General features: G+C 37.1%; 1 protein-coding gene across 1 annotated transcript; it reads right to left on the bottom strand.

Moving 5' to 3' along the window:
- Nucleotides 1-155,570: 155,570 nt before the first annotated feature.
- Nucleotides 155,571-429,909, bottom strand: SEMA3E (semaphorin 3E). The gene is made up of 17 exons (XM_061413774.1): nucleotides 429,155-429,909; nucleotides 280,591-280,751; nucleotides 269,647-269,706; nucleotides 266,340-266,459; nucleotides 218,379-218,472; nucleotides 207,278-207,397; nucleotides 206,069-206,211; nucleotides 204,625-204,739; nucleotides 203,967-204,036; nucleotides 200,587-200,731; nucleotides 198,024-198,246; nucleotides 194,649-194,740; nucleotides 190,495-190,536; nucleotides 188,656-188,822; nucleotides 183,831-183,898; nucleotides 182,196-182,335; nucleotides 155,571-159,786 (listed from the first exon to the last, which is right to left on the bottom strand). The coding sequence occupies exons 1-17, from the start codon at nucleotides 429,267-429,269 to the stop codon at nucleotides 159,334-159,336; spliced, it is 2,328 nt and encodes a 775-aa protein (XP_061269758.1). The 5' UTR covers nucleotides 429,270-429,909; the 3' UTR covers nucleotides 155,571-159,333.
- Nucleotides 429,910-525,581: the final 95,672 nt, after the last annotated feature.

The following is a 525,581-nucleotide window of genomic DNA, read 5'->3' as shown; positions in this document are numbered from 1 at the left end:
TCTGAAAGCATGTTCCCTTTCAACCTTCCAAAGGCAAGTTCTAATCAGATAGTGTATTTAAAAATAAACAGATAGGGACCACCTAGAACAAAAAGGTCATTGGTAAACTTTGAGTTCTGAGGATGAATTTCTCTACAGCTTTAGTTTGGTAGTGGCTAGCAATGCCAAAAAATACTTAAAGACCAGTCTCTAAATTACTTTAATATTAAAAATGTTATATTCAAGCCTAGATAATTCAGATTATGGGTTTTATTCCATAGTGCTGCAAGATGGCTATGACTTATGTGATGGCTGATCCAGGAGGTCTAGCTTCTAGGACACTAGCAGGATATCACACACACACACACACACACACACACACACACACACACAAAACACCTCCTTCCCTCTTGAGAGGTTCATGAAGAAGAAGAGTCAAGTAGGAAAAATAAGGAATTATAGATTGGGATTTCCAAGTTGAGATCAAATTAACTACAAGAAAACCTAGACACATCTATAATAATTAATGGTGTGTTTCTTTGAGAGAAGAGTCAGAGGTCTGCAGACAACCCCCAGCACAGCCCCTGACTTCCTGCATATTTTCAGCTTTAGTAATCAGTTTAGTTCAGTCACTCAGTCATGTCTGACTCCTTGAGACCCCATGAATTGCAGCACGCCAGGCCTCCCTGTCCATCACCAGCTCCTGGAGTTCACTCAGACTCATGTCCATCGAGTCAGTGATGCCATCCAGCCATCTCATCCTCTGTCGTCCCCTTCTCCTCTTGCCCCCAATCCCTCCCAGCATCAGAGTCTTTTCCCATGAGTCAACTCTTCGCATGAGGTGGCCAAAGGACTGGAGTTTCAGCTTTAGCATCATTCCTTCCAAAGAACACCCAGGGCTGAACTCCTTTAGAATGGACTGGTTGGATCTCCTTGCAGTCCAAGGGACTCTCAAGAGTCTTCTCCAACACTACAGTTCAGAAGCATCAATTCTTTGGCGCTCAGCTTTCTTCACAGTCCAACTCTCACATCTATACATGACCACTGGAAAAACCATAGCCTTGACTAGATGGACCTTTGTTGGCAAAGCGATGTCTCTGCTTTTGAATATGCTATCTAGGTTGGTCATAACTTTTCTTCCAAGGAGTAAGCATCTTTTAATTTCAAGGCTGCAGTCACCATCTGCAGTGATTTTGGAGCCCCCCAAAATAAAGTCTGATACTGTTTCTACTGTTTCCCCATCTATTTCCCATGAAGTCATGGGACCAGATGCCATGATCTTCGTTTTCTGAATGTTGAGCTTTAAGCCAAATTTTTCTCTCTCCTCTTTCACTTTCATCAAGGGGCTCTTTAGTTCCTCTTCATTTTTTGCCATAAGGGTGGTGTCATTTGCATATCTGAGGTTTTTGATTCCAGCTTGGGCTTCTTCCAGCCCAGCATTTCTCATGATGTACTCTGCATAGAAGTTAAATAAGCAGGGTGACAATATACAGCCTTGAAGTACTCCTTTTCCTATTTGGAACCAGTCTGTTGTTCCACGTCCCGTTCTAACTGTTGCTTCCTGACCTGCATATAGGTATCTATCATGCCATGTGCAAAAAGGCATGGGAGAAACAGCCAAAAGAAAGTCTTTAAAAGCCAAATAAAATTACACTAAGGCAATGCTCTTGGACTTTTGTGATGTGTACAAGGAAACTAGAAGTTCCAACATGGAACTTTGTGAAGCAATTTGTGAGGACCAATGGGTAAGCATGGGCCTGAATGGACTGTGAACAAAGAAGCCAATTTATTTAAGGACATTATGGAAGGAGGCAAACAGTTAGGACTATAGCTCTCAACATCTGATGCTAGGACACTGAAACTTGAGATCGCTCCTACTTTAACTGCAGCAGACACCTCAGTAGATTCCAAAGACCCCAACATTAATTCAGTAACCTCCTTTACTCCCCTTCATTAGATGGTTACATAAACTCCTACCATATATTCATTGGCATCATCTAGAAAGGAGCACAGGGGAGTTTAAAGACTGAGCACACACCTGGGACATTCAAGTAGAGGGTGAATTACCTGAAAAGTTCATTTAAATTATTAAATATATACGATCATGCATTTATTTAATACATGTATTGGGAACCTACTGTGTATTCAGTAAGTATATTAGACCCAGCGATGGAACCTGGGTCTCCTGCACTGCAGGCACATTCTTTACTGTCTGAGCTACCACGGAAGCCCATATAAGAAATAGATTGAGCTGGGGGTGGGTGGGAATTCTCCATTCTTACAAAGCTTTCATTCTACTGAAATTATTGGTTCACACTAACTTTGCCAGGGTTAAGCCAAATATATTTTCCCCGAGAACTGTAGTATTTTTTCCATTGTAAGGTCTTTAGTAGTTTCCTGACCCCCTTGGCGCTTTTGTGCACTTTGTAGGTCTCAAGGACAAATTTGTGTGTGTGCATGCTCACTCACTGAATTGTATCCGACTCTTTGTAACTCTGTGGACTGTAGCCTGCCAGGCTCCTCTGTCCTTGGGATTTTGCAGGTAAGAATACTAGAGTGGGTAGCTGTTTCATTCTCTAGGGGATCTTCTTGACTCAGGGATCGAACCCATGTCTCCTGCATTGCAGGGAGATTCTTTACTACTGAGCCACCTGGGAAGCCTTCCAAAGGCAATGTAGGGCCCTGTATATGTGAGCTAACACAAAGATCAGGTTGTCAAATCCAGCTGATACCAGAGTCAGATATTTTATCCACTGTCAAGTTTTACTAATAATGTCAATAATACAAGTAATCAGGACCAGATGAAGAAGGGAGAAGTCTAGACACACTAGGTCACAGGTCCCTTCTTCACACATCAGTCACACAACTGGGCTTTGTGGCCCAGAATAACACATGAAGTCTTTAATAAGATACACATGTCAACCTCTCATATGATGTCCCTTATATGCATCATAGGTTATCAAACAGTTCCATTTTAAACCCAGATATTTTCACAGCCTACAGGACACTGTTTGAAGTCATATTTCAAAAATCCATAGATTCTATATTTGTTTACCATAAGCAATCCTAAACCAAGGAACATCTGCTAATAGAATTCAATAGATAAAATTCTACTCTTGGTAAATACTGGTTTATTTTCTAGCAGGTGTACTATTAGCATGTTTACAAGAAAATTAGACCAGGTACCTGCTTGTTTTCTTTGCCAGGAGCATCCCGAGCCTCCATTACTAAAGGCTAGAAAGGGATCCCAGGACAGGGATTTAACTCCATTCTTTTCAATATGCCAAATAAGCTTTGAGGAACCATCGCCATAGACTCAGACTCATCTAGTTACCCACTTTCTTCTGCCACTTTCGTGTCCGTACTGATGGGGCATTTTGACATAGCTGATGTGAAGAGTAGGTATTTCCTAAGGACCAATGACTCCCTCACACTGTGCTCCCTCAGTTAAATTTGGGCACCTCTACACCACCCAACTGGAGGTGTACAGGAGGCAGAGGATGAGGAAGGATGGGAGCTTTGACTTCTGATATCCTTGCTCTTCCTCACTCTCTCTTTTAATTCCCAATATCCCACCAAAACTTAAGACTGACTTTCCTCTCTTTATCCTTTATGTAAAAATTGATGCTTTCAGTTCAGTTCAGTCACTCAATCATGTTCAACTCTTTGTAACCCATGAACTGTAGCACGCCAGGCCTCCCTTTCCATCACCAACTCCCAGAGTCCACCCAAACCCATGTCCATTGACTCAGTGATGCCATCCAACCATCTAATCCTCTGTTGTCCCCTTCTCCTCCTGCCCTCAAATGTTCCCAGCATCAGGGTCTTTTCAAATGAGTCATCTCTTTGCATCAGGTGGCCAAAGTACTGGAGTTTCAGCTTTAGCATCATTCCTTCCAAAGAAATCCCAGGGCTGATCTCCTTCACAATGGACTGGTTGGATCTCCTTGCAGTCCAAGGGACTCTCAAGAGTCTTCTCTAACACCACAGTTTAAAAGCATCAATTCTTTGGCACTCAGCTTTCTTCACAGTCCAACTCTCACATCCATACATGACCATTGGGAAAACCAGAGCCTTGACTAGATGGACCTCTGTTGACAAAGTAATGTCTCTTTTTAATATGCTGTGTAGGTTGGCCATAACTTTTCTTCCAAGGAGTAAGCATCTTTTAATTTCATGGCTGCAGTCACCATCTGCAGTGATTTTGGAGACCCCAAAAATAAAGTCAGCCACTGTTTCCACTGTTTTCCCTTCTATGTGATGGAGAAGTGATGGAACCAGATGCCATGATCTAATGTATTCTTAATACATTAAAACAGAACTAAAGGGATTTATTGATTTTTAAAATTTCATGACAAAACATGGTTTTCTTATAATCCTTAAGAGTCAAGAAATTCATCCTATGATTAAAATTTAATTCAAGGCCTGGTTTAGAAACTCAATGATGTAAGGATCACTATACTGGGACTCTCTAACTTTGCCCTCTTTTCCTTCTCCTCATAGCCAATGGATGAATGCTTGAGCTCCAGATAGCACAATGGGGCTCTAGGCGTAAACAGTGATAAAAAGAGATGCACCAATCCTATTTTCCCATTTCATAAGAAAGGGAGAAGGATGCTGCTTCTATCTCATAAACCTGAAATATGTTATACAGTAAAGACAAGCAAGAAAAATAAGTATTTTGCCTGGAATAAGAAATAGTGTTTCTCTGAACAAAATGATACTTCAGTAAGTAAACAAGACAGAGGAAACAATATTTCTTAAAATTTACTTTGCCACAGACCTAAAATATTCATCTCTACTACATCACACATGCACACATATGCATATATACTAACACAATTTCTCACAAGTGAGCTACAGTCTTTGCATTTATATAATTTAGATTATTTAAATGTCATTATACTGCTCTATATAAGTCATGTAGGTTATTCCTCTGAATTTTTCTCTCATAAATTATATAATCATACATCGCACAACTTTTTTTTTTTTTTTCCGCAAGTTGAGTTCACCAGAAAACAAATTCTGAGAAAGAACTGAGCATGTTGGATGTTTACTACGGGTAGCTCAGACAGTAAAGAATTTGTTGTAATGCAGGAGACCCAGGTTTGATCTCTGGGTTGGGAAGATACTCTGGAGAAGAGAATGGCTACCCACTCCAGTTTCTTGCCTGAGAAATCCCATGAACAGAGGAGCCTGGTGGTTACAGTCCATGGGGTTGCAAAGAGTTGTACACAACTGAGCAACTCAGCACACTGGGATCAATATCTGTTGAAGAAAGGGGAGAGAAGCAGGACTCAGTGGCCACAGCCATGGTGGATCCCTCAGGGAAGGAGATTTGGTGCTCGAAATGTCCTCCAAAGTTGTATTGAGTTCAGGGAAGACGACTGAACTCTTCATACCTTTGAACCATCATATTCACAATTCACTGAATGTGAGTGATGCGGTATTCAGCTGATAGAATCCCAGAAGGGCTGACAGTTGAAGGGTGCCTACTGGCACTCACAGCAGGAAAGACAACAAGTCTTTCTCAGCTGTGCTAAAGGGAAATCTGAGTGGTGCATTTTCTCTCTGGGATTTTGGTCAGACATGCTTTTCTAGAATACAGATACGAAAGAGATATATGTATGTATGCTTAGTTGTTCAGCTGTGTCTGGCTCTTTGCAACCCCATGGACTGTAGCCCACCAGGCTCCTTTGTCCATGGGGATTCTCCAGGCAAGAATATTGGAGTGGTTTGCCATGCCCTCCTTCAGGGGATTTCCCAACCCAGGAATCCAACTCAGGTCTCCCACATTGCAGGCAGATTTTTTTTTTTTTACCATCTGAGCCACCAGGGAAGCCCACCAAAGAGGTAGAAGTGTGTATTTAGTAATATTTTAACTACTTGAATAGTTAAATTCGATTAGTTAAATAGATTTGAGTAGTTAAATTATTACTAAATACACACATTTAAAATGATCCCTGAAATAATCATTGTACTATTGAAATCTGTGAAGGACTTAATTCACTACAGTAGTCTACTTTTGTGCTTTAAATCCTGAAGCTCTAACTATGCCTGTACAGCCAAAAGCTGAACATGATGCCTTTAAATAAGTGGTCTATTTATCTATCTTAATACACATGGTCATAAAATGTGTTAGCCATTCAAAGAAAAATTCTGTGTTTTACACTTAATAATGAACAAGAAATGTGTTTGAAATAAATTATATTTACATTCATGGCATCCTCTATATACAGTGGCTTGCTAAGTTATGACTCATTGCACTGTCAAAAAATGATAAATGGAAAGAGAAGCTTTTCTTTATGTAACAGATATGCGTCTGGTTTGACACTATTATCATATCACTTATTTCTGTATGGAATTTCAGGTAATGTACTAATATTCTTTTACTGTGCTTTTGAAGGATTCAGTACTAATCTGTATAGTTTTCATACCAACTTCATTTAGACAGCTCTACATGCATGTAAAAGCAGTCATGTTTCATTACCTATGATGAGCACTAGAAAAACTTTGTTGTTCTTAATGAAAATTTTATCTATTCAATTTGATATTTTGATTAAGAACAAAGCTCAAGATGGTCATTATTCTCCCTAGGAAAGAAGAGTCATTGAAACACTTGGAAAAAAATACAAAATGTTTCACTTATTATTAAAAAATTACAGGTAAGAACAGAAAAAGACAGTCAAATATTTGAATGTTCAAGTTGGATACTGGTGTTACCAAAAAAAAAAAATCTAAAATATAAGCTGTTTCTTTTGGGGATGGCAGCATGGATCAAGGAAGAACCAGAGTAGGATGATTTCTTAACCCTTATGAGTTGTGGTCCCTCTACAATCTGCTATCAAGAAGCCCCCTTCTGCACTACAGGCTGACATCCTGATAAGCAGCAGTGGAAATTGCTAAAGAAATTCTCACATATTACATTGAATGACTGATAATAAAAAAAAAAATCCTTCTTATTTCTTATCAAAAGGCATAATATTAACTTCTAAACTAAGGTAAGTCACTAAATTATCTTTTTTTTTAATTTAAGGAAGCTTAAAATATTGAAATATATTTGATGCTATATTACCAACATCTTAAGAAGAAATGAATTGTGGTACAAATAATAAATGTAGATTACATGACTGGGAAACTTCATTTCCAAAATAATCTCTGAGAAAGAAATTGCTTTATATTTAAGTCCTTATACAGCCTCTCACTGTAGAAGAATTTTTCATATATATATATAATATATATATATAATACATATATATATATATATATATATATATTACTTTAAAGTACTGTTTGAGAATGATACATTAGCTTGCAATGACTTTTTGTTGTTTTTAGTTACTAAGTCATGTCCAATTCTTTTATGCCCCCATGGACTCTAGCCCGCTAGGCTCCTCTGTCTATGGGATTTCCCAGGCAAGAATATCAGAGTGGGTTGCTGTCTCCTTCCTCAGTGGACCTTCTGAAACCAGGGATTGAACCTACATCTCCCGCAATGAAGTCAAATTCTTTACTGCCGAGCCACCAGGGAAGCTGCAATGACCTTAGTTGATGTATTTTGAATGCTTATTGAGGACATCTGGTGGATTAAGAGAGAGTGGAAAAGAGGTTTTATCACAGATCAAGTAATTTTAAGAATTATGATCTCACATTGTAAGTGATGGATATTAAAAAGTCCTTTTAAAGATCCTTTCTAAAGCCATGTATTAAGTACTATGTTGTAGAAGTATCAATATATACTCGCAGGAAACAATGTTAAAACCAAAACCCAAGCTACCCTAAAGTTATACGAATAAGTAATTCAGTTCAGTTCAGTCGCTCAGTCGTGTCCGACTCTTTGCGACCCCATGAATTACAGCATGCCAGGCCTCCCTGTCCATCACCAACTCCCAGAGTTCACTCAAACTCATGTCCATCGAGTCGGTGATGCCATCCAGCCATCTCATCCTCTGTCGTCCCCTTCTCCTCCTGCCCCCAATCCCTCCCAGCATCAGAGTCTTTTCCAATGAGTCAACTCTTTGCATGAGGTGGTCAAGGTACTGGAGTTTCAGCTTTAGCATCAGTCCTTCCAAAGAACACCCGGAGCTGATCTCCTTTAGAATGGACTGGTTGGATCTCCTTGCAGTCCCAGGGACTCTCAAGAGTCTTCTCCAACACCACAGTTCAAAAGCATCAATTCTTTGGTGCTCAGCTTTCTTCAGAGTACAACTCTCACGTCCATACATGACTACTAGAAAAATCATAGCTTTGGGTTGGTATAAAATTTCCAATAATTATCATTCTATGCTGATTCAAAAAATGCTCATTTTAAACAATTTAGGCAGCCAGAAGTACAGGCAGTAGGTTCTTAGAAATTGTTAGATGAGTTCAAAAGTGATTCTAGTTATTATCAAAGGTATCAGTGTCAAAACTGTGTGTGAAGACTTTAGTTTCATAAAGAACAGAAATGGAAATAATGTTATTTGAAAAGCATTGCATATATAAGTAGGATTTTAAATATATTTGTAAAAGTGAAAAATAATTTTATCTAGATCCACAAGAATTTATAACATAACATTTTGGGGGATTGTCCAATTAGAAAAATATGGCATTAACTTATATCTGGTATCATCTTATAAATGAACACAACTAATATTCAAAATTAGTTGAGGACATCCCTGATGGTGCAGTCATTAAGAATCCACCTGCCAATGCAGGGGACATGGGTTTGATCTCTGCTCCAGGAAAATAGCACATGCCTCAGGGCTACTAAGCCTGTGTGCCACAACTACTGAAGCTCAAGCCCTGGAGCCCATGCTCCGCAACAAGAGAGGCCACCACAGCATAAAGCCTGCTCACCACACTAAAGAGTAGCCCCTGCTTGCCACAGCTAGAAAAAGGCCGTGCAGCAACAAAGATCTAGTGCAACCTAAAATAAATAGACTGAACAATTTAATTTAAAATAAAATAAAGTTATTTGAACAAAATTCATAGGCAAGTCCTTTTTAAAGATTTTTAACTTTGAATTTAAACTACACTTTCCTTTGAGGTAAAACAGCACATATACATAGCCATATTTCTCTATGAAAAAACTTACTCTGTATCAATGACAAATTGCCTTTAAAGCTTGTATTTAATTTAAGCAAATTAATACATTCTTGAGTACAAAAATAAATTTGTATCATAAAACTGATTAACAGGATTTTTGTTAAAAAATAGCTTATTTAAAAAAATAGCTTTTTTTAAAGTAAAGAAAGAGATACATTTTATGATCATAACATGACCCACATCTTTAAGCTAAGACATTCAAATACCCAGATACAAGCCCTTTTTTGATTCTTTTGAGTCATAATTCTTGGCGTACTTCTAAAAATGATATGAGCAATTTTTTTTCAGGTAGGAGAAGGCAATGGCAACCCACTCCAGTACTGTTGCCTGGAAAGTCCCATGGACGGAGGGGCCTGGTGGGCTGCAGTCCATGGGGTCGCTAGGAGTCGGACAGGACTGAGCGACTTCACTTTCACTTTTCACTTTCATGCATTGGAGAAGGAAATGGCAACCCACTCCAGTGTTCTTGCCTGGAGAGTCCCAGGGACGGGGGAGCCTGGTGGGCTGCCTCTATGGGGTCGCACAGAGTCGGACACGACTGAAGCGACTTAGCAGCAGCAGCAGTAATTACAAATGAGCTATCATATAACTCCATGCTATTGTTAACTTTGAAAAATCAGATAATTCAGAACATGTAGCACAACCTGCTGAATCATATTTTATCTCTTTTAAATCAGTCCTTAGAAAATAGACTCTCAGCATGGAGTATTTCTGGGAATGAGATCAGAGAGCACTTAGCTGGCAGAAATTCTGAATTTTTTCTGCAGATAATTTTGAGCCTAAAGAATTATTTTTATATGTCCTTCTCTTAAATCAGGGGCTGATTTTGATGCCTAAAGATATTTCAGAGACTATAAGGTGTTATGATTATTGCCGACGAGACACTGGCTTAGAAAATCTCATCATATAGTATGTAAGAACTGTCAAGAAACACTGCTTTTTATTCAAACTGTTTCAGAATACTTGCTTCTTAAAAAAGTGGATTACTGGGTACCATTTCAGACCAAAAACTAGAGGCAGATATGGTATTTTAAAAGCTGCCGGAGTAATCCTTATGTATTCTGATGTATGAACACCATCAGTCCAAAGAATGACATAGTGACCTAATTTATATAGGAGTCCTGAATAATAGATAAACCTATGCTGATCCCTGTGGAGAGGAGTACGAAATGGGTCATTGTGAAATAAGACATCTAGATAGATATGCTATGTGTCACGTTATTTTGGAGTGAACTGTTTAAAAATGAAAGGTATACTTTAGCATTCTGATTAGGCAAAAGAAAGGAAAGTACAGCAGATGACTGCAGCAGTGGAACACATTATATCAGTCAGGCTTTATTATCAGAAGGAAAAGACTGACTATGAGAAAAAATACTGGAATCATTTACAAGAGCTGGTAGATGATACCCTGGATAACAAGGACCTAAGGGAAGTGTCTTGGAAAGTGCACAAGATCTGACGTGACAGTCCCAGGAAGACAGTCCCAGACACTGCTGGGAGAGAAAGCATCTTGGAAGACACCATATTTCTTGGAAATGTATTGGTGAAAGGGTAAAAAGAGGTTGAATGTACAGAAAGTTCTCAAATAAATAACAGTAAAAATCAGAAGAGAAAAAGACACAAAATGCACCATTTTAAAGAAAATGTCCTATTCTATAAAAATAGAAGAAAATGAATCCAGAAACTATGTAAGTTGCAAAGTCTGTCACAACCCCTTGCCCATAGGATGACCAAATGTTACTATACAGAAAAATGGAACACAATTCAAACAAACAGGAAACTACTTCAATAGCATTCATTCCAAGTAGCTATTAAAAATATAAATATATATGAAATATTTACTATTATATAATTTTATACTTTATGATGCTATTTATAAATTATAATTATGTATAACATTATATAATTATATATATATGATCCAAATTTTTCAGCCGATGAAAACACACAAATGCACATACACAAACTATATGACAATTGTTTATATGTATTATATGATAATACATAGGATCTAGATTAAATATTGAAGGCCATCAGTAAGAACAAGGTCAAGGAATTTTACTACCTGAGATCAAGGTATACATATAATGTAGTTTCTCTAAGGAGAAATAGATCAATGAAACAGAATAGAGTTCAGAAAGAAATGTATACAAATGTTATCTTCTGATCTGTAAGATTACCAATGCAAACACGTGGTGAAAAGATGGTCTTTTCAATAAAAGGAACTGATATCTGAATGGGGAAATAAATCAATCTTGACTCTTATCTTACCCAGTAACAAAAATAAATAAATAAGTAAATAAATCACATAGCTTACATGTGGAGAGAAAAGGCATGAATCATTTCAAGAAAAAACAGAGAATATGTGCATGACTTTAGGGAAAAGAAAGATGTCCCAAACAGGAGACAGAAAGCACAAACCATAAAAAGACTGATAAACTGAATCTCATAAACATTAAGAAATTTTGTTACCAGAAACATTATCAAGAGAGTGAAAACCTTCCAAATACCTCTATCTGACAAGGGTTCATATTCAGATTCAAAGAATTCCTACAAATGAATGATAAAATAAGCAACCCACCACCACCAACAGTAATAAACAGTTAAAAGACATGAATAGCCACTTCACAAAAGATAATTGTCTGAATGGTCAATAAGCATGTGGAGTGCTACTCATTCTTGTGGTTTAGTTGCTGCTAAGTTGTGCCTGACTCTTTAGGACCCCATGGACTGTATCCCGCCAGGCTCCTCTGTCCATGGAATTCTTCAGGCAAGAATACTGGAATGGGTAGCTATTTCATTCTCCAGGGAATCTTCCTGACCCAGGGATTGAACCCACATATCCTGCTTGGCAGGTGGATTTTTCACCACTGAGCCACCTGGGGAGCCCTCTAAGCCACAGTGTGATGCCACCAAGCATTGAATAGGGTGGCTGAATTAGAACAGAAACATTTATATGAATGTTCATAGAAGTACTGTTTTTGTTTTTCGTGTTTTTTTTTTTTTTAATTATTTATTTGTCTGTGACAGGTCTAAGTTGTAGCACACGGGATCTTTGATCTTTGCTGTGTCATGTAGGTAGAATGTTTTAAAACTGTGGCAGGCAAACTCTTAGTTGTGGCATGTGGAGTCTATTTCCTTGACCAGGGATCAAACCTGGGACTCCTGCAGTGGGAACAAAAAGTTCCAACCACTGAACCACCATGGAAGTCCAGAAGCATTGTTTCTATTTGTAAAAAGTATTGTTATTATTTATTTATTTAAATTTATTATTGTAATTTTCTAATTAAAAAAATGAACTGTTCCCCAGGAGAACAGGAAAAACTGTACTTTATTCATTCAATAGATTATTATAAGGCAATTAAAATAATTGAACTAGTTCTACATGTATCAATATGTACACATTATATCTGGTGGTAATGGTGGAAACCCAGTTGCAAAACTTTGTATACTACTTGAAATCCTATATCTGTTGCATGAGTACACTCATGTGGTAGTATACAAAAATATATATTAGAATGATAGAAAAAACTTTGGGGAAAGCAAAAAGGGAAAATGATGGGAGAAGAGACTTTAGCTACATCTATAGTATCTTACTTCTGAGAGGGTAACAGGCAGGAAGGCCAGGGGTCTCCAAACAGAGGAAATAGGTTGCAAGTGTCAGACTTTTTTTTTTTTTTTTAATCTCTCTCTTAAGCAGCAGGAGGAAACAAACTAGTGATATATTTTTTCCCCTTCTCTATACAAATTTAAAAAGAAATTTCTCTTAAAATACTGTGTTGCCATAATGATACCTGGTTTCACCTGAACTTAAGTTTTACTCAAATCTTGAGTTAACCAATGTATTTTTCTTATGGAAATGTTTGTCCTAAGCTATGTTAATGTACTACTATGCACTTACCCCAGACTCTGTCTTCAAGTCCTTCCATCTAATGGCTCAGAACTGACTTGATAAACCAGTATGTAATACTCAGACCCTAATCTATGTAAATGAAACTATTTGTATGGTAACTTGCCTTTCTACAAGATTCAAGTCAGGTTTTTTATGGACTGGGATGACTCATCTGGTGCCAAGATTATCATAAAATACATCTTATGGATGAGGGGCCTGGTGCCATTCTCTGAGTTTTAAGACATTCCTTTCTTTCATTAACAGACTGCTAGTAACTACATAACATCCAGCTAAAAACTAGCAGATGAGTATTATTTCTGCCCTCTTCTGATGTCTATGTCAGAAGCTTTCTCTATCTCCTTTATACTTTAATAAAACTTTATTACACAAAAGCCCTGAGCAATCAAGCCTTGTCTCTGGCCCCAGATTGAATTCTCCTTTGGAGGCCAAGAATCCCGGCATCTTTTCATGGTTCAGCAACAACTTTTCACTTCCATAAAAGAAATTGAACAAGAAAACAATAAACAAAACATTGAAATAAAGTAATAGCTTAATTTTAGAGGTTGGTGCATCAATGCATTATTTACATTGTTCTATGTACTCATTTGCATTATTCTATGCATTTGATTTTTTCACAATGGTTAACTGTCAAACCAAGAAATAATCATTGACAGAAAAACAGTTTAAAAAAAGGGACTGTTAATTTTATGTTAAGAAATATCTGAAATTTAGCTGACAAATTTCAGCTGACAAATAAGATTTAACAAAAATGAAGTAAATTACAGTGAAAAATATGGTTAATTATGGTGAAGAGCCACACACTCAGTAAGCACCCAAGATAAGAACACATTTTAAAAGCCAGTGTTCTGGAGAGAATGAAATACCAGTTGGACGGGAACTGTATGTTCTGGATAAGACAGTGAGACATCACAAAGAGACAAAGCCCCAAATATTACATCAACATTCATCGTATGAACAGGATGATTGAAAATGGCAAGATTCCTGAAGCTAGTCCAGAGATGTTCATATTAAGCCAGAATCTGGTGTGATCATTTTGAAATTTCACTATTTTAAGTTTTAAAAACCAAACAGCATTTTAAGAGAAAATTGACTTTCTAGTCCTAAGTACTCCTGCCTGACAACTGCAAGGGACATTATTTCCACTATATCATATGAAAGTATTGCATGTATTAGATGCACATGTGGTGATCTTGGAGTTCTGCTATAATCCATTTTATGAGGTAGTCATTTTTCTTTAAGAAAACCTCCCACTATGAAATGGTCTTTTAACACAGCTGACATCTTTGGTTCTTAATCCTGGCTGCACAATTGAATTTCCTGGGGAAACATGAATATATATATATACATATATTTTGTTTTCATAATATTTACAATTTTTACAATTTAGATAATTTTCATAATGCTCCACACCCACCACACACCTGCATGCACTACATATACTCAGTACACACATACCCACTGCAAATATGCAACCAGCACACACATCCTCCCAACAGAATTGTAGCATAATTTTGGCTAAACGTGTATCTAGCATTTATATTATTAAGAAAATAAATGTTTTTATTTGACAAGTTATTGCTTCTAAATTATTTCTTTTATTTGGGTATATATTCATGTAGGTAAGTTTCTAAAATATTTAATGACTTTTGGCTGTCTAGAGTTGCACTTTAGAATATGGAGTGGAAGCTTTGTATGCATGGACAGATTTGTCAAACATGGCTTCACTGTAGATAATAACTGGATTATATTGGAGAATACCACAATAACAGAATCTTTAAATATTTTCTGTTACACTTCTTTGAGAATAATGCTCACATCTCCTGTTGAGAGGGTATAAACCTAGTTTCTGAGGCTCTGGGATCCAATACATGGACAGAGTTGGTAAACTGATCAGCAGGAGAAAGCTGTTTAGTCTCATTACTCATGAATTTTCTTTGGAGGGAAAAGAAAATTAAAATTACGATGTGATATGACCACATGTATCAGATAATAGCATATGTTGGTGAAGATGAGAAACAACTTGTTAGGTAGTTAGAATAGGAAACAGGTGTCCAGAATGGTGGTGACTAAAAGGTAAGGAAGGGAAAAGCCTGCAAAAATAGAAAAAAGGAAGGTCTGAGGACTGGAGTGAGGACCTCAAGTAGGACAAACAACACTCCTGGGTAGCCCAATTTACATAGGGCAGGCCCAGGGGGTGAAAAAAAATATACACAAAGAGGAGCCAAAGGGCTGGGTGTCTCTTTCTCTCTCCTGTGCACTGGGGCGTTCTCTTCAGGTTTTTGGGTTGACATGCCCTCAAACCTCTAGGATGGATTTTCCTGCTATTTTCTAAATAAAATAGAACTGTAGCACAGAGCTGTAACACTGATTTGTCTAAGGGCCGTAACACGGTCTGTTCGAGACCTGAGAGCTATGACATGGTCTGTCCAAGACCCGAGAGCTGTGATACGCCGAGGGCTTTAATGTCCATCACTCCAAATCTTTGTTGTGACGAGACAGAACTGAGGAACATACACTCGCCTGACAAACTGAAATTCTCATGAATGCAGATGGGAGTATGAATGTACACAGCCACGTTAGAAAAAGGTTTAGCAACATCTACTAAAGTGGAATATATACATACCCTATGAGTCGACAATCCCACTCAAAAATCTCATCCTCTGTTGTCCCCTTCTCCTCTTGCCCCCAATCCCTCCCAGCATCAGAGTCTTTTCCAATGAGTCAACTCTTTGCATGAGGTGGCCAAAGTACTGGAGTTTCAGCTTTAGCATCATTCCTTCCAAAGAAATCCCAGCCAGGGCTGATCTCCTTCAGAATGGATTGGTTGGATCTCCTTGCAGGCCAAGGCTCTCAAGAGTCTTCTCCAACACCACAGTTCAAAGGCATCAATTCTTCGGCGCTCAGCCTTCTTCACAGTCCAACTCTCACATACATACATGACCACTGGAAAAACCATAGCCTTGACTAGACGGACCTTTGTTGGCAAAGTAATGTCTCTGCTTTTGAATATGCTATCTAGGTTGGTCATAACTTTCCTTCCAAGGAGTAAGTGTCTTTTAACCTCATGGCTGCAGTCACCATCTGCAGTGATTTTGGAGCCCAGAAAAATAAAGTCTGACACTGTTTCCACTGTTTCCCCATCTATTTCCCATGAAGTGATGGGACCGGATGCCATGATCTTCGTTTTCTGAATGTTGAGCTTTAAGCCAACTTTTTCACTCTCCACTTTCACTTTCATCAAGAGGCTTTTGAGTTCCTCTTCACTGTCTGCCATAAGGGTGGTGTCATCTGCATATCTGAGGTTATTGCTATTTCTCCTGGCAATCTTGATTCCAGCTTGTGTTTCTTCCAGTCCAGTGTTTCTCATGATGTACTCTGCATAGAAGTTAAATAAGCAGGGTAACAATATACAGCCTTGACGTACTCCTTTTCCTATTTGGAACCAGTCTGTTGTTCCATGTCCAGTTCTAACTGTTGCTTCCTGACCTGCATACAAATTTCTCAAGAGGCAGATCAGGTGGTCTGGTATTCCCATCTCTTTCAGAATTTTCCACAGTTTATTGTGATCCACACAGTCAAAGGCTTTGGCATAGTCAGTAAAGCAGAAATAGATGTTTTTCTGGAACTCTCTTGCTTTTTCTATGATCCAGCGGATGTTGGCAATTTGATCTCTGGGTCCTCTGCCTTTTCTAAAACCAGCTTGAACATCAGGAAGTTCACGGTTCACATACTGCTGAAGCCTGGCTTGGAGAATTTTGAGCATTACTTTACTAGCGTGTGAGATGAGTGCAATTGTGCGGTAGTTTGTGCATTCTTTGGCATTGCCTTTACTTTCATATATATTTCAGTCCTACAAACCTAATGTTCTGGGTGGGGCGGGGGTGGGGGAACAGGACCAGACAAACCTAATGTTCTGCAAAAAAAAAAAAAAGAAGAAAAAATGTATACTAATTCCATTTATGTAAAGGGCAAAAATGGGCAAAGCTAATCTGTGTTGTTAGAGGTCAGAATAATAGCTTTTCTCAAGAGAGGAAGAGGAACTGGGTGAGAGCACAAGTTGGAGTTTCTGATGAGCTAGTAATGCTCTCAATTTTTTGTTTTGTTTTGTATTTCAGTGCTATCTACTTCAGTGTATCCAATGACAAATAGAAGTTCTCATTCTACCAGGTAACAATGGATTATCCAATACCAGTGGGATCACGTAGCCAACAAAAATGGTTTGAAACTTGATTATAAATTCCACACTTTCCCCCAAACTTTGCATATAAGATCACCATCTGTTCTGATCAGAGACACTGCATCTGACTAGTATATTTGTCCTTCATAAAAACAATCAATAAATTCAACAATCTTTTTATTTTAGATATTGAGTGGTGGTCTTGTGTGTTTAGGTACTGAGTGGAGATCTTTGATTCCGTAACAACAGAGATTACAATACAATATTTTTTAAAATTCAAGAGGTCATCTACTTCTGATCAAGATGAAGGATAAGGACCAGGTTTACACTATTGTCTTAAATAACCAAAAAGCAGAAAAAAAAAAAAAAACCCCACAAATCACTAGGTGTCAAGATGTTAGACATTAGTCAGTGGAAGATAGAGCTTTTAGAAGAGGAAAACAAACAGATCCCTAGGATGGACTGCCCTAGCTTACTGCCTTGAGAGAGTTTCCAGATTATGGGAAAGAAGAGAAAAACCCAGGGAGATAGTGATTTGAGGAGACAGAGCAAATAATCTCCATGTTTTAGAAGCACCCCACTGTCCTATAAAAATTGTTAAGGACAGGTCAGGATGTTTTAGAATAAATGAATTAATATGTATAAAACATACAAAATGCAGCCTGATTAATAAAATTATTCAGCACAAACTCTTACTATGAGTACTTTTACAGTTCAGTTCAGTCGCTCAATCTTGTTTGACTCTGTGACCCCATGGACTGCAGCATGCCAGACCTCCCTGTGCATCCCAATTCTTACTTAAACTCATGTCCATTGAGTCAGTAACATCATCCATCCATCTCATTCTCTGTGGTCCCCTTCTCCTCCTGCCTTCAATACCAGTTAACTTCTTACAAGTTAGCAATCAGGGAATGACAGTGCTCCCAAGCCTGAAGAGAAACCAGAGTTAGCCATGGGCATTAGACTGCTGTCACAAACTACTATGAAAGATTTTGACAGTATCTGATGGACATCAGGCAGTATAGATGTATAATTGGGAGATTTCAACTCTAGTGGTAACATGGCATCAGTCAGTTCACTTCAGTTGCTCTGTTGTGTCCGACTCTTTGAGATCCCATGGACTGCAGCACAGCTTCCCTGTCCATCACCAACTCCCAGAGCTTGTGCAAACTCATCTTCATTGAGTCAGTGATGCCATCCAACCATCTCATCCTCTGTCATCCCCTTCTTCTCCTGCCTTCAATCTTTCCCAGCATCAGGATCTTTCCCACTGAGTCAATTCTTTGCATCAGGTGGCCAAAGTACTGGAGCTTCAGCTTCAGCATCAGTCCTTCCAATGAATATTCAGGACTGATTTCCTTTAGGATTGACTGGTTGGATCTCCTTGCAGTCCTAGGGACTCTCAAGAGTCTTCTCCAACACCACAGTTCAAAAGCATCAATTCTTCAACGCTCAGCTTTCTTTACAGTCCAATTCTCACATCCATACATGACCACTGGAAAAACCACAACTTTGACTAGATGGACCTTTGTTGGCAAAGTAATCTCTGCTTTTTAATATGGCTGTTTAGGCTTCTTGCAGCTTTTCTTCCAAGGAGTAAGTGTCTTTTAATTTCATGGCTGCAATCACCATCTGCAGTGATTCTGGACCCCAAGAAAATAAAATCTGTCACTGTTTCCATTGTTTCTCCATCTGTTTGCCATGATCTTCATTTTTTGAATGTTGAGTCTTAAGCCAGCCTTTTCACTCTCTTCTTTAACTTTTATCAAGAAGCTCTTTAGTTCCTCTTCACTTTCTGACATATGGGTGGTGTCATCTTCGTTTCTAAGGTTATTGATATTTCTCCCGGCAATCTTGACTCCAGCTTGTCCTTCATCCAGTTTGGCATTTTGCATGATGTAATCTGCATATAAGTTAAATAAGCAGGATGACAATATACAGCCTTGACATACTTCTTTCCCAATTTGGAACCAGTCTGTCATTCCATGTCCATTTCTAACTGTTGCTTCTTGATCTGCATACAAATTTCTCAGGAGGCAGGTAAGGTGGTCTGGTATTTCCATCTCTTTAAGAATTGTCCACAGTCTGTTGTGATCTACACAGTCAAAGGATCTACATAGTCAATGAAGCAGAAGTAGATGTTTTCAGGGAATATTCTTGCTTATTCTATGATCCAACAGATGTTGGCAATTTGATCTCTGGTCCCTCTACCTTTTCTAAATCCAGCTTGAACATCTGGAAGTTCTCGGTTCACATAGTGTTGAAGTCTTACTTTGAGAATTTTGAGCATTCCTTTGCTAGCATGTGAGATGAGTGCAATTGTGCAGTAGTTTGAACATTCTTTGGCATTGCCTTTCTTTGGGATTGGTATGAAAACTATCCTTTTCCAGTCCTGTGGCCACTACTGAGTTTTCTAAATTTGCTGGCATATTGAGTGCAGCATTTTAACAGCACCATCTTTTAGGATTTGAAATAGCTTAGCTGGAATTCCATCACCTCCACTAGCTTTGTTGGTCATGATGTTTCCTAAGGCCACTTGACTTTGCAATCCAGGATATCTGGCTCTAGTTCAGTGATCACAACATCGTGGCTATCTGGGTCATTAAGATCATTTTTGTGTATCTCTTCTGTGTATTCTTGCCACCTCTTCTTAATATCTTCTGCTCTTGTTAGGTCCATACCATTTCTGTCCTTTATTGTGCCCATCTTTGCATGAAATGTTCCCTTGGTATCTCTAATTTTCTTGAAGAGATCTCTAGTCTTTCCCATTTTATTGTTTTACTCTATTTCTTTGCATTGATCACTGAGGAAATTGTCTTATGTCTCCTTTCTATTCTTTGGAACTCTGCTTTCAGATGGATATGTCTTTCTTTTTCTCTTTTGCCTTTCACTAAATCATGACATAGTGACTTGCTAAATGTCTTCTGTACAAACTCAGATTATGTATGATTTACTCTCAAAATTCTTCATGGAAATAATATTAGTGGCATACTATGTGTAAATCTTTTCTAGTGTGATGTATAAAATAACATCTGTTTGGAGTTTTTTTCTTAAAGTGTAACATATCTTTAATAGTCTGACACTATTTAGAAGACAAAATACATGCCATCGTTCAGAAGAAAACATTTATTTTTTAAATGATAATGGATGCCAGTTCCTTTTCTGCTTTCTTTTGTTTTGACAAAAGAACTGGGCAAAATTGCATGGAAATCTCTTAGCTGCATTACATAGCCAAATAGAAATGTGCTTCATTATGCTTCTTCCAATCTAGAAACATTGGAACCTTTTGAACTTCCTCCTGAAAACTTGCTGGACAGAATGGGGTAGTTGGCAGAGAAAACCCCAATTTTTTTTTAAAAACTTACAATATTGTATTAGTTTTGCCAAATATCGAAATGAATCCACCACAGGTATACCCGCGTTCCCCATCCTGAACCCTCCTCCCTCCTCCCTCCCCTACCCTCCCTCTGGGTCGTCCCAGTGCACCAGCCCCAAGCATCCAGTAACGTGCATCGAACCTGGACTGGTGACTCATTTCATACATGATATTACACATGAGAAAACCCAAATATTATACTTATTTTTGGCATCTGAATGAATTACAAAGGTTTTGCTGGTTATTTTAATAAAAATTTAAACTGCAAGCAGAGTTGAATGCTTTTGACAAGACTTCTTTATCATTAGATTTCTCAGGAATCAAGATAGAGTACTTATTAATGTAAAGAACAGAACCAAGCATGGAGCCAAGACAGACTTTAATGTTCATCTCTCCCCAGGGGATGACCAGATGGCTGTTTAATACTTTAGCCTGGCACTGCTACCACTTATCAACTGTTTAGATTTTTAATTTCAGGCTGAATGTTAATTCCCTGCTTCAACATAAGGGGTTATTTTTTTATAATTACACTCATATATAATCTTCATTTTTCCTATGTCTAAAAGTTACCAGAAGATTCTCATGAAATAATTTTTGTGAAAGTTAAGAAAATTTAAATATAATAATGCAACAGTCACAGGAAAAGTATAAAAAGTGTGTATCTTCATATTTATATTTTTGCAGGTAAAATTATATTTAAAACTAATTCATGTGAAATGTATATTTTTTGTTTGCTGGAGCTATTACCATGTCCTGGAGTGTGGCTCATTGTAACTGTATTAATAATACAACTAATAAAAAATAATCATGAAGACCAGATACAATCTCAGAAGTGCTCATCCTAAAACACAGTAAGTCTATTTAAAGAAAATGCCAGTCTTTTGACTCAATACAGACATTTGCTAAATGCACTCATATTTTGGGGTCACAGAGGGAAACAGAGTAAAGTCATTGAGAGTAAGGGAGAAGCAGAGTCACTGAAAGAAAAGTGAAAGTCGCTCAGTTGTGTCTGACTCTTTGCAACACCATGGACTATAGAGTCCATGGAATTCTCCAGGCCAGAATACTGCAGTGAGTAGCCTTTCCCTTGAGAGAAAGGGAGAAGCAAAGCCAAAAATGTCAGAACCATGAGGAATTATTTCATTTATACTAATTGGAGAGAGGTCCCTGCTTAATGGAATTATAAGCATTTATCTTTTCATTTCTTTTCTACTCACCTCTTCCTCTAATCATGTAACTGGCTTCAGACTCAGTCACTCTAATTAAATTTTGTCACATAGTCGCTGACGGCCTCCCTATTGCTAAGTTAAACAGCTTTTATTTATAATCTGTCTCAGCATTCTTTGTGCCATGTGCAATCTGCTTCTCAGGATGGCCTCTTCTTTGGAACACATGACCCTATATTGTTTCAGAAAATTTCATTTTATTATTCTTTCTATTTCATTGACAAGTCTTTGCCTTCTAGATCCTCTTCTCCACCTATGTACACCATACACTTCCACCTCAGAAGTTCCTTAACTCTAACGGTGCTTGAAAGAGTGAAGTCTGATTTGCTGCTCCAATGCTATTCCCAACATTTCAAACATCTTATATTCAAATCCATTCCTAATTCTATTGAAAAAGTTTTCTATTAATTTTCCTACCATCCAACCGAAAGTACATACTAATTTTAATTCATCATTCGCATTTTCCTTAATATTTATTCAACCAAGTCTTGCAAGTTTTCTGTAAAATATGCTTCTAATATCTACTTCACCCTCTTCATCCCCACTGGAGTGATCTGTATCTAGATAATATTGTAGAAACGTAAATGCTAAGCACATTCCTAACTAGATACCTATTGGTCGACTCACTTGCAACCAGTCTTAGTTAGGAAAACAGTTCTCCATGAGTAATTTCCATATTCTGTGCAATCTGGACTTTCTGAGCAGACTACTGACAGCATGGGTGAAAGGATAATTGAATAGTAAACAAGTCTTGGAAGTTAAAGATAAAGAATTGCTCTGGAAAGATGTTAAGGCATATCTCGCAAAGCTGTCTGCTTACATTGAGATGCCTTTTTCCTCTTCCTCAAAGGTTTTTGCTCACTTCCAGGACAGTTGTGGCCTCCTATTCCCTGCATAGGATTTGTCACGTTATACCTTTAGAGCTGCTGCTGCTGCTGCTAAGTTGCTTCAGTCGTGTCCGACTGTGCCACCCCACAGACGGCAGCGCATCAGGCTCCCCCGTCCCTGGGATTCTCCAGGCAAGAACACTGGAGTGGGTTGCCATTTCCTTCTCCAATGCATGAAAGTGAAAAGTGAAAGTGAAGTCACTCAGTTGTGTCCGACTCTAGCGACCCCATGGACTGCAGCCTACCAGGCTCCTCCATCCATTGGATTTTCTAGGCAAGAGTACTGGAGTGGGGTGCCATTGCCTTCTCTGACCTTTAGAGCAGGGGTCCCCAATTCCCTCCACAGACCAGTACTGGACTTGGCATTATAGTAGGAGGTAAATGGCAGGTCAGGAGCAGAGCTTCATCTGCCATCACTCGCCTTACTGCCTGAGCTATCCCCACCATGCCCCCAGTTTATGGAAAAATTGTCTTCAGTGAAACTGGTGCCTAAAAGGTTGGGGGATGCTGCTTTATAGAGAGAAAAAGGCTCTCTTACCATCTCTACTCCCTCTCTCTTCCCCTCCTCCTTTCCTGTTTCCTTTCTCTTTCTCTCTGTCTCCTTTACTCCCTCACTCTGTCTCTCTCTCAGTCTTCTTACAAAAGGGCCAAGTCTCAGAAATTTGAGGTGATGCAAACCACATTGCAGGCACAAATGCCATCAGACTTGCATTGCACTGTGTATGGGGAACTGGGGGTGTGACACTGGTAAGATGCTCTGTGAGTACACGTTATGCTTTCTGATCAATAGATTTCATGTTTCCTGTTAGGACTGGTTCATTAATTAAACAACAAACTTACTGAACATCTTGAACAATCTTACAAAATGGATATTGCTTAAGCCAATTATTTCTGTGCACAAAATATTTGGGGGATAAACTCTGTTTCATGTTTTTGGGGTTTTTTGCTAGTGGGCTTTCAAAATCCTCATTCCTCAGTGTGATCATACACTCTGTACTCTAGTCTTTTACAAACAAATCAAATTTATTGCTGCTTCTTGAGAGTACAGAACTTTTCCTTTAATAAAAGTGGTATTCTAGTAATAAAATGGCTTTACAGGAAAAAAGAGACTTGGATCCAAAACTCATGTGATACACCAAGACAAAGAGATGAGAGAATTTGAAGTTTGCCTGCCAAGTCAAACATCTGTGCCATCTTGGATTCTGTTTTTATTGATTGGTTTTGTTTCCCTTGTATGTCTACTGATAACTGATTGAAAAATTTGCATACTGTGGATAACACACTGTAAAGACTCTGATGCAATATTAGTAGGAATTTCACTTACAGTGGATCACCTTGAACTTGAAAAGGCTTGGTTTTATGACTTTTTGAAACTGAATCTGTGAAAAGTCCAAGTCCCTCTGATTGATGGGTCTCAACTTTCAAACTCTCTGTGTGAATTTCACGAAGGACTTTTTCTAAGGCTTTATTGCAGTGGGTCTAACATAGGCATAGGCCTTGTTTTCAGGCCTGTGTTTCATGAAACAACTCCATTAAAATCCATTATCTCGGCCTCCAAGAATACTTACATTCTCTCAAAGAAGACAATGTGTATTCTTCACTTTCTTAATTTTCTGGCTTAGCACTTTGCCATTGCTCACTTTTCATTATATTCTTTACTTTTCTTCTCTCTCAGTCATACTTTTAAAATTATCCTTTTGATATTTAGATGTTTTATACCAGGAGTTTATCTCCACGTATGTAGTCTATTTTCAGAGACAGAAGTCTTGCAGTATTTTTGCTTTCTGAAAATGGTGGTTCCTACCAGTGAGTAGTTAAGGACTTCATGCAGATACAGAGCTTTCAAAACATAATGTGTGCTCAAAAATGATGGAATTGGAAGACGTTAAATGAACTTGGAGTGGAACATCCTTGAGATAAGTAAAGCAGCAGACAGAAATGATGCAAGAGAATAGAAAGGCTAGACTTAAGCTGACACATTATCTCTAGGTGAGGAATTGCATACAGAACTGAAAATAGTAAAAGACTAAAGGGAGAGCCAAGAACCTAGGAATTATTGTGGCTACTCTGTCTGGTTCCAAATAGGAAAAGGAGTACATCAAGGCTGTATATTGTCACCCTACTTATTTAACTTATATGCAGAGTACATCATGAAAAGCGCTGGGCTGGAAGAAGCACAAGCTGGAATCAAGATTGCCAGGAGAAATATCAATAACCTCAGATATGCAGATGACACCACCCTTATGGCAGAAAGTAAAGAGGAACTAAAAAGCCTCTTGATGAAAGTGAAAGTGGAGAGTGAAAAAGTTGGCTTAAAGCTCAACATTCAGAAAATGAAGATCATGGCATCTGGTCCCATCACTTCATGGGAAATAGATGGGGAAACAGTGGAAACAGTGTCAGACTTTATTTTTTGGGCTCCAAAATCACTGCAGATGGTGACTGCAGCCATGAAATTAAAAGATGCTTACTCTTTGAAAGAAAAGTTATGACCAACCTAGATAGCATATTCAAAAGCAGAGACATTACTTTGCCAACAAAGGTCTGTCTAGTCAAGGCTATGGTTTTTCCAGTGGTCATGTATTGATGTGAAAGTTGGACTGTGAAGAAAGCTGAGTGCCAAAGAATTGATTCTTTTGAACTGTGGTGTTGGAGAAGACCCTTGAGAGTCCCTTGGACTGCAAGGAGATCCAACCAGTCCATTCTGAAGGAGATCAGCCCTGGGATTTCTTTGGAAGGAATGATGCTAAAGCTGAAACTCCAGTACCTTGGCCACCTCATGCAAAGAGTTGACTCATTGGAAAAGACTCTGATGCTGGGAGGGATTGGGGGCAGGAGAAAGAGGGGATGACAGAGGATGAGATGGCTGGATGGCATTACCAACTCGATGGACGTGAGTTTGAGTGAATTCTGGGAGATGGTGATGGACAGGGAGGCCTGGCATGCTGCGATACATAGGGTCACAAAGAGTTGGACATGACTGAGCGACTGAACTGAACTGAACTGAACTGAATCTGTCTGGAAGCATTTGCAATATATTGTAAAAAAGTTAACAAACAGAAACCCCAATTAAATGGAATTGAGAGACCAAAGAGGGGAACTCTCATACCTATTTTTTCTGGCAAGGACTTGGCCAATGAAAAACCATAGACTCTTTATTCACTATAGCCCTTCTAATTTCCTTCTCCCTTTTTTAGAAGTATCCTTCCCATGCTGTGCAGTTACTTGCATGTGGCTTGCCCAAGTTGCAGACCATGATTGATATTCTCTGCTGATCCTGAGTATGTCCATCTTTGCTGGAGAAATATCTGCCCGTCTATTTACTTCAGGTCAACACTTTGGTGGCCCATAGTGGAACCAGAACAGACTCCTTACAGCTCCAAGGCTGGTGAGTGAACATGTGCAGAACTCACAAATTCAGTCTATTGTCACTCACTGCTTTCCTTGCTGACCCTAGAGACTGAAAGTAAGTCTTTCCCCTGGATCTGAGTTTATGCCCTGTTTGTGTTGGAAGCTCTCCAGGTTTTATCTTCCCTTGTGGCTCAGTTGGTAAAGAATCCACTTGCAATGTGGGAGACCTGGGTTCGATCCCTGGGTTGGGAAGATCCCCTGGAGAAGGGAAAGGCTACCTACTCCAGTATTCTGGACTAGAGAATTCCATGGACTCTGTAGTCCATGGGGTCACAAAGAGTCAGACACGACTGAGCAACTTTCACTTCACTTCACTTCAGATTTTATTTGAGATCTATTTAAAGGTTTCATTTTCTAGTTAAGTACCGTAGATGAACACTTATTTGGTACTTCGGTCTGATCTTGAGATCAGATTATTTCAACTGGAAGCTGGCTGAAAATGCCCACAACCCAATTTCTTTGGGAAAGGGCTGCTTCAAATGAAAGTGTGCTGATCTAGCCATTGGCCTACTCGTTTGGAAAGGGCTGATCTCTAGAAACTGGCTACAAAACCCTTTGACCCAGATTTTCTGGGATGAAGCTGTTTCCTTTCAACTGGCTGGTATACAGGCTTGCAAGCTGTTTGAATCACGCCATTTGTACTGTAGGTTGTTTAAGCTGTTTCAAAATTGTTCTTTAGAGGAAAAATTGTTTTTTACTCTAAGAAATGGGATCCTAGCTATCTTAATGGTGATCCTAGTTGACCACCAGACGGACTCAAGGCTGATTTTGTGTTTAAATACTTCAGCCCTTTCTTATGTGCACTTTTTTCAAATATATTAATTTTTTTTTTTTTTTTAATTTTTGGCTGTGCTGGGTCTTCATTGCTATGTGGGCTTTCCTCTAGTTGCAGTGAGTGGGGCCTACTCTCTAGATGTGGTGTGTGGGCTTCTCACTGAGATGGCTTCTCTTGTTGCAGAGCACAGGTTCTAGGGCAAGAGGTCCTCAGCAGTTGTGGCTTCTGGGCTCTAGAGCACAGGCTCAGTAGTTGCACAGGCTTGGTTCCTTCACGTCATGTGGGATCTTCCTGGATCAGGGATGGAACCCATGTCTCCTGCATTGGCAGACTGATTCTTTACCAGTGAGCCAACAGAGAACCCCCACTATATGCATTTCTAACTAAATGGAAGCACAACCACGTGACCAAAGGCAGCTTTGATTATCAATAGCCATTATGAGGAAACTTTTAAAATCCTTCTCTTAAAGTCAAATTAGACTACAATAGCTCAAAAATTTATACAACTGAATGGAAGCTTGTTTTGATTGGTATTTTGAGGCTTTCCAACATCAGACGTGTAAAATTGCCTCTTTGCAAAATAAGATTTTAAGGCTAAGACAAACAAATGATTAAAGAAATGTAAAATGCCCCCAAAGCCTCAGGTTCTTCCTTGGCTTCTTTATCTCAAGCTCTGTCTCAAGTGCCATCCTGTCTCTCCCTCGGCTCTTTGTGACCCAATGCCACCTCCTGCGCCATCTTCCTCCTTCCCTTCTATGCTACCCATGCCTCCTCCTCTATATCCACAAGTCACCCATACTAATTCTTTTGCCAAACTTTTCCTTTTCTCTGAAATTCTCCCCACTCCCTTTTCTTTTGAGCTTGTCAGAACCTACGTCTTTTTAATTAAGTCTTCTGAGAACCTATAAGCTTAATTTCTTACACTCCCTGGACTAAAACTCAACTGTTAGTTCAGTTCAGTTCAGTCACTCAGTCGTGTCCGGTTCTTTGCGACCCCGTGAATTGCAGCACGCCAGGCCTCCCTGTCCATCACCAACTCCCGGAGTTCACTCAAACTCACGTCCATCGAGTCAGTGATGCCATCCAGCCATCTCATCCTCTGTCGCCCCCTTTCCCTCCTGCAACTGTTAGCAATGGTCAAAGATGTTTCCAAAGTAACTGAAGATGCCCACAGATTGACTGAGGAATTCGATATAGACATTCAAACTTAATAACCTAGTTCCTATACTTGTTGGTCAAGGTCAGAACCAGCAATGGATAAAAACCATTAATTGGAAAAGTCCTGAAAGATCTCCAGAATTATAACCAGGAAATCAGTCTAACTTTTTTTTAAGGTCAGGTACAGACAATCACTATGAGACTTTATCCAGAAATTCTTAGAGATTTTCTAAAGCGTGTTATTGGAACAAAATTCAGGCTTGCACACAAAAATCTGACAAACCTGCTCAGGAATATCAACCTCAGATTGTTTTTAAAGAAAATTCTGGTCTTGCTTCAGATGTTGAGTCAACCTAGGCAGTTTTTAACCCTATGTTTAAAAAGAAACTGAACCAGGACCTTTCCCATCTAGGAAAAAAAAAAAAGAAAAGAAAAAATCAGAATGGAATGGGGAACTGTTCACTCCAAATTTAGTTAACCTGGCAAATCAGTTTTCCATACTCTAGATGTGACCTTTAAGAAAGGCAGACACAATTTTTAGCTTTCAGCTTCAGCAAATGAAAACCCCTGAGTAAAACCAAAACCACCTACTTACTGCTGTTATTAAAAATATCCAGGATGTTGGAAATGAGATTGTTACAAATTTAAATGCTTTCAACACCTTCATCCATCTCTTTCCAACATTTTCCCAATTTTTAAAGATGAGCTCTGAGTAACTACAGGGCTCTTCCCAATTTTCCCTTTTAATCATCTTGGAGAAACATTTTCCAGCTTGGGGGTGACTCTCTTCCAGTCCTAACTGACATTGGTGCCACATTCTTGGTTCTCAACCCCACTATGAAAACACCTCACCCCTACCCTGTATTAGAGTACTAAAACAGTTCAAATAATGGGAATCTCTAATGAGTTTCAAGAGATTCCTGTCTCTGAACATATTCCCTTTTGTTTAGACCCTTTGAGAGCTCCCTACCTCTTTTCTCCTTATTTTGTCTGCCCCTACCCATTTATTAGGCTGAGAATTCTTAGAGAAGAATTATGACAGAATTTCTTTCTCCAAAAAGGGGGAAATAATTCTAGAAATTGATAGTAATCATCAAAGTAATTCACCCAGTGAATTAAATGACCCTTTGACATATTATATAATGTTTATTTGGTCTCTGATAGTATTAACAGATTCTGAAAACAGTAATCATTTTGTCTCTATTGAATCAGTCACCACACTGCTTATGGACAAAATTCACAGCACACCTCCCATTAAATTTCACATAGATCCCTCAAAACATATTCCTGGAATTAATCAACATCCTATGAGTAAAGAAACCCATCAAGGCATAAAGCCCATATAGAAGATTACAGGGCTCAATGCACCATATTCTTCATACTAGCCTCAAAAGCACTCCCATTTTATTGGTGAGAAAACAGAGTATAGAGGTCTCCCCAGGAACTCTGAACAATAAATAGCATTATTATCCCTAGATATTCTGTTTTCTCTAAATCTCATAGGTTACTAACATTTATTCCCACAGGAAACAAATTTTTTATTGTAATTGCTTTATGCAGTGCATTCTTTAGTATTCCAGTTGATGAAGCTAGCCAATATCTTTTTGCCTTCACTTGGGGGGAAGAAAAACAAAACAAACCAATTCATCTGAATAGTAATGCCTGAGGGTTTCACTGAGTCCTTATTTTTCAAAATCCTGAAGGATAATCTGGATGATATAAATTTTGCTTGAGGTTCTACTTTGTTGCAATATGTGGATACTTTACTTCTTTGTTCTCCTTCTCAAGCCTTCTCACAGAAAGACAGAATCCATGTTCATCTACATGACAAGGGAGAGATAAGACAATTGCTCTTCTTTGGATATAAATGATGTCCCCTTGTCTTAATCCATCCCAATAAACTGGGAGCATCTCTGTGACCATTCAAATTGTAATGAAATGTAATGTAACCAGGACCATTGCAATTTCAACCACCAGTTTTCAGTAGATAAGGACTTTTCCCCATACCATCAAGCAATTCTCTGATACCAGCTGGTTATCCTATAATTCAATTCTGACATTATCTATGAAAAGATAACATCAGATTCCATAAGTTTAGTCCTACAAGTCTTTCCTCACTAACCCCACTTTCAGATATCAATTTTAAGTTCAGACCTATGCTTCTAACCTACCAGCTATAGGTCAGAGGTTCCATGACCCTCAGTTTGGGTTTGAGTTTGATTAATTTGCTAGAGGAGATCAGAGAACTCAGAGAAACATTTTACTTACTAGACCAATTTATTATATAAGGACATGGCTCAGGAAGAGTGATATGGAAGAGATACATAGAGCAAGGGAGGGAGAAAATACACAGAGTATGCTTTCTTAAAGCATGCCACTCTTTCCAAATCTCCATGTGTTCACCTATCCAGATGCTTTCCAAACCCTGTCCTTTTGGGTTTGTTAGGTAGTTAGAATAGGAAAAAGGAGTCCAAAGGGGCAGTGGCTCAAAGACAAAGAAAGGAAAAAGCCTGCGAAAATGGAACAAAAGAAAATCCAAGAACCAGACTGAGACTCTCAGGTGAAACAAACAGCCCTCCTGGCTAGCCCAATTTACATAGGGTAGGCTCAGGAGAAGGAGACAAAACATAAAAAGAGGAGCCAAGATTGGGCCTCTCCTTTTGGGTCAGCCCGGCTTCACTGCTCGAGGGGTAATATCTTTTACACGCCAAATAAAACCAAGCTGGAATAGAGCTGTAACACTGGTCCACCACTTTGAATCTTTGCTGTGGCGAGACAGAACTGAGGAAATTACACACTTCCCTGATGCTTAATCCCAGGGACGGGAGAGCCTGGTGGGCTGCCATCTATGGGGTCGCACAGAGTCGGACACGACTGAAGCGACTTAGCAGCAGCAGCAGCAGCTGACATATCTGGCGCCTTGTCTCAGATTTAACCTGGCTGAAACAACCTCAGCTCAGCCCCAGTGAGGTGGAGACCAAGCACAGCAGAAGCCCAACTTAGCGAAAGCTCATGTGGTGGAAGCTGAACGTGAAGGAAACCCAGCACAGCTGAGGTGACAAGAAGCCTAGCTGAAAACCAGGAAAGCAGAAACAAACTCAGCAGAAAACTCACAAGGCTCAGCCTCAGATTCCGGAAGACCTCTGGTTAAGGTAGGAGGTCCTCACTCCTACGGCTGGAAGGACATATGGCTAAAAAATCTCAATTCCTTTATAACCTCTCATTTGTTTCCTCGAACCCCCTGCAAACAGGTGAGTGGCAGTGGGTGCAACTGAGGAATTCTGGCAGGGGCTACTCCCCAGTGTGTCCCAAAGGCTCCACCATCTGCTGCACCTTAGTAGCTTTTGCCCAAGTGGGTGAGGATTCTTCTGTCCTTAATTTTCTTTGTGCCAAGGTTCAGGCCAATGAAAACTATGAGCACAGGTCAGGTATTTAGCAGATTTCCTGGCAGGTTATGAAGGGGATTCCTTGGCACATTTTTCCCACTGCTTTTCCCTCCTGTCCTTCAGCTCCTCTCTTCATCTATGCCACTGTTTGGTTGGGCAGGTCATCAGCTTTCCACTTCTGAAAGTTGTGTTTGAAACTGTTTACCTAAGACTGGGACTCAAACCCATGTGGCAGGGACTCTGTGCTATGCTTAGTAACTCAGTCGTGTTCAACTGGGACTTGAGTCCTGCAAAAACCCATGGTGCCTGGTTTCAGGACCTAATGAAGCTCAGGTTCTTGATGTCTAATTGCAAAAAGAATTCAGTGAGAGACACAGAGATAGGTAAGAGGTAGATTTATTCAGATTCAAAGAGAAGCACACTCCACAGAGTGTGTGCCATCACAGAGGGTGAATGTGGCGGCCATGAAATGTGTGGTTAGTTTTTGTGGGCTGGGTGATTTCATATGTTAATGAGCAGGAGGATCATTCCAACAGTTGGGGAACCACCCACTCCTTGGTCTTTTGATAGTGCCTCAGAACTGTGTCATTTGGCTTGCAGATTGAGGATCAAGGTTTGGTTAGATTTGGCTTGTCTGCCATCTTGGAACCATTTGGTTTTGATCAGTTTGTGCTGTGCCCTTGGGCTATGTCATTCTTTCAAAAGTTGTGCCCCGCCCTCTTCCCTCCTGTTTAATACTCTTCCTGAGCCCGGTCTGGGCCCACAGTGTTGCCTCTACAATCTTCTGGAGGGACAACCAGAAAACAGCTGGCCCTTGGGAGGGAAATACTGTATAATATCCAATCCCTCTAGATATTCAGGCCTTCACCTTCCATGTTTCCTACAACATGCACAACAACAAAATTTCTCAGAGAACCCACTAAGGTGGGTGACAGGCATACAATGCCTGCTAGAAGTCCATATGTTGGTGGCATCCCTTCAAGGGCAATTGGGCTTCCAGAAATAATTTTTGCCATGTTTGGAGTTACCCCTGTGGGCCGTTTGGGTCCAAACCCTTACCACCCCTCTCCTAAAGTTACAAACATACCCATAGATCAAACCTCCACTCCACTTTTATGGAACATCTGGTCTGTTGCCTCTTATCAATTTGTTCTTAAGCCACTTACTAACTCCTACAACCAGGACCCTGCCCCCATGTAGGCAACATCATTCCACCCGCTTATTATTAAAATAGTCTTAATGCCCCTAACAGGACCAGATAAGCCACTACTTCGTCATTACTTCTATTATTACCTAAAGTGGGTCTATGACAATGTAATGTTCACCATTGGAAATACCCTAAACTGCTCTTATGGAGGACTAGGGGAGGAAATCAGGGACTTATATTCCCTCAGAGCAATAGAGGATAAGGCTTATGGCTATTTCACCAGGTTCCCAGTCTCAGGGCACAGGCTTAGAGTGCTTTACATCATGGTATCTATTCCCATCCACAGTGGACAAATCAGCAATGAGTTAGGATTACAGCCCCTTAATCCTACCCAGCACTGGTCAGACCTTAGGGATGTCCAACTCCATCCTGGGGGTCCCAGGAGGCTCACATGCCTCAACCTGCCTGGGGATTCGATCTCCAGGAGGTTGTCACACCTCAACCTGCCTGGGAATCTGCACCCTGACCTGGAAATGCCTGGCTCTCAGGTTGCAACAGTACTGGGTAGGATAAGCTTCAGAAAGACTCACCCCTAAGGAAGTCCACCCATGGAAATAGAAGGAAGCCTGTTAGTTGTGGGACTGTGTCTGGTCTCAGCAATAACTCAGGAGTTCAATGAGAACCCCATTGTCTTTCTGGAAAGTCTAAAAGTGGCCCTGCAAAAGTTTACCAATTTGGACTTAGACTCTTACAAGGGACAGGTGACTTTAAAGGACAAATTCCTGTCCCAATTTGCATCAGATATCAGGATAAAGTTACAACAGCTACAGAAGTAGCTGCCTCTGCTGCCCCAACAGCTACCCTGCTGTCTCTTTAAATGAGACGGTCCAGACAGCTACCAATACCTTTTATAACAGAGAACAGGAGAGAGAGGCCAAGGCTCAGGAAAGGGAGACAAGGAAAGAGACAAGGCATGCCTAAATGCTGGCCACCCTCCAGGGAAGCCCTATTGTAAACCCTGAGTCCTTGAAGGACAAGGCATGAGGTAAACAATCTGTAGACAGGTGGGACATTGGGCTAAAGAGTGACCAAACCATGACAAGTCTCCTAAAATGGCTTGCTACAAATGCCATCAACTGGGACAATGGGCATCACTCTGCCCTGGGGACCCAACAGCCTCAAGGTCAGGCGCCAAGCCTTCCCTCACAATGGTTCAACAGGATTGAAGCGGCCTGCTCCACCTAGCCTGCCTGTCACAGATGATCATCACGGGGCTGGAGCCAAGGATGCAACTGGATGTGACAAGTAGGTCCGATAATTTCTTGGTTGACACAGGGGCTACCTACTCTGTCCTGACCTCCTAATCCAGAGCCTTCTCCTCCCAAACATGCACCATTTTGGGTGCTACAGGAAAAACAATTACAGAAAGATTCACCTGAGCACTTTTTTGTTGCTGGGATGGATGAATATTTTCCCACCAGTTTCTGGTGGGCCCTGAGTGTCCTACTCCCTTATTGGGAAGAGATCTCTCCCTGCCTTTGAAATCTTGCAGCGATTTCAGTCCTGACAGAAGATGCTTTAAAATTCTCTCTTGGGGCAAACTATTTTTACCAGCCACCAGGTGAAACAACTCCTGAATGAGAGAGGCCGTTTATGAATGTCTGATCAAAGGATCCTCAGATATCAAGTAGTGCTGATGGAAAATCCAGGCCTGACTATATCCCCTTGTGAGGTTCTTAACCCAGCCACCCTCCTGCATACCCCCAAGGTCTCTCTCCCCTTTCACTCTTGCCTAGAAACTTTGGACCATTGGACAAAACCCTGAAAGGTATTGTCGGAAGATCCTCTGACCAATCCTGAGAAAATCTGGTACATTTATGGAAGCAACTTTGTCTTAGATGGAAAAGAAAGAGCCAGATATGCAGTAGTCTCTAATTTCGAGACTATAGAGGCTCAGCCTTTGCCTCCAGGTACTTCAGCCCAATTGGCTGAGCTCATAGCTCTGACTCGAGCTTTAGAGCTGGGAAAAGGAAAAAGAGTAGCCATTTACACTGACTCTAAGTATGCCTTTCTGGTGCTACATGCATATGCTGCTACTTGGAAAGAAAGAGGCCACTTGATCACCCGAGGGTCCCCAATCAAGTATGGTGATTAAATCCTTAGGCTCTTGGAGACAGTCCATCTGCCCACTGAGATTTCAGTCTCCCATTGTAAAGGACATCAAAAAGGGAGCAAGGAAGTGGCATGAGGGAACCTAGCAGATGATCAGACAGCTAAGAGAGCAGCATTACAGAACAATGACCTAATAGGGGTTGCCACTTTAGTTCACAGACTAATTTGCCATAAACTCCATCATATACTGAAGGTGAGAATCTTAAAGCTAAGAGTGAGGACTTTCAAGAAGATCATAGGGGGTGGTTTCAAAAGGAGGGACTCCTTTTTCTGCCTGGGAACCTCCAATGGAAGTTGGTTAACTCCTTACGTTTAGGGGAGAAGGCCCTCCAAAGATGACTTGAAAGATCCTTCAGAGGAAGAGGCCTCCAAATGACTATAAGGTAAGTGTCCTCCTCTTGTCCCACTTGCCAGTTAAACAACTCCCAAGGAGCTTGAAGACCCCAGGGGGCCCAGCCCATCCAACAGCATGGGACCTACCCAGGAGAGGACTGGTAGATGGACTTCACCCAGATTTCTCAAGGGTATAAATACCTATTAGTCATGATAGATACATTCACAGGATGGATTGAAGGCTTTCCCACCCAGATTGAGAAGGCTGAGGAGGTAGTAAACTGCTCCATGAAATCATTCCAAGATTTGGTTTGCCCAGGTCATTACAAAATAACAATGGGACATCATTTACTTCTAAGGTCACCCAAGGGATCTCTAAAGCATTGGGCATTACCTATTACCTTCATTGTGCCAGGGGCCTCAGTCTTCAGGGAAAGTAGAAAGAGCCAACCAATTCTTAAAATCAGTGATAATAAAAGATAACCCAGGAGATCTCTCTCAGAAGAAAGGGGGCTTTACCAATAGCTCTCCTCTGCACCCATATTGCCCCTAAGGAACAGGTTGGTCTTAGTCCTTATGAGATGCTATATGAGAGACCTTTCATTTATGTCAATGACCTCTTCCTAGATCCAGAGGCTCAGACCCTCTGGTCTTATACCATGATCATTGAGCAATTCCAACAAGATATGCATTTATGGGGTGTCAACCAAGACCCAAAAAATTCTAAAGAGCCACCACTATATGCTCCAGGGACTCAAGTCCTAATTAAAGTCTGGAAAGATGGGTCCCCAAAGGCTCAGCTCTAGCCCACATGGAAGGGCCCCTACCCTGTAATACTTTCTACCCCCAAAGCAGTCAAAGTACCAGGACACAACTCCTAGAGTCATTACTCATGAGTCAAGCCATGAAAGAAAACAGAAGAGGACATTCAATCCACCTGTGAGGGCCTGGGAGATCTCAGATACCTATTCAGGACTACAAATGACTGTCATTCTAATGAACACCCCCAAAATTGAGTTTCTGGGGATAAGCTTTCTCAGGAGAGCTCTAAAAAGCCAACACAGCTTGGCAGAGGTTGTACTCCAAAATAGACAGGAGATAGATCTCCTGATCCCTGAACAAGGAGGGACGTGAGAGATCTTGAATGAGGTGTGTCATTTCTGGGTAAATACCTCCAGCCAAGTTAAAGAAAATCTCACAGCCCTCAAGAAAATCATTCAGATCCTACAGGATCTCACAGAATGAGCTGGAGAGTCCTCAGGGTGACTACTATCTCTCTTTGGGGGATCCTTCTCCTGGCGAAGGGGAATTTGGAGTTGGCTAACCACCCTGCCGAATCCCTGTTATTACCATACTGATGCTGTTTATGATTGCTCCATGTATTACCAACTGTCTAACCCATTTTTTCTCTGCCCAGGTCAACAAGCTACAACATGCAGTGCCAGTTCAACAAGGATATATAAAACTACACCTGACCATGGAAAATATGGCTCATCATTAGAGAGACACCGCTATAAGGACTCTGAAGCTTTAGACGAGCAAGAGGGGTAGGCCCAATGCCCCTCACTGTCTCAGCTCAACAGAAAGTAGCCAGAGGGACCTCGATGCCCCTATTCCCAAATAACTGGGCCTCCCATCTCTTGAGGGGGGGAATGTTGGGTAGTTAGAATAGGAAAATGGCAGTGGCTAAAAGACAAAGAAAGGGAAAAGCCTGTGAAAATGGAACAAAAGAATATCCGAGAACCGGCGTTAGAACCTCAAGTGAAACAAACAGCTCTCCTGGCTAGCCCAATTTACACAGGGCAGGCTCAGGGGGAGGAGATAAAATATATAAAAAGAGGAGCCAAGATTGGGCCTCTCCCTTTGGGTCAGCCTGCCCTCATGTCTCGAGAGTGTACCATCCTTTGTTTGCCAAATAAAACTGAGGTATAAGGGAGCTGTAACAGTGATCCCATTTCAAATCTTTGCTGTGAGACAGAACTGAGAAAATTACACACGCCCAGGACAGATTTTTATGGAGGTTTCATCACATCAGTAGGAGAAGGCAATGGCACTCCACTCCAGTACTCTTGCCTGGAGAATCCCATGGATGGAGGAACCTGGTAGGCTGTGGTCCATGGGGTCATGAAGAGTCAGACACGACTGAATGACTTTGCTTTCACTTTTCACTTTCATGCATTGGAGAAGGAAATGGCAACCCACTCCAGTGTTCTTGCCTGGAGAATCCCAGGGACAGTGGAGACTGGTGGGCTGCCATCTATGGGGTCTCACAGAGTCAGACACTATTGAAGCGACTTAGCAGCAGCAGCAGCAATCACATCAGTGTGACTGATTAAACCTTTGGTGACTAAACTCAATCTCCTGCTCCTTTCCTCTCCCTAGAGGTTGGAGTGAGGGTGAGTAGGACAGAAAGTCCTAACCATTCAGTTATATGATGTTCCTGGCACCCATCCTTAGACATTCCCAAAGTCACCTTATTAACATAGCAAAAGACACAATGCTTGTTCTCATCCCTTAGGGAATTCAAAGGGTTTTAGATGCTCTACAAATCACATTTTGTCGGAACTCTCCACCCTGATCCAAATGTCTTAGGTGACCCTGCAAGGCATGGCTTATAGCTTCACTGAGTTACACAAGACTGTGATCCATGTGATCATGTTGGTTAGCTTTCTGTGACTTTGGTTTTCATCTGGAGACCTTAGGACTGTAGTTCTCACTTCTTCTCTCTGTCCTCTGATGGATGAGGAGAAGAGGCTTGTGCAAGCTTCCTGATAGGAGAGACTGGCTGTGGGGAAAATTGGGTCTTGCTCTAGTGGGCAGGGCCATGATCAGTAAAATTTTAATCTAACTCTGTGCTGATAGGTGGGGCTGTGCTCCCTCCCTGTGAGTTGTATGGTTTGAGGCCACCCAGTCCTGGAGTCTGAAAGCTGTATGGTAAGGCTTTTGGCAACTTCCGAGAGGACTCATACCAACATGTGCCTCCATCTCCCACGACTGCTGCTGCCAGTGGCCCTGTCCCCATGGCAAGCCATTGTTGATCCACACCTCCACAGGAGACCCTCAAACACTCACAGGCAGTTCTGGGTTCATCAGAGAGGTGCTTGTAATGATCTACGAGGTGATTTATTGCTTCACTCTATTGCTCCTCTTGTTCATGCCTTTTTCCCCCTTTTGTTATCAACTTTCCTCACTTTAACTGTCATTTTAGTTATAATTAGTCTCATAGGCATAGTTAATTTATAAAATGCAGCTTATCAAGATTTTTTGGTTGGAGTTCCACCTGCCTGAAAGGACAAATCTCAACTAAAAGATTTAAGCTTACATCTGCTTTGAATTGTGCTTAAAGAAACAACCATAGACTGGAATCAGATTTTTTAGCCAATTTGCTATCAGTTTGAAGTTTTTCTTAATCCATTTTGATAGTTCCTGTTGCTCATGTTTACCATGTCCAGGTTCTAATGGACCGTTTTATTATAAGTAATTGATTCTAAAACCTTTAGTATCAATAGTTCATTTCAGTCCCTTTACATAATCATCATTTTTATTTCTAAACAATTATGGTTTAATTATGTTTTTAGTTAACAGTCCCCACAGCCAGTCTCTCCTTTCTGTGCAGGAAGCTTGCACAAGCCTCTTCTCCTCATCCATCAGAGGACAGAGAGAAGAAGCAAGAACTACAGTCCCAAGGCCTCCAGATGAAAACCACAATCACAGAAAGTTAACCAACATGATCACAACTTTTGAAATTATCCATGCTAACAAGACTGTACTCAACCACTAAAGAAGATCTGATGCGATGTTTACAAGTCTACAGTTTATCACAAGAAAATGGTATAATTCAGTAACATCATTAAAATAAGGATATGCATTGTAATTAATGGCTGTCTTACAGCAATGAATCTAGAGAGGCCAAGCTCCAATTTAGAAGTGTAAGCTCCAACTATCTTCCTTCATAAAAATCACTCTGGATACACTTTCACTCATACATCAGGAATCACTGGTATGTGTACCAAACACCTGAAAACCAGGAAGCTCAAATGGAGTCTCAGTTAGGTTTTCTTATATCCCATAGGCATATTCCTATTATACACCAGTCTTGATGACAGAGCCCTCCAGGTTTCTGAGAAAAGTTGTAAATCACCATTGTCACTGGTATCAGTAATAATACTCACAAGCTGATACTGATGGAGCAGGACCCAGTGGTCCTTGCCCTGCTGCCATGTCCTCTGCCTGCCTTTTGCCCTTGGAAATGTTTAGCCGAAGGGTAAGTTTAATCAGAGAAGTGAGAAATGCTGAAAGAAAGGAAAATATTCAAATGAGACTAAATAATGTAGTCATTAAGCATAGTCAGGACCTTTAATTCTTTCTCAAAGGCTATAGATAATATTCTGAGCCATATCCTGTGAGCTGTCTTCAGATACCAAAACATCAGGTGGAAAAGTTAACTACATGATGACCAGACTGTACCCAGGACATGAGCTGCCACAATTTTGAGAATTGCCCGCAAAGAAATGTGAACAAATGGTGTCTGGAACTGAAGATTAACTGTACCTAAAACAATCAAGATGATGCTGATCAGACCACTGATGATAATTTGAAGATGACTGTTAGAGATGACTATGCTGTTTCTGGATGGACACCACCCCTCTGCCCAACTCTGTCTATAAAAGCTCTCACCCCTTGCTTGTTGAGGTTGAGGATGGGGAATCAGCCTTTGGACAGATGTCTGCCACCCATGCACCCACAGATCCCGGCATCTGAACTGAAGCAAATTTTCCTTTCCACAAACCTGGCCGGTTTACTGGCTTTTGAGTGGTGAGCAGCTGGACCCACCAACTCCTTTCAGTAACAATGTAAACTGTCACCAAGTTTCCAAGACTCATGATATAGAGCAAAACTATTAACCAGTATGATTTATGTTTTGACCATACATCAGTGCCTGATGCATTCTTATTCAGTAGAAGATCTCAGGCTAATTTCAATCCTACTAGAATTAACCATCAGTCCAACTGTCATTAATATCTTCTTCTAATAGCTCAATCTAATGGTCCTTAACTCTATTATATCATCTTGCAAACATTCTTGACATGAGAGATAAAGTGAGAAGCTCAATTAACAAAAAGCTATATTTAACAGTAATAATTTAAGTGCTGCTATATCAATAACCTCAGATATGCAGATGATACTACCCTTATGGCAGAAAGTGAAGAGGAACTAAAAAGCCTGTTGATGAAAGTGAAAGAGGAGAGGGAAAAAGTTGGCTTAAAGCTCAACATTCAGAAAACTAAGATCATGGCATCTGGTCCCATCACTTCATGGGAAATAGATAGGGAAACAGTGGAAACAGTGTCAGACTTTATTTTTGGGGCTCCAAAATCACTGCAGATGGTGATTGCAGCCATGAAATTAAAAGACGCTTACTCCTTGGAAGGAAAGTTATGACCAACCTAGATAGCATACTGAAAAGCAGTTATATTACTTTCCAACAAAGGTCCATCTAGTCAAGGCTATAGTTTTTCCAGTGGTCATATATGGATGTGAGAGTTGGACTGTGAAGAAAGCTGAGCACTGAAGAATTGATGCTTTTGAACTGTGGTGTTGGAGAAGACTCTTGAGAGTCTCTTGGACTGCAAGGAGATCCAACCAGTCCATTCTGAAGGAGATCAGCCCTGGGATTTCTTTGGAAGGAATGATGCTGAAGCTGAAACTCCGGTACTTTGGCCACCTCATGTGAAGAGTTGACTCATTGGAAAAGACTTTGATGCTGGGAGGGATTGGGGGCAGGAGGAGAAGGGGACGACAGAGGATGAGATGGCTGGATGGCATCACTGACTCGATGGACGTGAGTTTGGGTGAACTCTGGGAGATGGTGATGGACAGGGAGTCCTGGCATGCTGCGATTCATGGGGTTGCAAAGAGTCGGGCATGATTGAGCAACTGAACTGAACTGAACCCTTCAACCAATATGCAGTCCATAAGAACCATTTCACCTGTGAAGTATGCCTGTTTGTTACTGGTTCAGTTCAGTTGCTCAGTCATGTCTTGACTCTGCAACCCCATGGATTGCAGCATGCCAGGCCTCCCTGTTCATCACCAACTCCCGGAGTTCACCCAAACCCACGTCCATCGAGTCAGTGATACCATCCAGCCATCTCATCCTCTGTTATCCCCTTTTCCTCCTGCCCCCAATCCTTCCCAGCATCAGGGTCTTTTCCAATGAGTCAACTCTTTGCATGAGGTGGCCAAATTACCGGTTACAAAGGTAAATTTAAAAAACACCTTAAAAACTCAAAAAAAAAAAAAAAAAAAAACAGTCTTCATAGTCTCATTTTTCATTCCCATAGTCTCATTTTTAATGTTTAAATAGTCCATTTTAGTACTCTTTTTCAGTTTACTCTTCTAGGTAATTTTTCTGATATGTATTATTTACCAATCTCTGCACTACTAACTGTGACAACCAAAATCAGGCATTCTAATTGGCCAGGCAACTGCCCCTCTACTGTGATGCTCAAATTACAGGTAATGATTATCCACTATTTCCAAAATATATTTTGTTATCAAAAAATAGGAAAAGAAGACCATGCTGGGCAGCAATCGCTGCATAGTTGCCATGGCTCCATATACATACTGAAACTGTAGTAGAAAAGATATAGGAGTAGGAAATAAGACATGGTCACAGCAGGAAGCTGCTTAAATAAGTTTTTTTTTTTTTAATTTTTAATCCTCTAAGTACTAGCCTGAAATAGTAATTTTGATTTAAGTAAGGTTTGATTTAATCTTCCTCTGAATTTCTTTCCAAAGAAATAATGTTTCTGAAGCTTATTACTCAAGAAGTCAAAAATCCTAAAATAAAAATTTAATTTTCTTTTAAACTGGAAGAATGAGGCAAGTCTAAGTCATGCCCTGAATCATAGATATCACCTCCTGCTCAGCCATTATGAACTCCTTACCAAGTAAAGGCAATAGCATACAAGCTTAATGGAAAGAGATTCTAGGGCAAGGTGAGGGTATGGGGGTGATGCCAGGAAGAAAATGGCATCTTATTTCATTATCCAAATTTCATTATCCTTATTTCATTATCCAAATGCATTTTCTTTTACCAATTTTTCTTGTGAATAACTGAAAGATCTGACATGAATTGAAACATGTTAAATCTATTATAATATGGTCTCTAATGAATCTTATTGTTTAAAAGATGAGAACTTGAATAATACAGCCACTAGGGTTTACAATAAGGAGAGGATGCAAGAAAAAAAAAGTATACATTTTAGAGTATATATAATGAATTTATAATTCATTGATAGCATGTATACAAAACCCATGAACAACACAGGTTTGAACAGAGTGGGTCCACTTATAAACATTTTTTTTAAGTCAATAGACATATGCTACAGTACTACATGATCTGTGGTTGATTGACTCTGTGGATTGAAAGGACTGATTGTAAATTATACATGGATTTTCAATTATGCAGAGGGTCAAAACTCCTAAATCCTGTATTGTTCAAGGTCAACTGTGTATATTTTATGGTAGTTCTGGTAATATGAGAGCTATACTAATATTTTTACAATACTGACTTTACAAATACAGGATGATAAATCTAATTTGCTTCCAAATTAATATTTCAAAAGAGTCCCTGGCTAGTCATGAGACTAACAGGTGCTTGAACCTAATAGCTGTTTAGTAGACTTTAGAGTGGCTTGCCTAGGTGCTTAAGTATATTTGTACCATAATTAGCAAAACTTATCAATAAAATATTATTAATTACATAAGTTGCTTTTTCATTTCTTATAAAAGATTTCTTACATCAAGTTAAAGGAGTATAGGAAAGATATTGTGGTTGTACTACTTCAAATCCTTTATCTTAAGAACAACACATATTTTATAGTAAATTTTAGAACAACTATAATACAGATCTATTCATTATTATTTAATAAATCTAAATATTAAAGTTAATATTCATTTAAAATAGTCAACCAAGTATGTAAGTTCATGTATGATTTTAAGGTGTATTATACTTACATATATGTACATATAAACATATGACATGAATATATGAGAATTTGTATCTATAATCTTATAAAATTCCTAACTAAAAGAATATTTATCACATCTTTTTCTTAAAATATAAAATATTATTTTATATTAATAAGTTTTAAAAATGTTAATATTAAATTTTAATGAAAGATGACATGGTTAGTATTATGATTAACATATAGTCTGTACTCTTGACAGGAAACTGAATTACAATAAAATATTATATTTCATTGCATCTTTGCATCTTAATTGCTTATGATACATTCATCATAAACATCTTCTGAAGGAGACTGAAGAGATGGAAACTCAAAATAGGGTAAGAAAAACTAATATAAAAAACCCAATAAAAATATTTAAGTATTTTTAACTATCATGTTAATTTTGCCAACATGAATAAGATCATTTTAAAATATGTTTATCATAATAATTTTAAAACAATTTAACATTTTATTGACACTGACAACCCTTCCAGCTCATTCATATTCATACTTATCATTATCAATATTAGAAAATACTTACTATAATGCACAGGTCACAAAGCAATACAAAAAAAAATTTTTTTAATATATAAACGAGGAACATATTCAATCCTTGTTGGTTTTTTTCATTTTCTTTCCTAGTCCCGGGTGTCCATTGGAAGGACTGATGTTGAAGCTGAATCTCCAATACTTCGGCCACCTCATGCAAAGAGTTGACTCATTGGAAAAGACACTAATGCTGGGAGGGATTGGGGGCAGGAGGAGAAGGGGACTACAGAGGATGAGACGGCTGGATGGCATCACTGACTCGATGGACATGGTAGACTCTGGGAGTTGGTGATGGACAGGGAGGCCTGGTGTGCTGCGATTCATGGGGTCGCAAAGAGTCAGACATGACTGAGCAACTGAACTGAACTGAACTTTTTACTTTGCCCCTTCTACCTGGAATGCCCTAACCTTCCTATTATAGGCTACATTTTGTCCCCCAAAATCCATGTTGAAGTCTTTACTGCAGTAACTCAGAATGTAACTATAGGGAACTAAAAAGCCTCTTGATGAAAGTGAAAGAGGAGAGTGAAAAAGTTGGCTTAAAACTCAACATTCAGAAAAGTAAGATCATGGCATCTGGTCCCATCACTTCATGGGAAATAGATGGGGAAACAGTAGAAACAGTGTCAGACTTTATTTTTTGGGGATCCAAAATCACTGCAGATGGTGACTGTAGCCATGAAATTAAAAGACTCTTACTCCTTGGAAGGCAAGTTATGACGAACCTAGATAGCATATTCAAAAGCAGAGACATTACTTTGCCACCAAAGGTTTGTCTAGTCAAGGCTATGGTTTTTCCAGTGGTCATGTATGGATGTGAGAGTTGGACTGTGAAGTAAGCTGAGCGCTGAAGAATTGATGCTTTTGAACTGTGGTGTTGGAGAAAACTCTTGAGAGTCCCTTGGACTGCAAGGAGATCCAACCAGTCCATCCTAAAGGAGACTGGTCCTGGGTGTTCATTGGAAGGACTGACGCTGAAGCTGAAACTCCAGTACTTTGGCCACCTCATGCAAAGAGTTGACTCATTGGAAAAGATCCTGATGCTGGGAGGGATTGCGGGCAGGAGGAAAAGGGGACGACAGAGGATGAGATGGCTGGATGGCATCACCGACTCGATGCACATGAATTTGGGTGAACTCTGGGAGTTGGTGATGGACAGGGAGGCCTGGTGTGCTGCGATTCATGGGGTCACAAAGAGTTGTACACGACTGAGCGGCTGAACTAAACCGAACTGAAGATTTGTAAAGAGGTAATTTAGTCAAAATAAAGCCAATAAGGTGGTGACCTAATCAAGTATGAATGTTACCCTTACAAAAAAAAAAAAAAAAGGAAGAAACACCAGGAATGTGCTCACACAGAGGAAAGACCATATAACAACACAATAAGAAGGCAGTCATCTGGAAGCCAAGGACAGAGGCCTCAGAATAAACCAAACTAGTCTTTGACACCTTGATCTTGTACTTTTAGTCTCCAGAACAGTGAGAAAATAAATTCATTGTTTCAGCTACCCAGTCTATACTATTTTATTATGAATGCCCTAGCAAAATAATATACTTGCTTTCCCCCATCTCAGTATTTCTAAGTTCTATCAATCCAGCACAAGCCTGTAAAAGGCTACCTATTCCACAATATCTTCTTTCTTTCTTTCCTCCCCTATTCAATGGCTGTAATCACTACATATTTTTAATTCACAGGATACCCTGTCACTTTAATTTCTACAAATAAACATATGCCTTTGAAAAATGTCCCTCTAGGAATCCTTCAAAGTGCTGAAAATATTTTCTTGATCCATCAAATCATGTTGAATGAACAAAAAATGGATTGACATATGATGATAGCATAAACAGATGGCAGTATCAAAGGAAGACTTTCTTGAGATACAAGACATGATAGAGATAAAGGTACAGAATGATTTCAAGATGGATAAAAACATAGTTGTTGTTCCATTTAATGGCTGTGATTTTAGTGGATTTACTTTCACCTTGTAGGGTGAAGGTAAGGCTAGGAATCTGAAGGGTGTTTTGATGAAACACTCAAGAGAATGTTTAATAAACCTGCATACACACTGAGGAAACCAGAATTAAAAGAGACATGTGTACCCCAATGTTCATCGCAGCACTGTTTATAATAGCCAGGACATGGAAGCAACCTAGATGCCCATCAGCAGAAAAATGGATAAGAAAGCTGTGGTACATATACACAATGGAGTATTACTCAGCCATTAAAAAGAATACATTGGAATCAGTTCTAATGAGGTGGATGAAACTGGAGCCGATTATACAGAGTGAAGTAAGCCAGAAAGAAAAACACCAATACAGTATACTAACGCATATATATGGAATTTAGAAAGATGGTAATGATAGCCCTGTATGTGAGACAGCAAAAGAGACACAGATGTATAGAACAGTCTTTTGGACTCTGCGAGAGAGGGAGAGGGTGGGATGATTTGGGAGAATGGCATTGAAATATGTATAATATCATATATGAAATGAATTGCCAGTCCAGGTTTGATGCATGATACAGGATGCTTGGGGCTGGTGCACTGGGATGACCCAGAGGGATGGTATGGGGAGGGAGGAGGGAGGGGCATTCAGGATGGGGAACACGTGTATACCTGTGGCAGATTCATGTTGATGTATGGCAAAACCAATACAATATTATAAAGTAATTAGCCTCCAATAAAAATAAATAAATTTATTTTAAAAAAAGAAAATGAACAGCAGACAGTTGAAAGGATTATTGAGCAGTAATGAAGATAATTTTTTTTGGTAGTAATGTTAAAAAGTACATGATGCTGAGAGAAATGGTCAAGTAAGATTATTCAATGAACTTCTGTAAACTAATCTATAAAAGTAGCAATTGTTTTATGGAAAGTATTATCATGTCACTTCTAGGTGGTAAAAATAGAACTCTATATAGTTGATTTAAGGGGTTATGGGAAACTAGACACTCAGAACGTGGAATCCTGGCTTTAAACAAAGCCAGACCCATGTATGATACTTTGCTGCAGTGATGGGCTTGCGTAGCTTAAAGGGCCCTGGGTACTTACTGACTGGAGGAAGGAAAAAGGTACACAGTTCATGGGAGGGATGGAGGGTGAAAAAACTTATTTCTGAATAAGAAATTCTGAATGAAGAATCCTTTCCATTGTAGATTATATACAAGGATTAATCTTAACCTAGAATTTCACTTTATCCCAGTAGCATATAGTTATGAGGAATAAATCATTTAAGTAATGAGAGAACCTGAAAGTGAGAAAGAATGATATTTAAATATTAGCACTGAGCCTTAATTCTATAATTATCTCTTGCCTATTCTGGCAGGGTAGGAGTGATTGGCTTTAGAGAAATAAATAAGCAAAAGACAAATGAGGCCTGCAGAACTCCACCTACAACAAAGATTTAAACAGAGTCCCACTTTAACAGCCAAGGTCAGAATAAGTATTTTGACAAGCTAGTGACACGTGATGTGAAGGGTGTCAGAGGTTATATGTCTTGGAATACTGTAAAGTTTGCACTTTAAGAAATTAAAATTCCTATTTTAAAACTACTGCCTTCATTTTCTTACATTTCCACATGCTTGTTTCAATGGGAGAAAGAGGTAGAGTTGAAATAGTGGTTCTCAAAATATGATTAAAAAAATCCTTGTGGCCCCCCACCACTCTTAGGGCCTCAGGGTTCTCCTTTTCTAAATTTGTATCTGAGGCTGAATTTTATTTACTACTCTACAAATATACAACACTTTACAAAATACTGAGTGCAGAAGCAGGTATTAGCACTCAACTATCTTCTATGAACTTGGCTTCAAAGAGGTTTCAGTTCAGTTACTCAGTCATGTCTGACTCTTTAGGACCCCATGAATCACAGCACGCCAGGCCTCCCTGTTCATCACCAACTCCCGGAGTCTACCCAAACCCATGTCCATCAAGTCAGTGATGCCATCCAGCCATCTCAACCTCTGTTGTCCTCTTCTCCTCCTGCCCCCAATCCCTCCCAGCATCCGGTCTTTTCCAATGAGTCAACTCTTCACATGAGGTGGCCAAAGTATTGGAGTTTCAGTTTCAACATCAGTCCTTCCAATGAACACCCAGGACTGATCTCCTTTAGGATGGACTGGTTGGATCTCCCTGCAGTCCAGGTAAATGATCATTCTTAAACATTTTTTTCACCTAAATATGTAATTTTACTTAACATATAATGAGTTTATTATTGTGATTTTAAAATAATTCACAAACATGCTTTTAAACTACAGGTTGTAATTTCTAATATGGTAAATATCAAAGGTACAACATACACAAGCAAAATGTCCTTCAAATCATTAAATAATTTTTAAAGTGTAAAGGTGTCCAAAACCAAAAAGTTTGAGAACTGCCAATCTACTCCTCCATGAATCACATGTAGTCTAGTTTATCTGAGAAAATACTAATCTTGGTTTATCTAGGGGAGCATGTCATCTACCATGAGTATTCAGGGGGAAACGACACTTCTTTTCTATGCTGGTGGGCTCTAATGAGGAAACTATCAAAAGCCTGCTCTTACCAACCCCATGAAGAAAACAATTTCATTTTAGTTTCTATCTTTGTTGTTATCTGTGCATGCTTGTCTTCCAAGAAGGAAATCAATTCTTCCAGGGAAAGATAAAATGACTTACTTTCGTCATCATATTTCTTCTCTCATCTTTTCCCACTGAGAACAGCGTTTGGTATAGAACAAACCACTAAGAATTATTTGTTGATTAAAGCCAAGTCAACACCACACAGGGAAAGTATCTATAGAAGCTATCTAGAGAATATAAACCTGGTAGCTGGAGAGAAAGAACTGAACCTAAAAAAGTTCTGTAAATAAAAATAGGGTTAGAGGGGATATCTATACCTGTATCTTTATCTATTCATCCATCCTGACAGTGAAAAAGACATATGTAATGGGCAAATTGACCACTGAAAATATTTAAAGTGTTGAGACACAGAAATTTTGTTAACCCACAGCTTTCTGCTTTTATCAATGAAAAGCATTACACAATCCATTTGAACATATAGAAACCACCAAAACAACATTCATTCAATGCAGCATCAGGTAAATTTTTTTTTTTAAGTAGTGAGATAAACATTAGCAAATCTGTTACCTTTTATTTATTTTTTTCCTCTCTTTTTTTTTTCTGTTACCTTTTAATATTTTATTAGTAGACTTTTTTAAACTAAATACTATGTCCATGGACATGAACTTGGGTAAACTCCAGAGATAGTGGGGGAACAGGGAGTCCTGGCATGCTACAGTCCACGGAATCACCAAGAGTAGGACACAGCCTAGTGACTTAACAACAACATGTCCATTTATGTCACAGGAGAAAAACAGAGACTAAAAAACACTGTCAAAAAGTGTAACTCTGTTTTGCTAATATGTTATATATACACACATTACCCCCAGGAAAATATAGCAGTTATCTTGACCCCTACTTCATGATTAATGAATCATTCATTGTTAATCCTCAGACATAAAAGTCCGGTCCCACTGCCTTTTTTAAAACTTCCAAATGTTTTCTCAAAAGGACTTAGAAAGCCTTTAATAAGTCAAAACAATGAAACTATAGACATGAAAGCACACTATTAGCAGCTTTTCAAAAAATGTCTTAGAGGAAAGCAGACTATGAATACCTCAAGTTGCAATTCCCTGTTGTGTTTAGGGAGTATATGCTATTGCAAAATTAATCTGCAGCCTTCTTATGAGAAAGAAAATGATCAGGAAAGAATCCCCAAAGGAGTAATTATCTTCTATTATCCCTGAGTCAAATTGAGCCTTTGACAAAAGTTTCAGAAGGATATTTTCTCTATTATCTACCTCTTTTTATTCTAATACCAGAATCAAAATTGGGTCACAATTTATTAGGAAATTGTGCTTAATTAAAAGTCTACAAGTTGTTTTTATCTATATTTAAGTATTTTTTCCCAGATATGCGTGAGCCATCTTGTAGCCTTTGACACCAGTTTCCTCTTTGCCTATAATAATCACCATCTGTGTGACCATATACTTCTCAAATATCAAAGTAAACAACAGTATCATACAGAAAAGCTGCCTGTGTATATCAATTCTTAAAATAAGAATCAAAGCAACATCCTTATTTTTCTAAAGATTTAGTGGCAACAATAGTTCATATATTTAACACACTGTTAAACTAAAAATATGCTCTTTATCACATTTGGTTCACAATTCATAAGTAATTAAATGATTTCAAATTTTACAATAAAGCAATATCTAAAGAGGCAAAATGCTTCTCATCTAGTATCAGTCTATGAATTGAAAACAGAAACTTGTTTTTTCTTTCACTGCCAGAGATTTTATCAGGAGAGGAAGTTTAATGCACGATATTGTGACACTAAATTGTATTCTATGTTCACTGCCTTAAACATTTAAGAAATGTTAATTATTTATGTTTCATTTTATTTTTGTCTTTCTCTATTCCATGAAGGTAGTCAGAAAACAGAATCTTACGAAGACAACTTTTTATAAGAGCTTTAACTCACTATCTGCATAAAAAGCTTCCATCTCTCCAAAAACCTTCAAAGACTAACTCACTGGTACTCTCTGGGGTCCCTGAAGATCTTGTATGATTCTGCAGATTTTAGCAATTTTTCTTATTACTACTTACGTGGCAGGTGATATCATGTTAACACCTACTAGAATGTGTGCTTGCCTACTGTTATGCTCTAAAATTTCCTCAGTTCACTGGTAGCCCAGATGGTAAAGAATCTGCTGGAGATTCTTTAATGCAGATTCTCTTCAATGCAGGAGAGCTGGGTTTGATTCCTGGGTTAGGAAGATTACCTGGAGAAGGAAATGGTCACCATTTCCTTCTGGAAAATTCCTGCCTGGAAAATTCCACGAACAGAGGAGCCTGGCAGGACATAGTCCACGGGGTCACAGAGAGTTGGACACAACTGACCTACTAACATACACATAGGGTATCAATAGGATAGAACCCACACAAGGTTTTTTTTGACATCCTCAATGACTTTTAGGGAAGTCAAGAGAAAAAAGTTTGAGAATTGCAGCATTAGTTAATCTAAAAGGGAAGGGATGAAACCGAAGTGCCTTTTTTTTGGGTTAAGGTGGGTGTCATGGTGAGAGAGAGGAAATGCATTTCCCACACTTGGAAAGTAGCAGAGATTCAGTCAGTTCAGTTCAGTCGCTCAGTCGTGTCCAACTCTTTGCGACCCCGTGAATCGCAGCACGCCAGGCCTCCCTGTCCATGACCAACTCCAGGAGTTCACTCAGACTCACGTCCATCGAGTCAGTGATGCCATCCAGCCATCTCATCCTCTGTCGTCCCCTTCTCCTCCTGCCCCCAATCCCTCCCAGCATCAGGGTCTTTTCCAATGAGTCAACTCTTCGCATGAGGTGGCCAAAGTATTGGAGTTTCAGTTTGACCCAATTCCCTTGCAAGGTCTCTGGGTGGTGACAGGATCTCAGAAGGCTCAACACTAAGCCCTAAACACGCTACTTCTGCCAAGTTTTAGGCACTGGGAAGAATGTAGTGCTATTGCCTGCCTTCATGGAAGTAGATGACCACCAGAAACTAGAGTATTAGGGACAATTGTGATGTACTAAAGTATAACAGATTTTCTCTTTTTTCCAGGCAGCTTGTGCAGTTATTTGTTTGTCCAGTGACCCTGTATGTCGTTGGGAAAACTTCTCTGGTTTGTCTATTCTTGACATGAGGAAGATTCCATGTACTTGGTCCTCATTATAGAAGTCAGATCTGGTGGGCTGCAGTCCATGGGGTCGCGAAGGGTCGGACACGACTGAGCGACTTCGCTTTCACTTTTCACTTTCATGTATTGGAGAAGGAAATGGCAACCCACTCCAGTGTTCTTGCCTGGAGAATCCCAGGGATGGGGAGACTGGTGGGCTGTCGTCTATGGGGTCGCACAGAGTCGGACACGACTGACGTGACTTAGCAGCAGCAGCAGGCCCAAGACTAAGGTCTGACAACCACATGTTCTCTCCCGAGACTCTAAATGTTGAACTGGTAATATAGAGATGGAATGAATGCTTGAGACGATTCATTATAGTGAGCCTGGTGGCAGCAGCAATAAGAATGTCCTGCCTCTTTCCTTCTAGGATTCCTTGAATTCCTGGCCATCTTGAGTCTGTTCCCTTAGACCTCTTCCAATAAATTTCTCTGTGCTTAAGTTAGCCAGAGATCTCCCCTAACATGACATTCCTAAGGAGATAAAAGACCATCCCCATTAGAATAAACACAATTCCCAAACCACTGTGACTAAGAATCCCTCATGGGAGTAGAGATGAGGACATAGAGCTAAACAATTTTTAAAATATTTTTAAAAATATCAGGAAACATCCACCAGTTTTTAGTAATTTGGTATTTACTGTCAACAATCAGCTGCCTATATAAAGCTATTGCTTCTGGCTTAAGTTTGATCTATTCAACAATCTCTTTCTGTTGTGAATGCACAGATGATGAAATCCAGAATCAAGGACATATAACAAGCTGCCTGGAAAAGTAATTTTTTAACAAAAAAGTATGTCATTTAAAATTTGGCAGCCTTTTTATTTGCTGCTGACTAGAATAAGCAGAAAATCACTGCCGATGGTGATTACAGCCATGAAATTAAAAGACGCTTACTCCTTGGAAGAAAAGTTATGACCAACCTAGATAGCATATTCAAAAGCACAGACATTACTTTGCCAACAAAGATCCGTCTAGTCAAGGCTATGATTTTTACAGTAGTCATGTATGGATGTGAGAGTTGGACTGTGAAGAAAAGTGAACGCCGAAGAATTGATGCTTTTGAACTGTGGTGTTGGAAAAGACTCTTGAGAGTCCCTTGGACTGCGAGGAGATCCAACCAGTCCATCCTAAAGGAGACCAGTCTTGGGTGTTCATTGGTAGGACTGATGCTGGAGCTGAAACTCCAATACTTTGGCCACCACATGCGAAGAGTTGACTGACTGGAAAAGACTCTGATGTTGGGAGGGATTGGGGGCAGGAGGAGAAGGGGATGACAGAGGATGAGATGGCTGGATGGCATCACCGATTCGATGGACATGAGTTTGGGTAAACTCCAGGAGATGGTGATGAACAGGGAGGCCTGGCCTGCTGTGATTCATGGGCTCGCAGGAAGTCGGACATGACGGAGCAACTGAACTGAACTGAACTGAACTATTATATAAATGCAATAACAAGGGAAAGAACTTTTTTATTTACCTATTGACAGCGCATCTGTTGCCAGTATTCTTTGATATACTTAGTGGATTTTAGATAGCACATGGGTAAGTGTGAAGTAGGAGCATTATACAGTGAGCAAGAGAACAAGCTTTGGAGTCAGACTGCTCCTGAATTTTGGTGCCACCAAATATCAGCTACATGTACTATTAAGGGCAGTTTTCTTAATTCTTCTTATTTCTTCGACCCTCAGTTTACATATTTATAATATAGGGATATAATAGTACCTACATCATAGGGTTATTGTGAAGATTAAAAGGAAATACACACAGCTGAATAAACTATAGCTATTTCTATCAGGGGTTAAGGAAGATGTTTAAAGAACATCTTTTAAAGTTCCTTAAACATTCCGTTTGCAGTTCATCAGTTATTAGGGCCTTTTGATATTTTGTGATGGGTGTGACTGAGGTTCACTGATAGAGGAAGGGGACCAATATCTTCAAATATGAACTTACAGAAAGTAAAGAAAGAGTCTATCAGGTGGCACAGATGGAGGAATCATCAATTTAGTCAAAGAGAAAATTCAACAGTCATTAAATTGTAAAAGAGATTTTTTTCCTCCTATCCCAGGTTTGAATTATATTAGCTGAAAAGGATCTGACTGAATGCTTAACAGAACTAAGAAAATTGTTCAACAAGGAAGCTGACTGAGCAGGAAATGGTTTGAATTGAGGTTGGTAAAATTTTCTTGAAATTTAGTAAGGACTAAATACACATTTTGTTGGTAAGGTTGAGCCATTCTGTTCAAAACAAATTTTCTGCTGTTTTCATGTAGAGAATGAATTTGAATGATTCATGAAGAAGCAATTTAAAAAGAACAAAAGGGAGGAAAAAAAAGAAATGTCTTTGCTAAGCTAGATAAGTAGTAAATTTTGAAAGTAAAAGCAGGAAAAGAAAATGGCCTCTAAAATAAATGTGTAGATTTCAGAATGCTGGAGTTACATAATTCTCAAATTCAGTGACTTCTTAAACTAAAACAAAGGTAGTATAAGCTTTATATTATGTAAGTTTTATATTAAATAATAAAAATAACTTTAGTGATCTAAAGGTTAGCACATGGTAATATCATGTTCACAGTGTTTTATCTTTGATAGTGTCCTAGTAATTTTCTCTTTCAAAAACAGAAATGAAGAGTTAAAATGCCACTAGAAAGTCTTATATATTTTTAATGTCTGTGTACTTCAACAGAATTTGATAAAATTGTTAGGTAGTTAGAATAGGAAACAGGAGTCCAAAATGGCGGTGGCTAAAAGACAAGGAAGGGAAAAGCCCGCGAAAATAGAACAAAGGAAGGTCAAAGGAAGGTCCGAGGACTGGAGTGAGGGCTTCAGGTAGAACAAACAGCACTCGGGGCTAGCCCAATTTACATAGGGCAGGTCCAGGAGGAGGAGAAAACATATAAAAAGAGGAGCCAAAGGGCTCTCTCTCTCCCTCCCACACACTGGCGCGCTCCTCCACTCTCATCTCTTTGCATCTTTGGGTTGGCATGCCCTCATGCTTCGAGGATGGATTCTCCTGCATCTTATAAATAAAATAGAGCTGTAACACTGATTTGTCTAAGAGCTATAACATGGTTTGTCCAAGACCCGAGAGTTGTGACACGCCAAGGGCTTTAATGTCTGTTGCTCCAAATCTTTGTTGTGACGAGACAGAACCGAGGAACATACACTCACCTGACAAAATGAAGATGATATCCTTAGATTTTTTGGGGCATTTTTCAATTTATTTCCAACAATACATTAATGCAGTAATAAATTAAGCATTCTATAGGCAATCTTTGAAAAGTTCTGCTTCCAAATGAGATGACATAGTCTAAACAATGGAGAAGGAAATGACAACCCACTCCAGTGTTCTTGCCTGGAGAATCCCAGGGATGGGGGAGCCTGGTGGGCTGCCGTCTATGGGGTTGCACAGAGTTGGACACGACTGAAGCGACTTAGCAGCAGCAGCAGTCTAAACAAAATATCTTTCAGCCAGAACAACCAAAAATACACATGTAAACAAACAAGAAATCATGTGTTTATTAAAAGCACCAAAGAGTAATAAGCACAAAAAGTGGAAGTGTCAGTCACTCAGTCATATCTGACTCTTTGCAACCCCGTGGATTGTAGCCTGCCAGGCTCTTCTGTTCATGGGCACAAAGAAACCCAAAGAAACTAAATCTTAGTGATAGGTAAGTCCTATTGGGGCTAGTAAAGATCTGTGATTACTGTGTCACTGTGTCCAAGTGAGTAGAGGATTGCACCTGCTGAGGCAGAGGAAATCTGCTTGATTAAAGAGAATCCAGAGGAACAGCCACATGGCCACTGTAAAGGATTTGCCTGAGTAAGAGCCCTAGCTGAAGAGCTAGATCTCTTCACACTTATTTTAATTCTCTTGGATGGGACTATTGCAGAATTTGAAGTAATTTGGGTACAACAGAGTGTAAGGTCTTGGTTAAGAATAGACAGACCTCAGGTTTGTCCAATTCTTCAGTTTCCTACTGGAGAAAGTGTTCTCCAACAGACACAGGATACATAGCTTTTAATGGCTTTTGAAACAGGAGGTAAAATTAAATTAACTATAGCAGTAATACGGCTCCAGCTCAGTTTAACTACTGACTGATTGCATCAAACTGCACATGGAATAGGATAGACCAAATGCCAGGTCACAAAAAATCTCAATACAGTTTTTAAAAAATTCAAATCATTCAAACATCTTCTCCAATCACATGAAATGAAAAATCAATAATAGAAGGAAATCTGGAAAATTCGAACATAAAAAAATCAAGTAGATCAGTCAACTAATGTATCAAAGAAGTAATCATAAGGAATTAGAAAACACGGCATGGCAAAACTTATGAGATGCAGCAAAAGCAGTGGTCGGAGGGAAACTTACAGCAGTAATGTCTATTTTAGAAAAGAAAGATTTCAAATCAATAACTGCATTATGGAAGTAGAAAAAAAAAAAAGGAGAAAATCAAAGTCAAAGAAAACAGGAAGAAGGAAGTAGTAAAAATTAAAGTGGAGATAAAAACAGTATTGTCTCTCTAAAAGTGGCCCAGCAGCAATGCATCAGAGGCACTTTTCCCATTACTAAGTCTGAAGTATATGCCTAGCCTTCAGATTTTGCTCTACAATACTAAATACAATATAATGTAATATCTATTTTGCATAATATCTATATGTAATTATATGTCATGAAACATGATACTAAGAATAACATAATACTGAAAAGGAAACAAGATTCCTCAAATACCGTTGATTCTCAAAATTAGAAAAACAACAGTTTAGGTTAGCAGTTTTTATTGCCAAAAGCAAAAACGTCTTTGAGGTTATCTGAGCCAATGATGGAGGACAAAGGGGTCGACTTCAAATTGATCACCAAACTGTGAATACATCATGTTAAAAAAAAGTTGGAATTTTTCTGAATGGGCAACAAAAAGGAATACTTTTCCCTTTTAAGTTAAAAAAGAAAGAAAGAAAAGAAAAAAAAGTAAGTATAACGGCCATTCCACTGGAACTCAAATGAACATTTTCATTTTTAACAATGAATCCGGTCAGAAAATGTGGGATTGGATATGCAGCTCAATACACTGGTTACTTGTCTTCCTAAATTAGACTGTGCACCCTGCCCCAGATGGTTCGGCAGGGAGCCTGCCTGTACATTCACACAAGGCATCTTGCCTTCTGACTTCCTTTGAAACAAAGAGAAGCTGTAACACTAACAACCCACCCCATCACTTAAAGAACACCCTGTAAACAAGCTAACAACTAAGACTTTTTTGATATCAACTCATATTCCATGAATCAGAGAGATGAATCAAAAAGGATGCTAGGCTTATGTGTGCTATGAAATAGGTAATAAACTTCACAAAACACTGATTTTATACTTTTAAACAATATGAATTGCTTATGAAGAAAATAAGATATTATGCACACCTGGGTTAAACTTTTAACAGCATGAAAAAATAATATGAAAAAATTCTCCTTTGTATCACAGTGCTTCAATGCATTCCCTTGGGAAAACCACTGTGTTATATATTCTTTCAGAAATATTTGATAGTTATTTAAGAGTATGTGTGTATGTGTGTTCATGCCAAGTTGCTTCAGTAGTGTTTGACTCGTTGCGACCCTATGGACTATAGCCCACCAGGCTCCTCTGTCCAGAGGTTACTGTACTTATAATTCTTCATTTTGAATTTTTCATTTTATGAGAAACATTGGGGATGTTTTCATATCATCACATGTAAATCTCTTACTCTTCTTAATAGCTGCAAAGTATTCCAGTGGATGAATGTATTATACATTTAGTGTCCTACTGATGATTGTTTTAATTATTAATAGTCTCTTATTATTACAATAAAATCTGCAATAAAAGCTTTTGCCCTACAGAATCTTTGTGTACAGTGGATAAATATTACTCTTCCCAGCATCTTTAGCATTATTTTGTATCACTAAATATTTCATCTTTTGCCAGTTCACTGCTCAAAAATAGCTCATAGATAATTTTATTTGCTCTTCTTTATGAGTGATGGTGAATAGCTTTTCATATGGTTAGAGTATTTTTTGTTAACTCTACATTCATCCCCTCTATTTTCCTGTTAGCTTTTTTAAAGTCCATGGTTTGAAATATTTAAATAGGCCTCATATTGCAGCTTTGAAGCTTACCATAACATACAAGATACAATACAACTTGTGATATACTCAGGCTCTCAAAAAAAGGAATTAAAGAAGTGTTTAGTAGCTCAGATTTTTTTTCCAAGTCATTAATAAAATTAATATGGTTAACAATTTAGGTGAGATCAAATGAATTTCTTCCTGCAACATTTATAGATGTCAGAGGGGTCTTGAGATACACCAGTGAAAAAATATTGCCAAATTTAAATGGGTTGTCAAAGACATTTGCCATAAATAAATGTCACGTTTTCTATTCAATGTAGCATGGTATCATGATTCGTGTCTGTTTTGTCAGCATCAATCCATGTGGCTTGAGTTTGAGCAGATGCTACAAATTGCCAATTGCAGAAATGCATGGTTTGTAAGTTTTCCATCCAAAACCCAAGAAAATTTTCTTCTGCATAGTAATTACTAAAGATGTTCATAACTGATTATGACCCTTTAGGGAGTCTATAAAACAAGACTTGGAATATCACTGTAAGATCCTGAAGAGATAAACAGATAGCCAGTAATAGAAGAATATTATTATAAGACAGTCTTTGTTTACAAGAGACAATTAGATTCATTAGTTAGCTCAGTGCATTTTCAAACAATCTAAAGCATGTGGACAGAGCAGATATTTTATGTATTTTCCTTATTTAGAGTTCTCAAAATATTGGGTAAGCTTATGTTTCCAAGCAGTTATATTTTTATAGTCCCTTTTTCATCAGTGATGTTCTTAAACCATGTTCTATAATCCATAACAACTCGGTTACTGTCATGATAATAAGGGCTTATTTTGGGAAGAATAATCTATAGATTACTCAGTAAATCACACTATCAATATGAACACTGCCCAAATTCTAGTTTGTGTCTTTCTGGATTTGATTTCTTAACTGTTTCTTCAATAAAGGCTACAACAGTTATTCATAAATGCAATAAATAAATAAACTTTTGCTTACAAAAAGTTATTAAATATAAAAAGAACTAATAAGGAACCTTTTTAAAATGGCACAAAAGAAAATTTTCTGAAATTATGAGTGACTGATTACCTTCATAGAATCAGAGATACATTAAAAATATTCTTACTTACTTAAGGAATATTTATGATTTGATTACTATATATTAATAACAACCACTGTTTTATATGCTGTGATATGGCAGTAAATGAAATGGACAAATACCCCTAACTCATGCAATTTCCATTCAGTAAAGCAAAGAGAAGAATAAAGGAAATCTGAATAGAAAGAAATATTCAGTAGGGTGACTGTGAAAAAGAATAATAGTTTCCTTCAACATCTTCTTCTAGAGATTTGTAAGATAAGATTGATCTTCAGAAATAGAAAGCAATTCAAGATTTTGAAACATCTAAAAAATCAGGCCACATTATATTAATTATGCTATAGTTGGCAAAATCAGGCTACTATTTCGAGTCTGACATCTTTCCCAAGTTTATTACATCTTTGCATTGTCATGGCATAAAGACTTATATGATACTTTGTAAACTGACATTAAAATTTAAAATTGAATTTCATAAAATGTCCGTTAATTGAATAGTTTCTCTGTCACTCAACATAGGGAACTCCTGTTCCTGGTTTCTTATGTATCCTTCCCTAGGCTGCTGTGTATATATGTATACACACACATACTCAAGTAAATAAATTATCTTTCTCATTTTTATACAAAAAGGAAAACACACATAAGATACTTGCTATTCTGTGAATTTTTAAGTTTCTTTAAAACTTTGTGGACATCTTTCTGTATCAGTATAGAGTTCCTTTCTATTTATAACTGCACAAGATTTATTTTTATGGATGCACCATATTTTTGTCTGTTTATCTGTCACTGATGATATCTGACTTCCGACATCACTCTAAGTAAAGACGCTGGGGTATTTTAGTGGTATTTTTTTGTAATTACCTAAGATATTCTATTTTTACCTCCATCATCTTTTAATCTGGTTGGAATAAAACATGACTATAAGTTTTAAACCTACTAATATTACTTTAGAAAATATGTTTGGATTTGTTGCTTGCATTTTATTTTATTTTTTTAAGTAACTATATTTCACTTTTAAGTAGAGTATGGAAAAGAATGGGATTCAATCCACTTGCAGAATAAATGGGAAAAAAATCAATTGGCAGGAGAGAAAACAGTACAATGCTAAAATAGGCCAGATCGAATGTTGGGGGCTGAACAGAAAAAGATCTCTAATGTCTATGATATAAAGAAAGCAAATATTAATAGGGGGCTGGTCTACCATATAAATCCCCTCTTGAAAGATATATATTCACACACCACTGAAGTAAGATCTTTAAGATAAGAAACTGTCTTGAGGTGAAAAGAACACAAGAACACAGAAGTCCACGGGTAGAAGACAGATGACAAGGTGCGAAAGAGGCACATCTGGTGGAAATAAATATGTATCTATCGCATGCCTGCCTGTTCCTCCATTCGCCACCCCTCATTAGGAGCCAGGCTCCCTTTGGGGAAGTGACATTGACACTCTCTTGTCACATACACCACATTTGCCTAATGGTGTGGCGCCGCGCAGTTGGAGGTAAGACTGAATTCACCCTTGACTCTAGGAAAATTTCACTTACTGAAAAAAAATGGTCTTGGTTACCGAAGCACAAGTAATCAGTAAAGAACTTGAGGCTGTGGCCAGGAAAACCATATAATGAATGTTTACCTTCATCTAAACATTGGCCATGTTACTGCCATGAAAAATACCGCTGCGGTTGAAGATGGCACACGGAGGTGCACATCTCAAGAGAACCACAGCAAGCTGATCCTATGGCCCTATTTGAACCATGCCTGCTCATCACACTTGCTTTGGAACTTTTAGGTATATAACAACAACAACAGAAAATCCCCCTTAATGTATCAGTAAGTTTGGTTCGTGTTTTTTATTTCTATCAGTTGGAAGTATCCTCACTGATATAAATGAGGGGTGGGGGAGAAGAAGGGGGTGGTAGACAGAAAGCTGAAAATTAAACTTGGTCTATGGCTTGTATTCATTTATTCAGAATTCTCTTGAATTTCTCTGTATAATTTTCCTGGAAAAGGACATTTACACCACAAATAATTAATAACATGGATGAAAGAATATATATATACATAAACATATACAAACTGTGACATATGTTTGCCCTACTCCTTGTCACGTAAGGTCATCACCATCCAAAGCCCAGCACCTATATACCTGCTGACAAACAAAGCTGTTTGTAAACAAAGCTGATTATATATCAGGTTTCTGAGTCCATATCTATATTTACATCTATATATCTATATCTATATATGTAGTCTTCTTCCCTAGTTTTCTCTCAAAGCTGGTGTTCCAATGCCTTCAGTTTTTTATCTTATTTCAAGTATATGTCTATATTATAATGAAGATACCTCTATAATATTTCTTAATTTATGCCCTGTCAGATTATGTTACCTTCCTATTAAGCCTGATGACTCTCTAGTCTCAAAGGGCTATTTGAAACTCATTTGAAACGCAGTTATGAAACTCATTCTATAATTACCAACTAGTTCAGGGATACTGTAGATGGAATCAGAAAAAAAAAAAAATCACCAAATAGTAACATTTATGCTCTGCTAGTCAGTGAGAATATAAAGCATGAGTCACAAAGACAGCCATGTAATAACATAGCTCAAGTACTGCTGAGCAGAGAGAAAGTTGACTATTTGAAATAAACATCTAGGACCATGCTTAAAGTTTTCTAGACTTGGGATGTAAAACCAAAAAGTGATATCGGTTTGGGATTGGCCACAGCCATTGAGGAAGAGAGCCCCACAATCTCAAACTAGAAACCACTGCCAAAGGTTATTGAGATTTATTAAAGGAAATTTGCTTTCTAACTAGTTCATCCCTCAGATTTTATAAATAAATAACATCATGCATTTTACCAAGAGGTAACCAAGAAAGACTCTTTGCAAATGCAGGCAAAAAAGTATCATTTGTACTCTATGGTATTTATTATCAAGCAATTATAGTCTACATTTGTCAGCAAGCATATAGGTGCTGGGCTTTGGATGACGATGACCTTACATGGCAAGGAGGAGGGCAAACATATATCACAGTTTGCCTGATACTATTCCTGTATATACTTTCATCCACGTTATGAATTATTAATACTGTCCTTTCACTTTTAAACATTTTCTGGCTTGGAAGACAAGTTATATATATATGGTCACCTTACTGACAGGCACGAGTAATCATGTATAAATATAAGGATGGCTAATAAGAGGAAAGATGAGTACTCTGTTAATACATATAGCAAAAGTAATCTTCCTCCTGTCTGCAAACAGATTATAGAACTAGGGAGTATACTGGCAACTGAAAAATTTATTTTCCAATTTTTTCTCCAGAAAAGTATTCTCTTCTGATATATGTTAAAGTACAAATTTTCTGAGTTAAAATAGTCAACTAGTTCTTGACCATGTCAATAGTACAGTTCAATTCAGTTGCTCAGTAGTGTCTGACTCTTTGTGACCCCATGGACTGTAGCATGCTAGGCCTCCCTGTCCATCACCAACTCCGGGAGATAACTCAAACTCATGTCCATCGAGTTGGTGATGCCATCCAACCATTTCATCCTCTTTTATCCCGTTCTCCTCCTGCCTTCAATCTTTCTCAGCATCAGGATCTTTTGGAATGAGTCAGTTCTTCCCATCAGGTGGCCAAAGTATTGGAGTTTCAACTTCAGCATCAGTCCTTCCAATGAATATTCAGGACTGATTTCCTTTAGGATGGACTGGCTGGATCTCCTTGCAGTCCAAGGGACTCTCAGGAGTCTTCTCCAACATCACAGTTCAAAAACATCAATTCTTCAACACTCAGCTTTCTTTATAGTCCAAATCTCACACCCATACATGACTACTGGAAAAACCATAGCTTTGACTAGATGGACCTTTGTTGGCAAAGTAATGTCTCTGCTTTTTAATATGCTCTCTAGGTTGGTCATAGATTATCTTCCAAGGAGCAAGCTTCTTTTAATTTCATGGCTGCAGTCACCATCTGCAATAACTCTGGAGCCCCAAAAAATATAGTCTGTCACTGTTTCCACTGTTTCTCCATCTATTCGCCATGAAGTGATGGGACCTGATGCCATGATCTTAGTTTTCTGAATGCTGAGTTTTAAGCCAGCTTTTTCATTCTCCTCTTTCACTTTCATCAAGAGGCTCTTTAGTTCTTTGCTTTCTGCCGTTAGGGTGATGTCATCTTCATGTCTGAGGTTATTGAAATTTCTCCAAGCAATCTTGAGTCCAGCTTGTGCTCCTTCCAGCCCAGTATTTCTCATGATGTACTCTGCATATAAGTTAAATAAGCAGGGTGACGATATACAGCCTTGATGTACTTCTTTCCCTATTTGGAACCAGTACAATAGTACAAATAGTCAATAGTACAAATAATGCAATTGCCGTGATCAGGACTTTAGAAAGGAGGACAAGAGAAGAGAGGGAAGGAAGAGGGGTGAGAGAAGGAGGGAGAGAAAGATGAGTAACAGTTTATAATCAAATGGATTGTATTATTATGTTAAGCCTTTTTTTCTGTTGTGATTAATAATAAATAAATACTACTCAGTCATAAAAAGGAACACATTTAAATCTCCTAATGAGGTGGACGAAACTAGAGCCCATTATACAGATTGAAATAATTCAAAAAGAGAAATGTAAATATTGTATACTGACACATATATATGGAGTCTGAAGAGATGGTGCTGGGCAGCAATGGAGAAACAGACATAGGGAAAAAGACCTATGGACAAGGTGGGAGGAGAGTAGGGGGAAGAGGAGATGTATGGAGAGAGTAATGCAGAAATTTACAATACCATGTATAAAACAGATAGCCAATGGGAATTTGCTGTGTGACTCTCTGACAGGCTAAAAAGGGGTGAGGAGGGAGATGGGAGGCGGTCTGGGAGGGAGGGACATGGGTGTACCTATGGCTGATACTTGCTGATGTATGACAGAAAACCACAAAATTCTGTAAAGCAATTATCCTTCAATTAAAATAAATTTAAATAATGAATATGCAAGAGTTAAGTCAAAAGTGAGAACACATCCTCCAGAAAAGTTTATTCATTCAACAAACATTTATATTCACTTATAAAGCACGTAGCAATCTTATCCAATTTTATTAAAATTTATTCTGCTTTACCAAACTTAATAAGCAGCAAGTGATTTTCCTTTTAGTATCATGACTCAGATCTGTCCTTAGCATCCCCAAATGCACATCCTGAAGACCTCAACCAAAACTTTTACAGGCCACATGTAAAGTGAAGATGGATGTTGCGCAAGAAGTCTCCTACGGAAATGGTTCTGTAGCTTTGTGCTTTTCTGTGTGACCAAGAACAACACACACTAACAAACTGAAATTTTATGAGTAGCACATGGTACTCCGTGCTTGGATTTTATGTGATTTACAGCTTTGGATTTTAAGCCAAAGGTTTTACAATCTGTTTTATCTGTTAAACAAATTTCTCCTGTTAATCTTCACTACGAAGAACATTCTCATAACTAGAGCTGCTACTATATCCTTCTCATTTTATTTCCCCTCATTTGCTTTATATAAACAAAAGTAGGATAAAGAACAATGAACCGGCAGTGCTGCTTGGATGCCTGAGGGACTGGGAGATGCTAGGTGCTAAGGACGTTGCTAGGAAGCTGCTCTCACTATAAAATAGCCACTCCTCACGGCCAATCAGATCAACAGCCCTACATGGGATGACTCAGGGGATTTGGAGCTCTTCACTCCACATTATTGCTGACAATCACTCTCCTAGCTGCATTTCCTCCAGTTGATTAAAATGAATATATTTCCCCTACCATCTTTTCCTGTCATGTGGCTTTACAGTGTGTGGCTGAGACATTCTCACATAGAATCACATAAGGGATGATTTCAGTAAGGATGAAAGTTTATCTCACATTTTCCTTATTTCATTTGGCTTTCTCTTAGAATGGAGTTTTCTCAGAATCTATGACCAAGAGGTTTTGTGGTTTGTTTGTTTGTTTCTTTTTAAATCTCTCACCCAGGAAACAAGTCCATAGTTGAGTCAAAATTCAATTTAAGCCTTGGTGCTGCTACCAGTGTGAAGCTGGTGAGTCTTATAAGTTGCTCTCTCCCTATTCCTTCATCCCAGCAATTATGATTCATGTACACCCTACCTCAACAGCTCACTTTCAGAGTCAAGCAGGACTTCCTAGAACAAAGGATTCTGAAAAACTTATGGTACTGGAAAATGGAAGCTAGCATGATCAAGTTGTGTATTTGTGTTTTAACTACTGCCCTGTAGGCTTGAACACTGTTCAAAACTTGAACACTGTTTGGCAGTGATCAAAGAAGCACCTGAAATGTGTTATAAGTGAGGAATTGTTCTATTTAGTTTTAATTAATTTTCATTTAAATGGGCACATCTTGCTAGGGGTTATCACATCAGACCACATAGCTCTAGGACATTAAATAGTTTTTATTATTTATTACCTTCTAAGGCTGTTTTTGGAGAAGGCAATGGGAACCCACTCCAGTACTCTTGCCTGGAAAATCCCATGGATGGAGGGGCCTGGTGGGCTGCAGTCCATGGGGTCGCTAGGAGTCAGACACAGCTAAGCAACTTCACTTTCACTTTTCACTTTCATGCATTGGAGAAGGAAATGGCAACCCATTCCAGTGTTCTTGCCTGGAGAATCCCAGGGACGGGGGAGCCTGGTGGGTTGCTGTCTCTGGGGTCACACAGAGTCGGACTCGACTGAAGCAACTTAGCAGCAGCAGTAGCAAGGCTGTTTTTAAACACTTGCAAATAATCAACCACTAACCTAATAATGCAGGTTAGTCTAGACTATGTGAGAATTAATGAGACCTAGATTTCTAGCGTTCTCTAGGGTAAGCAATCTTAAAAATAAAGATCATCTTTAAAATGTCTCAGATTTAAAAAGAGACTTGTTAATGACTATCTTAATAACTATATTTTACAACTATATTGTTAACAGAATATATCTTTAAGCTTGACTGTCACTATGAGAATGTGTATACTGATACATACACGTACAGTCTATTTATCTCTCTATATAGCATATTCTGTCAAATTCATGGATTTTACTGTGGAATGGTTCATTAGGGAGTCAGAAAATTAATACAAAGTCTCAATTGTAACACTTGGTCAATTTACTCTTTTCCTCAAACACCTTCAATGACTTGTTATAAGCAATAGAATAAAATTTCAATGCTTCAGCATAAATTTAAAATCTACTTTCTTCCCCATTTTTAAATCTCTTATCACTTCCTAAAACTCGTAGTAAGCAATTCACCTACTTGTGTTTTTCACATGTTCTACCAAGTGTCTCTTGCATCTCCTGCATTGACAAGTGGATTCTTCACCACTGCACCACCTGGGAAGCTGAGAGGTACACCAGTGAAAATATAGTGTGGACATCTCTGGTGATGATTACGTTTTAGGAAGAAATATCCATCAGTTCAGTTCAGTTCAGTAGCTCAGTTGTGTCCGACTCTTTGCAACCCCATGAAATGCAGCACGCCAGGCCTCCCTGTCCATCACCAACTCCCAGAGCCCACGCAAACCCATGTTCATCGAGTCGGTGATGCCATCCAACCATCTCACCCTCTGTTGTCCCCTTCTCCTCCTCCCCTCAATCTTTCCCAGCATCAGGGTCTTTTCAAATGAGTCAGTTCTTCGCATCAGGTGGCCAAAGTATTGGAGTTTCAGCTACAACATCAATCCTTCCAATGAACACCCAGGACTGATCTCTTTAGGATGGACTGATTGGATCTTCTTGCAGTCCAAGGGACTCCAAAGAGTCTTCTCCAACACCACAGTTCAAAAGCATCAATTCTTCTGCACTCAGCTTTCTTTCTAGTCCAACTCTCACCTCCATACATGACCACTGGAAAAACCATAGCCTTGACTAGACAGACAAAAGTTGACAAAGTAATGTCTCTGCTTTTTAATATGCTGTCTAGTACTCTTGCCTGGAAAATCCCATGGATGGAGGAGCCTGGTTGGCTGCAGTCCATGGGGTCGCTAGAGTCGGACACGACTGAATGACTTCACTTTCACTTTTCACTCTCATGCATTGGAGAAGGAAATGGCAACCCACTCCAGTGCTCTTGCCTGGAGAATCCCAGCGATGGGGGAGCCTGGTGGGCTGCCATCTATGGGGTTGCATAGAGTTGGACACGACTAAAGCGATGCAGCAGCAGCAGCAGGTTGGTCATAACTTTCCTTCCAAGGAGTAAATGTCTTTTAATTTCATGGCTGCAATCACAATTTGCAGTGATTTTGGAGCCCCCCAAAATAAAGTCAGCCACTATTTCCACTGTTTCCCCATGTATTTGCCATGAAGTGATGGGACCGGATGCCATGATCTTCGTTTTCTGAATGTTGAGCTTTAAGCCACCTTTTTCACTCTCCTCTTTCACTTTCATCAAGAGGCTTTTGAGTTCCTCTTCACTTTCTGCCATAAACGTGGTGTCATCTGCATATCTGAGGTTATTGATATTTCTCCCAGCAATCTTGATTCCAGCTTGTGCTTCTTACAGCTCAGCGTTTCTCATGATGTACTCTGCATATAAGTTAAATAAGCAGGGTGACAATATACAACCATGACATACTCCTTTTCCTATTTGGAACCAATTTGTTGTTCCATGTCCAGTTCTAACGGTTGCTTCCTGACCTGCCTACAGGTTTCTCAAGAGGCAGTAGCACAATCTCATACAAAGTCACACTAGCAATTATTCTACTATCAGTCCTTCTAATAAGTGGGTCCTTGACCCTTTCCACCCTAATCACCACACAAGAACAAGTAGGACTAATCTTTCCAGCATGACCCCTAGCGATAATATGATTTATCTCGACACGAGCAGAAACAAATCAAGCTCCATTTGACCTCACTGAGGGAGAGTCAGAACTAGTCTCAGGCTTCAACGTAGAATATGCAGCAGGACCATTCACCCTATTTTTCATAGCAGAATATGCAAACATCATTATAATGAATATTTTTACAACAATCCTATTCCTAGGAGCATTCCATAACCCATGCATACCAGAACTATACACAATCAACTTTACCATCAAATCACTGCTACTAGCAATCTCTTTCCTATGAATTCAAGCATCCTATCCCTGATTCCGTTATGATCAAATAATGCAACTACTATGAAAAAATTTCCTACCCCTAACACTAGCCCTATGATGTGACACGTATCACTACCCATCCTCCTATCAAGCATCCCCCCACAAACATAAGAAATATGTCTGACAAAAGAGTTACTTTGATAGAGTAAATAAGAGAGGTTTAAGCCCTCTTATTTCTAGAACTATAGGAATTGAACCTACTCCTAAGAACCCAAAACCCTTCATGCTCCCAATTACACCAAATTCTAGTAGTAAGGTCAGTTAATTAAGCTATCAGGCCCATACCCCAAAAGTGTTGGTTTATATCCTTCTTGTACTAATAAACCCAATTATCTTTATCATTATTCTATCAACTATTATACTAGGAACTACCATTGTCATAATCAGCTCCTGCTGACTACTCATCTGAATTGGATTTGAAATAAATACACTTGCTATCATCCCCATTATAATAAAAAAAGTATAACCCACGAGCCACAGAAGCATCAACCAAATACTTTTTAACCCAATCAACAGCTTCAATATTACTAATAATAGCCATTATCATTAACTTAATATTCTCAGGCCAATGGACCATAATAAAATTATTTAACCCAACAGCATCTATACTCATAACAATAGCTCTTACCATAAAATTAGGAATAACCCCATTCCACTTCTGAGTCCCAGAAGTAACACAAGGTATCTCCTTATCATCAGGCCTAATCTTATATTATTTCATGACTAATATTGTTAGGATTTATGAAACAAAAGTAAACTATGGGATTGGAGATCTCATTTTAGCACTGGTTTGGTTTGTAAGGGTGGAACTGAGAGCTAATCCAAAAGGTAGGCATTATTTATCCAGGGTAAAGCATTCTAAATGGGAAAAACAGCCAACTGTGCTATAGTGTTATCTGTGTCTTTGTTCTCTTCCTCCACATGCTGAAATGCCGTTACATCCAAATTACATATGATCACTTTTGGAAAGTGATTCCAGAACCCCCCATCACAATAAAATTTGCTCTGACACAGAAGACATCACAGCCAGACACACTATAATTGCTTGTATTTATTTCAATCTCCCCTTTAGACCTCAAACATCCATAGAAATTGTTTTCATATTTATATTCTCTAGTATTTATTGCTTGGGGGGCCCTGAATAAATTTGTAATATAAGAATGACTAACATCGGTGGTCTTCCCTGAAAGAGTTCAAATTAGGAAGGGGGGAGAGAGATGTAAATAAAATTTTGTTATTCTGTTTGACCCCTGCTATAATGGAGACCTGCCAAATATGCAATACAATAATGAATAACAGGTTCTTTGTAGGTAGGTATGGAGAGAAAAGTACGACGTGTGTATCCAAATAAGTATTTTGTATATTCTGCTAAAATTTAGTCTGGGAGAGTTACTGGAAAAAAAGATTGGTAAAAATAGCCCAGATATAGTAAGATAGAGGTAGTAATGATAAGAGTGGATCAATCACTCTGTGGAAATAAACCCACTGTCAATATGATTGTGTCTATCAAAAAGAGCCCTGAACGTTTACTAATTAAATTTATAGCATGGGCAATCACTAACATGAACATGTTTCCTCTTCCATAAAATGCAGATCTTGGATGATTTGAATAGTGTTTTCTAACAGGTTTTTCATATAGCTTCCTGGACTATTAATGCTAAAAAGTGTTTTGAGGAATTTCTGAATTAAATAAAACTCTGTAAGTTTCTTAGAATAGTACTTCCCATCGTCTATGGCAGCCTAACATGCAATGTGGCTCACTAGAGAGGTCCATTGGATGCCTTTCTCAAATCTACTTAAAACATAAAGCCTATGCATCATGTATTATATAGTTACAATGTATGATAAGAGACAGAAGAAGAACAGAACAAGAGGCTGTGAAATAGGTTAACTTACTAAAGACTAAGTGGCCTGGGAATACCACTGTGAGATGAGAACTGTGACAGGAAGGATGAAAAAAGTCATGTAGAGGAAGCATTTCAGCAATACAGGCAGTATGTACGAGGCCCTAATGGTGAAATATTACTTAACTCCTTCATTTTAGGTGCTGAAATGGACTGAGCACACGAAGCAAGAGAGAGGGTCAGAAAAGCAAAGAGGAAGAAGTGGCTGAGCAGGGCTGGAAAATGGTCCTTTTGGGTTAATGGTTAATCAATACACTCCTTCCTTCATTGAGAAAGTCTTGATAAGATAAGGTCAGCTTATCTTATCAATAAACAGTGTGCATAAACAGTGTGTTTAATAACATGATTGATTTTTTTCCATCTGCCTAAGTACATTAGAAGTGAAGTGAAGTCGCTCAGTCCTGTCGGACTCTTTGCGACCCCATGGACTGTAGCCTACAAGGCTCCTCTGTCCTTGGAATTTTCCAGGCAAGAGTACTGGAGTAGGTTGCCATTTCCTCCAGAGGATCTTCCCCACCCAGGGATCGAACCCCGGTCTCCTACATTGCAGGCAGACGCTTTACCGTCTGAGCCACCAGGGAAGCCCCTAAGTACATTATGCCTTGGCAAAACAACAACAAAAAAGTTCAGTCTGGTACTATGAGTAACTCCAGGAGCCTGAACTTAATTTTGAGCAAAATGGAAAGCCACTGAAGATCCTTAAGCAAAAAAGTGATAGTCATTCTGCAAAAATTCAGACTGTGGTGAAAACCAGAGATGGGTGTTTCTGTCCATTGCTTACCTTTGCATATCTATAATGTAATGATACTTGCTTCTCTTGCCAGGTCTGAGCCTATACTTAGTTTCAGTGAGGAAGGAAATGCGAGGAAGAGATTCTCCTTTTGGCCATTTTAATACCCCCATATACTGTTTAAAAGTAGGTACACAGTACTCAAAATCGCCACTTTAATACTCGTATTTTTTTTTTTTCATCTTTTCCTTTCAGTTTTGTCCTGATTGTTGCTGTCCTATCCAAAAGTGGAGTGAATAAAAGATCTATTTGGGCAGAATCTATTTTAATTATTACATATTTTCTCTGGTTTATTCTACATTAAAATTATTCTCAATAATGAATTTTAATTCTATTTCTTTTGACACAAATTTTGAGTTTGGAAAAATGTTTTTGCCTTCTGTCTGGCCATCGTATCTTACTTTTCAGAACCACAGAAGCAAAGTACCAGTGTTCAAGGGCTATGCTGCTTTCTCTTGAATGCTGTAAAACTTCTTTCCGGGGGAAGAATAGCCCATTTAGAACTGCATGCAGCGCCATCTTGTGACAAAGAAAGTAATTTCTTTTAGTGAATAGAGCATCTGCACATTGCAATCTAATGCTATACATAATTCACACAAAAAGACAGATGTTTTATAAAGTCAGCAGCCAGTGAGAACAGATATGAGTATCTTAGTGTTATCCTTCTATGCTAATTTTTCTAGGAAAATGTCATGCTAAAAACAAAACAATAAATTCTTGGATTAGTCAATTTTAAGAAACTTCTTTGAAATGGTTATCCTGTTTGTACTCAAAATTACATTAGGTCAATGCAAAGGAAAGCCAGAGATTCCATGATGGCCCTACATATTCAGCATTTTCCAAGGGCAAAAGTTTCTAGATACTCGATGAAAATTACCTTATGCTGGAAAGAGTGGAGTTGATGATACTTTTCCAAAAGCCCTCCTCTATCAGCAAGGTATTAATTACTTTCCAGATTTTCAATACATAATTAATAGCACGCAATTATTCTCAACTAAATATATATATTACTTTATGGAGTAAAGGCAATTCCTACATATATGCTTTTGAACACTAAGTTTCAATTTAATTATTATCATGCACCTTGCTCCACTTAACACTTTTATCTGGAAAACATTCTACAGGTACAGAAAATATTTGAATTCTGTAGAACAGAAACAGCTTCTTTTAAAATGATGAAAACCTTTTTTTGGCTAAATATTATTGAATATATGCATTATGTAAAACAATGTTTTAGATTTTGCTCTCTCAGTTACAAACTTCTAAAATTCTGATATAAGAATTCAGCTTGCTGTGGCCTCCTGCAAAGAACTAGAAGGAATAAAATCCACTCTCAGCTTAGTAAATAGACTCACGGAGGAAGAGAGACTTCAGATTATTCAAAATGTAGACCAAAAAGGCTGGAATAACCAGAGAATTTTTCCATTTCTCCCCCATTTTCTAATGAAGTAGAATAACTCTATGACTGAGTAAATTAAACTGCTGGCATTCTAATAAACAATCAAATATTATGATTTTAGAAATGTATTTTTGTGAAAGATGCTTAAGTAGGCTAAAACTCTGAAAGAGACACCAGAGAAAACTTCAGGAATAATATAGATTTTTAAAAGAGAATTTAGGTTTTTAAAAGAGAATTTAATATTGAGTAATCTTAACATCATGGAGGCCAAATTTGCCTGTTACTCCAGGTGTTTCTTGACTTCCTACTTTTGCATTCCAGTCCCCTATAATGAAAAGGACATCTTTTTTGGGTGTTAGTTCTAAAAGGTCTTGTAGGTCTTCCTAGAACCGTTCAACTTCAGCTTCTTCAGCGCTACTGGCTGGGGCATAGACTTGGATTACTGTGATATTGAATGGTTTGCCTTGGAAATGAACAGAGATCATTCTGTCATTTTTAAGATTGCATCCAAGTACTGCATTTCGGACTCTTTTGTTGACCATGATGGCCACTCCATTTCTTCTGAGGGATTCCTGCCCGCAGTAGTAGATATAATGGTCATCTGAGTTAAATTCACCCATTCCAGTCCATTTCAGTTCGCTGATTCCTAGAATGTCGACATTCACTCTTGCCATCTCTTGTTTGACCACTTCCAATTTGCCTTGATTCATGGACCTGACATTCCAGGTTCCTATGCAATATTGCTCTTTACAGCATCAGACCTTGCTTCTATCACCAGTCACATCCACAGCTGGGTATTCTTTTTGCTTTGGCTCCATTCCTTCATTCTTTCTGGAGTTATTTCTCCACTGATCTCCAGTAGCATATTGGGCACCTACTGACCTGGGGAGTTTCTCTTTCAGTATCCTATCATTTTGCCTTTTCATACTGTTCATGGAGTTCTCAAGGCAAGAATACTGAAGTGGTTTGCCATTCCCTTCTCCAGTGGACCACATTCTGTCAGACCTCTCCACCATGACCTGCCCATCTTGGGTTGCCCCAGGGGCATGGCTTAGTTTCATTGAGTTAGACAAGGTTGTGGTCCTAGTGTGATTAGATTGACTAGTTTTCTGTGAGTATGATTTCAGTGTGTTTGCCCTGTGATGCCCTCTTGCAACATCTACCGTCTTACTTGGGTTTCTCTTACCTTGGGCGTGGGGTATCTCTTCACGGCTGCTCCAGCAAAGCGCAGCCATTGCTCCTTACCTTGGACGAGGGGTATCTCCTCACCGCCGCCCTTCCTGACCTTCATCGTGGGATAGCTCCTCTAGGCCCTCCTGGAAAAGGTCAGTTTTCATTCCAATCCCAAAGAAAGGCAATGCCAAAGAATGCTCAAACTACCACACAATTGCACTCATCTCACACGCTAGTAAAGTAATGCTCAAAATTCTCCAAGCTAGGCTTCAGCAATATGTGAACCATGAACTTCCTGATGTTCAAGCTGGTTTTAGAAAAAGCAGAGGAACCAGAGATCAAATTGCCAACACCCGCTGGATCATCAAAAAAGCAAGAGAGTTCCAGAAAAACATCTATTTCTGCTTTACTGACTATGCCAAAGCCTTTGACTGTGTGGATCACAATAAACTGTGGGAAATTCTGAAAGAGATGGGAATACCAGACCACCTGATCTGCCTCTTGAGAAATTTGTATGCAGGTCAGGAAGCAACAGTTAGAACTGGACATGGAACAACAGACTGGTTCCAAATAGGAAAAGGAGTACGTCAAGGCTGTATATTGTTACCCTGTTTATGTAACTTACATGCAGAGTACATCATGAGAAACGCTGGACTGGAAGAAACACAAGCTGGAATCAAGATTGCTGGGAGAAATATCAGTTACCTCAGATACACAGATGACACCACCCTTATGGCAGAAAGTGAAGAGGAACTCAAAAGCCTCTTGATGAAAGTGAAAGTGGAGAGTGAAAAAGTTGGCTTCAAGCTCAACATTCAGAAAATGAAGATCATGGCATCCGGTCCCATCACTTCATGGGAAATAGATGGGGAAACAGTGGAAACAGTGTCAGACTTTATTTTTTGGGGCTCCAAAATCACTGCAGATGGTGACTGCAGCCATGAAATTAAAAGATGCTTACTCTTTGGAAGAAAAGTTATGACCAACCTAGATAGCATATTCAAAAGCAGAGACATTACTTTGCCAACAAAGGTCCATCTAGTCAAGGCTATGGTTTTTCCTGTGGTCATGTATGGATGTGAGAGTTGGACTGTGAAGAAGGCTGAGCGCCAAAGAATTGATGCTTTTGGACTGTGGTGTTGGAGAAGACTCTTTGGAGTCCCTTGGACTGCAAGGAGATCCAAGCAGTCCATTCTGAATGAGATCAGCCCTGGGTGTTCTTTGGAAGGAATGATGCTAAAGCTGAAACTCCAGTACTTTGGCCACCTCATGCAAAGAGTTGACTCATTGGAAAAGGCTCTAATGCTGGGAGGGATTGGGGGCAGGAGGAGAAGGGGACGACAGAGGATGAGATGGCTGGATGGCATCACTGACTCGATGGACATGAGTCTGAGTGAACTCCGGGAGTTGGTGTTGGACAGGGGGGCCTGGCGTGCTGCGATTCATGGGGTCGCAAAGAGTCGGACATGACTGAGCAACTGATCTGATCTGATCTGATCTAACATCATGGAGAAGGAAATGGCAATCCACTCCAGTATTCTTGCCTTGAAAATCCCATGGACAAAGGAGCCAGGTGGGCTGTTGTCCATGGGGACTCAAAGAGCTGGGCACAACTTAATGGCTAAACCAACCTTAACATCAAGAAAGAAATGTAAATTAATGTAGATCCACCCGTCATTTCCATAAGTCAGTTGGACTCTGCTTACTTTTTCCAGACTCAGAAAAAAGTGATCCGTGTATTAAAATGTTCCTTAATTTCTACCCCTACTCTATTTGTGGAATGGAATTTTCCTATACAAATAAATGTGGACTCTGCTACAGGAATTGAACAAAAGAGCTCATTTTTATAAAGAACTGCTTACTTATGAAGTCTTTTGATAACTCAGACATCTGGACAGCTGTGTTTAATCTGTACTGAGTTTCACTACTTGCATTCAAATTTTCTATAAAAATTCAAAATGTTAAGCACGGATACTCAATTTCTTCTTTAAACAACTTATATTTTAATGCATCAGCTAATGTAGACACAAGAATGAAATCTAGGTATAATTCCCAGGATTACTGAAGGCACTGCCCTAGCTCCTGGGGAGAAGAAACATGAAGACTGTATCTGGAATTGCAACTAGGCCACTAAACGCTACTGCCAAAGCCACTGCTTCTAAGAACAAGTATCAGACCAACGCAAAAATCTACACAGGCTTGCAACAGACAAATCCTTTTTGTACTAATATTTCTATTTCATGTAATTTTTTAAAGAACAGCTAAGCATGGACCCCAAAATACCCACTGACTTGCTTCTCTGGTATGCTCTCTACCATAAAAGAGCCCAAGAATTGGCAGAAGCAACTTCCTTCCAGGAGGGTACTCACCAGAACCTGGCAGTGTTGGCACCCTGATCCCAGACTTCTGGACTCCAGCTCTGTCAGAAATAAATTTATATTGTTTATAAGCCACTCATTCTATGGTAATTTGTTATAGCAGTCTGAACAATCTAAGACAATACCAAACTGTTTTCACTAAAAACAATACAACAACAGCAAAATCACTAACTTAAATTACACTGAATGTCATAAGCACGCTAAATGAATGTATCTATTCAGAACACATAATGTGAGACTTAAAAACCAAAACAAAGTCTTGGTTTCCCTTAGACTTAGCACCCTGTCTCTTACCTCCAAGGCTTTCTTCAAGATTTTCCCTCCAGAACACCTCTCAGTGTCTCTTTATTCCCTTCAGCTGTGAAATCTAAAATCAAGTTCTGCACTGAGATATCGGCATAAAAAAAGAAATAACTTTCTTGCCACCATCAATCAATCAATCAATGGTTTGACCACACGTTTAATGTACATCCTTAAGGAGAGTATACTCACTCTAGGAAAACACACATCACCTGTGTTTCTCATTACACTTAAAAAAGGCAAGGGCTCTACTTTTACTCTTCAATACCAGCACCTATCACAGTTATGAATGAGTAAATACTAAAGTAGCCAAACTTGCCTAATCTAATGCCATCTCTGAAAGATGCCAAAAGTAATAATAGGTTGAAGTTGCTACATCACTGATGAGAAACTAAAAATTTATCTATGTGATGATGATTAAATATCAATTCAATTCAACTGTTATGCCAGACTAAGGCAGATGTGATTGGCAAGTTTATGCAATAGTATGCTGTGCTGTGCTTAGCCACTCAGTCATGTCTGACTCTTTGTGACCCCATGAACTGTAGCCTGCCCAGGCGCCTCTGTTCATGGGGTTTCTCCAGGCAAGAATACTGGAGTGGGTTGCCATGCAAGAATCAAACCGGGGTCTCCTGCATTGCAGATGGATTCTTTACCAGCTGAGCTACCTGGGAAGCCCATGTAATAGTGTACTTTCATTTATTCTTATCTTCACAGATATTTATTGAGTATGTATGTGACAGGTGCTAACTGCAGTATATACAACATTGAACAAAACAGAAAAAGACCCCTGTTCTTAGAATACGTACATGAGTTATTTTGCTATTGTGAATTCACCTGACCTGAGTTTGAAAAAGTCCGGATAAAAAATAGGGAAGGGTAACAGAATCAGGTAAGTCGAGAAAGCAAGCTGTCATATTTTCAACACTATGTGAACAGTTGAAAAGAAGGAGTACTGTGAAGTTAGAAAGGCTAACTTGAATAAAATCTCCTTTTAAAAGTTTAGGAAAACTAATAAGAACAAAGTATAAATACCTAATCCTAAACATAGCTATAACAGGAAAAATAGAATTAAAAAACAGGATAACATTTCTACAGTTAATGAAAACACATCAGAAGACATGCCCACAAACAGAACAAACAAACTAGAAGATATTAGGAAAATTATTTAAGAATATGAGGAAAAATATTTAATATAATTTCAAAAAGTCAGAAATGATAAAATGCAGGGAAGACAGAAATTTTAAAAATTCAAATATTAAAATTAAAATTATAAGGAAAATAATAATAATCAAACACAAGAAATAATGCTTCTGGAGAGATGGAAAAGTTTATTTTATGAAAGAAAGAAAACATTAAAAGAGATAGAAGTAATATATATGCATGTATCTTCTATAGGTCTATATATATATAATATATGTGTAGGTATATATACACACACATATAAATGTATATATATTACACACATATGCATGTGTATTTTGTGTAAGTATATATTCCAACTTAGGAAACATAGAAGTCCTTGAAGGTAAAAAATAAAAGTAAAGGAAATCAAGCTAATATTAAAAACTGTAATTCAAGGAAGCATTTCTGAATTAAAAAGTTTTTTTTGAAACTATTTAATGAAAGAACACACTGCATACTTAAGAATATTAATTTAACTGATCAACACCAAGACATAGTCAATAAAATTACTGGATATAAAAAAATTACTTTAGGTGTCAAAAGAACATTTTGCTCTTGCAAAAAAGAGCAAGTGACTCATATAGGAAATAAAATTAGCTTGTCATCAGACTTTTCAATTGCAACTCTTTATGCCAGAAGATACTAAAGGAAAGAGAAGGACTAAAGGAAAGAGAAAGAGTGGACAAAGGACTTAATACTTAGCAAAACTGACTTTTGATTATAAAGGGCACAAGTAAACTTTTATCATTATGCAAGAACTCAAGACATATTTTTTTCAAGAATCCTCCTGAGAAATCTACTAGAGAAAAGTCTTCAGTAAAAAGAACTAGAGAGTCATCTACATAAAAGCTGGTGGTGAGTGTTGAACATACAGTTTCTGGTAACATCAAGATGCAACAAGTACTAGAAGGAAAGAGTGTAGCAATTGATATATGATTTGAAAATATATACATAATATGACTTTTTGATGGCCTGAAAATATATAAGATATTCGATTAAATTTTTAAAAATTAGCATTTCAATAAGCTTGTTGGTGGCTGTGTACTGCTACTGCCTTGGCTGTACCATGTTGTGTGCATAGTTATATGTACACTGCCACATACATGCTGACATATATTAAAGCAGTGAGTGATTATAGGAAACTCTTAATTCTTCTCATCATGTGTCTTTTAGAACCAGAATTCTGATTAAAAGAATGGGGATAGAGACATAAGTAAGATGAAATTAAGTAAAAATCCTAGAGTCTCTCATTTGAATTAGATATATCAGTATAAACTCATGAGACTTGTTATCCTTAATACTATATATCACATATGTGTACATGCTCAGTCACTTCAGTAGTGTCTGACTCTTTGCTATCTTGTTGAGTGTAGCCTGCCAGGCTCCTCTGTCCATGGGATTCTCCAGGCGAGAATACTGGAGTGGCTTGCCATTTCCTTCTCCAGGGGATCTTTCTGATCCAGGGATCGAACCCACATACGTGTGTGTGTATATATATATATATCCCCAGATTCCTTATCTTGGCTATTCAACCAAATACTAATCTAGACATTCCTGTGAAAGGATCTGCAGGTGTAATTAAAGTCCAAAAGTTATCGAAAGCATCTTGGTTAGTTGACCTAATCACATGAGTACTTCAAAAGCAGAGTTTTCTGTTGCTTGCATAAGAGATCAGAGAATCAAAACACAAGGGATATGTATACCAAGTCATCACTCTGTACAATTTAAATATTTTTCACTTGTCAATAATACCTCAATAAAGCTGGAAAAAAGCAAGCAAGCAAACAAACCAAAACCCCACAAAACCCAAGGCAGATTTGTTATGCCATTCCTAGCTTGAATCTGGAGAGAGGATCAAGTGAAAAGGATTTGAAGGTTTCTAGAAGCAAAGAGTGACCACCAGTCAAAGGCCAGCAAAAAAATGGGAGTCAGTCCTACAGCCTGAAGAAATCAGATCTTTGGAAAAGCTGAATAAGCCTGAAGTCAGATTCTTTCCTGGAATCTCCCGATAATGCAGCTCCTCCAACATTTTAATTTCAGCCTTGTGAGACTCTGAGCAGAGAACTAACACAGTGATGGACTTTGGAACTATACAAGTGTTTGATAACAAACACAGACATTTTAAGACTTGAAATATGTGGTAATTTGTTAATCAGCAGTAGAAAACATTCAATCTCAGGACATGCTGGTACACTCAAGAGCAAGGGAGCCATCGGACCTCAAGGGTCACATCAAAAAACTTAGGAGTCAATTTCAAGAAACCTCACTGGACAAAGACAACACAACCTGAGCTTTAAAAATATAATAATAATTGAAGTAGATGCAGCATAAAAGTTTAAACCCATGTGGTCACCATAACATAAAATAACTGGTTGCATATGGAAGAAGATTTTTATTTTACAAACTGGCAAAGAAAAGAGAAACCTGACATTTATGTCATCTCTATATTTGAACTCTAAGAAGAGAAGAAGCAAGGAGTCCTTTAAAGAGGTTTCCCAGCTAATAGATTATACAGAAATGATAATATTAGAATGTTATCAAGTTGTTAACTCTTAACAGATCTTTTCTTTGAGTATAAACATCTGCTTTCATGAAAAGAGAGAGAGAGTCAGACATTGTGTTCTTGATTAAAGAATATAACAACACTTGTAGCATTGTCAAAGCAGCAAAATCTCAGTCTAATCATGTCTTTGGGTCCAGCTGCCAATCATGAGGAAATACAAAGGACTCACCAATATGTTAAACTGGATGATGAGTTTCAATCTGTAAAATCTAGTCTATGGGAAATTCTAACATTAATTGGCTCAGTTTCATCAGCAGATAATTTATAAGGAAATGAAAGGAATGGAAAGTAAAACTGAAATTGAAAAAAAAGAGGCATATCAAATTTTCAATACAGAAAACACTAAACTTTAATGTCCAGGGAAGCACACTAGACTGATAAAACTGTAAAAGAAGGCAAAGAAGTGGTTGTTATAAAATGAGACTAATAGTTTCTTTTGTGGGGATGAATTTCTTGTGATTGTGTTGAACCACAAGGGCAGGCTTGCTGGAAAAATTTTATTTCTTGACCTGGTTGGTAGTTACAAGGACGTTTGCTTTATAATAATTTATTAATCTTTGTATTTATTTGGTAGTGCTTTATATATATATATATATATATATATATATATATATATATATATGTTTTTATAACAAATGATTTTAAAAGATCCTGCCTGGTATCTGTTTAATTTTCACCTAAATAAATGTGTTGTTATTATCACCATGGATATTGCTCGATTTGGGTTGTATGTGTCACATCCCTTTGGATTATAATTAAGAAAATACATGGTATCCTGTATGCACCCAAGTTGTGCAATATTATTAATTACTTCAGTTTTAGATCTCTTGCTGATGCTGATAAAATTTTACTTATATATCTTTTCCATGTTAAGTCATATATATGAAACATGGGTACTTTGATGACTATTGAGTTTTCTTCAACAAGATGACATCTCATCACCTGCCCCTCACCTCCAGATTTCTCTGAGAAAAATAATCAAAATAACCTAGAACTCCTCCAACCTCACTGCTTTCCTCTGTGATGGAATCAGTTGAGTCCAATCTATGAACCAACTCCCCAGGCCTGGCTGAAAACTTTAGCTTAGAAGTAGGGCATTCCCAAGTTCCTCTGAGATACATCCACCCATTCTGACCAATCTACTCATAGCTTCCTTGAAGAAGGGTCAGTACAAGGATCCTCATCCTTTACTGTTCATTAAAGTCAAGTGGAGAAACTTAGAGAATATATCTACCAGTCCTACCTTAGGCTAATTAAATCTGAATCTCTGTGGGTGGTAATTTTTTTTTTCAAAGCTCCTCAGGTTTTAATATGCAGTTAGGTATGTGAACTATGAGACTCGTATTTGTAATAAAGTTTAATACAAAACTCTTCTATAATTTATCTCTGCATATTAATGTTTGCCTATCAGTTTCTTTTAAAGACATTTTTAATATGCCAGTTTATGTTAAGATGGCAGGGGAAATGATAAATGGAGACAGAAGCGTTAATTGTATTGGGTCAGAATTAAGTTTGAATTACTGTTGAGTCAGAAGAGTCTCTGGAATACTTATATCTTTTATTACAAAACAGTTCAATTTATACATTTTCTGCTACTATGCAGGTTTTAAAAACAGTTCTATTTTCAACTGCATTACACATCTACGGTCATGGTAACTGATCAGCACTGTGAAATAGGAATAATGTATTCAAGTAATACATTTTTTTTCTTTTGTAGTGTGTTACTTGTTATTTGAAACAGTGGCACGAGATAAGAGAAAAAATTTAACTCAGAATGTGACCAGGAAAATTACATCTCTCCATGGTGATCTGAAATAAACTGAGTACAGGTTGGATTATCGAAGATGATTTCAGTTGCAAATACCACATTTCTGATTAAAAATGTCCATTAGAAGTTTAGTATATGACATAACAAGAAATCTAGAGTAGATATTTCTAGATATGAGTCACTCATCTCAGGTCCCTGGCTTCTCTTAACATTCATCTGCTGTCTATAAGATGTGGACCAAAGCACCAAGCCCCGTAACTTACACAAAACATTCAAAGGAGGAAGAAAAAGGAGTTTTACTTTGTATTATAGAAGAAACTCCCTAGAACTCTCAGTTCCCTTTATCCAGATCAGGCTGAAAGTAGAGAATGAATCTTTGGCATTTTCAGCTTTTAATAAGGGTGTGGGGTGACCTTTGCCAATAACCAATTAACATGGTTAGTAATAGTGTTCAGTAGGCAACTGGTAGAATCTGAAGAAATAAGCCTTTGTCCAAAATACAAATCTTCAGTAGTCAAACTGCATGAACTGAGTAAACAATTTTCTGCACAATGTAAAAATAAGGAGCAAAATTTAAACAAAGGAAAACCTGCAGTGATGTGAGTTTCTGTCTATATACTTCTTGAACTTCACGTACGTAACAAATACATGGGGCCTTTGTTAAACGTTCTAGCCTGAAAGATACTGCAGTCGGGCTTAGTATAGAGTTGAGCTCAGTTAAGGATGAGAAACAGATGGCTATTTGTCCTGAGCCTATACTTTGGGAAATATTCTACACTGAAAACTATTAATAATCTCAAAATATTTAATCCTGACTTTTTTTTTTTTTTTGCCAATGTCACAAGTGGCTGAAAATCTCCAGAACCATGTTTATTCCAACCCAGAAGCATTTATGAAATAGCCTCTAAAGTAGATTTCACTTGCTGCTCGACCTCACACATAACTAGTTAACTTGCCTTATCACAGACACTCAGTCATCCTTATTCAGCTAAATCTCTGAAGTTGGCCACAGGCCCCTGGGAGCTTCTGATCTAATGCCCTCCTGTTGTCAACAGAAAATGTCCACTGCTTCACTCTCTCACTAGTTTTAATTAATTAAAAACCCCCAGTCATCAGGAAGTCATATGCTCAGCATGCCCCCATGACAGCACAGCTTATCAAATTACCCTGTTCCCTGGGCAAGTTAATTCACCATATTGCTAAATTATTTCCTGTTTTTGTTTCCAATGCCAAGTTTTTTTTTTTTTTTTCCCTCTCCACTCTGCCTGATGTAGGATGACTTAATATCTCAAATCTTTTTTATTTAATAGCATAATCCATGAAACATAGCCAACAGTTTTTTGTATTAAAAGAAATACAATTTTCTCACAACAACCAAATAAAATTGTATCACTGACTTACCAAGCAATTTGGTAAAGATGCCATAAATAAGTTCAATCTCTTTCCAGTATCACGTCTTACCCACAACACTATCTCCATTATTTTTATTTCAATGTCAGCTGCTTTACCCTTTACATCTGTCACCCCAAATTCTGATCATAGGTTGCGTATGCTATTCACCTATTCTTCAGCTGGTTGTAAATGGAAATAAAAAACAAATAACACCCCACACTCCTACGAAAGAGAAAATACTTACAAAGAAAATCTGATTTCGTTTCATAATATAATCCCATAAAGACGAGCTTATGTGCATTCTAATAAAGGCATAACTGGCATAGTTCCCTAGGCCAGTAGCTACAGGAGGACTTTGAACGCTAGGCTCCTTCTAGATCTCATCTCCTATGACAGCTGCTAGTGAACAATTACCATCCTTCCCCTTGGCACCTCCATGTATAACACACTGCCTGTCACCCAAATAGGCACTCAACAAGCCACTCCCTCCCACCTTTTCTTCCAAAGTGCAAAAAATTCATATATGAGAGGACATCATATTATGAATGTCTAATATGATCTCTTTCTAACTCTACTCTACTCTGACTCATACCAAGAAGTAGATATTGTTTTACAGAAATAATCCAATATTAAGAAGACAAAAGTTGAATTTCATCTGATTGATTTTATTGCTGAATTATGCAATTTGATCAACTGTCTACAAACCAAGTCCCTAAGGCTAACTTAGTAATAACTCTCTAACTGCCACATTCAAGTGAACTTTTAGTTTTGGACAGTCTTGCATTTATCATCAGAGGATTTTGTAAATATCATATTCATATTTAAATTTAATATCCCCTCTTGGCTGATGACCAAGACATTGAAGTATTGCTCAGCTATGAGCATGCTATTATTCTCTGTCAGAATTTTTCAAATATCTGCCAGTGTGTTTTACAGGCCACTAATAGAATGTTCAACACTGGTGGAAAAAAAAAAAGTTAATCTGTCAAACATGTGAAATACATTTTCGTTAGGCAAAAACTAAAGATTTTTAAAAAACCTCAGGACTTCACTGAAAACATGTGAATGTGCATTTCAAAATTCTAATGTGGGTGTGAGTATGTGGGTGTGTAATCATAATATTCTAATAGGGTATATACCAGAGTATTTGACCAAGAACCATATTTTCTTCTCTTTTACTTAAAAAAAATCATTTTCAGCTGTTATATTAAAATAATTGAAAAATTTTCTTTGCTACTAAAACGTGGTCTGAGAAGAGACAATGGTTCCCAAGCCAGGGTGTAGACAGTTTCTCCTCAGCTGTGAGTGTGTGAGTACATGGCACGAAGAGCTGATGCTTGATGTTAAAAATCTGGGGGTGTTGAGATGGTGAAGAAGGTGGGAGCTGTTCATACTAGGAAAAGTAGGCTTTTTCGATAGAGACAACCTTAGGAAGCTTAAAAGAAGGAGAAATTTGGAGGCTGCTAGGATGCACACGGCATTGTTCAGGAGAGAAGAGGCTGAAAAAGAGAAAGTCTATGCACTGAATACTGGAAATTCCAAAATGGCATGGGACTTTTGTGACTGTGAGGAAAATGGTTGTGACTTGGAGCCATGTGGTCCATAAGAGATTGGGATATATTTTTCCCGCCAGAGGAGTGATTGCAAGGAAATATATCTCGTTTGGCTTTGTAGATAACCACTGAGGACAAAAGAAGCAGAAGAGCTATTGCCAACTCAAACATTTGAAACTGTGAATTGGTAACTTCTTGCCTCTGTATGCCTAGACTTTGTAACTGAGCTTCCTTTATACCAGAGTTTCTCCAAGTGTGATTCTGAGACTACCTGTACCAGAATCACTTTTCAGGAGAACTTTTAGAAAATGCCATTTCCTCACCTAGAACTATGAGATTATCTCTGACAGTAGTCATAAAAGTCTGCATTAAATAACAAGTGACTCTGTGCTTATTAAGGTTTGTAAAGAGACACTTGATATTAGAACAACAGGTTTTAAATCTCTCAAGTTATTTAATGCACAGTACATACCTATTTGTAATGATCAGTGTGTGTGTGGGGGTGTGTGGTGGAGGTGGGAAGCAATGAACAGAGGCAGGATGAGAGCTGAAGTTTGAAAAGCTTGGTAGTCCGGGGCTTGGTTATAGAAATGACCATTTTCTCGAGGGTGGAGGGTATGGCAACCAGGGCAACTGCAGAAGGTATATGAACAAGCAGTGGTGACTCTGAGATGTGTCATGTTTATCACTGACTGATGGCTGTGGTACACTACATAAGTCCCTTCCTCTGTGAAATAAGTCTTATTATGATGATAGTTTTCAAAAACAATTATGAGAAATAAACTAGATAGGCTGAAACATAATATAAAATATATATTTAAATTTGACCAATAAAATGATAATAAAAATGGTATTTTTAGGAATGTGGTATCTTTTTACATCCAAAACATCTCAGGACTCATTATTTTGGAAAATTGTCTATCACCACCCATCAATCTCCAGCCAATATATAAAAGTTTAACTTAGCAAGTTGTAGCCATTGGGTTAAACAATTTGAACAACTATCAACTTATCTAATCCTTATATTTGGTGCTCATTAATCTTGGAAAGCTCTTTTCAGGAAGACAAATACACTGTAAGTACAGATAACCAATAGTGAAAGTTTTCATTCTATTACAATTTGCCACCAATGTTGAGTTTATATATGAGAGAGGTTTGTGAGCTAAAGGTGTGATTGCAGGGAGGAGATCACTTTTGACCCACCACTGATTTCACAGAGCATGGTGGTATCTTTCGGTTTTAAAGTTAACATTTTAATGAAGAGATAATCAGTCTTTAAAATAAAAGGTGAATAAGGTGGGAGCTGTTCATACTAGGAAAGGTAGGCTTTTTCGATAGAGACAACCTCAGGAAGCTTAAAGGAAAGAGAAATTTGGAGGCTGCCAGGATGCACACGGCATTGTTCAGGAGAGGAGAGGCTAAAAGAGACAAAGTCTATGCACTGAATACTGGGAATTCCAATGACATAGGACCTTTGTGACTTTGAGAGAAACAGTTGCAATTGGAGCCATGTGGTCCATAAGAGACAGGGATTTTTTTTTTCCTTCCCCCAGAGGAGTGATCGCAAGGAAATATATCTCTTTTGGCTTTGTAGATAACCACTGAGGACCAAAGAAACAGGAGAGCTATTGCCAACTCAAACATTTGAAACTGTTACTGTTCATATAAATTACTATCTAACTTATATTGCTCATTATACTTCTTCATCAATCACCCATAAACGTGACACAGCTCAGAGTCGCCAGTGCTTGTTCATAAACCTTGTTCATCAAACTTAGAAGATTTTTAAAATGGGCTAAAAACCCATAGGTTTTAAATACAACGACACAAGCAGCAAGTGCTCATTTATCAGTATGTGTTATTTCCATATCCTCCCTCCTTTCGTCTGCCCCCTGTCCTCCCTTCCTTTCTCTTCTTCAGGTCCTTTTTCCCTTTTCAAAATATTATATTCTATTATTATTTCTGAATGGGTCAATAATAAAAAGGTATAAAATGGAAGAGGGAAAATGTTCCTCTCACTCTCTGTTATTCAATTTCCCGTCCTAGAAGAAACAACTTATGCATTTCTAAAATATTTCCAGAGATACCTTTATATGTTTCTATCACTTATATACATAAACATAAATACAACATACATATTATATGTATTTTTCCTCTTTATTGCACAAAAGGTTATACATGCTGTTCTGAATCTTAAATGTCATTTTTAAATCAACTCATTCTTCTGCCAAATATAAGCAATACTTAAATGAATTTTAAAAACGTAATTCAATTCTAGAACAAGCACACATTATAAGGTTGATAAGTAAAAGACAACATGTAGAAAAATATTATGTCATAAAATTAATTTCATTGATATTCCTTATTTCTTAGATTGTGATAATCCCTCTTCCTGACTTACTTTGATTCACTGACAATTTTTAATAGGTGCACTCAAGTTTATGAAAGTTCTTCTGTGAATTTAAAAATGAAATTCTGGATAATGTATTTATTCTATTTCCATATCAAAATTATCACAAAGGGAGGGACTTATATAGCACATCACAGCTGTGAAATAAGTCCTATTATGGTGACAGTTTTCAAAAACTATTATTAGAAATATATTAGATAGGCTGAAGCATATAAAATATATTCAAATTTGACCAATAAAATGATAACAAAATAATAATAATAATGGTATTTTTAGAAGTGAGGTATATTTTTACATCCCAAACATATCAGTACTCATTACTTTGGAAAATTGTTTTCACCACCCATCATAATGGAGGCAGGGACAAATAATTTTGATATGGAAATAGAATAAGTACATTATTTAGAATTTCATCTTTAAACTCATAAAAAGAAAAATGTTCATAAATTTGAGCATTATCTTTTCTGTGCCTCCTACTGGTCAGCATTCTCTTAAAGTTAACAATTTAAGAACAGGTCTATAGATGACAGTTACTCAATTTTTCTTCTTTCTGTTAGACCTTAACTTGGTGCTTGACCTTCTTTTCTGAATCTGGTTTCACTCCTTGCCCAGGAAAAACTTCTCTAGCACACTTGCCTTTTTTCTGTTCTTGAGACCACCGAGACTTTCTTCTAGAGCACTCTGCCTTCTCCTTAAAATGTTCATTCTTCAGCTGTTTCCAAAGTCTTATCTTTAGGGTCTTTTCTCTGAAATCTGAGTATCTTATGTGAATAAGGTGTATCTTCTACATCAGTTATCTGCCGAGATATATTCTTCCCCTGTCATAATCTCCAACTCTTAAATGTATGTGTTTTCTCACTCACTTATGCTCTGATAAATACTTGATAAATCAGCAGATTGCTAATCTAGGTCCCAGATGCTGTGAGTGTAGATAAAGCCATAGTCTTCCTTCCCAAATAACTCCTTGTATAAACTAACATATAGACCAAATGCACATATGATATATGGGGCTATGTGGAGGAGAGTCACTTACAATCAAATGGAGTAAGTGATAGCTCTGGTTTCTATTCTGTTGGGTCCCATGAACTGAACTTGAGGATCTGTGGCTAGTACTGAAAGGTTGTTGTTGAATCACACGAATACACCGGGATTCTTGGCCCCCGGAGGAGAAGAATTCAATCCGGGGCCAGAGACAAGGCTTGATCGCTCGGAGCTTTTGTGTAATAAAGTTTTATTAAAGTATAAAGGAGATAGAGAAAGCTTCTGACATAGCATCAGAAGGGGGCAGAAAGAGTACCCGCTTGCTAGTGTTAATAATGAGGTTATATAATCCAAAGAATGTCTGGAGGTTGTAAAGACCTCCTCCGACCTACTCCCATAATTTACATTTTAAGATAACACTGTCCTCAGGCAAGATACATCCTTGTAAAGACCAGGTATACTCCCATAATTAACTTTTTAAAATAACAGAAGGTTGAATCCAAAGACTGTCCTTAGGCAGGATACATTATTGGTATATAATCCTAAGGAATGTGGAGAAAGAAAAAAAGTTTGTCCTTTTTTCCTCCTTGAGAATTCCAGACCCCTCTCTCTTTGGGGACCCCTAGACTCCCTATCAACCTGCCTAGGAAATGACTCTCTCAGTACAGAAAAGTCCAGAAATAAGCAGAACCTGGAAAAGGGTTTTTTGTTGTTGTTGTTGTTCTCTTGTTTTCTTGATTTTTTTGTCTTAGAAAGCATACAGGTAAGAAGCAGTCATGATTTAGCAGGAAAAATGTGAACTAATCTAGAACTAAAAATAATTGGTTCAGTTCCTAGAGACAAAAGTGTAGTTTTGGGTGGAGGAAAAACAACAACAAAAACAACAACCCTTACCTTGAGGTCTGGATAGCATCTGAAATCTGTCATGCAAAGCCAGTAGTAACTGGGCATCATCCAGTGACTTTGCAGGAAATTAAAGGACCAGTGAGATTCACAATGGGGGAAACAAAACTGGTGTGGATATTGCAGAGTGATCAAGTTGACAGACTGATTCTGAATATATACAAGAAGCCCTTTAAACAGCTCTTGGCAACAATGGGCTGGTGCTTTGAGAATAACTAATTTCTAGCAATCACACTGCTGCTGCTGCTAAGTCGCTTCAGTCGTGTCCAACTCTGTGCGACCCCATAGACGGCAGCCCACCAGGCTCCCCCGTCCCTGGGATTCTCCAGGCAAGAACGCTGGAGTGGGTTGCCATTTCCTTCTCCAATGCATGAAAGTGAAAAGTGAAAGTGAAGTCACTCAGCCATGTCCAACTCTTAGTGAGCCCATGGACTGCAGCCTACCAGGCTCCTCCATCTATGGGGTTTGGGTTAAAAGTGAAGTGACACTCATTCAGTCATGTCTGGCTCTTTGCAACCCCATGGACTAAAGCCTGCCAAATTCCTCTGTCCATAGAATTTTCCAGGCAAGAATACTTGAGTGGGTTGCCATTTCCTTCTCCAGGGAATCTTCCCAACTCAGGGATTGAACCCAGGTCCCGTGCATTGGAGGCAGATTCTTTATCATCTGAGCCACCAAAAGTTGACATAATTTATTCATTAATATTAAATATGTATGTATATGTTTATATACATATTTATAATGTGACCTAAAAGTCTCAGAATGAAAAGTCTAGGCCATCTGGAGTACCCTGGTAGGGCTTACATCTGAGGATTGATTTTCACCTTGGAGCATCTTGACCATTTTCTTTGCCATTTTTTTCTTGTGTGTTGTGCCATCAGTTTCTTTGATCAATATGTCACTGTTTTAGTGTCATTTTTCTAGGAAGGATTGTATTTTAAGTTTGTCAGCAGGCCAAAGATCAGTTGAAACCGTTATTGCTTAAACTGCAGAATTTGTTACATATGCCTGTGCCTCACTGCAAACTGTCAGGAAGCCTGCCCTTCTACCTATACATCACTGCCTTTCTGCTGTGTCTGACACACATCTCTATATAAGCATTTTCCCATATTAAATTTTCTGAATATCCAGCAGACAGCAACAGGTTAAAGTTCATAAGAATCTCTATATATAGCCTCCTAAAACTAATTTTGTGGTATTTCTGATTATTTCCAGAGTGATTTGAATCCTTATTAATATTTTAATATTGAACTAAATTTTATGCTCTAAATAAATAGCGTGATGGCAGGTTTTTTTGAGGAATAACTGAGAACCTGAGAGTGATACCAATGTTAGAAGAAAAGAGGTGGCTGTTTAGTTGCTAAGCTGTGTCTAACTCTTTTGAGAGCCCATGGACTGTAGCCTACCAAGCTCCTCTGTCCATGGAATTCTCCAGGCAAGAATACCAAAATTGGTTGCCATTTCCTTCTCCACGGGGAAATTACTAATCCAGGGATCAAACCAGCATCTCCTGCATTGGCAGGAGGGTTCTTAACCACTGAGCCACCAGGGCTTCCCCAGAAGAAAAGATATATATGCATAAATCTCAATTTCAAAGTTCCCTAGAATGAGAATAACTGTAGTTTGAAATACATAGCTTTTGTGATCTTGACTAAAACATAAAGTACATGGAACTAACCAAACATCACGTACTCGCAATACATAATTATGATCAAAAGATTAGCTTTCTGGTGCAGTACATGGAATAAAACTAATTCATATTGAGAAAAGTCCATATTCACAATTCTAGAGCATTATCTCAATAATAATGTAGAAAAAATACTGAACAGCTACTCTAACTATACAACAAATTATGAAAAATACTCACAGATAAAGTTTTAATTTTCCTTGGTTTTATAAAGATCTACTTAGAAGAAATTTAAATTATAGAAACCTCTTTGGAACAAAGTTTTGATGCTTCCAGTGAGATTTTTTTGGAAAATATATTGGGAGGAAGTAAAGTAGACGTATTACTCGACACCGTAAGTTAAGAAGAAAATCAAAGGGCCTCTTACCTCTCCTCATTTAAAGTGTTGCTTAAAAAATATGGCATTTGTTTTCAATAGTATGGTTGACAAGAGGTCCTAAAACACACCTTAAAAAAAAAGAGAACAGAAAGAGATCCTCAGAGAGTGTCAGTGGTAATGTGCACACTATATCTTACACTGGGTAGTGGGTTTGAGAGAAGCCTTATTTCTTTCCCTATTATGTTGTATTTCACATAAACATATGTTATATATATATATATATATATATGCATGTTTTCCTATATTTTATTTGTAACAATTATTTTATAAGAGTAAAGAAAAAATCAGGATAAAAAATTTCATTTATGTATTATAATCATAACAATGTAAACAGCAGTCAAAATCTTGTGTCTAGAAGAAAAATAGAAAGAAAAATACCAAAATCATAATAGTGACTGACTCATTTGCAGGAACATTGGTGATTCTTTTCGTCCCTTTAAAAATGTTTTGTCATTTTAAATTTTCTGTAGTGAGCATCCTTGCATACCATGTTTGCTTATTTCATAAATAGAAATAAAAATAAAATGAGATAAAAAGCAAAACTTACGTTCATATAAAAATGGAAATGAAAATTATGTTTATTATAATAGCCTATACATACTTGTTCATATCAGCTTTATTTGTAAAAGTTAAAAGCCAGAAACAATCTAGATGTCCTTCCAAGGTAAAGGATACAACAAACCATGTTATACCCATACAGTGGATACTATACAGCAATAAAAAGAAACAATCTAATGATGTATCAGCTATCTGGATGCATCTCAAGGCCATTATAATGAGTAAAAGAGCCAATCTTGAAATTTCTCTATATTAGATTATTCCGTTTGTACAATATCAAAATTACATAGGGACAGAAAACACAGCAGTGGTTAGGAATGGCCGTAGGGAGGAGGGTGAACGTGACTACTATTAACGGGTGACATGAAGGAGATCTCTGTGGTGACGGAATGGTTCTGTATTTTGGTCATAGTGTTAATTCACATGAATCTACACATGTGATAACATGCTATTGGACAATCTGCACTTATTGTGCCAGTGTTCACTTCCTCAGCTTGATACTACACTATAGGTATATAATATAAAATATGAAACTGGGGAGAATGGGTGAAGGGTAGCTGAGCATGTACTATGTTCATAATTTCTTGAGAATCTATAATTATTTCAAAATAAAAAGTGTGAAAACTTTCTTCTGATCTTTGAGTTTTCTATAGTGAATATTTCTCTGATTATGAATAAAGTTTATTAATTTTGTTATTTAAGAGGAGAAGTAGTATGTAGAAACATTTTACAGATATTACCTTTCTTACTTCCTGTTCTGGTTGTGACACAACACAAGTGAAATAAAAGTAAATTTAAAATTCCATCATGGTATTAAGAAGTTGAAAATAACGTTAAGATCAAGACTAAAATTTTGTTAAAACCTTAGGTGAGATGAACTAAACTTGCTTTAGGGCAGAGTCCAATGCAAGAGTTACAGTGTTAAGTAACACAGATTTGGTCCCTGACCTCAGGAAGCTTACACTACAGTGAGCAGAGAGAAAGTAAAAGGAAAAATTGAAACTAAATAAATGCTTGAAGATATTGGTACCATCAGTGAAGGAAGTGGGCTTCTCAGGTGGCACCTCCCTGGTGGCTCAAATGATAAAGAATCTGCTTGCAGTGAGGGAGACCCACATTTGATCCCTGGGTTGGGAAGATCCCCTGGAGAAGGGAATGGCAACTTACTCCAGTATTCTTGCTTGGACAATTCCATGGACAGAGGAGCCTGGTGGGCTACAATCCATGGGGTCGATAAGAGTCAGACACAACTGAGCAACTAACACACACACCCATGAAGGAAGCGGAGAACTGACATATTAAGTAACAGTGAACTTCTAATTCATAAAGGTTGCCAAGGCAGAGAAGGCCTCTTGGGGGAGCTATTTAAGCTGAGACTTGAAGCAGTTGGCAACACATTAATTAATAAGAAGCTCTCTAGAACACTGAAAAGAAATCTGACTTTGCAGAATGTGGTTTTGCCACAATCAAGGGCACATATATATTTGGAACATATTTCTACTGGATACTATTCTAACCTCTTCCTGGCACACAGAAGATACTTAATGTGTGTTGCATAAATTCCTGAGTATTAATTCCATGGCACATCACAACTAAGTCTTTTGCAAATAAGGAAAGATAATGAATAAACAAAGAGAATTTAAAATATGACCTCTATTTCAGCTGAAAAATTGAAATATAAAATTTAAAACTATTTAATGTTCTCATAGAATTGTTTTAATTTATGTTTTCATGTTGACTCTTAGCCCCATCTCCACTTTATTATTATTATTTCAAAAGAATTCTATTCCTCTATGTTTTAACCCTGGACTCGAAATAGTCCCTGGTAAAGAAAAGGCATAATAGTTTCTAATGTGCCTTTTTTAATGAATTACAGTCTGCCTGATTAAAAAATAATGTGTAATGGTTACAGGAGACATTATTTAAAACTTAATATATGATCCAATAACAGTAAAATGAGTATTCCAATTTATGTAACTGTGTACACTGTGAGGATGTTATATGCCAGGTTGGCTGGGTTCCTCTCTCAGTCCCCTGCTCCCAGGCATCCTTTGTGATTGCTTCTGAGTCATCTGGTCCTAGTTCTAGAATCTAGACTGATGATAAATCACTGAGGTTCAAAAATGTTGCTCACTCAGCTTCTGACTTATTAAAGTGATGAGGCTTTTTCACGTTCAGCTTTAATGCCAACACTTAAAAATAATGGGTCCTTCTTCCTCCTGTTGCCAGTGGATATTTTTCTCAGTTTTACAGCAGTTCTCAGAGAGAAATACAGGCCTACTGTGCAGCTTGGTTTAACAGCTGGAAGGGCAAAAGCAGATTAAAATTCAATAAAGCTCGAGTAAGTTGTGCATCTACCTAAGTAATAACCTGATCAGTATTCATAATAGAATTACAAGCCTTGTTACCTCAGAGGGCTTATCTAATGGAGGGATTAGCATGTTCTGGAATTTCATTTCACAGTGTGGTGAGCCCGCCACCCTGACACCACTGCTCAATCATCAAATATAGCAAAAATGCAAATAAAAGTGTTACATGGGGGAAATGGGCAGAGTTTAGAACAAGTGGTGATGGGTTAGAGGTATTCATCTCAATTTTGAATTCTTCAATGTGTTGTGGCCAAAATTACCTCTTTATTCTTTTTTTTTACCTCTTTATTCTTGAATGTTTATAGATCTGTGTGATTTTCACTAGGTAGCAAGAGTGTGGATGAGCTCAGCCTATGGATTACTTTAAAAGTGTAAGCACTTTAGAGAAATTCCTAATAAAACATAAAAGCAAAAACAAACCAGAAACTCAAGAGAGAAATATAAAATGGAGTAAAAGAATCATTAAATGGTACTCTTAATCAGATATATTATTTAAACTATCCTGCAATGGCTGTTTGTATACATTTTTTTTTTTTCATGAACCAAAGTTTTCCTTGACCATTGTGCAGGCTTGTGTCAAGAAGAACCACAAAGGAAAAACAAGGAAGTCAGGAGTACTGGCAGCATCCTTCCTAGTGTGACAGACTATCAATTCTAAAATTAACTATTTTCATAAAACATGAATCTGTGCATTCCTAAATAATACCATGCATGCTCATAGTCTGCCTAAACAATAATTGAGTATATACAAATTTTACAATCTTGGTTTATCATTTTTCCATGGTTGCTGTTCCAGCAGTAATTTTTAAAGCAAAAATAAATCTAGAAACAAAGAAAAGTTATTTCTTATTTAATCTCCTAGATGATTTATAGGCTGCTGGGCAGTACAATCAGAGTAAAAGCTCTCTCTTTCTCTAAGGCATTTAACAGAGCACACTTTTAAAGACAAACTATGCTCTATTGAAGTCACATTAGTACAGACAAAATACTGTCTTTTCTAACTTCCCTGCTTCATAGCCAGTTAATGACTGGTTATGGTCAATTACAGAACATAGTATAGTTAGTAGAAAGACACTGAGAGATTAAAAGTGTGTGTGTGTGTGTGTATATACGTGTACACAGTTCTCTGCTATAGCTTTTTATATTCTTTGAGACAAAGTGCAATTTAAGGCCCATAGACTACAGATCACAGGGAACACATCTATAGCTCTAAAAAAAAGAAAAAACAAGGTTTATTGACTTACTGCCAGGATGAGATACATATCATAAGAATGAGGCATTAGAGTGACGCTGATAAGGTTTAGACTTGGCTGCATGATTCCAAGAAGGGATAAGGGCTGATTTGGATGGGATGCTATCAAGAACTGGGGGCAGTTCAGCAATTCAGTGTCTTATTTATGCTTATAATGTGGGACTGTGAAGAGAGAATGAAGATATCATGGGTAAAAAGACAGAAATTACTCAGAAGAAAAGATGATTAGTCATTCTGTGCCTGGGAGGTAGCCTTGGGTATATTATTTTAAAAACATTATGTTCTGTTGTCCTTGCCCCAATCTTTTTGGAATCAGTGTTGATATTTCCTTAGGAATATCATCATCTCAACAAGTGCCATGTTACAAAACAATTCATTCTATTTTATTGCAGTACTTGTCCATATCCATGAGTCACAGACTGTAACCAGAAAAATCCTAACAATTACAGGTTATACAAATGGTTTTGCAAAAGAGGAACTAAGTCAGATACTTCTTAATATTAAAGCAAACTCTCCAAATGACTGGAAAGAGTGAAAATATTTTTTCTAACTCTGTTGCACCAACCTGAAGAAAATCATTTAGTTTTCTAAGATTCAGTGTTCTATTTCAGGAAATTAGGATGATGAATCCATTTAGGCATATTTCACAGGGTTAAAATAAATTGACAATATAAACAATCAATATAGTAATGATTTTACTTGTTGAAATAATAACATAGTAATCATTTATATGTTGTTCCAAGTACTTTACATATATTAATCCACTTAATATGGATAATATTTTTTTCCCCCAATGAGAGGCTAAGTAACTTGCAAGATCACACTGTTAAGTGGCAGAAATGCTATTCGGAACAAAGTTGCTGTCTCCTGAGTCCTTGCTTGTAGAGGATACAGATAAATGGAGTTCACCTTAAAAGCAGTGTTAAAGGTACTTGTATCTGGGGCTTCTGTACATGTGATTCATTTCCAGTGATGGATATGGTGCTGCAATCATAAAGCTGGCCTTAGTTTTTAGAGTACAGAGAAATCTCCAACTATTTGTTCGACTCAGCAACAACAAAACTTAAACTTAAGTGTGTGAATCCATAACAGCGTCTTTAATATATGAATAGTCACAGATTTGGGAAATTTGTTATAGCTCCTCAGTTTACAGAGTAAAACAGTAAGTTTTTTTTTTTTCCTAACGCTTTTTCTTTACAATCTTTTCTACTCAGCCAACTCTATTCTTTGAACAAAATTTTATAGATTTTTCTTTTTAGGACATGTGCTGCCAAAGCAAACACAGATTTTTCTTATAATTACATTTTAAGTTAATTTGAATCCCAAATAATATTATAACCCATAACAAGCATTATAGGAATTTAATTGTTCTTTCATCCTCATAAAATAATCCAATATATTTTTAATCAAGAAAATTAGAATAATATGGTGCTGCTGCTGCTGCTGCTGCTAAGTCGCTTCAGTCGTGTCCGACTCTGTGCGACCCCAGAGACGGCAGCCCACCAGGCTCCCCGTCCCTGGGATTCTCCAGGCAAGAACACTGGAGTGGGTTGCCATTTCCTTCTCCAATGCATGAAAGTGAAAAGTGAAAGGGAAGTCGCTCAGTCGTGTCCAACTCTTAGCGACCCCATGGACTGCAGCCTATCAGGCTCCTCTGTCCATGGGATTTTCCAGGCAAGAGTGCTGGAGTGGGGTGCCATTGCTACTCTATAATAAATGATCACTGAGCACCCAAGATATGCTGCAGAATTATTCTAGATCCAGGACAGTCACCAAAGTAGACACAAAGCCTTACAAACTGGGTTTGAGGGAAGAAGGAGAAAGAGATGGATAAACAAAATGGTATTCCTAGTGTATTTAATACTGGGTTGGGGGTGGGAGGACTGGGGGTGGGCAGATCAGTTTTTATAATCCTCATTTTATAATAAAATTATTTTCAGTAACAATCATGACACGAAATTAATAAAATAATGGCTTGAGAAAAAGATAGGCAGTAAAAATCTTCTGTTGAAATACATATGTGTATATAAAGCAATGCCATGATAAGACAAACAATAATATCACAGTACAAAAAGGAAAAGCAAAGTATTAGATTAATACTTCTTAATTACACTAATGAGTTTTTTTAATAAAATGAGAAAAAATTACATTTATATTTTGGTTTGTTATAGTGATGAATAATAACAGTACGGTTTAATAATTAAAAAGAGCAGTGATTTTTAAAAAGTAGTCTTAATTTTAAAAGACATTATTCAAATTTAATAAAATATTTTATTACTGAAATATTAAATAAATTGAAACTGATATTTACCAAATAAAAATATTACATCTTGCATCTGTGCTCTCTTTTGTTGTTTTAATTATATATAAAAGAAATAACCAAGTGGTCACATAGAATGGCTTAACTGAAGTGACTCAAAATTTTTTTTCATTTTTACAGTAACTCCCATTGTTTGTTTTGAATTTCGTCTTTACATTTAGGAATACACACTATCAACTGGGGTTGGAGATAGGAATTACAACCAAAGTCAACTTGAATGGTTCTAAGCCATTTTAAGCTTAGACTCTAGATGAGTATGTTTGTTGAGTCCACATATAACTGGCAATTCTCCAAATAAGCTGATACATAAAATGTTTTGAAAAAATGAGTAATAAAATATGCTAATATCAGGTTTTTATATTTATCTTATTAAAATGGAAAACCAATACCATTGTTTAGAGCTTTTATCAGAGAAGAATAACTTATCACTTTTTAAGAATCAATTTTTTAAAGAATTTCTGGTGCACTGTGACATTAAAAGTAAGACTGACATTTAGTTTATTACTGATTTTGGATTACAACACATACCCTCCTTATTGGACCTAGGCAAACTACTCTTCTATTTTGGCACCCGGTAAGCCACGGGAGTGTGAGAAAAAAAGATATAATAAAAAATAGTAATTTTAATTAGTCTACTCTTTGAGTTGAAATCACAGATCAAAATAAATGCTTTTTATTCAGACTGACTATAAAAGAAATCTGAATTTTAAAATTAATTTAATTTTATTTGTGATAAATCAAAATTCTGAATTGAAATTGAAAACCATCTAAGTAAGGAATTTAAAATTAAATTAAATTTAAAACCTAACAGCAGATTTGATTTAAATTATTTTAATTTACATTAAATTAAAATTCAGAAGCATCTGAAATGAATCAGAATTAGTTATAATATTCACCTCATATATGAAATGCTGAAATTTCGATTTCCAAGAAGCTGTAATCAGGCTCTGCTGACTTGATAGCAGTTTGCAGAACTCTGTGATATAAAAGATCAAAAAAGCCTAAAATAAGATAACAAAAGTAAATGTGGTAGGAAGAAATTATAACGGGTCCAATGATTAATGCCTCCAATGAGATTTACATTATCTTCAAATATGAAACTGTGGGTTATAGAGAGAATAAGAAAATAATAAACTGAATATATTTCTATTGAAATGATAAAAATCTGATCATTTATGATGGAACATATTTTTCTAAATACATCTCCATCAGAGTAGCTGTCCCTCTGCTAGCTGAACCTTGTTCACCACTAGAGTGGTGTGAGGGTCCATGAACCTCTAAATGCTCCTGGCACAACTCCCTTGGTCCATATTATCTACTTCATCACTAGAAATTTCTTGAGCGAAAAGTTGCAATTTGACAAGGAAGTTGTAATTAGAACCTATCTTTTATACTCTTTAAAGAGACCATCAGGAAAATTCCACTGAGTCCACCTCTGTTTATGTCATTCACCACCCACAAGTCAAGGCCCCAGCTTTTACCCCTTGTGCTCTGTGTACCCTCTAATCGGATTCAAGACCCATGTATCTCGTTTTTCAAACCTTTTGCTATTCGCTCTGAATTTATGGTATGTTACAAACAAAACTCCCAAATGGTTAACCTCCTTTCAAATCCAGAGCACTTTCTTGCTCCACAAGACTCCCAGCCCCTGGGCTAGACATGTGTGGAGGAATATCTGCTCAGTCACTTGAGACTTCTCTTGACATTAGTGAATATAGATAGTAAATTCATTTAAAAAAAAGTAATCATAATATACTTTTTCAACTTTATACTGCCCCCTCAACATATATATGTATATATACACACACACACACATATATTATATACTTACATATACACATACACATGCAAAGATGGGGAAAATAAAGGAGAGAAACAGAATGGACCTAACAAAAGCAGAAGATATTAAGAAGAGGTGGCAAGAATACACAGAAGAACTATACAAAAAATGACACAGATATCCACAAAGGTGTGATCACACACCTAGAGCCAGACATCTTGGAGTGTGAAGTCAAGAGGGCCTTAGGAAACATCACGCCCAACAAAGCAAGTGGAGGTGATGGAATTCCAACTGAACTATTTCAAATCCTAAAAGCTGATGCTACAAAAGTGCTGCACTCAAACACAAGCACATTTGGAAAACTCAGCAGTGGCCACAGAACTGGCAAAGATCAGCTTTTATTCCAATCCTCAAAAAAGGCAATGCCAAAGAATGTTCAAACTACTGCACAACTGAACTCATTTCACACGCTAGCAAAGTAATGCTCAAAATTCTTCAAGCCGGGCTTCAACAGTATGTGAACTGTGAGCTTCCAGATGTTCAAGCTGGATTTAGAAAAGGCAGAGGAACCAGAGATCAAATTGCCAACATCTGTTGGATCATAGAAAAAGCAAGAGAATTCCAGAAAAATATCTACTTCTGCATCGACTACGCTAAATCCTTTGACTGTGTGGATCACAACAAACTGTGTACAATTCTTCAAGAGATGGGAATAACAGACCATCTTATCTGCCTCCTGAGAAATCTGTATGCACTCCAGAAGCAACAGTTAGAAATGGACGTGGAACAATGGATTGGTTCCAAATTGGAAAAGGAGTGCACCATGCCTGTATATTGTCACCCTGCTTATTTAACTTATATGCAGAGTACATCAGGCAAAATGCTGGACTGGAAGAAGCATAAGCTGGAATCAAGATTTCTGGGAGAAATATCAACAACCTCAGATATGCAGATGACATCATCCTTATGGCAGAAAGTGAAGAGGAACTAAAGAGCCTCTTGATGAAAGTGAAAGAAGAGAGTGAAAATGCTGACTTAAAACTCAACATTCAAGAAACTAAGATCATGACATCTGATCCCATCACTTCATGGCAAATAGATGACGAAACAATGGAAACAGTGACAGGCTTTATTTTCTTGGGTTCCAAAATCACTGCAGATGGTGACTGCAGCCATGAAATTAAAAGACACTTGCTCCTTGGAAGAAAAGCTATGACAAACCTAGATAGCATATTAAAAAGCAGATAACATTACTTTGCTGAAAAAGGTCCATATAGTCAGTTATGGTTTTTTGAGTAGTCACGTATGGATGTGAGAGTTGGACCTTAAACAAAACTGAGCGCTGAAAAATTGATGATTTGAACTGTGTGCTGGAGAAGACTCTGAGAGTCCCTTGCACTTCAAGGAGATCAAACTAGTCAATCCTGAAAGAAATTATCCTGAATATTCATTAGAAGGACTGATGCTGCAACGGAAGCTCTAATTCTTTGGCCACCTGATGCAAAGAGTCGACTCATTAGAAAAGACCCTGATGCTGGGAAAGACTGAAGACAGGAGGAGAAGGGGACGACAGAAGACGAGATGTTTGGACGGCATAACTGACTTAATGGACATGAGTTTGAGCAAGCTCCAGGAGATGGTGAAGGACAGAAAAGCCTGGGATGCTGCAGTCCATGGGGACACAGAGAGTCAGACTGAGCAACTGAACTCAATGACACATACACAATATAAACAGTTGGCCAAAAAGTTTGCAATATATTAGGGAAAAACCCAAAAAACTTTTCAGTCAATCCAATATTCTATATTGTTTTAAAATCTTTATCCTGTTAACTAAACCTTCTTTGTGTATTTTTATGAAAAGAAAAACTATGAGATCACTTAAATTAAAAACATTAAGTCACAGAGATTAAGATTTAAGAGGAAATTTTCCCACAAATAGTGCCTCAAATATATCTAAAACACATACACACACAGATAGATCCAAACATTATATCAATAAAGAAGGTTTCAGTTTACAGTTGGTGTACCAAAGACCTAGAACAGCTCATTAACACAGATTATTTTATTATCTACTTAATAACTATTTAAAGGCATCTCCAAGTTTTATAGCACTTACTTACTAGTTTTCCTATAAGTTTATGTTAAAAACAGTCCGCTATTTATCAGAACTTTTGCAAAAAATTTTCAGTTCCTGATCTATAAGTTTTGATTCATTTAATACAGAATTAATGTTGCTAAATCAATTTTAATAAGATTTAAATACAGACTCTCTAGGGCATTAATTCTCAAATATGATTTGGGGGAATGAGAGGGTCTCACAAGCCCTTTCCCTGGAGGAGGGCATGGCAACCCACTACAGTATTCTTGCCTGGAGAATCCCAAGGACAGAGGAGCCTGGTGGGCTACAGTCTGAGTCACAAAGAGTTGGACACGACTGAAGTGACACTCACAAGCCTTTTCATGGGTCTTAAAAAGTCCTTTCTTCTCTAACTATATACCTATGTGAGGCCACATTTTTTTCATATATTTTGTTTAAAGTAACATATTGCAAAAAATAAATGCTGAAGCAGATACAAGAATTTAATTGTATTCCATAAGCCAGGCTTTAAAAAGATTTGCAAAAATACAAAGGCATTCCATTCTTCTATTATTTGTTTTGGAACATCAGTTCAGTTCAGTCGCTCAGTTGTGTCCGACTCTTTGCGACCCCATGAATCGCAGCACACCAGGCCTCCTTGTCCATCACCAACTCCTGGAGTTCACTCAGACTCATGTCCACCGAGTCAGTGATACCATCCAGCCATCTCATCCTCTGTCGTCCCCTTTTCCTCCTGCCCCCAATCCCTCCCAGCATCAGAGACTTTTCCAATGAGTCAACTCTTCACACGAGGTGCCCAAAGTACTGGAGTTTCAGCTTTAGCATCAGTCCTTCCAAAGAAATCCCAGGGCTGATCTCCTTCAGAATGGACTGGTTGGATCTCCTTGCAGTCCAAGGGACTCTCAGGAGTCTTCTCCAACACCACAGTTCAAAAGCATCAATTCTTCGGTGCTCAGCTTTCTTCACAGTCCAACTCTCATATCTATACATGACCACCAGGAAAAAACCATAGCCTTGACTAGACGGACCTTTGTTGGCAAAGTAATGTCTCTGCTTTTCAATATGCTATCTAGGTTGGTCATAAATTTTCTTCCAAGGAGTAATTGTCTTGTAATTTCATGGCTGCAGTCACCATCTGCAGTGATTTTGGAGCCCCCCAAAATAAAGTCTGACACTGTTTCCTCTGTTTCCCCATTTATTTCCCATGAACATAGCTATTTCTATAAACATAATCTGTTAATCTTTAATGAATTTATTATTTTTATTTTTAAATAAATATTTTTAAAAAGAAATGAGTGGTAAGTTTGGTTAATTCAGTCATCTTTAAGGTGATATATTTTCTCTTTTAAGCTATTAATGTGATTAATTTCTATTAATGTAATTTCTTACTGTTTAATATGTATTCAATGAGACATTATCTTTATTTGGGGGTAAAATCTAATTAACTATTTAAAATTATTTTTTATAGCTTGTTGGATTTGATTTACTAGTATCTTAGAATGTGGGCAGCTTAATTTCTGTTGGCAATTTCTCCTCACTTAGGTGGCAAGTGGATGAAGGGTAGAAGAAATGTGCTGACAAATATGCGGAATCCACTCACCTTCTTAAGCCTCATCTAACCTGTGCTGAGAAAAGGAGAGATATAAGCATCTGAATGCAGAGTTCCAAAGAAGAGCAAGGAGAGATAAGAAAGCCTTCCTCAGCTATCAATGCAAAGAAATAAAGGAAAACAACAGAATGGAAAGACTAGAGATCTCTTCAAAAAAAAAAGGGAACATTTCATGCAAAGATGGGCTCAATAAAGGACAGAAATGGTATGGACCTAACAGAAGCAGAAGATAATAAGAAGAGGTGGCAAGAATACACAGAAGAACTGTACAAAAAGATCTTCATGACCAAGATAATCACGATAGTATGATCATTCACCTAGAGCCAGACATCCTGGAATGTGAAGTTAAGTGGGCCTTAAAAAAGGCCCATTTAACTTCACATTCCAAAGCTAGTGGAGGTGATGGAATTCTAGTTGAGCTATTTCAAATCCTGAAAGATGATGCTGTGAAAGTGCTGCACTCAATATGCCAGCAAATTTGGAAAACTCAGCAGTGGCCACAGGACTGGAAAAGGTCAGTTTTCATTCCAATCCCAAAGAAAGGCAATGTCAAAGAATGCTCAAACTACCGCAGAATTGCACTCATCTCACACGCTAGTAATGTAATGCTCAAAATTCTCCAAACCAGGCTTCACCAATATATGAACCGTGAACTTCCAGATGTTCAAGCTGGTTTTAGAAAAGGCAGAGGAACCAGATCAAATTGCCAACATTTGCTGGTTCATTGAAAAAGCAAGAGAGTTCCAGAGAAACATCTATTTCTGCTTTAATGACTATGCCAAAGCCTTTGACTGTGTGGATCACAATAAACTGTGGAAAATTCTGAAAGAGATGGGAACACTAGACCACCTGACCTGCCTCTTGAGAAACCTATATGCAGGTCAGGAAGCAACAGTTAGAACTGGACATGGAACAACAGACTTGTTTCAAATAGGAAAAGGAGTACATCAAAGCTGTATACTGTCACCCTGCTTATTTAACTTATATGCAGAGTACATCATGAGAAATGCTGGGCTGGAAGAATCACAAGCTGGAATCAAGACTGCCGGGAGAAATATGAATAACCTCAGATATGCAGATGACACCACCCTTATGGCAGAAAGTGAAGAGGAACAAAAAAAGCCTCTTGATGAAAGTGAAAGAGGAGAGTGAAAAGGTTGGCTTAAAGCCCAACATTCAGGAAATGAAGATTATGGCATCTGGTCCCATCACTTCATGGCAAATAGATGGGGAAACAGTGGAAACAGTGTCAGACTTTATTTTTCTGGGCTCCAAAATCACTGCAGATGGTGACTGCAGCCATGAAATTAAAAGACGCTTACTCCTTGGAAGGAAAGTTATGACAAACCTAGATAGCATATTCAAAAGCAGAGACATTACTTTACCAACAAAGGTCCATCTAGTCAAGGCTAGGGTTTTTCCAGTGGTCATGTATGGATGTGAGAGTTGGACTATGAAGAAAGCTGAGCACTGAAGAATTGATGCTTTTGAACTGTGGTGTTGGAGAAGACTCTTGAGAGTCCCTTGGACTGCAAGGAGATCCAACCAGTCCATCCTGAAGGAGATCAGCCCTGGGTGTTCTTTGGAAGGAATGATGCTAAAGCTGAAACTCCAGTACTTTGGGCACCTCATGTGAAGAGTTGACTCATTGGAAAAGATCCTAATGCTGGGAGGGATTGGGGGCAGGAAGAAAAGGGGACGACAGAGCATGAGATGGCTGGATGGCATCACCGACTCAATGGATGTGAGTTTGAGTGAACTCCGGGAGTTGGTGATGGACAGGGAGTCCTGGTGTGCTGCGATTCATGGGGTCGCAAAGAGTTGGATACGACTGAGCGACTGAACTGAACTGAACTGAACCTGTGCTACATCTAAACCTTTGCCTTTGAAGACAAAAGAAGAGGGCAGCAGAGATAAGATGGATAGATAGCCTCACCGACACAAAGGACATCAATTTGAGCAAACTCTGGGAGATAGGGGCTTCCAGGTGGCGCTAGTGGCGGAGAATCTGCCCCTCAATGCAGGAGACCCAAGAGAGACGGAGGTTCAATCCCTGGGTTGGGAACGTCCCCTGCAGGAGGAAATGGCAACCCACTGTAGGATCCTTGCCTGGGAAATCCCATGGACAGAGGAGCTTGGCGGGCTATAGTCCATGGGATCATGAAGAGTCAGACATGACTTAGTGACTGAATGACAACAATAAACCTATGCTATTAACCTTTGAGCAGACAAGAGCTTCCCAGTTCCTGTTACACGAGCTCAGCCAGATATTTTCTTTGGATTAGAATTCCTTTTCTTAAATTATTGTCCTGAAGTATTTGAACGGGAGAGCTGAAGTGTGACCTCAGAGATAGAGAAGAAATTTGTTCTAATGTCAGGCTCCCCTCTGTTCTCACTGCACTGAGCACAGGCCACACCCACAGACGTGCACATTCATTGCCTAAGGAATCCTTGATCCCACCCCTTAGTTAAAAGCCTAGTGTCCTTAGGCTCCTATTAAATATGTTGTCCTCCCCTCCCTTGTGTCATTGGGGAAAGAATTTGTGTTCTTGAGGCTATCCAGTGACTTGACAATTTTTACCAAGGAAGGAAAACAACCGAGTTGCTAGGAGGTGGGGAATGGAGAGTTATTTAAAAGATGGCTGCTGTTTGAGAGGTTACCTAAGAGGCAATAAACAATCCTCTTAGGGAGAGAATTGTGTTGTTCTTGTTTATGCAAGGTCAGTCCTCCTTGGGAGGAGCCAACAGGAAGAAATATTAGACAAGAGTAAACTGCTCTGTATAACAACATATTTGGAAATTTAAACTGGCAGACTGAGAGACAAAGGATTTGAGACAAAGGCAAAGGGAGGCTCTCTTGAAAAGAGGGGATTCTGAATGAGTTAGAAAAGTCAGAACCCCAAGCGAAGGTACAGATATCAAGGAGAAAGACAGAAATGCCCATTGACATATTTCTTCTTTAGGAATGGCAAAATGACTTGAATAGTTAGGTCAAACGCGAGCTCTAGGTTGTTTTCAAGGTTGAGCTCTGACCAGTGTCCTCTTATCCAAAAGGCAGGCTAAGGATGTGCTTAAAGCAATCTTTAAAGAAATACTTATTCAAAGAACATAATCTTAAAGAATTAAGTATGCCATTTTTCAAAATCTTCAAGTAAAATTACTTCTGGAAAAACATACAAGAAAAAGATAATGGGGATTGCATCTGGGCAACAGGATTGTAATCTGGGAAATGGAGTGGGAAGAATTATTCTTCATATCATATCTTCGTCCATCTTTAAATTATGTCCCTACACTTGGTTTATCTATTCAAAACCAAAATGAATTCAATTTGAAATCATTTATACATTTTATTTTCCCCTTATGTTAAAATGCCCCGAGGGAGAGCACAGCATACATTTTTGAATGCTGAAATAATCCCCAATCCCTCAGAATGAGAAGTTTTTCTACACAACAGCCTTGTGTTAATGGTACTTTAGGAAATTAAAGGGAAGGCATGGTGGCTAGTTATAGGCAAAGTATTATAGAAATAGCGTAAGAGTCTCATAAAACAGAATCAAAAATGGGAACTTATAATTCAGGAAAAACACAAGTTGGAGTAAGAGATAATCAGGGAAACAAAAAATCCCTCAGAAAGATTCAAAATCTCTGAAAGTTTGGTGGGTTTACTTCACTCTCTAGAATCAAAACTTGAACCAGTTTATTATTGATATGTTGCCAAAGGATTATCCTCAAGGCTGAGTGACTGTAACACATTTAAGTCTTTTTTGTTTTTCAGTCACTTTAAAATTTGCTTTACTCTCTCTGCCTGTACACCATTTTGTTCGTGATTCTAATTTCTGGCTGTCAGACTTAACAATAAATTATAATAAATATGCTCTAACTAGAACAGAGCACAGTGGAAATGTCATGCCTTTGATCTAAGCATTACATTTTTCCTGTTCCTATTCTATGCTATATCTAACATCCCATAGCACACGTAATACAGCTCTTTTACTTTGGTTTCACAAGGGACTCATACTATAAGCTCAGGTTAAATATTTGATTTATTACCAGGACCATGTCTGTTTTTATCTGAATTTCTGGTAGTAAGATTGCTTCGACCTGATACTAATGCAGAACTCCATTTCCACATACATGGGAATGTATTTATTTAAGCTACTTTCCTATTCTCTTGTTTATTATTCATCTGTAGAAGTCAAATTTTGGATCTTGTTAAAGGTTGTTACAAAGATTAAATGAAATAAATGTAAAGCATTCAAATCAATGCATGACATATACCAAAAGCTAAATAAAAAGTTAACTGTTATTACTATTCTTGTCTTCATTTTCTGAGGGTAAAAAATTTAAGATTTAAGGCAGACTACAAATTTACGAGATGACATTTTCAGTAGTAGAACACTTCTAGCTCATGCCAGTGTGCTTGAAATCTAGTATGACTATAGCCTGGCTCCTGTTACAGTCACAGGTAATCGGCATTGAATCTGTTATTCCATAGACTATCACACTGGCAGCATTTAGGAAATTGTTACATATGCAGAATCTCAGATCCCATCCCAGACCTGCTGAGTCAGAAGCTCATCTTAAAAATTCCCCAGGTGATTAACAGGAACACTGAAGTTTGAGAAGTGCTGCTCTAGAGATTTGATTCACTACATGTTGCAAAACGGAGGTTTTTTGTTTTTTGTTTTTTTAATCTTGTACCATTTAACCTTGAAAGTGAAGTTGTTTGGCTCATTTTCCTTTAAGTACAGGAGGTATCTTTTGTTTGTGGCTTCATCTACTGACTCACACATATTCCTCTAGATTTGTTTACTTCTTTCAGAAGCTGTAATATGCATGCAGTTTGTAAAGTTCATTGCCTTTTTGCTTCTTGCCTTCGTGCATGGAATTAGATTTGTTATTCTAGTTTTACTTTTCAACTGTTACAAGGCTGTTCCATTATTTGTAAAACTTGAGTTTTTAAAAACTACTTGATGCATTACTTATCACCTGAGAATAACTTTAAATCAGCATAATTCTGATAAATACTTAGGATGGAGCTCTTAAATAATTAAGAAAAATATTATAAATGTATAATGTCTGATGTGGACATGAGAATATTTTCTTCTTTTGCTTTCCCATTATTCTTTGTGTTTCATGTTGAAAACTTGTCTGGATTGCCAGATACAAATGCTGTGGTTAAGGGGGCACATAACCCATCAGCTGAACATTTGAAATTTGTATGAGACAGACACATAAGATGGTTCAGACACCCTTACTCTTCTGTCAGCCTTGAGACCTGTGATCTAGGCTCAGGAGGTCTTTGTTTTTACTGCCCTGCCCTTGCCTCTGTGGTCCTCTCATTTTCTGAGCACTAAATGAGACTAAAGTAGAGGTGTCAACACTTCCCACCTCTCCCCTAGGTCCTACAAACATGTACAGTTCATCCATGAGTGCTAAGTCATTTCAGTCATGTCCAGTTCTTTGAGACCCTATGGACTGTAGCCTGCCCATGCACCTCTGTCCATGAGATTCTCCAGGCAAGAATACTGGAGTGGGTTGGTCATGCCTTCCTCCAATAATTCTTAGGTTACTGTAATTTGCTCCCTGAGCCTCTTAACACAATTATAGCACATGCTGACTATCTGAAAGATGAAGATGTTAATGGCCCACCAGACAAACACAAGCCCTGGAAGCGTCAAAATCCGTTTCCTGAATAAGGAATATGTGACCCTTAGGAGCAAAAAGACCTGGTTATCTTTTGAGGGTAAACAGTTGGGAGAAATACTTTGTATCACCACCTAAGGAGTTCAAAAAAACAGTTAAAAGCACAGTTCAATGCAATTTCTTCATTATCTCTCTTATTAAATTTTCAAAAAATCACCCAGCAATAATAATTTACCATTTGGTTGTTATGGGCAACATGATTCTCTATTTTATGCTTTTCTTCCTTATTTAGGAAAAAAATCATCTTCATGTATTACATGATAATTCTCTATTTATTATCATGATGCCTTGAGCTACAAAGGAAGAGAACCTAAATATCTTTCTCAATGTATCATAAAAAAAGGATTATGAAAAAATCCATGAAAATATTTTCTCATTTTTTATATGAATGGATAAACCAACATTATTTCCATTGTCCTCAGCACTTTTGTCAGTAAAAACACATGACTTGAAATGATGCTGTTTGAGAAGATAGGTTCTAACATAATTTGCAAATGGATGAAAGAAGTTGTACATATTTTTCCTAACAGTGCTTCACAAAATGAACTCCAAAGGATAATTATCATTCTCCTTTTCTGAAATTAAAATAAAAGTGAAAGAAAATCATATATTATTCTTTCCATTATCTTGGAAAAGTCTTTTTTCAAGTCTTTTTTAACATGTTGCTGCTGCTGCTAAGTTGCTTCAGTCATGTCCGACTCTGTGTGACCCCATAGACGGCAGCCCACCAGGCTCCCCCATCCCTGGGATTCTCCAGGCAAGAACACTGGAGTGGACTGCCATTTCCTTCTCCAAAACATGAAAGGGAAAAGTGAAAGTGAAGTTGTGTCTGACTCTTAGCTACCCCATGGACTGCAGCCTACCAGGCTCCTCTATCCATGGGATTCTCCAGGCAAAAGTACTAGAGTGGGGTGCCATTGCCTTCTCTGTTCCTTAACATAATATATGTTAAATTTATGCTATTTAAATTCCAATATATTCCACACTAATCTTTTATCTCCCAGTTGTGGTCTAGCCAACTCAACTAAGCTTTGAATCACACTAGCTCTTCTCCAAGCATTTGCTCACACAGGTGCTCCATCTGGATGATTCCTCACCCCTACACCTACTCAGCACAAGTGTAAATTAGAACAGTATTTCTATGTCCTATTCAAATGTCTGAAGTCTCCTGTTTTCTAAAATGTGTAAATACTTTCTGCCACATCTAAATATTCATATCTGTTAGAATTACTTTTAAGAATTTTATTATAGCTTTATGGGTAAGCCATGCTTTATTTCTTCTGCTACATTTAATTTCATTCAAGATGGGTTATGTATGTGATTCCAAATTATAAACATAGTGTACGTAACATCGTTCCTTATCCTATTAATTAGAGCCAGGGGAGGAAACAGATGGAGCACTCGAAGGTTCTAAGTAAAGATTCATTTCAGGAATTATCTACAGAGGTGTAGGCAGAGTTCTGAGATAAGCTAACAAAGGTTAAGTATCAAGGACTACTTGCAGGCAGGACTTGGGGGACCTGTTGCCATTACTGGAAAATGGAAAGAAACAGCATGGAGTTGCCAGAGCCCGGTGAGAACTGGAACTATACGCAGGAGCCACCTGATTTAATTTCATGGTGGCTCAGACAGTTACGAATCTGTCTGCAATGCGGGAGATCCAGGTTCAATTCCTGGGTCTGGAAGATCAGCACTTGGCAACCCACTCCAGTCTTCTTGCTGGGAACTCCCATGGACAGAGGAGCCTGGCAGACTACAGTCCATGGCGTCGCAAAAGAGTTGGACATGACTTAGCAACTAAACAACACGTATGGGAACAACAGCCAGTGCCAAAAACCTCATGAGGCAGTGAGAGAAAGAAGAGAAATAATGGACCAAAATCATTCTCTCTAACCTCTGTTATTTTGCTGTTGTCTTCATTGTCTCCTTAAGAGAAGAAAATTCAACCAATAAGGTATCAAGGGTACTATTAATTAGTTTCCAGACCCAAGAATTCATTCTAATGGGGAACCATGATCATTTGCTGTCAGTTTACACCCTACAATCAATAATTCACAGGATGATATTCCATGGCTAGGGCCATTACTGAGACTCCAGTAGGAAATTTCATGGTTCTATGGGCTCAGATGGGCTTCCCAGGTGGTGACAAAGTGATAAAGAACCCACCTGCCAATGCAGGAGATGTAAGAGATGTGGGTTTGATCACTGGGTTGGGAAAGATGCCCTGGAGGGCATAACAAACCCACTCAAACATACTTGCCTGGAGAATCCCATGGATAGAGGAGCCTGGCAGGCTACAGTCCACAGGGTCACAAAGAGCTGGACACAACTGAAGCAACTAAGCCCAAGCACATGGCTCAGATGTCTTAAGGTAATGCAGCACATTGAAAAAGTAAAGATTTCATAGTATGATATCCCTACTAAATTTAAAGTAACTTAAAGAAATATAAGTTGAGGTCCATGGGGTCACAAAGAGTTGGGTACAACTGAGTGACCAAACAACAAAAAAAATTTCTGTAACACTAAATTTGATGAAAATGATCTGTGTAATCAATCTGACACTGAGTAGCTGTGGGCCACCTGAGCAATGTGCTTTATCAGGGACCAAGAATTAGTTTTACTCAAATGAAACTGGATAATCAGTAGTGGTGGCCAGAAGAGCCTTGAGGAGGGAGCATCTCCTTGGCCACCCAGCTCAAGCATGGTCTTTAGTCCTACTTCCATGGCCATTATTCTCTTTGATGCCAGGGAGATCAACCGTGTGGTGACAACTCATCCTTTATCTCCAGATACAAAGGTCAGATGATACTGAGAGCTTTTCTGGATGCTGATGTTCCTTTCATTATATGAATTCTCCAATGGCTTGGTAAAGGGAGGGTTCTGAGTCCTCTCATTGGAAATAGTTAGGGTGTGGCTGAACAAGCTATAGAAACGGATCCACTCCATCAGTCCTATCACCGTGAGGGTTATACTACTTCTTCTACTGTATCTAGGATGTTCCATCCTAATTTTACTGTAGCCAAGACTATGTTCAAGCTTAAAGTACAAAGACATTTAAGGTCACTATTAGGTGGCCTTTAGTTCAATATTGAATTCTGGATTGACATATTCATATTAATAAATTTAGCCTGATTCACCTAATACTTCATTCTCCTTACTGTTACATCCTCAGGATACCTTCCTGTCCATGCTCCCCATTCCTCTAAGCTGATGCATGTTGGTGAGATGCTGCATCTTTAGTGTATCCAGTCTCTTCCTGAAAGAAACCTCATTCTTACCTTTCTGAACTATGCTGAAATACAACCGTTGGAATAAGTCTCAACAGAATAAGAAGTATCTGAATATGTGTGTGTCAGGCAGAGGGGAGGCTGTTGCTGAGAACAGTCATTCTCTGCAGACAATTTCTTTTTTTGTTTCTCTTAAAAATTTCTAATTATATTTTATGGAAGTATATTTGGCTTAACAGTATTGTTTCAGATATACAACATGGTAATTTGTTATTTTTATGGAATACACTCCAAAGTTGTTATAAAACATTGACTATATTTTCTGTTATACATTATATCCTTGTAAATTATTTATTGTACCTCTTAACCCCCTTCTCCTATTTTGCCCATCCCCTTACCCTTCTCCCCTCGGTGAAACCTTAGTTTGTGCTCTCTCTCTGTGAGTCTATTTCCGTTCTATTTTTCAGATTCCACATATAAGTGAAAACACACAGTATTTGTCTTTGACTTATGCAGGCAACTTCTTTGAACAGTAATGAAAAGGTATTTTTGCAATGGAAGTTTAGTTTCCTCAGATACTGGGTGAAGGGCAGCTTTCACTGGCAAAGAAGCTTCAAGCAAATTTGAACCTTTTAATTATCAGCAGCATCTAAATCTATCTAAATGTTCCCATCACATGCCTCAGGAACTCAGTCCTTAACTAGTGCTTAACACAAGAGAAACAAGTGCCATATGTTAGTGCCAATGGCTCTCAAACTTTTTGTCTCGAGGTCCCTTTACCTTTGGACAAGTTATTGGTATATCCAATGACAGTTTAGTGCATAGAATACTTTTTTTTTTATATTTAACATTTCAAATTCAAACCAAATTGTTCTTTAAGGTAGCTCAGTGGTTAAGAACATGCCTGCCAATGCAGGAGACATAAGAGACATGAGTTCAATCCCTGGGTTGGTCAGATTCCCTGAAGAAGGAAATAGCAACCCACTCTAATATTCTTGCCTAAAGAATCCCATGGATAGAGGAGCCTGGTGAGCTACAGTCCACGGAATTGCGGATAGTCAAACATGACTGAAGCAACTAAGTACAATATATCAAACTGCCTCACAATTGCACTCATCTCACATGCTAGTAAAGTAATGCTCAAAATTCTCCAAGCCAGGCTTCAGCAATACGTGAACCGTGAACTTCCTGATGTTCAAGCTGGTTTTAGAAAAGGCAGAGGAACCAGAGATCAAATTGCCAACATCCACTGGATCATGGAAAAAGCAAGAGAGTTCCAGAAAAACATCAATTTCTGCCTTATTGACTATGCCAAAGCCTTTGACTGTGTGGATCACAATAAACGGTGGAAAATTCTGAAAGAGATGGGAATACCAGACCACCTGATCTGCCTCTTGAGAAATTTGTATGCAGGTCAGGAAGCAACAGTTAGAACTGGACGTGGAACAACAGACTGGTTCCAAATAGGAAAAGGAGTACATCAAGGCTGTATATTGTCACCCTGCTTATTTAACTTCTATGCAGAGTACATCATGAGAAACGCTGGACTGGAAGAAACACAAGCTGGAATCAAGATTGCCAGGAGAAATATGAATAACCTCAGATATGCAGATGACACCACCCTTATGGCAGAAAGTGAAGAGGAACTCAAAAGCCTCTTGATGAAAGTGAAAGTGGAGAGTGAAAAAGTTGGCCTAAAGCCCAATATTCAGAAAATGAAGATCATGGCATCCGATCCCACCACTTCATGGAAATAGATGGGGAAACAGTGGAAACAGTGTCAGACTTTATTTTTCTGGGCTCCAAAATCACTGCAGATGGTGACTGCAGCCATGAAATTAAAAGACACTTACTCCTTGGAAGGAAAGTTATGACAAACCTAGATAGCATATTCAAAAGCAGAGACATTACTTTGCCAACAAAGGTTCATCTAGTCAAGGCTATGGTTTTTCCTGTGGTCATGTATGGATGTGAGAGTTGGACTGTGAAGAAGGCTGAGAGCTGAAGAATTGATGCTTTTGAACTGTGGTGTTGGAGAAGACTCCTGAGAGTCCCTTGGACTGCAAGGAGATCCAACCAGTCCATTGTGAAGGAGATCAGCCCTGGGATTTCTTTGGAAGGAATGATGCTAAAGCTGAAACTCCAATACTTTGGCCACCTCATGTGAAGAGTTGACTCATTGGAAAAGACTCCGATGCTGGGAGGGATTGCAGGCAGGAGGAGAAGGGGACAACAGAGGATGAGATGGCTGGATGGCATCAGTGACTCGATGGACGTGAGTCTGAGTGAACTCCGGGAGTTGGTGATGGACAGGGAGGCCTAGTGTGCTGCGATTCATGGGGTCACAAAGAGTCGGACACGACTGAGCGACTGATCTGATCTGATCAAACATCTTCCATTAACTTTAAGAGTGGTGATTTTATCTCACTTAATGTAACTTTTACCAGGTTCCACTGAAAGCTTAGAGACTTGGAATTACAGCAAATACCATCTTTGTTTTATTACGAAAATAGTTTAGACCTCAGAGTCCCCCTGTATATCTTAAGGATCTCCAGTGGTTCCAAGACCAAATTTTGAGAAGTGCTGTTTTTGCACAAGAGATATGGTAAAATTGCATATTTAATAGGTATTACAACTCTGCAATCCATACAATCAGGTTTGGGGACAGGATCTTCCAACTTGTTTGTCCTGGAGTCATACAGATTACACAATTCTTATTCACCATAGAGTTCTTCTGATTTTCTACCTGTGCTTTGAATTGAAAGGCCAAGTTTGTAATCATATATTTTTCTTTTTGTAACATTCCCAGTGTAATAAAAGTTATCCAGCTTCCTTAATTTTGCAGTCACCTTTGACATGGCAACTCACTGCTGAAGCCTCTTGATCTTACAGCACCTTGCTGATCAGCACTCTGTTCCTTAATTAACTGTGATGCTCATGGCATACTGTAGATAATGGGTATTTCTTCTCTGAGTTCACTAAATATATGATCCAACCAATACCATATTCTCAAGTATGAGGCTTGTTTCCTGGGGCCACTCTTGATACTATATTAAGCAGTACCATGGTTAGAAAGAGAAAGACCAAAAACTGTTTAACTGGACTGAATTCAATTAAGGGACCATTTTCACAAGTGTATGGAGGATTAAAGACCTATTGGGAGGCAAGAACCCATCATCATTTCTAGGCCTGATGTGTCATGAAAGCAAGAGGAGCTGAGCTCTGGAAGAAGGACCAAAGGACAGGACAGCAAATTACAGCAAGATGGGCACAAGGAAGCAAAGTAAGTGCTCTCAATCTCTTAACTCTCATCCTCTGACTGTTTTTGTTGCTTACCATTGTCTGAACCCAACTGGAAGCCAGATAGGAGAAAGGAGCTGCCGTGTCAGTGTGCAGAGAGTAAGAAAGGTAGGCACAACTTAACTCTTCTCTTGATCAAAGGGAAATTTAAAGTACCACAACTTTGAAGTCTTACATGGTCCAGTTGTATTTTTTTAAATTAAAGATCCATGGTGAACATAAAAAAGTCATCATCATGGCAAACAAGATAAGAGAATAAGCAAGGTCCTTCAAGTATGATTTTCATTTTTTAGCAATATTTTTATATATGGCAAGCTATACAAATAGCCTGGTAGTGACAACAGAAAAAAACCTTGAGAACTCAAGTCTCTTTTAAATTAAAAATTAGTATCATATAGCAAACATAGCAGAGATGATGTATCAAGTGACTGTGCTATAAATGGTGACCCCCTTGCTTATGGTAGAAGACCACAAATGGTTCAGCATGATCTGTTTGTTGGTGGGATTGATAAAGCTTTCACGATTAAAATACTAAATACATTTTTACATCTTTAATTGCTTCTATATGTTTAAGTCTACCAAGTAATGGATTTCTAAGTCACATATTTTTAAATTTTCTTGTTCAAAAAGTTGGAATAATTTCCCACATTTCATTCACTATCACTTATCTACTGACAAAACACAATGACTGTAATTCCTTTCTCTCCTTTCAATCTGTAAATACAAGCTTTTTGAGTGCAACAAGGCAGGAGAGGTACAAATCCACAAAAGGGATCTAAGTGTTATAGAACACTTGGAGAGGGCTGGTTACCCAGGGAGCAAAAAGCTGTCCTAGCTATTATGATACTAGATTTTCAATACCAAAGTTGCTGTCTCTGCTAGAAATAGCTCTCCCAAGAGGTACCCACCTCACCCTTCTGTTTTCCCTATGTCCTGAGTGCAGATTAAATCAATATGTCAAGAGAGAGAGAGAGAAACATTTCACTTTCTCAGGATGAACAATTTTGTCAGCATGACTGTGAGCTTTGACTGAAGTATAAATTTATTTTTAAATACTTGTCAGAAATAGGTATCTGCTTTAAATATAATATGCTATCATAATCTGTCAGGCCAAATGCCTTGGGTCTTTGGGGAAGAGTGTGCCTATTGACTTTCCATTGCACAATGGCATGAATAACAATCAACAAACAAACAGCTTATAAGACTAGTAAGTCAAATCAAGTTCCTGAGCAGGTGGGCAGGGGAGGGCAGATGTTGAGAAAATTCTGCAAAGCCACTGCTGAGAGATAAGGAGACCCTAAAAAAGATTCCAACAGGTACGATCTAATGTATACTTCATACATACTTCATAATGTATACTTCATAGTCTAAATTCACTACCGGTGAGAAACCACTGAGCCATTTAAACGTTCTTTAAATGAAATGCAAAACAGACTTTAAAAATTAGAACATTATTATAAATATCCCCATCTGTTCGTCTCTAATGCAGTGGAGCTTTATATAGGATACCTCCTTCCCTGCAGTCGTATTTGACTACCCACCTCTGGAAAGCCAAAATACATTTCACTCAAAGTGGAATGTCTTCCCTATCATCTCACTTCCAATGGGCGGCTCTCAGCCGATGACTAAGAAACACCCAGTCCTCTAATATGTAAAATGATTTTGATGTAATTTTGGCTCAAAGATTCTCCAGTCAACTCGGATGAAACTTTTCTGACAACTATTTGCAATCTGAGACACTGCTGACCCAATCCTCCTTCCTTACCTTTTTTCTTCACAGGTCAGCACTTCCTCATCTATTCTGACTCTCTTGTCATTTCCTTCATAGGTGTTTTCCTAATAAAACTCTTGCACTTAATTATCTCTCAACTTCCTTTTCTCAGAGGACCTGAACTAATGCTTTAAGTGACTTTATCCTTGACTCACTGAGATCTTTTGTATTAACTACATTTCTTCCAGTAAAGAATATACACATTCTCTAGTCTTTGGGCTTAAAACTGAATACACATAAACAGTGTTCCTTTTTAAACACATGTATGATGGGCTCCATGGTGGTCCCCCCAAAAAAGGTATGTTTTTTTCTCTTCCAGATAAAATTACATTAAGGATCTTGAAATAAGATCACAACTGTCAGGGTGGGCCTTAAATTTAATCCCTTTTAAGAGATAGAAGACAGGACATAGACATAGATGCAAAGGCATGTGTAGACAGAGGCAGAAACTGGAGTTACATAGCCAGAAGTTTGAGAACATTTGGATCTACCAGAAGCCAGAAGAGGGAAGGAAGGATTCTCCTCTAGAGACTTTGGAGGGAGTGTAGCCCCACTGATGCCTTATTTAGATGTGTGACCTAGAGACAGAATAAATACTTGTTATTTTAAGCCAGCAAATTCAAGTTTGTAGTTTTTTTTGTTTGTTTTTTTTACATTAGCCTAGGAATTAATATATCCTGGCAAGACAAAAACAGGAGATAATCAGCTTTTTATCTCCTTTGAGTACTGATGAGGTAGCTGGAGAGTAAAGTAAAATAGAGAATAGGATGTCATAGTAAAACCTGTAAATAACATCAAAAAGAAAGGAAAATTACAAATATCACTCATGAATATACTGAAAAATCTGCAATAAAATATTTTTAAAAGTCCATCCACAATAAACCAAATGATAATATATCATGAGAAAGTAGGATTTATCTCAAGAATGCAGGTTTTTTATGGTGATCATTTTGTATATATACAAATATTGAATCATTATGTCATACACCTGAAACTAATATGTTAATTATACTTCAATAAAAATGAAAAAAATACAAGTTAGGCTCAATGTTTTAAAAAGAATTATTAAAGATGGCAGAGGAATAGGATGGGGAGACCACTTTCTCCCCCACAAATTCATCAAAAGAACATTTAAACGCTGAGTAAAATCCACAAAACAACTTCTGAATGCCGGCAGAGGACATCAGGCACCCAGAAAAGCAGCCCATTGTCTTCGAAAGGAGGTAGGGAAAAATATAAAAGACAAAAAAAGAGACAGAGGTAGGGACGGAGCTCCATCCCAGGAAGGGAGTCTTAAAAAGAGAGAAGTTTCCAAACACCAGGAAACACTTTCACTGCCAAGTCTGTGCTGAGCCTTGGAAGCACAGAGGGCAACATAATAGGGAGGAAAAATAATTAAATAATTAAAACCCACAGATTACGAGCCCAGTGATAACTCCCCCAGCGGAGAAGCAGTGCAGACGCCTGTGCCCGCCACTAGCAAGCGGGGGCTGGGCAGGGAGGCGCGGGCTGCATTGCTTAGAGTCAGGATCCGGCCTGAATGCCCCTGAGGGTAATCAGAGCGAACTAATTTGGGCTAGTGAACCAGACTGTGGGATAGCTACCAGAGAAAAGCCCTAAGATCGCCGGGCCCATTCACAGAACAAAGGGTCCCATTCACAGAACAAAGGGCGGAACAGAACTAGCTGGCTGCAGACCTTCCCCCTCAGGTGACAGGCAGCCAGAACTGGAAGGGGGCAATCGCAGCCCCAGACAGACATTATCTACCAAACTGCAAGCAGGCTTCTTTGCTTACTAAGACTTCTTGGGGTTCTGGACAGTCATCCGCCTGAGAAGGTGCACCAGTTGTACACCCAGAAAACCGAGCAGCAGGGACAGGAGAGGCGATAAGTCACAGTGGCCGCGCTTGCCAAACACCTCATCACCCGAGCTGCTCGGAGCTGGGAAGGGCACAAAACACAGGCCCAACGGATTCTGTGCCTCTGAGAACTACCTGAGTGGCTTAGACCTGGGAGGTGCATGCAGCCCAGGGCCGGCCTCAGGCGGTTCCTGGCAGAGCAACCTAGAGCCTGAGCTGTGTGGGCAGGGAGGGTGCACACGCCGTGAGCGGGGGCAGGCCCAGTGTGGCCGAGACACTATGAGCACACGCCAGTGTTGTTTGTAGTGTCCCTCCCTCCCCACAGCGCGACTGAACAAGTGAGCCTAAAAAAGTGTCCACCAGCGCCCCCTTGTGTCAGGGTGGAAATCAGACACTGAAGAGACCAGCAAACAGAAGCTAAAACCGAGGGAACCACCTTGGAAGTGACAGGTGCAATAGATTAAAACCCTGTGGTTAGTACCGACTACATAGGAAGGGGCCTATAGATCTTGAGAAATATAAGCTGGACCAGGAAACTACCCGAAAATGAACTGACCCCACACTGCCCACAACAACACCAGAGAAAGTCTTAGATATATTTTTACTATTTTTACAATCATTTTTTTTTTCTTTTCTTTTCCTTTTTTTCTTAACTTAAAAAAATTTTTTAAGTCCTCTATTACTCCTTTAATTTACATTTTTATAACCTACTATTACTTTTCAAAAAACGACTATTTTTTAAAGCAAACTTCATATATATATATATTTAATAACTTTTGTGATTTTTTTTCTTCTTCTTCTTTTCTTTAATATTGTATTTTTGAAAATCCAACCTCTACTCTAGAATTTTAATCTTTGCTTTTCAGTATTTGTTATCAATTTTGTACTTTTAAGAACCCAATCTTCAGTACCTATTTTTACTTGGGAGCGAGATTACTGGCTTGACTGCTCTCTCCCCTTTGGACTCTCCTTTCTCTCCACTAGGTTGCCTCTGTCTCCTTCCTCTCCCTTCTCTTCTCTACCTGAATCTCTGTGTATTTCAGACGGTGGAGGACACTTAGGGAACTGATTACTGGCTGGATCTATCTCTCTCCTTTTCATTCCCCCTTTTATCCTCCTGGCCACCTCTGTCTCCTCCCTCCCTCTTCTCTTCTCTGCATAACTCCATGAACATCTCTGAATGGTCCAGACTGTGGAGCACACATAAGGAAATGATTACTGGCTACCTTGCTCTCTCCTCTTTTGATTCCACCTCATCTCATTCGGGTCACCTCTAACTCCCTCCTCCCTCTTCTCTTCTCCATGTAACTCTGTGAACCTCTCTGGGTATCCCTCACTGTGGAGAAACTTTTTATTTTTAATCTAGATATTTTATCAATGGTGCTGTATAGGAGAAGTCTTGAGACTACTGTAAAAATAAGACTTAAAACCAGAAGCAGGAGGCTTAAGTCCAAATCCTGAGAACATCATAGAACACCTGACTCCAGGGAACATTAAGCGATAGGAGCTCATTAAACGACTCCATACCTACACTGAAACCAAGCACCACCCAAGGGCCAACAAGTTCCAGAGCAAAACATACCATGCAAATTCTCCAGCAACACAGGAACACAGCCCTGAGTTTCAATATACAGGCTGCCCAAAGTTACTCCAAATCCATTGACATCTCATAACTCGTTACTAGACACTTCATTGCACTCCAGAGAGAAGAAATCCAGCTCCACCCACCAGAACACCGACACAAGCTTCCCTAACCAAGAAACTTTGACAAGCCACCAATACAACCCCACCCATAGCGAGGAAACTCTATAATAAAGAGAACTCCACAAATTGCCAGAATACAGAAAGGCCACCCCAAACTCAGCAATATAAAAAAGATAAAGAGATAGAGGAATACCCAGCAGGTAAAGGAACAGGATAAATGCCCACCAAACCAAACAAAAGAGGAAGAGATAGGGAATCTACCTGATAAAGAATTCTGAATAATGCTGGTGAAAATGATCCAAAATCTTGAAATCAAAATGGAATCACAGATAAATAGCCTGGAGGCAAGGATTGAGAAAATGCAAGAAAGGTTTAACAAAGACCTGGAAGAAATTTTAAAAAGTCAATATATAATGAATAATGCAATAAATGAGATAAAAAACACACTGGAGGCAACAAACAGTAGAATAACAGAGGCAGAAGATAGGATTAGTGAAATAGAAGATAGAATGGTGGAAATAAATGAATCAAAGAGGAAAAAATAAAAACGAATTAAAAGAAATGAGGACAATCTCAGAGACCTCCAGGACAATATTAAATGCCACAACATTTGAATCATAGGAGTCCCAGAAGAAGAAGACAACAAGAAAGACCATGAGAAAATACTTGAGGAGATAATAGTTGAAAACGCCCCTAAAAAGGGGAAGGAAATAATCACTCAAGTCCAAGAAACCCAGAGAGTCCCAAACAGGATAAACCCAAGGCAAGACACCCCAAGACACATTAATCAAATTAACAAAAATCAAACACAAAGAACAAATATTAAAAGCAGCAAGGGAAAAACAACACATAACACACAAGGGGATTCCCATAACAGCTGATCTTTCAATAGAAACTCTTCAGGCCAGGAGGGAATGGCAAGACATACTTAAAGTGATGAAAGAAAATAATTTACATCCCAGATTACTGTACCCAGCAAGGATCTCACTCAAATATGAAGGAAAAATCAAAAGCTTTACAGACAAGCAAAAGCTGAGGGAATTCAGCACCACCAAACCAGCTCTCCAACAAATGCTAAAGCATATTCTCTAGACAGGAGACACAAAAATGGTGGATAAACTCGAACCCAAAACAATAAAGTAAATGGCAATGGGATCATACTTATCAATAATTACCTTAAATGTAAATGGGTTGAATGCCCCAACCAAAAGACAAAGACTGGCTGAATGGATACAAAAACAAGACCCCTATGTATGTTGTCTACAAGAGACCCACCTCAAAACAGGGGACACATACAGACTGAAAGTGAAGGGCTGGAAAAAGATATTCCATGCAAAAAGAGATCAAAAGAAAGCAGGAGTAGCAATACTCATATCAGATAAAATAGACTTTAAAACAAAGGCTGTAAAAAGAGACATAGAAGGACACTACATAATGATCATAGGATCTATCCAAGAAGAAGAGATAACAATTAAAAATATATATGCACCCAACATAGGAGCACCGCAATATATAAGACAAATGCTAACAAGTATGAAAAGGGAAATTAACAATAACACAATAATAGTGGGAGATTTTAATACCCCACTCACACCTATGGATAGCTCAACTAAACAGAAAATTAACAAAGAAACACAAACTTTAAATGATACAATAGACCAGTTAGACCTAATTGATATTGATAGGACATTTCACCTCAAAACAATGAATTTCACCTTTTTCTCAAGTGCACATGGAACATTCTCAAGGATAGATCACATCCTGGGCCATAAATCTAGGCTTGGTAAATTCAAAAAAATTGAAATCATTCCAAGCAACTTTTCTGACCACAATGTAGTAAGATTAGATCTCAACTACAGGAGAAAAACTATTAAAAATGCCAACATATGGAGGCTGAACAACACGCTGCTGAATAACCAACAAATCACAGAAGAAATCAAAAAAGAAATCAAAATATGCATAGAAATGAATTAAAATGAAAACACAACAACCCAAAACCTATGGGACACTGTAAAAGCAGTGCTAAGGGGAAAGTTCATAGCAATACAGGCATACCTTAAGAAACAAGTCAAATAAATAACCTAATTCTACCCCTAAAGCGACTAGAAATGGAAGAAATGAAGAACCCTAGGGTTAGTAGAAGGAAAGAAATCTTAAAAATTAGGGCAGAAATAAATGCAAAAGAAACAAATGAGACCATAGCAAAAATCAACAAAGCCAAAAGCTGGTTCTTTGAAAGGATAAATAAAATTGACAAACCATTAGCCAGACTCATCAAGAAACAAAGGGAGAAAAATCAATTCAATAAAATTAGAAATGAAAATGGAGAGATCACAACAGACAACACACAAATACAAAGGATCATAAAAGACTACTATCAGCAATTATATGCCAATAAAATGGACAATGTGGAAGAAATGGACCAATTCTTAGAAAAGTTTAACTTTCTAAAACTGAACCAGGAAGAAATAGAAAATCTTAACAGACCTATCACAAGCAAGGAAATTGAAACTGTAATCAGAAATCTTCCAGCAAATAAAAGCCCAGGTCCAGATGGCTTCACAGCTGAATTCTACCAAAAATTTAAAGAAAAGCTAACACCTATCCTACTCAAACTCTTCCAGAAAATTGCAGAGGAAAGTAAACTTCCAAACTCATTCTATAAGGCCACCATCACCCTAATACCAAAACCTGACAAAGATGCCACAAAAAAAGGAAACTACAGGCCAATATCACATAGATGCAAAAATCCTTAATAAAATTCTAGCAATCAGAATCCAACAACACATTAAAAAGATCATACACTATGACCAAGTGGGCTTTATCCCAGGGATGCAAGGATTCTTCAATATCCGCAAATCAATCAATGTAATACACCACATTAACAAATTGAAAAATAAAAGCCATATGATTATCTCAATAGACGCAGAGAAAGCCTTTGATAAAACTCAACATCCATTTATGATAAAAACTCTCCAGAAAGCAGGAATAGAAGGAACATACCTCAACATAATAAAAACTATATATGACAAACCCACAGCAAACATTATCCTCAATGGTGAAAAATTGAAAGCATTTCCTCTAAAGTCAGGAACAAGACAAGGGTGCCCACTCTCACCATTACTATTCAACATAGTTTTGGAAGTTTTGGCCACAGCAATCAGAGCATAAAAAGAAATATAAGGAATCCAAATTGGAAAAGAAGAAGGAAAACTCTCACTGTTTGCAGATGACATGATCCTCTACATAGAAAACCCTAAAGACACCACCAGAAAATTTCTTGAGCTAATCAAGGAATATAGTAAAGTTGAAGGATATAAAATTAACACACAGAAACCCCTTGCATTCCTATACACTAATAATGAGAAAATAGAAAGAGAAATTAAGGAAACAATTCCATTCACCATTGCAACAAAAAGAATAAAATACTTATGAATATATCTACCTAAAGAAACTAAAGACCTATATATAGAAAACTATAAAACACTGATGAAAGAAATCAAAGAGGACACTAATAGATGGAGAAATATACCATGTTCATGGATTGGAAGAATCAATATAGTGAAAATGAGTATACTACCCAAAGCAATCTATAGATTCAATGCAATCCCTATCAAACTACCAATGGTATTTTTCACAGAGCTAGAACAAATAATTTCACAATTTGTATGGAAATACAAAAAACCTCGAATAGCCAAAGCATTCTTGAGAAAGAAGAATGGAACTGGAGGAATCAACCTGCCTGACTTCAGGCTCTACTACAAAGCCACAGTCATCAAGACAGTATGGTACTGGCACAAAGACAGAAACATAGATCAATGAAACAAAATAGAAAGCCCAGAGATAAACCCATGCACATATGGACACCTTATCTTTGACAAAGGAGGCAAGAATATACAATGGAGAAAAGACAATCTCTTTAACAAGTGGTGCCGGGAAAACTGGTCAACCACTTGTAAAAGAATGAAACTCGAACACTTTCTAACACCATACACAAAAATAAACTCAAAATGGATTAAAGATCTAAACATAAGACCAGAAACTATAAAACTCTTAGAGGAGAACATAGGCAAAACACTCTCTGACATACATCACAGCATGATCCTCTATGACCCACCTCCCAGAATATTGAAAATAAAAGCAAAAATAAACAAATGGGATCTAATTAAAATTAAAAGCTTCTGCACAACAAAGGAAACTATAAGCAAGGTGAAAAGACAGCCTTCAGAATGGGAGAAAATAATAGCAAATGAAGCAACTGACAAAGAACTAATCTCAAAAATATACAAGCAACTCCTGCAGCTCAATTCCAGAAAAATAAATGACCCAATCAAAAAATGGGCCAAAGAACTAAATAGACATTTCACCAAAGAAGATATACAGATGGCTAACAAACACATGAAAAGATGCTCAACATCACTCATTATCAGATAAATACAAATCAAAACCACAATGAGGTACCATTTCATGCCAGTCAGAATGGCTGCGATCCAAAAGTCTACAAGCAATAAATGCTGGAGAGGGTGTGGAGAAAAGGGAACTCTCTTACACTGTTGGTGGGAATGCAAACTAGTACAGCCACTATGGAGAACAGTGTGGAGATTCCTTAAAAAATTGGAAATAGAACTGCCATATGACCCAGCAATCCTACTGCTGGGCATACACACCGAGGAAACCAGAATTGAAAGAGACACGTGTACCCCAATGTTCATTGCACACTGTTTATAATAGCAACCTAGATGTCCATCATCAGATGAATGGATAAGAAAGCAGTGGTACATATACACAATGGAGTATTACTCAGCCATTAAAAAGAATACATTTGAATCAGTTCTAATGAGGTGGATGAAACTGGAGCCAATTATACAGAGTGAAGTAAGCCAGAAAGAAAAACACCAATACAGTATACTAACGCATATATATGGAATTTAGAAAGATGGTAATGACAATCCTGTATGCGAGACAGCAAAAGAGACACAGATGTATAGAACAGCCTTTTGGACTCTGTGGGAGAGGAAGAGGGTGGGATGATTTTGGAGAATGGCAATAAAACATGCCAACTTATAATATCATATAAGAAATGAATTGCCAGTCCAGGTTCTATGCAGGATACAGGAAACTTGGGGCTGGTGCACTGGGATGACCCAGAGGGATGGTATGGGGAGGGAGCTGGGAGTGGGGGGTTCAGGATGGGGAACACGTGTACACCTGTGGTGGATGCATGTTGATATATGGCAAAACCAATACAATATTATAAAGTAAAATAAATAAATAATAAAATAAATAAAATATTAAAAATGATAATAAAAATAAATAAAAAGAATTATTATAATTTACCACCATAGCAAATTAAATAGGAAATTCTGTAAGACAAATGCAATAATTGAAGAAGAATATTTGACCCAAATAATTGGAGAAATAGGCCTTGTTCATGGATTTAAAGAGTCAGTATTATTGAGATGTCAGTTCTCCCCAATTTGGCTTACAGTTTCAACAAAATGACACTTTATTAGGAGAATTTGTGTAATTCTAAAATCTATGTGGAAATATCAAGGATTTAGCTAAAATAATCTTGAAAAGATTACTATATTTATTTACATTGGCTAATATTACTTGGTCTCTTTGACTTTAATCCTCCTTATACAGCTACAGTTATTGAGTTGCTGTGTAATTGTCATAAAATAAAGAAATAAATCAATGGGACAGGAAATAGGTCATGATTAGACCTAAAGTGAAAGTGAAGTTGCTCAGTCATGTCCGACTCTTTGTGACCCCATGGACAGTAGCCTTCCAGGCTCCACCATCCATGGGATTTTCCAGGCAAGAATACTGGAGTGGGCTGCCATTTCCTTCTCCAGATTAGACCTAAACATATATTTAACAGCATTCAATGAAAATGTCAAGGTAACTTAATAAGAAAGAGATCATCTTTTCAGCAATGGTGTTTAAACAAGTGGATATCTGTAGAGCGCAAAATAAAACATCACATCTATGAAAAAATTGTCTTGAGATAGATTATAAACTTAAATGTAAAAATCACAACCATAAAGCTTCTGTGAAAAATATAGGAGAATATATTTTTAGACATGAAATTCACCAAAAATTTCTTTGGACACAAAAACACTAAGAAATAAATTAGAAAAAAAAAGATAAAATTGGGCTTCATTAAAATTAGTTACTTCTGCTCTTCAAATAACATTGCAAAATCAAAAGTCAAGTCATAGGCTGGAAGAAATACTTTATAAGGCATATTTGAAGAAAGACTTGTATCCAGAATATATTAAAGGAAAAAACTCATTTAATGTAATAAAATAAAAACAAGCTAATAAAGATTGACCAAAATTTGAAAAGACACTTTACTGAGGAGGACATACAAATGACCAAGTGCATGAAAATGTTCTCAGCATCCTTAAAACATGAAGGAAATGAAAATTCAAGCCACAATGAAATATTATTATATCTCCTAATTTGTAAAAGACTAACAAGTTTCAATCATTGGCAAGGCCATTGAGCACATGGAATTGTCATATTGTGCAGGTGAGAGTGTAAAATGATACTACCACTTTGGAAAAGCAGTTTTAAAAATGTTAAATAGAGAGCTACTCTGTAACCCAACAATTGTTCTCCTAGGATATTACCTAAGAAAAATTAAAATACTGATCAGAGAAGACGTCTACAAGACCATTCCTTCAAAATACACAAACTGGAAAGAACTCAAATGTCCATCAACAGATAAATGAATAAGAAACTTTTGATATATTTTTGAAAATAGATTACTATTTGGCTGTAAAAAATGAGTGAACTACAATCATCCCTTTGTATCCACAGGAAACTGGTTCCAGGACCTGCTGTCAATACCAAAATCTCAGGGTGCTCAAGTTTCAGAGTGGGCCTTCGGTATGTGCAGTTCCTCATCCATGAATTCAATCAACTACCAATTATATAGTACTGTTTTTACTTAAAAAAGAAAATCTGTGTTAAAATGGACCACAAAATTCAAACCCATGTTCACCAGGATCAACTATATTTATCAACATCCCAGGTTGGTTGAGAGCGTCCCAGGTGGCACAGAAGTAAAGAATTCACCTGTCAATGCAAGAGAGGCAAGAGACATGGGTTTGATTCCTGGGTCAGGAAGATACCTGGAGAAGGAAATGGCAACCTACTCCAGTACACTTGCTTGGAAAATCCCATGAACAGAGGAGCCTGGTGGGCTATAGTTCATGGGGTCACAAAGACTCAGAGATGACTGAGCACTTATGTGTCACACATGCACACAGGCTGGTTGAATCCCAGGATGCAGAACTGGGGATGGGGGGGCTTGTAGTAAAGTTATACTCTGATTTTCCACTATATCTGGATTGGCAGACAGAAAATGAAATAGAATATGAAGTAGAAAATAATACTAAAATTAAGGCAAAGAGAAATCAAAGTAGGATACATTTTAAATAAGCAGATTTAAAAAATATCTGCTTAACATGAAATCACATGGGCTCATTAAGTGTAGATTACAACTTGACCTCAAGTTTTCTAACTGGCAATGAGAAATGGAAAACTTGATTATTTACTTCAATGATTTTCAACATCTGATCACAGGCAGTCGCCTGGAGAGCTTCACAAAAACCACAAATTTTTAGGACCTGTAGCCTCCATATTCTAATTCAGCATATCTGGGGAAAGGCCTAAGACTGTGCCCTTTGAAAATTTTCCTTGGTCATTGTCATCTTAATTTGGAATTTGCTCAGTTACATAATTAATGGAAACCTCAAGATAAATCAACTATTCAGGAAATGCTCAGCAACCTCAGGAACTAAAAATAAAACCTAACTTCTTCTGTCAGTTCTCACAAAGAGGATCCTGTTGAATAACATATGTCCTAAATAATATCCTTAGAGTAAAATGATAAATTTTATAAAGGTGCTTCCTAACACAAATCCTCATATTGGACCTCAGCATAAGTCAAAGCCGTGATGCCACAGATAATCCAGTTACTACAGTTCAACATGATGGTCAATGGATAAACCTCAAAAGTTAAGTTATGCTGCTTTAGATTAACATGCTGCTGCTGCTGCTGCTAAGTTGCTTCAGTCGTGTCCGACTCTGTGCGACCCCATAGATAGCAGCCTACCAGGCTCTCCTATCCCTGGGATTCTCCAGGCAAGAACACTGGAGTGGGTTGCCATTTCATTCTCCAATGCATGAAAGTGAAAATTGAAAGTGAAGTCGCTCAGTCATATCTGACTCTTAGTGACCCCATGGACTGCAGCCCACCAGGCTCCTCCATCCATGGGATTTTCCAGGCAAGAGTACTGGAGTGGGGTGCCATTGCCTTCTCTGTTAGATTAACATAGGAGCATATGATAGACCATCTAGACAGACACTGAAGGTTCTTCATGAAGATTTTTTTTTCTCATCACCTTTTATATTCTTTAACAAGTACCTGAATCCTACCTAATCTGTATTGCCATTTAAGTACCAGTCCATAAAATTTAAGCAGTCTATTAATATTCGTTGATATAATCTAGTGACACTTAAAGAACTTAATCTAAACAGTATTTTCAATGAAGTTCTACCATACAAAAATCAAACAACTTAATGGATATAACTTTCACCAGATATTTTTCTTAATTATACCCTCCAAGAATATGAATGTATCTATTAGGTTTGTTCAATGGCCGTGAAAAGGCAGAAGAAATGAAAATCTTGAGTATCTACAACAAAAACAGTAAGGATTTTGTGATACATATATCAAGGCTTAAACTATATATATCTCAAGCAAAATATAAATTCAAACATGAAAATATTTACCCATTCTTCAGATAGACACAAAAATGCAATTATCTTATGTTTTTCAAAATGAAATGCTATCAAATACCTTATTTTCCCCAAATTTAAAGTATCTTTGTGTTTACAGACACTTAATCTTTAAAGAATATAAAATAGGCAAAAGTATAGAACTGACAGTAGAATGATGGTCACCAGAGGATGGGGGGAAGGAGGTGAGGGGAGACATTGTCCAGTGGTATGAAGTTACAGTTTGGAGAAGACAACCCTTTCCAGTATTCTTGCCTGGAAAATTCCGTGGACAAAGGAGACTGGCAGGCCATAGTCCATGGGGTCGCACAGAGTCAGCCATAACTGAGTGACTAAGCACATGAAGTTACAGTTACACAAAGGTTGTTGCTTAGTGCCGTTTCCTTCTCCAGGAGATCTTGCCCACCCAGGAACTGAACCTGCGTCTCTTGCATCTCCCGCATTGGCAGGTGGGTTCTTTTCTGCTGAGCCATCAGGGAAGCCCTTACACAAGAGAAGTTCCAAAGACCTGCTGTACAACACATGCCTATAGTTAACAATAAGGAATTGTGTACTTAAAAGTTTGTTAAGAGAGCAGGTCTCATGAAGTGTCCTTGTATCAATCACAAAGAAAAAACAGAAACAAAAACCAAAAGACACAAGGAAACTTTTGGAGGTGATAGATGTTAATTACCTGGATTGTGGTGATAGTGATACAAGTTTACACTTATGTCCAAATTCACTCAATTGCATATTAATCATATGCAATATTTTTGTATATTAATTATATTTTAAAACACTGAGACTCATCTTGGATCTCATGAATCTAGATTGTTAATCCTACTTTGTTTATTTTAATAGTAACACTAATTGAAAGTTACCAACTGTTGAGTACAGAATAACATAAGTAATCATTATGTCATACTTTTCAGGTAGGCACTGTTACTATTCCTTTTTGAAGATAAGGAAATTAAGGTACAGAAAGGTTAGACAATTTGCTAAAGTCTGATGCTTACCAGGCTAACGAGCTGGTCTTTTAGTCCATTCAGTTTGGCTATAGAATCTATGTTCCAAACCACCAAGAAATAATGCCTTTCATCTGACCTGAAGATGACCCCGTAGAGTTTTATAGACTGGATCTTAATGCAGTTCAGGTGGGTTGCTTTCTGTCAACTGAGTGTTTAGGAAACACCTGTGATAAATTTTTGCCTTTTAAGCCATCCAGCATCCATTTCTACTTTCCACCAGCACCCCGAGATTTTCCTGGGAAATTATGTCTTTCACAACATGTGCAGCCTCAGAAGGAAAGTGAGTTAGGGTTAGGATGTCCTCTCCTTCAGAAGCTTAAGGGGACCGGGAATCTATTTCATTATCATTTATTTTGCTTTATTTGTATAAATAGGCATGCCTAGCTGACCTATGCTCCCCCAACCAGATTCTCTCTCAGGACTTTGAAATTTAAGTAAAATGTCACAAAATGGAAAAGAAAACCAACCCCTTTACTGATTTAAGGAGTGGTGTCTGAATCAGACTATCCAGCGGTTCTTGCTTTGAAGACTTTCTCTAGGTGAAAAGTGCCTTTCCTTTCAAGCTTGTTTTCCCGCCCTCCCTTCAGTCCTAAGTGCTTTCATATCCTTATAATCAGTCCTTTTCCAATTTAAATTAAAGAGTTGGGTTTTGTTGCTTTCCAACTATTTTATTTATATGTGGTAGGGAGAGAATAATTAGTAATTCTTTGACTGCCATTTTTCAGGAAGAAGTGTTATTCATTTGCTAATAACTTTGTCCTCTCTTTGGAGAAGGAAATGGCAACCCACTCCAGTGTTCTTGCCTGGAGAATCCCAGGGACGGAGGAGCCCGGTGGGCTGCCGTCTATGGGGTCGCACAGAGTCATGTCCTCTCTTACTTGGACTCTTGGCATCAGCTGCCACAAAACACATAGCTGTTTTGAAAGATGAATAATCTATGTCAAAATATGATGCCAGAAGAGAAGGAAAAAAAGTAATGTGGAAAAAATGTAAAATATTTATTAACTGATATTTCAGACACTAATCCTAGAAGAAAGAGGGAGAGAGGGAGAGACAGAGGGAAAGTGTGCCTCCATGATTATTTGGAAAAAAAAAAATTCTGTTTCAGGGTTTCCCAGGAGCTGAGGTAGTAAAAAATCAGCCTGCCAATGCAGGAGATGCAGGAGACACAGGTTCAATCCCTGAATTGGGAAGATCCTCTAGAGTAGGATATAGCAACCCATTCCAGTATTCTTGCCTGTAAAATTCCATGGACAGAGAAGCCTGGCAGGCTACAATACATGGGGTCACAAAGAGTCAGACATGACTGAGCACGTGCGTGCATGCACACATGCACACACACACACACATACACACACACACCATCTTGTTTCAGGCAGCCTCAAACAGAAAATTCAGCAGAATTCAACTAAGACAGCATGTCAGACTTAGATCTACATATGTGTTGAAAAGTGAGTGTTAAAATGGATTTCATTTCTGGAATGTGAACTCCAAATCCCATACTTAAAAGGCAAATTAGAAATCTAATTTGATTAGAAAATCTCTCTGTACAGAATGCATGAGGGTAAAAGCCTCAGTGCTCAAGACAGACCTGCAGCTCTCATAACCTTTGTCAAAACTTCTGTGAGCACTTATTCAAGTTAAACACTGAGTAGTCACAACCACCAAATGGGACTCTTCACTCCAAGTATATAAGAGGAAAATTAGACCATACAGGGAGGAGCCAACTCCCTCGTGCCAGTTACTGCATTGGATGATCTGTGTACATGTTCTCATTTCTATGATCCTAGGGTGTGAGTAGTATAGTCTACCTAATTATACATACAGTATAATTATAATTGCCATTGTAATTGATTACATTCATACATACTGTGTTGATGCCACAGTAAAATGGATTTCCCACTGATTAACCTCATCTCTGGAGTTTTTCTGAATCAATTGCTATAAAGCCTTTATTTACTTTTATCTTCCTCACTTTTCTCCCTTCACTCTCAAAACTTGGTTGAGGGGAAAAAAAAAAAGATGCCTATGGTCATGAGTCTAATCTGCCCTCCTTTGACTCAGCCATCCTAATTTTCTTTTTCCTATTTCTCTCCACCATCTCATTTCATAGCTAAAACCTTACTTTTACAACCCTAGGAAACAGGAATTTGTATCAGTTGTCTCTGACTTTGTAATAAATCACCCTGAAATATAGTCATTTTAAATAAGCCATATTTGTGAACTCACGGTTTGGGTGAGGGATCCAGGGCAGCTCGGCTGGTTCCTCTGACTCAGGGTCTACCACAGGTCACAGTCACCTCAAGGCTGAACTGGAACAGGATCTACTCCCAAGCTCATACACACGGTTCCCTCTGGAATGGTGCACTGACTACAGTCTTCAGGCTGTCCTCAAGTCCTTAACTCCTTGCTCATCTCCAGGGCAGCTCACTGCAGCCGCTGGATTCAGCAGAGATCGCCGGCGAGAGATTGAGAGGGAACACCACAGTGTTTCCTAGACTGCTCTTGGAAGCGACATCACTTCTGCTGTATTCTCTTCTTTAGAAGCAAGTCACTAAAGGAGGGGATTGCACAAGGGTGTCAATTCCAGGAGGCAGGGATCATGGGGTGCCATGTAGAAGCAGCCTACCACACCACCAGCAGTTGTAATAAACTCCCTTCTGTCTAACAGGCTCACCTGCCAGCCATGTAGATACTGCAGGTCTGTTGTAGTCAGCCCTCCACCTCTGTTACTTTCAAATGGGGATGTTCACAGCTTTATTTCATAGCTCTTTAATAGCTTTGAAGAGAAAGCAGTAAGAGTGAGTTAGCATTAATTAGTTTTTCTCTGTGAACTAGTCCCTTATAGTTAAAGGCAGCTTTTGGTTCCTGAAGAATTTCCCTCATTTAGCCACTCCAGTACTCTTTCCTGGAAAATCCCATGGATGGAAGAGCCTGGTAGGCTGCAGTCCATGGGGTCGCTAAGAGTCGGACACGACTGAGAGACTTCACTTTCACTTTTCATTTTCATGCATTGGAGAAGGAAATGGCAACCCACTCCAGTGTTCTTGCCTGGAGAATCCCAGGGACGGGGGAGCCTGGTGGGCTGCCGTCTATGGGGTCACACAGAGTCGGACACGACTGAAGCAACTTAGCAGCAGCAGCAGCCTAATCTTAGAAGTAAAAAATTTGGACCTCATGATGCAACCTCAGTCTTAGAGTAACGTACACACAGTTTATGTTACGATTACTTACAGGGTAATTTGAGATGAAAGGATGCTTTTACCCAACAAATTGGAGTTTAAATCATTAAAGAATGATTCATTACATAACTTAAGAAATAAGGGGGACTTTCCTGGTGGTCCAGTGGTTAAGGATCCACCTTCCAACGCAGGTGACGCCAGTTCTCTGGCCAAGGAACTAAGACCCCACATGCCTCAGGGCGACTAAGCCCTCAATGCAACTTCTGAGCCTGCGCACTCTAGAGCCTGTGCTTCACAGCTAGAGAGAAGCCCGAGTGTCGCAAAGAGCCTGCACTGCAAGGAAAACTCCGGCATGCTGCAACTAAGAACCCACGCAGCCAAATAAATAAATATTATAAAAACAGAAAATAAGGGACAAAGGTATATGAACAGTGAATGTTGTTCATCTTTTTATAAATTCCTTGACAGGATACAGAGCATCTCATTCTGTCTGTAGCCTCACAGTGTTCTCTTCTCTCTGCCCCCACACCTCCACCATGTTGGACATTTGGGCCATGCTTGTTAAGTGCATAGGTAAATATTTTATATTTTATAATGCAACAGAGTTATGATTTCAATATTTATGTAATCTACTAACCAAAAGTAAAATAAGTCTTACTCACCATCATAACTTGAAATCAAGCTAGATATGTTTTATAAATTTCACAGAATAACACATAAATAAGTCTAGGTGGCAACCAGTGGAACTGGCTGGAACATAAACTGTGGAACATAAATAAGAAAAAAGAAAGATTTCTTACAGAAAAAGAGAGTTTATGTGTTTAGACTCCAAAATACTGAGAAATTACATCTAGGGCCCTATGTTCTGAAGCTCAAATCACAGAAATTCAAATATGGGATTTTAAATGTAATACATAGTTCACATGACACTAAGTTTATTAATATAACTTTCATTTAATCATTTAAGACTATTCTGAATTGTGGAAAATTTAAGTTGAACAATATACCTATTGTTGCTTTTATAGGTCATAAACTACTAAATACAATTTCATCAATTTCAGTAAGCAGTCTGTGACTAGGAAGCAAAAAAAATAACACTGGACAACTAAAGGGAAAATTCTTTAGAATAACTAAAAGAAAGAGAGGAATCACTCCCCCTCATTATTCAATAAGTATATTTACATCAGTACTGCTAAGGCACTTCAGTCGTGTCCGACTCTGTGTGACCCCATAGACGGCAGCCCACCAGGCTCCCCCATCCCTGGGATTCTCCAGGCAAGAACACTGGAGTGGGTTGCCATTTCCTTCTCCAACGCATGAAAGTGAAAATTGAAAGTGAAGTCGCTCAGTCATGTCCGACTCTTATATTACTAATCTCAGGGAAATACAAGTATGACACAGAAAACTCTGAGAAAGTGAATTCAGTATAGAACATGAAAATTATTTTGAGGTATCTATGTGTACTCAGTCGTGTCTGACTCTGTGTGACCTCTTGGACTTGTAGTCCACCAGACTCTTCTGTCCATACAATTTTCTAGGCAAGAATATTAAAGTGGGTTGCCATTGCTTCTCCAGGGGATCTTCCTGACCCCTCAGGATGGAACCCTTGTCTCTTGTGTCTCCTGCATTCTTAACCATTGTGCCACCAGAGGAGCCCTATTTTGAGGCATATTATTGTATAATATAGTTAGTCTCATCAAGAAAGCACAACCAGTTCCTATAGCTCAGAGGAGAAAGATCACATATGCTAGAAGCCACATGTGAAGCCAGAGAAGCTTTTTATCCCATAGGTCTACAGGACCATAAATTGTATTAATCTCAGTTTCATAATAAAACACCACTTCAGCCCATTCTTATCTAGATCAGCAGTCAGCATCCCTTCAGTAAAGGAGAAAGTTCAGCTCTCAGAATCCTTCTCTACTAAGAGGCTTCAACAGATTTCTCATGTTGTCACTTAAGTCTTTATCTGGGAGAAGGATGTTGGTGAATTTCACAGAGCTGAGTCAGAGGCAAGTTCTGCAAAGCAACTCCTCCTCTAATCTGACAGTCACGAGGCACTCCTCTGGAACCAGTTTCTGGTTCATGCCCTTTCTATTATGATAACTGGGAAAATAAGCAGCTCATTACAGAGCCTACTCACTAGAAAAATTCACAGCCAGACCCACTGATTAAATCACATTGAAATGCAGGCTGCTCTTGTTCCTGTGCTCAGGTCATTCCAGGTTTTCTTCCTATTTCAAATTTATGATCTCTAAATGGGAAAAAAAAAAGTGGTATAATATATTTAGAAGTGATATATGAAACTTCCTATTTGAAAACTTCAGAAGAGTAAATTTTCAAAGGAAAGGAAAATGATCCTAAAACTAGATTTGGCATGATTTTTATTAAGAAACACCACCCTGGTTTAAAACTAATGAAATGATAGGTTAGGCTCAGGGATTTTTAGAAGCTGCCCATAGATTTAACTTCAGACACATCTATCAAACTTTGATTATCCTGTGCATGTATTTTCTCACCATTGCCTTTCCAGGGTCAGGAATAGTAGCACTCTGACTAAAATTGCACTATTGCTAGGCCATACCAAGTCAACTGTTCACAGATGGTGGATTAACACCCAATGGCTTTAAGACTGATTACATGCAACACTGAGAGGTAAAGGGTAGCAGTACACAGCTCCTCATATGAGCCATAAGGGAGCACAGTGGGCAGATTAAACCAGTGCTATGAAGTCAGATTTACTGGATTTGAATACCAGCTTTACCACTTGCCATGACCCTAGGCAAATCCCTGAAGCTTGCTACACCAGAGTCTACATCTGTAAAATGGCAGTAGAGTCTTTCCTCTTAGGAATGCTGGCAACATAAGAGGAGATAATGCTTGTATAGGGCTTTGTCCATTTTTAGTGTAATCATTCTGACAGCACTGTTCACGCAACCGCCTTTGCTGGGAACAAGATCTCAATTACCAAAGCTCCTAGGAAAATTGAATTCCTTTGTATAATTTTCTGACACTTGCTCACAACTCTGGAAGAAACAGTTCACCTGGACAAAAGATTAAAATGTTAGAAGACTCTTCTCCCTCTTCTGAGATCATACAAACATTAGCAATGTTTGAATTAAAATGCTTAGAAGAAGAGCTAAATTGCTCTGGTGGGAATATAAAAGAGTTGCTCTGTTTCAGGCTAAATATAATTTCAAAAACATGGCTGTCTACTTGCCCTAACACTGAACACTGACACTGAAAGGCAACGTTACCATTCCTAAGCCAATTAAGATACTATCAATCAATTTCAGTGAAAAAGAGGAAGAGATATCTCTGATTTATGTTCCTATGACATTGGCCAGTAAGAGCACTGCAACTAAAACTGGGAGAGTCATCCTGGCATCAGTGTAAGTTAGGGCTTGACTGTGTTTCATGATAACCTTCATTTGACTGGTGTTATTATTTTTGGCATAGCAATATGAAGGTTTTTTTTTTATTCACAATTCACTCCAAAGTCTTCAAAAGCTTTTTGTTAATAAGGACATGGATAGGTATAAAAATAAAACCTCAAAGCAGAGACCTACATAAAAGTTTATTCTTACTTACATAAAAACTCAAAGATCCAGGACTGATGGGGTGCCCCTGTTCTTCTAGACATGAATTCTAAGGTAGCAGATCCAAAGTTCACTATTTTTTGCCAGCACAAAAAGAAAAGAGAAAGGACAAACACTTCATTTGTAAGGGATTTTCGCCACTAATTGCAGATACAATTCATTTGGTTTGAGTGTAGTCACATGTTTCTACCTAGCTGCAAGAGAGTTTAGGTTGGTGGCTATGTGTCCAGTTATAACAGAAAGGTTTGTATTATAAAGAGGAAGAAAGAGAATGGTAAGTGTGGATCATCAGCAGTCTCTAGCACTGGCAACTTTCCCTAGTCACAGGTAACACTTTAGTTTCTATTGCCTCCATACCTGCTTTGCTAAATAAACTCTCCATAAACCATGCTAGTTACAATGGTTACAATGAGTTATTTTCAGTTTCTTGAATTAATTTTGTCCTTTGCATTTTGCTATCTTTTTCCTGTATCATTTCTCTCTCAAAATTCCATCTATTTTTAAGTCTTGGGAAGGTTTACATAGATGTGAGATAACCCATGAGGTTGGCATAATGGAACCAGTAGGAAAGAGTAGCAAGCCAAAAGAAGACCTGTTTACTAGAGCAAAGACTTTCCACCATGAGGGTAGGCAGATAATGCAACTGGTAAAAAAGCTCCAGATCATCTGTACTAGTAGGATACAACTAGAAGAGAGTTCAACACTGTGGCTGTTGTCCAATTAAAAAGTAAGGCAGTGTTGCTATTTTTTGTTTGTTTTTAATATAACTTTATTTATTTTAATTAGAGGCTAATTACTTTACAATATTGTATTGGTTTTGCCATACATTGACATGAATCCGCCATGGGTGTACATGTGTTCCCCATCCTGAACCCCCCTCTCACCTCCCTCCCCATCCCATCCCTCTGGGTCATCCCAGTGCACCAGTCTCGAGCACCCTGAATCGTGCTTCGAATCTGGACTGGTGATTCATTTCACGTACGATAATATACATGTTTCAATGTTGCTATTTTTAAAATGCATAAACAACAAAGACCTACTGTATAGCGCAGGGAACCCTGCTCAACGTTATGAGCAGAGTTTTGGGGAGAATGGATCATGTATATGTATGGCTGAGTCCCTTCACTGTTCACCTGAAATTATCACGACATTGCTAATTGGCTATACCCCAGTACAAAACAAAAAGTTTTTAGAAAGAGAAAAAAGCCTCCCCAAAAGTAAAGCAGTGTGTTTAGTAGCATAATAAGATTTTTTTCTTAAAGGATGAATCCTGATAGATTATAAGGGCCATAGGGTAAAGGGTCTAACACTGGGGTAAAATGGACCTTTGATGTCTACACCAGGTAAGAAAGTTCCAGTAACTAGCGGAAGCATGAGGCATAATAAATGAGCAGAAATTAGGTTATAGGAAGTAGAGCAGCAGTCCAGGGATATGGACACACAGGGAACTGGAGAAAGACATAAACTTCAAGGTGTAAGGGACCAGAAGAACTCAGAATTTTCTGAGTCCCTTTTATGTCCTTGGACTCTAGAGCTGGTCCTCTAACCTTCTCTTGCCTATGACCTTATTCCCTAGATTTTCTCTCCATTTCAATGACTACTAACTCACAAAAGGAATCACTTTTCCCTTTTCAGAGGACAACCATTTTTGAGAAACATTTTTGTCTGATTATTCTTAAGAGTAGTTGATTCAGGCTGACTCCATTTGCTAAAGGCTACAAATCATCACCCTTTTGTCCCTGAGATAGAACATTCCTTTTTAACTTTCTTACATTTAGTATTTTCAAATATAAATTTATGCCATAGTGTTCTGAATGATTATTCTACACTGGCTATACAGAAAACTAGCACTTTACCATAAGCAAAAGAATTTTTGGTATGACTGAAAGTAAAAAAAAGATTCAGAGGGGGAAACAGAGAGAGAGAGTTGGGGGTGGGGGAGAGAGAGAAAGGGAGGGCATGAGAGAGAGAAACAACGTGTTATGTACAACAGAAACCCCATAAGATTATTAGATTTTTCATCAGACTTTGTAGGCCAGAAAAGAATGATACAAAATATTCAGAATGCTAAAAAAATTCTATCCAATAATACTCCACCTGGCAAACTTATCATTCAGAATTGAAGAGATAGTTTTCCCAGAAAAGTAAATCTAAAGGAGCTGATCACCACTAAATCTGCCTTACAAGAAATGTAAAAGGACTTCTTTAACGAAAAGAGAGGGCACTAATTGCTAACTAGGAAACATATGAAAGAATAAATCTCACTGGAAAGGTGAATCTATAGTAAAAGTAGTAGATTAAGTATGCATAAAGCCAATATAAAGATTAAAGGCAAAAGTGGTAGAAGTAACTATGATTACAATAAATAGTTAAGGCAGGCACATGTAAAATGAACATCAAAGATGTTAAGATATAAAATGGGATCAAATTCAATTTGCTATTAACTCAAAATAGACTATTATAGATATAAGGTATTATATGTAAGCCTCATGATAACTACAAACCAAAAACCTACAGTAAATACACAAAAGATGACAAGAAAGAAGTGTATTACTAAAGAAAGCCAGCAGGGTTTTCCTGATGGCTCAGTGGTAAAGGATCTGCCTGCTAATGAAGGACACATGGGTTTGATCTCTGGTCCAGTTAGAACCCACATGCTGCAGAACAACCAAGCCCATGCACCATAACTATTAAGCCTGTGCTGTAGAGCCGGGGAACCACAACTATTGAGCCCATGCACCACAGCTACTAAAGCCCGCACACCCTAGAGCCTGTGCTCTGCAGTAAGAGAAGCCACTGCAATGAGGAGCTCATGCACTGCAAAAAAAGAGTAGCCTCTGTATTCTGCGACTAGAGAAAAGCCTACACAGCAATGAAGACATGGCACAGCCAAAAATAAAAATAAATTAATACAATTATTAAAAATAAAGAAACTCAATAAACCACAAAGGAAGAGCGCAAAAGAGAGGAACTACAAAAATAGCCAGTAAACAATTAACAAAATGGTAATAAGTACATAGTTATCAATGATTACTTTAAATCTCATCAAACAAAATTCTATAATCAAAACACATAGAATGGCTAAAGAGATTAAAAAAAAAAAACAAGACCCATGTCTATGCTGCCTACAAGAGACTCACTGTAGAAATAAGGAGACACAGACTGAAAGCGAAGGGATTGCATTCAAAAGGAACCCAAAAGAAAGCTAGAGTAGCTAGAATTATATCAGACAAGATTGACTTTAAAACAAGACCGTAATAAAAGATAAATATGGGTGTTACACAGATATAAAGGAGTCACTTCAACAAGAGGATATAACATTTGTAAATATTTAGGTATCCAATATAGGAGCACCTAAATATATAAACCAAATATTAACAGACCTAAAGGGAAAAATAGATGGCAATGTAATAATTAGTAGTAGATTTTATTATCCCACTTATACAATGGATATATTATCCAGACAGAAAATCAGTAAATAAAATCATTGACCTTAAATGACATGTTAGACAAATGTACATAACATGTATACACTCTTCTACCCCAAAGCAACAGAAAACAAATTCTTCTCAATTGCACATGGAATATTTTCCAGGATAAATTATTTTAGGCCACAAAACAAGTCAATAAATTTAAGAGAACTGAAATCATAGCAAGTGTCTTTTCCGATCATCATGGCATGAAACTAGAAATTAATTATGCAAAGAAAACTGGAAAATTCACAAATGTAAGGAGATTAACCAAAATGTTACTGAACAACCAATGGGTCAAAGAAGAAACCTAAGAGAAATAAAAAATACTTTGAGACAAACAAAAATGGAAATACACCAAAATTTGTGGGATACAGCAAAAGCAGTTTTACAACACAGGTTCATGGCAATAAATGCCTACCTCAAGAAACAGGTCTCCAGCAAACTTTACATCTCAAGGAACTAGAAAAAGAACAATGCACAAAGTAGAAGGAAGGGAATAACAATTGCAGCAGAAATAAATGAAACAGAAAGTAAAAAGACTACAGAAAAGATCAATAAAGTAAGAGCTAGTTCTGTGAAAAAATTACAGAAAATTGACAAATGTTAATCTAGACTCACCAAGAAAAAGAGATGATTCAAATAAACAAAATCAGAAATTAAACACATGATATTACAACTGATACAAAAGATCATTAAGACACTATTATGAATAAATATACACCAACAAATTGGACAAGTTAGAAAAAATGGATAAATTTCTAGAAATGTATAACCTACAAAGACTGAATCATGATGAAATAGAAAATATGAACAGGCTGATTACTAGTAGGAGTCTCAATCAGTAATCAAAAAGTGGATTGATAAGTAAGATGTGATATGTGTATATGCACACACACACAATGAAATATTGTGTGTGTGTGTGAGTGTGTGTGTGGACACTCAGTCATGTCTGACTCTGCAGTTCAGTGGACTGTAGGCTGCAAGGCTCCTTTGTCCATGGAATCTTAAACAGGCAAGAATACTAGAGTGAGTTGGCCTTTCCTACTCCAGGGATCTTTCCAAACCAGGGATTAAACCCACATCTCTTGCGTCTCCTGCAATGCAGATGGATTCTTTACCACTGAGCCACCAGGAAAGCCATTGACGGATATTACTCAGTCATAGAATGAAATAATGCCATTTATAGTAACATGGATGGACATAGAGATAAGTGAAGTCAGAAGAGAAAGATAAAAATTATATGATAACATTTATATTTGGAATTTAAAAAAAGTAAAATGAACATATTAACAAAACAGAAATAGACTCACAGACATAGAAAACAAGAGGGAAGGAAGGAGGGATATTTTAGGAATATGAGATTAAGAGATACACACTACCATATCTACAACACATAAACAACAAGGATTTACTGTTGTGAGGGAAATACTGACAAATTCAATATTTTGAAATAACCTATAATGGAAGAGAATCAAAAGGAAGAAGATATATATATAATATGTCCCCAAATCACTCTGCTCTATACCTGAAATCAACACAATACTGTAAATCAACGATACTTTAAAAAAAAAATTCCAACAAAATTGAAGACCAGAAGACTTCACTACTGAATTCTACCAAACAGAATTAATAGCAATCTTTCTCAAAATATTCCAAAAATTAGTAGGAACTCTTTCAAATTCAATTTATGAGGCCTGTTTTACTGTGATAACAAAATTAGAAAAGAACATAAGAAAAGAAAATCACAGGCCAAAAAATTTCTGATAAACATAGATTCAAGAATCTTCCAACAAAATATGAGAAAACTGAATTCAGTCATCATTTTAAAAGGATCATACATCATAATCAAATGGAATTTATTTTGGGAATACAAGGAAGGTCTAACATTTGCAAACCAGCCAGTGCAATACACCACACTAACAAAATGAAGAATAAAAGTCTTATGATCAGCTCAATAGATGCAGAAAAAGCATCTGACAAAATTCAACATTTATTTATGATAAAACCTCTCAGCAATGTGTGTATACAGTCAGAAGATTCAAATCATATTAAAATTTTGACTTTGTATATTTCATACATATATATGTTTATGCATATGTTTAGAAAGCAATTTTGCTTTGGTTCATTTAAGAAAAACACACATGAGTTTTTGGTGCAGTATTCCCACTGTTTTGCTAAGAATAAAATGTGTATGTATGTAAGAGCTATGAAATATGAATTCTATAATTTTTATGGACTCTACATATGAATTAAATGAATATATATATACACACACATATATATTTACACACACACACACACACACACACACATATAACATGGTGTATAGGCTGCATCTGGGCCACAGATCCCGTATGGGGGAATTGACCTGATTTTAAGAAACTGGGACAGAGAGTGCTAACAAAATTCCTACTTCTGTGAGGATCTGTTCATAAACTGAGGCATATCTGAACCTGCAGGATATTGACTTCATGAGAGCTTCCTTCATGAAGGTAGGGAGGTCCTCAACATGAAATAAAAATAAGTGGGCTTTAGGCATATCATTAAGCATTTATTTTGATTATTCATACCCTAAATGTTAATGTACACTTACTATTTAGACTAATTCTGAGAGAGTTTTATGGAGAATACATGTCTTTAAAACAGCTCTGAAAAAGGCAAGTTTCAACATCTTATGACATAAAAGAATAGCTGCAATTGGAATTTTTTAAAAATTAAAATATATGTTTTACTTTCCGCTATTTAAATCTTCCATCTCCCAGTACAAGCCAATTATGGCTCCAAGGCAGACAAGGAGGGTAACTTGTGCTCTTTAGCTTGATGACAGCCTTTAAAACAACAAACAATATAAAGAAATGAGATGGGTAATTCCTTTGTTCCCTGTGGCAGCCAAGAAAGTACACTGCTCAGAATCCTCTGAGTGAGAACCAGATGAAAAGGGTACAGTCAATTGATGGCCTCTAGCTAATGTCCGGTCCCAGGGCAATTTGATAACTGAGTGTAGCAGGGAAACTCAGAACTGGTCATCCCTTCCTGAAAGAGAACTCTGCATTGGGTCGCCTACAACTTCCTCATAGGTACATCACATTCAGAGATTCTTCCTTCCAAATATTCCTTCTTTCCCCTAACTCTTCCCATAAGTGGCAGACCTATGTCATACTCTTAAAATATTTACCTGGCTCCTTCTCCTTTCTCTCACTTTTATTTTTCAAAAGCACTGCCTTCAAAGATTCCCTTGCAATTCTAATTCCATCCTGGTGTCTGTTTCCCAGAGGACCTTAACTGACTCAGCTCCTACTGAAGTGCTAGATGGCTAGGGACACCTGTATGACATCCTACACTTCTTCCATAGTGTAGAAGAGCTACTTCTATGCGCTACAATGGCCTAGCATCAGGCACTGATGAGAAAGAAGGAGGATGTTATGCAGGGCAAAAACCAAAACTCATCCGTCCTGGTCTAGAGGAGTGTGGATGGGAGTGAGAGGTTGGAAAGGCTAGGCATGAATAAGGTATAAGAACCTGTTGGGAAAGGCACTCTGCCAAGGGACATAAGACCTCCTGCATGTTCCTGCTGAGTGTGGCAAGAATTCAAAGCCTTGACTTTTTTTACCTAGATCATTTCTCAGGGTTGGATTGGCAGCGAGCAACCATAGGGAGGATGCAACGTATCCCTGCAGAACAAAGACAAAACTTAATATAAAAAACAACAGATTTCCCCAAATCAGTCATTTTAGCAGTGAATCAAGCCCAGAGTGGATTCAGTATTTACCTGAAGGCCACTGTGTCACCTCCATGGAACTTGGGGGACAGGAGAAAACAGTGCTGACACCATTCTCATGCTACTCTGTGTTATGAGTAGTAAGTCCTTTATCCCTTATCTAGGGATCTTGTGTCTTGTGACAGCATCTATGAAACAATAACAGAGTACTTCAATAACTTGTAAGTGAGGTAAAATGTCAGACCTTGACACCTTTTCCCTTTCAGTTCCTTTAAAATGCCAGAGCATACAAAAGTGGTTAACGAGAAGAGGTCACTGTGGGTAAAATAACCCACATCCCACCTGGAAGAGTTAGGGGATCCTACAATATAAATGGTCCATATACTAACCTGGGACTAAGTCTCACCAAGAAACCTGGTGACGCAGTGAGAGATTAGGTAAACAAAGCCTAGACATTGGCTCACAAACTACATAGGAGTCTCCACTGAACACATGGAGTTGAATAAAACTACCAAAAGAGGAAAGAAGTGAAAGAGAGTCGAGAGTGGCATCCAGCTAACTCCCTAGAAAAGGTAAAGTGGTACCGAGGTGGACGATGTGGGCTAAGCACTTTTTGAGGGACAGAACCAGATTCCAGTGTAACTCAGCTCCAGGGAATTTGGGAGGGGAGGTTGAATCATCAAGGTTTTGGGAAAAAATGAGTTATTTTAATAGCATCATAATTCTACTGAAGACTCTAGGAGCCCAAGGACATTCTTAGGCACGGCTTGGATATGAAGACATGTACATTCACAGTGACACAAGATCACATGTCTTCCTTCCCACACAGCCTTGCACCACTTCTGCCTGAGAGACCCTGAGTGGGAGGTAGCCACCTGAGAGACTGAGAATTAGTGTCCAAGAAGGACTGTGGCCTACCTACAGGTCTGTCACAGTCATTTCATCAGACCAAATGGTAATAAAAAGTGCTCAAGTGTGTCTTTATTTTTTTTCTGATACCTGGATTCTCAGAGCTTGTGAAAAGCACATGGGTTTGACAGAGACAATAAAGAAACCAGTGTTTTCTGCATATCCAAGTTGTAACTGGAGTACAGATCTATTTTATAAAGTACCAGGAGTTGAGTGCAGCAAGGTAAAAATATTGGCTCCATATATTTGGTAAGTTTTCTCACTTGTTATATAGCATAAAACTCACAAGACAATTCAGTTGCCTTGGATGTCAGGCTAAGGAGTTCTGGCTTTATTCTGTACAAAGAATAGAGTCCTTGGAGGGATTTTTAGGAGGGTAATAAGCTTCCCTGGTAGCTCAGCTGGTAAAGAATCTACCTGCAATGCAGGCAACCTCAGTTCAACTCCTGGGTTGGGAACATCCCCTGGAGAAGGAATAGGCTCCCCACTCCAGTATTCTTGGGCTTCCCTGGTGGCTCAGAATCCCTGGTAAAGAATCTGCCTGCAATGCCAGAGACCTCGGTTCAATCCCTGGGTTGGGAAGATCCCCTGGAGAAGGGAATGACTGGCTACCCATTCCAGTATTCTGGCCTGGAGAATGTCATGGGCAGAGAAGCCTGGCAGGCTACAGTCCATGAGGTCGCAGAGTTGGACATGACTGAGTGACTTCACTTCACTTCAATAAAAGATTTAGTGAGGCTGTTTGGAAAGGTTCCTTCAAGTATAAAATGTATCTATAAACCTATCTATCAAGGACTGAAAAGAGAATGACAAGGGAAGGAAATTGATAATAACATCTGAATTGGGGGCAGTCCCTGGGTGCAAAGATAATTTTTAACATAATGCAGAGTCAGCTTTGCACTGTACCAAATACAATATCAACCACATGCCTCAAACAAAGTAGATGATGGACAGATCAACGTAGCACATAAAATAGTGATCTCCTCAGGAAAGTGCCTCAGTCTTTCATTTATGAATCCTCTGAAAACATTCTGTAGTATTTTTTTCCTGTATCATAAAATGAATGCAGTTTTAAGATATCCTGTTTAGAAATGCTCTGACTGCTAGGCTACATACAGATATGACAAACCGGAATAAATAAATTCACAGTGTTTTAATGTGTGTACTCACTAAAGAAAATTAATTAGTTGCAGAAATGAGACATTCTCACATTTAAAAATAAATTCCAAGCTAATTTTCAGTTTGTTACCAAGAATATATCTGCAATATCACTCCTGATAGAGTAAAAGTGTTACAGTAAATGCTCATTTATGGACAAATTTTAGGAACTAGTTTATATTTGATGCATTATTCTACATATTATAATGATCTGATTAATAACAAACATGACAACCAAATATACATTGAAAATTTTAGAAGGTGATTTTCCAATAGAATATACTAGTATTAAGATTATTTTGCATACAGTTATATCTTTGAGGAATTAAATGACTTTTTATGATGATGTAACATAGAAAGCTCTGCCCAAAGGTATAAGTTCCATTTTTTGGCATACTAGTTTGGTTACTCAAAATACGTACTATCCCTAAGGAAATACTGTTGAAAATAATTATTGAATCACTTTGAAAGTCACAAGAATCTTTTAAATCAATATGTCCCTGAAAGACTTCACCTGAGTTACTAACTAGCCTCAACTCTGCTTTCTGAGATTTAAGGTCACATAAAGCAGAAAAGAGGAGGAAGAACCACTGGTTTTTGGAAGCTCAGGAACTGTGCACAACCGTGGACAATAAACTTGAAGGGGATTGTATAAAGCGTTAACATTTATACCTTTTCCTGAATAAGGAACCAAACAAATATAGGGAGAATTGTATAAAAAGTCATTTAATCTCCTATTTTCATCTTTCTTACTCCTTAGGGTGCACATTTCTCCTTGGTTACTCTAATTTTTCAATCAAGGCCTGAACTTTTCCTTAGAGTGTTCCTTTCTAAAAAGCCAAATAGCTCATTCCTTTTCTCCCTTCACTTCCTGCTACCACCCTCACTCCATCAAAAATGTCATTTTAATATTTCGGATGACTCTAGATGGCTGACTGATCTACCTGATATAGCTGATGTTAATTCTACTTAGTCTACTCAGTTCTATAAGAGTTACTGGCATTTGTAATGAGGGTGGCTTGATAAATCATTCTTTATTTGACAGCATTTTTTAAGACTTAAAGGACTTTTGTATATATGGAATGTTATACATTTGGGGACAGGGACCATTAAGTCTGGTAGGTTAACCTGATTCAGTCAAACTACAGATTTTATAGCTAACTGACTTTATCAAAAGGTGCAAAGACCATGAAAAGATGCTCAACATCACTAATTTATTGGAGAAATGAAAATCAAAACCACAGTGAAGCATCACCTCACACAAGTCAGAATGGTTTATCAACAAAAAGCCTGCAAATACCAAATGTCAGAGAAGTTGTGGAGAAAAGGGAAACTGCATATGCTGTTGGGAATGTGAACTGGTGCAGTCACTATGGAAAACAGTATGGAGGTACTTTTAAAAACTAGAAATGGAGCTACTATATTATCCAGCAATTCCACTCCTGGGCATGTATATGGAAAAAATGAAAACACTAATTTGAAAAGATACATGCACCTCAATGTTCACAGCAGTACTGTTTATAATAGTCAAGACATGTAAGCAACCCAAGTGCCCATCAACAGATGACTGGATTAAGATTTGGCACTTATACAACAGAATGTTACTCAGTCATAAATAAATGAAATACTGATATTTGCAGCAATGTGGTTGGGCCTACAGAACATTATGCTTAGGGAAATAAGTCAGACAGAGAACAACAATACTGTGATATCACATATGTGGATTCTAAATAAATGTATACGCAAAGCAGAAACAGTCTCCCAGACATGGAAAACAAACTTGCAGTTACCAAAGGGAGAGGAAGCAGGGGAGGAACAAATTAGAGGTATGTGTTTAACAGGTACAGACTACTGTATACAAAATAGAGGGACTTCCCTGGTGGTCTAGTGGTTAAGAATTTGCCTTCCAGTGCATGGGATGCGTGTTTCATCCCTAGTCAGGGAGCTAAGATCCTACATGAAGTGGGGCAACTAAGCCCAATTGACACAACTACAAAGCCCACATGCACCACAAGGAAACAGTCATCAAGACACAACGAAGATCGTGCATAATGCAAGTGAGATCCCGCTTGAAGCAAGGAAGATCCCGTGTGGCGCAAGGAAGACCATGCGTGATGCAAGGAAGATCTCGCATGATGCAAGGAAGATCTCGTGTGTGGCAACAAAGAGCCCATGTGCTGTAAGGAAGATCCCACGAGCTGCAACTGAGACCTAACATGGCCAAATAAATACTTTAAAAAAAATCCCTCAAAACAAAATACAAATGCAATAAAGTTTTACTGTAAAACACAGGGAATTATGCCCGTTATCTTGTAGCAACCTATGCTGCTGCTACTGCTAAGTCGCTTCAGTCGTGTCTGACTCTGTGCAACCCCATACACAGCAGCCCACCAGGCTCCTCCATCCCTGGGATTCTCCAGGCAAGAGTACTGGAGTGGGTTGCCACTGCCTTCTCCAATGCATGAAAGTGAAAAGTGAAAGTGAAGTCGCTCAGTCGTGCCCGACTCTTAGCTACCGCATGGACTGCAGCCCACCAGGCCCCTCCGCCCATGGGATTCTCCAGGCAAGAGTACTGGAGTGGGTTGCCATTGCCTTCTCCGTAATAGAATATAATTTGCAAAAATATTTAATTACTACTCTGTACACCTGAAACTAACACAATATTGTAAATCAACGACATTGCTAAAGCTATAAAATTTGTGAATGAAAACAGTTGAAAAAAATCTTAGTGACCTTGTGCTTGGCTGCTGCTGCTACTGCTGCTAAGTCGCTTCAGTCGTGTCCGACTCTGTGCGACCCCATAGACGGCAGCCCACCAGGCTCCGCCTGTCCTGGGATTCTCCAGGCAAGAACACTGGAGTGGGTGGCAAAAATTTCCTAAATTTAATGCAAAAAACTTGTCATGTCAATAAACTGAACTTAATAAAAACCATCTGCTGCTCATAAGACAATGAATGAAAATGCCCCCAAACTGAGAGAAATATATACAAAATTTATACCTGACAAAGATCTTATATCTAAAAAATATAAAGAACTCTTACAACTTAAAAATGAGAAGTCAAATAACTCAATAAAAATGGGCAAATTATTTGAATAGTCATGTCCTCAAAGAAGATATAGGAATAAAACATAAGCACATTAAAAGGTGCTTCAACATCATTAGTCACTGAGGAAACAATAAAAACCACAGTGAGATACAATTGCATACCTGATAGAATGACTACAATTCAGAAAACTGATAATTTCCAGTGTTGTTTTCCAAAATAATTATAATTCTCAGATACTTCTTATATTGTCAATATAAAAATATAAAATTATTTTGGAAAGTAATTTGGTGGTTTCTTTAAAAGCTAAACATATACCAACTACATTATATAGAATTTCCACACCTAGATACCAAGAGAAATAAAAGCTTATGTCCATACAAAGAGTTGTACATGAATGTTCAAAAGACTTTTATTTGTAAGAGACAAAAACTGAAACAACCAAAATGTACATCAAATTTTTGTATAACCATTATAGTGGAATATTACTCAGTAATAAAGTAAAACAAATTACTGATACACTTACCAAACTGGAAGAATCTAAAAATATGCTGAGTAAAAGAAGCAAGATAAATAGAGGACATACTGTATGTTTCCATTTATATATAGTTCTGCTGCTGCTGCTAAGTCGCTTCAGTCGTGTCCGATTCTGTGCGACCCCAGAGATGGCAGCCCACCAGGCTCCCCAGTCCCTGGGATTCTCCAGGCAAGAATACTGGAGTGAGTTGCCATTTCCTTCTCCAATGCATGAAAGTGAAAAGTGAAAGTGAAGTCGCTCAGTCGTGTCTGACTCCTAGCGACCGCATGGACTGCAGCCTACCAGGCTCCTCCGTCCATGGGATTTTCCAGGCAAGAGTACTGGAGTGGGGTGCCATTGCCTTCTCTGATATACAGTTCTAGAAAATGCAAATTCTTCTACCACATTAGAAAACAGATGAGTGAGTGGTTGCCTTGGCAGGGGTCAAAAAAGGGAGAGAGTTAAATTAAAAAGGAGCATCAGGAAACATTGGGGTGGAATGGATATATTCATTATTTTGATGGTGGTGGTTTCACAGATGTATACTTGTATAGAAGGTCACCAAACTATACATTTTAAATATGTACAGCTTATTTTACAAAACTATATATCAATAAAGCTCAGAAAATAAAAAGTTTAAGGAGAAATGAGTCTGGCCTCATACTAAAGAATCTGAGTTTTCTACAGAAGACAGACTACAGAGAACTATGCAGTTACATAGTTGTATTGCCTAAGTTATGTTACCTGTGGGGGATTAGGAAAGTGAGTGTGCAGAAAGCATTCCAGGAAATTCTAGAAGAGGTAAGACCCCAGGTAGTAGTTAGTGAACTAGGATAAATAGAAATAAATATAGCAAGTAGATAAAAAGAAGAGGAGGGCATGAAGACTGGACAAAGTTAACTCAAAAAGCATGCAAAGTCAAGTTAAGGGATTGGAGCTTTATATCAGCCACACAGAAATCACTGAAGGAGAAGTGGGACAGGATCCAATTCGTGTTTCAGAAAGATGACTTTGGCTGCTGGGTAAAGAATGCATGAGAAGGTGGAAACAAGCAGGGAGACCAGAAGGCAGGACGATGATAAAAATTCAGGAGAAAAAAAGTGGAGGCTTCAACTAAAAGCTATTAAAAAGGGGAAGAGATATTTATAGAATCATTATAGAAAGAAGCCTTCACACATCATCAGGTGGTCCCAGAGTCCCATTTCTTTGGCTTTCACGTGAATACTGTTTAATTTATTTTCTTGTTTGTAACATCTACAGATTATTTCTGCTTTCTCATCTGTAATTAAAGATACCTGGTTCAAAGAGGTTTTATTTTATTTTTCACTGTTAAATGAGATTATGCTTGGAAAACATTTATTATTAACATAACAATTTATGAATATAAAATACTTGTTATTATTATTTTCCCTAAAATTCTATCTTCACTTGACTTTTCCATAAGCCTTTTAGGAAATATAATTGTCCGTTTAGCGTTCTCACTGCACTGGTAGAATATTATATACAGCCTTAACTCATTCAATGTCATCTATCAATTAGACATCATCTTGGCACTAACAGAAAAAAAAATTTTTTTTTCTAAAATTCAAGGAGGTTATTATCTGTGCACTTCATATTAGTGTTTTCTAGGAAAAGCTATGTCTTTGATTTTGGTATTTAAAAAAAAAAGAGTCCAGAGAATGGGATAGAGCGCATACATGGTAAGATGGAGATTCAGAGGGCAAAGCCAAGAGCCACAAAGAATATTCCCCGGCCTTGAAACCTAATGGAGGTTTCCCAGCTGAATATTCAAACTGCTTTGGACTGGTGACTTCATTTTTGTCTGCCATTTTCTCCTTGTTTAATCCAGAATATCTGTAGAGTATTACCCTATGCCTGACCCATCATTATATGCTGGAAACATAAAATTTGTTCCTTTAGTTTCACAGGACCACAGATGGATAGGAATTGTGTCCCAAAGGGTAAATGATTATACACTAAGAGCCTTATTCATACTTGATTTAGAAGCAGTTGAGAAGACTGAGGAGTTCTGAGCTGAAGCTATAACAGGATAAGGCATTAGAAGACCTTGAGATGGGGTAAATGTATATTGCCTTTGAGAAGAATATGAATCTTTGGAGACAAGAGGGCTTACATGGTCCTTGAAATAAACCCACACCCTACAAATAGCTGTGAAAAGAAGAGAAGCAAAAAGTAAAGGAGAAAATTAGAGATATAAGCATCTGAATGCAGAGTTCCAAAGAATAGCAAGGAGAGATAAGAAAGCCTTCCTCAGCTATCAATGCAAAGAAACAGAGGAAAAACAACAGAATGGGAAAGGCTAGAGATCTCCTCAAGAAAATTAGAGATACCAAGAGAACATTTCATGCAAAGATGGCCTCAATAAAGCACAGAAATGGTATGGATGTAACAGAAGCAGAAGATATTAAGAAGAGGTGGCAAGAATACACAGAACTGTACAAAAAAGAGCTTCACTAGCAAGATAATCACGATGGTGTGATCACTCACCTAGAGCCAGACATCCTGGAATGTGAAGTCAAGTGGGCCTTAGAAAGCATCACTACGAACAAAGCTAGTGAGGTGATGGAATTACAGTTGAGCTATTTCAAATTCTGAAAGATGATGCTGTGAAAGTGTTGAACTCAATATGCCAGCAAATTTGGAAAACTCTGCAGTGGCCACAGGACTGGAAAATGTCAGCTTTCATTCCAATCCCAAAGAAAGGCAATGCCAAAGAATGCTCAAACTATTGCACAATTGTACTCATCTCACACGCTAGTAAAGTAATGCTCAAAATTCTCCAAGCCAGGCTTCAGCAATATGTGAACCGTGAACTTCCTGATGTTCAAGCTGGTTTTAGAAAAGACAGAGGAATCAGAGATCAAATTGCCAACATCCACTGAATCATCGAAAAAGCAAGAGAGTTCCAGAAAAACATCGATTTCTGCTTTATTGACTATGCCAAAGCCTTTGACTGTGTGGATCACAATAAACTGTGGGAAATTCTGAAAGAGATGGGGATACCAGGCCATCTGGCCTGCCTCTTGAGAAACCTATTTGCAGGTCAGGAAGCAACAGTTAGAACTGGACATGGAACAGACTGGTTCCAAATAGGAAAAGGAGTACGTCAAGGCTGTATATTGTCACCCTGCTTATTTAACTTATATGCAGAGCACATCATGAGAAACACTGGGCTGGAAGAAGCACAAGGTGGAATCAAGATAGCCAGGAGAAATATCAATAACCTCAGATATGCAGATGACACCACCCTTATGGCAGAGGGTGAAGAGGACTAAAAAGCCTATTGATGAAAGTGAAAGAGGAGAGTAAAAGTTGGCTTAAAGCTCAACATTCAGAAAACTAAGATCATGGCATCTGGTCCCATCACTTCATGGCAAATAGATGGGGAAAGAGTGGAAACAGTGTCAGGCTTTATTTTTGGGGGCCCCAAAATCACTGCAGATGGTGACTGCAGCCATGAAATTAAAAGATATTTACTCCTTGGAAGAAAAGTTACAACTAACCTAGATAGCATATTAAAAAGCAGAGATATTACTTTGCTGGCAAAGGTCCGTCTAGTCAAGGCTATGGTTTTTCCAGTGGTCATGTATGGATGTGAGAGTTGGACTGTGAAGAAAGCTGAGTGCCAAAGAATTGATGCTTTTGAACTGTAGTGTTGAAGAAGACTCTTGAGAGTCCCTTGGACTGCAAGGAGGTCCAACCAGTCCATCCTAAAGGAGATCAGTCCTGGGTGTTCATTGGAAGGACTGATGCTAAAGCTGAAACTCTAATACTTTGGCCACCTCATGCGAAGAGTTGACTCATTGGAAAAGACCCTGATTCCGGGAGGGATTGGGGGCAGGAGAAGGGGATGACAGAGGATGAGATGGTTGCATGGCATCACCAACTCGATGGACATGAGTTTGAGTGAACTCTGAGAGTCGGTGATGGACAGGGAGGCCTGGCGTGCTGTTATTCATGGGGTCGCAAAGAGTCAGACACGGCTGAGCGACTGAACTGAACTGAACTGAATCCTCAGAATCTGAAAATATGTTGTTACACGGCGAAAGAACATTAGTAATGTAACTAAAATTACAAACTTTACCTGGGTAGGCCCAATCTAATCACATAAACCCTTAAAACAGAGATATTCCTCTAATCGGAGGCAGAAAAATGCAGCATAAGAGAAAGACAGAGAGGGTCTGAGTCTGACAAGGACTCAGTAGCCTACTGCTATTAACATGGGGCAGGGCAGTCCTGGAACCACAAGGAACAGAATCTCCTATTTGCCTGAACGAACTCGAAAGTGGATTCTTTACCAGAGCCCAGGCAGCTGATGCACTGATTTTGAACTTTTTAGATCCTAAGCAGAGAATCCAGCTGAAATACTTTGGCCTGGACTTCTGATTTATGGAAATCACATGATAAATTTGAATTATTTTAAGCTACTTTAAAAAGCCATGTAAAATTAAGAAACTCTTTAACCATTCTTTCAAAATAGGTTAAATTTATCGAATACTCTCTGAGGGATCGTCCTGTTTGTCACTAGCTCTTTTGCTTTTTTCCTTGAATGTTGAACTTATAATTTTGTCTTCCCCTTTCCCCAAATCCTATTTTATGGCACCAAGAATCCCCTAACCAGATTGCTCTAAGCCAACAGTTCCAGTTGAGAGGCCACTTTTCATCACTTTCTCCAGATGTCACTTTTCACTTAGCTTCAGATATTTTGAAATGTCTTGGAATATTAGTTCATAGACTCCTTTTGCATGTTTCTATTTCTTTCTTTTTTTGTTAAATTACTATTTTCTTTCTTTTTATGTAGCAGTTATCATTGCTACATCATTGTAGCTCCTCTGAATCAAAGTGTGGCTTTTTAAATGTCGTCCTGACCAGAAGTCCCAAGATTCATATTTAGAAGTACTTTTCACAACATTCCAAAGACTTGAAAAAAAATTTTTAAAGCTACACTCTTGTTGAGGGTCTTAGTACACAGAGGAAAATGAAGATTTGGACTATTTCCCATGAAAACATACTCTCAGAACAAATGCAATTCAATTTTATTCATTTACATAACTTAATGGCATTAGTAAGCAACTATCCCCTGCCTGGCATACAGTTTTTGAATAAAAAGATGGGTGCATACTTCTGTTCCCTTTGAATAACAAGTACGAGATTTCTAATCCTCACAATTGTTTCCCTGCTTTCCCTCAAATAATGACTAAATATGTATCTAAAAATCAATTTCAATGGGTTCATCAAATACTACATTAAAAGTAGGTCCTGTATTATACATACATGCAAGTGTGAAACATGTATAAACAGTTACCATTAATGGCACTTTCTTACCACAAAGCTGCCAGAAACAGTGTTCTAGATTGCCAAATTCTTCCTTTAATACATTGGGAATAATTACTTATTGATACAATAAATTTGGCCTTAAAAACAAAACTCCCAAAAGGAGGAGTCATTTACCATTAAATATTATTAAATCACCTCCCCAAGTAAGTAAGCAAGTAAGTGTTAGTCGCTCAGTCATGCCCAGCTCTTTGTGATTCCATGGACTGTAGCCCACCAGGCTCCTGTGTCCATGAGACTTTCCAGGCAAGGATACTGGAGTGGGTTGCCATTTCCTTCTCCAGGGGATCTTCCCAACCCAGGGATCAAAGCTGGGTCTCCTGTACTGCAGGCAGATTCTTTACCGACTGAGCTACAAGGGAAGCCCAAGTTCTTATTAAAATTAGCAGTTCAGTTCAGATACTCAGTCATGTACAACTCTTTGTGACCCCCATGGACTGCAGCATGCCAGGCTTCCCTGTCTATCACCAACTCCCAGAGCTAGGGAAGACAGCAATTTAGATACAAGTTGAGGCTTGCAAAAATCATAAACATCCGACCAGTTATCATCTTAAAAGCATTCATTTTCTAAATCTCTCACCTGGATGATGCAGCTTTGAAAGGAATTTCTGGCTACTGGTTCTAGAAACACGGTGTGGAAGGCACAAATCCAACTGCTCCAAGGCAATGAGATGAACACTCTCCTTCTTAGAAGGTTGACTTATACATTTGAAACAAAAGTGAACTAAAGTCTATTCTAAATCCTTGAAAATTAATGCTCATCCAGTATTGCATGTTGACATTCAGGCTTGATATTATTATGAAACTTGGGTTCAACAGACAAGAACTTAGAAAACACTCCTCAGACAACACTTAAGGGTTTCACAAATATTTATTTCTTTATCCTCTAAGTTGAACTAAATAGAAATTATACATAATGGTACAAATTATGCAGTGTACATTGGCAGATCCATGTGACAGTCAGAGACCCATTGTCAATGGTCTTTGCAGCTTGCCACCATGTGGTAATAAGTCTCATAGCTTATCATCAGTGAGCAGAAACAATATGGCACATGCTGTTATGGATGTGGGCAAGCAAATAAAAGGAAGTCATTTAGACAAAAATACCCCAGTACAGTCCTCCAGCTTATAACTAAGCCATTTAAACACAAACAGAACACACTCAGTTTATAATGAAAGCCAAAAGATAATGCTATCTTCCCAAGAAAAATAAACATACCAGCTTAAATAACATACTACAATCAAAAGTTTTCATTGGAAATCAATTATTTATATCGGATTCAAATGCAACAGTTGTTGGCCTGAAAAATGAGCACTGTTTTTGAAGAAGTAATTCAAAGTGATTCTCTGCGGTAAGAAAAAGAACATCAACTCCTTTCTGTCATTATGACTGTGGCAATTTTTCCTGGGATCTCAAATACCTATTCGAGGCTAGGTAATATTTGTAATATTTTAATGTATCTGTCAAGCTGAAGACAATGCATTTTAAGGACAACAGCTGCTGTGTTTGATTCACGCTTACACAAGCACCCAAAATGATTTACTGTATTTTACAAATTTTACAAATGTTCATAATCACTATGAGGATTTATAAAACCCTATACCCTATAGTAAACATTAAATACTCAATAAAAATCTCCTAAGTATTTAACTAACTTTAGGAAGGAAAAAAGACTCTAATATATATATACACATATATATGTATATAGAATTGCCACTTACTTAGCAGGCAAAGACTTTCTGTTCCCTTTTTTTTCTAGAGCTCGTATTAGTGTTTACTTCTATTTTTAATCTCTGTTTCTCCGAGTTGATAAATTTGCACTGAAATATTCAGTAATAAACACAAAAGAAAACATTAACAATATAAAAGGCTAGATGTGTAAGAGACCTCACAAATCATAAAGTAAATTCCATTCAAGTTATAGTCCTTCTAGCTAACAAATCTCCATCTTTAGCTTAACAGGTGACACAGGACTGAAAACTGAGGTGCACATGATTTTATGCCAAAGCTCATTCTATTCACAGGTCCTCTCCCTTCCCAGAGAACATCACAGAGGACATCTGAAGAAGCAGGAGACTGACTTACATGGAGATGTCCCTTAGGATTCTCACCTGTGTGTTCCCAGAGGGCATGATGTCTGGGGAAAATGTGCTGGGGCCAGGGTAGGTGACTAAGTATGTGTCCTTCCTGAGTTCAGGAAAAGGGGCATAAAGAGGACCAATTCACCTGTGATTTTCCAAGTTTGCACATTTCTCAAAGGAGATTCTACATTTGATTTCTAATGCCAAACAGAACAAAAGGCTGAATATGTTTTGTGGTATGTTTCAGATTCTCAAGAAGGACAGGACAGCATAGGTTGTTGGTTTGTCTTTTGAAAAGGCAGTATCTTAAAAGTGTGTGTGTGTGCGTGTGTGTGAGAGAGAGAGACAGGATACCTGCACGGGGGAGAATACAGGAGGGAAAAAAGGGTGGGAGAGAGACAGAAAGTAAGAAGATGGAAAAATAAGTATATATTAAATTTAGTCCTCTCCCTAAATTGTGAACTTGTGTCCTCAAAATTTTATCAAACTATCAGTTAGCATTTTTAAAAGGTTTTTTGGCCTTATTAAAATAATCATCTCATTTTAGTTGAAACAACTTGTAGAATCATTTAATTCTTAAGATTTATATAACAGAAAAGTTATTTTCCTCAGTTTTATTTCTTAAGCTACAAAATATTTTAGCTTACAGTTAACATCACTGCTCTCATTAACTGCTTTTGGGTGTGTTATTGAGATGAAAGTGATAGCCACATATACTGTACCTGCCTTACTTAAAAAAAAAAAAAATTTGAATACAGGAGAAAATCCTACTTTCCCTTCTCTTGTGTTAATAGAACAATATTTTCAATGGTGCTTTGAGTCCTGCAGACACAAACTTTGCTAAGGACCCTCTGATCTGGGGTTATGGTTCTCTATCTCCACACTCGGTAGGCCTTTATTGAAACACATACAGCTTTCCGTTAATACTGAAATGGACAGTAATGACCTCCAGTGGATTTCTAGGTAAATAACAACTGTGCACTTCAGAGAATGTTAATTTCTAACATATTTGTTTCCTTTAGGACTTTTGGAGCTTGGCAACTTATTTAACGAACTTTCCAAACTTTCTTAAATTTACTAATTCTTGAATGAAGTTGCAAACCATCATATTATCAACTATAGCCTATAAGCTAATTTTGAAAACCGAGAATAATGTCATTCAAACTTAAATTTAAATAAATATTCATAATTATTTATGTGTAATTCACTTGCATTTAGTTTTAGTTAAATGAAAACTCTCAGAATTTCATACTTTAGAAAATTAACAGCTAAATAAAATAAGATAAAAAAACTTCAGGAAATAGTCATTTTCAAATATAAAAACCTCTGATAATATTTATAAGAAACAAGTAAAGATGCTCTAAACATCTTGGTAGTTAATTGAACCTCATGAAACAACTTTCCTATTTAATATAAAATTAAAAGGAAATATTGATATCTGAGTGCAGAATATTTTACTTTTTAAAAAATAAAACATGTTTCTGGAATAGCTTTTAGATTTCTGGGAAGATTATTTTTTTAAATAATCTTTACAATTTAAGTTTTAATAGGGCTTCAGTGCTTTAATACCTTCATTTTTGGTTTGTGAGGTAATAAATTATTCATAAATATCTTATAAGAATCACATTTTTACTTGTTAATTTTTTTTTTTCTGAAAATGACCTAGATGTGTTTATTGAAAGACTGGTTCTAAATTTTTACTGGACAATCCATAGAATTAAAAAAAGATGTGAGAATATACCTTTTCTACCACAAGAGGGCAGCAAAAATGTTTTCTGTCACTCCATCTGTCTTGACATTCTTTGCTGTCTTTGAGATGTTAACGTTAACTTTCTTCTTTCTGCCCTGGAGTGAAATTCAAAGAATGTGTTTTCATTCTGAAACAGAACTATTGTGAATGTGGTTTATTATTGAACGTTTTAGGAAGGATACAAGCCTCAAAGTGACCACAATTTTTTTTTTTTTTTTTTTTTAGTGACCACAATTTTTCTTTCATAGTTTACAATAATTACAACAGACCTGCTTCATAAAGTTCATGGCTTAGACAACACTACTACATTAATTCTTAAAAGAGTACAGATGGTTCACTTGAGAATGTTAAAGTATGTGATAATCTATATATTTTACACTGTGACGGAAAGGCAAAATTCATAAAGATTAAAACATTTATTTTATTTTTGCCATGATTATGGAAAATATCTAATTTTTCAGCAATATTGCATTAATTTCAAGAGTAAAATAATAATCGCCATGGAAGAGCAGCCAACTACTCAAAGCTACAATTATGGTCATCTTTTGATAAACAGAATGTGAAATCATTGAGCAATCTATGGTTTTAAAAAAAATTAGTTAATTTTATGTGAGGTTAACCAGTCAAATGAGTATATAGAACAATTTATGATATCACCTCTATAGTCCTTTCTATATTACAGAAAACTCTTTTTAAGTAATACAAAGAAAGTATATGGTTTCTCTCTTTTTTTTTAGTTTCTAAATATAAATTTTTCAGAAGCCAGTAGAAGATTTCACCCCATCAGGAGTCCAGCGCGTGCCTCGGCAGGCGATAGTGCTCAGTTTTGGGACGGAGCTTCTTTTCCTGTGGGTTGGCATACTTCCACTTGGAAGGGGACATTTTAAGCTTTTTTCTCTTCTTATCTGTGCACCATACCTTTTCACAGTATTCTTCCACTCTCTGGAAGTTGCTATAACCAATCAGCTGCAAGAATTCCTTGTACCATGGTTTTGTCCCACGTGGGATGATGCTCTGAGCAGGACAAGGCATCTTATGAAGCCTATCCTCTTCAAAGTCTTTGTTAAACATCTCCTCCACTCTCTCCTCTTCCACTACTTCCAGGGTGATTTTACGGATTGTATGAACAAAACTATGCTCTACTGTCTGGCAAAAATAGGTCCCAGCATCCATTCTGCGTACTCTTAGGAAGAGTAAACCGAGGTCCATCTTAACCACTCTATCATCTGTCTTCACCTGTACAAGAACAAGAAAATCAAAGGCACTGAAGTATTATCCAGGAAATAGAATACCAGCTTATACCTTTCCACTATCTAGAAATTTTTTTTTTCATTTTTGCAATCATATGATGAAATCCTATAAGTCATATATACATAATTATATATTATACATATATTATATAATGAATATATTAACTATATAATATATTATATGCACACTGGGTCACTTCAATCATGTCTGACATCTTTGAGACCCTATAGAATGTTGCTCACCAGACTCCTCTGTTCATGGGATTCTCCAAGCAAGAATACTGGAGTGGGTTACCATACTCCTCCAGGGGATCTTCCTGACCCAGGGATCAAACCTGCCTCTCTTTTTTCTCTTGCATTGGCAGGTGGGTTCTTTACCACTAGCACCATCTGGGAAGCCCATAATATACTATATAAATGTATATAACTTATGTTAATATTTTATTTACATATTAATATTTTAATACATACATGTTTATTTTATATTATATTTATATCATTATGCTATATATATAATATAAATATATAGGAGAAAGAGGCTAAATAATTACATTAGGTGTGTGTGCATGTGTGAACATGTGTATCTGTGCACACATGTGTTTGTCCTAAACTTATTTATATTGAGATCACTTCATATCACAGACTTAGAGGTAATTTTACACCAATATTGTTAAGAGGAAACTGAGAGGGCTTTTTCCCTAATGATTTCCATTACCCATTAGAAAAAACATCCAGTTCAGTATAGCAGTCAAGCTTTGAGTGTAATGAAGAACTGTCAAATATAATTTTTTAATGGTAAAATAAATGCAATTTCTCACATTATTAGCTCAGAGGTTCTTATGTTTCCCAGATCACACTGATCAGTCTATGAGGCCCTGTGTTGGGAGAGCTGTGATATCCACACTCTCTCTCCTTATCAGAAAGAATCCATCCATTCATTAATTCAGTGAGCACTTCCTACAATTCTACCAGACTGTCCATTTAACAGACTAAAAAATAAACAACAAAAGTCCAGACTCTGCTCTGAAGAACCTCACAGGTCTAGTAAATATTAAGTCTGCATATACCTTCAGTACTCCACTGTTTTCTTTTCATGTTTGTGACATAATAAATTACAGACATTATTTCTATCAGTAAATAATTATAATTCAGGATAAGAAGAGCACAGTAAGGCCGCCTTTGACTGTGTGGATCACAATAAACTGTGGAAAATTCCGAAAGAGATGGGAATACCAGACCACCTGATCTGCCTTTTGAGAAATCTATATGCAGGTCAGGAAGGAACAGTTAGAACTGGACATGGAACAGACTGGTTCCAAATAGGAAAAGGAGTACGTCAAGGCTGTATATTGTCACCCTGCTTATTTAACTTATATGCAGAGTCCATCATGAGAAATACTGTACTGGAAGAAGCACAAGCTGGAATCAAGATTGCCGGGAGAAATACAAATAACCTCAGATATGCAGATGACCCCACCCTTGTGGCAGAAAGTGAAGAGGAACTCAGAAGCCTATTGATGAAAGTGAAAGTGGAGAGTGAAAAGTTGGCTTCAAGCTCAACATTCAGAAAACGAAGATCATGGCCTCTGGTCCCATCACTTCATGGGAAATAGATGGGGAAACAGTGGAAACAGTGTCAGACTTTATTTTTCTGGGCTCCAAAATCACTGCAGATGGTGACTGCAGCCATGAAATTAAAAGACGCTTACTCCTTGGAAGGAAAGTTATGACCAACCTAGACAGCATATTCAAAAGCAGAGACATTACTTTGCCAACAAAGGTTCGTCTAGTCAAGGCTATGGTTTTTCCCGTGGTCATGTATGGATGTGAGAGTTGGACTGTGAAGAAGGCTGAGCGCCAAAGAATTGATGCTTTTGAACTGTGGTGTTGGAGAAGACTCTTGAGAGTCCCTTGGACTGCAAGGAGATCCAACCAGTCCATTCTGAAGGAGATCAGCCCTGGGATTTCTTTGGAAGGAATGATGCTGAAGCTGAAACTCCAGTACTTTGGCCACCTCAAGCGAAGAGTTGACTCATTGGAAAAGACTCTGATGCTGGGAGGGATTGGGGGCAGGAGGAGAAGGGGACGACAGAGGATGAGATGGCTGGATGGCATCACTGACTCGATGGACGTGAGTCTGGGTGAACTCCGAGAGTTGGTGATGGACAGGGAGGCCTGGCATGCTGTGATTCATGGGTCGCAAAGAGTCGGACATGACTGAGTGACTGAACTGAACTGAACTGAGCTGTACTAGTGAGTGAATGATTTGACTTTAGACAAAGCTAGATTCAAACACTGGCACCACTGTCTACTAACTGTGTGGTCTAGGGGCACTGATGTGTATTTTCTGTGTTCATTTTCTCTGTAAAGGAAGTAATAGTTATAATGTAACTTGAAGGATTGCTGTGGAGTTTAAATAACACTGGTGAGAATACTGTGTACAGAGCTATGAATACTTACCTTTACCTTTCCTATATACAGACATACTTTATTGTGGGTTTCACTCCAGATGACCACAATTAAAAAGCATATCACAATAAATGAGTCACAAATTTTTGGTTTCCCAGTGCATATACAATTTATGTTTCTACTATACTATTGTCTATTAAGTGTGCAATAGTGTTATGTCTAAAAAATAATGGATATACCGTAATTAAAAACACTGTTAAAAAAGTCAACTGTCATCTGAGTCTTCAAAGAACTATTAATCTTTTTGCAATAGCAACATCAAATATCACTGATTACAGATCATAATGTTAGGTACTTAGAATAGGAAAAAGGAGTCCAGAATGGCAGTGGCTAAAAGACAAGGAAGGGAAAAGCCCACGAAAATAGAACAAAGGAAAGTCAAAGAACAGGAGTGAGGACCTCAGGTAGAAGACACAGCACTCCTGGCTAGCCCAATTTACATAGAGCAGGCCCAGGGGGAGGAGAAAAAACATAAAAAGAGGAGCCAAAGGGCTGGGGGGGTCTCTCTCTCACTCTCTCATGCTCTCTCTCTCTCCTCTTTGCGTCTATTGGGTTGGCATGCCCGCATGCCTTGAGGATGTATTTTCCTTTATTTTCTAAATAAAACTGAGCTGTAACACTGATCTGTCTGAGAACTGTGACACGGTCTGTCCGAGGGCTTTAACACTGGTCCATCACTTCAAATTTTTGTTGTGACAAGACAGAACCAAGGAAATTACACACTGTCCCAACAATAACAGATACAATAGCAATGAAAAGTTGGAAATATGGTGAGAATTATCAAAAGGTGACACAAAGTGAGCAAAGGCTGTTGGAAAAATGGTGCCAACAGACTTATTCCACACAGGACCGCCACAAACCCTCAAATTGTAAACAATACAGTATCTACATAATAGTAACAAAGCAAAGTCCAATAAAATGGACGCCTGTCCTTTCCTTTAGCTAAAAACAAACTAGCATGTGTTTTCACATGGCCTAAGATCCTATTACGATGGGAGAAAGGTGATTTGCAATACACTGGCTGACTTCCCTTTTGAGAATAGACAAAAAAAACCACATTAACCTTTGCCAGTATAAGAGGGGCATGCAAAGCCCCCCTACCGCTTTGGCAGGAAAGGCCATTACCACAAGCACAGTTTTTGTCCCAGTGTTAGATCAGGGCAAGACCTGCCAGGCTCAGCTCTCTCGAGGCTTAATCAGTTTGGGCACAGCTAAGTTGCAGTGGTACTCCTCATGTGTGATTACTACTGTGTGGCCATTTATATAATCTGTGAATAATGTAACAAATGGTATTAGTTGTATAGTAAGAGACTATAGGGCTTCCCTGGTGGCTCAGTGGTTAAGGACATGCCTGCCAATGCAGGAGACACAGGCTCAATCCCTGGGTCAGGAAGATCCTCTGGAGAAGGAAACGGCAATCCATTCCAGTATTCTTGCCTGGGAGAATCCCATGGACAGAGGAACCTGGCGGGCTACAGTTCATGGGCTTGCAAAGAGTCACACATGATTTAGCAATAAGCAACAACAAAAGAGATTGCAAGCCAAATAGGGATGTTAATGATAAATTACAAGGCTCCCAGCCATTATTCTTTTCAGCCATGTAAGATCAATTATTCAGCAGCTTCATAGAGACACAGGTGATAAAAGGGGCTCCTGGAATCCTTCACAGGGGCTTCCTTGACATGTCAGGACCATGTCTTGGTGGACAGAACATGATAGCCATTAACTCAGGAAGTTCTCCAGTGATGAGCCAGGAAGAGCCCTCAAACCAAACCATTTTCACTATATAGAAACTTTTTGTTATCCTTGAGAATGTTATCTTTTTCATCTGCCACAGAAAATAACTCAAAGGACTCTGTGCCACTCTGCTCATCTTCCCCAGTCCTCTTGGCAGTCTTCTTTACCACTATCTTTTTCCACAAATTCATGACCTATGGAACCTAGATGTGACCGCACCATGCCTCTGACAATAAAAACTGTCTCTGAAACACACCCTCCACTGCTTTTACATTAGTGGCTTCCTTGGACACGGACGGTAAAGCGACCGTCTACAATGCGGGAAACCCGGGTTCAATCCCTGGGTTGGGAAGATCCTCTGGAGAAGGAAATGGCAATCCACTCCAGTACTACTGCCTGGAAAATCCCATGGACGGAGAAGCCTGGTAGGCTACAGTCCATGGGGTCGCAAAGAGTCAGACACAACTGAGTGACTTCACTTTTCACTATGGACACAGATAGACTTGACTCCTTAAATGTCTTTTGTTCTGTGTAGTACATGCCATTATTCTGGTTCTCTCCTTGGTCTTTCTGTTGATTTTTCTTTCCTTCAGAGGCATAAGCCTCTGTCCTTCCTTTATCTCACATTTTATTTGCATCCGTTGATAATTCTTCTATTTTCTCATTTTGATCAATTTCCCTAAGATGGTACATCTTACACATAAATAGTCCATTATTTTGTGTTTCTTATTAATTATAAAATACTGACCAGGACTAAGTATATGACAATTCACTAACTATATTTCAGTGACTTTTCACTCAAATTGCACTCTCCTCCCATTTATTAAATTCTCTCTTTCTGACCATATCATCATTATTTTTGAACCTACCCTTAACTGCTGATCATTGTATTTCACTATTATTTTTCTATCCATATATCAAATACATCAAGGTCTCACCAAAATTTCTTCAGGGCTGACCAGCATAAACATCCCTTCCATTTCACTATTTTTGCCACATGTTAGACTCTCCTATTTCATGACTGTTTTTTATTTTTTATTTTTTTGACCTTATCTCATGGCAGTCAAGGAGAAGGCAATGGCACCCCACTCCAGTACTCTTGCCTGGAAAATCCCATGGATGGAGGAGCCTGGTGGGCTGCAGTCCATGGGGTCGCTAAGAGTCGGACACGACTGAACAACTTCACTTTCACTTTTCACTTTCATGCATTGGAGAAGGAAATGGCAACCCACTCCAGTGCTCTTTCCTGGAGAATCCCGGGGACGGGGGAGCCTGGTGGATTGCCGTCTATGGGGTCGAACAGAGTTGGACACGACTGAAGCGACTTAGCAGCAGCATGGCAGTCACCCCCCCAAATCCTTCTTTCTGTTCCCGCTTTCATGCCCAACTTGATTCTGTTTCAGGTCCTGAAAGGACTCCCATACAACTGGCTCCTTCTTATCCCAAAGAATGAACTAAATGTCACCTCTTCAGAGCTCTTTAACACCCCAAAGTAAAAGTATCCTTTCTCCCTTAATATCAGCATTTCACCTATTACCATTTATACATCTGAGCCTGCAACATTACCTGTAAATACATAATAGTCCCGTAATGAGTTTTCTTTTGACTGGTATCTTTCCCCTTTATTTGAACATATGGGTGGGTAGTGGTTTAGTTACTAAGTTGTATCCAAATCTTGAGACCCCATGGACTATAGCCCACCAGGCTCCTCTGTCCATGAGTACCATTTAACTCTTCAAAGTCCATTCCCTTTTGTAACATTCCTGACTTAGAACTTATTCAGACTTTATTGTGTGTCTGACAGCTCATATGGTAAAGAATCTACCTGCAATGAAGGAGACCCGGCTTCAATCCTTGGTCAGGAAGATCCCCTGGAGAAGGGAATGGCAACCCACTTCAGTATTCTCGCCTGGAGAATTCCATGGACAGAGAAGTCTGGTGGGCTACGATAGTCCATGGGGCCATGAAGAGTTGGAAACAACTGAGCAGCTAAACACATTGTCTGAGCAGGTAAGAATTGCTCAGTTAACTAGATGTTATCTTTCTAATTCTCTATAGCAAAACAGCTTCATGTGGTGTTTCTCACTAGGGTTGGTAGAAGAGGTATATTTCGGGAGATGAGTGAATTTTCTAGAAGGATTTCTCAATGTATTTATTTTTATGATAATCAATATAAATTAATAAACTATATGGGATCATGTGGAAGATCAACCTCCTGGTGAATGTTTTTGTTTATCATTGATTCTGAGCCATTTTCAGTGCTTGAACAGTTTCCAGCTGCTAAGAACAAAGCTGGATTTAATATGTTAATGCTACATTCCAGCCAAATGAAAACCAAACAACACCCCTATGTACTAATGCACATAAAAATTTTGAAGTCACTTGAGAAAAGTGTGGGGGGGACTGAGTCATCGTAAGGCACAAGGTGTTACGGATAGATGTTTTACATACGCACATATGTGGCAGCCTGTATCCCATAATATGTTCATGGAGATAGCTTATTTTAGTGGAAAAAAAATCATTACATCAACTAAACATTTAAATGATGCCTACATTTGTTTATATTTAATTCGTAAATTTATCTTCAGTCTATATTTGAATGAAAGCTATGAGCTCAAAGAATGCATTTCCTATTTCAGTCTTTTGAATATTTAATAAACATTATAAGTCATGGTAGCAGCCCAAGAAAATGTTGTACTGTTAAGGGCAGGTGGTGGTGGGGGGCAACCTATACAATACTACAAACGAATCTTCCATGCCTCACAACTCCTGCTGCTCTTGGCCTCTGTACTGCCTCTTTACTTCCCACTCCTAGGTCTTATTCTGGTCGTAGTATTTCTTTCTTTCCATTATTTGAACTCCTTTCTGTTGTTTACCCATCCATTAAAAAACTTTCTCTCTAGGCTTAAGTTTTCCCTTCTTAAATGAATACTCTCTTCACAGCCCATGTAGAGCTGTCTCTTTGTAACTCAATAACATTCACATTTGTAGCATACAAGCTAGTATTTTTATTCTTCTTCAAATTATTTTCCCATACAATTTTTATCTCTTAACCATATTTTATTTTTTTTAATTTTTCTCTTTAAATTATTATTATTATTATTTTTTACTTTACAATATTGTATTGGATTTGCCATACATCAACATGCATCCGCCATGGGTGTACATGTGTTCCCCATCCTGAACCCCATATTTAACCATATTTTAAATTTCAAAAGGGCAAAGGCCTATATCTTAATCATTCCAAACATTTCTGAGTGCTCAGAACATGTGAAAAATGAGAACATACTAATTAGTTCATAGTGTACAAACGTGCAAGGCAATAAGGGTTACCAGTAAAGATAAATCCAAAAGTTATTCCCTTTTTAAGGTAAGTTTAATAAGGATTTGGATAGAGAGGAAGCAAGCATGATTTCAGGAACAGTTAGCAACTAATGAAGAAAGCTATGCTCCACAGATACAACAGGAAAAACAGTTCCAGGACACAGTTCTTTTTCCTGAAAAGAATCTGCATATAAAGATTATCACAAATATGATCCTTTGTCCCCTCCCCACCACACTTCTTATGAGAATGAATAATACGTGATAAAACATGAAAGTCATCTAGTTTAGTTTCTGGCATATAGCAAGCCGTTTATGAAAGTGTTTTAAAATAAAACAGCAAAAATATAAATAAATACAAATATTTCATTACTGAATAAGAAGTATTTTCATGGTTTTTTTTTTTTTCCAATTCTGATATAAAAATCAAATGTTTCTTTCATAATCAGAAACCCAAGTTTGAGAAACAGTTCATTATGTATCCATAAAGTCCAGACTGGTTCAAAAATATAGAAGCACAACAATTACAATGGGAAAATCCCACACTATTTATTTGCATGTTATAGATGGTGCCTGTCTCACAACTGTGGTCTCCACTCCTGGTTAAGTGAATCATAAATTCAGGAATAAAAGATGTTTGAACTCTTGAGTCTGGACAACCGTACACTATGTAGGTTAAATTGCTCTGAAAGTTAAATATATCTTCCATGGCCTACAAATACCTAAAAATAAAAAAAGATGGCTTAGAAATTTGTATTTGAAGTCTTTCCACGACTTAATCTTTTCACTTTTGTTAACATGGGTACCTTCAACAATCATATCTTGATTACAGAATTGTTTTCATTCAGCTGCGCTGTCTGCAGACCAGATTTTCTTGGTTAAGAAGATGGTACATAATACATCATTTTATCAAATATTCTTATAGAAAATCTATAAAAACACAAAATTTCTTACTAAAAATGGTTTTAATATTGTTAGCTATAAAGATTGATTCAATATGTTTCATAATGTGGAATAAAAGAAGTAATTGAACAAAGAACCCTGCACATCTGGTAGCTGGTCAGGAAGAAGCAGTGCTTTCCATGTGTATCAACCATATGGCTCCATACTTTTTATAGGAAATGGATAGACAAGGGCCTTGAAATGGCTTAGTTCAGAATATATTTAACAATGAAATCAGTTTTAGTCGAGTGATAAAGACCAACAGTTTATATATTTATTTGTTTATCTGGCCTGCCTTCAATACAAAAAAACATTTGTTTGACTTACAGAAAATATATGATATGCAATAATATAAACAAAAAATTTTCCTTTTATTAAAAACACTTTCCAGTGTGAACTTGCTATATGATAGAAATGATTCCCCAATAGAGATAGAATGAATTACCTAGTAACTCATTTGGAGAAACCTATTACACTGTACAAAGAACAAAAGTTGTACTTATATTTTAGATTAATTAAAGACCCAAATGGAGAAACCTTGCATCTAATACAAGAAGATGCTGAGAAGAAAGTTATTATAAATAAGAATGCCATTCTGTGAAAAAATGTTGTATTCAAGATATCAGCTATATCAAAGAAGCTTGAATATTTATATTCAATAAAGAAATAGTGTAAACAGAAGATGCAAAGAACTCTTGAAAGTCAACAAAGGGAAGTAAAAAGTGGAATGGAAAAAGTCTATGAATAAGTAATTCATAAAAAGAGAAACTCAAGTATTTCATAAGTAGGCAATGCCAAAGTTCAACATTACTAGTAATTTTAGAAATGCAAATTTAAATAAAATACTACATTGTACCCAGAAGAAAGGCAAAAATTAGGAAATACCAAATATAGGTGAGGATATGGGCAAATGGGAACCCACATGAACTGTTTTGAGAGTGCAGATGGTGCGTTAATTCTGGAAAGCACGCTGACAATAGTTACCGAAATGAAGGATGTTGACAGATAATAATTTAAAAATTTGCACTCAGATTTATAAGGAGTTACCTGGAGAGATGACCATTAAAGATGTGGTCCTGGGAATTACTGACACTTGGTCTACTTGTAGGGGAATGCATCAATTAGGAGCAATGAATGCACGCTGTGGCATGAGCAGTTGTCAGAAACAATGAAACAGAGATGTACATAGAACAGTGATGAACCACACATAGTGCTGAGTTTAAAAAGCAGAAGCAGAATAAGAGCTATAACAGAATCTATTTATTTTCACAGCTCCTGTATACTAAAAATGTTATATACCAGTTCAATATACAAACGCAACATTGGGCTTATTCCAGTCCTTGCAGTGGATGCATATGGAGAAGCAAGGATGAAAGTGGAGAAAAAGTCAAACAAGAGACGAGATTTGTGTGGACTGATGATGACAATATGCCCTAAAATAAGGAGTATGATTAAATTATGCAACTGAAGTCAAAAAACAAGAACCCAAAACCAAAACAAACAAAAACTCCAGTTTTTTTGTAATGATTATCCTGGTCTGTCTATAAGATCCGTTCATGCTCTAGAATACTGTAATCATACACTTTTACAAATACTGCTTGAAAATAAATGGCAGTTTAAGAGTAATGTTTTTTACTATATTTTAGTATAGTAAAATATAAAAATATTTTTTAATATTTTTTAAAATATTTCAAGTAAAATATATTTGAAAAAGTTTATAGATAAGAATAGCAGGATGATCAGGGTGAAGGGAATAAGAGGACAGGGGATGAAAGTAAAGATAATGTTTGAACACAAAAATGCACAGCATAAGACACTCAACAGCTACTTTAATTGGAGTATCAATTCAAAACTAAATTTCCTAGTGATCAAAGGAAAGAGGAAAGTATGATAAATTCAGAGACAAAAATGTCTCTAAAATATACTATTAAAATTACTTTCTGCATTGCCATGCTACTTTGTTTAATCAGATGTCCAGAGTCAGACTGGTCTCAGTAGGATAAAACAGATCCGGATCTGATTTCATAGATCTAAAAGATATGTTTAATTTTCAAAGATGTTTAGCATCATCTTGGAAAATTAACAGAAGAGAGTTACTCTAGATCTATTCTTAAGATTACAAAGTTGCTTTATATTTTCCTACCGTACAAAAGAAAGTGTGTCTTTGCCATTGCAAAGGAAAAAATAAAATTAATAAGCCCAACTGCTAATTACTCCAGAACTAAAATATGGGGCACGTGATGTTATAAAAACATGTTTGTCAAGGCTAAAAAACATGTTTTGAATATTTACCTGTAAAGAGTTGTTAGTTTAGAAAAGATGAACACATTTTTTAATAGACTGAAGTATAAACATAAAAACTGCTAAACAGATGTTTCAAATGAGGCAAAGAGTTCATGCATTTTAATGTCATGACAACTAGAAAAAGGAAGAAATAATATTCACGTGGAACAAATCCGATGCATTCAAAACATAAATAAAGACAGAAAATGTAAACTTATGGCTGTCATTGATGCCTGTCATGGATTAGCTAGCACTGGTGAAAGTCAAGAAAATGAGTCCTCTAGCAAACAAGATAGCCAAATGAAGATAGGATTTTACTTCAACTCTCCTAGTTTTGATGACATAATGCAATTGCAACATTTAAAAGACGTAATTTGGGTATTTTTCTTTCTTTTGTTTTCTCAAGAGAAGCTATCTCCATAAGGTATGGCTCATCAATAAAAATATGCTTCCATGGAGACAGTACAAATTTAGTATAGATGCAATGAATTCTAAGTTACCTGGAAAGAACTACTGATTGGTAAATTAATCATTCCTCAGATTTCTCACCAAAATTTAAAATGACTTTGAGGAATTTATCCTACTCAGTAGGTGGTCTGAAGACAAAGTTGAGAAGTGACAATTTCTGGTACGGGAAAAAAAAAAATAGAATCGAGAGTGAAGTCAAATTGATGTTTTTGAATTTTGATGTCAATTTACATCCTCTCTTGAATTTTCTATTAAAAATATGTACATTTGAGCATTATTTAGGCAGTCCACACAGTGCATACAACGGATATTTTATTTTCAAGAAACACAAACACACAAAAATGGTTTCTCTTAAGTAGAGAAACTCCAATGGAAAGATCAAAAAGGATTAAGGAGAAAATAAGCCTTCCATGCCAGAGAAGGCAATGGCACCCCACTCCAGTACTCTTGCCTGGCAAATCCCATGGACGGAGGAGCCTGGTGGGCTGCAGTCCATGGGGTCTCAAAGAGTCGGATATGACTGAGCGACTTCACTTTCACTTTTCACTTTGATGCATTGGAGAAGGAAATGACAACCCATTCCAGTGTTCTTGCCTGGAGAATCCCAGGGATGGGGGAGCCTGGTGGGCTGCCGTCTATGGGGTCGCACAGAGTTGGACATGACTGAAGCAGCAGCAGCAAGCCTTCCATGCTCACCAATGGATAAATTATGATGGTGGTCTTATGGACCAGCAGTTTACTGGCCTGTGCTATACCTCATTGGCATAGATGTGAAGAATATTTTATGTATCTTGGGATTGCTCCAAATTTCCTCACTGAGGATTTATGACCTGCTTCCTATAACTCCATCTTGTTTACAGTGTCTTTGGGAAGCACACTGGTTTTGTCAGTAAAGAATAAAATCCAAAAGAACACATTCCAAGAAAATATTCATTTTGTTTGGCTTTGCTGAAACTCATTCCAATAAAATTATAGCGCTCAGTACAAAATGAGGGCTTGGTTTTTCATGAAAATATATTTTTGTCCAAAATACAGAGATACTTAATGAGGCTTTACTTGTATACATTTTCCTTTGACCTCTTTAATCAGATGTCAACAAATTTTCTATAAAGAGCTATAAAGTAAAGATTGTGGTGTTTATATGTCAGGCAGTCTCTGTTATAAGTACTCAACCTTGTAGCTAGAGCATGAAAACAGTCATAGACGTTAGGTAAACAAATCAACATGGCAGTTTTCAAATAAAATTTTATTTATAAAAGAGGCTGAGATTTGGCCCCCAGGTCATACCTTGCCAACTTCTGCTTTAAATCATTGGCAAAGTTTAAAAGACTATTCTATTTTCAGGTTAGAAATAACATATTCCAAACTTATAACATTCAAAATAAGGATCATAATAATGTGAGCAGTTATACTAATCTTCTGAATATCTTAAAGAAACTATGGCTTACTTTGTCATGGTAGGTGAAAATTACACAGTGGACTAATAAATATTTAAATCTAAGCAAATCATTGCATACTTAAATTTTTCCTCAATTATTAGTTTTAAAATGCAATGCTCATGTATTTTAGAGAAAGAGAAATACATGGTGAAAAAATTCAATTGTACAACCACATGTCTTAGCAAGTATGGATGCTTTCCTTTGGGATGTTACTAAGAATCAAATTTTTTAAATCATTTTGGAAGTTTGTAAATACAAATACATGGAATTACAGAAACTGAGAGTTCATAAACTTGGGTACATCATTTCAGGGTGATTTAGTGGTGTTTTCTAACAGTTTTTTTTTTTTTCTTTTGCAATCACACAAACACACTTTATACTTTCTTCCTATAAGGAAGATTTGTGATATGTTCCAAATTAAAACTATATGAAGAAATATATATATGAGATATATGAGTACCTAATTCAAATAACTATAGATGGACTATCGAACAGCTAAACTTGGATTTTGTGAATGAAATTATCCACACATATAAAATATTTTCTTTTCTCCCCAGTTCAGAGAATGGGGATTTTTCCATTTCCTTCTTAGAATCCATCCTGTCACTTTTGTTTGTAATGATATTCTCTCTCCTATATTCTTCATCTTGCTTTATCACTTAGCTATACATTTTCTTCTCTATGGATATTTCCCTTCAACCTCTAAACATGACCAACCCAAAAAAGGCAAAAGTTCTTTCAACTATCATCTCCTATTGCTGATCTCTCCAATTTCTCAACCAAACCTTTAGGTAGAGAACACTATATTAGCTGTTTCTAATCCCACACAGCCCCATGCTTAAACCATTTAGCCCCATCACTTAACCTGTTGCTAGATGGCTCCTAGTTTAACCATTCCAATGAACATTCTCACTAGAGCCTGGGTGCTTATTTTTCTGAATTTTTCCAAGGATGCTGTTTGTCACTTCATCCTTATCCAAGTTCTTTTCTCTGAGTTCTATTACACCACATTCCCAACTCTACTGTCTATAGCTCCTCAAGCTATATCACTCCAGTGGTACTTACCATCTGTGTCTTTTCCATCAGTTACTTAATCTCATCTCTGTAATGCACAGAATAACACTAACTGCCACAGAAAAATGTTATAAGTTTTAAATAAACTACAACACATAAAGTACTTAATAGAACAGGGTACATAAGCACTAACTGAATGTTAGCTAAAACCATTACTTGTTTTTCTTAACAATTTTACTCTTCATCTTTTAGAATTTTTTCTTCTCCTAATTTTCCCTTACATGTGGGTTTCCCCCTTGCTTCTAGCCTTAGTTTACATGCTTCTCATTCACTCATTCTCCAAGGTAGGCTATGGCAGTCGGAGGGCCTACTAAAGGCCTAGAGCTGAAACCAGAAAGTCTGGCTCAAATTCAGACTGATTTCACAGGCAAGTAACTCAATCTCTCTGTGCTTCAGTTTCCTTAAATATAAAGTGGGGACAATAATATTAACTACTTCATAAGACTGTTGCAAGGATTAAAAGTACACCTATATGTAAAATTCTTAGGACAGTAGCTGGTACACAGCCATTTTAAAATGCTGATGCTTGCTATAGTATTCTTAGTTTTATTATCTCCATGAATTCATTACCTCTTTGCTGAGGCCTCTCACTCATCTCCTGCCATTCCAAAATTTTTCTTTGGGCTTTATATTCCCAATCATGAATATACCAGGATAGCTCTGTCTGCATGCTTTACAGGGGCCCCCAATTCAATACAGCCAAAACTGAACTCTACCTTTCCTCCCTATAGTCTTGAAATCATGTCTTTGCACAATCAACCACAGAAACACTGAAAGCTGGAATAGGTGAATTATTTTTTCCCTCAAATATCAAATACACTCAATGTTATCTCATAAAAATTAGTATGTGTCTTCTTCCTTCTTACTACCACTGTTTAGTTTGGTCGAAAATTCTTCATCTGCCTACTGAAACACCTTCTTAAATGTTCTTCTTGACACCCTCCTTATCCTCCAACCCAGTAAGCTAGTTTCTAGAGTAATGTATCTAAATAGTCTGTCTAAGGCTTTCTCATTGGCTTATAGATAAAGTGAAATGGTCCCTTGATAGATCTACTCACTTTTGCATTCTCATGTCCGCCACAGATCTACATCAACTGTTTTGTGTCTCCTCTCCAGCACGTATGCTTATACCAGTCTCCCTGTTAGTTGGTTTCTACTTATGCATTAACATAGGGCTCAGATGTCACCTCTGCCTTGAATGTTTTCCTAACTGCCCCTCATGACACCTCCATTCCTGACCTATTAGTTGAGACACTTTTCTTTTCCTCTGAATTCACAAATAGGGGAAAAGATATTATATTGTATAATATACTGTAACAAATACAATATAATTATCTGTTCACACTGTTATATTCACTATAAGACTATAGGCTTCAAAAAGGCTAAAACTATGATTTGTTCATCAGCTAGTAAAGTAGGCTCTGAGTGAGTATTTGTTGAACCAGAACACTAAATTTAGACACATACACAGGGAGGAGAATAGAAGGTTAAAAAGTATTCCATGTGAGATGTTAAATAGCCTTTCTGGTTTTCAATGACAGCAAAGAGCGTATGTGAAGCGTTTGCTATCATGTGTATGAGGAGGCCACTTGCCCACCCTTTGGCACTGCAGCTTAAGGGCACGTGGACACTTGTGTCACTGAACATAAAGATGCCTGTTCCTACCTCAATGATAGCCTGCTTTGACCTTCACCCTGCCCCCACATACTATAGTCTTAATACAATAACCAAAGTCATCTGTTTAAAATCAAATTTTGATCATATCACAGCTCTGTTGAAAACTACCTCATGGCTTTCTTTTGAAGTCAGAGCAAAAACCAAAGCCCTTTACCAGGATCTACAAATCCCTCATGAGCTGGCCCTTCATCTCACTTTTTGACTCAGCTTATTAGTTTCCTTACTGCTGTTTCCCCTCCAGCCAAGCTGCCCTCTGCTCTTAGGTTCTCTGGATACATCAGCGGCCCTCCCGATAAAGCAGGGCCTTTGCACGTGCTTTCCCAGTGTCAAGAAAGCTGTTATCCAACCCTGTCATATGGCCTACAACCTCACCTCTTTCAAGTCATTTCCAAGTGTCACCTTGTTGGTGAACTTCTTACCATGGCCTTCTCAACCTTCCCTTCAAGTACCCTCTCTTGTATTTTTCTCCTTACCATCATCTGACAGATTAAATAGTGTTCTTATTTAGTTATATAATTATTATTACTATCTTTCTCTGTGCTCCAGAGTATAAATTCCATGAAAGAAGGACATAATAGGTGCTCATTAAATAAATTTCAAATAAATGAATAGAACATTATTTTAGTTAAAAACAAGGAAATGAGTTAGACAGTTCTGAGTTTTATATCTACACAGGCTCAAATGATACAGCACACTTATTTTTATAGAGTCTTTCTTCTACCCACTGGCATACAGTAAAATCCTGAAAAGGCAGTTTGACACTGGAAATGCACTGATGTATGCATTGTATCTCAGACAGTAAAGAATCTGCTTGCAATGCAGGAGACACGCGTTCGATCCATGGGTTAGGAAGATTCCCTGGAGAAGGGAATGATGACTTACTCCAGTTTTCTTTCTTGGAGAATTCCATGGACAGAGGAGCCTGGCAGGCTACAGTCCACAAAGTCACAATAAAAGAGGTGCATTTATAGGGTGTCCCTGGTATTTCACATAATAAAGAATCTGCCTGCAATGCCAGAGACGAAGGTCAATCCCTGGGTCAGGAAGACCCCCTGGAGAAGGGAATGGCAAGCCATTCCAGTATTCGTGCCTGGAGAATTCCACGGACAGACCACAGGGTCACAAAGAGTCAGACACTACTAAGGGAGTAACACTTTCACTTTCATGAACTGTATAATAATGATTTCTGGTATCAGTGGGAACTGTTTAAATTATTGGTAGGTTCTCAGACTTCTAAACATGGGAATAGTACCTCTGCCACGAAAGCTACAGTGACATACTCTACTATACATTGTTGGAAAAAAATACGAATTTTTTCCCATTTGCTCCATGTTTATCCCAGAGCATGTGAAACTGCATTTAGAATTCTGATTTCAGAAGGTTGTGTAATTTAGTAGAAAAAACTAACAGACCTGGATATGAATCTACTTCACTAGCTGAGAGTAACTAGGAAAGTGATTAAACATTCTGTATCTCAATGGCAGCTGTGAGATATGGGAATAATAAGGCAAGGTGCCGACCCCAGTTCCTAGGTGTAGTAGATAAACATGAAAAAAAGCCTCATCTCTCAAATCCCTTCTATGAAGTTTTCTCCCCCAAAATGTAATTATAATGGACACACACACCATAATTAACCAGGTCATCAAGCCAAGGGAAAATGCTCCCTTATGAAGGACTTACAAATTAGGCTTTCCATAAACATTTCTGGAATTATAAAATGTGTAGTTTACATTTCATATATGTTATTTAAGGAAGCAGGAAACTATAAAGTACATATTTGAAAGAAATGAAGTAATCCAATTTGTAAACTAGATAACTAAACTGCTAGATTTTTTCTAGGCATCTGGTTATTATGGAGCATTTCTACAGATTCATTTGATAAAAAATGTTATCCACCCGAATATGTGGTTTCTGGACCACTTAAGAGGGTTGAGAATGGACTTATAAGCGGATTCCAGACTCAAAAATTTCATTTCAATAGAAGGACATGACAATCAAAAATTTTACAAAGGCTATGGTCTGACTGTGGCTTGCATTATCAAGGATGAGCCTTATTGGCCACTGTCAAGGATACTCTAAAAAGTATTCCCACATGAGATAAGAACTGGACCTGGTGACCTTAAACATCCTTTACAATGGTCAAGATTTAATGATAAACTTACCTTATTTGTTTCATAGAAACTACAATAAATGAAAAAATGTTCAAACTCTAAACTCTAAAACAACTATAAACGGACTCTAAAAAACTGAAAGAATACACACACAGAGTCAGTTTGCTCTGGGTACACAACACGCACTTAGCTTTTGATGAAGTTGGCAACTGTGTGTTTTGTTTCAGATTAGGAATAAATCAATATACATCACTGTATCTATAGGAACCAAGCACTATCTGATTACAATACAACTTATAATGCATCGTGAAAGAAAAAGTGTTAGTTACGTAATCATATCTGACTCTTTGCAACCCCGTGAACTGGAGCCCACCAGGCTCCTCTGTCCATGGGATTCTACAGGCAAGAATAGTGGGGTAGGTAGCCATTCCCTTCTCCAGGGGATATTCCTGACCCAGGGATTAAACTTAAGTTCTCTCACATTGCAGGCAGATTCTTTACTGTCTGAGCCACCAGGGAAGCCCATAATGCATAGAGTAAACTCAAAATTTCAAATATCAGTAAATATATCAGGGAAATTTGAATTTAGTTGAAAATAGGGACCAAAATTTTGGGGAAAGAAGTACATTATATTAACAGTCTGAGAAAGAAACTTAAAATTGAACACTGCTGGATACAGCATGTCAAAATGACTTGGTAAAAATTTCCAAATGAGGTGGATTACAGTGAGTTCAAAATCAGAAACAGAACATACTGAGTGAAGAAAACTACTGATGAAAGAATTACTTCCCTGTCTTCTGAAGTCATTCAACTGGAGGAACAATAGACTATTCCCAGGCCCTCTCCTGCCAAGTGAGTTATGACAAAACTCAAAAGCCAGTTTTATCACAGATATATGGAATGGAAAACACCTTAGCACTACATTAACAATTTATTCCATTGCAATATGCTGTATCACTTTTGGACACATGTTTATTCTTACGATGTTATGAAAAATTTAGGAGAATTCTCCTCCCCTGATTGCCTTTCTATGTTATTTCTAAGTAGCCTATATTAAGTTGAAGCTCCTTCTTCTCTAATAGCTAGCCCAGGAACCTGGGATTTACACATTTAGTCATCTCCCAGAATGTACTGTCTGATTCTAAACAAAAAACATGTTTTTAAGTTTCACAACAGGCTAGGGGGGAAAGAGGCAAAAAATGTCTTTGTGCTCTACACATAGAATCAGCCGTTTACACTTCCAATGACAAATGTTTGGTTTTCATTATCAAATGAGGTGGAGACTTCCCGGATTCACTATCTAATGAATACTTATCAGCTGTCCTCTGTGTCCTAAGGCAGGTCTCTAAAATTTCTTAACCCAATTTAACTTGTAACCTCTTTACTAAGGACCATTTCTTCAATATTCACCAAGATCTATCTCCCTTTAATATAACCAGTTTTTATTCTATTTTCTGCTTTTAAATACCATCTTTTTTTTGTTGTTAAAATTGAGTTCAAAGCTCACATCAACATCAACAATATTTATCTGTCTTCTCCAGGATTTATCTGCTTCACACCCTAGCTAGACCTTTTCCTACATACAGCCAGCAACCTAGACCTACATTCATCTGTCCAGTGACTGCCTCCAGACTGTTTCTGTATATGTGTTTTAAATACTACCTATTCTTCCATTACAGACAGCTGAGAAAAGAAGAAAAAATGAAAGGCAAAGGAGAAAAAGAAAGATATATCCATCTGAATGCAGAGTTCCAAAGAATAGCAGAGAGATAAGAAAGCCTTCCTAAGTTATCAATGCAAAGAAATACAGGAAAACAATAGAATGGGAAAGACTAGAAATCTATTCAAGAAAATTAGAGATTCCAAGGGAACATTTCATGCAAAGATGTGCACAATAAAGGACAGAAATAGTATGGACCTAACAGAAGATATTAAGAAAAGGTGGCAAGAATACACAGAAGAACTACACAAAAAAGATCTTAATGACCCAGATAACCACGAGGGTGAGATCAGTCACCTAGAGCCAGATATCCCGGAGTGTGAAGTCAAGTGGGTCTTAGGAAGCATCACCATGAAAGAAGCTCGTGTAGGTGATGGAATTCTGAAACAGCTGAGCTATTTCTGAAATAGCTAAGCTATTTCAAACCCTAAAAGATGATGCTGTGAAAGTGCTTCACTCAATATGCCAGCAAATTTGGAAAACTCAGCAGTGACCAAAGGATTGGAAAAGGTCAGTTTTCATTCCAATCCCAAAGAAAGGCAATACCAAAAAATGTTCAAACTACTCACAATTGCAATCATCTCACATTCTAGCAAAGTAATGCTTAAAATTCTCCAAGCCAGGCTTCAACAATACTTGAACCTAGAACTTATAGATGTTCAAAGTGGATTTAGAAAAGGCAGAGCTGACATCCACTTTATCATCGAAAAAGCAAAAGAATTCCAGAAATATGTCTATTTCTGTTTCATTGACTATGCTAAAGATTTTGACTGTGTGGATCACAACAAACTCTGGAAAATTCTTCAAGAGATGGGAATACCAAACCACCTGACCTGCCTCCTGAGAAACCTGTATGCAGGTCAAGAAGCAAAAGTTAGAACCAGACATGAACAACGGACTGGTTCAAAATTGGGAAAGGAGTACGTCAAGGTTGTATAGTGTCACCCTGCTTATTTAACTATATGCACAGTACATCATGCAAAATGGTGGGCTGGATGAAGCACAAGCTAGAATCAAGATTGCTGGGAGAAATATCAATAACGTCAGATATGCAGATGACATCAACGGTAATGCAGAAAACAAAGAGGAACTAAAGAGCCTCTTGATGAAGGTGAAAGAAGAGAGTGAAAAAGCTGGTTTAAACTCAACATTCAGAAACTAAGATCATGGCATCCAGTCCGATCACTTCATGACAAATAGAATTGGAAACAATGGAAACAGTGACAGATTTTATTTTCTTGGGCTCCAAAATCACTGCAGATGGTGACTGCAGCCATGAAATTAAAAGATGCTTACTCCTTGGAAGAAAAGCTTTGACAAACCTAAACAGAATATTAATAAGCAGAAACATTATTTTGCCAACAAAGGTCCAACTAGTCAAAGCTATGGTTTTTCCATTAGTCACGTATGGATGTGAGAGTTGGACCATAAAGAAGGCTGAGTGCCGAAGAATTGATGCTTTTGAACTGTGGTGTTGGAGAAGACTCTTGAGAGTCCCTTGGACTGCAAGGAGATCAAACAGTCAATCTTAATGGAAATCAGTCCTGAATATTCATTGGAAGGACTGATGCTGATGCTGAAAGTCCAATACCTTGGCCACCTGATGCCAAGATCCATCTCATTAGAAAAGACCCTGATGCTGGGAAAGATTGAAGGCAGAAAGAGAACGGGACAACAGAGGATGAGATGGTCGGATGGCATTACCGACTCAATGGACATGAGTGTGAGCAAGCTCCAGGATATGTTGAGGGACAGGGAGGACTGCTGTGCTGCAATCCATGGGGTCACAAAGAGTTGGACATGTCTGAGTGACTGCACAACAACATTTCTTCCATCTATAAAAGCAGTCTGATTTGTTCATTTGTCAATATCTAGATACCTATAATAAATATAATTTCCACTACCAAACCTGCTTAGAAGGACAAAAGAACTTATATCCTTTTTGTTGTTGTTCCCAGTAGACAACATTGGAACTTCATAGCAGCTGTCTCATGTGTGACTTAATAACTATATCAACTGCTTTAATGTTGCTGCTGTTGTTTTCATTCTCTTATCCATATATCTAAGATATATGTAATAACAGTATTTAACTTTGCTATTTCTAAAACACTGCCTTGGGCAATACAATTTGAGACATCATTTTGACAGAACAACACTAAAATCATGAGACAATGAGCACTTCCTTAGTAAAAAATCTAAGTCTAGGTTCCAAATTTTATATATATATATATACAACATTTGTTTTTATATGTATATAAATACATATGTATATAAAAAGCTATGTGTATATGTATTTTAGAATCTTTATACACATACATATGGGCTTCCCAGGTGGTGCCAGTGGTAAAGAACCCACCTGCCAATGCAGGTAGACATAAGGGAAACGGGTTCGATCCCTGGGTCGGGAAGATACCCTGGAGGAGGAAATGGCAACCCACTCCAGTATTCTTGCTTGGAGAATCCCCATGGACAGAGTAGCCTGGCAGGCGACAGTCCATAGGGTCGCAAAGAGTCAAACATGATTGAAGCAACTTAGCACACAGGCACACACACACATATATATATATATATACCTATATGGATACATGGAGAAGGCAATGGCACCCCACTCCAGTACTCTTGCCTGGAAAATCCCACGGACAGAGGAGCCTAGTAGGCTGCAGTCCATGGGGTCGCTAGGAGTCAGACACGACTGAGCGACTTCACTTTCACTTTTCACATTTATGCACTGGAGAAGGAAATGGCAACCCACTCAGTGCTCTTGCCTGGAGAATCCCAGGGACGGGGGAGACTGGTGGGCTGCCATCTATGGGGTCACACAGAGTCGGACACGACTAAAGCAACTTAGTTGCAGCGGCACACTGATACACATATATATTTATATGAATCTGCTGCTGCTAAGTGGCTTCAGTCATGACCGACTCTGTGCGACCCCATAGACAGCAGCCCACCAGGCTCCCCGTCCCTGGGATTCTCCAGGCAAGAACACTGGAGTGGGTTGCCATTTCCTTCTCCAATGCATCTAAATCGCACATAATAAAAAGCAGGTACAGTACAAAGGCTTTAATTTTCAGTACTCACATAAATCATAATCTATTTACTAATCATGCACTATACGCAAGTCACTCTTGAGTGAAGTGCAGCTATGAATTACCTCCTCTTTTCTTGCATCACGTCCTTTCTGTACAAACCAGATAACTTTTGCTTGTAAAGATCGTGGGGTACATTCCAGCAAAGTACTGTTATTCTCTATGCCATAGGCCAATCTCTCTTCAGTTTTATCCAAAGCATCCCCTGTAACATAAATGTTAACGTCAGCTTTGAGAATTTTATTTTACTGGTAAATAATTTTTTTAAATGAGTCCTTATTCAGATCCCTATAGCAAAGTGAATAGGTTTTATTGTTTACTGCTAATATATATACAAGGTCATATACATGAGTTATTTAGAAAGAGTGGCATACTAAAATTTAGACAATAAAAAGGCACAGCAGACTATGAGGTGAGAAAGAAGTAACCAGGAATTTGATTACAAAAGATGGGTCAGAACAGTTAGAAGGTATGTCAGTGTTAAATTAATAGGAAATCAGTGACAACATCCATTGATAAAGTAGGCAAGAGAAGGTGAGCACCAAAAATCAAACACGACATAGGACTCAAACTCAAGGCTACACACAGAAACAGAAAGCAGAAATCTAGGAGATATGGCTCTATATAAACACAAGTGTGAGTGATATCTTGACAATGGATTGCACTTATCCAGATACTATGGGAAGAAAAACACATGAAACTGAACCAAAGACTTTGTGAACCAGAGCTACTTGATTATAATGTGCACTTTGGCCCAGAAAGGCTCTCTTTGAACCTGAAACCCAAAATGCATACAGACATATATACCTAACTGCAGTGGAGAATCAAAGCCAGCGGATTTATTTTTAGTTGTTTTAACCAAGATCACATTCAATACTAGATACCAGGCTTTTTTCCTATGTCTGAGTCCTTCACGCTTTCAAAACAGATCCCTGAGTTTCTCTAAAATTAGAATCCCACCTTTCTCTAACCAATATTCTCAGAGGCTTACATTTTGCACCAAATCCTCAGCCAGTCTGGGGACTAGCAAACTGATCCTGGACCACAATCTCTGGACCTGTGTATAAGCAGCTCTGGTCTCTCAATCATCAGGAGCACAGTCTGCTCACCAACTACCATCACAGTGCGAAGAGACAGGTCAGTGGTTTTCTGTCTTGTTTGACTTCCTTACATTTGCCTAAAGCTGACATTTTCTCTTTCTTTACACATTGAGCCACCCACTACCTTTCGTCAGAAATGCATGTCTGGACCACGAACCCCAGTTCTGGGCTTACTCTATTCTAGTGAAAGAGTCAAAGTACTTCACTTTCTTCTATCCAAAGCTCACTAGGTAACCTGATTCAAGTTAGATCACTCTTGATAAAATTAAGTTATAAAAACACAGTGAACATATTCCCAGGGTTGAGCTGGTGAGATAAATCCTGCAAATTACTATGGCATTTGCCACTTAAAGTACACAACATTTCTGTTGTAAGTGTCCTCTTTTTGAGGTCTAACAATAATGCTTGCGGCTATATAAAAATGTTTCCAAACTAAGAAAATTTATAATCCATAAAATTTTAACTACACAGAATATTCTCAGGAACATTATTCTAGTATATATCAATCACAAATAAAACAAGGACCCTTTGAAAGAGGTTTGCATTCTATCTTCAATGCCCACTCTAAATACCCACGGCAACTGATTTTCTATGGATTACCGACAAACTGCTGTCCAAAGCACTGCTGAGCTGCATTCCCATGCCGAACATCTTGTCTGCGGAATCGCCTGAAAGAAAGTAAATGCATTTAGGAGATGTTCGGATTTCAATTTTCCAGACTTTAAAATATTGCCAACCTCATTAAAGTTTCAAGTAGTATTCTGCTACTGAAAAAATTGATCAGTCATACAAAACAAGGATAAAATCCAAGTTTCATAGTTTTCCATGTTTCCACTGAATGTTATTCAATGGATAAGATCTATATAAAACTGTTTTTTAAATGGTCATATGAGTTTGAATTATGGATCCTGAAACAATAATCTAAAAAAGTTCTCTTTACATTTCATTAGGAATTTAGTTCAACAGGGAAGTCTTCTGGTTTTAAATGAGTATCTTGGGTGGTAAAGGCTATGTGCAGATAAAGACAGTGAGACTTGAGGCAGATTACCTATTTGAGTAAAAAATGGATAAAATTCCCATATATATTTAAGTGCATTATGTAAAGCTATATGGATCCAAATATTTTGTTCTACAGCAATCATGATCAACGTGATTGTTAATAAAATAAACTGATAATATACTCAATTTACCCTTTTATTCAGTTATAATATGTAAAAAGTATATGCCTCTATTAAATGGGATGGTGCATTACATATTTAACAGAATGTCTTACATAATAGTGGACCTCAGGAAATACTGTATTTTTCCTTAATTTGCCTCTAACAGGTAAATATACTTCCAGTATATTTTCATATTTCTGGTTGATTAGACATATGATTGACAAATAATAATAGTCTTTATCCATGGAGAAAGAATTCCAGAATATATGTTGTTCTTGTTGCTATTTAGTTGCTAAGTCATGTCCAGCTCTTTGCAACCCCGTGGACTGTAGCCATACAGGCTCCTCTGTCTGGGATTTCCCAGGCAAGAATACTGAAGTATTCATTTCCTTCTTCAAGGGATCTTCCCAACCCAGGGAAGATGTCTCCTCACATTGTCAGGCAGATTCTTTACCAATGAACCACCAAGAACGTCCTCTAGAATATATACCATGTTTCCAATTTGTAGGCATCTTTCTCAGGAATTAAATAATGGAATTTATCCTTATTAGTACTGGAATGCTAAAATTAAGATCTTCAGCATATTAACAAGTTTGAGATGGAAACAGAAATATTACGTAAAGCTATAAAATACCACTTGCTTCTCTAATCATGGCATTTCTTCAACACTGAGGGGAAACCAGAAGGCAGAACAGAACTTTTATTCCAGAGCGAGATGGTAAAACTTCCCAAGTGACAAAGAGATGGTTTTACCATATGCAATGGTCAAATTTGGAAAAGGGAACCAGGTTCAAATCCCAATGTTACTACTCAAATTCTGCACGATCTTATACGCATCCCTGGTCTTTCCTGGTTCAGTGTGCCCTCTTTTGTAAAGGAAGCTGGGCTGACTGACACTTAATTTCCAGTCTCATTTTTTTTTTTTTTCATTCTAAGTTTTCCTCATGGCCACCAGTGATACTGGAATGTTATCAAGAAATGGAGTGCTTTCTCATAAATGAGTTCAGATCTTAGTTAAGAACTCAATACTTAATCTTTTGAGTGTTTCCTTATATTAAATGCTAGGACAGATGAATATTTCCAGTCAATTTTTAGGGTAATGGTCTGAGTGCAAAAGCAATTTTTAAAGTCTATTTAAAAGAATCAGACTGTTGATCAGAAAACCTTACTCAAAGACCTGAGATTTTATGAAGTTAAGATTAAAACTGCCATATGAATCATTCCATAGAGCTAAACCAAAAATAGAAATTGACAAAAGGGGAGCAAAAATTAAAGGTTTTATGCTTCTATATTGTTTTATGCTAGTGTGTACTTCTATTATGCAACTGATAGAAGCTCTGGATGACATTTAAATGGCTGTTGTTAATTCCTCACTTCACTGAGTGTTGCTTTGATATTGGGAATCTCAGGTCTGCTGAGCAATAGTGCATAATGAAACAGGAATAAATTAATGAAATGAGAAATAGTTTACATGTTGCAGCAAGGATATTGTATCATACTTATTATGCAAGTAATGTGAGGAAAAAAGGAATTAAAACCAGCTAATTCTAGGTAAGTACTGTGGGTAAGTGTGCAAAAATTTTGTTTAAAATCATTGGAAATATGCATTTAAAAATATAGATATCACATTCTCCAACAAGACTTCAGTTCATTTTATACTATCCTAGTATAGCTGTCCTTTATTTCAGCATTTAAAAAAGAAGGTATTAGGATCAGGAATATTAGAAAGGCTAAGCTCTCAAAGTCACGTATTTTTCTAATATCTCTTACCTCTTGGAAACTTTTCAAGAGAATGCTGGAAACAAGACAAAATACAAGAGCAAGGGGGAAGAAAAAGACCTAGCTCTATAAATTATAGTGTACTTTGGAAGACTATTTTAAACAAGTGGTTTGGAGTGTGAATTGATGCTTTTCCTCTGTTGACTCATTTTCACTTTGTGAACAGAAGAGTACTTATTTTAATGACCAGTTTTCAATTTCTACTGCTAGTCAAGTCTGAAGCAAAAATGATCTGCTATAAAAGCAAACTTTATGTGCTGGAACTTATCCAAAACGTTCTCCTCCAGGGGTGGGTGATGGTTTCAAAGAATCTGACACTGCTAAAAGATCTGCATTTCATGTCACTGAACTGAACTAATTCATTCATGAGCATGGCTCCTGATTCCACCATCTCACTACTTCCTGTCTATGATTTTGCCCATTCATTTAACTTCCCTAAAGAACTCTTTTGTCCACCCTATAAAACACCATAAAAAAAACTATGAATATACACTTTTACAAGAGGCACCATATACCAGGAAATACTTAGCTATGGAAACTTCTTAGTTAAATTCATCATAAATGCTGCATGCCTAATAAAAAGCTTGTAATTCATTAAGTATTTGATGCAAGGCTTATAAATATTTTGTTGCTGCTAAAAGCATTAGGATAATCAATGTTATTATTTTTGGTATAATTACCTTTCTGCCCTTAGATTCTACTACATCAAATCTAACCTATGGAAATACATGGTTTTCTCAGAGCATTTTTCTGTGTCTCTGTAGAAACAATTAATTCTCTTTAACTGGAACCTCCTTATATCCTTGCCTTCAAGATTGAACTCAAATGTTGAATTATTCTGAGAATCAAATAATGTGTTATGTGTATTGCACTTAGTCTGGTGCCTTATACATAGTAAGTGCTCAGTGGTGAGCTATCACCCTCATTTACAATTCTATTCTTCACTTCCAGTTCTATTTTCCTATGGACAGGGTACTGGGATTGTTTCCTCCTACCCCTCAAACATAGTATAAAAATAGACTGAATGAGTGAAAAAAGCATAAATTAATATTTTCAATTAGTAACACAGCTGTATTCTTCAAGAACTGATTTTCAATATCAATAAACATGGATAGAAAATCAGCTGACTCACTCAATTCTTCAGTACAGTTGATACATTATTTAGCTCATAAATGTCCTCTCAAAGCATCTTTTACTATCTCCTTAATATATCCTTTATTTACTCATTGGAATGTTAATTTAGGTAAGGTCAAATTAATAAAAGTTTGAATTAGTGACTAATTTTTTAAAATGAGATTCTACTATTTATGTGAATTTATAAAAATAATAATTATATTAAATTGGATTAAATTAGATTTTGAAAAAAGGTGTAAAGGTAGCCCAAAGTAAAAGAGCAATAGTAAATGAAATTAATAAAAGTTGCTTTCAGCAGAGAAACTGTATATGGTTTCATATCTTTGCTTTATATTATCTTTAGCCACTTTATCAAGAGAAGATAATTCCTTATTCTATAATAAAAATATTTTCCTTTATTTTTCCCCAAAGAATGTATAATTTCTTATCACTTGAGTTAAGAAAGATTCTTATTCTTCAAAATGCTTTCTGTACCATAAGATCTGTTCAAAGAATTCTAGGATTTACCTTCTCTAACTAGTGGCAATGACCCCACTGAAATGTACATATTAGAGTTTGGAGGTCTTTACCTTTCATTTGTGTTGAATTAAATCGCACATTTCATTAATTACACATGTCATATATTTGCCTAGGAGTTAAAATATTCACTTTCAAAATGAAATAAATGAAAACCAGCTGGTCAGGAGAACATAGGGCAAAGGCAGGATGTATTTTAGAATTTATTTATTTTCCTTTTTAAGTCTTTGAAATCCTCATATGTGGGTTTACTTGCTATTTCCACATTTTAAGTTTATCTAAACTGGTTTCATGTCTTGCAGCAAAAGTTTCAGGAGGGAAAACAGTTGATTCAAACATGGAAGAAAAATAAAACCCCAGAAAGCAAGCTCAGCCTGTATCTACACAATAGTCAATGGAAGTTATTTTTCAGAAAAAGTGAAGTTTTCAAAGTTTATATTAAGAATAAATTAAGACTATGATGATTAGGAGTTTGGGATTAACATATACACACCACTATATATAAAATAATCAACAAAGACCTACTCTATAACACAGGGAATTCTACTCAATACTCTGTAATAACCTCTACGGGAAAAGAATCTGAAAAAGAAGGGATATATCTATGAATACCTGAATCAAGTTGCTGTACACCTAAAACAAACACAACATTGTTAAATCACTATACTCCAAAATAAAAACAAAAAACCAAGTTACTTTAGAATAAATGGAAAATCACTTGAAAAAAAAGAAAAGCAGGTTATTTTCATGGAATGGGTACAGAAAGAAAGTGACAAAAAAGAATAGTATTAGTTTTTTCTAAATAAGGGAAAGGTTCCATGGAAGAACTGTCTCACCGTTTTGCATGTGTGCCTGTTGGGTAATACCGAGAGCAGGAGATACCATCCCAGGCGCAGTAAGGGTCTCGAGCCAGGCAGCAGTCTGCACAAGCACTTCCATACATGTCACACTGGTGGAATCGGACTTGGGCCACAGCAGAAGCAGATCCAATATAGAGCTGTTGCTACAGACATCAAGGAAGAGAGAGGCCACTAGCAGAAATGGACAGAATTCGCACTGAGTTCTTACATTTTCACGTTCCTATGTAATCATCTCTGTGAATATTCATGTAAATAACTACAGTTACTCAGGACTGATGATGGAACACTAACACTTTGGTTTTCTCCAAGATCTGAAATACTTTTACAGACTCGTATGCCTGAAGGACAAAAGTGCTATAGTGAGGCTGACAAATGTCTTAAGTTGACTATACTTTCATTCATTATCAAAGTAGAAAGACTCTTGTCATCTAACATTGTAGATCTTTTTAAAAAGTCTACAGGACTGTCCAAAAGGAGAGTGAAAAGGTATTTTTTTTGCATTTTAATGGATACAATTGACATATAACATTATATTAGTCTTAGATGTACAACATAATTATTTGATACTTGTATATATTGTGAAATGGTCACAATCATTCTAGTTAATCTCCCTTATCTCACACTACACATCTATAAATATTTTTTTGTGATGAAAACTTTTAAGATCTACTCTCAGAAGCTTTCAAATACGTAAAACAGTATTGTTAACTATAATCATCATGCTGTACATTACATCACCAGGACTTACCTATTTTATAACTAAAAGTTTATACATTTTAATAACCTACACTCATTTCATCTAGCCCTTGCCTCTGGCAACCACAGATCTGTTCTCTGTATCTATGAGCCTGTTTTGTTGTTGTTTTTAAACAGTTCACATATAAATGATATATTATATGGTATTTGTCTTTCTTGGACATATTTCACTTGGCATAATGCCTGCAAAATCCTTTCATGTTACTGAAAATGGCAGAATTTCCTTCTTTTTTATGGCTGACTAACACTCCATTGTGTATGTGTGTGTGTGTACATGTGTATGTGTACAATTTATTTATCCAGTCATTCATAGATGGATGCTTAGTTCATCTCCATGTCTTGGCTATTATAAATAAACCTTAAATGAACATGGGGGTGTATGTATCTTTCTGAATTAGTGTTTTTGTTTCCTTTGGATAGATACCCAGAAGTAGAACTGCTAGATCATATGGCAGTTCTATTTTTAATTTTTTGAGTAACCTCCATACTGCTTTTCATGGTGGCTACACTAATTTACATTCCCACCAACAGTGCACATTGACATATAACATTTAGAAAAGTGACACAGATATATACATGGAATGATGTGGAATAAACTGTAAGATATGTTAGTAAATAAAAAGTATAAGTAACAGAACAATAACCTCATATGTCCTTATCTGCCTTAACATAAAAGGTTACTTATAAATAAATGAGGCAATATATGTAACAGCTACTCTCAAAGTTACACCAGAAACTTTTTCCAGTAAAGTGGAAAGGAAGTTTATTTTTCATTGTACACTCTCTTGTATTATCATTACTATGATTTTTTGCAAAAATATTAGCAAAAAAAAAAACATGGAATAATGTTCTATTATGGTTGTACAGGCAAATCTATTCTTGTCTATTTTTCTAGAAACAGAATATGAAGAAATCTATTACCTACCTGTAAATCACTATGTATTTCTGTCAGAATAAAGCTGTAACTTGTTAACATATAAGAACACCTACCTAAGCTTTCTATCTTTTGACCTTATCTGATACATAGAATGCACACACAGACACACCTATACAACTTACTCTCTTTGATGAAATCTCCATAGAAATAATAGGAACTGGATCCTGAAAAATTAAAAAAAAACTTTCATATTTAGGAATAAAAATATAGAAACATACCTTAGTATGGTTATAAATTAACTGAAATAATATTAGTTATGTGAGTGGTTCTCTGTCAAGCAGTATATAGCTTTCATTTTACTAAATCAAAAGGAAAATACAATTAAATAAAATACAATTTCTTTTAAAAAATATTTTCTAATAGTGTAGGACAAAATATAAATGAGAAAAGTAGTGAATAATCTAATTATCTTTCAGTTTGTCTCTGCATTATAATTTTTGTATTTGCATTTGAGTATTACTCATGTTTTAGAAATCAATTATCTTTAAATAATAAAGTCAGAGTGCTATTTCTTATAAAGAAAGTTGAACCATTAGAAGGAGAACAGTTATATCTTTGAATAGGTCTTATTACCAATAAACCATGTGATCTTTAATTGTTTTAACTCAGGCCTAAATAAAATACTATGATCTTTCTTAGCTTTTTGAATGTTGAGTTTTAAGCCAAGTTTTTTACTCTTCTCTTTCACCCTTATCAAGAGGCTTTTTAGTTCCTCTTCTCTTTCTGCCATTAAGACGCTTGCTCCTTAGATGATAAAGCCATGACAAACCTAGACAGCATATTAAAAAGCAGAAAGGTTACTTTGCCAACAAAGGTCCATATAGTCAAAGCTATAACCATAGCTTTTTCTCACAGATGTGAGAGTTCTACCATAAAGAAAGCTAAGTGCCAAAGAATTGATGCTTTCAAATTATGGTGCTAGAGGACTCTTGACAGTCCCTTGGACTGCAAGGAGATCAAACCAACCAATCCTAAAAGAAATCAACACTGAATATTCATTGGAAGGACTGATGCTGAAGCTGAAGGCCCAGTACTTTGGCCACCTGATGCAAACAGCTGACTCACTGGAAAAGATTCTGATAATGGGAAAGATAGAGGGCAAGAGGAGAAGGGGCAACAGAGGATGAGATGGTTGGATGGCATCACTGACTCAATGGACATGAGTTTGAGCAAACTCTGGGAGATAGTGAAGGACAGGGAAGCTGACCGTGCTGCAGTCCATGGGGTGGCAAAGAGTTGGACATGACTTAGTGACTGTACAACAACAAAACAAAATATTTTTCTGTCAATCTCCATTAATCCAGAATGCTCTGAAAAATGTGCATTATCATCAACACTGTCTTGGAACTGCACCAGAGGAAGGACAATCTACAGAGTAGTTTTGAGCACTTCTGTACAATACTTGGGGTGGTGATTAAGACAAGAATATTTCTAAGGACATCACAAACTCAGCCATTTCTGTGACTGGAGAAGTCATAGGAATGTGGGATACAATCCTGGATAATTAATGGATAATTACCCTTCAAATAGTTATTTTTTGAAAGAGAAAAATTTGATCACCTATGTTAAAATTTTAAATATTTAAAACTACAGAACGCTTTATTCACATGTTGTTTTTTAGTCACTAAGTCGTGCCGACTCTTTGAGACCCCATAGACTGTAGTCTGTCAGGCTCCTCTGTCCATGGGATTTCTCAGGCAAGAATACTGGAGTGGGTTGTCATTTCCTTCTCCAGGGAATCTTCTCAACCCAGGGATGGAAGTCACAGCTCCTGCACTGGCAGGCAGATTCTTTACTGCTGAGTCACAAGGAAAGCATATGCATGCATTTATTCATTCAAAAAACAATGTTGCTTAAGGATTTATGTGAACAAGACATTGTTACGATGAATGCCCTTAATATGAGATCTGTGAGTCCTGACATGAAATGAAATTTTATAGAGGCTCAATATGCAAAATAAACAAAAATATTGCTGCTCTGGGGATTCTCCAGTGGCTTAGCAGTAAAAGAATCCACCTGCAAGGCAGGAGATGCCAAGACATGGGGTCGATTCCTGGGTCAGGAAGATAACCTGTAGAAAGAAATGGCAATCCACTCCAGTATTCTTGCCCAGAAACTCCCATGGACAGAGAAGCCTGGAGGGCTACAGTCCATGGGGTCACACAAGAGTCAGACACAGCTGAGCGACTAAACAACAGCTGCTCTGGTTGAGATAAGAATGTTGTTAACTTTGTGTGAAGCTATGAGGAATCTAATCTGAACAGCTAAGGTGAAATACACTGTTTTCATCAAAAATATTTTTGTGCACATTCATTACATATACACAATCTTCATTATTACATATTGTGATCTTGCACATTTGCTTACTTGCTAAAACTTATTTGCAACCCCAATATCAATGCTTTTGGTATTTTGCTGCCTTTCACATGCTCAGAATGGCAAAAAAAAAAAAAAAATCTGAGCTGCCCAAAATGTACATTCCCAGCTGAGGTTGATCAAGGTATACCCTGCCTTCTTGTTTCAACTCTCATATGGTAAACAAGTATCTTCATGTTCCATTTAGTACCATATTTTTATTTGTGTCCTTTTTGTTAATGATTTGCTGTTTAAAAGGCCCCCAAGCATAGTGTGGTGTTGGAGAAGACTCTTGAGAGTCCCTTGGACTGCAAGGAGATCCAACCAGTCCATTCTAAAGGAGATCAGCCCTGGGTGTTCTTTGGAAGGAATGATGCTAAAGCTGAAACTCCAGTACTTTGGCCACCTCATGCGAAGAGTTGACTCATTGGAAAAGACTCTGATGCTGGGAGGGATTGTGGGCAGGAGGAGAAGGGGATGACAGAGGATGAGATGGCTGGATGGCATCACCAACTCGATGGACGTGAGTTTGAGTGAACTCCGGGAGATGATGATGGACAGGGAGGCCTGGTGTGCTGCAATTCATGGGGTCGCAAAGAGTCGGACACGACTGAGCGACTGAACTAAACTAAACTAAACTAAGCTTAGTGTTGAAGTGTTGTGTTCCTAAGTTCCAAAAGGCTGAAATGTGCCTTATGAAATAAATATGTGTTTTAAATAAGCCTTGTTCAGGCAGGAGTTATTAGTGGCAACCTACTCCAGTACTCTTGCCTGGATAATCCCATGGACGGAGGAGCATTGTAGGCTACAGTCCATGGGGGTCGCAAAGAGTCAGACACGACTGAGCGATTTAACTTCACTTCAATTTTAATTAATCAACAGGATAGTCCTGGTTGGCTCAGTGGTAAAGAATCCACCTGCGGAGCAGGAGATATGGGTTGATCCCTGGGTCAGAAAGATTCTCTGGACAAGGAAATGTCAACCCACTCCAGTATTCTTGCTGGGGAAATTTCATAGACAGAGGAGTCTAGCAAGCTACAGTCCATGGGTTGGCAAAAGAGTTGGACACAACTGAGCGACTAGACAACAACAACATATACTAAATAAGGTGTCTTTAAAAAGAAACACAAATAAAACAAGTTTACATATCAATCAGCTGACAAAAATGCTGCGACTAGAGACTCTCAGGAACCTAATGTTGTATCTCCTCTTTGTTTTTCAGTTGCTCAGTCGTGTCGGATTCTCGTGACCCTATGGACTGCAGTGTGCATCTCCCCTAGGAGCAATGATTACTAATTAATTCAGTGTTCAAAGAGCAGTTATGCTATAGATGCCAAGACTTACTGTGTGTATATGGGTGTGTATGTGTGTGTGTAAAAAAGAGAGACAATATACACAACTGTTTTGTCATGCTTAATATTTCCGTTATCATTTTGCATTTTTCTTTTAGCAAATTCTCTGTGTAAACTGCATGCGATAAAAAGGCAATCTACTTATCCCACGACAATGCCAACATGTCGTGAAACCTGTGGACAGGTTCATATTGTTTCACCTGAAACAATATGAAACCTGCTGCTATTTTTTTAAATTGCTTTTATTGATAGTATTTTGCTTAAGATGATGACTGTAATAATGATTCTAGAATTCATTTGTGGGATAAAGGTCATTTTATATCCCACTTCATATAATGAAATTCTTTTCATGATGGTAAATACTGGCCTCTTTATCTGAAAAGTGAATAGTCTATGATAACCAAATAGATGTACCAGAATTATAAATCATTCTTCACTTCAGAGTACTCTGAATTTACAACATACTGATTAGGGAAAAAAAACAACTGATGTAATGTTTTTCCTATTTATAATTCACTTGCGATTGTCTACAATACATAAATGTTGGCTATATGTTTCACTAAAAATACCTTGAATATCTGAAGTTCTTCTAGAATTACTTCTTCCATTGATTCTGTTTCTTGGTTGTAAATTGTGATTACTTTCAGCACAATTCCATTATCTATAAGAAAATAAAAGAAGAGATAATCCAGAAGCTTTGTAACAATCTGGTTTTCAAACAATTAAAAACCATGGAAAGATTATAAATTTAAATAAGATTTGAAATCTAGATGTATAAAATATTTAATCATTGCCAGTTAAAACAATATGGCTATTTATTTATTCATATTTTAAATTAGCAAAAAAAATCAGTTTTGTGTACCTGGTCAAAGAATAAGACCAAATAATATATAAGTATTTTCCAACAATTTGATTCAAAAACCCAATTAAAGGTTCAGAAATCAAGATGTCTTTTGGAATTAATGAAATAGACAAATAGAAAATTATTCTAGCTTTTTCTGTGATGTATGATGAAAGAATATTTTTTACCTAAAGCTACATCCTGGTAAGAAACTATACCTTTGATCTTATGGAACCTTTCAAGCAACACACAATGGAAATCTTGACATATTGATATATAAACAGAATAAATATATTTATATTTATACATATACATTTTTCCTTCCAATTTTAATGAGATATAAATGACATACAACACTGTATAATTTTAAGGAATACAGCATAATTATTTGACCTATATACATCATGGGCTTCTCTTGTGGCTCAGCTGGTAAAGAATCCGCCTGCAATGCGGGAGACCTGGGTTCAATCTTTGGGTTGGGAAGATCCCCTGGAGAAGGGAAAGGCTACCTATTCCAGTATTCTGGCCTAGAGAATTCCATATAGTCCATGGGGTAGCAGAGTCAGACATGACTGAGCGCATACATCATGAAATAATACCACAATAAGTTTAGTGAACATCCATCATACAAAATAGCTTTTTTTCCCTTGTGATGAGAACTCTTAGGGTTTACTCTCTTAAAAAGCTTCATTATAACATACAGCACTGTTAACTATATTAGTCATGGTGTATATTATATCCTTAGTACTTATTTATCTCATAATTAAAAAGATGTATCTTTGACAACCTTCATCTAGTTCTCCCACCGCTCACCTCCAGTAACCACAAATCTTGTTATATATACTTTCAATAAAAATTTCAAGTATACACTATAGAGAGAATGGTGTAATGAGTCCTCCTGTACTAATCATTTAGTTTATATAATTATAAATAATTTTATAAATTTATACCTACATTTTAAAATCCTACCTTGTTTTTATTATTCCTGATATTCTGAACTTGTTCTTTCCAATGAACATTTAATAAAACATGAATTTGAATGTAAGAATTTAGTATAGTGCTAGAAGTAACTAGGGGGAAAAAGCACTTTGGGAGTTCTGATCCTGGGTTTCTATGGTACTTATGCAATTTCTTTAACAATTATGAAATCGTGTGTTTGGCTTAATATAATGTAATTAAAATAAACTAATAAAAATTACCAAAAGGAACAAAACTATCATATCAAGCACACATTATAAATATCCCACAATTATCATATCAAGTAAAAAGGCAAAGAGGAACTCAAATTATCAGTTTGCAACTAGTGATTTTTCAATAAGGACTACTATATATAGTACTAAAGCATGTGTCTGGTAAATTTGGGGAAAAATAACTATTTTGTGGTATTATTCAAAGTTGTATTCATCACACATTCATCAAATATGTTCTTTAGTGCTGAAAAGCTGTGGTTTAATAGAATAATATCTTTAAGCTCAACATAGGTTACACGAGAGCCTAAGTATATACCTTATATATTTCTGGAATTCTCTCAAATAGCTTTGGTCAGTCTAACAAAAAAGTATTTCTGAAAACATTCTTGGATTTATATACGTGACTTCTACTTTCCAAGGCGGTAAAAAATAACATGCTTTTTTCTGTGATTAATTTTTATCAAATATTACTCTTGCTTATGGAATTCTTTTTTTTTTTTTGAACTTTGTTGGATACCACTATACGTGAATTCATGGCCAGGTAATTTTAACTTTGTTAAATAAATGTGATGCTTTGTTAATCTTGAACCCACAGTGCAGAACATACTGCCTAGTCATTTCAGTCGTGTCCGACTCTTTGTGACCCCATGGACAGTAGCCCGCCAGGCTCCTCTGTCCATGGGATTTTCCAGGCAAGAATACTGGAGTGGCTTGCCATTTCCTTCTCCAGCAGAACATATTACTAACCTCTTAAATGAATAAAATATATCCTGCAAGAGACATCAATTTTTGGAAATCAGACAATTACCTCCTTACTTGTACCTTTGCTGTTTCAAAAAGCATGAGTGGGAAAGTTCAAGCACCAATATTAATACTATATATTAATTCCTGATCTGGGCATATGTAATGTCTTTTTAGAATATGTCAATGATTAAAGTTATATATAGTAGAACGCTTACTCTTCTAAATAGGATCTGCTATAGTAATTACTATGATGCATATATATAAAAAGAAATGATAGTTTTAATGATTCTTTAAATGACTATATAATTTCAAAGTACTTGACAGAATTTGATACATATTACCCTGCATGCTAAATGATTCCAAGTTCTCCTCCATAAGCTCGATCTAATGAATGGCACTAGTTGAAATTACAGATCTATTTTACATTTTGACTTTTAGCATATTTATTATACTTTATTTTAATAATGCAGGATATTATAGCTTTAGTCTAAAATTTTATCTCCATTATGTATAACACTGGTGTTCCCTCATGGCTCTTCTGGTAAAGAATCTGCCTGCAATGCAGGAGACCTGGGTTCGATCCTTGGGTTGGGAGAAGCCCGTGGAGAAGGGAAAGGCTACCCACTCCAGTATTCTGGCCTGGAGAATCCCATGGACTGTATGGTCCACGGGTCACAGAGTCAGACACGACTGAGCGACTTTCACTTTCTTTCACTTTAATGTATAACATTTAGCTTCATTAACTTTACATGGTTGATTTCTTATGGGGCCTGATAAGCACAGTTGAGATTATAGATTTAGGTGAAATTACCTAAACTTTACCTAAAGACTGAAGCAGTGGCCCTGAGGGACTAACAGAAGAGAACCATCCTTTGTATGGCACCCTATTTCTGCTCTGAGTTCTTTTCTGGAACCAACATTGTTTATTAACATCAATTATTCATTCCTTAATGTATTCATTTTGTTCAAATGTATTAAATATTGACCATGTATCAGGAATTACAGGCTGTAACTGCCCCAAATTCTTCTCTTCCATTGCAGCGGACAGGCAGTATGTAAGAAAGCCAAATGGGTCTACAGAGGTTTTGTTGACAGGCAGGGATGTTTAATGTTATGTTATTGATTTTAAGGTTCAATTTAAATGTCTGAGTACTTTCTAATTTCATTACCTGTCCCAATGAACAAGACATCATACTGGCCATCCTCAGCTTCTACTCGATCCACTGCTATTTGTTTCAGGTTATACTTTCCATCTGTTTTCACTAGTATTGGTTTTTTATGGGCAGGCTTTATGGGCTGGTACATAAGTGGATGACTTCTAGCAAACCGGATGGCATCATCAGGATAGTCTTTGGTAGTTTCATACCTGCCTCCATTCACTTTGCTGGCACACTGAAATACAAATGGATGAGAGAATATTTTTCCCGTGAAATCTAAAGAGCAAATTTATAATCAATTATAAGGAGAATTATAAAAACGGAGTATGTTCAATTAATCAACTATGTATTTAACAATATTTAGTAACCATATCTTCTTTACTACAGAAATAAAATCTGAATTAAAAATTGCATAGTGAGGCTGAATTATTTTTAAAAATGCGGCACTAGAAATAGACAGCAATGAAATCCTGAAAAATAATTAAGTATATATAGTTTGGAGATAGCACAAACATATTATGAAAATATTTTATTTTCCTGCTTCTAAAATTTGTTTTTCATGTTGCAAATTAAATTTTAAAGTAATAAATGTATTGTTCATAGCAAAACAAAAGTGACTTGTTATTGTGCTAAATCTTCCCCTCAAATTAAGAATTACAACCACACAACAGCTTTCCCATTACTGACACTGATTGATGATAGTTTCAATTGTCTCACTGACTATAACAGAAATCTCTTCAAATTCCATCATTGTTAATTAAGGGAGGAAAAAAACCCCTTCTCTATTCTAATGTAATTTGTATGAATGTATATTATTTTTGTATGAATCAGAGACAATAACTTGAAAAAACCAGAAATACAAGCTATAACACGTCTCAATTCTTAAAATCACTGACTCTAAAAATAAATGTTCAGCGGTACCTAAGCTACTTCTTGGAATACCTATCACTGTGTTGATGCATGCTTGCTATTTAGTGCTCCCTCATTTCACACATTTTCTTCTAGCACCAGCAGGAATTGTAACGGTGACCTTGATAAAAATTTTCCACTTTAGAGTATAAACACAGTAGTTTATTAATCATTCTGCAAAGAGGGCATTTTTAATGGTTTGTTTTAAAATCTGGGGCCATATTTCTTAATTTGGCATGAATATTTCACGTGAGTGTACTTTCATGCTATATAATTGGAAACATTCTAGACCAGTCTGGAAGCAGTTCAGTAACCAGTCACTTCCTCTAAATCTCCTTTAATACCATGTGGTTTCAAGAAGCATTTCCAGCAAAGCCACAGAAGTGGGTTTTCTCCATTTAAATTGTAATTTCAATCAATAGAGTGAAATAAAATATACTTTATGTCTTATTGGAAGTAATAATTTTAACCTAGTGAGAGAGAGTGATTGAAATGGTAAAGCCTTACACTTGTTAACTGAGATAAGGTTTGTTTCCACTTTGAATTGTAGCTCTGCAAAAATGATTTCTACTGACTTGCAAGTACTTATGGAATCAGCATAGTGATGGGTTTTCACTAGCTGCTCATAATGGTGTAGACCGACTTGCATGACAAGTTTGTTCTCCATGAACAGCAGATACAATGATGCTACCTTTTCCCAACCTAATTGTGTACAGGACACATAATACAAAATCCTCCTCCTCATTATTATCATCATGTGTGCAATTAAACGGAGAAAGCAATGGCACCCCACTCCAGAACTCTTGCCTGGAAAATCCCATGGACGGAGGAGCCTGGTGGGCTGCAGTCCATGGGGTTGCTAGGAGTCGGACATGACTGAGTGACTTCACTTTCACTTTTTACTTTCATGCATTGGAGGAGGACATGGCAACCCACTCCAGTGTTCTTGCCTGGAGAATCCTAGGGACGGGGGAGCCTGGTGGGCTGCCGTCTATGGAGTCACACATGTCGGACATGACTGAAGTGACTTAGCAGCAGCAGCAGCAGCAGTGCAATTAAAAGCACAGTTTGAATGGCTAGTTAGGAAGAATCTTGGTAGCACCAGTTAAGAGGCAAATGATGGAACTTCCTCTTGGCAAATGGGTTGCTTAGTATTATGATGAGCCAGAGAAAAATCTTCCTCTCAATATGCTTAAGTGAGAAGCTGAGAAAAAGTCTGGTCTAGGGAACTGAAAGCCTGACCCAATTATCAGAATATATAATAATGATATGGTAACATTCTCTTGCTTGGAAACCACTTGTGGCACTAATTCTTCTAAAGAGGCTGAGAGGAATACAATGCTCATTATTGATGTTTCTGTATTCACCAGTACCTCTAAAAATAAAAATTTAGAGTCAAATAGATAGTCAAAATATCAACAATAATATGTATTTTATAATGCTAAGATGTATCCATTTTAGATTACATTCTTTTCATTAAATAACAAGCATACATCTAGATATAAGAAGTAATATTTCTTTACCATGCAAGTAACCAAGCAGATTTTTAGTTGTGGAATTTCTTAACTGTTTCATGCAAATTTAATAAAGCATCTGAACAACGAACAGAATATTACTAAAAAAGCTTTTCAAAAATAATAATACTTTGTTAAATGCCTAAACTTACAGATCCAGGTCTTGGATAAGGTACTTTTCCTTCATAGAGTGACCAGTGGTACTCAGGTCCTTCCTTATGTGCATATGGTCCATTAAAGGCTGCCCGGATGCTAGACATGTGATAAACACATATAGCATGGCCTCTAAATATATTACTGGGGAAAAAAGAGATAATTACTATTCTGGAATAGACTAGGAGGTCACCTAGTCAAATCCTACAGAAAACCTAGATAAGGAGGAAGTCTTTTGGGTGAAAGAGTTGCAATCTCTTAGGTATAAGACATCTAGCGATATTATCTACTACAATATTCCAAGTATTCAAACTCCAAACTTACTGTTTTTTGCCTATTTATTAGAGCAAATTAAAAATGACATTGTTAGAATCACAAAAGCAGTCATGTCATTTTATTTTTTTTCCAGTTGAATCTTAAAATTGTAATTGAACTATAATTGATTTACAATGCTGTGTTAGTTTTAGGTGAACTACACACACACACACACACACATATGTAAATATATCTGTTTGTGTTTTACATGTCTTATTAAGGAAGATTTCGTCTTAATATTTTTAAAGATTCATTACCCAGTTGAGGACGGTTTTATCTCCTTGCATCTCTTTCAGGTATACTGTGTTTTTCTTCTTGCCATGCTATTAATACTGTTGTAAATTTTATTCAAATTGTATATTTTTCTTAGCGTATATGATTTGGAGAATGATTTAAAGTCTAAAGAGAATTAGGGGCTTTGTTCCATTCTTGAGCTTGGCCGTCACACAAACATTGATTGGCTTACTGTACACTACCCCCTCCAGGTCACTGAAAACAGTGTTACAATGGCAAGATGACTGGGCTGCACCAGATTAATTTTGAGAAAAAGACTTAAATTATGCAAAACTCAGATTCCTTACCTGAAGAACTAGAAGAAGTTGAAATTATTTTCTTGATAAAAATTTCTAGTTATCTTGGATAAAGACAGCATTTGAGATTTCTTTATAAAATAAAGCTACATCAACTTTTATTGTGAGTATTTAAAATAAGATTCTGTGAAAGAACATTTTAAAATTATTTGTATTAAAGATTAGGCCACATTTATTAATTTGGCATAATCTGAATGAAGTCTAACACTTCCCTAGCCTCCTTATTGTAAGAATTAAAATAATTAGATTGTGAAAGTGCTCTGCAAAATGCAAAGTTTTTTAAAAGTATAACATTTCCTACATTATGAGACACCTGTAGAACAGCAGTTATGTTACTGTCTAAGGACATCAGTTCACACATTTTATAACACACATTGAAGCAATTGGAAATGCCTGCAACAGTGAGAAAACCAGAGATAGTCTTTCAACTAACATGGCAGTAAACCTTTGATCACCATGCTATGATATCAACCTTTACGTCAGGTAACACCTGGGAAGCCTTTCCTCAAAATTATGCATAAATCAAACAGCCAAAATTGAAATTATGGAAGAAAATAATGCTCTGTGTTTGAAGTCTCAGACAGATCAATTATGCTATCATTTATGAAAACAGCTTATAAGCTGATCATTCTAACTCATTGAAAAATCTATACTGACTATTCTGTAGCTTATATTTACCATAAAATGCCGTGGAATTATCATGCAATGTACAAATTCTTCACTAGCATAAAAGAGAAGATGAAGTGTAAAAAAAGTTTGGGATTTTCCATGGACTGTGATAACTATCAATCTTCATTAACTACTTCTTCATGCATCAAGGAATAATTGATAGCAAAATTGTCTCCATGTTTCTGTGCTAAAGAAAAGGTCCCCTTAGGACAGCAGGATGCTCATCCAAAGAGTTTTATTATTTTTTTTTCCAAAGTGAGAATAAGAAATTACCTGCTGAAAAACTAAACAAAAACTTAATGCAACACCTAGGTGGGGGGACAGGGGAGATGAGCTGGGAGACTGAGATTGGTAAATATACACTATTTATATACAAAATAGAGATGAAAACAGACTTGTTCAGCACAGGAAACTCTACACAGTGCTCTGTGGTGATCTAAATGGGAAAGAAACTTAAAAAAGAGGGGATCTATGTATACATATAACTAACTCACTTTGCTGTACAGTTGTTATTGTTTAGTTGCTAAGTTGTGTCCAACTCTTTTGTGATCCCAGGCTCCACTGTCTATGGGATTTCCCAAACAAGAATACTGGAGTGGGTTGCCATTTCCTTCTTCAGGGGATCTTCCCAATTCAGGGATAGAACCCATGTCACCTGCATTGGCAGGTAGACTTTTTTAAACCACTGACCCACCTGGGAAACCCTTGCTAGACAGTAGAAACTAACAAAGTATTGTAAGGCAATTATATGCCAATAAAAATTAATTAAAAAATTTTATGGAGAGATCCTAAGCAAACAAAGTATACATGACAACATAAAAGTTTAAGGCCAATGTAAAGCAAACAAGAAACTGAGTAATATTTTTCTATCACCATCAAGAGAATTGAAGTATATTCTTTATTTCTCATTTTAACCATCTCATCTCCACTCTGATTTATTTGGAAAGACACTCAGGGAATTATATATATAAACTTTCAACTCAAACTGATTCTAATAACATATTTTCATTCATGTATCAGACACATTAAATGATCTTTGATTCATTTTTCCAGCACTCTTCAATGGATACATAACACAAAAACATAAAAATATCAGATCGTAAGTCCTAAACTTGAGTAGTTTATTTACATTTAAAACATGGAGGGCAAATCAGAAATGTGTGTTCTCTAAGAATCCACACAGGGGCAACCAGAGTAGAGGAAGTGAGCCAAGTGCTCTGTGATTAAGGAATCAAGGAGTGTTTCATGAAGATGGTAATTGACAAGTACTGGAAGAGAAAGTAGATAAAGCAAACCATAGTGATGGGAAAACCAGACGCTGGGATTCTGACAGGTTATTATCTTGTCAAAAGCAGAGTTTGAGGGAACTTAGAGGGAAAACTTCCAATCTTAAGTGGGGAATAGTGGATAGAAAGACTTGAAAGCCTGACCCAGACAACTGTATACGATAACTGAAAGAATAATCCTAGACTTTATAGCATGGAACTATAAAACAAGCATGCAAACACAAAACTGTATAGGAAAAAAAATATCATTCTGTTGTAGATCGGGGGTGAAGAGCTTAGGATACTGAGCAGAGGAGGATGCTAGTACTTTAAACAAAAAGAAATATGGATTTGGATTGAGATTGTGGTTTTAAAAAAGTACAACTGCAAATACAGAAGAATGAAGGGAAATTGGTGACTTACAAAGTATAGAAAGTGAGAATAACAGATTGGTCAAGTGTATTTTCAATTACATCCACAGAGAAGGGATGAGGCATCTCTTGTTTCATGATACTTTGACTAACCATATAAATTTCTTACCTGGTAGTGTTGAAGAGTCCAAATATCACTGGATTCTTATGATCTCTGGTATGCAGCAAGAACACATCCTCTGAAACATTAAAGATCATTGCATTAACTTAATATGTTTAGCCCTCAAGGCATGTGAAGAAAATATAGTGACATAAAGTAGTTTAGAACCCATGATATATTTTAAGATATATCTTATATATAAGATTATATATATATTGTATATATAATATGATATATATTATATAATATGATATACATATGATATGATATGTATATGATATATATTATATATAATATGATATACATTTCCATATACAGTTAAGCAACCATGACCAAATCACAACATAGTGACATGGATGAACTGTTGAGGATGACTTTGAGCTGGGCCTGAAGGAAGGAGCCAGAGGTGCTGACTCTAAACTAAAAGGAGGGGTCTTTTTGCTTTTGGAACTCCTTTGCCCCAACTCGTGGGCTGAGACGAGAATAAAAACTTGCTCTAAGTTAGAAGTCAATGACTGTGGAAAGCAAGTTACCTATGCATGTTAAAAATAGTGAGCATATATATATATATATATAAAAGAAGCATATATATCCAAAAAAAGAAGTATATATAAAAAAGAAGCATATATATCAAAGAGAAAGATTTAACTCTCCTAATAATATTTACCTAATTCATCAAAATATGTATCAATCCCATTCATGCCTGGTACTGAGCAAACCAGTCTAGCTTTCAGGAAAGTGCTCCACTTATTCACTAGTATTCTCTGTCCTCCCATATCATTCTGTGAAAAACAAAAAGCAGGTAAATGGGGACCCAGAGAACTTTTACCAGCAATGGATTTTGTATCATTAAACATGAAGATGGCAAGAGTTATACCTTTTTTACTTAATTAGAAATTCTGGTACACTCCTCAAACAATATTAAAGATGCAATTCCTCATAAACCTTTTCTTTTTTTTAGGTTCACACATGCTGCCTGGTCAGCGTGCTTTCACAATGGCCCAGTAAACACGGCTTCCAGGTATCAAACAATGTTAGTTGAGTATGTGCCCCCAAATAAATAGTGACTTTTATGATACAGTAACTTTTATTATTTGGAGAAGGCAATGGCAACCCACTCCAGTACTCTTGCCTGGAAAATCCCATGGACGGAGGAGCCTCGTGGGCTGCAGTCCATGGAGTCACTAGGAGTCGGACGTAACTGAGCAACTTCATTTTCACTTTCCACTTTCATGCATTGGAGAAGGAAATGGCAACCCACTCCAGTGTTTTTGCCTGGAGAATCCCAGGGACGGGGGAGCCTGGTGGGCTGCCGTTTTTGGGGTCGCACAGAGTCAGACACGACTGAAGCGACTTAGCAGCAGCAGCAGCAGCAACTTTTACTATAATTTTATTGATAAATAATCTGCTTATCTCAGAAATACAGACACATCTCTTTTTCTTCTTTTAGGGAAAAAGGCTTGAGGTATGAACACATATGCATACATACACATAACAAGCATATATATTTGCACACATATACAAAATACATACATGTATATATGTGTGTCTGTGTGTACATCCATACATGTACATATGAACATCTTAAATTTATTCTTGAGTATCTTTTAAATATCAAAATAACTTCACATTTATGATTCTCTCAATATATAAGGCTACTTCAGTTGGTTTTGAATATTCACTAAATCATCTATCTGAATTCCAACAAACTATAGATGTTTTTCCCTACAGAATCAACCATCTGAATTGTTGAAACATAATTATGTAAATTATTTAGAACGTGGATTACAGAAACTGGAACGATTTTGGTGAAACTAACTTTTTAAAATGGAGCTTAAACTTCTGTATGGGAAGAAATATAGCCTAATTATACACCTTTTCTTCTTAATAGGGCTTTGAAAATGGGGAAGATAACACAAAATGCGAAGTTCTTTTCAGATTAAACTTTAGTAGACATGAAGTCTAAAGATTAGACACCAAATACCAATTTTAGGGAGCCTAAGAGAATACTGTAAAACATTTTAAAGTAGAAACAGATCATAAAATGAGCAAAGGCCTGACATTAAATTGTGAGATAAGCAAGCTTAGTGAGAGAGGAAAACAGTCCTCACCACACAGAGTCGCCCCACTCTGGTGTAAATTGCATGGGCGCTGTTTTCGGCCTCCAGGGCCTTCTCCGTGAAAAAGAAATACACTTTGTTGTCATCTCGGTCTTCATTGTCAGGGATCATATAAGAACCTACAAATTTTGGCTCTAGATAAGTAAAAAAATAGAAGAAAATGTAATAGTTATTAAAACAAACTTAAAATATTTCCTTGACATTTTGTACTAAATTTTAATATCATGTAGATATCTCCATGTTGTTTGCAAATCAACAGTTTTAAGGAAGTGTTAGAGGATTTAAAATTTAACTGAGTCAGGGAGGAAAATAATCTGATTTCAAATAACATACACTACAGACTTGAATTAAAAAAAGAATAGGTTAAGAGCAATATGATGATACTCTCCATAAATTTCCTATCTGTCTCTCTATCCATATAAAGTCAATATAAATATATGAAAAATATTTTAGTAAAGAAGTCTATCATTACTTTTTTTTAATTCATAAATTGTCTACTAGTCCAGCTCATGCAAGATCATCTTAATTTTAAGGTGGAAAATTCACTTTTAAGTTTTTGTATTTCTAATTGAATGGATCTGAGTGAATAACCTTTGACTGATACAGAATGTCAAATAGTTTAATGACAAAATGCTGCCAATAATGACTATACACTCTAAAGCCTAATAAAAAGGTTGAAAATAATGAAACTATTCACTATAAAATGATTTTAGTTCTTAGATATACCAATGTGACAAAATATAAACATGACTTCTTACAAAGAATTGTATGTAAATGAATGCCTGGTGATGTTCCTAGAATTTTATTTGTCTCTAAAGTACAATGTGATTCTATTAAACAAGCAAAGAAAAGCAATCAACTCATGCAAAATTATACCAACTGACAAGAGACAACAACTTATTGGATGAAAGAGGTTTTCATTCTGCATACATTTGCTTTGTTCATTAAAATCCTGATTTCTAAGTATTGCTCTGACAGTATTTTGGTTTTATTATAAAGCTGCTCAATTTTTATATAAAATGACATGCATATATCATATAATATTTTAATCTGGGAATATTGCTAAGAAAAAAAAGCAGAAAATTGCAAATCCTATAAATTATATTTGTATTGTTATCATTATCAAAATGGCAAGTTTCCCATCAGCTCTGGACTTGCTTTTCAGTTCTGATTCATAAACTCTTTTCTCCTCGACCCCACCTTTCAACAGGCGCTCATCATCATGTTCAGTGCGGATCTGAGCCAGTCGCCCCAGGCTCCTGAAGATGGCAGCGTCTCTGCCCCAATAGTCACTGTAGAGTCCGGCAAACAATTCGCTACCTGCATGAAAACATCAGTTAAAGAGAAGTGAGTGTCTCTGGGTCTGAGGACAATGTGCTATGCTGTCCCGTGCTTAGTCACTCAGTCGTGTCTGACTTTTTGAGACCCCATGGACTGTAGTCTGCCAGGCTTCTCTGTCCACGGGGATTCTCTAGGCAAGAATACTGGAATGGGTTGCCAATCTCTCCCCCAGAGGATCTTCCCAGGGATTGAACCCAGATCTCCCGCTTTGTAGGTGGATTCTTTATCAGCTGAGCTACCAGTGAAGCCCGATGACAACAGATAAAACCACAACTGCAATAAACATATCCAGGTTTACCATGTATATGGCCTTAGAAAGTCAACACTGCAGTACAGAGCAGGAATGGTGCAGTCAGACAGCCAGGGTCTGAATCATGACACTACCACTTACTAGATGTGTGACCTTGGACAAGTTGCTTAACCTCTTTGCCTCAGTTTTCACATTTACAAATAGGAACAGCACCCAAAATTAAGAGTAAAGCATTTAGAAAATCAGGGGCATATGCTAAGACCTATATGATCAGTTGATAAATAAGCTGACTTTATGGTATTTTAATAAACTTCTTTCAATCTTCATATCATCAGGGTATTAGTGTTGGTATTATATGTGACTGAGTTAATTCAAATACTTCTTGTAGTAAGAAATTGCTTCCACTAACATGACTTTAGTGCAGGAACCACAAAGTCTGATAAAGTAGTATATAATTTAATTAATTGTCATTTAATTTGTAAATGTGTGGCTCATTTAGATAGAAACAATAGAAAGAGTTTGTGATTTAATTGGACAGTCAACAGAATGAATGAACTAGCTGTAACATGTGGTGAAAGTCACAGACTTAAATCAGACCAAAGTGAAAAGTAAAAGTGAAGTCACTCAGTCGTGTCCAACTCTTTGCGACCCCATGGACTGTAGCCCACCAGGCTCCTCCATCCATGGGATTCTCCAGGAAAGAATACTGGAGTGGGTTGCCATTTCCTTCTCCAAAATCAGACCAAGGCATACACAAACATATGCAGGATCTCAAGAAATGACTATATGTCTTTGGGACCAGCCTGAAAAAAAGACATTAAAATAGCTCATGATAAGAGAAAAATAAATTAACAGGAAAAAAAAGAGAGATAAAACCAGGCTTCCAGAAAGATCAAAACCTTTCAAGCACAGGGATGTGAAGTCCTCTTTTGTCAAATTGACAACAAAAGATAATGAGTGTGCCCTTCAACTGAGGCTGGAAGGATTGTCATAGGCATATGCAGCTCGAATTTTGTCTTGGGCAAAAATCTCTGGCCATGAAGCAGATGATAGCAACAGATCCCTGGAAACAACAATCTCCATTTAGGGTGATAAAATTACTTCCTTCATGAGTGTCATGTAACTCTGGTCAGGTTTTAAAATATAGAGATGATAAGTATACTAAACTCAAAGTATGAATGCTTTTCTGTTAAATTTGGAATGTGTCCACATGCTAACGTGCTTTTAAGTTTAAGATAATTCAAATTAATTTTATTTCCAATTTAATAAAGTTAGCTGTATACTCATTTTGGAGTTAGAATTATTAAAGTTACAGGTATAAAAATGTGACCAAGTTTTCACAGAATTTAAGAAAAACTGAGTGTCATATTTATAAACTTTATTTGCTATATTTAAAATTGGTTCAATATGTATAAAGAGTTTTCTCTAAAAAGGCCTTTAAAACTTTAACAAACTTGAACAGAATAAATATATTTCTATGGTTTCAAATTTGAGAAAGTAATCAACTGAGTTGCAAATAGGACACACTGTAAGGAAGTTTAAAAATAAAGATGAGGAGACTCCCATGGCTGTCCAGGGTTATGACTCTGTGTTTCCAATGCAGGGGGTGCAGTTTTGATCCTTGTTTGGGGAACTAAGATCCCACATGCTGTGGGTCATGGCCAAAAAATTAATTTTTTTTAAAAGTAAAGATTCTTGCTTTTATTATACTAGATGTAGAAAAAGAAAACTGATATATACATTGAATTTTAAAACTTACAAGAAAAATAAGTTTTTATAAATGTTACTACAGTAAACTAGTTTTCATTGACAAAAAATGTGAGTAAAACCATAAATGGTTTTGTTTGGTTCACAAAATCCCCTATGGATACTTTAAAATTATGTTAGGATACAATCAAATAAAATTCAGGTTTCCCACAAAGGAATTCACTTTAAAACTATATACATATATAACATTATATTATATTATATTAGAAAGAGGGGGACAGGAGAGACAGAAGCAAATGTGGTAGAATATTAACAGTTGGTGAGTCAAGGTAAATGGTATACATTTTTACACCTCTCTCAATTTTTCTTTGTATTTGAAAATTTTCAAGACAACAAACTTAAAAATGAGCTGTATTTTTTTAGTTAATCCCATATATTCAATGTATGCAAAGTGAGAAGTGTAATAAGAAAAATAACAAAAGCTAAAAAATAAAGATGTTTTGTATCTGGACTTAAGAAAACATAATTTGGTAGAAAAGAATTATATCAGAACTCAAATGTAAGCAAGTTCTTTGGAACTAGAAAGGGTGGGAGGAAGAACATACAATTCAAGATACAACTGAATTTGTATCAAATTCAATCAGTGTTATCTTCACTAGAATTTTCATATCCATATGTGGAAAAAGAATATTTTGAGATAAAATGCATTCATTCAGTGGTTAGAGATATGAACCATGGGATTCCTGCACTACTTGAACACAGATAAAAGAGAGTTATGCTGAATTCAATTAAAAGGCTTTGGGGATCATCAACTCTATGGAATAAATGAATGAGTTGACCTTTAAAAGAGCTAACTGACTACCGAAACACCAGAGCAAGGGTTTTTCTGAAATTTTTTAAAAAATACTGTACTTGGTTATAGCTTCCACATAAAATATAAAGGCCATTTCACATGGATGAACTTAAGAGATTTTCATACAAAGTGAAGTAAGTTGGACACAGATAAATATCATATGATACCATTTATATGTGGAACTTAAAAATAAAATGGTACAAATGAACTTATTTATAAACAGAAATAGACCCACAGATATAGAAAACAAATTTATAGTTACCAAAGGGGAAAGAGGTGTGGGATAAATTGGGAATTTGGGATTAACAGACACACATTACTATATACAAAATAAACATCAAGGATCTACTGTATAACACAGGGAACTATAATCAGTATTTTGTAATAACTCATAATGGAAAAGAATCTGAAAAAGAACATATACATGTTTATAAATCAACTATACGTCAATAAAAATAACAACAATAAACTATAAAGGTCATTTTTAAAAACTATCCTTAACAGAACTTATTTTTCTAATATGGTCTGGGTGAATGTTTAATGCATAATAGGCACCAAAATTTTTTTTCTTTAAAATCATAACAGTTTTATACTTCTTAAGATTTTAATGTACTTTAATTTCCTAAAATATTTATAGAATTTTATATGTGAAAATATTATTATGGAAAATAGTCTTTATTTTATTTCACATCAATTTTGTTGCACTTATCCCAATTTGAACACTGTTTCCACCTTCTATTAATACTCGTTTTAATCAATTCTATAAATTTAACAAATAAGTTTTGCATGCAGCCACTAGATGGAGTCATATGATACCAAATGTGTGTGTGTGTGTGTGTGTGTGTGTGTGTGCGCGCGCGCGTGCGTGCGTGCGTGCAAAAACGAAAAGATGATATATTACCAATTTTACCCAATTTCCCTTTTTGTATTCAGATAAAAGAAAATGGCTTGTTAACAATTCAAATAACACAATATGCACTGTGTGATTTAAACTTCAAAGAAGCTAGACAGGTGCTAAAAACTATATGCTATATAAACTGAAACAAATGTGTTTCTGTTGAAACATTAGATTTTCCTCAGAATGGAAAGATTCTCCTTTCATATTATATTATCACTACAAAGAACAAAATAAATTCATAGTAACAGATAATAATGATTTTTGGTAAAATACTTTCCCAAGAAAACACAAATACTTTAATGAAAAATAATAAATTAGAATAAAGCTTTAGGCACAAATGTTAACTAATAGTAATTAAATGAGCAAAAAACTCATTATTATAAATATTGATATTATTTATGGCAAATATACAATATCTAGCTGAAAACTTAAAAATCATAACCATTTGGTATAGAGAAAATTTATGAATCAATATTCTGCTCTTTTATAGAGCATAAAAATAGTATCTGGATAATTCAAACTTTCATGGATTAAAAAGAAAAATGTTTAATACAAATAGTAAAATATGTTTTAGAGCTTCAACGAGAAGAACAGAACTACTCAAATTTTTAGTTTTCTATGTCTATGGAGACATTTAATAAACGTATGAACTTGGCCATACATTTAACTGGCATTTATTTTGATATTCTGAATACAAATAACCAACTTAATTTGTGAGCCATGTATTATTTTTCATTGTTATAACACTGATTTCTGATGGTAACTGATGCTGTGTTAATCTTAGTTGGTCAAGTGTGGTTATAATTAAAAAATAAAACACATCTGCAGGGTATTTTGACAGGTGAATGTAACTTATCATTGTCATGTTCAACAATAGTCTCTGTGTACAGACGGGATAAGAGTGGAAACAGTTCTGCACTGGAAACCTGGCAAACTAAGCCCCCAGCCCCAAATCTGCAATTTGTGGCCAACTGTTCAGAACCTCACTGCCTTAGTTATTTGGAGAATCAGAGAGATGTACGAGTGATTTCCTGAGGTTGTCATGCTTCTCTATGTGCGAGTGCTAAGTTGCTTCAGTTTTATAAGACTCTTTGCTACGCTATGGACTTCAGCTGGCTGCCAGGCTTCTCTGTCCATGAGATTCTCCAAGCAAGAATACTGGAGTAGGTTGCCGTGCCCTCCTCCAGGGGATCTTCCTGGCCCAGGCATTGAACTCATATCTTCTGCATTGCAGGCAGATTCTTTACCCACTGAACCCCTCAGGAAGTCCCCTCTCTGCTGCCCTTTTATTTGTTTGTTTTTGGCCTGTAATTCTCTACCTCCCTGCTTCCTGCTTTACTCCCCAGTTATCTGGCCATGGCCCAGGTAAATGAAGTCTTCCCTGACCAAACCTGTGTTACTTTAGTAGTTCCCAGTACCTCCACAGCCCCATGCCTATTTCTATCATATTTCTTATAGCACTATACTTTGTCTCCTGTGTTTGACATTATTTCGCACTAGACTGCAGGCTTCTTGATGTTGCTATATTCTTTTGTCACCAATATCTTGCACAGTGTCTAGAACACAGAAAATGCTCAATAAGCGTTTGTTGAACCAAAGAATGGCATAATGAATTAACAAGAGAATATATCTAAAATTTTTAGTTTATGAAAATTATGAAATGCAATTTAAAGAAAACCTCAGGATGAAATACTGATTTTTCAAAAATGGTTCAGGGAAAATATAGCAAAAGAAAGAAAAAACTATTAGCTTTTATATGAATAACAGTTCATTGCATTTTTGTTCCTCAAGAAGCTTGTTATTTAACAGTTTTAATTTATGAACACAGAGACTCTATTTTCTTCTAGTATCTGTCCCTAAAAGTTTCAGCTCCAAGACTGTGTCGAAAAATAACTGTAAGAAAGAAAAGAAGAATATCATTTGAGCTGGAAAAAATACAAAAACAAATTCATTGTAAATAATTTTAAGTTAAAATGCATAATTAAATACTTTTCTACACAACTCCTTTTTTATAATGCAAACTCTAATTGAAGTTTCAGTGAAACATACTTCATTCTCTTAATATTTTATCAAACTTATTAAGAACTTAATTCAGAGACAGTATTATTAATCAATTAGAGTTTTTACTCACCATGTTGTAAATATAGGTTTTTAATTTAGTGAGAAAAATTCGCAGTAGTTTTTCATGCCCTCATTTTCTTAATTCTTTCTCAAGCATTTCTCTTATTTATGTTGTAACCAGATCGGCATAATTTGTGAAACCTATTTGCCTCATGGAAAAGACATGGCTAAAGACAGATTTAACTGTATCATTTTATATTTGAACTTTATCATTTTATTAGAAAATCATTCTATTTTAGAGGCACTATTTCACAGAGTGACTGTGACATGCGTAACCACAAACAAAATGCATTTGGGAGGATAAGGATTGATAAGAATGGTCTATAGATTCCAACCTCCCAGTTCACACAGTCTGCAGAGAACACAGAAAAGAAATCAGAAAAAGCAGATCCTAAGTTACTTAGCTGTTGTTTGGACTTTTTCTTTGATTTTGCTTTAGCAAACAACATTAGCTGTCAGTGTCAAGAAGGTTGTTTCTGTGGCATGAAGGAAAAAGAAAAATGTGTTTAGAATCTGTTTATTTGCATTATCTGGCATCTGTGACAATACTGAGAGTTTTCTTGGTGGCAAACCAATGACACTGATGCCAGCATGGTCAAACCAGATTTCTAAGGGGAAGAATGTCAATGGGGAATTGAACATGACATTATTTTTCTTCTACCATTTTTGATTTTTTGTTTGTTTTGAGGAAACCATAACCAAGTAGTTAAATAACCCTGTATTCTTGCCTGGAGAAGAATCCCAGGGACGGGGGAGCCTGGTGGGCTGCCATCTATGGGGTCGCATAGAGTCGGACACGACTGAAGCGACTTAGCAGCAGTAGCAGCAGAAGCAGCAGCAGTGATGTCCAGAAGCAACAGTCAGCCTGTGGATGCTTGGCATTCAACCAAATGAGAGAGCACAGTAGTCTTGGATAAAAAATCACAGACATTCTTTAGGGACAGAGACGGGAACATGGTAAGGAAGTGGCTTTCTACACAGTTGAGATGAATTTAAGACATGAATCCTCACATTCACTTAAGTTTACAGAGATTGTAATCATAAAGACTTATATTTTATCTTCATCTCAATGATTTCATTTATTTTTCTAATATTTATGAAGTCCTATTTTGTGCCAGAATTATTCATTTATAATTCTACCCTGAATATATAGTTAATCAAATAGAAGCATTTATTTATAAAAAAGTTTTAATAATAGTAAGAGCTTGAAGTAATCACTTAAATTTTCCCTGAATGAATTCTGACTCCCTTTCCTTCAATCGACATTGACTTTTAGTTTACAGAATTTGTAACGAGGGGATATATTCACAAAGGTCTCATGATAAAAGTGCGGGAAGAAAATCTCAGTACTATAAACCTGTATAATCTTATTTGCTGAAAAATGTAACATGGGACGTAAAAAGTGTGGAAAGAAAATTTCAGAGACTGTGAAATATTCATGGTTATTTGTTGACATAAAATTTGTAAGTCTTTAACTTGAAAGTATCCTAAAAAATTCTAACAACAAAGCTAACACTTTCAAAGCAAAGTGTGAAAAGGTACCTGACAAATCAAAGTGGTTCTCCCCCAAACATTAGTAACATGTACATTAGCATACTTTAGGCACTTCAAGTGTGGTATGTATTAAATTACACCTAGAATTGGCGATAAAAATCTGAGTCAGAATGAAATTAAAAAAAAAAAAAAGCAATAGAATTGAGTGGACAAACTATCAAAGAAATTCCAAAGTTACTTAATAAAGAGAATATTGCAATGTTACATCAAATGTAAACTGATGCAAAAAATAAATAAATAAAGAAGCCAGCTAATAGTTTTACTTCCTGACCAAAACGACATATAACACAATGAAAATATTTCCTGAATTTTGGTTGGCCAGCCAGCAAACCTAATAATTTTTAGTGGCAGGCAAATAATTTTCAGTGGCAATGTAAGTTCTCAGTATCTTTGTTTGACTCGAAAGGTACAGACAAGTAATACAGCAATTCAATTTACTAAGTAATTCATTGTTTCAACAAACTATTTTTAAAACCAGACTGTAATGCTTTGCCTTCAGATTTTTATTTAAGACCCTTTTATATGTAATATTAATGATCATAGTAGGGGGGAAATGTGGCTAAACATACAGAAATATTGCACCTGTGATGTGAATTTATATACCACCATGATAAATTATGCTAATACAAAGTAGGGTTTAAAAAGCAAGCCTAATTAATGTATGATTTCATCTTGGTTGGCTTCTGAAAATACAGAACACGGCTCAATAAGGAACTTGTTTTACTCCTTAAATCTTGCTTCACACAGAATCGTTTTCAGTTACTAACGTTTCCATTCTAAATTCGACTGTAAATTTAATAAAGTGTTCATTAACTTGTCTATCACCTAGCAAATAATGTTTATTCCTTATTTGGTTTTTCAGTAAGCTTTTACTCCATGTGATCTTACGTCAACTGAATTTAAGTTAAATAAAATGAAATTTGTATCTGAAGTTAACATATTATGAGAAATTCTGATTCGTGAGCATGTTTTTTCTTTCAGGGCCTTGTTAGTTTTATGAGTATGGTTACAGAGTTTTTGTTGGTTTTTTTTTTAAATCATGAAAGCAAATCTTAATGTGAACAGGCATTAAAAGTTAAGTGTGACCTATAATTAATACAGAAGCAGAAATGGTCTAACCATGGTCATCTTTTTGCTGAAGTCCTGTCTTAACCCAACAGTAGAGAACATATATGGTCATAAAATACCACATTAATGCATTCTTTCCCTGTCAAGAGTAAGCTGCACCGAGACTGCCAATTTCCAACTCAGGTAGCTCCATTTTTTCCAACTCAAATTCCTGCTGCTTTTTCATTTGAGTGAATTATTTCTACTTCCTGTCTTTTAAAGTGTTGCTGGCTCACAAAGGTTATCAGATTTCCACCCCAGTGGTTGCTGCATATCCACAGTAAGTGAATGATCTCTCAAAGGTACTTTGAGATGAAAGCTAGTGGATAAATTAGAAGAATTATATTTTTATTTCTTCTCTTTGGAGGGATTATACTATAACTTTTGTGTTTAGCTTGGAGGACTCTCAAGATTTGATTTTTCTTCTAAATAAGTGAAACAGTCACCCAGATGGCAAACACTTCACATAGCATAGTGTAATTCGATTTGGAAGTCCAGTGAAACTCACTTGGAAATGTCCCTCCAGTAATATTTCCCCTCTTAAAAAATTCAGTTTTAAATTTCTGGTTTCACGCATAAACAAGCTTCAGAAAGGCTGAGTGGAGAGTGGTAGGATGGCTAAAAAAAAGTTACTTTTAACCATGTTAAAAAAAAATGTTAAAAATAAATGGTGTTCTAATTGTCTTAGGATTTTACCAGAGAAGGAGTGCCTACTGTGTAATTTTTGACTTTCAATACCTTTTATAAGGTTCTTGTGAATACTATCCCCTAATTTGTTTTTGGTTTGTTTCTTTAGGAACACTTATATTTCATTCAGAAATCCTATGGACAGAGGAGCCGGGCAAGCCACAGTCCATGAGGGTAACAAAAGAGTCAGCAACTAAACAAGAATATTCATAGGAGACTCTTCTGTGCGATATCTTGTATGGTAAAAGAAAGATAAGACAGTCTCATTTCTCCAGACATATTCAAATCTTAAGTCTATGAACTGACAAAAATCAATAAAAACATTAGAAAAATTGTATGAGTCTATCAAATGCATATATTTTAATTCATATGCTGCCAACCTACTAGGAATTTCTAACACTTGTGGATCTGGCATTCTCCAAAAGTGGAACTCTTAAGGCTTGATTCCAACTAAGTCCAAACTGACTTAAGCAACTCTATTCACGTGTTTAAAATCTCCCTTCTTCGTACTGTGCTTATACACACACACACACACACACACACACACACACACACGGGTAAGTCAAGGAACTCAGGATATCTTAGTATTTTCTTTAAAATTTTATATTCTTTAAAAATAACTCTTTATTAAAGCTCCTGAAGAACTAATTACTTTGTGAAATTCTCATTAACAGGTCTTTCAAATTATAAAGTGAAAGTGAAAGTGAAGTTGCTCAGTCGTGTCCGACTCTTTGTGACCCCATGGACTGTAGCCCACCAGGCTTCTCCATCCATGGGATTTTCCAGGCAAGAATACTGGAGTGGGTTGCCATTTCCTTCTCCAGGAGATCTTCCCGACTCACGGATTGAACCCACATCTCCCGCATTGTAGTCAGATGCGTTATGAAACTGAAGTAAATTAAACATCCCTACTGATTAAAGCTAACAAGATTTTTGTTCTACAAGTAAATATACGTATATATAAAAGCTGTACTTATTTGGATGTGAGTACCATGATAGGCATGGTGGGGTAGGGGGAATGGGGTGCAAGGCCAATCAGAATCAACTATCTGGAGTAAATTCAGGGAATGTTTTGTCTCTAGAATATCCAGGAACATTTGCATCAACTCTAAATAAAGCACTGATTGATCATATTTTGATGATTCATCAGTGGGGAAAGAAAAAGTCTTATTCTGAGATTTAAGTGAGGTTTTCATGAATCTCATCTAATTTAACTGAATCCCAATTGGAAACTAGATCTGACATGGCCAGTTTTGTTCTATTATTCCAATGTGGACACAGTTTGAGTCAGTCAACCTCTATAGCTTACATTTTAAAATAACAGGAATCTAAATAAGTGACTCAAGTTCTAAATTGAGATGACTTTCTGCTGAATTCTACTGATACAGAGAAAGGCACCAGGAAAAGACTATTAGAAGTTCCCATAAAGAATAATTAAAACAGAAAGAATAGCATATGTTAAAATAGTTTAATTTCTCTATCTATATTTTTATAAAGTATTTACATAATTGTATTTTGTGAACAATAAATGAAAATACAAAACACCTTCTATCAGGTACTGACAATTTGTGTTTTCTGGATGACATACCTTGTAACTTCATAGCACTGTACTTACACGAGTAAAGCTAGCTCAAGTGAACATGGCTTGAAAATTAATATCCTTGATTCCAGCACCAATAAATAACTATGAAACAGCAATGTATATGAAGGAATACCAAAGACTCTAACTAAAAGTTTCATAATCAGTATGATACTACCTGATGTCTGTAGCCATGAAATTTACCTATTAAAGTAGAGATGAAGGAGGAGCTGGGATCAAAGGGACATCTGCCCCTTCCTCTCTCAGATCTGTGCGATTCCAGGTGAAAAAGGGGAGCCTGTCCAGAAAACCAGAAAAACCATTATGTATCTGCCAACTTTAATAAGAAGTTAATCTCTCAGAAAAAAATAGATTCAACCTTGATTATTTACAAAACAAGTACTGTAAATAAGGCTCCAGTGAGAAACATCAAGGAATTTAGGAACAAACTGGATTTTATAAATATGTGGATTTTAAGGCCCATGTGGTTTTATCACTCTTCTCAAAAAGGATGCAGGTGCTGAAATTCACAATTTTCATCATTTCATCACACAGTATTAGCTATGTTGACATGTCACTTAAATATTTCAAATAAATGGAGACTTGATGGGGGGAAAAAAGTTAGTAAAAAGGAGACTCATTGATAAACATGGACATGGGTTTTATTACACAAAAGCCATTATTGATTTTTTTTGAATAATCTCTAAAAGAATATAACATGTTCTGTCAATAATTTGGAATATCTATTTTCAATCATTTTTATTCCTCATCACATTCTCTTTGCAAAGACATCTAATATTTAATAATTTACAGAATGATTACTACATAAATAATCACTGGGATATATATGTGTGGAAGTTGATGCCATATTATAAATAATATTTCACACAAATGAGATATTGAAAATATATTCTAGAAAATTACAGCTTTATTGGTTCCTAGTGTAATTGTATAACTACAGGACTTTTCCTAAGTGTTCTCAGATTTCAAAATTCTCATTAATGGGTATTTCTATAATTGATTTTCATTAAGTGTGCTATAAGTGCCTTCAGTTTAAAAAAATGTAGTTTGACAAAGTGACAATAAAAGTCAATATATAAAATTTTGTAAGGGAAAAACTACTTTGCAATAGAATGTTGCCAACACTGCCCGTTGCAGCATCTATAAATAGCTCTGCTCATCTATAAATCATGAATCTGTACACAATCCAAAGTTCTGAGGACCCTACGAAGGTTGCATACACTTTTCTACAATTTCATCTTGACTTCCCAATAACCAGCTCATTTACTCCACATTATCTATCCTGTCCCTTTCTTGTTGTTCTTATTCAACTTTTCTCTTTCTCTCTGATATTCTAAAGTCATTGATCCTGCCATTCCAAGACTTTTCTAGTAAGTGCAGAGATCACCTGACCCCTATGAACTGCTTGTCTTGTCTTTGGAAATGAACCAAAGTCTACAGAACAAAGAAATACAAGAAGGCAAAGTGGTTGTCTGAGGAGGTCTTACAAACAGCTGAGAAAAGAAGAGAAGTGAAAGGCAAAGGAGAAAGGGAAAGACATACCCAACCGAATGCAGAATTCCAGAGAACAGCAAGAGAGAAGAAAGCCTTCTTAAGTGAACAATGCAAAGAAGTAAAGGAAAACAAAACAATGGAAAAGACTAGAGATCTCTTCAAGAAAACTGGAGATACCAGGGGATACTTCATGCAAGGATGGGCAAATGAAGGACAGAAATGGCTAAGAAAAGATTAAGAGAGGTGGCAAGAACACATAGAAGAAATATACAAAAAAAGTCTTAATGACTTGGATAGCCACAATGGTGTGGTCACTCACCTAGAGCCAGACATCTTCTGGTGTGAAGTAAAGTGGGCCTAAGGAACTGAACTGAACTGAAGGAAGCATTACTATGAACAAAGCTAGTACAGGTGATGGACGTCCAGCTGTAAATTGTGATACATACTTTTTAAATTTGAAGACTATGTAATGTGTGTTTGAAGTCTATAATACTTGTAACAAAATAATGAAGAGTTGTTTTGAACACCTGAAAGTTCTGTAACTCTTGTCTTATCACTTTGACCCTACCATCTTTGACCCTGTCCCCACACCTGGCTAGTTGTTAAATGAACATTTTTAATTACTAAATTAGGGTATCAGTACATAGTACAACAAGTTCTATAGTTTTTTATTAATCAGAACATACCTTTCTTTAGAAGTATAAGATTCTGTCAATATTATTTAAATCTCTGTGCTTTAACAATAATATTGTATCCCTGCTTTTTACTTTGTTTTTTAATTACTAAGTTAAATGAAGTTGTAACAAAATGTGTTTCCCAGTTGTTTTTTTTTTCTTTTTTAGCAAAGGCTGTGATAATACTATGACTAAAATAACTGATAATAAAAGCTAATGAAGGGTTGACATTTTTCATGTGAATGACTTGAGAGTCTAAGTACGGCTATGATCACACACAACCTTACATTCCTATTATTTTGAATTTAGCCTTGTTTGCTGATGAGGGCTTCCCTAGTGGCTCAGCTGGTGAAGAACCTGACACTCAGTGAGAGAGATGCAAGAGACATAGGTCAGTCCCTAGGTTGGGAAGATCCCCTGGAGAAGGAAATGGACACCCACTCCCGTATTCTTGCCTGGAAAACTCCACAGACAGAAGAGCCTGGCGGGCTACATAGTCCATGGAGTCACAAAGAGTTGGACACAACTGTGCAACTGATTCAGTTGTTCGCTGATACAAGGTAAATAGTTTCATCGCAGCTGTGGCCTCAGTAAATTTTATCTGAACACCTTATGTACAGTCACAACCTTAAAGCATAATTAGATGACAATTTAGAGAAGTTAAACAGACAAAGCAATGCCAGAAAAAGTCAGAAGATAAAATTATCTCACACCTAATCAATATTTTATGACATGGTAAAAACAACAACAAAAAAATCTGCCTATGGTGAAAGCTGCTGCTGCTGCTAAGTCGCTTCAGTCGTGTCTGACTCTGTGCGACCCCATAGACGGCAGCCCACCAGGCTCCCCCGTCCCTGGGATTCTCCAGGCAAGAACACTGGAGTGGGTTGCCATTTCCTTCTCCAATGCATGAAAGTGAAACGTGAAAGTGAAGTCGCTCAGTCGTGTCCAACTTCTAGCGACCCCATGGACTGCAGCCCACCAGGCTCCTCCATCCATGGGATTTTCCAGGCAAGAGTACTGGAGTGGGGTGTCTTGCCTTTAATTAAACCTAAAAATGGTTTGCCTCTTACGAACATACTCAAAACCCCTATTTTTGTCACATCAATCTTTGTTGGTAACAAGTATGAGATTTCCACTGAACAAATCATAAATGATGAACAAATTCAGAAAGTTAATTTCTACTGGAGATAAGGTGATTACTGAAACTATATTTCTGGTCTAGTTTTATTGCTTCTCTAGAAACTTTTCACCATGCCTTCTGAAATCCTTATTTCATGATAGTGAAAGTTGCTTAGTCATGTCAAACTCTATACCCATATCGATGGAATTCTCTAGGCCAGAATACTGGAGTGTGTAGACTTTCCCTTCTCCAGGGGATCTTCCCAACCCAGGAATCTGACACAGGTCTCTGGCATTGCAGCCAGATTCTTTACCAACTGAGCCACAAAAGAAGCCCAAGAATACTGGCGTGGGTAGCTGATCCCTTCTCTAGGGGATCTTCCCAACCCAGGAATTGAACCAGGGTGTCCTGCACTGCAGGCAAATTCTTTACCAACTGAGCTATTAGGGAAGCCCATTTCATGATCAGTAAACTGCTAAGACCACACTCAATTTACAACAGGCTTCAACGCCTCCACACCTTAATTAAGCCATAGCTCCCATACTCAGCATAATTATGGAGCCTCATGTTCATGTCCTAATGCCTGGAACCTATGAATATCTCATTTTTCATAATAGCAAAAGGGCTTTTTCAGATATGATTAAGAACCTCCAGATAGGGATGCTGCCAAGAATTATCCAGGTGAGCCCAATGTCATTATATGAGTCCTAAAAATAGAGATTTGTTGATGATAGCCAAGAACCAAACCAGAGTGATGCAGTGTGGGGAAAATTAGACCTGCCATTCATTGCTGGCTGTGGCAATGGAAGAAGGAAGCCATGAGTCAAGGATGTGGGGGGTTCTCCAGAAGCTGAAAAAAAGAATGAGATGGATTCTCCTAAATCTTATGGAAGGAATGCATTTCTGTTGACATCTTGATATTATTCCAGGAGAATCATTTTAGACTTCTCACCTACCAAATTATTAGATAAAACATCTGTTTCATTTTAAGCCACTAAATTTGTGGTAATTTGTTATAGCAGCCTTAAAAAAAATGAAGCTCCTATGAGGATATTGTTCCATACAGTTTCTCATCCTTCTAGCTCTTTTACATGATTAATTACAATACTTTTTATCCAATACAGAATTGAAACCCTTTTTTTTCCCCCAAAATATAAAGGTCCCTTCTCATCTTCTCTTTCTTATTCAGCTCTCACTTTGTCCCTAGTATCTCATCCATGTGTCTACCTTCCCTATTTCTATAAACCTATGATAGTGACGCTGCTATAGTAAACCATTCAAAAATATAAAGCAATCATTTACAATCAGTGATTTTTAGCTCAGACCTCAAAGTTGCCAAGGAATGTATTAATATGTTTTCCTGGTCATGTCTTTTTATAACTCCTTTGAGTAGCTATACGCTCAGCTAGCCTGACTTGTGATCTCTCTTGACAATCAGCAGACAATCTCACACCTTATGTCTGATGGAGAAAATCAGTTTCCATTAATTATGTAATTATTCAAAAAATCAATTTCTTCTAAGCCAGGTCTTGGCCTTAGAACAGAAAACAAAGTAGCAAACAAACAAACCCAAGCCTCATCAGTCTACTGGTCTCGTAAAATTACCCCTGATAGACTTTCCCTCTCCAACGCCCCCCCTTTATTTTTTAATATATCTATTTGTGATATTCGATGCTGCTGCCCACACCATAGCACTTATTTAATTCATGCCTTTACCACTTATCACCTTAATTTTAACACAGCCTCCTGAGCAATGTCCCCAGCCCCAGCCATTAATCCTTTACTCTGTAGCCAAAGACTTCTTTCTGAATTTCCTCTTATCAACTCTCCACTTAAAATCATTCATTGACTTCCCATAGTCTCTAGAGAACAAAGTCTAAAGCCCTTAGAGTTTTTACATAGGGACTTTATGCAAAAGTACTTCACCTCTAAAATGCTCCTCTTACATTCTGAGTACCAACCACTCTGATTGCTTGTAGTTTTTTTCATCTTACTTGGGCTCATTAATGTGTTTAGGATATCAATGCCCACACAATATTAAAAATTCAGCACAGACAATATGCATTTTCTACATATTGTGTGGGCATTTTATCACTTTCAAGAATCCTGATCTGACTCCTCTGCCTGCCCTAACATTGATTTCTTTCCCTTTCTGTGTCCTCCTGAAGCATCATGTAAATCCCTCTTTTATGTCATTTACTTCTCTGTATTATAATTGTCTGATTCTCTTCCCTACTGGTTTGTGAGGCCTCCTTGGGGAAACTGCCTATATGACATTTGTCTTTGATTCCCTGTATCAAATAAAATATCTTACACATAATAAATGCCCAATTGTTCATGTTTTCTAGTTTTATCTCCTTTGCTGTGTGCTCTTTGTCTATTTTCTAATGGAGCTAAAACAATTCACAAAACATAGCTGTGGATAGGCACGTTGATTGAAAACTAAACAATCTGTACAAACTATAATATTATACAATGTTGTATATGCTTTCTTGGGGCTTTGCATACAGCACTATCATCATTCTATTTTTTCTGTATTTTGATTGCCTTTGGCTTTAGTAAATGTGACTACATTTTTAAAACAACTAAAGGAAAAATAAACATGTTTTTTTTTTTCTCAGCTATTTATTGAAGATCATATATTTTCAGAAACATGTTGACAGTTTATGATAAACTCTTGCCAGGGTTAATATACTAAAGGTTAGGATGAATATAATATAATTTAATGTAATATGACAGTCATTAAAAATAATATCAAATACTGAAGAATTCTAGAGAGAACTTATTTTGTCTTCAAAGATCTTATTAATGACAGCATGTAATTTGAAGTACTATGAAGGTGTGAGATGGAGGTACAGTTACTTCTTAGATAAGGTTCTCCTTTTCCACATGACTTTTTTAATGAGGAAAGGTATTCTCTTAATACTGTGGTATATTGTCATGAAACTTCAAAACTGAAATGACAATAAAGACTGAGTTCTTAATTCTTATCTAACAACCAACCTGACAATAGTTTTTAATGAACTAATTGGTATTATGCTCCATGATTTTAGAGGAAAGGCTTTCTTTGTCTTAAGTTACATGTAACAGAAAAATACATTGATCCAAGTCATCTTAATTTCTCAGAATTCTATATATGATTTTGGCAACTTTATACTGAGATGTGTAAATTTTTAAAAGGAAAAAAAATTACCATAGATAGAAGAGTATTGATGTTATGATAGAAAACAGGCAAATTCTAAACTTTCATTGCTTTGTTTTGCATGGGTCAAGCTAACTTCAAAATTAGCTACAAATTCAAGAATGAAGTTTTTTCACATTATTTCGAGAATTCACTGTGCTCTTAAATTTAGTGTACAATCCAATAAAATACTAAGAAGCAAGTAGCATAATTTTCTTCCATGAAGTAAACTGCAGCACCCAAACCAACCAGAAAACTTGAGTCATGATGACCTTGTCAATGACCCCAAAGCAATTGAGTTTATGGTTCAAGTAATGTGTAATGCTGGTGTTTAACCCTACTGAGAATGCTGGTCACTACTTATACTGGCTTTCCATTATCTATGTTTTAACAGCTGGAATTTCTGCTTGAGTTACGCGGCTTAAACTTACAAGACATCGCTGGTAGTAACAATGTGGGCAGCACTTTTTGTTTCAGCATAACACAGAGAAGTTTTTCAATAGACCCTTCTGTGCTAGAGAAAAAGCAGGACACCTAGCTTACCAATGTGTGCAGATGCATGTGTTTCTCTGAAAAATGTTTGTAAAGAATAAAGGCTACATTGTCCCAGGAGAGTTTTCTCATTTAGGTCTTGAGAAGAGCCCTCAAAACCCAGAAATCCTGCTATAAGCTCCTATCAATAGGTGTGAGTTACTACATAATCAGGTGTTAAACATGATGTCAATTAAATGAAATGAGAGTTTCCTCATTAATAAATCAGCTTTGTGAACTAATACTATTCTTGCCCTCAGCACCACTGAGATATCCTGAAAGATGTCAAAAGTAAATTAGAACATTATGAACACAAGATAAAACAAGTAATCACTTGTTTTATTAGCTATTCTAATAGAAAAAAAAAGCAAAATATATAGACTCACACTCATGTATCCATCAACAAAGGTTGTTTCCGTACAAAAATACCCCCAAATAAACAGCATAACAGGCACTTAAATTCTTCACAAAAAAAAACAGCTATTCAACTGTCTGTATCACAAGTTAATTTTGAATGTGATTCACTATATTGTTTATTTTTTCCCTTTCTTCTGCCATGCAATAAAATCATTTATTAAAGAATATGAAACATTTCTCAAAGGCTAAATAAATAAGTTGAAAAAACTGCAAAAAGGAGTGAGTCATTTCAGTTCATTTGCTCAGTCGTGTCCGACTCTTTGCGAAGTTGTAAGTAAATGTTTTGACTTTAAAGCTATTAATTTTGCATTTTAATTGCTGTTTCTTTACATTTTTCCCAAAAATGATGCATGTTTGTAAAATACTTTAAAATTTAATAAATGTTCTTCCATATATTGTTTCATCCTCAAAATAAATCTGTAAACTAAGACAGGGTCAACAGTATTGTTCACAAATATTACTTTCTAAGTGAGGAATCACAGGCAAGATGAGTTTTTGCAAGTCTCAAGTGTCTTCTTGTTCTATATTATTTGACGGTATTACCCTATCTGCCACTGTAAAAGGAGAGTATGGGTATGTTTGTGTTGCCAGGCATGGCTAGTTTTTTTTTCATATTTAATGTATAATCAAGGTTTAAAATGTATATTAAGATTGTTTTAAAGAAGACAAGTATTTATTTATTCAGTTACATGTTCAAAGGTTTTATTTCCTTAAATATTATTGGAATAGCTTGCAAAAACACTAAAATCTTTTAAAATTATGTACTACATCTAAGTAAAATTCTAACTCAACTGTCTTATGTTCAATTTTTTAAAAAGATTTGCTTTAACCTTTATTTGAAGGCAAAATCATCTTTACCCCTCTCTGTGCATCCTTTAACTATTACTTCCATTCTGCCCCTCATTCTACGTGCCTTCATCATATGCCAATATTATCTTAAATTCCACGCTGATATCTCTGCCTAGTGGATTTGTATGGTAGGCTGTACTAAGAGTACTAGAAGCAAATACTCTTCAAATTGTAATTACAATGCTGTCTTGAAGCTTTTACTAGAAAACAGCATCACTCATGTCTCCCACATCTTCCTCATCATCTTCTTCAAAATAATCATGTCACTCTCCCTCTGTAAAATCTTTAGTGCCTCCTCATTATCATGAAATAAAGTCTAACTTCTAGAATGGTAGTTCAGAATCTTCACAGTTTGATAAATGCTTTATCCTTTATGATTTTCACCATCCAATCAAAACTCCAGCAGTATGAGCTGACTATCTTTAAAATTTTTTGCATCAAAAACATCCATAGCTCTGATTACATTTTCCCTTTGGGAAAAGAGAATTTTATCCTTCATTTTCTTTACAATACTAACTCCTAATAATGACCAAAGGATGCTGAAAAATTATTTCACTGATATTCTCCAAGACTTCAAGCAAAACTTCTCCCATGGCCTATGCTATAAATCTCTTGCAGCATTATCCTCACTGCATTATCCTTACTGTGATGATGTGTATTTGAGTAGTTCCACAGACATTTCAGAAGCCTATGTTCCAATCATTCAGAAAATATTGAATTTAGGAAGCAGATTCATGCTACTCCTTTTAAATCCCAAAAAATTAAGTAAAGTAGCCTAACTGTCAGGGAAGATTAGAGAGAAAATGCCTACCTCAGGAAACATGAAAAGTCTCAAGTAACCTAATTTTACACCTCAATAAACTAGAAAAAGAAGACCTAACAAAACCAAAGTTAGTGAAAGGAAGAAAATAACAAACATCACAGCAGGAATAAATGAAATAGAGACTAAAAAGACAATAGAAAAGATCAATGAAACTAAGAACTAGTTCTGTAAAAAGATAAACCAAATTGAGAAATATTTAAATAGATTAATTTTAAAAAGCAGAAGTCAAAGAAATAAAATAATATATGAAAAAATGATATTACAGTTGATACCACAGAAATACAAAGAATCATAAGAGACTACTATAAACAATTACACACCAACAAACTGGACAACCTAGAAAAAATGGATAAACTCCTAGAAACATACGGCCTGCAAAGACTGAATCATCATGTAACAGAAAATCTGAACAGATATATTACTAGTAAGAATATTGAATCCATAATCAAAAAATCTCCCAACAAATAAAAGTTCAGGACCAAATGGCTTCACTGGTAAATTGTACCAAATAGTCAAAGAATTAATACCAACCCCTCTCAAAGTATTTCAAAAACAGAAGAGGTGGGACCTCTTCCACATTCATCTTGTAAGGCCAGCATTACCTTGATACCAAAACCAGACAAATGCATGAGAAAAGAAAATTATAGACTAGTATGCCTGATGAACTTAGAAGCTAAAATCCTCAACAAAATATTAGCAAATTAAATTCAATAATACATTAAAATTATCAAATAAGAATGGTCAAACATTTGAGGTCAATATGATGCACCACAGAAACCAAAGGAGGAATAAAAGTCATATGATAATCTAAATAAATTCAGAAAAAGCATCTGACTATATATATATATATATATATATATATATATATATATATAATAAGCATATTATATATACATATATATATAACATAGAAAGAACTCATACAGTTCAATAGGAAAAAACTCAAACAATCTGATTTTAAAAAAATGTGTGGAAGATCTGAACAAACAAATTCATCCAAAAAGATATATGATGGCCAATTGATATATGAAAAGATCCCTACACTGTTAATCCTTAGGAAAATGCAAATCAAAACCAGAATAACACCTCACACCTGTTAAAATGGCTATTATCAAAAAATCTAAAAATAACAAGTTTTAGCAAGGATACAGAGCAAAGGGAACCCTATGCATTGTTGGTGAGAATGTAAACTGGTACATCAAATATAGAAAATAGTAAGGAGGTTCCTCAAAAAATTAAAAGTGAAACTACTGTATATCCAGCAATTCTTCTTCTAGGTATATATCTAAAGAAAACAAAAACAATAGATCAAAAATATACAGGCACTTCTATGTTCACTGAAGCATTATTAATAACCAAGATAATGGCAACAACCTAACAATTTTGTTATCCATTCAACTATTGGACAAGTAGGTTGTTCCCATTATCTCAGTTATTGTTAATAATGCTGTAGTGTATACAAACACACACATATATATGTATACACACACACACACACACACACACACACACACATATATATATATATATGGCTTTGCCTGCCATGCAAGAGACCCAGTTTCGATCCCTGGGTCAAGTAGATCCCTGGAGAAGAGAATGACAGCTCACTCCAGTATTCTTGCCTGGAGAATTCCATGGACAGAGAAGCCTGGTGAGTTCAGTCCATGGGGTCACAAAGAGTTGGACGCGACTAAACAATCTTCACTTTCGCTTTATATAGATTCACTTTATATAGATTCACTTTATATATATTCGCTTTATATAGATTCACCTGGCACCTGGTGCCAGTCAGAAGAGACACCTGGCTTTTATATATATATAAAGCCCTATATATAAACATATATGTATACCCACACATATATATATACATAATCATATATGTATGTATTACATTATTCAGTCATAAAAACAATGAAATTTTGACATATGTAGTAGAAGTGAGAAATAGAATTAAGGGACTAGATCTGATAGAATGCCTGATGAACTATGGAGAGAGGTTGGTGACACTGTACAGGAGACAGGAATCAAGACCATCCCCATAGAAAAGAAATGCAAAAAAGCAAAATGGCTGTCTGGGGAGGCCTTACAAATAGCTGTGCAAAGAAGGGAAGTGAAAAGCAAAGGAGAAAAGGAAAGATATATCCATTTGAATGCAGAGTTCCAAAGAATATCAAGGAGAGATAAGAAAGCCTTCCTCAGTGATCACTGCAAAGAAATAGAGGACAACAACAGAATGGAAAAGACTAGAGATCTCTTCAAGAAAATTAGAGATAGCAAGGGAACATTTCATGCAAAGATGGGCTAAATAAAGGACAGAAATGGTATGGACCTAACAGAAGCAGAAGATATTAAGAAGAGGTGGCAAGAATACAGAAGAACTGTACAAAAGAGATCTTCATGACCCAGATAATCACAATGGTGTGATCACTCACCTAGAGCCAGACATCCTGGAATGTGAAGTCAAGTGGGCCTTAGGAAGCATCACTATGAACAAAGCTAGTGGAGATGATGGAATTCCAGTTGAGCTATTTCAAATACTGAAAGGTGATGCTGTGAAAGTCCTGCACTTAATATGCCAGCAAGTTTGGAAAACTCAGCAGTGGCTACAGGACTGGAAAAGGTCAGTGTTCATTCCAATCCCAAAGAAAGGCAATGCCTAAGAATGCTCAAACTACCATACAATTGCACTCATCTCACACACTAGTAAAGTAATGCTCAAAATTCTCCAAGCCAGGCTTCAGCAATACGTGAACCGTGAACTTCCAGATGTTCAAGCTGGTTTTAAAGAGGCAGAGGAACCAGAGATCAAACTGCCAACATCCATTGGATCATCGAAAAAGCAAGGGAGTTCCAGAAAAACATCTATTTCTGCTTTATTGACTATACCAAAGCCTTGGACTGTGTGGATCACAATAAACTGTGGAAAATTCTGAAAGAGATAGGAATACCAGACCACCTGACCTGCCTCTTGAGAAACCTGTATGCAGGTCAAGAAGCAACAGTTAGAGCTGGACATGGAACAACAGACTGGTTCCAAATAGGAAAAGGAGTACGTCAAGGTTGTATATTGTCACTGTGCTTATTTAACTTACATGCAGAGTACCTCATGAGAAACGCTGGGTTGGAAGAAACACAAGCTGGAATCAAGATTGCCCGGAGAAATATCAATATCCTCAGATATGCAGATGATACCACCCTTATGGCAGAAAGTGAAGAAGAACTAAAGAGCATTTTGATGAAAGTGAAAAAGGAGAGTGAAAAAGTTGGCTTAAAGCTCCACATTCAGAAAATTAAGATCATGGCATCTGGTCCTATCACTTTATGGCAAATAGATGGGGAAACACTGGAAACAGTGGCTGACTTTATTTTTCTAGGCTCCAAAATCACTGCAGATGGTGATTGTAGCCATGAAATTCAAAGACGCTTACTCCTTGGAAGGAAAGTTATGACCAACCTAGACAGCATATTAAAAAGGAGACACATTACTTTGTCAACGAAGGTCCATTCTAGTCAAGGCTATTGTTTTTCCAGTGGTCATGTATGGATGTGAGAGTTGGACCATAAAGAAAGCCGAGCACCGAAGAATTGATGCTTTTGAACTGTGGTGTTGGAGAAGACTCTTGAGAGTCCCTTGGACTGCACAGAGATCCAACCAGTCCATTCTAAAGGAGACCAGTCCTGGGTATTCACTGGAAGGACTGATGTTGAAGCTAATACGCTACTTTGGCCCCTTGATGAAAAGAGGTGACTCATTTGAAAAGACCCTGACGCTGGGAAAGGTTGAGGATAGGAGGAGAAGGGGATGACAGAGGATGAGAAGGTTGTATGGCATCACTGACTCAGTGGACATGGGTTTGGGTGGACTCTGGGAGTTGGTGATGGACAGGGAGGTCTGGCGTGCTGTGGTTCATGGGGCCGCAAAGAGTCGGACACAACTGAACGACTGAACTGAACAATATGAATATACCTTGAGGGCATTATGCTAAGTGAAATAAGTCAGATAAAGACAAATACTATATGATCTCCCTCACTGTGTAATCTAAAAGAAGAAAACAAGCTCTAGATACTTATAGATACAAAGAATAAATGGGTGCTAGTCAGAATCAGGGAGTGGGGGTAGGAGACATAGCTACACCTGTTTTTATTTTAAGTTTTTTAGTACAAGTTTTTAAGTCTAAAAATTTTAAATAATAATAAACATTAATTTAACCAATGGCTAACAAAAATGAACAGGTGATCACAAGTGCTATATAGTAGGCTAATTTTGTTCATTAACCAATATATTAACTGAATTTCAATAATAAATACATTGTAATTATTGAATCATATTAGACACATACATCATTTCAATGGCAGAAATGAAATAAGGTCTCTGATATGTTCTTCTCATAAATTAGTGAAAAGAAAAAAAATGAAGAGGAAGAAGGAAAATTAGAATAGGAATAAGAACTAGAATAAGAATGAAAATGCTTTCCAAATAAAGTTAAGTCAAAGTGGAGATAAGAAAGGTTCTGATTTGATCTAGCTCAAGATCTCTTTCAACCTCAATTTCATTACTTGTAAAAAAAAAAATAAAGAAATAATACTTCTATGCTGTTATCTCCTACAACTTTTGTGACAGTCAGAGGAAGAAAATGGGTATAAAGGCCACTGAGAAACTACAGGAACTAGAACATATGAGTATATGACAAAACCATATATGAAAATAAAACTGATCTCTTACAAAACCAAGGGTTTGCAACCAAATATTTTATATCCAACCCAATAGTGCCTAATGTTGATTTCATTCAGCAATTTGTTTTTGTTGTTCTACAGTGAACTTTATAAAGCCTTCTTCTATATTATAAGAAGTCAAAGTGGTATAAGAATGCACACTAATATGGATAGTATTTCAAAGCACAGTAGATAAGTGATGGATTATTCGAAAAATAGTGTTTGGACAACTGGACTGCCATCTGGAAAAAAATAAAGTGTGATTACTACCTCATGCCCTATCGCCCTGTAGACATATTCCAGACTGATCAACAATTTAAACATAAGAAATTGGATTATACTGGGAATAGAGAAAGACATAAAAATTTTGTATATAACCTTGGATTCAGGGAAAGGACTTTTAAAATAAAACACAAAATTCAGAAGGCTTAAAAGAAAGCCTTCTGATAAATAATATGACTGAAAATTTTGAAAAATTCTATATGGAAAACAAACATTTTTTCACTCTAAAAACAAGACTTTTATTTTTCTTAATTTATAATAAATTTATACAAATCAATAAAAGATCACAAAATCAACCTTTAAAAAATGCTCTGGGGTCACAGATACACAAAGTAGGCATGGAATACCATTTCATTCTAGAAAGCAAAGGAAGTTATCAAAACTATTAGGGTTATATTATAAAGACTTAAGTGTCAACTTAACAAGGTATCTACTGTACAAATATGGGACAATCCACTGATCAACAAGAATAATGACTGCAAAGGGTTGAAATAAGCCTAAACAGCCTAAGAATATAAAAAGCTGAATACTGGCAACGTTTCTTGGAATATCATAAAAGGCCATATTAGTAATTACCCTATTATAATTAAATATGTAGTTCTAAGATTAAGAATGCTGGTATTTTAATTATTTGAAAGATGCACACAGCCAGTTTTCTTATAATTATAATATGGGTTCTGATTTGATTCACTTACCTTATGATCATCTGTGTCTGATTTGGGAAAAAATCAAGTTTAATGTGATAGAAAATCCATCACATATGTCTAGCCAGTTCTTGCCTGAATCAGCCAGTTAATCTGACTTCGAATTTACATATTGACCTGACTTTCAACTTATACTGAGAATGAAATAGCATTCCATAACAAATTACTCAAGTAGCTTATTTGGAATCTCTTTACATAAACAAATTATACAATACTTAAAGCAGGTGCATCTATATGTAAAAAATGCTGAAGAAAATAAAATTTTGTAGTAATTGATATCACAGTCTAGTTTATGAAACCTAGCTGCTGCTTAATAGAAAGCTATAAAATTTAGTGAAGTAATTATGGCTATATTTTTGAGCAGGTATGGATGTGCTATCCTGTATAGATATTTTAGGGTGAATTTTGTAGGAAAATATAGTTGCAGTAAAGATTTGTTCAGTGTAAACAGATGTTTAACTTCTGGTAATCTCTGTACACTGTATGGTAAAATAATTGGCATAACATAACCAACAAGCAATTGGATTAAACTCTGTTTCTTGAATAAAACATATGCTATCTGCTAATTTATATATAGGCATATAGGATAATCTGGGAGAAGGCAATGGCACCCCACTCTAGTACTCTTGCCTGGAAAATCCCATGGACCGAGGAGCCTGGTGGGGCTGCAGTCCATGGGGTCGCTAAGAGTCAGACACGACTGAGTGACTTCACTTTCACTTTCCACTTTCATGCATTGGAGAAGGAAATGGCAACCCACTCCAGTGTTCTTGCCTGGAGGATCCCAGGGATGGAGAAGCCTGGTAGGCTGCCGTCTCTGGGGTCGCACAGAGTTGGACACAACTGAAGCGACTTAGCAGCAGTAGGATAATCTATATATAAACATTATATATTTTAATATGTAAAATATAAATAGGGGATATTATTATTAAATATCCCTTACTAATAATTTATTAATATAAAAATTAAACAGAAGAGAGCTAGAAATAATTCAGAATAAGTACTTATGCATCCCTTCAAAAATGTAACTGAAGAATGGAGATAATTATCTAGATGTTTACACATGGCAAGAGAAAAGCCATATTGACTGAAGTCAGCTTAAAGATCTGGGTTTCTCTTCTGCACTGCTCTTCCCGTCCACCTTCTCTGGGTTTGACTACTCTCACTGTTATTCTGACCACACACAATGAAGCAAGAATAAAAATTCTTTTTTGAGAACAAAGATGCTTTTCATAAAACTATGAATATCTACTTTTCATGAGAAGGAAGTCATAGCCCCTTTTTAGTATGCAGCCAGCCTGCAGAGCCATCCCTCATTTCTGAGTCCCTGTTCCCTTTCACTTGGACACTTTTGAAAACTCTTCCGTCTTATGAGTGTTCCTACTGCTGACTGACTCATACATGGTCACAAAGGATCCCAGTCCTGTGAGGAGGAGAAAGAAAAGAACGGCTGGTAAAAGGAAAAAGAAATCCACCATCTGCACAGCAAGGACTGGACAGCTGCAAGGGAAGGGATGCTTTCTGTAACAGCTGATTTGTCATCAGCTCTGGCTGGAGCCACGCAGCTCTGAGAGTTAAAAGTGCAAACAAAGGAAATTTTGAAAAATAGGGTTAATGGGTATAGTCTTTGATGGTTATCAGAAGAGTCTAGGTTAGGGGATAACTGTCTTTTTCTCAGGAAAGGAGGAAATGTACCTACATTGCAGTCTTATAAAGTTAGAGCATTCCAAAATTACTTTCAAAGCTGGTAATAATTGAACCCGTTCTGATTTTATGATGTCCATTCCACACACTAATCTGCTCTCTATGCCTCAAATGGGGAGTCTGCTCCATGATCTAGTCTTGAGTGTGAAAGTATACATTCTCTTCTTCTTGCATCTCAGTTCTCCCTTTCTCAAACCTCCCCAATTAGCTTATCACACAGAAGTAAAGGGCATGTGAACATATCCTTAGCATGCTTTACTTTCTATATGATTATTCTGGAGGCTCATACCCTGTAGATATAGAGTAGAATAGAAATAGAATAGGAGAAGGCAACGGCACCCCACTCCAGTACTCTTGCCTGGAAAATCCCATGGACGGAGGAGCCTGGTGGGCTGCAGTCCATGGGGTGGCTAAGAGTAGGACATGACTGGGCAACATCACTTTCACTTTTCACTTTCATGCATTGGAGAAGGAAATGGCAACCAACTCCTGTGTTCTTCCTGGAGAATCCCAGGGACGGGGGAGCCTGGTGGGCTGCCGTCTCTGGGGTCGCACAGAGTCGGACATGACTGAAGCGACTTAGCAGCAGCAGCAGAAATAGAATACGATTAAAATAGACAACCAGCACATTACACTTAGGCCACACGGTCAATGATAACAGAATGGAGGATAAACACGGGGCCTAACATGTACTTCAGAGGACATCATTTCAATGTGCACTTGAATTCAATGAGCACTTCACTCTTCTGCGCAGGGCATTGTGTTAGGTACTGCAAGTTAATAATCATTTCTAAAGAGCACTTAAGGAAGATACAAAACACTTTTACCTACATGTTCTTCTTCACTGCTTATCTCAAGGCTTTAAGATAGATATTTAACCTATTTTAAATACAGTGATCCTTCAAAGAACATCACATAGGAAGGAACTGTGTCTTCTGGGCTCTAGATAGGGAAATACAATTAATGTAACAAGTGCCTCAGAGTCAAAAAGTCCTATACTGATATTATGAGGACAGTAAATTGGAACCTAATTCTAGTACTGAGGGTAGAGTACTCTGTCTGGCTTGAAGGAGGGAATGGTAATATTCTAGGATGCTTTTCCTGAAGGAAACAAAAGAACAGTTGATTGGAATTTATACTTGGAACACTTTCTGTGTTTCAGATATTGTCCTAAGAACATTGTTAATTTATTTCATTGTTCTTAAGCTTACTACAACACTAAGAGATCATTTTATCCTCATTTTTTCAAATAAAATTTCTGAGGCTCAGATACCTTTAAAAATGTATCCAAATCCACACAGCTCATAACAGGAAGATCTAATTCAATAGTCTCTTGACCATTCTCTTAAAAGGAAAGCAGGAAGGAGGAAAAAGAAATTCATGATGACAGAATAGGTATGAAAGAAGCAAGTAGCCCTGATTAACTGTGATCAAACATTTAATGAGGAAGTTCAATAAACAAGGAGAGAGGGCTAAGAAACTACATTAGAATTAGACAGTGAAGGATGCTGAGATAAGGCATTTGGACTTCCTTCCCTCAACGTGCAATGGGAATCAGGAATACATATTTTGATAAGACTTATTTTCAAGCAAGGTTAAATTTGACAGCAGACTGAAATACAGCAAGACTGATGAGCAAGTGAAAAGTGAAGGAGAGCTAGTGGAGGCAGTCAGGATTGACAGTGCTTCTGGCAGAAGGAACATAAAGAGGAATGGACGGATTGGAAAGAGAGTTTAAAGATACAGCTGAAAGGATACTGCTACTGACTTAACTTGGAGGAAAACTAGACGTATTAATGCACGAGTGAAAAGAAAAAAAGTATTATCTTTTAACTGGGATAAGAGCTCAGTGAAAAGGAATGAAGGAATAGGTTTTCAGGAAACAATAAATTTCATATTAGGAATGTGTTTGATTATTGATTTGGATACTTTTTTGGGTTGTATATTATTTTTACTTGGCAGACTATGCTGAATACGATTGTCCTTGTAAATAAGTCAACAAAACATCCTTGTCATTTTCCTGTTTCCAAGACTTTCCTGGTTAATGGTTTTACCTTAGAAGCATACATGATCCACCTTATCCTTTGATCTGTATACTTTGTAAACAATGATAGGAAATAACAGAAACTTGGCATAGGATATCAAAAGATCTGTCAGGATTAGCAAGTCAGGCTTGTAAACAGTTGATGCCACTGGAGAAGCTGAAGGAATAAGGCTGAAGATGCCGCCACTACTTTTGACAGTTGACAATTACATAATATTTATCATCAGGCAAGCACTAGTCAAAGTGCTTTACTTTTATTAACCCAGTCCTCAGAACAACTCTACCCACTCCAGTGTTCTTGCCTGGAGAATCCCAGAGACGGGACAGCCTGGTGGGCTGCCGTCTATGGGGTCACAGAGAGTCGGATACGACTGAGGTGACTTAGCAGCAGCAGCAGAACAACTCTATACATGAGATTAGCTCCATTTTATGTAAGAGGACATTGAGGCATGGAGAGAAGAATGACATGGTCTAAATTATTACACAGTCAGTAAAAGACTGGGATTAAGCCTAGAGGTACGGAATTATTTTATATATATATATATATATATATATATATATATATATACACACACACACACACACACACACATGCAATTAGTATCACCACTGAACCACTACCATCGGTTTGGTCTGTGGCCTTCCAGAGAGAAAGAGAGAGCTGAAAGACACAGCCTAAAGTGCTAGTGGTGATTTAGTCTAGTGGAGGGATGGAGACTGCGGAAATGTTGAAGAAAACACTTTTAATTTGTCTCTGTCCTTTGACTACCTCATAAAGGTGAAGGCAATGACATGTATGACTGTAAATGACTGAAACAATGTCATTACGTACATCCTAGGGATAGGGGAGCCTGGAGGGCTGCCGTCTCTGGGGTTGCACAGAGTCGGACACGACTGAAGCGACTTAGCAGCAGCAGCAGCCGCAAGTCAATATATAATTATGGAGAAAAATGTAGAATATAAATCTTTAAAAGCTAAAAACAATAACTTTTCATAATTTGACTATTTAAGGAGAACCACTGAGAAGCTGTTATATTTCCTTCTAGTCTTTAGAGCATCTTTGATATCTTATTTCATAGAGCTCATGTTATACTGAATTTCACTTGGATGTCCAAAACACAGCATGGAGCTCTATCTCCATTTCCTTAATGAACACTTCTCAGTCTCTAGTGCTATAATACTTTATGTGCAGAACCGTTTCTTCAGCCCTGGCATTCGCTGATTTTTATTTCCATAAATAACACTGGGTGAACAGATGTCTACCAGCCTGGTTTTGATCATGAAACACGGAGATACGCAAGTCTCCACGTATTCATATCAGCATCCTTTGGGCTCCTGTTACCTGTGTCCTCTCCCATACTCAGCTACCATCTCATCTCAGCAGTGATTTAGCCACCTGAGGGGAAGGGAATGGTAGACCTACAGAAATTCCTAAAAGGAAAACACCATCTGTGTAGGGTTGGTTTACTTGTTTTCTTCCTTCCTGTGTTTGTGAAAGCTGTTACACTGGAGGTCACATTTTTCTTTGTATGTTTTTGTCCTGTTTTATAGCCTTTTTGCATTCAACTTTACGTTCAGGCCAGTCTCTACAGCATGTAAGTAATATGTTGTCACCTAGTCTCTCTCCAGATGTTCCTGGCAAAGTTCTGAGAGTTTACCAGAAACTTCTCTGCTTCCCCTGGGGAGGCACTGCTCTGTTAAGTCCCACTAAGTGCCTTCCTCCAGTCTGGTTCTGCTTTACAGCTAATAAATATCCCTGGATTTTCCAGCATACAGTAGCATCTTGTCCTTAGTAGCAAATGCTGATGCACATTCTCCTCTTTGATGTAATCTTTCTAGTAATTTCAACAGAAAATCAGCAAGAAGGTGGTTCTTAAGACTTGGAGTAGGTTATGGCCTGTATCAGCTTGGATCCAATCAAGAGACCAGGAAAAAAAAAAAAAAAACCCACAAAATTTAAACAGGAGACATTGAACATAAACAAATATTAAGTGATGATAGAAGATTAAGCATAAAGATAAAATGAGGACTGAAGAAGGACAAACTGGGAAGGATTTCCACACATTGAAGGATGTGTGTGTTTGCATGCCGGGGGACAGTGGAGAAACGTGTGGTATGTCCAGGTCAGGGTTCTGCTCAATGTCTCCAGGCAAGTGGAACCACCCTCAGGGACACAGAGAAAACCACTGGAGTTCAGAGTATCAGAGGAGGACCTGGTGTGCTGGTGTGGGCGTGGCTCACTGGATGACCGGCTCCCGGACAGGAAAAGGTGTGGGAAGCAGCGCTTCAGCCTGGGCTGGGGGCAGCCCTACATGCACTCTCCATGCCACTGCTGTCTAAGTTGAGAGTTGCAGCCACATATGAGAGACAGTTGTGTCCTCTGGGCACTTCACACTGAAGCATACCAAAGAGGCTGAGGAATGGAGAAAAAGGTGCCCTCTCCAGAAGCCCGGTGAAGGAGCCCCAGCCTGAGCACGACCTTAATCAATGAGGACCACCTTTTTCTTCTGAAACATCTTGCAGCGCCACCTACTGACAAAAGTTTAGCAACCGGCAGTTTAAAGGCAACTGCTAAGTTGCTTCACTCGTGTCGGACTCTGTGCAACCCATAGACGGCAGCCCTCCAGGCTCCTCTGTCCCTGGGATTCTCCAGGCAAGAATACCAGAGTAGGCTGCCATTTCCTTCTCCTAAAGGCAACTGATTAAGGACTTATGAATTAGACCCCCAGAATGGAATTCCCCTTTGTTACATAACACGATCGGGAAAGTGATATCATATCTCTTTTGTTATATTCTATTGGAGAAGCAAGTTATAGGTCTAGGTCCTGCTCACTCAAGGAAAAGGGATTAAACAGAGCACGGGTCTGCCCAGCACAAACTACATTATTCACAATCACCAAAAACTGGAAATGACCCAAATGCCCCTCAAAATGTGAATGGATAAGCAAACTAAGATACATCCATGCTATGAAATACTCCACAGTAATGCAAGTGAATAAACTATTGATATACACATGACTTGATCCATCTCAAATCATTTATGCCAAGTGATAGAAGCCAATCTCAAAGTTTGCCTTCTGTGCAATCCCCTTTAGATGGCTTTCTCCAACTTACAAAACTACTGAGACAGGCAACAGTTGCTGACGTCTGGGAAGGAGTTCAGAAAGCTTGACTGGAAATCCTGTTAGTGGTGGCAGTTGTCAGACTCTATACACGTGACAAAATACACAAAATAAATTTAGAATGCATTTATTGAATAAAAGTGAACTATACTGGATGTGTCTAGTCAAGGCTATGGTTTTTCCTGTGGTCATGTATGGATGTGAGAGTTGGACTGTGAAGAAAGCTGAGCACCGAAGAATTGATGCTTTTGAACTGTGGTGTTGGAGAAGAGTCTTGAGAGTCCCTTGGACTGCAAGGAGATCCAACCAGTCCATCCTAAACGAGATCAGTCCTGGGTGTTCATTGGAAGGACTGATGCTGAAGCTGAAACTCCAATACTTTGGCCACCTCATGCGAAGAGTTGACTCATTGGAAAAGACCCCGATGATGGGAGGGACTGGGGGCAGGAGGAGAAGGGGATGACAGAGGATGAGATGGCTGGATGGCATCACTGACTCAATGGACGTGAGTTTGAGTGAACTCCAGGAGTTGGTGATGGACAGGGAGGCCTGGCGTGCTGCGATTCATGGGGTCACAAAGAGTCAGACACAACTGAGCAACTGAACTGAATTGATACTGGATGCAAAACTAAATAATAATTATGCCTTAAAAGCAACAGGCATAAAGCCTGTCCAGTTTTATGTTCCCACCAGAAAGAAGTATGTGTAAGAGTTCCTGAGTCCAGACAACCACAACTGACTGAATATGTTTAAAAGTTGGGGCTTCCCAACTTTTAAACTAGTTGGCGCTAGTGGTAAAGAACCTGCCTGCCTATTCAGGTTAGATGTAAAAGACTCAGGTTCGATCCCTGGGTGGGGGAGATCCCCTGGAGGAGGGCATGGCAACCCACTCCAATATTCTTGCTTGGAAAATCCTGTGGACAAGGGAGCCTGCCAGGCTACAGGCAACGGGGTCACAAAGAGCTGGACATGACTGAAGCAACTTAGCATGCAAACAAAAATAACTCTCTTTTGTTTAGGATTTATTTAATTATAATGAGCTTGCACATTCCATATATTTAATAGTATATGTATGCAATTTTTTGGAAATTTATCTTGATATCCATTAATTAATTAAGTTCTTGGCACACTTTTAATGCTTTACAGACACTCCTCAGAATTTAGGATATTAATGTTTGCTACCTGTTACAAATATTTCTTCATTCTGTTACTCATATTTTGAGTCAATTTATGATACATTTTTAAATATATAATTTTTATGAATTATCCAATATAATCCAAACATATCAGTATTTTCCTTTTGCCTTTTATTTTTTTGTCTTACTTTTTCCTCCCCTGCTGTGGAGGAGATAAATTAATCACAAGTATGCTCTTGCAAGTCTTTTTATGCTTAGTAATTTATCTCTTTGATCAAGTTTAGTATTCAGCTTGTTAACAGAAGCTTTTTCTTTCTTTTTCTAGCACAGAGGCAGAGCATCTTTGTTTTTTGAGCAGAAGAAGGAGCAGTGGAAATTTGTAGGTCTAAGATCACTAGCCTTTGGTGTGAGTGAAAGCTGAGTTGATCAGCCTGGGCCTAGATAAAGGCCAAGACTAAAAACAAAGATTAAGATGAAACTGATGAACAGATGAAAGTGAAAGTCGCTCAGTCATGTCCAACTCTTTGCAACCCTGTGGAACTCTCCAAGCCAGAATACTGGAGTGGGAAGCCTTTCCCTTCCCCAGGGGATCTTCCCAACTCAGAGATTGAACCCAGGTCTCCCACATTGCAGGTGGATTCTTCACCAGCTGAGGCACAAGGGAAGCCAGATAGCATAAGACAATAATAGACAGATAGCATCAGACAATAATGAATAATCAGAAGCTGTAGTGAGGATGTGGATGTGAAGGACTGAGGAAAGAGAAGGAAATTACAGAGAGATGAGTTTGCCAGAGCTGAGAGCCATGGCTGAGTCCATGTATGATGGTAAAGCCAGAAAATGTACGATGAGACCCAAATAAAAGAGTAAGGCTGTTGTAGTAAAGCAACATCTAGTTACTGCCCAGAATGTTAGTAAATCCATGAAGGCAGACAGAGCAGGTTAAAAGTGTATCTGAGTGCAGAACACATGTGGACACGGAAGTAAGATAGTAGGGAAGTAAGTGACAGTCGCTCAGATGCTCTTTGTGACCTCATGAACTTTGTGACCTCATGTGACCTCATAGCCAGCCTGGCTCCTCTGTCCATGGGATTCTCCAGGCAAGAATACTGGAATGGGTGGCCATTTGGAGACAAAACTAGGAGGAGGATACAAAGGGCTTAGCTACAGTTCATAGACAAAAATCCAAACCAAAGAGCCCACTTAGAGGCCTACTTATCACAGAAGAAATGTATCAAGTGTCATCATACAACCAAAGCATTACCGTGGTATGAACTGGTATAGGTCAGAGCAGAACCACAGCAAGACAGATTAGATGCTGCCTCCTCTGATTTACTCAACCAAGACTTTGATAATCTGAGCTAAGCCAAGGTTTACATGCACAGCCTCAGATAGGGACAGCCTGCAATTGATTCCCACTGAGGGTACAGAGAGATGATTAGAGCTGAAATCAAGGCAGTTCACTCTAGGTATTATAGAAGAAGTAAAGATCTAACTGATGATTATGAACTTAGTAGTATGGAAGAGGAAACATTCAAAAAACAGTCCAAAAAGCTGAAAATAATAATCATATATACATATATATGATCTTCTTGAATTATCAATAAATATTGGTAAAATCTTTTAAGATGTCAAACATCCAAGTGTTTGTTCTTACCTCATCTTGACTCGGGCTTCCCTGGTGGCTCAGATCATAAAGACTCTGCCTGCAATGGCAATGTGGGAGACCTGGGTTCAATCCCTGGGTTTGGAAGATCCTCCTAGAGGAGGGCACGGCAACACACTCTAATATTCTTGCCTGGAGAATCCCCATGGACAGAGGAGCCTGGAAGGCTACAGTCCATGGAGTCACAGAGTCGGACATGACTGAGCAACTAGGCACAGCACATCTTGACTCTAAAATGTCAATCCAACACTCAGTTCTATTCAGAAATTTCTTCTTAGATTCATATTGATTCAACAAATATGAAGTTCTGGCAAATAGTAGGCTGTAAAAAACGAGGTTAAGTAAAATGAAGAGCCTGAAACATACAAGACAGGCTAGGACCTGGGACCCCTGCACTTGCACCTGGACAAACATATCAACCAACAGAACACAAAGAAAATATAAGGAACTAATAGTAACAGCACACAAGAATAGTTGGCAATTATGATCAATAGGATACAAGAAGGACACAGACCAACTGCCACCTCTGAGGTGCTGGGAGCAAAAGCAGGGTACTGCACACAATTCCTGCGCACAGCACCACCAGGGGGTGGGCAGACCACCTAAGCTGCCCATCCAGCCCATCCTATGGATCCACCTTTACTCTCACCCCATTTAAGGAAACAGTTTGCTCCCCTCAAGCAAGTGAACCTGTTTCTTATTCTTGCTCCCATATGTTGCAGCACAAATCCTGATAAAGCCTTGTCTGATTCCTGAGTGGCCTCTTATCAATTTATAATAATTACAGAGTTTAAGGATCCAGGTCAGTAACATATATGCTCAGAATATCTTTCTTTTTTAACAGAAGTATAGTTGATTCATAATGTGTTAGTTTCAGGTATACAGCAAACTGACTCTGATATATGCATAATTTATATAAATGTATATTTATATAGATAAAAATTATTTTCCAGAATCTTTTCCACTATAGGTTATTACAAGAGACTGAATGTAGTTCCCAGTGCTATACAGTAAGTCCTTGTAGTTTAAATACTTTATATATAGCAGTGTATATTTGTTAATCCTGAAACTCCTAATTTACTCCTTACCCCCTTTCCCTTTTGATAAACTAAATTTGTTTTCTGTGTCTGTAAGTTTACTTCTGTTTTGTAAATAAGTTCATTTGTACACTTTTTTAGGTTCTACATATAAGTGTTATCATATGATGATTTTTGTCTTTCTCTGACTTAGTTCACTTAATAGGATAATCTCTAGCTCATTACATCTTTTTAGTGAATGATTTCAATGACTACTGCCAGGATTATGTTGGGCCATGAAGAAACTGAGATAGGAATGAGAGTGTCTACCCTACAGACACTCTGGCATTCATATAGAAATAATTCATAACTGATGCTTGTCTTAAGTACAATAAAAAAACCAAAGGAAAAGTAATCAACTTCACTAGGTAGAGGTCAACGTAGCATCACAGAGGAGGTAATGTATGAGCTGGATTTTGAAGGATGAATTTAGAGTTTCTAAAAATAGAATAAGGATAAGAGTTCCTCAAGTAAAGGAATCAGCTTATGTGCAAAAAACATGAGCAATTGAGAGAATACAGTGTCTTTAAGACATGGCACAAAATGTTGAGATTGTCTCATTGGTCCCATAGGATCAGGGGAGTCATGACCGCCAGGTAGGATCTTCCTCCTCCTCCTACCAATGAGATTCTCCCTCCTTTGTCAACCTGAATTCTCAGACATTTATTATTAAAGCAACTTTCCTTACAGTGTTTCCAGAAAATTCTTTTCCACATGTCCAGTAGGCATAGGGAGTGTGGATGTAGATTACTGTGTAACAGTTTGTTAATAATGCTCAGAATTTTATTCTAGAAATCAAACTGAATCTACACATTGATCAATTAAGACCAACTACCAAGGTCTACAAATGTGTCAGTTATGAGGCTACGGATAGACATATAAGACCATATTTAATGTTCTAATCTTAGAAGAGGGAGGAAGATTGTTATTGGAGAAAAGGGGGTAAGGTGAACACAGAAGGTTATTTACTTCAAATGCTAAAAACAGGCAAGTTATCTAGGAAGAGAGAGAAAAATTATGGCATCTACACTCTCCCATGGCACTAAGAATATAGTGAGTGTAGGAAAAGACAGTAAAATCAATAAAAGGAGGTACAGTGGTCAAATGATATTTTACCCAACATCAGGAGAATAAACGAGTTCCACTCTAAATGTCTTATATTACTTTTCTTCTTTATTTTCCTGTAAGAAGATAATGGTAATAAGCAGTACATTAAGAATCCTGAATTCCTATCAAATTTCCTCAGTTTTCTTTCTTTTCTCTGCCCAGTTGTTACATATATGCAAATGCTAATAAGAAAGTTTTCTGGAAAATATACGACAACAATGTAGGATTTTAAAAGTTAACTCAATAAATTGAGTTTACTTATGTTAAAATACATTTTAAAATTGCCCTTTGGAAAATAAAACCTGAGAAAATTCAATTTGCCAGACTGGAATAAGCGAGTCATTTTAATTGTCAGTATTTTAATTAGGCTAGCAAATTTAACTCTAGATGGTGATTGCAGCCATGAAATTAAAAGAGGCTTACTCCTTGGAAGGAAGGTTATGACCAACCTAGACAGCATATTAAAAAGCAGAGACATTACTTTGTCAACAGAGCTCCATCTAGTCAAGGCTATGGTTTTTCCAGTGGTCATGTATGGATGTGAGAGTTGGACTATAAAGAAAGCTGAGCACCGAAGAATTGATGCTTTTGCACTGTGGTGTTGGAGAGGACTCTTGAGAGTCCCTTGGACTGCAAAGAGATTCAACCAGTCCATCCTAAAGGAGATCAGTCCTGGGTGTTCATTGGAAGGATGGATGTTGTAGCTGAAACTCCAGTACTTTGGCCACCTGATGCGAAGACCCTGATGCTGGGAAAGATTGAGGGCAGGGGGAGAAGGGGACAACAGAGGATAAGATGGTTGGATGGCATCACAGACTCAATGGACATGGGTTTGGGTAGACTCCGGGAGTTGGTGATAGGGAGGCCTGGCGTGCTGCGGTTCATGGGGTAGCAAAGAGTTGGACACAACTGAGCGACTGAACTGAGCTAAACTGAACATCTATTCTATGGGGCTTCTCAGGTGGCTCAGTGGTAAAGAATCTGCCTGCCAGTGCAGGTGACATGGTTTCGATCACTGGGTCGGGAAGATCCCTGGAGAAGGAAATGACAACACACTTCAGTATTCTTGCTTGGGAAATCCCATGAACAGAGCAGTCTGACAGGCTAAAGTTTATGCGGTTGCAAAAGAATAGGATGCAACTTAGCGACTAACAACAACATCTGCTCTACATCATGTTCGTGAAATACCAGTACAGCATGTGACTGAACTTATAACTAATTTAACTTAAGTCCACTAAGGAGATTCAAATTAGTTGTAAAGAGCCAACATATTAATCATCTAATGTTGTTCAAATGTCTTAGTGAAAAAATTCTTGAAAATAAGAAAGTCCCAAGTTAGCATGTTTTATCCCTATTGGCATTATTGTGGTGAATGTCAAATGTATAGTTAGAGAACCAAACATCTTCAGGTATATTTTTTCAAAATTTCTCTAGATACTTTCAAGACAACATGTAAACAGTGAATTCATTTGACAGAATTTTTAACCTAAAGCAGGCTGAAGCAACTACTACAAAACACTCAACATTACTCAACTGGATAAAGAACAGAAATCACCTGGTTGCCATAGAATTATAAGTGTGAAAAGTGATATGCTATGATGACACTAAGATTTTGACATGAGGTACAAAATTCCATATTTAGAAAGTCTCTGGTTTTTTTCTAAACGTACAGACACTATCCATATTACTGTTAGTATCTCTTATGTAAAGAATTATGTCATAATTATACCTCAAAGTTAAAATATGGAAAATTAATAAAAATAGCTAGTTTTTATTAAGGTACTACCTTATTATTGAAAGAAATTATATATATATGTGTATATATATGATTTTTACTATATTTTCATATTTAATGTTTAAATATACATGCATATATATACATACACATATATACATGTAAATGAAAATTCTGGTACTCCTATAGCTAGGCTTTTGTCATGAATCTTTACATTCTTCCTTCCTGATAAGACTATAACACTTGTTTTCTAGACCTACACTGATTGCCAAGAAAGTCAATTATCATAATCAGGAAATATTGGCTTTATTCTACTCTATTCCTCTTTTCACCACTTCTTTGTACTGAATCCAACTGTTCTCTTCTACCATTTTCACCCAATTATATTTCTGACCCTTGTTTTTAATTTTCTATCAGTTTCAAAAGGCAAAGAAAAATGGTCACTGTAAGAATTAACTTTCACTAACTATTTTATCCATGTCCAACACTGAACTGGATATTTCACATTTGCTTCCTTGTAAAAATTCCCCAGCAAACCTATTTGGCAAATGTTAAACAGCTCTTCAGCAGCAAACCGAAGACTTCAACTCATGAGTGACTCAAAAACCATAAGCCTCAATAAATATGTGAAACTGCTCGTTTATTAGTCATCAAGAAAGTGAAAATTCAAACCACAGTGTAATAACCATTATGCATTCATCAAAACAGAAAAGAACAGACAACACTAAGGATTGTCTGTAGACTGTGGAGTAACTGGCACACGCGTACATTGCCAGAGGGCATGGAATTGGTACAATGACTGGAAAACAGTTTGGCAGGATTTACTAAAGCTGGACATACACATTCTCTATGACCTAATAATTCCACTCCCAGAATAGACTAAGAAAAACACGTGCACATTTACCAGCGGACATGCACAGGACTGTTCACGGCAGCATGATAACAGCACTGCAACTGTAAACAAGCTAAAGGCTCAGCAAAGACAGAATGGGGTCAATAAATTGAGGTGTACCCACACAAAGCAACACTACACAGCAATGAGAATTCATGAACTGCGACTCTACACAACACAGATTAATGTCACCATGTCATTAAGCGAAAGAAGCTAGTCATACATGAAATAACGTGCTCTGTGATTTCACTTAAATAAAATTCTAAAGGAGGCAAAACTAATCTATGGCGATAGAAATCAGGTTAACTTGGCTGTGGGGGGAGGTGGTGGATACTGACTGGAAAGGATCACAGCAGAGATTTTGGATTACTGGTGATGTTTTCTTCTTGATCTAGATGATGGTGATATAGATGTGTTCAATGTGTGAAACTGAACATAGATACTTCTTTTTTCACCTGTATATTTTTCTTTATAAGTTAACAAAAAAGTATACTTAAAGAATGTATCTTCCCTCTGTAATGCTTCTGAATTTATATTCTAAAGGCAAGAAAAGTAAAAACAAATATTTATTACATAAACACTGAACCTTTTCAAGAGGTGGCAGAATCCACATAATTAAAAGAAACAAGTATGTGTATAGAGGGAATTTGTTTATTATCGCATTTATAAGGTAAAGTCTATTTATAAACACTCACCAATTGAATCAAATAAGATTAAAGAACAAAAAATTACAAACCTCACAAGAAAGCAGAGTCACCAAATCTAACTAAAACTTTCAAGTATCACAATAATGTCCAGAAATTTCTCAATTTGGATGGTTAGAATGTTAGTGTGTCACATCAAAGTATGAATGTAACAAAATCCATTCACTCATTAATTCGTTTGCTCACTCATTCATTCATCTCATGCTTACTGGTTATGAGGTTCTAAGCACTAAAGGGTTTTGAAGAGGTTCACAATCCTTCCTGTGCTTGAGTAACAAATGCAAATGCCCATTAGGGCCAGGTGGAGATGACCAACTAGCAGAGCCGAGTGTGAGTGGCAGGGACTGTGGACTATCATTAAGCAACGTGCCCTTATGTGAGGAACGGGGCAGCAACGTCTAAGCACCCACTGATTCTTTTCATGTCCATCCAATGGAAATCACAATTTACTATGTGAAACCAACTGGTTTTCAAATGTAGGCTCTTTAAAAGAAAACAAACAAGTAACAGTGTGACAAACAAAGCACATCTGTGAGCTGAATCAGACATATGGCTGCCAGTTTATAATGTCTGACCAAACTAAAGCGACATGAATGCTTATTGGGCTACAGCCATGAGCAGCTGATTTGCCTGTAAGGAGCCCAGCCATTCAAGTACCACATTCATTCTCTGCTTCGCTGTAGCCTGAGAACTAACAGTTTAAAAGTAAATCACTTGGGAGAAAATAACAGCAAATGAAACAACTGACAAAGGATTAATTTCCAAAATATACAAGCAGCTTATACATCTCAATACCAGAAAAACAAACAACCCAATCAAAAAGTGGGAAAAAGACCTAAACAGACATTTCTCCAAAGAAGACGTACAGATGGCTAACAAACACAAGAAAAGATGCTCAACATCACTCATTATTAGAGAAATGCAAATCAAAACTACAATGAGATATTGTAGTGGTCACACCAGTCAGAATGACCATCATCAAAAAGTCTACAAACAATAAATGCTAGAAAGGGTGTGGAGAAAAGGGAACCCTCTTGCACTATTGATAAGAATGTAAACATACAGCCACTATGGAAGAGAGTTGTGAGATTCCTATAAAAACTAGGAATAAAACCACCATATGCACAGCAATCCCACTCCTAGGCATATACCCTGAGGAAACCAAAATTGAAAAAGACACATGTATCCCATTGTTCATTGCAGCATTATTTACAATAGCTAGAACATGGAAGCAACCTATATGTCCATCGATAGGTGAATGGATAAAGAAATTGTGGTACCTATACACAATGGAATATTACTCAGCCATAAAAGAAACACATTTGAGTCACTTCTGATGAGGTGGATGAACCTTAGAGCCTATTATAGAATGAATGAGTCAGAAAGAGAAATATAAATATCATATTCTAATGCATATATATGGAATCTAGAAAAATGGTACTGAAGGATTTATTTACAGGGCAGCAATGGAGAAATAGACATAGAGAATAGACTTATGGACATGGAGAGAGGGGAGGAGAGGGTGAGATGTATAGAAAGAGTAACATGGAAACTTACATTACCATATGTAAAATAGATAGCCAACAGGAATTTGCTGTATGGTTCAGGAAACTCAAGCAGGGGCTTTGTATCACTCTAGAGGCGTGGGATGGGGCAGGAGATGGGAGAGAGGTTCAAAAGGGAGGGGATATATGTATACCTGTGGCTGATTCATGTTGTGGTTTGACAGAAAACAACAAAATTCTGTAAAGCAATTATCCTACAATAAAAAAATAAATTAAAAATAAAAAAAGTCAATCACTTAATTACATTAAGTGTAACGTATGCTATGACATGCACCATTTAAATGAATGAGATAGAATTATTATGTCCAAATATATAAATGGGAATGTCTGTGAAATATTTTTGAGCAAAAATTAACAAAATCAGAACTTCAAGTAGAGTACATGCTTTGCTATCACACATATATACACATGTGTTTGGAAAAATAAACATCAAACTATTAACAGAGGGATGCTATAAAAGAGGTGGGCAAAAGTTGGCACTGGAACACTTCTACTTTTTATTTTATTGACTTTTTCCATGTATTCTATGTATTGTGGGGAAAAAATAGCCCACATGGCAGAACTCACTGCTCCCTGAGGATCTGACCTTCTACTTCTTTAATTAAAGTCCATGCCTCTCCTGGTGCCTCATCCCCAGGGACCATTAGAAAAGCAGCTCAGCAATACAGTTTCACTTGCTTTTCTCTGAACCTTCTCTTTGATTCTAGGCATGTGGTGCTAGAGAGTGGGGTTTCTCACTCACTGCCTCACCTGCAGAGCATGCACAGGCGTGAGCTACAAGGGAAGTTTCTCAAGCAGTCTGCTTTTCCAAAAGTTTTCATATCATCATTCTTGGACAAAAACTAGCCTAAGGAATCTTGTTTTCCTTCCCAGCAAAAGATCATGTAACCAGCTTTCATTATTAAGGCTGACAGAAGAGAAAGACCCTGAAGGAACAATCCCTATACCTGAGACAATTTTAAATAACCTTAGGGATGTTAAAACTCATACAAATAATAGACTGCAAGTTCCTGGAGAAAGTGTCATGCTCACTTTCTTATGTAACAGGCAGGGATGGTAACATTTGCCTTTTCTACCAGTTGCATTGAAAAACATCTTTTGATTTGCAGTAAAGAAAGCAGAAAAACACTGTAGAAAATGACTGAACACCTAATGGACAAGATATACAATTTCTTTTAAGATATTAATTGCTATTTAAGTCTTCAAATGCTGACTTCTAAATAAAAAAGTCTTTATATCATGTGCTATGAAATTTATATTAACTGTCTTCACTTACTCAAAAAATGTATTTTTTTAAGATACAAAAGAAAAGAAAGGAAAAGTATTTTTCCTTATGAAAAGAATTCTTAGGATATCTTTCTTTTAAGAACTATTGATACATTGCATTTATTTGACAACTACCATATAAATGTAAATAATTTCCTTCTTCACATGTAAATTTTAATATCTATTCCAATGAATAAAATATTTCCATTCATCCTGCTTCAATAAAAAGTATTATTGTCTTGGTGTTTTTCTTTCTGGCTTACTTCACTCTGTATAATCTAGAAAGATGGTAACAATAACCCTGTGTACGAGACAGCAAAAGAGACACTGATGTATAGATGAGTCTTATGGACTCTGTGGGAGAGGGAGAGGGTGGGGAGATTTGGGAGAATGGCATTGAAACATGTATAATATCATGTATGAAACGAGTTGCCAGTCCAGGTTCGATGCACGGTACTGGATGCTTGGGGCTGGTGCACTGGGACGACCCAGAGGGAGGGTATGGGGAGGGAGGAGGGAGGAGGGTTCAGGATGGGGAACACAGGTATTACCTGTTGCGGATTCATTTCGATATTTGGCAAAACTAATACAATATTGTAAAGTTTAAAAATAAAATAAAATTTAAAAAAAATCCCTAAAAAAAAAAAAAGTATTATTGTCAGGTAATCACTATGTTTATTGTTTATAATTTCCATTACCCCTCCAGTCAAAAATACCTATATAGCATATGGTCTCCAGAATGAAAACCTCACAGACTGAGGTCAGAACAAAACATAAACATGACTTTATAAGGGCATACATATGACCTTTAAGTCACCTATTTGAAATGGGTTATAAAATAAATTACCATAATTTTTAAATCAATAAAATATTTCTATGTATTATTTTAACATGTCTATCAAGAAATTATAGGCCAGAGCTGCCCATGAAAACATGCAAGCAATAAGATTTATAAAAACATCTTGGTACAAATTCTAATCTGAACATTTTTGTTAACCAACAGTGAATTTAACATATACGAATTATCTTAAAATATAAATATGGCTAAGTATATATTTTCATGTATTTATTCTATTTGAATGGCTAGTGCCCACCCTAGATCTTTATAAAATTACTTTAAAATTATTACGTTTAACATTTTTTTTCACCAACTGTTAAAATAACTGCAGGTAAACAAATAGAAATAAATAGGGACATAACAGAAAACCTTTAAGGGAACAAATCTGGAAATCTTTGAAATTTTGTATGTTTAAAAGTTGAGTATAAGAAGACCCAACTTTTGTGTGAACAAAATAATTTGTAGAATCAAAATATTCACATTTCTTTGTGAAAAACACAAAAAAATATTAAATGCAAGGCTATATGGATCTCAGTTGTGTAAAACAAACTATTAATAGCAGTCATGTAAGCCTAATGGGTAACTTTTTCAACTTCTAGAAACTGTTATTAGCTTTGTTGGCTCTCCCAATGGAATTTTGATTCTGTACTATAGGCAGAAACTAAAATTTAATCTGCTGTGTGTGTCAGTCACTCAGTAGTGGCTGCCTCTTTGTGACCCCATGGATGGAGCCTGCAAGCTTCTCTGTTCATGGGGATTCTCCAGGCAAGAATACTGGAGTGGGTTGCCATGCCCTCCTCCAGGGGACCTACCCAACCCAGGGATTGAACCCAGGTCTGCATTGCAGGTGGATTCTTTACCAGCTGAGCTACCAGGGAAGCCCTTAATCTGCTAAGAAACAACTACTAAGGGCCTGTGAGGAAAATATATCTGATAAAAATCCATGTGCTCATAATATGATATTTCAGTCTATTTTTGATACTTGAAGTATTGCTGCCTAAAAAGATATTTTAAATAATTATTGAAAAATAAAGGGTTCAAGCTCAAAAGGAACCATAAGATAATATTACAAAACATGACTCTATAAAGGCAAGAAACTGTTATGTCTGGATAGTAATCTTTTACTGGCACATCACAAAATATTTAACTAGGGAATACAATTAGAAAATATATAATTTCTAGTCTATGAAGTACAAATGTGGATTAACTTGATAAAAACAATACTTGAGACAGTTTCTAACATGTTTTCAAAGAGACTTAGATTGGATGAGGTATATGAATAATTCTTTATTTTGAAGCTGACAGTATCCCAATTTGAATAGCTGAGCTGCTACTTTCTGCACTAGATGAAACGTGTGTCAAAACCATATACTGAAAATCAAAAAGCACATTATCACCTTGGTGCCAAACACATTTGTATAATGACTTTAGTCTGCAAATTTAAAAACTGATATAATAAACTTAAAATAAAAATACACTGAGAAAATTTATGCTATACTAATGAAATATGAGCAAGAGAGTTTCAGAAAAATATCTACTTCTGCTTTATTGACTATGCCAAATCCTTTGACTGTGTGGACCACAACAAACTCTGAAAAATTCTGAAAGAGATGGGAATACCAGACCACCCAACCTGCCTCTTGAGAAATCTGTATAGAGGTCAGGAAGCAACAGTTAGAAATGGATATGGAACAACAGACTGGTTCCAAATAGGAAAAGGAGTACATTAAGGCTGTATATTGTCACCCTGTTTATTTAACTTATATGTAGACTACATCATGAGAAATGCTGGACTGGATGAAGCACAAGCCAGAATCAAGATTGTCAGGAGAAATATCAATAATCTGAGATATGCAGATGACCTCACCCTTATGGCAGAAATCAAAGAACTAGAGTCTCTTGATGAAAGTGAAAGAGAAGAGTGAAAAAGTTGGCTTAAAACTCAATACTCAGAAAACGAAGATCATGGCATCTTGTCCCATTACTCCATGGCAAATAGGTGGGAAAACTGGAAACACTGACAGACTTTATTTTTTTGGGCTCCAAAATCACTGCAGATGGTGACTGCAGCCATGAAATTAAAAGACGCTTGCTCCTTGGAAGAAAAGCTATGATCGACCTGGACACCATATTAAAAAGTAGAGACATTACTTTGCCAAGAAAGGTCCATCTAGTCAAAGCTATGGTTTTTCCAGTAGTTATGTATGGATGTGAGAGTTGGACTATAAAAAAAGCTGAGCACCGAAGAATTGATGCTTTTGAACTGTGGTGTTGGGGAAGACTCTTGAGAGTCCCTTGGACTGCAAGGAGAAATCAGTCCTGAATATTCATTGGAATGACTGATCCTGAAGCTTAAACTCCAATACTTTCGCCACCTGATGTGAAGAACTGACTCATTTGAAAAGACCTTGATGCTGGGGAAGATTGAAGGCAGAAGAAGAAGGGAATGACAGAGGATAAGATGGTTGGATGATGGCATCAGCAACTCAACAGACATGAGTTTGAGTAAACTCTAGGAGTTGGTGATGGTCAGGGAGGCCTGGCGTGCTGCAGTCCATGGGGTTGCAAAGAGTCGGACACAACTGAGTGAATGAACTGAGCTAAACTGAATGAAATACAGGGATCACAACCTTGTCATGGCAAAGGGGCCTGCGTAACTCAATGAAGCTATGAGGAATGCCATGCAGGGCCACCCCAAACAGATGGGTCACAGTAAAGAGCTCTGACAAAAAGCAGTCCACTGGAGGAGGGAATGGCAAACCACTCCAGTATTCTTGCCACCAGAACCCTATGAAATGTATGAAAAGGCAAAAAAAATGTGACACCAGAAAATAAGCTCCCTCCCCAACCCCTGGCCAGAAGGTGTCCAATATGCTTCTGCGGAAGAGTGGAGGGCAATTAATAATAGCTCTAGAAAGAATTAAGCGGCTGGGTCAGTTGTGGATGTGTCTGGTCATGAAAGTAAAGTCCAATGCTGTCTGGGAGAGGGTGAAGGACAGGGAAGCCTGGCATGCTGCAGCCCATGGGGTTGCAAAAAATCAGACACTATTTAGTGACTGAACAACAACAATGAAATATACAGCAATTCTTGTTCAAATGCTAAAGCCCTGAGGACAATCAAATTTTCCCATGTTTGGGCAGGCAACAATCTGGAGGTGGCCCACATATTCATTCCTTGGACCTTATAATTCTTACAAGGAGGAAAAGAAGTTTCTTTTAAGAGGAGGGTCTTGTCATGGACAAGGTTCAGGGAAAAAATGACTATTTCTCACCTTTTGCTATGTGCGTTTCCCTTGACTACCAAGACACATCCTCTTAAACCACTGAATATTCATTGGAAAGACTAATGCTGAAGTTGAAACTCCAATACTTTGGCCACCTGATGTGAAGAACTCACTCACTGGAAAAGACCCTGGTGCTGGGAAAGATTGAAGGCATGAGGAAAAGGGGACAACAGAGGATGAGATGGTTGCATGGTGTCACCAACTTGATGGGCATGAGTTTGAGCAAGCTCTGGGAGTTGGGGATGGACAGGGAAGCTTGCATGCTGTAGTCCATGGGGTCGCAAAGAGTCACAACTGAGCAACTAAACTGAACTGAACACATTTGCACTGATACAATCTTTGTTTTGTATGAAGATATGTAAGGGAGGGTACGGTAGAGAGAATACTAATGGTATCTAACATTCCCACTTCCTCTTACCGTTGGATGTTCAGTATAACTACCACACCCTGGGTATGGGCAAGAACTGCAAACATGGTGGAAAAGCCCTCTCTAGATTATGGTATTTTATAAGGTGATGGTATAGTAATTCTCATGATTAGGTTATATTATATAACTGGCTCTTAGTAAACTGGACAGAAGATTATCCTGCTGCCTTCAAAGGAGTACATTGCCATGATTTGACAGGGTCACGTGGCAAAGAACTGCTGGTGGGCCTTTAGGAGCTGAGAGCAGCCTCTGAGTGACAGCCATCAAGAAAATGGAAACTGAAGTCCTACAACTGCAAGGAACTGAATTCTGTCAACCACAAGCACATGGGAAATGATCCTGAGGGCCAGAACGAGGCAGCCAGGCAACACCTTGATGTCAGTATTCAGAGTCATGAGCAGGGAAGCTAGTTAAGCAATGCCTGGCCTCCTCCTGCCCCACAGAATCTGTGAGATAATAAATGTGTGCTGTTTGAAGCTGCCCAACTTTTGGTAATGTGTTTTGCAACACAGAAAACTAATACGAATAGTAGAACACAAATATCACTGTGATAAAGTCACTGTGTTCTAAGAGAAACGTAGTCTGTTAAGTAACAAAAACAATCTCCATTCTGCCTCAGTTCAAGGCTTTTGCCAGTTCTCTAGAAACCTATATATTATAGCTGAACCTCTGGGATTTTTTTTGTCTGAACCTCTATATTCAACCCATAATTTCCATTTTCTTTGAAAGGTGAATAAAATTAGAGGTAGATAAAAACCTATAGTATTTTATATTTGTATAGCATTTACTATTTGAAAGGTGCTCTTAGTGTCAACAGGGAAAAACAAACCTAACTCCATATTGGATCTATTCCTTTAATTCTAAGCTTTGTGCTCTGTTGCTTGTGCTTAGCCACGCTAGCTCTGCACTTTTTGTAAAAGAATGTTTCCTATCGCTTGAAATACATAGGACAGCCTACTCTGTACTCTCAGGGTTCTGACCTTTAAGAGTCCATTCATATAGAGAGAAAAAGTTGCAGGACAGAGAATGCATTTGCTTTATTGGAGGTTTATAGGAACATGTGACCAGACCTACATGGATAGCTGCAACAACAAAAGATTCCAGCACCAGGAAGTTTGTGGCAACCAGTTACACCCCTTCCCTTTTAGGATAAAAGAAGCCCAAATCTAACTTGGGTAAGATGGTTCCTTGGGACACTAGTTCACTATCTTCTTGGTTTGCTGGTTTTTCAAATAAAGTCACTCTTCTTTGCCTCAACAACTTGTCTCTCCATTTATTGGCCCATCATGCAGCAAGCAGTAAGAGACTGAACTCAGTATCACTAGATTTTTGAGAGGATAGCAGCAGAGGCATATGTTTTATTCTCTGTAAATTCTCCCAGGAAAACAGATGGATCAAGCAGAAATGCCAAAACAACACCTACAGCAAAGTGACTATGAAGACATCTTCACGAGCTCCCAAGTTACCAGCAGGTGTGGATGAACTATCGCAAGCTTAAGACACACAGGGTGTTAATATCTTCCAGGAGGAAGCAGAGAGAAGCAATCAGGTCTTGTCAAATGTGATAAGACCTCTCGTGTCTCCAGTAAGTAGTGTAGTGTAGCATTGTTTCAGAATGGCAGCTGAACCTGGGAGGAATTCTTGCTGATTACATCTGTGGGTGATTTCAAGGGGCCTGTGGGAAGAATAGACCTTGAATCCCCAAAATTAAGCAGCCCACTTCCTTTCCAAGTAGAAACTGCTAAGAGTAGAATGTAATTTGTCCAAGAAAGTGATAAAGAAGGTGAAGAGAAAGCAATATTCACACAAAAGAGGAAGAGAGAACACCCTGAAGAATATCTGTATCTATATCCATGTTCACATCGATATTCTGTATCTATCTCCATATTTTTGAACATTTGACAAAACAGAATGGTGAGTTCTAAAAGGTGAGGCTAGACATACATCTATTCTGGTACATATTTTCTCTTTAAAAATTCAGGAAAACTAATTTTATATAAAAATGAGCACTAAAAAAAGATCCCACCTGAATCCAGTATTTTACTCTAAAAGAATAAGAAACAGAAAAGCATTATCATAGAAAGCTTGTTAAAAAGGCACACCACAAAATAGATATGAGAATCAAACATAGTATTTCAATACACCCTGAAATAAATTAAGGAAAGACACAAGAAATAAAAGAAAACATAAATCAAAATTAGAAAAAATAAAAAATGAAGTGAAAGAATTCAGGAAGGACTCTGAAATGAAGACTAAACTAGAAGAGGCATAAGCGAAAAAAAAACAAAACCAAGAATTCATGAGGAAAGAAAAAAAATGAAAATAAAATTTATAAATAAAAAGAAATTATTTGATTTTGATGTCCATTACACAGGGGCATTCAATTTGTGAAAATGATCTAGCAATACATTCACATTCTGTATACTTCTTAAAGTTTATATTATACTTCAGTAAAAAAAATAAAAATACTGAAATGAAAAAAGATAAATGTAATTCAAGAGAAAGTTGGTTTCTACTCTTTATGCCAGAAAACCACAATTTTCATCCAAATTTTATTGAAATTCCTTTCATAAATGTCTCCAAAGACTTTCTAGATACAATGACACTGACTCTTTGAGACTTCAAAAAATGGTGACTTCCTCATTTTTGCATTATCTCACTCTCCTATTTTCCTCCTAACCTTCCTAGTCAACTTCTCAAATAGATTCCTTTGTTTTTCTTCCTCCACTAGTCTTTCAAATATTGATGTTTCTGGGCATAATATTCAGTTATTTTCTCTTTTTACTCAAATTCTCTTCCTAACCAATGACATCATACCTAAAGAGCTCAGCTTTCACACATATATAGGCTGTTAATCCTCAACTCTGCATTTCTAGCTCGGTTTCTCTCTTGAAAAATAGCCCTTTATCAGTTCAGTTCAGTTCAGTCGCTCAATCGTGTCCGACTCTTTGCGACCCCATGAACCGTAGCATGCCGGGCCTCCCTGTCCATCACCAATTCCCAGAGTTCACTCAAACTCACGTCCATTGAGTCAGTGATGCCATCCAACCATCTAATCCACTGTTGTCCCCTTCTCTTCCTGCCTTCCATTTTTCCCACCATCAGGGGCTTTTCAAATGAGTCAGCTCTTCACATCAGGTGGCCAAAGTATTGGAGTTTCAGCTTCAATATCAGTCCTTTCAATGAACATTCAGGACTAATTTTCTTTAGGATGGACTGGCTGGATCTCCTTGCCAGGGACTCTCTACAACACCACAGTTGAAAAGCATCAATTCTTCAGTGCTCAGCTTTCTTTATAGTCCAACTCTTACATCCACACATGACTACTGGAAAAACCATAGCTTTGACTAGATGGACCTTTGTTGGCAAAGTAATGTCTCTGCTTTTTAATAAGCTCAGGGGTCTCAAACAAACCTTGTGTGCACCAGAACCCAGGGACCCCACAGAGACTGAGACAGAACTGTGTCGGAGTGTCTCCTGTGGAGGTACAGGCTGGCAGTGGTCTGCTGCAGGGACAGGGGCTCTGGGTGTGGGTATGGCATAAGTCCTCTTGGAGAAGGTTGCCATTTACTCCACTATGGAGCTGCTAGAACTTACATAGGACTGGGAAATAGACTCTTGGAGGGCACAACAGAACCTTTGGCACCAGGACCCAGGAGAAAGGAACAGTGACCACACAGGAGACTTGCCGGTGGGTGTCCAGAAGTCTCCAGCGAATGCGTGGGTCGGTGGTGGCCTGCTGGGGGCACAGACTGTGGCAGTACATGACTGGGTTCTTTTGAGGGAGGTCACGATTATCTTCATCACCTCCACCATAGTTTTTCTCCCAGGTAAATAGCAGGGAGGGTACACAGCTCCATCCATCAATTGAAAATTTGATTAAAGATTTACTGAGCATGGCCCTACCCAACACAACAAGACCCAGTATCCCCCTCAGTCAGTCTCTCCCATCAGGAAGTTTCCATAAGCCTCTTATCCTTCTCCATAAAAGGGCAGACAGACTGAAAACCACCATCACAGAAAAGTAACCAGTCTAATCACATGGACCACAGCCTTGTCTAACTCAATGAAACTACGAGCCATGTTGTGTAGGGCCACCCAAGACGGAGGGGTCATGGTGGAGAGTTCTGACAAAATGTGCTCCACTGGAGAAGGGTATGGCAAACCACTTCAGTATTCCTGCCTTGAGAGCCCCATTAACAGTATGAATAGCAAAATGATAGGACACTGAAAGATGAACTCCCCAGGTCAGTAGGTGCCCAATATGCTGCTGGAGATAAGTGGAGAAATAACTCCAGAAAGAATGAAGAGATGGAACCAAAGCAAAAATACCACCCAGTTGTGGATGTGACTGGTAGTGGAAGCAAGGTCTGATGCTGTAAAGAGCAATATTGGATAGGAACCTGGAATGTTTGGTCCATGAATCAAGACAAATTGGAAGTGATCAAACAGGGGATGGCAAGAATGAACATCGACATTTTAGGAATCAGCAAACTAAAACGGACTGGAATGTGTGAATTTAACTCAGATGACCATTATATCTATTACTGTGGGCAATACCCTAGAAGAAATGAAGTAGCCATCATAGTCACCAAAAGAGTCTGAAACGCAGTACTTGGATGCCATCTCTAGAACAACAAAATGATCTCTGTTCGTTTCTGAGGCAAACCATTCAATATCACGGTAATCCAAGTCTATGCCCCAACCAGTAATGCTGAAGAAGCTGAAGTTGAATGGTTCTATGAAGACCTACAAAACCTCCTAGAATTAATACCCCCAAAAGATGTCCTTTTCATTATAGGGGACTGGAATGCAAAAGTAGGAAGTCAAGAAACACCTGGAGTAACAGGCAAATTTGGCCTTGGAGTACAGAATGAAGCAGGACAAAGGCTAATAGAGCCCTTTATATCCAACTGTTATTGAGCTCTCTCAATGATTAGCAGACAGTACCTCTCCTTTCAAACTTGCTCCTTATCCAACCCTTCTTATCTCCAAGAAGGAAAATGATCATATCCTCTGTTTAATAAATAAGTTTCCTTGTCTTCTATCCTAAGAAAACCCTTCTTTCAACATTCCACTTTGTGTTGTTGTTGTTTTTAATTGTATTGAAGTACAGATGATTTACAATGTTGTGATTCAATTTGCTATACAATAAACCCTTTTCATTGTGGTTTGTCACACGACATTAAATATAGTTCCCTCTGCTATACAGCAGGACCTTGTTTATCCATTCTATAAATAATAGTTTACATCTGCTAATTCTAAATCCCAATCCTTCCCTCTGTCCCCAACCCAATCCAGCAACCACAAGTCTGATCTCTATGTCTGACCAACATTCCAATTTTATATCCTTCTCCATATTTCTTTTCCTTAACAATTCTATTTCTGGATTAAATCGGCAATAATACTGCCTTTATTTTATCACTATTCAGTCACTTCTTCATCTACATTCTAATTACTCATCCCTTTACCAAAACCACCCTCTGTAGTACTGATGATGTTGTCTATTATTTTGTTCCTTTTACAAATGATTTTAATTGCACTAAACTGATTTGCCTTACACTGCTCTGCTCAGTCTGCTTATTAATATTCCCTAAACATTCTGTCATATAAAAAATGCTATTTTCCAAGTAAAATACCTGGATAAAGTGGACTGCAGAGAAGGGAGGTGAGAGAAGAAAATAAGAGAATAGGGGAGAGAGACAAAGAAGAAAATCCTTCAGGGATCCTTAACTTCCTAGGGTTCAACAACTCAACCTATTCTGACAACATGCTATCCTAGCTCCAGGATCAATATTTTAAATAACTATACATGGAAATAAAATAGTTATAATTGAGAAACATTGACTGTTTTTTTATGTTTTCTGGCTTCTTAATTCTCTCTTGCTATTAGACTTTGTTTTTCTTCCCAATCATCAAGAAATAAAATTGGAATTGCTCTCTGATTCCTTTTTGTCAGCAACATCTGATAAAATGTTAAGTTATATAAACTCCTGCTGAGTGTCTTCTCACATCAGCCCCACACTTCCTCTCCTTAGCTATTGTGACAACACTCAAATATCCTCGTGATCTCTCACGAAGACTCTTATAGCAGTTCCCTTTAATTTCTCTCTGCCTTTCATCCCGTTCCACTTGAATCAATCCTAAATATTACTAATGACATGTCAATCAAACACTCTGCTCAAACTGCTCGCCGTCTCTATGCTGTTTCTAGAAATAACTACAGAATGCCACTGTCTAGCATTAAAATCCTCCACCAATTTGCCCCAGCTTTATCTTCTGTTGTTTCCCAACCAACTGAACTAATGTCTATGAACCTATTCCCTATGTGCTATCTTTGTGTTTTTAAAACATTTTTCTTGCCTATAACAATTTGTAATTTTCACTCCCTTATATGAAATTTTATCAAGCCTCCAAATAGAGTTTTGATAAACTATTTTATCAAGCCTCCAAATAGGGTCTCACTGTCCTTATTATCATCTGCCACATATTCCTTTTTGGAACATACATATTTTTTTTCAAAATATGTTTTTAATCAGACCTAGTATTTAGACAATTACATGAGAAAAATATTCAACATTATGTATATGAAGGTGAATTACATGGAGTTTCACTTCTACTAATGACACAGTTTGCACTGAACTAATTTCCACAAATAATGTTGATAAGTAAGTAAAAAAAAAAAACAAACAATTTTTTGAAGGCAATGGAAATCAGTTAAGAGCAGACAAAGATGAGAGTTTTTCATTCAAGAAAATCTCCTGATTAATGTGGGAAGGAATGGATAGAACTCAAGCAGAAAGCTGGAGACCTTCTAGTTTGGAAAGACACAGGACAGAGATTTAAAGTATCGGATCAACTTAAAGGTGGGAAGGTATATCCAGAAACTGAAGGAGGTGCCCTGAAATATGTGAATATACTCTCTCCCAAGTCCTTAGCTGCCACCTGAACTGCATATGGAAGCAGACCATGAAAGCAGTGGCTAAAAACTTGAAAGCAAAGTGTGGTTGTCGATGACTTCAAAGCAGTTTTGAAAGGGAATCCAGCCAAGTAAACTGCTAGAACAGAAATCTTCAAAGGAAACAGAATTCAGAATCAAGAATTAAAGTATACAATCTATTTTATAATGTACAGTGCAAAATAAAAATTACTATACGTGCAAAAAAAAGAAAACATGATTCATAGTCAAGAGAAAAACCAGTCAATGCAGTTCAGTTCAGTTCAGTCGCTCAATTGTGTCTGACTCTTTGTGACTCAATTAACGGCAGCATGCCAGGCTTCCTTGTCCATCACCAACTCCCAGAGCCTACCCAAACTCATGTCCATTGAGTCGGTGACGCCATCCAGCCATCTCATCCTCTGTCATCCCCTTCTCCTCCTGCCCTCAATCTTTCCTAGGATTAGAATCTTTTCAAATAAGTCAATTCAAACTCACCTAAAGTAACTCAGATGTTAAAATTAGCACACAGGGATTTGAAAACTGCTGTTAAAATATGTTAAAAAGTTTAAAAGAAAGAGTCATAAAAAAATAAAAATATGTGGGGGAGCACTCAGTCCAGAAATGGAAAATATATAAAATGGAAGTTCTAGAACTGAAAAGTACACTATATATGGATGATTAACGGGGTGGTCTTAAGAGCATACTGGTGATGCTGGAAGAAAGGGTTGAAACTTGAAAATAAATGTAAAGTATTCATCCACTTTTAAAAACAGAGGGAAAAAAGATTAAGAATGAACAGAATCTCAGCAATCTATGGGACAAGGCCCCAAAGTCAATCTATCTATCTCTATCTATTTATATTCATCTTTCCATAAGTCCCTGAAGAAGAGTGAAGGAATGAGGAAGAGGTATTATTTGGAAAAATGATGGCTGAAAATTTGGTGTAAAATATAAACTCTGTATCCAAAAAAACCTTAGTATCCCAAGAAATAAAAATATCAATTTTTTATCAAGTATCCCAAGAAATAAAAATACCCATTTTTCCACTATCACCACCACACACATAGGCACAGTATAGAAAAACTACTGAAAACCAAAGATAAAGAGAAACTGTTGAAAGATAAAGCAATCACAAACAGGGTAATATCAATATGAATGAAAGCTGAACTTACATCAGAAAGAGATTAGGTGACAATGAGGCATTTTTGAGATGCTTAAAGAAACAAACAAAAGAAATACTGTTAACCCAAAATTCTATACTCACAGAAAATATCTTCCAGAAATAAAGATGAAATAAAGTCATTTTCAGATCAATGAAAACTGAGAGGATTTCTTTCCAATAGATCTGCACCACAAATTGTCTACATTCTGAACTGTATATATGTATACTTATGTGTTTCTGAATATATATGTATATATATATATGTGTGTGTGTGTGTGTATATATATATATATATACACACATAAGTATACACAGAAACACATGGCAGAAAGTGAAGAGGAACTCAAAAGCCTCTTGATGAAAGTGAAAGTGGAGAGTGAAAAAGTTGGCTTAAAGCTCAACATTCAGAAAACGAAGATCATGGCATCCGGTCCCACCACTTCATGGGAAATAGATGGGGAAACAGTGGAAACAGTGTCAGACTTTATTTTTCTGGGCTCCAAAATCACTGCAGATGGTGACTGCAGCCATGAAATTAAAAGATGCTTACTCCTTGGAAGGAAAGTTATGACCAACCTAGACAGCATATTCAAAAGCAGAGACATTACTTTGCCAACAAAGGTTCGTCTAGTCAAGGCTATGGTTTTTCCTGTGGTCATGTATGGATGTGAGAGTTGGACTGTGAAGAAGGCTGAGCACCGAAGAATTGATGCTTTTGAACTGTGGTGTTGGAGAAGACTCTTGAGAGTCCCTTGGACTGCAAGGAGATCCAACCAGTCCATTTTGAAGGAGATTAGCCCTGGGTTTTCTTTGGAAGGAATGATGGTAGAGCTGAAACTCCAGTACTTTAGCCACCTCATGTGAAGAGTTAACTCATTGGAAAAGACTCCGATGCTGGGAGGGATTGGGAGCAGGAGGAGAAGGGGACGACAGAGGATGAGATGGCTGGATGGCATCACTGACTCAATGGACGTGAGTCTGAGTGAACTCCGGGAGTTGGTGATGGACAGGGAGGCCTAGCGTGCTGCAGTTCATGGGGTCACAGGGAGTCGGACACGACTGAGCGACTGATCTGATCTGATCTGATCTGATACATATATATACATATGCATATGTACATACATATGTATACTTGGTATATTTGTATATATATAAATATTCTGACTTTGCACTAGCCTCCTTGCCTTCTATATCTCTGCCGAAGTTCTCCCTTTTATCACTTGCATTGTTACTCTAAAATAATTTAGTAAATACACTGTGATGTGTTTGTGTATGCTATTTAACTTTAATCTACAACTAGAGGTGGTTTCTTAACATTTAAAATATGTTAATCAAAAATCCTGCCTATAAGGATGCTTACCAGCTGAAGTGCCCCAATCAGGGGTACTTTCTAGAGGCACTTAAGAGTTAGCACTTCAGATACTGCTAATTATGTGTGCACATGAGTGTTAACTAGTATCAGGAATATCAGAAATAATTTTTCAGGAATACCAGTGAAATGAATGTTGTTCTTCATACGTGGTAGCTGAAAATACTTTACAGTCACTGCTGCCTTTTCATAAATATACAAGAGTCAAGGGGTTAGCAGATGTAAATTATTACATATAGAATGGATAAACAAGGTCCTACTGTATGGCACAGGGAACTATATTCAATATCCTGTGATAAATCATATGGAAAAGAGTATTTTAAAAAAGGGGGTGTCTATATGTGTATAACTGAGTCACTGTGCCATACAGCAGAGATTGGCCTAACACTGTAAAAGAATTAGAATTTTTAAGAAAAGAGAGAGAGAGTCTAGCTGCTTAACTACAGATCATCCATAGCTCTGTTTTATCTGTGTCCCATCTTGATGTAGGATTATGCCTTCTGATTACAAGGAAAGGTAACAGATCCTGACATCAGAACATCATTTAGCATGTTTCTCAGTGAAACTGCGATCTAAAGTGCTTGACATGGGCCTAAATAAACGAGAGTTGGTAGTTTACCCAGTTTGTTGAAACCGGTTATATGACTGATCATCAAGCCTGCTACTTTATATATGCAGGTAGCAGAATTCAGTTGGGATTTGCTTAAATAATACCATATCACCTAGTGGTGGGGGTCTTGGGGAAGACATGGATAGCTCTTATCAACTATCATTTATCTCAAGTCAGTTTGCAATCTGTTCCCCACCTCACCTCCACCTCCCCACCTCACCTGGCCAAGAAAAGGAGTTATTATAGGATCAACAAGCCTGTGCATGTCTTTTAAAAGATACTGTATGTAGCAATTTTGTTTATATAAATTTATTTACACATACACGTGTGTGTGTGTATATATATATGTTTATATATATATATATATATATATATATACACACATTCATTCTACTCTGGTGCTTATACCAATACAAATCATATAAGAACACAATAGAGAACACAGTTTGATATTAAGAAATATTTTTAAGTGGACAAATTAAGTAAATGAAATTCTTCAGTGAAGGAATGCATAAAGAATTAACTGGTTCACAGATTTCGTAACTGACAAGAAATCTTTGCCTCTCACTCAAGCAAATTAATTCAGAATATCACAAATGCTCTTCTCTTTTATCCAAAGAAATGCCATAACCTTTCTTTTAAAACAAAGTTATTTTAAGCATTACTTTTGATAATTCATTCAGAGCAATGAATGAAACTGTCATACCTCCAAATGGTATCCAACTCTGATGAAGGCACAGAGTGGGTCAAATGCTCCTGTCCCGCAGGTCAGTAGATGTGTTCTGTTATAGTGATGCAAAACCCGAACATAATTTGCGCATTCACTCTAAAAACCGGGAGAAAAAGAAGGAATTGGTTAGTGTAATAAAAATGTTTTGCTTCTGTTTTGACTGTTGTTTTTCCTAACCCTAGACATCTCATGTATAAGCCTCCCTTGGTTAGGGAAGGCAAAAGGGGCAGATGAAAAGAGGGCAACGACCAGCAGAAGAGTCAGGGAGACGGATATAGCGAGGTATCATTACAATCAATAATGGGAGTGCATCATTATGAGGTATTCTAGTACACAATTGAGTTTTTTTTTTAAAAAAGCACTGGTCAGAAGTGTTTTCAGGTGTAGATTTCCAAGGCAATGTTTCACTAGGCAATTAAATTATTATCAAGACTGTTATTTTTTAAAGTACATATAAATCAACATTAAGTCGGAAGACCAATCAGTAGAAGTAGTTTCATTACCCTCAAGGAAACATATGCAGACTTCAGGGCACAAAGAGTTCTGATGTTTGGAAAGTTAAATCCTGTATTTTCAAACTCATAGATTCATATAAAGGACTTTCAGAGAATTTTCAAATAAACAGATGGAAACTAACTGGTAAAAGTAACATTTTATACCTATTACTGTAAGATTACAATCCTGGGATCAGCAAACTTTTTCTATAAAGAACCGGAGAGTAAATATATTTAGTTTGATGGGCCATCTGGTCTCTGTTGCAACTACTTAACTTCTGCAGCTATAGCATAAAAGCAGCCATTGTCAACAGAAAAATAAATGGATATGGATATGTTCCAAGAAAACTTCATTTATGGCAGGTCACATTTGGCCTCAGATCTCTAGTTTGTCTAAAATGGGATTCAACTGTAAGCTTATCAGAAAACAGAATCTCAGTTTTGCACATCTATATAGTCCACAGTTAATCAAACTCAGTACCTAATACACAGCCCACACTCAACAAAGTTTTAATAGATCAATCACTAGGTAAGTATGCTAAATGAAAAGATGTTCTAAAACTATTTCAAACCAACTTAACTAAATTTTGGCAAATAGCTTGTTGACAAATTAATCCCAGGGACAGAGGGGCCTGGTGGGCTGCCGTCTCTGGGGTTGCACAGAGTCGGACACGACTGAAGCGACTTAGCAGCAGCAGCAGTGCATTTAAATTATGAGAGAAATACCAAACCCTTTTATTGCTAAATATTACCTTGACATTAGTAGATGCAATAGTCAGTAAAAGATATTTTATAAAGACAGATTTTGATTTTTAAAGTCTCTCATGTAACAGTATTGGGATGAAAAAAGCCAACAGAACCATCATACCATACATGACTGAGATTATAGCATTCCCTTGGGAAGAACAAGTAATGCACTAATGAACAGATTATTTGGGGTACTAAGATTTATTTCTTTAATTTCCCATTAACATAGCATCCTAGTCTATGGATGACCCATATAGTTGGGAAAATCTAACATTCTATTTTCATCTTGCTGTAAGCACATGCTTCTCATCTCCTGAAATGGGCGCATCCTGAGGGGCCAATGAGACCATATTCTGGCTCTGCTGGGTTTAGACTGACAGAGCCTCTGAATGTGTTCAGTTAGTCAGCAACACGCCACAGACTGAGGAAGCAAGGAAGACTCATTCCTTGACTGTTACCCAGTTGCTACACAAGAATGAGGTGTTGGTAGAATGTGTGTTAATTTTTCACATGTTTTTGCTTTTTCTTCTTACAGAAAAAGAACAAATTAACTTTCTAAAGAAGATGTGCATACTTCTTCCAAAGTTCTCCTTTAACTTCTTCATTTGTTTCTAATTCACTAATCAAAGTGAAACAAAATCTCACAAAGAAGGTGCTTTGCTTATCTTTAAGATACTACCTGAAATTATTTTTCTAATACATAGGAAATAAATATTACTATAAGAATGTATAAATCTGAATTGATTAAAACATAGTAAGATATAATAAGAGAAAATAAAACCAAGATCTAGATGGCACCTTGGTTCCCTACACTAACTCCACAATGAAAATAAGTTTTAAGTAATTATGTACACATAGACAATGTACATGTATATATCAAATATGTGTGTATGTATATGTGTGTGTTTGTGCTAAGTTGCTTCATTCATATCCAACTGTTTGCAACTCTATGGACGGTAGCCCACTGGGCTCCTCTGTCTATGGGATTATCCAGGAAGAATATTGGAGTGGATTGCCATGCCCTTCTTCCAGGGGATCTTCTGAACCCAAGGACTGAACCCACGTCTCTTATATCTGCTGCATTGGCAGGTGGGTTTTTCACCACTAGTGCTACCTGGGAAGCCCCGTGTGCGTGTGTGTGTGTGTGTGTTTTGTTGTTCAGTCTCAAAGTCATGTCCACCTCTTTGCAACCCATAAAACTGCAACATTCCAGGCTTCCCTGTCTTTCACTATCTCCCAGAGTTTGCTCAAACTCATGTCCATTGAGTAAGTGATGCCATCCAACCATCTGATCCTCTGTCCCATTCCTTCTCCTCCTGCACTCAATCTTTCCCAGCATCAGGGTTTTTTCCACTGAGTTGCCTCTTTGCTTCAGGTGCCCAAAGTTTGGAGCTTCAGCTTCAGCCTCAGTTCTTCCAATGAATATTCAGGGTTGATTTCCTTTAGGATTGACTGGTTGGATCTCTTTGCTGTCTAAGGGAATCTCAAGAGTCTTCTCCAGCACCACAGTTCAAAAGCATCAATTCTTTGGCACTCAGCCTTCTTTATGATCCAACTCTCACATCTGTACATGAGTACTGGAAAAACCATAGCTTTGACTAGTTGAACCTTTGTTGGCAAAGTGATGTCTCTGCTATTTAATATGCTATCTAGGTTTGTCATAGCTTTTCTTCCAAGGAGCAAGTGTCTTTTAATTGTATGGCTGCAGTCACCATCCATAGTGATTCTGGAGCCCCCCAAAATAAAATCTGTCACTGTTTCCCTTTTTTCCTCATCTATTTGCCCTGAAGTAATGGGACCAGATGCCACGATCTTCATTTTTTGAATGTTGAGTTTTAAGCCAGCTTTTTCACTCTTCTCTTCCAACTTTTGTATGTGTGTATATATAATATATGTGTATATATCTAGATATATGTATTTATTCCTTACATGAATTGTATATATGCTTTTTAGGAACAATTAACAGGTTAGAGATTCAGTCCTTTGTCACTGACCAGGACTACAAATAATGATATGTTTAGTTTACAATGAATGATACTTACGGCATCATTTCCTTTCATTATGCATTCTTCTGTTTTTAGTGCTGTACTTGGCCAGTGTATCTGAAATAAAACATAATGCACTATTATGCAAACACATATAAAAATAAACTACACTGAAAACCCATTTCATTTTTTCTGTAAGTCAATACTTTATAGTTTATTTTATTTTATTTTTTTGCTTCTATTTATTTCTTTGAGAAGATAAAGAGGTTTATCACTTAACTCAGATATTATGGAGCCAAATAGGCCTTAATACATGAGAGATATTGGGGACTTATAAAATTGGTGACAATAGCATTTAATTATGATGATCTTGTTATGATTAAATTTATTATCATAAGAGTAAAGCACTACATGGTTTCAACTATAGGAATACAACATTACCTTGATATTGTTATTATTGTATCAGGCCCCCTAAGTTTCTTACGAACAATATTCAGCATCATGTGGTCATTTGCTTTCACAGTGCAGTATATAAACTTTTAAATACTTTGGCCACCTGATGCAAATAGCTGACTCATTGAAAAAAACCCTGAAGCTGGGAAAGACTGAGGGCAGGAGGAGAAGGGGGGTGGGTGGAAGATGACAAGGTTAGATGGCATCACCAACACAATGGACATGAATTTGAGCAAACCCCAAGAGATAACGAAGGACAGGGAGGCCTGGCGTGCTGCAGTCCATGGGGTCGCAAAGAGTTGGACACAACTTAGTGACTGAACAACAACAAACAGAAACACATGAGCACTTTTGGTTATGTTGCAACATAAAAAAGAAAGACAAAGAACAAGTAGTGATACCAAAAAAAGCCAGTTAAAAGCCAAAAGCACACATAGAAAAGCCTAGAATCAGTGCTCTTCATTATATCATAGACCTGTCGATGGAGCATATATGCTTCAGGAACAATATCACATTAACGTAACAACAAGTCAGGTTCAATTGCAGCCTTGCATCAGCCTGAAGAGGGTCCTTAACACCATTACAGAATAAGGATGCTGGAAGTGAAACTGTTGAATTTATAAACTTTATTGATCCTTTTTTGGAAAAAATTTAGACACTGAGTGATAGGTTTTCTCAGATGACTTCTAAAATAAATTCTAATTTGAGATTCAATTTGGTTTTGGAATTATAGTTTTACTATGGATGCATAAATCATTCAAAAGGATATGCTAGAATGTATGTGTGTACATGTGTAAACACAAGCTCAAAATACAAATTAATTTTAGGATTACTCATCACTGCAAAGATAATTTTCTTATTAATATGAGTAAATCAGAGAATATCTCACCCGTCAATCATAATGATTAACATTCTTAAGATCTTTAATTTACAAGAAGCAAGGCTTTTCTTCTTATAATATTTACACCCCTTTTTATTTACTTTTATAAAATGAGACTTATTTAAACTATATTTCTACAATTTCAAAGTGTTTGATAACCAATTCTTTGGGAAAAATACCAAAGTTCAGCTTTTCAATGTTGAAACAGACAAGAGAATAACCTCAATTTACTACCTCATTCTCCTCAATCATTGGTTTTATGTGGATTATTTCTGGGACTATTTGAACACATTGTTTTGGGTGGGTGGCAATTCTCTAGAGGATTCCTATATTTTGTTGACTAATTTTGTTTTCAGCTATCTTTTCAAACAGCCTTGGAAGATAGAGATAGATCCTCCCACCAGGGCAAATAGATTTTTTTCTTGATCAGGATAATAAAGATAATGTCTCCCTCTGGGCAAAGGCTGGACAGGTTTGCTAGAAGACTCCTTTTAAGGCTGAGAGTATTTTGAGCTGGAAGTTGGTAAATTGGGTGCAAGATATATTCACTGTGTGTACAACATCTCCTTAGGCTGCTTGGCTCTGTGGGACTTGAGGAGGAAAAGACAACTGATGGAAACATGAGGCTCATACAGTCTGCGGTACTGGGAGTGACTAGGCCAGGTGCCTCCTGTCTTTTGCCAGCATCAATGAAACTATGACAGGTTGACTTGTCTAAAAGCAAGGTAAAATTCACAGTTCTTGACACAAACAAAAAATAATATATTCTGTGGTGGTGAAGACAATACATGGTTCTTCTAGGATTGCCAGAATGTGTTATTTCTAGCAGCAAACCTAATCGTGACGACTGCTCTGCTGCTGCTAAGTCGCTTCAGTCGTGTCCAACTCTGTGCGACCCCACAGACGGCAGCCCACCAGGCTCCCCCGTCCCTGGGATTCTCCAGGCAAGAACATTGGAGTGGGTTGCCATTTCCTTCTTCAATGCATGAAAGTGAAAAGAGAAAGTGAAGTCGCTCAGTCATGTCCAACTCTTAGTGACCCCATGGACTGCAGCCTACCAGGCTCCTCTGTCCATGGGATTTTCCAGGCAAGAGTACTGAAGTGGGGTGCCAATAATGAAATCATTACTTCAGGCACATCTTCAGTGATGTTCCCAGATAACTTTTACATGATGGCAAGTAAAAATTTACATATTTTACAAGATGGCATTTGTCCCTCCTTTAATGCTCTGAATTGTTTTTCTTACTTTTTCTTCCTATGATTTCACAGTATGTATTCAATTTTAGCTCTCTCATTAGGCTGTAAGTTACAGAGGGCAAGGCAGTGACTAACTTCCGTAGCCCTAAAATGCCTACCTGACACAGGGTCTTTAATGCCATCACTGCTTATTCATTGGCTACTGACAGATTTGTGTCAGTCAACATTTCTTTATCACATTCTTCAAAAAGTTAATTCACTAAAGGATCCTACAATACAGTTTGAGAGAGAGATTCACTGACATGAAAAGGCTACAGTCAGTGTCAAGTAAATGAGACAAGCAGCACTTTTCAGTTTAATCAGGGAGGAAATCCTACAATTTAGTGAGTGTGAAAGACTGGCAGGATTTCCGAGGGCAGAGAAAATGGTCTTAACCAGATCACTCTGGGTTCACAAAGGGAAAGAAGTAGAAGATTAAGTTATGAACACTTAACCACTGAAGTCCAACACATCGGAACTCCCCTAAGGAATAATATACTTCAGTTTTGCTTTTATTGTTGTTTATACTTTAGTTTCCTTTGGTTTGTTTTTTTTTAACACAATTTAACAGGCTCAGGACTGTATTCAAATGTCCACTCAGGTGAGAAAAGACAAGAGAATGATCTCACTGGAAATCAGAAGTTATTTTAAAGCCATTATGTACAGATGTTCTGCCAAGACAGTAAGGGAAATGATTTTCTTCATTTGTTTTGGCAGTTAGGATGCCTTTTGGTTCTGCTCCAAAGTATAGCATCAACAAAAAGTCATAAAATTAAGCTATCTGTTCTGCATAAAGCATTTTTAAAGGCAGTTAAACAACAGGGTGTAATGACATTTCCAAATTCTCTGCACCAAGAAAGGTACAGAAAGCAAAGGTTAAATACACATGATTTCATCACAATATTCCTACTATATAATTTAATTGTTCTAATGCATTTTAACAGGCCATTTACTATTCTTGTATAGCTCAAATGAGAAAAATAAAATAAAAATTAAATTACAAAGTATTCTTTTCTGGACTCCCTATTGAACCTCCTAATTATACCAGGATTAAGAATTTAACTATTCTATTGTTACATGATGTTAGAACACTCAGAGATTTTGGAGAGCAAAAACAAATGAACAAAAAAGTAATAATTTAACTGTCTAAAAAACATTATTTCCTTTTTTTATTGAAAAAGATTAAATAAAATGATACAGTAAATGTAAATCTCCCTTGGAATATATTTAAGTGACTAAGACACTATTATAACTTTGTCTAATAATCTCTTCCTAATTCTATTATTCTAATGAAAAATATTGTTTATATTTTAGTTTTTTATTTCTATATTTTACATCTATATATAGTACCAGTGCCCATCAACACATATTTTAATTAAAGGTCCTACAAAGGTCATTAAAATCAAGAAAATATGTTTTGAATATAACACATTAAAAGAGACTTAATGGTTTATAAATGGTAGTTTTAACCTGTCACACTTCCCTCTTACTGTTTATCCTTTTATAATTAGTTATAATGACTGTCATTATTCAAATACTTTATAAGCAGAATTATAATCTTCTGCATTACAGATAAAATTTGTTCTTGAAATGTTGATAATCAAAAGCTTTTGAATTAGAACACTATTATTATAACACAAACATTTCTGGCCTGGTAAAACTCTGATGTTGGGAGATATTGAAGCCAAAAGGAGAAGGGGGCAGCAGAGCATGAGATGGTTAGATAGCATCACTGACCCAATGGACATGAATTTGAGCAAGCTCCGGGAGATAGCAGAGGATAGAGGAGCCTGGTGTGCTGCCATCCATGGGGTCACAAAGAATTAGACATAATTTAGTGACTGAACAACAAATGGCCTTTTTAATGGATGAAATCTACTAAATTGCTATCATTAATGTGAAACACCATTTGCCATTTTATATGCAAATTATATTCTAATGCCTTTCTCCCACTTAAAAAAAATGAAGTTCTAAAATGGAAGAATTTTTTTCACCTTTCATTCAATAAACTTGAGTGAGAAAAGTATAAATATTTTTACAAATAGAAGTGACTAAACTTTATTTATAGATATCCAAATTAAGTAGTGCAACTTTAGCTTTAAATAATAGTGGTAAGAATAATTTTAGAAGGAAAAAAAAGGTGAAATTTAGAAACAGAAAAGCCATGGGTAAAAGTTAAAGCAAAAATTTATTACTAAATATGGAATATCTGATGAAGTCCTCCCTGGTGCCTCAGATGGTAAAGAATCTGCCTGTAATGCAGGAGACCTGGGTTCAATCCCTGGGTTGGGAAGATCCCCTGGAGGAGGGCATGGCAATCCATTCCATTCTTCTCTAGAGAATCCCCATGGACAGAGGAGCCTGGTGGGCTACAGTCCATGGGGTCTCAAAGAGTGGGACACGAAGGAGCAACTAAGCACAGCACATGAAGTCCTATAAAATACAGCTTAAATAAATCAACATTTCCACTTTTGATTTCTTTATGAAATGAAAAAAGAAAAGAAGAAAATGAAATGAAAAAAGATTTTATATGTCAAACTATATAGTATTGCTATGTCCCCAAGAATAACTTTATTTTTCAGGAAGCCTTGGTAATTCTCAAATGTGCACAGATTGCAAGAGTCTATATCAACAGAACAGACAAGCTAGTCCCTGTGCTGTCTTTGAATACCAGAGCCTCCTTGGACTCTCAACTTTGCCATAAATTAACAAAGGGGAAACAGTTCCTTGATCTTGTCATTGGTTTTCCTCCGCTTCTGTCACCAACAACTGTTTCACTAGTCTATTAACCATCACTAAAGGAAACACTGGAGAAGGCAATGGCAACCCACTCCAGTACTCTTGCCTAGAAAATCCCATGGATGGAGGAACCTGGTGGGCTGCAGTCCATGGGGTCGCTAGGAGTCGGACATAACTGAGTGACTTCACTTTCATGCATTGGAGAAGGAAATGGCAACGCAGTCCAGTGGTCTTGCCTGGAGAATCCCAGGGACGGGGGAGCCTGGTGGGCTGCCATCTATGGGGTCACACAGAGTCGGACACGACTGAAGCAACTTCGCAGCAAAGGAAACACTAGTGATGCAAAGGCAGTAAGAACCAAGAGGAAAGAAACCCCTGACAACAAAAGGCCAACAAAGGTCCCTCTAGTCAAGGCTATGGTTTTTCCTGTGGTCATGTATGGATGTGAGAGTTGGACTGTGAAGAAGGCTGAGCGCCGAAGAATTGATGTGTTTGAAGTGTGGTGTTGGAGAAGACTCTTGAGAGTTCCTTGGACTGCAAGGAGATCCAACCAGTCCATTCTGAAGGAGATCAGCCCTGGGATTTCTTTGGAAGGAATGATGCTAAAGCTGAAACTCCAGTACTTTGGCCACCTCATGCGAAGAGTTGACTCATTGGAAAAGACTCTGATGCTGGGAGGGATTGGGGGCAGGAGGAGAAGGGGACGACAGAGGATGAGATGGCTGGATGGCATCACTGACTCGATGGACGTGAGTCTGGGTGAACTCCGGGAGTTGGTAATGGACAGGGAGGCCTGGTGTGCTGTGATTAATGGGGTCGCAAAGAGTCGGACATGACTGAGTGACTGATCTGATCTGATCTGATCTGAATGGTAAGCTGAAGACCGATTTGGGAGATGCAGTTCACACTAAAGTAGCATTCTGGTTCTCGATTCTATGGTGTAGTACAAATAGCTTAGGCTTCTTAGACAAATGAACTTGGTTTTAAGTTCTAATTGTTACTTACTGGCCTCATGGCCTTATTTTCCTCTTTTTTCCATTTACCCAACATGCTGCTGCTGAAGCAATCACCCTAAACTATCATTCTCATTATGTTATACTGAGACATAACGTAATACTCAGACTCTCCCACTGGCTCCTGCATTGCTTAAGTTTCAACAGCTCAGCAGTCAATGTTCTTCAGGATCTGGTCTAAACCATATTTCCTTCCTTAACTATCAGTCTCCCCGGTTCCCACCCACATGCCCCCACCTCACCTATCTACTTCAGCCAAATCATTATTTCAAATTGCTCTAAAATTTCTCAGCTTCTTCCCTCTCCTCACTACCAAACTGTGTGAATCAAAATTCCAACTACTATTCAAAGTCCACTTTTAAATTATATCTCCTCCAGGAAACCCCAACTCTCAGTTTATGCATATTTTCTTAGTATTTTATTTAGGCCTTTATTATAGTTCTCTTCAAATTGTGCTATCTATGACAGATGTGTATGTATCTTCTCCATTGCACTAGAAATATTTTAGGGTAGGGACTGTTTTATTCATTTCTGCATAATTCATATTTCCATGACTATTTGTAGAACTTAGTTGAATAGTCTTTAATATGTAGGACTCTTATACCTCACTTAGAAATGGAAGCACACAAGAATCATGTGCTAATTCTGTGTCTTATTTAGATAATAATCATGATAGCAAATATTTGGATAACACTACATATTTTCTGGCACTGTTCAAGGCAATTAATAACTCAATTAATTGTCTTATAAAATGCTCAGTCGCTTCAGTTATGTCTGACTCTTTGTGACGCCATGGACTGCAGCCCACCACACTCCTCTGTTCATGAGATTCTCCAGGCAAGAACTGAGTGTGTTGCCATATCCTCCTCATGTTTTTCTCTTTCCAAGTCTTCTATCTATACTGCTGCTGCTGCTAAGTCACTTCAGTCGTGTCCGACTCTGTGTGACCCCACAGACAGCAGCCCACCAGGCTCCACTGTCCCTGGGATTCTCCAGGCAAGAACACTGGAGTGGGTTGCCATTTCCTTCTCCAATGTGTGAAAGTGAAAAGTGAAAGCAAAGTCGCTCAGTCATGTCAGACTCTTCGCAACCCCATGGACCACAGCCTACCAGGCTCCTCCATCCATGGGATTCTCCAGGCAAGAGTACTGGAGTGGGGTGCCACTGCCTTCTCGTTCTGCTATTGTCACATAATGATCAGAATCTCAAGATACTTTAATATTTTCACCTGAATAATGATTTCCTCTAAATCAGTCCAAAACATTTTGCACCAAAAGACTTTAGACAAAAGTGCAAAGAAAAAAAAAAAAGGTTTAAATAAATTTCTTAGGAAGTTCCTGATGAAATCAGAGTTTAATCTAAGTATCGTGTTATCTGTGGATTTTAGAGACTTTTCAAGAGAGTAATCTGCAGAAGAAATTTTTTCTGGCAGGTAGGAGGCTCTCATGAAATAAAACAAATGGAATAATAAGGGTAGAAATTTTATAGTTTTACCACCAGGATTGACTCTTCCATTTTTGAGTGAAGGTCAAGGGTCTTTTATGAATGTGACATAGATACAAGGGAACAGAATTTCCGGGTGAAAGTATCATTACATAGTCTGGGAAATGCTATGAATGAATTAATTTATAAAGCAAAGTCAGTATCTAAAAAACTAACAGTAAATTTATTAAATGGTAATGAAAGTCACTCAGTCCTGTCCAACTCTTTGTGACCCGATAGATTATAGCCCACCAGGCTCCTCTGTCCATAGGATTTCCCAGATAAGAATACTGGAGTAGGTAGCCATTGCTTTCTCCAGGGGATCTTTCTGACCCAGGGATCAAACCTGGGTATACTTGCATTGCAAGCAGACTCTTTACCTTCTGAGATACCAGGGAAGCCCAGTAAATGGTAAGTTCTTACCTATTTCAAAATTGCACAGGAAAAATCAGTCTAATGTGTATATAATAGTACAAGTTCTGATTGTTATAGTTGATCCTTGAACAACATGGGTTCAAACTGTGAAGGTCCACTTAACGTGCGGATTTTTTTCAGTGAATACCCTAATGTTCAGGGAATACCCTAATATTTGTCCCCTTTAACAAATGAGAAAGCAGAAGAATAAAGGGATTAAGGACTTTGCCGAGTACTACAAATGCAAGTGAAGTGAAGTGAAGTCGCTCAGTCGTGTCCGACTCTTTGTCGATCCCATGGACTGTAGTCTACCAAGCTTCTCTGTCCATGGGATTTTCCAGGCAAGAGGACTTGGAGTGGGTTGCCATTTCCTTCTCCAGGGGATCTTCCTGACCCAGGGATCGAACCCAGATCCCCTGCATTGCAGGCAGACACTTTACCCTCTGAGCCACCAGAGAAGCCCAACTACAAATGCAAAGCCAGGATTTTCTTTGCTTTTTAATATACTGTCTAGGTTTGTCATAGCTTTCCTTCCAAGGAGCAAGTCTGCTTTAATTTCATGGCTACAGTCACCATCAGCAGGAACTGTATTTGTAAATTACAAATTGTATTTGTAAATTACACCTCAGTAAATTAAAAGATGGGAAAAGTTATGCAAAAACAATATGCTGCTTAAATATACAATATGGAAAAAAAAAAACAAACTAAAAATCTAACTTGTGTTCCTCATTCAATCTTCATACCCCTACAACAAAGGAGGCACAGTCACAAGTAACACAATTGAATCTAATAACTAATACTAAAACAAAACAAAAAAGCAGTAGGCTACAATAAACAATTGTGTATCATTTTTACATAGCTTAAAACAAGTAACTCTAAACAACACAATGTAATAGGGAAACACTCATTATGATACAATAATTCTTTAAAATTTAAAATTAATAAATAAATAAACCAAAAAATCCATCAGAGTGATGGCTTCTAGGTAGCAGGAGACACAGGAGGAAAAGAGGGAGGAAACGAAAGGCAACTACAAGCAGTGGGGATGGTGATAATGTCATTCTTGAGTTGGTCGGTGAGTTCTAGGTATTTATTTAACTATTATGTCGTCTAAGATATTTACATTATTTATTATTTTATGGAACAGATATTGGGCTTCCCTGGTGGCTCAATGGTAAAGAATCTGCCTGCCAGTGCAGGAGACCTGAATTCGATCCCTGCATCAGGAAGATCCCCTGGAGAAGGAAATGGCAGCTCGCTCCAGTATTCTTGCCGGGGAAATTTCATGGACAGAGGAGCCTGGTGGGCTACAGTCCATGGAGTCACAAAATAATCGGACATGAGTTAGTGATTAAACAACAATAATCCAAGCAAATAAAAAAAAAAGAGAAAACATTTAATCGGGGGAGGGGGAAGAAGTGTGATCTATTTTCCTAATTATAATAATGTATATAGTTACGACTTAGCTAAAAATTGTGGTACAGCTATAATAGGAAGATGACAGGGCAGATGAGTAGGGGTTGCTGCTGAAATTGTGCAGATATTTTAGCTACGTCACTGCAAGAAAAGGAAGCAAAAATCTTCATCTTCATTTACAAAAAGTCAACAGATATTGTCTAAAACTAGTGATATCATGGAGAAGGTAATGGCACCCCACTCCAGTACTCTTGCCTGGAAAATCCCATGGACAGAGGAGCCTGGTGGGCTGCAGTCCATGGGGTCGCTAAGAGTTGGACACGGCTGAGTGACTTCACTTTCACTTTTCACTTTCATGCATTGGAGAAGGAAATGGCAACCCACTCCAGTGTTCTTGCCTGGAGAATCCCAGGGACGGGGGAGCCTGGTGGGCTGCCATCTATGGGGTCTCACAGAGTCAGACACGACTGAAGTGACTTGGCATAGCATAGCATAGCATAGTGATATCAAGAAAGAACAGTACACAAATGTCACTTCAACACATGGAGATAAGAACCAGAAAATACGAGAGTTTTAAATTATTTTCTCTAGAGATTAGGAATTGGATGGGATGAAGGTGTTCTGCTTTTTATAATTTTTTTAAAATGACTTTAAAAAATATGGACATTGTTCATTTTGACAAACATAAAAATATACAAGTAAATTATAAAGAAAATGTATTATGTAATATATACCTTTATGCCAAAAAATGCTATAGTCTACATATATCTGAATGTTTTATGTAAGGTTGATATAGTTCTGGAAACATATTAATTCAACTCTACAAGCACAGATTATAAGAACCATTTTTCTTCTTATAGTTAACCTTCTCAAAATAGTTGAATGCTTGCCTGTTTTAATATATTTTAATCCTTTAGGTTTAAAGAGCATCCATCTGAATTAGTGATCTTACCAATAGAAATACATGAGTCAGCTACACTGAGTTCACACATCCATATTTCTTCAGGCTGGGATTTTTGGAGTAATAAAGCCCAAAGGGACTTTAAATCAGAATATACAAACCTAGGTGTCAGGAGAGTGGGTGTGGTACAAGGGCCGCTAGGCAAGAGAAAGTTTCAATGCATCAGTCAGAAGTCTTCTGGGGATTTGGGGATCAGTGATGTGCTAGAAAAGTTTATTCTGCATTATTTATAAATCTTCTCAAAATGATTTTATTTTTAATGTGTATTTGATTTCTTTCAATAATATTATCACTCAGAATGTTCATGTGGTCAAGACAATGAAAAATCTAATCCAAGTAACACCCATTTAAGATTTCTCCCTTACTCCTTTTCTTTCTCTCCTGAAATACAGTTTACTCTTTCATACCTCTCTATAGCCACTGCTGATGTGTTCTAAGCTGAGGGAATATACAAGATCCTTGCCTCCCACGAAGAGTCTCTCTTGATATTCATCCAGTAGCATTGTCTGGAGATTAAGAAATCCAAAACGGCTATGAAAGACTGATGTTCTGTTTAGATCCAAGAGCTCTGAAATGCAAAACAAAATGTACTCTAAACACAGAGAAAATATAAATACCTTTGTAACACTTTTTTCATGGCTCTATTTTCACATGTATTTATACTGTGCAGTTAACATTCATTCATTTTATCATAAATACAAATGATAACATTTATTGTTCAGAAAGATTAAAAATATATGATACACTGTCAATACTTGGTTGTGTGTTTGAAAGATGCTAAAATAGTAGATATTCTAACCATGTAAAGGGATGGATATTAACTAGACTTATAGGGATAGTCATTTCTTGATATGACTTGATATCAAATCAATATGTTGTAAACAGACTCATACAACATTATAGTTCAACTATAATTTTAAAAACAAAAAAAAATTGTTCAGCATTTAAAAACAGAGTATAATGGAAATAAGTTACAATGTGCACAAATTAAAATCTTTTTTAAGTTTATGAATGGAAAATCTTTGACACAACTTAATATGAAAAGTAGGGCTTCCCTGGTGGCTCAGATGGTAAAGCGTCTGCAATGCAGGAGACCCGGGTTTGATTCCTGGGTCAGGAAGATCCCCTGGAGAAGGAAATGGCAATCCACTCCAGCACTCTTGCCTGGAAAATTCCATGGATGGAGGAGCCTGATAGGCTACAGTCCATGGGGTCCCAAAGAGTCGGACACGACTGAGCAACTTCAATAGCCTATGCTTTTAAATGCAGATTATTTTTCACAAACTTTAATGTAAAGCACACATAGAAAAGTCATTCCACTATGACTTTTTTTTCCCAGCCTACTATGATTTTATTTATTTATTTTTAAATTTTATTTTTAAAATTTACAATATTGTATTAGTTTTGCCAAATATCGAAATGAATCCGCCACAGGTATACATGTGTTCCCCATTCTGAACCCTCCTTCCTCCTCCCTCCTCCCTCCCCATACCATCCCTCTGGGTCGTCCCAGTGCACCAGCCCCACTATGACTTTTATATTTACTTCTCTATGTATAATAAAAATCCCAATTCTAAAATAAATATCCCCAAAACAAGTCCATTTAATTCCAAATGAACACCAATTCAGAAAAAATGTTTCTACTTGAAACTGGTTTTGAAAGTCATGTCCAGAATCAAATCACCCGAGTCTGGAAACTATCAGGACTGTGAATGCAATGAAGTAAAACATGGCAGTATTCACTACAGAGGGAATAACTGTTAAAACTGACAGGGATCTACTGTCTAAAACTGTGATTTAGGCTACTGTTTATGTACTACTCTTACTTCAGAAGGACTACAGAGCCTCTTGATGAAAGTGAAAGAGGGGAGTGAAAAAGTTGGCTGAAAGCTCCACATTCAGAAAACTAAGGACATGGCATCTGGTGCCATCACTTCATGGCAAATAGATGGGGAAGCAGTGGGAACAGTGGCTGACTTCATTTTTTTGGGCTCCAAAATCACTGCAGATAGTGATTGCAGCCATGAAATTAAAAGACACTTACTCCTTGGAAGGAAAGTTATGACCAACTTAGCATATTAAAAAGCAGAAACATTGTCCACAAAGGTCCGTCTAGTCAAGGCTATGATTTTTCCAGTAGTCATGTATGGTTGTGAGAGTTGGACTATAAAGAAAGCTGAGCGCCGAAGAATTGCTGCTTTTGCACTGTGGTGTTGCAGAAGACTCTTGAGAGTCTCTGGGACTACAAGGAGATCCAACCAGTCCCTCCTAAAGGAGATCAGTCCTGGTTGTTCATTGGAAGGACTGATGTTGTAGCTGAAACTCCAATACTTTGGCCACCTGATGTGAAGAGCTGACTCATTTGAAAAGACCCTGATGCTGGGAAAGATTGAGGGAAGGAGGAGAAGGGGATGACAGAGGATGAGATAGTTGGATGTCATCACTGACTCAATGGACATGAGTTTGGGTGAACTCTGGGAGTCGGTGATGGACAGGGAGGCCTGGTGTGTTGCAGTTCCTGGGGTCACAATGGGTCAGACACAACTGAGCAACTGAACTGGACTGAACTTACTTCAGAAAGTCAGAATCTGGCAAATCTGTGGTATTGTTTGTTTGTTGAAGCTATTTCACTGCATATGGCAGTTTATTACTTATGGTTGTTAAATGATATGTGAGAGACTTTGAGGGTGAGAAAGAATATGACTCCAATATGAAAAACCCTGAAGGCTGAAAATTCCCAAGAAGTCTGCTTGGAAATATTGACAAGTTAACAGATAACTTCATTTCCCAAAAATCTGTTCCTAATGCAACTGACAGAGAAGGTTAAATACTGGTAACCAAAACACTCAAATCCAGATAGCAATATGAAATATGACAGATCTACATTATTTTGTCCACTCTTACACTATTTCTGAGAAAAGAGAAATGAAGTATTTTTCCCCTCTATTAAGAATGTATTAACTTCTATTTCTCTACTCTGAAAGTACTGATCTCCAGCATTTCATGGGATAGGGCTAACCTTAAATCTTTAGTTTAAAACAAGCAATATTGCTAGCATCAAAGTATCATTTATAAAGGTAAAACTTGTGATATTGAATCATTTGACAATTCATCTAAATAAAGAACTTAAACTTTTTAGGGAGAGATGGAAATAATAAGGTACTTTATTTAGGGAGGATGAAAATAGGAATTTGAGAGATTTAAGGGTTCTTGAATTCTGGAAGACAAATTTTTCCTATTTCGTAATTTTGTCAAGGTAGAATCACATTCTTTTCCTCTCTTACTAGGCATTCACAGAAAGAGATGCACTTTTTAGGAATTCAATACCATACCAAAAATATAAATCAAAATTCTCCACTGCCATTATATCTTGTCTTTATATGTAATCACTTAAGGTGTTACATCTGGTCTGATCAGCAAACTATTTTGCAGAAAAAGCTCCCCAGTTATTCTGGTATATTTCTAAAATTCTTCAAGTGTTAAGCATGGTGAAATCATTATCTGAACATATTTAACTGATCAAAGAATGGGTATATGCTAAGTAGAATTAACAGATCTCTACAAACTACAAACTTACCAAGAACAGTAAGGTACAGAGTTTAGGAGACTTAGTTGGCTGGAAACTGAGAGAAAGTCATGAAAGGAAACAAACATGAGGAACCTACCCCAAAGCATTGCCACAGTTGAGTACTCATTGCAAATTTTGAAAAGTATGAATTGGAAAGAGAGGCAGCCTCACCAGTAAAGGAGGCCCTCTGTTAAGTGAATTCCAGTAAGGATGGAATGCCCTTGCTTTTTCCCAGTGAAGTCATTACAGCCTCATTACCTTCATATATACCTAGAGATATAGACATCAAAACTTGTACTTGTTTTTATGACTTGCCAACTTCTGCAGTACTTATTATATCTAATTTTTATAGCGTAAAGGTGGTAGTTCCTATTTTTTAATCAATAATAATAAGAGACTAACTACTGATCCAATAGTGATATACAACTGTGATATCCAACAGTGAATACTGATGGCTTCACCAACTCAATGGACATGAGTTTGAGTAAGCTCCAGGAGTTGGTGATGGACAGGGAAGTCTGGCGTGCTGCAGTCCATGGGGTCGCAAAGAGTCGGACACAACTGAGCAACTGAACTGAACTGAATGTAGATCCACCAGTCTTATTTTCTTTTAATATATCAGATTTTATTTGGACCCATCCCATATGACCAAGTCTATCCCATGAGATAACAAAGATGAACTCATGTTTCTGTTGATGTGTAGTTTGGGAAATGCAAAGGGAAAAATTCCAACAACTGCAAAATTTTCACAAGTTCCTTGCTCATGGCCTTTATATTTATTGATTTTTTTTCCACCACAGTAAAGAACCACAGTGTAACAGTTTGAATTACTATCATCCTTTAAGTGACTTATGAAGAAACTCAGGTGCCCAGGGAATAAATGGGAAAGAGAAAACTATCCTACATACACTATTACAATGAAAAAAAAAAAAAAATCCCCCCTCCAAAAAAAAGAGAGAGAGAGAAAGAGAGAATTAACGTACAACAGATGGATATGCCATTATGAAAGTCCTGTAGGCTGAGAAGCTGAGGAGCCAGGTTCTGGTCTTGACTTTGCCGTTAATTACCTGAGGAACCTTGAATAACCACTTAACCTCTTTAGACTGGTTTCCTCACATGTTAATCACCCTTCTGTCCTCTAAATTATTATTTGCCTAAATTGCATTTCTAAAATGGAGGTGATAAGACATTGTTAAAAATATACAAATCCAAAGACAGATATTTTTAGTCTTTCAAAGTATAGTGCTGAATCTATATTTTTGACATCTTCAAAAATGGAGTGATCAATGAAAAATTCTAAATAGCTCATGACCCATATTTAAACTTGCCTAAAGGGAAGTAGTTAAAACATTAATTTATGACTTTTCATATGTTTAAAATATTATAGGGTCAGGAAATACTTTCAGGTTATCAGGAATTTTTGATCTAATTTATTCTGATTCATTCATATTGCCTCAGGAAAAACTGCTGCCAAGATATGCCTGGATACATAAAATTGAATATGATGTACATGCCTTAGGCAGTAAGTTAAGAAATTTCATTTCACTTATAAAGACACTTCTTGGGATAGTTCCTAAGTTATTTTTTTTTAATATAAGATCTAATAAATAGACTGTAGTTTTCTTTAAACATGTTCCCTATATGAGGGGTGGACATTCAATGCTTCTGTAACTCTCTACTTTGACCAATACAACAGAATAGTGCTGATGACTGATTCCTAACAAGTTCAGGCTTATCAATAGAAACTTCAGAATCAAGGTACTAACCAAAACATATTAGTTCAATGGTTTATATTTTTATTGTCCACTTCCATAGAGATAAATCCCAATTGTGATCCTTAATTCTGAGACTCAAATCCTCCTTCCTGTCTGGGACTCTCCAACATCTTCAGCTCTAAGTCAGGGAAGGCCAAAAGTATCTACTATGTGTAAATGTCTGTACTTCAGATATATATTTGGACTAACACAGAGGAATTCTAAACACAAACATTTTTAAAAGTTGTGCATATTTATGCTTTAATACTAACTCTAATTTTCTACTTTTATTTGATTATTTTACTTGCCTCTTTCCAAAAAGGATCTGAGATGACTCATGCAAATATTCAATTGAACAAATAAATATATATTTAGGGATATTAAAATATTGGGAAATAAAAAACAAAATGAGAGGTCTGGAATAAATTTTATTAAATGTAAGTCATTCTCTAATATCCAACACAATGTTAAAGTGAATATCAAAATTGACCCCAGGCTTCTAAAAAAATCCAAAGTCACTAAAAAACAAGAGAAAAACTAGATCAATTGCTTAAGAGCACTGCCTGATGTGATGGTTAATTTTATGTCTCAATTCGACTGGATCACAGTTGTCTAGATATTTGGCTAAACATCTCACTTAATCATGTGGCACTTCTTGTAAGAGGGAGGACCTATAACTATTCCTGTTTCCCAAATGCAAAAGACAGGTTTTAAAGAGATTCAGAACACAGATACCTGGATGAGGGCATGGAAACCCACTAGTATTCTAGCCTGGAGAATCCCATGGACAGAGGAGCCTGGTGGGCTACAATCCATGGGGTCGCAAAGAGTCAGACAGGACTAAGCAACTAAGCACAGCACAGCACACAGCTAAGGTTATTTGGTCATTGCTGGTGCCAAAATGTAAATAAGGAAAGTTGACTGGAGAGCTTTGCTATTAATTATCCATGGTAGATGCGGTGTCCATCACCACTGTGCAGCACACAGCTTAGTCTTCTTCAGTTCTGTTCCCCAGAGACAAACACCATCAAGGTGGTTTGATTTGTTAAAAGTTTATTCCTTATAAACAAGAACTCCATAATCCATTACATCTAAAACTTCCTACAGAAGGAACTAAGAACAAACTGCAGAAAATTCTTAAGGAGATGGGAATACCAGACTACCTTACCTGTCTCCTGAGAAACCTGTTTTCAGGACAAGAAGAAACAGAACTGGACATGGAACAATGGAATGGTTCAAAGTTGGAAAAGGAGTATATCAAGGCTGTATACTCACCCTGCTAATTTAACTTACATGCAGAGTACATCATGCAAAATGCTGGGCTGGATGACTCACAAGCTGGAATCAAGGTTGCCATGAGAAATATCAACAACCTCAGATTTGCAGATCATACCACGCTAATGACAGAAATTAAAGAGGAACTAAAGAGCGTCTTGATGAAGGTGAAAGAGGAGAGGGAAAAGTCTGGCTTAAAACACAACATTCAAAAATGTTGGGAAAAACAAAAAAACTAAGATGATGGCATCTGGTCCCATCACTTCATGGCAAACAGAGGGGGGAAAAATGAAAACAGTGACAGACTTTATTTTCTTGAGCTCCAAAAGCACTATGGACAGTGACTGTAGCCATGAAATTAAGGCTCTTGCTTCTTGAAAGAAAGCTATGACAAACCTAGACAGCATATTAAAAAGCAGAGACGTCACTTTGCTGACAAAGGTCCAGACAATCAAAATTATGGTTTTTCCAGTAGTCATGTATGGATGTGAGAGTTGGACCATAAGAAGGCTGAGCCCCAAACAAGTAATGCTTTCAAAATATGATGCTGGAGAAGACTCTTGAGAGTCCCTTGGACAGCAAGGAGATCAGTCAATTCTCAAGGAAATAAATCCTGAATATTCACTAGAAGGATTGATGCTAAAGCTGAAGCTCCAATACTTTGACCTCCTGATGTGAAGAGCCTACTCACTGGAAAAGAACCTGATGCTGAGAAAGACTGAGGGCAAGAGGAAAAGGTGGTGACAGAGGATGAGATGGTTGGATGGCATCACTGACTCAATGGACATGAGTTTGAACAAGCTCTGGGAGATAGTGAAGCACAGGAAACCCTGATGTGCTGCAGTTCATGGGATCACAAAGAGTCAGACACAACTTAGGACTGAACAATAACAACACAGAAAAGTCTATTCTATTAAGGGATTATAATATTTCTCAACTTGAATACATTTTTTTACAGAGACTCCTATTCATAAATAAAATAAAATGGAAGGTTTTCCCAATATTCAGTTGTTAGAATTGACATAATTCAAATAATTCAACAGCATTTACAACAAGAAAACTCAGGTTAATATCAAGTTTAATTTTAATTACCTTTCATTTGTATTTAAAAACTCTCTCAAATAACTATTGAATTTTTCATGTTGCTTTATGAATTGGTGACATCCTCAATTTTATATATTTTAGTTTAAAAACCTGAAATCTTTGTACTTCACTTGCTATAGTTTCCAAATGAATTAAATACTTTTTTGGTATACACTTAGGGAAACAAAACAAAAACCTTAAGCAGGAAGCTTTCCTCCTTCTTTAAGAATATTTTCTCCTTTTAGTTTTAGAGCCAGCATTTTAAGTCATAATAGTGGTTTTAGCACCAAATTATAGTCCACAGACACGGCGTATTTACCAAGCAATGGCTAACTGCTTTTTCCCTCTGCACTGCTGCAAGCTGCTTAGATGAAAGAATCAGAAAATATACAGGAAGAGGAGGACAAAAGAAACTCTAATCTCAGGTAATCTCCAGAAAACACAGTGCAAATAATGGACAGTGCTGACTCGGGTAAAAGGAAGGAGCTCATCTTGAGTTCTTCCTACTCTAAAAATAACACGAATTACTTGGGGGAGACAGTGGACAAAGAAACAAGACAACTGAGATGCACCAACTCAGGGTTCATCCGGAAATTTTCTCAAGGGGGAACTAATTATTATTGCTAGGCTGCCTGCTAATTATCAGCTGTCAATGAAGATATACGCAGAGGATTTAGTCATTTCCTCTCATGGTCCTTCTTTTAAAACTGCAAGGGAAACAGTTTTAAAACTCACTGACCTCAATATATTATAGAGACAGTTCTCTTCACTTTGTCAAAATATATTTAAATTCCACACATCCATGTGTAAGATGGGGGAGGAGAGAGGATATATTTTTCAGTTTTCAAACAAAAAAATAGATTTCCAAGGGACGGGCATTTTCTTATTCAATGCACACTCCTACCACTGTCACCTGCAAAGCAGTAACTTTTGAGATCCAGGACTTTAAAATTTTTCATTATTTTCCAAATCAATTCTTTTATTCAATGCCTTAAAGCTAATTCAACAATAAAATGCTGAATCGCAAAGTAAGCATTGTTAAGGGAAACGAAATGTATAAATAATGGTTAGAAATCTCTTCAACTTTTTAACAAGTCCAAAGGAAACGTTCTTACAACATGCTTTGATGATTTTGACAGATCTGATCAATGTTCACTAATGGCTTATAATAATGTTGAAACAGAGTTGTAAAGAAATAAGCAATTAACTTTTTTAAAGTGTAATCAGGGCTTACTAATTGGTCTTTCCAGCAATGGACTATAGTCATCCTTTCACCTACCCTCTGAACTTTGAGATTTCTATCTTTCTAACAAGTCAAAGGTCCAAATCAGGCACTGCGGTGTTCCAACTTTTAATCATACGCTGCTTCCAGCAAAAGCAAAAAGAGTTCAAAAGTACACATGAATGGCCTAGGCACCTAGTAGCCTTTTATTTCCTCAGTCAAGAAAAAAACAGTGTCAGAATTTCCTTATGTTCCTATATTTTATAACTCATCATCATTTAGTATTACACACGATATTCTGACTTACAGATCTCTGAATGCCATGAGCACAAGATCGCCAGCGGACAAGATGACACAGAATCATTGTCCACGCGTATACTGTCCATATGTGTGAGTGCTCATATTTAAATCACCAAATTGAACAAAATCATACAATACAAAGTGCTACCATCTAAAAGTCAACAGTTTAACAATTGTGATTGCCTCCTAAATGTTGAGTTACAATTTATTTCATTGGAGGTCAATGGAGCAAGTGCTATGTGAATAGCTTCTGAAGCTGAGTCTATAGGGCAAAGGGACCCTGAACTGCGAGCAGTGTGTCCATTCAGCCATTCCTCTGGGGCCTCATAACCAGGATGTGATATTCTAAGTGTAATGGAAAGGCCTTCAATGGTTTTAAGAGCAATTGTATGACTGGAATTATCTTTAAAATACCAATTGCTTTTGATGTGCGTAATTGTTAGCAGAGGGCAAAACTTGAATAAAAGGAGGTTTGAAGAATTATTTTTTAATAAGCATGTGAGAATGATAGTAACAAAACAAGGTGTACTGCAGAGGTAGAGACCTAAAAGATTAAATGAAAGAAAGCCAGGCATCAAATTTTACACAATATGTAAAAGTTTTTCTTTTTCTCAATTTAAACTGATTAGGATTGGGATAATAGATTGTAATTCATTTTGATGCAACATTCAGTATGTACTGAAATGCTCTGCATTATGTACTGTACTATATCTGGGGTGTCAGAAGGACATTAGAAATCAGTGTAATCTATATAACACAAATCAGATTTTGGCATTCTTCATTTTATTTCTATAAATTAATTTCACAGGTAAGTTTTTTCAGCTAACATACTAGATAAAATAGGGTCTGTTCACTTTTTTTTTTTTTTTAGAAAATACTTTTTAGAGTTCAAAACCAGGAAAACTATAAAGGTAGGAGGGATAAACTAAGAATTCAGGATTAATAGATACAAACTACTACATTTAAAATAAATGATAGGGACGTACTATATAGCACAGGGAACTACTTTCAATATCTCATAAAAACCTATACTAGAAAGAATACGTAAAAGAATATATATATATATATTTAACTGAATCACTTTGCTGTACATCTGAAACTAACACAACATTGTAAATTAACTATACTTTAATTTTTAAAAGTGATTTGAAACATAGCACTACAATGTATATACATGAATATATGGCAATTCACACACATGAAAATATATTTATAAGAAATATTTTTAGAAGTGGAGTTTTTTTTGTTTGTTTGTTTTTACAGATACTGCCAATGTGCCTCCATGGGAATTATAGTTTAATATTCTACCACTGCAAGTGAGAATGACTATTCCCTGTCACCTAGAGAACAGTATGTCATTATATGCCATTAAAATTTAGGATATTTGCAGATCTGACTGTGGAAATACTAATTAAATTTACGTTTTTCTTATGGGTGAAGTTAAGCATCTTTCATATATTTTAGAATACTTTCACTTTTTGTCATCTTTATGTCCATTGCCTATTTTTCCACAAGCTTAAGTTTTTAGTCAAGATCTGAATTTAAGAAATGTTAAAACTGTTAAGTTTTATATTTTGTGACATCCTGGTTGAAAGATAGAGGAGGCTAGGCTCTTCATGTAGAAATGTGTGCTTCAACCATGTTATTTTTAATGTGTTAAATTTTTGCTTTAGTAAATAAACCTAATTCTTAATTATTTAGTGTTTTGAACCAGTTTGGCATTAACAATTCACCAAAAAAAAAAAAAAAAAAGTTATGAATCAGGGAACATGCTCAGTCTCTCAGAGGCTGAACTGGGTGTCAACAAACTCCTAGGCAGAGCTGTTCAGCTGGGAGCCATGTGGGACAGAAGTGTGGAGCCTCGCCCACAGTGGAGGTGCCACTGTTGGGAAGGGACAGTGGTTCTACAGCCAGAGGCCTTTGTGAAATTGTCCTCCCTAAGGACACTACAGTTGATCCAGATTTTTTTTCATCCATTCTCCCTGGCTTCAGGGTCATGTTTTCCATTTGGCCTCTTCAGACTTCAATCCCCTTCACACTTACTCTATACTTTTCCTACAGCTCCATTTTTGAGGCTCCCTGTGGAATCTATTTTGACTCATTTGGTTTTTCTTTGAACACTTATTTCCAGTCACTGATGAGTCCCAAATCCACAACCCTTTCTCACACACAGATTAGGAGTTATATTAAGTGGCATCATATAATATCTTCTTAATAATTTACTATCTACTTATAAAATATCAGAAATGTTATACTTAACATTTAGTTTCTCAAGGCCACTTTTGTGGAGGTCAGTTTTTACTTATGGTCAGGCTTTTATTGAACACTAGCCAATGAGAAAGTTTCTTCCACATGGAGGGAAAAATGACTCACTCAAAACTGATCTTTCGACCCTCCTGTTAACTTGACACTCGTTTATGAGAATTCAAAAATTCTAAGTAACAAATATTTTACAAGATGTTTTAAATGTTCAATCAAAGCAGAAGTTAATGAAGCCAAGAATATGTGTGAAATACTGTAATGTCGTTTTTTTATACTGTTAGTGATTTAAAACTTATCGAGGAAGCAGCGAAAGAAACACATTTCCAAAAGTCCAACAAAGTGCTCCTAGTATTATAATAGTGTGCTCTAGGTTTGATCAGCAAGTGAACATCTTCCTTTCAGATTATTTTCATACAATCTATGAAATTATCTGTGGTAATAAAGTTTGTTTTCATTTATTTACTTATTTCTAAATATTAGACATGTATAAATAGTGTTCATTTTATAGTAATATCTGAAAAGCCACTTTTTCTGGATTATGCCATTTCAGCATGGATTGGTTATCATTTAATATTTAAAACTTGAATAGTAAATGAACTGTTCTATATATTTACATTATTTTCTGTTTTAGAATTAGGTTTAAAACAAATGAGGAATATTACATCATAATTCATTTCTTCTAACACACTTAACAATCCTGATTTCCACTGTTCTGTCTACATCCCACCAAAAAACGCAATTTGTAAGACACTTTTGATTTTCAAAGTTGGCTACCATATACCCAATTGTAAATAGCTATTAAATTCTAAATATATTTTAATATTATCTTAATTCAGAAATATTCTATGCTATAAAGCTAACATACTGCTTATAATACACATGTTTAAGTGAATTTAAGTCACACTAAGAAATTGAATATGTCTATCATGCATATTTCTCATATTGCAATCGATCATTTTAGACATGCTGTGCTGTGCTATGCTGCATCACTCAGTTGTGTCTGACTCTTTGTGCCCCCATATACTGTAATGTGCTAGGCTCCTCTGTCCTTGGGCATTCTCCAGTCAAGAATACTGGAGTAGGTTCCCATGCCCTCCTCCAGGGGATCTTCCCAACCCAGGGATCAAAGCCAGGTCTCCCACATTGCAGGTGGATTCTTTACTCTCTGAGCCACCAGGTAAGCCGAAGAGTACTGAAGTGGGTAGCCTATCCCTTCTCCAGGAGATCTTCCTGACCCAGGAATCCAACCGTGGTCTCCTGAATTGCAGTGGATTCTTTACCAGCTGAGCCACCAGGGAAGCCCAATATGACATGCCAGTACATAGCATAAACATTTATAGGCTTTTCCCCCCAATACTAGTGAGATAAAAGTGAGAGGTAACACTGTTAAAGTATGCAGCATAATGATTTGATACATGTATATATAGCGAAATGATTACCATGATTAGTTTAGTTAATATCCATCATATTAAATAGTTATTTTTTCTTGTGATGAGAATTTTTAAGACCTACTCTCTAAGCAACTTGAAGAAACATGATACAGTACACCATGCCACACGTTACATCCCCATGACCTATTTATTTATAACTGGAAGATTGTACCTTTTGAACACATTCATCCATTTCCCCCACCTCTCAATTTTTATCTTATGTTTTGTTAAGTTCTATATGTTTCTATAACAACAAGTTTATTGATATTTGGTCTATAATATTTTCTCTCATAAATAATCCATCGTATAACAACAAAGAAGTAAAGTAGCTAAAAACAGAATTGTATTTTTACTTCATCATATATCAGTTCAAGTACTGGATATCTGAAATCCTTCAAAGTAATATGATGCTCAATTTCTTATTCCCTGTACTGACCTCCAAATTCATACTGGTTTAGTCAAGTGCCTATGTGCTATTTTCTCCTGGAGTCTAACAAACAAGCTTCTCCAATTGAGCAAGTGAAGAACAAACTTTTGATTTTCAACTATAAACTAACTCATCTCTCAGACTTTCACTCTCAGTAAGCTCTTCTTTGTATCTTGCCAAAAATGTAGGCTTCCTCCTGATTGTCCTTCCCCTGAATGCCTCCATATCTGTCAACATCTCCACTATAACTACCCAGCTGGGCCAATGAAAGGGATTCCTAACTGCTTCCACTCTTTCTTACCAGCCAATTGGTTTATCTTACAGTAGCCAGAGTGACCATTTCTTTAAAACTATTAAGTGGGTCGTGATGTTCCTTGCCCCACATAAAACTCTCTAATTAATTCTTAATGTCCTTAGGTTAAATCCTTACTCCAACTGTGGCATTATGTATGGTTGCCAATATTGCAATATTACCCCGGATACTGCTACATTTTCCCCTTGCTCACCAAGCTCCAGGGCCCAGGCTTTAGAGCTTTGCCTTGATTCTTCTTTCCACCTGCTCCATGCCTCCCTCTGACCTCCACACTGTGGCTCTTCCTGCATTTGGACTTTATCTCTGTGACGTCTTCCCAGACTAAGGAATCTGGAGTTCCCACCTTGACAACCCCAGCTGCATCACTCCCTCTTACTATTTTAATACTGCATGCATGCTACTTGGTTTTGAATTTTTCTTAACTTGTATATTTTCTCTCTCCTCTGACAGGAAGTTCCATGCTAGGAGTGACATTTTCCATCTTGGTCACTGTGATAGCCCTAGAGCCAAGGCCAATGCTAACCACTTGTTTACTAGACACTTGATAAATGTATGTGAAATTAATGAACTTCTCTGAATCTCAACTTTCTCAAGTGTGAATTGGGGATAACAACAAATTAGGAGCATTGCTATAAGAATCAAACGACTCTTAGAACCTAATGGATGGTCGATATATATGAGTTTCTTTCTCCTTTCTTTTGATGTTGATAAATTATTGGCAAAGTGTATGAATGGTAATTTACCCTATAGAAATAGGCCTTTCTTAATTACATTCTGTCAAGTGGACATATGTACTCTCTAGGCTTTTTATATAGGCTTCAAGTGAAATGGGAAAATTTTCAAGTACATGATTACTATGATCAGTGTAAACAGCTACTCTGTATTTTAAGTTCAAATCTTGTTTTCCTACCAAGAATAGTTTGGGATGGTTTTCTATTCCTTTTTTCAATCCACATCCATCTCCACTTGCAAGAGAATATTTCCTTAGAAAATGTGCTTTATTTCTTTATCATCCATTTATTTATAAGCTCAATCTAAAATATGTTATACTAAACTATCTCTATTTCACCCCTGAAATTTAAATTTTAAGTAGCAGACTAGCAGGCAAACATTCTTTCAACATTTTTGCTACTACTCTTAAATACTGGATGTTTATGAGCTTTTCAGTATTTAATTTGGTACTTGTTTTTATAAGAACAGAGTTGTCAAGTTTTAGACAGGTGTGTGACTTGACATGGTGTTAAAGCATCACAGCTGAACACCCTCTGCATTCTCTTCTTCTGACCTCTAATAAAGATCTTTAGTCTCATCTTTATAAAAATAAAGCCTTCTCTCAACCCATATAATTTAATCCCATAAAACATTCCTTCTAAGAAAAAAAATGACTTCCAGATGTCTGAAGAGCTTGGGATCTGATAATCTGACACATTGAACATTTGCACCTTTAAAAACATGTCATTTCCAGACTGACTTATTACCATAAAGTAGTGACTACTGTATAATTTGGATACTTTTTCTATTAACATCACATTTTCCTTATAGTTTCAATACGGACAGAATAATAACTGAATTTCAAATCTGGGCAGAATGAAAGGCAACTTTATAATTTTTTAATATTGCATGAATTAAATGGAAACAATCTATCCACATTATGACAAGAAAATAATATCATTGGTAGATGTATTTTGATACAGAAATGAGGCTGTGTGTTATTGGCCATCATTTGATAGGTTTGGAAATGCCAGACAACCACTAAAAGGTCATTTACTCTTAAATTACATCCCTCAATTACTGTAGCTGCTGCCATGTGAACCGGAATCTCCTTAATAGGTAATAGGCTCCCTTGGTAGGTGGGTTCTCTTCAGATGTGGCTAACTCAAAGAAATTGAAGAGGAAAGACAAACCCATGCTATGTGTACAATTCACTGATGACTTTCTTTCACAAAATGTCACCTTAGTGACTAAGCTGCTAACAAAGTCTTCTGTTTTCCTTTCCTTCTAGCAATCTTCAATAAGCACTGAGTCACTGCCCAGAAAATACTGTTGTCTATAACCTGTCACAAGGCACACAGTACCTAAAAAGACCACACGTGATTTCTCTGGCAAGTTGAAAGGAAGGGAAACACATTCACAGAAAGGCTCTTGAGTCCCAGGTACTGTGAGAAGTATCCACTTTGTGTAACTTCATTTGCCATTCATATCACTCCAACAACAGATGGATAACCCTTCCCACTTTATAGGTTAGGAAACAAGCTCACACAGAAACTTAAAAACTTCCCAAAGTCACACACCATTTGAGGGTCAGTATCTCTGGATTTAATAACATTATGTTGCTTATTTTATGTATTTGACCATAACAGAAGAGTTTGTATAATTATACAGTTTTTTCACAGACTCAAGTAAGTCATAAGCTGTCAGTGAGATAAGTCCCTGAGGAGTATGTTACAGGTGTTCTCCATGTTTCATACATTTTTCAAATAATATTTATCCATAATAAGTGGTCATAGACAACTCTGGAGGTCATCAGTGTTTCCACCCATACCTCAGCCTTTCAGCCTTTTCTTGTAATTTGTCTCACTTATCCTAAAGGCCTTCTCATGTCAGCCATGTTTACATCACATAATCCAGTACCAACAAACAGAAAACAATGTGACCCAGAGATCAGAAGCACATAAAAAATATACCTCTTAAATTCAAATCAGTTAGAGGAGCTAATGTTCTGAAAAAGAAAAATTATTATAAGTCAAGACATCTGTATTTCGTTCCCAACTTTATCACCGAATATACCATTCGTAAGGGATTAGGTTCCCCCATTTGCAGGAATGAGAGAGGTGGATGGGATCATCACTAAGGTTCCCAGTAGTTTCACAAACTATATCACATCACAAACTATATTGTCTCCACTTGAGGAAACCATAAATTAGAAGTGTCCATAGGATGCTCTCTAGGATTTTTTAGTTTTGTTAGCTTTTAGTTGGTGAAGGACAGGGAAGCCTGGCATGCTGCAGTCCATGGGGTTACAAAGAGTTGGACATGACTGAGTGACTGAACTGAACTGATAAATCATGAGAACTGTAGAAGTACTTCTAGCTGTATGGAAAGAAAAAAATTAATACTGAAGATACAATTTCATATCTGTTAAGTTCTTGTGTCAAAAAAAGGGTATTACTATGGATAAAAAAACAAAAAACAAAAAATGTATTGCTATATGATCTGTTTCCTATAATTTTTGATATACTCTAAATATAAGGGAGAAGCAATAAATCACATACATTTGAGTTTCATACTGGTATATCACACTTACTGAGCAAACATGAATTAGGTCATGCTACAATCAGAAAAACTAAAAGACTTGATAAAACCTTTATAAATTACAATGCAATCACTTAAGCCCAAACCTTATTACTCAAGAAACCAGTAACTTGGCAAATGTGAACACTGCTCTACATGCTGAGAACAAGAGTATGAATGATAAATAAGAAAAAGCATAGGAATCTTGGAAGACATTTTTATGGGATAAATTAAAATGTCTTTCATAGAACTCACTGGAGAAATGTTAAAGTATAAAATTAACTCTAGACAAGTAATTCATTAGTAGACCAAGATTTGCTCCTTTTTCTACATTTTATGATAGAACCATCTCCTTTGAGAACCAACTGAATTTCTGAAAATATCATTCCTACCGGCTGGAGGCAAGCGTGAAATGCATTAACATGTAGCTGCCTTATCCCCAGGTCCTCAACTGTATCAGAACAGATGCTTGCACCCAGGTAAATGGCCATCCATCATCAAGTCAAATATGATTTTACATGTACTTGGATCCTTCTGGCAAGGTCACTGCTCCTATCTCGGAAAAAAAATTCCACATAAAATTGGGAACAGGAGGTCAATTTTCTTTTCCTACCATGACAAGGCAGAGATAGCCTCTGCCACTGGAAGGGGCCAATGTGTTAACTCCCTTATTGGCAGAGACCCTTTAAAATAATAATGCCGTTTTTCAGAACGCTTGTCGCTAGTGACTGCTAGGATTCATCACCATAAAACAGAGCTGTGTGCATGTGTATGAAAGAGAAAGGGGACAATTAAAGGATGTGAATGTAGTGGGGAGGTGGCAAGCAGAGGCAAGCAGGAGGTGTAAAAGCTTTCCCATCAACATTTCTACTCACTTTGCAACAGGGGAAAGAGAACAAGAAAGAAGGTAATTAAAAGTGATGTAAATGACATCAAGAAGTGATCATTTTGGATACGGTCCATACTGCTAAAAATAACATAAAGTAACAGATATGTTAATAAGGTGTTTAAAGCTATTGAGTTCCAGTCTGCTTTTGTAGAACTTATCAATTTCAGCCCTCAAGAGAGCCTCCTCATTTTCCACACAAGAAATAAAAACATATATACTCTATCTAAATTATTAATGCATTCCAATTGTTAAAATGGTTATAGTGAAAACAGTAAAGAGCATAAAAATTAAGTGATTAATTGATAACACAATTTTCTTTGGCAAAGACAAGATTCTTAACAGAGGCTGTAACTCCTGTAATGTCAACTGCAACATTTAAAATTCATTAATTACTTCATTCTTGTCTTTAATATTCATTGACATTCATAGTACATATGAATCTCATAAGGTGTTTTTTGATAATAAATTATCTGGAGTAAATTAAATTTTTGAAGGCAATCAATTATCACACAGAGTTTCAGTGGCAAATTACCTGGAATAAAATAATAATTAATTAATTTCTAGTGTAATTGATACCCTACTTATATGACCAAGGAGACATCATATTTGGAACCAAAAGGACCAAAAATTGTTTTTTGAATGGGTAATAGTGAGTTCTTTGAACTTACTATGAACAGAAGCTTAATGTTTTCCAGAGGGGCTAATCTAACAAGCAAAGCTGCCTATGTGGTATAATTTGAAAAGGGGTAATGAAGAGGGCCCTTTGAGTCCAATTATTTAATCCTCTCCCAGTTACTACTGTCATTAAAGTTTTACAACTTTGATATTTCCAGCTTTCAGGAGACCTTATTAAAATTGTAGAACCTCTGGGAGGGATTATACCTTAAACCTTTGTCAACTAGTAATTTAGCTTTGTCTGAACACTAGAACTGAGTCGAGCATAAATACACCATTGGATGAACCTAGAGAAGAGGTGTCTTTCATGTGGAAAAAAAGGATAACATAATGTTAGGGTGTGTGGGAGAAGTGGGGCTGTGGAGGTTGACACCAATACAAAGTTCCTAGTGTCACACTAGCAAGCCAGGTTTCCAGTCCAGGCACACAGCTTTGTTATGTTGCCAATACATGGAGTGCAGAACTAACTAAATTGTTCACTTTAGCCCTAGCTGTCTGGAGGCAATCACACACACTCCATGACACGTGTGTCTCAACAGTGCCACAAAAGTCTAAGCAATTTGTTCAAAAATTTACTTTGGCAACCATCAAACTGACAGAAAAACACTATTTTTTATGGTAAATTCAGGGTTCAGTGGGGGAAGGGGGTTTCCTTCATGCTGATTTTGATTCTGGTTCTGTTTCTTCTAGGACAGTGGTTCTCCACCTTGGTTGCACCCTGAAATCCCCTGGAAGCTCTAAAAAAGTCTAATGCCTGGGTCCCTCACCAAGAGAGAGGTGTGTATTTGGTCTGGCATTGGTATGTTTTAAAAATCTCCCCAGGTAAAGACTGAGAACCTCTGCTGTAGAATGATTCTGCTGAAGATTAGCCATTAGACAAGATGTGAACATTTGCACATAATCAAAGGTTTTATAATCTTGGGGGTTAGTTACAAAGAATTGCCAGGATGCCAAACTTTTCCAGTCATTATCCAATTCTAAGTCAACAGTCGCTGCTTAATATTATAGACAAGACCAAGAAGGGGTGAGAAAAAAACCTTACTTGAATATCATGTCACTGTATTAATACACTGATACCGAAGCAGATGTGGCTGCTCTTAGGTGTGTCTGGAGAAGGCAATGGCACCCCACTCCAGTACTCTTGCCTGGAAAATCCCATGGACGGAGGAGCCTGGTGGGCTGCAGCCCATGGGGTGGCGAAGAGTCGGACACGACTGGGCGACTTCACTTTCACTTTTCACTTTCCTGCATTGGAGAAGGAAATGGCAACCCACTCCAGTGTTCTTGCCTGGAGAATCCCAGGGATGGGGTAGGCTGGTGGGCTGCCGTCTATGGGGTCGCACACGATATGGAGTTGGACACGATTGAAGCGACTTAGCAGCAGCAGCAGTACATATTTAATGGCACCATTAGCTGACATGCAGCAGTATGCCCTCTATCTGCTCCATAAGACACCTCTCAAGTAATGAATCTATTTTGTATAAGGTTCAAATAATTATATTTAAGATATCATGAATTTTGAATAAAGTCTATCCCTGAATATTTGAGCTGGAAGAAAGTGTTAAAAGATGGTGCTTCATAACTCAGATTTATCACAAATTAAAGGTGAATAAACACAAAAATAAATTTCTGCACTGAGGTCTACAGGTTTGATCTTGAGCAGTTTTTCAACTCTCAGATTTCGTAATAAATTCTATGTGTCTCTTGTTACCTGTAAGGTTTGTAAGGCCCTGAGGTAAGAAATTGAGCTAGTATAAAAGACTTCAGGTCCTGCCTAGCTCAAGTGCTGCAAAAGTGTGGTGGGACATTTTATGAAGTGTTTATCAATATTAGAGGTAAACTCTTTCTTTGGGTTAGGCTTAAATGCATTTATTTTACAGTGAAAGAGAAAGTAGGCGTTTTAGGACACCAAGATACAGAGACCTGTCAAAGAGCTCTAATGTCATCTTCTCCATGGAAAAGGGTTTGAAACAACACTCACAGTTACTCATGTCTGCAGTTCTGTACTCAGCAAATGAACATTTTTAAAAGGTCTGAGATGAAAGAGTCCTTGCCCACCAGCAGATGGACGCTTCTAAGGGTTAAGGATGGAGAACACATGAGATCTCCATTCGTCTATGGAGGTTAGTTTAGGGTCAAGGGGAAAGTCCCTCTCTTTCCTAACAGCAACATTAAAACCAGACTATCACACGTTCTATTACAGACTATAAGATAGCAGACTATAAGGACGTGCGCTCATCTTCTCCTGTGGGAACTCCAAAATTACAACTCACTGCTGAACAACCATCAACAAGAGAATGTCAGATCGCACCAAAAAAGGATACCCCACATTCAAGGGCAAAGGAGAAGCCCCGGCAAGACAGTAGAAGAGAGGAAATCGCATTTAGAATCAAACCCCATACCCACCAGATGTGCTCAGAGGGGTCAAACGAAACCTTGTGCACACCAGAAGACCCCACAGAGACTGAGCTAGACATGCCTTTCAGTGTTTGAGTGTATCCTGCAGAGGTATGGGTCAGCAGTGGCCTGCCACAGGGGCAGAGGCTCTGGGTGCAGCAGTCCTGGGCACAACTGCACTCATCTCACAAGATAGCAAAGTAATGCTCAAAATTCTCCATGTCAGGCTTTAACAGTATGTGAACTGTGAACTTCCAGATGTTCGAGCTGGATTTAGAAAAGGCAGAGGAATCAGATATCATATTGCCAACATCCACTTGATCATCAAAAACGCAAGAGAATTTCAGAGAAATATCTATTTCTGCTTTATTGACTATGCCAAAGCCTTTGACTGTGTGGATCACAACAAACTGTTGAAAAATTCTTCAAGAGATGGGAATACCAGACCACCTTACCTGGCTCCTGAGAAATCTATATGCAGGTCAAGAAGCAACAGTTAAAATTGGACATGGAACAACAGACTGGTTCCAAATCAGGAAAGGGTTACATCAAGGCTGCATATTGTCACCATGCTTATTAAACTTATATGCAGAGTACATCATGTGAAATGCCAGGCTGGATGAAGCACAAACTGGAATCATGATTGCTGGGAGAAATATCAATACTCTCAGATACACAGATGACACCACACTTATGGCAGAAAGTGAAGAAGAACTAAAGAGACTCTTGATGAATGTGAAAGAGGAGAGTGAAGAAGTTGGCTTAAAACTCAATATTCAGAAAATAAGATCATGGCACCCTGTCCCATCACTTCATGGCAAATAAATGGGGAAACAATGGAAACAGTGTCAGACTTTATTTTGGGGGGCTCCAAAATCACTGCAAGATGGTGACTGCAGCCATGAAATTAAAAGACGCTTACTCCTTGGAAGGAAAGTTATGACCAACCTAGACAGCATATTAAAAAGCAGAGACTATTTTGCCAACAAAGATCCGTGCAGTCAAAGCTATGGTTTTTCCAGTAGTCATGTATGGATGTGAGAGCTGGACTATAAAGAAAGCTGAGCACAGAAGAATTGATGCTTTTGAACTGTGGTATTGGAGAAGACTCTTGAAAGTCCCTTGGACTGCAAGGAGATCCAACCAGTCCATCCTAAAGGAGATCAGTCCTGGGTGTTCATTGGAAGGACTGATGTTGAAGCTGAAAACTCCCATACTTTGGCCACCTCATGCGAAGAGCTAACTCATTTGAAAAGACCCTGATGCTGGGAAAGATTGAGGGCAGGAGGAGAAGGGGACAAAAGAGGATGAGATGGTTGGATGGCATGACTGACTTGATGGACATGAGTTTGAGCAAGCTTTGGGAGTTGGTGACAGACAAGGAAGCCTGGCGTGTTGCAACCCACGGGGTTGCAAAGAGTTGGACATGACTGAGCACCTGAATTGAACTGATGACACATTCTAGTTGTTATAATACATGAAAGGTATTTTCTGAGGAAGAAACATACTATGTTAGTATTATCTCAGTATATGGGATAAAGGTCCTGATTTCATTTGTTTACCTGATAAAAATGAATATATTCATATACATATATATGCATATATATATATATAAAACTTATGTATATATCATGTATATGAAATGGGAAAGTGTATGGTAGAAACGTTTTAGCCCATAACAGTAAATCTGTCCAGAAATTTCCCAGGACTAACATTTTCACTCACTTGATTCCCACAGCTAATTTAACTGAAGTGATCATCCAAGACACTGATTTCTTTAGGCCTCCCAAATCCTTACTTATGCTGCTCCCTCAAAATTGTGTGCTTGGAGGAAGTAAATACACTTTCTGGACCAAAAAAGGAATAGTCTTTGAACAGGGATGTACATTTAGCATCTCTCTCAGGCTGGCAACCCTGAAGAAGCCATGTGAACACTGTGAAATTACTTATGCTGAAGCTTTTGATCTGAGCTCCATTTATAAGGACTCAGAGACTAGAGAAGTCTTGAAATACAGGCTATGGATTAGTTGCATTCATTTTACTGTTTTCCTAAACACTGGATAAGATGAGGCAAAGGGAGAAGCCTTACATGCAAAAAGGCATTACATTTTGTTCTTGTACTCTGTAAGTTCTCAAGAAAGGAAGCAGAAAAAAAAAAGTCAGATAATTATTTTTAGAGGTATTTGTATTTAATATTAATTTAAGCTTAACAAGAATGAATAAAATCTTTGTCAAATTTCTTTATAACTGTAAGTTATTCTGCTATTATAAAACAGCCTTATTAAACAGTGCTTGAAATTAGCAATTCGTTCTGAATATGCCCAGCAAGGTGCTGAAAAGGATTTAGAGCCTACAAAGGCAATTGTACTAAATTAGGTAAGTAAGGTATTTTAAATATCCTAACACAAGCTATTTCTGTACTTCGAATGTGACAGTGTGATGTAAATTATATCTATTTTTAAATTTTGGTGTAATACAGAAACACACATAATATGATGTATTAATACTATCGGTATCTTTTTTTAACTTCATTTAATAGATAAAAACAAAAGTGATGTGAACTCAAAGCTTCACAACTAACAAAGCATTTCACTCAGTTTCTTACATAAAGATTAAAGCTAGAATAGGGGTTAAACTATTCCTATGCTTTGAAATACAGACAGTGAAGAGTTTATTTTTTTTAAATAGCAAAGAGAGGGTACACATCGATTACAATATGAAAGTCTCTATTTATCAGAGTATTTGTTGTAATGAACGGCCATTCATATTTGATTGTTCTGGTTCTTTGTTTTTGGAGTTAAGCCCCACACTCACTCATTTCCAATTAGTTAGCTGTGTCCTCCCTGGTAATAGGTGGCTACCACATCACAGCTTTCTAGTTTTCAGACTCAATTAAAAAAGTGATAGTGAGTCTTGGCTCAAAATCAAGGCTGTGACCCCTGCAACCATCACATCTCCTTTAATCTCCTACAGCTCTGTTCCCTGACAAATTCCCTGGACAGCATAATTACCCCTTCCCACAACGCTTCCAAACGCTCTGCACAGGGTTCCCAGGAGAATCAGCACAGAGATGCCATAAATGTTTTAAGATAGAAGAAAAAAATGTATATGTTTTTTCTGAAATTAGTTCATACAATGATTGTTTGAAGCTGAATGCACAAACACATTTTAAAATTGTATAAATTTAATTACATCATTTATAGTGAAGGTGAACTTGCCACAGGATGACAAGTCTATGAGACTACATTCAGGTTATCTTTTCCTGCTAATGGCAAAGCTATCACAGGATCTTCTTTTTAAAAAACACATATACATACACTTTCTATTACAAGAGAAATGATTTAGTAGGGTGACTTTGGTATATACTTTTAGGAAACCAATACACATTGTCTTTTTAGAACTTACAAAAATAGGTTTTAAAATATCATTAACTAATTATATATGTTTCAAATTAGTGCTATACTATTTTGATTGGATTGTCAAAATCTTCAGAAAATTTCTGGTATAAATATACCGAGCATTCAAATTGAGGATTTAAAGCTTCTATAATAAATTCCTACCCACTCTAACTTTTCTCTTGAAGATTGTGTTATCTTGAAAATGAAGAAAAATAACAAAAACTTCATTGTCGAAGGTAACTCCACACCAAAGGTTACTTTAAATATAAAATATATTGTATTGGTGGATCTGATATCATGATTAATGGACAATCTAGGTTCTGTTTCTGTCTTCATTTGGAAACCACCTAGCTGTAACAGAAGAAAAACATTCCTATTCTTATTCTAAGGAGGAAAAAAGATTAATAAAGTAAAGTTAGGTTTACACAGTCATCATTAACCAGACATTCTGTAACAAACTGTGAATAATTACATGGAAATATGCTGCTTTCGCCTGCATTATTCAAGGTTTTTTTTTAAGGCATCAGGAAAGTCAGGAACAGGAACGGGAAAAAAATCAATCTTATTTTGCGTAATGATTTAATATTATATTTACTCAGATGCTTCACCTGCCTACAGGCATGCACTCTTCTCCCACAGATGCTGTACACAGTAAATAAAAACTGAAAAAAAATTCTGTTTCCCACCTAATATTTTCTCTTCCCCCTTGAAACAACGACCACTGTTGCTAGCAAAAGCCTGACTAATTGAAATGTGCTTTGTCCTTGCCAGGACAAGTAAGAGATTAAATTAAACTCAGCAACAGCCTTGGTCAGACGGGAGGGGGGAAACAATGAGTTTGTACCAGCCTCGCCACCCAAGGCCTCCTCCCCTCTTCCGCCTCATCTTCTTATCCTTCTCAGTACTCCAGGCAGGGGGTAGGGGCCTCTCAGGCAGCCTTCTGCCCTGCAGGTGTTCTACTTTGTGTGGTACTTTTTAAACTCAATAAAGGGCTTTGCTTATGAAAAGAAGAACTGTCCTGAATTCCAAGCAAAGCTTGTTACAAGGCATTTGGAGCATTAAGCATGAACTGTTCTATATTAAAGATGATCTGAAATAATAGTATAAACTATTAAGAAAACTAGCAGAAAATTATATTGATTTCTATAACCTACTGCCTCCTCTGCCATCCTTCCTCTACTGCTTGGAAGAGGGCAGAGTTTGAGATATTTTTATTGTACATGATCCTCCCATCATAAAGTACTTCTGGAAGCTCAAGCTTTGCCTGTACCATGGTTGCTAATCCATCTGCTTCCTCCTTAGAGTTCACTACAGAAATACTTATTACCAGAAATAGTTATTATCTCTAGGAAAGTCAGGTCACCTCAGCAATGAATGGCAAGGCCCTTAGACTATTTAAAAAAATTGGTTTTGATATATTTTTTTCTCCCTAATACTGAGCTTTTATATATATAGTCGTCAGTTATTTTCTCTGATCATTAAATTGGTACTTTATTATAACATATTACCATCAACCATATATTAATTTTTCCCATGTCAATGCAATTACTCATTAAGTATTTTATGCATAGCACTAATTTCTGGGTATACAGATGTATGAAACTATCATAAGCCCAGGCTTCACAGAGTTTCCCTCCTAATAAAACCATTTTTTCCTTTGAAGAAAAAATAATTTCTTTCTAAACAGGCATTTAGACAAGTATAGTAACTATTAAGCACTGTCTGACAGAGGTATAAAAATATAAATATAGTTTGTTCTAGGAAAAATTCATACTACGGTTAAATATTTAGGGAAAAGTATTTTTATATTATAAAGATAATACAAATTTGAAATCTTTCAGATTATAAGAAAAATAGTAAATCTTAACACGAAGAGGATTTTCTTGCTTTTGGCATTGCTGAGACATAAATTCACAGAACAGAGAGAATACATTATAGCCATTAAATCCAATGTATCCACATATCATCACCGAATCTGAATTATTCAACTTCAGTGAGCACAAAATGGTGTCTAAGCAATAGCAGAAATCTGATAGTTTCTTAACCTGCCACATTGTTTTTAACTGTATCACACAAGCCAGACATACTTGAGAGAGTTTAATTCTTAATAGTACTTTCCAGTTAAACAACAATAAATTTATCAATAAAAGTAAGGATGTAGAATCACAGGCATCCTGAGCGCGTGTCTTGAATATATATAGCATACAGCACATTATACATATAAAGGAAATTTGTGACTGTCAGAATACTGCATCCATTTGATACAAAGTTTTACTTCAGGAAATACAACTCTAAGCTCAATATACTCTTGTCAGTATCAGAATGAAAGACACATCTTTGGTGTGCTGAAAGCAGGGCAACCCTATTCCTTTCAGGGTCTACAAGCACATACATTTAAGCTGAACATCTGCATTGACAAGAAAGACTTCAGCCATGGCCTTGATGCTCCAGATCATGTGTTTTTGCAGCTGCCTTATGCTAGACAGAGCATGAAAGACTCTGCTCCGTGGCCTTTATGCATTCTGTTCTCTAAATACAAGTTGGCTTTGTAGAGGCGGAGGAAGAGCGGGAAATGAAGCACTGCTGCTTCCAGGGCTTGTTCTAAATACATCAACTTTAGTTACCCAAAAGTTTTCAAGAAGAAAAACTATTCATATTTTGTGACTTAACTATAATTATACTCTAGGAAATGCTGCTTTTGCTAGCCTCCTTCAAACCAGGAATAAATAAAAATACTAATTCAGCATTATCTGTGAAAAATATTAACTTCACCATCCATTGTCACTCCACCCACTTCTAAGGCAACAGAATATTTTTCTTAACTAGCTATTACCTTGCCTTACTTACCATGAATAATGGAGTGAAGGTTAGGGAGCAGGAGAGTTAAAGCTTAGCATAACGAAATGATATAAACAGAGGATAGAAAAAGGAAAGTAGGGGATGAGGAAAAGAGATCAACATGTAAACAAAAGTACCTTTAGAGAGCCAACTTCAGGTGTTGGTCATTCACCCCATATACCTGTCCTGCAATGGAAAATGAGCTTTTTCCAGTTCTTAACCACCACTGAGGACTGAGGCAAAAGCAATTTGAAAGAGAGCAAGCGTGGGTACATTTTTAGGATAAATGAGAATGCATTCATATGGAAGTCATAAATGAGGACCACGGTGGTAGGAAATGATGTGGGGATTCTGGGCGAGAAAGGGAATTACTAGAGCTAATTTCATTAGAAGATTTGAAACTCTAAAGCTCTTGTTTCCATTAGAGGCACATAAAAGTACAGGGGGTTGTAAGGAGGAGATAATCTACAGAAAAAAATAAAAATTTCCAAAGGTACACATGATGATCTTGGTTTTCTTCATGAAAGGAAAGAAGTATGACATCTATGAGTTGGGGATGGACTTGTAGTTAGTACATCAGGACCACAGTTTCCATTTGAGAGGTATTTTATGGGGAATAGGTCACAGAATGGACAAGATGCATATAGAAAACGGTCTGAAAGGATACAACTGAAACTGGAGGACATAAACAAGCAAGTGTAAGTTTTGCCAAATATGTTCTTGGCCCAGAAATAAGAGACAGCGGGTGGGCGAGCACATATAACTCACAGGTAAGGAAAGGAAAAGGTACAAGGAAATCCACAGTGACAGTAGTACCAGCGGTTGAAACTCGGGACTAGAAAGAGGTAAGAGCACATATAGTCAAAAAAGAAGTTCACAGTTCGGAAAGATTCTATAGAAATCGCTTTTGGTATCAATCGGACCTGAGTTCACGTCTAAGCTCACCTTCTTACTAGGTATTTGATCTTAACCAAATCATTTATTATCATTTTGTGTCAGTTTCTTTATCTATAAAATAAAGATATAACACTTAGCTGATAGAATTATCATAGAGTTAAACAATTTATATAAAACAACAAAATAGCAGAAATCTATGATAATTCATAAAAATGGAGGATAATGGTGTAACAGGAAATCTCAGTGAACCCCAATGTTCATGGTTCCCTGTCCTTCTGCATTTCTTCCTTTCCTCAGTGATGCCCAGAGATCCTAGCACAGCCCTCCCTCTCAGACAAGCTCCCCACTTCTTTCTATTACACCACAAGCCTTGAATTTACCTTTTGTCCACCAGGGCCTATTTCTCTGCTTTACAGCATAGTGAAACCCTCCACTCCATTCTTCTTCCTCATAAATTTCTAGCTTGCCTTGGCTTTAGGAATTATCAGCTCAATTACATCTTTCTCACTAGACCTAAATCGAGCAAACTTTCTAGAATCTGACTTGACTAATGTCCTGCAACAAAAAGTGACATTTTTAAGCATGGCCTGGCCCTTTCTCTAACCCCAACTTCATTCTCTAATATGACCCCAGTGACTCCTCTAGCAGCAGATGTGCTAAATCATGTAAGATTCCTAGGAGGTACTGCATTTTCTCATGGCTTTGTATCTTTTCTGTAGACCTCATCCTCGTCTCCTAGATAAAGTCCTTAAAATCATCTCCCTTTCCTCAGAAGAGGGGAACCCCCACTGTGAGTGGGACAGATCTGGAACGTATCTTCTGTTACAGCACTTAGTACACTGAGTTTTCATCATGAATTTCCTTTAGATCCCACCAAACGATGAGAATCTTGGAAGCTTTATCTTTTTGATTTCTGCATGGATAGAATCTGCATAAACGTGGCAACAACAGCTATTCCATCAAAGGCTACTACCATGTGTTAGACATAATCAAGCTGTACAACTTGCCTATGGATGTGTATCTTTTTTATCATCGCCATTTCATAGAAGAGGAAACCAAGGCATAGTGAGGTGAACTAATTTGCCCAAAGAACTGGGCCATGAACCAGGCTATTTGAGCTGTCCAAGTCTGCTAAGCACTACACTAGCCAATAAACCCCAAATCTTTTTGAATGGTTGGTGCTCAATAAATGTGTAAAAGATGAATAAACATATAAGCCACAGTTGAGGAAAACTTCCAATAAAATATTTTTCTAGCATTGGCACTGCTAGGCTGTTACCTTCTTTCAGGCAATCTCCTGATCTCTTTATGTAGAAAAAGCTTCTCATTCTGCACCAGAGAACTTGCATGCATTTGAATATTTATTAAGTACCACTTACAACTCTTCTCTTAAATTATGCCTGAGAGAGTACAGTTAGAAAATTACATTCATTAGGAGATAGGCGAATCGCAAGAAGGGGCCTGGCCAGACAGCTGCTCCCAGTTCACTTACCAAGTTCCTTCACCAATGAGAGGACCTTGGAGAGAATGTTTGGCAACAGAATCAATGATAGTTTTTTGTGATTTTTTTTTTCCTTTCCCATTTATACTTTCTTCTCTCTTTATCAGCCAGCACAAAAGTTTATCTGATTTCTCTGACACTTCCCATCACTGTCACTCTGCTAATCGTAAATGAGATGAATCGAAAAGTGTGGGTTCAGAGGGAGGCTGAGCAAAATGTAAGGAACGTGAAAACAAGTTACAAGCTGGCTCTGCAAACTCCATGGGGAACAAAACCTACCTCTGTACTGGATTGCTAACCTCTATTTCATTTAAGAAAAAAAGACACAAATTTAGCATTTCCAATTCAAATACTGTTTAGGGGACAGATAGGATAGTAGTTACTGATGAGTCCATGTAAACACACAGCCACTCAAAGATAATTTAAAGCCAAACTTAGCCTTGTCCATCACTGCAGATTGGCAAATTGAAATTCTTTGTGCCTGGCGAGTTATAGACACCCTCCCTGGAAAAGAAGCTGGAGTGCTGCCAGGTCTTGCTGGCCAGCTTCCAACAGCAAGCTCTCTTGCTCTGCTGTGTGGGGCTCTGGGAGGATGGGGCCTTTCGGTGTGGAATGAATGTGACATCCGCAACAGGGTTCCCCACTTCTTCTGCAGCAGGCATGTAAACAGAGGGTTTTCACAGCACTTAATAGATACTTTGGTCCTGTTCTGGGAAGCACCTGTATAGAAATGCACAAAAAGGGCAGAGGAAGTTTTATAGAGACTTATGCAGCCGTTCTTGCCAAGGAACATTTTCATTTCAAATCATAGTCCTTACTGTGGGTCTTGGATACCCATCTCTGCCATCTGCCAGGTGCAGGTTCTGACTCTCTAAACATGCAAAGAACACTTTTACCTGGTTCAGCCTGGAAATATCCAAGAGCAAATTTAGGCACAACTCTATCCTAAAGAGGCACGATTTTTAACAATGAATATATGAAAATTACCTATACACAACTAAGAAATTGCACTATTGGTCATTAGTTAGGGAGAAGATGGTGTTAAAAGGGGAAACATTCTCTCTGGAATTTTGTTTTTAATTTTACTTTTCCCTAAAGAAAATAAAACATGTTTATAGATGAGTACTGGCTGGTGCTGGTAAGTCGCTTCAGTCGTGTCCGACTCTATGCGACCCCACAGATGGCAGCCCACCAGGCTCTCCCGTCCCTGGGATTCTCCAGGCAAGAACACTGGAGTGGGTTGCCATTTCCTTCTCTAATGCATGAAAGTGAGAGGTGAAAGTGAAGTCGCTCAGTCATGTCCGACTCTTCGAGACCCCATGGACTGCAGCCCACCAGGCTCCTCCGTCCATGGGATTTTCCAGGCAAGAGTACTGGAGTGCGTGCCATCACCTTCTCCGAAAGATGAGTACAGGCATGTGGTAATGTATTAGTCTTCTCTAGCTGCTATAACAAAACACCAAAGTCTTGGTGGCTTAAACAAGAGACATTTCTTTCTCACAGTTCTAGAGGCTAGGATGTACAAGATCAAGGTGCTGATTGATTGTGTCCTGGTGAAGGCCTTCTTCTGGCTTTAAGAGAGCCACCTTCTTGATGTCTGTGTCCTCACACAGCAGAGAACAAGTGAGTTGTCTGCTGTCTCTTCTTTTAAGGATGCTAATCCTACCATGGCCCCAACCTTATGACTTCAGTTAATGTTAATGGCTTCCTTACTCCAATATGCTCACATTGTGGGTTAGGGCTTCGATGAATGTATCTGGTGTTGGGAGTGCACAATCAATCTACAAAAGGTACCTTTACAAAAAAGTAAGCCACATGTTACCTAATGTAGTAATGCCAGGATGATACTCAGAAAAGAAGCAAAAATTAGAAGTTTTCTACAAAGGTATTACAAAGATATTTATACAGAAACATTATAAAGATGCAATACTCAATGTCTTACAGATGTAGCATGGTTGATTCTTAGGAAATTACAAATCATGTTTCTCCTAAATTTCAATGCCACCTTAAGCAATAATTTTAGCCAAAGATACTTATTACTGTTCTACTTATATCCCCTCAAATCACTTTCTCCTTTATTTTTCTGTCCTCTAAACTCTGTTGTCTCTTATTTCTAACATTTTGTTCTGTCCTCATATCACTGTCCTCAGCTAGTGGAGCTGTTTTACCAACACAACAGAGAATCAGAAGTGCCTGAGAATTTATTTCCTCAGTCAGCCATTGACCAATATGTGACACATGCGTGGATATGAAAGCCCAGGTCCCTTGCTTTGGTCAGGATACCTCTAGGGGTTAATTCAGAACCTAAAGTTTCCCTGTGGGATCAGGCTGAAGCTACTCTCATTTATGTCGCCCACTTCCTCATCCAGATTCTTTCAACCTTACCAGTCTCCCCTGTGAGCACCTCTTTAACAAATCCCTTGCACACCAATCTTTATCTTATGGTCTTCTGGAGAATGCAACCTCAGAAAGCCTTGAGATAATACCTATCACACTATCAAAAGGATACAAAAGGGATAAATAGGAGATGTCAAATGTTAACCATCTTTTATATTGACATCCTTCTAGCTATTTTTTTTGCAATTCAAACTCAATTCCTCAATTCCTTTGGTCCACCATCTCACCCAGGCGTTTTTTGCTTTAAACTTTGTTTAGCCTGTGTGAAACACATTGTTTCACCCAGTTTCCTCCTTTTCCCCTAACACTCCTGTTATCCTCAATGAACTACAAAGCACATTTCTCAGAACTGATGGAAAAATAATTGGGAAGGTGGGTAAGTGTCAGGCTGAACTCTTTGAATGACTAGTAACAGACTTGAACAACATAGGTTAACTGCAACACCAGCATAAAGAAGGGATAAATCCAAGGAAACAGAAAGGAGGCTGGCAGATGGTGGTGGCAAAAAGAGCAAAAGGGAGCACAAGGAAGGAAATGAGCCTCTACGCTTCCTGTTCAGTGTACACACTATGGGCTCGGGGTGGCTCCACCTCTTCTTTATTAGCAGTCCTAATAAGGACTCGGAGAAGGCAATGGCACCCCACTCCAGTATTCTTGCCTGGAAAATCCCATGGACGGGGGAGCCTGGTGGGCTGCAGTCCATGGGGTCACTAAGAGTCGGACACGACTGAGCTATTTCACTTTTACTTTTCACTTTCCTGCATTGGAGAAGGAAATGGCAACCCACTCCGTTGTTCTTGCCTGGAGAATCCCAGGGACAGCGGAGCCTGGTGGGATGCTGTCTATGGGGTCGCACACAGTCCGACACAACTGACGAGACTTAGCAGCAGCAATAAGGACTCAGAGGCCTAACCACCACCTTCCTGACCTCAGGAAGAAAACTCAGAAAACTGATCGCCATCTTCCTGACCACAGCATTAAACAGAGAAGAACGTTCTCAGGAGAGAACTGGTTTTTAGTTGAGGAGGAGAGGATACAGCAAAGAGGGCAGTGATTCGGGGTAGGGAAACTCACAGGGTTAGTACTTTAAAAATCCCCACAAATAGGGAAGTCCCCAGGGGTCTAGTGGTTAAGAATCACCTGTGCAATACAGGGGGTGCTGGTTCAGTCCCTGGTCAGGAAAACAAGGTCCCACATCCCACATGCCGCAGGGCAACTAAGCCTGTGCATGGAAACTACTGAGCCTGTGTGCCATAACAAAGTATCCCACCTGCCACAACTAAAACCCAATATAGTCCCTGTGAATATACAAGTTCACCACACTGTGTCTCAACCTGACCAATCCATGGAGGTGTTATTCCGGAAGATAATCCAATACCTCTGTCCTGTCAAATTCACTGTCAGCTCTCCTGTCATGATTTTTTCCCTCACAGTGGCATTTTTCCTGGTGAGCCATTCTGCCATCTTGAACTCTGTCTGTCCTTGATTTTCCTGGTACCTTCTTAGATGTTCTTCACCCTCTCTGGACAATCATTCTGTCTCTTTGGATTTTTCTTCTTCAGTACTCCCATAAACGATGATATCATTAAGGCCTTTCATCATGTATATTTTCTTTTGCTGTGCCTATATTATATGTATGATTTCAAAAGTATTTTATCAAATTACAAGGAATAATATGGGTGCATTTTTTCAAGTCTAAAAATTCCACTGTGAGTGCAAACTGTATGGCTTATCTTTATTTCCATTGCCTGAGACCTCAGTGAATAAACAACATACATCAAAAATAATTCATATGCTATTCTTTTGAGAAAATTATTTAAAATCTTATTTAAATATCCCATAATTAGGAACATTATATTTGCTTAATCATTGAGAGAACTATGAAAACATCTTATTTTTGTGTGTTAACTATTACAAAAGAGTGTTACCTATTATTTTATAACCTTTGTAAACCAACCAAATTGCCTTTGCACAAGGAGAATACAGCTTTGTGAAAAAGTTACATTTCTGATTCATACTTAGCCACCTCTGTCTTATGTAACTTACAAGAATAGCTTTTCTTCTCCTTTAACAGAGAAGTCATTTTAGCACAGAAATTTACAGAATCTCTAATTCATTTATTTTCTGTGAATCTTTTCTGTGAATCAGGTAGCTGAGGCATATTAAAAGAAAGAGCATTCTCAAATCACCTACCTTAGAATGAAATATAAGGGTCAAAACTATCTTTAGGAAATCTGGACTTAAAGTTCCAAAAGCTGAGCAATGTCTGGTATCTCTGAGCACTTAGTCAAAGGAAAAAAAAACAATTCTAAGTTGTTTCATTACTCACCAAGTTAGCACTTCTAGGAATGCAGAGAATACAGTCTGTGCAGTGGCCATGCCACATTCCTAGAAGCAGGTGCTCTATTTTCTGAATTTATCCAGTCATTCGTTGTATGCAACACATAACTGGGACTTTTTAAAGTTTGTCTTAGAACATAGTTATTCATAATAGGAATATTTTTTTTTCTTTCTGGTCTTCCTTTAATCATTGGATTTAATATTCTATGTCTGATTTTTTTTATTTGCTTTATTTTCTATATGCATAGCACAAATCCAAACTCCAACCCTCCACCAGCTATTTTAATTATCTTTCAGTACTTTCAGCTGTATCTGGTAGTCCATCAGATTCACTGTCCCCAAAGAAGTCTCTCTTGAACCCTCTGCCCACAAGCTTCTTGGATTGGCGGTACCCCTTGGTTACACTCTCATTGTGAGATGGCCCATCTCTCTTACACTAAGGATTTCTTTTACTTCTTCCTGGTTTGAATCGCTTCTTTCTAGATTTAACCCTCTTGTTAGTTTACCAGGGCTTCCCTGGTGGCTCAGACAGTAAAGAATCTGCCTGCAATGTGGGAGACTTGGGTTCAGTTTCTGGGTTGGGAAGATCCCCTGGAGAAGGAAATGGCTACCCAGTCTGGTGTTCTTGCCTGGAAAATTCCATGGACAGAGGAGCTTGGCAGGCTACAGTCCATGGGGTCACAAAGAGTTGGACACAACTGAGCGACTTTCATTTTCACTTTCTTTCACTTGGTTTACGCTCCTGTTTTGGTGAGCTTATCTTCAGTTTCTTAAGAAATGGTGTATCAATGTTAACTGAAAACTTCCGTGCCTAAAATGTATTCAACCTTTAAAATTAATTGATATTTTGGCTAGATTTGGAATTCAATGTTGGAAAGCATTTTCCTCTGCAATTTGAAAGCATTTTTCTGTTGCGTCCTGGATTTTAGGATTGAAGCTATGAAGAGCAAAGCATTTCTAATCTCTGAAAAGCATATAATCTGTTCATTTTCTCTGGAACTTTACAGAGTCTTCTATTTTTTCCCCAGTGGTCTAAAAAGTTATGATGACCGGCTGTGGTGTGAGTTTGTTTCTATCCATTGTACTGGACCCTCTCAATCTAGAAATAATTTAACTACTAAGATATGTTCTTCAGTGTCTTTACTGATGATTTCTTTTGTACATATCTCATTTTGTCTTTCTTCAATGCTTATTTTTTGAGCTTCTGAGTTGGACCCCAATTTTCTTGTTATCTCACTTACTTTTTTCATGCACCTTCTCTTTTTTACTCTACATCTAGGATATTTCCGCACCTTTAATTTTCAAAACTTCTTTTACAATTTTTATTCATCTCAGATTTTAAATTCAAGGAGTTTTTTTATTTTCTGTCCCTTTTAAAAGCAGTACTTGATCCTGTTCCATGGATACAATATCTTCTCTGATCTTCATCAAGATCTTTTCTTTCTCTCAGCATAGATTCTGTTCCCTCTAAGTTCCTTTATTTGTTACTGTTTTTTATCTCTACTTATTTTAGAAGCTTTCCTCAGCTGTCCAGTGGTCTTGAATTCAGTGTTTACATTTAAGAGGGAGCTTAAGAATGGGTAGGCTAAGACATGAATAGGCCTTGCAAATTGAGACCTTTGCTATGGAGAGGATCAGTAGATCATTTCTTTGAGAAAGCCAAATATCAGTATGTTTCTTTAGACTCGTCATATTCCTCTAAGAAGAATATTCCAAGTGTGCCCCTGAAGGGCTGCCAGAAATCTAAAGTCTTAAGAGAAGAAAGACATTTTTCAAGCAGTAGTATGCTGGAGATGATAAGTCCTCAATCAGAAGGACTGACTGTATATACATATCTTCTGAAACTTTACATTGAGGAAAATCATGTTGATAGCTTGAAACTGAGCATGGTGGTGATATACATACCACAGAAATCAGCAAATGCAACAAATCAAGTAGAGAGCTGATTGTTGAACATATACCGGCACACTGCAGGTCTTACTAATTATTTAGCTTTTCACCTGGTTCCTCTGTTTTCAGTCCATTCCATCAGTGCAGAGATGCTCTGTTTCACATACTCCAGAGGAAAAAAAAAAATCCATCTTTACAGAGATATGGGAGAGGAAGTGGCAGGGTTATGCTGAATGAGACAGGAGATCTTGGGATATAATGCTTATTAAACAGAGTTCCAAAGTTCTGAAACCAGTCTTCACCTTCACTTTCATAGGTACTTGATGCTTCCAATTCCTGATGTTTCAGAGGATTCTAAGCTATGACTCAGTTTTTTTTTTTTTCTTGACTGGTGCTTCTCTTGGCTTAGGATTTGCTTTTCTTGGTTATGCCAACTCAATTACACTAACCCATGTGCTATTCATTTTCCAAAATTGAGTCGTTATTATTTTCTGTCCCCTTTTTTTTGTGTAGTAGTTTGTGCCTTTAAAATCCTTTTATGGTGATTTTATGGAGGACTGGGGAATAGATGAAAATATAGGCACATACGCTGCTATCAATATTTGACTATTTTTTAATTAAACATTTGCAGTATCCCAGGGACGGGGGAGCCTGGTGGGCTGCTGTCTGTGGGGTCACACAGAGTCGGACACGACTGAAGCGACTTAGCAGCAGCAGCAGCAGTTAAAGTATGACAGCTTCCAAAGTGACCTTATTTGGGAAACTGGGTTTTGTAGATGCAGTCAAGGCAAGATTAGGTCATACTGGATTAGGGTGGGCTCTTATCCAATGATTAGTATTCATACAAGAGGAGGAAAATTTGAACACAGAGATGCAAGGGAGAAGGTCAAGTGACAATGAAGAAGAATGGAAATCAAGGAATACAAGCCAAGGAGTGCCAAGGACTGTCAGCAACCACCAGATGCTAGGAAGAGGAAAGGAAGGATGCTTCCTTGAATCCTTCAGAGGAATCCATGTCTCTGCCAACATCTTGTTTTTGCACTTCTGGCCTCAAAAATTATGAGAATAAATTTCTATTGTTTACAGCAACTCAGTTTGTGGTACTTTGTTAAGGCAGCTCTAGAAAATTAATACAACCTCCAACAGTCTGCAAGGCTTGTGCTTTGCTCTTTTTTGGGAATGAGTTAGGCAAAGAGAGAAAAGGAGTACCAGGGGATCCACACTCATAAAACCCCTCCTACCTTAAACCCTGATCCAATGGAGTATATGATGTTTAGTTCCCTTCTTCTGCCTATATTGCCCAGTTATCTCAGGCATTCAAGAATCAATATTACAACTACATTCTAACTAAATAGACATTTCTCCAAAGAAGACATACAGATGGCTAACAAACACATGAAAACATGCTCAACATCACTCATTATCAGAGAAATGCAAATCAAAACCACTATGAGGTACCATTTCACACCAGTCAGAATGGCTGCGATCCAAAAGTCTACAAATAATAAATGCTGGAGAGGGTGTGGAGAAAAGGGAACCCTCCTACACTGTTGGTGGGAATGCAAACTAGTACAGCCACTATGGACAACAGTGTGGAGATTCCTTAAAAAACTGGAAATAGAACTGCCTTATGATCCAGCAATCCCACTGCTGGGCATACACACTGAGGAAACCAGAAGGGAAAGAGACACGTGTACCCCAATGTTCATCGCAGCACTGTTTATAATAGCCAGGACATGGAAGCAACCTAGATGTCCATCAGCAGATGAATGGATAAGAAAGCCGTGGTACATATATACAATGGAGTATTACTCAGCCATTAAAAAGAATACATTTGAATCAGTTCTAATGAGGTGGATGAAACTGGAGCCTATTATACAGAGTGAAGTAAGCCAGAAGGAAAAACACCAATACAGTATACTAACGCATATATATGGAATTTAGAAAGATGATAACAATAACCCTGTGTACGAGACAGCAAAAGAGACAGTGATGTATAGAACAGTCTTATGGACTCTGTGGGAGAGGGAGAGGGTGGGAAGATTTGGGAGAATGGCATTGAAACATGTAAAATATCATGTATGAAACGAGATGCCAGTCCAGGTTCGATGCACGATACTGGATGCTTGGGGCTAGTGCACCGGGACGACCCAGAGGGAGGGTATGGGGAGGGAGGAGGGAGGAGGGAGGAGGGTTCAGGATGGGGAACACATGTATACCTGTGGTGGATTCATTTTGATATTTGGCAAAACTAATACAATTATGTAAAGTTTAAAAATTAAATAAAATTAAAAAAAAATTACAACTACATTCTAGCTCCAAGGGCCTCAGAAATATATATTCACATCTACTTGTGCTTAAACACTGAAAAGCTACAGGTGCCAGAGATATAATAGCAGCATTTTGATCTAAATATTTCACCCTTGAAATTTACAGTTCAATCTTAGTTGGTAGCCAAGACCAATAATTTCAATGATTTCTTGAGCTAAAACAGTATTTGTATTATAATTTTTTCTCAAAATCAAATATATTATAAATATTTACACAGTCCTAGCAATGAGTTTATTTGTTTACTTTTGGTAATAGTGATGGGAAGATACAAGCTATATCATTTGTGGTAATTATAATAAAAACATTTACACAGTGATTATACCTTGAGCCTAAGTTTTCTGCTAAAGAAATTGAGTAAATATAGATGTGAATGGTTAAAAAAGAAAGAAAAAGAAAAGTTGTGAAGAGACAGAGACCTTTAAAAGAAAAACAACTTCTAACTCCTGCCTATGCATATGATGAAAATGACTCTCTAATTTATATTTATGGAACTTATGTAATTATATGCTTACATATGGTTTTTGTCATAGTTGCTATGGTAATACTCTAATTGTCATCTAAGTTAGGGAAAATATGGAATATTTTCACATATAAATATGGAATTTATATGGAATATAAATAAAGTACAAATAGTCTTTTTATAATATTCATTGTAAAACTAGTCCTTAGCAAAGGAATTCTTAAGCATTTTCAAAATTTTAAAAAACCTCAAAGGATGAAAAAACTAAATATCAAAAATCACAAGTGTATAATATCCAACATTTTCATCTGTTTCACTGAAGTCAGACTTGCACTACAATATTATCAGGGATCAAATAGGAGCTTTGTTGAAACTAAGAACATACTTTAAGACTAGCTGGAGTGAACCACTGATTGGGCCTTGAAAATGGGTGAAATAATAAGCTGCTAACTATGAACTAAGATATTATTATAAAAGCACAACATTTGGCATAGATAAATATTATACCCAAACTTTTTTCATAATCCTTTCAATTCACTATTCATTTTCATATTACTCATTCAATAATCTATAAAACCAAAAAAAAAAAAACCTGAATAAATTCCAAGACCTCATTATAGAAGCTACTCCTATTCAGATCTTTAACTGTTTCAACATTTTTGCTAACTCCATATGACCCATAAAATAAATATCCATTTACCATGATTAAGATATGACTAAGTTCCGAAGTTCTTTTAAAAAATCTTCAAAGTATATAATTTTCAGAAAGTATTATAAGGATAAGAAGTTACAATAAAATTAAAATGAAACTGCAGTGATTTATTAGTCTTCTCTAGCTTCAGAGACTCTTTTAAATTTTGTTTAATGAATCATACTGTAAAGGGTTTTAAAATGTGAAAAATACACTCAAGTGGAGAGGTAAATACTTTTTAGATAATGAGAGTGCTGTGTCCTTACAAAAATCTTCTAGACATGTCTGAGGAGAGAAGAGCACTCAAGTTGCCTATTCTACCTTCATTAAAGGTTATCTTTTTGGTAGAGTATTTCAAATCATTCACATAGTGGTCACTGGAATGTAATGTGAGTGTTTTAAATAGTAACTAAAGAATTTTATAACTGCCAGTAGCAGCAGCTCTTCAAATAACTAGAAAATTATATTCTTGATCAAAGGGAGTTTATTTCCACCACTGGTGAGTATGCTGTCAACAGGGTTCAGCTATCAGCCCATCCAGGGAATGTCTCAGCTGAAAAGAGAAAGACAGCCACTTGCCCGAGGTCCAGCCCCTCAGACAGCCTATACCCTGTGCCTGACCCACCTGGAGGTGAATGCAGATCTACTCAAGGATCATCCTAGTCTCAGAGCTTCCCCCACATCTGGCGGAGGCTACAGTTAAGAGAGTATTTCCATCCAACTTGCTGTCACAGTCCACTCTTGGTTTCCCGCTCTCCTTCCATATGTGTCCCTCTAAAAAGCACTCTAATAAACTCCCTGCATGCAAACCTCTCTCTGAGTCTGGTTCTCAGGGAATCCAACCTGTAATACTCCCCACTATTAATTCCAAGTGCCAAATACTGTTCCACTGGGACAGAAACCCTACAGATGACATAAAATATACTGGGTTATGGATATATAGTGGGTTATGGTTCAATGTCACAGAGAACACAATAGAAATAAGATTTATTTATGAAGCATAAATGTGATGCAACTCTATCAAAAGATAACAGAAACAAAGGGTGACTCTTTCATTCTACAAAATGCTCTCCTATACTTCATTGCACTACTATATTCATTGCTTTCTGGTAGAATTGATCCTAGTTATCCTAGTTACTTTGTATAGTCCTGATTTCCACATCCCTAAGTCATTTTGGTGCCTCTAAACTATTCCACAGTTTAATTTTTGGCACAGGAGTTGTCCTCCCTACATTTTTTTTCTTTTAATTATCCCCAGGAGATGAGCAAGAGAGCATAGCAATTATACATATCAATTTGGATCACTGTAAGTGAAAAGTCTCATGCCTATTTGTGAACTGCTTTAAATATTTATTTTGGATAAATGTTTTAAATATTTACTAAATCTTGTATTCATAAATATAATAATTATATGATAGTTGTTTCTCTTCCACAAAAATACTGCCATTTTTAACTGGAAAGTAAATGAGTACTATTCAAAATGGATTTCTCAGTCTTTCAAAGAGATCGAAATACCTCATTTCTTTTTTGGTATTCCTAATTTTCAAAACAGCACTAACAAGAAAAAAAGGCACTAAATAAAAATGACCATGATATCACAATGGAAGAAAAAAGAATTGTAAAAAATATTTACAATGTAAAATTTTTTAATGTATTATTTATTGGCTGAGAGGCAGTATTACAACAAACACTGAGATTTTTCTTGATGAACTTTTCTAGTCCTGGTTATCTTCCCTGTGTTAGGCACATCATCTAACTTTCAAGCTTCAACTTCTCTGTAACATCAACAATCTACTTTTTCTAACTTTAGAGTTTTTATAAGAAATCAAATAATATGTTGAAAAAGAATCTTATATAAATATAAGCACTAATAATAATTCCACTGAAAAGGAGAATGATGGGTCACACAGTAATTTTGTTATACAAAACTGAACCACCCAGCTGCCTAAGTGAAATCTACAAATGTATCTAGAAGTTATTTGACATGCAGATCATATCTCAATGCACTGGGGGTGGGAGGGTGTGCTCACTGATACTCAGGTGATGCCTGAGGGGTGTGCTCCCTGAGGTTCACTGATGCCTTCTTCTAAGTCTTCTGTGTTTTAGTTTCATTGCCTCAACAATTTTGCTTACATGACATTAATTCGAGAAATCACACATTTTCTCTTGGTCAGCATATTTTGCCGTTTCACTGACGCAGTGCACTCAGTGATGCATTAATTACTCTATACTCATTTCTTTCCTGAGTTCTAAACTTGATACTATACCTTAAGATGGAACACTATATAGCCATTAAAAAGTAGGAGGAAGTCTTATCTGTCATATGTAAAACCATTTGCAAGACATATATGTATGTCTTAAATATATGTATTTAATTCAACATTCTAATCAGCATAAAATGAATCCAAGGTGTCTGCGGAAATATGTTTCAAATTAAATACATACTAAATTAGGTATATTATTATAAATTATATATTTCACATTTATACTGTACTTTGGATTCACACATATGTCTATAAATACATATACACATTTTTCCCTGAAATTACCAAGGATTTTCTTAAAGAAAGGAAACTTGGTATTTATTGTTATATGAAGAGTTTTATTTTAACATATAGTACATCAATAAAAAAATAAGAATCAGCTTCTCCTAATATGTGCCTAATATTAAAACTTATTATTAAGAATCTAATGCTATCATTTTGTTTATTCCAGTACAAATATTTATTTCTGCTTTGTAGGAAAATTAAAGAAGAAGCAAACAAATTGAGAACACTTGCATATCCTACTGTGTTTTAAACAAGTCATTGTATGTGTATGCTTATTGACGAGAACATTCTTAATATCAATGTCTTCAAAAATCTGTAGTTTTGTTCATGTTTATATGAGATTTATTTACTTCTATTTTCTAATTTTAACAAATACTAAGTATAAAAATGCATACATTTAAAGATATCAAAATATTTTACTTATCAAATGTTTTTTTTCTTTTTCATTGTAAAAATGTTGGGGAAAGAAATGTTTGTTTTCTCTTGGATTAACTTGAACCACCTTAAGACATAAGGTTGGCACCTACAAAAATAACTTCAAGACAAATATTTGCATTCCACTGTGCCATATGGGCATCCTCAGGAGATGTGACATTTGGCTTTTGGCTCTCAAACCAATACGTGATAAACGTGACTTTTAAAAATTAGCCTGTGTTTGCTGATTGCTATTTCTTCTGGGTAAAAGCATGGACAAATTAAGGAAATCTCGAAGGAGATATTTCAATGCAAAAATTTAAGACAACATTTAAGAAAACATATTAGGGGTCTTTTTAGAGTGTCAAGTTTCTTCATTTTATCACATCTTATTTTTCTTGTTATAGTCTTTGACTTTTTAAACTTCATTTTGAGGACATAAAATGAAGCTAGAAAGCTATTCTTACACTCTAGAGAACAGGATATTTAATGAACATTGACAGATATAAGAATTTATTAAACTTGTGTTCAACTTCCTTTCCTCTCCAGAACTGAATATTCTCAAAGTGATTTAATGTCTCTCTCCCCAATTAGAGCATGAACTTTCTACTCATTCTACTTTTAGAGAGAAGCACTTAGTAGAGTGACTGGCACAAAACATGAATTCAAAAATTTCTGAAAGGATGAATGAATCAGTGCATGAATGGACTGCATAATAACATACAGTAAGGTGTAACTTTCTCTTTATGAGGAAAGAGACGTTTGCTTTGATGGAAACACTCTAACCAGGAATCCCCGAAACCTGGGATCAATTTCTTAAGTTGTTTTGACTATCTTACTCTCAATACTTCTGCTTAATAAGAAAATAAATAACCTGAAAGTCCTTTCCATTTTTAGATTAAATCTAGGTGAAATTATGATCTGTTTGAAAAAAATACAAAATGTGAAGCTACAGTCTTGCTTTGTGGGAAATGTAACGTAAGGAACTCTCACTAGAACATCTGTCTTATAACTTTAATGAAGATGAATACTAAATCTCGGATGTAAATGGATTAATTTTACATGGTCTTCTCATTTGCCCACTACAGATCTCTAAGATTTCTCTATCCCTGAAACAGAAATAGCTTCACTATACCAATAGAATCCCATTAGCTATGCTACCACCAATTCCTTTCATACATTTCCTTCCACTTCCTGCCTGTGCACATGTCTAACTGCCCCTCGACCTGAATTTCCTTCAGGCATCATGTACAGTCTTAGGATTTACAACCTAAAAGGGAACCTCCCCTTTCTCACTGAAATTTATGTTTGAGGCAAGTGGAAAGAAAACAAGCAAAGTCCTGAGGCAGGAGAACAGGAACAATTAAACATCACATAGCTCTTTCACTTGAGACAAGACAGGGAGATGAGTGGTTTCTGTTCCTAACTGTGCCTCAGCCAGGGTTATTCCACCCGACATGGAAGTTACCTCCATCTGAAATCTCCTTCCCTTTTGTTACTCCCCTTAGCTGAGAATTTTCGTAATTAAAGAGGAGGAGGAGGAAAAGTAGTGACTTACTCTACTCTGTCAGACTGCGGAGGCACTGAGGCTGGGAAAGGTCCGTCCCTGCTGCCACTGTCCCGAAGAGGAGCTTACTCTCCTCACTAATTTCCATGACTCATTTCTGAAAGGACTTCTTGCCTCTGGAGTTCTCTTCACCCCAAGAGATATTAACAACTCAGTATTGTTCTACGTAATATATTCCAAGTGGAGACAATACAGTTCCCACTTCAATTCTATGCCAGGCAATTCAGGGAAGCTTTCAAAGTTTTCAGAACACACCCACAAGTAAACAGATTTCATTTTGTATCCATTAGACACATTCATGTCAAACACATGTCCTAAAACAAGGTTTCACAAAACAATACTTACTATATGCAATACACACTGATTATTTTAATCTAATATTAAAACAAAACAATGGCTGGACCAATTAAATCACAATTTCTTGGGGGTAAGACCCAGGCATCAAGTTGTTTTTGTTTGTTTGTTTTTGGCATTTCCCAGGTGATTATCATGTGGGAAATCAAACTTTGGGAACCACCATTCTAAAGGGCTTTTAGGCGATCCGCTTTAATTTTTGAGAAATATGGCCTTCCATTTATAAATAATAGTTCTCTTTTCATTTACAATCATTGCATTTCATGATTTTGTTTATTGTCCTACTGCTTTACACATAGTTTTTAAAACAATGTTGAATAATAATAAAAACAAGCATCTATTAAAACTGGCCTTTACTGGTTGTGGAGCCGCACAGCGAGGAACTCTTTATATCTGCAGCCGTGTGCCCCAAAGACCCTCTGTAGTCTGTGCAGATCTTCGGAGGTGAGAAAAGAGCCACTGCAAACCTGGCTCACTGCAAACCTCACGGAGGTGAAACAAGAAGCCGCAAACTGAGCCCCAAATGCTGCCGCGCAGCGACTGACTGGAACTGGATCTGCTTCTGCGCAACAAGCAACTACTCGGGGCAGCGGGGAGAGGGGGCCGTGGTCGTGCATGTGCAAGTAAAGGGCAGTGGTCTCTCGGTCCAGTTTTACACCATCTGCCGCTGCATCTCCAAAGCCTTGGTGGCTTAGCACCAAAAACTGATGGATGAGTCTTCCAACAAGGAGAGCAAAGATATCCTCATCCAGTGTGACCAGACCATGCTGGTGGCTGATCCCTGTTGCTGCTAATCCAAAAACTTGGGAGACTTGGGAACTGCTATTCGCTACCAGAAATGCTACCCCAATAGCCGTTCCTGAGGATCAGGGTTCACCTTATTAAAAAGAAAAAATGGTTGTGTGTTTTGCGGTTTAAATCCTATATCATAAGATCTATAAAGTTGATCGTGTACACTATTAAGTGAAAGTCTCTCAAGTCCTGTCCGATTCTTTGTGACCCCGTGGACTATACAGTCCTTGGAATTCTCCAGGCCAGAATACTGCGGTGGGTAGCCGTTCCCTTCTCCAGGGGAATCTTCCCAACCCAGGGATCGAACCCTGGTCTGCCACATTGCAGGCAGATTCTTTACCAGCTGAGCCACAAGGGAAGCCCTTATGAGTCCTCTATTAAACATAATTTATAACCAACTGATATAGAGCAGGAATTGGCAAACTGTGGCCCATGGACCAAATCAGGTTCACCACCTGTTTGAGTAAATAAAGTGATATTGGTATACAACCCTTCCTACTTTTGAATGGATGGTCTATTGCTGCTTTCTGTAGCCATGGCAGAGTTGAGCCAATCTGGCAGAGGCTTTGTAACCCACAAAATTTTAGCTGTTTTTTACCTGACTTACAAAAAGTTTGGCCTACCCACCTTGTATAAAGTAAGTATTTTACCCTAGGAGGGGTGGATTTGGGGTAAGAAGCAAATAGGTTAGAAAAGGGGGGGGGACAATAATGAACCATTTCCATGTAGAAATGACACTTTTTCTAGTCTCCAGCTGGGTTCTGAAAGTTTGAAAATAGAGTGCATCAGGCAGGGATGAAATTAGGCCTTATTCGTTGTGTGTTTCTAGGCTCCAAGAGTTGATGTTCCCTGTGAATCCTCTAAATGTACACTTAACCTTTGCTTCTCTTTCACTGTGAAACTGCTGGAATTTATAACCTCCTTCCTATTTTTAGATTAAAGACTCCTGCCTGAGTCTCATCAGAGGGTTTCATAACTCTGGACTGTATTCCATGGGCATTCTGGCTCCATCTAAAAAGGTGACTTTCCTCTGCTCTCTAAGGAGAGGTGGTGCTGGGAATCAACTATGCCTCCTGCCTGAAGCTGCTGGGTTTGACAGTACATAAACAGTAAGCCCATTAAATTAAAGGTGGTCAACAGACCAGTTTAAAAAAAAAGAAAAAAGCTACTTTTATTTTTCAGCAGGTAATGCTTAATTCATTCATCAAACTGACACAGTAAACATTTACACTGTTCATCTATATCAAATATGTTTTGCTTTAAGTAAATATAGCAACCACAGAGTTCTTAATGGCAACTTGGATTCTAAATGCTTGCTTCAAAGATAGCACTGAAAAACTTGTTGACCTTGAGAATGATTACTAATGCTTTACTATTCTGATGTTATCGTTTAAAGCCTTTTCTCTATTATCTTTTCATATACTAAAAGGTATAGTAAGAAAAATATGCTTGCAGCAAAAGGTCTCAATTAATTATTTTAATGTTTTATTTTATTCACCAGGTGGGTTTTATTAACCAAGGTTAGAAAAAATAGATCTTCACAACATGTAGTTTAGTAGATAAATGTATATAAGCTTACAAATAAAGGTCCTATAAGGCTTATGAAACTTTATGAAAAGACTTCTAAAGAAAAAAAAAATTCTAAACCTAAATTATGGTTAAATCTGCATTATAAAGTAAATAAAGGTGGTTTCTAAAAGGTGGTTATGTGTCAAAGTGAGATGTGAAGAATGCAGAAAGATTAATAAAACCAAGCAGGACCTCATTAATCAAACATCCCCAAGTGGAAGAAATGATTTGACTTGAATTTGCCTCTATGTACACCAGTGATGGAATCTGCTTTTTTTGTGAAGCAGCCAAAATGTCAACTTGATAAATGGTGTAATTCTTTCAACAGTACCTACTCCATTTTTTTAATATCTTGATGAATGTACATAGTAAAACCCAGATTAATTTTTTAAAAATCTAAATGAAGCTTTGATCACTTTGACTAAGAAGATTTGATTCTTTTAAATGAATTGACCAAATAAAATCTTTAAACTGAACCTCTGTTCAAAGGATTGAACATACAGGAAAGTAACCACAACACTGAATAATTTTAGTTTGCCAAGATAACATCTTAGGTTAGAATTAAAACTACTATCTGTTACTAATATCATATTTAGGGCTTTGAATAACAATTTATAAAAATAATGTAATAATGCAGGAGAACTGGGTTAGATCTCTTGGTTGGGAAGATCCCCTGGAGAAGAGAAAGGCTACCCACTCCAGTATTCTGACCTGGAGAATTCCATGGACAGTCCATGGCGTTGCAAAGAGTCGGATTCGACTGAGCAACCTTCACTTTCACCTATATATTTCAGTCCTATATGAAAGTGCTTTAGGAATGATTAATCTTTCATTTATATGTCACTTTTTCTCTTGAATCGTTTGAAAAATATGGTAAATATTTATATCCAAGACAACTTAAAGGAAAACAAAACAAGTAAAGCAAGTAATCAAAAAATCTTGCTTATAAAACAATTACTTAATAACTGGATATATTAAGATAGTTTAAAAAACTGCCACAAATGTAATTTGGGAATATTATTGCCAAATGAATGTACATGCATGCATGCTACATCCCTTCAGTCGTGTCTGACTCTTTGCGACCCTGTGGACTGTAGCTCACCATGCTCTTCTGTCCATGCGATTCTCCAGGCAAGAAAATCGGAGTGGGTTCTTCCCAACCCTGGGATTGAACCTGCCTCTTCTCCTGCCTTGGCAGGTGGGTTCTTTACCTCTAGTGCCACCTGGGAAGCCACCTAAGAGCCAAGTGAATATAAATATCCAAAAACCAAACAAGAGAAAAACAGTATTCCTATATAGTTAATAACATCTCCAGTAAGAGTAAATACTTTAATGGCTAATTTTATCATAGGTTTCCAGTGAAAATATCCAGTATTTAGTTTCTATTTTATTCAGAAGTATACATTGCTTTAGACTGAATTTTGCCCCTTCCTTGAATAAAATCATATTTTGAAACTCTTACCCCTGATGTGACTGTATTTGGAGATAGAGCCTTTAGGAGGTAATTAAGTTAAGAAGAGCTGATAAGAGTGGGCTTTAAGCCAGTAGAATTGGTAGCCTTATAAAAAAAAGAAAAAGAATATAAACATCAAGAACCTACTGTATAGCACAGGGAACTAATTCAATATCTTGTAATATCCTATCATGGAAAAGAATCTGAAAAATAATAGATATGTATATGTATGCATGTGTGCATGCTCAGCTTCAGTTGTGTCTGACCCTTTGCCACTCTGTGGACTGTAGCATGTCATGCTTCTCTGTCCATGGGATTCACCAGACATGAATACTGGGGTGGGTTGCCATGCCCTCCTCCAGGGGATATTCCTGACTCAGGGATCAAACCTGTGTCTCTTGCATTGCAAATGGATTTTTAACCCACTGAGCCATATTTGTATATACATATATAACTGCATTATTTTGCTGTACACCTGAAACATGTAAGTAAACTATACTTCAATTTTTTAATAGCATATAAAAAAGAAGAGGAAGAGAGAGTGAGAGATCTCCCTCTTACCTCTCCCCACGTAAGGGGACACAAAGAGCAGGAAACAACTAAAAGCCTGAGAGTGCTAATCAGAAACTAAATCTTAATTGCATCCAGAACCGTGAGAAATGAATAAATTTCTGTTGCTCAATCTATCCTGTGTTTCCTGTTATAGCAGTCTGAACTAAGACATACATGTTCATAGTTTAAATAACCAAACATTTCTTCAGTATGTGTCATGAAAAATAGCCATGCCTCCACATTGTAGCCCTCCCCTACACCAATTCCCAATTCCCAGAGCAGTGGTCTTATCTAAGGAAAACCAAGCCCCCAATCCCATCTCCACTGGCTATTTGAAAACGTCTAGAGACATTTTTGGTTATCACAAATGAGGGGAGAGAGGGTTGCTATTGACATCTACTGGGTAGAGGTCAGTGATGCTTTTAAACACTCCACAATGCAGAGGATAGCACTGCACAAAAAAGAATGATCAGTCCCCAGTGTTAACCATGCCCTGGATGAGGAACTCTGCCTTACAGAGAATCACTTTTATGCCATAACTTTTCAGTTTATGCTATAACTTTTGTAAGGTTTATTTTCAAATCTCCAAATAATATGGTCATTTTCCTGCTTCTTAATTTTTCTTTAAACAGTTTTCAGTTAGTCAGTTCAGTCACTCAGTCATGTTCAACTCTTTGCAACTCCATGGACTGCAGACGCCAGGCATCCCTGTCCATCACCAACTCCTGGAGTTCACCCAAACTCCATTGTCCATTGAGTTGGTGATGCCATCCAGCCACATCATCCTCTACCGTCCCCTTCTCCTCCTGCCTTCAATCTTTCCCAGCATCAGGGTCTTTTCCAATGAGTCAGCTCTTCGTATCAGGTGGCTAAAGTATTGCAGTTTCAGCTTCAGCATCAGTCCTTCCAATAAGTATTCAGGACTGATTTCCTTTAGGACCAAATTGCTGGATCTCCTTGTAGTTCAACAGACTCTCAAGAGTGTTCTCCAATACCACAGTTCAAAAGCATCAATTCTTTGGTGCTCAGCTTTCTTCAAGTTCAACTCTCACATCCATACATGACTACTAAAAAAAACATAGCTTTGACTAGATGGACCTTTGTTGGCAAAGTAATGCTCTGCTTTTGAATATGCTTTTTAATATGCTATCTAGGTTTGTCATAGCTTTTCTTTGAAGGAGCAAGTATCTTTTAATTTCATGGCTGCAGTCACCATCTGCAGTGATTTTGGAACCCAAGAAAATAACGTCTGTCACTGTTTCCATTGTTTCCCCATCTATTTGCCATGAAGTGATGGGAGCAGATGCCTTGATCTTGGTTTTTTTGAATGTTGAGTTTTAAGGCAAATTTTTCACTCTCCTCTTTCACTTTCATCAACAGGCTCTTAAGTTCCTCTTCACTTTCTGCCATAAGGGTGGTGTCATCTGGGTATCTGAGGTTATTGATATTTCTCCCTGCAGTCTTGATTCCAGCTTGTACTTCATCAAGCCCAACATTTCGCAGGAGGTACTCTGCATATAAGTTAAATAAGCAGGGTGACAATATACAACCATGATGTACTCCTTTCCCAATTTGGAACCAGTCTGTTGTTCCATATTCGGTTCTAACTGTCGCTTCTTGACCTGCATACAGATTTCTCAGGAGGCAGGTAAGGCGGTCTGGTATTCCCATCGCTTTAAGAATTTTCCACAGTTTGCTGTGATCCACACAAAGGCTTTGGTGTAATCAGTAAAGCAGAAGTAGATGTTTTCCTGGAATTCTCTTGCTTTTTCTGTGATCCAATGGATGTTGGCAATTTTATCTCTGGTTCCTCTGCCTTTTCTAAATCAGGCTGGAACTTCTAGAAGTTCACCGTTTTAGTGATATATAATTTATATACCATACAATTCACCCATTTAAAGTGTATAGTTAAAACGGGTTTTGGTATATTCTCAGATAAACACAGCCACCACCATAGTAAAGTTTGGAACATTTTCATTAACTCAAAAAGAAATCCATACCCTATAGCTATCACCCCTCTACCTCTCTACATTCTCCCCTACCCCTAATCTCACCTCACCAGCCTAAGCAACCACTAGTCTATTTTCTTTCTCTGTAAATTTCCCTATTCTGGATGTCCTTATGAATGGAGTCATACAGTATGTGGACTTTTGTGACTGGCTTTCTTTACTAAGATGTTTTCAAGCTTCATCCACGTGGTAGGTAGCATGTATCAGTACTTTGCTCCATTGTACTGACGTAACACATTTAGTTAATCTGTTCTTCTTTTGATGGACATTTGGGGATGTTTCCACCTTTTAGCTCCTGAATAATGCTACTATAAACATTTGCGTACAAGTTTCTATGTGGACACATGTTTTCATTTCTGTGTGGATATACGCTGTCATTTCTTTAGGGTATATATTAATACTAGTAGAAATGCTGGGTCATATGGCAACTCTCTGTTGAATCATTTGTGGTATTGGCAGCTGTTTTCCAACGCAGCTGCACCATTTTGTATTCCCACTAGTGCTGTAGGAGAGTTCTGATTTCTCCGCATCCTTGCCAGCACTTGTTTTCTGACTTTTTGATTCTTGCCATCCTAGTGAGTATGAAGCATTATCTCATTGTGGTTTTAATTTGCATTTCCCTGATGACTAATGGTGTCAAGTCAAGCATCTTTTCATGTGCTTAATGGACACGTGTGTATCTTCTAGGAGAAATGTCTATTATCATCTGTCTCTCATCCTGCTTTAGGAACCCTACATCATGCACAAGCATACATCATGTTCTCTCTCTTACAGTATATTGAAGTTTTACTCTTGTTAAATCAGTATTTGGTTATTACATTATTATATTATTATAACTATATATTTTTGACAACTGAACCATATAGTATATTATGATTTCATAATTTCCCACCTCTGGAATAATTATCTTCCCGTTGTTTCTTCTATGGATTTCTCACTGCTGTATCTCAGAACTTTTTCACAGTTATTATCACTCTCTCAATACATTAAAATAAACTCTACCTTCCTGAATAAAATTCACTATCTGACCTGGTCTAAATAAGCTACACAAATATTATTTGGGGAATCTCTCTTCACAATCACCTAGGAATTCCATGCCATCTTTCTTTTATTGAAGATTAATTCCTTCTCTTTTATACTGAAGACTGGTTTCCTGGATCCCAAGACTTTTACTTTCTTGGTTTACTTTTTGATTTGGGTAGTAGAACACATCTGTAGTATCTTCCTGAGAAAGTATCTCCATTTATCTGTTTTCCTTTCACCAAGATTTCCCTAATCATATGCCCAACCCATCAACTGATGCAACTATCACTTGTTAAACATGAAAGTTCTTTTTTTCTCTAAGTTTAAAAAATAGTATTCCTTTGTTGCCTCATGACTGCCATAAGTCTTCTTATTCTCTGAGGATGTCAATGGATTTCTTTTTTGTCTACCTAGTTGTATTGCTTCTGCATAATCTCTGTTTTCCTCGCATAACCTCTTTTTTTTTTTTTTAATAACTATTTGGCTTCTTTATCAAAGTCTTTCCTCAACTACCTGCTGAGACTCAAGGCTGTCTGCTCACATATAAGACTGGGACATTAAAAAGTTGATTAGAAGTTCTAATTTGGTAGGTGATATTTTTTTCATCTATAGGCCCACAGGGTGGTTTTGTTTGGCAACTTTCTAAAGAAGTATAGGATCATCACAAAAGATTCTTTAAATCTTTTTATGTTAGGTATAGCTTAGTGCCAGGCTCCGAGAGCCCAGGGGGAAAGAGAGCTAGAATTTTAACATGCTCTAGTAAAATTTCTCTTTATCACTAGATTTTTTAGAAGATTTATTCTCCCTCTCAACTGTGCCTGGTATCCCCCAGTCAGAAAGTCTCTGCTTTATCCTTTACAGGTAATAAACCTTAATTCTTCTGATGATATACAAAGTGGTAGACATCTGGTTGTAGAGAAGGGAGGAGAGTCTGATGTTCTAATTACTTTTTTTGTTTTATTGAAGCAGAGTTGATTTACAATGTTATGTTAGTTTCTGGTGTGCAGCAAAGTGACTCAGTTATACATACATTTTCAGATTCTTTTTCATTATAGGTATTACAATGTATACAATACATTTTCCTGTACTATAAGCAGGACCTTGCTGTTTATCTATTTAATTATTTCTTAAACAGAATTCCAAGCGATCTACCTATATTACCTCCCGACCTCACACTTAGCCCAATTTCAGAGAGTCTTTTGCTGCCAGTTCCCAAACCTTTGGGGTCTTCCCTGTAGATTAAATTTAGCCTCAGTCTTCTTTATTCCTATTAGGATCCAATTTTCTTGCTTTGCTAAATTAGGAATTACCTCTGTGGTTTTCAGCCTCCCAAATGTTACTGTAGCCAGGTCTGCTCTCATCCTCTGAAAATCATTGCTCCCATGTTCCCCACGCCACTCTCTTTTCCTATTGCCATGGCTACCAAATTTTCCATTGGTTTTATCCACACTTAATGAGTTGTTGGAGAGAAATTGAAAGCAAATGTACATATTTAATCTGTCATTTAACAACAACAACAAAAACTCTTTCCATATTTAAAGTGAATTTTAGTCTTGAAAGTGGTTGGAGAACAAATTAAATTATTCTGTTGACACTTTTTGGCATAAAGGGATGCATAAAGAGACATGGATGTCATTTCAGATATGAAATTATCCACTTAGTAGAATTTGTATCTAAACATGAATCCAGTAGATTAATGTTGAGTACTATGTGGTGGGGCTGTCAACTACTACTGCTGGTCTTGGAATTGGAAATAACCAAATACAGACTATAAAGACATATTTCTAAGAACATATATTGCCATAATATATCTAATAATAGTTCTGCCTTAGACTCTGCCTTACTTTACGTCCCTAGAAGGCATATATCCATTCTAAATATATCATCCTAAAATATGTAATACTTTAATAAGTAGATGTCAACATTAATATCCTACCAGCTATTCTAGCTCCACAATTATGGGATGTATGACATAAAGTAATATTTCTCAAGGGTTTATCCATAGACTATTTACAGTAAAAATGCAAAAATTTTAAATAAAGATGTCAATTCCTTAACCTCAGCCAAGAACTATTGTGTATGAGTTTTTAATGTATGCTCATAGATAAATGTGAAACACAATAAACTTTTAGAATCACACTGAAATGAAAAGAATGTGTTTATGTGGTTATGGAATTTATTTTATATCTAGATTTGAATGAATTTTTTGTATACCACAAATGGCATTAAACAGGGGGTTTAAACTGTTTTCTATAAGAAAAGATTTGGCAAATGTGTATGCAAATGATTCAGAGGTCATGTTCATGTTATGTCTGGAGAAGACAGCTCAAGGAAGGAGATGAGATGTGTAGACCCTTAATGAAGGGATGACTGAGTATTTGCAGATGCTCAGATCATTAGGAAAGGGTTCTAACAATGATTCCAAACAATTTATTTGGAGGTTGCTGGCATTTTCTGCACCTCATTAGGTTAGTGAGAAAGAATACTAGAGTCAAAAACCATGGATTTGTATATGTCACACTGACTTTCTTGAGAGGAGGACTTGGCAGGACTTTTCAAAAAAAATCTTTAAAGTTATATAAAGGTTGTAATGAAAGTTTCTATACACCATGAAGGCAGGAATCATTTCTATCAAATTCCTTATTTTACCTTCTGTATCCAGCAAAGTGCCCATCACACACAGTAGGGGTCAGTAAACATTGGTTGAATTTATGAACAAATACTGGAGAAGGCAATGGCACCCCACTCCAGTATTCTTGCCTGGAAAATCCCATGGACGGAGGAGCCTGGTAGACTGCAGTCCATGGGGCTGCTAAGAGTCGGACACGACGGAGCAACTTCACTTTCACTTTTCATTTTCCTGCATTGGAGAAGGAAATGGCAACCCACTCCAGTGTTCTTGCCTGGAGAATCCCAGGGACGGGGAGCCTGGTGGGCTGCCGTCTATGGGGTCGCACAGAGTTGGACATGACTGAAGTGACTTAGCAGCAACAGCAGCATGAACAGATACTGACACTTGACCATGAGAGTCTATAATGCTAAGAAAAATGTAAATGCTGCATAGGGTAAATGCTACTGGATTCAACCAGAGTCAGCACTGAGTCTGATTCTTTTCATCAGTCCCTCTCCGCTGCTCAAGAAAGGCAGAAGCAGAGGTTACTCTTAGCTTATCTAAAAGGCCACTCTCAGAGACCAGTGAAACAGCAACAACATAGTAATGGGAGACTACTGAAAGGAATGATTTTGGCTTAACTTTGATCTCTTCTAAGCAGATAGGGGAACTTTGGACAACTAATGCAGTACTGCCAGCAAATTCAGGATAATTCAGAGTAGCCATGAAGCCTACCCTTCAGAGAAATTGAAAGTCTAACTCCGGTGTAAGCCCACACAATGAGATCTCTAGTGATGGCGGCAAAAATACACAAAATGATAGGTGGCTTTCTGTAAGTCAGAAGGAATATATAACCTCCCATGTTGTCAAGGAGTGTTCTTAGAAGGTAACGCATGGAAAAAACATCCTCTAAAAGAGGTCCCAGAAGGACTAGGTTAAAGAAAAGAGAGTCTGTGGAGAGGGGGATGGAAGAGCCTGGCATAATCTCACTGCTACAGTCAGTGGCATCTGCAGGACTTAGCTTTTGACAAGGACTGCCATGCAGTCCATCAGTGACAGCCGGGGGCAGGGTCCAGCTCTTAATGACTAGAATTTAAATCAAAAGAGAATGCTGAAGATTAAGTCTGAAAGCTTATGTTTAAAGTAGTTTAACACAGAAAACAATGTCCTTTTGCTTGCATATATGTTTATAAATTAGTTATATGGTTTTATTATGCATATAAGATTTTATAATACATTCAAACACATGTGTATTAGATAGAATATGTGTATATATATGTATACATATGTTTATATTTTAATGCCTATGTTCTATTTTGTATATAATAAGATGAGTCATGTGCATTATATATGTAATAGAATAGTTGATAGAACTTTGTACTGTTTGAATAGTTGGATGAGCAAAATAAAATCCATGGGGGAAAATATGACATTTTTGAAAGCCTAACCTGAAATATTACATAATAATTCACCCTAGAAGACAGACATGGCATCACCGATGCAATGGACATGACTTGGGCAAACTTTGGGAAATGGTGAGGGAGAGAGGCCTGGACTGCTGCAGTCCACGGGGTCGCAAAGAGTAGGACACAACTGGGCGACTGAACAACAGCAACAGCAGACAGACAGAAATACAGACCTTTAGTCCCTGACTCAAATTTTATCCTTATCATGATAATTACTTGATCTCACAATCGTCTGAAATATCTGGCCCTCTCACTAGACTGTCAACTCTAGAAGGGCAGGGTTTAGGTGGAAATTTATCTGTTTCTAAGCCACTATAACTGGTATAGAGTAGATGCTCAAAAACTATTTACCAAGTTTTTAAGTTATAAATTCATATTAATAATTGGATACATAATGGAGAATATTAAACAACAATCTTTTGTGGCTTAAAAGTCCACAAAAGAGAGAGATATATACAGATAATATAAAAATTTAACTAGTCCTGAGACTTTCAGAAGGTTACTTGCTATATTAATATAGGCCTCAGTTTTTCCCAACTATATAACTTGCAGGATTGATATGAGACAATGTGTAAGTTCCTTGTAAATAGTCTATGATCAGTAAATGATAGTTGTTATTATTGATAGTTTTGCACTGACAAAATACATAGGTGGACTAATTTTGGAGATAATGAGAGAAATAGATATATAGTGATGTAGACAAGTCAGACAAAAACAAACAAAAAGCCCCTCACAAACCTCAATCTTAAATATGCCTATTAATTTACATGGATCCTCTGAAACACTAAGTGTGTTATTCCAAAGGCAGTGATAGCATAAAACTAAATAGGTTTCTCTTCGTTTCTTAGGCAAGATAAAAAGCCAAATCTGTTAGGGGTTGCAAGCACTAAAATACCTCTCTGTGATTCCAGGGAGCCTGCATATGTGTCTAGACTCATACAAACTCAAGTCTGTGTTTTTGGTTACTCAATATGGTAATGTTCCAACTCATATCCTCCTAACAAGCTCCTTTGTAATGGGAAGTCTGTGATTTAATGGCTCTAGAAATTTTAGGTGATATATGTGTGTAAAAATGCTTGTGGGGAATCAACAAGCTAAGACAGTTCTATTGTAACTAAAACAGTAAAATGAATCCCTTCTGGCACAAGAAAATGACATCAATGGATAGAGGTGGGGAAATTGGTTAAATATGGCTCTTTTTCTAAGCAGATGAATCATGTATTTCCCTGGACTTGTCCTGCATGCCTGTAAAATGATGCACTAAATAGTCTTGACTTCAGAATTACAAATATGCTGCCCTTTTGCTAAGCTAGAGGGAAAATAGGAAACACAAGCTAAATCCTCAGTCATGGTGATTATACTACTCTAGTTTCAAACTTCTTGGTCAGTGTACTTTCACCTCTATATTTTCATTAGGTCTGCTGCTGCTGCTGCTAAGTCGCATCAGTCGTGTCCGACTCTGTGCGACCCCATAGATGGCAGCCCACCAGGCCCCACCGTCCCTGGGATTCTCCAGGCAAGAACACTGGAGTGGGTTGCCATTTCCTCCTACAGTGCATGAAAGTGAAAAGTGAAAGTGAAGTTGCCCAGTCGTGTCCAACTCTTAGGGACCCCATGGACTTCAGCCTACCAGGCTCCTCCATACATGGGATTTTCCAGGCAAGAGTACTGGAGTGGGGTGCCATTTCCTCCTCCAATGCATGAAAGTGAAAAGTGAAAGTGAAGTCGCCCAGTCGTGTCCGACTCTTAGGGACCCCATGGACTTCAGCCTACCAGGCTCCTCTGTCCATGGGATTTTCCAGGCAAGAGTACTGGAGTGGGGTGCCATTTCCTCCTCCAATGCGTGAAAGTGAAAAGTGAAAGTGAAGTCGCCCAGTCGTGTCCGACTCTTAGGGACCCCATGGACTGTAGCCTACCAGGCTCCTCCATACATGGGATTTTCCAGGCAAGAGTACTGGAGTGGGGTGCCATTGCCTTCTCCATTTATTAGGTCAAAATTCTTCAATCATTACATTTTTCTGTTTAATCTTTCCTCCTAAAAAATCACCTTTAAATTGTGGTATTCTCTTTCCTCTTTCAGAGGGAAGGTTCCTTTTAAAATAAAGACTTTACTAAAAACAATTCTATAAAGTACTGATAAAATATTTCTAAGACTTCATAAGATATCTTGGAAATAGGACCTTACATAACTGCCTAGTAGAAGATATCAACACTGTATGGGCATTTAATGGCAGGCTGGTTAAAACACGTAAGTGGACAATTCTTTATATTGTTTCTTTCCTTACTCAACTTTTATTTAAAACTCTAATTACAGATAATTGAGAACTATAGTGCTTGAACAAATCCAGTGGATAGCATGCCAATAATAATATTGTATAGAAAGCAGTGTTCGTTCTTCATTTGAGCAACTGCACATATAGTCATTTCTAAACCCCAGGTTGCTGAATATTTACTGGTATGATTTGAAGGAGACCATCTAGTTGCGAGACGTGAAAGCAACACTGATGAGAGAGAAAGCTGTCTGCTATACTATGTTCAGAAGTTCCGGTTAACATAAGTACCAGATACTAAGAGCCTACATGTATACTTTGTCCTAAGCACTTAACATGTGTTGGTTTCTTTAACTATCACAAGAACTCAGTATGGTAGGTACTTTATTTCCATTGTGTTCATGGGAAAACTGAGACTTAGGTTTAATTAGTTTCAGAAAGGACATACTGCCTCTCCACAGGTAGAGCTGGTATTCTAAGAGAAGTATCTCTGAACCTCAGCCGTGAAGGTGGGCTTCTCAAACCTTAAGCCAGTAGGGGTCTCATGATGTAGTTTCGTAACATTTATATCTCATCTATAGGAGACCATTCATCTCACTCCCTTATAGTTAAATTAGCTATGTGGTTTCAAAGCCATGATTTAGTGGTTTCCTTGAATAATAGATGTTTATTAATAAAATCAGAGGTTTCATTTCCTTTTATTACTCACAGGAAAAATTAGGCTACTGGGTAAAAACAGTCTCACACTTAAATCTTTGGTGCCAGCTAATAAAGGCTACCAGTTGAAAAAATTAATGAACTAGCATCATAAATACAATAATAGGAAACTTAGCTGACTTTGCTAAATCCAACAACCTAGTTATTATTTGTTGCTCCTGAAATTAATGTTTGGAGATGTGATTTTATTGTACATTGCATACCCCATTTGGCATTAGGCATGTTCAGAAATGGGAACCATAATAGAATAAGCTCTATAAGAAGCATATCCATTTGGAACTATATCTGTTTGCTTAGACGGCAAATGTTCTTCCTTTTTCTTCCAAACCTCTGAAGCCAAGATAAATTCCTGGGGCCATGGCTAACCCAGTTCCTAGTCCTATTCATTTTGGGTTAATCCTCTCAGGGTGCAGTGATGTTTACCATGCCCTTTATAATGACAAAAATTTTCTCCCAATTTCAAATACCTACTGATTTTTCTTGAAAGTATTTTAGACTTTCTTAAATCTGTAGTATATCCAGTGTGATACTCTTCTTTGGCATTTTTTTTTTTCAATTATCCTGGATCAGTTCAAGAGAAATAAAAAGAAATGGTGGAAAGAGAGACCATAGTGGAAAAATTAACAGATGGGCCAGCAAGAGTCAAAATGAGGCAAGTGTTGGACAACGTGAACTTCTAGTTGTTAGGGACATATGACCAGGCTCTCTTACCTTTGCTGTGAATACTAGAGAAGAGAACTATATGTTAACAACATTTTCCAGTAGTAGAATGGACACACAGATTTCTAAGATTGCCAGTGTTATATCAACACTGAATACTGGATGAGGCACAACTGCACGCTTATATTTTATGTTTCAATTTTTCATTTTAGAAAAAAGTTCCATGTTTGGTTGATAGTATATCAGTAACTTACAATGCTCCACTAAATCACTAAGATTTAGAAGGATCTATAATCCCAAACAATTAAAGGCTTACTGGATGATTTGACAGTTTGGCTAGTTGAATATTATTTGATGGACTATGTTAAAGATGTTGTGTGTGTGTGCGTGTGTGTGTTGGGAAGGGAGGGGAATGTAGTGTGTGTAGGACAAGTATATGGCCAGAGGGAGAGGGTGCCTTCCAAAGGGACAGGCTCCAGTTTCCAAGCAGCAGGAGAGTGAGAACTGGAAAGGACTCCAGAGACCAAGACAAAAAAGACCAATATTTCTACCTTACAATTTACTTAGAAAAAGTCTTATATCCATTTCTTTTTTCTCCATTAGCTCATTTAGATTTCACTTTAGCATCAAGATTGTATTTGTATCAGTATCTTACTAAGTACTTAAAAATCACTTTTTACCACTCTCAAACATTTCAGTGTTTCTTACTGAGGAGAGGAAAAGATCTCAGGTTCATTATCCTACCAGTTCTCACATTCTAATGAAGAATAAGTCAGTGATATTTAATACAGTGAACGTTTGAATGTACACACACACACACACACAAACATATATATCCTTACCAATAGAGACATGAAGATTAGTGTTCAAAATGCAAAGCAAACTAGTTAAAGTAACTGATATCAAATCTTAGGTCAAAATTCTATTGATGGAGATATTTATTTTCCTCAAAGTTGTTTAAAGAAAGGTACAATACAAAGTAAATTGAAAATGAAATTAAGCAAGCATAATGTTTTAATAGGAAACAAGAATGACAACAATTGAAAACTATAAGCAAATCAAAACAAGGCTGAGGATTAATTAATAGTCCTTCCTAAAATTTCAACCACCTGTCTATTTGAGTACACCTTAGAGTTTTGAACAACTATTGAATGTTCAGATCAGTTCAGTCGCTCAGTCATGTCTGACTCTTTGAGACCCCATGAATTGCAGCACACCAGGCCTCCCTGTCCATCACCAACTCCCGGAGTATGTTAATTAGAACCAAATTTTCTTTTTAGAATACTGAACTAGACTCCTAAGTATACTTTAATAAATAATGCAACTTTATTTATGGATAAATTATTTATAATAAATATTTTAATAATATAATTATGAATGAATTCATATTTGTGGGTTTTATTATTAATTTCATTTATGAATACTATTTATTTACTTACAATTTACAAAATGTACTTTTAAATAAACTTTAATAAGTTGTACTTTAGAATATTAATTAGCATTTAGGCAGAGAAATCACAATCTACAGAATTGCACAGTATTCACCCATAAGCACCACATAAGTTCTAATATTCTGATACCATTTCACCAGGGTGCCAACAAGAATCACTAGTCTATAAACTTCCCCTAATTTTTCTTCCAGTTTGCAAAACTGTTGGCAAAATTTTAGCAGAAAGCACAGACTTTCTTCAAAAGTACTACCAACTATCATACAATTTTCTATATATTTGTGCTTTCTCTTCACAATGAATCACTCTTTCTGCCATCTACACAGCCTAAATAAGGAAAGTAATGCCTGGTAGTTTGGTTTGACTGGTTTGCGTGGTCAGACACACTTTGTTAAAAACACCACCCAGATAAAGAATGTATGGTATTATTATATTCTTATCAAATCATATTTAAAGATTTATGTTTAACCTTGAAAATTGGCTGCTAGCCCAAACTTCTTGGTTGTAGCTAGAGGTGGTGGTTACTAGGTTTGTCTAATGCAAACACAGGCCAAGTAAAATTTTCTTCCACCCACAGAGTTTCAGAGGGGTATATCCTCCCTGTTTGCTGCCAGTTGAGGCAAGTTGCCAGACTCCAACAGACTTACTGAGGTAGATATGTGAAAAACTTCGCCCACTCTAATGCAGAAGTAATCATCAATCTTTCAACGGAAAATGAAATATACAAGCATGAGGAATTGGTAGCATTCCCCAGTCTGGATAAGGCTGCCAGATCCAGAGTAATGAACTTTGCTACCCTCAGTAGAATATCTTCTTCCATATCTGGCTCCAGGGAGTCCAAGGTGGGCTCACAAACCAAAGCTTTCGTCTCCTCTATTTCCTGTCTTTGTTCCAGAATTAATCTTTCTCTACTTTCCTTTTAATGCTGTGTGCCTATCCCCATGCCTTTCTTTTCCCATTTTCATACTATGTGTAAGAGCTTTCAGAGAACTTGATCACTTCTCACATCACACTGATGCTGTCATTATGATGCAGGTAATTACAAATATTTAATGACTTTCAGTTTGTTCCGCCTCAGAGCCCTACTGCATGTTTTTCATTGCTTGCTAGAAATAAGTCAAAGTATAAAGGTCTACGATTTGTCTTTCCCCAGGATTTATCTTTTTTATAAAAGTTATGAATATTACAGTATTCCAGTTAGGTATACTCCAAATCTAATAATTATTTACATAGCAATAAAAATATATATTATTCTGAAACTCCTCTATATAGGAAGGAAAAGTTTCAGTTTAATGCACTCCTGAGACTTCTTCCCTCCCTATGGAGTCTTGAGAAGATCCAAAGTATCTTTTATATCCAGAAGAATGTTTGGTGGGTGGATTCTCTAGTTTTCATGCACATTCTTCATCTCTAAATAATCTGTGGTCCCAGACAGCACAGTCTCTTGATAGGCTGTCATCCCTCTGGTGTTTCCCAAACTTGGGCATCAAGCTTCTTACTGAGGCTGAGAATCCTAGTGCTGTGAGCACTAAGTAACTTTCCCTCAAATAACCACACAGCATTTTTCTCTTAGATATGATCATCTCCCTGGAGCAGGGAAATCAAGGAGAGTAAGCGTCCACACTACTTCCAAGATGCCCCAAGTCTCTGGCCCCTTCTAAACTAAATGACTCTTTTCATCCTCAAGTTCAACTGTTACCTCTATTATCTAAGCAGAAACCCTTAACATTTTAGGTTTCAGAAAACAAAAGCCAGGAAAGGGCTTACCTCTGTTTGATAATTTCTTCTTTCAGCCTAACCCCACATATGCCTCCAAGACAAAGGTACTCACAAACTTCTGGGAATTTGGAAGTGAGAAAATAAACCAAAACAACATATCTCATTTTAAAGTACATTTTGTTTCCCATTGAACACTTTTTTTTTTAATCGAAATTTGCACGCTACCAGTCCAGTCCAGTTCACTCGCTCAGTCGTGTCTGACCCTTTGCGACCCCATGGACTGCAGCACGCCAGGCCTCCCTGTCCATCACCAACTCCCGGAGTTCACTCAAACTCAGGTCCAAGAGTCGGTGATGCTATCCAACCATCTCATCCTCTGTCATCCCCTTTTCCTCCTGCCCTCAATCTTTCCCAGCATCAGGGTCTTTTCCAATGAGTCAGCTCTTCATATCAGGTGACCAAAGTGTTGGAGTTTCAGCTTCAACATCAGTCCTTCCAATGAACACCCAGGACTGGTCTCCTTTAGGATGGATTGGTTGGATCTCCTTGCAGTCTAAGGGACTCTCAAGAGTTTTCTCCAACACCACAGTTCAGAAGCATCCATTCTTCGGCGCTCAGCTTTCTTTAAGGTCCAACTCTCAAATCCATACATGACCACTGGAAAAACGATAGCCTTGACTAGACGGACCTTTGTTGACAAAGTAACGTCTCTGCTTTTATATATGCTGTCTAGGTTGGTCATAACTTTCCTTCCAAGGAGTAAGTGTCTTTTAATTTCATGCTACCACACACTGAAGACTCAGTTTTTGAGTCATTTGAAACATTTCTATCAATATCCTTGATCAATTTATAATTGTAAATCTCTTTAGTTTATTTTAATACAAAGAATTACAACATGTTTTCTCATTTAATCCCTTAACAAACCAGTACTACTCTTATCTCTAAATATTCAATCACTGGATTACATACTCTAAAGAATACAGTTAAGTGTAAATGGAATAGTTTTTCAGATGAACCTGAGTAGAATCCTGATTTGTACCACTTATTATTTGATAATGAAATCCAATGATTCTTTTCCTGTGTTTAACATTTGTCACTATTTTCCTTGGCACACTATCTAACACAGTTTCTTTAATGATATATTTTTTACATTTTTATGTTTAACTTTTATCCCATCTCTATTATTAAAACTTAATGGAAGTTCTGCTCTTATTTAACTATTTCTTTAATTCCCATTGAATAATTATTGTCTCTACATCTAAGTTCTAACTCACCTTTCTTTAATCATGTAACCTTAGGACATTCCACCAATATCATCATTGAAGACAAAACAATATTTTGAAAGTTTATTCACCTCCCATCTTCTGCTAGATCTCAGACACAAATGCCTTATAAGTTCTAAGTTTTCACTTTATTGTCAGCAATATGAATATTTTCTAATTTCCTCAGAATATGATCTTTGTAAAGTCAAATTCAATTGTCTTATCCTCTTTTCTGCACTCCTTGCCCTATCAGTTTCTCCAGAGCAATGAATGGCAAATCATTGTATTTAAGAATTTACATATTCAAAATCAAGGAGTTCCTTTTAAGTCATACAAACTAGAGTATTCACACTATTAGCAATGGAATGTCAGAATGCCCTCCCCTTAATCTGCAGAAAATTTACTCTAGTCCATTATTTTTTTTAAAGTAAGGACCACGGTTTTTACAATGCTTGAGGTTACACAAGTCAATCCATAGAAAATATGTTAAAGAAATATCCAGAGCCAAAAAAAAAAAAAAAAAAACTGTCTTCATTTATCTAATCCCTCATCAATTTTAAACACATAAGGTATTGAATATGTTGGTCACCTATCATTTGAAGAAGCGGTAACACCTATAGTCACAATTGTATAAGACAGATGACACTCAGTGTTGATCTGAAATCGCTGCCTTGAAGGACTTATCAGATTTTTATTATCTTAAACTGGTTATCCTATTCAATTTCCATAGGCCAGCTTCTGAATTCTTGTTCATATGTGTGACATCCAATGATGTCAGGGAATGCTTATATCAGTACATCTATACACATATGGGGAAGGAAATGGCAACCCACTCCAGTACTCTTGCCCGGAGAACTCCATGGATGGAGGAGCCTGATGGGCTACAGTCCATGGGGTCACAGAGTCAGACACGACTGAGCGACTTCACTTTCTTTCTTTCTATAGTTCCTTTTGAAGAGGGAAAGGGCAACCCACTCCAGTGCTCTTGCCTGGAGAGTCCCATGGACGGAGGGGCCTGGTGGGCTGCAGTCTATGGGGGTGCAAAGAGTCGGACATGACTAAGCAACTAAAACACACACACACATACACATATAGGCCTGATCGGGCAATACTTCATTTTGCCATTTTATATTTATCCTTTCCAAATAAGGGGAAATGCTCTTTCTTTTTCATTTTTTAGTGATTCTTTAAAACTTGAGCCACATCTTTTTCAAAAGGGAAACATAGTAATACATGCTAAATATGAAAAAGAAGTTACTGTCTGACATTCCATTCATTTAAAAAAAAAATGACCTTTTAGGGAATTTTTTTCCCATTTTTTATATTATAGCCATCAGTTTCAGTGTCTCATCTCTATTACTGTTATTATAATATGACAGATTAAAGATAAACTATTTAAAATGGCAGAAATACCATATCTCAAAATGAGATTTCTTTTAACATTCCTTTATCATCTACCCATCAGGGGATTCAATTTTTTCAAGAGGAGTTTCAAAAAAAACTCATCTAGTCTGATGAGTTGACTAGAAAAAACTCCAACTATTTCCTGGGATCTTTAATTCTGGATATTGCACAAAAGAATCAGAAAATATATGCAAAACCTACAAATAAACAAGAAAGATGAAAACATTCCAACAGAAAAACATACATGATATATGATAACCTTTGGCAAAGAGGAAATATAAATGTCAATACACATATGTAATCATTAGTAATAAAATAATTATTTTATTAAGAATCAAGACCTCAATGAGAAGTTATTTTAGATCCATCAGATTAGAAAACACAAAGAAATCAGGTAATACTAAATCTAAATGTTGATTAATATATGAAGCAAAAAGAACACTAATACATTTACACTAGTAGAACTATATTTATGAAAGTATCAGTGGTAAAATTATATAACATTTATGAATATATCAGTGGTGTAACCCTTGGGAAAGTTTGTCATTATATATACATCCACAGGCCCTATGACATAAGGGTACCACTGTTAAGTACCCTAAAATAATTGCTATATATGTTCATCAGGAGACATAAAATAATGCTTATAATATTCTGTTTATTACATCAAAACCAACTGAAAATAGTCTCAAAACCCATTAAAAGAAGATTGTCTATATAAATTTAGTTTATACTCACCATATGCTAATAGGCAACAGTGAACATGAATGAAATATGGCTACTCTCAGCAATGTTAAAAATTCTTAAAAACATAGTATTGGGTGAAATCAAACCATGTAATAGGATAATACAGGGGTCATGATGCTGCTTTTATGAAGTGTAAAGCCAAGCAAAATTAAACTATTATTTAAGGACAAACTTTTAAAAAAAAATAAGAATGAAATATAAAATTCAGAATAATAATCACTTCTTGGAGGAAATTAAGAGAATGAATTAGAGAAACAGCACAGAGATAGATGACATAGAACAAGGAAGGTTCTAGATCTTAAACTGAGTAATAAGGTCATAGGTACACATGTTTTATAATTTATAATGTAACTTACTAACACTAAAATATTTATATGCATGAATGAATATTAGTGAACTCAATGCTTTATTTTCCTTGTCCTTTTTTATAAAACATGACCAATAGTAATCTCAGAGAAGGGTTTCTCAAGCTTGGCAGTATTGACATTTTGGGCCAGGGCACTGTTTTGTGGCATGGGACTACCTTTGTATTATAGAATGTTCAGCAGTGTTCCCTGGTCTCTACTTCTCAGACGCAAGTAGAAGTTATCAGCTGTAACAACTCAAAATGTCTTTAGATGAGGGCAAAATTCATACCCTGGTTTGAGACCTTTGGTCTTTCAGGAATAATTTATGTGAGATTCACATGAAATAAGAGCATCCTTGTCTTTAAGGATGAAGAGACACTAAGAGGAATTCAAGCAGACCTTGCTATGATTACCCCAGTTTCCTATACTTAACTTGTACCCTTTTCCCCATCATATTTTCCCATTAATTTCCATTTTTCATCAACCTAGCATAAAAAGACAGGTTTAACCACAACTTTGGGTCTTCATTTCCTTATGAAAGTTCCCATGTCATATGAAACTTATATTAAATAAATTTGTATGCTTTTCTCCTTTGGACAGAGCCCCAGCTAAGAATCTGAAAGATTTTGTTTCCTTCTGTATGCAATCCTGATCCATAAACTAAATATAAAATCTCTTGCTGAGTCATCTTTAAAGAACTATGGAATGTCTCTTATAGGTCAGGAGTTTTGTTTTTGCATTATGCAAATTTTCAAGCATACATAAGAAAGAATAACACTATGAATTCCCACACACTTATCATTTAAATCCATTGAATAAGACTTTGTTCTAACTGTTTTCTCTATCCACTTTGATTTTATTATTTTCTTTGTTGAATTATTATTTGAAATTCCATATGTCAGAAGTATTTCACTCCTGCACACTTAGCTACACAATTCTAAAACATGTGAATGTGTCAAGGCTTTTTCTCACAATCACATTTTAAATAAAAATTAAGAAATAAATATAACAAATCTCCGTCATAGCTTGACTTTAACTCAGAGTTATGCATGTTGTATATATAAAGCGATTTTTTTTCACATTTTATGACCGAAATAATGATTACTAACTTTCTATATTAACATAGATCTTAGAGTCTGTAATTTCTTCTAAGATTTCAATGTAATCATAAATCAATGTTGTCAAATTAACAAGATATGGAAAGATGAATTCACAGAGAAAAACTGAAACCATATTTCTCGATATATGATCAGGCCATCCAAGATGGCTGTTCTCTCTCTGTCCGTCCCCTGCTGAATCAGTGCCTGCTTCACATACACCCTGCTCACGTGACTTACCTTACATACAGGCCCTGCCCCATCTAGTAGTTGTTTGAAACCTCAGATTAGAACATCTCCAACGAGATAGCTTGTCAAAGGAACAGTGAGAGGTGTACCACTTTGCTGGTTTCCCCGTACCCAACTGATTATCCAACCTGGAGTCAATTCCCCCTAAAATAGGTAAACTTCCCCTAGCCCTTCCCCTGCTGCCATGTCCTGCCACTTATCTGCCCACCTGTCACTATGGAACCTTGCCTCAGACATGTAAGCGCCCCCATCCATTAAATCACTGAAGTCTCTGTAGCTGACTCCAGGCTCTTTCCTGCATCTTGCAGATGGACAGGCACAGGGCTTTCTGGCCTGCAGGGTGCAGCCCTACACATGACATGAGGCAGCATTCATGCTTCTCCAGACCTTTGAGTAGAGATGTGTGCGTTCACTAAGGCTTCTAAATTCTGTGTACAGCTGACACAATTTTGTGACCATTCTACACACATAGAGACATTTGAGAAAATTAAAGAGGAAAGAAAAGCATTGGGGCTTATTAAAAAGTTCAGTTTACAAAACTTAGTATGTCAGCATCTTCCTAATCCAATAAAATAAGAGCAATTACCTTGCCGCTTAAGATAAATGAAGAGCAAGTTTCTCATACCTTATCCTTAATGCATCATTTCAGAACATTCAATTTATAAAAACCATAAGAACACTTCAAAGACTTGGGTTTGTCATAGAAACAATCCAAGTCGATAGAAAAAATTTAAACATAAGTGAAATAATCATGCTTTCTACAGAATAGATCGGAGAAGGCAATGGCACCCCACTCCAGTACTTTTGCCTGGAAAATCCCATGGGTGGAGGAGCCTGGTGGCTACAGTCCATGGGGTCGCTAAGAGTCGGACACGACTGAGAGACTTCACTTTCACTTTTCATGCATTGGAGAAGGAAATGGCAACCCACTCCAGTGTTCTTGCCTGGAGAATCCCAGGGACAGGGGAGCCTGGTGGGCTGCCGTCTATGGGGTCGCACAGAGTCGGACACGACTGAAGCGACTTAGTGATTAGCGACAGAATAGATGCTGTCTTGAATTCTGTAAAGCAAATACTACTTTTCCTATTGGTATTTATTGTAGATCAAACATTCATTTCACCAAAAAAAAAAAAAATTTTTTTTTGCCCTGACGTAAGGTATACAAATAAATCGATCTAGTAATAGTTTGCTTTTTGCATCAAAAAGTGTGTGGATGAATGTGTTAGTTTTTCCTTGTTTCTTTCTTCCATCTAAATGGTGTGGAAGGAACAAAGCACGTGGTAGAAGTCACAGCATTTCTTTCCACCACAGAGACAGAGTATGTGACTTATTAGCTAAACTTGTCTATATCCTGAACTACTTCTATTATTTTTGCTTTTTGCCTACTCCTTTTTTCCTGTCAGAAGCTAAGTATATTTCCCGTGTGTAAAATGGGACCTAAGAAAGTGAGATGCAACAATCAAGATTTGTTCACATCTCAGTGCAAATCAGTGAACAAAGCAACTCATAATTTTTACAGATGTAAGAAAGATACTAAAGGTACCCCGGCTGACCCATTTTACACATGAGAAAACTGGACCTCCTTTTTTACATCATCATCAGTTCAGTTCAGTCGCTCAGTCATCATACCTTTTCATTTTTTTCCTAAATATACTAATTTCTCCTGCCATGCTTTGGCAAATCTGATTTGTTTTTCTTTGTTTCACACTCATATTTGGTACCATGGATCACTCTATAAACTGGTCATCAATGGACATTCTAAAACCACAAGTATAGAGACCTTGCAAAGAAGTCCTGCCCAAGAGGGTCTATGCCATGCATCCAGTCTTATCTGACCTCAATTTTTTAAGCTACAGATTTTAAAGTTTCTGTTCTTCAACCTGTAATTGTTCTCGATCTTCTAATAAATGAAGTGGCAGCTCCAAATGTCCTTTGGTCTATTCTCTTTCTGGCATGATAGCAAATATTCACATAGGTATGAATTTTAATCAGAAAAAAAGGGAAAAGAAACTAAAAGGAGAAAAAAAAGTCTCCTCTTCCCCTTACTTTCTCTACATATTCCCTTCTCTTCCTGAAGTAACTATAGATAAAAATTTGTTATGTATTTATGAAGAAATAAGACTTTCACATTGCCAAGAACTTTTCAAGGATATTCTCATTTAATGTATCTTATCCAAGCCAAGTGGCTGGTTTATTCATTCATTCAACATCTGTTTATTGACCTCTTTATTAAATGTCAGGCACAATTTTTAGAGTCATGATAAATCAACGAAAAAAGAAGCAATGATTCCCACCTTCATGGATCTCATATTCTATGAAAAAAAAAGTGTTTAAAAAAGACCTAGGCATTCACAGGATAGGGAACAAACTCTAAATTTTAATGACTTTGTATTTTGTTTAATTGAGCTTTAAAATGGAGGCATTTGTAGGTTTAGGTAGCAGGTGTATAATAATGATATAGACTATTATCTGGGAATCTCAAAATATGTTTATGAATTATTATACTAAGTTTAAAAATTGCTGAATAAATATAAGGATTATAATATATTAAGGATCAAAAAATCCTTATGTCACTATACTTTACTTGAAAGTGAATTTGCTTTTATTACTAAATTCATTTGACAATTAGATTTATAATGTTTCTTCAGTTAGATGCATTTAAATTAAAATGAACTTTACCTAATTTTTCACTGGGCAGGTAAAAGATAAGTAATTTATATTAATCTATAACTAGGACACAAAATCAAAACAATCATATATATTTTAAAATATAGGAATGAGTATTTTATATTAATATAGTTTAATTAATGAACCTAATGTTAATTTCGGAGAAGGCAATGGCACCCCACTCCAGTACTCTTGCCTGGAAAATCCCATGGGTGGAGGAGCCTGGTAGGCTGCAGTCCATGGGGTCGCAAAGAGTCTGACACAACTGAGCGACTTCACTTTCACTTTTCACTTTCATGCATTGGAGAAGGAAATGGCAACCCACTCCAGTGTTCTTGCCTGGAGAATCCCAGGGACGGAGGAGCCTGGTGGGCTGCAGTCTGTGGGGTCGCACAGAGTTGGACACGACTGAAGTGACTTAGCAGCAGCAGCAGCAGCAGCAATGTTATTTTATTGAAATGAATGCTTATGAGAAAATAATTTAAAATTAATTCTATCTAATTTACATTATAAACATCACAATGTTCATTATTTGCAATTTAAAAATATTAATGTATTCATTAATTATCATGAATGCCAGTTATTAATGAACTCTCAAAGGATACAAGTAATTATTTTAAACAGTTGAGATTTGACAAATTATTCAAGAAAATCCTTTTACAAGGTTCTATAAAGTATGAGTAAAATTCTACACTTCATATCAGTAAAAGATGCCAGTAGTTGCACAAAGGAAAGAACTATATTCTTATTTCCTCCTATTATTCTAAAAAAAATTGTTATGGCTGGTAGCTTGTGTTTATTTAGCATAAAGCTTACATGATTAAATGCATTCCCCATTTTCCCCAACAGAGCATTATTCTGACAGGGAGGTATGAGACAAACTCATTTTATTCCCAGGAATAAGGCATTATCACTTCATTAAAAATGTATGCAATGCGTTTCTGAAATAATTTTCTTCTTATTTGCACATATATCCAAGATAAACCCAGTAGCACAGCTTTTCTGTATAAACACAGTGTAGAGGAATAAACATTATTTTTTTTCTGTGTACCAGGATATAGGAAAAAATTGAAGTCCTTGTCCTGTTAATCTCTCCATTTCACTTGTTCACTAAAACATATTCCTAAGAATAGCTTTCATAGGGTTCATAATTTAACAATCTAGAAATGTAGACATAATGTATAGCAAACAATTTCAATCCATGGTGGGAGAAGCTCTGAAATAAATAGCACCTTAAAAAAAAAAAAAGACAAAGATTTGAGGATATTTCTAGTCATCAACCTGACTAGGCCATAAGATGCCCAGACATTTGGTCAAACATTATTCCGGGTGTGAAGGTGAGGGTATTTCTGGATGAAATTAACATTTGAACCAGTAGCCTGGGTAAAGCAGAGTGTGCCTCAACCAATCAAAAACCAGAACAGAACAAAACTGCTGAGTAAGAGGGAAATCCGCAGGCCTGACTGATGAGCTTGGAGACTGATCTTTTCCTGCCTTTGGATTTAAACTGAAAAGTTGTCTCTTCTTAGATCTTAAGCCTGCTGAGTTTCAGATGGGAATGACATCATTGCTCTCTCGAATCTCCAGGTTGCCAACTTCACGTCTTGAGATTTCTCAGGCTCCGCTTGCATGAGACAATTCCTTATAATGAATCTCTCTATGTATACATCCTATTGGGTCTGTTTATCTGGAGAACCCTAACAAATACATCACTAGACGTGCCCCATTCTACCATGAGTAATATTTCATGTAATATAGTTGAAAGCCCCGACCACCTGTGCAATAGAAAATCTGCATGTAATTTATAGTTGGCCCTCCATATCCTCAGATTCAGTCAACTGCAGATTGTATACTACTGTAGTACATAACATTAAAAAAAAAAAAAATCTGAGTATAAGTGGACCTGCACAGTTCAAACTTGTTGATTCAAGGATCAATGATAACATATGTGAAAAAATACCGGCTTGATTTTTCAAAACAACAATTTTTCCATATTGTTTTAATTTATAGAGACTGGTACAAAGATTTTACTGAATAATATTTGTGGTCTTCTATGCTACTGGTATTTGGTTTCAAAAGACAAATATAGGATTGTTTAAATAGCATTTCTTTAGTAATTTCCCTTTCAAATGTAGAATGTGGCATTTTGGGAGGGGAAGAAAGTTATAAAAATATACATTTATCCACTTTTCAAAAATTGCAGTTGTCAAATTATGAAGCAGGAAAAAATAATAGAGCCACTAATAAGGCAGAGATGTATTCCAGATGGGTTTCTTAAATTATGGTTATATTTTAGAACTAAATATTTCAATACATTTTAATAAAAATATGGTTTAAAATCAATGCTACATAACAAACCATAAAAAATGTGTTAACAATTCTTCTATTTTAGTATCCTAAAGAAGGAAGATTAAAATTCTTACCTACAGTAGATTAGGATAACTAATATTGTGTCATGTAGTTAGAAAACTCAAATTTTCAACAAATATTTTCTTTAACAAACAAGTACAACAGAAATTAAATATAAGCTTCCAAATTTTGCTTTCTGCTTTGCTTTTCTTGGATTGCTAACTCCAGTTAGATCACTGCTTGAAATTGATGTTTATTTTCAATAATACTGTACCTCATGGGCTATAAATAAAGTAAAATTTTAGCCAGCTATGTTATTTGATAAATGAAGTCCATTTTGATGTTTAATCATCCTAAATTAGCACCAATAATTATCACTTTTCTTCAACTGTATCAATTTTGATGTAGCCAAACAGTTTTAGATTTGGAGCAAGAGAAAAAGTCCAAATCATTAGTGTGATAATTGTTTGCTGAAGTGCTTCTAAAAGGTTATCCTCTTAAGCCCTAGTTCCCTCTTCTGTAAAATGGTACCTTTCCCTAATGATATTTGACAGAATTTGAAGAATATATATATGAAAATAAAATAACATTTTATTTTTGTATATTTATGTGTGTGTGTGTGTGTGCATCCTAAATCGCTTTAGTCATGTCTGACTCCTTGTGACCCTATGGACTGTATCCTGCCATACTCCTCTGTTCATTGGATTTTCTAGGCAAGAATACTGGAGTGGGTTGCCATTTCCTTCTCCAGGGGAACACCCCAACCCGGGGATCAAACCTGTGTCTCTGATGTCTCCTGCATTGGCAGGCAGGGTCTTTAGCACTAGAGCCACCTGGTTAGCCAGATACATCCACTGCAACTAGAGAAAAGCCACGCAGCAAGGAAGACCAGCACAGCCAAAAATAAATAAAGTTTAAAAGAAGCAGGGAGTGGGAAACCATGATGTCCCATCTAGCTCATCTAATTGCCTTTCATGTAAAAAAACTGATAATAATCCAAAGGATTCTTGCTCACCGAAATGCAAATATATTGTGTGTGATGATATGCAATTGATCACTGCCTTTTCAATAAACGTTTTGCATGTATTTATAAACTCATTTCAAAATTCCTTATTTTCTATACATGTGAGTTTCTTAAGTTTCTCAGTCCTTTGAACTGATTATAACATCTTATTAGTTCCCTCCTTAATAATGATTTAAATTAACCATCGACACACGTTCATTTAATATTTATATGAGCTGAGATTTTAACTTTTAAAAATTATTCTTAAAAAGTGCTCTACATTTTAAATAAATTGTATGTTTATATACCAATGGAATTTGCACATTAGAAAAGAATTTTTCAGAAGACTATTTTGAGCATATTATTTTTGCTTTTAATCTTTTTAATTTTCACACTAGATAATTTTTTGAAGTCTGCAATGGAGTTTTAAACATATGGATTGGGGTAAACTAACCTTGTCAATTACATAATATGCTTTCCAAATGCATCGATTTTTTAAAAAGGGGATAAAAACACATGATAAACTGTGATGAAATTTATTAGAATTTCCTAATCTAGAAATCCTAAAGAGATTATAATATACACTGTGGGAAATTTAGTGTACTTTTACTGCGCCCTTAATTGCTTTAGGAAAGTATAGCTGTTTTCAAAGAATTAACAAAACCAACAAGGAATCTGTATTTACCACACTATGTACAAATTTGCCAGTGTGAAAATATAGCATAAATGAGAGTTAGATTTACTTTTTCAACATGACAGATGTGAAAACTCCCCTTGATCTAAAAAAATAATAATCCATTTTAAGAGAGCTTTAATCTTCCACAAAATAAACCAGGGGTTTATTCAAAGGGAAAAAAAATACACTTCTTTTTTGATAAAATAGTTCCTAAGGGGTTCCTCTCTGATTTTCTTAAAACTTTGATTGCCTATCTTCCTGTTGAACTTCTAAAATAATTTCATGGTAGAGTTTTCAGGTTTCTAAAAATACTTCAAATTTTTCCTTCCTGTTTTTCAATTTTGCCTGCCTCTTATTCCCTGATGATACTTTTACCTCTGGCAGGCAACTTTGTTCTTAACACCCTGTCCCTGAAGGAATCAACTGATGCTTTGAATTGAGCTGCTTTTTTAACTCATGTGAATTCTCACAGTAACTAGTTGATAGCATTTTCAATTCACTCTATAAATTGAGTGTCAATTTTATCTGTAGCGGAATCATAACAAACTGATTTAAAAAGTTAAGCTATTCATTTGGGGTAAGCATTTTATCAATATGGTAACAAAACGATATTTCAGATACCCATTGGTGGTGTATATATTATCACTGATTTATAGTTAATAAAATTGAAAATAGACATTTTAGTTTGTATAAGTCAGGAAGCATACTAATTATTATCCAAGCATTGAGTTTTCAAACAGTCTTAAGTCACAGAACTCCTCTTGAAAGAAAGGCATACATGAAATCACCACTAAGCTCAATATTGACCTGGACCCCTTGTATGCAAGGAGGAGGCATTTTGTCCATGGCTTATATCAGACTCCTATACACATAGTATGAAAAATTTAACACCAAAGGACACCAAGCATTTCACTTATAATTTATCAGTCTGACATTCAGCATTGTAGTTATTGAATGTGCATACTTGAGATGAAAACCTTGCAAAGGAAATTAATTGAAAAGTACATTTAAAAAAAACCCACATGGTTTTCTTAACCAACTTGAGATTTTTATCATGGACAATGATTTCTGGTTACATTTACTTGCATGGGGTGGGGGTGGACAGCGGTTGAGAGTTTTAAATTGAAAAAGGACTATTTCCAAATATTGACTATAAACTCTTTAATCAGTGCAATTAAGGATGGGGCTGTTAGTATATTTTCCCACCTGGCTTTGGCTTCTGCCAAGAAGCATTTGGAATCCTAGGTACACATCCAGAATTCCTGCTGCAGGTAGTGGCACCAACCAGAGTGAGCTTCCTAGAATCTCCTTTTTCAGTTGAATCTATAAAATGACTGCAACAGTACAAGCACTATCTTAGAAAGGCATATTCTGCCCCAGCTATCCTTTGAGTTTGGCAGATATTGACAATTAAAGCAGGGTCTTCCTTAGAAAACCCCATTTCTCTGTAACAAAGGGAATTCAGTTTCAGTTGACAAAACTGCCTTCTGCAGCCTTTGCTGCTGCAGCTAAGTCACTTCAGTCGTGTCTGACTCTGTGCGACCCCATAGACGGCAGCCCACTAGGCTCCTATGTAGCTGGGATTCTCCAAGCAAGAATACTGGAGTGGGTTGCCATTTCCTTCTCCAATGCATGAAAGTGAAAAGTGAAAGTGAAGTCGCTCAGTCGTGCCTGACTCTTAGTGACCCCACGGACTGCAGCCTACCAGGCTCCTCCGTCCATGGGATTCTCCAGGCAAGAGTACTGGAGTGGGTTTCCATTGCCTTCTCTGTCTGCAGCCTTTAGAAGTGGCTATTATTTGCAACCAATGCCAGGGAAATAAGCCTCTAAGTCCTAGTGTGAGCTTTTTGGTGACATGGAGAAAAGACATATCCAATCTATCTTCAAAAAAGGAGAGAAAGCTATTCGGTTCAGTTCACTCAGTCATGTCCAACTCTTTGCGACCCCATGGACTGCAAAACGCCAGGCTTCCCTGCCCATCACCAACTCCCAGAGCATGCTCAAACTCATGTTCATAGAGTCTGTCATGCCATCCAACAATCTTATCCTCTGTCGTCACTTTCTCCTCCTGCCTTCCATCTTTCTCAGCAAGAGTCTTTTATTGAGTCAGTTCTTTGCATCAGGTGGCCAAAGTATTGGAATTTCAGTTTCAGCATCAGTCCTTCCAAAGAATATTCAGGACTGATTTCCTTTAGGATGTGACTGGTTTGATCTCCTTGCAGTCCAAACGGACTCTCAAGAATCTTCTTCATTACAACAGTTCAAAAACATCAGTTCTTCAGTGCTCAGCTTTCTTTATAGTCCATCTGTCACCTCCACACATGACTACTAGAAAAACCATAGCTCAGACTAAACAGACCTTTGTCAGCAAAAGCAATATCTCGGCATTTTAATATGCTGTCTAGGTTGGGCATAGCTTTTCTTCCAAGGAGCAAGTGCCTTTTCATTTCATGACTGCAATCACCATCTGCAGTGATTTTGGAGCCCACGCCCCCAAATAAAATCTCTCACTGTTTCCATTGTTTCCCTATCTATTTTCCATGAAGTGAAGGGACCAGTTGCCATGATCTTAGTTTTCTGAATGTTGAGTTTTAAGCCAACTTTTTCATACTTCTCTTTCAGTTTCATCAAGAGGCTCTTTAGTTTCTTTGCTTTCTTCCATAAGCATGGTGTCATCTGCATATCTGAGGTTTATGATAGTTCTCCCAGAAATCTTGATTCCAGCTTGTGCTTCATCCAGCACGGCATTTTGCATGATGTACTCTGCATATAAGTTAAATAAGCAGGTGACAATATACAGCCTTGACATATTCCTTTCCCAATTTGGAACCAGTCTGTTGTTCCATGTATGGTATTAACTGTTGCTTCTTGACCTATATACAGATTTCTCAGGAGGCAGGTAAGGTGGTAGGGTATTCCCACTTTGTTGAAGAATTTTACACATTTTGTTATGATCCACACAGTAAAAGGCTTTGGTTAGTCAATAAAGGACAAATAGATGTTTTTCTGGAAGTCTTTTGATTTCTCAATGGTCCAAAGAATGTTGGCAATTTGATCTCTGGTTCCTCTGCCTTTACTAAATCCAGCTTGAAATTCTGGAAGTTCACGGTTCACTGAAGCCTGGCTTGGAAAATTTTGAACATCACTTTGCTAGCGTGTGAGATGAGTGCAATTGTACAGTAGTTTAAACATTCTTTGGCATTGCCTTTCTTTGGGATTGGAATGAAAACTGACTTTTTCCAGACCTGTGGCCACTGCTGAGTTTTCCAAATTTGCTGGCACATTGAGTACAGCACTTTCACAGCATCATCTTTTAGGATTTGAAATAGCTCAACTGGAATTTTATCACCTCCACTAACTTTGTAATGATGCTTTCTAAGGCCCACTTGACTTCACATTCCAGGATATCTGGCTCTAGGTGAGTGATCACACATCATGGTTATCTGTGTCATGAAGATCTTTTTCGTATAGTTCTTCTATGTATTCTTGCCACCTCTTCTTAATCTCTTCTGCTTCTGTTAGGTCTATACTGTTTCTGTTCTTTATTGTGCCCATCTTTGCATGAAATGTTCCCTTGGTGTCTCTAACTTTCTTGAAGAGATCTCTAGTCTTTCCCATTCTATTGTTTTCCTCTTTTTCTTTGCATTGATCACTGAGGAAGGCTTTCCTATATCTCCTTGCTGTTCTTTGGCACTCTGGATTCAGATGGGTATATTTTTCCTTTTCTCCTTTGCCTTTAGCTTCTCTTCTTTTCTCACCTATTTGTAAGCCCTCCTCAGACAACCATTTTGCCTTTTTACAACTTTTTCTTGTGGATGGTCTTGATCACTGCCTCCTGTACATCATGAACCTCTGGCCCATAGTTCTTCAGGCATTCTGTCTGTCATAGTAATCCCTGGAGTCTATTTGTCACTTCTACTGTATAATCGTAAGGGATTTGATTTAGGTCATACCTGAATGGTCTAGTGGTTTTCCCTACTCTTCAATTTAAGTCTGAATTTGGCAATAAGGAGTTCATGATCTGAGCCAAAGTCAGCTCCTGGTCTTGTTTATGCTCACTGTATAGAGCTTCTCTATCTTTGGCTGCAAAGAATATAATCAATCTGATTTCAGTATTGACCATCTGGTGATATCCATGTTTAGCATCTTCTCTTGTGTTGTTGGAAGAAGATGTTTGCTATGATGAGTGCGTTCTCTTGGCAAAACTCTTCATTCTGTTAGCCTTTGCCCTGCTTCATTTTGTACTCCAAGGCCAAATTTGCCTGTTATTCCAGGTATCTCTTCACTTCCTACTTTTGCATTCCAGTCCTCAATGATGAAAAGAACATCTTTTTTGGGTGTTCGTTCTGGAAGGTCTTGTATGTCATCATAAAACCATTCAACTTCAGCTTCTTCAGCATTACTGGTCAGGGCACAGACTTGGATTACTGTGATATTGTATGGTTTGCCTTGGAAATGAACAGAGATCATTCTGTCATTTTTGCATTTGCACCCAAGTACTGCATTTTGGACTCTTTAGTTGACTATGATGGCTACTCCATGTCTTCTAAGGGATTCTTGCCCACAGTAATAGATATAATGGTCAGCTAAATTAAATTCTGCCATTTCAGTCCATTTTAGTTTGCTGATTCCTAAAATGTCAATGTTAACTCTTACCATCTCCTGTTTGACCACTTCCAATTTGTCTTGATTCATGGACCTAACATTCCAGGTTCCTATGCACTATTGCTCTTTACAGCAATGGACTTTACTTTCATCACCAGTCACATCCACAACTAGGCATTGTTTTCACTTTGGCTCTGTCTCTTCACTCTTTCTTGAGTTTTTTCTCCACTCCTCTCCAGTAGCATATTGGGCACCTACCAACCTGGGGATTCATCTTTCAGTGTCATATATTTTTTGCCTTTTCACACTGTTCATGGGGTTCTCAAGGCAAGAAAAGATATTAGAAAATCTTATAAGACTCTAAGAAGAGGTAAAAAGTAGAGCAAATCTCAGTGACACAAGAAAGTTATCTGAAGCAAACCAGCTGCTGTCAAGGATGGGGCTACAACTTCCCAAGCCTTCTTCTCTCTACCTACTGGCTTCTCTGTTTATTCTTGCTTCCCACTTGCTCATGCTTTGGGGGAGTCAGTCCACTTCTTAGCTCCAGTGTACACTGTAGACAGGCATACTCTATGTGTCTCATTTCAGATTCCCGAGAGTCAGATCTAGTCCTTAGATAGCCCGTGGGTTGAATAAATTGTGCAGAGACAGTATAACACATATAGCAGTGAACAGGACAGGCAAAGTTCCTGACTTCATGGAGCTAACGGCATCTTAATTAGCACTTGACAATTCTGTGATAATTTAAAGGCAGCAGGACTGTGGGGACATGGACTTTTCTATAAATGCACTCTAACAAAGCACACAGTGAAATAAACCCCTAACACGCTTTGCCCACTTCTTTTTCTTTTGCCGTTGTTTTGCCTCTGCCACTACTGTTACCACTTTTCTTTTTAATGTTAATGACTTTTTTACTCAAAGGCTACTACTCTTAACCAGACATACTCTAAGCCAGTGGGTCTCATAGTGTGGTGCCCAGATTACAGGCAGTAGAAGTACCTAGCAATTTATTAGAAATGCCAGTGTTAGGGTCTTTACCCAGACCTACTTAATCAGAAACTGAAGAACCAGTGCTCTATTCCTTCAATTCAAATATGTCAGTCTAGCTTAATTCTACCTGCTTCCTAATAACGTCAATGGATTCTCTGAGTTCCTCACTACTTGGTTTGAAAATATAAATACATACTGTTTAAAAATGACTCTCCCATCCCCATTTAGAATCTCTGTCCCTAAACTAAACAAAACTTTTCACATTAGTCTTCTTGCCCACTGGAGTCAAAGCTGTTAATCAAGTCCTACTTGGTATCTGTCTGGAACCATGTTAAAATTCAACTCACCAAAAAAGAAATACAATCCATCAATTTTAAATTTAAGATGAATCAATTCAACTAGATTGACCATTCCTCCCTTCATCTGTCAACCAGTCCAACCTATCATGTATGAAAACAATGCCAAATAAAAGCATTCAAACTTCCTAGGATTTTAGATAGAGGACAACTTTGAAAATACAATAAAATACAGAATTAAAATCTATCAGTGGGCAATGAACTTAGTTTCTCTAAAAAGTCATTGCTTATTTAGCCTCTCAAAATATATTCTGCAAACAAAGCCACTTTTCAAAATGAACCTGTATTCTGGGGGGAAATTACATTGTAAGGAGTTTAAAAAAAAAAAAAAAAGCTTGGAGTGTTACAGAAAAAAATTGCATTCACAAAACTGCATTCCTGGAATGCCATGTTCAGATCTTTTTGGGTCAATGTTCTCTGTACTACACTTTTGTTAGCATATTTTTAAAAGTTTTCCACCAATATATCACTACCATTTTTACAAAAATACCTGCTTCCTAATAACTTATTAGGGAAATATTTTTGTTCCTTAGGCATTACTGTTATATAACAATTGTTAAGTTAATCATTTATGCAAACTTCTTACTTCCAATCAACCATCAGCTCCACGAAGGTAGGTAATTGTAACTGCTGTAACTTTAGCATCTGACTCCGTAGCTGACTCATAGTTGTTTTTTTAGTTTTATGGCTGCACCATGCAACATGCAGGATCTTAGTTTCCTGACTAGGAATCAAACCTGCAACCCCTGCAGCAGAAACAAGGAGTCTTAACCACTGGACTGATAGGAAAGTACCCCTGACTCATATTTGTTGTTCAATATATGTTTGCAGAAATGATGTACTAGAAGAATGAAAATGTTGTGGCTGGTGAAAAATAATAAATATAATTTTTAAAAAAGAAAATACTGACAGGCTTAGAAAGTATTATGAACTCAATAATACCTCCTGGGAGTAGACAGCCAATGCATCAAGGTTTAATGTGTTTTGTAATTCATTATCAATTTGTGTACCAATGTCCAGAATATACACTTGATAGTCAACCTTTAATATTGCTTTGTGGAAAAGACTTTGAGAGTATTTGTGCTCCAGCTTCCTTGCCTCAAGGCTACAGGATATTGAAATAGAACAAACAACTCTCAGATTTTTTTCTCACTTTCAAGGGGTGGAAATTTTATGAGATTTTTGGAATTCTTGTATTTTATCATACTGACAGTAAAGAGGTTACTCCTTGAAAGAACCTAATTATGAGATCACTAGGCAATGTATCCTAACTCCTGACTTATGCCTTCCAAATACACACCATACCTTACCTCACCTGTTGATTATTTTGCTAGATTAAAAGAAGTAAGAATGAAGAATTAAGTAGTTAAAGAATGACTAGCTCTCCACCCTCAGGAGCCCCCTTAGCAATCCTACAGGCTGAACGTACGAGAAGATAACATCTGAAGAGGGTCAGCTAGTCCACAGCCTTTGGGGAATGATGCAGAACCCAACCTTCTGCCTCAATGATCCACTGAAAGTCTCCCTCCATTGTTCTCTTTAAAAATTGTCATATTTGAGCATAATTGGTCTCAGAACATGAGTCCACTTTCTCCCTAAATTGATGGCTTTTCTGATTAGAGCATAGTTCCATTTTACTGACACTTACCTCTCATTCATGTTCGAGTTGCAAGTAACTGAAGTTTTATAAGAAACTGTCAGATAGGAAAAAAAAAAATTTAGTACAGTAACTTTGGACTCTTAATTCTGGCTTCAACACTTTATAGATATTTGATAGTAGACAAGTCAATTTCTCATTCTCAACAACCTTATTTTAGAGGAATAGAGGCAATAATGTGACAACTAAGGATGACATATCCTGAGTGAAAAAGAGGTAATAAATGTTGGCTACTTTATTTTTAAAATTGGTTTTAAAATTATAGGGACTTCTCAGAATTGGTTTCTATAAGACGCTTCTGTTGAAGAAGAATGCCATTGTCAAGTTTTATTGTCAACTCTTTTTCTAGCTATCTTCAAATTAGTCAGATTCATACTTTCATAGATTACCATATCTAATGTAATTAAAATTCATACCACAAGTATCAGTGTATGAACATATACACAAATGTTTAATTCGTCCTAAGACAAATTTTGTCATGGAAAAAAACTGGCATTATTTGGCAAAAAAAATCAGCATTCTGGGAATGAGGATGGGAAGTCTAGTTGGTTGCTATTACTCTTCTAAAATTGTTTCATCAGTTAAAAAATAAAAGGAAGATAAACACATTTTGGAAAGTGAAAGTGAAAGTGAAGTCGCTGAGTCTGTCTGACTCTTTGCAACCACATGGACTGTAGCCTATGAGGCTTCTCCGTTCCTGGGATTTTCCAGGCAAAATACCAGAGCTGGTTGCCATTTCCTTCTCCAGAAACACATTTTGACTTAAGTACAAAAAATAAGCATATATTTGTAATTTTCTTTGACCTTTGCAATTAAATATAATCTTCAAAATTAGGGAGTTCAACTTATTTAACATATAATGTTTTGACTTTCTTATCTTTCCTCTTTGAGTAACTAGTTCATCATAAATAAAGGCATGCATACACTAATGCTAGCCTTTTAAAATTTGGAGGTAATAATAAAAATAACTGCTTTATTATAGATCAGACACTCCTCTCTTCTTGGGTTCTTACTTTTACCAGAAAAATACTTTAATCTTTTACAATAGTGTCTCCTTTAGCATTTTATAAAATAAAATCACTTAAAAAATAGCTCTAATCAGTTTCATTACTGGCTCCCGGAAACCAGTAAAAAAAAAAAAAATGTTAGGTAAAGCTTTAAAAATGGGCTTAATATTGTAAATTTTAAAACTATAAGATCTACTGCCTCTGATCACTGCTCATGTTTTTATATGTAAATACTAGAATTATAGCTTGATCCTCAAATATTAACTTTCTCCTTCCAGTTCTTTACCAAATAGAAATGCAAAATAAATCCTCAGTAACTTGCATTACTTGGTGTAGAATTTTCATCATTTGGGCCTCATTCTGCCTGAAGGACATCTCAAGTTTGTACCCAGCACTATTTAGGACTTTAGAACAAAGCTATAGAAAGAGATATAATAATTCCTTTTACTGCATCTGCATCACTGGGTAATCCTCACCCACATAAACCTGTGTTGAGCCATGTAATTCTCTTTGGCCAATGGGATATGTGCAAGCATTATACAAGTGGAGACTTCATCAGTGTCTGCCTACTGAGACTTCCTCTCTCTTACTGTGTTTGGAAACCTTAGACCACTAAGCGAATATGTCTGTGCTAACCTGCTGGAGAATAAGGGGCCATATGGAGAAGTAAAGAGCCTCAGCCCACAGCCCACTAGCCAACCAGTTGCCAATAGCCAGATTGTGTACGAGGCCATTCTAGATCATCCAGCAGCCCGCCAACCTGGCAGCTGTCCACAGAGCCATGAAAGAGCTAAGCAGGGATCAGCAAAGCTATCACAAACCAGAAATCCTGCCCATTCCAACCACAGAACTGTGAACAAAAGAAACTGGAATGCTTTAAGTCATTAAGTTTTGGAGTGGTTTGATGCACAGCAAAAGTCAACTGAGCAGGGAACAATAAACAAACGGGAGAAAGCTTTTGTTGAGAAATAAGACAAGGTAAACTTACTTCTCCACTTGGTAGTTCATTTTAGCTGCTGGCTTGAGAATAAGTTACTATTTCACTTCTCTTTGAAATGTGCATTTGTTTAATAAGCCTGATACACTGTAGGTTTATTTTTACCCTAAAAGACCATCCTGCTGAAAAAAGCTAGAAGTAACAATACATTCTTTCCATCCTGTTCCTAGGGAGGAATGTACCAGGAGAGATACAAAATCTTGAATTTTCCTTTGAATAGAAACAGATCACAGTGTTATCATCCTGCTTACAAAAAAGAATCAAACCAAAGATCAGAACTAGCAGTGTATTCCACTAACTATGATATCTTAAACATAATGTATCATTCAGAGACAAAGTAAAAATAGTATTTTTATTAATACTCAATTGTTTATGTATTATTGATTAATTTTACTTACATATAATACTGGATACAAGTTATATTTGGTTCCATTATAAATTCAACAAGTATTTATCAACAGTGATTTTCAATGTGCCTGACATTTTACTTGTATGTCTGGCTCTACTCTTTTTGAGTTTTATGATAAAAATTCTCATGCAAAATTATTTGGTTTCTCATTTTCATGCCAGCCCTTGAGCTCATAATTACCTGGAAGAGCTATAACAGAGTCTGCTTTCGGTGATAAATAAATACTATAAGATGTGGGTCACTTTCTTTCTAAACATCAAAGATACATACCATCTCCTTCATTTGATTTTTCCCTGAATAATTGAAAAAGGAAAATTATTTGGCTACTTGTAGGGGAAAATATCAATTTACAAATCCTTAATGGAAGGATAAAGATACATGCTACAATGTGCAGAGTGTAATTTCAATAAACCCATGAACAACCATATAGACTCATCTATTTACAGCACTATGAAGAAAGCTTTGTTCATGTAGTTAAGCACTTGGGTTAGGTTAAGTGTTGGGTTGGACAAAAATTTCGTTTGGATTTTTCTATAACATTTTATGGAAAATCCAAATAAACTTTTTGGCCAATCCAATATTTATCCAATTGCAAAGCTTCAAGTCTTCACAAAATATATTGTTATATCCATTTATAAAGAAAAGATAAAATCAAGTGAATGGTATCACATTATCATCAAAAAATACAAACTGGAATATATATTAGGATATAAATCTACTGGGAGGATATACATAAAAATAAATTTCATCATAAGAATTATTATACTAATGATAATTAAAGGTTTGCTTCTCATTGCCAGTATCTTAATAAATAATTTAAAAATTTATTCATATATGCTAGATGCCTTGATTATTCTTTAATTTACCTGAGCACCCTTTAGAAGCTTGTCTATTGAGTATGGACAGTTAATATTTTTAAAACTTTATTGAGAATTGTCAGATATATGCAAATGTTGATTAAATAGTATATAAATTATAAGGGGGGTAGAAAATATAGGCTTTAAATTAAGCCCAGCCAAATATTAGAATCTGTTTCTAAAAAAAAAATAGAAGAAAATGTCACAGAAAGATACCTGTGAAATGCTAAAACTTACCAAGGAGTTTCTAATTCGTGGCTTTTTTGTAAATAAATTTGCCATAGGACCCTATGTTAGTTAATATCCAAGATGAAGATCTAAAATGTATTATGTGGAAAAAACATGACTGATCTGTATTTAATAGTCATCATTAGCTAAAATTCCAAATAATTTTCATGATAGCTATGTTCATTTTATATCATTTAAAAATCTATAAATTGGACTTAACAGTTTCTCACCTAACCAATGTTTTATATTCACCTCACATATATATTATGTACCTAATCACTATTCAAACAACCAGAGTTAGACATAAATTTTAAAATACTTATATTAACATTTATATATGAACATGTGTATAAACACCTAATGCTAGATGTTTATTGACAGAAGATTAGATAGATAAATAGATGGGATGGTACTACTCTGGCCTTCATCTCTAATAAGAAGGTTGAGGCATATTTTACATAAAACTCAAAAAAATGAAGAATAAAAAAAATAAATTAATAGACATTGGAAGAATTACAGCTCCTTTTGTCCAAAGAGATTAAAATTTGAAGAAATTTTTAAAAACCCATGTTGTATAATAGCTCTTTGTATTTAGTTTGTATTTTCCATACTCAGTACTACTTTCAATGAAGTCAGAATTTGAACAATGCAATGTCTAATTCATATTCTAGTAGTTATGAAGTCACATATGTCTTGCAAGTAGTCAATTAGTACTGAATTTGTTTTACAGCTAGAGGAAAGCACTCTGATGTGTTACATAGATTTGCAATGCTTGGCCTAAATGAGTTAAATCCCAGTAATATTGTAATATACAGAAAACTAAATGAAACTGGAATAAAGTGTTGGCAGATTATCTACTCATTTTAATTCTAGATGAGGCATGTGATAAGTGATAGAGGGTTTAAAATAAGAATAGAGGAAAATTTCCTCCAGGAGAGAAAAAGTATAAAGAGATTTTTTTCTAATTGAAATGAAGTAAAAACAAAAATACTTCAGAGGTATGAAAATAATGTAATATTTTGTTTTTCTTTCATATTTCTTACAGCATTTCCATTTTCACAAGGCATAAGGAAACAGCAAAAATGTCACCATATAAGATTTTAATGTCAATTTTTATATCATTCCTTTAATTTTTAAATAAAAATATCTAAAGTATATTGATTCTGAGGAAAATGTGTAATATAAATAGCTGCCAGAATTTGAAAAATATCTAAGTATTAACTCATAATGTTGGCACATGTAAGACAAAGGATATTACCTCATACTTTCTACCTTTCTAAGGCTTTGTGAAAGAACATTGTTTGCATCCAGTTATGACTACAACTGCTTTCTCATAAGAAAATACTGCAATAATAAAAATGTTTCACACATCCCCTCAAAAGTTTTCTTAAGTTTTTAATATTAAATTTGGTTTAATGGTTATATTGTATAATATTGCTGCACCAATTATCTTTTTAACTGTTATTAAAGGATAGAATCCATAATTTGGACCATTAAATGGCATCATTCAATACATAAAAATGTTTTAAACACTCATTACAGTTTATAAAACAAATGAAAAACTAATTATTAAAATGAAGACTATTTTCTTCCATGATTATTCCAAAACAAACGTTCTCTAATAGTCTGCTATTACTTCTTAGTTATAACTAAGAAGAGGAGACCTAGGAACGAAGGACTCACTATAATAAAAAGCAGATGACTTCAGAATAAAAATATATTATGCCTAAATTTGATTAAATGTAGACATAACAAAAGACAACTTATTCACATATTGGCCCTTTATACAGTTATGAGCTTTGTTAAGTCCTTGAATAATAAATCACAGAAGTTATGTAATCAGTAACATTATTTGAATTAATCAGAAGTGTATAGAAATTTAGTTAGTAAGTATTCATACTGTAGTATTTAATATATGAAAAGCTAAGTTTGGCCATGTTTTATTAGGACAAATATATTCTAAAAGATCTAATGCAATTTATCCTATTATACAGTTTAATTGTTTTCCAATATATATTAAATAGAAGTTTTGTTAGATTTTTACTTCTCATAGTTGAATGACGTTACATGATTATATTTAAATTTAACAGGATAGAGATTTTTTAAAAACCCTAAAAACTATTGATTATTTATATTGGGCATAAATTGTGTATTATAAACTATGTAAATGCAATCTTATTCATATGTTGTAAGCTTTAGTGTGATAATCTCAGCTTGGATTAGCAAAACAATTTTGAGTATTATTTTTAAAAATTACAAACAATTTTCAAATTTAAATTTAAAATGAAAAAATATTTTAGAGTTTCTTTAAAGAAGTCAGTCTATCATTTGTAATATAGACCAGTAGAATTCAGAGTTGTACCACCATATAATATATTTAGACATAGATTAGCATAAAGCAGGTTATAATTAAAACCGGCCCACTACATTGGCAGATATTTCTAAACACTTGTATACCATTGGTATATGCTAAGAAACATGGAAAAACAAAACATCATTAATAAAAACACTGGGTCAGTGCAAAATGTCTTGAATGTTAATCATTTTCCACTTTGTATAGAAACTACAAAGTACAGCTCAATAAAAATTCTAGGAACAAGTTTCAACTCCACAATATTTTTCTTTAATTAATTCATATTTACCATAGCCAATTTATGATTGTCTAACAACAAAAGTACCTGACATTAGTCCATAAACCTGACTTCATAAATTTGTTTTTGAAAGACCAGCAATGAATGAACTCATTGAAGGAGTGAGTCATTCTTTCTTGTTGTTGTTCAGTCACTCAGTTGGGTCCGACTCTTTGTGACTTCATGGGCTGGAGCACGCCAGGCTTTCCTGTCTCTCCCTCTCTCCTGGAGCTTGCTCAAACTCATGTGCATTGAGTCAGTGATGCCATCAGCCATCTCATCCTCTGTTGCCCCTTCTCCTCCTGCCCTCAATCTTTCCCAGCATCAGGGTCTTTTCCAAGAAGTCGGCTCTTCGCATCAGGTGGCCAAAGTACTGGAGCTTCAGCTTCAGCATCAGTCCTTCCAATGAATAGTCAGGATTGATTTCCTTTAGGATTGACTGGTTTGATTTCTTTGCTGTCCAAGGGACTCTCAAGAGTCTTCTCGAACACCACAATTCAAAATCATCAATTTTCGGTGCTCAGCCTTCTTTATGATCCATCTCTCACATCTGTACATATATATGTACATGGCTTACTAGAAAAACCACAGCTTTGACTTTTGTCAGCAAAGTGATGTCATTCTTAGGAACATCTTACTCTTTTCCATTTTAGTTAACCAAAGCATACCCACTCTGACTAAACAACAAATCAGTTTAGTTCAATGAGTGAATTCTGTTTAAAAAGAAAGAAAGAAAGAAAAAGCACAACAAAAATCTTGACTTAGGTAAAAGGATGACCTTGACTACATCTTAAGGCCTTCGTCCAAAATTCTTCCTAAAACTCAACAGGGATAATCACAAACAGAGAGAATATTCTAACCTCTCTATTTCCTATCTTTAAAGAAGGAAAAATTCTTGACTGTTCAAGAAATTCCAGCTTCTTGACTGCTCTCAATTTTTTTTTCCCGTACACTAGTCACTTCTGCTGTAAACAATGTAATGTGGTCAGAGGTGAATGCACCCCATCACTGCCTTGTTTTAGTTAACATAGTAGAGTCAAGTTGAATCACTCCAGACACTTTCCTATCAGCTCCTTCATTTCCATTTTCTCATCAAATCCTGTATATTCTATCCATTTACTATCTGTCAAGTGCATCCCTTCCTCTTTACCTTCACTAGTCCTTCTTTCATTCAAACTATGATCATTTTGTGTTCGTATCTTACTAATTGAATACTTTTCCACTTGTCTCAAAGGCACTTTCTTAACTCTCGTTCATGTAACTCAAACTCTTAAATCAAACATAGTTCATGAGTTATCTCAGGGAGGCCTTCCTTAACATTTCAATTTGATGTTTCTTTTCTATACTTTCTTAACCATCTCTATTTTAGTATCTATGCCATTTACTATAATTATCAATTTATAGAACTGTCTCCTCTTTCCCTTGAGGGCAAAGCTTATATTATTTTAATTTTTAAACTCCTGTTCCAAACAAATATGAGGCATAAATGCTGTGAATGTTTATTCAATGAATACCATTACCAAGAATTTTATTTTTAATTCTTGATCCCTGTACCTAAGAATATGTTGAATTTCATGTCAAAAATAATATCAGATATTTATTATTTCATAGTTTATTATATTCCCTAGATGAATTTGGATTACAATAAGAAATTTAAATTAATATGAAGTATATTAAAGTTTTACAAATTAAGCCTGTGTATGTTTGAAGTGGATTTATTATCCTAGCCCTTCAAAAGTGGTATCAGAGTGCTAAAGTCATTCTACATGGTAACTGGAATTAAGACTTAGAACTTCACTAGATTCAGTATCTTTCAAAGTACCATATCATGGCTGAGGTCCTTAACTCCTCAAATAAAGGAGTCCTTAACTCCTTTAAAAATAAAAATCAGCACATTTCTAAGTCCCTACCATTGTGTATTATTTCACCATTAAAGATTCCAAACTTTTTAAAAATATATATTCCACACACAGTCCATTGTAGCAGTTTGCTACACTGCTCATAGTAATCTCTTTAAGATCTGGACCTTGAATTATTTTTCATGTAACTTAAACTTCCATGTTTCAAAAAGAGGGAAGCAAATTCTAAAAATTTTCCTGTTTGAAGGATTTTTCTTAGTGAATAATAATACTACCCAGTTTTAAACTACAAACACTGTTTTGTTTTTGGTTTTTAGATATGTTTATTTCTTTAACCTTCATGTTTTTAAAACTAAAATCTTCTAACTACTATTTTCAATGTTTTCCATTTAATAAATTGAATTTTGCACCATGGAAAAGAAATTTTGCAAACATCAGTAGATTAAAAACAAATATGGCATAAAATGAGACATAACTTAAATCACTGTAAGCGATCATTAAAATGTGGGATTTGAAGAAAGCTATTAGCTGATGAATAGCTCATTAAACTGCTCCTGAAGTCAGAGTATTAGCAATTAAACTAAAACCCCACATAAAACAGTCTGCCAGAGTGTATAGGTAGAAATGAATTAGAAATGTTTTTATTTCATTACAAGAGGTTTCCTCTACAATGCCAGTTAAGGATAATGTTTGGAGGTCTTGACTTAACAATAGGAAATCCTGTCACTATCTTCACTAGTAGAAAGTAACTGAATTAACTGCAAAATACCAACATTATTCCTCTTCATGTGATGTGAGAAGAAATAGCATTACACGTCATAAGAATACTAAAGTGTTTAAGACAGGTCTAATGAGGGGTCATAACTCTACACCAACTCTTAATTTCCAAGTCATGGAAACAATACTACTTTCTGTTGCAATCAGAAAAGCAAATACTTTTCCCATATGTTCAAGGAAGAAAAAAATTATATTATCCCAGTTTAAAAAACTAAAATCACAATTAGAAGGTTGGACTTATTAGGAAAAATATAATTACAAACTAGCTAGAGTTTTCCTAAGACACAAATTATAATTCTATTTTCTGATTGTTCATGTCCAAATACATGAAAACCTAGACAAAAAGGTAATATACCTCCTGTTACCACTGGTTGGATGAAGCTCTGACCAGTAATCATTGTGCTCTGTATACTGTAACTACCCTATCAAGTGTTCAAGTGAAAGCAAAGTTGGAAAGCAGCATAAACAGGTAAATAATAATTACTATTAAACAGTGATATATTTCTGTTTGTATAGTCAGATACTAGAGAGAAGGGATTGCTATCTAATCCTTCCTTGGAAGAAATTATTTTTAGAAAAATTTTCTGTTTTATATAACAATGAAATATATTTGACTACCATATGTGTATATATATATACACACACACATATATACATATATATACAAATATTTGACTACCATATGTATATATATAGATAGATACATATATACATATACATATATACACAGACACACACACATATATATATACACATATATTCAATATTTATAAGAGTACAAGGTTTATCAGTTCGGTTCCGCTCAGTCGTGTCCATCTCTTTGAGACCCCATGGACTACAGAATGCCAGGCTTCCCTGTTCATCACCAAATCCCGGAGCTTTCTCAAACTCATGTCCATCAAGTCAGTCATGCCATCCAACCATCTCATCCTCTGTCATCCCCTTCTCCTCCTGCCTTAAATCTTTCTTGGCAAAAGAGTCTTTTCCAACACGGCAGTTCTTCACATCAAGTAGCCAAAATATTGGAGTTTCAGCTTCAGCATCAGTCCTTCCAATGAATATTCAGGACTGATTTCCTTTTAGATTGACTGATTTGATCTCCTTGCTGTCCAGGGGTCTCTCAAGAGTCTTCTCCAACTTCACATTTCAAAAGCATAAATTATTCAGCACTTAGCTTTCTTTATGGTTAAGCTCTCACATCTGTACATGATCACTGGAAAACCATTGCTTTGAGTAGATGGACTTTGTTGGCAAAGTAATGTCTCTGCTTTTTAATATGCTGTCTAGGTTGGTCATAGCTTTTCTTCCAAGGAGCAAGTCTCTTTCCATTTCATGGCTGCAGTCATCATCTGCAGTGATTTTGGAGCCCTCCAAAATAAGTCTGTCACTGTTTCTACTTTTTCCCCATCTTTTTTGCCATGAAGTGATAGAACTGGATGCCATGATCTTAGTTTTCTGAATGTTGAGTTTTAAGCTAGATTTTTCACTCTCCTCTTTCACTTTCATCAAGAGGCTCTTTAGTTCTTCTTTGCATTCTGTCATAAGTGTGGCATCATCTGCATATCTGAGGTTATTGATATTTCTCCTGGCAATCTTAATTCTAGCTTGTGCTTCATCCAGCCCAGCATTTCGCATGATGCACTTTGCATATAAGTTAAATAAGCAGGGTGACAATATATAGCTTTGATATATTCCTTTTCCTATTTGGAACCAGTCTGTTGTTCTATGTCTGGTTCTAACTATTGCTTCTTGACCTGCAAACAGATTTCTCAAGTGCAGGTCAGGTGGTCTGGTATTCCCATCTCTTAAAGGATTTTCCACAGTTTGTTGTGATCCACACAGTCAAAAGCTTTGGCATAGTCAATAAAACAGAAGTAGATATTTTTCTGGAATTCCGCTGCTTTTTCAATGATCCAACAGATCTTGGTTATTTGATCTCTGGTTCTTCTGCCTTTTCTAAAACTAGCTTGAACATCTGGAAGTTCATGGTTCACATATTGCTGAAGCCTGGCTTGGAGAATTTTGAGCATTACTTTACTAGCGTGTGAGATGAGTACAATTGTGCAGTAGTTTGAACATTCTTTGGCATTGCCTTTCTTTGAGATTGGAATGAAAACTGAACTTTTCCAGTCCTGTGGCCACTGCTGCATTTTCCAAATTTGCTGGCATATTGAGTGCAGCACTTTCACAGCATCGTCTTTTAGGATTTGAAATATCTCAACTGGAATTCCATCACCTCCACTAGCTTTGTTTGTAATGATGATTCCTAAGGCCCTCTTGACTTTGCATTCCAGGATGTCTGGCTCTAGGTGAGTGATCACACCATCATGGTTATCTGTGTCATGAAGATCTTTTTTGTATAGTTCTTCTGTGTATTCTTGCCAGCTCTTCTTAATCTCTTCTGCTTCTGTTAGGTCCATACCGTTTCTCTTCTTTATTGTGCCCATCTTTGCATGAAATGTTCCCTTGGTGTCTCTAACTTTCTTGAAGAGATCTCTAGTCTTTCCCATTCTATTGCTTTACTTTATTTCTTTGCATTTATCACTGAGGAAGGCTTTCCTACATCTCCGTGTTATTCTTTGGAACTCAGCTTTCAGGTGGGTACATTTTTCCTTTTCTTCCTTGCCTATAGCTTCTCTTTTCTCACCTATTTAATAAGGCCTCCTCAGACAACCATTTTGCCTTTTTACATTTCTTTTCTTGGGGATGGTCTTGATATGTTGCCTGTACAAAGTAACGAACCTCCATCCATAGTTCTTCAGGCACTCTATGTATCATGTCTAATCCCTTGAATCTATTTGTCACTTCCACTTTTCTCTTCACTCTATGTACCTTCTATTCTGTGTCTCAGATACTTATGTTCATTTATTTTCTATTTCATTAAATCACAAAGTCCAAGAAGACTTTAAGAACTTTTGTTCGTTCTGATTTACTCCGGGTAACTGAGTCCTTACTAATCCTTAAGCAGTGAGAATATAGGCCAAGCAGGAACTCCATCACTAACTAAGCTGTATGCAGTCTGGAATGTTACTTAACTTCTGTGGGTCTCCAGTTTCTCATTGGTAACAAGTGCCCTTTTGCATACTTCATGGAATTTTGGTAAAATCAAAAGAAACAGTATATATAATACCACTTGCCTAGCATGCGATCAATAATGATAACTACACAGATTTAAACCATATCCCCCAAAATATACAAGATCATTCTGATGGACCTTACATGTGAAGAGAAGTGTTTTCTTATAAGTGATACATGGATAGAAGGGAGAAGGCCATAGGAAAATGAAGGCAGAGATTGGATTTCTTAAACTCAACATGTATTACAAAAGGTTAATATACCATTGCACATGCATGTACAAGTAGAGGGATAAATATACTCAGCTGAACACATATTCCTGTATCATCACCTTCAACTTGTCCATTATTTGCATTATCTATGTAACAAACAATAGCATCATACCAGATTAGAAGTTGTGACTCTGATATCAGTGGGCCTTGTGGGTTGCCTGCAGATCCCGGAATCCCTGCCAACCATGCAAGTATTACGGTATTGTCAAATCTGCCTTTTTCAAAGGAAAACATGCATAGGTTTCATCAAGTCTCAAAAGGGTTTGGGATCACCAAAAGAGAAATAATCTCAAATCTGGAGGATCCTGAAGGCCCTTCCTGGCTGTAATATTGATATAATGTTTCAGGTTTTTATGCCTTTAAAACAGCCAAAGAGATTTGGCACGCTATTTTAATCAGTAAAATCCTTTCTTTGAAGACCAAGAGTAAGTCAAATAAGACACTATAATAGAGGCTGTTTTAAGTAAACTTATCTTCCTCCAAACATTATAATGAAAATCTACAGCTTTCTGTTTTCTTATGTGCAGTCTGTCATTACCCACCATCCTCCAGCAAAGGAAATAATCTCTACAGTCGACAGTATAAATACAGACTCCAGGTTTCCTTGAGCTCCGAAATTGCTATATTCAAGTTAAAAGGTCATAGTAAGCATGAAGGAGAGGATAAAAAATAAATGAAAAATATAGTTTACTTATTTCTTTCAGCAAAAAAAACTTCAAGGTCATTCTTATCAGAACAGTCATATTTCTGTGTTTTTTACATTGAAGGCTATCAAAGAAAGGTTAGAACAGAAAGGCATCTAGGAAGAATTGGACACCAAAGTTCTTAAAGTTCACTATTTTTCTTTAAATCCTTGTAAAATTTACCAAATAAAACCTGAAGAACTTTCTGCAGTTTATCATCTCATGAAGCAAATGCCAAGAGTACAAATATAAATCATAGGTCAAGTGATTTGTTATAAGGAAATTGTATGTTTCTCATCACTTTCAAGTTAACAGAATTTTAGTTTTGAGGTCTGAAGTAATTTAAGATATAAGAAATATACTATGGATATGCTGCAGAGAGTGTGGAGAAAAAGAAACCCTCCCTATTACACTGTAAGTGGGAATGTAAACTGGTACAGTCATTATGGAAAACAGTATGGAGGTCCTTAAAAAACTAAAATAGAGTTGCCATATGATCCTGTAATCCCATTCCTGGGCATATATCTAGAGAAAATGCTAATTCAAAAAGATACATGCACCTCAGTATTCATAGCAGCACTATTTATAATAGCCAAGACATGGATGTAACCTAAACCTAAATGCTCATCAACAGATAAATGAATAAAAAAGATCCACTTTAGAAGTGGATAAAGTGGTATGTGTGTAAACGTGTATGTATTCAGTTCAGTCGCTCAGTCGTGTCCAACTCTTTGCGACCCCATGAACTGCAGCACGCCAGACCTCCCTGTCCATCACAAACTCCCAGGGTGTACCCAAACTCATGTCCATTGAGTCATTGATGCCATATAACCATCTCATCCTCTGTCGCCCCCTTCTCCTCCTGCCTTCAATCTTTCCCAACATCAGGGTCTTTTCAAATGAGTCAGCTCTTCACATCAGGTGGTCAAAATATTGGAGTTTCAGTTTTAACATCAGTCCTTCCAATGAATAACCAGGACCGATTTCCCTTAGGATGGACTGGTTGGATCTCCTTGCAGTCCAAGGGATTCTCAAGAGTCTTCTCCAACACCACAGTTCAAAAGCATCAATTCTTCTGCACTCAGCCCTCTTTATAGTCCAATTCTCGCATCCATACATGACCACTAGAAAAACCATAGCCTTGACTAGACGGACCTTTGTTGACAAAGTAATGTCTCTGCTTTTTAATATGCTGTCTAGGTTGGTCATAACCTTCCTTCCAAGGAGTCAGTGTCTTTTAATTTCATGGCTGCAATCACCATCTGCAGTGATTCTGAAGCCCCCAAAAATAAAGTCAGCCGCTGTTTCCACTGTTTCCCCATCTATTTGCCATGAAGTGATGGGACCAGATGCTATGATCTTAGTTTTCTGAATGTTGAGCTTTAAGCCAACTTTTTCATTCTCCTCTTTCAGTTTCATCAAGAGGTTCTTGATGTGTATGTGTGTGTGTGTGTGTGTGTGTGTGTGTGTATACACAGAGAGAGAGAGAGAAAGAGAGAGCGAGCGAGCCTTCCCTGGTGGCTCAGTGGTAAAGAATCCACCTGTCAATGCAGGAGACTTGGGTTCAATCCCCGGGTCAGGAAGATCCCCTGGATAAGGAAATGGCAACTCACTCTAATATCCTTGCCTGGGAAATCCCATGGACAGAAGAACCCGGCAGGCTACATCCCATGGGGTCACAAGAGTTGGACATGAATTAGCAACTAAACAACAACAAACATATACACACATATATGTATAAACACACATACACACTCAAAATGAAGTATTACTCAGCCTTAAAAAAGAATGGAATAATGCCATTTCCAGTAACATAGATGGACCTAGAGATTATCATATTAAGTTAAATAAGTCAAACAGAGAAAAATAAACATATGATATCACATATATGTGCAATCTAAAAGAAAAATAATACAAATGAATCTCTATGCAAAACAGAATCTGACTCACAAACATAGAAAACAAACTTACAGTTACCAGAGGGGATAAGAGGCTAGTAGAGGAAGAGATAAGTTAGGAGTTGAGGATTAACATATACACAATACTGTGTATCAAATAGGTAACAACAAGGACCTACGCTACAGCACAGGGAACTATATATCTTATAATAGAAGAGAATCTGAAAAATGTTCCTGGTGGCTTCCCTGGTGCCTCAGATGGCAAAAGCATCTGCCTGAAATGCAGGAGAACCGGGTTCTATCCCTGGGTCGGGAAGTTCCCCTGGAGAATACATGGTAACCCACTCCAGTATTCTCGCCTGGAGAATCCCATAGACAGAGGAGCTTGGCGGGTATAGTTCACAGGGTTGCAGAGTCGGACATGACTGAGCAACTAACACTTCACCACTTCACTTCATATATATATACTTTTTGAATATATGTGTGCACACACATACACACACACATAAGTATATACAAACCGAATCACGTTGCAGCAATACACTTGAAACTAACACACTGTAAATTAACTATAGTTCAGTTTAAAAAATAAATATATTATGGATTATCAGGCAGTTTCCTTTGCAAATAAAAGCAAACGATTTTCAGTTTATTCACTATGTATATATATATGAAGAACATAGGGAATACAAACAAACTATTAGAACACCGTGTTGTACATCTAAGCTCTTCTTATTTACCATATGGACAATAGATGGCATCACCGATTCAATGGACATGAACTTGGGCAAATTCTGGGAGCTAGTGAGGGACAGGGAAGCCTGGCATGCTGCAGTCTTTGGGGTTGTGAAGAGTCCGACACACCTTGGCGACTGAAGAACAACAATGGACAATAAAAGCCCCTGTATTATTTAAAAAGTACAAAAGTAATTGCATGGGTGAAAGCCTTCCACTTGAAAGTCATCAGATCGGTTTTAAAAGTTGATTACTTTCCTTTAAAATGAACTGCGCTGCAGCTTTTAAAAATAGCTTGGATGAATTGCTATGTAAGGCAATGGTAAACAGTGGCTAAGAGTACAAACTCTTGCAACAGATTTTCAGGATTCGAATGTTTTGACCAATGAAAAGTTAAACTTTAGCAACTTACTTAACTTATGCATGTCTCAGTTTTCTCTAAAATGCAGGTAATAGTAACTGATTTAGAGTTGTTTGAGGAGTAAATGAGTTAATACTGCATCTTAAATACATGGAATATAGTAAGTGTCCAATAAGTGTTAGTGTAAATCTTATTTAAGTCATTACAAAAACATTTTTTTAAATTCATATTTTCTGTAATCTAAGTCTCAAAAGTTTTTTCTATATACCAATATCATGCCATTGAGATTTATAGGAAATGAATTTTTGATGTATTACCAATCATGTTGATCACTCATTCTTGTATTTAGGTTTTTATAATAGATATTTATAATATCTTATAATGTCTTTATAATCAGGTATTGGGCCACCTCATGCGAAGAGTTGACTCATTGGAAAAGACTCTGATGCTGGGAGGGATTAGGGGCAAGAGGAGAAGGGGACGACAGAGGATGAGATGGCTGGATGGCATCACTGACTCGATGGTCATGAGTCTCAGTGAACTCCGGGAGTTGGAGATGGACAGGGAGGCCTGGCGTGCTGCGATTCATGGGGTCGCAAAGAGTCGGACACAACTGAGCGACTGATCTGATCTGATCTGATCTGAATTCAAAAATACATAGGATATACTAATAATCCCATTTTGTGCTGTGCTGTGCTTAGTCACTCAAGTCATGTCCAGCTCTTTGAGACCCCACAGACTGTAGCCCACCAGGCTCCTCTGTCCATGAGGATTCTCCAGGCAAGAATACTGGAGTGGGTTGCCATGCCCAGGGGATCTTCACAACTCAGAGATTGAACCCAGGTCTCCCACATTGCAGGCAGATTCTTTACCTACTGGCCAACTGGGAAGTCCCATTTTACATATAATATGTTCAGTTTCACCATTTAATATTCTTACAGAAGTTCAGAAATTTAGTTATGTACCCATTATCTAAAAGTGTAAGTATTTAATAAAGCCTACAAAAGCCAGTTAACCCTTTATTAATTAATCATACTTGTTCCTTGGCATTACATTCTGATGTGGTTTCCATTTCTCTTCAATAACATCTATTCTGTATCTTGCTCAAGGATTCACTCTCTTACAATTCAGTTTTCATCATGTGCACTCTTTCCTTCATGTTGAAGTCTTTAAGAAACCATTACTCCCAACTGACACTCCTCAGCTTGGTATTTATTTTAAGGCTTCTAGATCAACCATAGAATGCATTTGTTATTTCTCTTTCCAATACTTACTGTTTCTATTCTTGCTATTATTTTTGCTTATTTAAAAATTTTTGTTTAACTTTATATGCCCTTATGTAGCATTCTAAATATTTTTGATCTGATTCAACCACCAGGGAACTTCCTCTATTAGGTAATTATTTTGGTATTTTTTTTCTTAATCAGAAATACTACTTCATCACAACTATATATTCAGTTCAAAAATATATTCCTTTATACCATCCTTAATTCAGTCAAATTTTATTCACACAACTGACATAGGGCTCCTCCGTCCATGGGATTCTCCAGGCAAGAATACTGGAGTGGTTGCCATTTCCTTCTCCAGGGGATCTTCCCGACTCAGGGATTGAACCCAGGTCTCCTGCATTGCAGGCAGACACTTTAACCTCTGAGCCACCATAACCCTGACATAAAAATGGGAGGCTACCAAATACAGAACACTGATATAAAATTTACTAACTGTTTGACCTCAGTTGGTAAAGAATCCACCTGCAATGCAGGAGAACCTGATTCCATTTCTAGGTTGGGAAGATATGCTGGAGAAGGGATAGGCTACCCACTTCAGTGTTCTTGGGCATCCCTTGTGGCTCAGCTGGTAAAGAATCCACCTGCAATGCTGTAGACCTGGATTCGATCCCTGGGTTGGGATGATGCCCTGGAGAAGGGAAAGGCTACCCACTCCAGCATTCTGGCCTGGAGAATTCCATGGACTGTGTAGTCCATGGGGTCGCAAAGAGTAGAACGTGACTGAGTAACTTTAACTTTCACTTTGACCTGGAGTAAGTTTCTTTGCTTTCTGGACATGGTTTCCTTATATGCAAATAGACATGATAATCCAGGGCATATGAAACTTTTAGAAACTCCCATGCTCTAGACTAAAAATACATAGTTTAGTGAAGTGGCTCAGTCGTGTCCAACTCTTTGCAATCCCATGGACTGTAGCCTACCACGCTCCTCCATCCATGGGATTTTCCAGGCAAGAGTACTGGAGTGGGTTGCCGTTTATTCTCTCATAAATAAAGCGATTTGCTTTCTTCAACTTTATAGAAAGTCATTTTACTTTATTTATTATCCATACTGTAAAAATCCAAGCAGCCCTTTAAAAGAAGATGTGCTGATACAGGAAGGATACCATATACACTGTTGATTAAAAATCAGGTTCTCAAATAAACTTTTTATGGTATGAGCCCATTTATTTAGAAAACAGCTAAGACCCATACTTACACATACAAAAATTTATGCATACATGGTCATGTAAATATATACACATGTGTAGGTAATTGTAAATAACATATTGTAACTACATGAGATTATGTAGAAAAATGTTTGAAAGTATACTATACAATTTTTTAAGATAAAGATTATATAAAAGGAGATAAAAATGTATAATAAAATATGCATCCATGTTATATGACTTTTTAACCCAAACATATCTGAGAATTACTTATGTAATTAAAATATCTAAATACAGCTCTAATCAGCAACTTATATATATTCATAATCTTTTATACTTCAGTTATTACTAGATTAATTTGATTTGCATATATGTATCTTAATTATGTTTGATTGGGTTGAAGCTGACAATGTTCATACTAGTAGTTCTTCACTAGGTTATATTTAAGATTAAAAGTCACTCAGTTTTTATGCTGGATATAACTGATTTTCATATGCTTAAAGAAGCTCAAAAGCTGTTTATTAAAAACATAAGTATTGTGAAATCCTCTGCAATTAAACACCTGGGCAGATGAACATTTAGAAACTGCCATGTACAAAGAGCCAAGTATTTATCTGGGTGGAGACACTGAGAGCAACAGAAGTGGCTCAGTTAATTTGAAGAGTCTCTGATAATTAATTTGAATGTTAATTCAATATTAATATTCTAAAACAGCATTCTAAGCTAGTGAAAGATGACAAAAGTCACACATTATTATGATGCATTTGCTAATAAAGTTTAAAGGTGTTAGACCCTTTTTATTCTATCTTAATGGTCCTAAATGACTGAGTTAATCTCATTTCTGAATGTTCTAAATAGTAGTCCACATTTGCCTTAGATCACATTAGCATGAAAAGTAAATAAAGGCTTATAAAAATTTAAAAAATAATGTAATGGGCAATCTTAGTCACAGCCCCACTAGTGCAGTCTCTGGAAATCTCATCCTCAAATCCCCATGGCTAATTCCTAAAGCTCCCAGGGGATCTTACAACTATAGCATCCTGCTCCTCAGATGCTCCCAGCAGAGACTGACAAGCTCCTGTCTCTGTGGTGACATCCTTGGAACCTTCCAAGTATGATGCCTCCCTCACTTATCTTTTGCAGCTCACTGAACTGAGGTGCGTGAATTGCAAAGGGGTAGAAATCCTCTTCAATCTCATGTTTAATTCCATCATAAAGTCAGAATCAAGTGCATCCTCAGCCCTCTGGGTACTTCATTGGCTCCATCAATGTTTGTTTTCTGAAATTAACTGCACTTTTACTCCATCATTATAGTTAGTGCATAAGGTAATTTGATTGACAGGATATTCTGTAAACTCTCAAAAGTATTCCTTTCCTTAGACTTTAACAAATAAGGATCCTTATTTGATTTACACTCTACTCTCGTTTCTTCAGAGTGAGCTTCTTTTCCACCAAATATGATTATTTTTCAACATTCTGCCCATATTTTATATATATATATATATATATACAGGCACACACACATATATGTGTAAGTTGTAATTATCTATGCGATTAAAAATCCCTGAGAGACTTAAAGATGTGAGTTTGGTAAATTTCACTTCATTCCCAGCAGGTTCATGTACTGATCTTTACATAAGGCTGCTTAGTTTTCAGACATTGGAACCTAACTGGGCCTCCTCATGGGACCTCTGGAACTCTGCTGTAAAATGGAAATACAGTGCGAGTCATAGGCGCAAACCACATATGTAACTTTGTCTTTTACAGGCTACATTTTAAAACAGTAAATAAGAATCAGATGGAAATAGTTTAAATAATGTTTTTGTTAGCCAAATCTATCTAAACTATTATTTCAATATGCAATCAATATAAAATGCATTGAAAATTGTGTATTTATTAAAAATTAGTATCTATTTTACACTTATAGTATGTCTCAATTTAGACTAGCTAAGACTGCAAGTGTATAACTACAGTGGTTAGGGGCTATTTTACAGGTAGGTAGAGATCTGAATAGTGTAGAAATTCTGGGTATCAAGTGGCCCAACAGTTTAATGAAAAACTGTTTCATTTAAAGATGTTTCTCAAATATCATTCTAACTTCTGTATACCATGTCCAATGATGAACCCCTTGCATCCTGAGAAATGGTTTCCTCAGATCAATACATAATAGTTTGCTCTCTGACACATGCTATATTCTGCTTGTTTAAAAAAAATGTAGAAAGAATATTTCTTTTTAATGCAATTATTTTGCAATTTACACAGAGTTAGGAAAAACTGTTTTCTTTGTTTTAAAGTACAAGATTAATAAATCCTCACCGTAAAACATCAAACACTATAGAAGCATATAAATTAAAAACTGAAAGTAATTGCTCCTCGTATTCCCTATTTTGCTTCCTAGAGTTACTTAAGTTTGCTGTGTATCTTTCCAGACATTTTTCTATATTAAATAGATGTTTAGACAGAGCTATTAAATACCCAGATGTGTTTAATGGGAATGAATAGATTCATTGGCAAGGTCTAGTACATAAACGTGCTTGATGACTTGGAAACATCAGGTTGCCTAATGGAAGGTACTATATGCTTTCTTGCTGACAGAGCTCCTATTTTGTCTGAGTATTCACAATTACTGTTGCCATGTGTACGGAGAAGAGCTACAAAGTGAGATATTGTTTAGTCTGAGCCTGTAAAGTAATTCCCTTTTCTTAGCCAATGACTGACTCTGTCAGAGGTGTATGATGTAGTTTTGTCCAATAAAAACAGTGGACAAGGGAGCAATTTTCTTTCTTGTAAAAACAGCTGCATGAAAAATAAAAGAAAATAAATAGCTGCATAGAAAAGAACAGTCTTTTTCTTCTCGATTTTGCTGTCTACCTGTGATGCCTATAATGACATGTTGGGGCTCTGAAGGGAATCACAGAAGTTAATGTATCAAAATCAGCACATGAAATAAAGGACAGGATCTTTGATGTCATTGCAGAACTCTTTCTGGGATGTGAGACAATAATCCTCTTACTGCTACTGTTTAGTCCCGAAGTTGTGTCTGACTCTTGTGACCCTATGGACTCTAGTCCATCAGTCTCCTCTGTCCATGGGATTTCCCAAGCAAGAATACTGGACTGGGTTGCCATTTCCTTCTACAGGGGATCTTGCCAACTCAGGGATCAAACCCACAACTCCTGCCTGGCAGGCAAATTCTTTACCAATGAGCCACCTGGGAAGACCTTTCTTATTGCCAACTCACTGTTAGTTGTGTTTTCTGTTATTTGAAAATTAAATTGCCTCTTAATTGAGGCAAACATCCAAAAAAAATGTTTTATAAACATTAGTCAAAATGAAATAATAATAATTTTCATTAGTGAAATTGATTTAAGCTACCAGTTATTGATGAGGAAGTTATTAATTTTCTGTCAACTTATTTCCATACATGATCCGCACATTATAATTATCCCAGTTATCTGCAAAGAAAGAGTAATTTTCAACAGAACAGATAAACAAATGTTTAGTGTTACTGCCATTAGAAATAACATTGGTACAATTTAGGTAAGGAAAATGTAAACATACCATCAGAACTGTGAGTGTTAAAATGTTTTTGTATATATGCAAATCTTTAATAGATTATAGAGTATCATGAAACCTGCTGTCAGTAGCAAGTTATAATTGTTTATTCTTGTCGTGTGGTGATTTTCTTCCTGTCTACACATTGCTCAAAGTGTGCCACATCCTGAGTTTGAACAAAATGCAAGATATAAAAATATGTATTATATTTATCATATATAATGCAACCTTAACAAAAATAGGTTTAGCTACCATTTAATAAAGCTGAGTTCAAATATCCTTTCAATGTTTCTATTTAATGTGTAGTTTTTATACGTAGAAATTAAGGACTTTGAATAGATTTAACTGCTTGGGATTAAACCATATAAATTAATCATAAAGACTGCAATTTTTATAAGCAAAATGATGAAAAATTAGCAATTTCACATGATATGAATTAAAACAAATATTTAAAACTCTTCAAAAATATATGAAAACTGGTATTGTTTTGAATTTCAAAGCTTTTTTCCTTTTCATAATGATCATTGAAGTTTAGTATGCTTATGTCACTTATCTAGAAAAACTAGAACTAGAGCTCTACTTGATAAGACAAGAGTAAACAGCAAATGGGACAAGGATCGGCTGAGGATATCATTTTTTTCTACATAATTTTAAGGCAAATATCTTTGATCACTTATAACATTAAATCCATTTGAAGATATAGTCATACAAAATATATAACCACTAACCACATTTCTTTATAACTATAATGAATGTTCTATTTTAATTGTGAGAATAAAAAATATTTATAGGTATTTGCATATTCACAGAGCATGATGTTAATATGCTAATGCATATTTTTACCAGAGTTTATAGAGAGCATGATGAAAATAATATTTGCCATAAACTTTAGAAATACTATATATGGTAATGCTCTTATTTTTGGAATATCATTTACATGGAAAAGGATGAAATTGGGACTTCTAAGTTATTCAGCTGCTCTAAATGAGGATTACTATTCAATATCAAACTCATGCTTTGTGCTAAGTATGACAGAGGCTAGATTAAAATGAATAAATATATAATTAGAGTTTGTCAAATGGGTATGTTAGGGGTAATATTTTGCTTGCTGTATTTACAAAGCATTAATTATTTCTAGGTCTTACAATATTATTGAGTCTATCCTATATTTTTAGCATTTTCTCTGGTTCATATTATTTTAAAATAGCAGACAAAAATTTATACTTTTTTTCTATCTCATCCCAACCAATGGCCATTATTCAGATTAAGCCAAAAGGCTTACAACTCTTCTAACATCATTGTGATATTTAGCAAGTGGGATGGATTATCAATACTTGATGACTGAACACAGAGGGACATACAAATGGGCAGAGGAAAGTGATAGGTTCAATTTGGCATTCAGGAGGCTATATCAAGTAGTAGGCAGTTGATATACAAATTTGGGATTCAGGAAAGTATGTCAGCTGAAGACACTAAACTAGGGAATTATTAGTATAGAGATGCTAGCTAAAATAAGGGTCTTCCCAACTGGCTCAGAGGTAGAGAATCTGCCTACCAAGCAGGAAACCAGGAAACAGTCGGATCCCTGGTTCGGGAAGATTCACTGGAGAAGGAAATGGCAATCCACTCCCCTATTCTTGCCTGGGAAATCCCATGGTCAGAGAAGCCTGGCGGGCTATAGTCCATGGGATCACAAAAGAGTCAGACACAACCTATGGACTAAACACCACCACCAGGCTAAAATAAAGTGGATGAAAGAAATGAAGAAAAACTGGTCAGAGAATATAATGGACTGAATGTTTGTGTCCCTTCCAAATTCATACGTTGAAATCCTAACACCCAATGTAATGGTATTAGGAGATGGGATTTGGGGAAGGTAATTAGGTCATGAGCGTGTAGCCCTCTTGAATGTCTACCTCTGATGCCCAGTTTAAGCCATGTGAGGATACAAGAGAATTCCACAGTGCACAACACTGAAGAGGGCCTCCATGAGAACTTGTGAAATTTCCAGCCTCCGGCACAATGGGAAATAAACTTCTGCTATTTATAAATCACCCAGACTATGGTACTTTGATATAGTAGTCCTAACTAAGGCAGGGAGGGAAAAGAAATAGGAAAGAGAGATGTCTTCAAGGTTGAGACAAACGTGCTTTTTTAAAAGGACATGAAATAAAGTCCATGAGGCTGAGACATAAAAAGTATTTACCGAAGTAGACTGCTAAAACAGTTAGTGACCAAAGCATGAAGAGACTTGCCTATAAAACTTAAGTTACTAGCTAGCCATCAAATATTTTGAAGCAGGGAGAAACAAGATCATAAAATCTAATCTATGAGGTAGTAATTGTCTCTGAAAGTGGTGTGTGTGTGTGTGTGTGTGTTGTGTGTGTGTGTCTGTATATCTGTGTGTCTGAGTGTGTATGTTAGTGGAGCAGGTTGCTGGGACAAAGAGAGAATTTTGGACCAGCTAGAAAATATGTAATTTGTCATAATGAGATGATCATTACATGGAATGGAATGGAAAGGAAAGCACAGATTAAAATCTTAGATATAAAAATTAAGGGTACTTAGTAACAGCATGTAGAGACTGAAAATCAGCTAGGAGGAATTAGAGATGATAGTGGGAGTCAGAGACTGTGGTCACTGGCATGGTGGTGGTGCCCTCAAATGAAAGTAGAAATGTGGGGAGAAAAACAGGTTTGGGTTGTATTATCATGAATTCCATTTTGAACAGACCAGCAAGCAGTAGGATACCCAGATCTATTGACAGAAATTTCAGACCTGTAGATGTGGATCCAGTTGATCCTCGGTGCAAGAGAAATTTATCCATATATTTTAAAATATTTTTAAATACAGCATAGAAACAGCCAACAAAATATGCAGGTGCATAAATGGAAGTTTCCATTGGTTTCCATTGATGGCATTTGTAAAACTATAATTGCCCGCAGATAATCCCTTTTACTGAAGTATAGTTGATCTACAATGTTGTTAGTTTCAGGTGTACAGCAAAATGATTCAGTTACACATATAATTTTTCAGATTCTTGTCCCTTAGAGGTTATTATAAAATACTGAGTTTAGTTCCAATAATAATTTTTACTATATTTAAATGCAAAAGGTAAATGAAAGCCACTTTATTTCACATTTGTTAAAAGTTATGCTTGCTTTTGGAGGGACACAAACCACTTTTGTCATTTCTTTCCAACACATTCACTATTGTCATTAGCGGCTGAGATTTTTCCATATAGTGAACAGTGCCAACGCAGAACTTTGCCAAGTTATTCCAATTAAAGATTGTTTCTCTCTAGAGGGCATGGAATATTTTTACCCTCTCTGTCAAAAGACACTCTTGTTTTGTGTTTCATGTAACAGTTTGTATGTAAGAAAGTGAGGAGCTTATGTGAGGCAATTTTAAATTGTTTAGCCAGCAGGAAGCTTATGTAATGCTTTGTTCTTTAATGAGGGCACCTGAATCTTCAAATGAAATTGCCAGTTTTTCCAAATGCAGGTGATCAAATTAGGTGTGGGAGATGTGCCAAATGTATGTAAACAAAGGAACCATTTCCAAGGATGCTGACTGAAACAAGTGGAAACGGGATCAGACTAATCAGTGATGGAATTTAAAGGATTAATAAGTTAACCTACTGGGTCTCACCAGATTGCCAAAATAATTATAGCACTGCTGTAGAGAGGATGGGTACAAGCCTTCCCGGTTTTTCTAGAAGGGTGTAAATTTCAGATTTGTTTGTTCATTTGTTTCTGTATTACAATATTTACTAGTAGCAGACCATATGTACAATTTTTATTTTGAAAAATGTTACCATGGGCTATTTTGTTCCTTCCTAATAATCACTTCTTCTTAAACTTTGATTTTAGTCCATCTACTTAAAACCAGCTTCACTCAGCTTAGCATCCCACCCTCAGTTCCAGGATGGGCACAGTACTTGAAATCTACCCTCAGCTCCAGGATGGGCTAGTGACTGCTTATAGAAACCGGGCCTATGACAAACAGTCCATGTGATCCCCCTTGCATCTCCAGTTGGCTTAGTAAAGAGAATCCTACCTAATCTATTCCAGTTGGATCTTTGGGGGATGATGTTTTCCTAAGGATATCTGGGAAAGACAGGTTCTTACCTTTTTAAAGACAAGTCATTGAAATTAGTAGGCCTCTCATTCTGGCCACTAGTGATCAGCCTAGAACTCCTGCAGCTATCTCATTATGAGGATGAGGATAAAATGGTTTGTGAAGGAGAGCTAAAATAAAGGGAATCTAAGTTAAAAGAGCGAAGGAGGCAATGGCATCCCACTCCAGTACTCTTGCCTGGAAAATCCCATGGATGGAGGAGCCTGGTAGGCTGCAGTCCATGGGGTCACTAAGAGTCAGGCATGACTGAGCGACTTCACTTTCACTTTTCACCTTCATGCATTGGAGAAGGAAATGGCAACCCACTCCAGTGTTCTTGCCTGGAGAATTCCAGGGATGGCAGGGCCTGGTGGGCTGCTGTCTGTGGTGTCACACAGAGTCGGACACGACTGAAGCAACTTAACAGCAGCAGCAAATTAAAAGAAGCTAGAGTCTTGATAGAACAACATTTTGATTGACCACTGCCATAAAGATTTGTTCAATTAAATAAGCAATCAAATAAGACAATTAAGTTGTCTTTGTTGTCAACAGTTTGTTGCAGCCAAAAGCATCCTAATGGTAGTTTGCTTAAACCACAGTTTTCACATTTCCATGACACATAAAACAATTCATACTTTCCTTCAGTCTCATGTTACTTTATTTTGGAATGATTTGGGATTTACAGAAGAGTTGCAAAACAGCACAGAGAATTTCCGTATACCTTTCATTTGGTAAAATCTGATTGTGGTACAATGATCAAAACTAAGAATTTAATAGGGTACAATGTTATTAACTACAGAATGTGTTCAGCTTTCACCTGTTTTTTCATTAAGGTCATTATTCTGTATCAAGGCCCAAACCAGGGTCCCAGGTTGCATTTAGCTGTCATGTCTTCCTAATCTCTTTTATTCTGTGGTATCTGTTCATTCTTTCCTTGTCTTTCATGACCTTGACACACTAAACAGTCAGCTATTTTGTATAGTGTCACTCAATTTGGTTTGTCTGGTGTTTCTCAAAGTTAGACTGAGGTTATGCATTATTAGGAAGGATACCACAGACATGTATTATGTCTCATTGCATCATAATAGAAGCTCAGGATTTGGTAAGTCTGCTGATGTTTGCACTGATCATTCTATAAGGGGGCATCTTATACTTCAGTAACCTGTGAAGTTACTATGTTTTTATTTGTAACTGATAGGTTTGGGGAAGGGATAGATTGTGAGTATGCAAATAGCCTCTTTCTCCTTGAACTTCTGTCTACTAATTTTGCTACCCATCACTGTGTCTTGCCTGCAGGAAGCCCAGTTAATTATCACTATGGTGTTCATGGGAAATAGATGGGGAAACAGTGGAAACAGTGTTAGACTTTATTTTTCTGGGCTCTAAAATCACTGCAGATGGTTACTGCAGCCATGAAATTAAAAGACGCTTACTCTTTGGAAGGAAAGTTATGACCAACCTAGATAGCATATTCAAAAGCAGAGGCATTACTTTGCCAACAAAGGTTCGTCTAGTCAAGGCTATGATTTTTCCTGTGGTCATGTATGGATGTGAGAGTTGGACTGTGAAGAAGGCTGAGCACCAAAGAATTGATGCTTTTGAACTGTGGTGTTGGAGAAGACTCTTGAGGGTCCCTTGGACTGCAAGAAGATCCAACCAGTCCATTCTAAAGGAGATCAGCCCTGGTGTTCTTTGGAAGGAATGATGCTAAAGCTGAAACTCCAGTACTTTGGCCACCTCATGCGAAGAGTTGACTCATTGGAAAAGACTCTGATGCTGGGAGGGATTGGGGGCAAGAGGAGAAGGGGACAACAGAGGATGAGATGGCTGGATGGCATCACTGACTCGATGGACATGAGTCTGAGTGAACTCCGGGAGTTGGTGATGGACAGGGAGGCCTGGCGTGCTGTGATTCATGGGGTCACAAAGAGTCGGACATGACTAAGCGACTGATCTGATCTGATCTGATGGTGTTCTAACTGTGATTTTCTATTTCCTTCATTTCTTCTACATTTTTTATTGGAATTATTCTATAAGAAAGACTTGTCCACAGAAAACAGCAAAATTCTGTAAACCAATTATCCTTCAATAAAAAATAAATTATTAAAAAAATTTAAAAAGGCTTGTCTATTGTCTCATTTGCATTTTAATTTAATTATTTATTTACAATATCATGGACTCAGAGATATTTATGTCATTCTCTCAGTAATAATCAAATACTTTTATAATTTATTTGTTGCTCAAATTGTTCCAGCTTGGCCATAGGAAGCTTTTCCTGGTTGGCTCCTATGTCCTTCTGACATTTCACCATTCCTTCCTTTCTGTTCCCTTTTCTTCTTTCTTTCCTCTTTCTTACCTTCCCTTCTTCCCTCCCTCCCTTCCTTTCTCTTCCTCCCTCTTTCCTTTCTTCCATCTTTCCTTCCTTCCTCCCTCTCTTTCTATCTTTTCTTTGCTTTTTTTAATAGCTCCAGACTCATCTTGCATTTTCCCTACTCCAGTCAAACCACTCCAATCACTTCCCCAAAGAACCTCAGCAACTTTCAATGGAGAATGCTACTTACTAAAAATTCTTATTGCTGCTTGAGTGTCATTGTCTCTAGGTTCTGTCAATGAATAAAGACAGGAGATATTTGTATGTGTATTAACACATTCATATACACTGCTGTAAGCTCCAGTCTCTTTTTTATGCCCTGCTCCTACCTTCTGATTACATGATGGTATCTTGGAACTTGGACCTTTCTATGTTTATATGAACTTATGTGAATCTTTTGGCTGCTCCCTACAATTTTCCTAGGCACAGAGAAATATTATTAGTGGGGTCAAATAATCTAATTCAAAATGGTAACTTCCTAAGGTAGGACTATTGAGATCTCTTATCTGACAGTTCTATCGGTGGTTTACCACAGTTGCAGATTTCCTATTTATACTCAACACCATGACCATACCATCCTCAATTAATATATGAATTGAAGGCTTGACCAGTTGGACAGGTGAAAGCCTGACACTTTTAGAAAGATCACTAATACTCAGGTTATAGAATCATCAGTGCAATCATCCATTTATGGATAGCACCCATAAACTTTATAGTCCTGGTCAGGGACACATCCATGTAAGGATCTCTTCTTCTGACTCTAACATTGTGATATAAAGTCTTATCCCACAGTGTCCCAGACTAAACAAGAACCAGGATGAAACACATGAAATCATGCTGGAAGTCTAGCCAAAGTTTTGAGCATGAAGGTCTCTTGTTATTGTAGGACTCAGATCTCATGTCAGAAAACCTGATACTTTTTTATGTTGGATATTTTTGCTATTTCTTGTCACTGCCAAGAAGAGACTTTAGTGATATTCACTTTGTAATCTTCCATCCCTATGGACTCTCTGGTAAGAATGCATTAGATCAGTACACTGTCTTAGCACTCTGTTCTTTATGTCTATCCATTTTACTATCTTGACTGTGTTTTGCTTAACACAATAGTTATTTTGTTATCAGCTTTCACTCAGTTGTGGGTTCCAAGAACTGTATTAACTGTTAATATTAGAAACTGTCCATGAACTGTTCCATGAACTGCATTAACTGTTAATATTAGAAACTGTCCTGTGAATACTTTCATGTACATTGTTTCATTTTAGCAAGCTATGTCTCTTGCCCATTTCCAATCAGTAATTGACATTACATTTTATTAGACTATAATTGACTTAGTCCAAACTTAGGTTAAACATATATATGACAGTATAGCACAACTATACTTCTCTCGGTTATTGCTGTGGTAACATAATATGAATTTATGGAAAATACACTCTGTAGATAGTATAGGGTCAAGTTGTGATCTAACATCAAACTCAATTCAAATACCTCACCACGATCGCTCACTGTTCCTAAACAACTAATATTTCAATACTCTGATATGAAGACAAACTTAATCACAAAAGAATATATATGAGACAAGGAGTTAGAAATAACTTAAAAGAATGGCCAGGTTCACCGGTGTATTTCTGGAAATTGAGAATGAGAAAAATATTTGGAAGGCATTGCAACTAACTTTGTACTATTAATGTAAGTGAAAGTGAAAGTCGCTCAGTCATGTCCGACTCTTTGCGACCCCATGGACTATACAGTCCATGGAATTTTCCAGGCCAGAAATACTGGAGCGGGGTGTAGCCTTTCCCTTCTCCAGGGGATCTTCCCAACCCAGGGATCAAACCTAGGTCTCCCGCATTGCAGGCGGATTCTTTACCAGCTGAGCCACAAGGGAAGCCCATTAATGTAAAGCCTCATACAAATACATCAATGAGGGCTTCCAAGACTCTCACATGTACAATAGTCGCTCATGAATGTGGAGACTGATGATAGTTGGCTCCACTGAAGCTGAGAATGCTAGAGCAGAGGTGAGCTAAATCTGCCTGCAGTGGCAGGTGTAGGGTAACCATCCAGACAGCACAAGAGTTGTGCCAAAACAGAAACGCAGTGAGATCCTGGGTCTAGCATGTCTCCAGGATCTTTCTATATACATCAGGTTTTCACAATATCAAAATGTAATCATTTTAGAGATGGCTTTAAAAGACTGTAATAATGGCACCATGATAAATGATGCCATTTTTTTCTGTTGGTCAACTTTAGTAAATGAGTTAGTGAGGGAAAGGAGTGAAATAATTAAATAATGTAAAGTATTGAATATGAGTGGCTTTTATAAAGTGATCTTGGGTTCTTTTCATCCATTCTTTGCTTGCCCATATAGACAACTCAGTATTTATATGTAAAAATCAAGTATTTATATGTAAAGCCCAGTGGTGAGTTAATGCTATTATACAGGCTAGAGTCCTCCCACTGGAAATATGCTACATAATGTCTAGAATTTGCTACTCTGGGTATTTGCAGAGCTTAAGCTAGGAGAATTCCAATCTTCTCTTAAGGAATCAAATACTCAGAGTCAACAAGATTCCTGAGGCTTAGTGACAACATAATTCACCTCCAGAAACCTGTTGTTATACCCCTCTGTGCTTCTACAACATCTCTACATGTCTTTGTCAGCACTCATCCTATGGAATGCTATATACTTCACTGTGTATCAATTTCCCCCTTAGAACAAAATCCATGTTAAATGTTTTTATATCTCTTAGACTTCACATCTGTATAAGACTGCATCTCTAAACATGTGGCACTGAGTAAAGACCAGCTAAATAAATTTATAAGCAGTAAATAGTATAGACGTTTTTCTTTATAAACACAGTCTCTAGGAAAATGTTTATAGGAAAATACAGTTCTAATTTGCTTAAATGTTTGGATTTATTTTTAAATAAATACTTCAGAAAATAATGTCAAACATGAAAATTTTTAAGAAATCCAGTTTTTGAGAACAAAAATTAAATCAGATAGAGCTCCATGGTTTTAAAAGTCTTAGTGAAGTATTAAGAACACACTTTAATTAAATACAGAATGATGTCATTGTAAGTCACTAGCGTCTAATACTTTCCACTTCTAGCCCTTTCTAAAACAGTAAATCTAGAGGAAACATTAAGTTACACATAACACAATGTCCCTTTCATTAAAAAGCTATGAGATTATTATTTTTTTCCTTCTAGAGGGCAAAGTACTTTGTGGTTAAGCAAAAGTACAAAACTTCCTATGTGAATATGAGACACAAGAGAGAAGCAATTTAATCATTTTAATCTAATGAGTGCCAAAATAGTTCATTTATACTGTGAGTTGAAATTCAATAACCCACTTTTGCTCCAAGGTTGATTTATAGCTATTAAATATTTTCATAGTTGTTCCTTAATGACTGTGAAATTAAGTTGATTTTTTAACATAAATATGAATAGTTCTATCCAAGATGAATACAATAGGAGTATACAGACAGCCTATTGGGCACCTACTACCTAACAGTTTACATACAGACTTATTCCAGACATTCAGAATCATTCAGTATTATTAAAAATCATTAGAGCTACATAACAAAATAAGCAGAATAAATAAACTCTTGTTCAAAGTTATATGCCTATATTGTTCGAATCCTGTTTTACAACCAGAGTTGCATGAGGTACTGCTTGTGTGTTGGTGGTTCTGTGTAGTGTGTGTGTAGGTGTACCTGTTTCTAAATAAATAGTACAATTGTTTATGAAAGACCTTTTTGGAATTTTAAAGGTCAGTGTATGTAAGAATAGCAAGCTTTTAAAAAATGGGCATTTTCCCATACAATAAACACATTTTATAAATAATGAATTTGTAGAAAACTTAATTTTGAGATAAAAATCATTTTTCCACCAATCATTATACATAAGTACACTAGTAATTAATTTGAAGATTTTAGAAATGCAGCTTTCATATTTTACTTTTCCTCTCTCGTCCTTCTATCAAATGTTCCCTACAGACTAGTTAACATTATTTTATTTGGTTCTACCTTATATATCTTGCTCTGGGCCTTTGTTCATTGAAATTATTCAAAATGAAATACTCTCCCTTTATTTCTATCTCTGTCAAAATTAAAACTTTCTTCAAAGTCCTTCTCAAGAAATAGATGGATTATATCAGAAATTAAGAATTCAAAAATTACCAAGACCAAGAAATATTTGTTATTAGAAGTAGGGAAAAACAATAAAAATTGGTTGTTTTTGTTTGTTTGTTTTTGCTAAACAGATCTAAGAGAAATAAGGATAACTAGAAATACATGAAAGAGAGGTTACAAAAGGAAGATAAAAAGATGAATTGCAATGGCAAAATTAAGTAGGCACAGACTTGGCTCTAGAGAGTCGTGGTGGCTGAATAATGGCCTCCTTAAAGATATGGACACCCTAATCCCTGGAATTTGTGAAGATGCTATCTTACACAGCAAAAGGAGTTTCAAGGTTGTAAAGAATTTAAGGTTTTTGAGGTGGCAGATAATCCTGGATTATCTGGATGAACCCAACATAATCACAAAGCTTCTTGAAAGAAGGGAGAAGGAGGATCAGAGTGAGAAAAAGAGGTATGATGAAGAAAGCAGAGGTTTGAAATGATTCAAGAAGAGTCCACAGGGCAAGGAATGTAAATGGCCTCTAAATGCTATAAAAGACAAGATGGGTTCTTTCCAGGGCCTCTAGAAGGAACATCCAACCCTCCCAACCTCCAGATCTGCAAGATAATAACTTTGTGCTCTTTAAAGATACTAAATTTATAATCATTTGTTACAGTAACAGTAGGAAATGAATACAAAAGTCAGTACAATTCAAAGAATGCCACTTGAACTTTGAGACAAAATTTGTGCTCCTAAGTTCCATTTTGCCATTTACTTATTGTGTGAATTTGGATCAACTACTTTCCCTTTTTGATCCATCCCGTCCACTGTAATATGCACACAAGATCTCTTTCCAAACACGTGTCCCCAGATATGCTTCATGTGCAGCTGGCTCTCCAAACTAAGGTTTTTTTGGATCCATCTTGATACCTGACTCAGGCTCTCAGTCAAATTTTCCTTCCTGAGAATTTGGGGTTGGGCTTGAGAAAGAGCTATTAACACTGACATATCTCCTGAAACCAAAGAATAACCACTTTCTTTCATCATAGATACATAGATAAACCAAGACAAAGATATAGAGATAAAAGCAAATATGAGACTCAGAGAGCTTTTTGCTTCCTGAGTTCCTAACATTGTCAGGTCCTTCTCATTATCAGATTCTTCTCTTTTCTTAAGGCCTGGTTATATTGTGGCCACTGGTTCATGAACCATCACTTATCATATAATACACTTCCTCTTTTTGTTTAATTTAACATAAATAATTTTCTTTGATGAAAAAACTGACATAAAATACACCTTGGAGTGGGTGTGTAAAGATAAATGATAATGTAGTTAAAGTTTTAGCAAAATTCTTAACATATTGTAAGAGTGCAATAAATGGTAGCTATGCTTATTTGTATATTTCCGTTACTGCTAGCACTCATGTGAGGACAAGGAGGAGGAGAGGGAGAAGGAATAGGAGTCAAGGGAAAGGAGAAAGGCAGGAAGGGAACATTTTTATTAACTCTGAATATCGTAGAGAGGATTTCATATGTTCTAAGGTACAGTGGGAATAGAGTGGATGGGAATTTTGTCTCTCTGGTTCTGTTTCAGGATATGAACAATGTCATTTCTGTGTCTACCCCTGCTTCATTCTGAGGAGACACAATAAAGTTGATAATACCAATGGGATATAGTAGAAAACGTGAGAAATACAAGCCATATTCTCTATAGTCTTGAGGTGGTCATAAATCACAAAATTACCATTACATATGAACAACCACTGCCTTCATAAAACTAGTATATTATGAATATACAGTATACTATGAATAGGAATATCTTCCAGTTATTATACTACCAGGTTGAAGAAGTGAGAAAAGGTTTCATGTTTTGGGGGGCATAAAAGCAAAAGCAAATACTATTTAAACAGCTTATAACCACTCACAATAAATACGGTACATCTTTTCAGAACAAAACTGGATGCTGCTATAGATACTTTACTAAGGACAGCAGAAGGTACTCTGCCCCTTGTGTTTAGTTCAACTCAGTCACTCCGTCTTTGTGACCCCATGGACCACAGCACACCAGGCCTCCCTGTCCATTACCAACTCCCGGAGCTTGCTCAAACTCATGTCCATCGAGTCGGTGATGCCATCCATCCATCTCATCCTCTGTCTTCCCCTTCTCCAACTGCCTTCAATCTTTCCCAGCATCAGGGTCTTTTCCAATGAGTCAGTTCTCACATCAGGTGGCCAAAGTATTGGAACTTTAGCTTCAGCATCAGTCCTTCCAATGAATATTCAGGACTAATTTCCTTTAGGATTGACTGGTTTGATCTCCTTGCAGTAACCTCAAGTTTAGTTGTTTAGCAAGTTAATTCTAATACCATCAATGAGATGGGTAGAGCTTTATTTTAAAGTTTAAAAAAAAGACCAAAGTTCAATGATTTTCTCATAAAAGTAAATATCTTCTAATCCTCTAAGCCACATGAATATGTTGTTTGCTGTAGAAATTTGCACTCACCTAAAATATTGTATAGGGCTTTCCAGGTGGTGCTAGTGGTAAAGAACCTGCCTGCCAATGCAGGAGATGTAAGAGATGGGAGTTCAATTCCTAGGTCAGGAAGATCCCCTGAAGAAGGAAATGACAACCCACTCTAGTATTCTTGCCTGGAGAATCCCACAGAAGAGGACCCTGGAGGGCCACAGTCGATAGGGTAGCAAAGAGTCAGACACGACTGAGGCGACTGAGCACACAAGCATAAAATACTGTATAAAAACCTAGTCATTTAATCTTTGGAGCTGTCTACTACAACCCAATGGTACTTCAAAGAAGTACTTATTACAACCACTTGCAGTCTTTGAATATGTCGATCCTCTTGCACATGTGTTCTTTAAAAGCTGTAAGAAAATTAAGGCATTAAGAAACTAAATAGGAAGTTAAATTCGTGTAGAGCTTATCTTACCAAATCATCTATTGTCAGAACTTTTTTCAGGTAGTGAGAAGGAAGATTGATATCCCTAATTGCATGGTTCACCTAATGAACCACAATACAATCACATTTCTGGAAATACTGATAAACTGCTGCCTCTTAGACTGTTAGAATAAAGTGCATTAGTGCATTTACAAAGCAAACAGTTTCAAAACAAAAAAAAGAAAACAGTTTCAAGGTGGAGGACTGAGGTATTTCATCCCTTACTCCTGAAAGTGAAGCAAAATTTGTTTAAGAAGCAATAAGTGTATAGAAATAAAGAGAATGGAAAAAAAGAAAGAGAATGCCTCACTTCATATATATTGTTCCATTTAAGTCCTATGTGTACAGTCTGAATCAAGCTGTCTATAATTTATGAAAAAAATACTTGGATGTTAGAGCTCTTAGATGGTATTCAGGTAGAAATGATCCAATTTTTCTGCTTTAAACCTAAGTGGTTTCTTCTTACTAGTTAGATATGCATAGAATCCTTTTATTTTATGAACTCTTAAATATGTACAAAGATATAATTTAAAAATTAAGAACAACTGAAACAATTAATAAAAGTTTTCATATCTCAAGTATGAAATTGCCCAAATTACCTCTTGGTGAAGAGCAGTCATTAGATATCTACTCAACATTCTGCAGCTTTAGGTAAGTTTCCATGGTAAGAAAACTTTCAGATTACTGACTATACTTTAAACTGCAAAACCTTTGAATATCTTGATTTAAAGAATAAAGGCAACAATATGGTTAATGGTTCTTCCTGTCAGGGTGATCTAAACAAAGCCACTGAATTGATGATTTGTTAGCCTTGATATTTTAGCAGCTCATCCATTTCCTAGGTAATTTCATGAGATTAAAAATGTCAGGTTGGATATTATTGTTTTAAACAAACACGTATTTTCCTATTTGCATATTATATTGTGACTATCATAAGATAGGATCTACTAAAGTAAAGCTTCCAAGAATATTTGAAGGTAAAGCTAAAAGTAGCATAATTTCATGATTTTTGTTGTATTAAATTTGAAGTGTAGGATGTGATGTATACCACCATTCGTTAAATGTCAAATCCATTGGAATGATGCTACAGCAACTCATACCAATGCTTTCTGGTCAGTACAACCGGCAATAGTTCAGGAAGACTGAGCTTCTGTGTGAACACTCAGAAGTGCTATTCTAACTGTAGAGATGATGCTGAGATTAGGTCCTACTGAGAGAATTTGTCTTTCCTTTTGAATCCCCAGTGTGAAGTGATCTAAAGTGTGTGTGTTAGTCCCTCAGTCGTGTCTGACTCTTTGCAACCCCATGGAATGTAGCCTGCCAGGATCCTCTGTCCACGGAATTCTCTGGGCAAGAATACTGGAGTGGGTGGCTGGCCATTCCCTTCTCCAAAGGATTTGCCTACCCAGGGATCAAACCCAGGTCTCCCACGTTGCAGGCGGTTTCTTTACTGTCTGAGCTACCAGGGATGCCTCCAAGGCAGTACCTACATAACTTTAAAGAAATATAGATTCAATTGGTTGGCTATTATATCCACATGACAATAAATAACATGTTTGATTTATTTTTAAACTTAATTGACTTGCATTTTCTCTGAATATTTGAAAGTTGCTGAATGTTTTAGGGTCATGGTATCAGCCTAAATCTCAAGACATAAATTATAAGTGTCGTAAAATATCTTCTCTACTCACTTGAACACTTTCTCTACCTTAGTGAGAGGCCTTGTCTTACATAGGTTAGTCTTAAAGGAACGGCGGGGCAGGGGAGGGGTGGGTGCGGGGTGGGGGAGGGCCACTTATATTGATTTAGTCAGACAATTGTAATTCTTCACTCTCAGTTTTACCTATATGAAAGAATCCATGTTTTAAATATTTTATAAAATATTAAGTGGACTATGGGTTTACTAGTCATTAATTCCACAAATAATTTATGAAATAAAAACTAGAAAGCTGTAAGTATGAACAATGTGATACTATTCTCAAACTGAACAATAATGACTGTCCTGAAGAAGTATATTTGGAGCTGAAATCTAAAGAATTAGTAAGATTTAGGAAAGGAGAGCTGGAGAAGGCAATGGCAAGCCACTCCAGAACTCTTGCCTAGAAAATCCCATGGATGGAGGAGCCTGGTAGGCTGCAGTCCATGGGGTCGCGAGTCGGACGCGACTGAGCGACTTCACTTTCACTTTCACTCTCCTGCATTGGAGAAGGAAATGGCAACCCACTCCAGTGTTCTTGCCTGGAGAATCCCAGGGACGACGGAGCCTGGTGGGCTGCCGTCTACGGTGTCACACAGAGTCGGACACGACTGAAGCGACTTAGCAGCAGCAGCAGCAGCAGGAAAGGAGAGCAAGAGTACAAGAGGATGAATGTGCAGAGACAAGTACAGAGGTGAGGAGTAGGCTTTATCTGGGAAAGGCTGGTAAACTGGGAGAAATGGTAGGGAGATAGACACAGACCATCTCATGAAAATAAGCCTTAGTGACCATAATCAAATACCACTGAGAAGTTTTAACTGCACAGGTGGTATAATCAGACTGAATTGCTTTAAAAGATTATTTTAGCATCATTCAAGAGAATAAAAAGGAAGATGATAAAAGAAAATAATGATGCTCAACGAGCATATAAGGGATGACTGAAAGTGTCCAGATTATAAATTATCTCTTTTCTGGGGTTTCCCTGGTGGCTCAGACAGTAAAGAATCTGTCTGCAAAGCGGTAGACCTGGGTTTGATCCCTGGGTTGGGAAGATCCCCTGGAGGAGGGCATGGCAATCCACTCCAGTATTCTTACCTGGAGAATACTTACGGAGATTATAAATTATCTCTTTTCTAGGTTTTTCATATTTCAATATTATTTTTAATACAAAGCAATATAGCATTTTTAAAAATAAGAAATTTTTAAAAGAATGAAATTTATTCATAATCTTATTATACTCTTACAAAACTACTTTTATTTTATATAAGTTTTTAAACTTTTTGTCCAGAGCGTGCATATTTTATATCATTGTAAATGTAGTATATATATAACTGTGTATTTTGCTTTTGTCATGCTTTAGTTTATCAAAAGCATCCCCCGTTCCTGTTATATATTATATTCCATCAAGATAAGTCATAATTGGTATAACCAGGCTATTATTGTTAGTCTAGAAATACTGTACTTTGAAGTACATGGATGTCCATGGGTTGCCTTATGGGAATCATGAATTGTTTGAATTTGGATGCAATGTTTTGAATGTACATGCAAAGTTTTGAATTTTTCTAGAGAATATATATTATTCATCTGGTTTTCAAATGGCATGCAATACAAATGGCTACGAGTATACATAAGCATTCAAAGTTGGTAAAAGCCTAAGTCTCATTGTCTGAGAGAGCTAAGGGAAAGAAAAGTGCACTGTGATACAACTTGTAGCATAAAATTGCATTCATTTTAAAGATTCAAGGGATGCATGCCAAGAAGTAAAAGAAAAGCCATCTGACAAATTTCTAGGAATCGAGAAAGTATAGAGAAATGTCTAACGAATTACTATGTACTAAGAAAGATAATTTACACATTATGCTGTATGCAATGTATTCCTACCTCTCTGAGTTACCTCTCTTAAAAAAATTCTAAATAATATTTCAACCACTGCTATATATTTGATCATATAGAATAACCATGAATTTCAGAAAATGCCCCATCAATAATACAAAAGGAAATGTTGAAAATATGTATTCTAGTCTCCTACTTAAATATTTGTTATGTGTTTTCTTCATTCTCTACTGTATTTTAAACATTACCATAATAAAATTAAACATTATATACTGAGTGAGTATGGATAAAGTTTTAAAAAAAGCCAAAGAGATTCCCTTCTAGATGTATAAATAATTTTTAAATTTGTTAAAATGAACTGGAAAATAAAATCAGGATATTTATAGGAAATATTAAATCTTGATTTAAAGACAAGCTGTAGATAAAATTTTTGAAATTGTATACTATGTATTAAATATGTAAAGCAAAGAGTGCACATCAACTTTTCACAGTGAACATAAGACTGTCTTAGAGACTAGCAGAAGCTGGACTTTATTCTGAAGGTCACAGGATGAAAGACGTAGAGAGTTCACTCTACCGATCTCCTCTGCTTTTCTGATTTTCTAATCTTGACCCTCTGTGGGCATAATTTATAAAATAACAAATACAAATCACTCAGTAAAAATACCTACAACATACATACGCATAGTGAAGAAGTCTAGAGCGACTATTTTCTATTTTATATTCTGTACAATTAAAGTGTATGTAAAGAAAATAGTTTTACATTTAATTGTCATGAATAGAGTTATTAAAACTTTTAACTCAAGTTATTCCTTGGTTTTCTTAGATCTTATGGATATTACAAATGATATGACTGTGATTGAATAGTTTTATAGCATTAACTGAAACACTGCCATACAATCCTCAATGTCCCCTATCCATTCTCAAGAATTTTATCATACTTTTGTCATATTTCAAATCCCTTATGTTTGAATTGTGTCCCCCAAATTTATATGTTAAACTGTAAACTCCTAATGCTGCAAAATGTGACTGTACTCAGAGATAGGCTCTTTAAAGAGTTAATTAAGTTAAAATGAAGTAATTAGGATGGGGCCTAAGTGAATGTGATTGGCATCGTTTATAAGAAGAGGAGATTAGAACACAGATAAGCACAGAAGGATGATCATGTAAAGACACAGGAGAAAAATGACCAAGCCAAGGAGAGAGGCCTTAGAAGAAACCAACCTTGCTTACACCCTGATCCTGAAATTCTAGTCTCCAGAATTTTGAGAGAAAAATTTCATTTGTTTAGGCCACCCCACTTATGGTATTTGGTATAGTAGCCCCAGCAAATAATACACATCTTTCTTTCTTGCTCTCCTACAGTGGAGGACCTTGCTTCACATATAAGTGGGAAACTAGAAGTTGTAAGAAGAGAAATCCCAAGTTCTCCTACCACCATCACTTCTCCCTAACCCCCCACAAGGGACATGGGTTCTATTGCTGGGTTGGGAAGATCTCCTGGAGGAGGGCATGGCAACCCACTCCAGTATTATTGCCTGGAGAATCCCATGGACAGAGGAACCTGGCAGGCTACAGTCCATAGGGTCACACAGAGTCAGACATGACTGAAGTGACTGAGCATGATGATGACTGCATCAGTACTCCTTTACTCTGCTGCTGCTGCTAAGTCACTTCAGTCATGTCTGACTCTGTGCGACGCCATAGACGGCAGCCCAACAGGCTCCCCTGTCCCTGGGATTCTCCAGGCAAGAACACTGGAGTGGGTTGCCATTCCTTCTCCAGTGCATGAAAGTGAAAAGTGAAAGTGAAGTCGCTCAGTCATGTCCAACTCTTCGCAACCCCATGGACGGCTGCCCACCAGGCTCCTCCATCCATGGGATTTTCCAAGCTAGAGTACTAGACTGGGGTGCCATTGCCTTCTCCCCTATACTCTGCAGCCTTCTGCATTCCTCTCACAGCCCAAACTCTGCCCTGCTCTAAAATCCTATCTCTAACCTAGTCAAGGACTTTATCCCTTCTTTGGCATCATCAATTGTTCCCTCTCACCGGATCATTCCACCACCAGGCAAGCATGCGGTACATTACCCACCTTTAGTCATTGCTCCCTTGACCTCAGGTCCCCATCCAGTCACCACACAATCTCTCTGCATATTTTCTCCTCCAGAAACACTCCCCATGAGGAAGTAGCAACTCCATGATTCCAGCTGTTTAGGACAAAACCCTTGAAAGCATTTTTTGGCTCGTCTCTTCCTCTTACATCCCATAAGAATCTATCATCTAATTCTGTTGCATCTATTTTTAACACTCATATGTTTTCTATTGCCATCAATACCACTTACCTCCAAGCCACCAGATTCCTTTACCTGAATTATTTATATAGCTTCCAGACTGGTTTTCCTGCTTTAAATTTTGTTCCTAAAGTCTATAATATATAATACTTATTCAGCAGTCAGGGACCTCTTCAATCTGAAAGTCAGATCAAATTATCTGTAACTCAAAACTCGAATGGTTTCCTATTCACATGGCTTAAGTCTACTCTTCAGCACAGCAGACAAGACCCACAGATCAGCTCCCCATCTGCCTCACAGATTTCACCTTGCCATTTCTTCCTGCTCTGTTCACTGTTAGAACGGACAAATGATCTTCTAGCTTCAGTGCCTTTGCACTTGCCAGTCCACCTGTTCATAATGTTTTCCTCCCAGATTTCCATATTCCTTTTAGTTCTCTTCTGAAATATCACCTCATCAGAGATACTCTTCCTGATTCCCTTATGTAAAACAGAACCCCTGACACTTTTCATCTTAACCTGCTTTACTGAATTTTATTCAAGACGGGTACATTTTACAGATAATTCCTGAGACGTAGGCAGTAAAACAACTAAGGTCACACACCCAGAATTTGACTTTTCAAATGATGAGAAAAATAAGCAAACCAAAAAACTCCCAACCCCCCACGGTCTTCCTGATTCTGAGTATATTCTGATAATTGCATGTTTGTCCAGTTTAAGCCTGCTTTGCCTAATTTTAACCCTGGGTTTTAAAGAACAGAGTGCTCCAGTGTCATTAAGGATGAGGTAAAACACATGACTGTCTATTTCTGGGATAGGTCTACTCTTACACTGCGGAACAAATTCCTTCCTAACTTCCAAACAAGATCCCTCTATCCTTAAAACATATTACAGAAGCTAATATTTCACATAGAAAAATATAATGAAGACGAATCTATATACCATTGGAAAGATAGTTCGATAAACTAAATGGAAATAACCTTTCAAGACCCCTATCCATAATTCAGCCTGTTGTATTCAAACAGTACAGACTGACATTGGGTTTGCATCTAGGTTTGTTGTTTGTATTTAAATAACTGAGCCTCATTTAGCTTATTTATAAAGTATGAATAATAATATGATGACATTTGGAAGATTTGAGATGGTGTATATATGTCATTGAGCAATTTTGATTCATGACGGAAGAAGCATGTTAACTTCATGAGTACTCTAAGACCTGAAATCAACGGAAACTTGTGTTTTTTGTATCTCCCAGTGAATCCATTTAACCCATCTTGCCCTTCTCACCATCCTCCCGTTAGTAAGAAAACAGCACACAGAATGCAGTCTAAGACATACAGAAGTAAAATACGGAAGGAACTGTCAACTCTCCTTTGTGAATCAGACTGTATGATTGCTTGAACTAAGCCTCACAATACCATGCTATTTTTAATGGAGCACTGTAAATGACAAAACAATATGAACAGAATACTGTTTTCATAACATATTCTTTCCTACTCTTTTCATCTAAAATTAAAATAACAAGGGGCTCTATCTACTATCTACAAAAAGAAACAGACTCACTCTAATTTAATGTGAGAGCAATAGCTCATAAATAGTTCATAAAGTAATCCATATTAATACGATTAACAAAGCTTTTGAATGAAGATTGTCTCTATTTTTCTGTATGTAATAGTCTTTTGTATTCTACAATCCATGTGTCAACCTTTCATCATAATTTTTCTTTCTTAACGCCAAGATGGTAAAAGTAATGTAAAAAATCAAGAACCAACTCAAGGCCAGTACTATTGAGGATGGTGTAAGCAAATTAAAAATAGAATTTTTTCATACACTTCTCATAGTTGTCATTAAAACTACATATTTCACCCTGGTTTCCCATTCCTTCCCATTAGAGAATGTGACATGTAATTTTTATCAGAATCATTTATTGAGAAAAATGTAACAAAAATGACTTCTAAGGATGTAGCATTTTTAAAGCATTTAAAATATGAAACAGTATTCATATGTGAAGGCAGGGAAACAAGAATTCCAGAAATAATGATTTAGTCTCTCAAAGAATTACCAAGTCTATAGAAATGAGGATTATTTCCTTCACCCTTCAGTCTTTGTTGCTGTTGCCAAGACAGAGGAGTGATTGTGGTTGTCCAAGTGATCATTTAAAACTATACCTGTCACAAGTTGTCACTTCCCTCTATACTTTCTAACACATAAGCAGAGAGGAAAAAAGAGGATAAGATACAGTTATATAGATAAGTCTGGTTCCTCACATTCCTCCTAAATCCTACAATCCAGGAGATGATAAAACAGCCAGCCAGATTTTATTCCCAATTCAGCACTGCGGACAGCCAGCCAGAAGCTGTTTTCCTATTCAAATATAACAGATGCTGTGTTTCTTCCTTGTAAGGCAAGAATTTCACCACATGTAGTGTAGAGAAAGTTGGCATGGCACAATCAGCTAGGAGAGTGACACCTGAACATCATTTATTTGTATGCAGAGAAAATAGTTTGCTTAGTCATGTCTAGGAGCAAAAATGTTTTCTTCCCAAATAAATGTGTTGCCAATTGTCAGTCAAGAGAGGACAGGTTAGGATGCAATAAAAAAAACAACCCCGGAAATCTCAGTGGCTTGAAATAACAGACATTTATTTCTAGCTCAGTTTATGTATCAAGGCAAGTCTTCAAGTGAGACCCTGCTTAGCAAGTAACTCTGGGACCCAGGATATCAGAGCCTTCATCTTGGCAAGTGCATCTGTGACTGTTGAGGCCAGGAAAGGAAACTTTACACACTTGGTCTTAGTTTCTGACAGTTTTTGCACAGAAATGGCACTTGTCAATTCTGATTTAATTTAATTGGCCAAAGCAAGTCACAGAGCATGTTAACGTCCGAGGTAAAGTGGGGATGTGCAATCCTATCATGCATACAATGAAGAATCAAAAGATTAATAAACTGTTCAAATGATTCTACACAACAATGTAAATGTTTAAGTACTTCCTATTATTATTAAGTAGAGGATTTTATTTGGTTGAATCAAATACATATTTACTGAATACATGAATGAATATACGTACTGAATATATCTATGACTAGAACAAAACACAATATTCCTGGCAGAAAATACAAATGAACACAATACAGCTCGTCCCCTGACATATTTGGACAAGACCACTACTGTCGCCATCTTCATCACAGCTAATGACAGTAGCTAATATCAATTGAGCACTTGCTTTGTGCCCAGCATTGTTCTGAGGGGTTCAGTGACAGCCGTACAGCTTATAGTTCTACAACTAACCTAAAATTACTAACTTTGTTACCTTTAATTTGAGGTTTGATGTCTCCAAACAGTGAATGTGAATATACTGTTATATATACTCTCTATATATATATATATATATATACTCTCTCTATATATATATACTCTAAAATGTGAATATACTGTTCATAAAGCTTATATTATTTATGGGTAGCATTTAATTCACATAAGCCTGTTTCTAAACACCTTACTTAGCAGACAGTGCAGCATTAAGGGATCTAAAACAATGGTTTTATTAAGGGATAAAACAATGATGATAAGGAAAATGTAGGGAAAATACAAGAGCTTAGACTACAGCTTACAGAAAACACAGACTCAGATGGGCTCTACCATCATGGGGGCAGCCATGAGTGAGCATGGGGGCTCCTAGAGAGTTAAAAGGGGAGGCTGTTTCTGTTTTTGAGGAAATTGATTTACAGATGAAAATGACATGAAACTTCTAAGGTGATAAATAGTAACTTTAATAATGCCACACTTCATATATCTCTATCATTGTTTTTAACACTTGGGGAGAGAGGTTTGCACACATACACCCACACCTTCCCACCTAAAGGCAAACTAACTATAAAACAAGTCTGTTGTAAGTTAACCAACCACACAACACTAAAGAAAATGGCAGAAGCATGGGGGAGTTACCTTAGACATAATAAAGAGCTTGTTTTCAGTAAGCTTTCTAAACACTAAGCCTTGCTCAATATCAAGAGTTTATTGTGGAATCTCTCTCTCCCAAGGGCTTTATTTATTAAATGGAATTTTTTCATCAGGAAAGGTTTTAAACAATCCTGCCTAAAGTTAGTAACATGGATTAGCATGATTAAGAAAAAGGAAAAAAAAAAAAGTCTACAATAAGTACCTGTGTTGTAGGTTAAATGTATGCCCTTGAAGAAACTAGGCCATGAACTAGAGAATCTGTTAAGGGCCTTTCCAAAGCTATGCTTTTATAATTTCTATCATTAGGTTCATTTGGGGGTAAGTAGCTGCTGTTAATTATGTGTGAGTCTATTTTCTTCAGCTTTTGGCAAATAGGAGTATACATACTGCAAAAACATTTCGAACTATGGCAACAATTGTGACACACAGGACAGAAATATTTGGATTTTTACAAAGCTTAATGTAAGTAGCAAAGGCAACTGTCATTCATATTACACAGTATTTTATATAAGAAAAAATCTGGTTTCTCACTTCCTAATTTTTGTACAAGCACATTCTAGATCAAATAGAAATACCATATATCTCACATTAGACATAACCAGCTATACAATGGAACATTTTGCCAGAATAGGAAAAGAAACTATATTTGAAATTTTATTTTATAAAGGTCAAAATTTGTCACATTTCAAATCTTCTAATAGAAAGAATCTGGCAGAATGGCACCAGTCTATTTACTCAATGGTTTTTCCTGTTCTTTTTTTTTCAAAAGTCCAGCTTTCTCCTAAAAAGCCACAATTTCCACATCATTTTTGCCTTTGCATCGGTCTGTAATTCCCTCCTCCTCATTTTTCCTTTTGAAGTCCTACCTGTCTTTTAAAGACCAGATGCGATCTGAGATCCCACCTCTGTCAGAAAACATTCTTCAAAAATTCCAACTGACACACTTTACACTCTTCATTTAAACATTAATTTGGTTAAAATTCCAAAATATATGCTAAGAATAATTATTTTAAATGGAAAATAGAAACTGTAAGATATACTTTAGTCTAACTTAAAATATTGCTGTTAGCAATTCCTTTCCATCATTAAAATATTTTTATATTTTTTTTATGTTTTATGTTCCTTTACCTTCACTTTGCTGTGGTATTTATATACATATAAGTCTCTGAGAATGACCAGTTTCCATTTCACACATGAAAGCCAATAAATGCTCTAAGGAGGTTAACTTTAAAGGAATGTCAAAATATTTCTCCATAATATTTCCAAAATACTTTTCCTCATCAAATATTTTTCCATAACTGTGTTACAGAGTACAAAGGACTCCCATTTCCTTTATTATATGTATAATTTGGATACATTGGTAACTAAGTGACTATATGAAATAGAAAGCTGTAAATCACTGATGAGTTTTTTAAAAGGTTGCTTCAAGTATTAGATCTTATCAAACAAAGATACTGATCTGGAATTCATATATAGTAGAGCAGACCCTAAAAAGTATTCTTTCACAATAACAACAAAATAATATTATTCAAACCTAAAATGTTTAAGTTTATGGATACCATATTTGTGAATAAATGTGGAGTTATCATATTTGTGAATAAGTTTGGAGTTACCATATTTGTGAATAAATTTGGATGAACAGGCTATCTGTGGCTCTCGTGGGGTAGAGAAAGATTCTTTTGTGCCACTGAAGTATGGCTTTTCCCACATGTTTCTTGTGTAGAATGACTGCCAGAAAAGACAAGTTGACCACAACACAACACATTCATCTATATATTTAATAAGTTCTTACTATTTGCTAGATATTGTGAAATGTGTTTGTGATATACTGATGAATAAAATATTATCCCTATACCTAATGAGTTCACCATAGTAAATGAAATAGATAAATAGACAATTGGAATACAGTAAAAAAAAAAAATTGTAAAGTTCATGGAGTGCTGTGGAGGTTAAAAAATGACTGGCAAAAGTATATCATGTCTAAATTCCTAAAAATGAGCAGATATTAACAGTAAGCAGCAGAAGAAGGGAGGATGGAGACAAAAGGAAAAGACATTCTAGGAAGCACAAACAATATACAAAGGTCCAGAGCAAGAAGTTTGACAGGTGCCCAGAATGTCATGAAACTCAGTTATTACTGGAGATTGGAACTCAAGAAAGATACAAAGCAAAAAAAGGGGAAACAGGGTTCAGATCACAAAAAAGCCTAGTATACCATGCCAAGAGGAGTGTGTTTTCTCTAAAAAGCAGTATCTAGCCTTCCATTAAAGATTTATTACGCGGAGCTGAAATGAGTAAGATTTGCATTTTTAATGATCACTCTACTTGTAGTATGAAGAGTAGATTGGATTGACAATAAGATATGAGTCAAGAGGCTGCAGTAATAAAGCAGATGGACCATAAAAACATTAGTGGGACCAGACAAATGCAGTGTTCTTTGGACTTGACTACCACCTGACTCAACACTGTTCTTAGTCATTCTTTCTCTACATTCAGAATTACAAAAAAGTATAAGTAGATTATAAACTAATAAAGAGATATAGGAAAATAGTATTTGATAAAGTTAATCCTTTAACACTAAGTAAGTTTGGTAAAAAAAAGTTTATAGGTTTTTAAAAAAATTAATTTTAATGATGCTAATTTTTTAAACATTAAGTCTTCCACATTTTTATAGAACTTACTGTTTGATTTACATAGAGTTAATGAAAAAAAATCATTCTGAAAAGTCATATGCCTCATTTTTTCAAATTACAAAATTTTCTACAAATACCCAGAGAGATTGGGAAATCTACAAAATGACAGCAAATTAAAGTTATAAAATCAAGTGATCGTAGTTACGATGGTATTTTAATTCTGTTATTCTGTTGTGGTGATCATTACAGATTCTTTTTAAATAAAAAATTTTAAGACATTTAAATATCTCTTATTTATTTCAGCAGTGAAGAAAGACTATATTTTATTTCTTCATATTAAAGAATTTCAAATGAATGTTTCATTTACTATATGAAATAGATTATTTTATAATACTTACATAGAAAATTAGCAATGACATTTACTGGTCTACACAATCCTTGAAAGCCAAAAGCATACATTTTTATATTTTCTAATTTAAAAATTGTCTTTTATCTACATTACACTTCTTCTAAACAATATTGTAAAGTAATTAGCCTCCAATTAAAATAAATTAATTTATACTAAAAAATAAAATAAAATAAAAATTGAAACAAAAAAATGAACCCATAAAATGTGCATTTAAAAATTTTTAAATATTTTTAAAGAATTTCTACAACGAATGCAAGTTTCATCATTCCTAACTAGCTAATAGTTTCCTAAAGACAATAAAAGTGGGCACTGGTATTAAGAAAATTAAGTGAAAATACATAATAGCAGAAACAGCCTGAATTTAGGAATGTTTAACTACAGGTTTTGTCCAGGGCACCACAGGCTGTTGTTACTCTGCTTCTGATTCACATTCTGCACAGCAGAGTATAGGAGAGGGTTTTCCTTATCTTTAACAAATAAACCACAAGTGTGAAATAAAGGAACGAGCTGGCTTAGAGTCTATGTGAAAAGCCCTTAGAAGAACTGACAGTCATCTCAACATAAACCAATAGGCTGGCATATTTGCCTAATAAGCTACTGTCAACTCAGGTGGCTTTAATAAATAAAAGACACCAGTTAGCAGTGGCACTGTTCTGTGAACAAGGCGGGCATCTCTTCAGTATTGATTGTGGTGCTCCATTATAAGGGGGAAATTAACAAAGAGGGGCCTGATCAGAACACTGATATCAATCAGGACAACCATGCAAGGAATATTCACCCACCGACAAAGGGCATGAGAACTATTTCTAAACATTTGGAGGTCTGTTGTGACTTATAGTCTTATTAGAGGAAAGAACCAAAGCGAAACAGTAGAAGATACAGTAAGATAGATTTGGGATTAGGTATGTAAATACTTTTCTCTTTATCAGAAGATTCAAAACTTGGAATGGACCTCCTTCCCAGGCAATGATTTTCCTTTCCATGAGAATGTACAAATTCAAAGTGAAAAATGTGTCTGACCACCTGTCTAGATGCCATGAATTGGATTAAATCATTAAAATTCCTACCTTCAATAATCTTCTCTGATTTGGGAAATTCCATACGCTTTCCTAAACTCCAGCCTTTTTCTAATTATTGATTTTGGGGGAAGGATATAGAATAAGATGTGTAAAATGCTAAGTGTGAAATACAGGTCTTAATTGTGTACGTGTAGTTATTGGTTTTTCCAGCAGTGATTCCTCCCTCTGTCCCTCCCTTCCACTCTTCCCTCCCTTTCCTTTCCCTCATTTTTTTCTCTCCCCTCCCTCTTGCTCCATCCTTACTTTCATATGCTCTCTTTCCCTCTCTCTCTCTCTCTGACTTTTCATCAAATACTTAGCACTTACTATGTGTCAGCCAGTGTTCTACCTGCATTCAAATGTTCATTCATTTAATCCGTATCAAAGACAATCAATGACATAGGTACTATTTATCATTTGCCTCTTTGAGTCAGAAAAAGTTTAAGTAACTTGTCCAAGATCACGTGAATAAATTTGCTTCTGCTGCAATTGTTTTCAAAATGGTGCTGAGAAGTGGAAAAAATAGCAATGTGCAAAATGAACCATTTTCAGCAGCCAGGTATAAAACAGTCAAATCCAGATGAGGAAAACATTTTGGAAAAAACATCATTCACCAATTTTTTAGAAGTTCAGCAGAAAGAAAGATTAGGAAATTAAATGAAATAATAAAGTTAGGAATGGACCCACCCAAAATTATTTAGATGCCAAAGTAAGCCAATCCCAGCTGTTATTCTTTACTCTGGCTGCCATCCTCAGCAAGAGCAATATGGGGGAGTGTGGGCAACCGGCTGTAGTAGCAGCTGGGCCTATTTGTTAAGAGGAAAAAAACCATCAGTGAAGACAAAAGGAAATTTCAGTGGCTAGGAGAGTGAATGCAAACTCAGAGCCTGGCTAAGAGAGCCTCAGAAGTGAAGTGCAACCGAGCTGTCAGCAACCAAACTGCAGTATTCACAAACCATTCACGCAGAGAGTATGCCCTATAGTCATGCTTTTGCTGGCAAGAGTTTATTCCATCATGAGCAAAATTTACTAAAGACAAATTTTGTATATATTTTCTCATATTACCAGAATTCTGGATGTTCAAAAATTAAGCAATATCAAGGCCTGTTCTAATTAAATAATGGGTATAAATTAGCAGACTAAAATGGGCAAATGGCATTTCCAATCTAAAAAAAAAAATGTGCTGTTACATAGCTCACTAACATAGAAATGTAAATGTGTAGTAAACATAATCACATATTCCAAAGCATAAATGCATGTAATAAAATCCTAGTATTCTATTTATTTAACATCCTCTAAGACCAATGTTATAGAAGGCATCTAAATGTGTTTCTGAGTGATCATTGCTAGATTTGCATGTAGACTTTCTAATCGGTATCAATTTTCTAATTTTATTTTTCATTTTTATTCTTGCTCAATTGTATTGACATCTTAGAGACTTCCATTTTTTTCTCCAAATATGAAAAATTCTTCTACAATCCTAAAATATATCAGACTGCAGTTTGGGCATACACATTTTGGAGCAAGCAAAAAACATTTGGCAAAAAAAATCTGTCAAAAGCAGTGCCCAGCACATAACTTTTGTCTTATTTCTGAGAATTTTAATGACAAAGACACAATTATAGTTTTTTAATTATAAGCATAACTGACTTAACTGTAATATTTTTCTTCTTTCTATGGTTATTTAAATATTATTGTAATAGAGTTTTGCTTTGGGGAATTACTAGGAAGTCAAAATATATTAACGTGAAGTTCAAACATATCGTGTGTGCTATGTGCACGCATGCTCGGTTGCTTCACTCATGTCTGACTCTTTGCGATCCTATGGACTGTAGCCTGCCAGGATCCTCTGTCCATGGAATTCTCTGTGCAAGAATACTGGAATGGGTTGCCGTGTGTTTCTCCAGGAGATCTTCCCAACTCAGGGATCAAAGCAGCATTTCCTGCATTGCAGGCAGATTCTTTACCACTGAGCCACCAGGGAAGCCCTTAAACATATTACCTTCCCATAACTGAAGCAATAAAGTAACAAAACTGGTATTTTTTGGGTGACTCATAATATCCATTCCAGTATTTCAAAATCCCATCTTTTATCTTTCTTCATTCTAGATGAACAAAAATAGGGTATTTTGTGTTCCTTTATTAATGGGAAGGTGCAATTTTATGGGCAATTGAACATGCCAACAACTAAAATTCTAACATTTGACTTTGAAAAATTCTTTTCCTTTTAATTTAAATTTTAAACATGGGGTAGTATAACTATTCTAAGAATTCACCATATGCTTAACTCAAGTTTATGCAGACCCTCCCTTAAAGAGCCAGCAAGCTCAATATCCTAGAACCCATTTTAAGCAATTATAAAGTATCTGTTAGATATCATTCATCTGACCAGAAATATGTATAGCATCTATGCATTGTAATAGTGTCAAACTTGAAATTTCCTTTTTATTTCCTTTCTTTTTCTCTTTTTTTTTTGGTAAGGAAAAATTAGTTATGTCATTTTGATCAATAATGAAAGAGCTACTTTAATTTTTATTTTCCATTACTTTACCCAATGTTTCTTTACAAAACATATTACTTTTGTACTCTTTATAGTAAAAGGCAGTGACAAATGTGTGTTTTCACCTGAATTTATTTATGAAATTTCTATTTATGTCCATTAATTTCTTATTTTTCATTAGGTGTATTATATTTGATTAATTAATATGGTACTAAAAAAACTCAAAGGTACAATAATTCAAAATATGTTGTTAATTTTTATAAGGTTTATATCCAATAAAGTAATTTTTTTCCTTAGTCAAAATTTTCATTGGTTCTTTCCCAATTAATTTTGGTTGGAAAATATCTTACATAAGTTAACCATAATTATAAAACTGGTAACAATTGTTTATTCTTCTCATAGTATTATTACCGATAGCTATGCTTTTAAAATTTAATCAATTAACAAAACAAAAAGGGAGCATAGTCAAATTATTCATAAAATAACCTCTGCACAGGGATTAACTGATAAAAATGAAAAACATTCTTGCTTTTGATCATTTAGGGCATCCTTTAAAAACAAAACTGTAGGTAAGTTGCTATGTTTTTCAAAGTCCTGACTAGGCTTTTGGCTTTTTCACTTGATTGCATGCATTACTTGTCTCTCTTTTCATCATTCATCACTCTAGACACGAATGAGATTCTACACTGGACACTGGAAGATCACAACTGGGGCTAATGGGAGGAAAAGGTAACTGAAATGGGACATTGATCATGTAATGACCCAGATGAATTCAAACCACTCTATGCCTAAACTGTGTACTTTATTTCAATAAAATATGAATATTTTCTGAAAATTTTTAAAGCTGTTCTGGATTTCTCTTTATAACTTTTGTAACAGAAAACCTGAAGCCAAACTAGAGCATAACATTTTGAAGCAGGGACAGAAGAGAAGTATTCCTATCATTTTTCCTGACTTCTGAATGCTCCCCCAAGTTCCAGCATCTCACTTTCTGCCATCTTTTTTTTTTTTTTTTTTTAGGAATCTAGTTATATATTGCATCAGACAAAGATGGTAATGATAACCCTGTGCGCGAGACAGCAAAAGAGACACAGATGTATAGAACAGTCTTTTGGACTCTGTGGGAGAGGGGGGGGGGATGATTTGGAAGAATGGAATTGAAACATGTATAATACCATATAAGAAATGAATGGCCAGTCCAGGTTTGATGCAGGATACAGGATGCTTGGGGCTGGTGCACTGGGATGACCCAGAGGGATGGTATGGGGAGGGAGGTGGGAGGGGGGTTCAGGATGGGGACATGTGTACTCCTGTGGCAGATTCATGTTGATGTATGGCAAAACCAATACAATATTGTAAAGTAATTAGCCTCTAATAAAAAAAAATAGATAAAAAAATAAAATGTGAAAAAAAAAAAGAATGAAGATAGATAATACTAATGTGAATAGACATAATAAGGGGCTTCCCTGATAGCTCAGTTGGTAAAGAATCAGCTTGCAGAATTGAGACCCTGGTCCAACTCCTGTGTCAGGAAGATCCTCTGGAGAAGCGAGAGGCTACCCACTCTAGTATCCTTGGGCTTCCCTTCTGTCTCAGCAGGTAAAGAATCTGCCTGCAATGCGGGAGATCTGGATTCGATCCCTGGGTTGGGAAGATCCCCTGGAGAAGGGAAAGACTACCCATTCCAGTATTTTGGCCTGGAGAATTCCATGAACTGTATAGTCCATGGGCTTGCAAAGAGTCGGACATAAAAGTACATCAGGAGACTTTCACTTTCACTTTCAGACATAATGAAATATTTTTACATTAAGTGAAATAGGTATGATAAATTTATTCAGTTCAGTTCAGTTCAGTTCAGTCACTCAGTCATGTCTGACTCTTTGCAACCCCATGAATCAAAGCACGCCAGGCCTCCCTGTCCATCACCAACTCCCGGAGTTCACTCAGACTCACATCCATCAAGTCGGTGATGCCATCCAGGCAACTCATCCTCTGTTGTCCCCTTTTCCTCCTGCCCCCAATCCCTCCCAGCATCAGTGTCTTTTCCAATGAGTCAACTCTTTGCATGAGGTGGCCAAAATACTGGACTTTCAGTTTTAGCATCATTCCTTCCAAAGAACACCAGGGCTGATCTCCTTTAGAATGGACTGGTTGGATCTCCTTGTAGTCCAAGGGACTCTCAAGAGTCTTCTCCAACACCACAGTTCAAAAGCATCAATTCTTTGGTTCTCAGCTTTCTTCACAGTCCAAATTTATTAAGTACCTTAAATTTGTTAGATTCTAAGGATTTAAACAATAAAATGCAATATACTTGCCTTCAAAACTTTCAAAATCTACTCATGAATGTGTATTAATCTCATATTAGTCATACAAAGAAAATAACAATTCCTTAAAGTCATATAGAAATGAGGCCATTTAATTTAACATGAATAGAGAGCGCTTGTGATGCTACCAGTAGTATAACTATGAATACAATGAAATTCAGTTAATTACATACCTATTTGTCTAGGAGGAGACAGTGTATTATATGTAGAGGGGTGGCACTGGGAGCTTAGCAGGAATGGTGGCAGGATGGTCTAAGACACACAGTTTGCTCATTATTTTTCAAGCAGTCTCCTCCTATTTACCTCCCAGACTGAGCTCTGGTTGTTTCATCCCCCACTCCACGCTTCTGTAGCACTTTGTTCTAACCTTTAATATGTTAAAAAAAAAAAAAATCCTTCTTTATCACAACTTGTCTCTTTTACAACTAGTCTTAAGCTTCTTGGAGAAAGGGTTTGAGTAGAGGCAGTATGTGTGTGTGTGTTTGTGTGTGTGTGTCTTTTAATAAACTTTTAATATTAGAATAGTTTTAGATTCACAGAAAAGTTGTGAAACTAGTATAAAAGTTTCCATAAACCCACTGCCAGTTTCCTCTGTTATTAACAGTTTACATTAGTGCGGTACATTTGTCACAGTTAATGAGCTAACATAGATACATTATTATTAGCTAAAACTCATACTCCGTTCAGATTTCCTTAATTTTTACCTAATATTTTTGCACTGTTCCAGGCTACAACCCAGTATACTAAATTCCATTCAGCGAACTGTTTTTTATTCTAAAATTCCTAGCATGATGCCTAGTATCTAAAACACTGAAGAAGCTCAACAAATAGTTATGTATTAAGTGAATGATTGAGTGAATAACTATTAAAAAGATATAGAAACTTCTGAATCCATTAAGGGAAAGATCAGGATGTGTAACAGGAATGAAGCGCACCTAGCTTCATTGGTCGGAGAAAACTTTCCATTGAGAGATAAAGGATACCTGGAATCTTACAAAATGCTTTTCCACAATCCACTAATTGTAAATGTTTTCTTATCTAAACTCAGTGATAGCACCATGTGTCACAGTTTATGCCATGAAAAATTATTAAAAGCTTTAATTTATATATTAAATGATTATCAATAACTGTATATACTATATATATATATATCTAATAGAAAAACATAATAGGCAGAGAATGGCATAATCGATATTTATGAATTTAAATATATTTTTGAAGATTAAGGCTGTAATTTGGAAATTTAAATAAATAACACCTTAACCTGCTGTCACTTATGATATATCTGGGTGATAGATCTGAAGGAGGAAAAATGAAAAAGTTAAGATGAAAGCAAGGCTCCTCTGTAGCATCATCCCAAACACTTAGCCTAGTATTTCCCATGCTTAAGAGTGCATTAAGAATTCCCTGCAGGGAATAGAGACTCAGATATACAGAACAGACTTGTGCATACAGCGAAGGAAGGAGAGAGAGAGTAGCACTGAAATATATACATTACCCTGTGTAAAACAGATGGCTAATGGGAAGTTGCTGTATAGTACAGGGAGCTCAGCCTTGTCCTCTGTGACTCTCTAGAGGGGTGGGATGGGGTGGGAGGTAGGAGGGAGATTCAAGAGGAAGGGGACATATGTATATCTATGACTGATTCATGTTGATATATGGCAGAAACCAAAGTAACATTGTAAAGCAATTGTCTTCCAAAAATAAAAAAATAAAGGAATCCCCTGCAGGGTTTGTTAAAACACAGAATCCTGAGCCCCAGAATTACTGACTCAGCAAGCCTCCAGAACTGAGTGTGAAGTCAAGTGGATCTTAGGAAGCACTGCTGTCAATAAAGCTCGCGGAGATAATGCTATCAAAGGGCTGCACTCAATATGTCAGCAAATTTGGAAAACCCAGAAGTGGCCACAGAACTGGAAAAGGTCAATCCTTATCCAAATTCCCATGAAGAGCAGTACTAAAGAATGTTCAAACCCAGATAATTGCACTCATCTCCCATGCTAGTAAGGTTATACTCAATATCCTCCAAGCCAAGCTTCAGCATTATGTGAACCAAGAACTTCCAGACATTCAAGCTGGGTTTAGAAAAGGCAGAGGAATCAAAGATCAAATTGCCAAGATTCACTGGATCATAGAAAAAACAAGGGAATTCCAGAAAAACATCTACCTTTGTTTCATTGACTACGTTAAAGCCTTTGACTCTGTGGATCATAACAAACTGCAGAAAATTCTTAAAGAGATGATAATACCAGATATCTTGCTTATCTCCTGAGAAATTTGTATGTGGGAGAAGAAGCAACAGTTAGAACCTTGTATGGAACAAATGACTAGTTCAGGATTGAGAAAAGAGCATGATAAGGCTGTTCATTGTCATCCTTTTATTTAACTTACATGTACAGCACATCATGAGAAATGCCGGGCTGGATAAGTTACAAGCTGGAATCAAGATTACCAGGAGAAATATCAACAATCTCAGATACGCAGATGATACCACTATAATGGGAGAAGGCAAAGAGGAACTAAAGAACATCTTGCTGAGGATGAAGGAGGAGAGTGAAAAAGTTGACTTAAAACTCAGTATTAAAAAAAAAAAAAACACAAAACTAAGATCATGGCATCTGGTCCCATCACATCATGGCAAATAGAAGGGGAAAAGGTGGAAGCAGTGACAGATTTCCTTTTCTTGGGCTCTAAAATCACTGTGAATAGTGACCGTAGTCATGAAATTAGAAGATGATTGCTTCTTGAAAGGAAAGCTATGACAAGCCTAGAGAGTGTGTTTAAAAGCACAGACATCACTTTGCAACAAAGGTCCTTATATTCAAGGCTGTAGTCTTTCCAGTAGTCACGTACACTTGTGAGAGTTGGAACATAAAGAAGGCAGAGCATGGAAGAGCTGATGCTTTCAAACTGTGGTGCTGGAGTAGACTCTTGAAAGCCCTTTGCCCAGCAAGTAATCTTAAAAGAAATCAATCCTGAATACTCATTGGAGAGAATGATGCTGAAACTGAAGCTCCAATACTTGGGCCACCTGATGTGAACAGTCAGCTCATTGGAAAAGACCCTAATGCAGGGAAAGATTGAAGGCAGGAGAGAGTGACAGAGGAGATGGTTGGATGGCATCACCAGTGCGATGGACAGGAACTTGGGCAAACTTCAGGAGATGGTGAGGGACAGGACCCCATAGACTGATGCTACAGTCTATGGGGTCACAAAGAGTCAGACATGACTTGGTGACTGAACAACAACCTAATTCAGTAGCTCACAGGGGATGCTAGTGTTGCCAGTCCCGGACACTTTGTACAGCACTGGATTAATCCCAGTGTCTATCTCCTCTCAGCCCCTACTTCGGAGGAAGAGTGTAAGAAAAGTATCATAAGTAATATTATCTCCTCTGAGATGAAGCTCAACTAAGCCTCTCTCAGGTTAACTATTCAGCAGTAGCTCTACCTCTTAAAGAAATAAACTTTTGTCATTTTGACCATAACATGGAAGCCAAAAACAATCATAAAACTTTTTTTGTTTGTTTGTTTTGTTTTTACTCAGTAGATACTAACCTCCAGTGTTTAGGAATGATCTGATTAAGTCCCTTTATTTTGCCCACAAGGATCTCACCAAAAAAATACTCCTTGCCCTCAAGGATGTTAAAACATAGTTAAAGACACATAAGTCAGAAAATATAATGTCATTATTTCACAATATCCTACATCTCCATGGTATATTTCTATTTTCTACAACAATCACATGAGACAGTAATTAGTTCCTGTGTACTTAGGAGGAAATTAAGCCTCCAAAGAAGTTCAATGATTTAGCATCAATAATATGACATCAAATAGGATAAGCTGTAGATTCAAATCTAGGATTTTTTAAAACTCTGAACCCATACATACTCTTTCCACTAGCACAGGCTGTCTCCTAATAAAACGTTCAAAGTGTTTTGGAGAAATGAGACACACTGGGAGGAGAAAGAGACCTACATTTCTAGAATTGGAAAGGATCTCTGAAGTCACATGGTCCGTGATAAATTTTTGACTCAGGGTTAGGAAAAAAGCAATCAGCAGGAGTGAATAGCTATATGCAACACGGTCAGCACATTTCCTCTTCGCTTTATTTCCACAGTGCATCCTGAGCTTTGAATTTAAAGCTCTCCTCAGTTCCCATCATTTCCTGGGAGGAAACTAGTCAGGAGGGGAAAGGTCAATGTCCCCAACTGACCCCTCACGTTTTTATTCCTATTTTCATTGCTGCTGTTCTTTTCTGCTTCTGGAGTTGGTTGCGCCACCTAAAGTCACCACTGAGACATAGCCTTAGGGATGCTACTCTTCTGCTCTATCCTGTAAATAAAACACCCTGTCTATTGTGGTTTCAATGAGTTAAAAAATCATAACTCAGAGAAAATGAACCAAAGCTACCTGGAAATAGATAGTTTTACATAATTAATATTTTTACACTAAGCTCAACATTATCCACAGAGGGAACAGGCTGGCAGGCTCTGCTCAGGACCCTAATTCTCCCCTTCCAGTCCCCACAGTGTCATGGTGCTGGGAACATCAGCCACCCTCTGGTTACATAAACAGGGTAAGTTGTCCAAGTCACTAGTAAGCTATTTACTATTTCATTATTTCCTAAGCCATACATTTCAACACATTTTTACACCTAATGAGTAAAGTTATGTCTTCTATTCATTGAACTAGCCAATAAAATAAATACTCAGGTAAACTCAGACCAGTAAATAGACATCATTCACTTAAAATGCTTTCATTTCACCTTTGGCTTAAAGTAGGGAAGAAATCATAATATCTATCTGGAAAATAAAGGTGGGGAGAATAAGAGAGAAGGGGGGTTGGTGACAACACTGAGAAGTCAAAGAAACAAATGATAGAGAAGTAAAGGAAGTAGTTGTGGTGATCGTTCAAGAATGAGAAGAGCATCAAAAAGTAGGTTTTGTTTTGTTTTAAAGAGGACTAATTATAGATTAGAGAATATGGTTGACCTGTTGGAAGGTGTCTGGAGGCCCCAGTAGCTCCACACAATGCAAACCTGTGGTGAAGGAAGGTGAACAGGCAGAGAAAGCCCCAGCCTTTCTCCTCGTGTATGTTTTATCAAAGGAGCCATAAATATTTGTTCTGGATTCCTTAGTTTCTTTGGTACTCTTCACCCCACCCAAGTATCAGGCATTTCTTAAAAAAAAAAAAAAAAAAAAAAAAGGCTGCTCTAAATCATTGTGCTTTATTCACATACCTGGTCAGTGAACACTGACTGAACACCTACTAAGGGTAAGGAACTGTGCTGGGCAGCATATACCTTACCTGTTTGTCCAGGGGAAAGGCAGAATGGAAAGCTTTCTCCCCCTTTCAAAGCAAACAATGTATGTTGGGCTGATTGCTTACAGGCCGCTGTTTGGTTTAACTTCTGACAGTGTGATCTGTTCTTAGTAATATCTGTTCCATTGTGTCTTACAAAGCTGGGTCTACAATTACCTTTGTTAGTAACTTCTGTTTATTTTATGGCTTTGGTCTCTTGTCCCCAAAGTGCCATCAGATAAAGTTCCAACTTTCCTTAATTTATCAATAAAATAACCTTATGGTAACTTACAAGCATAACAGATACCCAAATCCTATTTTCTTTCCAGTTATCTACTCCATTTACAGGTGGACTTCATTTAAAAACAAAACCAAAAAACTTTGCTTTCAAGTTAAAAAAAAAAAAAACTGATTAAAGATTTTCCCTTATTTTAAGAGGTTAAGTTAATAATTAACTCATGATTGCTTTTAGAATAAAAAAGGGAACAAGAGTAGGCTAATTCTCCCTGAACCTCTTCTGATTGATGAGTAATTTATGAAAAGCTTCCTAAAGCTAAAGTATTTACCACACTAATTTGCAGTATCTCGTGTAATTCTTTCAGGATGCTGCAAGTTAAATATTATCCCATTTTAAAAATGAGAAAATTCATACCCAGAAAAGATAAGTAACTTTCTCAAGTCATGCAGCCATAAGCAACATCCAAAATCTAGAGTTTTTAGGCTATTGACATCAGAATGCGAGAGTGTTTTGTAATTCTTGGGACTAAACTACTTTTCTATGAGCACTGTGCCAAGGCTATGAGCTAAGTCCTTGACCAGAAAGCAGTGATGATTAAAGATAGAAGTAGAAATATATTTTTAAGCCCTAGAAATCAGGCAAGTCATGAATTTCTCTTTTCCTTTTCCATACTAGTTGTAGAGTCAAAGTTACCAGGGCAATGGGGCCTTATGGTGGGAATATTCTGAACTAAGCATTGGGCCCAAGCCACCAATTGCTTTGACCACCCACCAGGGCTATAGGAAATCAACTTATCAATTCCACAAACATCCCTGTTTTTGAAATCATCACATTCTCTGACAGAAAATGTTCTCCACTATCAGAAATTATACTACTTGGTTCAAATGAGGTATTAACATATCTTTTTCATTCATAGTCCAGAAAATCCAGCTGATAAAATATCCAGTCTTGTCATTATCATCCTTTACATGAGTACAAAGAATAATGCTTGCTTAAGCCCAAGAAATAACTAATGACATTGATAGTTTCTCTTACGCTCCAAATGTTATGTAAAACCATACCTGGAAAAAATTCTCCATTAAAAGAATCATCATCCTTTGTATAATTTATATGATATTCCAAAGTATCAGATGTTGTGCTAAAGACTACTAATAGCAATTGATCCTGTTTAAACCAAGAAAATAATCGAAATCTTTACGCCGTTAGGAAAATGTTGTAAGTGGTATAATTTCAGCTTTGTTTTCTTTTAAATTCTCTGAGACTGAACTTACTAGACCATTTTAACACTGCAGTGGCTGTGTATGAAGGGGCATGCATGCATACAAAGTGTCATTTCTGGATTCCTGCAGACTAAATTCCTCTACTAAACCACAGAAGAGTTTCACACACAAAGATAAAGTAAATCTTTCATGTAAATCTTTGTATGCTCTCCCACTAAGAACCCCCCAGGATGATTCCAACAGATATCTTTGATGAAAGAAAACTACTTAGCAGATTGCTAACAATAATTTTTACTAGCAATGACCAATTTGATGTTTGGTGCTTTATTATGTGGTCATAGAACTGGGGCCACCAAGTCATCTTATCCCAGACAGGAAGACAGACCATCTCTATGAAATACCCTCATTAAATGACAAATCTGACATGGACAATAAAATAATACTGTAACACAAACTTTTGAAAGAATATTCCATTGTGACAACATGATTACTGCATGTATTTTTTTAGTCAAGAACAAGTATTGGTTCTTTATTATGTATAGAACACAGTCTTCACAAAATTTTTGAGACATGATTTTATATGACTAAATCATTTTTTGGTCCAAAATTGGCCCCGTTTATTTACTGCTGCTGCTGCTAAGTCGCTTCAGTCGTGTCCGACTCTGTGCGACCCCAGAGACGGCAGCCCACCAGGCTTCCCTGTCCCTGGGGGAAGAACACTGGAGTGGGTTGCCATTTCCTTCTCCAATCCATTTATTTACAACTTTCTCTAATTCTGACCTCCCCTCACCCTATTTTACATTAAAGATAACTGTTTTCTCACTGTCATACTCAATATATACATATGAACTGAATAACTCATAGAGCCATTCTGAAGCTTTTGATTATCCAGGTGCATTTCTGTGATACACGAGCAATATTTGTAACAGATGAAAATACAAAGAATAGTGTTATTTAAAATCATTATATAGACTTCTATGAAAAGTACATTCTGTGTAAAAAAAAACTCAACAAAACTTACTGTAATCCTTTCATCTTACCCAGTGGCTTCTTTTTTTTTTTTTCAAATATAAACTGTTTCTTAATAAACTTATCAATTAATTCTCACTAACTCTCCCTCATGGAGATCCAGATATCAGGTTTGTATTCACCCCTGGATCCTTTGAATCTACTTTCTTTATGAATCATACCTTATAACCAGTTTTATTTATTAACCACACAGGGATGTGAAACTAATGTCATTATTGCTAGTACCTAGTTACTGGCTGAGAAACCCAAGCTATGAGCCGGTTCAGGAAAAACTGGCTCAGTCACTGCCTTTTTTCAACTGGCCCTGGATATAAAATAAATACTATAACCTTTAGGATAATCATTCAAAACTTATTTATTATTGTATTATCCTAGAATTTTATCTCATTTTTTTTTTGTATAAATGGAAAAACAATTCTAAAATGTGTGGTGTAAGGTGAGTATGCATAATAAATAGATATATGCAGACTTCTATTGCAAAAATATTGACCATGAATCTTGGAATATACAGATGATGTAATTATCTTATAAATTACTATAAGTAGAGGTCAAAGGTACGAAATGGGATTTGGAGTGAATGCATTCAGGATAGATTACAAATTTTATGCAAATCACGACCAAATTTTGCTGTCATCTATTCTACCATTATAGATGCTGGGATTGATATCCAAACTTAAGGATTTCCAAAAGTTTGTTTATCTTTAGAATATGTTTCCTTCTAATATTCTCATTTTCTATCAGTCTTCAGGAAACATCAATAAGATAATTTTTAGGTTATAAAGTATGCTTTTATAGTATTATTGTTCTGTTTTGACCTTCTCAAAAACCCAGTGAAAAATATCAGTACTATCACTATTTTCAAATAAGGAAACTGAGGCACAGATAACTACCAATAGTATAATTGGAAAGATTATAGCTGGAGTAGAGACCTCTCACTTCAAATCTGAGCTCACTGAACTATGAAAAATATTCATTTAATTGCTTATAATATTAAAATACAGATAGACTAGTTAATACTATCCCATATTTATACGTATAGATATGTATTCAATGCTCAAATCTACATTTATAATATCAACATATTTTAGCAATGATCCTCTGTCATATTTGGGCTTCCCTGGTGATTCAGATGATAAAGAATCGATCTGCAGTACAGTAGACCTGGGCTCACTTCCTGGGATGCTCCCTTGGAGGAGGGCATGGCAACCCACTCCAGTATTCTGGCCTGGAGAATCCCATGGACAGAGGAGGCCTGGTGGGCTGCAGTCCACAGGGTCGCAGAGTCGGACAAGCCTGAGTGACTTTCACTGTTTAATTTCTGCCATATTTATGTCTTTATTTAGCTATCTTTTCATCAAACATCCTGGGATAACACCCTTTGCTTATCAGCAGACATTCTTCTTGGCTTCTGCAATTGTGAAGTCCCTTCTGGGGTCTTTGAACACCTACCCCATCTGGAACCTCCCTTGATTGCATTTCTGGGACTTTCCACATGCACTGGGATTTCTTCTTTGACATGGGCTTCTTTCCTCATTTGTTTTTTTTCTTCTTCAAGCTCTATTATCAGGAAGGCTATATTTTTGCAGGATGGTGAAAGTAAGGAGAGACCAGACATCAGCAGAGGGAAGTGCCTGAATCCACCAGGACACCTCTCCCTCTATTCTCTTGCCTTCACTCTAATGCCTTTCGGTCATGAGGCTTATACCTACTTTTCAAAGACATCCTTGGGTAGAATATTATAAATGCATACTAATTATATCAAAATTACCCTCTTTAGGGTATTGGCTATAAAACTGGTGATACATTCTTAACTGTTCAGAAACTTTCAAATACTTGTCTGACATAGTTAATCTCAACCCATATCTTGACTGAACATTCTGATAGGGCAGGACAAAATCTTGCCATTTTATCTTTGTATGTTTTGGTTAACCCAATTTATCCTGAACCTGTAAAAGGCATTCAAAGATATATGTATTGCCTCAATAAAGGCAAATTTCATTTCTTTATTTACAAGGCTTGCCTTTAGTTAGCATCTTTGCTTAATATCAGAGTGGAATGGATATTCAGCAGAAGAGGGAAGAATTCAATATTATCCCACTGTGGGTGGAGAGCAGTGAGGAATAAGCTATAAGACGCTCCATATTTGATCCCAATGTTCTTCTTTGTCCCCCTTCCTCACCTCCTTTTCTCCCTTTTGATCTTGATGGTCTTCTCCTTTCAAGCTCTGTTGAAGAACATGCCACTTCCAGGGTTAGAGAAGAATGAAGGAGAGAGGAAAAAGGGCAATTCCTGGATACTTTTTTTCTTAACATATTTTTATATAATTTAATTAAAGCTTTATATTAATATATGACACTGAGACTTTCCCCTCCTCTTTGGGAAGAAACACAAGGCTTGTGGTCTCCAGCACCATCTTGATAATGAAAGATATAAGAAAGATGCTTGTCGTTTTCCCACATGGCATAGACCACTGCTATGAAATGAATCCCTGGATATATCTAGTAGACCACATCCAGGAAGCCTTATTGGATTTCTCCACAGGGGGTCAGGCAGCAGTGCAAAGGTGCTAGATTACTTATGTCTCATGTATCTTATTTTTCATGACCATACATTCATTTACAATATTAATCACCTAATTTACTGACTACTAAAATTTCACCTATTTGGATATCATTTATGATAGCAAAAGAGTATACTCTAAAATATTCTGTCCCCAGTGTTTGGACACTGCTAAAATGTCCATTGATTCTGAAGTGCAGAGAGGTGAATGTGTTATTTTTACTGTATTAATGGGACAGAATGTCCCTACTCTGACAGTTCTGTGCTTCCCTTTCAATGAAACACCTGCAGTGCAGGAGGCATTTGCTGCTTCAGGTTGCATCTCTGGTGTGATATCATAACTGACTTTGGCAATTAAACTGCACAGGTGGGAACATCCTATTCTCAGGTAACTCTATACTATCTTTATATAAAAGCACAACATTGCACGTTTTCAGCTAGTGCCATTAAACCAAAAGGTTAAGAAAAGCCAAGAGGAAATCTTACGGCAGTTTTCAGTTTAGTATCCATAGATACAAGCAGTGGTCCTCCCACATCACTTAACACAACTTGTAAAATCAGTTACAGTTACTCCTCTGATCAAGAGAGATGTGTTGAAGATGAGGCTGATGACAACATTATGTACCAGAGTTCTGGTATGCTCTGACTAAATTAGAAGTTCCCCAAGGAAAAATATTAAAACGAGATATCTCTGGAAACACTGATATTGAGCTATCAAAAAAATAAGCATCAGAGTAATAAAGTATAGAAGGTTGATACCATGCATAGCAGAATGGTAACTTGACAAATTTGGCAGCTTATCCACTTGTCTACAATAGAAAAAGAATCCATTATTATGTTTTCTTTCTCTGACATCCTTGTGTGTCCATATCCCATCACATCAAATTTTAGCATTTAGGTATATTTGATCTTACCTTCTTAGGAATATGTATGTTGGTACATACCATAATACATCTTTACAAATCAAATAAATTGTACCAATTCTAGGCACTATATTTTAAATACTTTACAAATGCAGGGTCAAGTGTTTCTTAAATTTATGCTACATACTTGGGAGGATTATCAGAAATCTATTTAAACTAAGAAAATATCCACAGATTTTTAGCTGTTATAAAATGAGACATTTCTATAATCAAATCAACTGATAATTGTCCAATAAAAAACAAAAAAAAAGTGTCATTAAAATTGAGGCCTCCTGTTTGGTTTCTCCTTCTGGTAAAGATTACACTCATAACCAATACAATATTGTAAAGTTTAAAAATAAAATAAAATTTAAAAAAATAGTAACATAAAAAAAAGATTATACTCATTTTAAAAATACAGGATACTTTCTACAGTGGGAGACAATTTAAAAGCTTACACAATTGAAAAATGTTTCTTATGTAATTTTCACTATTCCATCTATTATCTGTCTCAATGATTAATGATAACAAATACTTCTTTCCTGAAAATTTATTTCAAAAAACTTTTAAGTCAGCAAAGTCACTTTCATAGATATGGGTTTTGTTTGTTGCTTGTTTGTCTGTTTATGGGAAGGGTCATCAAACCTATTCATGACTGGCTTTTAAGGACCTTGATGCAAAAGCTATCATTTGATCATTTATTTATGACTAAATGCTGCTTTACAAAACATAGTAGCAGAATAAAATAAACGTTTCAATTGAATATAGATCTTCAATTAAGCAATACAAATTTACATTAAAAAAAGAGTAGATGCTAGTGTATAGTATCTAACACTTTAAATCAATATAAACCAGTTTACAGGGATTGTTAACTGATTTTTTTCTTGCCACATATAAAAAATTTCTAGTAATCAATTTAATTGGAAAGCTAGTTTATAACAGTTGTGAGTCATTTTAATCACACAGTGATGACTTTGTTATAATGGGCAAGGAATCATTTTATTCTCAAGAATCTTTTTTCCTCTTCTCATCCCCATTATGGACAACACAAAACAAAAAAATCAATTGCACCTCTATTTCTACAGCCCTTGCCTAACATCTTTGCTTCCCTTTATGCATGAATTGATATTTAAATACCCACTGCTAACTTGGTGGATTCAGCCCCTCAAAGCTTTTTACAACCTGCTTCCTTCTCTCTCCTGTTGTGTCAGCTAGTGAGTGAACTTATTAACAAAACCTAATATTTACAAGACAAAAATAACATCTCTAAAGTTAGCCTGTGATTTTACACTATTTTCAGCTGTGGTTAGCCATGACCTATTCATTAAAGGTACTTAGAAGCTTCAGTCAATTTTGCAGTAATTTTTTTCAGGTGCATGCTAAGAGTCTGGAGACCAAAGATCAGTGTTAAATGATTTTAATTTTTTTCTCATTTTTTTCTAAACAAAAGGTCACCTACCTTTATGTGACAGGCGTAAGCGGGGGTGCGGGGTGTCAGCTGTATGACCTCCTGTCCACAGCTCCAGCAAGTAGCCCCACAGGAGCCAGGTGACGAGGTGCCCAGGCGATGCCATGCTGCCTGCCGCTGCGATCCTCACTCTCTGGCGGGGTGAGTTTTACTTAGGACTCCCCTCCAGGGGCAGCGTACGAGAGAGGCTTTGTCACAAATCGAACGCGTTGTCATCAGAAAGCACAGTTCCAAAGTGCCATTTGTCAGGCTGTGTTTGGATATGTAAAACCTGCCTTTCCCCAGGACAGTTGTTTATAAGCCCGGAGCAAGAGGACATTCCAAGGAGTGAATCTTCACTGCCATGTCCTGCCTAGAGCTCTTTTCAGTCACTAAGCGGGGAGATTCAGGAAGAAACTGTATTATCTGAGTCACTTATGCAAGCGATTCATTCAGAAAAAACAACAACAAGCTCAGCACACGCACTGCCTTCACCCCCGTGGAGCTCCTCTTCTCTTCTGGCTCCTTGAAGCCTCTCAGAAGTCAGCTTCTTGCACTGACTTGCCAAACAGCTAGTTTTAATTCACCTTTCACCTTGCTAATTAAAAACAAGAAGTGCCATTCCCTCCAGGAGTTGCAGGATCCACCCAGCAGGGATGCCGCTGTCGGCGAGCTGTGTTTACCGGGAAAGTTCAGGCGGGGTTGAGCAGCATACTTGCTGTTTCTAGGAAGTGTTTCTGGTCCACGTGCCCTCGTCCCACCCGCCCTCCCAGTATTATTGGCCCCGCGTCACTCAGCGACAGGAGAGAAGTTCACATTTTGATGGAAAAGTGGAATCAGGAGGGAGAATGATATACAATAGGCTGCTTACTTAAAAATCAGTATAACCTAAGAGGATGGAGGGTCAGGAAGGGCTTTTAAATTCTCACTCATCAGGATTAACCCTTGAGTAAATACAGATTCATTTTAAACAATCTATCTGTCACCATTCAGTACCCAAATTGATTTTTTTCCCCTTTTCACTGAAATTGTATTGTTTTCACATTTTTGCCTTTTTATATTGATTGCATCTTAGAAATGTCATTTTCAACTGCTATAAGGAAAGCATTTCAAGAACCTGAAAAAATGTGTCTGTGATTGTTTTGTCGATGTGTTAAAACTAACAAAGTGTCTTGTGCCATTCTTCAAATGTGCAAATTCTTCAAATCAAAAGCAAATTCTTTTTTATAAGCAGGTCATAAATTTCATCTCAAATTTTGGAATAATTAACTTTTGAGGTGATTCTTCTCCTATATAAGATAACTATAGTAAGTGAGATTCTCTATGGGACAGATCCCAGTAGATACTAGAAAAGTTGGGATGTAAAATACCTTGGGGTTCAACTGCTATGCACTTTTAGAATTTATTTTCCAAGACACTATGTGTAAATAAGCTTAACACAATAGGTCAACTTTTTACAATCTACTTTCAATCAATCTCAAAAACTAAACCAAACACTCCATAGCTGTTGGCATGGAAATGAATGGTATTATTTTAAGATACCAATAAACTTGAATGGATATTTGACTTGATAGTTTAAAGTTAATGATCAACAAATGATTTCAACTTTTTTTCTCATTCTGCATTTTAAAAGGTAATGATTAAGAACACTTCTTGAGAATTATGGTTTTAAAATAATGCATTTATAACAAAAAGATAACAGAGTTATTTTGCATTATATATAAACAAATGTAGAACCAAGCATTCTTTACCCATTTGCCTAAGCATGATATGTTCTACTACAAGCAAAGTATATTCAGCAAAATGTAAATGTCACTGGATATTATAAATAATTAGATTTCCAAGGTCTACAAAAGATAACAAACTCTAAACATTATTTAACAGTAAAGTAACATGAAGTATTTAGATACTTTTAAGCTGGGGTGGTCTCTGTAGGCACTTGCATATTTTAAGAGCCAGTCTGATGAGCTATAGACCTAAAAGTTGTTCTAAGTGTGCTATAACATACCTTTGGAATCCTCTTTTACTTTCTTCCAGAATTGAAATAACTAGAAATTAAATAGCAGCTTTTAGATGTGTTATCTAACAGTAGGATTCCAGAAAAAGTAAATATGATGGATATAACTTTTATTATAAATGCATGCCTACACTCATGCAAATGAAATTCCATTTAAGCTTGTACAGGGCCTGTCCTAACCCTATTATGAAACTAAAGCAATGTAACATTTCAGAACCATTTCATTAGGATACAGAATTCACACCATTAACTACTGATACAGGGATAAATGTTATGGATGCTAGTTACATACATACCACTATACACCCAGATTCATCTTCCGTGTTTATATGTCCTCCTTTAGATAAGGTTAGAGCATTTTGAAGTCTGTGCCAGATTCATGAACTCCTTTGGGTGTCTCAAAAATGTGCTTTGGTTTATCCTTCAGTCATCAATGTCATTGCTTACTCCCTTTAACTTCTCTCTATGTCCTTTTAACCTTTTTTCTAGTCTATACAAAGCATACAGATGATGTCCCCCCAAAATGACTATTAAAAATACTAACCATAGCCTCGGCTACCTCTGTGTGGCTCTGATACTGCTGCTGCTGCTAAGCCGCTTCAGTCGTGTCCGACTCTGTGCGACCCCATAGACGGCAGCCCACGACGCTCCCCCGTCCCTGGGATTCTCCAGGCAAGAACACTGGAGTGGGTTGCCATTGCCTTCTAACCACAAGCAAAGGAATGAAGAGTCATTAGGACCAAATCAGTCATTCACATCATAAAATAAAAGAATTCTCAGGAGCAGGGTCATCATACAACTTACCATCCAAACCAAACTTTTTTTTTTTTTAAAGTAAAAGAGTTTTCTATTAATCATCATGGAGAAAGAATGTTATAGACAAATTAGGACATCAAAGCCACCTTCCTTGGGAGAGATTTCTAGGCACCCTTAGAAAACATGTAAATAGAAATAACAATAATAAAACTGACAGCTCCAACAGTGAATGAAGAGCTTAAGTGAATGGAAAGGCTTTTGGAACTAGCAGTAATATCTATTGATATTATTACATTTGATCTGAGAGGAGTGGGACTGCCAGTTTGAACAATCTGAGACAAAAATAAAAACCAAGTAAGAAGGAAAATGGTAGTCCTGAAGGTATTCCCTACCAGGTCAAATGTTTCTGTCCAAACCCTTTGTTGTTAACTGTTGCAACAAGGCAGTGAGAAAAAAGGCCAGAACTGAGAACTTATCAGCAGTTCCGGGCTCCCCTGTCCCTGGTTCCCCAATTTTAACAGCAGAAGAGCAACTGGCCTCTGAAACAATCCTCCCAGCATGTGGTCCAAGACAGTCTGCTGCTGAATCACATAGGGTATTGGCTAAGAGCAGATTCTAATGCCCCACCTTGTACTCCCAGTTTACTTAAAGTTTTACATACTAATATTTCAGTTTCACAGTGGTTCTTTTAGGTCAGTGTTATTAAAATATTAGATATCTGTTTGCCACTTTCTACCATTTTTATAAGACTATAGTATCTGCAATTTAAGTTTAAATTTATATAAAATGAAGCCACAGCTACAGCGTGCACTTACATTTTTCAAATACATGTTGAAAACAAGCAAACATTATAAAAACCTTCTCTGTACCACTTAAAATTATTTCACATATTGTGGGATGGGACTCTCTACTTACTAATACCCTTGAGAATATCCATTCTTTCTTTTCTTCCTCCCCAAGAAAATAGGATATAAATACGGGAGCCTACATTTCTCAGCCCCTTGGCAGTTATGCTAAGCCCTGTGACAATTTCTGTTTTAAAACATTTATTTGTAATTGATTGATGATTGGTTTACAAAATTGGTTTGATTTCTGTCATATATCAACATGAATCAACCATAGGTGTACATAAGTCCTCTACCTCTTGAATTTTCCTCCCACCTCCCACCTAGTCCCACCCTCTAGATTATTACAGGGCCCCAATCTGAGTTCCCTGAATTGTACAGCAAATTCCCACTGGCTCTCTATTTACATGTGCTAGTATATATGCATCCATACTACTCTGTCCATTTATCTCACCCTCTCCCTCTTTCCCCACCCTTGTCCATAAGTCTGTTCTCTATGTCTGTGTCTCCATTGCTGCTCTGTGAACAGATTTGTCAGTACATCCTTCTAGATTCCATATATATGCATTAACATACAATATTTGTTTTTCTCTTTCTGACTTACTTCACTCTACATAATAGGCTCTAGGTTCATCCACCTCATTAGAACTGACTCAAATGTGTTCCTTTTTATGGCTGAGTAGTATTCCATTGTATATATGTCACCACATGTGAAATTTTATGACCAAATAAATGAGTAGAAGTGACATGTATCACATCTAGGCTGAGGTAGTGAAATACTACTAAGCAATTCTTTCTCTCTCAAATACTTTCTGCAACAAAGGTTGAAGAAAAGGAGGAGGCCATATGTCAAAATGTGAAGGTACAAGATTGAGGCATCTTCAATTACTGAATCATCATAGTAGGGACAGTTGCCCTGGAAAGTTATCCAGCCCACAGAAAACTTTATATAAGCAAGAACTAAACATATACTATGTTAAGCCTTTTGATTTACTTGTTATCATTAGCATACATAGTCTCTCCTAACTAAATGCACCCACTTACTGTGCTTTGGGAAACAGGCTCATGGACAAACATATAGCATAAATAAGTCACTAATATTGTATTTCTTCCTATCTACTATTAAAACTTATTTCAGTAGAAGTTATTATACTAATATAGCTAGAGAGAGATGTGGATAGTTGAGGGCTGAATGAGAAGTAACATGAATCCCTGTGTTACTTTTAGAATGGGATGGCTATGCCCTGAGCTTTTCCAGTTGAGCACTGCACACAAAAATGTCACACAAAAAAGTGTGACACTGCACACTGCACACAAAAAAGTATTTATAGGTGAACAAATAGTGCTGCATCTCAAGAACACCATGATTAAACCATTAGAAACCACATGTCACGAAAGCAGTGATGATGATCCTTTGTGAACTAAACTTTCTCTTTAGCGGTCACGACCTTCCAGATCACTAAACCTTCCTCCACTTCTGCTAGCCCTACATTCTGGAGCACCTCAAATCAGTCACCAATACAGCCAGCTACTGCTGCCACTACAGCATCGAGGCTGATGGGTGTTATAACTAAGGCTGTTGATGTGTTTATTGGTCAGGATTCCAGAAGTCTGGACTCACTTTTTCCCACATTCAACAATTCAAGAGGATGATGGAAAAGGGAAAACTAAATTATCCCTGATTTGTATGTTATTGAGAGTAGTTCACTACCAGCCAGGATCCAATCTAGTTGCTTGTGTGAAAGAGATTTGGCTGATTCCATTCTGATGTCATCAACATAGTTAATTATTTTAACACACTGAACTTTTATTTTTCCACTTTGATCATCTATTATTAAAAAAAGACATAAAATTTGAACAAAATTTACATTTGGTAGAATCTTGAGTTCTTTGTTTCTGACTCATACTAGATTTATTCTAATTTTCTTCTATGTCCTTGATAATAAAGAAAAGCATAAGCATTTTGAGATAGGTATCATCTTTAATTGATTTTAATCAAAGAACAGTGACTTTTTAATGCCCTTTTTATGGCAAAATGAAATTACGTGAGCCACTAACTCCAGAAATCTTTAATTTACAGATCCTGGGAGGTTTCCCTACATACTCTTCCTTATAGGTAATAGAGAATTCCTTATAAAGGCAGAAATCCAATTAGTTACCTTTAAAAATGTAACAGAAACTTCCATAATAATACATTATAATTTACTGTTTTTTTGACCAACCTAGATGGCATATTAAAAAGCAGAGATATTACTTTGCCAACAAAGGTCCATCTAGTCAAGGCTATGGTTTTTCCAGTGGTCATGTAAGGATGTTGGAGTTGGACTGTGACGAAAGCTGAGCACCAAAGAATTGATGCTTTTGAACTGTGGTGTTGGAGAAGACTCTTGAGAGTCCCTTGGACTACAAGGAGATCCAACCAGTCCATTCTAAAGGAGATCAGTCCTGTGTGTTCATTGGAAGGACTGATGCTAAAGCTGAAACTCCAGTACTTTGGCCACCTCATGCGAAGAGTTGACTCATTGGAAAAGACACTGATGCTGGGAGGGATTGGGGGCAGGAGGAGAAGGGGATGACAGAGGATGATATGGCTGGATGGCATCACCGACTCGATGGATGTGAGTCTGAGTGAACTCCAGGAGTTGGTGTTGGACAGGGAGACCTGGCGTGCTGCGATTCATGGGGTCACAAAAAGTCAGACATGACTGAGCCACTGAACTGACTGACTGAACTGATGCCTGTTTTAACACATATTTTTGAGCTACTGGTGGCACTGATGGTGACTTGTTCTTGATCCATGATATGTGTCTTCAGCACCTAGCACTGAACTTCAAATTGATTCCATTTCAGTAGAATAAAAATGACTACTATAATAATAACACCAATGTTCATTTGCTTCCTACATGCTAGACCCCAAACAGGGCACATTCACATATAATCCAGTTTAATCCGGACAACAGCCGTATTCAATGACACCATTTTTACCACCGTTTACACAGAAGAAGAATCTGGGACACAGGTGTTAAATAACTACTTGCCTGAGGTGAAGCTGGAAGTGTTAGTCGCTCAGTTGTGTCCAATTCTTTGTGACCCCCTGGACAGTAAGTCCCTAGGCTCCTCTGTCCATGGGATTCTCCAGGCAAGAATACTAGAGTGTGTTGCCATACTCTTCTCCAGGGGATCTTCTGACCCAGGGATTGAACAGGGTCTCCTGCATTGCAGACAGATTTTTTTTACAGCCTGTGAAGTACTGATAAAGCAACAGATCTGGACTCTCACACCCAAACTCCAGGGCCTGAGTTCCAACCATTACACTTGCCTTCTTGGAGAATACTATTTAAAGACTTTATATTGACTCTTCCAAATTATTACACTATCTGGAACTTATCTTTATTAAGTATTAATAAGGACGTAACATGGTTTAGTCGCTAAGTCGTGTCTGACTCTTGCCACCCCATGGACTGTAGCCTGACAGGCTCCTCTGTCCATGGGATTTTCCAGGCAAGAATACTGGAGCAGGTTGCCATTTCCTTCTCCAACAGGAAATAGTATAGTCTTACAGTAAAAACCTTTCAAGGCAGTTTGTACTTTAATCAACAACCAGCCTCAATGACTGAGATTAAACTCACCACATAAAAGCCTCCATCCAAGGTCATGTCAGATGGCAGTGTATACTCTGTTAATATCATTCCGTAAGCTGTTAGGTTTGACTAGGGTCTTTGGAGATTGGTAGTCAGGCACAACACTGGAGCTAAATACAGTAGGCAAAATTACTAAAGATCCAATATCAAAGGCACCCAAGAAATAATTTTTTTTCTATTAATAATCATTATTCCATATTGAAACATGCAGTAATTGTGCAACAAATAGGTATTAAAAGAAGAATCTGTCAGATAATAATAGTGACTATTTGTAGAAATATATATATATATATATACACACATATATATGTACACACACTTATAGGCATACATACACACACAAACACATCTTTAGTTATGGTTGCATGGAAAGAAAGAAGTTTTCAAGAAAGGATTTAAGGCTAATAATTCACTTACCAATAGTTACTGATGTTTATATTATTTTGTCCAAAAGATTCCAACATTTTCAAAAAAATGTTACCACTAATATACCTAAAGGAAATAAAACAATTTATAGTCAGTCCACTTAAGAGAGGGACTCAGTATGAGGCCAACAATAAATGCCATAAACTGCAATAAAGAAGTTATCCATCCATGCTGCTAAGTCACTTCAGTCGTGTCCAACTCTGTGCGACCCCATAGACGGCAGCCCACCAGGCTCCCCTGTCCCTGGGATTCTCCAGGCAAGAACACTGGAGTGGGTTGCAATTTCCTTCTCCAATGCATGAGAGTGAAAAATGAAAGTGAAGTCGCTCAGTCGTGCTTCTTTAATCTCATTCTAGAATTTAAGACCACCTGTATTTTTTTGTCTTTTTGGTAAGAAGTGATCTAATTTTTTCAAGGTCAGTTTATGGATTATTTACATTAAAAAAAGGAAGGAAGGAAGGAAGAAGGGAAGAAAGTAAGTGATAATTTAATGTAATATATTTTCAACTTTTTTTATTTCAAGTCTTGACTCCTCTTTCATTTTCTCTATGATCTCCACTGTCGTTTAACTATCACTGGTTAAACCAGACCCAAACAAGCTGGCATAGGGTAGTTTATTCAATAAATATTTGTGTGATAGAAGCAAGGCACTCATATAGCTTAAACTATCTAGAAATCAGAGATTAATTTCTTTCTGGTAATTATTTGGATCATTTTTTCAGTTGTTCACTTTGACTCTACAGAGGACAATGGCCAATACATAAAATGAAGAAAACAATGTATTCCATTATGAAAGAAGAAAAGGATTTACATAAAGCCAATGCAATTATCCATTAGTCAGTTGGCAAGAAACTAAGGAAAAAGGCCAAATATTTTGTAATATTTTATAGTATCTTCAACTGTCATACAGTTGACAGATGGATATAAACGTTTATATATCACATAAAGCTGCCATCAACTCAATGAATGTACCTGTTTCACATTAACATAAATGGAAACAAACACTAACTTTAAAGTTGTGAAGAATCTGACAGAAAATCAGAATATTCAAAATAAAAAACATTTTGGCTATGAGAGTGAATCTTAGACTTCAAAGGAATCACAACGACCAAAGAAAAAACCTGGCAGAAGTCCTGTGAAGACTCTTTCCCCCCAAGGACTTCCTTTCTTTAACACCATTCCAAATAACCATCGACGGAAGAGCGAAAACAGTCCATAGGAAAAAGAACATGATGTTGAACCCACTGGTGAGATCCCAAAGATGAAAGAAGAAATCTAAACTCATTATTTCATTTCACCTTTTGTTTAGCATTGCTATAATTTCCACAAATGATTTGGCAAAATTGTTATTGCTTATGAGCCAGATTTTAAAGAGGCAGGATTTCAGGTGTAGTGTCTTTTCATTTGAATCCGTTATTTCATTACTGGAATTATATTTGATGGGCTGTACGAGTGGTTATTTGGCGTGAACAGGTAGTTCTGGCTTGTGATGTCCCAGTACATAACACTAGCACCATGTGGAGGCCAAGACTGGTACTACATGCTTTCAATTGTAAACCACATTGCAAGCCTATTTGTGCTCACAATTTGTTTCCTATTACAAAATAAAGAACATGCTTTATCCAATGATGGTGTAACCCTTTATATTCTGAGCATGACCACTTTATGCAGCTGATAGATGGGTCTTGGTAGTTAAGGAAAAATAATTTAAATGTACTTTATAAAACATTTAATTTAAAAAAACACCAAAATTTCTGTTCAGAAACTATTTCTTAACAAGAGGCTGAGAATTTTGAAGAGATGACCATAAATATGTCAGAAATATACATATTAAATAGGAAAATATCTCCTGTGAAAATGTGCTTTAAGTATAAGACACTAGGACACTATTGTGTCTTATACTTGAAACATGTCTAATATTACCATTACACAATGATATGCTGCTGCTGCTGCTGCTGCTGCTGCTGCTGCTGCTGCTGCTGCTAAGTCGCTTCAGTCGTCTCCGACTCTGTGCGACCCCATAAATGGCAGCACACCCGGCTCCCCCATCCCTGGGATTCTCCAGGCAAGAACACTGGAGTGGGTTGCCATTTCCTTCTCCAGCACATGAAAGTGAAAAGTGAAAGTGAAGTCGCTCAGTCGTGTCCAACTCTTAGCAACCCCATGGACTGCAGCCTACCAGACTTCATCCATGGGATTTTCCAGGCAAGAGTAGTGGAGTGGGGTGCCATTACCTTCTCCAACACAATGATATAATTGCATGTAAATATGTCTTTATATAATCCCATGTTTATACTAGGTAATAAATAAAGAAAAATATGAACAAAATATCAAGTAAATCCCAACCTCACTCTATTTGCTTGCCAAAAAAATACAACCACATAAAATAATATCTTTCCCCAGAGATCTAAATGGAAAGAATATTTCAATCCAGAAGTTCACTTTGTATTCGATTTGACTAATAAATTAGCATGTTTTCAAGAGTAAATTAGTATATGTGCATTGACCTCTGCCTAAAATTAATTGCAGGAGAATTTAAACAAATTGCTTAATGATCTGAAGGTGGATCACTTATTGCAAGAAAGGTATAAAAGTTGAATTTCAATAAAAACTGTACACTTTGAATGAAATTTTAATAGCTAAGCATGAAAAGCTAATTGGTACATCATATTCTCACAATAAACTTGATAAGCTTTATCCAGAACTAAAATACAAGAAACAATGTGTTTTACAAATAAAGGTGAGAATCAAACATTTCCTGATTGATGTATGTTTTAAAATGAAAAGTCTACTTTACCAGTCATTTTCAACAAAGCAAGCTTTACAATATTAAAAATATGGTACATTTTTTCCTTAAAGCCTGGTTGAAAATTATGCAAAGTTGCTTGAATCCCAAGAATACTGGTTTTATAGTTTTCAACCATAATATTAACATCTATATAAGAGGATAATTCAAATATAATTTCTCCCATTCTGAACAATCAGACAAGTAAATATTTCTCCAAGAATTCTATTATTCCTATTTTTCAGCTCACAATTCCTTGTATCAATTTAATCCTTTTCTACAGGATAAATGTGAAAGTGTTAGTTGATCTGTTGTGTCCGACTCTTTGAGACCCCGTGGACTGTAGCCCTGCCAGGCTTCTCTGACCATGGAATTCTCCCTGCAGGAATACTGAAATGGGTTTCCATGCCCTCCTCCAGGGGATCTTCCCAACCCAGGGATTGAACCCAGGTCTCCCACATTGCAGACAGATTCTTTACTCTTCGAGACCTGGGAAGCCCCATAAGGTAAATAATAACTCTCCATTAGATAATCCCCAATCTTACAGAAAAATGTAGTAACATTTCCCATCATAAAAAAACTCTCTATTTTCAGTAATCCTCCAACTAGGGACCAATTTATAGATAAAATCCTTCAAAATATTGGCTATAATCTGTCTTCATGTGTTGACCTCGTATTTTCTACTGAATCCACTCTGTAAGTTTGAATTAGGTTTGATTGCAGGTGGCAGAAAACACCAATCAATAGTGATTTAAATGTGACAAATTTTACTTCTCCCTTTTGTTAACATGGTTTGAAGGTGAGACCAGGGCTGCTGTCACAAAATAGGGAGCTAACTAGCACATAACTAACAGGAGCATTTTCTGTCTTGTTACTAGTGCATCTGTGCAAAGTCATTTCAGTCGTGTCCAACCCTTTGCAACCCATGGACTGTAGCCCACCAATCTCATCTGTCCATAGTATTCTCCAGGCAAGAATATTGAAGTAGGTTGCCATGCCCTTCTCCAGGGGATCTTCCCAACCCAAGGACTGAACCCACATCTCTCATGTCTCCTGCTTTGGCAGGTGGGTTCTTTACCACCAGCACCACATGGAAAGTCCTGTCTTGTTGCTTATCCACTCACAATAGGTGGCCTCCATCTTACAGTCCAAGTTCCAGCCATCACATCCTCTTTGCAGCCAAAGACATTTAAGAATTAATGAAGAAGGATGTGCCCTCTGCATTTAAGGACATTTGCAAAAAAAAAAAAAAAAACTTCATATTCCTGAGCTCTGCTTTGAGTGCCACATGATTCAAACCTACAACCTCATCTCTTCTCTACCTATAGTCACCCCTTCTTGTGGATTTGCACCAGGTCAACTTGGCTACCTTCCCCAGGACTCCCTTTCTGGCCTGTTTCCATTTAGGTTGAGCCAAAGGGGAAATTCTTGGGAGATTTGGAGGGTAGAAGGGAAACAACAATCATTTTGTAACATGCTGCTGCTGCTGCTAAGTTGCTTCAGTCGTGTCCGACTCTGTGCGACCCCATAGACGGAAGCCCACCAGGCTCTCCAGTCCCTGGGATTCTCCAGGCAAGAACACTGGAGTGGGTTGCCATTTCCTTCTCCAATGCATGAAAGTGAAAAGTGAAAGTGAAGTCGCTCAGTCGTGTCCAACCCTCAGAGACCCCATGGACTGCAGCCTACCAGGCCCCTCCATCCATGGGATTTTCCAGGCAAGAGTACTGGGGTGGAGTGCCATTGCCTTCTCCGATTTTGTAACATACATATTTTCTTATATTTGTCTCTGCAACTGCTCCACCTTTCCACGAACCTGCTTCTGCTTATCTGTCTCCTGGGTCAGGTGTGCGTGTTTAACTCCATGACTAAGGGCCCTGGCTTTTGCTATACACCCACAACATCAAGGTCAGAGGCAACAACTGCTATCAGGGGTTTCAGTCTTCCCTCCTTGGGTTCCAGTTCATACTTGCAGGTTCCAGCTAGTAATTCCTCTCCCATTTTATACCCTTCTTCTCTTCTTACTGCCTGCCCTGTGGACTTCAAAGCCCAGCATTAGACATGAGTGCAACAACTTTAAAGAGACTTACTAAGCAGTTCCACAAATGCATAAGGTTAAATTTCTGTAACAAATCTATCAGTATGCTCTAGAGGTTCTCCTATTTCCACTGGTACATCCCCTAATCCTCTCACCCAAGACCATGATTTTTCAGAACATCTACGCACTGAATATCTCAAATCCAGCTTCTCATTCCCTCCATGAAACTCAAACAGATTTGTATATTTGATTGTCTTCCAGAGATTTCCACTTGTGTGTCTAATAAATATTTTAACCTTAACTTGTTAAAATAGAATTGTTGATTTCTACTTGCCTTTTACCTCCTCAGTTTGCAAACCTGCTTCCCCCATCCCAGTAAATGGAAATGTCTAGGTCCCCTCCATCAGTGCTTTTCCGCTCTATGTCAATTAGAATAAAAGTCAGATCTTTATTGTGGTCTCTAAGGTCCTTTTTTGATCTGGCCCCTGCTGTGTCATTCACTTTACATACCATTCCTCTCTCAGGCCACTGGAACCACACTGAATTCATGGACAGCTTCCAACCTGGCTAAGCACACTCCCACTTCAGAGCCTCTGCAGTTGCTATTTCTTCTGCCTATACAGCTTTCACTTCAGAAACCCATGTCTTACATTATAATAGCTCTAAATTTTTCTAACAAATCAAACCTAAGAAGATATAATTACTAAGAAATAAATGCTGAACATAATTAAATTATAATGTCAAATGTTAAGCACCAATTTCTTATATACCAACTATCTATAAATATCTATCATATTTGTAAGTGAAAGAAATTTTTTTCAGATCTATATTTAGAGTAAAAAGGCATGTTTTAAATCCTGCTTTAATACTATGGAACTGGGTGCCCTTAACCTAAATATTTTTTCTGAGCATCATTTTCTAGCATCTGTAATGGAGAAATTATAATAAGAGATCAATTTGCCGACATCTGTTAGATCATAGAAAAAGCAAAGAGAATTTCAGAAAAACATCTACTTCTGCTTCATTGACTACACTAAGGCCTTTGTATGGATCAAAACAAACTGGAAAATTCTTCCAGAGATGGGAGAATACCAAACCACCTTACTTGCCTCCTGAGAAATCTGTATGCAGGTCAAGAAGCAATAATTAGAACCGGACATGGAACAACAGACTGGTTCCAAATTGGGAAAGGAGTACATCAAGGCTGTATATTGTCACCTTGCTTATTTAACTTATATGCAGAATACATCATGCGAAATGTTGGGCTGGATGAAGCACAAGATGGAATCAAAACTGTCAGGAGAAATATCAATAACCTCAGATATGCAGATGACAACACCCTTATGGCAGAAAGTGAAGAGGAACTAAAGAACCTTTTGATCAAAGTGAAAGAGGAGAGTGAAATAGTTGGCTTAAAACTCAACATTCAAAAAACTAAGATCATGGCATCTGGTCCCATCACTTCATGTAAATAGATGGGAAAACAATGGAAACAGTGACAAACTTTATTTTCTTGGGCTCCAAAGTCACTGCAGATGATGCCTGCAACCATAAATTAAAAGACGCTTGCTCCTTGGAAGAAAAGCTATGACAAACCTGTGTGTTAGTAGTTCAGTCATGTCTGACTGTTTACGATCCCATGGATTGTAGCTCACCAGGCTCCTCTGTTCATGGAATTCTCCAAATAAGAATATTGGAGTGGGTTGCCATTCCTTCCTCCAGGGATCTTCACAACCCAGGGATCGAACCTGGGTCTCCCACATTGCAGGATGATTCTTTACTGTCTGAGCCACCAGGGAAGCCTGTGACAAACCTAGATAGCATATTAAAAATCAGAGATATTACTTTACTAACAAAGGTCTGTATAGTCAAAGCTATGGTTTTTCCAGTAGTCATGTATGGATGTGAGAGTTGGACCATAAAGAAAGCTGAGCACTTAAGATTTGATGCTTTTGAACTGTGGTATTGTGGAAGACTCTTGAGAGTCCCTTGGACTGCAAGGAGATCAAACCAGTCAATCCTGAAGGAAATAAGTCCTGAATATTCATTGAAATGATTGATGCTGAAGCTGAAGTTCTAATACTTTGGCCACCAGATACGAAGAACTGACTCAGTGGAAAAGACCCTGATGCTGGGAAAGATAGAAGGCAGGAGAAGGGGACGACAGAGGATGAGATGGTTGGATGGCATCTGTGACTTCATGGACATGAGTTTGAGCAAGTTACAGGAATTGGCGATGGACAGGGAAGCCTGGCGTGTTGCAGTCTATGGGTCACGAAGAGTCGGACATGACTGAGCAACTGAACTGAACTGAAGCTTAAGCAGAATAAGTATTTTGAAACTGATATGATTATATTCAAAGCTTTAATATATAAACATTTCCATATTTCTCTATATTGTTTTATATTGACGTTGTAGAGTAAGTTCTATTTCAATTTTGAGAGCATGAAAAGATCTGCATCAAGGTCAAAACATGTTAGTTTTTTATCTCCTAAAGCTGGAATCAAGATTGCCGGGAGAAATATCAATAACCTCAGATATGCAGATGACACCACCCTTATGGCAGAAAGTGAAGAGGAACTCAAAAGCCTCTTGATGAAAGTGAAAGTGGAGAGTGAAAAAGTTGGCTTAAAGCTCAACATTCAGAAAACGAAGATCATGGCATCTGGTCCCATCACTTCATGGGAAATAGATGGGGAAACAGTGGAAACAGTGTCAGAATTTATTTTGGGGGGCTCCAAAATCACTGCAGATGGTAACTGCAGCCATGAAATTAAAAGACGCTTACTCTTTGGAAGGAAAGTTATGACCAACCTAGATAGCATATTCAAAAGCAGAGACGTTACTTTGCCAACAAAGATTTGTCTAGTCAAGGCTATGGTTTTTCCTGTGGTCAGGTATGGATGTGAGGGTTGGACTGTGAAGAAGGCTGAGCACCGAAGAATTGATGCTTTTGAACTGTGGTGTTGGAGAAGACTCTTGAGAGTCCCTTGGACTGCAAGGATATTCAACCAGTCCATTCTGAAGGAGATCAGCCCTGGGGTTTCTTTGGAAGGAATGATTCTAAAGCTGAAACTCCAGTACTTTGGCCACCTCATGTGAAGAGTTGACTCGTTGGAAAAGACTCTGATGCTGGGAGGGATTGGGGACAGGAGGAGAAGGGGACGACAGAGGATGAGATGGCTGGATGGCATCACTGACTCGATGGACGTGAGTCTGAGTGAACTCCGGGAGTTGGTGATGGACAGGGAGGCCTGGTGTGCTGTGATTCATGGGGTTGCAAAGAGTCGGACACGACTGAGCGACTGAACTGACTGAATATTTGAATAATTTTTTTTTTTTTTAAAGAACTATCTCCTATCAGGTACTTCTAGAAGTAGCATTACAAATGAATCCCTGATTTTTCAGGATTTAAATAACTTAACTCTTGTATCATTTCTAATGTTGCATGCATTCAGAGGCAGTACTATAGATATAGACTGTCTCCTGAATACTCTAAGAGATATGGGTACTAGGCAACCCAATACTTCTCCATTCTCACTAGTGAAATGGATGACTTTGCAGAAAGACAATCTCACCTCAGAATAAAAGAGAGCTAATATCCTACAATCAATATAGGGATATATATGTGTCTTTAACACATTTCAACAAGGTCAGAATTTAACAGAGTATAAAATGCTTTTAAAAACTATGTTGAGTAATTGAATCTGCAGAGCAAAATATTTTATAAAATCTGTATCTTAGAATAATTTATTTTAGGGATGTGTTTCTTTGTAAAAATTAAAATATTTTTTGTAAAAATCTCGTATCCAGAGATTTTAAAAGAAATATTCATTACTTATATATTGGATATTTATTCTAACCAAACTTATACTCCTTGCTTAGATGACACTACCCTTAAAAGCCTGGGCATGTACTCATCTCAATATTCATCTCAGTGTACTAATTTATTCATTACTGAAGAATGAAAGAACAAATGAATGAAATAAAATGTATCAAATACTTCAAGTTAAATTAGGATTAACTTAATAATATAAGACGTTATATTAGAATAATATAGTAATAATTAAAAACAAACTTTTGGGGGTGATGGATACATTCAGTATCTTGATTTTAGTGATAGCTTCATGAGCATATACATGTTTCAAAACTTACTGAATCATACATCTTAAATATTTTCTTATATGTCAGTTTACCTCAATAAAGAAGTTTAAAATTTAACAATTAAAATATTAGGTATAAATTTTTGAACTTATAAAATTTTTTAGAATATAGTCATTCAAGATTAGTCTAGTATACAGAAATTTTGAAAAACATCTTAACTCATCATGCTCTGTTCTAAATATAAGTAAGATGATCATTTAAAACTCTATTTGGCACTAACATAAACTCCTCACATGATAGAGTTTGTCTAAAAAATATTCTTTGGCTCCTTCTGGCTGTGACCAAGACTTTGATTTGATGAGATTTAAAAAGCCTCAAAGCTCATCTCTTCCTCTCCCAACAGGATAGTTTGGGTTTCCCACCACTCTGGTCTAGAAGCTGAGGAAGCAGCACAGACTGATCATATTCACTTCCTATCCTCCCAAAAGGCAATTGCTTATTGTTTTAGAAAGCTCCACTATTTTGGCGCTTGCACCTTTTGAGCTAACCACTTTCTCCCTATGAATGCCACTACAACTTCGTCATGCCTCCAATCTTTCATCAGAGACTATAGCACTAGGTCCTGGCACTCAAAGGACTCTACGATATGAATGAATGACTTTCCAGGAACCCTTTCAATTCTTTGACCCTCTCATCACTAGTGATTTGCTTCTCCCTAAGCAAAAATCTCATGGTTTCAACCTGCGCATTTTCACTATGAAACATCTCTATTTTCAAATGTATCAATTCAGTAGTCATCTTTTGAATAAAAATTCCTCTACCCCAAGTTTAATTTTTCAATTCCTGATATTTCTGGCCTCACACTTACTACATTTTTACATGCCTCAAAATATCCACCTTTGATAATTTCTCAATCATTTTACAATGTAAAAACCTTTTTTCTTTTTTACTATAGGTTGTACAAAAACGGGTTTAGATTTGACTACATCTCATCAGGACCTTTAAATTATTCACCTTTTGACTTTCCTCTAATTCGTCAGCTCTCTAATGTCTTTATTTCCCTTTTTATCCTGATTTGATTCTAAGATTGTGCTATTTTAATACTATTGCCAATAAGTTAATTCCTTAGTTCCTCTCTTATTATTCAACCATCTGGCAAAACTCCTGCCTTGGATTAGCTTGATTATCTGTTTTCTTAATGACTAAACACAAGGTTGCTGGACATTCCTACAGAAAATCAGGGAAAGGAGGAAAGATGTTCCTTAAAAGATAAAAAAGCTAACTCAGTTGAGCTTGCTATATATACTCCATGGCAGTCTTAGGAAGTTTTACTGTTAAACTCACAGTCCTATTCTTCTCAGTACCTTCTTCCAAAGATTTTCTTCTCAAAGGTGTAATCAACCCTTCCTTCAAATCTCTCCATAGTCATAGCAGATTATCTGGATGCTTAATTCACAGAAAAAGCTAGAACCTTACTGCACATACAGTTTCCTTTTTCTGTTTGGTTAAATTAGATGTGGTGTCCTTCCTTCACCTGCTTTCGGATATCCATCTGTACATTGGACTCTTTCACTCCTTTTGAATTTTACATAATCAGTCGTTCCTTCTCTCACTCCCTTTCAATTATTCTTAAAGTTAATGTTTAAATATTTCCACCTTGGGCTTCCCTGGTGGCTCAGTGGTAGAGAATGTGCCTGCAATGCAGGAGATGTGGGTTGGATCCCTGGTTGAGGAAGATCCCCTGTAGAGGGCACAGCAACCCATTCCAATATTTTTGCCTGGAGAATCCCATGGACAGAAGAGCCTGGTGGGCTACAGTTTATTGGGTTGCAAAGAGTCAGACACAACTGGAGCAAATGAGCATGCAGGCACACACCAGTCTCTCCACCTTAAACACACACACAGACAAATCAATCTTCCTTCAGAAACCTCATTTCCTCATTGCTTCATCCTTCTCTTTCTTGATGCAGCAATTATTTTCAGTCTCCTTTACTCCTTTTTTCCATACATTTTTTTTTTTCAATTGCTACCTGTAGTCAGGCCACCCCTCCCATTACCAAAGCAGAGTGATGTTGTCTATGCCACTAAATCACTGCTCATTTTCCAACTCTTACTTTAAAAAATTAAGCAAATTAAAAAAAAAAAAAAACAGCAAACAAAACTAAGAAACAATGGTGATATAACTCATATCAAGATTTGTCACAGTCTCTAACCATTTCCTTCTTCTATTTAAAGACCTACTTTCTCAATCACCTATTTTGTAAACATTTAATTTTTAATAAAAAATGTCCTGAGCATGTATTTTTAAAAATCATTATCAGTATTCCTTTCACATCATCCTTAGAAATATGGACACACACCATGGTACATTATCTACCGCTGAGGAACAATATTACCACAAAGTCAAGTGTTTAAAACAACACATTGATTATCTCACAGTTTCTGTGGGAAGATTCTGGTATGGGTCCTCTGCTTAAGGGTCTCACAAGGCTACAATCATCGTTTCTGCCAGGGCTGAGGTCTCAGCTCAGATTTCACTGGGGAAGGATCCACTTCCAAATTCATTCCGGCTGTTGGTAGAATTCAGTTTCTTGTGACTGCAGGATCACAAGGTTCAGTTTCTCACAGTCTGTTCCTGAGGGCTGCCCTCAGTCCTAACGGTGCCCTGTAGGTTCTAGTCATGTGGGATCCCCCACCAGTCAGTAGCTTCCTCAAAGTGAGCATAGGAGAAAGAGATCCAACAATATGGGCAGTGCAATCTCATAAAACATAGGTACTCAAATATCTTTCTAAATAAGCATTAACTTTACACTGAAAAAATATACCCCAGTGCCTTCATTTTGTATATCCAAGCGCACACACTTCCTTGAGGTGACTCCTCAATTGAGGTGCTTATTCATCTTCTGAAATCTATAATTTGCTATGCCTGCAGCCCTTCTTATTTTAGGTTTAGGTTGTTAAGCTGAGTAATCATTACTCATTCTCCAATGAGTACTCATTCTCATCCTTATTATGTTTTCCACTAGTCTCTTAAGATACCAAGGCCTTATGAAATGGGACAGTCTAATGCTAGAATATTAGACTGCTATTTGAAAGTATGTGTTTCGGAAGCCCATTTAATAACACATAAAAGGCTTATGAATTAGCATTTGGTGGGAAATTTGGAATATAAAATAGCACAAAATATTTGTAGGTATACAAAAATATCAGGCTAAACTGAGAGTTTAACAGTGTCTGTTCCTGATGGAAATAGTTTCCATGATTTAAAATTTCTCCTTTATAATTTTCCATATATTCTATAAGCATATACTATATACATAACAAAGGGCATTTTCTTTTCATGACTGTCTTATTTTATTACTTTTTTAATTATCTTTAATATGATTTGCAGGTGCTTGAGACTAGACCAATTCTATTTGCAATTCTCCACTTTGGTTTCATATATCCTATTACTTTGGCATCAAAAGTCACCTTATGGAAGTCTACTGTGCTGTAGAGTCATGCGCAGTGCTCACTCTCAGCAATGAATGAATCTTTGCAACCTCACGGATTGTAGCCCATCAGGCTCCTCTGTCCATGGAATTTTCCAGGCAAGAATACTGGAGTGGATTGCCATTTCCTACTCCAGGGCACCTTGCCGACCCAGGGATCTAACTCATGCCCCGCATCTCCTGCATTAGCAAGCATGCGTGTTCAGTCCCTTCAGTCCTGTCCAATCGTTTACAACCCTGTGGACTGCAGCTTTCCAGTCTCCGCTGTCCATGAGATTCTCTAGGGAAGAATACCAGAGTGGGTTGTCACTTCCTCCACTAGGGCATAGGCAGGTGAATTCTTTACCAATGCACCATCTGGGAAGCCCCTGTTGTAGAACAGGGGTCACGGAAATATAGCCCATGGGTAAAGGGAGCCAAAAGTAAGCTATAAATGATTTTAAATGGAAGGGGGATAATCAAAATACGAATAATATTTTTTGACATCTGAAAACTCAATTAAAATTTTAGTGTTCATAAATACAGTACTATTGGAACACAGCCATTCACATGTTTCTGGATATGACTGCTCTTACACTGAGCAATTACAACAGAAACTAAATGGCCCACAAAGCCTAAAATATACACAGTTACACCACTTATAGAAAATTTGCTAACCCTTGATCAAGATTTTGACCTCTCGAATTTTATATGCATACAAATCACAAAGAAGATCTTCTTTTAGTACAGATTTTTATTCTGGAACCTGGAACTCTGCATTTTAAATAAGTTCCAAGTGATGTTAATGTTGCTGGTCCATGAACCATGCTCTGAGTTGTAAAGCTCTGGATTGCCACTACAATGTAATATGTGAAATATACTAGTTATATTAAAATAAAAAAGTAAAAATATACATTATTTCCAGGGCATTTCCATTGTACATGTGTGTGGGACCTTAGGTCATCCTTCTACTGAAAACCAATGAAAATGGATGTGGACAGATGACAAGTAAGGATAGAGAAAAAAACTAATAAAATAGTTATAGAACATTGATGTACAGTAAACTTTTAGTGAAAACAATTTAAATGTTCTAGCATATATAAAGAATTCAATACACTGACATATACCAGTAGACTATATTTTCTAATATAATAATTCATGTAATAAAAGAATTAAACATGCTACATTCCTACAGAGATATCAAACTGTTCAGTTCTAATATACTAGCAATAAATGCACATATAAAGCCTATAATAATTTTTAGCTTATAATTTCTTAGTTATTTCCCCTTCTTGAGAAAATTATCTCAAAGAAAGTAGCTCTGGTAAATTACTTTAAGGATTGGCTCTATACCATAGAAATGGCCCTAAGCCTGTCTTTCTCAGCAGGGACAAAGTAGGCCATTGTGTTGGAAGAACTTTCCCAGGGAGGAGCTAAGCGGTTACAAGCCCTGTTGTGAGGCGTGGTCTCTGTTTGGATTCTCCCTTCTTTCTAAATTGCTTCCTTTCCCCTAGGCTGGTGTGGCAAAGATGAGATTGTGATTATCTCTTCTTGGGAGGTCCCTTTGTCCTAGAAAGATCTAGCAAAACCAGGGAAAGGACACCTGGGGTGGCCAATTTATGGCAGCCCTTCTCTAAACCTTAAGGAGAAATATTCTTTTAATTGGGTTGAGATTCTTTGCCTCTTTGTCAATAGGGAAGGATGCTCTGAAGAACAAGATCAGGAAAAAGTCCATTGAGCCTAATTCTAGTCTAGACCTTAAACTAGAGAAACAGTGATATTCCCAGAGTATTTTAGGGTTAGAGCCCTGCTAATAAAAGCAAATAAATAAACACATAAATCTGTACATTTGTCTACACTGTAGTTGCAAGAAAGAAAAAGAAAAAGAAACTGGGCTTGCACATAAAAAAAAATCATTATACATCATTTGCATATTATTAATATCAGCTTACCTAACCTATTAAATTCATTTCAGGCATTTTGGTAAGCTCCTCAATTTTCTTTGCCTATCTCATTCTGAGTTTGGTTAACAGCGAGTTTCCTTCATTTATTTCGTATCTACCAAGCACATGCCCATGCTCATCACAGTGATTAATATTTTCTTATTCTGGTTTAGCCTTTAAATCAGAACAGGATCTCTGATTAAGTTATCTGTGAGGGTGAAATTGAGCCCTTTTATTCCTTACTATGTTCAAATCCTATAAATGTATCAATATCATTTTATAGTTTGTTTCCACTAAATCTATGAAAATTATAAATTTTATGCATCTAAAATTCATCTACACAGGAAATCCTTTCACCTACTGTTGGTATCTGGTCTTATGCCTTTATATTTTAAGTCAATTTCTCTTTGGAGATCTGTTTTGAATTTCTGCTAAACACAAGACACCTGAATGAGTAGCATAAGAAACCGATTATAATGCTTTCCTTTATAGAATACTATATTTTCTGGGAAATAAGCCAGAGTCTGATCTAATTCATCTCTAGCACTTTCAACTTTGAATACTTTACCATGTATTGCCTTGCAAAATCTTCTACAACAGTTATAAAATATATTCTTCCAAAATAAATTGATTACCATTTATATGCATTTACTAACAATCTCATAGGACTGTTAGAATAAGAAGAATTTTAATTCCTTTTTTTCAAGACCTAAATTGTGACCAAAGGTTTTTATGAGAAATTACCATTTTTACTGAGTTTAATGTTTTTCCTCTTTTCTTTTCACTCCAGGTAAAATGTGCTATTAAATCAAAAGAGTTTCAGTCCTAGAGTGGTTTCTGAATGGAGAGTTAGAGTAATTTATTTCCTTTTTGTAATTTAGGAATGGGCTTCCAGGTTGATTCATAAATCTAAAAACAGGACAGAATTTATTTTTTGCTTTTCTTAGGTAGAAGTCACTTCAACAATTTCAAAAGCACTGTAAATGACTACCTTTGACAACCTGGAGGCCAAGGAGGTACTCACAGATCTGGAAATGGAAACAGCTGGACTGGTTGCGTGGTGATGAATCAGCCTGAGTCACAAGCCCACACCCAGATGGAAAAGGCAAAGCCTCAAGGTTTTAGGGGATCCCCTCTGAGACCTATCATTGTGTCTGGATTGGCGCAGGTTTCAGAGAGTATTTCTAACTCCTTTAATTTTTGTATGGTCCCCCATCCTATTCATTATAATTTATAAGATTCTCTATTTACATTTCTAATAAGTAAAATGCTTCCCTGACAGCTCAGTTAGTAAAGAATCCGCCAGCAATGCAAGAGACCCCCGTTCTATTCCTGGGTTGAGTAGATCCCCTGGAGAAGAGAAAGGCTACCCACTCCAGTATTCTGACCTGCAGAATTCCATGGACTGTATAGTCCATGGGGTCTCAAAGAGTCAGACACAACTGAGCGAATTTCACTTTCAATAAGTACTGTTGAGTGTGAACAATTGCAGAATAAATTAAGATACATTCAGTGCACAGTTGACATGACACAGCCCAGGCATCAGCCTGCCCATACCCTCCTACAGGCTGAAGGAGCCCAAATTTCTGGAGCTCCAGAGGCATTAGCACTTCATGGCTAACATTTGGGCAAGCAGATTTAATGAGATATGGCATACAGGATTTATAGTACTATCTCCCTGCCCTCCTCTCCCATTCTAATTAAAACAACAGCTAAAAATTACCAGTATTTAATCTGGCCAGAAACTCTACAAAACACTCTACACACTTAAACTCCAATAACAGATCACAACTACTCTCTGAAGTAGACATTGTGACTGTTGCAGAGAAGAAGCCAATTCTGACTCCATATTGGAACTGTTTCTTTGACTAGCTTTTCATTTATTTTGTCATTATAATCATATAGAATGGCTTGCCTCAGAGAATTCTGCCCCTATACCTGATTGTTAAACTAAAGAGCCTTTGTTCAGAACCCTGTCCACCTGTCTATGGCAGGAAGGAAGAAATTAAGACATTCCTTGCCTAAGGCTTGCCATTCTAGGAGATATTTGCAAAATTTGTGTCCTTTTTACACTGCTGCTTCCTCACCTCCCCCCATCTCTGATCTATGAAAGAACTCAGCAGCAAGATCTCAGTAAGGTGGTTATTTTGAGGTATTAGCCTACCATCTTCTTGGTCAGCCAGCTCCCCAAACAGTCTCTTCCTTACCTCAACCCCTCATCTATCAGATACATTGGCCTATCATGCGGAGAGCAGAGTGAGCTTGTACTCGGTAACAATATGGCTTAGCTAGCCAGGAGCCTTGCTGCTCGTGGCTAACCCACCCTGATCAGGGAATATTGGGGCAAGACCTTAGCAGCTGCTGGGACGATCTGTCCTGAGGTTCTTTCCTTCAAGATTCCCTGAAGCAGCACTGGCTTCCCCTAGTACTTGGCAGTTGAGATAAGGAACCTACAAACTTCTATGAGTCCACAGACACCATTTCATTTGTAGGGTAAGTGTACCCAATTCAATAGCCGGTTTAGTCAGTTTGCTTGTTTTGTATGCCCTTTTGTGTTACAAGCCAACGGGCTTGATTTTGGAGGGTAAGTTGTTCTGGTGTGCACATCAGCAACAATTTTTTTTCCCCTCAATTTGGGCTTTTCCTTTATGGCACACCTGGAGAAGGGAAAGGCTATCCACTCCACTATTCTGGCCTGGAGAATTCCATGGACTGTACAGTCAATGGGGTCACAAAGAGTGGACACGACCGAGCGACTTTCACTTTATGGACAAGCCAATTTCTTTGGGGTACCCTGTTGGAAAGGGAAATTGTTGGACTCTACCCTGAACTGGTTCATTGGGGAACTAGTTCTTGTGGGGCAAGCCCACCCTAGTTGGAATTAGCTCATTTATTTTGTAGGGTAAATTTATTTGGAATTTGGTTTGGTTGGAGCCATTCTATTGGGGAAGTAGTTCTTGTGGGAATGGGTATCCTAGTTGGAATTAGTTCGTTTGTTTTGTAGGAAACATTTATTTACCTAATTGGAGAATCAATTTACCTGATTGGAAATCAGTTGTAGGGTACATTTATTTACCTAACTGTACATCAGTGCTGAAATTTATGCTGTTTTGTTATTGAAATTTGTCTGCATCTTTTGTGTTTTGGTGTTATAAACCTTATAAAAATGGGAAATATTTCATGTGTCCCAAAGAAAAGATCTTTGGGGTACATATTAGATATGCTAAAATCAGAAGAGCAATAGCCCCTGAATGGCTCACAATTATACAATGGCAGTCGGAAGCACTTCACAAAGGAGAGGAACACTTTGATTATGAACAGGCCCAGGGACCCCCTTGGACTTGAGGCATCCAGTTCTAATTTCCCCTCTAGGTGCCACAGGTAACTTTGACAGTGGGGAACAAGTTGATTGACTCTCTAATAGATTCTACTTACTCTCCTTTAAATTAAATGCTCAAATAAACTTGTTCTCAGAACAGCTTGACATCATGGTCCCACTGGGGCCTTTTTGACTTTGTCCAATTTGGGGAGCTTCAGTTCCCATCTGCGGGGCTTTGACTCCAACTTGGGGTGTTCTCCCAGTGAAGGGAAACTCCATTTATAGGTGCTTTGGAGAAAGGTCACTGGTTTAACGGGACATTAATGTGACTTCCTAGCTGGCTAGGTGTTGGTTAATTCTGGTCACATTGTTTGATCCCTGGGTTGGGAAGATCCCCTGGAGATTGGAAAGGCTACCCACTCCAGTATTCTGGCCTGGAGAATACTGTGGACTATATAGTCCATGGGGTCAAAAACAGTTGGACACCGCTGAGCTGTCCCATCACTTCATGGCAAATAGATGAGGAAACAGTGACAGACTTTATTTTTGGGGGCTCCAAAATCACTGCAGATGGTGATTGCAGCCATGAAATTAAAAGACCCTTACTCCTTGGAAGGAAAGTTATAACCAACTTAGACAGCATATTAAAAAGCAGAGACATTACTTTGTCCACAAAGGTCCATCTAGTCAAGGCTATGGTTTCTCCAGTGGTCATGTATGGATGTGAGAGTTGGAGTATGAAATAAACTGAGTGCAGAAGAATTGATGCTTTTGAACTATGGTGTTGGAGAAGACTCTTGAGTGTTCCTTGGACTGCAAGGAGATCCAACCAGTCCATTCTAAAAGAAATCAGTCCTGAGTGTTCATTGGAAGGACTGATGTTGAAGCTGAAACTCCAATACATTGGCCACCTGATGTGAAGAACTGACTCATTTGAAAAGACCCTGATGCTGGGAAGGATTGAAGGCAGGAGGAGAAGAGGACAATAGAGGATGAGATGGTTGGATGGTATCATCGACTCAATGGACATGAGTTTGGGTGGACTCCGGGAGTTAGTGATGGACAGGGAAGCCTGGTGTACTGCGGTTCATGGGGTTGCAGGGGGTCAGACACGACTGAGTGACTGAACTGAACTGAGCGACTTTCACTTACACTTTCTTTTTGGAAATGTGAAGACAGTATCAGCTCACTCAGTGGTGTCCAGCTCTTTGTGACCCCATGGACTGCAGCATGCCAGGCTTCCCTGTCCATCACCAACTCTCGGCGCTTACTCAAACTCATGTCCATTGAGTTAGTGATGCCATCCAACCATCTCACTCTCTGTCATCTGCTTCTCCTCCTGCCTTCAACCTTTCCAAGTGTCAGGATCTTTTCCAGTGAGGCAGTTCTTAGCATAAAGTCCAAAGTATTCAGCTTCAGCATCAGTCCTTCCAATGAATATTCAAGACTGATTTCCTTTAGGATGAACTGATTGGATCTCCTTGCAGTCCAAGGGACTCTTAAGTGTCTTCTCCAACAACATAGTTCAAAAGCACCAATTCTTCAGCGCTCAGCTTTCTTTATGGTCCAACTCTCACATCCATACATGACTACTGGAAAAACCATAGCTTTGACCAGATGGACTTTTGTCAGGAAAGTAATGTCTCTGCTTTTAATATTCTGTCTAGATTGGTCATAGCTTTTCTTCCAAGGAACAAACGTCTTTTCATTTCATGTTTGCAGTAACCATCTGCAGTGATTTTGGAGCCCAAGAATACAAAGTCTGACACCGTTCCCACTTTTTCCCCATCTATTTCTCATGAAGTGATGGGACCTGATGCCATGATCTTAGTTTTCTGAATGTTGAGTCTTAAGCCAACTTTTTCACTCTCCTCTTGTACTTTCATCAAGAGTCTCTTTAGTTCCTCTTCACTTTCTGTCATAAGGGTGGTGTCATCTGCATATCTGAGGCTATTGATATTTCTCCCTGCAATCTTGATTCCAGTTTATGCTTCATCCAGCCCAGTATTTTGCAAGGTGTACTCTGCATAGCAGTTCAATTAGCAGGGTGACAGTATACAACCTCCATGTCCTCCTTTCCCTATTTGGAACCAGTCCATTGTTTCATGTCTGGTTCTAACTATTGCTTCTTGACCTGCATACAGATTTCTCAGGAGGTAAGTAAGATGGTCTAGTATTTCCATCTCTTTAAGAATTTTCCACAGTTTATTGTGATCCACACAGTCAGTGGATTTTGTGTAGTCAATAAAGCAGAAGTAGATGTTTTTCTGGAATTCTTTTGCCTTTTCTATGATCCAACAGATGTTGGCAATTTGATCTCTGGTTCCTCTGCCTTTTCTACATCCAGCATGAACATCTGGAAATTCTTGATTCACATACTGTTGAACCGAGAGCCTTGCTTGGAGAATTTTGAGCATTAATTTGCTAGCATATAAAAAAAGTGCAAATGTGCAATAATTTGAACATTCTTTGGCATTGCCTTTCTTTGGGACTGGAATGAAAACTGACCTTTTACAGTCCTGTGGCCACTGCTGAGTTTTCCAAATTTGCTGGCATATTGAGTGCAGCACTTTCACAGCATCATCTTTCAGGATTTGGAATAGTTCAACTGGAATTTCATCACCTCCACTAGTTTTGTTCATAGTGATTATTCCTAAGGCCCACTTGACTTCCCATTCCAGGATGTCTGGCTCTAGGTGAGTGATCACACCATTGGGGTTATCTGGGTTATGAAGGTTTTTTTGTACAGTTCTTCTGTGTATTCTTGCCAGCTCTTCTTAATATCTTCTACTTCTGTTGCTGCTGCTGCTGCTAAGTCGCTTCAGTCGTGTCCGACTCTGTGCAACCCCATAGACAGCAGCCCACCAGGCTCCCCCATCCCTGGGACTGTCCTTTATTGTACCCATCTTTGCATGAAATGTTCCCTTGGTATCTCTAATTTTCTTGGAGATCTCTTGTCTTGCCCATTCTACTGTTTTCCTCTCTTTGCAGGAACACTTAGGAAGGTTTTCTTATCTCTCCTTGCTATTCTTTGGAACTCTGCATTCAAATGGGTATATCTTTCCTTTTCTCCTTTGCCTTTAGCTTCTCTTCTTTTCTCAGCTGTGTCTCCTCAGACAACCATTTTGCCTTTTTGCATTTCTTTTTTTGGGGATGATCTTGATCACTGCCTCTGATATGATGTCACAAACCTCCATCCATCTGTCTATCAAATCTAATCCCGTGAATCTATTTGTCCCTTTTACTGGTGGCTCAGACAGTAAGTGGAGAAGGCAATGGCACCCCACTCCAGTACTCTTGCCTGGAAAATCCCATGGACAGAGGAGCCTGGTAGGCTGCAGTCCACGGGGTCGCTAAGAGTCAGACACCACTGAGCGACTTCACTTCACAGACAGTAAAGCATCTGTCTACAATGCGGGAGACCCGGGTTTGATCCCTGAGTTGGGAAGATCCCCTGGAGAAGGAAATGGCAACCCATTCCAGGACTATTGCCTGGAAAATCCCATGGACAGAGGAACCTGGTAGGCTACAGTCCATGGGGTCGCAAAGAGTCGGACACGACTGAGTGGCTTCACTTTCTTTCTTTTCTTTACTGTATAATCATAAGAGATTTGATTTAGGTCATACCTGAATGCTCTAGTGGCTTCCCCTACTATCTTCAATTTAAGTCTGAATTTTGCAGTAAGGAGTTCATGATCTGAGCCACAGTCAGTTACTGGTCTTGTTTTTGCTGACTGTATGATATATATTCACCTTGAATGTATATTCACTTTCCAATGTGAAGACATCTGGTACTAACTGCTTCCTGTAAGTCTTCTTCTATAGTTTTCTCATTTCTTTCTCCTTGAACCCTCTCTTACAGGCAAGTGGCTGTGGAAACAATTGAGGAACTTATTCCAAGCTTACCCTCTGGTGTGTTCCAAAGGCCCACAGCCCACTGTGCCCCAGTAGCTGCCACCCAAGGGCATGAAAGCTCTCCTTTCCTCTTCCTCCCTTAAGCTGAGGACCAAACCTATGGGATTAAAGGGCAGATTCCTCTTCCTTGTTGCCTTTGCCTGTTTTTCCTTTGGAGGGAGCCTGGTTATTGCCTCTAGGCCTTCTTTATTAGCCTTCTCCCTTAGGCTACAGGAAGAAAAGTGAAACTTTTCAACATGGGTAGATAGATGTGTCAGTCATTGTTGGGAGGGCCACCCAAGTCTTTTGGGAAAGGAGGGAAAAACAAAACTGTCCTTGGTTTACAAATGTAGCCTTTACAGATCAGGCTTCCCTGGTGGCTCAGATGGTAAAATGTCTGCCTTTAATGCGGGAGACCTGGCTTCGATCCCTGGTTCGGGAAGATCCCCTGTAGAAAGAAATGGCAACCCACTCCAATACTCTTGCCTGGAAAATTCTATGGATGGAGGAGCCCGGTAGGCTACAGTCCAGGGGGTTGCAAATTGTCAGACAAAACTGAGCAACTTCACTGGTTCACAGGTCAGAAGGGTGGTTCCAAAAATCCTTTCAGCACTTCCCAAACCTTCCCTGTTCATATTATGAAGTTGTAAATATTAAACAAAGTTATCCTAGAAATAACTTGCCTCTCTGTTCTTCTCAGAAAACTCTTACCACTGCTGTTTTTTTAATGTAAATTTTAGAAAGTGTAAAATAGACATGACTGAGCAAATTCACTGGTTAGAAAGTGTAAAATAATTTCAAGTTGGCTTGTTCAAGGTGATTAAAAGTTGCTTTTTTTCAAATATTAATATTTAGCCATGTAGCCAAGGGAGCCTGACTTATTCATTTGAGAGAATCCCAATTTTAATCCCAACCTCTTTTGCAAACTGATAGGCTTTACATTCCTGACATTTACATTCTGGGGTTTACAGTTCTGTACCTGACTCAAAACTGAAATCTTGAAGTAAGAACTCTTTTGTGTGCATACACACACACACACACACACATATATAACCATGTTATACATATATATATCCATATGGCGCTTCCCTGATAGCTCAGTTGGTAAAGAATCTGCCTGCAATGCAGAAGATCCCAGTTGGATTCCTGGGTTGGGAAGGTCCGCTGGAGGAAGGGATAGGCTACCCACTCTAGTATTCTTGGGATTCCCTGGTGGCTCAGCTGGTAAAGAATTTGCCTGCAATGCAGGAGACCTGGGTTCAATCCATACAATCCGTGGGTCGCAAAGAGTCAGACATGACTGAGTGACTAGTTTTATATATATATATATATATATGTATATACATCTGAATAATATTGCTTTGGTTGATTTGTAAAAAGAGGTCTATTTAATTGACTTAAGTAACAGTAATAAGCAATAATAAAAAAATTCTAAATACAAGAGAAATCAAGTTAAATGCGTTTCAGGTTCACATGAACTGGGAAACATGTAATATTAAATTAGTACCTGATGTTAATGTTTAAGATTGTTGATCTAATAATAATATAGACATGTCTGAGTCATCAACATATTAAATATAATATTAAGTATAATACTTTCATTGTGCCTAGGTTTAACATAAATATAGTATTACATTTATTATAAATTTGTAAGCCAAAAAAAAAAAAAAGTATCTCAATGTGGAAAAAACTTTAAGGAAACTATGATATGTGTTTTCAGTATAAGATATGAGGAACAAAATACTGAAAAGGGTTTTGTAAATGATCAGTCAGTATAAACTAAGTCTAAAATAAGTTTAATTGAGTAAATGAACTTTTAAGCCCATGCAAAATGTAAATTGGGTTTTTCTCTCCGTTAGACAAGTTTTCTGAAGAAGCTAAACTGCCTTTGGTAACAGACTTCAAGTTTATTTACCTTTGAAATCTTTTGTCAGTTTGGCTAGGTTTCAGTGATCTATAGTCTTGCTATATTAAAAAAATTTTTTAAATTGGGGGGATATTTCTTTAAACAGGGCTTCCCAAAATCAAATTATAATAAAGTTCCATTGACATCTAGTTAATTTTGAGATGCTTCAAAGAGCCCCTGAAGTACCCCAAAGGGAGATATTAAACCAATCAGATTCATTTAGCGTGTTAAACTATAAGGGAGGTGTTGTCAATGAGTAATGCATTTTAAGTTAATTACGTGGTAAATGGTACAGATACTCTAGAAATTATATGGAGTTCCTAAAAATCTTTCTTGGTAAATATGTCTTGGTAAAATATTATGTCATAATTTTAATTATGTGAAGGTGTTATATGTCACAGCTGTAATCAAATTTAAATTTGCCATCTTTAAGTCTTTTTATGGTTTCACTCTGATACCTTTATAAAAATGCCTCTTGTTTAAGAAGAATTATTAAAAGGACTTTCAGATAAATACAAGTTTCTGACTTTCAGAACATAATACTAAATTGAGTGAAAAATTGAAAAATTCTAATGAGAAACTCGATAACTTAATAAAGATGTTAACAAAAAGGATTATTAACATAAAACTAAGTAAACTGGTAAATATGGTTGTAATTTTTATAGTTTCTATCTAAAAAGATTACTGGTCTAAATCTTTGTTTTCCAGTTGTAAGAAAAAGCTCTTCAATTAATTATGACTTCCAATAGTTTGATAAATTTATGCCTTTTGGAACATAAATCTTTTTCTCTCTACCTGGTTGAAGTGCCAGTAACATACTGGTCTCAAGATGAGACCATGCATAAGTTTGGGTGGCCAATACAATGAAATGTAGATAGCTCATTAAATCAGTTATGGCTCCTTTGGTCATTTGATTATTACAACTGGATTACAACTAGTTATACTAATCGTTGTTTAAATTTGTTCTTTGTTTTCAAATTGTGTTTTGTGTCTCCCTGCTGTACTATATTCTTGTCTGCATTCAGTTAAGTTCAGTTCAATCGCGTCCGACTCTTTGCGACCCCATGAATCGCAGCACGCCAGGCCTCCCTGTCCATCACCAGCTCCCGGAGTTGACTCAGACTCACATCCATCAAGTCAGTGATGCCATCCAGCCATCTCATCCTCTGTCGTCGCCTTCTCCTCCTGCCCCCAATCCCTCCCAGCATCAGAGTCTTTTCCAATGAGTCAACTCTTCACATGAGGTGGCCAAAGTACTAGAGTTTCAGCTTTAGCATCATTCCTTCCAAAGAAATCCCAGGGCTGATCTCCTTCAGAATGGACTGGTTGGATCTCCTTGCAGTCCAAGGGACTCTCAAGAGTCTTCTCCAACACCACAGTTCAAAAGCATCACTTCTTTGGCACTCAGCCTTCTTCACAGTCCAACTCTCACATCCATACATGACCACAGGAAAAACCATAGCCTTGACTAGACGAACCTTTGTTGGCAAAGTAATGTCTCTGCTTTTGAATATGCTATCTAGGTTGGTCATAACTTTCCTTCCAAAGAGTAAGCATCTTTTAATTTCATGGCTGCAGTCACCATCTGCAGTGATTTTGGAGCCCCCCCAAAAAAAGTCTAACACTGGTTCCCCATCTATTTGCCATGAAGTGATGGAACTAGATGCCATGATCTTCGTTTTCTGAATGTTGAGCTTTAAGCCAACTTTTTCTCTCTCCACTTTCACTTTCATCAAGAGGCTTTTGAGTTCCTCTTCACTTTCTGCCATAAGGGTGGTGTCATCTGCATATCTGAGGTTATTGATATTTCTCCTGGCAATCTTGATTCCAGCTTGTGTTTCTTCCAGTCCAGTGTTTCTCATTATGTACTCTGCATATAAGTTAAATAAACAGGGTGACAATATACAGTGTTGACATACTCCTTTTCCTATTTGGAAACAGACTGTTGTTCCATGTCCAGTTCTAACTGTTGTTTCCTGACCTGCATACAGATTTCTCAAGAGGCAGGTCAGGTGGTCTGGTATTACCATCTCTTTCAGAATTTTCCACAGTTTATTGTGATCCACACAGTCAAAGGCTTTGGCATAGTCAGCAAAGAAGAAATAGATGTTTTTCTGGAATTCTCTTGCTTTTTCCATTATCCAGCGGATGTTGGCAATTTGATCTCTGGTTCCTCTGCCTTTTCTAAAACCAGCTTAAACATCAGGATGTTCACAGTTCATGTATTGCTGAAGCCTGGCTTGGAGAATTTTAAGCATTACTTTACTAGCGTGTGAGATGAGTGCAATTGTGTGGTAGTTTGAGCATTCTTTGGCATTGCCTTTCTTTGGGATTGGAATGAAAACTGACCTTTTCTAGTCCTGTGGCCACTGCTGTGTTTTCCAAATTTGCTGGCATATTGAGTGCTGCACTTTCACAGCATCATCTTTCAGGATTTGAAATTGCTCAACTGGAATTCCATCACCTCCACTAGCTTTGTTCATAGTGATGCTTTCTAAGGCCCATTTGACTTTACATTCCAGGATGTCTGGATCTAGAGTGATTACACCATCGTGATTATTTGGGTCATGAAGATCTTTTTTGTACAGTTCTTCTGTGTATTCTTGCCACCTCTTCTTAATATCTTCTGCTTATGTTAGGTCCATACCATTTCTGTCCTTTATCGAGCCCATCTTTGCATGACATGTTCCCTTGGTATCTCTAATTTTATTGAAGAGATCTCTAGTCTTTCCCATTCTGTTGTTTTCCTCTATTTCTTTGCATATTTGCCTGCATTACTTATATCCATTTAATTTATAAAATTGTTGTCTCTTACAATAACCAATATGTAATCAGGCCTCCAACAAAGATTCTGTGGCTAAATATTTTGAGAAAATCACATTTACAAAAAAAAATAATTGTAATAGTGTGATTCTCAGTTCAGTTCAGTTCAGTCACTCAGCTGTGTCCAGCTCTTGGCGACATCATGAACTGCAGACTCCAGGCTTCCCTGTCCTCAGCAACTCCCAGTTCTTACTCAAAATGATGTCCATTGAGTTGGTGATGCCATCCAACCATCTCATCCTCTGTTGTCCCCTTCTCCTCCTGCCTTCAATCTTTCCCAGCATCAGGGACTTTTCAAATGAGTCAGTTCTTTGCATCAGGTGGCCACAGTACTGGAGTTTCAACTTCAGCATCAGTCCTTCCAATGAATATTCAGAACTGATCTCCTTTAGGATGATCTGGTTGGATGTCCTTGCAGTCTAAGGGACTCTCAAGAGTCTTCTCCAACACCACAGTTCAAAAGCAACAGTTCTTCGGCACCCAGCTTTCTTTGTAGTCCATACATGACTACTGGAAAAACCATAGCTTTGACTAGATGGACCTTTGTCAGCAAAGTAATGTCTCTGCATTTTAATATGCTGTCTAGATTGGGCATAACTTTTCTTCCAAGGAGCAGGCGTCCTTTAATTTCATGGCTGCAGTCACCATATGCAGTGATTTTGGAGCCCCCCAAAATAGTCTTTTCCTGTTTTCACTGTTTCCCCATCTATTTGCCATGAGGTGATGGGAACAGATGCCATGATCTTCGTCTTCTGAATGTTGAGCTTTAAGCCAACTTTTTCACTCTCTTTCATTTTCATCAAGAGTCTCTTTAGTTCTTCTTCAATTTCTGCCATAAGTGTAGTGTCATCTGCATATCTGAGGTTATTGATATTTCTTCCTGAAATCTTGATTCCAGCTTGTGCTTCATCCAGCCCAGCATTTCTTATGATGTACTCTGCTCGTAAGTTAAATAAGCAGGGTGACAATATACAGCCTTGACAAACTCCTTTTCCTATTTGGAACCAGTCTGTTGTTCCATGCTCAGTTCTAACTTGCTTCCTGACCTGCATACAGATTTCTCAAGAAGCAGTTAAGGCCTTCTGGTATTCTCATCTCTTTCAGAATTTTCCACAGTCTGTTGTGATCCACACAATCAAATTATTGACTATGCTTTGGCATAGTCAATAAAGCAGAAGTAGATGTTTTTCTGGAACTCTCTTGCTTTTTTGATGAACCAACGGATGTTGGCAATTTGATCTCTGGTTCCTCTACCTTTTCTAAATACAGCTTGAACATCTGGAGGTTCATGGTTCACACACTGTTGAATCCTGGCTTGGAGAATTTTGAGCATTACTTTACTAAGGTGTGAGATGAGTGCAAATGTGTGGTAGTTAGAGCATTCTTTGGCATTGCTTTTCTTTGGATTGGATTGAAAACTGACCTGTGGCCACTGCTGAGTTTTCCAAATTTGTTGGCATATTGAGTGTAGCACTTTCACAGCATCATCTTTTAGGATTTGAAATAGCTCAACTGGAATTGCATCACCTCCACTAACTTTGTTCATAGGGATGCTTCCTAAGGCCCACTTGACTTCACACTCCAGGATATCTGGCTCTAGGTGAGTGATCATACTATAGTGATTATCTGGGTCTTGAAGATCTTTTTTGTATAGTTCTTCTGTTTATTCTTGCCAGCTCTTCTTAATATCTTCTGTTTCTGTTAGGTCCACATCATTTCTGTCCTTTATTGTGCCCATCTTTGCATGAAATGTTCCCTTGGTATCTCTAGTTTTCTTGAAGAGATCTCTAGTCTTTCCCATTCAAATTTCTTTGCATTGATCACTGAGGAAGGCTTTCTTATCTCTCCTTGCTTTGGAACTCTGGGTATATCTTTCCTTTTCTCCTTTGCATTTCACTTCTTTTCACAGCTATTTGTAAGGTCTCCTCAGACAACCATTTTGCCTTTCTTTTTCTTGGGGATGGTCTTTTCCCCTGCTTCCTGTACCATGTCATGAACCTCCATCCATAGTTCTTCAGGCACTCTGTCAATCAGATCTAATCCCTTGAATCTATTTCTCACTTCTACTGTATAATCGTAAGGGATTTAATTTAGGTCATACCTGAATGGTGTAGTGGTTTTCCTTACTTTCTTAAATTTAAGTCTGAATTTGGCAATAAGGAGTTCATGATCTGAGCCACAGTCAACTCCCGGTTTGTTTTTGCTGACCGTATAGAGTTTCTCCATCTCGTCTGCAAGGAATATAATCAGTCTGATTTCAGTATTGACCATCTAGTGGCATCCATGTGTAGAATCTTCTCTAGTGTTGTTGAAAGAGGGTTTTTGCCATGACCAGCACATTCTCTAGGAAAATCTCTATTAGCCTTTCCCCTGCTTCCTTCTGTACTCCAAGGCCAAATTTGCCTGTTACTCCAGGTGTTTCTTGACTTCCTACTTTTGCATTCCAGTCCCCTATAATGAAAAGGACATCTTTTTTGGGTATTAGTTCTGGAAGGTCTTATAGGTCTTCATAGAATCGTTCAACTTCAGCTTCTTCAACATTACTGGTTGGGGCATAGACTTGGATTACTGTGATGCTGAATGGCTTGCCTTGGAAATGAAAAAAGATCATTCTGTCATTTTTGAGACTGCATCCAAGTACTGCATTTCAGCTCTTTTGTTGACTATGATGGCTACTCCATTTCTTCTAAGGGATTCTTGCCCACAGTAGTAGATATAATGGTCAGCTGAGTTAAATTCACCCATTCCAGTCCATTTTAGTTTGCTGATTCCTAAAATGTTGATGTTCACTCTTGCCATCTCCTGTTTGACCACTTAACAATTTGTCTTGATTCATGGAGCTAACATTCCAGGTTCATATGTAATATTGCTTTTTACAGCATTGGACTTTACTTCTATTACCAGTCACATCCACAACTGGTTGCTGTTTTTGCTTTAGTCTGACTCTTCATTCTTTATGGAGTTATTTCTCCACTGATCTCCAGTAACATATTGGGTACCTACTGACCTGGGGAGTTCATCTTTCAGTGTCCTATCTTTTTGCCTTTTCATGCTGTTTATGCAGTCTCAAGGCCAGAATACTGAAATAGTTTTCCATTCCCTTCTCCAGTGGACCACGTTTCATCAGAACTGCCCACCATGACCCATCCGTCTTGGGTGGCCCTACACAGCATGGCTCGCAGTTTCATCGAGTTAGACAGGGCTGTGATCCATGTGATCAGATTGGCTAGTTTTCTGTGATTGTGGTTTTTAATCAGTCTGCCCTCTGATGGAGAAGGATAAGAGGCTTATGAGAGCTTCCTGATGGGAGAGACTGACTAAGGGGGAAACTGGGTCTTGTTCTGATGGGCGGGGCCATGCTCAGTAAATATTTAATCCAATTTTCTGTTGATGGGTGGAGCTGTGTTCCCTCCCTGTTATTTACCTGTGATCAAACTATGGTGGAGGTAATGAAGATAATGACAACCTCCTTCAAAAGGTCCCATACATGTGCTGCTACACTCAGTGCCCCCAAACCTGCTGCAGGCCACCGCCAACCCACACTTCTGCTGGAGACTCCTGGACACTCACGGGCAAGTCTAGGTCAGTCTCTTATGGGATCACTGCTCCTATCTCCTGGGTCCTGGTGTGCACAAGATTTTTTGTGCCCTCCAAGAGTCTATTTCCCCAGTCCTGTGTGAGTTCTGGCAGCTCTATGGTTGGGTTAATGGCAACCTTCTCCAAGAGGGCTTATGCCACACCCAAGTCTGCTGCACCCAGAGCCCCTGACCCCGTGGCGGTCTACTGCTGACCTGTACTTCCACAGTACTTCCACAGTTCTGTCTCAGACTTAGTGGGGGGTCTCTAGGTCCTGGTGCAGACAAAGTTTGTTTGAGCCCTCTGAGCATCTCTGGGGGGTATGGGGTTTGATTCTAAACATGATTTTGCCCCTCCTGCCATCTTGCTGGGGCTTCTCCTTTGACCTTGGATGTGGGGTATCTCTTCAAATTTTCTCCAGCGCTGTGCAGCCACCACTCCAGCACCTACTGTCTTGCTGGGGCTTCTCTGCTCATGGATGTGGGATATCTCCTCACAGTTGCTCCAGTGCCACTTCTAGGTATGGGAAAAATCAACAAGGGAAAATGCCTCCTGGATTATAGTTAGACAGAATCCAGAGAATTTTTAATTATTAATGGGGCATGGTCCAAAACTTAACAACTGGAGTGGCATACCAAGAATTTTTGACCAGGCTGGGATGAGCCTCCCAGCACCATGGGATAAAAGTTATTCATGAAATGTTTCCCAGATAATGGTCAGATTCATGACCAAGAGGGAAAGGCCCTATAAATGGAATCAGTGACTACAACCCTTCAACGTGAGACCCAAGGAAGGGAAATACCTGCTACCTAGCAGTCATCAGACTGCAACCACTCCAGCCACTCCCTGTGGTGAACCCTGAGGAAACTCTGAAAGCATCACACCCTTTTTTTCCAGAAAATTATGGAATGAACTTTGACAGCTAGAAATTGTTGCAGAGAAGAGGTCAATTCTGACTCCATTTGGAACTATTTCTTTGACTTGCTTTTTGATGCTTTTGTTACTATAATCATACAGAATGGTTTGCCTCAGAGAATTCTGCCCCTCTGCATAACTATTAAACTGAAGTGCCTTTGTTCAGAACTCTGTCCACCTGCGGATGGCAGAAAGGAAGAAATTAATATACGCCCCCTGTCTGAGGCTAGCCATTCTAGGAGATGTTGGCAAAGCTAATGGCCTTTTTACTTTGCTTCCTCACCTCCCCTCACCTCTGATCTATAAAAGAACTCAACATTGAGATCTCAATTAGATGATTATTTTGAGGTACTAGCCTGCCATCTTCTCAGTCAGCTGGCTCCCTGAATACAGATTCTTCCTGGCCTCAACCCCTTGTCTCTAGGGTTCATTGGCCTGTCATGCAGGGAGCAGAGCAAGCTTGGACTCAGTAACATTATTAACTACACACTGGGTAATTGTGGGGCCAAAAGTGAACACAAGATCTTTGATCCTAGAGCATAAGCTCTTATTATGAGAGTTAAAAACCAATTGTACTTTCTTTTCTGGATAAATAATTGAAATTTTAAGAAAGAAGCATGATCACTATAGAAGAGTCATAATCTAGATAACAAGCATATATTAAGAAAAAAAATATGCTAGCACTGTTCCAGTTACTAAAAAAATAAACAGTGAATAAAAGACAAATGACCTAAATAAACAAGCAGATTGTATTGTGGTGGATAATAAATGCAAAAAAAAAAAAAAAAAACAGGAAAGAAGAATGTATTATGGTGACATTAAAATTTAAATCCTGTGCTCAGTGATGACCTCCTGAGGTGATAACTAAAGATAATTAAAAACTTGAAGGAGGTGAGGAAACAAGCCCTTTTCCATCCTTGGGGACAAGTTCAAAGGCCCTGAGGCAAATACAATGAAGACAGGAAGAGACAAGGGAGCTGAAACAGTATGCAGGATGATCATAACAACTAACCATAGGCTGTAATTAGGACAAGGAAGAATGATAAAATGAAGGTGGGTTGGGAAGGACATTGTAGAGATGGTAGGATCAAGGACTGTAGACTCTAGTGAGGCTGTAGAATTGTTGGAGTCTATACTGTCTGGGGAGGTCTTACAAATAGCTGTGAAAAGAAGAGAAGTGAAAAGCAAAGGAGAAAAGGAAAGATATAAACATCTGCATGCAGAGTTCCAAAGAATAGCAAGAAGTGATAAGAAAGCCTTCTTCAGCGATCAAAGCAAAGAAATAGAGGAAAGCAACAGAATGGGAAAGACTAGGGATCTCTTCAAGAAAATCAGAGATACCAAAGGAACATTTCATGCAAAGATGAGCTCGATAAAGGACAGAAATGGTATGGACCTAAAAGAAGCAGAAGATATTAAGAAGAGATGGCAAGAATACACAGAAGAACTGTACAAAAAAGATCTTCACGACCCAGATAATCCACGATGGTGTGATCACTGACATAGAGCCAGACATCCTGGAATGTGAAGTCAAGTGGGCCTTAGAAAGCATCACTACGAACAAAGCTAGTGGAGGTGATGGAATTCCAGTTGAGCTATTCCAAATCCTGAAAGACGATGCTGTGAAAGTGCTGCACTCAATATGCCAGCAAATTTGGAAAACTCAGCAGTGGCCACAGGACTGGAAAAGGTCAGTTTTCATTCCAATCCCAAAGAAAGGCAATGCCAAAGAATGCCCAAACTACCACACAATTGCACTCATCTCACACACTAGTAAAGTAATGCTCAAAATTCTCCAACCAGGCTTCAGCAATACGTGAACCGTGAACTTCCTGATGTTCAAGCTGGTTTTAGAAAAGGCAGAGGAACCAGAGATCAAATTGCCAACATCCGCTGGATCATCGAAAAAGCAAGAGAGTTCCAGAAAAACATCTATTTCTGCTTTACTGACTATACTAAAGCCTTTGACTGTGTGGATCACAATAAAGTGTGGAAAATTCTGAAAGAGGTGGGAATACCAGACCACCTGATCTGCCTCTTGAGAAATTTGTATGCGGGTCAGGAAACAACAGTTAGAACTGGACATGGAACAACAGACTGGTTCCAAATAGGAAAAGGAGTTTGTCAAGGCTGTATATTGTCACCCTGTTTATTTAACTTAAATGCAGAGTACATCATGAGAAACGCTGGACTGGAAGAAACACAAACTGGAATCAAGATTGCCGGGAGAAATATCAATAACCTCAGATATGCAGATGACACCACCCTTATGGCAGAAAGTGAAGAGGAACTCAAAAGCCTCTTGATGAAAGTGAAAGTGGAGAGTGAAAAAGTTGGCTTAAAGCTCAACATTCAGAAAACGAAGATCATGGCATCTAGTCCCATCACTTCATGGGAAATAGATGGGGAAACAGTGGAAACAGTGTCAGACTTTATTTTTCTGGGCTCCAAAATCACTGCAGATGGTGACTGCAGCCATGAAATTAAAAGACGCTTACTCCTTGGAAGGAAAGTTATGACCAACCTAGATAGCATATTCAAAAGCAGAGACATTATTTTGCCAACAAAGGTTCATCTAGTCAAGGCTATGGTTTTTCCTATGGTCATGTATGGATGTGAGAGTTGGACTGTGAAGAAGGCTGAGCACCGAAGAAGTGATGCTTTTGAACTGTGGTGTTGGAAAAGACTCTTTAGAGTCCCTTGGACTGCAAGGAGATCCAACCAGTCCATTCTGAAGGAGATCAGCCCTGGGATTTCTTTGAAAGGAATGATGCTGAAGCTGAAACTCCAGTACTTTGGCCACCTCATGTGAAGAGTTGACTCGTAGGAAAGGACTCTGATGCTGGGAGGGATTGGGGGCAGGAGAAGAAGGGGACGACAGAGGATGAGATGGCTGGATGGCATCACTGACTTGATGGATGTGAGTCTGAGTCAACTCCGGGAGTTGGTGATGGACAGGGAGGCCTGGTGTGCTGCGATTCATGGGGTCGCAAAGAGTCGGACACGACTGAGTGACTGATCTAATCTGATACTGGACAGGTGATTAATCAGCATAAATCATGTCTCCCTCAAATCAGAAATTTATTAAAATGTTCCCCAGCCAGAGTGCTTAGTTGTGACTGATACTTTGCAATCCTGTGGACTGTAGCCCAACAGGCTCCTCTGTCCATATGGATTCTCCAGGCAAGAATACTGGAGTGGGTTGCCATGCCCTCCTCCAGGGGATCTTCCCAACCCAGGAATTGAACCTAGGTCTCCCACATCACAGGTGGATTCTGTACTGTCTGAGCCACCAGGGAAGCCCATGAAAACTGGACTGGGTAGCTTATCCCTTTTCCAGGGGATCTTCCTGACTCAGGAATTAACCAGGGTGTCTTGCATTGCAGCCAGATTCTTTACCAGCTGAGCAACCAGGGAAGCCCAGCCAGAGTCCCTAGTGGAGGCCAGTTCCTGGGACTCTTCTATATTCCATTTCTATATTAACTTCAGAAAACCTAGATTCTTTAAAACGTTGAAGAACTGAATAGTTTTCCAATTATCTATAAATCAAGGTCTCTCAACACTCAGTATTTGAGTACTTATACAATTTGGGTGTTTAGGATATATTTAAAAATTCCTGGAATAAAAGAGATTGTTCTTCATTAGCAGTCAAAACACATCTGGGCCATAAGTCATTGCATCATAAAAAGAATTAAATAAAATATATTAGTATAGAGATCTAAAGTTTCAGTATGAATCCCATTCATTTAAAATGAACTGATTTTCAATATTTAAAGCTTTAATATTAATCAAATGACTGGCAAAATTTTATGCAGTCATTTTATAAATAATATTTAATCCTTAAAATATAGACTATAATAAAATTATATTTTCTTAGAAGATTTTTTTAAAAGTAGAAGAATGTTACTAGCTGCAATTTTGGTCATACAAATTACTTCATTCCTTGATGTCTTATAAGTAAATGTGACATTCCCTGTTTAAATAAAAATTCTACATGATAGATTCCCATGTTTGAGATTTTTCAATTTGTGGAGTTTGTAAAATACCTGGTAGTGCATTCTTCAGGGAGGTGATTTTATTTTCTGTAAACATTTGCATGCTTCATTCCTGTACTTTTGAGTAGGTCTTATAAGACCTATAAATAGGTCTTCATTGCAAAAAAGAGTGAGTGCACCCCAAAACACTTTTTACAGTGCTAATTAATCATAAAATATAATTTGTATGGCCAGTAAGAATTTTTAGGACAATTATTGCTATTTATTATTGGCTAATATTTTATTCTTATTGTTCTCTTACTATCAAAATGATTTCACTTTTACCACCCTACCAGCTTACCAACGATGGAGTACGTTTGAATAGCAGAAAGTGTTCTCTATGTTGTGAACATCTACACCATTACACAGTTTCTAGAAATATCTCTCCATAAAGGTAGAGCTTACTCATAAAAACCATACTGTTTATGATTTTTCAGTCAAATGTAAAAGAAATTTAATCTTTTCCCCATTATTACGAAAGATAACAGAACATTTTGTATTAACAAAATTATTGTCATGTTGGGAAGACAGAGAAATTGATTTGTCTACCTCTATATATTGGAGAAGGCGATAGCACCCCACTCCAGTACTCTTGCCTGGAAAATCCCATGGATGGAGGAGCCTGGTGGACTGCAGTCCATGGGGTCACTAGGAGTCGGACACGACTGAGTGACTTCACTTTCACTTTTCATTTTCATGCATTGGAGAAGGAAATGGCAACCCACTCCAGTGTTCTTGCCTGGAGAATCCCAGAGATGGGAGAGCCTGGTGGGCTGCCATCTATGGGGTCGCACAGAGTTGGACATGACTGAAGTGACTTAGCAGCAGCAGCATATATGTTCAAATCTGAGCTACCACATAGCTTACATTTCCAAAATATGACCTTTGCTACCCATTGAAAGACTTGCTATTATGTCCATTTCTATTGTGTTTCTGAAGATCCCTACCCTAACAATATACATTACTTTTGAGGTTTAAGGTACAGACTCAGAGGTTACTGTACAATGTCAATATTCAATCATAAAAGCAGAAAGTCATGGTGAGAATAAACAATGATCAGGTATGCTTTCCTGGACAATATGGAAAGGAAATGATCTCGAGGAAGGGGTTGGACCTAAGGGACATAGGTCCAGGTGAGGTGACAAAGGGATGATAGGCTGGTGCTTTGCATCTTATCAGCTGAAGTACTCATTTATAAGAAGGAAAGGAAGACACCTTTTCCACTTCAACAATTAAGTACAAAACAGCAACAACAAAAAGACTAAAAAATTTTAATTAACCAAACACTGATACTGGAGTATTGTTTTTGATTAAAACACAGCAGATAGCCTTTTTATTATATGATTAAGATCTTTTGTTTTTTATTTATTATATAACACCTACAACAATATGTATAGGTAGAGAGGTTAGGTGATTTCTATTTCTGTGACAATGTAAGTGATTTTTTTTTTTATAAAGTAAAAAAATACTTTTTTAGGGAGAACAACATGCAAATTAATTTTATGCATTGGGAATGCAGTGTAAAGGCCAAGAAAACTTGCTATTATGTGTAAAAATGTTATTTTATAGTTATTGTGTTATCTATCTATAAAATGATTTAAGACAGGCAAGAAAATATATATTTTAAATTGAAGAATTTCCTTGTGTCTAGAAAAGAAACTAGGGACATATATGTTTATCTCTATTATTGTATTATATTTCAAAATTATTATTATATTGTCATTCTTTAGGCATACTGGCTTAATAAATGACAAATGTATATCTGGCTTTGTATCTCCATCAGGGCCAGTTCTTCAAGATAGCATGCTTATTCTGAAAAAATAAACTTGTAAACCTGTACAGACACATTTACTAAGTATATCAACTTTTAGTGATAATAATAATGGGCCAGAAACTGTTACAAGCAGTTTCCATGTATTAATAACATTATACAAACTTCCACATGGATTTAATTATTATACAGTTTATAGATGAGGAATATAAGAGAACTGTCAAATAACTTGCTGAAAATTGTACAATAAGCAAGAAACTCAGCTGGCATTCACATGTAATAGGAATATATTGTGAAGGTGCCAACACGGTCAGATGCCTTAGACAGTCCATTTTTAACAAGTCTAAAAATTGTCAGTTGGCTTTTCCTATTAGCTGCAGTGGGATGAAGTAGTAAAAGCCAGATTTGGATGGGTTAGGGAATGAAGTAAGAATGTGAAAACATTTATTTTAGTAAAGTGACACGTAATAATAAAATTTATTGATTGCTAAGGATATCAATCCATGCCTGGAAAGGAAGTGGGGGATGGATCAGAGGTTTTCAAGTGGAAATAAGACCTTTTTGAATTTAAAAGGCAAGTAGGAACTTTTCTAAAAGATGAAAGGGTGGAGGCTGGGGCCAGTCTAGGCCAAGGGAGTGGGATGAGCAGACGGGTTTAGGGTGGAAGGGGAAGAAGGGAAGGATGAGGGTGGAGATCCAGGAAAGGCTAAGATTAGGGAGGCCTTGGATAGTCTGCCAAAAAGCTTTATCTTTATCCTCTATATAATAGGAGGCTTTTCTTGATTTGAAGCAGAGGCACAATATGTTTGGTTTCAAGTTTTATATAAATCACTTTGGCAGCTTAGAGGAGAATGTATTTGAGAAGGGGAGAATTGGTATTAGAATATTGCTACAATGATCTAGGAAAAAGAATACATGATTTTAAGGGGTTTTTGGGAAAAGCAGACATAAGTACAAACATGTAAAAGGTGAAAACAGTAAGTCTTGGTTATTATTTGGAGAAGAGTAAAGGACTAATGAATCATCTCCAGGTTTTCTTGCCTGGATTGTGGGTACACATTGGCATCAAAAATAAGATAGAAAGCACAACGGGAAGTGCAAAATGATGCAATGAATTCTAGGTAAGTTGAATTTGAGGTTCCTGTGGGACATATGGTGAAGATATGAGGCAGAAAATAGGATGCGTTGAAATAGGCCAGGAAGGATGGGCTGAAAAGATTTGTTTGGCTGTAAACAGTCTCTGGATTCCAGGTAGAACAGCAGATTAGAATTTCAGAGTTGTGAGAATGGATGTGAATGCTCAGCAAGAGATAATTCAAAACAGAAGTTGGCTTAGGGATAACTCAAGAGAACAGTAACATTTAACTTTCAGAAAGAGAAAGAAAAGTCCAGGGGAAATAAACTATAAACCAAAGGTAAGGTATAGAAGATCCAAGGGAAGAATTTTAATAAGGAAGGGGAAACTCACTTGAAATACAAACTCTAAGTAAAACAAGAAACTGGCTTCAACAATGGGACTGTTGAGTGGTCAATGGTTTGCTTCCTGGTGCAATTACTCTCTGTAGACACAGAAGCCAGATCATAGCTGCCTGCAGAGGGCATGGAAAACTTGGGATGCAAGAATCCCACATTTCAGAATTCCACATTTCCTTCAATGTTTCTCACCTTGATCCTACCAGGCAGATGACTGTCTCTGGCTTCAGTGGGGAAGGGAGGTTCATGATTTGTATCATTACTCGTAGCAGTTTCACAACCAAAGCTTTAGAACTTAGGCCTTCCCTGGTGGCTCAGATGGTAAAGAATCCGCCAGCAATGTGGGAGACCTGGATTCGATCTCTGGGTTGGGAAGATCGCTTGGAGAAGGACATGGCAACCCACTCCAGTATTCCTGCCTGGAGAATCCCCTTGGACAGAGGAGCCTGCTCGGCTACAGCCCCCGAGGTTGCAAAGAGTTAGACATGACTGAGTGACTAAGCACAGCACAGCACAGGAAACACAACATTATATTATAAATGTAATGTGGTAATTTATCCATTGGTAGTAAATTATGATATTCTTAGAAATAGTTATCTTTTAATACAAAATTGTACATAGAATCTTGGTCTATAATTTCTACCACTAGGAGGAAAAGAAGTTAGACCTTATACTTAATTATTGGGTTGTTTATTAATATATAATATATAAAGATATTATAAAATCATTTCTACTATTTAAAAAAGGTAGGCTTACAATTTTTTTACTCCTTTACAATTTAAAGGAGGTGATTATGCCAGGCTCTAACATTTTTATTCTTGGAAAACCAAATCTGTGCAGTTGTCATTATTTCATTCAATAACTGTCCACCTTTATTTTATAATCTGTGAATGTGATTATTTGCATACTCTGATAAGCATTATGAACATCTAAAGGGAGAAATCAAAATCTTTCAAGGATGATTTTTATGGTTCCTATTAGGAAAATTTCCAGCTCAAAATTCATTCTTCTTGGGTCTTTAGAGACTGAAAGTCCAGGGGTACAAAGTCATTAGAATGTCTTACCTAGTAAGAGCTCTGTGCTATATAACATCAATTTCCTTTTTCAAGAAGGCCCTGAAGAACGTTTAGTCCTTTGCCATCATTTTTAATAATTAGTAAACTCAATGTAAGTACATACATCTTCAAGAAAAGAGGAAAAATGTAAAACCAAGGTGGTTATTTTAGCTAGAATTTCCTATTTGATGAAAACATTTAGAAACTATAAATAACTGTATCACAGTTTTATACTTTTACAAACATTTTGAAGATCATCATTAAGAACAGTAGAGTACTTACACTACAAGATTATGTAAGATTGCAAGGACATGTCACTGAACTAAAGATTTATATTTCAAGAAGTTTTCTATTTTTTCAGTCAATAGAGTGTTAGGATGTGCTCATCTGTGCATTTTAAATAGATTTGTTAGGAATAAGTGCATTATGGACTCTGTGGGAGAGGGAGAGGGTGGGGAGATTTGGGAGAATGGCATTGAAACATGTATAATATCATGTATGAAACAAGTCGCCAGTCCAGATTCGATGCACGATACTGGATGCTTGGGGCTGGTGCACTGGGACGACCCAGAGGGAGGGTATGGGGAGGGAGGAGGGAGGAGGGTTCAGGATGGGGAGCACGGGTATACCTGTGGCAGATTCATTTCGATATTTGGCAAAACTAATACAACATTGTAAAGTTTAAAAATAAAATAAAATTTAAAAATAAATAAATAAATGTTTAAAAAAAAAGGAATAAGTGCGTGTTTGTATATTTTCTCAAAGCAAAATTAAATTGGCTTTAGCTGTTGAATTATTTAAAATTCTAATTTTTAGCCATAGTGTGAATTAGTGCCTATCTTTATAAAAAAATCTCAAGGACTTCTTTAAGAAAATAGGAAATTAGACCTTATGCCAGCATTCTGACTTTACTACTACTGGATTTCAAATCTGGGGACATGACACACCTGAAATAAGAAATGGGGTAAGGAATATTCATTTGCTTCAATGGCTGTGAGAAACATGCTCACGAAGCTCTCTGAGTTTTTATCTGATTCACAGGAAGAAGGGTGGAGGAAAAGGAGCAGGTGCAGAGGTGAGATCCTGGGTGGAATCCTGGGGCAGAGCTCCTGGACTGATAAGGCCTAGGTCTGTGGGAATCGCCTCTGTGCTCTGTACTACAGGCCTGACAAGCTTCCTCCTGGGGCGGAATGGATGGAATGTGGATTCTCCACTTTACCTTGGGCTCTGAAGCTGCAGGGAGCTCTTTACCATTTTGAAGACCTCAGCCTGCTGAAGGCATTCAGGACTCATGGGGAGAGGGTCCAGGATTCCTCCACAAATCATAGTGAAGACTGCACTTTCATAACCTCAGTGATCACATAATCCTGGCATTATTTCAATATATATTTTAAAATGAACGCAAACAAAAGTTGAGAAATGGAGAGGAGGTAAAAGAGTACATTATCTAAAACCCCATATTACAGACTTGGCATAGCCAGGTCTTTGAGTCAGATTATGGTGTTGCACAAAATTGTGGTGTAATCTTTCAGCATATAAATAATATAAGCATGTGTACATATACCTAATTATTTGGAATGAAGAAAGCAGACTTAAAAGCATTATAGAATCAAAGATTGGCATGTATTGGGTACTTAATGAGCTGCATAAAGATGATAATTTTACATCTTTAGGCTTCAGTTTATCTGAAAAATAAAGACTTTTGACTAGGTATCTAAAATCCTATTATCTCAAGTTCTTGATTTAAAAATTTTAAAAATTGGTCTGTTTTAAATATTGCATGGTTCGTAAATTGTCATTTTAATTTTAATTTTTTCAAAGTAGAAAATCATTTGTGCTTAATGAAAAACAAAAATCAGAGAGCTATTTAAAAATTAAGAGAACCTATAAACTCATCACCCTGAGAAATCTAAAATACATGTTTTTGTGTTTCTAAGTACAAACTTCTTATAAAATATATGTATAAAATTATAATAAATTGGGATTATACAGCACACAAAATGTTCCTTTTTACTATTCCTTTTTGTCTTAAAATATATTGTGTATGTTTTCAATGACTATATTAGTTCTCTTTAGTTTGAATAGTTGCATATTTTATTGTGTGTACATTTTATATATATGTACCATCATTCATTTAAAAAATCATCTTAATGCTAATCATTATATACTGATAGTAGTCAACATCATCTATTGATGAACAACTGCTTCTTTCTGACATTTATTTTTATGTGTCAATAGGTATATACACACTTTCCCTATGATAATATTTCCCTATGATAAATTTCAAGCAGAACTGTTATATCAATGAGAGTATGCTATAATTTGTGCTATAAAATGTGCTATAATTTGATAGTTATTTTTTAAAGACCTTATTGAAAAAAATTTGTACAATATATAAAAATCATAATTAGTCATAATTTTGGTTAACGTTTTCTTGAACTTTCATTAAGTGATTTTTCTATGAATATATTTTATAATATGGCTGAATTTAAATACTTAGCAAGAATACATTCTGAAAGTAACAGTATGTTTTCACCTCCACAGAGGTTTGGAGAATGGAGTAAGTACTAAAACCCAAGCTACAAATTCTTGGGCCCTGGGCTTCTCACAGGTCAATTAGCAGAGAGACATGCACTGAGCAGGCCCTTCCTTCAGGACACTAGCTGCAGTTGGCCATGAAGAGCTCTGGGTTGCTGCCTCTGTGTGTGTATGTGTGTGTGTGTTAGTTGCTCAGTTGTGTTCAACTCTTTGCAACTCCATGGACTGTAGACAGCCAGACTCCTCTGTCCATGGAATTCTCCAGGCAAGAATGCTGGAGTTGCCACTCCCTTTTCCAAGGGATCTTTCTGACCCAGGCATCAAACTTGGGCTCCTGTACCAGAGAAGCCCCTACTGCCCCTCTGAGCCCATGTGAATTTGCTTCTCTTTCACAAGGTGTGAGTAAGTGATGCTAGACCACGTTAATAGCCTAAAGTTGTAGAATCCATCTAGTTATTTTATAATTTTGATTTGTACCAACCTAGAAATGTCTACTTAGCTACAAATGAGTCAAAAGTACTCTTTTTAAACAACCTTTTATGAGACATAATGCTCTGTACCTTAAATGCATTTTCATTAATCCAGAGAAAGGAAAAATGAGTGCTGTAATTTAGGTCTATCATACCTGTGTGAAGGTGGGGCAATTAAAGCATCAGTTCAGTTCAGTTCGGTCACTCAGCCGTGTCTGACTCCTTTTGACCCCTCAGCACACCAGGCCTCCTTGTCCATCACCAACACCCGGAGTTTACACAAACTCAAGTCCATTGAGTCGGCGATGCCATCCAGCCATCTCATCCTCTGTCGTCCTCTTCTCCTCCTGTCTTCAATCTTTCCCAGCATCAGGGTCTTTTCAAATGAGTCAGCTCTTTCCATCAGGTGGCCAAAGTGCTGGAGTTTCAGCTTCAACATCAGTTCTTCCAACGAACACTCAGGACTGCTCTCCTTTAGGATGGACTGGTTGGATCTCCTTGCAGTCCAAGGGACTCTCAAGAGTCTTCTCCAACACCACAGTTCAAAAGCATCAATTTTTTGGCATAGGATTGTTAAACATTCCCAGGTCAAAAAGTAGTACATAGAGAATGGAAACTAGGTTTGAAGCACTTCCATTCTTTATCCCATTATTTTTCTTAGATCATGTTTTATTTTTAGCAGATTTACTGAGCATCATAAATTCATCTCAACACAAACACTGAAGCTTATCATTTTACCCCAGGAGAGAAAACAGTTACATTATTGCACTTCACATGTTTGTTTCTGTCTCCCACTTGCCCCTACTAAAAACAAGTTTTTGGTGTAAATTCTGTTTCCTACCCTTTCTTCTACCAACTAAGGATGGATAAGTTGCTCTAACTTGTTACTTTCCCCTTCCCCAGTTCTCTGCTTTCTCAAATAAAGTAACATTATCTACCTCACTCTTATTCAGTTATGTGGAGTTTGGGGAGTTTTTTTTGGGGGGGAGGGGAATTTTTTTTTCTTTACTATTTTATTTGCTATTTTATTTTATAAATTAAATTATTTTATTTGCTATTTTATTTTACATATTAAAAATTTATAAAAAATTTTTCTTTACTAATTATGTAACCAATAAGCCCTTTCTCCTAAGAACACAAAGTATATCTCAACATTGTTAGTGATCAGTAACATTTTTCTTAAAGCTGATTGGAGATTTAAGGAACTATTAAATAAGATTTTACTTTTGTTTTATAAAAGATGCACATATAAAAAATGTCTTCCATCATGTAAATCTTAATAATATTTATGGAGCCTGTATAACCTCTCTATGACATATGGATTAATTTTCCCTCTTTAAGTAGTTAAGAGAAATGGAATCACAGAAGTATATTATATGACTGCCCCAAGGTTATTTAGAACACCAGCTGCAAAATTGCAGAGTTTTGTTCAAATCAACTTCAATTAAAACTAGGGAGTACTTTTTAAAAAATGAAGCTGAAGAAGCTTTAAAAAAACCAGCGGAACAGCCTTAAAACTATGAAATATATGCTCAACAACCAGTGAAACTGTTTTATTTTCAACCAAGGGCAGGTAGATATCTAAAAGCATTTTGAGTTTTTAGGTAAATAAGAGTCACACACAGGATTACATCTATTTAGTCCTGTTCAATGTTATGGAGCAAGTATAATAAAGAAAGTGTAACAGAGAAAGACTTGGAGAAATCTACTTGAGTAAGCCATTTTGATCTTTTTATCTTGATTGCTCTTTATCTCCTGATAGTTTACTTCTCAGTTTTAGTGTAGGGTTAAAAAAGTTGGTTAGCCTTTACTTTGTGCTGGTCTGCTTGTTGAAATGATGATTCTGTGTCTGTAATATTCATTCCACAGTGTACTGTGTATACTCTTTGTTTAAATGGTTAGTGCCAGAAATACTTAAGAAGCTTTCTTTACCTAAAGTAAACATTTTGAAGAAACATTAAGGAGTTAGAGAGATGATGAGTGGTGTGTTTTGTGTTAAGCATAACTGTGGCTCACAGGGTAAAATCTTTGCTACTATTGTAAAAATAGTCTCAATTCCTCTTCATTAAAGCAAATAATTTGGTTGCTTGAAAGTCTAAGATACACATATCATCCAAACAGAAATTCAAGAGCTGAGCTATGTGTGGTATTTGTTACTTGAATTCCCATACCTTTTGGTGCTAGAGTGTTAGCTGGCAGGTAAATTGTAAAACAAAATCAAATACAAAATAAATAAAATACAAAAATAAAACAAACTCGGTCATATGTTGAAATATTTACAAATTAATATAATATTAAAAAATTGTTAATGAAAGCTTTATGAAATTTATTTAGTATAGAAGAGAAATCAATCTCATTCTGAGAAATTAACACATGTAACTGATTCTTCCATTAGAACCTGATCCCTGGGATTTCTCTGGCAGTTCAGTGGTTAAGACCCTTTCCACTGAAAGGGGCACGGGTTCAATTTCTGATCCTTGGTTGGGAAACTAAGATCCCACATGCCAGGTGGTTGCATGGCCAAAAAACAAACAAATGAGAAAACCTGATCCTTTAATGTGACACCTTAATATTTGAAAAGTCTTTTGAGTAAAGACTGAAAAAGAAATATGTCATATATTCAGATACTCAAGATCAAGAACCAAATTAATTTAAATAATGTTTTTTAAAAAAGATCTCTATATATGTACATATATATGTGCATGTGTATACATACAAAGAAAAATATATATACATATTAGTACAAAGGTTGATATAATCATTTTAAGCATTAATTCATTTTAGAGCAACTTGTCCTAAAACTCATACTTTCTTGACCCTCATTTCATAGCAATGATCACTATGAAATTCTGGAAACAAAAAAGAACATGTTAAAAGTCAGTTTTATAAAATGGAGTTTCTCAAGAAATCTGGTAGCTCCATAATTTTAGAGATCAAAATTTATATAATATACATTTGCATGTGTGTATGCACATTTAGAGAGAATTCACTTGTACATTAAGTTTACATATGAACACTTCTATAGCTTATGATTAGATCTGGCAACTTTAGGGTCTATTGAATCTAAAGAAAATAGCTGCTTTAAACAAAAAAGTCCTTTTTATGCAGAGGATATGGCATTCATATTAAAAAAATTATAAATATGTAATCTTGGATCAACATTTGTAAGTTGAAAATCAGTGTTAAGCTTTATAAATGTCAGGTAAATTTTGATCTATATTATTATCACTTACCAAAGCAACAACTTTCAGTATATTCTTTTCCAAAGGAAATAAAGGCAAATATATGATTACTATGAAAGATTAATAGTAGCTAGTATAAAAATATTAACTCTATTACTTTATAAAAATCCAAAAACTCATTGATTGTAAGTTAAAATTACAGATAGCAAAAAATAACATTGCTTGTAATAACATGTAATAACATTTCTAACTATAGCATAAAATTACCAATTCCCATATGGCTACAAAATTTCACACCATCACATGTTCCATATATATATGGATGGAATATATATATATTTAAGTGACTATAATGGATTGACTATTTATTGCCAGGCTTCTGACACTATTAAGGTAGAAATATATGGGGAATTCTTAATGCCCAAATTTTCACTCAGCAAATACATGTGAATAGAAATTACTCAATTATCTTAATGCTAATCTCAATGTAATATAAATGGTACTTTAGACCTAATTTTTTCTTAGGAGAGTATATCTTAAAAATTTCAATTATCTTGATTATAAAAGATAATTTAATTCCATCATTAGTTTAATAGTATATTCATCAAATATTTTTAGACATCTATTACTTGAAGCTCTCTGTACAAATGAATGTTACAGAGAGTCAGAAGGTATGGGTTTCAGCCTTAGTTCTGCCACTTAGTTATCATGCTCCCTCTACTCCTTCTGTACTTCAATGCTTTCATTTGTGTAAAAGATAGACTGGAGTAAGTAATTTCTCAAGTTCCAGCTACCTCTAAAAATCTCAGTCTACAAATGAGATACGGTTTCTACTTTTAAGGAGTTTATAGTGTTGTAGGAGAACACAAAGTAGTAGAGAATGTTTCTAGAGTTCTAATCATAGGGGGGGAGAAAAATCTTTTCCCTTTATCCTTCTAGGTTCTTGATTAAGATACCACACCCCATAATAAAAAAGAGGTTAATGGGAGAAAAACAAACAAAATTAATAACATACATAGCTCCTGTATACATAGGAGAGATCTGCTGTCTCTTTAGTCGTTAAGTAATGTCCCTCTCTTTGCAACCCCATGGTCTATAGCCCACCAGGCTGCTCTGTCCATGGGATTTTCCAGGAAAGAATACTGGAGGGGTTGCCATTTCCTTCTCCAGGGGATCTTCCTGACCCAGGATCAAATCCAGGCCTTTGGCATTGGCAGGTGGGTTCTTTACCACTTTCCCAGGTCTTACCTTGGAAGACCAGGAGAGACCCTAGGAAGACAGAATGATTCCCTCAATGGCCGCAAATACCACTTTAAATATCATTTCCAACTAAAGACAAAAAAATTGGGGTGTAGGGAGAGCCAGTTATGGGAGTTCAATGGGCAAAGTACAGTAAGCAAGGGTATAATTGTCACACAGATTTAAGTCCAGGTCTTCTTCATCAATAAGTTTCTAGAGAGTTAGTCATTCTCCTTTTCCTAATACAAAGAAATCCTTTAGTGACCCTCATAAATGGAGATTTCCCTTATAAACGTAAATGTCTCTTACAGAATAGTAACCTACTCAGTTTTCAAGGCTTGTCCTGTGTCTGCTATTTTTTAAAAATAACCTAAAGTCAGTCTTATGCCAAAAAAGTATATTTTGGGGTGGCAAATTCTGCTCCCCTTTGTATCAGACCAAAAGCTCAAAGAGTGAAGGCAGGAGGTCAGTAGGTAAAAGGGAAGTCCAACTGGAGGAGGAAGCATGTGAAACTGAATCTGAAAAGTAATAGGGAATAATATTTTAAATAAAGATGCAGGAATAAATTATTTTAGGTGAACTGAAAGCAATGGAAGAAGGAATAAAATTCAGAAAGCTTTTACAACTTTTGGTTTCATGACCCTTAGTGTCTCAGTAATTTTTTTCATATAACCTGCAGGTCAAAAGATACGATGGATCCATTTGTTAGCCAGTTTGTTGTTGTTGTTTTTCTGTTATTAAGTCATGTCCCATTGTTTGCAACTTCAGGATTGCAGCCCACCAGGCTTTCCTGTCCTTCGCTATCTCCCAGAGTTTGTTCAGATTCATGTCCATAAAGTTGGTGATGCTATCTAACCATCTCATCCTCTGTTGCCTTCTTCTCCTTTTGCCCTCAATTTTTCCCAGCATAAGGGTCTTTTCTAATGAGTCAGCTTATATATCAAGTGGTATTGGACCTTCAACTTTAGCATCAGTCCTTCCAATAAATTTTCAGGGTTTATTTTCTTTAGGATTGACTGGTTTGATCTCCTTGCTGTCCAAGGGATTCTCAAGAGTTTTCTCCAGCACCACAGTCTGAAGGGATCAATTCTTCAGCGCTCAGCCTTTTTATGATCCAACTCTCACATCTACACAGGACTACTAGAAAAATCATAGCTTTGACTATACTGATCTTTGTCAGTAGAGTAATGTCTTAGTTTTTTAATATACTGTGTAGGTTGCTCAGAGCATTTCTTCCAAGGAGCAAGTGTCTTTTCATTTCACGGCTGCAGTCACCATCTGCAGTTATTTTGGAGCCCAAGAAAATAAAATCTGTCACGGTTTCTACTTTTTCCCCATCCCTTTGCCATGAAGTGATGGGACTGAATGCTATGATCTTTGTTTTTTTTAATACTGAGTTTTTAGCCAGCTTTCTCACTCTCCTCTTTTACCCTCAAGAGGCTCTTTAGTCCATCTTTAATTTCTGCCATTGAGTGGTGTCATCTGCATATCTGAGTTATTGATATTTCTCTCAGCAATCTTGAGTCCAGCTTGTGATTCATCCAGCCTGGCATTTCCTATGATGTACTAAGTTATATAAGTAGGGTGAAAATTTACAGCCTTGTTGTTTTCTTCCCCACTTTGAACCAGTCGTTCCATGTAAGGTTCTAACCATTGCTTCTTGACCCACATACCGTTTTCTCAGGAGACAGGTAATGCGGTCTGGTATTCCCGTATTTTTAAGAATTTTCCACAGCTTGTTGTGATCCACACAGTCAAAGGCTTTAGTGTAGTCAATGAGCAGAAGTAGATTTTTTTTTTTTTTTAAAAATACCCTTGCTTTCTCTCTGATCCAACAAATGTTGGGAATTTGATCTCTGGTTCCTCTGACTTCTAAACGCAGCTTATACATCTGGAATTTCTCAGTTCACCTACTGTTCAAGCCTAGCTTGAAGGATTTTGAGCATTACTTTATGAGCATGAGAAATAAGCACCCTTGTAGAATAATTTGTACATTCTTTGGCACTGCCTTTCTTTGTGATTGGAATGAAAACTGATTTTTTTCCAGTCCTGTAGTCACTGCTGAGTTTTCCAAATTTGCTGAACATATTGAGTGAAGCACTTTAACAGCATCGTCTTTTAGGATTTGAAATAGCTCCACTGGAATTCCATCACCTTCACTAGCCATGTGTGTGGTAATGCTTCCTAAGGTCCACTTGAGTTCAGACTCCAGGATGTCAGGCTCTAGGTGAGCCACCACACCATCATGGTTATCTGGGTCATTAAGATTTTTTGTATGGTTCTTCCGTGCATTCTGTGTATTTTGTATAGTTCTTCTGTGTATCTTAAAATCTCTTCAACTTCTCTTAGGTCCTTACTGTTTCTGTCCTTTATCATGCCCATCCTTGCATGAAATGTTCCCTTGATAGCTCCAATTTTCTTGAAAAGATCTCTAGTCTTTCCCATTTTGTTGTTTCCCTCTACTTCTTTGCACTGTTCCTTTAAGAAGGTCTTCTTATTTTTCCTTGCTATTCTCTGGAACTCTGCATTCAGTTGAGTATATCTTTCCCTTTCTTCCTTGCTTTTTGCTTCTCTTCTTTCCTCAGCTATCTGTAAATCCTCCACAGACAACCACTTTACCTTTTGCATTTCTTTTTCTTAGGCATAGTTTTGGTCATTGCCTCCTATACAATGTTACAAACCTCTGTCCATAGTTCTTCAGGCACTCTACAAGATTTAATCTCTTGAATCTATTCATCCCCTCCACTGTATAATCATAAAGGACTTGATTTAGGTCATACCTCAATGGCCTTGTTTTTTTCCTTACTATCTTCAATTTAAGCCTGAATCTTAAAATAAGGAGCTGATGATCTTGGGCATAGTCAACTCCAGGTCTTATTTTTGCTGACTGTATAGTTTCCCCATCTTCAGCTGCAGAAAATATAATCAGTCTGATGTCGATATTGACCATTTTGGTGATGTCCATGTGTAGAATCATCTGTTGTGTCTTGGAAAAGGGTGTTTGCTATGACCAGTGTATTCTCTTGACAAAACCCTGTTAGCTTTTGCCCTGCTTCATTTTGTACGCCAAAACCAAATTTGCCTGTTACTCTAGGTATCTGTTGCATCCTACTTTTGAGTTCCAATCCCCTATGATAAAAAGGTCATTTTTTTTTTTTTTTTGGTGTTAGTCCTAGAAGATCTTGTCAGTTCAGTTCAGTTCAGTCGCTCAGTCGTGTCCGACTCTTTGTGACCCCATGAATCACAGCACACCAGGCCTCCCTGTCCATCACCAACTCCTGGAGTTCACTCAGACTCACGTCCATCGAATCAGTGATGCCATCCAGCCATCTCATCCTCTGTCGTCCCCTTCTCCTCCTGCCCCCAATCCCTCCCAGCATCAGAGTCTTTTCCAATGAGTCAACTCTTCACATGAGGTGGCCAAAGTACTGGAGTTTCAGCTTTAGCATCATTCCTTCCAAAGAAATCCCAGGGCTGATCTCCTTCAGAATGGACTGGTTGGATCTCCTTGCAGTCCAAGGGACTCTCAAGAGTCTTCTCCAACACCACAGTTCAAAAGCATCAATTCTTCGGCGCTCAGCCTTCTTCACAGTCCATCTCTCACATCCATACATGACCACAGGAAAAACCATAGCCTTGACTAGACGAACCTTTGTTGGCAAAGTAATGTCTCTGCTTTTGAATATGCTATCTAGGTTGGTCATAACTTTCCTTCCAAGGAGTAAGCATCTTTTAATTTCATGGCTGCAGTTACCATCTGAAGTGATTTTGGAGCCCAGAAAAATAAAGTCTGACACTGTTTCCACTGGTTCCCCATCTATTTCCCATGAAGTGGTGGGACCAGATGCCATGATCTTCGTTTTCTGAATGTTGAGCTTTAAGTCAACTTTTTCACTCTCCACTTGCACTTTCATCAAGAGGCTTTTGAGTTCCTCTTCACTTTCTGCCATAAGGGTGCTGTCATCTGCATATCTGAGGTTATTGATATTTCTTCATAAAACCATTCAACTTCAGCTTCATCAGCATCAGTAGTTGGGGCATAGACTTGGATTACTGTAGTTTAAGAAATTAGGTAGTATAAGTCCATACAAATTACAGTAGTAGTTCATACATTATGCAACAAATATCATTGTACTTCTTTTGGATATGTAAAAGAGCTTACAGTGTGTCTGAGAATTTACTGCAGTTCTCCATGGTAACTTGGTTAAATGTTTAGGAACCATGGTTATAGTGTACACAGGAAATGGCAGAAGAGTTTTTTACAGTGTGAACTGCGTGTAAACACTGTGAAATCTTAATAGAAGCAGGGCTATGTGGTCCAGTCTATTTATGCACTACCATGTAAACTAAAAATTAGAATTAAAAAATTTCCAGTACATTGTCCTCCTTTATCCTAGGTTTCACTTGCCATGGTTTTAGTTCTACATGGTTAACCATTGTCCAAAAATATTAAATGAGATGTTTTAGAGATAAATAATTCATAAATTCTAAATTATGCATCATTCTGAGTTGGGTGAATGAAATATCTCCCTATACTGCTCATCCTACTCAGGACATGAATCATCTTTCTCCATCATATCCACACTGTTAATGTGTCTACCTATTAGTATATATAGAATTCAGTACTATCCTCAATTTGAGGTATCCACTGGGGGTCTTGCAATGTATTTCCCTCAGATAAGGATGCATTACTGTATTTAATTCCATCTTCTAAAGAAAGAACAAGAGATTCAATTCATTACTTTCAGCAGTACTTCTCTGAACCTTCTCCCCACCCTTTGCCCCCACAATGCTCCCAGCTTTCTTCCCTTTAATCTTTCATGCTAAACCCTTCCCTACTTCCTCTGAACTAGTTGAGTAGTCTATCTCAACTACTCTCCACATTCTGAATTACAAAAAATCCTGGAATTGGTTGGCAAAACCATTGAAGACAGAAGAATTGTAGCAGAATCATGATAAGCAGAAATTATAGTCATGTTAGTGTGGAAGTAAGTGAAATACAGGTCTTATGTATATGTTAAATAGATCCTATTTCAGTTATAGATTTTGCCATCTCATGAACCTCCTTTAGAGGGATCCGATTTTAATTACTCTGTCTAGATACTCTATTTATGGTCTAATCCCATTCTATTTTTTCGTGTTTAATATGATGCCTCTGAAGGTTCTTATTTGGTCTAAAAATTTCCTTCTTACAAATCTAATTGGAGAGAAATGTGGGGGCAAGGGGAACAGAATTTGCTACCCCCAGATTATGTCTATTCAGCATAAGGTTTATTTTAGACGAGTTATTTTTAAGAAACTGCAGACACAGGAGAAGTGCTGAAAATTGGATTAAAACCATGAAAAATTTTCTTTGTAAGATCTATTTACATTTGTAAGATAAATCTTCCTTTGTGAGAATGTCTCCCACTCTATACCAGGAAGAGGAAGAAAATCAAATCTCCAGAAACTTATCAATGAAGAAAGTTTGGACTTAAGTCTGCACGACAATTATACACTTGTTTACTATGCTTTTCCTGGTAATCTCCCACAACTGGCCTTTCCTCCCTCTAGCATCTTTCTTTTGTTTTTAGCTGAAGATGTTGTTTAAGGTGGTGGTTTGGACCATTCAGAGTTACTCAATTTTTCTGGTCTCTCCATGGGATTGTGAAGAGTTGTATATGACTGAGCAACTAATACTAATGTTAGAGTTCAAATATCATTGTCTTTTTCCTTCAATGCCTATCTTCTTAGCAGAATGAGAAAAATAATGTATACTCTGAATTCTTTTCCTCATAAAGTGAAATTAACATAAGACATTCCTTGAGGTCACAAGTAAGGAAATGCTAAGCCCACTCAGAGCTTTCAGCTATCTAAGGATAAACACTGGATCTGGCCTACACTAATTATTTATAAAGTGCCAGAAGATGAGAGCACAATTGCTAAGAGAAGCCCACCTGTTACACTCTTCATCACATTATAACTAAATGAGTGGGAAGAGCCTCCCACTTTAGCTCTTGACTTTCTTAGAGAGGGATGGGAAGAGGCAGGAAGAGAGTTCTCTTGAACATAATGCAGAATATATTTAACTCCAGTCCCTAGGACCTTGCTTATAGAACTATTATTGAAGCATCTATTATCACTGCCCAGACTACCAGGAAGGCAGGTCTTAGCTTCACTGTTCAGCCCTGATCAGGGAGCAGCATCATGGTAGTAACTCTTTTAGTCCTTGTTGGGCTGCACCTGTAGGCCTGCAAGCCTTGTAGTTGTCCAACCAGGAGACTTAAGAAAGAGCCTAAATAGAGTGACAGAGACACCAATGGTTTATAGGATAGGGGACCTTACATGTCTGAAGCAAAAGGTCCTGGAGTGATATAAGAGGCAGGACATGAAAGCCATTGTTAGTACTCATGGGAGAGGGAGGCTACCATTTATAGGGAGAATTACCATCAGGTTGGCTCATCGTTGCCAGTGAAAGCGGTAGCTGGGCAGGGGCAAGCATGTGGGCAAGCATGGAGACAGTTATGGATTAAGCCCTATAATGTAAAGGATTGAATAGTCATGTAAGTGACTGGCTGAGCAGCACAGGTACAGAAAGCAAGAGAACAATCATCCTGAATGGCATAATTATACAATCATTAATTTCAACAGTGATAGGAATTCACAGTTCACTGGGTTTATATAGAGGACCACTATTCTGGTCATACCTTTAAAATCCTTTATAAGTTTAAATATCTTCAACCTCATTTGCAAATATTTCATGTCCAACTGATTCCTCCCAACTTTCTAGCTCGAAATTAGAACCAAATTAAACAATTGTTAGGCCCTCCTTCAGACATAGCTTTTATTAATCCTGCCACCTTTTAACGGAGAAGGCAATGGCACCCCACTCCAGTACTCTTGCCTGGAAAATCCCATGGATGGAGGAGCCTGGTAGACTCCAGTCCATGGGGTCGTTAAGAGTCAGGCACGACTGAGTGACTTCACTTTCACTTTTCACTTTCCTGCATTGGAGAAGGAAATGGCAACCCACTCCAGTATTCTTGCCTGGAGAATCCCAGGGACAGAGGAGCCTGGTGGGCTGCCGTCTATGGGGTCGCACAGAGTTGGACACTACTGAAGCGACTTAGCAGCAGCAGCAGCAACAGCAGCAGCCACCTTTTAAATTTCTTCTTCCATTATTTCTTTACTTTCCTCCTATTACAGCTTAAATTTTAGACTTGATCCTTATCACTCTTTGGTATGCACACTCAATTCTGTTGAACTTCTCCCTTCCAAGTGTTTGCTCAACCAAACTACAATAATGGTTAATTCCACCATTTGTCTAAGCTTAGCCAATATGCGCTAAGTTGAACAAGGCTAGGGAAGAACACACAATCAGACTTTCAGTTTTCACTTGAAGCTCATGCCAAGAACATGGAAGCTACCTGATGATCATGTTTTATTTCCCCAGTACATTCACTCTACCAGTCTCCTGGATCAATGATTTACAAAGTTTTGTCCACAGTCTCCTAGAAGCCTCCATGACCTTTTTAGGGGGGTTGAGAAATCAAAACTATTCTCATAAAAACATTGACATGTTGTTTGTCTGTTTTACCATGTTCTCGACATTAGCTCCAAAGATACAAAAGCAATAGAGGGTAAAACTGTTGGTGTCTTGGCATAGCTAAGGTACTGGCACCAAACTATTGTAGAAGTCATCAACAAGCACCTTCAGTTACAAGAAAAAGTCAGTTTCTTAAATGATATTTAAGAATGTCCTAGAGGAAACAGTAAAAATATCATAATTATATGTAATATTAATATAATTAATATTAAATCTCAACTCTTGTGTGTCTTTTTTAATATTCTGTGTGACACAAAGGATTACTATTGCATACTAAAATATGATAGTTGTCCCCAGAAAAAGCATTTATGCCTTTTTCATGGAATACACTTTTTATTTGAAAGAACAACTGACACATTGTTGTGATCCTTAACTGAGTGTCTGGCAGACATTTTCTCCCAAATGCAGAAAGTGAGTCATTTCAAGAAAAACAACGGACAATTTGTTGCCAGTGATAAATTTTGAGCTTTCAAGTGAAAATTATGATTATGAAGGATTTGTATTCATCATCTTGTGCTTCCTGATACTTAAAGTGTTTTTTTTGGGTTTTTTTTGTTTTTTTGTTTTTTGATAAAATGGACATGATACAAATGAAAGTGCTATTTTAAAATATATCAACATTTGGAATATTTGCATAGCACAATGAACTGGTATTTTCCAAATGACCAAAACATTATAAGATCATCCATGAATAAAACATTCAATCAAAGTGCAAGGTCGACCAATGGACTTAACCTAACAGAGCATAAAATGTTGGTTGATATGGCTTCATATTCCTTACTACAACTAATGTTAAAAACACTGGAGTTAATTGACCTCTGGTGTAGTGACAAAGAAGTACCCGTCTGCTATTAGTTGTCCTGAAAAGCAACTTCTCCCTTTCTAATCACATACCTGTGGGAAGCCAGACAAATCCACTCTCCTCTCTATGACATAACTGAGAGCCCAGCAAGTTGTAGTCACCATTTTCTTGCAGGGAATTCTCTCTCCCTGATCTAGTTTATGTTTGCATCTTAAAAAAAAAAAAAAAATCTATCTGTTGGTGCAGGTACCTCTGCTTGCTTTTTCATGGCCATGTGTCCCTGCTTTGGGCTTTCTCTTTTTAGTCTCAACACAAAGACCAGAGAGACTTTGTAAAATATACAAGTTAAATTACGTCATGCTCTGCTTTAATCCTTCAGTGTTTCCCAAGTTGATTACTCTAAAAGTTCAGGTCTTTACCGTGACCTAGATGTTACACACACAGGATGCGGCTCCCTGTTTGTTATCTTTCCGATTTCATCTCCTGTTGGACTCCCCTTTGCCCTCATACAGCAACTGCACTGGAATCCTTTTGAATACTTAGGCTTTTGAATACTTAGTCTTTTGCTTCAAGATCTTTGTCTGTGCTCCACCCTCTCTTGAAATGCTCCTCCTCCCTATTTCCACACAGCTGTTCTCTCACTCCTTCAGGACTTCACTCAGATAGAACCTCAGTGGGAACGTATGTGACTACACTTTTTGACACTGTAGCTGTCTCTATTGTGTCATTTACTATTCCTGTTCACAGATCTGTTTTTTCCCATAGAATTTACTAACATCTAGGATGCTATATCATCTGTTTTAATGTTTATTGTAAGTTTCACCATTCTAGAATGCAAATTCCATGAGGCTAAAGATTTTTTATTTTTATACATTGCTATAATACATTACCTAGAGCAGGGCCAGGCAATGAATGGAACTCAGGAACTGGATGAAGTGAATAAACATCCATGAATAGGGTCTATTCTATATAGGCCCTGTGCCAGATTCTGGAGACCAAACAATGAATAGGACATAGAATCTAACTAAATTGCCAGTAGAATGAGGAAATGTTTAGAGGATATAGGGTATGTAGTAGGAATATAATTAGATAAAATTGGTTTACTCTATGTGACATGTTTTTATTCAAGGTTTCCCATTAACACTTATATATGCTTTCTTAAATGACATCCAGTTTGACATAATATTTTTATGGTAAAGAACTCCATAACCGTACCTCTAACACAACAGTGTCTGATACATAGAATCACATTGATATACAAAATATAGAAATTATTTTCAATAGAGGTACTTATAGAAGAGTGAACTGACATTAGCACTATTTCATTTAGAATTATAATGATATAAAGCAGCTATTTGAAGCAGAAAATGAGGCACGAAACCTTCAGCATCTACCAGCCTAGCCCAAGATAATGAAATGATCCTATTTGGAAACATAACTAGGTTGACACATTTAATCCTTCTTCTAACACATTACTCAAAATTATGTGTGAATTATATATATAAAGCATAAATGACTTGGCTTAAGAATTTAAAATGCCATCCTTATTTTTTTTTTAACTGCAATATGTGAACTGTGGGAACTACACTAGCTTTAATGGCATTGTGTATGCCGAAGTGAGCCTGCCTTATAATAAGGATTTGAGGGAACCATATCTGGATGTGACGATGAAAACAGTAATGTCTTTTACTAAATTCTTTTATTATGATAATAGGAGGATACTGCTGAATATTGAAATGCATATGGATCAATCCAGGCAAAGAAATGTTAGAAAAGTGTCAGATGAATAAAATAAACTGAGAGATTTTCATCCTTGGCTAAAAGTCTATAGAGAATGGTAAATTATAAGGAAGTTAGTGATTTTCTGTTTCTTTTCATTTACATAATGCAATTCAAAATATGAAAATCTTTATAACTTTTTTATATCTCCATGTAAAATAAATTTTTAACTCTTGTTTTAGTTCAGTATTTTACTTGAACTGTTTATCAGTTCTTTGAATTTTTTTAATTTAAAATTTTTAATATATGTATATGAGTTAAGTATTTAGTGTGTTCTTTGCTTTGGATTTTGAAAAAAAAATTCTGAATTTCAATTTTAAATGTGTTTTTGGTTCACATTTGTAGTTCAACGGATTAAGTTCTGCTATTGATTATCTTCTAATTACAAATGTGTCTCCTATGTCAAAGCTATTACAGAAACAAATTGGAAAGTAGCCAGTATTACATGAAAGCTTGAATTTTTAGGAAAGAGAAAGGAAAATGAATTACCAGTGGGACCTCTCATTTCTTCCCACTGATTTCTCATTTTACCTATTGATGCTTGGAGGTTGCTGTATTGTTGCTACATTTCAAGTGATTTCATCAGATTTATCTAAAGAGAATATACACTTGATAATCCAATATGCACTTGATAATGAATCCACATGACTCCAATACTATAGTAAATAAATAATATAATATAAAAATCATCAATTTATAGTAAAATAAATAAAGCACTACCTAAATCTCAAATTTCTATACTCTAGCACATGGAAGCTCCTGACTGGACTATCCATTCCCGTCTCTCTTACATCCCTCTATCCCTTTTGTTTGTTTGTTTTCACTAAAACCAAAAGGGAAATTTTATTGGAAGGATACTAGAGTATCTTACAAAATGCAGGACTGCTAGGCCTGGTGGCAGGCATGAAAAAGTCATCAGTAATCCAGTAGCATATGCTTCTCATTTCTTATCTCTGCTTCTCTCTGGGTATCATTTTCTTTTTATCCCTCTTCCCAGTCTGGCTTTCTCATTCCCTACCTATAGATAACAGAGAATGGCAGGCTCATAATTCCTGAATTTATATCCTTCAGTTCCAGTTATACCTATCTACAATGATTAAGTCCAAATTCCTAATTCGAAGGAGAGAAGATCTGGAACAGTTTGGGTCAGGGGGTTGTTTATGGTCTAGTCAATTGCGGCCTACAAAAAGGATCTAATAATAACTGTATGACTGTCAAGGGCAAATCCCTGGTGAAGGGTGTGAGGAAGGGGAGGGCAGTCCTCAGAATATATGGTAACTTTTACTTGGCTAATTTCTTATGCAACCATCAAGGCCTAATTCTTGTGTCTCTTTTCTGGTAAAATTCTTCTACCCCTCCCCGCTTACTGCCACCACATCGGGAAATGCATTCATTGTATTAAGCACTATTAATACTTACACAGCTGTCATCTTGTCTCTCTCACCCACTGTACAGACACTTTGTTTTTAAATTTCATATCTCTAATCCTGCTTTGTAGTAATTATTCCTGCCCGCAGTAGTAGATATAATGGCCATCTGAGTTAAATTCACCCATTCCAGTCCATTTCATTTCGCTGATTGCTAGAATGTCGACATTCACTCTTGCCATCTCTTGTTTGACCACTTTCAATTTGCCTTGATTCATGGACCTGACATTCCAGGTTCCTATGCAATATTGCTCTTTACAGCATCAGACCTTACTTCTATCACCAGTCACATCCACAGCTGGGTATTGTTTTTGCTTTGGCTCCATCCCTTCATTCTTTCTAGAGTTATTTCTCCACTGATCTCCAGTAGCATATTGGGCACCTACTGACCTGGGGAGTTCCTCTTTCAGTATCCTATCATTTTGCCTTTCATCCTGTTCATGGGGTTCTCAAGGCAAGAATACTGAAGTGGTTTGCCATTACCTTATCCAGCGGACCACATTCTGTCAGATATCTCCACCATCACCCACCCGTCTTGGGTTGCCCCACGAGCATGGCTTAGTTTCATTGAATTAGACAAGGCTGTGGTCCTAGTGTGATTAGATTGACTAGTTTTCTGTGAGTATGGTTTCAGTGTGTTTGCCCTCTGATGCCCTCTTGCAACACCTACCGTCTTTACTTGGGTTTCTCTTACCTTGGGCGTGGGGTATCTCTTCACAGCTGCTCCACCAAAGTGCAGCCATTGCTCCCTACCTTGGATGAGGGGTACCTCCTCACCACCGCCCTTCCTGACCTTCAGTGTGGGATAGCTCCTCTAGGCCCTCCTGCGCCCGTGCAGCCGGGTAACTCCTCTAGTCGCCGCCCCTGGCCTCCGGCGTGGGTTGCTCCTCCCGGCCGCCGCCCCTGACCTCGGATGCTGGGTATCTCCTCTCGGCCGCCCCTCTGACCTCAGACGCGGGGTAGCTCCTCTCGGCCGTTCCTGCGCGTCACAGTCTGGTACTCTCTGGCGCTGCCCCTGACCTCGGACATGGGGTAACTCCTCTTGGCCGCCTCCCTTCGAACTCTGAACTTCCTGATGTTCAAGCTGGTTTTAGAAAAGGCAGAGGAACCAGAGATCAAATTGCCTACATCTGCTGGATCATAGAAAAAGCGAGAGTTCCAGAAAAACATCTATTTCTGCTTTATTGACTATGTCAAAGCCTTTGACTGTGTGGATCACAATAAACTGTGGAAAATTCTGAAAGAGATGGGAATACCAGACCACCTGATCGACGTCTTGAGAAATTTGTATGCAGGTCAGGAAGCAACAGTTCGAACTGGACATGGAACAACAGACTGGGTCCAAATAGGAAAAGGAGTACATCAAGGTTGTATATTGTCACCCTGCTTATTTAACTTATATGCAGAGTACATCATGAGAAACGCTGGACTGGAAGAAATACAAGCTGGAATCAAGATTGCCAAGAGAAATATCAATAACCTCAGATATGCAGATGACACCTCCCTTATGGCAGAAAGTGAAGAGGAACTCAAAAGCCTCTTGATGAAAGTGAAAGTGGAGAGTGAAAAAGTTGGCTTAAAGCTCAACATTCAGAAAACGAAGATCATGGCATCCAGTCCCACCACTTCATGGGAAATAGATGGGGAAACAGTGTCAGACTTTATTTTTCTGGGCTCCAAAATCACTGCAGATGGTGACTGCAGCCATGAAATTAAAAGACGCTTACTCCTTGGAAGGAAAGTTATGACCAACCTAGATAGCATATTCAAAAGCAGAGACATTACTTTGCCAACAAAGGTTCGTCTAGTCAAGGCTATGGTTTTTCCTGTGGTCATGTATGGATGTGAGAGTTGGACTGTGAAGAAGGCTGAGCGCCGAAGAAGTGATGCTTTTGAACTGTGGTGTAGGAGAAGACTCTTGAGAGTCCTTTGGACTGCAAGGAGATCCAACCAGTCCATTCTGAAGGAGATCAGCCCTGGGATTTCTTTGGAGCTGAAACTCCAGTACTTTGACCACCTCATGAGAAGAGTTGACTCATTGGAAAAGACTCTGATGCTGGGAGGGATTGGGGGCAGGAGGAGAAGGGGACGACAGAGGATGAGATGGCTGGATGGCATCACTGACTTGATGGATGTGAGTCTGAGTCAACTCCGGGAGTTGGTGATGGACAGGGAGGCCTGGCATGCTGCGATTCATGGGGTCACAAAGAGTTGGACACGATTGAGCGACTGATCTGATCTGATTAATTATTCCATGGCAAACACCTTGAATTGTCTGTTGAATAAATATATCATATAAAGATATATAAATATCTTTATACATATAAATATATATATGTATATATAAATATATCAAATAAAGATTCAAACTGGACCACAGTTATTAGCTTGCATTCCCAGAACCCATAGCAGTCTCATAAGAAACATAAATGATTTGGAAATACATAGTGTCAAAGGTTTTTAAAGACATTGGATTCTATCCTCTCTCTTGTTTCAAAAGAGAACTTTATTGAGATACAGTAGTCATGTATGGAATTGAGGGTTGGATCATAAAGAAGGTTGAGTACTGAAGAATTGATGCTTTTGAACTGTGGTGTTGGAGAGGACTCTTGAGAGTCTCTAGGACTACAAGGAGATCAAACCAATCAATCCTAAAGGAAATCCATCCTGAATATTTATTGCAAGGACTGATGCTGAAGCTGAAGCTCTAGTACTTCAGCCACCTGGTGCAAAGAGCTGACTTTTAGAAAAGACCTAGGAAAGATTGAAGGCAGGAGGGTAAGGGGATTACAGAGGATGAGATGGTTGGAGGGGTATCACCCACTCAATGGACAAGAGTTTGAGCAAGCTCCAGGAGGTGGTGAAGGACAGGGAGGCCTGACATGCTGCAGTCCATGGGGTTGCAAAGAGTCAAGACACAATAGAGTGACTGAACAACAACAATTGAGACACAGTTTGTATATAACATAATTTTCCCTTTTAAAGGGTATGAAAATTGAAGTGAAAATGTTAGCCGTTCAGTTGTGTCCAACTCTTTGTCACCTCATGGGCTGTAGCCCTCCAGACTCCTGTTTATAGGATTTCCCAGGCAAGAATACCGGAGTGGGTTGCCATTCCTTTCTCCAGGGGATCTTCCCAACCCAGGAATCAAACCTGGGTATCCTGCATTGCAGGTAGATCCTTTAAAAGCCCTTTAAAGGTTATAAGTCAATGATTTTTATAAGTTCAGAGTTGTACCACCATCACCACAATTTTATAACATTTTCATCATCTCCTAAAGAAACCCTGTTCTCTTTAGCAATCACTTCTCATTTCCCTTCATTCTCATAGACCTAAAAAACCACCAGTATTCCTTCTGTCTCTATGAACTTAGCAATTCTGGAACTTTCATATAAGAGGAATAATAAAATACTTGATATTTTGTGGCTGGTTACTTCCACATGACATAATGTTTCCAAGGTTTATGCATGTTTATAGCATGCATTAGTAATCATTCTTTTTATGCCTGAATCTTTTTCTATTATAAGGATATATCACATTTTATTTATTCATTCATCAGTTGATGGACATTTGGATTGTCTCTACCTTTGGCTATTATGAATGATGATGCTATGAATATTCAAGTGATTTTATGTTTCTTGGGAACCTAGCGGTAGATTGCTGGTTTCTGTGGTAATTCTATATTTAACTTTTGGAAGAATGCAAGACTGTTTGCCAAAGAGCTACACCATTGTATGAAAGGGTCTGAAGTAACATTTATCAAAGGAAGAAATACAAATTGCCAATAAGCACATGAAAATGATTCAACATCATAATTTACTAGTGCAATGGAAATTAAAACCACATAAAATGCCACTTCACATAAACTAAGATGATCATAATTAAAAAGGAAACATTTTAAGGGTTGGCAAGGATAAAAGACTCTATTTTATAAACACTCACTCTTGCATTGTACTCCACATTTTGTGCTACCTGTGAGAATATTTATGAACTGAATCAATGATCAGTTCTCTACTGTCTTATTTCTTATGATTTCTAAACTTTTGTTATTAATTTTAAAAGAGTAATACCTGTTAACTGTATAGGCAGATAAAATGGTAAAGAAATATAAACAATACAGTAAAATAATTTTTTAAAAACTAAAATTGATTTTGAAGAAATGCCTGTATTTGGTTAAAAAAGAGCATACATCCTAGAGTCCAAATAATTCTCTTTATATTCCTGACCACCAACCCCTCAATTGTCCTCCTTATAAAAATTCTCTTCTAATTTCTTGCTTTCCAAAAAGTTTCAGTCTCATAAGGCTCTGCTGCTGCTTAGTCACTTCAGTCACAAGTTAACTTCTTAAAAACAGTTGATATCAATAGCAGCATACTATTCGGTCTATACTGAGCCACGGATTTTTTTTAACACACACACACACACAAATATTTATTTTCAAACATGGAGAGGGCAAGATTTGCTATTCTTGGACACCATAAAGGTAATTGCAAATAGGGTAGCAGATTTGACTATTTTAAAAATTGTATATGACACGAGGAAAGTTGCAAAATTTTTAGAAATGAGCAAAACATTTGTGGTAAATATGTTTTGCTTTTTCCATTAACTTATCTAGAATTATTCTTTATTATTTCTACTTTGTTCTTTATAATGGTTGTAATATATTCTCATTCAAGGTTATGTCATGAAATATGTTCAGTGGAATTTCAATATAATACCATGAGTCCACTTATTTGGTCCAGATGGTCTACAAATATTTTTCAGTGGTTTTTATATATTCATCTTCCATTCAGATCTATCAATATCTAATCCCTTTGCATTTTTATCCTGCATTTTTCTTTTTTCTTTTTTTTTTTTTGCATTTTTCTTTATTAAACTATTTATTGCCTAATTTTCTACTTTTTTTTTCCTCAGTGGGAATATCCTGACATATCCTTTACAATAGGAAAGGAAGAAAATAATTTTTATTTCCCAAAAATACAGAATATATAGGAAATAATTTATATACATATATATATATATATATAATCTTTTAAAAGTTTCTAAAAATAATAAGTTCAAATACACAGTTTGGAGGCGCCTTGGACCTTTAAAAGTTTAAGCTATACCTACCTACATCCTACTTGTTTTTATATTCTTACATTAATTCAACACATATGAACCATCAGTCATCTATCAAAAACAGAACATTATGGACATAACTCAAAGAGATAACTTAAAAGAGAAAACAGGAGAACGTGGTGGGTAAAACCCTAGGGAGCAATGACACTGAATGATTATGTTTATGGGACAAGCATGAGAAACTGAAAAGCCCAGGAAGTCAGAGAGGAGAGTTTCACTTAGTTCCACCCTAGCCCAGTCTCTAGGTCACTGGAAGTCACTGCGTTTTCACCTCAGTAAATGGCCACATTGCTTCAAGCATGCCTAATCCTTCAGGTCAATACATGTTTCTCCACAGTCTTTCCAGTCCCCTAGTGATGTAAAGGGACTTCCCACGTGGCTCAGTAGGTAAGAAATCCACCTGCAATGTCAGAGATGAAGTAGATACAGGTTCTATTCCTGGGTTGGGAAGATCCCCTGGAAGACAGCACGGCAACCCACTCCAGTATTCTTGCCTGGAAAATTCCATGGACAGAGGAACCTATGGGGTTACGGTCCAAAGTGTTGCAAAGAGCTGGACGTGACTGAAGTGACTGAGCATGAGCAAGTAAGTGATGTAAAGCAACCCAATCACACCGCTGGTTGACTGATTACTCTTTTAAAGTTTGAACTACTGGGTGAAAGATAAAACAGGTAATACTTTTACTGTAATGACTACACATTCTCTAAGGAGGAGAATGTCAGAATTCATACCCCTTAGCAGTTCCCTTGTCAGGAGGGCATATCATGACCTCTCTCAAACTGGATCAAATAAATGATATTTATTTCCCTATATTTTAATTTTTAATAACAATAATTATTTTTAATTGGAGCATAATTGTTTTACAATATTGTGTTGGTTTCTGCCATATATCAAATGAATCAACCATAGGTATACATATGTCCCCTCCTTCTTGAACCTTCCTTACAATTCACCATATTCTGTTCAAATTTCATATAATCTTATCACATGGAACTATAGTCAATGTCTTGTAAAAAGCTATAGTGGAAAATAATCTCAAAAATAATATATGTGTATGTGTATAACTGAATTTAAAAAATCGTATAATCTTTTGCTGTCTTTACAATGGAAAGATTTCTCAATAAATGTATTTTGAATCAAGGTCTTTGCTAATACCAAGATGTTACAACTTGATATTTGTAATTTGTGGTGTGATTTTCTAATTTTTTTTAATCTCAGTACAGTGATTCATAGCTGAAAATCCATTTTATATGAGAACTCAAACACATGAGAAAACTATTTAATTTACACCTAGAAGACTTTTTCAATGGTATGATAGTTTCCCATTCAATTCACTGACCAAAATATAAATACATGCCCATAATGTTTTGGTACTAAAGGACAATTTCAAAATGTTATAAAGATATTAATATACAAACCTAAGGACATTGTGGGAGATTAATCTCTCTGTCTTGCTCTCTCTCCTACATTTGTGTTTAGAATTATTACAATGATTATTTTTTGAGAAATAGATTACATGCTTTTTATCTTCTGAGAAATATTTATCACTGAAATTAGAGAACTTTTATTATTTTAAAAACTTCTTAGGATTTTAAAGTACAAATGTCATAATGTGCTTTGTGACATAAGTGAATCAGTACAATGTAAAAAAATGTATACATGCAAGATGACCATCCCACACACCTCCAGCTTCACACCTCAGGTACAGCTGTCAGGTAGTTAGAATAGGAAACAGGAGTCCAGAATGGCGGTGGCTAAAAGACAAAGAAGGGAAAAGCCCAAGGAAATAGAACAAAGGAAGGTCTGAGGACTGGAGTGAGAACCTCAGGTGAAACAAATAGTCTTACTGGCTAGTCCAATTTGCATAGGGCAGGCTCAGGGGGAGGAGAAAACACATACAAAAAGAGGATCCAAAATTGAGCCCGTCTATTCACTTCTCTTCACTTCCTTTGAGTTGGCCCACTCTCATGCCTTAAGGATATATTTTCATTTGCTTGCCAAATAAAACTGAGCTGTAATGAGCTGTAACACTGGTCCGTCCATTACTTCAAAGTTTTGCTCGGCGAGACAGAACCAAGGAAATTACGCACTCCCCCCACATAACCAATGTGAGAAGCCTGCTGTGACCCTCTTCAACACCTTTCTCCTTGTTCACTCAGTGTTTATAGGCATATATGCATATACGGAGAGATGTTTATCTGACTTTTAAAATTAACAATTATACAATATATCTTACTCTGCACTTTCTTAATCTTATTTCCATTTTTAATACATCATGGATATTCCTACAATTCCACATGAATATCATCTATATTATACAAAAATGAATGCAACTCAAAAAGAGAACAGGAAAAGGCTATAAAATAGGAATACAAGGAAGGGCTAATAAACATGAAAATAAACTTCAAACTCACTGATAATAATGAAACTGCTCATAAGACTTGCACATATTTAAATGAGTCAGGATGCATTTAAAGAGGAAGATGAAGAAAAAGATGTAAATTACACTCATAAGAATTATCTGACAATATGTATCAAACTAATATATTCAAAATATATCAATTATCTATCAATCTAAGCATCTATATTTAAACTTTTAATCCAGACATCTTATATATTATCTAACTTCTAGGCATGTCTTCTATAAAAATGAAAGCATTGTTATTCAAAAATATAGGCACATGATATTCTTATGGGGTGTTACCATTGAACAAAGGAGACAGGTTATCTGAGAAAGAAAAGAATAGAGTCAAGTAGAAAAAGAAAAGAAAGGAAAGAGTAGAGTCAAGTAAAAGAAAAATAGAAGACTACAATACCATAAAAGAGTTAGCATGCTATGATCACATTTCTATAAAATTATATTACATGTATACATGTATCTGCATTAGTACTTTGGGAAAAAGCTATGAAGTTCCTATGAACTTAATGTTTTATATTACCCAGGACAAGACTATCTTATATAATTCTTTAATATAGCTGATTTTAACTAGTTGAAAACAATTACAGAAAAATTATTTTATTACTGCAGCTGAAAGTATCTTTTTGGTGCATAACACCATGTAAAAAAGTTTTCCAAGACTCACACAGTCAGGATATTTACTCTTTCATTTGTGCCGATGAGTTCTGCCTGTTGTCAACAAGAAACTAAAGCAAGTTTTACCTAGGCTATTTTATTCAATAAACTGAAATATCACTTTCAAGAGCAAACAACAGATGTTTCCTAAATGTTTAGGGATAATGAGAGTAATTAATTTCACAGGTGGAAGTATATTTTCTTTTTTTGGCCACACCCCACAACATTCAGGATCTTAATTCCCTGACCAGGGATCAAACCCATGCCCTTCTGCAGTAGAAGCACAGAATCTTAACTACTGGGCTGTTAGGTTAGTTTTGGAAGTATATTTTCATTTTCTTTTCCTTCAATATTCCCCCGAGTAATATCAATATATGTACTTTAAAGAAAACATGTAAGGAATCTATGATTTTGAAAGAGTGGTGGTATTTTTTTTCATTTATTTATTTTTTAATTAAGACTTTATTTTTTTACAGCAATTTTAGGTTCATAGCAAAATTGAGGGAAAGGTATAGAGATTTCCCATACCGTCTGTCCCACACATGCATAGCCTCCTCCATTATCAGCATCCCTCATCAGAGCAGTACATTTGTTGCAAAAGATGAACTTACACTGACTCATCATAAGCATCAAAATCCACTGCTTACATTATGGGGTTGCATATTATAAGTAATAAGCACATTTCCTCTTCTCTTCTATTTCCAGGGAATCTCTGGTCCCTTACGATCTCTTCACCTGTTTTCTAAGTGTCCTTGTGGGGCATTTCATGCATGCACATTTAAAACTGTTCTCCATCAACTGTGCCCCTAGCATTCACTCGCTGTGGATGAGGACTGATGTTTGTGCTTGTGGTTACCACCGCAGTGCCAGTCTCCCACTGCTTTAGATGCAATCGCCTAAGTGCCACTACTGTGCTACTGCTTCAGACTGGCTGCCGAAGAAGAGACTGAGGTTACCCACCACAGGCTGGGGAAATATTCTGCAGTGTGTGCTGTAATAACGCTGTGCTGTGATACCCATATGTAAAAGACACACTGCATTATTCATCACAGGAGGCTCCAACTCTCAGTGCCTTCTGTGTAGTTTCCAGATAACTCACACTGAGTTTTGTTTGAAAATAATTCTTAAATCTTTTTATTTATAGCTCATCTGACCTTAAAATACAACATGCAAATGTATGGGAGGCTTGGAATAGGATACAAACTACTGCAAATATTAGTGCCTTATATTCAGAGTTATGACTGCTTCCTAGGATACTGTACTCCATTGATCAAGTCTCTCTATCTGGTGAAAATTAAATTCGTGGAGACAACTTATACAGTTAAGCACAAGCTTCACCCCAACTAATAAGGAATGGTAGTAACATTTCTTTATAAGTGACTGTTCCCTATAAAATATATTAAACTACCCAGGGTTTATAGCTCTAAACAGAGACATTCTTATTACTTTGGGGTAACTTTGGGATTTATTGCCATCATGATTGACTAACATTTTGCAAAAGGTAGGTCCTGATTAAATTGTTTTAAACTATACGTGCATTTTAATAGATGCTTTTGTTGATGTCATAAATTTTAATATGATTTTGCCTATTTCTAGGGCAATAAAATAATTTCCTACTGGAATGTTTTCAATTGTTATTACTGATTGTTAAGTGGAATACTAAACGTTTTCTGAATATTTTATAATTTACAAATTTTGATATGCAAGTTGAAAATGGGCCATTAAGAAACAAGTAATATATAATGTTACAGAGCATATTCAGGGAACACATGTTCTTAACTTTACATATTAGAATTTTAAAGATTTTGTTTTCCAGTCTTTTGGTTTATGACATCACAGAAACTTTCAATGAAATTAGAGCCTTGTAATTCTCTACACAGGATGCATTTTTTTCACTGTATAATAAATATAAAGATAAAATCATATCAGTAACTTGGATCCTTCTGCACTTCAGTGAGAGGAATAATTGTCTCAATTAAAAAAAAAAAAACTTTAACAGCTTAAACTATGGAATTGTTTAGATTATTTTTTGTATAAGCAATAAGACTAATTGTGAAACTAAGCCTGTGAAACTTATCACATACTCAGAGTTACAAATAATTTATTTAATGCTAATGTAAAGCCAAGTATGTGTTACCATGAAAAGACTATTTATTGAACAGCCAATAAAGTTCAAAGAACTTGGGTTTTGCTGCCCAACACTTTCTCTATGGAAAAAGGTATTTACTGCAAACTGCGTTCTCTTTTGCTAATTAGCACTTGCCAATGATTCAGAGTCACAATCTCCCTGCCACCCTAAGCAAAGTGTTTGCTGAGAATTTCTTTCTTGCTGATAAAATGGAAAAGGTTACACAAATTTTGTATAACATGTTTATTGAAACGGATCCAACGTGACATTTTAAGTAATAGTATTTAATATGGACTACAAATTGTTTAAAAAGAAATGAGTTCCTCTTAAGTTTTTTTTTCATTAATTTAAAAATCATTGATAAACTAGAATGTAAGCAGATATTTTAGGAATGTGATTTTTTTCACAAAAGTATTTATGAATGTATTGGTTTCTATAATGATATCAGTAAAATGTTTTAGTTGTACTTAATTATCATTTCATTTGGGCTACCTGCAATGTGGGAGACCTGGGTTCGATCCCTGAGTTTGGAAGATCCCCTGGAGAAGAGAACAGCTACCCACTCACGTTTTCTTGCCTGAAGAGTTCCATGGACAGAGGAGCTTGGCAGGCTACAGTCCATGGGATTGCAAAGAGTCAGACAGGACTGAATGACTTTCACTTCAGTTATCAATTCAGTGTCAAGCAATTAATATTCCAAATGTCTATACTGAGATTTCCTTTTCTTTCTTTCTCTGTTCCGAGTCTTCATGGCTGCACAGGCTTTTTAAAATTGTGGCAAGCAAGCACGTGCTACTCTCTAACTGCCATCTACAGGCTTCTCATTGCAGAGGCTTCTCATTGCAGTGGCTTCTCTTGTTCTGGAACACAGACTCCAGAAGACTCCAGTCTTCGGGCTTCAGTAGTTGTGGCACGTGGGCTCAATAGTTGTGGTTCTCAGACTCTAGAGCACAGGCTCAGTAGTTGTGGCACAGGGGTTTAGTTGCCCTGAAGCATGTGGGATCTTCCTAGACCAGGGGTCGAACCCTCTTGCATTGACAGGAGGATTTTTCACCACTGAGCCACTAAGGAAGCCCTGCAATGAGATTGTCTTTTATCTGAGTCTTAAAATTTTACACTTGCTCTCTAGCAAAATAAAATTTTCTTTTATTTGGTTGAGTCTTTTTTCTTTGGGAGGACTGAATTCATCATGATCATAATTAGAGTAGGCAATATGTATAATTCCATAGATATAGAATAGCTGTGCTATACAACAGAAAATCATGAATCATAATTATATGAGTAGATTTAAATGCACATAATCATGTTTTTACATTTTAAATTATGGAATAATAAAATTTGTTTAATAACTACTTATATAACTGGGTTCCACTGTTTTATAGCCACTTTGCACTAGGTTTCCATTTCCCATTTCTTGCTTGGGAGATGGCTGGATTTCAAATGAAAGAGAGTGACATTTAGGTGATTGTTAAAAAAAGAGATATATAAATCTACCAGATGGAATCAACAAAGTTGGAAATTTCTGAAACTGAAGTAGTCCAAAGTAATGATTTCTTTAAAATAACTAAATTTGAAATTAAATGTATTTTCTTTCAAAAAATTATTAAGTTTGTTAATTACACTGGTGCATTTCAGTAAAACATTTTCATGAATATAACAACAGCAAATCAGATATCTCATAATCCATGTGAAAGTGAAAATGTTAGTTGCTTAGTCATATCCAACTCTTTGCAACCCCATGGGTTGTAGCCCACCAGTCTCCTCTGTCCATGAGCTTCGCCAGGCAAGAAAACTGCAGTGGGTATTCCCTTCTCCAAGGGTTCTTCCCGACATAGGGATAGAACCACAGTGTGCTGCATTGCAGGCAGATTCTTTACTGTCTGAGCCACCAGGGAACCCCCTCATAATCCATACTGTATGTTAAATACTTAGGTCATATTATAAAGAAAAAGGAAAATTTTATTCAACTGTTAGCCTATTAACAGAATATTATCCCATTTATTTGCTTTATAGCTTCACTAATTCTTTTTCTTTGATTTGGATGTTCAGGTATGTTACTGCCTGTCTAGGAAATCTGCCAAACTTTGGGTGGTGATATAGAGAAATTATCAAATATACTCAAGAAGAGTTTCTCATGGTAGAAACCAAAAGCAAGCTGGCAGGGCTCCAAATGTAATTTTGATTGCTGTGATTTTTTTTTTTTTTTTAAGCAGGTTTTCATTGCAACAAGAGCAGGCTTTCCAGAAAATTGATCAGGCATATTTTGGAGTAAGCTTGGTACAGAGAGGATGTTGAAACTTTGAATCATTTTCATGTGGAATGTGTATGTTTATATCCATGTAACTTGAAACCTATCCATATAATCAACATTTGGTTTCTGTTTTTTTTTCATAGTATATGTAAAAACTGTGTATTTTCACTTTTAGTGTTATTAAATACTGAGGCTATTAATAATAATTAACTCTTTGTTATTGCTCAGATGTTCAGCCATGTCCAGCTGTTTGCGACCCCAATGGACTGTATAGCATGCCAGGCTCCTCTGTCCATGAGATTCTCCCAGCAAGAATAATGGAATGAGTTGCCATTTCCTCCTCCAGGGGATATTCCTGACCCAGGGATCAAATTCACATCTCGTGTGTCTCCTGCACTGGCAGGTGGATTCTTTACTACTAGTGCCAGGGAGGAAGCCCGATTAACTCCTTAATATGAGCTAATTAATTTTTGTAGCAAACATTTATTATCATGTATTATTTACCTTGTTAAGTATTAATGATATAAAAAGAAACCACAAGTTCTATTGTCAAATGATCACATGCACTTTAGTAAAGAAAAAAGATATTAAATAATTATTTTAAAATCTATCTAGAAAGATGATACTGATTAACTTATTTGCAGGGAAGCAATGGAGATGCAGACAAAGAGAAAAGACCCGAGGATACAGGGTAGAGGAGGTCAAGGTGAGACAAATGGAGAGAGTAGCATGGAAATGTATACACTATCAGAAGTAAAAGAGATAGCCAGTGGGAATTTCCTGAATGATCAGAGAACTGAAACCAGGGCTCTGTGACAATCTAAAGGGGTGGGATAGGGTGAGAGGAGGTTCAAGAGGGAGGGTACATGTATACACCTATGGCTGATTCATGTTGTTGTATGGCAGAAGCTGACACAATATTGTAAAGCAATTATCCTTCAATTAAAAATAAATAAGTCAAAAAATCTATATGGCTATTCATAATAAAGATATGTACAAAGCACAGTGCCTGAATGGGAGAGAATAAAATCATAGCCATGAGAAATAGCAAGGGAATATAGAGAACTGTATGATAAACCATACAGTTTGGTATCATACATCAGATGCAAGAAAAAAAAGTATAAACAACTTTCAGTTCAGTTCAGTCGCTCAGTCGTGTCTGACTCTTTGCGACCCCAAGGGCCTGCAGATCTCCAGGCCTCCCTGTCCATCACCAACTCCTGGAGTTTACTCAAACTCATGTCCATTGAGTCGGTGATGCCATCCAACCATTTCATCCTCTGTCATCCCCTTCACCTCCCGCCCTCAATCTTTCCCACCGTCAGGGTCTTTTCCAATAGATATTACTTTCTATACATATTACTTTCTAATAGATATTACATTTCCAAACTAAACAACTTTACTGGGACATAATTCATACACCTTACAATTTACCCATTTAAAGTGTAAAATTGGATTTTTTGTTGTGTATGTATAGCATTATACAACCATCGACTTATTCTAATTTTAAAACACTGAAAGATATACTTACTGAAAGACATTACAACATATATTATAAATATTTGAAATTTAAATAATTTGCAATTTAGAAAAAACACTTACATTACAGTTTGGGTGACTGCCTAAAATCATTATTATGAATTACTTGGCATGTTTCAAAAACAACTATAAATGATACATGAAATGTATTCTCCTTTGGATTAATACTGACCAGATAGATCGACTTAAAAAGAACAGTTTTTCAGCTTTAGTAACATTCCGTGTCACTTCTGATAAAAATGGAATAAAGTGAGGTAACAATAATTAAAATATAATAAATTTTTACAGGCCTATATTTTGTGAATTCATTTTTAGAAGAAAAATGAGGTGTTTATTATGAGATATGCAACATAATACCAAATTCACTTCAAAGCCAGAAGTTTACCTAACTTAATGATCAGTTATTTACTAGTTAATTAAAATATTTTACTAGACTGTTAACATTCAAAATTCAAAGACATTTTCTTTTGTATGTTATTCTGACTTAAATTAGATGTTTCTATGCTTGTTATATAAGAGCTAAATTTAAATTCTACTGATTTGAAGCACAGATTTCACACAAACACACACAATATTCAATCAACTTACTTTTTTTTTTTTTTTTTTACCAGTGCTCTCATTATCTGATGTAAAAAGTAAATGCTATAAGCCCAGTATAGATATATTTTACTTCTATAGTCCAATACAAATTTGGGAAATTACACCTAGGTCACATCAAACTTAACATATTGATGTAAATCTTACCCCACACCCGAGAATTTAAGTACAGGATTAAAGTTTGGAGGAAGAGAGAAACTGAATTGTACTTTAGCTAAAATTGAAATAATAAATAGTGTGAATTTGAAAACAAATTTTTGAGATCTGAGATTCTCTTTGAGTGTATCATTCTCATATGATTCATCATTCTTCATTTGAATCAAATCTTGTTGAAATACAGATATGGCTGTATTGCTTGCATAGATTATCAAGTTAATCATCAAGCGATTCATAAAATTTCAACTACTACTGGAATGTCAAAATGGTTTTATAATCCATCTGTTTTATAGCATCTGGCTTGTCAGCTAAAATGGATTAACCAAAAAAAAAAAGTATATACTGCAAATAATTGTGTTGATGTAATGTACTTAACTCAAAAATTCACATTTACAGTATGAAAAACAAATATTTGTATCATTGAAAGTCTGTATTTATGAAATTGTTGTATTATTATTAAACATCGTAAGAAACAACCACAATAGATTTCTGAAATTTTCTTTCCTATGAAATACATCAAAAATGAATTTTAATACCTATATTAAAAATCAAAGGTATTTTTCAGTGGCTCAAAGCAATGAGAAAATGACAGAATATGAATCTTACAAGGAGACCTAGAACTTGTGTACTAATGCTTGTAGTCCACGCACAGTTCTTTGGCAATTACTCATTCTACCTTTGTGTGAATACCTTCAATTGCAGGAAAATCTGTTGCTCCAAACCTGGTCTAATTTTTAACACTTTGATTAGAAATATGCTTAGTTTATTCATAATGCTTTAAATATATAATTCTAAGAACTGAACTAATTATTCCACATTACTTTCAATACTATGAATTTGCCATCAATATTCACTGTCATTACCACAACTCTTCTTACTGAATATAGCACCAAGTAAAGGAAAATCTTGCTCTTAAATCTCAATTGTAAGCATTTTGATTACTGTTTTCCAAGATACAATATCCTAAGGGTGTTATGTAATGTTATATAAAAGGGTGTTATATAATGTTATATAAATCTGAGATGATTTATAGAATGATATTCTATTAGATATCATGTCTTAAAGATCATGTATATTAGAAAATAATGAGTAATGCAGTTCATTTGTGATTTCATAAACATTATTATTTAGGATGAGATTAATGTAGAACTGATTTTAAGAAGTGAATCATTTTATAGAAAAATATTGTGTTAGTACAGTTGATCTTCTTATAAGGTAACATATGAATAAGTGAAATTCAAAATGATAGTTCTCTTATTTTAATTATAATCTACTTGTGAGATAGAAATACATTGTTTTTCTCTTAAAAGCAGTGAATGATTGGAGCAAAATAATTTTTTATTTTCTATGAGGGAACATCATTCTAGCTTATTGAATTTTTACACAGATCTTTTTTCCAATGAGTTTTGCTGTCTCAGAAATTCACAACACAGAATATATTCTGACTAATAGAAAGTTCTCTCTCTATGGCCAAATCATAGTAGAATCTTTCTGTACAGCATAAGTTGGTAGTTAAGCATCAAAGAAGAAAATATTCTACGAAAAAGATTTAGAGGATAGAAAGAAACTTCTAAAAGAAGAAACTCTTAAGAATTTAATGAGTCTTAAGGCAGTGATTTGGACTGTGAAGAAGGCTGAGCGCCGAAGAATTGATGCTTTTGAACTGTGATGTTGGAGAAGACTCTTGAGAGTCCCTTGGACTGCCAGGAGATCCAACCAGTCCGTTCTGAAGGAGATCAGCCCTGGGTGTTCTTTGGAAGGAATGATGCTAAAGCTGAAACTCCAGTACTTTGGCCACCTCATGCGAAGAGTTGACTCACTGGAAAAGACTCTGATGCTGGGAGGGATTGCGGGCAGGAGGAGAAGGGGACGACAGAGGATGAGATGGCTGCATGGCATCACTGACTCGATGGACGTGAGTCTGAGTGAACTCCGGGAGATGATGATGGACAGGGAGGTCTGGCGTGCTGCGATTCATGGGGTCTCAAAGAGTTGGACACGACTGAGTGACTGATCTGATCTGAAGGCAATGATTTATTTTTCTTGTGTCTGTTTAATTTTTTTTTTTTTTATCCAGACTAGGGATGGTTTATCAATGAACATTTCTCCTTTTTTAACAACTATGGTGTTTTTGAAGGATTATTGTGTTTGCTCAGATAACTGTCTCAAGTTATCAATTCACATTTATAATAATTGTGAAAATTTCTTTTCCTTATTTTTGCAAATAAGTGGAAATCAAAAGCTGAAAATGAAAGGAATTAGGTGTTTGGTAAGACACCAATTTTGTATAAAACATGTAATTCTACTAGCTTGGATGTCTGAGAAATCAGCCCAGACCAAAAAACTGTCTAGCTCAGGCAACCCAAATTAACCAACCACACAATTAGGAGCTAAACAATAGTTGTTTTAAGTCCCGGATGTGTTAGTTACTCTGTAGAAGCTAACTACTACAAGACTTAAACTTAACTCGGTTGATTTCAGACCCATAGAATCAATTAAATGTCTGATCTGCTCAAATGCCTGGAAGCAAGTAAAATCCTCACAATATTTTAACTTACACAAGTAAGAAACAAATAATACTTATCATAATAAAAATTCTCAAGAAAGTGGGCATAGAGGAAACCTACCTCAACACAGTATAGGCCATATATGACAAACCCACAGCTATCATTCTCAATGGTGACAAAATAAATGCATTTCCTCTAAAATCAGAAACAAGACAAGGATGTCCACTTTCACTCCTTTTATTCAACGTAATTTTTAAAGTTCTAGCCATGGCAATTAGAGAATAAAGAGATATAAAAGGAATCCAAATAGGAAAAGAAGAAATAAAATCGTCACTGTTTGCAGATGACATGATACTAAACATAGAATATAAAATTAATACACAGCAATCCCTTGCATTTCTCTATACTAACAACAAAATATCAGAGAGATTAAGCACACACCAAAAAATCCCATTTATCATTGTATCAAAAAGACTAAAATATCTAGGAATAAACCTACATAAGGAGGCAAAAGACCAGTACTCAGAAAACTATGAGGTGTTGATGAAAGAACTCAAAGATGACATAAATAGATGGAGAGATATACCATGTTCTTGAACTGGAAAATTCAAAGTTGTGAAAATGACTATACTACCCAAAGTGATCTATAGATTCAATGCAATACCTATCAAATTACCAAAAGCATTTTTCACAGAATTAGAACAAAAACGTTTACAATTAGCTTGGAACACAAAAGACTCTAAATTAGCCGAAGCAATCTTGAGAAAGAAAAACAAAGCTGGTGGAATTAGACTCCCTGACCTCAGCCTATACTACAAAGATACAGTAACCAAAATAGTTTGATAGTGGCACAAAAACAGAAATATAGGTCAATGGTACAGGATAGAAAGTTCAGAGATAAACCCACACACCCACAGTCAACTAATCTATGACAAAGGAGACAAGAATACAGTGACTCAATGGAGAAGACAGTGTCTTCAGTAAGTGGTACTGGACAGCTACATATAAAAGAATGACATGAACACTCTAACACCATACACAAACATAAACTGAAAATCGACTAACGACATAAGGCAGGATAATATACAACTCTATAGGAAAACATAGGCAGAACACTGACATAAATTGCAGCAATATGTTTTTGGTTCTACCTCCTAGATTAATGGATATAAAAGCAAAAATAAATAAATAAGACCTAGAAAAACATCTATTTCTGCTTTATTGACTACACCAAAGCCTTTGACTGTGTGGATCACAATAAACTGTGGGAAATTCTGAAAGAGATGGGAATACCAGACCACCTGACCTGCCTCTTGAGAAACCTATATGCAGGTCAGGAGCAACAGTTAGAACTGGACATGGAACAACAGACTGGTTCCAAATAGGAAAAGGAGTATGTCAAGGCTGTATATTGTCACCCTGCTTACTTAACTTGTATGTAGAGTACATCATGAGAAACGCTGGGCTGGAAGAAGCACAAGCTGGAATCAACATTGCTGGGAGAAATATCAATAACCTCAGATATGCAGATGACACCACCCTTATGGCAGAAAGTGAAGAGGAACTCAAAAGCCTCTTGATGAAAGTAAAAGAGCAGAGTGAAAAAGTTGGCTTAAAGCTCAACACTCAGAAAACTAAGATCATGGCATCTGGTCCCATCACTTCATGGGAAATAGATGGGGAAACAGTGGAAACAGTGTCAGACTTTATTTTTCTGGGCTCCAAAATCACTGCAGATGGTGATTGCAGCCATGAAATTAAAAGACGCTTACTCCTTGGAAGAAAAGTTATGACCAACCTAGATAGCATATTGAAAAGCAGAGATATTACCTGCCAACAAAGGTCTGTCTAGTCAAGGCTATGGTTTTTCCTGTGGTCATGTATGGATGCGAGAGTTGGACTGTGAAGAAGGCTGAGCACCAAAGAATTGATGCTTTTGTACTTTGGCCACCTCATGTGAAGAGTTGACTCATTGGAAAAGACCCTGATGCTGGGAGGGATTGGGGACAGGAGGAGAAGGGGACGACAGAGGATGAGATGGCTGGATGGCATCACTGACTTAATGCACATGAGTTTGAGTGAACTCTGGGAGTTGGTGATGGACAGGGAGGCCTGGCGTGCTGCCATTCGTGGGGTCGCAAAGAGTTGGACACGACTGAGCGACTGAACTGAACTGAATTGAAGTAAACTTAGAAGATTTTGCACAACAAAGGAAACCATAAGCAAACTTAAAACACAACCCACAGAAAGGGAAAAAATATTTGCAAACAAAGCAACCAACAGGGTGACACTTATATTAATTTGGGATTAATTTCCAAAATATACAAACAGCTCATGCAGCTCAATATCAAAAAAAAAACAAACAACAACAACAATCCACAAAATATGGGTGGAAAATCTTAATAGACATTTCTCCAAAGAAGACATATAGATGGTCAAAAAAACATGAAAAGGTGCTCAAAATCACTAATTATTAGAGAAATCCATATGAAACTATAATGAGGTATCACCTCACACTGGTCAGAATGGCTATCATCAAAAAATTACAAATGATGTTGAAGAGTGTGTGGAGAAAAAGGAACCCTCCTACCCTGTTGGTGGGAATGTAAATTGGTAGAGACACTTTGGAGAATAGTATGGAGGTTCCTTAACATCTAAAAATAAAGCAACCATATGATCTAGGAATCCCATTCCTGGGCATGTATCCAGAGAAAACTGTAATTCAAAAAGATACATGCATTCCAATGTTCACTGCAGCACTATTTACAATAGCCAGGACACAGAAGCAACTCTAATGTCCATTGACAAAGGAATGGATAAAGAAGGTGTGGTATATATACACAATGGAATATTACCCAGTCATTAAAAAGAATGAAATAATTCCATTTGCAGCAACATGGATGGATTTAAAGATTATCATACTGAGTGAAGTTAAGTCGTATAGAGAAAGACAAATATGGAATCTTTAAAAAATGGTACAAATGATCTTATTTACAAAACAGAAATAGAGCCACTGATATATATATATATATATATATAATATATAAAACAGATAATCAGGACCTATTGTATAGCACAGGGAACTCTACTCAATACTCTGTAATGACCTATATGAGAAAAAAACAAAAAAGGTAGTGGATAATGTGAATTCCAGGAAAACATATACTTCTGCCTCACTGACTACACTAAAGCCTTTGATTGTGTGAATCACAACAAACTGGAAAATTTATAAAGAGAAGGGAATACCAGACCACCTTATTTGTCTCCTGAGAAACCTGTATACAGGTCAAGAAGCAGCAATTAGAACCAGTCATGGAACAAAGGAAAGGTTCAAAATAGGGAAAGGAGTATGTTAAGGCTGTACATTGTCATCCAGCTTATTTAACTTATATGCAGAGTACCTCATGCAAAAGGCTAGGCTGGATGAATAATGAGACAAAATCAAGATTGCCAGGAGAAATATAAACAATCTCAGATATGCAGATGATACTACTTTAAGGGCAGAAAGTGAAGAGGAACTAAAGAACCTCTTGATGAAGGTGAAAGAGGAGAGTGAAAAAGTTGGCTTAAAGCTCAATATTCAAACAACTAAGATTATAGCATCTGGCGCTATCACAGCAAATATATGGAGGAAAAGTGGAAATGGTGACTGATTTTATTTTCTTGGGTTCCAAAATCATTGCAGACTATGAAATTAAAAGATGCTTTCTCCTTGAAAGGAAAGCTATGACAAACTTAGCATGTTAAAAAGCAGAGACATCACTTTGTTGACAAAAGTCTGTATAGTCAAAGCCATAGTTTTTCCAGTAGTCATGTATGGACATGAGAGTTGGACCATAAAGAAGGCTGAGAGCCAAATAATTGATCTTTTCTGAGAGAAGACTCTTGAGAGTCCCTTGGACAGCAAGGAGATCAAACCAGTCAGTCCTAAGGTAAATCAACTCTGAATATTCATTGGAAGGACTGATGCTAAAGCTCCAATACTTTGACCACCTGTTGCAAAGAGCCTGCTCATTGGAAAAGACTCTGAATTCTGGGAAAGAGTGAGGGCAGGAGAAGTAGGCAACAGAAGATGAGATGGTTGGATGGCATCATCAACTCAATGGACATGAGTTTGAGAAAACTCCAGAAGATACTGAAGGACAAGGAAGGCTGCAATGCTGTAGTCCATGGGGTGGCAAAGAGTCAAACACGACTGAGCAACTGAACAACAATAATATGTGTATGTATAACTGATTCACTAGTGTACACCTAAAACTAATACAACATTGTAAATCAATTATAATCCCATGAAAAGTTTTAAAAAAGAAATAAATGACAAGTGTAATTTAAACAAAAGAATGAGAGAGCATCTGGATTTTTAATTTTGCATTTTACTGGAATTAGAAATAAGGGTTGACTATCACACACAAAAAAACCTAAAGGAGGATGACAGGGAATCTGTACTGAAATATTACAAAATCGAGTCCTAGTTTTACATTGCACCTGATTTAAAAAAGCAGAACTATGATCATGGAAGGCAGCAGTTATTAAAAGAAGATGGAGGCACTTTTTGTACCAATAATTCAATCAAGAAAGAACATTACATAGAATATGTTAATGGAAATTATAAAAAGGAAACAACACAATTTTCTTAGGGAAGAACTTTGACAGATTAATGAAGAGCCACTTATTTTCAGCAAGAAAAATATAGAATAAATCATATTCTTACATTCTGATCACAAGTAGTAGTGCTATTCAAAAAATATGGCATAAAAATAGAGAAATAGTAATCTTAAAATCATAGCAATTAGTCATACTGATAACATAAGGAAACAATTGATAATTTTTCCACTGTTGGAAAATAAATTATGTCAGCATCCACCTTGAATGTTTTTATTGTTAGGTTGGCATCTAATTTATATAATATTTATGGTAATTCTGCTTAGGAGTGTGAAAAAGTCATTGTTTTACATTTACCTACAATGGTTATGGTCTTCCCAGGAGGCACTAGTGGTGAAGAATCCACCTCCCAAAGCAGGAGATGGAAGAGAATGTGGGTTCGATCCCTGGGTTGGGAAGATTCTCTGGAGGTGGGCATGGCAACCCATTCCAGTATTCTTGCCTGGAGAATCCCACAGACAGAGGAGCCTGGTGGGCTACAATCCCATGGGGTCGCAAAAGAGTCAGACACAACAGAAACAACTCAGTATGCCCACACAATGGCTGTACATCAGTTCAGTTCAGTCGCTCAGTCGTGTCCCACTTTTTGCAACGCCATGGATTGCAGCACACCAGGCCTCCCTGTCCATCACTAACTCCCGGAGTTCACTCAGACTCACGTCTATTGAGTCGGTGATGCCATCCAACCATCTCATCCTCTGTCATCCCCTTTTCCTCCCGTCCTCAGTATTTCCCAGCATCAGGGTCTTTTTCAATGAGTCAGTTCTTTGCATCAGGTGGCCAAAGTATTGAAGTATGGCTATCTATATTCATCATTATATTGCCATGTAACAAGCCATCCTAAACAGTGGCATACAAGAATAACCACCATTCATTCGATTTGCAAATCTAGGGTTTGGGCTCAGGTAGGTAGTTTGCTCAAGGTCTCTCACTGACTTACAGTCAGATAGTGGTGGGGTCATCTTTGTGTTCTTCAAGTGTCTGGTACCTGAGCTACGGAGATTCAAAAAGCTTTGTGGGCATCTCTCTCTCTCCCGTGATGGACTTTGAACATGGTCTTTCTATATGTTAAGTGAAGGTTCTCAGAGCGTGTGTCTCCAGAGATGCCAGCTGCAGCCACATGGCCTTTTCTAACCAAGCCTCAGGAGCCACAGCACTGCCATGTCACATGTATTATGTTCTATTTGTTAAAAGCTTCAAGGGGAGGGAACATAGCCCCGTTTCTTGATGGAAGCAATATCAAAGAATTTGGGGACATATTTTTAAACCACTATATATTTATTTTGTGTTTCTTTAGTTTATATAGTTTCCTTTTTGTCCTCTCCCATCTTCAATATGCACACCACAGATAGAACTCTGGGTTGTATATATCAAAGGTCATGGGTTCAATCAAACTTATTGCTTTAACTGTATACAAAACTTTTTGGTTTTGTTCTTCTGTGACTATTTAAAATACTTACTTAAATACTTTTGTGGGAATAGCTCCTTTTGTATTTATGTCTTTGTTTTCCCCAACATTTGTAAAAGTAAATTTCTACTTTTACTTTCCAAATATTGTCTGAACTCTAAGGAAGACTACTTGGAAAAAATATTAAGTTGGAATTTGTTTATATAAATATAGTGCTGACTAAAACAGGCAAGAGAAAATTAACATATTCTGTTCCAGTGAAGAGAATAAGGATGTAATATGTTCCATTTAGAAAACAAAGTCCTTACCTTTGTGTTGAATAAAGCTTGTCTAGAGTGAAAACAAAAATGTAGCCATTTCCTGAAGTATGTGATTATTATGACTAATGAGGTCAGTAATTTCAAAACTTTTAGATCACTGATTTCAAAGCTTTTTGAAATATTGTTTTGATGTATCACACTTCCAACATCTTCCATCAATATTTTTCTCTTTATTTTAAATTAAATTATTTATGATTCATGTAATAAGGAATTGATAAATAGAATAAAATGTTATTTAAAGAGGGAATTGTTTTCAATTTCATCTTAAGTTTATACTTGAATCAGTCTCCAGGAGACTATATTGGGGAAATAGGAATACATCTTTCCTCTATTTCATTGCCTTCATGTAGTTGCTAATGTAACTAAAATTTTAAAGACTCCATCCAAGTAAATATTTTAGAATATGAGCATTTTTGAGTTAATTGTCAAACAGTTATCCTATCTTTCCTTAATTTAACATCTGCATTCATATTAATAACCAGAGTGTGAGAAAAAAAAAAGAATGAGGAGAATTTTTATACTTTCCCCATCCAGACTAGAACTATATGAGCAGTTAATAACCAATATGTAAGTTGAGAAAAAAAATCCTGTAAACTTAAAGAACTTAGCTGAGAAAAGTACTTTGTACAAATGCAGTATTTTAGGGCTCTTAGGAAGAAACAGTTTTGCCCTATTTTGAGTGAAGTAGCACAAACAGTAAAGTCCTAGAACTTGTTTTTACTCTACCTTGAGCTTCCTAAGAGAATATTATTAATATAGCTAGCTTCAAAGCCAGGACTGCTGGGTGAAAATAGAAAACTAAAACCAAACTATTCTATGCCCAGCAATATCCCACCCTCTTTGAGTTTTTGCAGAGGGCTTCTTTATTACCAACTCATGTCCTTAATAAGTATTACAGTGTTTACAACTAGGAATCAGGGGCGTGCGTGCAGGCTAAGTCACTTCTGTCATGATCAACACTTTGGGACCCTATGAACCATAGCCCAGTATCCCAGGCTCCTCTGTCCATGGGATTCTCCAGGCAGGCATACCAGAATGGGTTGCCATGCCCTTCTCCAGGGGATCATCCCAACCCAGGGATCAAACCCTCGTCTCCTGTGGCTCCTGCATTGCAGGTGGAGTCTTTACCACTGAGCCACCGGGGGAGCCCCAGGGGTCAGGGGGGGTTTCATTTATTTCTTTGCCTTGCTTTTAACCTGTAGAAGGTGTAGACTTATAGTATATGGTTTCTTTTAGGTCTAAATTCAAAATTTCTTATTCTGTAGGTAATAGAAAGTGGTGATCTACATGGCATTATCACCACATAGCTAAACTTTCTTCAAATTCAACCCAGTTTTTAATTTAACTTTTCCTACAAAAGGAAGTCATGGAGAAAGTTCACCTTGATGGTAAGACAATGAGGTGATTTGTAGTTAAAAAAAATGTGTATATATATGTGTGTGTGTGTGTGCGCGCGCGTGTGTGTGTGCACGCGTGCACGTGCATCTGAAGCAAACACTATTTAGGCTTAGGTGGGTCCAGATAAAATTTCTTTATAATATCCCTGGTTATGTCAGAGCATCCTGACATAGATAGATAAAGATAAAGACCAAGGTGAATAGATAAATAAAAAGGCTGAAAAGACATGTGATTTGCCTGGCTTTCTCCACCTTATACCTCAGTTTTGCAAAAAGCTACCTCTAGGATTCAGTCAACTACATATCTTCATAATACACCGGTAAGCCAACTCAGAAACCATACTATCATGACATCCAATTAATACCATGCAGGCTGATGGGGGGGAAACTTTATTGGAAAGTGCAAAGACCTAAATAGATGAAGAAATGTAGGGATATGCAGCGTAATAAACATAGCAATACTCCCCATATTGATCTAAACACTACAAAAATCTATAAGCATTCTAATAAAAAGTCAAGTCATTTTTAAGTCTGGAATATTTGTATGGAATATGAAAAGTCCAAAACTAGCTAAAATACTTTTAATGAAAAGCATAATGGTGAAGGACACTATTTTAGATAACAAGTTTAATATGAGCACTTAGCAATGTCTAGTGAGGTTGCCAACAGGTGTCTAGGATGTGGAGTATACAGCTTTAGGGAGTGATGTTTATATAAAGGAAATATAAATTTGTGACTTCTAGAGTTGCATTTGTGGCAGCACTGCATGTATACTTCAAACAGATTTTATATTTATAATTTTCATAGATTATTTAAAATATTTAACACAGAAAAAAAGTGCTACTTCTTCCTGGGAGGGTAAACCGTAGTCATCTCTGATGATTCTCTTTCCTCCACCCTCACTGCACCCCATCCAGTCTACTTGTGAGTCCTTTTGTTTCCAACTCTGCGCTTTAACTGCACTGCCATAGTTTCATGACTGAGCCACTGAGACAGTCTCCAAATTCATTCCCTTTTCTGCTGTTGCTCTCCAGACAGCAGGCAGAGAGATCTTCTTTTCTTTTTCTTATCATCATTGCTATTTAAATTTTATATAATGGAACATTTAAAATCTATATCAAAGTAGAAGGATGAGTGTACCTCCTCTCATTCAACTTCAATTATCAATAACCAATCTTCTCTGATCGACTCTTCTGTCATCTGCCCACTCCCCCCAGTATTTTGAAACAACCACAGACATCGTATCACCTAATAGACTAATACAGAACTGCCCTAAAGTAAAATTTTGGCTTGAGACTTACTGGTTCATCCAGAAGACTTCATGCTTCCACTGCAGAGGCCACAGATTCAATCCCTGGTTGGGAAACTTGCTGCAGTTTGCTGCCCTCTCTCCCCCTCCCAAAAAAGTTAAATTTTGCCTATTGGTTGGTCATGAAAGGTAGGAAAGTTTGCTGCCCTAGTAGTGATAAGTTATTTGTCAACATCTTTACTGACTTCCAATTGTTTCCCCTTATTTTTTTCAGGATGAGTTCTAAGTTCCATCACTAGAAAAACAGTTTAATGTGTTCATTTTATGTTAAGCTAGTTTTTCAGGGCTACATATATAAGCACTCTCCTACTTTTGCACCAACTGTGTCCTTTGAAGTGCGTGTGAAAGTTGAATGTACAAAAAATGAAAACACAGGTCAGTTACACTTCAAAAAATACTCAGAAAATCAGGTTTGTGGTTACCAGAGGCAGGAATCGGGGAGGGGAAACTGGATGAAGGCAATTAAAGGTACAAACTTCCAGTTATAAGGTACTAACTACTAGGGATGTGCTGCATAGCTTGATAAATGTAATTAACACTGCTATATGTCCTCGGAGAAGGCAATGACAACCCACTCCAGTACTCTTGCCTGGAAAATCCCATGGGTGGAGGAGCCTGGTCGGCTGCAGTCCATGGGGTCGTGGAGAGTCGGATATGACTGAGCGACTTCACTTTCACTTTTCACTTAGAAAACTGGAGTGGATTGCCATTTCCTTCTCCAGGGGATCTTCCCAGCCCAGGGCTCGAACCAGCGTCTCCCGCATTGTAGACAGACGCATTGTAGACAGACGCTGTACTGCCCGAGCCACCAGGGAAGTCCGTTGGAGAAGGAAATGGCAACCGACTCCAGTGTTCTTGCCTGGAGAATCCCAGGAACGCGGGAGCCTGGTGGGCTGCCGTCTACGGGGTCGCACAGAGTTGGACACGACTGAAGCGATTTAGCAGCAGCAGCAGCATGTCATATATGAAAGTTGTTCAGAGAGCAAATTTTAAATTCTTATTACAAGAAAAAAATTCTTATTTTTTTTTGTATCTACATTAAATGATATGAAATGTGAACTGCTAGAACCCAGACTTTCTAATTAATTCTGAGAGGACTTCAAGAATGTACATTTCCAACAAGGTCTTTGATGATATTGATATTGCTGGTCTGGGAACCATGCTTTGAGAATCACTGGTGTAGGTTAAAGTTGACATTATTAAAATCTTTTGCAAAAGTGAGTGGAATATATGAGTAGATGCTATGAGAATATATCACTGCTTTCTAAATTAATGAAGATATTATTTTTTATGGTACCATTGTAAAAAACTAACTTAAGGGTAGAAAAACATGTGGTTTTTGCCTTAAGTACTGTATATTTTGAATATTAGAATCAGAATTCACTTAGTATGTTGAAAAGTGTTGATACTGAAAATTAAACCAATTACTTAACTCTTGATGTGAAACATCACCAACAGGATTTTATGTCATTATAATTTCAAAAAGCATTCTAAAATACAAGGTAACATACATATATACATATATATATATATATATATACATACATTTATACTTACACATACACACATATATTTATAAAAATATATTAGCCTTCAAAATTAAAGTGGTATTTGACATTTAGGAAATTAATAGTAAATGGATATTTGATAAGAAATTTAAACATGTCCTTTAAATTGAGATCCAAATTTCAATATCAATTTCAATATCACATCAGTTTCCAATACTAAAAGTATTTTAGGATTAGTTGCATTTAACTTGATAACTCTCTGGGCTATCTGTGTCCTTTGAGAATTAAATATGAATCAGAATTACTCTAAGGCTTTTCATCAAAATCCATTAAGAGAAATTAAGCCCAAAGAGATTATCTTACATATGACTTTGCTTAATGTGCTTACAGTATTAAATGGATACTCTACAAGTAAAGATTAATTTGCCATAAAGAACTCACTTATGTGGATCTTTCTTGATATTATTGTCATACCTAAAGCTTTTTATAATGAAGTTGAATAGAATTTGTATATCTACTGATTTCTTTTTAGTTGGAAGAGTCTTAATTGTGGTTTCAAAGTAATTTTTAAGTGATTTTTAAATTTAATCAACATTTTTTTCCTCTAAAAATTTAGGTAAATAAGTTATTGTCACTTTCTGACTGTCCTTCCAGTTTAAGTCTTTTTAATGGATCAGAAAGGCAGTAACTACATAGTATGAATTTGCAACCATGACTACATTTGGCAAAGCATCAAGATTTCCTGGGAGAATTTGTTAAAAATATAAATTTACATATCACATCTCTAATTCTTAATGATTCTAATCCTTATGTCTAAGGAAGGACCCAGCAGTGTGATTTTCATTCCAAAGTTTCATGTTTTCACTTGAAATTGATCTTTTCTTATAGAGAAAACCTAGGGAACGTGAGGAACCTTTGAAAAAATGACAAATGTTTCAAGAAGGCCCTGACTGCCACCAAGGACTCACAGTACTGTTTCCCAATTGCTGAGGCCATGTAAAGCTTCACTTCTGCTAACTCTGGGACCCAACAAACTCCTGGCCATTGCTGAACAAGAACAACTTCTAAGAAGTAAGTCTGGCTTGAAAGTTTGTAGTGTCAAGGATAACACCAGCTGTCTTCTTAAACACTAATCTTGTTTCTCTGTGTTGCACCTATGTTTCGCCTTTAGGATGGGGTTAAATATGCCTCCTTCCTTTGCCTAAGGCAATACACCTGCATGAATTTTTGTTACCAAGCCTTGTGTTTCTCATGCCTATAATCTCTTGACAGTTTCATTATTACCACTGCCTCTTCATATTTAGTAGCAACACAGCTAATACCGTGTTTCTCTCATAAACTCTAGTTACTTTGCCAGTTTAGTCTTTTCAAGACAAAAAGATGCAGAAACACGCAAGAAGACAATGGTTACATGATCCAACAATTTGACTCTTAACTGACTTCTCTTTTTAAAATATCCCAGAGCAAGCCAAAAGTATGAGTGTACCTGTCTAGGGATTCCTAATGCTCCATTCATATCTCAAGTCCTCAAACTACATCATTATTCTAAAATAATCTGGGTGTGTGTGTGTAGTCTTAAAAATGCCTTAAAAGTACAGGCTGTCATCAACATTAGGAAAAACATCAGTGTAGTATCATCATGAAAATATTAGGCAATATTTGTTGAGTGCTGACTAATGTTTTATTTTATTTAGAAATAGAAGGTCATTTTAAAATGCCCTTTGCACATAGAATGCCATTCCTTTGAACTATGGGATAGATACTTTTCTGTAGGCTCAGTTGTTTTCCTCACCAGCTATCTATCTATGTATAAAATATTATTCCCATTTTATACATGTGGAAAGGGAACTTTATATTAATGGCTTTCAAATCCCTTCTATTTCTGACCTTCTCTGATTTACATAAATAGAGATACTGAAGATCACAATGTAAATAAAGTAATAGAACCATATTGGTCCTGGCATCAGGCTAGATGCTGGCAATCTGAAGTCGAAATGTCTGTTGGGAGACCATTTGTAATGTGTTAGGAGTGAAGGAACGACATGGCCTGTTGAGCAACAGTTTCACAGGTGCACTCCAGCACTACCTTTTTCTCTGCCTTGAAAGTAACTTAGTTCCTTTTAACTACAATGTTGTCCTTTGATCTAGGGAAGGAGCCTGAGGGAGAAGAGGCACAGGGGTGGAACTTAGCACCTTCCGTGTCTGTGTTTGTATAAACACACAGGAGAAAGACACAGTCAACCAAGAAAAACAGCCCCGGAGAAATATGTATTCTAAGGCATATTTGATCTATTTTGGACTCATTAATATGAATGTTTGTTCTGCCTCCACAGATTTGAGATGACAAAGCCCAGAGCCCTTCATCTGCAAAGCCTCTCTTCACTCCAATTAATTTGCTATTGTTCTCTGATCTTGCTGATATTTCTAAATGAGTTTTAGTTGGACTAATTATCTTCATACTTTGAGAGCTTTATTGTTGAATACTGAGGGCCTTTGTCCAAAAGCTTAGAAATAAAGTTTCTTTAATTGTTCAGTAGAGATGGGTAATAGTCTAAGGGAACAGTAAGATAAACTTTATTCTTGAGCTTTTCTTGTTCTCTCTCTGTCTTTATATGTTATTACAAACTTCCACAAATATTATTCCTTAATAAT

The sequence above is a fragment of the Bos javanicus genome, chromosome 4 (genome assembly GCF_032452875.1).
Source record: "Bos javanicus breed banteng chromosome 4, ARS-OSU_banteng_1.0, whole genome shotgun sequence".
NCBI classification, from domain to species: domain Eukaryota; kingdom Metazoa; phylum Chordata; class Mammalia; order Artiodactyla; family Bovidae; genus Bos; species Bos javanicus.
This window is presented reverse-complemented; position numbering and strand designations above follow the sequence as displayed.

What these genes read in the sequence shown, in the direction of transcription:
- SEMA3E (XM_061413774.1), bottom strand. Translation starts at nt 429,269, where the DNA reads ATGGCATCGCCTGGGCACCTCGTCACCTGGCTCCTGTGGGGCTACTTG. An exon ending in CTTACGCCTGTCACATAAAG is followed by an intron (nt 280,752 to 429,154) that starts GTAGGTGACCTT and finishes TTTGCATTTCAG; the next exon opens with AGCTCTTGGATCTAAACAGA. An exon ending in TGGAGATTTCATCAAAGAGA is followed by an intron (nt 188,823 to 190,494) that starts GTAAGTTGTATA and finishes TGATGTCTGTAG; the next exon opens with CAACAGCTCTATATTGGATC.